The sequence below is a fragment of the Mastacembelus armatus genome, chromosome 9 (assembly GCF_900324485.2).
Source record: "Mastacembelus armatus chromosome 9, fMasArm1.2, whole genome shotgun sequence".
Taxonomy (NCBI): Eukaryota; Metazoa; Chordata; class Actinopteri; order Synbranchiformes; family Mastacembelidae; genus Mastacembelus; species Mastacembelus armatus.
The window spans coordinates 21,595,049-22,001,888 of record NC_046641.1 but is presented as its reverse complement, the minus strand read 5'-3'; the positions used below and the strand labels follow the sequence as shown (position 1 = coordinate 22,001,888).

The following is a 406,840-nucleotide window of genomic DNA, read 5'->3' as shown; positions in this document are numbered from 1 at the left end:
TGCTGCTGAGTGAGCTAATATATAATATTGGTATACAGAGAAGAATTTGATCCATTTTCTCATGTTTCACTTCCTTTTCTTTCCTCTTTGAGTTGGTTAGTGAATGGATGAGAGCTGCTTCTCCACGCTACTCTACATTACTTAGTCTCCATCTTCCTCTAGTGGACACAGGGATTATTACATGGCTGCAGGAGACTTTAGCTTAGAGTTTGAGGATATGCTTGTTTGTCCAACCAACAGTCCAAATCTAAAGCAGTTAATTTTTTTTTGATAACAGAAAATTAATCTGTAATTTTAGCAACTGAATAATTAGCTCAGTGATTTTCCATACATAAATGCAAAATATTTGCTTGTTGCAGTGGTTCAATCAAATGTTTCTCAGGGAGGACACACTCTGCAGACAGTTGGTGAATCAGAGGGGTCACATGAGTCCACCATTAGATCCTAACAACCCTCACCTAAGCTCACTCCTTTGTTCACCTTATGATCCTATTCAGACCAGGTGTGAAGTGAAACCAACTCAAGGGCGTGGGTCTAATGACTCTCATAGCTCACCTAGTGAGCCTAAGGGTGTAGGGGTGGAGTGAAACCAACCTGTGAGATAAATTGGAGGTTCCAGTCCAGCTTTTTCTTAGACTGATGAAGCCGCCTGGATGGGTGGTGAAACGTTTCGGCCTTAAAACTGAAAGTCCAGTTGCCGTGACTCTGACTTTTAGATAACTTCCTTTGGGCGACTGAGAATCTTCACAGACAGTGATTCAATATGTCTTTTCATTTTTTTTTTTTTTTTTTTTTTAATTTTATGCTTGAAAGCTAGATGTGTGTGTGCGTTTAATCATGCAGCTTTTTGCTCTGGGGAATTATTACACAAATTTCTGACCTTTTTAGATGTTAGTTATCAGGAAATAATTAGTGGGTTAATTGAAAATAGAAATAATTGTCGGTTAATCCATAAAAACGTATCAGTTAAGACTTTAGCCTCTGTTAGAAACACCTTAGGGTTTGAGCTTGAGGAAAAAAAATCCCAAAAGTGATTTTTGTTTTGAAGTTGCACATGCATGACATTGTGGGGTCATGCACGACTCTAGAGTTAACACTTTGGAGTCTCTAACATTTCTCTGCCAATAATAAATGATCTGTTTACATTGTAAGGATTCATTGTAAATGCAAGTCGTGGCCTGTTTCTGAAATGTGAAGATATCTTGACTGACTTCCAGATAGATATGAGGCCGATAACATCACATTGCACCATTTTCATTTCTCTTCCAGGCTAATGCAGATCTAAACTGCAACAGTTACAGTAAGAGCACTCCTGTTGTTTTTGTTGTTGCATGGCATTTCCCTCTACTGCTGGATGTACCAGTTTGTTTTTAACGCTTCCAGCTCTGTATATAGTGTTGTTTCTTATCAGTATGTACGGCCATAGGTCACCATGAAGGAATTTATACGAGTTGTTAATCAAATAATAAAGATAAATACACTAACAACAAGACTGAGTGTCAGACTGATGTTTTTACTGGAAGCAATTGTGAAACTGCGTAAACAGTGTTGTTTATACCATAAACAAGAGAGATCAAAAACATGGTGAACAGGAATTAGTGCAGTAAAATGAAAGCTGGAAATTACAAAAGTGTATCGGGCTTACAGTTTTGGTTTTGTGTGGACAACCATCAGAAGAGAGGAAATGAGTGAGACAGAGAGAAAAAGAAATGTGGCAGTGTGGGATGTGTGTGATGTGAAAGGTCAGAAACTCTGCAGTGCTGTTTGATCCCTTCGTCTTTTTTATCTCTCGCTCACTGTGACGTTTTGTCACAAACTCAAACAGATTTTCAAATGTGGCCTCTGACAAAAGTATGTGCACGCACACACACACACACACACACACACACACACACACACACACACATTGACACACTGGGAATCTCTCATCTGATGCCTTTTCCACAGTGTAGAGCAGTCACCTTAGTCAGTATATGAGATTCAGACTTTCAAGCACTGTCCATCTGATTTCTTCTGAGATTTTTGTTCCTGGAATCAAACTTAGCAGCTCAGCAATTTAAACTCTGTTTGCATTGATCCTCCTGACTGGGCTTTCACATTTAGTCTGTTAAAGTTTGGATCTTTCCTTGTTAGACCTTGTTGGATCTTCAGCAGTATCAAACGTTTCACAGAGCAGCTTGTTAATAGTTGTTGTGGCAGTTCATCTACATTATGGGAGCTGTGATGGCGGCTCTCTCTGTGGAGGCCAGGAGGCGCCTCTCTCGGCCCAGCTGCCTCTCCCACTGTGGCCATAGTGCAGCCAGGTATCATCGCTCAGGTAGGCACTCGTATGGTGTCACCGCCATGTGCTCATCTGTGTCTTCATGTGCCCTTGTGTCTGCTCGTTCACTCCATCATTCCCTTTGTTGATCGCTCCATCCATCACTCTGTCCTCTCATTGAACTGCTAATTAATTGAGCTGGGACATAATGCAGTATTATTATATGACCATGGTAAATTAAGATTGTGGTAATAATCATATTATGTTGTCCAAATTCATTCCAATTAAAACTAAGACAACTCCTGCTTGGTTAATTAAACATCAATTTGGTTATTTTACACATTTTTGCCATGTAGCAATATATATATATATATATATATATACACATATAGATATTGGAAACACATTGCTTTTAATATTATAATCAGTGTGAGTCATAACGTTTACCTGGAACCACATGATGGCATCAATTTTTACATGCATCGTTAATAATGAAGTAATACATTGGATGATAACGTTGCTGTTGCTAAAAAGTACATTTAATGGTAAAATTTTGAGGGTAGGAATTTTAATAAAATTCCTCAATTAGTATTGTACATAGTGTTTTTGCTATTTTTGCAGCAGTTTAAAAAAAGCTATAGTAATTATTATTATTATTCTCTACCACTGGCAATTGATGTCATTACCAGGCAGTATGTTTTTAAATGTGAAGATTGAATTGCTTACATATTATTTTTGCAAATGAACAATCAGGTACTTTATTTTGAAATGTGAGAACAGAATTTTTGACCATGATTTTACAAATGCCTCTGCTCACATGTGTCTTGTTTTCTGGCTGTAGTGAGCTCTGATGTGAACTTTGCTGATGTGTCTGACTGAGAGGAAACAGTCTGGGTCATCCCTCTCTCTCTATTTACTGACTGTTGTGTCAGCAGGCAGCGTCAAGCCTACCTTTTAAAAACCTGTTAGTGTCCTAATGGCCTGCCCAGAAGAACCACCACACACACACACACATCTATACACACACACACACACACACAATAGGCCACACAAACCTGCTACACTAGCATCGGTATGTAAAAGACTGTGAACTCAAATGCATGTAAATAGATCAAATGCAGACTTCTTTATTCCTAAAACATCAGTATGCACAAAGATATTGACGTGTGTGCGTGCGTGTGTGTGTGTGTGTGTGTGTGTGTGTGTGTGATCCAGTGTCCTCTAAAAAGTGGTAGCTGAAATGTACATTTGACCTTCAGGGTCATTCACCTGCTGTAAACACCACAGATTTTCACTTATGAAGGAACAGTAACAGTAAAGACACATAGCGACAAACGCTCACACTACATTTGGGATTTTATTATTAATGGTTGGTTTAGATTTTTCTGGTAAAGTGTAAGAAATGGCTCCAGCACCACCACCACCTTGCCACAATGATATTGATTGCTCTCACTCTGGCCTCCCATCTGTGTCTCCTATCACCAACCAAGTCAATGCATTAACACACATATTCACACACACACACACACACACACACACACACACACACACACACACACACACACACACACTCCATTCCCCATCTTATCTTGATGCATTAGCAAGTGCAGAGTCATCAGTTATCCCCTCCTGACCTGCTGAACACACACTCACATTTATACTCACTTATGCCCACACACTTTTTTCCTTGTTATCTGTGGCAATCTGTTGCACATGTTCCAGAAAATCATTAGGATTCTGAGACATTAATGCTATGTAGACATATATTTACATGTATTCTTTCTCACTCAAACACTCTTTAGTTCACAAAGAACACAGCAGAGGATAATCAGAGGGCTAACACTTGGCGACATTTACATTCATTCACTTACTTACGTTCACACCTACAGGCAATTTACAGTCACAAATGAACCTAACCCTAAGCTGTATGTCCTTGGAGTGTGGGAGGAAGCTGGAGAACCTGGAGAAAACCAATGCAGACATGGGGAGAACATGCAAACTCCAGGAGTCCAGGGTTAAACAGGAATTAATCATTTATAAACCCAAAACCTTTTTGCTGTGAGGCCACAATGCTAACCACCACAGCACCATGCCACCCCTGTCTTATCTTACACCTCTTATAATAAATCCACACACTGTTCAGGCAGGATAAGGTCTTGTACTATTGGAGCACCACAAGGCTTCATACTAGAACGATTACATCAGTGATCTGTGCATGATGATATAGAAATTCTGATGTACGTATTGGAAGGTGACACAGTCAAACACACTCATAGGGGCAATGTTAAAAAAAAATGTAGTGGTTTAAATCTCATATAAATTATATAAATGAAATGATAACACCACAGAGCTTCAAGGTCGACTGCTGAGGCAGTGTGTTATAACCTTGAACGAAGCCCAGTGTTTAGGACCATTATAAAAGGGAAGGAGCTCCCTAATAGATTCCTACATCAGGACCTCCGGATCAAGCTACTGCAAACATTTCTTGCTGAGAATTCAATGAAATAATTATGAAGTTATGCAAAATGATCACAAGGCGTAGAATAACCAGAGATGCAAAATATGTAAAACAAGTCGGTAGACAAGATGCAAACCGGATGAAAACTGACTGACTTAAAAGATTCACAAAGCAACCACAAAGACCACAAAGATGTTGCAAAACCAAAACTTATTAATAATAGTAATTTATTCATATTATTACATAAATATTTAAAGTTGTTAATTTATTTCATTTCATCACAGTTGATTATTTCCAAGAGTTTCAATTATTTTACAAATGTCTCCCTTCTTTAAAACTGTGCTTCAGTCTGCTGCCCCATTCCCCCGACCCACATTCAAAAATACCTGAACATGCTTCTTGCTGTAGAAGATACAAAACAAAGAGCTGAAAAGGTGAAGGGACAGTTTGTAAAGGAAAGAGAGAACTGTGCAGAGGGGGAGACAAAGTCTGTGGTTGGCCAAAGTTATGGAATGACAGAGGAGATGGAGGAGGAGGAGGCAGCAAGCTCTGCGGCGTAAAAGCGAATCAGATGGACAGACAGAGAAAAGGAGGAGTGCAGTGGAGTAAGGACAGAGAACAAGAAGGACAGGATGGGTGGACGGTTTGAGGTGGACAACAACTTCATTTTTAAACCGTAGCCAGACCGAGCTCCGACTGAGTCGAAAGAAGAAAAGTTGCAACTAGAAGCAGCAACAGATAAATTCAGGAAGCTGCAGACAGCGGGTAGTGATGGAAATGTATTTGCAGAGGAGGTAGACAACAGGGGAGGAGGTTTCATTCCCCACAGCTCCTCTCGGTTTCTCAGGATTTCCCTCCCTGGACGCTGTTGCTGCTGCAGCTCTAAGTGCCTTCTCTTCAGGGGCCATACTCTTCCATATCTGGACCTGGATTTAGACCAACAGTGTAGTGGACTGGATCAGATAGGACAAGAATGCATAACCTAAGTTTAATTATTGAGAAGTATGTGTTGAAAATTGTTTGTTGGACCTAAGGATTACTGACTGTTGTGAGTGAAATACAACGTGAGAAAAAGTAGAAAAAGTAGTTACTTTAAAAAAACCTCAAGTACCATAAGTAAATGCCTGATCTCTTTTTGGTTATTGGGACAGTACAACCTTTGCCTGAAAGTCAGCATTTTTGTATGTTGACTGACAGATATGCTTTAAAAGGTTAAATCGTTTTAAAAATGGCGATCAGATGCTGCTTAGACTAGAAGGTCAGATTGTTCTTGGCGTGCACGTAAGGAGTATTTATGGAGTATTTATGCTTTTGTTCCAGAGGTGAGGTATGAGAAATTAGTCGTGTGGTTGGTGCCTATAATGGGGTAATTTATTTCTGATCACAAATGTTTTGCTGTTCTGTGGCATAGAAGTTTTATGCTCCTGTTCTCCGATGTTGAGTATTTTAGGTTGGATTCACCCAGACTTTCTCCCACCTAATGTGACCAAAAGTATGAAGATGTACCTTGCACTGAATTCTTTGCTTTTCCCAAATTTCACTTTTATCTAAACCAAGATGTGATTTATTTGTGTAAACTGTGACATGAGGACTCATAACAGCTGTTTGGATTAAGAGGATAAGCAGTAACGTGTGGGTCTTTGCCAGTCTGAGCTCCTGAGAGTGCATGCAGGACGATAGTCTGGAAAGTGACTCTAAACGTCTCCTTTAATGCACTGTAATAAATGGCTCATGACACAACCCCCATTTTCCCTCATGGGTCTACAGAAGGAGGTTTTCCATATATGTCGGCTTCCACATATTTTCCACTTCAGCATCGGTGTTGACATTAAAGCAGCCTTCATCCAGCTTGCTGGCTCGGTTCTCATGCTATCTCCTTGGCCTGAAAGCAAATCCATGCAGTCACCCACCAACCAGGCTGATTCCTGTCACTTCTTGGCTCACCCCCGTTGAAAACACTTGTTGACGACCAGCCTGGCCCAACATTACTCAGGCCGGCCAAGGCATCCTTAGATCTCTCTCCGGGGCCAGGCCTTCTCAAACAGGCTTGGCCCTGAGTGGGCTCTACCTGTCCTGACGTCATGGGGATCCAGGGTATGGAGCTGTTTGCCATCGGCGTGGTCATCATTCTTTTTATGGCTGTTCTCAAGCAGTTTGGCATCTTGGAGCCCATGTCCTCATTTGAAGGTAAGGACCCACCTGAGACCTCTCTACTGGCTGAAAGGTACCTGCACTGTGATCTACAGCACGTACTTATGATGATTCACTACTTCAGTGGGGAACATTTTATTTTAACCCCCCCATAACACATCATAGTGTCATTATACACAGATGTTTTACTATAACGTAATGCATCATCTGTTTATATGCTCACCTCCTCTCCTCCATGAGTAGCTGGTAAAACATATACCCCCACATACAAGTACAAATACAAGTGCTCTACGATATTTAATAGCTGCTAAGAAATGCTAAATTGGCAGTGGTGGGGGGTGGTGAAGGAAAGTATTATTAAACTCCAGTCTTTATAGGAGTATCTGAGAGATCCTAACCTAATGTTGAAGTATTTCCAAATTTGGTGATAAACTGAAAGATTAAGTTTTCCTTCAGATGTTTGGAAAATTCTTCTACTTCCTAATATAAACAACCCCTTAAAATACCCATTGGATCATCTGAAAAAAGTAGCAGTGTCCTCAAACTAAAGAGCACAGGGCTCAGTTAGTGAAAAGTTTTGGAATAGTTTTTTTTACTTTTTACTTGAATGCACCTCCTGATGCAGGAGAGACCGGCCTTGACGTAAACACAGCTGGCAGTGGTTTATGAAACCATTACTTGTCTCCAAAATAAGGACCATTACCTGCTTTATGCATCTCAGTTTTCAAGTTTATCTAATATATAATAATTAGCCAGTATAGTTTTGAGTATAAATTATCCTCTTTTATATAAGAATGAAATATCATGCAGTGCTTTATATGCGGCAGCTCATCACGGAGCTGAGGTTTGCGTCACCCAGATCCAACCATAAACATGTTGCATATATGTAAATGTGTAAATGCATCAATAGCAATAATCTGATGGGAGCCACTCTGCTGTATTAGTGCCAAAACATAATTTGATGATAGTACTTCTGCACTTTATGTAAACCTTTTCATATTGTAGTACTGTTTTGCTTATGTAAAGTATGGAAATACTTCTTCCACTACAAACTACTCACACTCTTCTTCTGCCTCTTATACCAGAGTAAAGAAAAGCCAACTATATTTATGTTACACCGCTAGATCAAATATCATAATGTGCTTTCCAATAAAAGACAAAATGAAGACATAATAAACAAAACAGAGTATTTTCTTTTTTTTTAATTTTGAAACCTAATTTTATAGTTGCCAATGGTTTCTAACTAAATTTGTCTGGGTGGTTATAGACACGTATTTCTCACTGCTTTACACAGACCTGAAACGAAACAGTGATAGTGCATCTTGGAGTTGTTTTTATGGCTAATTTAACAGCTGCATAAACTGGCACAATCAAAACTATGTTGGTCAGTGTACACTGTCTGATAAAATAAACGAGTAAGCTAAATAACTAAAGAGTGAGTAAGGAGTTTATGAAGCTGACCATGCAATAACACTGTCCCTGGTCAGGATCATTTCCTGTCACTCTGTGCCCTCGGCCCCTGTCAGCTCTCTATTATAGCATGCAATAAATTCAATAAGCCAATAAAAACAATACTGTAAAAGTTAAACAGAGTAAACCAGAATAAATAAAAAATACCCCAAATTTAAAGAATATTGTACAATTCTGCACTATAGCCTACTACATATTACTGTTAGTTTTAAAGTAGTTTTCAAAAATTGGAATACTGTATTGGAAAATCAGCAAGTTTATTAATGGCATCAGAGTGAAAAAAGGTTAATGGGATGTTTTATTTTGCCTACTAAGGCTTATACCATAAAATCTTGATGGGCTAATAGACTGTATACATTTGGCACTGTAAAAGAGACATCAGATACTGCTCTTTGAATGATGCAGTTCCCTTTGATTAGCGATTTGGGCTGAAGGCCAGCCAGAGTGCCCTGCAGTCATCGCTGTGCCAAGACAATTACAGCAGGAAGGCTCCAGTCGGCACATTAGTGCTTCTCATATGGCTCAGCATCTTAAGTAATAAATTCTACAAAAACACCAGTAATGTCCTTTCATAATTTATTACTTCTCTCAATCTCTCCAATCTTCACTTCCCTCAATAGCACCCCCCTCCCTGCTCCTCCTCCCGCTGTGGCAGGGCCTACACCCTGGTTTAGCATTACTTCACATCAATTATACATGCAGTATCGAACAGGCTTTCTCTGAGGCCACCTAAATATGGAGCCTGGAGTACTCCTCCAGGACCCTGAAGGACATTGACCAACCCTCAGTAGCCTTCAAAATTCTCATCATGTGTTTTCATCCTTATTCCTCCCGCTTCATTACTTTGTCATCTCCCAGTGGGACTAATTTAACAGCTGCAGTGTCATTATCTCAGCGGCTTCACCACCTTCTCATCTTTATGTTTAACTATTCGGCAGAGGACATGGTGATTTAATGCATCCTTTGGCTTTCTTTACATGTTCACCTGTCTGTCAGCTGTTCCTTAAAATGTACAGAAATTCAGAAGCCTGTGGTCGGCAATCACAGCCTAAACACTAATCTGCATCAGAGTCTGAGGAATAAGACGCATATTTGTTGCCAGTTATTGGCTGGAATTATTTTAACTGAATGTTTTTACTGTTAAATGCTGATTTTTACAAAATAACCAAAATATGCAGTGTACATTTTAATGTAAAATTTACTGATAAATATTCTTAAGCTTTTTAGTTTTCAACATTATGAGATCTTACTTTTATAACATTCCAGGATAAATGTATAGAAGTAAAAATGCAGAAAAATGTAAATAATTGGTAGCAGCTGCAGCAACAGAAGATAAATATCTAAATACCTGAGTTTGGATATGTTTTAAGGATGGCCCGTTGTCATTCACTATAGCTAGAAATACTTATATATATATAAAAGTTTATAAACAACATGTCATTATCTATCATGATGATATACCGGCATAGTAGCTAACTCTGAGCATACGTACTGGTTATTTAATGTATGATTTATGCCTCACTAACCCTCATAATGCAACTGAGAACAGACTTTATAGTGAAGTAGGAGATATCGTGTCACCAGCAGCTGAACCTTTTGCATATTTACATGTTCATACATTGTGGATTTTGCAATGTGGAAGAAGAATTTGACTTTTTAAGCCGTTTTAAATATATATTTTTTTATAGTTCTTTCTCTTCGTTGCGTGATCTATATCAAATCTGACTTAATCCTTTTTATATTTAATAAAACAAATCAGGGGGTTTGCAAAATCCATTTTGATACTGTGCACTCACATATTCCACATTTTAGCACTGGCATTACATCAAACATCCGTTATCAATCAGCAGACTAAGAAGGTGTGGGAACTTCTTTATTACATTATTTTTACTGTTAGCGCTCAAGAAAAGCTCCTGTAGTTTTGGTCTTCAAACTAAATGCACCGTGACACTGTGTACATGCAGACTTGTGTTTGTCCAAATGTGTGTGTTTAAAGTCCACTTCAATGATCCCATCTAAAATGACACTGCTGGCCTTTGCTTGTTGTCTCAGTCTGGTACTCTCTGGTCTGATGTCAATTCTGGGCTCAGTCCAGCACTGTCCTATTTTGGGATGACATCAATGCCAGAGGTAGCCTTGTCTTTAGAGATGTGTGAGCCCTATTCTGGGGTTCTCTGATACCAATATCTGGTATTTTTACTCCACATTTGACTCTTGTGCAGGATAATTAGTAACATCAATACTGTAAAGAGAGATCGGAAGGGAACATGTAGTGTTATTTGCTCTTCTGTTATTTCTTCCAGGTGGCTATTAGGTCATTCAGATTTAACAGATTATTTATAAAATGTATTTATGGCCAAAGATCCTATTTAGCCATTCAGAATGATGGGAACATCCATCCATCGATTTTACGAACCTGCAAAATCGATGTTACATTAGAAAAACCTCACAACAAAAATGATCTCTTCAATCTAGCCAACGCATTGTTGTTTTTTGTGTAACTTATATGCTTTTGAATAGTAAAAATATTTACAGACACACATACAGTACTTGAATTTCCTCTATGTGGAATAATAAAGTACAGGGTGACATGATATTATGTGGAATGCGGATATTCATTCATTTCAGCTGTAAAGTCACTAGTGGTTTGAGATTAGGTAAGTCTTTCACATATTCAATGAGAGGGCGCGGTGGCTGGTGCAATGGACCTGTGAATACAGGGACAGAGGAATGTTTTATATCTAGATCTGTTCACATTGTAAATCTTAGTTTCATTCATGCTAAAAAAAATACAAAATGTGCCTGCACACTCAGTCTCCACGAGAGGGAAGCAGCAAACTGACCAAAATCAGACAGGAAATTGAGTTTTGGGCAAGTGTCACAGGGCCTGAGGGAGCGTTTGCTCATTGTTTCCCTTTATTACATGAGTATGAGTGTGTGACAGGACTGTGCTGAGTTAATGCATTGTTAAATCTGTGTTACAGACCCCGGGAGAGACAGGGGAACAATTAGAAAGTGGATCACAAACCTGACTGGGGAAATAGGATTCAGGACACCTGTTGACCTTTTTCACCATCCTGTTTCCTTAAAGGCAAATTGTTTTTCTGCTTGTCACAGTTGGCAAAAAGAATTAAAATCTTTGTTAGTCTTGTCATTTTAAAGCTACAATATTCAGCACCATCATGTGTTAATTGTCTTTTCTTAAATTATTTTGCTGAAAAATCACATAAACTGCAGCTTTTATATTGTTTCTCAGCATGTCACAGGTTAATTAGCTGAAAATAAGATGTGAGATAGAGGGAGGATATAGAAGAGGAAGTCAGAGCATCAGTCATTCAATCTACATTAAGTGGATAAATGTTGGCTTGCCGCTTAGGTCTTTGATAAGACCAAGTACTGGGATAATATTCATTGGAGGAATCTCAAACCAGCTGTTTGCTCATGACAAAAAAACTTTCATGTCTGATGTGACTGTCTGTGCTTGCTTTCTATCTGATTGGATTTCCCATGGATTAACGTTGTTGGCCAGAATTTTAGAGGGGATTTTCTCTTTCTCTTCCTGTTTCTCTTTTTTGGAGGTATTTTTACAGCAATAATCTGATCCACTTGACCTTAATAAAGGACTGTCATAGCCTGCTCTTATTTGCAGAGAATATCCCGAAAGATCCATTAGAACAGGCGAGAGCACGCGGGAAAAAGGCAGTCAATTAAGAAGGGAGAAGGGGACAGCTAAATAGAGTAACAGAAACTGCAAGAAAAAATTGTGACAGAAAAAGAGTGATGGAGTGAGTGACACTGTTTCAGATACTGCAGAAGAAGAACAGAGAGAGCGCGAGAGGGGCTGAAAGAGACAGATGGACTGACGGTCAGGTGTGTAGAAAACACAATAATGTAGTAGAGGAAAGGAAACGAAAGGACCGTGGAAGAAAAGTCAGAAGAAGTGGGGAAAATGAGTGTGAGGTGGGAGACGGAGGGACTCCAGACAGTTGGCATCGTCTGCCTGGTGATCATGTTCCTCAAACTGCTGCACCTGCTCGGCCTGATCGACATCACTGAGACCGGTGAGGCAACCTGGGGCAGGGGCAGTGAGGAGGAGGAGGGTGACATGGAGCTAGAAGGCTGGAGTGAATTTGTTTTACTGTAATCCACTTGTAGATATTTATTAATGCTGTTTGACCCAAGTCTGGATAATTAAACAGCACATGAAGAGCAGTGGTTGCAGGATGCTTACAAAGATGACACACTCGCAAAAGTGTAAATCACTGGATTCAGCTAAAGGATCAATTCAAAGCCTGTTATGGAAAATATTATTTGATTATAAGGTAGCAGCAAAACCCAGGAAATGACCAAAACCAATGTGTTAGTGACGCTTTCAATACTTTCAGTACTTCAATACCAATCAATACTGCAGATATTAGGTTTATATACAACTAATTTGCAACAGCAAATAGTTTTTGTAGTGTTTAGGGTCAACCTTTTATTTAGATAAACATCAGGAGACCTACTTTTGATTTCACACACAATCTTATTTTCTCATGTGGTGAAGGTTCAGAGTTTCCTTCTCACTCTTTGCAGGACTGATATCTACTTATTGTTTTTAATGAACCCTAAAGGACCAGTCTGTTATATCAAATAAATCACTTTCCATTTTCAGTTGCCTTCCCGGTAGTTTATGGTTTATGTTTCACACTATATCATATTTCGTTGTTCTACTGGATGTTTTATCTGAATATGTTTATCTGAACTTAAGTCTTTACCTGCTGTTCCGCTCAGTACCCATCATATAAACCTCAGTGTCTGATCTGACTTGACTTGTTTTCTTTGTTTTGTTTTTTTTTTCTTCCTCTTGCTATCACTCTCCCACTGGTCTCCATTTTCTCTGTCACTTCATCTTGGTGTCAACACCCTCCTCCTCCTCTGTACTCTATGTGTGAAGATGGTGAGTATGGTAACATTAGAAACTCGGCTAAACTTAAAGGAAACTTCCATTTCTTTTGTGAATGTTTTCTTTTTCCTTCTCGGGCAGTGCTTTCTCTTAGTGTGTGAGATAATGCTGTGACACTAAATTGTGCATTTGTGATATGCGAGTATAAAGGTGTCAGCAATTGAATGTCTCAAATTCAGATTTTCTGCTGTGGCATTTTGTGAAAGATCAAAATGATAGTTGTTTGGTGACATTTCCGCCTTAAGGAAAGTGCCTCCTCTCCTTTTTTTACTCCCTTGTTCTCCTGCATTGTGCTCCTCTCCAGTTTTTTGCTCAATCTCTCACTGACATCGGCACGTTTCTCCCACCTACTCTGAAATAAATGCCTGTTGAATGTGTGATCCCACCCCTCCCTGAATGTGGACCTGCATCCACTCACTCAAAGTCCGGCCCATCCTCCCTCTTTTTCTCTACATTTTTCCCTCTGCATCACTTCTCCCTCTCTTTCTTTCTGTCTTTTCTCTCTTCCTGTTTGTCTATCCATTCCTTTCGCTCTCTCTCTTTTTCCTACAGACAGCAGCGACAGTGATTTGGAGCTGTCGACGGTGCGTCACCAGCCGGAGGGGCTGGATCAGCTGCAGGCTCAGACCAAGTTCACAAGGAAGGAGCTTCAGTCTCTCTACCGAGGCTTCAAAAACGTATGTGCAGCTGCTGAGATGGTCCTAATTTCTTTGCCACCATTACTATGCTTTATATAGGCTAGAATTATTCTCATGCAGTATGTTTCTTTTTTCCTCTTTTGAGCAGGAGTGTCCCAGTGGGATGGTTGATGAGGAGACATTCAAGACCATCTATTCTCAGTTCTTCCCTCAAGGAGGTTAGATGTTAAAACAAGCTCTCCTTTCTTTCCCTGTCTTGTTAAGGATTGTATGAAATGTACTAAAAAACTGCACTTGCACTTTTAACTGCTGCTCTTTTTTTAACATCATATGTGCCTTTGAACCATTGCTGTCTGGGAACATTACTGGTCAGCTATGGACTGGTTTTTCAAACTTTTACATATCGTTTTTATATGTGTAGCTGAATTCCCTCTTTGTGATTTGTGTATCAACTCACTGCTTTGAATGGCTTATTGAGGACCAACAAAGTTGTGTAGTCATTTTTCCTGTGAAGAGGGTAGTTTAGCATTAGGCTCACTTCAACGTTCAGTACACTAAATCTTTGGCAATGACTCCTTTTGTCCACAGATGCAACCACCTATGCTCACTTCCTGTTCAATGCATTTGACATTGACAGAAATGGTTCAATCCGATTTGAGGACTTTGTTATCGGCCTGTCAGTGTTGCTGAGAGGTTCCGTCACTGAGAAGCTTAACTGGGCCTTTAACCTCTATGATATTAACAAGGATGGCTACATCACCAAAGAGGTATGTTTGGATAATGGGATATGAAACTTTTTCCCAATAAGAAGCAAAATGTCATGTTAATGTTGCTCCAAACGAACTAAAAGTTAAGAATAAAGGGATTAGACATTGAGGCAACAGTTGGAGAGAAACTGTATAAGAAGATGTTTTCTATGTTTGTCAGAGGTCCAACTTAAAACTAATTTCACCATGGTTTGGCATGAAAGACCTCATCACTTACATGCATTTGCACAAACTGCAGCACAAAGCAAATTGTTGCACTGTTGCATAGGAGGTAATTTCATTGGTGTTGACTTGATTGAAACAAATGACATGAAACGAATGATCTGCTTTTCACTTACAGTTTACCTTTGAGCTTTTTAATTATAAAATATAGTCACGGTGGGTGATATTCATAAGTTGTTGGTTTTAAACTCTTTCACTGTGCTTCTGTCATATCCTCAGGAGATGCTGGCGATTATGAAGTCAATCTATGACATGATGGGGAGGTACACCTACCCCTGTGTGCGAGATGAAGCTCCCTCTGAACATGTGGACAAGTTCTTCCAGGTTATGAGGAGCACTGTGCTAAAAGGCTTCTTTTCAGATAAACTTCTTGAAGTATCATATAATTATCTCACTAATATGTCCTTTCTCTCTGTTTTGCTTCTTCTATAATTTCCCAACAGAAAATGGACAAAAATCGAGATGGTGTAGTGACTATTGAAGAGTTCATTGAGACCTGTCAAAAGGTAACTGAACCTTTTTCACCCAGTCAAGAAATAGGCAAAAGAAAATCACAGTTACTCATTACCACAAGCAGGGCACTGATCTCTTGACACTTGTTTGGCATCAGTGACAACACTAATCACCTAATGAGGCACTGAGTGTTTACCTTTTGTATAGAAAAGAGAGTAAATGTTACTTTTGACAAACACATAATATGCTTTGCAATATTATCTCCCTTCTGAAACATATGAAGACACAAATAAAAACTTATCAAACTTCTTTTGATTTAGAAATCCTCTTAAATGTAGAGAGCTTAAAATGCTTGAGAGGCCTCTTGAAGGAAAAAATATAAATAAAAACATTCTTGCAAAATAATTTATTGAATATTTTAAGAACAAAGTACAACATGGCATATGTAGTGTCAATGACTGGCATACCTTCTCTGAGCGTACAGGGGATCACTTCAGAATTGCTTTTAAAAATGACTTTTACACTCAGCTGTAAGTCACTGGGTAAATGGGTCTAATTGCTCACACTCTTCTTAACTCATAAGGTAAGTGGTACTTAAGAGCTTTTTTAATGTAATTCTTAGAGGTTTGATGAATATGGGTTTGCATTTTGAAACTGGTGATAAAACCCAACCTCTGCTTCTCAAGCTTATCACTTTAACCATGAGCTAAGCTGCAGCTGAACCACACACAACCAAAACCACAGAGTATGTGCACTCCATGTGTATGTGGCATGCTGTAATGTATTTACCTCAACATTGACAGCCCTTTGACACAGTTAAAGTAAAAGCACTCTGCAAAAAATGCTTGTCAAAAGTAACATTTACTCTCTATCTTCTTAAAAGTAGTTTAGACTGTGATACATCTACATATGCAATATGGCAATTAGTGTATATATATATATATATATATATATATATATATATATTTACTTTAGCTGAATTAAAAAAGACACTGTAAAAACAATTTTTTTATTAACATTTATTGGCTATAGTGGAAAGCTTTACCTCCTGATTTGGTGGGTAGATATTGACACATCTTGGAAAATGGAGATTTTATAATCAGGCAAATATTTGCAAATAATTTTGCCTCCTAGCTGTTATTTTCTGTCACTATAGTAATACACAAGCTGTTTGGAGACTTACAATGGACAGTTTTTTCCTGACTTCATAAGTTGCTGAAGGGGGTTGTTACACTGTATGGGCTCTTTGTTGTGTTTGGTTTTCCTGTAAACATCGGTGCAATTCTGACTCGTAAGGGGTGAGTAGATAATGAATAGTCAGTTTGAGATGCTTTGTGTTATCTTACTCAAACTCAAACATTGAGCAACACATTTTCTGCAACTTTGCAGCTGTTCTAACATAATCAAAAAGGACCAAAGGCTTACAAAATAGAAATTGACCCCCTGAGAATGCAGTTTTATATATTTCAAGATTAGAGGAATAGGCTGCTGAATCTCTTTTGTTTTTTTTCCCACCAGGATGAGAACATCATGAACTCCATGCAGCTGTTTGAAAATGTGATATAAGGAATTGGGATGCTCTCGGTTGTTTTCCTTTCATTGGCCCACAAGCACAACTCACACACAAGCACAGGAAACCCATGCATCTCACCAACACCTCCACACACTCCACATTAAACATGACATCTTGGCACATAATGTAGGTACTGTAAAGGTACAGGAAGTAGAACGTTTTTTTCCATTTCTCGCCTCGCTCCTTTATCTGTATTTCACAATTGCTTCTGAATTAAAGGGACTGCTACATACAGAAGAAGGGTTTTCTGGGTAACATCCCCATCTATCCAATGTGTTTTCTGTGTCCTCATTGAGGAAACAGAAGCATGTATTGTGCTTTTATCATTACAGAACCAACTTAACAACCAAAAAGGTTTGAAGAAGCTTACGAGAAACCACTGATCTGATCACACAAGGATACTAGCTTTAACACTCGTACACTTTGTGTCTCTCTCACACTGAGAGCACAGTTTGTTTGTTTTTTTCATTCACACTCACATAAACACAGACCTGCAGCTTCCTCGAGTCTTTAGAGCACTGGATGAAGTGAACTAAGAGTAGCACAAAAGAAAAAAGTCACAGTGACACACAGTAAAAGAGAAATGAACTAAAGCATGTTTGTCATCAAGTATGTGATGTGGAATTAGCTTGCACTACAATTGTAAGACTATGTATGATATGCGCCTGAAATAAAGGCACTGTAGATACCTGCACATATTCACCACTGATGGAAACCAGTGTGTATGTATATATGTATAGTTAATAGTTATATATCATATGTTATATTGGTCTCATCTGTGCTGCACAGGGTGATGGAGTAGGACCTGATTTTGTTTAAGGAATTTCTGTGTTAATCAGTTAAGGATTATGATTAGTAAAAGCTCTTTGCAGAATTTAAATTGATTATCCAAATGTTTTTCTTCTTTTTGTATTTTGGAAGATGTTTAGCTGGTCAGGTCGGACAAGTGAGTTTGTGCAGAACTGTGAAGCAACAAAGAACTGTTAAAAGTGTGTTCTTGTGCTGAATTGAGGATTTATTTGGTTCTTCAGTATCTAGAAGCATGCTGACTCTAAGTGCCACAGTATTATATACAGTACAGTAGGACCTTTGTGATGTCAGTTAATAAAGATGCTGTTGACAGCTGCGACCTCTCTGTTTTAATGTATTCCTTCACCACATTTTCTTCCTCAATAGAGATGATGAAGCAGCAACAGTTTTGGGTGAACTGTCAGGAGTGACACAAAACAATGACACAAAAAACTAAAATAAGCAAATCTGAGGTGTGAAGTTTGCTTACATTGTCTATGAACATAATGTGGGATTTGTCTCATTTCTGCTGCACTGGGATTACTTCATAAGACCAGACCCACTGGTCAAGTACTGTACAATCCAATTCTGAGGAACTTCCCTTCCATGTTATGGTACTTTATACATTTAGTCCACTACAATTCACCCTCTCAGATTTAATTTGTGACCTGTTTAGGACAATACTACAATAGACAAGAGTAAGCTTTAAGTCACATGGACTACTCCTTTTACTTTTCAAATTACACTAATGTAAAGTGACGCTTACTCATAGCATTTTACAATACCTCTTCCACCACTGACCAAAACTTTGGGGTGGTTTGGTGTTTCTTTGTGATTGTTTTGAAGCTCATTGTGTTCATTTTGTGTCTCATATCTCTGTGTTTGTGGTCCCTTGATTGACAAATAAGAAGCTCAGGTGTTTTGGGTCTGGGTGTTTTGTCAGTATAATGAGTAAATGTAGCCTACGATTTTCTTGCAACCAATCTTGTGATAAATCAATGCATGTAGGCCAATAAAGGGAGTGGAACTAATGGACCACAAGGTGGCAGTGTGATGGAGTAGTAGATGGAAGGCGAGCATAAAGATGCTATTTTAATATTTTAAGCAGCAGAGAATGATTCAGCAACAGCACAGTAGCTGGAAAAATACGGGCCGCTTATGCAAGAAAAGGTCATTGTTACAAAAACTTGAAGGCAGAGCTGCAAGGAGGGAGGACTGCGTTAGCGCGACGTCGCTTCTGATTGGCTGAAACCAAAGTTCCGAGGCGGGGCGAGAGGCGGGCACATGACGCTGACGTGAGCATGCGTGATGACGAACGTCACCCCCGTGGCTTTATGAAAGGCGAAATCCCTCCATGGATAACACGTTTAGCAGCTGTTTGCTCAGCGAACCAGCCTGTCTTCGGAGAACCAGGCTTGAGGACAGTCTCATCTAGTCACCGCAGTCTAGTCTGTGTGGGTGCTGCCCTCCAGGTCCAAGTGAAGGCTGTCTTTGCCCGCTTTTCGCTCCTCTCTGTTTCAACAACACAAGCCACGGGGACTAGCCAACGGACGTACCATTAGCCGAGAAGGGAAGTGGGTTTCGTCTTCTCTTTCATCAGGCAGGTGAGTGAAAACGTGCCATTTTAAACCCCAAGCGTTAGATTTAGGGTACAAAGCGTAAGAAGTAGGACATTTAGAGCCTCCTGCTTTGGATGTCCTCTCCGCATCGTCGCAGCCGGGTTTGGCTAATGAGAAACGGCTAGTGATGTAAAGGTCCCTGCTCTGGTAGCTGGAGGACTTTATGGGCCCACCGGTGTGACCGTGTGTCTGCGGATGCTAAAGCGTGACCGTGAAACACAAGGCCGGGTTATCCTTACTCACCCTCCACTGTTTACGTTTCTTCTCTTTAGCACAACAGAGCGTCATAAAAAATACCTATCACGTAGAAACTGTTCTGTGAAGGTTAGGTATGTCAAGGTTTTTATATGTGAGGAGTTTATGTGGCCCTAACTGGCATTGCCTGGTGCCATTTAAATCTGCCCCAAAAGGTGGAGCTGGTAGGAAAGTACAGCAACTATACAACACAATCTGGGACATTAGAGATTATGTGCCTGTTAGGGTTTATTGGCTTTTGATGATGGAGTTGGCCTGGAAATGTGGCTGGGACTCTGTGTGTGTGTGTGTGTGTGTGTGTGTGTGTGTGTGTGTGTGTGTGTGTGTGTGTGTGTCTGTGTGTGTGTTTACAGTATTACTGCATGTACATCTGTCAGAGGCAAACACACAATATTTAAAAGGGTTCATTTTAAGTGGACAAAGCACAAAGGAGTAACCAAGTAAGGCAGATGGATGACCATGTTTTCTCCTTTGGTGTCTGATGTTTGTTTGCCCAATCTTTGAGAACTAGATTTGTTATATGCCAAAGTTTGTGCAGCCCTGGTCTAAACTGCATATGTTATGTTTTTGTTTTTTCCCCAAACAAACATTTTAAAATGTGTCTGTACTGAATGTTAATGCACTGCCATTTTCAATACATGAATTTAAAAAAAATAATAACAAAAGGTTTGGGCAGCATACTCCATGGTCAGTAATTAGCAATGCCTATTTTCCAAGTGTTAAGCAAGGCACTGGGACATTTTTATTTGTGTTTGTGTGGCAGCCAATGGCACACGAATGGGGGAATATGCACTGGCTTCTACAATAGCACAATGGTCCACAAACACCTCAGGATCCAGCATGAAATTCTTCAAGAAATGAAAGCTGAAGCTTAAAGAAGTAGACCTCTTCAACAAGCACATTTCATGGGTAGATCATGCTGTGTACGAGAGAGCCTTAAACTTGACACCACTGCTAGGAGTGCATGCAAATGCAACAGCTTCTCACGATCCAAGTGTTCTAATGCTGTTTGCTATATTGTCTGTATTACTGTAAAAACACAGTGCATCTTTTTAAGTGACAGACTTTAGCCACAGCTGCAGGATATCCAGGACATTGGTGGAGAGTACAGACTGCCCAATGTGAAATAAAGAATTGCATCTCTGTGTGTCATGTACCTATCAGTGCCCTGTCAGTCAACAAGCAATTGAAAGATGCAAATTTTTCTACAGCTGCCATAGAATCCATCCTACATTACTAACAGCTGGTTTGTAAACATAGTCATCGAGTTCACAGCTCAAATTTTTAGTCTAGTAGGGACTAGAGGGTCAGATCTTTGGGATTCCCACACCTCATGCCCCGAAGAATCTGTTTCAGTAGACTGTACCTCTCCTCTCATCTTTTAAACTCTGATTATAACCCTTTGGATTCTGGTAACACACCTTCAATCAATTTAAGCATTTGCAGAGTGGTAGTACAGTCTGTAGTACATGCTGAGTGTGGGGTTTTTTTTTCCCCCTCTTGTACAGCACTTTGCACAGGCTTTAGGACTAATAGAGTTTGTCTTGTCTTGTGGCAGACTGCAGCAAGACTACAACTGGTGCCAGTCTTACTCCAGGGGTTATTTTTAATACTGTGTTTGAGCTCGAGTGAATACTACTTCATGTTGTACTCCAAAACAGTCGGGAATGCTTCACAGCAGCAGTAATACACAACTAGTATGTGACATCACTAATGTGAGCCTTTAAATTTAACTACCTCTGGAGGAGGTGATTGTTTAATCCCTGGCTCTGGTTCAGATATCTTATTTAATTTTTTGCTGAGTCACTCTTAAATCCAAGCGAATGTTGAGACTGAAGTTTCTAGGATGAATATGCTTTTGCATATAAAGAATTTGCCTCTGGTCTTGGGAACACACAGTTTACATATAATTGGTGTCAAAACAAAGTTTGTCAACCTCTCTTCTTTCTGCCAGATTTGATAGATGGCAGTTTTATTTACAAGACTTTAAGACAGGCCCATGATAATGACCAAGACGTGGTCATTTCGAGGGAGAGCTCATTTCCCTGTGGTCGTGCCAGTGCTGACTGTACAGGTAAGTTTTTTCCAACCCCGTCTGTTGCCTCCTGTCTGTAAGTCAGTAGTTAATTAGACTTGGCTTGTATGAGATGATCCGTGCCCTGTGTAGACTCTCTGCAGTAGTTTCCCATGTACTGAAAGTAAAATTTGGTTTGATTGTGCAACACTTTTGTTACAAAACGTAACGGCATTTTTATATTGACCATAATTCAAGCCAAATCGCACAGTAGGATCATTGGTTGCTATTTATGCTCAACTAGATTTTCAGTGTAACTTTCCCAAATTAGCTCTCCCAAAAGGTGTTAGACAGTTTCTGGCCAGGTGCTTCTTCTTAGTTCTCCTTCCTCTTTTAGTGAGTCACAGTCAATCTGTAAATTAGGCTACCAGAAATGTTATTCCCCATTCCTTCATTTACTTGTTGCAGTTGCTTAAGGAGTCATTTGATGTTAAATTCAGCTTGTACATGAAACTGCAGTTATCTCAGAAATTATTTCAGCTTACCCCTCTATCCTGTTTGAAGCAGCCCGACTTCTCATTTACCTAATGTTTTAGGTGATGCATGATGCTGACAGAAAATGCATATAGAGCAGAGAAGTCAGGTCAGACCGGGCCAGGAACAGGTATACTGAGGTGAACTGGGTCACAGAAATGGATTCCTGGCTCTGTTTGGTGAAGTCAGCATGTGACTAAGATTACACTGTTAGTGCTGGGTCATGCTGTGCCTTCCCACTGTGTAAAAGTGTGTGTGTTGTATGGTGGGTGGTAACGGTGAGATTTTAGTTATAGCATGAAAGAACATTTACTTCAGTTTTCTTTGCAGTATGTTCACAAGCATGCTCCTTTTTCCCATATAAATAAAAAGGACTTGTACTGTCAGAATGTAAGAGTGTCCAGCCACTAAGCTTCAGTGTGTTTGTATGAAAAAATAATTGGAGTAAAATGGGGATTAAATGACCAAACTCAGCATAACACACCATACAGTTCTATCAGCAACAAAGCAGTTTTAACCTGTTGAACTACATACATTACTTGACAGGCACTGTTTCTTAACTGGTAGTTCAGGTTAAGTTTTCAGACGCTCACTGTTTGTAGAGGATGTACACATTTTAAACTACTACAGCCCCTCATTGGCCTGTTACACGGGAGTGTCCTGCATGTGTGTGTATTGACTTACTGGTGAGGGCAACTAATTGTGTTTTAGTGCTGATACTATCGTTTGTTTAGGAAAACCATGTTCTTCTCTTGACTGCAAAGTGTTTTAAAGGACTATTTTAATAATCAATGTGTCAATTTATGTTTTCAATTAATCTGATTTTTAGTAAAGAATATAAAGAAGTCTGTAAACACAAACATCACTGTTACAGGCTGATGTATGGGCTAGCATACAGACTAGCATTTGGTGTGACCTTGTGTTCTAGGCCTCATTCACTGATCTCTATCCTCGCCTGGCTCTGGTATCAGGTCTATCAATGAGGAGCCTCACCCAGTGATGGTAGTCGTCATATCACTTCTCAGCAGTGTCACCTTATCTTTCTCAGCCTTATTTGTTTTGTGTCCTATCCCCTGTTATACCAACACGCTTTAAGTGACCCGTGTAACATCCTCTAAAAGCATTTTGATTTTGGGTGGACGTGATCATTTTTCTTCAGAAAGTGATAATTATACTTTTGGAGTTAAAACAACTGATTAGCTGATTGTTTAGTTGTAACTGTATTTTGGCCCAGTCACAATCTATAGCTATATGTAGTGCTGTATCGATGCCTTTAGGAATGGATTAGGGTATAACAAGAATATTAACGGGAAGCTGTTTTGGCAATTGATCAGGTCATTTATAGGCAACAGTGCCTTTGTTTACAGCTTCTCTGATCTAATGATTTGCTATTTTTTTTTATACACTATCTTTTGAGTTTCAGAACTGTCTTGTTAAAGAAGTCAAAGATTTACTAAATGATCGCTGTAGTAATGTAAGGTGCAGATCTGAAATAAATTTGCAGTTCTTCTACATACTCTCCCTCTAAAGTACTAGTCAGCTAAATATTGCTGAATGTTTTAAAATATAATCCACTTGTTACTTTTCCTATTGCGCAAACAGCTTCTAACCCGCTTAAGTATTGTTATGGAGTGCAGTGAAGGCCTTTCTCTCTATAATTATAGGCTTTAATGTAACCGTTTGGTGTTAAAATGGTCTCTGAGGTTTGGCATATTTAGCTAATCATTATGGAACAGTTGGGGACTGATTGAAGGTATTCTGTTTCCACAGATACTGTACAAGCAAATGAAACAGGTTGTCCTACTGTGAGCACCAGCAGGAGTCTGGCTCAGATAGGGTTGAAGGATTTTATCAACTTCAAGCAACAATGGATACCTTTAGTCTTAAATATCCCTGCTGGGCTTGATGGGTGGAGGGTGGGGGGGGATGCCTGACACTGTAGTTGGTGGAGAAACCTATAAGAAAAGTGTACTGTTACAATGCCCATTTATGTACTACTACTATCATGCTGTGTAGGTGTAGACATTGCTTTGAGAAAGGGATGAAAATACACTTAAAAGCTGAATATCTCTGTTCTCATCTAAAAGTGACTGTCTTGCCTGCTGCTTTGGTTTCTTTAGCTGGGAAATGTTTGTACAGCACAACATGGGAGGGAATCCAACTGCTGTTTAACTGTGAAGTACTAAAGAAAGCAGGATTATTTTGGATTTAGACCACCAATGTTGTTTTAAAAAAAAACTTAGCTGCACAGTGCAAGTTAAGTATTGATTTTCTTTTTTTTGTGTGTGTGTGTTACTTAAATGTTTATTTCTGGATACAGGAAACACACTCTACCCCTGAGCAACATGATATCTAATTTATTTGCTCTTCCACCAGCTTATTATATCAAAACTGCAATGAAGACAAGATCTCTTCTCTGAGTAACTAACAAATTCCAGTAGGAACAGTTTTACAATAAACCTGTCTCATACACTGAGACACCACAGTCTGCAGTGCTGAACAGGACGATGTCGAAGTTATTCAGCAGTTTGACATTTCAGTAAATTCTACCACACAAGGATTCAGTGCCCCATGATCCAACATGAGCAGCTAACCTTAAGTAGCTTGGAAAGTCAACACAGATGAATGGCTTTCTATCAGAAATGATGATCGTGTCCCCTCTATGTGCCTAAGAATTAGGGCCCGTCAGTGTTGAGTTGATGGCCCATCGCTTTGGTCCAGAATGGTTATTACATGAATTATGACTTTTTATACAGATATTCAAGGTGCCCAGTGGTTAAATCACCTTTATTCATCAGGAGACTTTGATCTCCTGACTTGTCTTGTAACAGCATCAGTATTAAACTGATGAACATGGCAAATGTTAAACCTGTTTATATCAGTGTTGGCATTATTAAATATATTTTCTTTTCCAGTTTTTTTTTTCTTTCTGAAATTCAGTTAAAATTACTGCTGTATTTAAATGAAAACATGTCTAGCTTTATCTTGATGTCACCATTTTACCTGTTTCAAAGGCAATATTTCAATATGTCTATTGGCTGCATGAATCAGCAGATCACCTCTAAGTTTTGTTTGTTTTTTGTTTGTCTTTCTAAGAGCTTTGATTTTATTTATTTATTTATTCTCCCTCTGTTACTGAAGCTGAATGTTATTTCCATGGGCAACTGCCACAGTAATCTGGTGTTATACAACAAAGGAACATATGCATCTCCCTGAGGTTAGTATCTGCGTGACTTAGGCAAATAAAAAGCTGATGCCAGAAATGGGTAGCCATGTGACTTAAAGAGTCGAGCATCTGTGGGATTATTTTCCAACCTCAACCTCGCCAGGTGATTTCCTTATTTGGTTCCTCTTTTTTTGATTGAAGGTGTGTTAAATCCAAATTCTCTGCTTCTTCTTTTAAATGTTTCTCACATTGTATATAAGAGGTCATAGAACAGATAAACTGAATGACAATAGTTTCCAATTGAGTTGTCCTGCCTCAAAAACAGTTTGATTCATCCAGGTTTGTCTTATTGTCAGTGGAACCTACAGGACGTTGTCTAGATGAGGTGAAAACCAGTAGACTTGTGGTTCTCCTTGGCCCATTGTTGCCTGTCGCTGTATTTTAATATTTACACATATATGCATGTAACTCATTCTCACTTTATCTTAAGGCTGCAACTGTTGAGAATTGTTAGAATAGATTTGTGTGTGTGTGCGTGTGCGTGCGAGAGAGACTGGGAAAATAATTTTGTAACATCCCAAATCACCCCAGCAATCCAAAACTCAAAGATTTTCAGTTTGCTATCACATGACAAAGAAAATCTTCACTATGTTTGGTGTTTTTGCTTAAATGATTAGGGCAATTGTTTGATTATCAGAGTAGCCACAGAATAGTCAATTAAAGATTTAGTCGTTGCAGCTGTACCGCGACAGCGTGCTGTCCTTGTTGACTGCACAGTTAAGACAAGCTCTTATCTCCATTCCCCTCTGCTCCACTGACAGGAAGTTAACTAATGTAAACGTGCCCTTGCAGCTGTTTGACAATCTCCCTCTTCCTCATGGTGAACTCACTTTTAACTGGTTACCTGCTATCACAAAAAAGTATCGTTGCAGGTTTTTTTTTTTTTTTTCTTTGAACTGTGGCAAATGATCGACATGGCATTCACTTTGTTTGCAGGAGGATGTCTACACTTTTAGATAAGTAGATTAGTAGATAAAGTTTATTTGCATGAACTAAGACATTAATAAAACAGAAACCAGGTTGGTTTGAACTCTTGCACATAGTGAATCAAACCATTTAACCACAGAAAATCTAAAACCATATCAGCAGCATCTAGACTGAGTAACAATCATTGAATTTAACACATTTACCAAAAGGAGTCACTTTAGTCTGTAACACACTCATAAGTCATTATTTTGAGCGAAAGCCAAAATGTTTCAGGTCAAACCAAACTTAGATCCTCGAGCGATTATTATTTATTTAGCCCAAATCCTTCCAATTCACAAAACATTTACCCACAATAAGAATCAAAACTTGGAATTCATAAATTCTGAGACTTTATTGTAAATTGAATTTTACATCCCCGTGAACTGTGGGGAGTCGGTTACATACAAAACAAGTAATTTTGAAGTTGTCATCTTGGCTCTGAGAAATTGTTTTTGTAGTAATTAGCAGTTTAATTGAAGAGAATAATAATTTGTTGCATCCTTAGTATTAGGATGCTGTTGTTTCATGTAACGTCTGCCAGGGATTGAGTTAAGACATATGCACACAGTACACATGCATAAATTTAGCACTGGAAATGAAACCACCAACACACATCTGCTGTGAAGTCCCACACAACATGACACAAGTCTGCTCAGGATTCACAGAGCTCATGGTTAAAGATTTAACATATGCAATCTGGTTTGGGTTAACGTCACCACCACAATTTTCTTTGTTCCTCCTCACTTTGGATTCTTTTTATGTTCTCTGTGTCTCACACAAACCACACTTTTCTTTTTTTTTTCTTTTTTTTTTTTCCCCCTTTATATATTTAAAAAAAAAAAATCACAAATGTTGCAGATTTTCTTTTACATTATTGTCAAACAAACTCACTTTCAGTTCTCTAATTTTTTTGCTTCACTTCCTTCTCTCTCTCTGTTAATCATGGTTATATGATACTGTCTTAGGGATGATTATGCATTATGAGAACCAGTTTTGGTTTTATACCATGGGTTGGAAGGACATTTGGTGGAAAGTTAGTAAATTTTGGCTAGTTCTCACTTTCTGGCAGAGCTTTGAGGGGCACTTGAGGTCGTCATGCTACATGGCTCTTCTATGCGTCATCAGACTAGTAACTCAGAGTCTTCAGAGCTATATACTTCCCTTATCAAACCTGATGTTACCAGAATTTTTTGAACGCACGCTAGAGACAGTTGTCAGGTCGGATGTAAACAAACAGGTTTGACCTGGATAGCGATTTCAAGAGACAACTGCCACTTTTAGTGGCGTTTATTGTGACTACTCCCTATATCATCAATGAGAAGTGTTATGCTCTCCAGGTAGACATTCTCGAGCAGCATTACTCTACTGAGCTTGCACTTCAGTTCAGAACCAGATTGGGAGTTTTTTATTTGTTTGTTTGTTTTGTCCCAGAAAGTTCTGGCTAATGACCCTCAACGAATTATTTTGAATCTGTAGTTTAAAACTTGGTGATTATCTTAACTGTTCTTGCTACATACATTTCCTTTTACAAAGGCTGAATTGAGTAGCATGTTACAGAAAATGCTATGGGCCACAGAAAAAATTCTCATTATAAAAGTGAGTGCCTCTCTGAGCTCTTTTAGGATTAGGCAGAAGCTCTTAAAGATGTCTGGATCGTCAAACAAAGCTTTGTTGCAGTTTATTTATTTATTTATAAATTTGTTATATAAGTTAAGGAAAAATTTAATTTTAAGTTTTTTTTTCAGCATCCTCAACTCTTCCTTTCAGATATTACTCATGACTGCTCTCTCCTCATTATTTCTGAAATGACATATTCTATATGTGGAATTTCCTTTTTAATCTGAATTATACTCAACACAACACTCACACTAACTTGTTTATAATTAAATGCTGTCTTTCAATTTAACTTATTTCTCACCTCCCTCCTCCTTATCCTTTACCCCTTTGCTTCCTTCCTCTCTGCCTGCTCCCCCCTCTCTTCTTCTTCTTCTTTCCTCTCTTTTTATGCTTCCTCCTTTCCCTTTTCCTGCCCCTCCCACACAGATGCTCCCAGCCGCCCAGATTGACAAGAGTGATGGGATGTGTCAACTAGGTATTACACCTATCCCAACATTTTATATTGAAAGCAGGAACACTGGCTGGGTGAAACAGAATATTTGAGGGGGGAGGGAGAACAATTATATTGTTGGTCTCTGTAGTCTATAGTATTTTTTTTTTTTTTTAGCAATCAGATTTCATAGTAAGTCAACAGTTGCAGACTAAACTGTCTGCAGTTTTTACAGCTTATTAATTTTAAATTGCACTTAAAATCACATATCTAGTCACACCATTAACCAAAAACTTGGAGAAATATAGGAAGTAAAAATCCAAACAATGATGTAAATAGTTAATTTGTTCTGTGGCTGTGATACAAAGGTTGTTTAGTAACATGGTTTCTAAGTAATAAATGACATGACCTTTAAATAATGAAAGACCTATGTGTCTGTGTCCATTGGGACGACAGGAACATGATCCTTTTATGGTTCGTGGTTGTATGAATTTCAGCAAGAAGATGCTCTAGTTGTAATTTTGAAATGAGTATGAAAAAGGTTCTGGTTTTAAATGCAGATTGTTACGTTGTAAAGAGATACCAGAGACCTCATGTTTGTTTGCTGTCAGACGCTAAAGCCATGCACAGTAATGTAATGTAATCAAACCATTTTTTTTTTTTTTTTTGTCAGAAATGAATTGGTTAGTGCTTTTATTTGGCCAAGGTACCTTATTTAGGTCAAGATCACAAGGCAGTTTGGTCACACAATGAAGTTAACGAGCACAAACAAAATTTTTTTTAACTATTAATAATATAACCTTGTGCAAGTCCCTCAGAGGAATCGTGAACTGAGCTTTGTTTTTTTTAGCAGTTCATACTTCAAAAGGTGTGGTGGTTAGCGTGTCATCTCACAGCAAGAAGGCTCTGGGTTTGAAATCTGTTCAACCCAGAGCCTTTTTGTGTGGAGTTTGCATGTTCTCCTCATGTCTGTGTGAGTTTCCTGTGGGTTATTTTACTCTCTCTCACAGTCGAGAGACGTGCATCGCCCATAGGTGTGTTTGTCTGTCTCCATGTTGAGCCTGTGATAGGCTGGCGATCTGTCCAAGGTGTACTCCACTTCTCACCCAGTGTCAGCTAGGCTTGGCTCTGCCCTCCCCCCCAGTGACAATGTGCTTGTGTCTTTCTGTTGTGTTTGGCAGATAGCTGAGTGACATCTGTCATCATTGAAATCCTGGCAACATTTTCATTTTCGAATACATTTAATTTCAGTATATTGTGAGAATCAAAATAAAAGGCACAGAGTATTCCTAAAAGTTTTTCAGTATCAGGCAAAAGACAGGGATAATTCAGAACGGCATAGTTCAAGGCCTTGTTTTGGACAAACTTAAGTTGATGTGTTCCTGGAAAGACAATACAGCACTATGCCTGTGAGGACAAACTGACATTTTCTGTCTTCATCTTTTCTCTGGTTGTTCTATTTCTCCCCTGTACCAACCATGTCTGTTTCTGTCTTTTCATTTTTTTTTTCTTCTTTACAGTCGTCATAGTTTTATTTTTGTCCAGAATTGAAATGCAAAAAGTCCTCAGATGAACCTAATCTCTAATCTCCAAGAAGTATGACGTGGCAGCCTTTCTGGCAATCTGTTAGAAAATTAGAATCTTAAAATCAATTTATTGATGTCTGTATTTTATCTGTCTCTTTTTTTCTAAGCAGATGAGGCCATCCCGGATGATGTAATTGGACCGAAGGATTCATCTGCAGTGTTCACATCAGAGCGTGACAGAGGAGGGGCAGAGAAAGTAGACGACGGCGATAACACTCGAGACACACGAATGGGTGTGGGGAAGAATACTAACTCCAAGTCGATGGACAGCAGCAGTGAGGGAGGAAAATATGAAGAGGAGAGCAAACATGGGGCTGATTTCTACCCTATTCCGGTATACAACTTTAATTCTATTACCATTAAAAATGTTCCCACTCAGACAAAACCACTGATATGTCCTGAACATGTCTGAAGTAAGTTAATATAATGACCAAATGGCTGGGTTGGGTCTGTGTACACAAAATCTCATAATTAGAGGTTGTTTTTTTTTTTTTTTTTTTTTTTTTCCTCCGTCTCTTTTTGATTTGCACACTCAAATTTGGCATTGCTGATTGACTTCTTTGTGTGTGTGTGCATGCAAGTAGGCAGTCAAATACATAAGCTCTCTACTTGATGGCCTGTTGGTGCATGCTATTATTGCTCAAACTATTCATTTCCTTTGCTTGACCACTTGGCACCAAGCTGGGCCAGTGTTTCTTTGATATCAAAAGACAGTGACGACAGTAGGAATTTACCCATTCATAACTCAAACACAACTGGATCGTTTTGGTGAAGAGAGAGCTGAGCCTGAAGTTGTTCAGTTTACCAATCTGCATTTGTGAACTTTTCGATAGTCACCAAAACAAACAAAATGAGCTTCTTTAGTGAAGTGGTGGGCCGAGGCAATTTTTTTGTGTCATGCCTTACAAAGCTTAAAACGTTAGCCCATATGCTAACCATGTTTCCATAATCTGTAATGGAAGTGTTTGAAAGTGATCTAAAACTAATAAGAGTCCCACATAGCTGTGACAGTGACCCTGAAACCTGTGGCTTTTCTTTAGAAACCCAGACTAACTCCTGTTTGCTAGAGCCACCATGAGGTTTCACCTATGTCATAGTTCTTTTTGAAGAAGTTCAGTAAAACACAAAGGGAAGGACATGTGATACAAGCTTAAACTTTCCTTTGTGTTTATGTTGTCCCATTGCGCTATTGTGAGATGTTTGTCTCTTAGGTTACAGACATTCATGTCCAACATTTAACAAATCCCACTCATGTATGAAGAGACTCTGGTGCTCAGTGTTTATTATGGTAGACACAGCAACTATGTTTACATGTGAAAATCTGTCCTGTTCCTGAGGTTTTTCTCAGAACAGGTCTCAGGACTGTACAGTAAAAGCTCTGCTGTAAAAATCACCACACTGTAAAGACAGACCTGTGCCAGCTGGTGGATGAGCTTGTTTGCATTCTCCTATATATTTGCATATTGTCCCTCAACATTCAAAAGTATTTTATCTTTTTAAATGTCTTTTGTTTTTTAATCTTCACATGTGTTATTTTTAAGTTACCTTCCTTTTGTTGTCTAATATGACCAGGATGCATTTGGGATATACACAGGAAAAACATAATTATGCACCACACACACTCTGTGGAAGGCATTTGTTTGGAAGGAGCCAGGTTTGCATCCTGTAGGAAAAGCGTATTCATGTTTATTTTATTTTTTATTTTCCCCCCAGGAATGATAAGTTGTTGTAGCATTCAAGCTTCATACTGACCTAATTTGACCTGACATGTCTGCATTCCTGTCTCAGAGTACCACATACACAGGAACTTACACATACTTTCACAATGTTTCACCTCACCTGGCTTCTTCTGATTTGTCAGCCAGCCAACTAAATGTCAACATTGTGAGCATTTCTGCTGCCTGGGAGCTTGCACGTTGGTTTGCCAGCATGATTTGGCAAATTCTAGTTAAGATTGACCTTTGTATTGCTGTAATAAAAGGAAAAAAGTTGACAAAATATCCGAATTACATGTGTTTAGGTGGTGGTAAACGGTTTGGACGGTGCCAAAGGAGACCAGGACACCGAGAACACAGAGCTGATGGCCATCTATACTAAAGATAACCAAGGGGCAGAAAAGGTATCTCAAGAGCAAGCACTGACAAATTAAACACAATTCTCATGTATTTTAGGTTATTTATCCTAAATAACCCTGTTTTTGAGCAGACTTGACACACAGTCACATGGTGCTCTTGCTTATGTTGCACATTGTAATTTTGTTTAATCACAGTCAGCATAACTGATTCAGTGACTTTTCTTGTCCCTCACCTTTGACTCACATGATTTTCAACCCTTGTGGAAAAAGTAGTTGTTATTTTTGATGTCAGCAAAAAAGCACCAACAAGAATATATAGAAAAATTAAAATTACAGCATTAAAAGTTTTTTGAAGTATCACAAGTAAGCATTTTCACTGGGGCAGAAGGGCTCATTCTCAAAGTCTTAGATATAAATATTTGGAATATTATTACTAATACATTAACGCATTAGCACTATTTTATTTTCACAGCTGGTTGAAGTAGAGGTAAGTTTACCTGCTTTATATGCAGTTTGGTATTTAAATCGGTGAAGGGGACAGCAGTACAGCACTAATTTTGGTGTCGGACTCATCTGTTTTTCCTGTTGTTCTCCTCCTCTGCTCTTTTCTCATCCCTTACTCTTAATTTTTCTTTGGTGGGAGAATAAAGTCCTGTGTTCTGCTCTTTCACACTGTTTTTTTTTTTTTTTCACCATGGCTTGTTTTCTTTTCTCACATCCCTTTCATACATAACATTTTCCTGTCCATCATGATTCATCCTGTTTCTTTTGTCTTATTGTGTGTGTGTAGAGCTCCATGTCTGAGACGTTGGACAGCACAGACAGTGTGGATGCAAGGAGGATGGATATGATCTATACCATTGAAGACACCCCACCCTGGTACCTGTGTGTATTCTTAGGCTTGCAGGTAACTATTCAGATTAAACTCAACTATTTGTTTTTTGTTTTTTTGTTTGTTTTGTTTTGTTTTGTTTTTTTTCTTAATTGCAGTGTGCATGTTATCAGTCATAAATATTTTTCCTTATACATGCGTTGAAAAATAATTTTTGCCAAAACATTCACCTCCAAAATATCCTTTATAATTGTGATGTGTTATGTTCTTACTGTGGTTTTACTTCTCTTTGCAAGTACGTCTTGTCATCTCTGCAGTTTTTTTTTTTGCATTTTCACAGTGGTCATTATGCAACTAGACGCCAGACACAAAAATAGGATTTTGCTCACGATAGTCATCGTGTTGGTGGTTCAGTGGGTTCTAACGTCGTAACTGTCTGGCCACTAGGTTTTTGTCCTCTGACATCTCCTCCTAATAGTCATTGATGAAAAGATCTTGCAATGGCAAAGAAAGTACTTGAACATGGTTTTCTGCAATAATTGGCCATAAAATGTGTCTGGTCTTTATCATAGTCATAGAACAAACAAAGATCAGACCATGACGTATGAAAGATATTTGAATCCTTCCTGGCATTATTAGGGTTTTTCCACAATGCTTTGTTGTGTAACATGTGTGAGTCACACTGTTGCCTGTTAAGTGATGGCCACATGAAGATGACATATTTTTCCAAGTGATTTAATCTAAAGGTGGATCTCCATTTTACATTTCCCATAATCAAGGTTTTTATGTGTCATGAGCCTTACATGTTTACAGTTGCACAGTTCTGTTGAAGAATTGCAGTTAAATTTATTTCTGTTGAAGAGTTGTGCCACCATGTATAAACTACTTCATAAGTTTAAAAAGCCCAAAAGCAAATGACTTGCTCAGATGTCATTTCAGAACAAAGCAAAGGATTTTGGTTTTGGTGTTTTTGTAATGTGCAGAGTTATGGTAAATGCTCTATATTTAGAGACATTTTTCTATTGATCTACTGGCCCACAGTCTCACACACAATTTTTCACACCTATGGAAGGGCCACCAGGAGCAATTAGGGGTTCAGAGTCTTGCTGAAGTAGACTTTGACATGTAGACTAAAGAAGCCAGGGATGGAACCACCTCCACATAGTGGATGACCTGCTGAGCGACAGCCGAGTTCTCAGTTGGTGTCAAAAACAGACCTCAAAATCATATCAAATCACTGACCTTCTGGCTTCTTGTCTTTACAGCACTACTTGACATGTTTCAGTGGAACTATTGCAGTGCCATTCCTCCTTGCTGAAGCGATGTGTGTAGGATTTGATCAGTGGGCCACCAGTCAACTCATTGGGACCATTTTCTTTTGTGTGGGGATTACCACACTACTACAGACAACACTGGGCTGCAGGTACACACTCCTAAATAGTACTGTCTTCCCTAGATATTTCTTAAATATACACATACAGTTCTCTTGTATGTGTATTTTCTGTCAGAATCTGATGAGTTAATTTCCTTGGCTTTTGATAGCATGACATAAGAATGAGCCACATGTGCTTTCACCTATTACATCAGTTCTGGGCAGGCAATAAGAATTACACTGATGCTATAATCAGTTAAGCGCATAGTAATGTCTTTACAAGAGAGAAATCAGTGCTTTCCAGTCAGGTATAGCTCATTGGACCTAGCTTTATCAATACTTATGTTTTTAATATTAGGCACTCTATATCTATATATATATATATATATATTTTTTTTTTTTTTTTAATTTATTTTAAATACATATTTTTCAATATTTCCACTGACTTTCTACACATTTCTTCAGCTTCCTCATGGATGTTTTTTCTTCTTTCTCCTGTTTTTTTTTTTTTCCTCTCAGTCCTCATTGTGCCTCAAGGTTTTCACAATCACATAAACCTGTTAATCTCTACAGCCTTTCGTTTTTAATTGTTTTTTGCTCTTTTACATAACATTACTCATACATAGTGTGATCTGGTTTCATAACCAGCTATTCAACTGAAAGTATTATCAATCCAGTCATTGACTGACACAATAAGAATTTATGTAAGACATCACCTCTTCCCATGGATATTAAAAGAGGAGCAGGTCAGTGAGGTAAGCCCACAATGTTGCCATTTTTGTAATAAACCTAATCTTTCCATCATGTTGTAGCAGATTCTTGGGTGTCTCATTATTCCTCCCAGTGTGCGGCAGCAGTCAAATCACCTCATTCAGACAAACCCAGACAGAGACAGGCACTCCCTGTTCTTTTTGACACCCACTCTATGGCCTTGACTGATGCCTTAATGAAATTGATGTGCAAACACTCGTATCTACTTTTTAACTGAAAGACGTACAGTATGTGGTGGTTAAACCCTTTCTGAAAAGGCCTTAAACTCAGTAAGATTGATTGTCTGTGTGGATGTTTGCAGTTTTGTGGGATTTTTTTCTTTTTCCTCACGAGGGTCTTCAGAGTTTTGTGATTTAATCTGAAATCTAAAGAAAACACTGCAGACACAGCTGAAATATTGCAGTGCACTACACAAACAGCAGGAAGCAGTGTATTTTCAAACTCCACACAGGTTTTCTTCAAAGAAATGTTTCCAGCTCAGACTGAGATCACTCTGATCACTTTATCACAGTTACTTTTTCAGACCTGACAATGTTCTACAGAACTAATTTTCACAGGCTGTTTTCTCAGTTCTTCCTTATTTTCTGATTTAAACACAATTTGGTTTTTGGGTTGAGATGCATTCCCGTTGCATTACCAGCCCACATATTTTTTTTTTTTTTTTTTTTTTAATGGCAGGGCTTGTTTTATATTTTATATTGGACACAGTTGTTAGTAACTATAAGCTGTCAATCTTAGAGAAATATGTGTGTGGAGTCAAGCATCATACATTAAACTAATTCAGTCTTTTGCTATGAATGCTCACTTCCTTTTTGAAGAATGTACAATGCCCACAATCCCTTTTTAGCTGATTTAAACATTTTTATTTCTATATTTCCACTAACATCATTACAGTTGTTTTGTTTGTTGTATGATCAGATCTTATTATACTTCACTATTTCATGGCCCCTCATTCCAGTTGTAATTTGTAAAGGTCAGCCACACAGCAGAGCATGTTTCACCACTGTCATAATTGCTCATAAAATTGCTGTAGAGAAAAACTGTCATGTTTGAGCTCACTAAGTGTGTGAGTGGATGGTTTCATTGAAAGACGATCAGAGGACAATCTGTGCTAGCAATAATTACTCTTACTACCCCACCCTCTTTATTCTTGACCTTAGGTTATCCTGCAAAAGACCAGAAGGATTTTCACATTGCACACAGTAAATGATGCTAAAATAAATGGGGATAATGTCTATCCAAGAATAGCATCAACCGTAAATGCCAAAATGATCAGTTTGAAATAGCCACCCATAGGCTCTACACAGGAACTATTCAGGCTTGTAACTTTTTCTAAACAGTGCATTTTTTTGTGTGTGTGTGTGTGTGTGTTTAGGTTGCCTTTGTTCCAGGCCAGTGCTTTTGCTTTCCTTGCACCCGCCAGAGCCATCCTATCGCTGGACAAGTGGAAGTGTAATAGTACAGGTAACTGTCTCTCTCTTACCACATTCAGTACAGACACTCCCATGTGATATAACATTGTGATTCAAACTGTGGATCATTCTTTACTTTGACTCCCAATTTCTGCCAACATCAGAGTCTGCAAAGACAGGAGTGAATTATTTGGCCCCAAATAGGATTTGCTTGTTCATATCCGTCTGCTCCTGATGAATGGCTAGATCTATGACTCATGTAGTGACATCTCATTTTCTAATCTCTTATCTTCCTGACATTTTCCACAACCAGAGATTCCAGTATTAAATGGCACAGAGCTTCTGCACACAGATCACATCTGGCACCCCAGGATACGAGAGGTGAGGCAAAGAGACCAATGAAAGATTCAGAGGTGGATAAAAAGATAGAGGGAGGGAGGGAGCTTAAAAAAATAAAAGAAGGCAAAACTGGTTAGAGGTGTTAGACAATGAAATCATATTCAATTCAATGCAATTATAAGATGTTGCTCAACACTGCTTACGCAAATGGTTATAAAACTATAGTGAAATAACAAATGTTTTGTTAAGCTAATCTTTAAGCAATTTTACTTGTAGGAGTAGTTTTTTTTTTTTTTTTTTTTTTTTTTTTCCCCCACGTATCCAAACCGGAACATCATTGGCTGTAGGGTTTGTTTTTCTGTGAGAGACGCTGGTAATTTCGATTAACCTTTTCTGTTTGCGTAAGCCAATAATTGTCTTCTGTGTGATGGTTCATTGAGACTTAAATCAATGAGACTGAATCAAATTGTTGAAGAGAACATCGATGGGCTACGTGCAGGAACATTGTACAGGTGATCAAAGGTGACGGAAGAGAACACAAATACAGATGAAGACAGGACAAACAGGACCTCTAACACAAGGAAAATGTTCTTATGTCATTATTCTTGACACATATGTTTTATTTTATATTATTTTGAAAAGTATTAGTAGGTTTTCCGCTGGGAAATTGGGGAATGTGCTGATTAATTGCTGCAAAGCAAAGATTTGTGATTGATTAGTACTTATGTCTTGTGCTTTGTACAGTGTTGCAGGAATGCTGGCATAGTTTAAAAAATATTAGTAGTTAAAGTACTACTCGAATTTAATTTGTCACCGTCTTCTTATGTCTTTCTGAGCCAGCACCTTCACTTGAGTTTAGATTCAAAAACAACAGATTTTTAAACAGATTTTGTGGGTGGATGCACATTCTGGTTTGTTTTTCATAATATTTAAAAATGTCTTTTCTGTGTGTGTGTGTGTGTGTGTCTGTGTCTGTGTCTGTGTGTGTGTGTGTGTCTGTGTGTGTGTGTGCGCGCGCTCAGATCCAGGGGGCTATCATTGTGTCATCCCTAGTTGAAGTCTGTATTGGAGCACTGGGTCTTCCCGGGATCCTGCTGAAGTATATTGGACCCCTGACCATCACCCCCACCGTGGCCCTGATTGGCCTGTCTGGTTTCCAGGCCGCAGGGGAGAGGGCTGGAAAACACTGGGGTATTGCTATGCTGTAAGTACAGCAAGTATTGCAAAGAAACACAGTACTCTTTCATAGAGAATATTTGGGCAGCTCCAGAATGAACAGATAAGAGGAAATGCTGGACAGAAAGAAAGCAAAGAATGTGCTGTGTCATGTGCACTGCAAATATACTGTCTCATGGGAAATGATCCACTTTAAAGCTACGCTATTCTAGATTTCAGTTTCTGCTGTGTCATGGTTGTTTACACCATAATTCCCTAGTGCCTGAGGATATGTGTCTGTAATTGCCCCAGATTTTCTCTGGCAGTTAGTGTAATGGATTGGCTCCGAAGCCTCTGGGGTCCTTTTCTGACATAGACAGGAGAAAATAGTACATGTCCATAAAGCATTATCTCACTCACAGCATAGTACGCATTATAGAAAATAACAAGATACTGTTGTCTGTGGTCCACAAATCTGAGAGGTATTGTTTTTGTCTGCAGAACTATCTTCTTGGTGCTGGTCTTCTCTCAATATGCCAGAAACGTTAACTTTCCTCTCCCAGTCTACAAAGCGAAGAAAGGCTGGACTTCTTATAGACTGCAGGTCTTCAAAATGTTTCCTGTAAGTGCAGCATTTCACATACTGTATGCACCTCAGCTCTCTGCCCTGTGATTCATTTATTTTGGTGAATTTAGTGCTAGTTCTTAATGAATACCCCTTTTGTTTTTTGTTTTTTTTACTAAAACTTTGTCCTCCTGCCTCCACTGTAATCTATCTCTATCCAAGTCACAAATATTCAGCAGAGTTCATCTCATTCCTCCCTGACAGATTAAGAGGTTTTCTTTGTGTGCCTTTGTGCAGTGTGTAAATCAGTCTTGTCCTGCCCTCTGCTGGTGATATATTGAATAATTAAACTCTTAGTCACATCACAGTTACCTATCAGTCTGATTCATACTGTGCACAAACAGCATCTGATAGTTCTTTTGCTTTTCATTATACTCTTAACCATAAAAATGTTAAAGTGAACAATAAAGTGCATGCTTAATTAAAATTTTCTAAAAGTTAAAAAGTCACAATTTACAAGTCACATTGCTCCATTAGAGTCTATTTGGATCTCTATCAGAAGAGAAAACTAAATGAAAACAGGAATGCAAGATAAGTGCTAGTAAAATGTGTGTGCTTCTGTTTGTATTTCATTGTGACCGTCTGAGATGTTTCCATTCTCTGTGCACCCAGATCATCATGGCCATCCTGGTATCATGGCTGTTGTGTTTTATTTTTACTGTAACTGATGTTTTCCCACCGGAGAAGGACAAGTATGGTTTCTACGCCCGTACAGATGCACGTCAAGGCATCCTCACAGCTGCACCCTGGTTCAAGATCCCCTATCCCTGTAAGTTAGTTCTGGGTGTGATGGGAAGGGGCTGTCGGAAAAGATTGTTATTCCTTTTCTTTAGTAGCCGTGATTGATCTGCAGGCAGACACTGTGCGATCACACTGTTATGACTGAATCATAAAAGCTGTATGAGCTTTCTGTTCATGGGTAAAAGCTGAACCTCTCTCGGATCCCTTCCTTTTAAAGATGTTTTCTGTTTAAATGCATCAGTTTCTCAGCTCTGAGCCGTTCTGTGACTTTTACCCCAACAGTCCAGTGGGGTGTTCCTACTGTAACGGTTGCTGGTGTGATCGGCATGATGAGCGCTGTGGTGGCCAGTATCATCGAGTCGATTGGAGATTACTATGCCTGTGCTCGCCTGTCTTGTGCTCCTCCACCCCCCATCCATGCCATTAACAGGTAGCTCTTTATTCTATTTTCTTTTATACTCTCATTCTTTCCAGTACTCGAGTTGTTTAAACAACCGAGCATTGGAAATTTACTGTCTGTCAGATACTGTAATTAGACTTTTTCCTCTGTATCTGTAGGGGAATTTTTGTGGAGGGCATTTCCTGTGTACTGGATGGTCTGTTTGGGACAGGAAATGGCTCCACCTCCTCGAGTCCAAATATAGGCGTTTTGGGAATTACAAAGGTAACATACACCTACACTTAAATTTTTCTCACTGCATTAAACTAAATAACCCGGATAGTCTGTAGTATAAGACAAACTGGAAAACCCTTCATTTTAAAATTCACATGGAGGCAGAATTGGGAGGGCAAGGGTATAAGGGCTACATTGGGCTTAAACCTTTCTGTCTCATCTCTCACTTTCTGATATGCCCTATGATCCATTTGTATCTGGTATTGCTCTCCAGGTGGGCAGCAGACGGGTGATTCAGTACGGCGCTGCTATGATGCTGCTGCTGGGGCTCGTGGGTAAATTCAGTGCCCTGTTTGCCTCATTGCCTGACCCTGTCCTTGGAGCTCTGTTCTGCACATTGTTTGGTATGATCACAGCAGTGGGACTGTCCAACCTGCAGTTTGTCGACCTCAACTCCTCCAGGAACCTCTTTGTCCTGGGCTTCTCTATCTTCTTTGGTCTAATGCTGCCGAGCTACCTCAAACAGAACCCACTGGTCACGGGTGAGTAAAGGGGAGAGATCCCTTCATGTATACAAGCTAGTTAAGTGTCTGTGACAGTCAGTGCAAATATGCCTTTTTAAATATATATAGGAATGCATCCTGATTCTGTGAGAATATTAATGAAATGAAAAGGTTATGTTTACTTCTTCCTCTATAGGTTAGATGTGAATGGCTCATTTCCGCTTCACTGTCTCATTTCATCTGCAGGTCATTTTTAAGAGGCGTAATGACAATAGAAATGTTTGTGTGATTAGATGTGTTGTATTCACTTACTTATGGCCTTTCTCTTTACCTCAGGCATTGTTGAGATTGACCAAGTGCTGAATGTGCTTCTCACCACTGCCATGTTTGTTGGGGGCTCTGTTGCTTTCATTTTGGACAATACTATCCCTGGTAAAGTGTTTAATCTACTATTATTTTACATTTGTCAAACTGACAATGTCGTATATTATAGTGTGTTTATGATTTTAATGGTAATGTAAAGGTAGAAAGGTCTTCAAGTAGGCACAAGTATACCTATCAAAGCTGTTCATGACAGGCCAGACTGGTTATAAATCCAGAAACCTCTTGGGATGGGGTGGAATTTCACTTAAAGAGTTTGTATTTTTGTCTTCAAAACAGGTCGTACGATCGCAGCAGGAAAGGAATACTCATTAGATCATGTCATGTTGTTCTTGATCTTCTTACTTGTTTGTTTGAACATTGAGGAACTCATGATTAATCCCTTCTGCCTTTTCCTCTTGTCAGGTTCCCCTGAAGAACGAGGCATCAGGAAGCTGAAACGTGGTTCTGGTCTTAGTGCAGCAGAACTGGAAGGGATGAGATCTTATGACCTGCCATTTGGAATGGACTTCATCCGCAGACACCCCATTTTCAAATACATCCCAATCAGCCCCACTTTCACAGGCTACCAGTGGGGGAGACTACAAGAAGCCTGCAGGCGCAGAATGGGACACAGGGAAATGGAAAAGGGAGGAGTGGGAGGCGAGGGAAACACATCGCCAAGGGAGAGTCGGGTATAGCAAACAGACTAGTGCTGAAAATTTGTGGCAGAATTTGGGGAACAAGGGATGGTACAGTAAGATAGCATGATGGGAAAATGGAAGGCAAAAACAGTGCAGGGCACAGGATTGTGTGGAAGGAGATGTGATGCACCAATCCCCCATCAATATGTTTTCTTTAGCTTGTGTTAGGCTTTTCCTGCATCCCACTATGCTATTTTAACATGCTGTAGCAAGTCGCAGCTTGCTATAAAAGATGTCACTATTCAGAGGTTAGTTGGTGTGTGTGCATTTATGTACAGTATGCAGGAAGAGGTAATGGGATTGTGCATTAATTTACTTGCGCTTTAATCTAGAAGGATAAACACAAACATCCAGCTGAATGTTTGATGATTCAGCTGTGTCACGGTTAACATGCACTGCGCAGGCCAGTTTATAAAACCTTCTACAAGCAGATTTGATTATGTCAATTGAACATTATGCAAAACTTTCTGTGAGAATCAATATGCAATCACATTGAAAACATGCACGCATGCACATGCCCCAACAGCCTCACCAAAACTAGCTTGAGCTGCTATCAGTCATGCCGATTGATAAATGGTTTATCAGGTGCCCTTAGCCATGCGAAGTGATTGTGAAATTTATTTTTGCACTATCTGCCTCCTGCGTTCAAAACAAGAATGTCAGTCCACAGCTTACTCCCCCATTTCTTCATTATGCCTCCTGTTTTAGCGACACATCCTATCTGCTAACTTCATGCTAAAGAACATCACATCCCTCATTTGTATGTACTGTAGTAGAGTGGAAATATTTACAAGAACTCCCATGTCATTGTTTAAAATCATTAACATACTAGTTTACATTTGTTCACTGTCAGTATTATATACCATTTACTAACAAGACCAGAACTCTACTTCCCCTGGGTGCATCTGTATTTTGACTGTCAAATTTGACTGAACTAGTTTTATGTTGGCCTCATGTTGGCTAGTTAATGTTTGCAAGATTTTTGTTTAATAACCTTTAGTTGCTTATTTCACATTTCCTCTAACATACGTAAGCATGTACATTAGCTTTTATTGCTGCTGTGGTGATAATAGCAGTGAATTTGCAACGGTTACACCCAATGGCACACACTAACACAGATGAGGCCTTATCAGAGAGAATTACAGTGGCAAGCAAAAGTGAACTTCTTGAAATTACCTCCATGCATATATTCTGGAATAACACTTTCTCTATTCATACAGGTCATTATATTCAACACAAATGAGGCATTACAGGAGGCTGCTTCTCTCCGCACCCCAAAAAAATAAACATCACTTGTACAGCCAAAGAACATCTTCACACGCCACAATGCTACTGAGAGAATGTTATCTGATCTAATGAAACTAAGGTTAAATTGCTTGGAAAGTACATGCCACACTCTCCATAGTCTGAAAAGGGCAGTGCATCTACTACAGAATAACTTTTAATAAAAATCCACTTTTAGGAGTGACCCAGTTAGAGCACACACCAAGAAGCAGTTCTTTAAGGAAGGTAGAATGATCCAAAATTCCTCTTGAATGTTGTGCAGGTTTGATCTGCAGATTTAGAAAGCACTTTGTTTGACCTTATTTCTGCCCAAAGCAGGTTTGACCAGTTCTTAAATTCAAGGGTCTGCATACTTTTTCTTGTCACTGTAAAAATTTGTTATTGTATAAGTGCAGAGATCTTCAAATTTCTGCGTGGCTCTTCCCTCACATTCTTTGGGGGGATCACCCCATTTTAAAAAGGCTGCAGCATAAATAATAACCCGATGTCTCTATTGAAATCCACTTTTTATTTTTATTGGTGTGTTTAGTTTGCCCTTGCATAACTGTACTAAAGGTTGTAGTTTTGTTTGGTTACAGAATATCTAAAAGTAATAGGCAGGGTTTGGATCATTTCTCTGTTGTCTGGATCAAGTCAGATGATGAAATTTGTATTTTTGCAACATAAATGTTGCTGATGTTATGAACAATTTTTACATGTTTAATGGTTTCAATTACTTTCCCTTACATTCCTTCTTCCTCCCATCCAACTCCCACTCTTATCCTAGTACAGACTGAGGCGGCATGTTTGGCTGACCAACAGGATTCAGAACATCAGCAGCCTGTGCTGTGTTGACCCAGGTGTGAATAGTGTCTGTTATTTGACTACATAATGTGCCTCTGCTGCTTTACATGCAGAGGAGTTTGCAACGGCATAATCTTGGCAAATGTAGCAGTAAAAAAAAAAAAAAAAAAAAAAAAGCACAATCCTAAAGATATGTTATAGTAACAGTACTAAATATTTAGCAAATCTGAGATTTTTAATCTAAAAGCTCTTTATTTTAATTTCTTCTTATTGTACTGCTAACCATATACCAAAACCTTTTTTTGAGCAATGGTAGTTGTGGAGAAACTGGCAAATTTTGCTTGAAATCTCATCCCAGATTTTATAATTTTTTAGCTGTTTTGTTAGTTATTTATTGTATTTATGAAAAGAAAGTTACGGTTTAGATTGCTTGAAGCATGTTAATGTATCTCTTGAACAATGTTTATTAATTTGTTCTTGCCCTGTAAAGATCAGTGATGGGTGCTACTCCTGGCCTCAGCCTCTGCTACAGTCCCTGCTTTTAGAAACTCACCTGGGGAAAGCAGCTTTTTATTACCGTAGTTTCTAACATAAGATATATGTTGCTTCTATTTCATTCCTATTATTTGATGTCATTTTTAAAAATAAGCAAAACACTTAAATTCTTGAACTGGATGATCAAGCAAAGCTTAAGAGTCAGGGCCTTTTTACTACAAGTACTGTTTGCACATGTAACAGTGCCAAGAACATCAGGGTCACAGTGAATGATTCTAACCTTAGACCCTAAAATGTCACGAGAGTGCTTATACAGATTTATAGTCAAGTATGAACTTTTTTTTTTTTTTTTGGTGAACCACCTTATAAATTACTATTTTTGGACCTTAGTCTGGTGTGTTTCTGACTATGGCTGCATTAATGCCCTCAGCACTCCACAGCTTACTCATGATTTGGTCACAGAGATCCAACTTTAGGCAAACAAGCAAATGTTATTTTGCCTGCAGGCCAACACTAGGTTGCAAATGCATCAAATGCATTTTTGTGATCTTAAAGATGTCTACTTTCTTCCCAGAAAGATAAAGTGTTTCCCGAGGACAAAACCAATGTTTAAACTCCAGTAATTCCAGTGTGTATATTCTGCTGTACCAGTTGTCTGAGTAGTAAGTTCAGCTACCTGTGTTGCCAGTGTAAATGTTCTCATTTTACTGAATATGTCAATTTATATTTTGTTTTTTCTTTTGAAATGTTTTTTTTTTTTCTTTTGTGAGTTGGAGTCACAAAGTTTGGGCCTTTTTTTTTTTTTTTTTTTTTTTTTTTTTTTTTTTTTTTTTTTTTTTTTTTTTTCTTATTTTTTGTCTTCAACACTGGGGGCATCATTTTCATTACCAGTAGACTATGTGGAAAAAGTGAGAAACATTTCCGGTGCTAATGTAGCTGAAATTGCAAATTCTTTCATAGAATCTGATGGCCCCACAGAATTTGGTGTAACATTCGTGTAGTCTGCAGAAATGTTGGATTATTTCTGAACAAAGATGATGTTATTCTGGACAAACAGTAGACATATATTAAATGACTAAATCACAGAGAAACAAGGAGTGCTGTGGTTACAGGCAGGGCTAGGCTGACTAATGATGATTGATGTGCAGCAGCATCTGAATGTTGGCTTTGCTCAGGTTGAATAGTTGTAGGTAAAAGCAGTGGTATGGTTGGTAAATTTATCATTGTGTTAAAAGCACACCAGCTGATGTTTTTGGCTTCCTTGGCTTTATAACTGTGCTCCTGGAGCAGGGATGGTGAAGGAGGGGTCAGACAGTACTCACTGCTTCTCCAGCCAACCCTGTTACAGAGGGAGTAAATGTAGGGTGGGTTGAAGTTTATGGCTCTTTGGTGTTTCCTAAGTAAACATCATACACACAAAATAACGCACAACATATGACCGTGTTGTATGTGTCATATCGTCTTTATGCTGCCAGCATTCACTTGTTCCATTACATCATGTGTCCTCTATCTACAGTTTAACCTCCAACAGTGAAAATATGTCAGTGTCCTCTCTTTAGTGTACATGGTTTTCTCCCTAGTAATTCTGACTGTTGATGGTTCTGGATGCAGGAGAAAACACTGTCTGGCCACCTTAATCAGGAGTCTGTTGGTCATTAATAACTGAGTGAATCTGCCTTAATTCTTAACGGCAAGATGAACATTGGATGTTTTTGTGCCTAAAGGCAAAGGATGTCTATGTTTTCTTCACATAGATGTTACAGTAATATTCCAGTAACGGTAAAAACACCTTGAATTTCTCAGTCACAGATGCTTCTCCTTGATGGTTGTCTGGCTTAAATTCAATTCAGTTTAACTAACAAACGGCTAAGAAGGTGGCCATAAGGTGCATAACAAAGATATCAAACCCCTTTCAGTTATTTTGAAAGTGGGTCTACCTGAAGAATATACTTTTGTGTATTAAGTGTTTTATCTTTTTCAGTTTTGTTTTTTATACATAGTTTTTATGTTTTTCCAAGCAAATATTTGTAACAAATCATAACTTTTAATCTTAAATCATGCTGGAAGTGCACCATTTGTTGTACTTTTATTTAAAAAGTAAATACATTTTGATCCCATTTTGAATCTGTGGTATAGTGGAATCCCTTGGTTCATATTACTAGGACCTTTTCATAATGTATTTTTTTACTCTAACATTGCTTTTTGTCCATGTTATCACATTCAGTGTAAATCAAAGAAAGATTTGAGAAACTTTAAATAGATGTAAAAACAGAATAATAAATGTATATTTAATGGAATAAAGTTTGCTAATCCCTCTGGAAGAGAAATTGTGTAAACTAATTGTAGCAACAAAGTGATTTATTCTTTGTTCCTGAGACTTTAATAAGATGCTACAGAATTGATGCAGTCTTATGTCTTTATTCCTCGCCAACATTCATGACTGTTTTGTTCTGTTCTACTCTAATCTCACGTTTTTAAAATCTAATTTTAGAGTCATAATTTGCTGAAAATTTGTATGTAGTAGGAAAGTGAAAAGTTAATAAAGAGATGTCTTTTTTTTTTTTTCCCCAAAAACTTTAAAGAATTCCTAGATTTTGCTGCTTTTAGTCTTTTTTTCTTTTTCTTTTTTTTTAGTCATCTTTTCTGTTGAGATGTTTTATAGAATCAAATGTTTGATTTTGACTGAAGCTGAAAACTGCAGGTAAACTTGCAATTTACTCATACATACTTTACAACATAAATGGAAATTTAGTGAATATGTGATTAGTGATTGCGAAGTGATATTTTTAATGTATTAAAATTAAGGTTTATTTGTAGCAAAGCTATATTTTTTAAACTGAGGAAAGTTTCCAAGAAATCAGCTGGAAAATGTGGTACAGTAAAATTAAGTTTTTCTTGTTTTTATCTTGTCAGAAATGAGCTTCCATACATCCCTTTTATGAAAGTAACTTTCATGCCTAAAGTGGTTACCCCTATTCACGACCTCTTTAGCTTCACACGGGCTATAGTCGGTTGTATTATTAGTAATATTCAGATTTACTTAGCACTTGGCGTGGCTTTAGGTTGGCACTGAATAATAATGGCAGTGACTGAACTGCCTACTTCCTCTCCGGGTCTCCCATTGTTTTCTTGTTTTCATTCAGCGCGAACAAAGGGGCGTCAGGGTCGCTCTCTGATTGGCTCCCGGCCGGGGTCTCTGACGCTGCTGTGCCTCGAGCGCAGCCACAACAGATGGACCTCTCGCGCTCTCCTCCTCCTCCTTCTTACCAGCTCGTGATGGATGCACGCGCCCTAGTGATTGTTTCCAACGGCAGGAGAGCGTGCGAGTTGACTGAGGAGTTTTACCGTTAACGGACAGGTACGGCCGGAAGAGCGGGAAAGACTGACGGGGAGGAGGAGGTCGAAGAGGCGAACCGGAGAGCCTGCGACCCTGGATTTGGGGAGCCGAGAGAGGAGCTCCAAAAGTCGGCAGGAATCAGACAGAAGCGTCGGGGTAGGCTGGTGATATCTGTGGGGTGGTGTGCACTGGGTGTAGTTTCATAGCGTGATTGTTTCTGTAAAACGAAGATTTGGCTAAAATTATTTAACGTTAATTCTAAATAAAAGCATAGTCGACCCACACAAACTAAAAATATCGATGATTACTCATTTACATGCAGTGATAATAGGCTTGCTATGACATTATAGCACTTTGTATGATGGTACAGCCTGGTTTCTGAACAGAAAACGATAGACATTCCGTATCCTTTCTTATTTGGTCTGTGCCAGGGACTGTGCATAGCTATGTGTTTAGTAAAACTGGTTACATAACAAGCAATGGATAGTTAAGATTCTTCTCTGCACACATAAGACTGGCTAGATAGGACAGGCCGTTTGCCAGAAAGTGAATATCTAATGTTTTTGGCCTGTTTTGGCCTTTTAATCATTTGCCAGTTTATTTTGAACACGTAATTTAAAATAATGTGTGCTCTAATACAACAGCCCTGCAATGAATCCTTTCTTTTATGAAAGCCACTGTGTTCAGGCTGTTCAACTGTTTTACGGAGGTTTTGATTCAAATTAATGGTCATTTTACAGAGTGTGTTTCTTTTTCGTCTACTCTTACTGATATAAATGGGTTGGACAAAGTTTAATCAGCCTAAATCATAAACTAAATAGGTAATATAACCATTATTATTCTTTGCACAGCTGATAGACTGCACTAATTTTAGGTAGGTGCACCTAAAGTGTGTTCACAAAATGTAACGAAAGATTTGTCAACTAGGGTTGTTAATATTTTGGTCTATGAAAGGTGGGAAAGGGCAGAAAGATCAGCATGTCTTTAAACGTCTTGTCTGACCAGGTTAAACCCAAAGAAGAATAGCTGGAATCATTACATTTTATGCTTGATAGACAATAACAAAGTGTTACGCCTTAACATCTTGTCTATTCATTAGTTTTGTCTGTCATCTAAGTGGAAAATTTTGTTTCGTCTTTATTTGTAGAGTCTGGAAATCATATTTAGATGTGAGATTTCGACATTCTCCAGTATGCCTGACAAGGGGAATGAGAGACAAACACTATTTTTGGCTCAGTGTTTTGTTCTGAATGGAGGAGCTCAGATGTTTTTGGTGTTACTATGACAATGGTGACAATAGTAGGCAGAGCAGTAGTAATGTGGGGGCTGAGGGCAGGGGAGGTGGTGGGTTTGAAAGCGGATAGGAGGAGGAGGCATTTGGAGTTACTCTTCATCCATTTCAGCCAAAGACATTGACAGAGGAGGTTTCAAGCCAACAAGGCAAGAGGGCAGAAAACAGACATGCATGTGTATGTGTCAATGAAAGAGAGCGAGTGGGGGAAGAAAAATCAGGAAGTTGTGGTCATGGGTTTCAATAGTGTGTTGGCTTCTAGTCTTTCACAAGGGACTATGGAGGAGAAAGCTGAATAGGGAGAACAGCCAGGCATCAGAGAGTTAAGAATTTCCTGATCAAAAAAATTGGATAACCATTAATAAATTGATTTACTGTGATATGGAACAACTGAGCAGATCAAGGCCAGTAAGACATGAAGCCATAGAGAAAGAGAGGATGATGGAGACTGAGGATTGGCTGATGTTGTAATGAGCCACAGGGGAATTCAGGAAATCAATGAGGTCTACATTTGGACTGTTGTCTAATACACAGAAGAGCTCCCTTATCTGAAACGGGACTGGGTCAGTGGTCGGTCAGTCTGGCTGCATTTATATGTACTGCTAGGCTTCAAAATAATAAGTGGAGCCAGCTTTCTGCAGTCTAAATGTCATACAGATTATTTCCACAGAAACAAGTCCCTCTGAAGTACAGTGACTCTCACTTGTTTGGAGATGTTTTGGTTAAATGTCAAGGTAAAATATACATTATATTTTACATATAGAGACATAATTCAAATTGATTTATCACTAAATTTTTGTGACTTTTTTTAAGCAATAAAATTTTTGATGCTTCCAAATTCTCAAATGGGAACATTTAATGCTTTTCTTGGTCTTGTAAATCAAATACCTCTTGGTTTCGGACTGCTGCTTGACCAGAGTAAGACATTCAATGATGTCACTATGTTCTCAAAGATATTGTGATGAAAATTTTTACCAAACAATTAATCAAGGTAACTGCTTTAAGGCTATATTTTTTTCAATACAAACTTCTTTGGTATTGTTTGTTGCATAATCTTTGACTGAAAACCCTGATGTCGAGTTTTTTTTTTTTTTTCTATAAAAAAATTTTTCAAGCTGATCTCAATATTTTTCTAGATTCAGCATATTTAAGTTTTAGTCCTTTTATGCCAACAAAATGAGTAAAAACATTCAATATGCCTCCATCAGGCAACAGCATTTAGACCTTGAAAAAAAATATATCAGTATACATCATCTACGTTAAAAGATGCCAAAACAGATGAATTCATAATAAAATCAATGTAAAAAATGGCAATAGGTAACAATGCTAATCAAGTCTGTTTCTGTCAAGAGTTCACCAACCACTATACAGGATACACACTTGTTTATTTATATTTATATGGGATACACAGTAAATAAAGGTTAAATGTCAGATTGACCTCTGTTTCAGGAGCCTGAGTTTTGTCATGAGATAGCTGCTTAGTTGACTCACCAAACGATTACGTCATTCTCGGTTTGTTAGCAGCCACGTGTCTGTCTCAGACCACTAGCATCGCCTTTTAATAAGTCTATGAGCATGGCCGCTCTTGACCACTATTAAAGACTAATGATTTCCATTGTGCAGGTTAACTGTGAGCTTTTGATTGCATGACAGGACTAATATACATACTGAAATATTGATAGACCTTGGCAGGGAGCTTGACTGGTTGGTGTTTAATATTTAATTTGTAATAACTGAACACATTGACAGCATCAGGTTATTACCAGCACCATGTGTGTAAAGCTGTTACGTTACTTGTCAAGTTTTGAATATCTTCATTTAAACTAAACTGTTTGGTACATATCTGTTCATTTATCAGATTTCTAAGAATTACACTCACACATTTATCAAGTAACTTACCTCTACTGTAATTAGTCAAGTGTAAAACACATAAAGGGCAACTCTCAACTCTTCGTATTCATATATTCTATAAATACATTAAAATATTCATAGAATATAAGCTCAGAGAAGGTGACGCTACATCTGCCAAAAACATGTAATTAATTCAATGGCATGTTTTTTTTTTTTTTATTTGAAAGAAATCTTTAATTTTAGCAGTCTGATAAATATATAAACAAAGCAGCACAACAGATTCGTGATTACCACTCTTGCCTCACAGCCAGAAGGTTTCTGGTTCGAAACCCAGCAGGGGTCTTTCTGTGTGGAGTTTGAATTTTTTTTTTTTTTTTTTTTCCATGCTTTTGAGATTTCTCCGGGTACTCCCGTTTCCTCTCACAGTCCAAACACATGTATGTCAGGGTGACTGGTGATTCTAAATTGCCCATAGGACTGTGAGCATGTGTTGTTGTTCGTCTATATGTGGGGCTGCGATGGATTGGCTCCCTGTCCAGGGTGTAGAGTTCACACACACACACACACACACACACACACAGACAGAGACACAGACAGAGACACAGGCACACACAGACAGACAGGCACAGAGACAAGAGCAGACAATGAAGATGTGATTGTGATTGCAAAAATATCTGTGCCAGATTTGTTCTTGTATCTTTGCACCACTGATAATATCCTGCAAATAATGACCAGATGTGCTTAGTTCTGTTTCTCTACTGTGGTCAGCCTGGATCTACTCTTAACCAACATAAGTTTGTGAGTAGAAGTAAAAGTGGAATTTTTTTTTTTTTTTTTTAATTGATCACTTTAGCCCAAATTTTACTGTTAGCAGTTTGATAAATTTGGCCTCTGATCTCAGTATTTACATCAGGAAATAGGATAAAAGAAAGGGCAGTTTATATATGGGTCTTATCATCTTTAGTACCCATGCTTGTGTGTGAACTCTGTTTGGGTATGCATGATAATTCATCTGTGCTGCTTGAATTGAGGAAGTTTTCAGCTGTGTAGGAGCTCGTGTCAGTTTCCTGTGTGACTGGCTGAGTAAACGAGGAAGTAATTTAACGGAAGAGGAGCGCTTCCTTTAAACGCCCCCTTGCTTCCCCGTGTGTTTGTCGCCACATGCACAAGAAAAGACTCCGTGGGCCGTTTGAAATCGACACCTGAGTCGTAAAACTGTTATTACCTGAGGATATATACAAAACCTACCTGCCTAACTTTTCTCTTTCCACATCTGCAGCTCCCTCGGCCTGGTGACTCAACAAGATAACACAGTCTTCACCAGGGTAAGTGGTGCTGTGTTATAAAGGCACTGACTGCATTATACCGGAGTAATATAGAAAGTTACTGTGCTTTTAGAGTAAGAGTTTTCAACTAATAAGATGTTTAAAAGATCCACACCAGTTTTTTTGTTTTTTATTTCTTTTTACTGCAAATGCATTTTGTTTTTATGTTAATGTAGTGAATTTTGATGTTTTGTCTACTTTTCCTATAGCAGGCATTGATTTAGATCTCTGTTCATATGAAATTTGGTTAGCAGAGAAACTTTCTTGAGCTGTCTAATCTATTTCTATAATGATCAAAAACTTGATTTTTTTTTTTTTTTTAAACTTAATTACTTTGGTGAGGCAATGAAAACATTAAACTGTAACAAGAATAATAGCACATATACAGACAAACAAACATTCACACCTATGAGCATCAAGTAACCTAACCTGCATGCCTTTGGATTGTGAGAGGAAAACAGAGTATCCAGAGAAATCTGCACAGAGGGAACATTCAGAGTGCCAGGACCTTCTATTGGGCAATAAACAAAGTTTAGCACTGATAAGACTGTCATTACTTACATTTTAATCTGGCATGATTATGACATGAGATGCAAACTCAGAGGATCACTGAAGTTAGTATGTGCTGCTTATGCTGTAATGTAGCTAGAACCTTAACTGATAAATGCATATAATGATTGCTGCCAATAGCATGATCAGGAGATAAATGTTTAAGCAGTGGAAATCATTTAGCACAGCAGGTGGCCCATGTGTTCTGCACCTGTTCGTCTCCTTCCAGAAGCTTCTGTCCTCCCCCCTCTGCAGATACAAAAAGACAAAATACACATACACAGCAAAAGAGGGAAGGGAAACTCTACAGAGTGATGGCAGAGTGCCACTGAAAACAGCTGCGTGTGTGTGTACGTGCAGTGTTTGTGCTCAAAAGAGTGAGACAGAAGGACAGAATTAAATGGGTGACAGGAGAGAGAAAATATATTGTAGAAAAGAGAGAGTGGAGAGCAGCTGTCTCAATCGTACATCAGGCAGACAATAGTAGCTGTTTAACTATCACTGTATCTTGAAGGAAATTCTTGACATTAAGGTAGATATGATCTTCTGTTATTGTTTAGTGTCGGCAACTTTACCATCTCCTCCTCTCCAGGCTGCCCTTTTTGTGTTTTTTTACCACTAGTCATGAGGAGTCATGAGACTGAATCAGACGGACGACAACTTTTAGCTGTGTGTTGCTTCTTTGTCTTCCAGCTCCTCTCATGCTTACTGAGAATGGGTGATATACAAGACGGGGTTCAGATTGGAGAGAACAAGTTCATCAGCAAGTAAGGATTAAATACCATCCTGCTTCTCATATGAACAGCCAAACACACACAACTGTTACGGTATGATATTAAACTCAAGTAGAACAGTCTGACCTGTGCTTTTGTCGCCCTTCAATAATCTTTGGTATGTCTATGTTGTGAAACAGGAATGTGAAAGCACCACTGGTGGGTTTTTTTTTGTTTTTTGTTTTTTTTTTTTTTTTTTTTTTTTTGTTTTTTCAAGTTTCAGCCTGTTAACAATTCACAAGCTTGTGGATACTTGACTGACGACCACTTTTCAACCATACATACATGAATTTATTAATTGATTACATATGTAATTGCTTGAAATCTTTAAAAAAAAAGTACATGCTGCCCAGCAGGCTTGTTAGGCACTCTAAATCAAACAGGATAATTGCATGGTAAGTGTACAGATAAAAGATTCACAAATTCAAAAGGTCTGCCTTACACCATAGAATTGTCCTTTTTTTAAAAAGGATATTGTGTTCTGTCTTCTTTACAGGAGCCATGTATTTTCTGAAAGACCACCAAACAGTTTTTTTTTTTGTTGTTTTTTTTAAATGACAGCCTCCTTAGCTCAGTAGTAAACTGTATACAATGCTATAGTCACAAAAAACAGTTTCAGAAGAAACAAAACATAGGTACAACAAAATAAAATCATGTGCTTCCAATCACATACAAACACCATCAGAAACAGTATATTTTAAGTCTCTATTTGATTTTTAAATTGTCCTGAAGTTAATTCATTTTGAAGGTCGCTTAGACAGCAGGAAATCAATCTAGCTGCAAGTGATATGCTTCAGAAAGTGAGCAGCAGTAATGTGCCGTATTTATGTTTATAGTAGACTAAAACGTGAATATCCTCCTCAGTGACACAAAATTTTTGTCTCCAGGCCAACAATCCTTTCCCATCTTAAGACATACAACCTCTACTATGAAGGACAAAATCTGCAGCTCAGACACAGAGAAGTGAGTATTTATAGACATGGGCCTGTGTGTGTGTGTGTGTACACTTACTTTATTTTATTATTTTCAACAAAGCGTCTGAACATCTCCATTCTTCAGGACTTTTTGTCTCATCTCATCATACAATCTAGCCCAAAAAGATTATATGTGTATCTGGGTGTGTGTGTGTGTGTGTGTGTGTGTGTCTCATGTGCATTGATCACAGCTCCTCTCTCCCAACAGGAAGAGGGGGAGCTGATCGTTGAGGGTTTGTTGAATATCTTCTGGGGCCTACAGCGACCAATCAGGCTTCAGATGCAAGATGACAACGAGCGAATCCGACCACCCCCCTCCTCTACGTCCTGGCACTCCGGTTGCAATCTAGACAGTCAAGGGTAAGAAGTCCACACAGATCCAGTTACACCTCACTGGCACAGAATGACCTACAGAAAAGGGGCAAACCATTAAAAAATTATGTTTTCCTTTATTTATAGCTTTTAAACTCAAAACAGTGAGACACAAACTTTTAGCACTGAAAGAACTATATTACATTTACAGTCACAACTGGATGCTAGTTAGCAGCAATTACCAGCATCTAGACAGGTCTGACTACCACGTTTTGATGATGCAAGGTTTACATCAGGAAATTAGGCAAAAATTAAAGCATCAAATCCTTTCATTACTCATGACAGCATATTTCAAACACATCCAACAAGCGAGAGGAACAGCAGTCACAAGTTGAAACTGAGCAATAAGGAAGTGACATACAAACAGCCTGTGGTGTAGAGGTGGGAAACATTGTGCAGCTGCTTGAGAGGAAAACTAATAACGCTCCTGTATCGGTGTTTGCAGTGGTGATGTTACTTCAGAAGTTTTTTTTCTCATGTTTATGACAATATTACTAACTGCAATATGTTGTAGTGTGACTCCTGTCACACCTCTAGCCAAAATCATTCAATATAATGAGAGGTTATACCTACAAAATATTCAGCTGTCCCGGCCAGCTTGCAACTCTTGTCCTGTGTCAGTATGTTGCTTTATTTCTTACTCTACACACTCCTTGTTGACATTCCTCCAACAGCGTAGGTGGTAAACAGACAACACAGCAGAGCCCACCCACAGTTGAAGTGACACCACCCGACAGCCAACCAGAGGACAATGGTGTGATGGAAGAACACACAAACGGTGAGTGGCTGTACTGGCAGTATAAATATGGTAACATGCTGTGTATTACTTCCTTAATTATAAGAAAGAAGCAGCTAAATCAGTTTCATTTGTTTTATTTGTGTTGTCTTCTCAGTGGCTAAGACAAAATGTATGTGTATAGCTGAACTGAAAACATACTGTAAATCACTGGGATTACAATGTTTGCATATGACTGGTGGTATAAAGAAGTGAGCCCCACATTTCTCCCATTTTGTTTTCTGTTCTGTCAATGTGATTAAGATGTGTTAAGATCAAACACCTTTTTTCCCCACATATAAATTTACTATTCTCTCAGGAGCACTCAGTATTGTATGTCCTTAGTTTAAGTTTGAGTCCTTTCACCTTGTGGTCACTAGCTCCAGCTTAGACAAGCCTGTGCTACAAAAAGTATTGTAAATAAATGGACAGATGATTTAAGAGCAGTTGCAACAATAGAAGCTTTCTATTAAACATTATGTGACTAGAAGCTGTAGGAAGCTCTGTAAGATACACCAAGAAGTGTTCAAGAACCAGAAACTTTGTTGTTCAGTGTAATCTAAGATAATGATTGTTGATTGGGCAGAGGACAGTGAGAGCTCCGCTCAGCTCCTCAGGACGAAGAGTGATGCCGGGGTCTTAAGACGGGGCCAGAGACGGTCACCAAGTGACCAGAGGAAAATTCGCCGCCATCGCTTCTCCATCAACGGACACTTCTACAACCATAAAGTAATGCCATCCCCACGTTTGTCACTGCGTTTTTAGAAAGTCTGGAAAAAGTAAATAAGAACGAATGAAGAAGAAGAATGAAAGTCTAAACTTTATACTGTACATTTATATGACTAACTTGCTTCATTTTAATGTTTTGGTTTTTTTTTCCCCTCTCAGACAGCAGTGTTTACTCCTGCTAATGGCTCTGTAACCAATGTTCGGATCAACAGCTGCATGACCACCCCACAGGTGCTACGGGTACTCCTCAACAAGTTTAAAATTGAAAATAGCCCAGATGATTTTACACTCTACCTTGTTCATGCAAGTGGAGGTGAGTGATATTTTAAGTTTATTTCTTGTTTGTATAGGGTGTGAATCCACATTTCAAACTATCAATAGATAGAATTCAGACATCAGGAAAGAAACACTAATGGTCTGTATGTTTATTTTTCTTCTGTTAATCTCGATGTTTGTGTGTTCATGTTTTCAGAGCGTGTGAAGCTGAAACGGACTGACTATCCGCTGTTGGTGAGAATAATTCAGGGTCCATGCGAGCAGGTCTGCAAAGTTTTCCTCATGGAAGAAGATCTGGGAGAAGAAGTCACATATGATGTAAATACCATTTTCTTTCAAGTGGATACGACTCTGGATTATAAATGAACATCTTACTTTTTTTGTATAACACTGTATGTTCACAAAATATTTCCATTGTGTATCCAGTACTCTTTATTTACTGTACTCACTCTTTTTTGTGCTTTGTGTTGACACTTCTCTTGTCGTCCACTAGGTAGCACAGTATATCAAGTTTGAGATGCCCGTCCTGCAGAGTTTTATCACCAAACTGAAGGAGGAAGAAGACAGGGAGGTGCAGAAACTCAGGCGAAGGTATAAGAAGATATGTATTCTACCCCGCTGTATCGTCATGTGTCATTTCTCAGTCTTGTCACTTAGGAGTCTACATAGCATGTAATTAATATTCTCAGACTCAGGCATTTATTCTTTCTCTACCTGCATTTGTCTTGCAGGTATAATTACCTGCGGTGTATAATTGAGAAGCAGCTCAGTTGTTTTCCAGAGGGGCCGACATGTATGTGATCTGCTTATGGTGAGAACTCCCTTCAACACATCCAGCCAACACCTTTCCCTGAGTACAATATTCTCCACCCAGCTGTGACCAAGACAGTGACCAAGAATTAGCTGACCACTAACCATTGTATTTATTTGAGCGATTGTCCTGCTCCTCTGAATTCCTGCCTCTGCAGTCTGAGTCTTCTTCAGATTGTTCAGTCATTTGACCTACAGGCAAAACTTTAACATGCCATATTGTGTGAATGTCACGTGTGACCATTTCAGCAATAGTCTTAAAAGTCATATTGACTCACACAGCCTTGTAACCAGTCTTGATTCAGACCTACTCATAATCTCGGATTTTCTTTCTCTATTTCTTTATCACACATCTAGGACACAGAAAGACATTCCTCTACCCCTGAATATTTGATTTCTTTGCAGCAAAGTACTGTGCAGAGTGACCCTAAAATCTAATATCCTGTCTTCTGTCTATACCCTTAAATAGCAAACTGATACCCCAAATCAAATTTTAAAGCACAAACATCATATATGGTTTTGTTCAAAGTGCCTGTTAAAAGGTTTTTATAAGCACAAAAACACAAACTTCGATCAAAAATTTTGAAATTTAACAGTACGCATAAGTGCACGGCACAGTACACGAGTCACCCCGTTTCTGTAGGCAATGAATATTAAAAACATTTGACTAAAGTTGAATGAATAGTTTGGCATTTTGAGAAATACATACATTAATTGTACTGTTTACTTATAGTCCACTGAAAAATCGGTACCACACTTATGTCTGTATAGCATTTTGCAAAGCTACTACCAGCAGCCAGTCAGCTTAGCTTAGCATAAATGTTGGAAACAGGATGAAACGGTTAGCCTCCACCCTAAAATAATGTAACACATTTAGGCCCCTGTTGTTTTCAGGTTGTTTGATTGTCTTTACTTGCATTGCTGCCTTATGTAAGATGTATAAGATAAGCACAGTAATATACTGATTGATAGCAGAAAAATGTACAACATTACTCACATAGTGAACCCTGGTCAGAATTTGACATACACATGGTTGTACAAAAATGAAAGAATATTCATTTGTGGATTTTTTTATTTTTTATTTTTCCTTGTACATCAAGCAGAAATAAAATCCCACAAGACTGTGAATTATGCTGATGATCACTAAAGGATGCTTTAAATGTATGAATGACCATTTCAAAGCAGTATAATTTGCCTCTATAGGTACAGCACTTTGCAGATGGCTGCATTTGCCTGTCCGTTCAGTATTTCTAACTTCTATGTTGAAAACCTTGCTGTACAGAACACAGTGGACTGTGTGTGTGTGTGTGTGTGTGTGTGTGGGTGTGTGTGTGTGTGTGTGTGGTCTTGACAGTATGCATGTTATATTTTTGGTGACTCTTTTCCTGCTTTTGGATTGTGTCTTTTACAAAATAAGGAGGAAAAACTTGACTTAAACAACTCATGCCACTACTTGGAAGATGTGGGGGTGTTTGTACATCGATTATTTAATAAAATGTTATTTTCAGGAAAAAGTGTACATATATATGTAATCTCTTTCAATCTCATTCTGGTCAGTGACCTGTCATGTTATAAAATGATGTTTACCAGGTGTTAGATAATTGAAAATTACACAATTTTCTCCAACAGATGAGATAAACTCTCTCGAAGCTTCGACTGATTCTATTCTTTTAAGTGTTGTGGTTCATTTACTAAGTAGGCGGTTAAATAATTCAGATAAAATTAGAAACACCCGCAGGTATTTATGTGTGATGCCAGTGGTACAGCAGCTTACTGTGGACTCAGCCAATGAGCAGGTGTGAAGCAGAGTGATCCACTCCACCTGATCGAGATTGTCTGGAGGGTAACAGGCTGGAACTGAAACACACTTGCCTGAGGAGTCTGAAATGCAAGCACATTTTTTGTGGAAGAGGAACTTCTTTTGAGCTGCCAACAGGTGAGTTTGTTTATTCTAAAAAGATGTAATATCATTATTTAGATTTAAGATGTGTTACATAGACGATCTTATATGAATGATTTAAGCTAGTTAAAACAGTGTTTCTTATAATCCTTGTATTTTTGTGTTTTACATTTCCCTTATTTTTAATGTATTATTTAACGCATCCAAGCAAGGGCCTATTGAATAAAACAACACAAGGAAGCAGGTCTGAGTGCTCCCTAATAAAGTTATGAAATGTTTTCATTCATAATTGATTGACATTTAGTGAGTACTGGATTGTAGCTGTAGCTGAGCCATCGCTTTATTTTCAAACTAAGTGTTGCTGTGTAAAGTCCATGATTTAGGATGTGGCCTATAGTTGATGGCAGAGAACATGATGTCAAACAGCTCACAGGCATATAGACATTACAGGAAGAAGTATTTAAATTGTTTGCTTAAGTATAAGTAATATTGCATACTAAAATACACCATTACAAGTAAAAATATACACAGTTTAAACATTTATATTACTACTATATATTAATATCGTTTGTAGGATTTTATAGTATATTATGTATTTTGTGTTTAAATACTTTTTAACTGTATGTACTATATAATATATTTCTATCTAGGTCTCAGTCATCTTTTCTATTCCATGGATTAAACATAAAGAAAACATTTATTCATTGCTAGCAAGGAATAATTTAAAGAAAAACAAAGTATAAAAGTGGTAGAATAAAGTTATGCAGTAGGCTGCATCTTGTCCACAGATCTGGAACCAGGTTGCGTCTACTCAATCTCATTTAAATGGCATTAGAGATTATGAAAGCTGTCTGATCCCATATCAGCTGCAGTGTGTGGCAGTAGTGATGGTGCTTGTGTAAGAGGTGTTTCTCAAAGCTGGATTAAGAGCTGTGATCTGTACTGTGCCTAATTTATCAGCGACATAAAAATACCATGTAGATGAGTTAAGCTGCAATGAGAACATTTCATCAGTTTGTTTATGTGACTCTTTGAGCACCGTGTTCCTCCGAGAACCAGTGGTAGAACATTACAATAGGTTTTGTACTTGAAGCTCGATTTAGGTTACTTGTGCTTTACTTACATGTTTTATTTTATGCTGCATTCTTGAGGAAAATATTGTACTTTTCACTGGACTTCTTAACAACAGTAGATTTGACTGCTTTTACTTGTTACTTCAACATTTTACATTCAAAATATGAATATACTTATCTGTATACACTTTTAAAACATAGCGCCACTTCTAACAGCTACAACATTGTAAAGGGTCCTTACACACTAATAATCAATAATTAATTCATTAAATAATTATGTCACATGCTGATTGTGTCAATTTTGCATTGTACATATAATGTAAAAGGTAGATTTTGTTTGTAGAACACACAAATAGTACTTGTACTTTTGTATTCTTCTATTTCTAGTGACTATGCAGAAAGTTCAGTGTTCTACAAAACCAAATTCATAATGTTTCCTGTGTCTTGTTTTTACAGAAAAAAAATATGTCAGGGCTGCAAAAACTCCCCCTCACAGTGGCCCTCTGCCTACTGCTCCTTGCCACACAGTTACCCATCTCTGAGGCCCGGCGTGGACGTGGCGGTGGTGGCTTTAATCGTGGTGGAGGAGGCTACGGTCAGGGTTGGGGTGGCGGTGGCCAGGCCTACAGACCAGCACCTGTCCAGAGAAGTGGCCCCAGTGCAGGAAAAGTAGCTGGGGCAGCAGCAGCAGGTGCCATAGGAGGGGCGATGCTTGGGTCTGCCCTGAGTCGCCCTGGGTATGGGTACGGATATGGGGGATATGGAGGATATGGGGGATATGGAGGGGGTTATGGCTACCCACGATATGTAGGTGGTGGTGGCGGCTACGGTCCAGGGCCTCGGTATGAGCCAGAGGGCTCTGGAGATATGGAGTACTACTCTGGATCATCAAGTGGCCCCATTTACAACAGTATCATTGTCGTCATCGGGTCCCTGGTGTCCCTGTTACTGGGCCACTGGGTAGCTCTCATGTACATCTAGACAGTAAAGAAGGGCTGGATTTGAAGTCAGATGTGGCCTACAAGTACAACCATTACAGAGTGAAAAGTTGTGGGAAATTTGTTTTCACTTCCGTGACCCTCAGTGAAGTCAGGAAGAGGAAGTTAACGTCTAATGCCGGTGTGAGGGCATGATTAAGTCTGCAGGAGTACAGAAGATATCTACTTATGGTAGATATCCCAGATGATTTGACTTGAATAACTATCTTACATTGTATCTCACACTCCAATTTCTCCTGTTAAGGTAATTAGTCTTTTGTCACTTTTGATGATTGTTGTGGTGATGATATTAATGATGATGAGGCTTAAATATATTTTCTAGCAAGCACATTCAAAAGCAATATATAAAGCCAGACCAGGAGTAAATTAGACAATCAGGTCTACCTCCAGTTTAAGAGCAGCTACATTTCATATGCTAATTTCTCAACATATTGAATATTAAACTTAATTTAATGCTTGTTCTGAGTATGTTTTAAGAGGTCAATGAGAATATTGTGTGTGTATATATAAACAGCATTATACAGCCATTATATGTAACAATGTAATGTACATCTATGTTTAATATTGTCATATAAGTAAAAACAAAAAGCTTGAGGAATATTATTTTCAAAGTTAAAAAAACAAACAGTTTTTGCAAGTCTATTTTTACAAGTAGACATGTTTAGAAACCAAAATATGTGTATGTTGTCAAACGAATCTATGCTAAAATTTGCCAGTTAATAATTAAACACAAAGTACAGCTAAGTCTTTCTGTATTTCTTCATCACACATCTAGGACACACAGCCTGAATATTTCCATCACGGCTCAGCTTCATGAGCTCACAGGTGATCTCACACCTACAGGCCTCCTGTGGTTCTTCATTATATGTTGCTACTGTTAGGATCTACTACCACTCTTGTTTAGAGCTCAGTAATTCTGACAATCACGGGGAACAGTTAAAACAAGAGTTTTATTTTTCCCAGTAGAGAGGACGGTTCGGGTGGGAGCTCTGGGAGCGCCACCTGGACCTATATGAGTCAAACAAAGTAAAGTAATTTGCCTGAAATGCCAGTTACTTGTAAAACAAATTAGGTAAACTTTCTCCTGAACATCACTCAAGTGATGTGAATCTTTCAGCCTTAAAGCAGGAGTGTCAGTTATTCCAAAACAAACAAAACGTCAAATCAAGTCCCTCCAACACTTAAGTCCTGCATCAAAACAAAAAGCCAAATCAAGTCTTCTAGTGGTTGGGGTCGTGTATTCCAAAAATCCAAACCGAACTGTCCAAAGGCTCGTTTCTTGTCGTGTCGTGAAAGAGTCAGGCGAAGATTAACCACAATCTGGCAGCGAACCTGTTGTCCTGGCGTGTTTAAAACCAGCGCTGAACGGGTGCAGTGAATCAACTGATTAGTTCGAGATCCTGGTCAGGCCAAGATCAGCAGGGGGCAGTGTTGGACAGGCCGCTACCAACAATCCTGACAGCTACAGCTTGTTACAAACTCTCCCTTTGGCTGGTGTCATAGCTTGCTAATGCTTTTTGTAGCCAGTTAAGTCTTTCTATTCTTGATTAAGTATGCTTCACCCACTCTTGCGGTAGATCACAAGTTCTGGGATATTTTAAGGCTGCCTTGCACACACACTGTGTTTAAGATCTACAAACACATTTTCGAGTCAGGTGATGTGATGGCTATTTTATAAGCTTCAGGTGGTGTTTTTTGAAGTAGTTCATGGTAGTTGTTGATGTCTGCTTTGGATCATTGTTGTGCTGGAGGAGTCGGCTTCTTTTCAGTTTCACTTTCTTGACTGACTACCAGGTCATTTACATCTGGATATGTTGGTATTAATTGCTACACTCATTTAGTGTATTCTGTGCATAAAAACAAAACACTATGTAAATATAAAAGTGCAGTTATTCCCTCTGTTCCCTCAAAACGCAAAATCTTCTTCTTCTCCTTAGTGCTGCTCCCTTCAGGGGTCACCACAGCCAATCATCTGCCTCCATTTAACCCTATCCTCTGTATCCTCCTCACCCACACCAACTATCCTCATGTCCTCTTTCACTACATCCAAGAACCTCCTCTTTGGTCTTCCTCTAGGCCTCCTTCCTGGCAGCTCTAACCTCAGCATCCTTTTACCAATGTATTCACTGTCCCTCCTCTGAACATGTCCAAACCATCTCAATCTGGCTTCCCTGGCTTTTTCTCCAAAACATCTAACATGAGCTGTCCCTCTGATGTCCTCATTCCTGATCCTATCCATCCTCGTCACTCCCAGAGAGAACCTCAACATCTTCAGCTCTGCTACCTCCAGCTCTGCCTCCTGACTTTTTCTCAGTGCCACTGTCTCTAAACCAGACAACATTGCTGGTCTCACCAGTCTTGTCCACCTTTCCTCTCATTCTTGCTGACACTCTTTTGTCACACATCACACCTGACACTTTCCTCCACCTGTTCCAACCTGCTTGCACACGTCTCTTCACTTCTTTTCCACACTCTCCTTTTGCTCTGGACTGTTGGCCCATAGGTACTTAAAATCCTCCACCTTCTTCATCTCTACTCCCTGTAACCTCACCGTTCTACTTGAGTCCCTCTCATTTACACACATGTACTCTGTTTTACTGCAGCTAACCTTCATTCCTCTCCTTTCCAGAGCAAACCTCCACCTCTCTAGATTTTCCTCCACCTACTCCCTGCTCTCTCTACAGATGACAATGTCATCTGCAAACATCATGGTCCACAGAGATTCCTGTCTAACCTCATCTGTCAGCCTGTCCATCACCACAGCAAACAAGAAGGGGCTCAAAGCCGATCCTTGGTGCAGTCCCACCTCCACCTTGAACTCCTCTGTCACCCCTACAGCACACCTCACCACTGTCTTACAGCTCTCATACATGTCCTGCACCACTCGAACATACTTCTCTGCCACTCCAGACCTCCTCATACAAAACCACAGCTCCTTTCTCAGCACCCTGTCATACGGTTTTTCCAAATCTACAAAGACACAATGCAGCTCCTTCTGTGCAGTACACAGAATATGATGCCATGCAGTAAAAGGCACCCATGTGTTTACATGTGATACATGTGTACTACAAATACAGTAAAGCCATACAGAAAACATTAAGCTACATATAAGAATACCTTAAAGGTAAGCTGAGGAGTTTGTTCTTTTTTTATCAGCAGGTGTTTAATCTGAAGTGAGAGGTGCATTTTCTAATGTACTGTTAAAGAGTTACTGGTGAGGCTTCTGTTTGTCAAAGTGAGGATTTTATATGAATAAGGAAGTGGCACTGTCTTTATTGAACAGTCTTTACTGTCTGTACTGCACAGATACCCATAAGAATCTGTTCATTTATACAATATCCCATATGAAATTTAGAATAATTGAACTGTATTTCCAATTAAAACAACGTAATTGTTATGCACATGTCTTGCCATCTGAGATTAGTGCACAGATGGTGCAAGATTACATTCACTAGGTTTTGGAGATTAATTTAGCTCAGAGTTATTAATTTTTAGAGCAGTTCTGCAATTACAAGATATCCTAAAGGGGAAAAAACAGCAAAACACTGAACAGAACACTTCCTTCATTTTGTACAATGCTTTTAGGGTAAGTATATAGAAGCACAATTAAAATACACAGGAAAGAAATCATAAATTCTCAAGAAAATCATCTTTGATTGCACCGCATTGATTGATTACATTGCAAGCTTTAGGAGCATTATGACACGTTTGCTTTTGGCTGTATCGAGAGTAAGAACTAACACTTTTAATGGTGTTTTTAATATTTTGTTTTCTTGTATGATAAATGTCTGTATGTTTTAAGGTAAGAAGATATGTATGTAGACTGTGCATATAATGTCAGTAAGTGCACTGATCTCAGAAAAAGTAGGCTAAATGAATAACTGTCACTGTTTTCCAATCTCAAAACTGTCCTTGAGTCAGACAGTCCTCAACACAACCACACCTGGAGTTAATAAAAACATACAAGGCGTAAAGCACATCTCCATTACTGCAAAGCGGTTTATTTACACAGATCACCATGATGAAGCATGAAGCAGCTTAGCAGGTGTTCAATCATACAATGCATCACCTGCTTATATCTAACGGTTGAGTCATTGAAACTGGACTTCTAGTTTTTAGGTCGAAACCTGTCACTTCTCATCCGAGTAGCTTTATCAGTTCACCTGCTTCTATGTTTTGTTATTTAATTATGAGTAAGAAATGTCCAACCTGCACCTAAAGACCAGAATTCTGTTTTTCAGTGAAAAATGCATGCAACCTCTAGTGGCCATAGTAATGATCAGGACAAAAGTCAGGAGACAGCTTTGTTATTTTAATACATAATTATTTTAAATCCAACCACAATACTTCTCTAAACCTGACCAAGTAGTTTTTGTACCTAAACCTGTTAAACTGCACGTTAATTATTGTACCCATGACAGCAAAGGTCTGATCCATGATACTGGCCTACTGTGGCAATTAGTAGGCAGAGTAGAGCCCTAGTTATCCATATATATTGTCCTGATAAGTATTAATGGTCACAGAGTGGTATGAGAACATTTGAATGAGATAAATATATGTGCCAGCTGTGTGGTGCCATGGAAATGCCATGCATATGTTTTGATTATTATTATAAATAACACTTATAGTATAAATGACAAACAGTAGTAACACACAAACGGTAGGGTCCTAAAAAGTAAAGCATTTCCTCTCCATCAACTTTATTTCTTAAACACATTCTGCATCACTTTAACTATTAATGAAGGCCTTAGTGCAGTAGCAGTAGCATGTTGCTATTCAGTAACATTAATATAGTACTTGTGATCACAGCTAAAAGCCCCCGCAAGCCCATCTCCAGTCCATCTGCCCCTCCCGTCTGTTTCTTCAAGTACTTTTCAGAGTAAACGATGTAGTACTCTAAGCATTTCCTGACCTTCAGTTGCTCAATCAATGCAGGATAGCCAATCTCCACAATACTAACTGTATCATCATCTTCAGCACTGTTCAGGGCCTGTGAAGCTGGAGGCAGAGCATTGGCTCCAGGCTGGTTTAGAGGGTCGGGATGTGAAGGTGCAGATGCCAAAGAGTTTTCTGTCACGGTGTTGTTGGTTTCTGTGCCAGTGATTGGAGCAGAGGTGACAATAGTACTTGCAGTTTCTTTGTTGTTTGATTTTCGAGTCTCTGCAGGCAGAAGGTCTGTTCTCTTCATGCAGGAGTCCATGTATCTATCATAGGTCTCAGGGGGTTGGGTGTACCTGTAGTCTCTACTGTAGTCATTGGTATCACTAGATTTCATACCATACCTCCTGTACATGTAGTGGTTGTAGTAATATTCCTCTTGGGGGTTGTGGAAGTGAAAGTGAGGACGAGGGAACCTTCCTAACCCGTAGCCCAAGGCCATTCCTGCCATAGCTCCTCCAGCAGCTGCCAATACCGCACTGTGCCCAAATCCTCTGGAAACATCAGTGGGACCCGTGCCCATTGCACTGACTGAGTGGGAAAAGGGAGAGCCACCATAAACACCATAGCCCCCATAACCAAAGCTGCCACCATAGTGAGGGCTCAGGATTTTGTTGTTTGGGTTATGGTTGACGTATCCACCTGGATAACCTCCATAGCTGCCGTAACCACCATAACCTCCTCCATAAGGGGAGCCCCGTACTGGATACTGCTGCTGTGGGTAACTGCCTGGGTATCTAGGTCTGCCTGCTTTTGAAGGGTGACCTCTTTGATTGTTTTGTTCAGACTGTTTGGGGTAAGTGCCCTGAGAGCCCTGATCAGTTTTGATTCCTGTATGTATGCCAGTGTGGGTGCCACCTTGGTTTGATGTTGAGAACTTCTTTGAGCCAAAGATTTTTCCAAAGCCTTTTCCAAAGCTACCTCCTTTCTTAGCCAGAGAAAAATGTGTATGAAACACAAGAAGTGACAAACACAGCACAGAAAATAAATTCTGCTTCATCTTCACCCTTTGGAGAGTCGGGGAGAGTAAAGATCAATTAACAAAGGCAGAAAAGGATGAAAAACATGAGATCATTGTTCTGTTAACTCAAGCAGCTATATGACGTTTGGACCATCATTTATTAGACTGTTAGATTAATAGCATGATAATTATCATGTTAATATTACTGTAAAATCAGCCAGTGACTTACAGTCATACTGTCATGAAGTATCTTAAAGAGTCTAATATTAGTCTATGCACGCCTTACTATATACAATTACAAATACCATAACAGAGAATTTAATTAGGGCTACAACATACATGCACATACTCTAATACTAATAATTATTTCATTATTAGTCACTAGACTAAAAATAGTGAGAAATGTACATTGCAAACCCCCAGAACCCAGAAAAGTGATGAGTCCTAAACCCACTGTAATATAAAAGAAATGCAGACCCTAGTGCTGAGACACACAAAGTTTAGAAATGCTCATCGCATTATCACTGTTTACTTTCAGCCAGGGGTCCAAACCAGTACACGCACACTGGGATAACAGACGTGGCCGCGGCTGAACACAATAGCAAAACCTATTTTATGATGGAAACGGGGCAGCACAAACTTGTAACGTGTTCGTCCCCAGCGTGGCCTCTAACACGACCCTTTATTATCCACCTGGAAGATGTGGTTTGACGTGTGAGCTGTCACTAAGAGCCGAGCCGCGGTCCTAGACGAGAGAGACTCGCGTGGTCTCTACAACGGGGCGGGTGCGGTTACGTTACTGAAATAAACCGCTGGACTCACCTGGTGCGGCGACTGTTCGGTTGCGTCTTGTGTTTTCTTCAGCTTCACGACGTTTCCCGGGGCGCATCGAAAGTTACCGCTGCAGCATCGATGGAGACGCCTCGGCTGCTTTTGCAACGATAAGTCCATGTGACGTAACGCCGCACGACGGACGTGGGTGGCATAGCAACAGATGGTGAGGGCGGGGCTTTACTTGACTCATTTCCCAGCATCTTCATGATGAGGTCACGTCGGATGGTGGAAAATCAGCAGTGATAGAAGAAGAAATCAAAGCTTTACTTAATAAGTACAAATACTTTATGAACACAACAGTGTAAAAATATTGCATTACAAGCGAAAGCCCATTCAAAGTCATTGAAGTACCTGGCCACTGCGATATATCAAATACCAGGCCTACATTATTAGAGGATTAATACATAAACACCTAAGTAGCCAGTACCAGATTAACCTTCTTGGGGCCGTGGGACAAAACCAAATCATTATTGGGCCCCATCTGAGAGCATAATTGAATGTACTACCTATTGAAGGCATCTTACACTCACAAACACACAGTGAAGGGTGGGGGACATTGCTCGACTCTGCTTTTCTCCAGCAGAACAGTTAGTAAAATTGCTGATTTCATACAGGCTGTGAAAACAGGATGAGGGGTGTGATGTTGGAACCCAAATCCTTGACCATAATCGTTAACATGTAGGCTACATGATGCACAATGAGCTTCCTTGAGTCAGAATCGTAGCATATATGTGCAAGACACAGGCAAAAGCATATCACTACTTCATTTATTCACCAGGGACTCTGGAGAGCAGCATCCATATGCTTAGTAGCTCAAATGAATTTGTTGTATACATGCATCCAACTTCGGGCTGAGGTGAAAGGCTCATAGTTGCCAGTTGGTTTTGCAGTAAAACATTTTATTAACCAAGCTCTGAGAGAAGAAATAAGTGAGAACTCAATGCCCTAATACATTATTGATTCACATAATGCTAACTGCTGGGCACTGAAAGTCCTACATTAAAATCCTAATATGATTAATTATTCTGTGAAACCATATCCATGTGTCTCATGAAATAAAAAGCAATTGTGACATTTAAGCAAAAAAACAAACAAACAAAGCTATAGTGTTATGGCTTCTATACCCTCTTACCTGTAATAATATTATATTTGAATATGAATAGTAAATATTGTTTTACTACTCATATCACCAATATTATATATTTTTCCTTATAAAAATACAACTAGACTAATTGAAATTCACTTCCATTTCCAGCTCTTGTTCATAGAGAGAGTTTCTGTGAAGTGTAAAGTTAATGCAGGGAAATAACAAACCAGACAGCAGTAAAATATTTAACTGAAACAAACTTGATGCTGATACTTGTGTTCACTGGTGTGATCTTGTGTGCACAAGTTGTTTGTCCGCACACCTGCATGCTGGGCGTTTGCATGAAAATGACAGGGATGTGTTGAATTGATCAATAACTAATAACTAAGATCATTTACTAAAAAGTCATATTCCTGTGAAGGGCTCAACAGGAAGCCATAAGGACACAGGCTTTTTAGGGGTGTTCCTGCGGTCTCGTTGGTTAAGTCAGGCAATAATACAAGATATCACACTTGTTCTTTTACCTGATCATAGGACTGTTTTTATACATAAAATACAAATTCAGACTTGACACCACTCTCGTCACTGAATCTAAATCAAAGTGAATGGCCGACTGGTTCTGGTGAGATGAACGTGATCACATAGCCTACTTTTAGTAAAAGTAGTACAGAGCTATGTTCTGCCATCACTTGATTGCACCCTATTTCTGTATTTCTTCATCATCTACCAATGAAGTCTTTAATGCAGTAGCATTAGCATATTGTTATTTAGTAGTATCACTATCGTACTGCTGACCACAGCTAAAAGCCCCTGCAAGCCCATCTCCAGCTCCTGTGCTCCTCCTGTCTGTTTTTTCAAGTACTTATTAGAATAAGCCAAGTACAACTCCACACACCTCCTGGCCTTTAGCTGTTTGATCAGTGCTGGGTAGCCAATCTCTACAATGCTAACTGTATCATCGTCCTCAGTAGCTTTCCGGACACCCTGGGAAACTGGAGGCACAGGGTTGGCTTCAGACTCATTTGGAGTTAAAGGTGCAATGACTGTGGAGTTTCCTTTTGTAGTGCTGTTGGCCTCTGTTGCATTTGGAACAGCTGTAGTTGTGGTACTTGGAATTGTTGTAGTAGCAGCCGGTTTATTGTTTTGCTTTCGAGTCTCTGCAGGCAGAAGGTCTGTTCTCTTCATGCAGGAGTCCATGTATCTATCATAGGTCTCAGGGGGTTGGGTGTACCTGTAGTCTCTACTGTAGTCATTGGTATCACTAGATTTCATACCATACCTCCTGTACATGTAGTGGTTGTAGTAATATTCCTCTTGGGGGTTGTGGAATTGAAAGTGAGGACGAGGGAACCTTCCTAACCCGTAGCCCAAGGCCATTCCTGCCATAGCTCCTCCAGCAGCTGCCAATACCGCACTGTGCCCAAATCCTCTGGAAACATCAGTGGGACCCCTGCCCATTGCACTGACTGAGTGGGAAAAGGGAGAGCCACCATAAACACCATAGCCCCCATAACCAAAGCTGCCACCATAGTGAGGGCTCAGGATTTTGTTGTTTGGGTTATGGTTGACGTATCCACCTGGATAACCTCCATAGCTGCCGTAACCACCATAACCTCCTCTGTTTGGGTAACCCTGTGGTAGATAGCCCCCAGCTGTGTATCCTGGCTGCTGGTAGTAGCCTCCTTGATTAGGATAGCCCCCTGGTCTATGTGGTTGCTGAGGGTACCCTCCTTGGTTCAGTTGTTTACCCTTAGATTTGCTGTCTACATGACTTTTTATTTTGGGGTCTTTCTTGAAGAAATTTAGTTTTTCACCAATCTTTATATTTTTCCTTGCCAGTGAAAAATGTGTATGAATTAAAAGAAAGGACAGGCACAAAACAGCTGTTACAGTCAGCTTCATCTTTCCACTGCAGAGAGGAGCCAAAGAAAGACATGTCGAAAGAACATGCAGTGAGAATACAAATACAAAAGCATAGATTTTATTCTCTTAACATTAAAACATATGATCTTGTTCTATAGAGTGGTCTTTCTGAAATTTAAAATCACAAATTTCACACCTTGTTCAATAATTAGTAGAATTAAAACAGAATATAGCCTAAGCACACAACCCATGGCAACTCTAAAGTACAAGAAAAAACAGTTATGACAAGTTTTCAATTGCTGGAAACATTTGAACACATATTTTAAGGAGTTATATTTGTCTAAATGATGTTTAGATGTTTACATAATGATATCATACTTTACAGCACTGATATGTTTCTGCACCACAAAGCCATGCACAACTCTTTTACACCATGGCTTCAACATGAAGCTAAGAGTCCAAAATAGCTGCCAGGCTTAAAATAGCACAGACCCTTCAGATGCTAAGCTTATCAGCAGACAGCCGAACTCTACTTGTTATTTACTTTACTTCTTTAAGTGACGTTATTTTCAAACGGGCTTCAAATGTCAAACGTTTTGTTTTTGGAGACATAGCTGAAAATAGTTGTTTCAAATGTACATTAATAAAACTCCACTTCATTTTAGAAATGAAAAGTGAAAATATTCTCTGAAAACACTTCCTGTGGAAAAACATATGAGACCAATCTCGATCTATATTCATTAAACTGAATATTCATAAATGAATAAAGTTACAACTACTGACCTTGTCCCATCAGTGCATCCACAACACTGCTGTCTTTGTTTATTCGACCTTGGTGTTCCCAAACGTTCTGCAGCACCTCCACTCCCCCAACTCCCCCAACTCCCCTCCCTCTTTCCTGCAAAATATTTAACTCTCCCATCTCCCACTTCTCACCATATCCCAACATAAGCTATACTGTTTAATGCACTTAGTGGTGGAAAGTAACTAAGTACTGTACAATTTTTAGGTATTTGTATCTATATGCTTATTGCCCCAGATTAATCAGAATCAGATTAATCGTACAGTATAACCATAAAACGTTATTGTCCCCAGTGGGATGTTCCCAAGCTGGTTAGCATGCAGATCTGTCACATTTGTGTGTTGATTTGATATTATATCTTTGTCATGTATTTTGTCTATATTTCGCATTTTATAAAGGGAATTTTGATTCTGTAGTTTTATTACTTAGGTCAGTGGTAATGTTAGGCACATAGCGGCCTGGGGTCAGATGCATCTTTCCAACTGAAGCATTTGGCTCCACAGCCACAGCTTTATAAAAAAACTGACCTGTGAATGAACTTAATTGCAGATGAGATAATCATTTATTTAACATGTTAAAAACAGTCTAATAGAATACCACTTTAAATCTAATAAAATGAATGTCTAGCTTACAATATAATATGTATGTACAAGGCAGTCGAGTACACATCCACATCCAGATGTGACTAAAGTTGCTGAAGTCAAATTAGTGTTTGCAATTAGTTAAATTTAATGAATAAATAATTTGTCTATTACAATACATTACATTAGGCATTGGTAAATTTTACAGATGGCGCCACCTGCTGGCTGTGAAAAAAATCATATGTTCATATATTTGTCAAACTTCTAAAAATAAATGTTTTGACTCAAGTGAGAGATAAAATTAAAGTTCCTTCACCTTTAGGTTAATTGGTGACTCTGATTTGCCTGCAGGTGTGCACAGTTGTCTGTCTCTCTGTTTCAGGCCTGTGATCACTGGCGATCTGTCCAGGGTGTTCCACCCTATCTCCCAGTGTCAGCAGGGATTGGCTCCACCACCCCCCCGGACCCCCAAGCCACCAGACCTACTGTGGATAATGGATGGACTGACTGTAGCTTCCTCCCACAGTCCACAGACATGCAGGTTAGGTTACTATATTCCTTTATCCTTTATTTTGCCTCTAGGTGAGAATGTGAATGTTTGTGTCTGTCAGTTCTGTGACTGGACTGTAGTCCTTCCTCTCCCAGTGTTAGCTTTGTACTGGACTAATTCTTCAAAGTTTAATCATGGCCCCTGTCCTTAATATGAGGAAAAGTCATGCTACACACAATCATCACAGCAGTCAGCAGCCACTGATGAGTGATGTGTTTATGGTGACTTCTTTAAAGTATTAATGTTAATAACTTTAACTATTTGTACAACTGTAATATTTCCACAGAACAGCTGATGTGAATAAATGTTGGCAACAAGGAGACAAGTGAGAGCCGTAAGGGGTTTCAAGATTTTATTCATGTAAATTCTTGTTTTTCTTCACCCCAACACTTATTGCCACAGTAAGGTGTTGCATTAATAATGCAGGGTAACAACTAATTGGGCACCAATTCAATTCTTAAACAAACCTGCAGACAGAGGACACACTGTGGTGGTATTTATGTATCACTCCATCTGTGGTAGCAGTAGGTAGTATTGTAAGTTTACAGGCACAGCGTTGTTAACACACACTATGATGCTGATGAATGAATGGACACAAACACTCTAGATGGAATATCTGTGGACAAATGAGCTGTGGGTGTCAAACAATGCGTTCATTTTTTTCAGTCTAGTACACTCTCTGAGCCTCAGGCACAGCAGAAACATTTGTTTGATTACTGTGTCATTTTTGTTGTACAGTTGTACAGCACACAGCAAGCAGCCATCCAGGGGTCAAGTCTGGAAACCTTCCAGCCGATCAACACGTCATTCCAGCACATCAACTTGACACAACTTTATCAACAAGTCAGTGACGTCACATAACACCTGGTGAAATTTGTTTTTTCCTGCACTCCAGTGGTTTAACTTCGTAGCTTTCTGCAGTGATACACGGGTGTACTCACTGTTAAGATGTGGTTACAGGCAGAACAGAGCATCCTTCTGACCCCACCCATCAGTAGCTAGGTGGCCATCAAAGTGTGGAGTAAATTTTAACTCAAGTTCAAGAAAACAAATATATGCAAAATGTAAATCATGTGTTTTCATTCCTTCCTTTGATACGACTGTTTAGAGTTGTTTGGTTTGTCAGGATCATTGGCTCTAGTTAGGTGCAAGTGAATTATGCACAAGTAGCAATGAGGTGACATAATTAGTACAAGTTAAACTTCAGGGGAAAAATAATGTGGCATTTACGCTTGTTTTATCTTTTATTCATTTGAGAAAGTTAGTGTCCTCATCTGTTGCTGCTTCTTGTGATTATTAATTATCAACCTGTTTTAATGTGCAAATTCAGAATGCATTTAAAATACATGGATGGAAAATATACCTAGTACTGCTGTGGGTGGTCAGAAGTCTGAAATGTTCAACCAGAGTGCAGTAAAAAAACCTCTCAGCTTGATGTTACATTACTCTTTAAAAATCACCATTTGTTTCCCTCTGCTATAAACGTTGCATAAATTACATCAGACCCACTCAGAATTTCAGAAAAAAAAAAAACATGGGGACATTAAAAATATAACAGTATCCACACTGGTGATTATAAGGAAGGATTCATTTGGATTTGGACTGATACTTGGATCAAAAGGGGAAGGGAAAAGGAGACATTCAGCTAAAGAGAGAAGGTGCAACTGAACTCTTTAAATACACTGAGGTACACAAAGTACAAACTGACAGCAAATCAGTTCGGATGAGCAATGAAAACATGAACCCACTCGTCTTTTCACTTTAGGCACGTATGTAATAATATAAATCTTCAATAGCGATCCTTTAATATGCCATGCACCTCTGGGATGTGCCTATGGATCAATAGCAAGGAAGGAAAACTGAGGAGAAACTCTCCTCCAGCTGAGTGTATGGAGGATGAGAAGCTTATAAATCTAAGCACTGTAAACTGTACAAAACTGTACGTTTCTGCAGTAAACTCTCCAATAAAAGCATCATGTTTATAAGAACTTAACGAAGTCGGACAAGTGGCCAAATCACTCATGCGTTTTACAATTACTTCTTTTAGAGCTGGAATACCAAAAATAATCTCTGCTGTAGCTTCGGGATTTAAGATTCTCTCCCACATTAATACTATATGTTTATTGACAACATTAAGCATGTTCTCTTCTCAGCTTTAAGAAATCTTAGCACTGTAGTGGTAAAAATACAATAGATACTATGTATATGTTAATACAATCTGTTCTTCCTATTACAGATAGTTTCAGTGTTTTGTAAGCGGTGGTCAGCTCTGGGTCTAATAGGACACTGTTCTTCATTTTGCTTTGCTGCCATTACAGCAGCAAGCAACTACACTGTTCAGAGCAGGGCCAGTCCAACTCTGCTGCTCCACCATCTCAACAAATAAGATGTTGATATTTTGACTCAACCTTTTGTGTTTTATTCGACTGCAGGTTCAGAGTCTGCCGACTGCACGTCAGCATGGTCCAGCTTACTGAGCAAAGGTGAAGGTGGGACAGCTACTAAACCACAAAGTTCATTGATTCCTGCCTCAACTGGAGTCAAAAAAGTATGCAAAAAAAAAAAAAAAAAACCTGTACAAAGCTGCTGCTGTGATGGCAGGGATGAAACTATAAAAGATATTTACAAATTTACACTGTGGGGTGGGGGGGTGGGATGGGGATAGACAGCAGACCAGGATCTGCAGGGGGCAGTTTAGGCGTCACGTTTAACATTAGATCAGAGAAACTGCACCGTCAGTGGACTGCCTGTCCAGCAAAGTTCATGTCCTTTTCAGTCCAGAGACTCGTGCTCCTCTTTAAACACCGTTGGCACTGATCTTGCTCTTCTGAGACACCTCTGTCGCTGCTTTAGCCTGTGGAAGAGGTCACAGAACTTAGTTTAACTGAAACACTCTGCATTTCCCTTTGAGAGGTTTGTTGGGAAGCTCAGCAACAACAATGAATTCTTCATTTTTTAATTGGTTCTTTCAGTCATGATTGTTTTGTTGCTTATAGTTATAGACAAGTTATATAACTTAATAATTCCCAAGACCATATGAAACACAAAATGTGTTCTGAGCGAGTCTGAGATCATTACTCATCTGTTTGTGGGTGGTGGTGTTTTTCCTAGTCCACAGGACATAGATTTCCTTAAGTCTTACAAATTGGGTCAAATTTAAAGGATATTAGGCAAGAAAATGTTGACGATACTGTAAATCTAGAAAATGGTTGGTCTTTTCGTTTAAAATATAACTTGACCTAATTAGTAAGACCTTAAGGAAACCTACTGTATGTCCCAGGGACTGTGAAAACCGCCAACCTCTGTGAGCTATCAGTTTCTTTAGATGTGTGTGGATCCACTAAACAAATGCTCTAAGGGCTTTAAAACACTTTGGGTTTTGACATGTAGCCACATGACTGGCTGGTTTTAAATAATTACTTGGAAGAAACACTTGAAGCATGTGTGACAGTGCTAGTTCTATATTTGTCAGCTATTTTTAAACTTCACACAGATTAACTTGCTGCTCTTCTCTGCCGTCCCTACTTTGCTGTTAGCTTTCTGTATTTGTGATGGCTACTCTCTCAAATGTCTGATCGTAAACTTCTACATATCTAAACTAAAACGGTCTCTATGCTTTTCCCTGTTGTTCAAGTACTTTCTGTCTCCTTGAATAGCAGCTCTGTCCCACTCAGAGATTAGCATGTCATGTGAGAAAGATCTAAGGCTTGTTAAACTAACTGGATGACAAAACCCCATGAAGTTTCATTCTTGTTTCTGTGGTGGCCACAGGTTTAAGCAACAACAGGTGCTCACCTGAAGAACCTCAGCAGGAGTCAGAGGCTTGTCTGAGACCACAGGAGCCTTGTCTCTCATCTCCTCTACCTAAAGGGCACAGAAAGAAAATAAGTAAGATGGCAATCTGTTAGTCAGTGAGCGTTTCACAGATTGTGGCAGAAAGAGGTTACTGTTGCAGTATATTTACATTTTTGCCAGTTTTTCTGATTTTATAAATTGTATTATTTTGCAGATCTACATGTAGCTCATGTCCGTGTACACTCAGCCCCTTCAGCATGACAAGTTCATCTTCTGTATTGATAGAAATCTATTAACTGCAGTGATGTTCAGCTTATCTCATACTGGTGAATGTTTTATGGCTAAGATTTAGGAGTGCACTGACCGGTCTGTCTTTGATGACGAGAGCAGGGTCCGCCAACATGTCACTACTGACTGAGGCTGTGTGTGTTCCTGTATTCTCCATTGGAGGAGGAGTCGCTTTCTGCAAAAACAAACACCTGGTAAGAAGACCACGTCCCACAAAAGACTCCTCCTTTATTTCTTGTCCAATGGCTGAATTTGTGTGTGTAGTTTTCACTGTGCACAAGGATGTATGTGCAATTTTCACATTTATTTGCTGATGGGGGAACTTTCTCTAAATCTCAGTTTAATGTGTGTGGAAGCTAATCATGGTCTAAAATTGAGCTGTTGAAACCTCCAATGTACAGACTGTAAACTAAAATGTCAATTTTCAGTGAAGCAGGAGAATAAACGAACAGCATTGTTTCATAAATTAAGTTTAAGAGATATTTTGTGATATTTCTGAACATTTTTAATGTAATATGTCATTGTGATGTGATTAAGTCATTAAAATTAACATTCGTTCAAGACTCCCATTTGTATTTTACATACTTTGAGGTCTCAAACAATAGTACTAGGCGAGAATAAAAATGTTTAAAAGTTTTGTAAGTGAAATTTAAGACTTTTAGGCCTTTTTTGTAAACTGAAATCAGGAGTTTAAGATCTGCAGATATCCTAAATAATAAATCAGTGACCTACACCAACTTTTTAACAGCTGGCATGTTAAGCAAAGTATGGCTTAATATGCAGTGGTGTCGTCTGTAAGATGTTCAAAGAGATTGTAAAAGTCAAACCTCTAGTTTGGGAACAGGTGGGATGACTGGAGCTTTTGGTTTGAGGTCAGTCAAGTACATGGCTCTGGAGAGCAGCAGCAGCGATGGAGGAACGTTCTCCTTCAGGTGCAGGTCCAGCCACTAGATGGAGAACATTTCTTAAAATTAGAACTTTTTAAGCCTCTGGCAATGTTATTCTGCAGAATCACACATTTGTGAATCCAGGATCTAGTTTCTTATTCAGGTGCTCACCTGCTGCATCTGCATACGCAGCTGTTCAGTGGTGAGACCCAGAGACCTCATCCCACGACTACGACAAGCTGCCTGTAACTCTGACACACTCATAGCTGCCACACCCTCTGTTGCAATCATCTGTGAAGAAACAGGGCAGTCAAATAATGTTGCACAAGCCTGAGAAAAGATGAGGTTGGCAGACTGAAATATCCATTTCAATAGTTTTATCCTCAGATTTTCATTGCTACAAATCATTTTTCAAACTTTAATTCTAACTTTTCAATTCTAAAGACCCACTGACTTTGTCAATTTCACAGCAACATGTTTGTTTCTTTCTCTCATGGCTAAAAATCATCCAAAGCCTCAAATTCCCAATTATTGATTCATCTCACCTCATCATCTGATTTGATGGTCCTGAGCTGCATCATCAGCTGAAAACGCAGCAAGTTGTTGGTGCCGATGGGCTGCAGCTCCAGCAGTTTGCACAGAGCCACCAATTGGGGGCGCTCCAGATGTTCCAGCGTCAGCTCATCCTCAAACAGCTTCGAAAACCGGACAATGTCCTTGGTTGTAGGCTGCTCACCTGTGCCACGAACCTGCCAAGGACAGAGTCACTTGTGAAGCACTGAAACCATCACCAACGTCATGTAGCCGTGCCAACCGTTTCAGACCTCCACAAAATGAGTTGTCAATAGCACAGTCAGAGGAGAGAAACATTTTCTTTACCCCGGACCGACCTCCAAAATATATTACTTCCCAACGCACCCAGAAACCAGCCTGCACTCTACAGCTGACATGATTTGTTCATCTATCCTTTACTCTCAAAATGTTTTTCTACAGTTTAACAACTACAGAAGATTCTTATCTTCAGCTATCTAAAGAAGCTGTAACTTACCTGCTGAACATATGTGGAGAAGAGTTGTGTCTCATCCTGTGTCTGAGCTTTGGCCTTATTTCTTCGAGCCATCTCAGCGATAGTCTCTTGGAGAAACTTGGCCAGTTCGAGCTTCGCAGCCAGACCCTTCCTCTGCTTCTCCTCCTGTGTGAAGAAGAGAGAGGAGGCAAAGATTAGCTTTAAAAATATCAGCTATGTCCTTCAGACACAAAAATCTTTTTCTACTCAAACACCACTGAAAAAGTTGATGTAAAGCTCTATTCCTTTTAGAACAGTGTTTACTGTGCTCCAGAACAACCATGGATCATCTGATCTGACTGAACCAAGTGCAGAAACCTGCCGCGTTTCCTCTGCAGCAGAACTGAAGTCTACAAAATGAAAGCTAAACCAGTGATTTAGTGTAATCACAGATCAATTAGTAAGTGTGTGTTTAAAAGATCAGTCCCAGTGTTTGTGAAGAGTTTAAGAACATTTTGCTGGTTTGGATAGGATCTATGTATTTTGTTAAAAATAACTTCATAGATGAGATGAAGTCAGCTGCCTGCACAACCAGAGACCCTTAGTACAGCAGCTACAGCTAAATCTGACCAGTTACATAATCATGATGAAACCTGTCGCACATTAATCAGCCAGCAGTATGTGTGTGTGTGTGTGTGTGTGTGTGTGTGTGTATATATGTGTATGTGTGTGTGTGTGTTTATCTGCGTGTACATGAGCACGTGCCTTTTTGGACTCTGTTTCGAAGGTGGAAGGCAACATCTCCGGGAAGAGTTTCAGGAAGACAGGAAGAAGGAATTCCATGAAAGGAACAATAATAAACACCATGAAGGGCACCAGACGGAACAGGTCAGCACAAGTCCTCATCAGCTGTAAACACAGAAAAACAAACACTGAAGTGAGAAACTGTGGATGCTAAAATAGACCAGTATTCACACCATAGCACTGCTGTTAGCACCCAAGATCCATGCACATGCACTAAAGCTCTGCCAGTCTGTTCTGAAACAGCCCAAATATAGTTTCACCATAGCATGTGCACAACCTGAGTCATTATGCCTGATTGTACATCTTGGTACCACCAGTCACTGAGACATACAGTAACTGTGTCTGTGTGTGTGTCTGTGTGTGTGTCTGTGTGTGTGTCTGTGTGTGTGTCATCAATGACTGAACAGTGTCTTCTCTACATGAAGTGACAGAAGAGAAATTTATTCAGGTTAAGACTCACTACATAAAAACATCTCAGCATAAACAATTGCAATAGGTATAAACAGTTCTTGTTTTGTTTACAGTTTTAAGTTTTTATAAGAAAATAAGTAGCTGAGGCATAACCTGGCAGCTGTTTCATAACTTATGTAACAGAAAACTAACTGAATACACGTGTCAACAGTAGGGACAAGTGAAAGTATTGACACTGGATCTGTTCAGCACTGTGAGCAAGTTAGAGGTGGCAATAAAAGTTAACAGTTTCTGTAAGTGTCAACAGTGACGCAACCTCAGACTAATATGTCAGAAAAAAAATAACAGGGCAAAAACACAGCTAGATAATAGGCTAAAGACAAAGTCAATTTAATGCTCAATATGATCATTTAAGTAGTAAAAACTGAAAATTACAATCTTCCTATATGTTGCATTACAGGCACATCTGTGTTATGGACTGCATTAAATTTCTACAGGATTATGTTTCACCCCTGCATTGATGTTTCTGATGTCTTGCTAAGTGCATATGGAGTGGGCTTTTATATGCACAACAATTAACAAGATTTTCCAGTTGAAGATAAAATCGTGCAAAATGAGCCATCAGCAGATCATATTCTGTAATACACATTCGGCTGCTCTTACCCTTCTCCTCTCCCTGCGTGTGAGCACTTGTCCATGCAGCAGCCTCCACACCATCCTGCCTGCAATTGTAACGTCGATTCCAAGTAACCGGAAGCCATTATAGTAATGCTTTAACTCATCCACAATCCTCTGATACAGAGACTTTTTCACCACTGCCCTCTCCTGCACTGGAGGGACAGTGGCTGCTGTGGTGGACAATGGAGTGGGGGTTGCTGGGGGCTGGGAATGGGGTGCAGTAGCCACAGATTCCTTTTTTGCTCCTGGAGAACCGTCCTTGGCAGCGGGCGTGGAGGCCTTAGGGTCCGCCTGCTTTATATCCTGAAGCCAAACACCTGAGCTGTGCAGAGAGCGGGCGAGAAGGACGGAGCTATGGCTGCGGCCATGGGCGTGGCTTCGGTAACAGAAGGGGTAGCCATAGCGGGAGTGCCTGATTGGGAATGAGGACAAGAGGTAGCGGGGAGAGTCTATATGGAGATTCCAGGTTTTGGAAGACAGAGAGGAGCAGCTGTGCCTCTTGGAGAATAAATATGACCCCCTGTTGACAGTGCAAAGAGGAGATGGTTAGTTATTATATAATCGTGCAACACAGTGTTCAAGCAAGTCTATCAAACAGAAAATCACTTATAAAGACATTAAAGATAGAAGCACACCATGTTTTTGTTTGATTAGTGACACACTGTATTCATCTGATTTTAAATTTGTTAAAAATGCTCTGTTTCACTACTTATTCAGCACTACACCACGCACAGAGGTGACAACTTTTAAATGCATTGTTATACAAGTCTTTGTCTTGATTTGGTCCTTCCTGCCCATTGTACTCTCATCAGCCAATCACAAAGAAGCACAGCCCCCTGCTGTTTGCATGTTAGGCAGCTTTAGGCCAAATTACCCCATCTACAGATGTGTAACATGTCCCCTTCTGGGTCTCGGATGCTTGAATAATTAACTAGCTGAGTGAAGTGCCACCTTTCTTTGGTAAGCATCAGTGAAAAAATCAGACTGTACCGACCAAATCAATTAAACCTAAGGAGAAGTGCACCAGGCAAAGAAAGCAACAATAAAAACTAGTAATTATAAAAAAAATAAAACTGATTTCTGTAAATACTATAAAAATCTACACAACCAATAACCAATTCTCTACATGACATTAAATGTAAAATTAACGATATTATAGTCTGTTTAAAATGATCTTGGCATATATTTTTAGTTTGGCAAAGGACCTAGAAAGGTTTACTTAAATATCACCGCACCTCCACTAATAGCGCTTTAGAAACTATTCACGGCATTCAGCGACTGATACTCCTGTTACGTAAACCTTTCAGCATTGTCGTCTACTCTAAAATATTTCGATGAATCATCACAACACCCATTCACCTCTTGAGCCTCTCCATTCAGCTGTTTCTAGGAAACAGTTACTTCTCTAGCAAACATTATTTATTGTTTTAGCAATATGTTCAGACCCAATATCTACAACACAGACACTCGATCCTGTTCAGGACACACCTCCTCTCTGTCTCTAGTCACTGCTAGTGATCAAATTTATCTTCTTCACCTTCACACAGATGCTGCTACAAATACAAAACACCAGTGGATCCACAGGACTTTGATGACCATTTATTTAATATTTATATTATTCATGAGGTACACTGCAGCGTTTCTTGGCATGTTACTGTGACAAAATGACTTACATGACTGAACTGCATTGCACATTTGCACAATAATGCAAAAAAAAAAAATCCAGAGATATTGAAAGCAAAGAATGCCACAATATTACGCAGAATATTTGGTCGAAAACTTCCATTCAGACTTCTCTGCAAAGCCCGACCTACCAGCTACCACTTACACAAACCGAGCTACCTTGGAATTTCACTGTGATAATATATTGTACTCTGGGAGCCCAGTTTCTCATGTTGCATTATCAGTAAAAACCACAGTAGGTGCGTGCACCTCGTCTGGGTGACTGGAGTCATGGCACAGACTGATTAGGCTCCGGTGCAGCACACACTGTGTAAACATAGACAGTCTGTGCTGTGCAGAGATGGCACCTGGGACAGGTTGTAATTACGTAGAGACGAAGTACAGGAGTAGTTATACGTTTTGGTAGCTTTAGAGGGTCTTGGCTGGCTTTGCACAGCCAGTTGCTGTAACTTACCTTGATCTTGTGACTGCAAGGAGCATCTGGTGACTAAAAGCTGCCATTGCTGGTGTAGATTACAGTTTTCTGTTAAAGCCCACATGAAGAGAGAAAAAGAGAATACAAGTATTACACGAATCTTTGTAGCTGCAGGTTGGAAACTGGAAAAAACAAAAATAAACAAGCACAACACAAATAACACTGTCCAAAACAGTCTCCTGCCCAAGATGACAGATGTTAAGCTTTACAAATGAGTTAACTATGAATAACTTACCATGACAAAGGTAACAGATTAACACGCTGTTGTTAGGCTAAACCGCTCTGGCTGATTCTCATCAGTTTGATTCTTTGATTTGTTAATCCTGGATTAAATTAACTTGTTTACATTTTAAGTAAAGGCAAATAAATTGAGCTGAGGCTGTACTCAGGTGGAAGATTTATGAAGATCACCAAATAAAAATTGCCCTGCATGAGCTTCACCCTGCCACTGCCCATCTCTGACCGAGGCTGCTGTTTCAGGTTTGGGTTTAAGGACTGGTTGCTCTGGCAACAGACCCAGGTGAGTCATGCCAAAAAGGTCAGGATTGTAATCTGGACACGGGGCTGGGACAACAGGTGAGCTCAACACAGCTGACAGATACCAAACATTTCTCTAGCTTCATGATGATAACTGAAATTTAGAAATTACACTCGACTTCCCGCTTTGTGTTGGGCAACAATAAACCAACACGTGATGTTAACTTACTATTAGATGTAAGTGACGTTAATTATCATTATATTTTAACAATATTCCCCGAAATGCCACCACCTTAGCCCGCTGCCGGCTAAAGCTAGCTGGGGAAATGGCAGCCCACTCACCTCCAGCGTCACTGACCGAGCTATGGCTGCCGCTGCTGGCTGGGCGTAGAGAGGCTTCTTGGTGGGCCCTGAGTGATATAATCCATCCACAACAACCAGTCGAGGTGAACGAGAACGACGAGAGTAGCGGCCGGTGAGGTGATAAACCCATTTACGGTGGGTTTATACGGTTAAATCGCTTGTGAAACCGTCGTGTGAGCTCTGCTGACCGTGCCTGCGCAAGCAGCCGCACTGGAAGGTCACACCGCACATGCGTAATATACCCGCCGAAGATCGTCTATGTTTAACATGATGAATCACTCGTTTTTTTTTCTACCTCATATCGCTTAGTTAAAATGGGCGTCAACCCACGTCAAAGAAGGTAGTATTGGACCTTCCAGCCGTTTTGAAGCTTACAGTTTCATTAACATATATAAACACTAAACAGCTGACTGTATCCAGCCTCTACTCCCCTCTGACTGGACAGTTTTTACTCAGCAGAAAAACCAGAAACTCGTTAATGACACACTGTATATAACTGGTGTTTTTTTTCTCAGTTCTATTTAAACTTATTTCAGGTAGTGGAGTAGAGCAGTTTAAAATATCTGCTTGTGCCTTCATTAAATGGTCATTCCCAGCACCAACTTCCAACATCTGACATAAATGGCCCACAGCACTAGCTCACAGGGCTGCTTGATTATGGAAAAAATCACAATCACGATTATTTTGGCCATAATTGAAATCAGGATAATTTTACACGATTACTCATTGACTTTGAAAATATGGTGCATTTATTTGTTGACCAAAGACTTCCCTGGCTACTCTCTTTCCTCGCTGATTTTTAAATGCCACCAGAATAACATAAGTGACTGTTTCACCGACAGTTTAGGCTGAGAGAGTTCAGGCTTCTGGAGGGGTGAAAGCCACTAAGAAAGGCCAAAGTAACTTGAAAAACAGAATAATAGTTTTTTCTCAATTGCATAGTTTTTGTGATTGATCGGACCCCAAATCTATTATTTTAATTAATTGCACAGCCCTAATAACTCAGTTAAGAGACAACAAAGAGATGCAAAATGATAACAATAAAATATGCTGCCCCTTTGCCCATCCCTGCAGCGGCGGATCTAGAAATGTTTACATGGGGGGGCAAAAGGTTTGGGTAGAGTGGTGCCATATGTGGGGATCTATTTTTACAATATATTTATTCTTACATTATATTAATAAACACTTGCCAGACCTTTCTAATCTTAGAGAAAAGGAACAAACCCTGGGGGTGGGCAGACGGCTGGGAGGCAAACACCAGAGTGTGGGGGACATCACCCCTTATTCTAGATCCGCCCCTGCGTCCCCGTTAGTAGCACCAGAGAAACCTGTGTACATTTCCGGTACTCGTAAACACGGGCAGAGTGAGATGTCTTCACTTTTCTCTTCTCTCAGCCTCAGATCAGGCGAGGGAGGCGTATAAAAGCCAATCAGAGACGGTGGTGCAGACGTAACCACAGCATCTGCATCGCGCTGTAGTCTGGATGTAAAAAAAAACAAAAAAAAACAAAACAACAAAAGAACAACCAAAACAATTAGTAAGACTGTTTTTGGATAGTTTTCACCCAGAAGTACCACAGCGTCACTATTAAAACCAATATCTGAGATTGTATGTTTAGCACAACCTCCTCCTCCAATGAAACATGACACGTGAATTTCCTCTTTCATTTTTGTGTAGGTGTGACTTTTGATGCTGATCGTCTTATCCTTTCTGCAGCCCCACTGCTTCCTGTTAAAGTCCACGCTAGCTGAAGTAAACTACACATCCCGGAGTGCTCCTGTTGACCCCTGCGGTCTGAATCTGTGTGAACTGGCGCTGAAGCTGGAGAGCGACCAGGCCGAGACTAGAGGCAGTGTGCTTTTGTTAAACCGGAGGAAGAGGGAGCTAGAGATTATTATGAAGAAGCCTGCACACCGGAGGGCGGCGAGAATTGAACATATCTGCCTGAAGCAGGGTTTTCACTAAACGCTTCGGTCCCTACATTGAGGAAGAGCCAAGCATTGGGATTGGGTAGCGACCAAATAGCGTAACACCCCCTCCTCCTCTCCGCTGAGAATTGCGTTAAAACGAAAAGGAAAAGGCCTGCGCTTTATCAGTACTATCGGATTATTTTTTTATTTTTTTTATTTTTTTCCCCAGTTGATTAAACGAGGAAACGTTGCTGGCTGGTGTATGTGTTTAGAATGGGACACGCTGAAGGTACTGACATTTCTTCTTCTTCTTTTTTTTTTTTTTTTTTTAATTTCCCTGCATCTCTCGACTCGGCTTTAAAATCTGTGTTGTCTCCCGTTTGGCGATAAGCGTGTTCGCCTTAGCTGTTGCCGCTGTTGATGCGTGCTGTTACGGACACATTTGGGTCGTAGCTTGCTTATTTTCAGCCACATTTCTCTCCAAACCGCCAGTGATGGAGGTATAATCACGCCAGACAATTTGATTTAAAGGGGCAAAGGCAGCCATATTGGCAAAGATACGTTAGCCTAGCCAACATTAGCTTTCCCTTTTCATCTTCGTCCATGTGTGATGGGCATAAAGGGCCAAACAATAAGTGGAAACGGGCGTCCATTGGTGCCAAAACACTCAGCGGTCGTTAACGGTCGCCTCCCGGTTTCGTGTTTGTTGTCTAACGGTTATTAACGGTTATATATTGCCAAGACAACCCGCGTTGGTGCCAAGTAGCTTGAGGCTAACATCGCAGAAAGCTCTTAAAGATCTTTCAGCGAAACATGTTTTTGTCTGCGCAGCCGTTTTTAAATAAAAGCACACAGGTGTATTAAAGGCTCACAGCGCTGGGTCTAACCCTAAAGACAAGATCACAGGTCGACGCGGGCTGCTGGTTGACCGTTAGATGACACCTTATGGGTGTTTACATCGCCGTTATCAACCGACCCCGGTGCTGGACAGCTTCGCAAATGAAAGCACAATCACTGGATTAGCGAGCGAGGGCTCCGCACTTTTATCCTGATGAATTAATTCATCATGGAGGATCTGAAAAGTGCAGCTATAAGAAGACACGCCGGGCACTGGGAGCTGCTCTTTGTTGTGGTTGTGGTAGGAGGCCACCATGTGCCGATGGAATAAAAACAGAAAACGTGAGAAGAGCCACTACACTGGTGATTAATGGCTGTTTTAAGAGGAGCCTGCAAAACTTCCTGCAAGTTCGAGCTGCCTGGGATGTGTTGTGTGTTTGTCCTGGTTTAGAAAGAGTTTGACCCTAACAGGTCCACGTCTTGTCCACTGGTGTCTAACATCCATAATCCATAAATAAACATGTGAGTTTATTAGTGTTCCAGTCATTTTTAACCATCACTTCTTCTGGGTTCCCCAGGCTAATAAAAGTTAGTTTCGTTATGATCAGCAGTTCTAACTAAACTCCAACTTAATATTTCCAAAAAACAAACCAATATTCACAGTGGAGAAACAGGAACTTGTGGTTTTTCTGGCACTTTTGTTTCAAATACCACTGAAGTGTTGATCAATAATATCAAAATCCAGTTGACCTACTAGCTGTTTGGTGTCATGTGTTTTATTAGGAGCAGAGGTTAGATATGAGAAATACTGTCTTCCCAGGATGCTGCCTCTTGTCACCTAATATCACTTCATAAAGCACATCGAGCACATTGTGATAGTGCTCTGGGCCCTAGAGAGCCTCCTGTCTACTGGCTGGCAAATTCTTTTGTTTGCAACACATGCACGTTACTGGTCAAAAGTTGGAGAACCCCTCCAGTTCTGCAGATTTTATTGAAATTGATGCAGTTCATTGACTCGTTGTAGGCGCACTCTGAAATCAAAGCACAGGACAAATACAGAGGTGCTCATAATTATACGTACCCCGGAAATACTGATGATATTTGAAACTGATCGCATGGAAAACTTTTTGTTATAAGGAACGCAGTCAGGTAGTGTCTTCAATAATTGCAATTGTCATGATTTTAAAAAGGCAGGCACAAGTTCAAGTATATTATTCAGAAAGTTCTTTCCTACGCTATTGCAGAAGTTCATCCAAATTTGTTGCACCTGTAGGTGGCTTTACTGTCACCCTGTCCAGTTCATCCCACACCAGCCCAATGGGGCCGAAGTCTGGAGACTGTGCTGTTGTGGCTTTCAAAGTTTTTGAAATCGTAAGGGCAGGTGCTATAGTACATTTGTGAGAGATGAGAGAGTGCATGTAGAGACAGGAAATACAGAGCACAATATGTCGCAAAAGGTCCTGGTGGGAATCAAACCACAATGTTACATTTATATGTTTTGCAAGATGTGTTTTTACCCCAACGGCACCAGGTTTCCCTGGTCCTACAGTGCTACCTAATCCTGTGACCCTGTTCCATGTTCAGAATATATTATCCCAGTCTGATACATATAAATATTCCAAAATAAATTTAAAGTATGTTAAATAAAATGACCACAGATCTTCTGACAGACAACAAACCAGGCTGGGTGTGGAGGTGTCAGTGCATCTCCAAGAAGTAGTAGTTTTCATGTTTCTAATGCCAAACCAGTTCTTCACGGTGTATCATTTCTTAGGGTCTCATAAATGATAAATTAGATGATCTTGAATAAGGTATAAGGTTCGTCTGTCTTATTTTTGAAAACACAACCTCCCTATATCTAATTTAATTGCATGTGTCCATGTCAACAGGTCCAGTCAAAGAAAAAGACAGTTAAGGATGCAGGAGCCCAACAATGGATTTCTCCTTCTCTTTCATGCAAGGGATCATGGGAAATACAATTCAGCAACCCCCTCAGCTCATTGACTCAGCCAACATCCGACAGGAAGGCACCTGCGACACCGGCAGCGACCCGGGCGAGGATGGTGGTCCCTCCTACGATGCTTCCCTGGATGCAGAGTTCTCTTACCCCCCGTCAGCTTCGGAGGACATGCAGCAGGTCTCCAATGGCTTCCCGCCCGGCCTGGGCATGTACGAGCCACAGGCTAAGTTTTCCCTGTACTCGCAGTTCCCCAACGGCTCCGCTAACGGCTATGGGGCCATACGGAGCTACGGAGAGCACGGCCTCATGCCAGGGGAGGGCACGGTCCTGAGAGGCCCAGGCCTCCAGGAGAGACCCTTATCTCCTGTGTCTCCTCCGCTGCCCACACATCACCCACACTTACATCATCACCATCATCATCACCCCCATCACCACCACCATGCACATCACTTTCACTCAAACCCACCTCACATACAAACCCACCCACACCCACAGAGTCCTCCACCACCACTGCCACCCTCACAGCACCACCTGCCCCAGACGCCTCACATCATGTCCCACACTCTGCCGCCCCCTCCTCCTTTACACCTGCCTTCCTCCAGTCCTCCTCCCTCCCTTGTGGACAGTACCCCCTCTTCTCAACCATCCCACGCCCCGTCCATAACCCCTGCAGGGGTGCTGAAGAAAACTAGCTCTCCAGAGATCAAGCTGAAGATCAAAAAGACGTATCAGAACGGTAAAGAGCTGTTTGAATCTGCACTGTGTGGAGACCTGCTGCAAGAGTTGCAGGTAATGCGTACATGTCCAACTTCTTAGCTTCTTCTGCTGACTTATTGATTTTATTTGTCTTCATCAATGAAACCTCTTGGCTTTGTTTTGCTCTGCACACTCATTTTTAGGACTACACTTGTCTGTGAAGATTCTCTGTCATTTAGGTGAAGTTATCTAGAGGTTGAGTCATAGCAACTGGACTTCAAGTTTTTAGGTCAAAACATTTCTCTCTTCATCCAAGTAGCTTCATCAGGGAAGCTAATTGAGTAGTGTAGTAGATGAGTAGTGAAATGTTTAGTGTAAAGTTTCTTTGCAGAAAAAGCAAAAATGAATAAAGTTACTGATGTCTTATCACCATTTTTTTTTTCATTTGATTTTCTGATGTTTAGAAGGAAACTCAGAAAAATGAGGCCACCCAGGTGCAGCGCAGGCATGAGAGGAAAAAGGAGAAGAGGAAAAAGAGCGCGAGGCTGCAGCTGCAGGTCCAGGAACAGAGTCTGGACCAGAGCCAAACACTGGCAGGTACCATGGGCCAGACAGAGGACACCCACGTCCAGCCCCAGCCAAGAGAAACATCCCCAGCCCAGACAGAGAAGCCTCAGAAGACTGTTATCAAAACTGAACCAAAGACGCCGAAGGCAAGCACAATGCTCTCAATAACGATTTAAATTCTTTAGTGAACATCCGCATCAGTGTCTGGATTTTGAAAGCAAAACTGTGACTTGTTCATTTTTGCGTTTAGGTTCCGAAGGTCCATCATCCATCTGTGATCCAAGAGACTGGATTCTGTAAGGAGTTTGTGATAGGAGATCTTGTGTGGTCCAAGGTAGGAACATATCCCTGGTGGCCCTGCATGGTCTCCTCTGACCCACAGATGAAGGTGCACACTCGCATCAACACCAGAGGTAAGAGAAATCTTAATCTCCCTGTTTATTTCCACTAAACGTAGGGATATTTAAGGATGGAAAACCTCAGTGTATTTTCCTGGGTTTTGCTGTTGCTGTGCAGGGCACAGGGAGTATCACGTCCAGTTCTTTGGCAGCGTTGCTGAGCGAGCATGGATCCATGAGAAGAGGATAGTCATGTACCAGGGGAAGCAACAGTTTGATGAGCTTCAGGCTGAGACTCTGCGCAAGACCACAAACCCTGTAGAGAGACACAAAGTATGTACCCACACATTGACTGATTTTTTTGTTTTGTTTTTTAGTTTCTATTAAAAATGGATCTTTAGGTGTGTTTTTGTTTATTTTATGGACCACTTCATTTATTTAGCCCACAATCACAAATGTACCTTTTGAGTTGAACAGGAGAAATGTGTGTTATAAAAATACAATTTTCAGTGCAAACACTTATGAATTCGGGTCTGTTGAAATAATAATTCTTACCTTTCTTCAGTTTTCTGTACGAATTCATTTTGTTTTGCACCTCATGGAATGCCCCCCGTGGGATTATAAAGTACTATAACAAAACACCAGTTTATAGTACAACTATTTCTTTTCCTCTGCTCCCATGACTAAGTCACCACATCTTTGAAAGACTTTTTTTTTTTTTTTTTCAAACAACCATTTCAGTCTTTGTGAGTCGTTCATATTTAGTTCACTTGTATCTTTTATGTCAGTGGGGTAAATTATGGTGGGCAGTATTCTCAGACAGGAAAAACAACAATTTCTGGATCTGTGGGTTCTTGTAAAATGTATGGGAAACCATCATGGGTACCAGTATCAATACATATTTGAGTAAACTGTTAATGATTCGACAGAGAGACTGGTTTTATTTTAAATTAACAATCATTTTTTGTATTGTTTTGATGTTTTCCTAACCAGTTACTGAAGCCTATCCCTCAGCGAGAGCGCACTCAGTGGGAAGTGGGTGTGGGCCACGCCGAGGATGCCTTCCTGATGACGCGGCAGGAGCGAATTGACAACTACACTTTCATCTATGTTGACCCGGACCCTAATGAAGCCCCGCCCAGCAAGAAGCCCAACATCAGATCTGAGAAACGAAACCGGCGCTCCAGCGGTTCAGTCAGTAAGAAGGAAGATGGAGCAGTGAAGTCACCAGACAGAGAGCAACCGCCACGGAGGCAGCTGCCACGCAGACAGTGCAGCATTTCAACCACAGACAACATGAACTCCCCGAGCTCAAATGAAGAGAAGAACCAGAGAGGGGACCAGCGTAGGCCCAGCTCCCCAAAACTGAACACTGGTTATGATGCACGAGCAGGGCAGGACTCACCGCCACCAGTCAGGGCCTGGAAAACCGCAGCTGCCAGAAAGCTGCTGCCTCTCTCCATCACCATGAAAAGGCTGAATGTGGAGATCACAAAGTGTGACTGGCCTCTCCTGCAGAAAAAGACTGTTCCCTCTCCAAAAAGAGAAAACGAGAAGGAGGAGCGAGTGGAAAGAGACACCAGGCAGCCTGACCTGGGATACTGCTCGCCTGAGGTTAGTGGTTTAACTCAGGCAAACAAAAATGTATACATGACAGAGTTATCCTGTGTAGTGATTCTCAAACTTTGCTTTCAGCAGGACAGCACAGCTAAACCTGAGCCTAGTCCAGAGGAGGAAGAAGATGGCGATGAAGGAGAGGAAGAGGGGGAGGAGAGGAGAGGCTCCCCAGCCAGTCGAAGGAGTGAAGAGGGAGGGATGCAGCAAACCTCCTCTCCTGGATCACACCACAGTAGTCCGCAAGGTTGGAAAGAGCAGCAGGCATGGTGTTTCTTTGAAGAATGACGCTTTACAGTCAGTAAATCATACAGCTCAATGTTTTCAGGTTCTCAGGAGAGGAAGCTGCAGCGGCGGTCAGTCAGGAGCAGGTCTGAGTCAGAGAGAGGAAGTGATCCCGTCCCTAAGAAGAAAACCAAAAAGGAACAGGTATCAGTTCAGTGCCATATGGTTAAGGTGTATACAATTGCAAAGTTACCAGTGTGATTCCTATTGGGTACTAGGTATGGTCAAAATATTAAAAAATGTGAAAATAAAAAATACAATTGGCTGCAGTTGATGCTGGCATGTTGCTGCAGAGGTAGAAGTGAAATGCAGTGCAGGGAACTTCAACTGGAGTAACAGATCCCTGAGTTTAAAGGCTTTGCCAAAACACTGCACAGAGGTTTGTAATATTAGGAGAGAGAACTTTACCACAAGTTTGTTACAGAAACATTTTTGTTCTACATTGAATCTGCTGCTAGTATAATTACACTGTTTGCTTTACGTCACATAGTGTGTTGTTGGGGTTGGGGCAGATTCAACTTTTTTGTTCCAGATAACCATGATTCTTCTGGGTTGGCATGACCGCTGCATCAACACAGTGGTATCATTGAATTACTAAGGAGGCTGCATTGTGTATTCATTATGTAGTGCTGATGTTTGGTCTGAACTAACTTGTGCTTGGATTAAAATGGCCATAATGAGTGAACCTCGTTGTTTAACCTCCTCACAGGCCGAGATGGCTCCTGAGACCACAATGAGGACAGGTTCACAAAAAGGTAGGAGATCCTTCTTTCATGCCTCTTGTCTGTGGTTGGACGTTCTTTATTTTTCAAGGTGAAATTAATCTTTTTTTGTGTGTGATCCCCCAGGAGCCAGTGAGATCTCAGATGCCTGCAAGCCCCTGAAGAAGAGGAGTAGAGCGTCAACAGATGTGGAGATGGCTTCTTCTCAGTACAGAGACACCTCTGATTCTGACTCCAGAGGCCTGAATGACCCACAGGTTGGCAAAGAAAACATTTGCAAAAATACACACAATGTACTGCATTTCTATTGCACACAAATTATGTATAAACAAACATCCAGAGGCAAAAGTTAGATTTTACCTACAGTATTTGCCTTTCTTGTGTGTTATGGTCCATAGTCCAAATAAACCTTCAGGCATCTGATCATTGCCTCATTTTGCCTCAGTTTAAGTTTGTATATTTGCATTTTCAATATCTTGCTGCCCTGATCACACAATGCACTAGAATATCCATGTAACTTGGAATACTGGTTGAACACAATGACTTAGCTTTGGTTTGTTTGTGCTTTTAAAGACACACATAAAACACACATGCTCCTTCTTGATCTAACAGGGTTTATTTGGGAAGAGTCTTGATAGTCCTGCAGCAGCAGATGCAGACGCTTCAGATACTCAGTCTGTGGACTCTGGTTTGTCCCGCCAGGACAGCAGCACCAGCAAGGGAGACACCGTCTGTCAGGTCAGTGCTGCTCTTCACGATTCACCTGTTTCATCTAATACCTTGCAGGTATTGAGTCGTGTGATGTTCTGACAGTCTTTCTCTCCGTGCTTTTGTGTGTGTGTGTAGATCTGCGAGGTGTATGGAGAGGGTTTGGTGGTGTGTGAAGGTGACTGCAGCAGACAGTTTCACCTGGAGTGTCTCGGCCTGACGTCCCTGCCTGAAGGCAGATTTACCTGCTTAGAATGTAGAAATGGTGAGCAAATCGGCGCCAATAAACTACATCTTCACTATCACAGCTGTTGTCCGTGGCTCTTTGCTATTGTGGACTCTGTCTTCATTTTCTAGGTAATCATCCTTGTTTTAGCTGTAAAACGGTGGGACGGGAGGTGATGCGTTGCTCTGTGTCAGGGTGTGGGTGTTACTACCATGAGGATTGTGTTCGTAAACTCCCGGGTACCACCAGTGGCCCGGGTGGAGGCTTCTGCTGCCCTCAGCACTTCTGCTCTACCTGCTGCCTGGAGAGAGACCTGCAAAGAGCCAGTAAAGGTAAAACCTCTTCTTTGTTTTTCAGCTTCTCTGATTTCCTGTTTGAGTCTGCAGCAGTAGCTGTTGGGGAAGTAAGTGTGTGCTGCATCAGCGAAGTGTGAAGAAGTTGCACGAACAACATACACATTCCTTTTACGTTATGTCTTAGGCTGATGTTATTGACCAGTAACAATAGGAAAAAAGGTGAAATTATGAGCACATAGGTCAGGGCTAAAATGAATGAATATGTAAGGAAGAAGTGTGAGAGTGCAAAATAAGAGCTTATATGTTTTTCTTGAGGGGAATTAGACTGAGAAGGAGATGACAAGTAGTGCTACTTGAGCTGGTTGACCTTGAGTCAATACCTGTCAGACTGTTTATTTACAGAGTTGCACATTGAGTCCAAATACTATCTGAATATAAAAAAAAAATTGAGCAGATAAAAGTTTAAAAACATCTTTGGTGACAGAATCATATTATTCAGTTATCAGCATAATGTCAACCATTATTAAGTGACTCGAATTAAAGTCACTGTGACTCACATGGTTACATTGAATATAATTCAGAGGAGCCAGTATAAGAGTGATCCTTTTTTAATATGATGTTATTAACACAGCACAGATAAGAGAACCATGCAGTTTCATTTAGTACTCACAACATAGTGTACACACATTCAGCCTTAAAACACAATAAAAAATGTTGCTGCAAACATCCATCTCCACCTCAAACTGAAGATCTTTATTTGAGTGAGGCTGAGGGCACCTGGAAGCTGCAGACCAGTGGAGAAAACTAAACTAATATACTGTCTGAGAAAGGGAATGGATGAATTGTGTTTGCCACAAAGTTCAGATGTCCTCTGGGTTAAAAATGAACAGGAAGATTTAATGTTTTTTTTGTGTCTGATTCTCTCCAAGTGCTACATAAAGATAAAAACAGACCTGGTAAACTAGTAAATGAAACCTAAAGCTCACATTTTGGCAACCTGAGTATTTTTACACAGAGATGAAGAGGAAATGACTAATTTTCTTAAAACCTTTCAAGGGTTTATCTCAAATAACATCCATCATTTCTGTTAAATATACTGCAAGAAGATAGAAGAAGATAGAACCCTAGAAGATAATAATTGTTGGTACTGAATTTGTTTCACAACTTTTATGGCTTCTGACTCCTTGTAAGAGGATGGTGTCTGTTTGCGACAGCAGTGTCACTGAAGAGAGATTTCCTCTTTAAAAATTTATTTCTGTAACAGAAATAATTTTTTTTTCTTCTTTACCACCTATTTATCTTGTGATGCTTCTTGGGGACCGCTGATCTAAAACACCGAGTGTGAATGATCAATGTGTAACTTCTTTTTGCATTTGTTTTTTGAAATCTTGATTGTCTAAGCCACCAAGAAAGCGCATGTTGTCATAAAATTTCCTTCTGATGTCCTTTAATTACAGCTGGAATCCATAAAGGAATCTGACCTAATTCATTCAAAGCCTGCAGTAACACGGAGAACTCTCTGTTCTCCACTGTGTCACAGCTAAATGATGTGTGAATAAGTGTGCATGGAAAACAACCCACTGAGTGTTTTTTCCTCCCCCCCTACTTGCCGTCCAGGTCGTCTGATGCGTTGTATCCGCTGTCCGCTGGCCTACCACATGGGAGACAGCTGTGTGGCGGCAGGCAGCGTCATCCTCACCCATCACATCATGATCTGCAGCAGCCACGGCAGCGCCAAGAGGAACGGCCTCCTCACTTCCCCTATCAATGTTGGCTGGTGCTTCATGTGTGCCAGAGGTAAGTTTTCACCACTGTGCACACTCTTAACAGCCTTCCTCTCCTATAGCTGTGACTCTAAACAGATGGGGCAGACAAATGCAGAAGTCCTTAATTTCACCACATTTGGGGATTTTGCCTCCTCTGGCCTTCGACTTTAGTCTCATGACAAACAGCAAGATCAGTTTTTCTTACTTGCACCTCACATTGGAGCATTAACAGGACCTGATGTGTAGAGGACCTTTGTGATTGTGGTTTATTTCTCTTTTTTTAAAGAATAGAACAGTTTTTGATATAGTCACAGCTGCAGTGACATCTAATGAGTGAAAACTCAAGCCTGAAACACTTTTTTACATTTTACATTTTGTGTTTGGCATTGTCGTTCATGAATATCAGTGCTGTGAAATGTAACGTTTGTTTTCCATCACAATACTAATACTATGAACAATCCAGGCCGGTACACTGCACTCCACTTAAAATATTGCCACTTTTCCTGGATGATGATCAGTGAGAAAACACAGAATTGACTATTTTTTAATGACCGGTTTACAGCTGATGTTTTGTCTATCAAAGAAGAAGAAGTTGAGTGCACTGTTTGGCCACTTTGTGTTGGGACCTACTTTCTTTTACTTGTTTCTTTTGTGTGTTATAACTCTGTGTGTGTGTGTGTGTGTGTGAGAGTGAGACTGTGTTTGTTCTTTCTCTTTTTGTGAATTCTGGGTAATTTCGAGTTTGACTGCGGCTCACCCCCGTCTCTTCCTGTGTGTCTTGTGTAGGGCTGTTAGTGCAAGACCTTACTGACACCATATTAAGTTCATATGCCTATAAGTCCCACTACCTTCTGACTGAGTCAAATCGTGCTGAGTTGAAATTACCTATGATTCCCTCTCCTTCGTCAGCTACCAAAAAGAATGTTGGGAAAGGTAACTGAACCGTTTTTATCTTTCTCCTTTGTCCCACTGGTCTGTGTCTGTGTTGTGCCTGCTCCCAGTCTGATTTCCGTTTCCCCTTTGTATGCATCTTTCATTTCAAATCCCTGTGGTGCAAAGTCAATTAACTGGTTAAGCATCCAGTTAATTTTAATGCAGTGTCATAAAGTAACCCCAGCGATGATCCCTAACACATTAACAGGCAACAGCCTCGTACAAGAACGCTTTTTTCTCATCCCAAACCGCTCTCTTCTGGGCCTATGAAAAATCAGATACATTTTTATAAACAGGCCTTTTTCACAGACATTTTGACATGTCACAGTAGGTAAAGTGCAGGTTGTCATAACAAATTTATTCAATTTAAGCTACTTCAATTTCAGGGTCCTGGTACTGTTCATGTGGCTCACTCTCACAGTACTATGACTCTCTGGGACACTTAAACAGAACAGTGCCATATTGAGAGTTATTAGTTGAACCTGTGCTGGTCCTATTATGGCATTTAAAAATGAATTTCAGATAATTGATTCACCAGAAATCACTTTGTAGGGTTATATGTATCTGTTCTGCTTCATTTGTATCAATGGAAAAGCTCAGTCCTGCTGTCTGAAGTCAGCAGAGAAAAGGAAAGAGATGTCATGATTTAAAAAAGTGAAAAAATGTAAGACAAACAGACAAATCTGTTCGTTTTAGTTCTTGTGCGAGGCCCATTGTGAGATTGGTTTGTGCCCTGCATGAACAGTCAGTCTGGTTATGTATCAGTATACATAAGATACTACTACTATAATTATGTTGTAAAAATATAAATTAAATATTATTTCAATAAATAAAAAAATATCTTCTGGGGAAATGTAATTGATCATTAAACCTCTAGTAGTTAAACTACTGTACGACGCCTGGACACAGGATGCTCCGGACTAGTCCAGGTTCTGTCTGTGGTTTGTGGAGCTTATCACTGATGGAAGTGCACTGCTTCTCTGCTTCAGCACTCTGGGCTTGTTTTTAATTTGAAAGGTCTTGTTCAGCCCCATGTCTGCAAGTTTTTATTTTTCACTGAAATTTTCTGAGGAAATATTTTTTTTGGCTCACCTCAGTTTGTTTCTTTGACTTGCCTTGGATGGAATATGATCCCAATTAGCCATAGATTTGTGAAATGAATTCTTTTAAAGTTGTGATATTAGTTCCATGTTTCATTAAAGAAAAAACATTTTACAAATTTCCCAAATTCTAAAACTATATGATTCCATGCAAGCTGGTCTGTGCAATATGTGTGATGGGAAAAGCTTGCTTTAATGGCAGGACTGCATGCCTGCTTTTTGCCAGTAATTTGTTATTTGAGTGTAACCCTGATTTGCTGGCTGATTTTATTCCTGTGCTGCCGCATGTATTTCTCATAGACTGGTCTTGGTACACTGCTCTGAATCTGATTGCCAGACATGCTGTAACTGCTACAGTAAATGCTGTTACTGACCTAAGAGCTCCATGCAAGGATTTTCAACCATTTTCAGTCCTTTACATGCAGCCTTCACTCAAGCTAAAAGCTCCTGGACTTGCTTTTCCCTTTCAGAATAAAGGCCAGATGTTATTCAAGTAGCTTTAAAGTAAATTTTTATATTGATTTTTGTTTGCTCAGTGTTGACAAACCATGATTTGATGCTGTATTCATAGAATTATCAGCTTATACTTTTGTAGGCTTGTCTGCAAATGAGATTCAGAGTTTGTCCAGGTTTTAAGGTGCATCACCTAATCATACACTCCTCCTCTCTTTGCATACCCATTTCCCACAACGCATGTACACACATACACATACATGTACTTCCATACAAATGTAGGAGGCAAGTTGCTGTGCTGCGACTCATGCCCAGCTTCCTTCCACCCGGAGTGTCTGGAGATGGAGATGCCAGAGGGTGCGTGGTCCTGCAGTGATTGCAGGGCAGGGAAGAAACCTCACTACAAACAAATTGTCTGGGTCAAACTGGGCAACTACAGGTACGCAGGGACCCCTGATAATAGACTGCTGAGGTTTCTGCAACTGTCATTTTATGGTATGGTTACATTTAAGTCTTGGGATGTTCTATATTTTCCCTGTTACCAAAAAATCCCACGAAAAGACCCAAACTATCCATGAATTGGTCTGTGAAACAAACAAGAATTGCTTGTGTAAACAAATTCCTTATTCCTCTGTGCTCTAGACCTCAATAAGTTGTTCTAGGTGACATGTTGCATTACAATGAACATGGGCACTGCAGTTTATTTTGGGTCCACTCCAAAAATTAAACCTGCTGTCATAAATGAAGATTCCTGTCTTCAGTATTAGAATTACAGAGGAGGCTCAGGACATACTAACATGTTGTAGCCTTTGGTCTTCTCACAGCATTAGCACTAAAAAAATATAAAATATCACATAAAAATATAAAATATTTAATAATTGTGCTGCAATTTATAGTCAGCCACTGTTCTACCTAATGTGGTAATGGGAAACAAATAATGTCCCTTTCATTTAAAAACAGCATTTTGATTGGTCAAGCATGTAGATCTTTTTGGACAGAGTTCAAGCAAAGAGTTTTAGGTTGTGTGTTTTATCACTTTGCCACACACCTGTCTGTCTCATTGGACAATGTGCGCCCTGTTCACTGGCAGATGGTGGCCAGCTGAAATCTGCAATCCTCGCTTGGTGCCATCAAACATTCAGAGCCTTCGCCACGATATCGGTGACTTCCCTGTCTTCTTCTTTGGCTCTCATGACTACTACTGGATCAACCAGGGCCGCGTCTTCCCATATGTGGAGAATGACAAGAACTTTGTCACGGGTCAGATCAACATTAATAAAACCTTCAAGAAAGGTAATTTCTTCTAGAATGTTTGCTCCTACTGCAAATCTGTTATGATTTCATCCTGTAAAACGGAACGATGGATGGATTTGTGAGGTACTTTGTTGTTGGTGTGTTTTAGCTCTGGAAGAAGCAGCTCGGCGGTTTCAGGAGCTTAAGGCACAGAGGGAGAGCAGGGAGGCTCTAGAGCAAGAACGAAACTCTCGCAAACCTCCACCCTACAAATTCATTAAGGTTATTTCAGTCACTTTAATACCTATTCTAAGACGAACCGTGTAGCTTGAAGTTATTTTCAATACATCCTCAGTGTTTTTACTTATTCTTTCTGATTTCCTGTGTCAGTCCAATAAACCAGTGGGGAAAGTGCAAATGCACATTGCTGACTTGTCAGAAATCCCACGATGCAACTGCAAACCAACAGATGAGCATCCGTGCAGCATCGACTCCCAGTGTCTCAACCGCATGCTGCAGTACGAGTGTCACCCACAGGTCTGTGTGTATATTTATTCTTTGTTTGGCTACACCAGTGAGAACATCATGAGAGCTCGCACCTCTGAACCTCTTACCTTTTAATGTTGTTGTCAGGTGTGTCCTGCAGGAGAACTCTGTGAGAACCAGTGTTTCACCAAACAGCTGTATGCAGAGACAGAAGTGATAAAGACAGAGGGCCGTGGCTGGGGCCTCAGGACCAACCAGGCTCTCAGGAAGGTCGGTGTTGATGGCCAAACCTGTCACCCAAAACAACATGTCACTGTTATTCCTTCTTGTGGTGGTAGGGGGTCAAGGTTTTCTTTGGTTTGATGTGTTGGTAATTGTAGGAGTTAAGGTTTGCATGGAGTCAAAAACACCTTAGGGGCAGTTGGACCACTGACAAGAATGAAAAGGTGACTGGACAAAAATATCTGTCTATAATGATTCAGGGCTCAGAACAACCATCTTTTTGCTAAGCGACAAATTTTAAAAGAACAACCTGTTATTAGAAATTGCTGTGGACCCAGAATAGAAGAATATCAACAAAGTAACTTTGATGAAAAGTCACAACATTCAGTTTTCATCAACACGGTTGCAGTTTCAGATTTGAGCTCACGTGAGATCAAATGTCAGTGAGAATGATCCAACCCAAACTCATCCAGTTCTTAATATTTCAGACATTTCTCAACATGTCATTTTTTCTTTTATGATGATGGACGTGTGATAAATGTGGATGACCCTTACAAAACCCTGTGCTTCATTTGGCTTTCTCTTTAAATTACAGATTCATGAGCTCTGAAATACATGCACCCTTGACATTGATTCCTGAGGACTTTATTTTTGTTAAAATGTGTGTGTGTGTGTGTGTGTGTGTGTGTGTGTGTGTGTGTGTGTGTGTGTGTGTGTTCGTGTTCCCAGGGTGACTTTGTGAACGAGTACGTGGGCGAGGTGATAGACTCTGAGGAGTGCCAACAGCGAATCAAACGCGCCCATGAAAATCATGTGACTAACTTCTACATGCTCACCCTAACCAAGGTAGCGTCATTGACACTGATAAACATTGAAATGTTGGTCAGAGGAGAGACTGCCACTTGTTTCTTAATGCCCATTTTTCCTGCTAGGATCGCGTGATAGACGCTGGCCCAAAAGGAAACTTTTCCCGATTTGTGAACCACAGCTGCAGCCCAAACTGTGAAACCCAGAAGTGGACGGTAAATGGAGATGTACGGATCGGGCTTTTTGCCCTCTGTGATATTGAGGCTGGTGAGTTCACGTGGATGTGACATGGCCCACATGCTTTTATACAGTATTTTGTGATACAATCCTCCATATCACTTTTTATGTAGTTAAGGCAAATGATGTGTTTGATGTTATTCTTGTCTCATGTGTGTCTGCAGGCACAGAGCTGACGTTCAATTACAACCTTCACTGTGTGGGCAACAGGAGAACGTCCTGTCACTGCGGGTCAGAGAACTGCTCCGGGTTCCTTGGGGTGCAGCCAACAGTGAGAATTTTCACCTCTCAACATCAGTCCAGTTTTACAGTACTACCAATCCTGACTTTGTTTTTGATACAGTTTCATCTTTTTGTCATGTTTCCTCCAGAGTGCTGTGGTGATGGAGAAGGAGGAGAAGGCCAGGAACGCCAAGCTGAAGCCGAAGAAGCGGAAGCTGCGGCCAGAGGGAAAACACACGCACGAGTATTTCTGTTTTTGCTGTGGAGAAGGAGGGGAGCTGGTGATGTGTGACAGGAAGGACTGTCCGAAAGCTTATCACCTGCTGTGTCTCAACCTCACCAAGCCACCATACGGTAATGACAAAATGAATGAATACACAATTTCAAAACTTTTGCTCGCAATTAAAATTTCCATGTACACCGCAGCTGATTTGAGTCACTGCTCTGCTATCTGTCTCCAACATGACCCCCTTTCCCACCTGCAGGACGCTGGGAATGTCCTTGGCATGACTGCAGTGTTTGTGGCGCAGCGGCCTCATCTCTGTGTGACTTCTGCCCACGCTCGTTCTGCCAAGATCACGGGGCTGGAGCTCTCTCTGCCTCCTCTCTAGAAGGACGCCCTTGTTGCTCCAGTCACAACCCACTCAGTCCCCTTTGCTCCAACTCTAGCTCGAATGAGCTGCACCGCTCTGCCCCAAGTCCCGTGAGAGTCAAAGAGGAGCCTGAGACGGAGCTGGGCCAAGAGTCCTCTGAGTGACGCCGCAGCTCCGTTAATACCTCGTTCCCTACAAAGTGCACTTCTGTTGGCTTTCTGGGCTTCGATGCATCTCTGATCTGACGTAGTGCACTACAAAAGGGAATATAGTCTTTCTGACCAATGCGGTGGCCACTGTTCAGAGCCAAGACTGATCACTGCAGAGCGACCTGAGTGTTGGCAGGGGAAGTGACTAGGCGTCATAGTGCGCCATTTTCCCTCCTCTCTTACCATGTAACACCACCAGTAACACTTTCTACAGCTCGCCTGCACCCATAGGAGAGCCCAGACCACCACCTCTTTATTTTTACCTAATTTTTACATCTGTGGAAATTTTAAGTGTTGTCACGTTGTCTGTTAGCAGCACTTTGAAGAGCTGATTTGGTGAGGTGGAGGAAGAGAGGGAGGAAGAGCAGAAGAACCTCTCCACCACCACGCTGCTCCTCTCCTTGTTTACCTGCTGTAAACTGTGGTTGGCATCACAGACATAGGATGGCTCTACGGAGGCGAGCCAGCCCTTCTCCATCACTCCTGATGCAGTCTGTCATCGTATTTATCTCTTCTTCTTGGAGAAAGGCAGAGAGGAGTTACAGATTTTTGTGCAATTTTTTTCAGGACCACACTACATTCCAACCTTCCTTAAACATGGTTTTAATATACTTATGGTATAGATGAATATAATTATATACAGTATCTATGTTTGTTAATGTTTACAGACAGATTCTCTCACTTCATCTTGGTGAGTGGTGTATTATGTTCGTTTGTTTAGGTGTTAAGCATTACGCAGACCTCCTTGTGAAAATAGTCCTATTAAGGTGAAATATAATGGTATATAGTGTAATGGTATGACATTACAGAAGTACTTGTGATTTTCATATTGCCAGTCTCACTCACTATTGTGTAAATAATTGGCTCATAATATTGTAAAGTACTTAAAGATCAGGAGAGACAAAGCCTCGCCTCTCTGGCCGTTCCTGGAAGAAGAAAATGCTTTTTTTTTTTTTTTAAACAAGAAGACATTTTTTAGTTTCTTTTTCCAGCAAAGGTTCTGTTCCCACATTGCTTCCAAACAGTTACTGTTATTTGTATTGTAGATGGAGAGGCCCAGCTTATGATCACTGGTGCTGTCTTAAAGTATTGTTAACCAGCCTTAAGTTTGATTCTGGCTATAGTAACTACTGCCCAGATTGAATCCATTTCAGTAATGTTGTGTACTGTGACGCTTCGATGCTTTTTATTTTTTAGGTTTTTTTTTTGTTTTGCCAAACTTTTCTGAAAAGCACTTTCACACAGCTTCACACAATTTAGCTAGGTTATACATAAACAGAAATGTGTATTAAAAGAACATATGAAAAGTGTTTCAAAATCGATACCTCTTGTAGTAAAGTTGGAATTTAAACTGTGTTGTAACTTTTTTCTTCTCAGTCAGAAATGTGCTGGCTGTGGTTTTTTGTTTTGTTTTTTGATTTCTCTTTTTTCTTTTTCTCTTTTTTTTTTTGGCATAAGTAGGAATGACTGTCAGTCTGGCTTTGTACAAAAAAAATCCTTAATGCCCTCAAGAGGCATTTCTTCATTTTCCATCGGGAAAACATTCTCAAGACTGGGCTTTAGATAAAGACATAACAGTATAACAACAGTTCAGTAAAATGTACAAACTTCTGTACAGTGTTTTTAATCCCTCATCTGTCAAATCTGAATTTTTTGTAATTATTGCACCACATTTTATACCAATTTCTTTTTCAAACACCAGTACAGTAATCCGTCTCCCCCTCCACCACAGTGTAAGTGAAATAGACTATTTAAAAAAATCTTGGGGAGCTTTACATAATATCTATCTTGTTATTGCATTTGTTTGGTTTTTTACATTTGGTGTAATGATTCCACATTTGGTAACAGCTGCTGCCTCTGTATCGTGACTCACTGAAAGTGGTGTTGAAAGCAGTGTGAAGCCGTTTGCTATTGGAATGTAAAGCTTCTGTTTCAGAGCAGTTCTTGTTTTAACCTGAACTCAAAGCATCACAGGAGGAAGCTTTTCTGTAATCAAGCATCACACTTTTGCTTGTGATTTTTTTTTTTTTTTTTTGGTTACATGCCTGTTTGTTTTTGCCACTAAAGATGTTGTTTATTTTGGTATTATTTGTTATTATTTTAATGGTAGTGTTTGGTTGGTTTCTTTGACTGTAAAGATTATATGCACTCAGCTGCCATGTGATTAGGTACACCTAGCTAACACTAATGCAGTCTAATGCCAGGGTCCTCTAATACAGCCTTGATGTATGCAGTGTTAAGGTGTAAATCCTTCTGTGTGGTCATGTTGAAGGCTGTAGTTTGTGGTGTTGTAATGCACTATATTGATAAAATAATGGCTAAATAATAGAAACACCATTCCCTGGAAGACAATACAGCACCACCTACTACATTGTTAAACCAACACCTCTTTTAAACAAAACCTGAACATTATCACCTTCATGAAAGAGAAACTGTTTTATTAGACTGCATTAGCTTTGGGTAGGTGTACCCAATAAACTGGCAACTGAGTGTAAATCATGAGGAAAAACCCTGAAGAAAGAGAAGAATTGAATGCAGAAAAGTAAGAGTGGTCCTCAAATTTCTTCAAGAAGTGAAATTTTGTTAAAAATATTTCCAAATTACATTTATTCATTCTTCAGACAAATCGATTGATCGTGAAGATGGTGGTGTGAGAGGCAGTGTCACACACAGACACAGACAGGCAAAAACCGAACAGCTAGTTTCTCAGTGTGTGTGTGTGTGCCCACTTTTCAGGTTGCAGCATCACATTTGTGCCAGTTGTACATTTGGTTGTCAAACCTACAGTGAAATTACAAAGTCATCATGTCCAGTCACATGTAAAACACAGATTTTAGGTGAGAACAGAGACAGTTGATCTCATCAGCAGATTAATTTAAAAAGGGCCTTCCAGCATCAAACTCTGCACATATGCCAGTCTGTATAGTGGAGGTCAAACACTGAAGTAAAGTAACAATAAGCTTTTTGAGTGGAAATACTAATACTACTACTTTAAAATACTGAAAATGAACACAAATATAGGTATTCAATCACATTAAAAAGCTCAAATTTAGACACTTCAGTTTTCTCACTTCTCTGCATTCAACATCTCTACCTCTACTTTTTCTTTCTATTATCAGTGCATTGACCCTTTTAAGATGACTTTTTTCACGTGTTTCTGTTCATTCTTGAAAACAGACTAGACTTGCTGATTTCCTTACAACTCCTCACTGCTCCCAAATTTTAATTATTCATTATCAGGTAGGTGCATAATTAATGCACTTTTTTATTTACATACACAAAATGGGCTGTGTATCTAAACTTGAATTTTTTTATTTATTATTTTTTTCTCTAAAGATAGGATTCAGACGTACGATTATCAGACCGAAGACATCTTTGACTCTAGTGTTTAGCGTCAGAAAAAAAAAATGTCTGATGACTTCTGAAGATATAATGATCTTAAAGCCTTTTTTCTTTTTCCCTTTCAAGGTGACTGTTGTTCAGAAAAATGCATGCTTCCAACATCAGACACTGGTTTAATCTACTTCTGTTATCAGGTGTAGAGTCTTTAAATGCTTAATTTTAATGCCAATGGTTTGTTTTTCTTAGAATATTTTTTTTTGTTACCATATTGCACAGAGATTCTGCAAAACCGAACAGCCTTTATTTTTTCTGCAACTGTATTTGCATGGTCATGAATTACGTTGTGCCAGTATGTCTTCTTCTGCCCTTCTCAGCTGATAGAGCATCAGTATTATGTACTCCTAATTTATGTGTCCCATGTGTGCAGCTTTTCATTTACTTAATATCTGATATATGTGTTTTGTTGGTTTACTATCAGTGTAGTTCTCATGTTTTTATTTTTGAGAAAACAGCATGTCCATTCTCATTTAAGTGACCCTTAAATGCACCTGAGGAGGATTTTTCTGAGTGTCCAAGAATTTGCCAATTATTATTTTTTTTTATATATATATATATATATTTCAGATTGACCACCCACTGCCTGTTTGTCAAAGGGTATGGTTTTAGTTTACTGTGACATCTTTTTGGTTTTGTACAATGTTGCCAACTGTTATTCATTTTTTAATTGACATGCTGTCAGAGGAGAAATAGTGTTGGAATAAATAAATAAATTCACCCTCATATGCACTCGTCATCTCTTTTTACTTGTAGTAAAATTGCTTACAGTAACTCTAACTGGGGTCATATGTATCTCTTTTGGTGTTGCTTTGAATAAAAACGTGGATGAACACAAAATACCATGTTGATTACTGTTCAACCTGTGTTACTGCATACTGCATATTGTTGAAGAACTTGTAAATAGTTTGCATTGAACTTGCATAGAATCATGTTACTGTGGCGTGCTCTTTTTGCCTGTACAATTCTGCTTCTAAATGTGTGTGACTGTTGAGACGACGCTCTTTTTGTACATGACTGTCTTTTATTTGAGAATATTGATTCTGTCCTTTTTCATTCTAAAGTTGAGTTTGAAGAGTTCAGACATGCCTGAAGTTTGACTTTAATAAAGCTGTACTCTGTCTCAGTGAAGCGCTCTTGCTCTGTGTATTTTTTTTTAGGTTTGATGATTTGGTTTTAAACAACAGTGAACCAGATAACTTGCACTTTGACCTTGTTTAACAGCCAGATCCAATCACATGACAGAGTAAAACTGTTAAAATAAATTTGTGTCAAAAATGAAACAGTATCTTTTCTCTTAATATTTTACATATTTGTTTTCCTGTTTAATAATAATTTATTTGCACAATTGACAGAAGCATTTACATTTTACATATTAACAAAAAATCCTTCTTAATTATGATTTGATGCCTTTCTTTATAATATCTGACAGTAAACTATATTTTTGAGTGTGAACAGACATGTTCCAGTATTTTCTGACATTTTTTACACAAGGTTGGTAATTTGATAAATAATATATATTAACTTCAGTCGAAATAAACCATTCAATCATTATTAAGAGTATTGGTATAGCAATGGTGAAGGAATTTCATTTATCTTTTACCTGAACTGTAAACACGTGGCCATGCATTAACTATCTGCTTGCCTCCATTGTTATCTGGCACCTGCATTTGATTTGTTTTATAAACCTCAGCCACAGCCCAGTTGTCTATGAATTGCTGAGAGCATCAGTGGACCTTCAGTGGACCTACTGTGTCCATATTTCACAGAATAATCAATAAAGTTTTAAAAGTTCATTGTTCCTGCTGCAAAATAATACAGTTAAATTCACAAAATCTACTTATTACTAAGAAAAATTGTCCCAGAGAATAACAATAGAGCAAAGATACCATCACTAATCATTGTGGTTTTAATGTCCATGGCTCTCTCTGAGGTGACGTGGCCTCTAGTGAATATATAGCCCATGTCAGGACAGACAAAATAAGTGCATGCTGTTTCCGGTTTATAAAGCGCTACGAAAACCCCAAATTTGAATCTTTCAAATTCAAAATCCTCTGTTTTTTTCAGGTTATTCACCTCTACGTGTCATTATTGTTATAGTAGACATGCATGAATTTATAATATATCTATTAGTTAGACCACCTAGTGAGAGGAAATATGAGAAACCGTGAAACTACCTTTGATTTGAAAATCCCAGACCAGAAGTAGCTCTAATGCTAACCGTTAGCTTCACACGGGGCTCATCCCTGTAGCATCCCTGTTCTTCATATGTGCGACTTTCACCATCGATAGAAGGACGTGGTGTGAGGGCGCATGTTGACATGAAGCTGAACACCTCAAACGGCCTGTTTGAGGTTAGTGATGGACCCGAGATTCTCTCTTTCACAAGGCGGAAATGGACCAGATGTCTTGTCTTGTTGAACAGATGTTGCTAACTAGCTTAGCTTAATTTGCGAACATCTCATTACACCAAGTGTTGGTTGGATTGTGTTTTTTCTTTCTTTTGTGGCAGGCGGTGTCATTAATCTTGGTATCATTAAGAGATATATTGAAGTAAATAATAGTTTCTGGATGTGTGTATCACCTGGAAGTGGAGGGCACAGGTGCGGCTTGTTGGCCTGAACCCCAGGTGTTAGACAAGGAAGCATCCTGATAAAGCATTTCACCTGATATTTATATGGTCAAGTCAAAGTGGTAGAGGAATGACAACATGCCCTTAGTTTGTTGTGTTTTGGGTATTTGTTGAAATAAAAAAAGTATGCCAAGGATCAGTAATCAGTGCTGATGGGGGGGCTGTCAAAGCTGGATCAATGACTGGGCAAAGTTTGCAACTGCCCCAAAGTCCAATACCCACATGGGCCCCAAAAACCAGTCTGTGACTTTAAATGATTAGTGAATTGGGGCCACAGAAGTGTATGGGGGCCCTGCACTATCTAATGCTGTGTCCTGGTTTATCAGATCAAGTGTGTCCAAATGAAAGGAATTGTTTTTTCTTTTTTATAGAAGTGTTAAAAGCTGCTTAGTTTGTGTTGTGCTCAGATGTACCTGTTTTGGGTTGGGGGTCACTAGGTTACCAACAACCAATGTTTGCTCCAGAGCCCCTGGAGTTATAGCAAGACAGTCATTAGATTAAAGTTGACATTTTATGGTTAAGAAAAATAGAAGTGAAATAATGGTAATATAGTGTTTCTAATATAACTCACTTATGTTTCTGGCATTACTCTGCTGAGTTTTTTATTTTCTGGTGCCATTGATTTTCCATTTATGGAGCCACTAACTTTAGATCTTCATTTGATTTAATATATAGTCTGATACTCATCTTTTCATCAATTTTCTTTTGTCCCAGTTAAGTTAAAACAAGGTGGAGTGAAGATGTTTGCTGCTGACTGAAGTCCACGCCAAAAAACAAAATGAAGAGGAGGCTGCTTCGTGGTTTCCTGTCGGAAATATCCGTCCGGTTGGCACTGTTAGTCGTGTTTCTGTAAGTCGGCCTTTTGAATCATGGATGTACTGTTGCATATGCAACATTGCTAAACGGCTCAATTATCTTTAAGGCAGATTCTGTGTGTGTGTGTGTGTGTGTGTGTGTGTGTGTGTGTGTGTGTGTGTGTGTGTGTGTGTGTGTGTGTGTGTGTGTGTCTTTTTTATTGCATAGAAACAAACTCCAGCTTAAGTGTTTTTTCTATTACTTTAGTGTGACGGAGCAGCTTCCTCCTTTCTACCGTGAGATCCAGGCAGAGGAGATGTGGTTGTATAAATTCCATCGTGTGGAGCAAGACCATGTACCCACCACTCTTATGTTTGTAAGTAATATGTCTGCAGTAATGTAGAATTACAATGTTAAATCAGTCGGAAACACTTTGAATTGGTCTTTAAATGGATTTGAGTTTTTATACTCCCCTTTGTTTTTGGATCAGAGTGTGGCGGTTTTCAGCCCACTGATGGTAATCCTGCTTTTCGCCTTCCTTAAGAGGTCAGAGCGAGGAGATCTGAAAGAAGCCTCTTTGGGTAAGAAAAGGGCAGATGCACATTTTTTCTTTAAAAAAATAAAATAAGTCACCTCGCTTTTTCGGTTGACTTGTGTTCTTTCGTGATTCAGTTTTGTTTCCCCCTGTCATCCAGCTGTGACTCTGACTCTGGTGCTGAATGGAGTTTTCACCAACGTTGTCAAACTTGTTGTTGGCAGGTAAACGCAGTAACCAACTATCATGAAGCTTGCCAGTGTTAGAGAAGATGAAAACCTGATGTTGTCCTTTATGTTCTTTTTGTCTTTTCTAACAGGCCACGACCAGACTTCTTCTACCGCTGTTTCCCAGATGGACAGATGAACCTGGAGCTCCGCTGCAGCGGTGACCCAGATGTCATCATGGAGGGCAGAAAGAGCTTTCCTAGCGGACACTCTTCCTGTAAGAGACTCTTATATTTTTCATCAGCAGGGGACAAAGGAACAAAAGTGCAGTAGGAAGGCATCAAAAAAAAGATCTAAGTGTATTTTTGTCTCCAGGCCTTTAAGTTATTACATGCACCCACCTTATTCTAAAGGACATTTCTTTACTTTTCTTATTGTTGCTTCCTCTTTGTGCTGACTTTGTCTCTGTACAAACCTTCTTCTGGCTCTGATCACTCCTTCCATCTGTTCTCTCTGCTCCCAGTTGCCTTTGCAGGTTTAGGTTTCACGGCACTGTACATTGCAGGGAAGCTGCACTGCTTCACTGCACCAGGCCAAGGCAGAGCATGGCGGCTGTGTGCCTTCCTCACCCCTTTACTCATTGCGACTGTGATCGCTCTCTCCAGAACATGTGACTACAAACACCACTGGCAAGGTCAGAGTGACAAATACAAAAAATCATATGCAACACAAATCATCTTGTAGTACGTGTCTATATTTTACCTTAACCAACCTACTCAGTTTTGCTCAGGGGCATCACATGTACTGCACACAGCCACACCATCAACTAAATGTTGAGTGTCCTGACTGTATGATAGCATGCTAATTGTTTGCTATGAAAGGATCAGTTTCTCCTACTTTTGGAGGAGGTTGTTCTCTGTAGTCCTCTGGGGAAAACTCAGTTGTTCTATTTATTTTGTAATTATTATGGTTTTTTCTTTTTGGAGGTTATGTAGTTAAATACAATAGCTTGCAGTTCTTGGGAATCTCAGAACAGTATTAATGTTTACACATGACCAGAAGGTGTGAGAGACATTTATGGAAGCTGTGGAAACAAACTCCTCTAAACTGCAGCTGTTATCTTTGCTCTTTTCTTTTATGTAGATGTATTAGTGGGTTCTTTGCTGGGTCTTGCCTTTGCCTGGCTGTGTTACAGACAGCACTACCCCCCACTTCAGGATGCCGACTGCCACAGACCTCTGCGTTACAGAGAGACTCTTCCTGCTGCACAGGAACGGAAGCTGGCCAACTACATCCTACCCCTGTAGAACAGCTGTAACTGAAAAATACTCTTTACTGGTGTCATTTATACTGGCTGTCATGGCACTTATTCTAGTTTTGGTTTTCACACACTTTGGGCTGGGCGAAAAATCAATATTTATTGTTTAATGTCAATTATTGTACCTATATTGTGGGAATTTACCTTTTGTATGGTGATCTACAAAACAGTTTCTTTTCTAAACTGAAACGACAAATGCTTTCTGAAACGCCTGAGAGTTACCGAAAATAACAAAACTGCAATTTGACAGTTGACACTGGTGGATGCAGACTACCTGAAATGTGTGTTTCCAAACCCTACAAATGTACTATTACACAGTGAAAATGTCTATACTGGAGGCCCTGATATTCTCTTTCATATGTCCCAGCCCCACACAGTCTGTGTATTGTGCCTATAGATCCCATAACTTTAAATACTCACAACAGCTGAGCAGGTTAACTACATGACCACTGCCCATCAGTCTCTGGCTCAGCTGCTGTGACATCATTTCACATGAAGTATCACTATTTTCTGATTGTTTTGTAAAGCTGCAACTTTTTAAACAGTTTTGAGGTTTAGTGGGAACTGCATGTGTACTGTACTTCTGTGCATCATTGTTCATTCTTGATGTTATATAGTGACGACAGTCTAAACCCAAAAGGTTCAACCACTAATGATTCATCCACATCTTATGGTGTTGGAGCTGTTATCATGTGACCTACATGTAAGGCTGCAAGGACCCTCAGGAAGAAAAGCAGAAAAGTGATCCCTCAGCCACTGAGTTGCACCGTTTGAGCAGCCTTGCTAAAGGGCACCACAGTGTAACGAGGGTCAAGCATTGTTTTGTTTTTTTAGTACCCCACACAGAATTTCCATTGTAGTTCAGCAATCAAAACAGCAACTGTCCACTCACAAGTCCACCTGTTAGTCCACAGAGCACGTTATCTCTAGCCAACAAGGTCACATTTAATGTCACATGATGACACAAGCCAGGAGAATTTGCTGACGACAGCAAAATGTGGTTCTAAGCTCAAAAAGAAATAGACAGCTGAGGTTCTTGAGTTTGTTAGAGGGAAACTGGTGAAATAAGAGGCGATGTGTGCTTTTCCTGACTGAAAGTGGTCAGTGATGTGGATAAAATCCTTTGTTTCTTTCTTGTCAATCATGATATTCATATATTTTGTGAGAAATACAGTTTCTGAAAATGTAATGAATTTTTTTAATGGCTACAATAACCAACCATAAATGTCTGTTAATGAAATGAAGGTACCTCATCTAACTGATGCAAAAATCATATTTTTCCGTGAAGTAGTACAGCTCAGCAATCAAGAGTAATGTCAGTGGTGACCTTAATCAGAGATCTAAAATAATCCCGTTGGCTGTATTCTATATTTTCCTTATTAATATCCATGAGCAGACCAAAGCCACAATGCATTGTCTGTCAGTACAATGAGTTTTCAGTGTGGCACTTTCGCCCAAAACATTCACTCCTGAAGATATCAAATTTATTTTAAAGTATTATATATGAAATGTATGGTTTCATTTTAAAAAGATGCTAAAAAGCGTCCTTAAACAGATAGACACTACTTTTTAGCCTGTGTTGTTCTAACAATAACAATATAGTACATTTGTGTGGGACTATTTTCACTCGAGTATTAGCAGTAATTTTCTTACAACAAATAAGCTGTGTGGCACAGGGGTTTTATAATTGCATCAGCTACAAAGGCAAATGGTTTTGGTCTGTTTATTGGATTTATTGACAATAAGAAAAAAATAGAATATTACCAGATCTGTCCTTTTAAGGGATAGTAATACAAACAATATGCTAACATTTGTCTCGACACATATTGTTATGCTTTATCAACCCACCCCTGTCACTGATGTCACTGTTGAGGCTTGTTAATTCAAAAAAAAAAAAAAAAAACTTGCATATTTTTTGTTTACAATTTTGATCTGTTGCTTCTGTCTTTCTCTGGTGTAATTTTCACCATCGTTTTTCATTTGCAGGTTTTTTTTTAATTGATATCTGGAAAAAGGGATCTTATGCCCAGTTAGACTTTAATATCCGCATGTAGCAGTTCCACCCAACTCTTCCCACAGTTTCTGCAGTGCCTGCTGTACTTTCAATTCTTTGTGACAATCGCAAATAATGATCATATCTCTTAACTGTACAGCACATCTGCTAATATCAACACACATTAATGGGACTGAACTATGTTTTCCTACATCTTTGGTCTCAGGCTAATTGTAGGTCAGATTTTTGTAACTGCATAGTCGTTTGGCTCCATTGGTGTAGCATTCATGGGGTTGATTTTTGGAATGACACTGGAACCAGATGTTCCTGATGAACCTGAATGTGGTCATACTGTAACCTCTCCAGGTCATGGTGCTAGCCTCCCAGTGCTCCTGCTGGTCAGGTTTTCTACCTGTCTTCATTGGCATGTGAAACTTGGCAGTTGATGTTTTTTTTTCTCATACTTTCTCTCAACATTCATTTCAGACTGTGAACTGTGTCCACTCAGTTGTATTTTGAATTTAACTTGTGTTTCCATTGTCTTTTTTGTATTTTATTAATGTTTGTAAGGTTGCTTTTTCTTTGATATGACTGTTTTTGCTGGTTGAAACATGTTTTGTGTTAGTGTATGAAACCAGCCAAAGTTTCCCAGGGTTAAGGCACTTTTTGCTCATTGCTGTGAATCAGGCTTAAAGCAGCTGGGTCACGCTGGTTTCAGACTACACTTGACAGAAGAAACAGATGAATTTGTGCCTTTAATACCTTACTTTATGTCTCCGTTAATGAATGAAGTATATACTGCATGTAACAGTGTATACTCTCTGTCATGTAAACGTTGATCAGAATCTTTACTTTTTTAATAATAGGATTCACTTGTGTTTAAATTTTGTTTATATGTGGCATGCTGCATTTCCTTACCTCAGAAAATGCTTGCTTTCCATAAACCCAATTGTTGGTGGAGATTTCTGTGTGGAAACACCTTTTAGACAAATGTCTTAATTTTCTTGGTCAATCTTATAGGTATTTATGAGATAATGTACAGGTCTATGTGTATTCAATTTTTGAGCATGCAGAAGTTTACTTGAATTTTGAATATTTGTTTACCTTCAATGTGATAATGTTATTTCATGAAAAAGGGGAATCATCTTGGTGGGCACAAGTGTTTCTGGGGGTCCTTCAGGTAAAAAAATGACACTTTGCTGCATTTTGATAAAATCCTGCATGTTTCACAGCTGATTAAATTCTTCCAAATCCCTACATTCCCATCCATTTTTTTTATTCATTTGTGATTTTCAGTATATGTATACTGTATCAAGTGGTTGATCATGCTGGTCATCTTCTGATCTGTTTATATTAACACCCATCTATTTGCTTTATGTAATGCTCATCATAATCTGCATTGGCCTGTGGGACCATGTAGCAGCCACTCAACCTAGTACAGTGTCCTGACTGTACATTAATGAATCAATGAATCTTTTGGTGAAAGTACATGGTGTTTCTAAATAAAATTACAGTATAGAGTCATGAATCCTGGTTTTCAGTATGTGTGATGAACACACACTTTTAGACAAGATTACATTTATACTAAAGAATATATTAAAACATTCATTTTATTGATATATTAATTAATTGATGTAGCAGCATCTAAAATTGTTGAATAAAAGCATTAGTCAAACCATAATGTGGCTTGGGTTGAAGAAAAACAAGTGTGCAGAATAGATTACGCCCCCACCACCACTACGAAAATTAAAAAATAGAGATCAGGCCAACATATTAAAATGTGTTTTATATATGTGTAAATGTAGAAACCCAAACAAAACCAAATAATTTCACATGCTGTCTATATTTGTTTATTCCTCACTGGCGCTTTGCAGCTTTGTTTTCTCAACGTGATGACGTCGCCTCGAACGTATGACGTATGTTATTTTTCTTCCTCCTGATTGGTTGGATGTGACGCGTTGATTTGGCGCCAAATTCCTAGACGGGAGACAGCCACAGTATTAGCGGCCTGACGGTAAAGCTACAACAACGTACCGTTCATGCTGTTTTACTGAGTTCTTCTTGTTTTAAACGCTTTTAAAAGACATTTTTGGAGATGTTCGTCACGGACATTAGAAAGGAGTTTTATGAGGTCGTTGCCAACCAGGTGAGTTGTCTTAGCAAAGTGTAAGTCATGTTTGAGCCGAAGTTACTTAGCAAACAGCTAACGTGAGGTTAAAGCGAATGAAAGTGTGTGTGTTTTTATGTGGTGTATGCTCAAATACCCACGGTCTGTCGCGTGTTTTTTTGCTTTCAGAGAGTCGTTCTCCTGGTGGCATCAGACATGGACGCTCTCTGCGCCTGTAAGATACTACAGGTTAGCAACACTGTTAGCAAACATCATCTGCTGTTAGCTCTGTTTTGACTGACTAGTTTGTTTTGGCTTCTTTCTGTCAGCAGCACAGGCCTCTCATCCTTTTAAATGATTATTCTAGAGCTGTAATAATGAGTCGATTCATAGGATCAACAATAAACATGTAGCTTTGTTTTGATATTCGCATAACTCAGTCATTTTCAGACATGTTTCATAAATCTGTGCAGTTCATGTCATACATGATTGCAAAGTATCCTGGGTTTAAGGTATTATTTTGGGATGGGGGGAATAACTGGTGGCTTCATCAATAATGGAAGCAGCCTTCAGATAAAAATAATCTGAAATACGGATTTTGTGTCGTTTTAAAGCAAAAACTGAAATCTTTGTGTGCTGACTCATTGTTTTTGTTTACCAGGCACTGTTCCACTGTGACCAGGTCCAGTACACACTTGTGCCGGTTACAGGCTGGCAGGATCTCGGCACTGCCTTCCTTGAACACAAAGAGCAGGTAACGTTATGATAAATCTGACCTGCGCTCACACAAGACTAAATGACAGCGACATACATGAAGATGAGCTGTTGAGCTTTGCTTTGCTGTGCTAGATGTTTTATTTTGGTTTATGTTGCGTTGTAGTTCCGATACTTTGTTCTCATCAACTGTGGGGCAAATGTTGACCTCCTCGAGATGCTGCAGCCAGATGATGACTCCATCTTCTTTATCTGTGACACTCATCGGCCTGTAGATGTGGTCAATGTCTACAATGACACTCAGGTGATGGATAAAAATCAATTCAGCTCAGATGATCAAATAATGAAGAACTAAAACTTTGCTGTTAAGTTCAACTGTTACATTTGAATGTGCTGCATCCATTTGTGTTTATTATTTTCTGTACTGGTTAAGAACTTCTCATGTTTGTTTGATAATAGCAAAATGTAGATAACCACATCAGAGTGGAAACCTCTGCATGCTTACTCCTTTGGAGTTTAACATTGTGTGAACTTTTATTATCTCATGCACAGATAAAACTGCTAATCAAGCAGGATGATGACCTGGGAGTTCCCTCATATGATGATATTTTCCGCGATGAAGACGACGATGAAGAAGGAGGCGATTCTGGGAATGAGAGTGATGAAAGCTCAGAGCCGACTGGCAAACGGAGGAGATTTGATGAAGTACATGTTGCGCAGAACTAAACACCATTGAAATAAAACAGAAGCGTGTGGACTGTGAAGGCTGTGTCATTAATGTTTGAGGTTGTGTTGTTGCAGGGGGCTGTTGAGAGGAGGATTGAAAGACAGCGAGCGAGGAGGGAATGGGAGGCACGAAGGTGAAGTGTTTTGATGGCCCTTTAGGGATGATGTTTGTCATATAGACATTTTTAAATTGACATGTTTCTCATTTCACAGGAGGGAAATCTTGTTTGACTATGAGCAGTATGAATATCATGGGACTTCTGTGAGTAGAAAGGTTTAAAATATTTTACAGTAAATGTTAATCTTTCTGTATTCTACTGACCTTAGATGCGCAGGAGAAACACATTTTATTTGCATTTATGTTGACTTCCATAATACATTCTGTTATTATTTCTGAATGAATTCCTGAAAACAAATGTTTTCACATGTGACTTGTCAGGCTGCGATGATGTTTTTTGAACTTGCATGGGTGTTGACTAAAGATACCAAGGACATGCTCTGGTAAGTTAACTGAAAAAAAAAAAAAAAAATCTTAACGATACAACCACTGTGTAAATTCACATTGCACTGTACAGATGTTATTTTCTTCATTTTGCAGGTGGGCCATCATCGGGCTGACAGACCAGTGGGTTCATGATAAAATCACAAAGTAAGATTGTTTTTATTTCCTAGAAATAAGAAAGTTCACTGTTGTAGTACATTCATTCTTTTTTTTTTTTTTTTGTTGGTTTTGAGATGTATTCGCTATGTTTTCATCACGTGTAACCTCACACTGAATTCATCTCATCTGCCTTGTTCCTTTTTAGTATGAAGTATGTAACAGACATCGCCACAATGCAGCGACATGTTTCCCGGCATAACCACCGAAACGAGGATGAGGAGAACTCGCTCTCCATCGACTGTATGAGAATCTCCTTTGAATATGAGTATCCTTTATTCTTCAAACATGCTGTAATTTTTTTTTTCAGGGTTGTTTTTGGGCAGTGCTTGTTTTTGTATTTTACTTAAACTACTACTTCAGCCTACGTCTAACCCTCTACCAGCACTGGTCTCTCTATGAGAGCATCTGTAATTCGTCTTACACGTCATGCAACTTTAAGCTTTGGACATTAAATGGACAAAAGAAACTCCAGGAGTTCCTGGCTGACATGGGGTGAGTGCCTAGAAGTGATTTGTGTGTTAATAAAGATCTATCCATAGACCTAATTTTGAGTGGAATTTGAGCTCAGTCTGTGATGTGAAATAGTTAGCTAATATTTGTTATGTTGTATGAATCAGACTACCCCTGATACAAGTGCGGCAGAAATACAACTCCATGGACATGTCAATCAAAGAAAACCTGAGGGATGTCATTGAAGAGTCTGCAAATAAATATGGGTATGAGAAAGTTGCTGTTATTCACTTTCCTTTCTACGTAACACAAATCCATCGTTTGACATAAAACCTCAAATGATCTATCTTTGTTGTCCCCTGTTGATCAGAATGAAGGATATCCGCATCCAGACATTTGGTGTTCATTTTGGTTTTAAGAACCGTTTCCTGGCCAGTGACATCGTGCATGCTACTGCTGCCTTGCTGGAGAGCACAGAGAAAGATGAGAGCGACAGCAACAACTTTATCAAGGCTCTTGACTCCCTTTCCAGGTGTGTAGAACAAACTTAAAATCACTTTACAGTGTGTAATTTGCCCTGACTGAGATGTAAGCTGACAGGTGTGAGAGAAACACTGAAACATCTGTGGTCATCACTCCAAAACGGTGCTTCCAGATATCACTTTTATTCATCAATTCATTCTCTGCGCAGGTGTAATATTGAACGACTACACCACGGCATAGAACTGGCAAAGAAGAAGCTAATTGCCATCCAGCAGACTGTTGCCAGCTGCATCTGTACCAACCTCATCCTGTCACAAGGACCCTTCCTCTACTGTTATCTCATGGAGGTACAAGTCTATGACTGGCATGTGTGTGTGACTGTTACCAGTTTATCCTGCTGGGATTAATCCTCTCCCCCTCCTGATGTTTCATTTTCAGGGAACTCCTGATGTGAAGCTGTTTTCTAAACCCATGGCCTTGATTCTGCTCTGCAAATACCTTCTGAAGGCTTTTGTGCATTCGGTGAGTATCTTATTGCTGACAGAGCTGATTGAGAAGGAAGTTGAGTGAAGTCACTGATTTCGTTCTATCTTTTACTGATATTGTCTTGGTCAATTAGACGAGGAATAAACGCTGCAAACTGCTTCCTCTAATCATGGCTGCGCCCAAGGATGTGGAAAAGGGAACAGTCATTGTTGTGGGAATTCCACCAGAGTCTGACACGTCTGACAAGAAGAAGTAAGACATCGCTTTGTACAGTAGGTCTTAGCAAGAAAGGGTGAGCTGAACTGTACGACACAGCTTTCATTATGCATAAATGAATGGAAGTGAAACATATTTGTGCTACAGAGCTACAGATGCCATGTTGTAGTTATCAGCTATTGGCTCTGCAAAGAACATGTCCCATTCATTTTTTTTTTTTGTGACATTCAGAGAATTTTTTTTTTTTTTTTGCTCAAAATCTATTACAAAAACCATGATAATCATTATTACTAACAGTTATTTTTATTTTAATTGTTTTAGATAAAAATGCCCATACTAAGACAGAATTTGAGTTGATCTATTGAAATTATCTTTTTTTTTTGTCCTGTGCCCTAAACCAAAATATATTCAGTTTCCTCTGAGACAAAGAAAAGCCACAAAATGTGACATTTGAGAAGATGTAACTAAACGTTTTCCATTTGTGTTTACAAGGTTACTTCAACAATTAATCGAAGTGAATGTTCTGTGATTTGACCAACAAACTAAGGACTGTGTCAGTTCTTATTTTTTTCAAAAATTGAAATTTCCTTTCACCAGTTTTAGGTTGTGTAGAGCTGTTATTGTCTCATTTCCTCAAGTCATTTTTTTTTTTTTATTTCCTGTGTGCTAAATAAGTTTCTTTGGTCGAGCATTTGAGAAAGCTGCAGAGAGCACCAGCTCCCGAACTCTTCATGACCACTTTGACACTTCAAGTAAGTGACAGTATTTACTGTTGTAGTGTGTTTGTAATGGGGTTCCTGCAACTCTTAGTCTTTGAACACTGGATTCAAATAGCTGATCTCAGCAAAATCCTTATTTTTATTGAATATATATGTTAGTTTCTTTGTCAATAATCTACCTCCATGTCTTGTGTCCTCCACATTTGTTGTTAGAGACGTCAGTCTTCTCTGTAGACACTAGGTGGCAGTGTTGTTTGTGTCAAGCAGTCAGTTGTGTGACACATGAAATAAATGTGATGCTCATAATGTGGATTTCAACTTTTCAGATCTACTCTGTGTGTAGAGTTCAGTTTGAGCATTTCTCCATGGAGCTCAAACATTTATTCCAAACTACTTTCAATTGTTTGAGTGTTTGATATGTGACATTTGGCTTTTTCACTTTGCCTGCACAAAATCTTGTTGGTGAAAACACATTGCAGGCGACAGACGTGTTCACATTTTCTTGTGATTTTTCTCTCTGCAGTAATGGAACTGAAAACTGAGGACCGAAGCAAGTTTCTGGATGCGCTCATCACCCTCCTGTCCTGAGACGTTGTTACATGAGGGAATGTCTTGAGTTTGTGTTTTGAACAGTGTGAGTGTTGAGGTGTTCACATCTTAACCAGTATGAGAATTTTACCCATGTTTTTGTTTTTAAGACGTTTTAACAGGTTATTTCATGCATTGTACAGTTTTTTAATTTAAATGTCAAATTCTTGTTTTTGCTTTTGAAGTCTCTTTATGTGTGTGAATACTTCGCATTACCTTTCAAACATGTTAATCTTATTAAATGGTTTTGCTGCCCCCAGACGTGGTTGTTGTTTCTGTATTTGAGTTGTGACAACTGAAAAATGTACATGGACACTTGTACATGGTAAAACTGTGGCATCCTTGGCACTGAGGTTCCCAGCAGATCTTGAGTGAACCTGTTTGCTACTGTCTGAAATGGCACTAGTTTGTCATTTAGTGATACAAATATGTTACAGGAGTGAAAACTGGTTATGAGAATATGTTCAAGATAAGTTTGTTTTGTTTTTTTTATACAAATTCAACAGCCTCCCCACTAAAGTTGCTGATTGTTTCCCTTCACAGGGACCAATGTACAATATTTCTCATTTTGCTGTTCAGACAAAATTGAATCTTTTGAAAAGAGTGAATGAAATGGAAAAGTTGAATCTACAGTAGGCTGACCTCATCCTCATTGGTTTGCTGTTTGTTCTTCCTGACACCCCCTGGTCTGTACTAACCACTGCACGCTGGGAATACCCAGCAGGACAAATTGCAGGATCTACATGTTGTGCTTCACTTAAGCAGGACTTATTTTTCTTAGCAGTACCAGTAACCTCCAATAATCACTATTTAAACTTGATGTGGGAAAAATGCCACAAAGACCTACATTAAATCCCTTTTGTAAAAGGAAGTTGAACTTTTTCTGGAGTCGTGATACAAAGATCGGACAGAGTGTTTCCTGTTGGCAGTTCAGCTGATGGGGGCAGCGGAAGTGATCCAAGCATTTTCATCTGATCCAGTCCTTTGTTTTGCTGACACACACCTGGTGGTGCCACAGAAATCAAAACAGCTTACTGGGTTTGAGACTTCTAGTACAAGTATTGCGGTGTACTGAACTGAACTGCTCCTGAACTTGGTTTGGTCATGTACTGCAATTGTGAGCACTGAGGCCTTTGCCCCCAGTGCAAAATGTAGGCCAGTCGTTTGTGTTGTGTTGATGATTTCTTGGCAACCAAAGTCAGTGGAAAGCCGGGGCCAGAGCTGGTCCCTGAGGGGTAATTGAGATCCTTATCTCTCTTGGATCAGGATGGGATCGTGACCCTCAGAGTGGAGGGTGTTTAGGTGGTTTCACAGGAAGGTCCAGACTGATTGGCAGCAGTGGGATTAGAAACATGCCATCATCTGCGTCGTACTGCAGCAGGGGATGTTAATGCAAATGGTGTTTTTGTTAGCAAGGGTGTGTCCCTCATTATTGCTTAATTGTGTGGGCACATTCAGTATATTCCACCGCTTCCCCTGGGTCTGTAATGATATTGTTTACATTCACAGCACACTGAGGTTATCCCGGAGAATTTTTTATCCAAACATTTTCTGAGGAGGCAGTTTGCAGGAAGCCATGGAAGACACATCATTAACAGGGTGGAGAGGTTGTTTTTATTCAAACTTATCAGGAATCGCTGATAAACGTGTCTTCAGCAGCCTCTCTTGTTTGTGCCCTTTTGTTTTTGTTTCTGGTGTGCACGTGGCAGTTTTAACATGCTGACTGAGAAGATTTCACTTTAAGGTCCATTTAATAGCTGTTTTGCAGCTTTTACTGTGGGTTTTACCTTTGAGATAAAGCAGCACCTTGTGATGAAAGAACTTTGAACCTAATGTTTCATCGTTGGTTAGGTTTTCTTCAGTGTCTTCATTTGTCTTTCAAGAAAACAAAAAAACTGGGTAGATAGATCTAGTTTCCAGTCTCCATGACACATGGTTCATCTATCACTGAACATCAGCTGATGTTCAGTGATAGATCCACCTGTCACTTAGCTCTCCATTCCCATTCTTGCACCTCTGCTGAAGTGGGGGCATCTCCCTTTCCACAGCTCTGCTTCTGAGGAATGTGGCGTGTAACAAGCCCAACATACACACTAAGGGGAGCGCACCCCCAAAGGCAGGATTACAGGACAGTTAATATTTGATGTGCAAAGCAACATTTTCAAAGGTCTCTGTTCCCTCCTCCTGGAGCTTTAGGAGATGCTGGTGGAGTAATGATGTGGGTGATTGGGAGTTCCTATACAGTATTTTATCCAATATTATAGGATTACATGAAGAAATTATAGTTTTCATTTTTTTGTAAGTAATGTACAGCTGAATCCTATGTATTAAATGTATTTCATTCACAATACCAGTTACTCAGTAGTCTGACAGTACAGCCTGATCCATAATTGATATCTGAAAGAGATAGTTTAAAATGTAAACATATGTTAGTGTTCATTTCTACCAAATGTCTAATAAACATTTTTTGAAACACATCACATACATTGGCCTGGCAGCTCAAAACAGTGCAACCTAAATATGCACATAAACAAAACACAAACAAAACAACTTCAATTTTACAGCATGTTTAGATAAAACAATGCAAATAGAGAAAACAATACAATACAGAAAACTGTGTTTTTTTGCAGATCATGTCTTGCTAAACGATACACCTGTGTTAAATTGTTTTCTTAGTTTGCTGCCTGTTTCTTCCTGCTGCGAGAGGATGATCACACACACACTAAAACATACAAATAAACTCTAAACATATATACACAAAGATATAAACCCTAAAACCATATACACAACACATTCACAGTGTGTGATCAACCACACAAGCAGATTTCACTAAAATCCACAAACTTCAAACACAGTAAAAATATCCTCACTTCCAGTCTTTATTTTCTGCTCGCTTCATGTCATCTTGGCACCCCACAGACGTCCTTAATGATCCCTGACCTCTGTCACCTTTAACCCGTCAGGCCTTCTCACGGTTGGGGTGTTATTTCCCTGATCGATTTCCTCTCTGTCATTGTTTCAAGGGGCTTTCAAGCCAAAGATGATCCTGATTGATGCTGATGAATTCTGTGCCTGAGTTGACACTACAAGTCCACTCATTTTGTTTCAAGATGTCACTATTTTAACATTTCTTTCTCTTTTATTCAACTTGCACTGCGTGTTTGCACTGATTATGCTTCTACCTTGTGTACGCTGCCTGGTACTAGTTAAGAAGTACAAACCTCACAGAGTGAGAACTGTGCAAACCTCCAACCAAACATCCACTGATACACCTATTGAAAATAAGCTTTATCTTTTATAAACATAATATCCTTATAGCTGGTGTATATTCTCTGGAAAAAAATATCCTCTTTGATTAATTGTTCACTTTGTTCAATATACAGTAGATTATTATTGACATTTATTCTTAGAGATTTTATGGCTTAATGCCAAAACTGACACAGCCTGTGTCAGTTTTGCATAATTTATCAATCCTCAGTGAAACCTGATTATGGGGCCAGATTCACATGTAAAAAATCTGCTGGGCCCCCATTAATCTTCAGCATCCTCATGCTGATGGAATATTACACTGTCCCATTTCTGCTGTTCGGTAAAATAGACATTTATTACAGAATATATACACAATCAGCTGCAGAAGTGAAGGTCCTGAACCCAGATTTTGAAAATGGGGGTCTTCTCTAAGACCACAAGATCGGGACATACCATGTTCACCACCATATGTCAGTTGATATTACATTATATTCCCAATAAATGACAATCTAGTCTGGTGATATGCTTTGGATGAACAGATGTTTAAGATGAAGCATGTAAATGTGTTTTTCCCAGTTTGTTTTTGAGCTACAGAGACACCATGTGTCCCAGCACTGGCACACATTGTTGAGGTCTCCCCACGAAGCGCCTCAGCCTGCAGTCGAGTGGGGTGAGGGTTGTCTTTTCTTTCATCCTCTGTGGTGGGTGGCTCAGTCAAGCAGGACTCTTTTTAATGAAATGTCATGCACTACAACTTTCATTCTTGAAAATACACTGCAGTCCCATGCACAAAGACAGAGCAAAAAGAGCTCAGAAAGAGAAAGAAGAAAGCTCTTTTGTGGGTTTGTCTTGTTTGGATTAATCTTTTTCCACATATCAAGTGTTGATTTGGTGCACCAGTGTTCCCCCTCAGTCCTGAGAACACCATGCAGTTTTCCTGCAAGATTCAATTAGTGTGGAAACAATACACTTAGTACTCCTCAGAATCCAGATCCTGTTTGTGCGTGTATTTTAGACAGCCTGATTGTTTACTCAACCACTGATTGCTGTGTCCTATATGGCCAAATTACCACTAAAAGCAGCACCACCTGTACACAAGTCCACACAACACTTTGCAAACATGATGAAGAAACCTGGGTGTGGGTTGTTGCTGTAGCCCTCCATGATAGAAGATGACTTGTTCTTTGTCTCAGTTGGAGAGAGACACTGACATCACATACATTTTGCTAACCATGCCAAATCAGAAATGTCCCCTGGTGCCACTAAGGCATCCCTCATACTGCCAGGGCTTCTCTTTATCTCAGCAGAGGGCTGTCATTCACTGCTTTGTGTGGTCTGACTTACCTTCATGTCTGGATGTGCAAGGCAACACATGCTTTTGTGTGAGAACACTTCAAATTGCCTGCTTATGGTGATAAACTGTATGGAAGGCACAGTCTCACTCAGACAGGCTGAGTGAAACTCCCTGATTTGACTTCTCCTCTCTCATATTTTTGAGATTAAGTCTTCCTTTTGCACTCAGCTTATCACACTGTTAAGAAAACATTTCATCTGTAGCTGTGAAACTGTTGCTGTCTTGTCTGAAATTACACATTAATACTAAATAGGTGCATATTTTTTGGGAATGTGGTGATTGAACATTTGGCAGTACTTTTTATAAATACTGAGGTTATGTTAGGTTATGGATGAGTTTACAACTGCCTGGTCTCCCTTCAGTTGTATCAACATTAGAGCCTTTATATTAAGATACAAGCATATTCCCTTTAACCCTTTACAAGCTGGAGGTTTCTGACCACTTGATGAAATAAGTCTTTGTGTTTTGGTCCCTACCAACTGCTCCACCATGCTCATGCTAGTTGACAATGGATGCTGAGCAAGTGCATTGTTTTGTTTTGCTCAAAATAGCTGCTTCATACATCTGGTGGTTTGACCACGTTCTCAGTGCTTTATCACGCTCTCAAGTGAAATACTTAAACCCATGGAGCAATGTGTTTCAAAGCTGTAGTGCTGCATTAAATTGAATATTTCACATCTTGTACACACCTTCAGTAATTCAGCTGCAGATATTTGATATGTTTGGAAATCTTGGGAAAATAGCTTGTCGTCATTATACAAAGTGTGGATTAATAGACCTACTAATGACTTGAAAGATGTTTTAATTGCTCAGCTATACACACAACATTGCAGCACATATAGGTAAAGGAGACCAGTAGAAATGTAAACTGCAATGGAAGAAAAAAGATATTTGAAAAGAGTGAATATGTGATGTAGAGTGAGTGGGAACATGAACGATAACTATTCAGCATAATGGAGTAAATTATTTTCATTTGTTTTTGTTTATTTTTGTTCCATTTTTACTAATTTTTTGCATGAAATTGTTATTCACGTCAGCCTGATACAGCATAATACAGTCACATGTGCTTTTCTATAAGAGTTGAGTCATACTGAGCGTAAATGTGACTGAGAAATTGAAAAATGGAGGTTACATCGCGGTTGTGTAGGGCCCTATTCCTTGGAATCTGTGGGTGTGTAAATCCGTGGGAGTGTTGAACCCCAATCGACAACCTCAGGTTCTCCTGACGCACACACGCACACACACACACACACTCCACCCTCCTCCTCCGCTCCCACACCCTCCATGTTCCTTCCTGCTTCCTGCTCTGCTGTCCGCTGCACAGGAAGCCTGGTTGTGCTACTAAATTGTGACAAATCGTGTGAGTCACAAAGCCGAAAACTTTCTGGAGATGCAGGAGAACAGAACATGGTGTTTTTTTATTTGTTTTTCTGATCTCCATCTCTAACCACTATAGCGCCCATATTGTTCTTCAGACAAATGACACATTGGGCTTTTAACTCTGCATACAAAGCCACATTTGTCCTCCACGTTTGACCACCTGCTAACTCTTGGCTTTGCTGTCTTTGAGTAAGCTCTGTCCAGCTGGGAAGTCTACAGACTGTACACCTGCTGGCTCTGATGTAAGTCTGAGTCAACTAATAAAAACTTTAATTAAACTTCCCATGTTATGAATCATAAATAGGAGTGGTAGGGAAAGACGTTTTCAACTGAACTGAGATCTGACATGACCATAACCTCATGCCCTTCACAATCCAAGTTATTCAGTATTTTTTTGCGATATCAGCAATAATTTCTTTATCTTTATGCTTTGTTTTGTTTTATTTTCTCTACAGTTTTCCCAGAATTTGTTTCCAGTGTGCAAAGTTTATGGCAACACTTCTCATAAAATGTAACGGTGAAGGAAATGTGTTTCTGCTGTCACAGCTCTTTTTGGAGTAACCATTACGAGCTTTCAGTAAATCTCTCCAGACTGCAGTGCATATATAGGCCGTGTGTGTGTGTGTGTGTATGTGTGTGTGTGTGTATTGATGTCTATGCTTGCAGGAATGTCTGCTGTCCCTGGCCTTTTATTAGGCTCATCCATACCACCACATTATAGGCTCCTGTAGCCAGGCAACTAGGTTCGGGTTGGTTACCATGGCGAGCGCCCATTGAGTGACGTCGCTGGCCCTATTTGCCTCGCTCCTCATTGGAATGAGACCCCCCCCAAGTCTTTCTACACTCACACACATACACTCACTTAACCCTTTGCTCACCCGCACACACACTCACCTCGTCACCCTCTGTGCAGTGACTAGAGGAGTGGAACTAACAATCCCACAAAAACATCTCACTGAGGCAGATCAGACTGGACCTGCCACACTGTGTCTTTGTGTAGAAAAACCTGTAGAGTGCCCAAAGTTGGAATAACTGCAGGTGTATGACAAAAATCACATATCCCAAATATTCTTACTTTGAAAACATTCACTTTTTTCATTTAACATTCTTTGTTTTCTTCTTATCCCCATGAAAAGATAAACTAACATTGATCCGTTGATCCTACATAAAGTGTTCTCTGTGCAGCTGAAACCTCATAACTTTTTCCTCTGTGCCATACCGAAGTATTGAAAACTGTATTTTGTTTAGAGCCGGTTTCACGTACTCCAGTCCTGCTGCTGTAAATACTCACTAGCACTAAATGTTTATTAACCCTCAGCTGGAAACAGTCCCCAAAATGCACTTTATGAGTCTGCTGCTGTTTGAGTAATGGTTCTATAGTAGGAACAAGTGGCTGGGGAACTCGTAAAGCACAGACAGATGCTGATTTTGGTCTTTTTTTATTGAATATGTTGATGATAATGAAAAAGATAACACATTTTACCAGCCTCATCTTTTAAAAAATATTAAATCTTCACATTTTAGAAGGAGGAACCACTGAATTTTATTTATTGTTTTAAAAAAAAAATCAAAAATTATTAAACTTTTTTTTTTAATCATCTAATTTGTTGATCAACTGACTGTTTGAAGCCTGTTTAAAAAGGCCATTCTTGATTATGGAAATATTAAATATATAACTTTTAATTATGTTCATTTGTGTTTGCTCATTTAATTTTCACAGTTACAACAAGCTTTACTTGCTGAACCACAATTATAACCAAAATATCAGAGAGATTAAGAGAAACAGGCCTCATCAATAATTATGTTCTGACTTCATTATTCAGCTCCATGTGTAGACAGTCACGTAAACGTTAAATGGCTTAGGAGCAAAGGGGTGTGTGCGGGATATTGTGTGATGCTCAGTGCTGAGTCCTCCTTTCTTATTTTCAATTTTTAAGAAGGCATATGACCTGTTAAGATTCTTAGGCACAAGCAAAACAGTTGTGGATAAGCTTTTGTAATCCAGTCACAGTTTGAAACAAAAGGGCACTTTCTCACAGACTGAAATAACTTGTGTTCGTTTCTTTTGTCACAACTTTAAAAACCCTTTATCTTTAATACTTTTGTTAGAACAGATGTCACCACTATAATATATCAGTGTATGTTGTGTCCTCGAAGCAGCTGTGATAAACTAATTGCGTCGGATTGCTGGTGCGTAATCTTTTGTCGCGGGGACCATCTATTTTAGCGCCGTCCTGATGGATGGCGATGGGTTTTGGACGATGAATGAGGGCAGTGACTTGCGGGAAGACGATTCCAGCAACTTCTTTTTTGCTCTAATTTGAACGCCTTTCATTGACTGCGGGTGAGGGGAGGTGGGGGAGGTCTGGGACCGGGTGCCAGTGGTGGGGGTCGTGGAGTATTGTGAGCTGAACAGCACAGCCCCACTCTAGATGAATGAGCATTGTCATCTGGATCTCTATGGCTAAACAAAATACTTTCTCCCGCCGTGGGGGTTTATGGATTCATGGTGGGAATGACGTGCGTTACGCACAGCCGTGAAGCGCACTCACAACCTGTTTTGTTTTAAAAACACACTTTAACTGTAGATTTCAGACAATATATTCAGTTTAATCTTAATAAAATGAAACAATATTGCATCTTCATATACACGAATAAATGAATCGTTACATTAAACGTCAACAAACCAACAAAAAAAACAAACAAAGTTTATTCCTAATTTTTTTTTTTTTTTTTTTTTTTTTAAGAAAAGACTTCCTGCAGTGACAGTGATGCAAAACTCTGCAGGTGCTCAGTGCAGCAGAATAACTGTAACATTTCATCTTATGACCTATACAGCCCAGGCTCTGCAGAGTCTACAGGTCCAGAATTAAACTCTCCATCTTCAACTAACCAAAATCCTGTCCGACATTTGTCAGGACTTCACCATGCATGCACTTTTCTTCATCTTTAATTCTGTTGGACATAGTTGTTGGAGTCCTCGACATGTCGGCGTAGTTGCTCTGAAGGAAATGGGTGTTTGAATGTGAGGGAGCGTCTGTGTAGATTCTCAGTGTCCAGGGAAAGTTATCTAGAGGTTGAGTCGTGGCAACTGGACTTTCAGCTCTTTTCAGTTCCTCATCAGTCGACTGATGAAGCCACTTGGATGGGTGGCGAAACGTTTCACCTTTAAAGAACTGTTAAAGTCCAGTTGCCATGACTCAACCTCTAGAAAATGCGAGGGAGTGCACTTTTTCTCCGTTACTGTACACGCCTGTGCTGACAATGCACATCGAGGCAAGACAACAGTGTATTTTCAGTGGCAAGAGTTCCGAAACAGAAAAAGCTTGTGGTTACTACGACAAACAATTCAAAATAGTAATAATTTCGAACACTTACAAAAACAGGTACCTAAGAAAGATACTCCTTTTTGTCGTGAGCTACCTCTTGTGTCTGATAGTCGTGTTCTAATCTCCAGTAGATAAACAGATTTATGGACTTTGCTGTCCAGGTATATAGAAGGGTCAGTGTAAAAACAGCAGAGGTGCTTCCATTGATTTTAAAAGTTCAGATTTCTACAAAAAAAAAGCAGGTGCAAAAATAACGTCCGTCAAAAACAGTTTTTCAAAAGCTGCAAGTCTCTCTTACGCACCGCCTGCCATGCGCCACAACTAGACATAATTCCTCTTGTCATAGTCTCCGTTCTGCGTGGTTCTCTTAGTCGGTGCGTATTGTACTGTGTATCCCGTGTTCCCGCTGGAGGGACAAGAGCAGCACAGCAGCGCTCCTCCAATCAGTAGCAAAGCTGTGGCCGCCCAGCCGATGTAGAGCGCAGCGCCGATCTCCCTCTTCTTGGATGCGGGCACCTGCGGGTTGTAGAAGTCCGATATGATGTTGTTGGCCATCCAGCATAGAGGCACCAGCACGAACAAGCCACTGATGATAAAGACGATCCCGCCGGCGTTCACCACTCGGGCTTTGGTGTGCTCCGTGCGGATGCAGTTGGTGCACTGTGCCCCAGCGATCACAACCATGAGCCCCAGCACGCCCATCACCGAGGAGATGATGGTGAGCGCTCTGGCCGCCTGCAGGTCGTGGCTGAGGGCGAGGACGGAGTCGTGCACCTTGCACTGCATCTGGCCCGTGCTCTGCACCACACACGACATCCACAATCCGTCCCAGATTGTCTGAGCCACCACGATGTTGGCTTCGATGAAAGCCGTCACCTTCCACATGGGCAATCCGCACGCAACCATCACCAGGAGCGAGCCAATTACGCACAGCGACAGTCCCAGGATCTCTAGTCCGGCCGACACCATTTTCGCTCTCTGAGGTTTTTTAAACTCTCACCTGCTTTTTATTCTGAGAGCTGATTTCTGCTCTTTGATTTTTCGTTCTCGTCTCGGTTCACAAGAGTCTCGGTCGTTAGTTGAGCATCACTCGGGGATGTGAGAAACAGCCGCTCTGAGTCCCTTTGTTAGCGAGGAGATGTGAAAACAACTGGAATCACAGTAGCACGTATCACGAATATCTGCGGGGTGGGGGTGTGTGGACTCGAGGAGAAACTTTCATCCAATCAGCTGCCGCCGCATCCTCAAGGGACCAATGAAAATGCAGGGAAGTTGTGAACTGAATACAGAGGTCCAGAGTGCATTGTGCGTTTGAACTGTTGTATACAATGAATAGAGGGGGCATGAGAGGTAGTGCAGGCCCATGGGGGTGTTTTTAGGCATGGGCCGGATGAAATACAGTGGTGTGTTGAATCAGAGCGGTTGTTATGGATTTTCAGACATGGAGGCTATAATTCATTTATGGAGACTAAAATAGCCATTTTACACCGACTGTGATATGTATGAGACATTTGTCTGCTTGTCTTAAAGATGAAATGGAAGGAAAATATGATTAAATTGACCAAATCTTGTGTCCTTAATATCGTTTTTACAGTTAATTTTTCATAACATATTGATGTTTTTTGTTTAAAGTTCGTTTTTCTAGTTAGTTTGATTGGAAGAAGTTTTGCTACAAGTAGAAGCCCTACATTTCATTTTATTTTAATTTGAATTAAATGTATTATTTGCTATTGGGTAGTTACTATAAACAATAAATATCTATACTATATTACAGTAGGATGTTTGAAAAGAGAATTATAGGCATAAGTTTGATAGACATTTACATGATCTTAATCTGTAAATGCGTATCTATAAAAAAACCTAAATATTATCGTGTAAAGTGGCATAAAATGAACAAATGTAAAAACAACACTTACCTCAGATTAATACAATATATTCTGTTTTTTTGGAGCACATTTTGCACTTCATAGTGTTTTCTGAAACTACACAAAACACACACACACACAGTTTGACCTATAGCCAACATTAAGTTGTGTTTAAGCAGGTTTAGGCTTGGGAGTTGTATACTGTTATATTTTATGGCATTAGATTAATATTACTTGTGTGCTGAAGTAACAGCACAAATTATTGCTATAATTAGAGCTGAATTGGATTTTTTAAAAGTATTATTTTATATAAGATTGCAGATACTGATTGCTTTCATTAGTCTATTAATAAATCTGGTGACTATTTATTTTCAAATTAGGCCTAACTGATTGTTTGGTTTATAAGAAATTCTAAAATATTGATTCAACTTAAATTTAAAACATCAGACACGATGAACATCCCCTTAAATCTCAGACATTTGAGATTATTTAAACAATTAGATACTTAGTTACTTTTCTATCAGAAACTAACTGTTTCAGCTGTAGTCTATTTGTATGTACTGCTTTATAGTTTAATTATAGGCCTAATAATAATTATTTATTTATTTATTTGAAGTTCTGTATGGAATAATATTAATTATTTAAGTAACTGAGTCTTAATATATTAAATAAAACGTTGTAATAAAAGAAAGTACTAAGGCGAATCAATGCTGAAGTGTATCAAAGATCTCCACGGAGAGCGGCGTTAAAGAAACTGGGACACACCAGCAGCCATATTGGATCTGACGGACAATATCCCCTACGGCTCAGACGTCCTGGCCGTTGAGCCGTAATGACGTCAGTGGCGCAGGAAGAGCCGTTGGTGAAGAAAAGGTTCGGGGACGAGGGCGGACTCACGGGAACGGCTTCCGGGTTTCCCTTCCTGGGCTGGGACAGCGGCGACAGAAAAAAGCTCCCGTTGATCAACCAGTTTTCACAGTTCCAGTCAGGTAAGACGCTGCCCGGTGCTTTGTTGTTATTCATATGTTTACAAAGCGTCAGGATGAGTCGGTGCAGGGACAGAAAGACGGCGGAGTCTGCTGAAGCCGAGCTGGCAACATGACACCAAGTGCGGGAACAACTGTTGAATGCTAAAGTTTGACAAGTTACGTTAACAAACCTTCAGTGCGGGATCGTTTCCCACGACTTTGGCGGATCAAAGACGTTTTTAAGGAGGAAATCGTTTGTAAGAAGTTAAGAGCGCAGATTAGTCATTGTCTCGGTTTATGTTTGGTAAACTCAGTCTGACAGACTGGGTGTGGTGAACATCCAACTGTTGGAGACCCGGAGGCCTACACGCACGCACGCACGCACGCACGCACGCACGCACGCACACGTTTCACCCCTCCCAGTCTTTGTTTATATTGTGCTGAATTAAATCACACCACTGTCCCAGCCATGACACCTCCTGCTCTTTAGCTTCACAAAACCCTGACAAGAGGCCTTAACCTTTGTTTTCAAACACTCATCTATTGTCCCCTCTTGTCCCAGTTCACACTGCTGCAATTACTGCATCATCGCTGCCTTATCTGTGTTAAATCAGCATCATATAATCTAATCTGTAACAGGTGGCTCATTCAAAGATCGGACTTTCACAGACTTTCTGTAAATCCATCACGTGTAACATTCCTGAAATCTGAAATCGCCTTCATCTGAATAATCCTTGACCTTTGATTGTAAAGCACAAAATAAATTTTACATTTAGACAAGTTCACAATAACAGTGGGAAACAATAACCTTCTCTTTATGTGTCTGTCTAAGACGTGGCCGAGGGCCACTATTGAAGGATTATCATCCATCTTTCCTTTTTTATTTGGCTCAGTAAAAACATGCATATTTCCCTTCCTTTATTGCTGAGGGCTCAACAGTGTAGGCACCATGGCAGACTGTGTACGCTGTAATCTCAGACTGGCAGCTGCTCTTTTACTTTAGGAACAATTTAGCTCTTTACCCAGCAGATCAATTTGATATGAGAGAGACAACATCTTTTAGTGTTGAAAGACGTTCCAGGCGTCTGATCCAGCACTTTCCCACTGTCTGACCTTTCCCCTTCCTGTGACCCTGCTGCATATTACAAACGCTGGCAGGCACAGAAGTGCTGGGGAACACATCTGTCTGACAATATGAACTACAAGGGTATGTTTTGTACTGTGCTGTCAATAGAGGAAAACTTGATTCACAGTGACAAACGTCAGTGGAGCTGTATAGTAGTGTCGTACTGTAAAGATATTAAATCCTTTTCTTGTCTTAGATTATAGTAAATTGAACTTGTTGCAGTTTTGGATTTTTAGTTGGCCAAAAAAAATAGTAATAATGGCAAGAATAATAGCTGCAAATCTAATTTTTATTTATTTATTTTTACATCATCTGTCATTAGGTTGGATGAAATGGTTTTAAATAGATGATTGGATAAAAGAATATAGAAAAAATGTCATTTTTTATGTAATTTTATTTCTAGATAAAATATATGTTGTGTAATTGTTTTTTTGCTCAGAAACAATTTATAGATAATTTAAGTGGATATAGGAATTTATTTTAAGATAATGAAGCAAAATAAATATCATATAAATTACTGTATGACCTGACTCGAATGCAAAAGTAAATATCATTATATATTAATTTCTGCTTTAAAGCAGTCCAGCTCACTTGTGCTTATTGATTTTTTTTTTTTTTTTTTTTAAACATTACCCAAAATATAAATACTATAAGAGCTCACATCTGGCTACAGGTGATTAAGACTTAAGAGCTGCCATTTATATTTAGCCTCTTTACCAAACATAATTATACAGGTTCGGTGTCCAGAACAGCGCAGGAACTTTTGTTTTATCATTTTATTATCAATGCTGGATTTTTTTTCCTGGCAAAGCATCATTATACTGTACAGTAGCTGTGTGAGTCACATAGTTAGGGTACATTTTTGTTTCTGTATGACTTCTGTTTGTTTTTAGTCACTTCCTGTCCTGTCCCCATAATCATAAACAGTCTATCCTGCTTCAAAGTCTGTGTGTGCTATAAGCAGGCCCACTCGTTTCCTCCTGGTTGAAAGGCTTTTTCATTCCACCCAGTGGCTCATGTTATAAAGTGTTTCTAAAACCACAGCTTAAATACCTTTATTGTATCTTTATTACTGCTGCCCACCATCACTGCCCAATGCCTGCTTAATTACATTCAAACCCCCCTGTCTACGTGTGTTTGTGTCTGTGTATGCCCATGTGTTTGTGTGCCAAGCATCGCTCTATTAAGCTCAGCAGCCCTGGGATCCCCATTGCTGTGATCAGTTGCCAGTAAATTACCATTTTTGTGGGTGTGCCACAGAGTTTACTGCATCTCTCTAGTGTGAAATTATTGTTTCAGTGTTTCCAATAAAATAGAAAGTGCTTAATCCACAGAGAGCTGGTGTGCAGACCCTTGACACTGCCTGTCAGGAAGGTGAACACAAGTACTGCTGCCCTTTCATGGCTTCACTCCAGCCCATAAATCAACTGTAAATGCATTACATGCCAAGAACTTTGGCTTTACTAAGGTGGCATTTTTCCCTTTTGGCCCACACAGTTTAATCTCCCCCATGTCTGGCCTTTTGATAGCAGCGTGTATGTGTGTGTAAGCAGCTCAGCAGCCTGGCCGATTAAAAGGCCATTATTAAGAGAGTATTATTGAAGTGTGCCTCCTGCCTGTCTGTCCTGTAGTGTTGTCTTTGTGATATTACAACTGCAGTATTGGAACGTTTTAATTAATCTGCTGCCTGCCTAATGCTGGTTCCCACAGAGCATGTCCAAGTGTGTGTATGTGTGTGTGATACACATGGATACATTAGCTTAGATGTTCACTATGAAAACATATTTGCGATTATTTTTGTTATGTTTTATATCTTAAACGAACAATGCAGTCATACTAGCACTGTGGCTCTGGGGATCTTGATGCCAGTCCATCACATCACCTGACTGTTCTTTAGCACATGATATTGACATTTTTTGTTATCTCTTAGTCTATGAAATATGAGAAAATTGTGAAAATGTCCATCCTGCTTTCTCGGAGCATCAGTGCTATTATTTCTTTAATCAAAAACTCCAAAAGTTTAATTTCACAACCCTAGAGGACTAGGAAAACCAGCAAACATTCACACACAAGAAGTAAATTTCTTGGTACTCTTGCTTTACAAAATTAGATTTAATTACTAAATGACTATCCCAGTGGGTTTGAGTTGGGTTATGTTCGATTCAATAATTGCTTAGTTGACTGATTATTTCAGTATGGGTTTTATTAGAGTCCTAATACTAGTTTGCTGTTTCTGTGACTTTTGCTGCATATTGGATGAGAGTTATTTCTTTCCTTCTTAGAGTTTACCTATCTGACAAGACCTCTAATCCTCTTTTGACCGGTATGGCCCTTCAGTGCCCAACCTGGCAGTCCTCTATCCTAAATGATCGGCGTGTCTCCCTGTTGTCTTGAAGTAAGGCACGTGTTCTCCCTTCTGCCCCATCTGAGCTGCCTTGTATAAGAAAGGCTCTAGGAAGCAGAGGGATAAACAGCCATTGTTCCCCCCTGTGGGCTCAGTGAAACCACCCTGTCAGCATCTGAGATCTCTGCCCACTTTCATGTGGATACAGAGGGCCCCTCGGTAACCTTCTGATACATTTAACATTGTGAAATGGTTCCCCAAGTGTCCACAAATGTGTGGTTGTCATGCCAGCGGAGATGGGTCAGTTCAGGTTCCCATGCCACCTTTTCTCTCCAATTAGCATTACATAACCCGAGTGCATCACTGTTTGGCAGTCCACCGCTGCCTGCCTCTTTCTAATGCTTATCACACTCCACCTGCCAATGACCAGTGTGTTGGTGATAAAACGGAGCCTGTTCTTCCTGCTCTGTCATTATGTAGCTAATTTATCAAGCAGGCTTGTTGCTCTGTCGTCTGTTCAGGGTCATGGGCCAAGGCAAGAGCGCGGGGTACACAAGACTGTAACAGTTTAATGGGAGTCTGGGAACACACTTGTTGTTTGAAGCTCTTAATCACAACTTCTTCCGTGTGATAGTGTTAAAAAACAGTGTAGTCATAAGCCTGAAAGAACTCCTCAGCATGGGCTGAAACATAAATATCCTAAGGTGCAAATGGATTTTCTGTTTCTTGAGAAAGCCCGGCTACATAAAGACACTAATGATGATTAGCAATGTAAAGATAACTGTACGTCTTTATTGCTTTATGGATGTCTTGCAACAGACAGTATATGATTTGTGTGTCAGAGGGATAAAGGCTGCAGTTTGTCAAATGCTTGTGGAATAGCCAAATACATTCGTTTGGTCATTTTGTTCAGAAAGTTACATATTGATTAAACTATATCGTAGTTTGAAATTACATGTGTGATTAGTTGATTTTATCCATTTTGTCCACTACTTATCTAATGCATATGTGATAATTTCACAAAGTCCTTGAGTCTTTCTGAGCATTTAGGATTTGATTGCATTAACTAAATTCAGGTCAAATCCTTTAAACATGGATCTATTTACTGTTTTGGAACCTAAATCCAATGTGGATATCATTTGCCAAGGTAGTCTACAGACCATAGGTTTGTCTTTTACCAAATCTAAAACTTTTACCTGGTGTTTATGTCAAAAAGTGGCAATCTAAGAAAAAGAAAACGCTAATAAAGAGGTTGGTGACAATAAGAGGAAAAGCTCATTTTAATTGTGTGCAAGAAAGCAGAATTGTTTGTGTGTATAAAAGAATGCCTGCCCAGGACATAACTCTCCATGGGCAAATGTCACAATAACAGCTTGACTGTATTCATGCATATGTTTTTTTCCCTCACATGCTGAACTGTGTTTTAGATTATTTTTGTTTCACCAGCAGGCACGTCCAACATCTAATAATCAGTAGTGATGTCTCAATCTGGAGAGAAGGGCAAGGTGAGTAACAGGCAGAAGTTTCAACACATTACAGTATTTTAGCTCTGGAAGACTGATGTCTAAGGAGAGGTTTCTGATGAGGCAATGGTGATTAAGACTCATAGTACTTGTAATCTCATGCAGACACACTTTCACAGGCATCCAGAGAGGATATCCTGTATTAAATGCAAGTGTTTCATGCCTCGGTTCTATAGCCTGTTGTAATTTCCAGTAACATGCGTCATCATCATCATCATCAGTCTCACTTGCCCCTTCACACATACAGTGCACCTCATGAAAGGATGAAAAGTCTCGGCGGGGGGAGTTGGTTAGCTTGTTAGTTAACTGCTAGTTGTATTGAATTTAAGGAATAAGTAGGGAAATGTAGGAAATCACATAACACCTCAATTCCTTTATTATTATTTGCTTTTATTTGAGTAATTACACATTTCTTGACTCCTTCAATTCTTTTTAATTATATTAAGAAAGTCATTTTGAACAATTTGTATACTGTTTATGCTCTACAGTTCCCAGATGCTGCAGGTTATGTAGGGTTCGCCAACCTCCCAAACCAAGTGCACCGAAAATCAGTGAAGAAAGGTTTTGAATTTACCCTAATGGTTGTAGGTAAGATATCTCATTGCTTTTGATGTAGAATCTATGATTTCTTTATGAATTTATTTCTTCAGAGCTTTATTTTTCGTACTCTTTGTTTTTCAGGGGAATCTGGTTTGGGCAAATCGACACTTATAAACAGCCTGTTTCTCACCGATCTCTACCCAGAACGCTACATCCCCGGTGCCGCAGGTATCACACATGCATAGAATTACACAAATATGCAGACTGTAATAATAGAGAAATGCCTGCTGCAGTGTCTCCAGCAGAGTATTGTTTTGTCAGGAATCTTGAGAATGCTGCAGTCTCAAACTGTGACCTTGCCCCTCTTATGACTTGACTTAGTTTAAGGGGTTTTCTGGCTGGAAAATGATTGTCCAGGCCCTCCCTGCTAAGATAAGAAACCGCATAGCCCTTTTAGATGACAAAACCCATGATTTAATTTCTCAGGGCGTATCCACCTTCTTGAAGCCTGCAGTTGTAGCAGCTCAGTGTAGAAACTCATAGCCCAGGCAAGTTATTTGGTTATCAGTGTTCTTGACACTTTGATACTGAGGTGTCTCTGCTGTTGTGGCACCCATCAATTATTGTTGTACTTCCACTACACAGAGAAGATTGAGAGGACGGTGCAGATCGAGGCATCAACTGTGGAGATCGAGGAGAGAGGGGTAAAGCTTCGCCTCACTGTGGTTGACACCCCTGGATATGGCGACGCCATCAACAGCCAGGACTGGTGTGTTTGTGTGCTGTGTAGGAGTGAGGAGTGATAACAACATGGGACATGTTTCCTTTCCAGCATGCTTTCTCATCCTTCTCTTCTATCCTCAAGAACTCCCTTTCTAGAGTTTCACCTCAAACTCCCTGTTTTCTACCTCTCCTCCTCCTGCATTCCATATGTCCATTTTGTTTAAACTCAGTGTGTACGTGTGTTTACTTCTGTGGCATCGTCGTGCCAGCAGCGATGTCACCTCCTGTTGCTTCTCCTGGCATAGCTGTATTTTTACACTCCTCACCCACATACGCTTCTTTAAAGGCCACACAAAGCGGAAGTAACTGCAAAAGAGATGAACTAACCTAAAGATAATGACTTCCCCTTTTCTTTCTCTTGACATGGTTTGTGCTTGTCAAAGTTTAATAGAAAATTAGATGAGGCATTTTATACACTGAGTGCATTATGATCCAATCAGCTAAAGAGAGGTCAGTCAAGTCAGGTGCACTATAAGCATTTTAGCTGCTCAACAACAAAGTAAAAAAGTGGCAGTATGCTTTCTACAGGTTGATTTTTATATTGTGCTGCCCGTCCAGAATAAAATTTAATGGATTTTTTTTCAGTTAAACTTTGTCAGGATCACAGCAGCTAATCAGACATAACCAGAAAGTATGAAAATAGCTTATACCCTGTCAATAAAAAGGAGAAAGGGTTGCAGAGAATACAACAACATGACTTCTGCAGTTAAATGAAGAGTAGCTGTAATTTTGCTTTAACATATATTTTTAAAGTTTATCCAGTAGAATTGAAATGGTTTCTTGGCTTATAGAGGAACAGAAGCCCCTTCAAGAGAAACTAATTCAGTCATCCTATACCCAAAACTGGAGATAATGAATTTTTAACAATAGTGACATATCATCTGACATAAAAAAGTACACCACCCGTTTATTGTAGAAATCCAGTTTCTTCTTGACAGTGAAGGTCCTTTTACTTGGTTTCATTCACAATGACACATGATTTTCTTTTCTTGAACTTTACTATTTTTAGTATATATTTTTAGTATTTTTGGTCAAACAGTGTTTACATGTTTAGTGTGATTTAGGGGACTTATGTTTGTTGCTGTCATTGTTTTTTCATGTCAGCTTCAAGACCATCATCCAGTACATTGACAATCAGTTTGAAAGATACCTCCACGATGAGAGTGGGTTGAACCGAAGGCACATAGTGGACAATAGGGTTCACTGTTGCTTCTACTTCATATCTCCATTCGGACACGGGTAAACACACACACACACACACACACACACACACACACTTGTGCATCCTTATCCTTAGTTGGGTTTTGTGTCTGTCGACAGTACATCTGAGATTACCTGATATAGAGGACACTGGAAAATATTCTCTGTAATTCCCAATTTAATACATGTTTAAATCAGAATTAAGTCGTATTTATTATGTTGTCTGCTTTGGGTGTTTGTTTGTTTTTATATACTTTTACATTTAATGCCAACCAGACTTTTGATGTAAACAAGGCAGAGCTTCTTCATTTTGGATGTTTCAAAATAAGGTATCTCTTGCTTTTAGCAAAGCTGTGAAGTAATTTAACAGAATAAGTATTTTGTAACTAGATGTGGTTTTTGTCTTTGGCTAGTTAGGACAGCCGTCAGGTGACCAGACAAAAATGTAGGTGTGAAGATTAAGTTATTCCAACTGTTATTCCTTACCTACAATTATAAATGTTACCTTTCAGTTTTGCCTTGTCTCCCAGTACTATTATGTCATTTTACATTGCATAATAAAATTCACTTCTCTAATCTTTCCCAATCTCTTGTCTTCCCTTTTCTTGCCTTTCACAGCCTAAAGCCTCTGGATGTGGAGTTTATGAAGGCCATCCACAGCAAAGTCAACATAGTCCCAGTCATCGCTAAGGCTGACACACTGACACTGAGGGAGAGGGATCGCCTGAAGAGGAGGGTGGGTTTGATGGATACACACACACACACACACACACACACACACACACACTCTTTTCTGCAAACACTAATCATCTTTCCCCTGAATTTGAGCTGGAATGTTCAAGCACTTGTTAGGAAGTTAGTGACCTTTGGATCAGTTATGTGTTTGTTTTTATCCCATCTCCAGGTGTATGGTTTAGCCATTAGAAAATGAAGCATTGGGTCATACACTAATAATAGCAAAATCACTTACCAACCCTTACTGGCAGCGTGGTGTCAGACATCCGTCCATTCGTGTGAGAAAGCACACGCGTACTTGCAGTTTTATGGCTTGTATTTTTGTGTTTTTGATGATATAGCCAGATTGTTTTAAAAAGTACAGGGAGGGACAACATAAGAGAGGAAACTGTAGGAGGGAGCCATGCATGAAAACACTGTTGTATATAATATAGATGGAGCACATCTTAACCGGATTCTTCCTCTTGGAGCTGACCCAAGTGTCTGCCTGCCTGCACGCTCCATAGTTTCCTGCTGTCCAGAGTAGGAAGGACAGAGCAGTTTGATAGAACACACACACACACACACACACACACACACACACGCACACACGCACGCCTCATGGCGAGATGTTCAGTTGATAACCTCTCAAATATAAAGTTACTTCACAGGATTTTACGGCTTCTCTGTTTCTCCTAAGACCAAACTATTTAATCGAGAAAATAATAATCAGTAATTGATAATAGAAATAATCATCAGTTGCAGTTCCACTGTAGAAGCAGTCGGCTAATGTGTAGAGCTTTGGTTGCAAATTGATTTATTTATTTTTTTTAAGCCTGCTTCATTCTGTCTTTAATTGGAAACCAGTCTGTCTCCCCACCTGCCCATGCATGCCCAGACCTCCTGCTTGCCTCTCATTCAGGTCCCGGAGCCGGTGGTGTGTCTGGTGTCAGGCTGGTTGGCTGACCAGAGTCCTGCACGTCTGGGTTCTCTTTAGGAGAAAGTCTGTTTTGCTTAAAGCTCCTTCAGCCAGATTGCTTGAAATTGCTGATGTAACACCTTAGGAAAAGAAGGGGACACATTTTGGGTATTGAGGACACACACACTTTAGGACACGTTTCCGTAAGACGGGATTTAACATTTATCACAGTATCAGCACCTGAGAACTCAGTGACCAATTCTGTGCAGTGCACTAATACACAAGTCGCTCAAGGATCAGAAGTCAAATCCCTCCACTGTGTTACCCTTAAGGGCCTTGTTGAAAAGTACTCTGTGGTGTTGTTTTGTGTTTTGACCTTCCTCAAACTTTCTGAGTGTTCTTTTGGCACTTAAGGTGAACAAAACCAGTTTTCCTGCAAGCACTGACCCCCCCCTCCAAGTACAGAAACCTCCCAAGCTTGTTAGCTTTGTGATCCAGCTGGCAGCGTGCTGCATGTCAGCTGTTTTGCTTAGATGTTTGGTATAACTTTTTAAAATTTTGTCCATGCCTTACTTTTCATTCAGTTTCTCCTGGATATCATATACTTGAAAAGTGCATCCAGTATCAGCATAGAGGGAAATGATAAATGGACAACAGCGGAAATACTCCAGCAGTATCACTGTGATCTGGCTTCTTTGCCGCTGAACTGTCCACAACACTATCTGCCCAGAAGAGTTTGTTCACATGCTTTAAGTGTTCCCTCAACAGACATTTACGAGTATACACTGAGGAGAAATTAGCTGCTGAGTTCAACAAAATGGACAAGCGCACGCACGCACACACGCACACACACACCCACACACACACACACACACACACACACACACACACACACACATGCCCACACACAAACAGCCGTAACCAAATCCCTGTATAAAGCAAGTTTATTTCCATACTGTTACTACATTTACACATAGCTCTTTTCTATACTGGACGAACGTTGTTAGAAGGTTTAAACTTAGGTTGAATGTATCTCATCACTTGCGATCTGTCCAAAGTGTACCCCGCTTCTCGCCCAACGTCAGCTGAGATTGGCTCCAACCCCATGTAACCATGCAAGGATTAGCAGTAGATGATGGATGGATGGATGTAGATATCTAATGATGAGTTCCTGGGCAAGTCATTATTGTCAGGAAGTACAGAAAGCTAATTGAGCTATTGGCCCTACATTTAGGAATGGGCTGTGTGTCCAAAAGAAGGACATAAGTTGTTATTGCCTGCTCAGTTGCATTTCGGGCAAAGTTTTATCTTCATTTGTGAAAATTAGCCTACTGGGGTTGATGCATTTGGGTTTATGAAAATCTTTGTCTAGTATCCCTATTTTATTTTTGACAGACCTTCACATCGACATACATTTTATTTATGAATATTCTGTATAATATTCCTAATATCAAGACATGTCATGTAGATTGTAGATGACCCGTAATCCTGTTTCATCAGGTAAAGTGACACATGGTTAAAAAAAACTATGTATATGCTTAACTAGATGTATGAAAGTGACATCTGATTACTGACCAGACTATTTGAGGTACATTCAAAATAATCACTCAGTTGCAGCCAGTGTAGTCATGAAAGTCACTGTACTCGTCCCTCATCAGAACAAATCTATCTGGCTTGAGTGTTTGTTGGTTCGATCAGATAATTTGAAGTGTCTCCTGGGTATACATGCCTGATTCCTGCCATACAGTCCCATACAATGTAGAGGGGCACCAGGCCTTCCTTAGAGGTCAGCGTCCCTGCAGCCAAGAACCTGCCACAAAGCAGAGTGCTAAAGGATGATTGATAACCCCCAGCGATTCTCCCACAGTATTTATTAGTTTGTTTTTTTACAGGAAACTTTCTCCCTCTTTGGAGCCATTTGTCTCTTAGTCAAAGTGGCCCCTTCCTCTTAAGCCATGTCCAGTCCTATCTCTTATTATTATTGGGAAACAGCTTGTACAGAACAATATAAGTTCCTTCCAATGTGTTAAAACTGTTCCACTGACAAGACGCAACCTGCTGCCCTGCACAGCTAAGGCTCACGGACACAGTGAACAAACTTCACATTGTTCAACTTTCATCCCCTTAGTTCTGCCTGCTTCTCGCTCAGTCCTTCCTCTGCTGGCAGTGCTTCACAGCTGTTTCTTACTTTCTTCCCCTGTTTCTTTGTGTCCTTTTTTAAAATTTGCTTTAATGCCAATTTCCTTCACCAGGGTTGCTGTGGTCTCTAGCTCATAAGTTGCACTGAGGAGGGTATATTGAGAGGCTGATCCTCTCAGTCTGGGACCTTATAGTCATATCCTGTGTGGGGCTTTAGCCCAAAAAAGCTTTGTTTTCTGTTTGAACACAGACGATGGTACACAACTGGTTTGGACTTGATCATGATGGAAGCGGAAAGTAAAGATGCTTAGTTTTCTCTGCACAAAATATTGCTTTATATTTGTGTTTTTTCACATAATTCTATAGTCAAAAAAATTAATTGTTTAGTTAACTGACAAAAATGTAATTTGCATTCTCATTTGGTTTTTTTGTTTGGTTTTTTTTTTTTTAGTAGCAAAAAACTCAAGATTTTCTGGATCCAGCTCCTCAGTTGAGGATTTGCTGCTCTTCCTGCAATAAGTAAACTGAATGTCTTTGTGTTTCCTCAAGCCAGTCAGAAAAAACAAGCAAAATTTAAATTTGAAAACTTGTCCTTTAGAAACCATTTTTCACTGTTTTCTACCCTTGTGTGTTGAGGATTTCATTTCACTTCTGGTACATCTTACTTTAATAATTCAGTGTAAACCAAAGACAGTAATATCAGTCAGGTTCTGAAGGGAAGCTCAGACATCTTAAAAAAAAAAAAAAAAAAAAAAATCACCTACTAAACACCAGAACGTTTTGTACACAAGTGTAATGACTTAATTTGACCTAGCATGGTCTTCTTGGTTTGATGTTATCTGAGCTCTTTTGGATCAGCCAAAACTTAATTTTCAGACATGATCTTTCTACAAGACACAACAAGCCTGGGAGATCAAAATTAATCTCAGGGCAGGGAGCCTCTGCAAAACTTAAAAAAAGAAATATACAATAAATGTAAACACTGCTTAGAAGGAAGCTACAGCACATCCATCTAAACCCTCTCTTATTTTCTTATTTTACGTTTTAGAACATACTCAGCAGTAGTACAGGTGATCTGTGTGTGTGTAGTACTGAAACACTGGACTTGACAAGCTAACCTGTTAGAAGGTTATACTAAACTTTTTAATTTTGATGAAAGGTTAGTAGTCAAAGATATTTGCCTCAGGCCTCAACCCCAGTAGATCTTTTTTTCTTTAGTGTGTAGACTAAAGGCTGTTCTCCTAAGCCAGAGGTCAGTGAGGGCCAGAGAACCCGGTTCCTTCTGCGTTCCCGCATGTGTTTGCAGAGAGCAGACAATAGTTCAGCCCTCATTCCACCGTCCACTCTTCTTTGTTTCTCTCCCTTGTATGCCTTCTCTTTTTCTTGTCGCTACTTTCATCTTCTTCATCTTCTCGCCTTCCTTCTAAGTCTTGTCCTGTCCCGTTCATCTCTGCTCATGGTCTTCCATCCAAAACCATTCCTTTGTCACGTTTGTCCCCTCATTTGCCATGTTTTACCTCTGGCTAAGGCAGTGTCACAGTTTTCCCCTCATTGTCTACCTTGCTGTTGTCTCCAAGAGCCACTCCACCATCCTCTCACTGTGTGAAGCAGCTTTATGGCCCCGTGGGGACTCATTACCGGGGCCGGACTGCTCACACCAGCCAGTATTGTCACCATGTTTTTTTAAATGGCAATAACAAAATGTGAAGCATTTTTAACAGAGAGGGTAAAGGTCAGATCTGTAGAGCTAGAAAAGGAGACTAAGAAGCAGGTATAGGTGACTGGTTAATGATGTGTAATTATAGTATGCAAGTTTTTGGTGTTTCTGGTGGCGAAACTCAGTTTTTTTAATTGATTTTAATTTTTTCTTTGCACGTGGTAAAGGTGGACAGATTACTTCATTCTTACCTCACTCCTGTATGTGTGTGGGGTGTGTAAGCGAGTCCCTGGTCAGTTTGTGCTTGGTTGTTTCCCTGCCAGTGTTTTAAACACGTTGATATATTTATTTTTCTGCCCTCCATCATTCATTGTGCCAGGCCATGCTCCACTTCTCTGTAGATTTTAAAACAATAAATATGTGTTTTCCCTCATGGAATGAGCAGCTTTATTACACACAATCATCTGTTCTCAAATACAGAAAGTACATGCTGACTGCAGTGTGAAAACATGAAAGGTTTCTGGACATTGCTGTGTTGCTAATGAGTCATTTTACCACTGAGACACTTTTGATTACCAGACCAGGGTCCATATCAGACCAGGGTCCAAACCTGATATGTCATTGAAATCTCAAACTCACACTCCCCTGATCTAAATCTGACTTAAACACAAGATTACATGAATAGCTTGACTGTTCCTCTCTGTGGTCTTTGATCAGATGGGGTGGTGGGTGGTCTTAACTGTACTAATACTTAAACCCAGACAATAGGTGTGTGTGTGTGTGTGTGTAAATGTATTGATCACTGCCTTTCATATGATACTTTATCATGTAGACTACCTGTATAATACCTGTAGACTGTCTAGAGGTCAGAGTGTTTGAAGGTGTGAGCATATTTTTGACCTCTCTTGCCAGGCCCTCCTCTGTCTCTTGTGGGTCAGCAACCTTCTAGAGCTGCAACGCTCCCCACACCAAACACCTTTTCCTACTGCTGATGCCAGATTATACCCGTTCACAAAGTGAAACAGCAGTTAGCTGTGTGTTCATGAAAGTGTGTGTGAGCTTTTGTAGGAGGCTGGTATGAGGTCTAAATCCCACTGACCACCACCACCCCTCGGATCAGGTGTTGTCGAGGCTCCTTCACCCCCTCAGACTCCCTGCAGGCAGGAGAGAGCTGGTTAGCTGAAAGGCGTTTTCAGGCAAGAGAAGTATCTGTATGTGTCTTAATGTTGGCAAAGAAAAACACCTAAACTAAAGAAAAGTGTAACAGTTGTCTTGTTTAGTTGAAATGTGTATAATTTGTTGTCAGAAATATTCATTACTGTGACGCAGGCCACAGGCCTCCCATTTATAGACCTACCTCACACCAATATCACTTTTATAGTTATTTACAACTGGAGATAGGGTGCTCAGTATTTTTTTTTTTTTTATTTCATATGGGAAGAATCATATTCTGCTTATTCAGAACTCCTGTTCTGTACAGATGTTTTGGCTCAGTAGTTAGAAATCATCAGACCCACTGGTGTTTCATTTTTCTTATCAGCACTAGGACTGCAGCGGAACAGCTCTTTTAATGAGACCAAACTAATGTTGGAACCAAGGTTTCCCACTAGAACATTTGTTTAGCCAATAGGACAAACCTTTCAGGCATAGCTAATATACCTTTTCTTAGATTAGAGGTTTACCTGTACTTATTAAAAATAAAACAGTGAAATTGCTTCTCTTCTGTTTTTCCTTGGAGATTTATCCATAAAAGATTAAAAAACAAAGACAACCTTGCATGAGTTGTTCACTGCTACTACAGAATGCAGGAATTCCTGGTAGTACAGTAACTTGACGTGTGTGTGTGTGTGTGTGTGTGTGTGCGTGCGTGTGTGTGTGCGTGCGTGCGTGTGTGTGTGTCTGTGTGTGTGTGTGTCTGTGTGTGTGTGTCTGTGTGTGTGTGTGTCTGTGTCTACACTATATTTGCCAACTATGATTGTGTTGAGCATGTAGCAAATGTAAAGCAATTAGTGAAAGATATAAACAAGGAAATAAACATAACACCCATAGCACGAAATAAATGTGCCAGCAGAACAATGTAGGATTCTTCCTAATGCTTTTCAAAAAATTACCATGTGTAGTTTATTATATTTCATGCAAAACTCTCCTTGTTAGTTTTCTGTTATTACCAGTAAAAGCAGCTGACTCACTCACTTTAGCCATTTGTTCTACTGTAGAATCAATGTTTTTGTATAAACGTAGGACTAAGAAATGGATTGAGAAGGCGCAAAGTAAGCGTTTATGATTCAAACATACTGTTAGACCTACAGGAGTCTCATTAGGGACAGTGAGCACTCACTAAAACAGACTCACTATGGTAGAGGGCTCCATCACCTGTGGTGTTTTTTCAGTATGAAACAAGTGTTAGAAAGCTGATGTACTACATTTAATGGCAATGATGCACCATTTCATTCCCATGGTGACTGTGCAGATGCGTGCAGGCAGCTGTGAGGTTACATAAAGTTTATGTACAATTTGTGCTGGTCTGGTCCTTCTCCTCAATCAGGGTTGATTAGCGTTGAGGTGCAGTTTGATTGTTTTGTGGGGTTTTTTTTTCTCTCCCTCTCTCCACATTGTTGATTTCCCACAAATGCTTTGGTACATGTTGCTACTTCCAAGTATTGTTCACTGTTAGTTTCTGTTTAATGGATACAAACGTCATGCCAGGCCTGAGAAGGCTTAGCTTTGTCTTCCGCAGTCACGTGACTAAACTGTGTAATTGCGAATGAGTACGTGCGGTTACCTGGTAAATGTCAGGACTGCAATGGTTTTCTTCCTCTGTTTTGTCTCTGTGCTTTTCTTTGGTAAATATTTGTTTTCTTCCAGTGTTGTTTGCCCAGAATTCATTTCTCACTACTTAGTCAGGTGTTTGACTCATTCATATTTTTGTGGGTTTGCTTGTGAGAATGAACAAATGGTGAAAATATTATTCTCTCAGCAGGCTGACGTGGTGAAACAGTTCATCCCTGTAATGATTGGTTTGCACCCTGTTTCATTATGATTGGAGGTTTTGGTTCAACCTGCTGTGCCATTGCAAGATTAGCCATGAATCCATCCTGCGTAATTACATCTATCTATAGGCCTCTAGGTACTGCTATATTTGGGCTACACATAACCACTGCGGTATATTTAGTACTGCTCTTCCTAGATCTTGAATGAACAATGGAAATATATGAGTCACCTGCAGTTTGTTTCATTTCTAACCCATTTTCTAACTGGACAGCAGCAGCCTCCACCCTCACCTCAACATAGCTGCCCAGATGATGGAATAGATGCTTCATATTCAGCGACGTGAGCCCGAAACATAAATTGATAAATTTAATGTCTTCCTTTTCTAATTAAAACTGAAGCAGTGTCTTCAGTTGCATTGTTCGCTCACTGCCCTGGTAGCATTGAGTGCACCTACATGTCCAACCATAACAGTATAAGGAGGGGGCAGGGGTTGTATTATAGTCAGACAGGATGGTCATAAAATCAAAATGGCTCCCATTGCCCACATCTCTGTGCCAATGAAAATACACAGCCATGAGGGGGAGAGGCTGGTGTTTCATTAGGGATTAAGGATTACATTGTGTACAGTAAATCAGCAGGAGACAACAGGGATTTGGAGCAGGCAGTGATTTGAACATCTGATGATCCCTGAGGGGTTTGATTATAGGTGTCAGGCCGTACTAAGCACATGTTACGGAACAGAAATATTCAGGTAAACAGCCATTTTGCAGCTTTTGGTTTAGCAAGGTCTGGAAACAGATGATGGCACACAGCGGACTCATGTTTGTGCAATGACCAGATGATGTTTCTAGATATTTAATAGTAGTTTACATTCCTGAAATATGCCATACTGTCTTTAGTTGGTTGTTCATTTAGCTGAAGGCCTTTCGATTAGATTTTTTCCTGTTTTATTGCATATTGTCTCAATTTTGCGGTTATCTACTTCTGGGACTATATTTGTTGTTTGTTACATTTTTTCCTGCCATTGTGTCACTCATGTTTATGTTCCCACTGACTGCACAGTTTCCCAAAATTCTCTATGTTCTGCCCCACCAGAGTGATGTTTATCCAGCCTCCATGCTGGAGGGATCTGTAAACCATGTGTTTTAGCTAAATGAAGGAAAAAAGAGGCTCTGGTCCAGAGTCACGCAGTCCTCCGAGTCCTGCAAAGCTTGTTTATAGATCTGCCCCGCAACAATACCCAGCTCTGCCCGCACACACCCACACACACACACACACACACACACACACACTATCTTGCATACACCATGCACAGGGTGTCACTGAGAAAATAAGCTACAGCCAGAGTCAGGACTCGAACAGGAGCTGTGTGCTCTGTAGGAAAACCTGCGCTCACTTCCCTGATTCCTGGCTGACTCACCACTGCCCTGTTATACACTACAGTACATGAAGGTTCCCAAAACGTCAGGAAAACAACACATGACATTTTTTGGCTCCATTATATAAGACTGCATTGTGGCTTTAAGAAGTCTGTTCTCTGTAAAACAAAAGAAAATGCAGCTTTGATGTCTAGAATAATAAATACTGACATCTGTCCCTGAGGTGGCGGTAAAGAAAGCTCCTTTGTTTCGGCTTGTTTCTTCACCGGTCGGCCTGTGAGTAACAGGGGGTGAGAACTTTGCTTTCAGAAGTTGAACACGCACACACGAACCATTATTATTTTTCACCTGTCTACTGTACCCTGTCTGTCTCTGTGCTCTTTTCTCCATGAGGGGCTATAACTAAATGTGTTGCTGCAACAACAGGTACTCACTCAAACCCTCCTATTAGTCCATAGGGCAGTCTTACTTTCTGTTTATGGGTCAGAGTGGCAGCTGTTATTTTGCCCATATGATTCATAGTTGACAGTGAATGCACCGATTTTATACATATTGTATATAAATTTAGATAAATTACAGAGGCCTTGCTGTGCTTTATTGGATTCATTGGGCCAAGCTGTGACTAATGTTAGATTCAAGTTATATTTCAAAGTTTTGTTTTACATAAGGTAAACTAAGTACAGGGACAAGAACAGATGCATAGTATGAATACAGTACTCTCAAAATAAATCATGGGCCATTTTGTTCTAAAAGATGTTTTAAAGAAAAAGGGTCCTTGGGGATAATGACACTGTTGAAATGAAAAGGTTTTCTAGCTCATTGGTTTCTGCACTGCTGAAGTGCAGATTAATAACAGCAAGTCATGCTGACCCTCTAATAGTATCTATAGTGATATCTCTGCAGGATTCAAGACCCCAGTTTTTCCTGTGCAGGGGGGCATGTCAGGAGGTCACGACACTGCTTCCTCACCCTGTGTGTTTCTCTCATTTACATCTCTCAGATCCTGGATGAGATCGCTGAGCACGGGATCAGAATTTATCAGCTACCTGATGCCGACTCGGATGAGGATGAGGAATTCAAGGAGCAGACCAGAGTCCTGAAGGTGAGAGGGTATCAAACATGCTCTCTCTCATGCTATAGTGATAGATACCATTCTCTTTCTATTCACATTTACTTCCCTTAACTGTGTCTCCTCCTCTCCGATACCTTTATTTTCCACATCACTTTCCATATCTCTTCCTCTAACTTTGTTTGTCTCTGGCGATCCACTGACATTTATCTTCCTTTCCCAGGCGAGCATTCCCTTTGCTGTGATTGGCTCCAACCAGCTGATTGAGGTGAAGGGCAAGAAGATCCGTGGTCGTCTTTACCCCTGGGGAGTTGTTGAAGTGGAGAATCCTGAGCACAATGATTTCCTCAAACTCCGCACCATGCTTGTGTGAGTCTCCCTGGTACAAAACGGATTAAATAATAGGATATTCCGACGAAAATTATTTTAGAAACGTGACAGAATTTCTTAATTAAGCTGGTTGTAATCGTCCACTATGGAAGAATGAGCTGTAAAAAGCTCTGCTGCCTTCTAGTGTGTGAAAACAGGATTGCATGTCTGTTTGTTGCAGGACCCACATGCAAGACCTCCAGGAGGTAACTCAGGATCTGCATTATGAGAACTTCCGTTCAGAGAGGCTGAAGAGAGCGGGCAGGTGAGATTCTGACTTACATCGCTTAAACAACTGATAGGCAGCTCCTGATTTAAGGAAGGTTAATAATATTTACCATGTTTTTTCTGTGCAGGGCTGTGGATGAGGAGGTGTTGGATAAAGACCAGATCCTGCTACAGAAAGAAGCTGAGGTAAGAACATGACGGACTCAGTAACAACTGAATAGTTATAAATACAAATGTGCAGGACCAAAAAACAGATTAAAGGGTAGGTTCAGATTAGTTTTAGTTCAGATTAGTAGAATAATCCTCATGTTCTTGTTACTACTTGCTGTAACGTTTCTTCCTCTCTTTTCTGGCTGTGTCAAAAATAGGGTTTGTCCCTTATTTTTACTATTTTTAAGATGTAGTGAATATCAAGCTTCAGGATTTTGAGGTACACATATTGAATTATACTAAGCAGCACTTAAAGGGCCATTGCTTTTGGACGCAGAATCCCGTAAATCCTGTGTACTTAAAACAGAGATTTCTGACAAGCATTTTCCGATCATGGAGCCATGTTTAATGCGTTTTAACCTACTGGGTTCAGTTCTATGCCATTAAAACCAACTGGCACAGGCTCAAACGTTAACTGATGCATCATAATCAAGCATACCTTCTCAGTGTTTTTATTGAAATCATAATTATAATGAGCTTAAATGTTGCTGTGTGGTTTAGTAGAAAAGCACTGAATTTTGAAAGCTCAAGCAAATTGGCAAAATTTAAAATGTGGTTCCCTGCTTTGGGAAATGACTGGTGCTAACACTAGATGAGTGTAGTAGTTACTAGATATTTCGCTTGAAGATGCAAAACCACTGGTATGGTCTCTTAAAGCTGTGTGGGCTGTTTGTGCTCTTTTCTGCCTTTGAGCTACTCTGTAAATTCAACATATTCTAAAAAGAAAAAGTATAAAAATGGAAATGTCCTGGGGCAGCATGTAGGTTTGCTGCTGCTGCAGGCTTGAAAACTTTATCTTTTAAAAACAGTTCAGGTGTCTGATCAGTCGCACCACATAAAGCAGATGCACCAAATGTAGTGAAGTGTAAAGCCCTACTTTGGTGCAACATTAACCTGACTTTCTGTTTTATTCATTGCAACATGTTAAAGTCATACCAGGAGATTTGTCAACTCTTCACATTCATTGTCATGTATTTCATAGAAACAAATGGCATAATGGTCACTGTGTTCCATATGCATTGTTTACCTTTTGGGCCATGGAGCCTGTACGTCATTAAGCAATGACCTATTTCCTGATTGCACTTGATTGACCTATTTGTGTTACTGCTAAAGTGCACTGCACTGAGTGGGTGGGGTGCAATCAGAGCTATTTGTAAACAGTGGGCCCAGGAAGGATATGCCATCACTTCCTGTCTGAATGTCTTGGCACGGCTTTACGGTGGGAATGACTGCAGAAATGTGAGGAGCCCAAAACACAAAGCTGGAGAGACAGTGATGCGTTTGTGTACGTGTTGTCAGGGAGGAAACGTTACATGAACTACTGTTACTCAGACTTGTATGTGATAACACAACACTTTAGTTTGCAAATAACTTTCTGATTGTAACCATTTCTTAGAAAGGTTCCTGGAGAGCTATATAATTTTATACTAATAAGGAAAATGGAGTCATTGTTCCATCACTATGCTTCCAATGAATCTATACAAATAAACTGTGTCATTCACAGCATGTCAGGCAAATGTGTGACATTGTCATTATTGTTCAGTAAATATGAAATTTACTGCAATATTGCACTTTATTAAACATTGGTGATAATGTTCGATCATCATACATTGCCTTACTGTTAGTAAACCTGGCTGATATGCTGTAAAAAAAACAAAACTTTTTTATAATTGTATAGAAACAACCTGATTTCATTTTCCAAGAAATTAGAAACATAAACCAAGTGAAGTTGTATCCTTTGCCACAAGATGGCGCTAGACATTAAAGAAAATTACAGGTGAGTACCTGAAAAACATTAAACATTAAAACATTTGGTTCAGGAATTATTTAGTGAGATTATTTTACTGTTAATTATTATTTTATTTCTGGTCCAGTTTTTACTTCCACACTAACATTTACTGTTCAGCCATGATTTATTTACTGCTCAACACTGATTTATGCTTTATACCTTTTTAAATACATTCTTATTTTGACATTACAGCCATGTTGTGCTTATGTAATGATATGAGTAATATTATATCTGACTGATCTCCTCATTTTTTTCAAGGTTTGATCAGTCACTTGTACACTCCGTAGCAGTGTTGGAGAATTTGAGAGCACGTATGTCTCAGCCATTTCCGCTAACCTTCTAGTGTAGTGAAATATATATGTGACAGTAGGAGATGTATATGCAATGGAAAAACTGATATTTCTCCTGAAGAATAAAGAGACAGTCCTCCCTGAAAGTTCCCCTTAACTGTGAACATGAGTCACTTTGCTTACATTTATCACAAGTCTGAGCACATGTCAGACGTTGTGTCCAAAGTGCACAGAATCCCAGTGCATGTTTTTCTTTTTTAATTCTCAGCTATTAAAGTAAAGCTAAACCAATATCTGGAGTTCAAACTGAATTTCCACCATATAAAAACTTGATTTCTCACTTGTACAAACCAAGTAAGATGATCCAGTGGTAAAACGATTCATTACGAGCTGGGCCCTGCAGGAACTGAGGAGTTCAGTGTAGTTGAACTGTGGCTCTGTCAGAGTCAGAACTTACTGTTGTCCTGCAACATGCTGCCAAAATGTTTTTTTGCTTCGGTCATTGCAGTAGATTTTAGGACAATATCTTCCTCTCAGTGCTGCTATGTGTACATCGCTGTGTTGTCTTTACATGTCTGTCATGAATCTGTTTCACAGTTAGGAAATAAATCAGGCTTCAGTTAATCTGAGCTCCAGAGCGCTGAGTTGGGTTTATGAAACTAATCATTCAAGAAAGAGTTTCCATTTTCCTGAGCTACCAGTTTATTCCCAATAAGAAACATGACTAACTAAGTTGTGTTGCTTAAAACGTGTCCAAGTTCTCCAGCTGTGTGAAGCAATAAACATGGGACCATTCAGTGTGTTTGTTTTTGAAGCTGTAATTGTCTAAATAAGGAAACCAGCTTTTATTTAGACACAGCTGAAACGCACTGATATGACTGTGGCTGGTCCATTACTGTAATTATGTTTTCATTTTTCTTCTCTAGCTCAGACGCATGCAGGAGATGATCGCTCAGATGCAGGCGCAGATGAAGATGAAATCAGACGAGTAAAAGGGTCGGAGCAGAAGGGAAACACGGTGATCCCAGCGCCACAACACAAACGCACACAGAGACACACCTCACCCTTATCTGAATCCATCTCTGCCTGCAGTCCCACCAGGAGTCCAGGTGTCTGGGATCACATCACCTTTATCTACACACCACCACTTCTTCTTCTGCTTCTTCCCTCCAAACATCCATCCATCAGCTGTTCAGGGGCACACCACTGATATATTTTTTTATTTTCAAGACTCCAATTTGTGCTGAGTGGGAATGAACAAATTTTTTTTTAAATGCACCCACAAAAATGTTTGAATACTGGGTTATTATCAATGACACATTTAGTCTTTGTCTTAATTATTGTCCACAGAGTTTCCAACGGTACATGCTAACATGTTTACAAAAGTATATGTATGAATTATGCATTTTGTTCAGGTCGAAGCTTCAGTGTGGTGTCATTCACATTTATTTTGCTATCAGCTTCTAAAATTGTTTTAACTTTAAAGTGAAAAAGAATGAAAAATGACTTCTCTTCTTTTCTTTTGGTTTTTGAGTAACTCTGTACATCACCTTTACCTCTGGGTGGTTTCAGTTTGCTTCAGGCTGACAACACAACAACCATAAATATGTGAAATGTGACTGAAGTGGTGAACGAGGTAAACTGCTCGTGTCGAGAACAATGAATGCTCTTGTGTCTGTTTTCCCAGACAGATATTTAGAAATCTTATTTTGTAGCCGTCAACACAAATTTAATTCTAGGCTTTTGTTTGACTTTTATTGTGGAAGTCTGCTATACAGGAACTAATGCCACTCTGTTATAAAGTAAACAAACTTTAATATGTTATAGTCAAAAAAAGTGCCATGTTTGTTTTGTTTTTGTCACCATATCTTAAAGTCACTGCCAAACTACGACTACAGACTGAAAACTAACCAAATTATTCAGTTGCGTAATATAACTTGTGTCTGTTTGCTTCAGCGATGTCATTTCATGTGTAAAATAGTCTATTTGTACACTACATGTTCAGTCTTCCATCATCATACTGTGTTTGGGGTTTCCAGTTTAACAATCAAATACTACCATGTTTAACTATTACGAGTGTGAACTCCCTCCAGGCTTCTGTGAGCAGCAGACTCAACCTAACTTTGCTTCAGTGGTGCCATTTGACTGTGGTCGTTGATCTCATTAAGTGTTTCTGTCTTTTACCCTCACATGCAAATCTATCTGTTAAACATATTATAACAAAGATAATGATCATTTCTTAACCATATGTCAGTAAAGATGTGTTTTTAGGCATCAGTTTTGTTTTGTATTTCTCTGAAATAAAATCTGTTTAAAGAAAAAACGTTGACATTTGTTTATTCTGAGGTTGATTTTCAGTGGCACATTTCTTGAACCTTTGTTCTTGTGTGTTTTAAATTTGACAGTCAGAACAAAACAAATGTACGTGTGAGTCTTATCGTAACCTTTCTTGGCATGTGTCTTGTGGTCAGCCACATAGGATCTAGTTGTAACATTAACCACAGAAATTTTCAACTTGGACAATGATTTGTTTTTTTTTAATCTTCTCCATTAAAAGTAAAATAGTCCTGTGTCTTCGATGTAACATAAGGACGCGCTGACTTTTGATTTATGTGCTTTTCACTGGCTGTAGGCTGTAACAAACATCCTTTGATATTGCAGGATGTGCCAAAAGTTTTCTTTGAGGTTTTACAAAGTTCAACAGACCGTACAGCTGTTTCTCTCATAGTCCTCTTTATCAGTGTTTTTATAGTGAAACCTGTGATTTGTTAATGTTAACCACATGTTAACCATGAATGTTTTCTAATACTATAAAGAATCTATGTCTGCATCCTGTTTGATATCTTCCTCAGACCTGTCATTGGTATCGGATTAGGTGGTTTGGACCCTAAGCCCTCCTGGCCTCCTGTAGGACCCTGCCTGGAGGAACCAGCGCTGTGACTGGCTGACTCTGAGCGGAGGAGGGCTTTCAGCTGTCAGCTCAGCCCGCCCTCCTGCTGCCTGTCCGGGGTTTGGAGGCGAGGAGAGTGGCCGCTTTCTGTGAGGCGTCGCTTCGGTAAAATCCAGGGACAGAGCGGTCAACATGACGACCAACATCAGGTACAAAAGCCGGATACCCGTTAAAGCAGGTGAGAGCGGCTCCTGGGTTTTATGTCTAGACATGTATTTATTGAAATTCAATGCAATGAGTGCTTCATGTTTCTGTCTCCCCGGGCGTCGCTCCACATCCCTGCACCTGCGCATCCTCCTCATCCATCCTGTAATGGCCAACAGAGGACAGCATGGAGGTAAGAGACGTCACCTGATGTGTTTGTTTTTGTGTTTGTAGTTGGAAATGCATGCACGGCCTCGGTTGGAGCAGCACCAGCAACGCTGCCGCCTCAGATCTGTTTTCGATGTGCGCGTTTCAGTTTTGTAAAGGCAAAATGCCGTGAGCAGCCGTGCCATCACGGCGCTGATCGGCAGCCTGGAGGCGGAGGAGGGCGTGAGATTTCATTTTTAAACGCGTATGTGGAGCAGAGCGTCACAAGAGGCGAGCAGCCAACATGGTACCCAAACGCCAGCATCCTTCCTCTCCATCCTCTCCTCCGCGAGTCTATTATTATCATTATAGCTCAGACTCCACCGATGAACTGGCCTCGTTGTTTACGTTTCATTAGCACGGCTCAGGGTTACAGTGTTCATTTAAATGAACCATTCCCGACCATTGTTCAGCTGAGAAACACAGCTGCCACATGAGCCTGCAGGGGAGGTCGCATGCATGACGACCCCCGGGCCTTTCTCCTCCCAGCACCTCACAGCGTCCGATGACTCGACGTGTGTGTGTCCGTCAGCAGCGCTATTCAAGCTGGTGTGAGACAATGTCAAGCTGAAAATGCATCAATGGGGCTTGTGATAGCAAATTGTCAACCACAACACTTGAGCGCTTCTTGCATATTTTATATATCCAGTGTAGAAGTACTCAGATCCTTTACTCAGGTCGACTGTGTACTTTGTTTCAACTCAAATGCTGCTGTCAAAATTGAGATTAAGTTAAAAAAAAAGTATTAGCAATAAAATCTACAATATATATATAAAGTAAAAAATGCTAAATACTATATGTAGAGGAGCCTATTTCAGAGTAATAATTATTGGAGATTAGCTGTTGATGAATTAATTTGCGCATCAATAATATTACAGCTGCTGGAGCTAATTTAAAGACATTATATTGGATAGCTGGTTATTTTTTATGCTAACTTTTAAAAATCCATTATCATTTATTAATAAATGACATGTATTATTCTGAATCTACATACAGGCTAAATCTTTATTTGGTTCATTTACTATCCAAGTAAGGTACAAGTACCCTAAAATAGCTAAGTACACTTTAGTAAATGTACTTCTATACACCACTATATGTGCACACAACTGTTTATTTTACAGTTGCCGGTTTATTAGGTACACCTACTGTAGCTAACACCACTGCTGTTTGATATAACAGCCCTGGGATAAATGGTACCTTAAGGTTTTGTTGAAGTTGTTTTAAAGTGGTTTGTTTTTTTTAAAGCTGCACTCGCTCTTGCTATTGAATTGAATTGCATTAAGTTGTGTTCTTTAGTTTATTTTTTATTCATATAAACATACTGCAGTCTGCAGAGAGACCATACAGTTGACTCAACAGCTCCCTAAACCTCTAAAACACAAACTTCAAGCTTCATGAAAGGAGAATTTATTGTAGTCACAACAGGCTGTGTTAGGTTTGGTGTCTGATTGACTGACCCTTCACCTTTTTTTTAACTTCGCACCCAAGAACATCACTTGACTTATAATTGAAGTATTTTTGCAGTTAAAGTAAGGAATCTGAGTTGAGTTGAATCTCTAAATATTACAAAAAAGTAGAAAAATACCTGAAAATTGTCCTCAAATATTATATCTGTGCAGTACCTCTCCACTAAGACTCAGTAGCATAAAAGCATCTGACAAATTTAAACTGACTTGTAAATGAAGAACACTTAACAATTTGCTTTGCTTAGTTTTTAGCATTTCCTGCAACACATTTTTCTCTTATCTTCATATTTATTCACTGTTGAATCTTCATTGAGAACTTTCTCCACCTCCACTGCTGCAAGATATATACAGTACACACTGGGCAGATTGCACAGAGATTTGCTTTTTCTCAGAAATTCACAGTTGGACCAAATCCAGTAGCTGAAATGATTGTGGTCACATGGTACCAACACTGCAGTGCACACACACACACACACACACACACACAAGCTTGTAAGTAGATTTCTAGAAAACCTGGCTCAGTGTGAGCGGTGGTGTGCTTGCATGTAGCACTTCCAGGTTGTGCAGAAAAACAAAGATATTACAATTTAAGCAGTGATGACTCTCTTTATATAAACATTCATCCTCAACATATAATAACTCACTCATGTTCAGTATTTGAATTACTACACAGTTTTTACACCTTGTGAGTTTTTGTTGGCTGGCATCCACTCTTCACTCCCACATACTCTACTGCAGCTGACCCTGCTGGGCACTTTGAGATAAATAACTCATATTCTGGACCATCTATGCTGAGGAGAAGAGAGATGGGCATCAGTGTAATCATGCTGACCTGATGCATCACTGAGATCGTCAGTGCTTAAGGAATCATAACTGATAATCAAGCCTAAATCAATATTTGCAGAACATCCCCCTCTCCTCTTTCTCTGTCCCCCTCCCTCACATCATCTTAAACGCTCCCGCTCCTTCCTTTGCTGCGCTATCGCGTTGCCAGGCAACAGTCCTTTTTTAATCTGTTTTCATCACTTCTCTGATACGAGGCAGTGGACGCCATCTGACCTACCCACAATCCCATGTGGTCATTATTGTGTGTGTGTGTGTGTGTGTGTGTGTGTGTGTGTGTGTGTGTGTGTGTGTGGGTGTGTGGGTGGACCTTTAGTGAACATTTTAGTAACAGTTGAGCTGGGTATGTCACCCTGACATGATGACGCACACAAGAGTCAAATGAGCCTGTTAAAACATCCTGCCTTACCTGAGCAAATGTAAATGTTTTGACATCCATTTCATACTTCCAGTGCTGGTATGATCATCTAAAACCTGAGGAAGGGTCTCTTTCACGGTGTATGTCACTGTATGTTTTGAAATGTTGTCTGTGGCAGGAAGATTATGTTATTCATTATTGTTTGGTTGTTTATCTGTCCTGGAAGAGTCCTCTGTTGTTCCTCCTGCTTTTTCTCTAGTTTTGTTGGTGTCCTTCCCATCTGCATCATGTATGTTTTATGGTACAGAGACTGTAGCGCCCTCTCAGACACAGTTGTTATTTTGGCTGATGAAGTCTTGAAAAGAAAACCCTGGACGTAACAATGATTTGATGAGTTCCACGTTCTAATAAACCCAACTTATAAAACCCTCTAAAGGTTTTATAACTTGTCACCTGTTTTAACCTGGCGACCTTTGAGGTTACGAAGTACTGACGTTTCTCCAAACCATGTATTACTGCAAAGTGCTGAGGTACTTTTGAGGAAATGTCTCCATGTTACTATTGTCTGGATGAAACAGGTCACTGGTCACATTACACACACTGAATTCTCCCTGCAGCAGTGAACAGATGTTCAGTCAGACGCATATGTGTCATTTCACTCCAGATACACTCAGCTCCTCTGTTGAGTCCTCCTCCATTACTCCTCACTCTCCCACTTACTCCCTTTTTGTCTTTACACACACACACACACACACACACACACACACACACACACACACACACACACACACACACACACACTTTGCTGCCACAGATGGGACCCTGACCAGCTTTAAGTGTGGACCAGCTGCAAGGCTGGAATAGGCGTATCTCAGGGGGTTGGGTGGGGTATTGAACCTGGTGATTGGACCCCCTGCAGCTCCTGCTTTTCAACAGAACAAAATAAGACATAAGAACAGAGGGAGAAAGTGTCAGATTCGTTGTTCTTCTTTTGGCATTATGGGAGAAAGCATAAGACCACAGCCAGAAGCAGGTTGCCAGTTGTTTTGCAAACTAAGCTTAGACAAATGAGAGTGGTGTTAATCTTCTCTAGCAGAAAGCAAATAACCACATCTCAAAATTACACACAGCCCCCATTTTATTTTATTAAAATGATTATATAATATGGTAGTAAAAAGTGAAGTACAGGGAATTAAAAGAAGGTTATGATAATGAGACCTAATTGTGGTTGATTTCTGTGGCAAAGAAGAATATAACATATCAGGATGCAGGAAGATAATACTTGTTAGGAGGATGTCTGTGAAGATCCTCAGTTGACCAGGTGAAGTTAACTAGAGGTTGAGTCATGACAAACACTAGAAGTCCAGTTAACTTGTTAGTAGGATCAGACCAGACGTCTCAGTCTTCATAACACGTCCTTCCACCTTCTTTCCTCTCTGAATCCTGCTGCTAAATGTTCATACCATTCAAGGTTATGGCCATGCTGCCACAAGTGCACATTGTCGCTGAATAGGCGGATGCTAAAACTGGCCTCAGATAGCAAAGTGTCCTTCAGTGAAGCAATTTGATTGTTGCCTGAGCAATTACATGCCGTCAGATTAGCATGTTAAAGAGCCATGTGCACATAGGCCTTTGTATCTCAAGGAGAGAAAACAGAGGAGGAGCGGGGAGGCTGGGGGCTCAGGGTCCATTGACAGTGTTTTTATAACTCTCTGCCAATGTTTCATCCACCCTCACCCCTCCTGCCCCCCTTATCTCTGGTCTTACCCTCCTTTGCTTCGCTCACTGGTCAGTAAACAGGAATTTAGAGGAAGCATTCAGGGTTAATGGTGTGAAAGTGTCAGCTGGCTGCCTGGAAGATGCAGAGAAGTCTTCAGTAAAGGTCACCGCTCTTTGTGGCTCCATCCCAGCCTGTCTGGCTGCTTTAAGCCAGGAACACACCACATGATTTTAAGACCGGTTATTACCACGATGACTGTTTGATGACAGTACAAACTGATCTGAGCACAGCTGAGAAGCAACTGAGTACAAGCTGTATGCTTTGTCATGTACTTTGTGCTCTTGTACTTTGACTACCAGTAGTTTCTCCCATGAAGTAATGAAGACGAGCAGTTGTCAAGTGAGCGATGGTAAATCACTTCATGCTCTGTTACGATTTTAATAGCTGCGTCTGTGCTGTGTCACTTGAAAGTGCATGTCACTGGGTAGTGATTGGTACGCTGCTGGACCGGACTCATTTGGATTGTGTTGTGTTTGTATCATAGCAGTGGGGTAGACTGCTGTGCCCTATTCAAAGTCACTTCCTTTACGGTCACAACTTTCTATGACAGAGAGGAAGAAACTGGCCACTACCTGCTGTTTTAGTGGCTGATCTCTGGATCTGTGCCTCTGCAGGACTGTCCAACAGAGTCATGGTCCATTTAAAATCGCAAATTATATTTTGACAGAGAAGAAAGGGAGTTCAAGGAAGTTTGGACCCATGACAGTCCTGCACATTTTCCACATCTTTTCAGTCATCCTGTTGTCCAGCTCAAAGACAGAGGGCAGCTGATGCAGAATTGACTAGAGGTGTGTGTAAAAAACAATCATAGAGAATTAGTTTTAGATTCATGTAGTGTGTGAATATGCTTATACTATATTCATTTGTGTTTCCAATCTACAGCTGTGAGCTAAACCTGTTTCCAAATCTCGTCTCACACCCGAACAGTCAACTCAAAAGTCTGTGTGTCTGAAATGAAGTGTCTGGAGTGAAGGGGGCAACACTTCGTGATGAGAGATGTTTAATTGAACATAGTCTGATCTGCAAAGAGTTTGTGTATTTGTATATGGGAGGAGGGGACAGCTGGCCACCAAGATAGACTGAAGGTGGGGGGGTTTAGCTGGGGAGCTATTGTAATACCATTTGAAGACATCTGTTCCTTTCTTCTATTCAGACTGACCATCCCAGCCCCCTTCATTCACACTAGCACACTTTCATGTCTCTACAGTGAGCTGTACTCTTCACCTAGCATCTCTTCTCCTTTTTGCGTCAGCACCATCAGTCAGAAAGCGTAAAGCCAATATGTTTTATTTACATTAAGTCCTCTGTCTCCCTCCTATGGTGTGGAGCAGGAGTGTAACATCCTGCACGTGGCATCGTCATGGGGTGTGCCTGCTTGGGGAAAGAAAAAGAAAAAAAAAAAAAGGTTCAGCTTCTTTTATTTCAAAGAGCATTTAAGTTCTGCAGCCCACATCATGTATGAGTCCAGACACACCCACACATACACACACCACTGTCACATCTGGAAGTAATCAAGTCCAACCTCTGCAATGAAATGCACCTCTGCACACGCACACACACACACACACACACACACACACACATACACATAGAGTCTTGACACAGAGATGACGTGATGGCTGATTTCAGTCTAGACCAATGCTTTGCCATGCCAGGCCATAATAGTTTTAAGGAACTTTGCTTTTTTGCTTACTTGCCAAGATGAGAATATCGATACCACACTTAAGACTGTAGGAGAAACATGAAGCTTCAGCCAACAGGTGATTAGCTCAGCACAGCAGCTTTGAGCTTGGCTGCCGTGTAGGTTTGATAATTAAAAAGATAAATCACAGGTTCAACATAAACGATAAACAAAAACAATATGCTTTTATTGAGGCCACATGTAATTGTTTGTGCAGTTTCATTATCACATTGTTCCGCCTTTGATTCATTCTTATTAATTGGACACAGTCTGCTCCTCCCTGCTTTAAATGATGAAATATATCCTTCATCTTTAAATTGGTTTGATTTAGATTAAAGCTGCACAGTTGAGGTGGCAGCCCTTTGTTTCTGATTAACAAACGACCTGCAGTGTTAAAGTCACAAATAGAGACAAATTATATTAGGCATATTGAAATAAATAAAAATACAGTACTTCACTAAAACACTACAAATGTGTGTATCAGAACTTAGTTTTTTTTTTTCTTCAATCCTCTTCCATCAGTCATCTTACATTAGATTTTCTTGTGATTAACTTCATAGACAGTTGTTACAGACAGTGTCCATCAGTCTTAACAAACAGGTGATGTCCCTCACCAGGAGCAAGTATATTTGTTTTAATTCATGAAGTGCATTTCTGTGTTGATACTTCTGGCTTTAGGCTTTAGAAGTAATTTGAATACAGGATTTTTCCTTTTACATAGTTTGATTGATACTTTGATACTTGCTCATCATGAACCACTGGTCTATGTGATGCAGAGCAGCCTCTGTTCGACACATGCATGAACTAAACAAATAGATGCAGAAGTTAATTCAGCTAATAATCTGATAAGCTCAGTCCACAGGCCCAAACTTGCAGCATTTCTGTCTTTATCTGCTGTTTGTTTTGAGCCGCACTGCAGCTTATGTCACTGTCAAGTTCAAACAAGTTGTCTTTATTTCTCATCTTTTAACAGCGGGGCCTGCACAGCATCAACACTTTCTGTCTGTTCCTTTCTGCAGCTTCTTAAGAGCTGGTGATTTTATTTTTCAACTATGTGAGCTGGGGGAGGGAATACAGGCTCAATGAATGAGTTTCTTTTAGACCTTGACTTCTTCCATCCCTGCCTTGTTTCCTCCCTCAAATTGCCACCTCTCTCTTACTCCGTCTCTCCATTTCTTTCCCTCCCAGCCAGAATTCCTCTGTACCTGTCTGAACAGGGAGAGCTGGACCGCTGTAGGGCAGAGGAAAGAAAGAAAGAAAGAAAGCAAAAGAAAGAAAGAGGGCAGGACAAAGCAAAACAAAAGCAATCAAGAAGAGAAAAGTAGGAGGAACAAAAGACAGATTTTTAAAGAGCAACAAACAGGAATAGGGGTGTATCAGAGACAATTTGGGAACAGACAGAGAGTGAAAGACGAGTTTGTCAAGGACTCAAGGCTTCAAATTCGCTTTTTCCCTTTTGGGGTGTTTTGCAACTTTCTGAGGCTCGTGGCTATTTTGGTCCGTCAGTGTTGGAGCGGTTTAGGATGGATGCCATCATGCTGCAAGAAAAACTGGTGGAACGACTGCTGTGCCCGCGAGTGAGAACTGCCAGGCAGAAGGTAAAGAGCTGATTCTGGGAGAGAAATGTGTGCACAACGTTAAAAAAGAGGGGAAACTATCCGGCAAATTAAAAAAAGACGAGAAAAAGATGGAAAGTTTAGCTTTAGTTTAGAAACACAGGAACAAGCAATCCACACACCGTCTTGGGGGTTCTGACAGATGGACCCTAAGATGATTTGTTTTTCCTCAAAGCATTTTGATGATTATTTATCGATTCATCTGCAGCTTCTCTTATTTTTTCTCTTTGCTCTTTGGCAAGTGTCTCTGCCTGGCACTGATCACATCGCCTGTGGTTTTATGTTTTCTTATAAATGTGATCCTCACCCAAGGGGGATGTCGGAAATGCCTATGACAAGTTATGACAGCGTATGTGGACGCCGACTGTGTGTTTGGCTCCTGTGTTTGCAGAGTGAAAAAAGAGCTTTTCAGGTCTGTTGAATGCAGCTTCTGTCTGTGTGTGAATGCTCAGTGAGGGCCTCGAGTGTGTGTTTATATCTACACATGTCAGCATGTAGTGCTGAAGGGTAAAGATTACGTTCTGCCAGATGCAGCAGAGAAAACCTGCTGGACTGAGAGCTGCTGTCAGACACAGTGAGAGGCTGGTACCCTGTGGTTCTCTTTGTGCATCTCAGAGAGATTTAGTGGAAAATCTGGTTATTTACTGGTTATTCTCAGCTGCTCAGAGAGGAATGCCATGCACGTTCTTTCCATGAGCTCCATCTGCCTGTTGTGGTTATTTTATTGCATCAAACTCTGCTGGATTCATTTAGTCTTCACATAAAAAAAAAAATCCTTAGACCACTCTTACAATTATTTGGTGTCTGCTTCTATTTCAAACCTATAAGTTTTTGATATATAATTTGAGAAAATGTATTTGGTACCTTTTTGAAATAATCAGTTAATTGTTGAAATCATTTTTCAACAGTTTGGAACAAGCGATTATTAAAATAGTTGTATAATTATATTTTTCTGTGCCACCATTTGATTTAACAGTGTTTCAGATCTGCAATAGTCAGTAGTCAGATATGTTGATTAAAAAAAACATCACATCAATTCCGCTTCCTCTCACAAAGCATGATTTAATGCTAAATACCTCCTCCTTCTTCTTTGTGTCTTTTTTTCTGCCTCAGGAGAAACAGTATGTGGGTTTTGCGACTCTGCCCAACCAGGTCCACAGGAAGTCTGTGAAGAAAGGTTTCGACTTCACGCTGATGGTGGCAGGTTTGTGGTGACAAATATGACAGAAAAGCTGCTCGACTGACACAGTTGACAGTTTATTATTCCTAATGTTTTTTGGCTTATGTTAGATATAAGCACATGATAATTAGCTGTGTGTGTGTGTGTGTGTGTGTGTGTGTGTGTGTGTGTGTGTGTGTGTGTGTGTGTGTGTAGGAGAGTCAGGTATGGGTAAATCCACCCTGGTCAACAGCCTGTTCCTTACAGACCTCTACAAAGACAGGAAGTTACTGAATGCTGAGGGTGAGTCTTCATGCTATTTATTACGTCTCTGTCTATTATGGTCATGAGTGCAGCATCACATGACTTTGGTAAAATACTGGCCAGTATTACAGTAACAGTACTCTGTTTGTTATTTATGTGACATGAACCACAGCTTTTCTTTGAAATACTTACACTTGTATTTGATGTTCAGAAACAACAGCATAGTACTGGTAAAACACTGACAAATGGTTAAAGTATTTGTATTGTAGTTTTCTAATAATGACTGTTAATTCCATTTTCTCCATGTGACTCACTTTCCTTCACTTTGTCCTTTCAGAGCGTATTAACCAAACTGTGGAGATCATCAAACACACTGTCGACATCGAGGAGAAAGGAGTGAAGCTGAAGCTGACCATCGTAGACACGCCGGGGTTCGGAGACGCCGTCAATAACAACGAGTGGTGAGCTGAAAGAAAGACCTGTTGGCCTGACATGTGCCTGACTCAGCCTGCTCGCTTCAATTCACAGTCCCGGCAGAAGCTGCTAACACAGGCTGTGTGTGTGTGCGTGTGTCTTTGTGTGTGTGTCCTAGCTGGAAGCCAATCACAGACTACATAGATCAGCAGTTTGAGCAATACTTCAGGGATGAGAGTGGGCTGAACAGAAAGAACATCCAGGACAACAGGGTCCACTGCTGCCTCTACTTTATCCCTCCATTCGGGCACGGGTAATAAAAACACACACTCACATACACGCTGCAGTTCCTAGTTGTGTAGCATTAGGGACACTTTGTGATATGATGCATTCTTCAGCCTCTTACCCTGATATTAAACATCTCAACTAAATGTCTAATCCCAACCCTAAACCAAACCTAAACCTAGTCTTAACCCTCAAACTGCCCTCTGAAGTTTTATGGACAAGCCAAAACTTCCTAAATTGAATTGTAGCATGTACACACAGAGGGATACAATTCAGAATCAGAGGCCTGGAATAAATCAAATCAGCACCAGTCGTCAGTTAAAACCATATTGATTTGTTGAGCTTTAATCCCCTTTTCTCCTGCTCACTCCGGCTCCACAGACTGCGTCCAGTGGATGTTGAGTTCATGAAGGCCCTGCATGAAAAAGTCAACATAATTCCACTCATTGCAAAAGCCGACTGCCTCACGCCCAACGAAATAAAGAAGCTCAAAGACCGAGTGAGTCCCAGACCTGCATCTCCTCAGTGGATTGCACCGTAACATTTAGTTTGATTTGTACATATGTGTGTGTGTGTGTGTGTGTGTGTGTGTTTGAATGTGTCTAGATACGAGAGGAGATAGACAAGTTCGGGATCAAAGTGTACCAGTTCCCTGAATGTGACTCTGATGAGGATGAAGAGTTTAAACAACTTGACAAAGAGCTGAAGGTGAGCCTGCCAGATTGTTTACTCATCCATTGTTAGTGGCTTTAGCTCTGGATATAGGCTGAGATACAGTGATTGGGATCTTAATGAAATTACAGGAATGCTGTTGGTAGGTACAATGTGATATTAGCAACCGTATTAACCTTAAAGGTCAGTTCACTACAAATGACACGGCTGTGACAGATAATTCCTTAGAGAAAGTAAAGAATCTTGTGCTTAAAAGCTTTGTCCAAGGTTTTGCTCAGTTTTTTATCCTGCAGTCAATGTGTGTGGGCAACTGAGCAAACTTCATATGCTCAGGAAAACCATGCAACGCAGATGAAAGCCCCAGAAAAAAGTAATCAGTTTTGTTTCTGCCTCTAAACCTTCTGCCTCCTCCCTAATACAGGGAAGGTGAATAGAGTTTTGTTTTTGCAACCTGAAGTGCTAAAAAAAAAAAAAAAAACACACATTTGAAAAACAGGAATGTGCCTTTTCAGGAACAGTGTCACCCTTTGCACTGGATAATCCACAGACTTTACTGTGAGCTGCTTTTATAAGGATTTAGTAGCAGGTTTTGTGAAACTGTTCACAGTGAGGTCTGTGGATTATCTGGAATAAAGGCTTCAGTATATTTCAAACGAGCAAGTCATACCGTTTAATTAGACAATAGTGTTGTGGCCTCAAAGACACAGGCTGAATCTCAGTTCCTTTCTTTTGAAAGGGGCCATGACATAGAAGGTCAGACTTTGCCAAATGCAGGTTGCAGCGGGTGTGATGGTTAGATTATCTGATTAGGAAAATGATCAGACTATGTCTATGCCTGTCGATCTGAAAGGCACACTGTTTGAAACATACTGAAGAGGCTTGGTGAGGATACTATCTCTGAAAAGATGAGTTGAGTGTTTTCAATGTATTTTTTCAGTGATTCGATTAAAACTTATGAAATGCCATTTACTGCTGCTGTGATGAAATGGATGCAGAAACGTCAGATGAAATGTCTTCAGGTCATTTGGATGGACAGGCATATTTGAAGACATTTACATGCTCCTAAGCTGAGCTGTAGTAGCTGCGGAGTTGATTCATGTGGGCATCTGCTCTGAATCTGTCGATTAGTTGTGAAATCTGTGCAAGAAACATAAACAGCTAACAGACTTTTACTTATCTCAGCAGTTTCAGTCGTGCATGTCTCAGTGTCCTATTGTGACTGTGTATGACTGAATCTTTCCCAGGGCAGAGACTTATCAGTCAGTTCTGTCTGGATAGATAAGGATTCAAAAAAACATCTGGCCCTCATGTCTCTGTGTGCAGGAGTGCACCCCGTTCGCTGTGATTGGGAGTAATACAGTGGTGGAGGCTCGAGGGCAGAGAGTGAGAGGAAGACTGTACCCCTGGGGAATTGTTGAAGGTATTATTTTTAACATGCGAGCCTTTGTGTGCACATTAAACACAATTGTACTCTACATTAAATCATTTTACACATGTCTTTGCTCAGTGGAGAACCAGTCCCACTGTGACTTCGTGAAACTGAGGAACATGCTGATCCGTTCACACATGCACGACCTCAAAGACGTCACCTGCGATGTCCACTATGAAAACTACAGAGCACAGTGCATACAGGAGATGACCAGGTGTGTTTGTGTGCAAAAGAGTCTGGTGAGAAATGAAGTTGTATGAGAGGGCAGATATTTTGGAAACAGCTCAGATTACTGCTGATGTTTACAGATTTCAGTAAAGATGTGCTGGTTTCGCTTCTCATCCTCCTTTTCTTCTTCTTCTCTCAGTAAACTGGCTCAGGACAACCGTATGGAGAGTCCCATCCCCATCCTGCCTCTCTCCACTCCAGATGTGGACACTGAGAAATTAATCAAAATGAAAGATGAGGAGGTATGAAGCAACATGAATGTTTTGATTGTTCTGGAAGATGAGGCTGTTATTTTTGATGATGAATGTATCTTAGATTAGTCACTGGCGTCTGATACACAAGATGAAAATGCTAGAAAGACAAAAAGTTTTTTCATATTCTCATATACAAATATGTCACTGGCCCAAGACAGACACACGAGAATTTCTATAAATCCTCTTCCGTGTCTCCATTTGAAACACTAAAAAGGATTCACACTATAAGGAAAAGTTTAACCCTGCAAACCTTCCTGCCTGCAGCTGAAAAGGATGCAGGAGATGCTGAATAAGATGCAGCAACAGATGCACGAGAAAGACCAGTGACGTCTTCCAGAGCAGAGCTGGGCTGCAACACCACCTGCTGTTTCTCCCCTGAACAACCGTGAGACCTTCAGACAATGAACATGGAAATCACATGTTAGTGGCAACTCTGGCTGTACATGTATCTTCAGTTTGGTGCTTTGTATAGTTTGTCTGCCTGGAGGGTTGTTTTGTCTGATGTTTTTTTTTTTTTTTTTTTAAAATGATCCGTTTGCCCACTTTGTGCCCTCGCTGTGATTTAACAGTTTTAACATATATAATATAAATGCATAATTTAAATTACTACTCAGTGTATCTAATTTATAAACGCAGAGCTAAACTTTTTGGATATTCTGTCAGGGTATGAACATCTGCGGTACAAGGGTTTTTGTAAAGAAATTTAGGTTGTTGGTGATGTTTAGATGGATATTGTTTTTAATTCTTAGAGTGTGTTTGGATGTGTGATTGTATGTATTCATGAATTTGCTTTTGATATCACCAGATGTCCGTCCATGAAATTCTCCTTTGTCCTTGAAAAGGTACCACAGTGACTTTACTTTTATTTTAATTGTATTTTTCCTTGCTCTTTGATCAGCAGTAAGACCTTGATGTGACATTTTTAACATATGATCAGTCAGAAAATCCTCTCCCAGCATTTTTATATGTGCTGAGCTGAAAATGCACTTATTGCCTGTGGCGAACTGTGAAGGGAAAGCCTTTGACATAATGAGAGGTTGGTGCAGTATATGGTGCATGTGTAGGCATGCTACCATTACTCATATGCTAAATGCCGTGGGCCTATTTTGACTGCTTTTTAGCTGATGTCCTGTGCTTGTAGTAAAATGCATCATGACCTACAGTATGCTTTGCTGCCACTATGGGATCGTAAAACTAGATCACAAACGAGGAGAAAATACTGTGTTCATGCTTCTCTTTTAAATTTGACTTTTGGACCTGAGTTATGTGTGTATCCTTGAAATGGCTTGTGTGTATATATGTGTGTGTGTGTGTGTGTGTGTGTGTGTGTGTGTGTGTGTGTGTGTGTGTGTGTGTGTGTGTGTGTGAGTGCGTGTCTGCTTGTACTGAAGAACAGTACATACTTTGCCTGAAGGCTATGAGCTCAGCCTGTGCCCCGTTTATATAAAGGTGTGACAAATAAACTTGTTTCTCGTCAGTCTGACTCCACTGCCCGTCCCTTGTTTCTCTGATGATTATGGAGTCATAAGTTACTGTGACTGCCAGTAAGACCAGTGCAAAAAGTCCTCTGTCGTTTCTGGATGTCAGAGTCTAAGCAGCATTATCCGATCCAAGTTTATCTCCTGCAGCCATTCTTCCACCACACTGACCACAGCATCTCCTCCCTGCCAGTCAGAGGAGACACAGGCAGATAATGAACAGTGGTGGAAAGTATATTTACTCAAGAACATTTCTGAGGCTTATTTGTCCTACAATGTATCATTTTAAGTTAAACAATATGCCAAGAAAATTAAAATTAGCACCATATTTACACATAAATGCATTTATAACAACTAAATAATTCTGAAATTGGCATCTGCATGGTGAAAGCTTTTAGTTCTGATTATTTAAGGTATTTAAAGTAACACTTAAGTACTTTTACTAAAGCATTTTTCTTTCCGTTAAGCTTTCTGAAAAATTATAAGGATATTACAGTAAGGGCACATTAATCGAAGAGCTGCTGATAATTTCCATGTCCTGTGTGAAGCTCATGCTCTTGTGTTTATGCTGCGCATGCGTGTGCACGAACATCTGTGTTCATATTTGATAGTGGTCTTTATCAGCGAGTGGCAGCCGGCAGTAACATGCACACGCTCCCTCGCAGAGTGATCGCAAGAGACAGAGTCCTCTCGTGAAGACAAGCAGCACTGAAGGTAAATGACTCAAGATGTTTCTGTTTTGTAGCTTTCATGATAATATTGGCATAAAGTGATCAGAATATCCAAATATTACTTAAAGTTGGTGTGTGAAGTTGAGTTTGACAAAATTACTGCATTAGACATGAATGGTGTTTTTTGCATGTAGTACTTTAATGAACTGTAGAAGTATTTGTTTCTAATCTAGTGGTAAATTCTACCCTAGTCTTAAATATTATTACTGTTTAATATTAATGTTAGTCTTGTCCCCACAAAGTTTCACAAAGACTGCAGTTGCTGCAGGAGTCTTATTGGATTGCTTTTATTTGTATTTTGCAACATGAATCTCTTCTCCTCTCCCTTTTTCTCTCCAGTGACTGGTAACCATGAAGGAGTTTCTGTTCCTGGGTCTGCTCCTCTTGTTTGGGGGTCAAAGGTCATCAGCATGCCCCCACTTTTGTTCCTGTCCTGGCAGTCAGGTGGATTGCAGCAACAGGTCTCTCACCTCCTCGTCTCTGCCCAGTAGTTTCCCTGCTGGGACCACAGAGCTCCGTCTCCACAGCAACCAGCTGACCACCCTCCCTAATGGGGTCCTGGATGGTCTGACCTCCCTCCGTTCTGTCTCTCTTCATGGTAACCCCTGGGCGTGTGACTGTGGCATCCTTTACCTGCGAGCCTGGCTGCTACGTCAACCCAGCAGCCTCACAACACACTTGGGCGTCAACTGCAGCTCTCCTCCCAGCCTGAGAGGGCGGCTGGTGGTGTATTTAACCGAGGAGGAGGTCCTGGAGACCTGCCACTACTGGTACTGCAACCTGGCTCTGGCCTCGCAGGTGTGTCTGTTTGTGTTTGTAGTGGTTCAGGCGGCTCTGCTGGTGGCTCTCATTGTATTCCTGAGGAGGTTTGAGAGGTTGTCCAAAGAGGCGAGGAGAACCACAGAGGAAAGCTTCACAGCCGGGGAGGGTCTGAGGGAGAACGAGTACATCCCTTTAAAGGACAGCAGCACCTGAGATGGGGCTGAGATTTTGTTAAGACAAAAAGGATGATCTTTGCACTCTGAGGGAGAAATGGTTGTTCATATGTTATTGTGTCTCAAACTTTAATTCATCTTTATGCACAAGCTCATGACAAATTAAATAAAAAACCTGAATAGATGAATAGAAAAAAAAGTTCCAGATGATGTCTGAGCACCTATGGGACACTGAAGCTGTTGCTGTTACTAAGACAGTTTATTTTGGTTTTTCCTTTTAGTTGTCAGCCGTCTGTGTGTCGGTACAGCAGAGCCCAGGCATGAGATTTCATGCTTGAAATATCAAGTTAAAATGCAATAGTGCTATCTGGTGGGCAAACTTTGCAACCTAATATAAAGGTTTCACAAGCATTTTCTTCACTGCAGTTCTTTGTTACTTATCAGCCATATGTTTACACCATGTGGTTGAAATATTAAATTTGTTTTGCCTTCAAAGGTTCATGTGGATAAAAAACAAATAAATAAATGTGTGTGTTTGTAGAGGTTTGTGAACTCGTGCTTCTGTTTAGCGCCTCGTAATGCTGTATTTGTAAATATCAGCAATTAAAAACAAAACTTAACAGAAAACTGAATGGGAAAATGGTTATGTCCGAAGTACTTCATGAAGGACGTTTAGATCTGTGTGATACCTGGCAAATGTAATTGTTTTTTAGAATTGCATTACATTTATACATGAACATCAGATGTCATAATCACTATTTATTCTGATGTTTATTTTAATGCAGTGTAATTTTATATAAATACAATTTTAGACATTTCTTTTTGTAATTACATTCTGAGCTTTTAAACGCAAAGTGTTGCTGTTGCTAAGCAGCTATCAGACCACTTACACAGGAATGAACTATTTGAAGATTTCCAATCAGGATTTAGAGCACATCATAGTACAGAAACAGCACTGTTGAAAGTTACCAACGATCTTCTCTTAGCCTCAGATAATGGACTTGTTTCGATACTTGTCCTCCTAGACCTTAGTGCAGCATTCGACACCATTGACCACAACATCTTATTACAGAGACTGGAGCATGTGATTGGTATCAGAGGAACAGCGTTAAAGTGGTTCCAATCCTATTTATCGGACAGATTCCAGTTTGTTCATGTCCATGATGAACCTTCCACACGAACAAAAGTTAGTTATGGAGTTCCACAAGGTTCTGTGCTAGGACCGATTCTGTTCACCCTGTACATGCTTCCTTTAGGATATATCATTAGGAAGCACTCTATTAATTACCACTGCTATGCGGATGACACTCAGTTATATCAATCTATTAAACCTGTTAACACAAACCAGTTAACCAGACTTCAAGCCTGTCTAACTGACATAAAGGCTTGGATGACCAGTAACTTTTTACTTTTAAACTCGGAGAAAACAGAAGTCATTATATTTGGGCCTAAAAATCTCAGAAATAACTTTTCTAAAATTATAGCTACTCTAGATGGCATAGCCCTGGCCTCCAGCACTACTGTAAAAAACCTTGGAGTTATTTTTGACCAGGACATGTCCTTTAACTCACACATAAAACAAATTTCTAGAACTGCATTCTTTCACCTGCGCAACATTTCCAAAATTAGGAACATCCTGTCTCAAAATGATGCAGAAAAACTAGTCCATGCGTTTGTTTCCTCAAGGCTAGATTACTGTAACTCATTACTATCTGGATGTCCTAATATCTTAATAAAAAGCCTCCAATTAATCCAGAATGCCGCAGCCAGAGTCCTGACAGGAACTAGCAGGAGAGATCATATTTCTCCTATATTGGCTTCTCTTCATTGGCTCCCTGTAAAATATAGAATAGAATTTAAAATCCTTCTTCTCACATACAAATCCCTTCATAATCAAGCTCCTTCATACCTTAAAGACCTCATAGTACCATATTATCCCAATAGACCACTTCGCTCTCAGAGTGCAGGCCTACTTGTGGTTCCCAGAGTTCTCAAAAGCAGAATGGGAGGCAGAGCCTTTAGCTATCAAGCTCCTCTCCTGTGGAACCAGCTCTCAGCCTGGGTTCAGGAGGCAGACACTCTCTGTACTTTTAAGGCTAGACTTAAAACCTTCCTCTTTGACAAAGCATATAGTTAGGGCTGGCTTCAGGCAACCCTGAACCATCCCTTAGTTAGTTATGCTGCTATAGGCCTAGACTGCCCAAGGACCATTGGTGCACTGAGCTCCCCTACCCTACCCGCCCCCCCCTCCCCCTTCTCTCCGACCTCATGTATATTCCACCATTGAATGTTACTAACCTTGTGCTCTCTCTCTCCCCTAGTTTGTGCTCTCTCCCTCCCTCTCTCTCTCTCTCTCTCTCTCTGTACCTTCTGCAGGTGTCCCTGGTCCTGGAGCTGTTTATCGCTGATGTGCAGTTACTGGCCCCACCAACTTGCAGTGTCTATTTGTTGTTTATTGTTGCTGTTCTTTTCTCTCTGCTCTATCCACTCACCCCAACCGGTCGAGGCAGATGGCCGCCCAAACTGAGCCCGGTTCTGCTGGAGGTTTTTTTCTTCCGTTAAAGGGAGTTTTTTCCTCTCCACTGTCGCCAAGTGCTTGCTCATAAGGGAATTGTTGGGTTTTTAGTTTTAGTTTTTGTAAAGTGCCTTGAGATGATTTGTATTGTGATTTGGCGCTATACAAATAAAATTGAATTGAATTGAAAATAAATGTGAAAGTTCTATTAAAAACTACTCACATACATGTGTATTTTTGTACGTTTAATGGATATTATTACATTACAAATAAATCAGTAGAAACACTCCTTGGCTTACAGTAATTTTTATCAAAAAATTATGATCAACAGAAATAGTTTTTATTTACTGGGGATTGTGTTTTCTAGTGTTCATCTTAGTTGCGGAACATTTCTGCGGAGAAATCGTTTGAACGACGGACAGTTTTACGTGATGGACCCTCTGATGTTTACACGTGAGGTCTGTTCGCAGCTGAGTTTTTACACATTAAGTGTTTGCGTGTTAAATGTTGTTGTTTGACCCGTGAAAACAACTCGGACTTTAGTTTAAAATACCTATAAATATTTATTTGATTGTGTAAATTACGTTAATACCGTAAGAAGATAAAAAAAACATCGGACGTTTTTTAGCTCCTGCTATGTCGTTTGGCTGCCACAGTGTCAGCTTCTACGTTACAAGTCATCAGATTGTGGTTTTGTAGTTCGGTTAAGTTATTCGTCTCTAGACCTCAGTTTAAAATGGGAAAACTAAGGAAGAAACACAACTGGAAGGGAAGACAGCAGAGTGAACAACAACAACCAGCAAATCAAACGGCGACAGAAATTGTGGTGGAACTACAAGGTAAGGACTTCACCGAATACGTTTTCTGCTTAAAGCAGAAATAATTTACTGTAGTTTAAAAATACTAGTTAAAAAAAAGTAAAAGTCTGGCAATCAGAACCTCAGTTGAATGGCTGTAAGTATAATTACCAAAATAAAAGCACGCTCTGCTCAGCCCAAATAGGCTCTGTGAATGTTCTGTTTTGATATAATGTTTTATGTTATCACTTTTTTCATATAAATATGTAAGCACTTTTAAAAGTGTTAAAGTTAATATCTCTGCTAAGCTTATATACTTCAGAATAACTACAACTGTCTATTTACTGTCTATTTAGTAATGTAGTAATGTGGTGCAGGATACTACTGAAATATAGTAAAGTAGAAGTTTATAGTAGCATAAAATTAAAATACTGAAGTAATGTACAAATACTGGTATACTGTATTTGAGTAGATGTAGTTATATATGTGGAATTTATTGGTAAAATCTATAAACCAGGCAAATTGTTTGTTCTGTATTACCAGTTAAGTTTGTTATCTATTTGGTCTCCTGACTTCTCTGATGCCTTTGTTTGCTTATCAGATGGAGCCAAGTTAAAAGGAGTAGATGGGAGCAACGCTTTGGTCCTCCCGGCCAGCAAAGCCAAGAAGAAGAAAGTCTGCGTGACACCTGTCCCCAGAAAAAAGCCCCTCACTAAGAAACAGAGGAAAGAACTGCAGAAAGTCCTTGAGCGTAAAGAAAAGAAAGTTCAGGTGAGACACAGCCTGATGCTGCAGGCTCAGATAAAGTCAGGGGAAAAACTTTGGTATAGTTCATGTGCCCAGTTAAAACCACAATCATGTTTTTACTAATACAGAAACACTTGAATGACAAACTTTGGTTTGTCTGCTATTTTATATACTGAACAATTAACTAAGTGATTAATAGATAATAAATATAATCAGTAGTTGTTCAAACATTATAAACCTTGTGTTGATGCCAGATGTATTTTAAATATCATCTCCCAAAAAGTATCTGACGTAAATAAGAACTGAACTGCAAAATGTTTTAGTACTGTGTTAGTACAGTGTTTGTAGCAGTGGTCTGGTTATGTTTGTATTTATTATTTCTTAGTGTGGTTCTTGATTTAAATGAAACTTGTACCAATTTTAGAAATTTGATATAAAGGCCTAGATCACAACCCTGTCTGTCCTGTGCAGAGAGCAGACATCCTGAATAAACTGGCTGAGGTGCAGCTGCCAGAGTCTGAACTAAAGCTGCTGTACACTACATCCAAACTGGGAACAGGAAACAAACTTTACCAGACTAAAGAGTAAGTGCACAATACTGAGGCTAGCTCAGACAGACACAGAAGCGGTGTAATTGGTCTGTTTCACAGTGGAGTGGGTTTCATTGCTTGGGTAATTTTTAGGTCATCTGATGAAATAAAAGGTGAGGACTTGGGTCTAAAAATCAGCAGCGTCAGTGGAATGAACAGGAAAAGAAAATGGAAGGAAGAGGAGGAGGATGAAGAAGAGCAAAAGGCAGAGGAAAGTAGTGATCTGGACACTTCCTCTGATGACGAGGATGAAGATAATGAAGTGAATAAAACCATAGAAATGGGAGAAGCTAAGGAAACCACCTCTCGTCAGGAGAAAGAAGACAATCAAAAAGTTAAAGATCAACCAAAAACAGAACAAAATGGACAGATTGAAGAGAAGATTTCAGATCAAGGGAAAGTACAAAACAAGAAGCCATCACAACCAGCCATCTTCATTCCTGTTGACCGATCACCAGAAATACAGGTATGTGCTTATTGAATGGGCAGCTAAGAGCACTAAACAACGAAGTGCCGAAACTACAGGTAGGCGTGATTAACTTTTAACTGTATTTCAATCTGATGCTGTAGGAGGCTCGTTTGAAGCTGCCCATTCTGGCAGAGGAGCAGGTGGTCATGGAGGCAGTGAGAGAAAACCCCTGTGTTGTCATCTGTGGAGAGACCGGAAGTGGAAAAACCACCCAAGTGCCTCAGTTTTTGTATGAAGGTGGCTACGCCAGGTAGTTTATTCTATTGGTGGTGCTGTCCTTAAATGTTTCAAAGATATAAGAGGAAAAACATTATATATGTAGATGCACAATAATATGTGAAATCATCATTTTTATTCTTGCGTCCTACAGTGGCAATGGGATTATCGGTATCACAGAGCCAAGAAGAGTAGCAGCCGTCAGTATGTCCCACCGAGTGGCCAAAGAGATGAGCCTGTCCACGCGGTAACAAAAACACACTCACAAAATGTTTAAAATAACCGCATCTCAACACACACTTTGTGACAAGTGTGCTGATAATGGAAACATGTTAATGGCATGCTGTCTGCAGGGTGGTGTCTTACCAGATCCGGTACGAGGGAAATGTGACCGACGAGACCAAAATCAAGTTCATGACTGATGGTGTTCTACTGAAGGAGATTCAGAAGGTATGATCTTTATTCTCCATTGAGTTATTTAAATAAAAATACACTTTACATGATTATGACCTACTAGGATTTATTACTTAAATGGTGGAGCTTGACTCACTTAACTGCTGCTTTCCCTCAGTTTCTCTACAAAAAGAGAATAAAACTACATGTGTTCTTAGTTTGTGTTACCCAGCATTTATGTGTAATTAGTTTTAACTAAGTTAGCCTGAAAAATCACAACTCAAATGACCCATCAAGAACCTGGAAGTATTTTTTTAGCTCAGTAATAATCTTGTCTACAATTGAATCTTTCTGCACCTTTTAATTAGGTCGATGTTGGTAAAACTTGTTCACCGTTTCTGTCTCAGGATTTCCTGCTCCAGAGATACAGTGTGATAATCATAGATGAAGCACATGAGAGGAGTGTGTACACAGACATTCTCATCGGACTGCTGTCTCGCATCGTCCCACTCAGAAACAAGGTGAGACACACAACAGCTGTGTTTAATGTTTGTGGTGTAAAAAGTCATGGTTATAATTTTAGTGCCTGATTTACAGCACAGAGCATATTTTACTTTTGTATGCATCTGTCTGTTTTTCAGAAAGGCATGCCCATGAAGCTGTTGGTCATGTCAGCTACCCTGCGAGTCGAGGACTTCACAGAAAACCAGAAGCTGTTCAGGACGCCCCCGCCAGTCATCAGGGTGGATGCTCGGCAGTTCCCGGTCACTATCCATTTCAACAAACGCACACCGCTGGAGGATTACACTGGAGAGGCCTTTCACAAGACCTGCAAGATTCACCGCATGCTGCCTCCAGGTGCACATACACATATTTACTAGAGTTTATGGCCAATGTTTTTCAGTTTAGTTAATCTAGATTGGGTTTGGGAAAGTTACTCTTTAACCACCATGACACACATCCACCTTCATCCTGTGTCTTCAGGTGGTATCCTGGTGTTTCTGACTGGTCAGGTGGAGGTTCACAGTCTGTGCCGAAGACTCAGAAAGGCTTTCCCCTTCAGGAAGGGGAACACAACCACTGGTGAGTACCACACATGCCTTTTTGCCCCCTCATACTCTGACATACGTCCGAGCAGATTTACTGTAGATTTACTTGTTTTTGTGTCCAGGTGAGGATGAGGAAGCTGACACTTCAGAGGCAATGAGGAAGTTTAAGAAGGCCAAACAGAAGAAGACTGTTGTAAGTCTTATTTGACTAAAATACATGTTTTTGTAATGCCATTAAATTCACCTCCATCCTCAGCAGATATGAATATTTTAAGATATTTCTGTCTCTCCAGTCTCTGCCCCGAATTGACTTGGATAACTACTCTGCCCTGCCGGTAGATGAGGGGGACGAGGACAGAGAGGCAGGTATTGGAGATGAGGAGGATGGAGGCTCTGACCTCGACATTGGAGACGATCCTGCTGACACAGGTAAGCTACTCCACATAAATTATTCTCCAAATCCAAATTCTGTGTGATTCAGATGTTTATAACCTCTGTTCTGTGTTTGGTCCCTGTAGAGGAGAAGGCTGACCCGTCCATTCCTCTCTATGTCCTCCCACTGTACTCTCTGTTAGCCCCAGAGCAGCAGGCTAAGGTAAGATAACATCAAGTCAGCACAACAACTAATGAAGATTAGTTACAAAAGTAATCTGTCAAACTTTCAAACACAGGAGTGTCGATAACTTTTTTTTTTCCTCCTTGGCTGTAGGTGTTCCGGCCTCCTCCACCTGGTACTCGTCTGTGTGTTGTCTCCACAAACGTGGCTGAGACATCTCTGACCATCCCTGGTATCAAGTATGTTGTTGACTGTGGTCGAGTTAAGAAACGCTTCTACGACCGAGTGACTGGAGTATCGTCCTTTAAAGTCACGTGGACCTCACAGGCCTCAGCCAATCAGAGGGCAGGTAGAGCGGGACGAACAGAGCCGGGACACTGCTACAGGTCAGACTTTGAAGCTCTATAATAATGTGGTAACGTATTTATTTTCTTTATTTGGAGAGAATCTTGACAAATGTCTGTCTCTGTGTTATTATGTTGCTGCAGGTTGTACTCGTCTGCAGTGTTTGGAGACTTCAGTTTGTTCTCAGAGGCAGAGATCACTCGCAGGCCTGTGGAAGACCTGGTTCTACAGATGAAAGACCTCAACATAGATAAGGTCAGTGAAGTGGATGAATCAAACATACCAACAGACTGTAGAAGAGAAAAAAACTTGTCATAAAAAACACTTTATCTATTCTGTTTGTGCAGGTGGTCAATTTTCCCTTCCCCACACCTCCCTCTGCCGAGGCTCTGGTTGCAGCAGAGCAGTTATTAGTCTCATTGGGAGCTCTTGAAGAGCCACCTCGTACCGGAAGGTAACTACATTTTTTTTTTTAAAGTCTGGGGTAGTGTTGGGATATTTGTGTTGTTCTTGAGAGTCAATGAAACAATGAAAACAAATCCAGAAGTCTGTGCTTTTTTTATTATCAGGGTGAAAGAGATACAGCGAGCAAGGCTGAGCTGTCCCATCACCCCCCTGGGCAGAGCAATGGCCTCATTCCCTGTGGCACCGCGTTATGCTAAAATGTTGGCGCTCGGTAAGCAACAGGATTGCCTGCCATATGTCATTGCTGTGGTAGCAGCCATGACAGTCCGAGAACTCTTCGAAGACCTCGACAGGTGAGGACTCATGCTTGCTCCAATGATATCTGTTGATAAACGTGTTGAAACTGGAAGAGGGACTTCGAGTGCAGCTCAGAGAAACTCTTGCTGAGTGTAACGTGGGCCGATGCAGCACATTTTAAGCTACTTTTTCCTTCTCAAGCAGCGTAAATAAATTTGATTTTTATATCTTTACATGCCCTTATGTCTTTTTCATCTCTTCAGACCTGGACGTAGTGAAGACGAGAGCTCCAAGCTCACTCAGCGTCGTGCTCGGCTGACACAAATGCGGAGGTTGTGGGCTGGGCAAGGAGCCTCACTCCTACTGGGGGACCTCATGGTCATGCTGGGTGAGCTTACTATTGTTCTGATTAGACTGAACTGTATTGCAGTGTAGGCTGTAAGAAACCAGCTCATATGTTGGCATTTAGAGGCCCCATGGCTCTAGGAAGATGATTTTCTTCCAGGTGTCAGCATGAAGCAGGATTTCATGGTAAAACTTAGCATCAGGAGACACTAGATTTTAAATAACTGATTTATGAACATTGGTTTGAGACTCTTAAAGTCTATCATCATGTTTTGTTTGACAGAAGTTTTACTTACACCTGTGTGTGTGAGATGCATTAATAGAAAGCGCTGACAGTCACAGGCAGGGAAACATTAATAACCTTATACTATGCATGTACACTTGTGACTGCAGGTGCTGTTGGTGCTTGTGAGTTTGCTGGCTGTACGCCTAAGTTCTGTGAGGCAAACGGCCTGAGGTATAAAGCGATGGTGGAGATTCGGAAGCTCAGAGGACAACTCACTAATGCAGGTACACACATGCAAGGAATAAAGAAAACTGAATACATTATTGTTGAAAGAACAGCAGCATAAAATCATTTGTGGTCTGTCCTCCTAGTGAATGCAGTGTGTCCAGAGGTGGGCCTGTTTGTGGATCCCGAGATGACTCCACCAACAGAGCAACAGGTGTTTTGCTTGCGGCAGATTGTTGTGGCTGGTTTGGGAGACCATCTTGCACGGCGTGTTCAGGCAGAAGATGTACTCGACCCAAAGTGGAAGAACGGGTACAAAGTAAGTTGCAGAAGAATGTACTTTAGAGGAACATACTGTACCATTTCTCTCCCTCACCTCCTCATCTGACTTTATTCTTAGACGCCTCTTATGGACGACCCTGTGTTCATTCATCCTACGTCTGCTCTGTTCAAAACAATGCCGGAGTTTGTTGTCTACCAGGAGATCATGGAGACCACCAAGATGTACATGAGAGGTAGATGATCTCTGTGCTTATTGAGCCTCACAGCATTTCCAGTGGAAATTAAGGTTGAAATGAATAATTAAAGTATGACATAGATTCAAGCAAAAGTGACATTAAGGATTGCTTTATTGTAAGGTGAATGCTGAATCTCTCTTTAACAGTTACACAGTTTGGTCAGACATGCATCTAGTTTTACACCTCACAGCAGAAGGTTTGCCCCACCTCATACCCAGTGTCAGCTGGGACTGGCTCCATCACCCCCATAACCCTGGATGTTCCAGGATAAGCGATGGATGGATGGATGGATGGATGGATGGGGGGCATCAGAGAGTTAGGGAGGCAGCAGAAGGACAAATGTGAAGCAGAGCCAAACGCATAGATGCACTCAGAGTGATTTACACTTTACAAGGACAGCACCTTTGATGTATGTCACAAATAAACATTCATAAATCTGTCTAGAAAAAAAAAGGAGTGAACAAATGTGTTGTTACATAGGTATATATATATATATATATATATTATGATATGTGTCTGGAGGCTTGTCTGTGGGCATTGTTGAAGATGTGATTTTTATTGTGTCTGACAAACAAATTTCTGCACTGCCACATTTCAGGACACTATAGTTAGTCCTGGATTCCTGCTTTTTCTGAAACTACATTTGCAGGTTGATGTTTTCACCTGGTGAAATATCATCTTTTCTTTTTAGGTGTGTCAGCAGTAGAAGCAGAGTGGGTCCCTCAGCTCCTGCCTCAGTACTGTCATTTCAGCCCCCCTCTGGAGTCACCACCACCGCGGTTCTGCTCGTCCACTGGCACCATCAGATGTCACCGTTCAAGCACCTTTTGTTAGTGTTCTACTACTGAGGACAGTTGTGTTTGTACTGAAAGTATCTACATCTCAGTAATTACTGTGTCTTCTCCTGCAGTCCGTGTGGGTTGGCAGCTGCCAGCAGTAGAGATGGAGTATCCAGATGGCCTGGAGCGATACAAACTGTTTGCCAGGTTTTTTCTTGAGGGACAGGTACTGCAGCAACACCTGAAAGGCTTCACTTAAATTTCAGTGGGGGAATAGAATATAAAGCTGGAATCTAATCCAAACAGCCCTGACCACTCATAGAACCAAAAATAAGTATGATATGTAGCCTAATATTTAGCTGCCCTGCTCCCTTTATTTTGGGGCAAAAACATCAAATAAAGATTAGAAACAATTCCCCTATTTGTCCGAACTTGCTGTTACCTACCAATGTTTGCTTTTTCTGGTTTGCAGGTTTGCCCTAAATTAAAGAAAAACTGTAGCCACCTCCTTTCAAACCCCTCTATCATGCTGAAAACATGGGCAAAGTAAGTTGATTCTCACAAACATGCTGCTCTGCCATCTTATAGGCATTTTGTTTATTTTTGTCAGTTAATTAATTGACTTGTTTCACTGACTCTTCTTTTTCTCTTAATCTCGTGTCTTTCCTGCTTTAGGCTGCAGCCCAGGACGGAGGCTGTGCTTGGAGCACTAGTGTCAAAGAGAGTCGACAGCAGACATGCTCTCCTCACCATCTGGAAAACTGAAGATAAATGTGAGGATTTAGTGTAGTGGGTATCTCATTTTTGAACCTGATTTAATTAACATTTTGTGGTCTAATTGTGTTGTTCTTTGTGTATTTTCTCCTCCTACAGTCCTATTGTCTGCATATCGCCAGTGGTTACCTGAATCAATGCATCAAGATGTATCCAAAAGCTGGCCTCCGACATAAAAGCTTGCATTTAAAAAGCAGATTTTACATTCTGAACTTTTGACCAGAGAAATTCTTCCCTACTCTGGTTTACCTGTACTCTCAAAGTGCAACTGCCACAATACAACATGGCCTTTCGTTATTGTGTTTTTATACACTGTATCTATGATATGTGCAGTTATGTCAGGCAGACATTATTTTAACTCAAACTTTATAATGTTCATAGGGTTCTGCTGTCAGTTGTATGTCGCTGACTTGGTCTTCATAAGACTTAGTAAAACTGTGGGGCAACTGTGGAGTAGAGCTGGTGTGTGATTTATTCCTTCTTTGTGTAAAATGTGGTTGAAACATATTAAATATCCACTCCTCTGATTGTACTCATAAGTGGTCAATCATCACATTTGTGTGCATTTAATCTAAATGACACTGGAAAAAATGTTGAACACAGTAAGGAAGGGCACTGAAAAAGCTCAACCAAACAAGTCTAAACATTTCTTGTCTTCACTAATGTCTTGTCTTACACTGTGGTGGGGAAATACATTACCTGCTGTGTTCTGTGTGAGAGTTGTACTGAAGTCTCTTACCTTGCCCCCTTGTGGTGAGATGTCAAAATTATATTAGATGCTTCTGGACCTTGATTCATCCAAGACTAAGAGTCAAAATCCAAAAGAAAGAGAAGCTGCATATTTTGACACTATTAGCAATTGTTATTCATTTCTTACAGAGTGAAGTAAACTGAAAATCATTTGGCGTTATCAACCTTTTCCTTTAAAACAGCAGCAATTCTTGTGGGTATACTTATGCACATGTTTTTGCTGTATGTTTGGGAACAATCAGCAGACTGTATGCTGTATGATTCACAATGAAGGGAACAATCAGATTCCATCCCCATGTTATTGTTGGACCTGTAAACTATTTTCTATCTGTGGGTTCCCTTTAACATAATATAATATTATTTCGTCTTTATAGTGAAGCAATTTCTCATCTCAATTGTTCGGTTCTATATCAATTTTCAGGGAATAAAAATTATAGTTCAATCGGCGGCTGTGATAGGCCAATACCAGTCGTTGCGTCACTTCCTCCTGTCAGCTCGTACACTTCCGGAAGAAGCGGAAGACAACAGTGGAAATATCCCAGTTTGTATTTAATCTGTTGAAATAAGAAAATAGAGATTTTGAGCCGTTTGACAACCAAGGAGCTGGACTGCTAACATGGTGAGTAGGACTCTGCTTTTGTCGAGCGCTGACGGCAAAGTTGTATCAAAGCCAGTCGTAACATTAGTTGGAGGAGTTTAGCTGCTAATAACACGACAGAAATATGCCCCGTCATGGTGAAATTAAAGTCTTACCAACTCACAGTATCGACACTAGAAATATTGTATTTAAATAATTTGGTCCATTCCACAGTTTTCCTTCCACGTATTTGACCACCCGATGGCCCGGGGCTTTCAGAACCGCTTCTCCACACAGTATCGCTGCTACTCGGTGTCCATGCTGGCAGGTCCCAATGACCGTTCAGACGTTGAGAAAGGAGGCAAAAGTGAGTAGGATTGTCAATAAATATGACCATGTCCTAATTTACCACACAACACACAGTAAACACAGCCAGGAAAACGTTTTGTTATTGGGGTTTGGATGTTCTATTGAACCAGCTGCACGATTTTTCCGTATAGCAGCGGTGTAGTCCTATGTGGCCCAGTCAAACCTATTGACCCTGTTTTGGTGCAATTTTTCCTCACTCACCCAGAGTTATTTACTGTTATTCAATTATAAAGTCTCTTACCAGTGAATCTTTCATTCTTTCTAGTGTTTTTAATGTTAAGTTTGTTAGTTTTCTATATTGATTCATGTTCAGTTTTGTGTCATTGTTTCATGCAGCCAGTTTTTGTTATTCCAAGCACTTATTAACAACATATGGATCTAGGGTTAACCAGGATTTGTCAGTTCAAGCTCTTTGCTATTTTTTAGACATCTTTTGGTAATATCAAAAGTGTTGAAAAACACATTTGGGTTATATTGCAGTTTCTTTAGTTGGCATTTGTTTTTGTAAGAACCAAACAAGCAGTCTCACAGGTATTCATTAGTTTGTCCTTTTGTTAAGGACTGATGCATGGGAGAGGCCTGCCAATTAAGCCAAAAATACACTAGTACCTCTACAACCCTTCTGTTTCATTTGTATTGCATTCTGTACTTTGCTCCACTGCTGCAGACCTGCACACCTAATTAAAGTGATCAAGGTCTCATTGACTTTTTAATTAGATCTAGATTTTTCAAGATAAAATGTAAAGTGACAAATAATTAAATATAACTGCCATCTCTACCTGTTTTTACATAATCTAATTTGTTAATGTATCATTTTTCAGTAATAATGCCACCTTCAGCTCTGGACCAGCTCAGTAAGTGCAACTTAAATCAAACACTTCTTCATTATTATAAAAGTCCTGTACAAACCTTGCATGATTCTTATTTGTCTCCTGCTTTCCCCTCTGCAGGCAGGCTTAACATCACCTATCCAATGCTATTCAAGCTGACCAACAAGAACTCAGACAGAATGACACACTGTGGTGTTCTGGAGTTTGTGGCAGATGAAGGAATCTGTTATCTCCCGCACTGGGTGAGAGACAGTAACAACAGGAAGGATAATTATACTGTATTGATATTTTATGCAAATGGTATAAATGTATCAGATTCAAAGCTATGATTTAAATGAAAATGTAATATGTCAAAACTTGAAAGAAAAGTAACTGTTTATGATGGTTGGGATTATTAGGATTTTGAGTAACTGAGAGAGTGGAGATTAAAGATAACTACCATTTTCCTACTATGTACTGAAATGTACTACTTCTGACTAAATGGTTTTAAAGCCACTTTGAAAGTACGAGTCACAGCAGTACTGATAGTTTATTTTGTGTGCTGCAGATGATGCAGAATCTCCTGCTGGAGGAAGGTGGTCTGGTCCAAGTGGAAAGTGTTAACCTCATGGTGGCCACTTACTCAAAGTTCCAGCCCCAGAGCCCCGACTTCCTGGACATTACAAACCCAAAAGCAGTGTAAGAGCATTAACTTTATCCTTCTCCCACATTGTGTTAAACTAAAGCTATTAACCAGTTTGTCACTTTTTTACAGACTGGAAAATGCACTGAGAAACTTTGCCTGCCTGACAACGGGTGATGTCATAGCAATCAACTACAATGAAAAGGTAAATCAATGTATGTAAGTTAGTGTTGAACTAGTATGTGAATGTATTCTATTTATTTATTTTTTACTAAATACTACAGCTATTGGAATATGCGTGTTTGTTTCAGATATATGAGCTGCGTGTTATGGAGACCAAGCCAGATAAGGCAGTATCCATCATTGAGTGCGATATGAATGTAAGACCCTCTATTTTATTGCAGACAACAGTAAATTATTCTTTTTTTATTTAATTAATTGTTTATATGTTGTGACTGTGTTCATCAGGTGGATTTTGATGCTCCTCTGGGCTACAAAGAACCTGAGCGACGACCTCAGCACCAGGAAGAACCAGCAGTAAGGACTGGACCCTAAAGAAACCTTAACAACTTGAACCCTGAACAATTTTATAAAACTATTTTCTTTACAGGAGGAAGAAGCAGATCCCAGCAGCTATGCTGACATGGACACAGGATTCAGGGTGAGTAAATGAGATGAGAAATTAGATGAGATGAACTCTATTTATTCCTGAAGGGAAATTCAGTAATAGAAATGTTGCTTCAGGTTTGGGACAAATGATAACTATGACAATTGGAGCTAATGTAACTTCTAATCTGTTTCTAATCCTCAGGCTTTCACTGGCTCTGGCAATCGATTAGATGGCAAAACCAAAGGGATTGAGCCCAGCCCTGCTCCTCTTGGTGCAAGTGACATCAAAAGGTAAAAGACCAAAAACTCAGATATTATAACACAATGGTTTCCTTGTAGCACATGCAGTCCATCCTCTTTATTATCATCATTCCTGGGTTTGTTATGCTTTTTAAAAAAATAGACAGTAGAGACATGACCGATGACTAAATCTCACCATAGGTTGGTAGTTGATAGGTTGAAGATCTGAATTTGGACATAACGTACAACAGATTGTCAGGTGATATACACTGATGAAGAGTCAACAAGTGGTGTGAGCATTTTTTTTATCATCTCTACAGACTTTCTGTGGTTGCATGCAACTGACTGCTTTGGTACAGTAGATCCTGGCAGGGAAAGACTGCAATGTTTGAAAACCAGCTGGAAATATAATGTCTAACGACTGTCAGGGGAATTGCCAAACCATGACTGTCACTGCCATACTGTGTCCACACCCTTCTAATTTTCATCTGTGCATTTTTTCAGACATGGAATTCTTTGATGCACTGCTCACTTGTGTCCACATGTCATATGTCTTAGTTTGTTGCCAAATGACATGGTCCTCCAATCTTTTGTCACACAGAGGCATTCCTAACTATGACTTCAAAGTTGGCAGGATCACCTTCATCAGAAACTCGAGACCTCAGCCCAAGAAAATTGCAGATGATGTAAGAAACATGAATGATTTTTATCAGTTATATGAACCTTGTATACAAACCTTTTCTGTAGCATTTGTACTTCGTTTTCTAGTTGTAACTGCTTCTAAATGTTTTTTAATCCTCTCAGGATGAGGCCTTGAACAGATTCATCGCCTTTTCTGGACAAGGACAATCACTACGCAAGAAGGGCAGAAAACCTTAAAGTATTCTGTATGGACTGGTTGGCTAAAGTGCACAGACCCACCATATCTATTGTGTCCTTCAACAGCAAAGTAAAAAAAAAGGCCTTCCAATGAATTATGGTTTTGCCTCTCTGTCGCTTTTGAAATGCGAGATTTGCTGTTGAGTTAGGTTAGGATTATAGTATGTAATTAAAAATGATGGTAATATTTGGCTCATTAGAAGCTGAGATGCATGAATTGCTGCAACTCAGTATTCACAAGTCCAGGGTGACTTATTTGAGCAAGACAGAATATATCAACAGCACAAGTGTTGAAGTATTGAAATATCTGGTTTGAGTTAACACGGACTTACGACCACCAACCACAACCCCTTTTCATAATTGTGGATTTTTTTTTTTTTTACAGTTGACTTTAAATATACTGCTATCCAGAGTCCCGTTGCTGTGATAAATGAGAGCAATAATAAATCTCTCTAGACTTTTCTTTTTAATACTGAAGAAATTAAATTTTAGTTATAGGAACGATGTGGAAGTCTTTTCTTTTTTCCTTGTTTATTTATAGACAAATAAAGGACAGTGTTTTGAAATTGAGCGTGTCTCATTATGTGTGCGGGAACTAAACATTTCAGAAAGTATTGCAGTATAATCTCATGTTTGTATTTTCAAAGTAATTGCTGTGGAGCTGCGTCGGAGCGCTTTTGTTGTGAAAAGAAATCGAACCGGAAGTGTTCCTGTTGAAGCTAACGCAGCTAACATTAGCAATGGATCAGTCTGGATCGTGGAGGGTAAATTATCAAACATTATGTAACTATGTGGCGAATTGCAAAATGTCTTGACTCAGTTTCACTCGCCTTGTTCATAATAGTCTCGATAAAATGCCATTTTCTAATCACTTTGTTTGCAAGGTGATTCGCTTTCAATGCTACACCTTTGCGTTTAAATAACCTTAGCTAGTTAGCAATAAGCTGAGCATTGCCAGATAAGTTACCTATTTAACGTTGTTTCCTATTTATTTATGCTGTTCTGTTTAAACTTAAGTACACCCCTTGTATTTAAAATGTGTAAATCATTTAGGTTTTAGAAGTCGTGTTGTTGGTGGACGATTATTTATTTAGTTATATATGAAAAAGCTTTAAATGAAAGACATTTTTGAAATAGTTTTATGTTAATATAGAAATAAATGCTGTTTTTATTAAATGATTCACTACTATTTAAATCTGCTAACTGATATGAAATTGTTTAGTCCAGCTTTGACATTCATTTTTAATATTGCAGAATTCAGTGCATTTATTTCGCTGATGGTTTTATTTAGTATTGCCTGCTTTATCAACAGTTCTGTGACATTTTAATTGATGTTAGTTAAATCTTACTGAGGGAAACCCTAGATAACAGCACATGTTAAACACTTCCCAGCTTTATTCTTATCATACTCTAGTATTAATGCCATCCTCTGACCTTGGAGCATGTTAAATGTGACCGTCATTAACCACAAACCTAACACAAGGGGGGCCAAAATCTAACTTGTATATACTGGATAGGAGATTATTCCTAACTATTTCCGTTCATACAGTCACCCCGGACATGTGATGATTACTGGAGTGAGTTCAGACACTGCACAAGCTTGTGGAATCAATTCCACCACTACTACACGTATGGCACCACCCCATCCTGCAAGCAGTGGAGAGAGGACTACAATAACTGCAAGGAGTGGGAGAAACACGGAAGCACCGAGGCAAAGGTACTTTACAGTACAATAACAATTACATTAAAATTTAAGATCATAATCGGTTTCTTTCATCAGGTCTGTTCTTCACACTTTGGAATGCTTCTCAATTTCCTGTAATATGATATATAATAGGAGGCCTTGCAAAGGAGTGAAAGAACCAGAGTGGAAGAGCAGAGAAAATTCACCCCAGTGTGGAACCTGAGGCAAGAACCTCCCAGAGACTGGCACATGCCCCTGAACCAGGAAAAACCCCAGGACTCCTGAAGTATCATTATTAACCTGCTGTCTTGGTCCATGGCAGCTGAAGGATAAGTGAAATGAACATTCATGGTATACTTTATTTCACTTCATGGACATAAAATCTTTCAGAGCTATATTTTGGAGAGACCGCTAAATCTGACAGGTACTGTATGTAACCATGTGTACTGTATATTCAAACAGCTGTGGCAGCATCTAGTGGTGAGGTAGACAACCACTATTAAACCAGTAAATTAAAAGTGATATCTGCAAAAGCAGTGTTGTTTCTATGCTGGTCATATATACATTTGTTTAATATTAATAGTCTTTTTCTTTGTAAGAAGTCAATACTGGCTGAAATTATGCAGTGGATATATTTTCAATATTCCATAAATGCCTTGCTAGTAATGAAGCATTGGCCGAGGATTGTTTTAATATGGCTTAAATTAAAAGTTGGTACTGCACTAGAATGTACTAACAGATTTTGTTGACATCAATCAGAATAGCACTTTATATAATTTCTTCAACCATGGGATTATGCTGATGAATTCTGTGCTGTAAATAATCTGACAAATCATATTATTTTCCTGTCTCGTGATTATTGGTTCACCCCTAAATAACACAAAGGGCAATTACTCTGAACAAACTGAATCATTAAGGGAAAAAACTTTTTTTTTTTTTAAGTTTTCTTTATGTTTTATAAAGATGTGAATGTGGATACAGTTGAATGCACTTCCATGAAATTTCACGTTTGATACGAGGTGACTTGAAGCTTCATCCTCTTGATGTTAATTTAAGAAAACTAAATTGCAAAGTGTCCTTCACACCTACACCTGCATCTTGGCTTATTGACTCATGTACTGAACACACACTAAATAGAGAATACACACAGGCTGCTTCCACTGTTCCTTGTCCATCACTGTGTGTAAACTTTAGTGATGTCATTGTATTTCCCATCAGGAGCTTCGTAATTGGTCTTTGGCGGTGTGTAGGCAGGACCCTCATGAATGAAGGGAAACAGAAGAGGGTCTTGCTTCAGTGCCGCCTGGTAAAGCTCCTCAGACTCTAACTTCAGTTCCTCCAGCGCCTCCCTCTGTGCTTCCAGAGCAAGTTCAATAGCCCGCACTTCGGCCATGTGCTGCTCCTACACCGACAAAGATTAGCACATAAAGTAAAGTCCACTGAGCGTACGGGATGGAAAGCAGAAAACAGAAGCAATATTTTCTATAAAAGCTTTAGTGATGAAGGTGTTTCGGGTAAGTGCTGACCTGTTTGTATCGACTCCACTCCTTAAGCAGCAGTGCTCGACCCTCGCTCTCTTCAAATGAGAGGCTTGGTGCGACACGTTCCCTTTGTAAGAGAATAATAAACACCAGTTTGTAGCACTTCAAAGGCAAAGTATGTCAATACACAACTTATAAAGAAAATACAATTTATTTAATGTTGAGGTCTGATAACTCCCAAGATACTTATTAAAACCCAACTCATAAGTGTTTTTAAGTGTTTTCTATTGCAACCTCAGTCTCTAGCAAACAGACATTTAACATATTTCTCTTTCCCTTCATTCTGTCTAGAGCTGGATTTTTGGCCTAAATGCATCAAAGGATGCAGACAAGAAGGATGTGGCTGGCCTTTTTATTTAAATGTATATATTTTTCTTACTGTGAATAATCCAAGAAAAGCCAAAACCAACACGCCATCATTGCTGTTGTTCACTGATGCATTTTTAATTTAATTTTAAAACACTTTCAAAATTGTTTCAATGTTCTGATGAGCCAAATCAGGCTTTGTCTGCAGAGTTGGTTGATTTCTTGGTTTTGGTGTTTTCAGAGCATTTACTGACAAGAAGAATACTGACTAATGCCAGCCTTGCTCTCCATGTGTGTTAATAACACCTCTACACTAACATGATTTCTTGCAAGTGACAGTGTGACCAACAGTAAAAATGATTTGTACCTGGTTTCATCCAAGCATTTGGTTGGAATGATGAAGTCCTCTATTGGGATAAGCTCAGGTGGAACCTTCTCAAGCTTCTTCAGCTTTTTTTTCAGCCTCTCTCTCACTAGCAGCTCCCTTCTTGGATCCACTTTCTTCTTCTTTTTTGGCTCTGCACTAATAAAACACAAAGCACAATGTGAGCATGTTAATCTGAAGACAGATTATCAAACAGATACAGGAAATATATAAATGTATACTGATTCTATAACATAAAACAATATCTCTTTATTTAGTTTCCTGTGATTTGATTAATATCTCTTCTAAGTTCTTCTTAGTAAGAATAAAGCTCAGATGCACAGTCTGAATTCATCATATCACTGGTGGATAACGTTGTTGGGGAGACTCAAGTGAACAATTTGGTTTTATTGGGCCCCTTCAGCCCTCAGTGCACTGTGAACAGTTCCCCGGTGCCCCCTCTAAGTTCCTATTAATAGTAGTGTACACCAGAATCCAGAAAATAACTAGTGCTAAAATAATACTTTCACTTTTTTAAACATATATCAATAGGAATATCTTTTAATCGAGTCTTGTTTTTAGCCTGTGTGAAGTTTTACTGTTGCATAACCAGAACAAAAGCTGTTTGACATTGTGTTACATGTGGCAATGACCTGATTCTACATTGTTTCTTCTAAATACATTGGAATTTACCTTGTTTCTGCATATCGTGCAGGGTCTACGGAATATTTCCTTTAATAAAGGAGTATTTCTTTCTGCATGTATCTTTTACTAGATGGTCCTTTAGGTCTGTAGTTCTGTTCAAAGGTCATGCTTAAAGCAGCAGCAGCAGAATGTTTTTGAAAGACTATACAATAGCTGACTGAAGATGTGCTTATCAATGATCATATTTTCACTTTGTTCTCTGACGTTTTCTAAACTGCAAATTCTAAATCTATAAAATTGGACTATTGGCAGACTTGTTTCAACAGAGGTGGGATCACGACTCTCAAAGTTCAAGGCTTTTTTATCCATTGGTCTAGTGTAAACAGTAGTGAAAATCCTATAATTTCATTTTGACAATATCACATTTAAGAAAAAAGCTTAGAGGCTCTATACCTGAAATATGGCACACATTTGTAACAAGTCAATTGTTGTCCCCTGTATTTTGAAGATCATTTCACTTCATTATGAAATCAGTGTCTTAATCTCTGCAGGTAAATTCTCCAACTAGAGGCTGATTATGAAAATCTACCGCTAATAGAACACGATAGATTTATTTAGTGAAGGCGTAGACCATATATGATATGACAGTATGTTCTTTGTGAAGACATTTTGGGTCTAAACCTTTCAGCATTAAAGTTTTGAGCTTGTAGTTAATTTGGTTATAAGCTCTTTCTTTCAATGTAGATGTGTCAATGTACGTTTGTGTTTTCTGTCATAGCTCTAATGTCTGAAGGCTCATGTTTAATGTGTTTTGCATGATGCAGTCTGCAGTTGTATCATCAGGCCCGTGACTTACCTCAGTGGAGCAGATGTCTTCAGTGTCAACACTGGTGCCAACCAAGGACTCGGTACAGCGTGGACGTGTCCCCCCAACACGAAGCTAAAAAACAACACAGCAGACAGGTCGCAGCTTAAAACCACAGGAACCAGTTTATGATTCACCAACATTAATTTTACCGAATAACTAAACTAAACTAAACCAGCTGCTAAATTAGCGCCTTCTCAGCTACTTTACTCACCGTGACGGGGCGGCCTGTCGGGGTATGGCCCTGCACAAACATCGCGACAGAGCCACAGACATGTTTATTCTTTTACTTTCAACTTATAACCGGGATGAGAATAAAAAATATTCACATCGCTTTGCCTGTCCCCTTACATGAGAACCACGAACCAGGACAGTCGTGGCGCGGACAGATGACGTATTAGAAGTTAACGCACCGGCCGCACTTTCGAGGATTTAGCTTGTCCTGAAAATTAAATAAGTGTTTTGAAATATAGGGTCACGGCGTAAATATAATCAATACTCAGACCTATTCGATGCATATACGATTTACGACTATTTAATAATGTGTGATTTTAAAATTATAGACAGAAGTTCTGACGAATCTTAGTGGGCGAGTGAAAAATGAGGGACGGACGCTTTATATAGGGGAAAGGTCGCGGCTATCTGGGGTTTATATTCAGCGGAGTCATTCAAAGGGCCATAACAACATTTGGATCTGGTCCTTGTGGTCCTGGCAGTGGTGGCATATTAATCCAACATCATGGCACTTCTCAGAGGTAAACAAACACGTTTCAGTTCATGCAGAAGCAAAGAAACGCGCTTATTCCTCCTGTGGGGCTGTAGCTGTGATGCTTTGAAGACTGTCCGGACCAGATTTTTCATATATGAATTGTAATGTATTATTAGAACTAAAATCAATACATGAACTTTTAAACTCGACTTTGTTTAGACAGAAATGCTACGAGCACGGAGTGAACACGTTGCTGCTTTGTAGGGGAAAGGTGACTGGGTTAACGTTAGCAGCATTTATTGATCACAGCTGATAACATAGTTTCATAATCAATAAATAAACACACACTGGTGATCAGAACTATTAGGACAACACTTGTTTTTTCTGCTGCAGCCACCTTTAACCTGGAATTATGGGCCAGTTTCTGTACAGTGTAAATCTAAACTTAGTGATTATCTTTCTGACTTAGTTAAATATGAAAATGTGATTTTTTTTTTTTCTTTTACTATTCAAATGTTCAAATGTGTTTTGGATCACAAAAAAATACTTTATTTTCTAATTTTAAAATTATATTTAGAAATATCTTTTGCTTTAATTTATTCCCACAAATTTTTGACAAAATGTGCTTTTTGTCTCTTTTTTTAAATGAATATCAGAGTTTTAAATGAAAACACAAAGTTTGTGCTTAATATTTTGCCTTTTTTGTGTTTAAATGAAAATCCTCCAAACGGAGGTGGTTTTGTGATTTTCACAGTAAAAGCTCCGCTGTTTTCGCTCTGTCTTGACACTGGGAGCGTTAACCCGATGATTGTGTTGGACTTTTTGCAATATTCAAGTACGTTCAAGGTTATGTGCATGTGCGTAGTTGCGGATTGTCAGTGCGCATCGCACTGTAGTAATTTAAGCATGAAGAAACACACCAGCAGCTATGAGGTCAGGTGAAACACTGGAGCAGTGCAGTGGTGGTTGGTGTAACTGCTTGTTGCTTTATTAAAATGCTCCTTTTCTCCCTTAGGTGTGTTTATTGTAGCTGCTAAGCGCACCCCGTTTGGAACCTATGGTGGTGCACTGAAGGATCACAGTGCAACAGACTTGGCTGAGCATGCTGCCAAAGCTGCCCTTGCTGCAGGAGGTGTGGCACCAGAACTTGTTAACAGTGTCATCATGGGAAATGTCATGCAGGTATACAGACTACATGAAAAAGCTTATGAACGGGATCCTTAGTCCCTCACTAAATTTGTTTCTGTGTGCTCCCTTGAATTTCAGAGCTCAGCTGATGCACCCTACATTGCTCGCCACGTAGGTCTGAGGTGTGGTGTTCCCATCCCAACACCTGCACTCACTGTGAACAGGCTGTGTGGATCTGGTTTCCAGTCCATCATCAATGGTGCTCAAGTAAGCCTGGCAGGAATATAGATGAAAATAAATCACTGGACACTTAGTGTTAGATGAACCAGTAAAACTACAATATTTCACATATGTCAATTGAGCATAAATGTTTAGGTTTTATTGCTAAAATAAATAATAATAATTGTTATCTTGTGTGTCTATAGGAGATTTGCTTGAAGGAGTCAGAGGTGGTCTTGTGTGGCGGGTCAGAGAATATGAGCCAAGCCCCATATGCTGTTCGTAACATTCGATTTGGGACAAAGTTTGGAGTTGATCTCAAGGTTGATTTTTTTTTTTTTTTTTTTTTTTTAAATTGATTTTTCTCTACTTTCTAATCCCTGTGATTGTTGTCAGAACAGCATGTTCTAGAAGTACTGTCACAAAGTTTATACCTCTTTTTTCCTGCCTGACAGCTGGAGGACACTTTGTGGGCAGGTCTGACTGACTTGCATGTCAAACTCCCAATGGGCATCACAGCAGAAAACCTGGCAGAGAAATACCAGATCACAAGACAAGACTGTGACAACTATGCATACCAGACGCAACAAAGGTGGAAGGCAGGTAAGACATGATCCCTTTTTTAGATCTTTTCATCATCTTCTCACCTGTTATATTAGCAATAAAATACATTACTTTTAAGAAGTCACTGCTGTTTTTAATAATTAATTCAACCTTTTTACAGCTCATGAGGCTGGTTACTACACAGCAGAAATTGCTCCCGTTGATGTGAAAGCTAAGAAAGGCACAGTGTCTATGACTCACGACGAACACCCTCGTCCTCAGACCACGGTTGAACAAATGGCCAAACTGCCGCCTGTTTTCAAGAAGGGAGGGACTGTTACTGCTGCCAATGCTTCGGTGAGTTTAGGTCCAAGGTGCTGTCTCCTCTTATGGATCTGAGGCCTTTTATCTTGTATCATTTGAGTGAAACATCAAACCAGTTGTCTGTTTGTTTTGTTTCACCTAAAAGAAGAGTCATTATAGAGAACTCAGTCAGTTCAGAGTAAAATCCTCTTCATTCATGTTTTCTTATGTGGTTGTTCTTTTTAAGGAGTTGACAGGGTTATGACCTCTGGCAATGTAATTTAGAGTTCAGTGTTTAAGTCTAAGACAGTAAATATATTTTATTATAAATATCATGCAACTTGTCTTATTGCTCCATGAGACGTAACCTACTATGACTTAACCTCTGCTTGATCTCCAGGGTGTATCTGATGGTGCTGGTGCAGTGGTGATTGCAAGTGAAGATGCGCTGAAGGAGCACAAGCTCACGCCATTGGCCAGAATAGTGGCCTATCATGTGTCAGGTTGTGACCCGAGCATTATGGGAATTGGTGAGTGACACCTCTGTTATGGAGAACTTGTTTAACTATTTTTAATTGAAATAAATAATGACTAATAAATTGTTGTGGTATTTGACATAGTCTCTTATAGTAACAGTTTCTGTTCCTGAAATAATCCTAGGTCCTGTTCCAGCAATCACAGAAGCTCTTAAAAAAGCCGGTCTGACTCTCAAAGACATGGATCTTGTGGAGGTTTGTTACCAGTGGGGAAAAAAAATCTCTGACTTCCTACCTCAGAATACATCATACATTTCATCAGTGGTGGGAAAAGCACAAGTCCAAAACAATAATATATAAATATTCTATTCTAAAGCCCTCCATTCAAAATATTACTTATCTAAGAATAAAGTATTATCAGAATCATGCACTATTCTTAAAATGCCAAAAGTTAAACTACTCGAAAAACAAAACACTGCCCATTGTGACTGATGTATCATGTGATATGTGACATTATTAGACCGATAATACTAGTGCATTAATGTGTAAAAAGACATTTGATTGTTGCATCTGCTCATAGTTGAGCTAGTTTTAACAAATCAATATACATTTTGGAGGTTTAGTCCAGTGTTTTCCAACCTAACATGTTTTTTAATATGAAATCCTATTCCACACGGATAATTATAGCTGTCAGATATATGTAGTGAAGCGATTTCTGAAATATAGCAGAGTAGACATTTAAGTTGAGTAAATGTACCTTGGTTACTTTCAAAAACTATGTATATGTTTTGAATTATTTGGACAGTGGTTAATTGTGTATGTATGATATAATATCCTTTGCACAGGTAAATGAGGCTTTTGCCGCTCAGTTCCTGGCTGTTGCTAAGACTCTTGGACTGGATCTAGAGAAAACCAATGTTAACGGTGGAGGTATTGCCATCGGACATCCTCTAGGGGCTTCTGGAGCACGCATCACTGCTCACCTGGTTCATGAGCTCAGGTAGCCTTGCCATTAGGATTTATATGCACAGTATATTAGCTGAGATGCCAGGTCAGTAGTCATCTTTGAATAATGAACTTTGTTTCTGACAGGCGACAAGGACGCAAATATGCTGTTGGATCTGCTTGCATCGGCGGCGGTCAGGGCATCGCCATCGTCCTTGAAAATTGCTGACTGAAGAAGCTGGCAGTGTTAGAAGAATTACTGTAGAAGAGCACTCTGTGCAGACACTCTCTGATCACACAACAGCAGTACAATGTACAATAAATCTTTCAGCCTTGCCTTGCCTTGGATTCTCTGTGAAGATACTCATGTTTCAGATCTACACATCTTGGTTGTGGTACCACAGTGCTGCAAGATCTGTCTCTGTATGTGCCTGAAATCCACAGGTAGCTCCTGGTCATATTAACAGAGTTCATGTTGTTGTGTTGGGTTAGAGTAAAGTTTGAGGGAACTATGAAATCTGGTGTTGCCTTAAATGCTCTGTCACTCCTTTCAGGAATCAGAGAATTAATTTTGTGTCAAAGTACCTCAATAAATTTAAATTTGAAAAAGAAGTCACAGAAATCTATTTGTGGTTTAGCAGGAGATAAAGCTTCACTACTAGCTTTTATTCTTGTTCTAATCAGTTTTTATTCAATTTTACTATTTTGTTTATTTTTGGTTGTATCTATTTACATGAAAGATCTATTATAATGAGAGTCTTATAATGAGAATCTTCACAGACCTATTATAATGAAGTAATCATAGGGCAGCGGTTGTAATTTGGGGTAATACATAGATATATAGATATAATCTGAACTCTTATTTATTTTTACATGTACTTAAAATGATTTTTAAGTTATATATATATAGAAAGGATTACTGAGTGTGTTGTGTTTGTCAGTTTAACAACTTTTTGACCATAACAGACTTAAATAGTTTTTAAGTTTTAATAAATTTATAGCAGCTACTGATGCTTTTAATAGCAGGTACAATATAAAAAATAACCAAAAATATATTTGCTTCACAAATTCATCCCAAGAAATAAAAACATAAATAAAATCATAAAGTTGTCTGATTTTACAGCGATTAAGAATTAAGTTTTTGCATCAATTGCTAAATCACAAGCTTTGTTTGTTGTATTATTAAAATGTAAGAAAAAAATCTTAATCCTTGTGAATACAATTGTTAAAGTTCAGTTATTCTATTTCAAATTTATAGTGAGAATAAAGGAAAAATATATTTAGGACTACAAGGACCAGCACACCCTTAAAACGCGACGCCATGACGTCAACGTCATCGCGCAGCGTCCTTATATCCGTAACGTCCCCGGATGTCGGTCTTTTTTTCATAGCAAAGGTAAGATAGCCTTGCCTTCGTGTTCCTGTAGGAATCAAATCTGCTTTCATCTGTTTTACAGAATAAAAATGAAAGTCTCTAAGTGTGACGATACGAATCCGTGTATTTAGACGATGCGGTAGACATCGTTATTGTCATGATTTATCCGTCGTGTTCCTGTAATGATGAACACTTTTGGTACTGGTAGTCGTAGGCCTCCGGCTAGCCTTCGTGATGTCTTTAACGTCAGCTAACTGGCTAATAAAGCCGAGTTGTCGTTCGTTTGGCTTTTATGCAGTTAACACGATAATCCGCTGCCAGACTGTAAACTACATAAAACACTAAATCGTCATTTCAGAATAAAAGTAGCTGCTTGATTGGTAAAGCGCCGGCACAGTACAGTGTTGCTAAGGGCTAACGTTAGCTAACGCTGCTTGTCATGCCTCTTGTGCATTGGCGGCGGGTCTGTGTCAGTCAAACTAATTTCATACTAGTGTGTAGTTTTTTGTTCTTTTTTTGCAGCTTACAAACATGTTGTGTAATTAGATTATGGACGCTGTTTGTTTAAAAGTGTTCGGTTGTCATTAATACTAGGCTGTTCTTTAGTTGATACCAGAGTCATAGTAACAGCATACAATGCATGGTCCAGTCTGGGATACTGTTTATAGTCTTATTCAGCGTCACATGACGTTGTTTAAGTTGATGTTCTAACATTTACTTTACCTTGTGTCAGATGGCAGAGGGAGATAAAAAGTCTGCCAAGAAGAAGCATGGGAGCCGGAACCCGGTTCTGGCCCGGGGCATTGGCCGCTACTCCCGTTCTGCTATGTACGCTCGTAGGGCCATGTACAAGAGGAAGACCAAGATGACTGAGACCAAGGTGAGTGCACATTAGTGAGACTCTACAAAATGAATAATAAAAGAAGCTGTATGCATGTCATTTGTTGACTGTGTCTTGCTTTGATAACAATTTGGTTCTTGTTTCAGATGGAGAAAAAGGTTAAGGTCAGGCCAAAAGCTACTGTCGTCAAGACTGTTGGAGGAGACAAGAATGGAGGCACTCGTGTGGTCAAGCTGCGCAAGATGGTGAGTGATTTGTGGAGAAAAGAGGAACAATTCAAAATATGAGAATAAAATTTTGCAGACTGTTTAGGGATCACTATTGATCACTATTATAAAGCAGCAGTGAATATTCAGTCTATACACACACACACACACACAGTTGTTCTGCAACAACTAATATTGTTTTCCAGGCTAATTTGCCAACACCTGCTTTGTACGTGCTTTTGAATTTTGCTGGCATTATAATAGGATATATTGTAAAGTTAAAAGGAACCCATGTATTTCTGCTATGTCTGTGTCACCTGCATCACACCTAGAATTAAAAAAAGTGACTTGTTTTCGTGTGCTTCTACTGTAGCCCCGCTACTACCCCACAGAAGATGTTCCTCGTAAACTGAAGAGCCATGGAAAGAAGCCCTTCAGCCAGCACAAGAGAAAGCTGCGCACCTCTATCACCCCAGGAACTGTCCTCATTCTGCTCACTGGTCGCCACCGTGGAAAGGTGAGAAATATGCCTTGATAATAATGTGAATATGTAATGTCCCTTGTATAACACAGAGTATAAGTGAAGTTATAAGGATACTGTTCTTTAAGGCCAGAAAAAAAGGATTCTGTGTTTTGTAGGACTGAACAGCATAATTTCTCTTATCTTTAATATAATTGACCAAATGTGCCTTAAGATGGCGTTAAGATAATATACAAGACCAGGTCATTGTAATCTGTAAAGGCGTATGCTGTGATCTGGATGCAAACTAAATAATCTCTCTCCCATTGAAATTTGAGGTCTCACTCTAAGCCTACATCTATTCCTGTTGACAACATATGAGGAAGTCAGTTGTATGTTCTTCCCACAGTCCTTAAACATACAGGGTTTATTGGAGACTCTAAAATGTCTGTAGCAAGTGCATGGTTGTCTGTGTTCAGTCCTGACACAGTGGTGACATGTTCAGGGTGTACCCCTCCTCTTCTCCAGTGTCAGCTTGGATTGGTTGCAGCCTCCCTGTGATCCTATGAAGTTTAAGCAGTTATAGCTGATGGATTGAATGTTTGTAACGTAAACGTTATGAGTGAATGCACACATTTGTTTTATCTAAATTGAAATTCCTAATTATAGTCCATATAATCTACTTGAAATTCTAAGGTATTAAAAATATAGATTATCTAATTTTATCATGGTAATGGAACATTTTCATGGTCTGCAAGATCAAACTTTTTTGATCAAACTTTGTTATGGCCTATTACAGTTCATGGGTAGTTATTGCAGTTTTGCACTACACTAATTTCTAGTACAGTGACTGACACTGCACAGTGTTTTTATTTTTATGTGGTTGCACCCAGGGTGAACTTGTCTATTTTCCTGAACTGTCACAGATAAATTGGCAACATAATTATAGCTATTGTCAAAAAAAAAATAGTGGTGTATCCATATTGTTTGAAACCTTTCTGGTGAAGAACACATTGTGGGTTTAAGAAATATACTGGGCACATCATTGTAATCATACACCCTCAAATACTGCAGACATTGTCGCTTCCTCCCACTCCTAAACGCTACATGGGCAAGTTATGGCAGCAAGTGTGCCCACACACACTTTGAGCAGTAGCTGACCTAAATAATATCTAAGCTTCAAAAACGGCTGCTAGAAAGCCCAGTTGTCAATATCTTTTTTCTGTTAAATGGCTTGGAACAAAGGTGGATTGTAACTGATAAGCTCTTATCCAAGTTGCACAAATGACTTTTTTTTGTTGTTTTTGGGAAATAGTGATATATATACTTTTTTTCCCCCCCCCAGCGTGTGGTCTTCCTGAAGCAGCTCTCAAGTGGTCTCCTGCTCGTCACTGGTATGTACTATTTTGGTGGCTGGTTAAAACTACTTGACATGTATTATCATTCTTGTGACATCCAGAATTTATAGTAGTAACACTGTGAATTGATAAATGTTTTTACTGCTTTTCTATAATTAAGCATTTCCATTTGCATATTTTAGGCCCTCTTGCTTTGAACAGAATTCCACTGCGCAGGGCTCACCAGAAGTTTGTCATTGCCACCAACACCAAAATTGATATTTCTGGCATGAAGATCCCCAAAACCCTGAATGATGCTTACTTCAAGAAGAAGAAGCTGAGGAGGCCCCGTCACCAGGAGGGAGAGATCTTTGATACAGAGAAAGAGGTGACCTAACTTAAGATATTGTCCCAGAACATACAACTGTAAACATGTAAGCAGTTTATATGGGATTTAGTCTCATAGATTTGGTATCTGACTTTTTTTCTTGTGTTTTACAGAAGTACCAGCTGACAGAGCAGAGGAAAGAGGATCAGAAGGCTGTTGACTCTCAGCTGCTGCCCCTCATCAAGAAGGTACCTCAGTTGAAAGGGTACCTGCGCTCTTCCTTCTGCCTGTCCAATGGTGTCTACCCACACAAGCTGGTTTTCTAAATGTGTTGTAATAAAGAGTACCATCATCTTAATGCCATCTCTTGCCTAATTTGTACTTAATTGCTGTATAGAGATAGCTTGGATGTTTCTGAACTGATTTTTTTTAGTACACATAAGCTTAAGCTGCTGCAATGTCACATAATATTTAGTGTTTCCACTCAAGTCACGTGAACTTATTGAGCTCAAGGTTGTTCCTTGATAGGCCCCATTATTAAATTTAAATCTGAGGGCTATAAAATGTCATGCTCATGAGGAATATAGACATTAACTACCATGGTAACTCACACCTTCATAGTTTTCATGTTTATGTAACAGTCAATCTCACAATGCCTCAGTATCTGACAAGTATCTAGTTACATGGGATTACAATAATGTAATAAAGCAATGAAATGACCACACCAGGTATTGGACCCAGACAGCTTAACAGCTATGCTTTAATTAAAAAAATGACATGTCTAATGTGACAAGACAAAAATAAATACAAGTGTTTCATCTTCTTAACATGGCCACGGTTTTAGATCTTCAAAAACATAAAGTAGAAAGCAGCGCAGAAAAAGGCAACGGCCCCTTGCCAAGGAATGATACGTGCCTTAGTCGAGTCAGTCAGTACTGTATGTGTGATCAGCTAGCTTGGAGAAAATGCATTCCCTCAACCGGACTTGAACAGCAGAATGGCCACCTGACCCAAGTAGAAGTAAATAAAATGCTTGGTCTCATGAGTCACGTAGCTGCCGAAGTTCCTCCCAACAATGCAGTGCCAGGTTGGGTTATACTTCTTGTCAAACTCCTGTGTGGGGCAATGACACATGGTGTTAGTCAGGCATTTGAGGACAACTGTGTTTAGAGATGAGAATAAAATAATTATGTCGCTGAACAAATACAAAGCTTAACAAAATATAGATGTTAGTAGTAGTAAAAGAGTGAAAATCATCAATTTTCTGGGTGTATCTCTTGGCTGGATTTGCAAATATGCACAACATAAACGTAGCCAATTTTGTCACCATCAACTGATTACAAAAATACCCTTGGTGTAGGGAGGTGCGTCCCTCCACACACCAAGCAGGAGCACCGCTATGGAGGGCGGCACCCTGAACATCCAAACGTGAGAATGTGGCTTAAGAAGCTCAGATCAAGAGGAACGGGTTTCCTCAGGAAAAGTGGAGCAAATACCAGGCTGGGTTTGTAACAATGAGTGACTGGATGCACAGGATGCTTAGTCACATAAGCGGTCAATATAACGCACACCACATTTTTGCGCACAAGTCATTAAGTTAAAGTCTCACGCTGTGACAACCTATTTCGTGAAGTAAACTGAGGAAAGACGCCTGATGCACTAGCTGTTTTTCTTTTTTACTTATGCTTTTACCTTTTTGATGTATGCAGCGATGTCTTTCTCGATGTTGTACTTCTCCAGGGCCTGTGTGGCACACTCCACGGCGTCCTGCTGCATGTCCTCCGACATGTCGGCATTTTTGATCACTGCCTTTCTGTCAGACATGGTTTCCTGGGAAACCAAAACATAGCGGAAAATTCATCATTTCACTGGCTCATTGGCGCACACGCACACACACACACACACACTAAAACTCGCACCGTCGACTGGTTTAAATTGAAGTGTATGCACAGCTTTAGTCAAGCAGTAAAGAATAAAAAAAACAAAACAGCTAGTTAGTGCGAAGCTATCATTACATAATAACTGACACATGATATTTAAACTAGACATTTCTACAAGTGTTGCATAACAACTTCCATCAGCGGCAAGCTCACTGGATGCGCGCCCTGCGTAGTTTCTATGGATACGCAAGACATTTAGCATTATCGTTTCAAATTTGACCGAGGTTTCGCAAAAACGATGGAAATGTGCGGCTACAAAACGAAAAGCACTCTGTTGCAACTGCTTAAGTTAACAGGAAATAGCAGCAAAAAAAATAAAGCATGCTTCATTTGCCTCAACATGCAGGGCACCAAAATAAACACATCACTCAACAATACAGCTAGCATCTGTCACAAACAGGACTTTATATTATCTCAAATAAGATGTCAAAGGAGGAAGGGTTTGCTAGCAGCTCCACGCCACATGGATTTTCGGCGACAATGAGTCGCTAGCTAGTTGGCTAACGCTGAAGCACGATAACTAGCTGGTCATTCATCCCACAAAATGAACAAAACACCGTCTATTAGCAGGCACAGATGTTGGTAGGTTTTGATAATACTTAAAAGAGCATAAATTAAATATTCTATCATTTTCTGCATGTGAAATTCTTCAATTTACCTTCAGATCTCCCGTAAACTGTTTGTCTAGTTTAAAGAGACGACAGCTCCTGTAGTGACAACTCCCGCGGAGTAGCTGACACAAAAAGTAGTGTGGGTGTGTAGCAGTGAGAGACTGCTACCTTAGCGTGTTCCCATTGGCTGATATGAATACAAGACCTACTGTCATTGGATGATTGAGGGCTATCTTTTTGGTGCTTGTGCCTGCATTTTATTTCAAACCATCATGCCTTGCGACAAACTCGTTGCCGGGGCAACCATTGTAAATCTGTCCTTTCAATAACTTTCTATAAATAAAATTGTAAAATTAACACAAAGCAAATTTGTTACAAAAATATATGGTATAAAGAAATAATATTAATAATTAACAATATGCACTAAATAATAATATATAACTTCACTCATAAGATATTTTAAAACTCCTGTATAAAAAGCCTGATATTGTAGTCTATAGGCTTGAGCAATGAAAATTATTTTTAGACGCTGTAAAGTAAGAAAGCCATAATTTGAACTTTTTTTTTTTTTTAATAGTTGTGGGTGGAAATTTAATATAATTTATAATTAATTTAATATACTTGGACACTGGTATACTCCTGAATCAAACATTAGCAGTTAAAAGTTTTTGCCAAATGTGATACTGCTTAAAACACCAATACACACAATATATTTTTACAATATGGTTTGCACCCTACGTGCCTAGCACTACATACCTCACCAAATAATGTTCTCCATCCCTCCATCCATCCATCCATCTTCTTTCGTTCATCTGGGGCCGGGTCACGGGGGCAGTGGTATAAGTAGAGATGCCCGGTTTCCCTTCTCCCTAGACACTTCCTCCAGCTGTTCCGGGGGAATACAGAGCCATTCCCAGGCCAGCCTAGAGACGGAGTCCCTCCAACATGTCCTGGGTTTTCTGGCCTCCTCCTGGTGGGACATACCCAGGGGGCATCCGGTAGAGATGCCTGAGTGACCTCAGCTGGCTCTTCTCGACGTGGAGGAGCAGCTCCTCCTGGGTGACCGAGCTCCTCACCCTGTCTCTAAGGGAGCGCCCGGACACCATGCGAAGGAAGCTCATATTGGCCACTTGTACCGATGATCTTGTCCTTTCAGTCATGACCATAGGTGAGAGTAGGAATGTAGAGTAACCGGTAAATCGAGAGTTTTGCCTTTCAACTCATCTCCTTCTTCCCCACGAAAGACCAGTACATCAACCGCATTGCTGCTGCCAATGCACCGATCTGTCTGTCAATCTCCCGTTCCATTCCTCCGTCACTGGTGAACAAGACCCACAGATACTTAAACTCCTCCACTTGAGGCAGGATCTTTCCTCCAACCTGCAGAGTGCAAACCACTGTTTTCCAGTTGAGAACCATGGCCTCGTACATGGAGGTGCTGATTCTCATTCCAGCAGCTTTGCTGGGCTGCAAACTGCCCCATTGCACACTGAAGGTCCTGGCTGAAGCCTACAGGACATCGTTATCTGCAAAGCGCAGTCCCACACTGGCCCCTGGCTGCGCCTAAAAATTCTGTCCATAAAAATAATGAACAGAACCCAGTCCAACATGCACTAGGAACAGGTCTGCCTTACTGCCGGCAATGCGAACTAAGCTCCCACTTTGTTCATACAGAGACCGGACAGTCCGTAGCAGAAGGCCCTGGACCTCATACTCCCAGAGCACCTCCCACAGGATGCCACGAGGGACACGGTCAAATGCCTCCTCCAAGTCCACAAAGCACATGAACTGGTTAGGCAAACTCCCATGAACCCTTGAGCACCCTGGAGAGGGTATAGAGCTGGTCCAGCGCTCCATGACCATAATGTTCTATGCAGTTAAAAGAGAAAGTACGTTATGGTGGGAAAACGTGCCACTTAAAATTTGAATTTGAAAATTTCTGAAAAACATTTTCCATCCTGCTGCAACATTTTCTTGGGATGGGAATGTTTGTATATTAAGACCACAGTGAATATAAACACTAAGTGAAAATGGGTATTTGGATTTTGTTTTCCCCATTTATTTCACTCTTACAAACAATGTTAACAACAAATGTTAACAGCCAACTATTTTTCATCATAAATATTTTTTTGAAATATTTGCAACCCACCTCCAAAACTAATCCTAACATTTAGATTGTAGGTTACAGATTAAAATCTATATTACCACAGTACAATGCAGCAGTATTTCGGTTACATATCTACTGCTTTCCAAAACCCAACCTGAAAAGTACTAAAGATACAGTACAATAATTCACTTCCCTCAAATTTCCACACATACAACAGATGCTAGTTTGCCAATACAGCAGTCATATTCACACAATGCATCACTTGCTCCAAATTAGTGTCCACAAGCAGACCAAGAACAAATTAACAAAGACTATTTTTTGCATCAATACATTTCTCCTTTCTATTTTTTTTTTTCAGAAACTGGAAGGGAGGGGAAATACTACAGGATTAAATGACAATTTTACATTTCCATGGTGAATAAGATATAAAAACAAAATGTAGCAGCAAGGCTGTTGTCTGCATGCCTGTAATGGGGACCACTATCACAGTGACCTCACTGTCCATTGTTAATAACAACTGTAACAAATGATTGTTCATTTTAGATTGCGATATAATCCTTTTTTGGCATATGAATATAAAGTAAAAATAAATTACTGTCGAGCTTAATTTGAAAAAGTCCCTAAAATGGAGAGCAAAGCCTTCACAAATATACATGATCATAGAGAATTAAACCTAAGGTAAAAAAAACTGTAACAATCTGTTGCACAGAGCATGTGTGTTTAAATAAAAATTTCAGTGATGGAGATGATTGAAACTTCAGACAGAAAAAAAAGCTAAAATAAAAATTAAAATGACCTTCACAGTGTTTTTAAATTAATAACATAGTTGAATGGTATATAAAATACGGACACACACTCGCTTGTAAACATGCTTCTGATCTTGTTTGCAGGAAAACTGCAGTGTCAAATACACATGTAACTGTAACTTCACTCGCTGCGATCCTTCGGTTCTCTGTATTTGTACTGGATGTAATCAAAGATGTCTCTCTCACTGTCCACCAACAGAGGCTCCCCTGCCACACCTACACCAGAGCCACACAGAAAAATACCGTCGATGAAAATTTGTCTGGTTACTGACTAATGAAAGACGTTACACAGGGCTGAATGTGCAGATGGTTTGTATGTCATACTTGAATGAAACTCACCAGTAACCCCAAGTGGTCGTATGGTGTATTCATTAAGAGTGAAGCCCTTCTCCAGAGCATGAGTTCTCATATTCTTGTTGAAGATATCACTTCCAGTGAAATAGAGAACTCCACAGTAGTACTGATCTTTGGGAATTAACCTGGAAGAAATGAGGAATGAGCTGTCAGAGACAAGATTTTTTTTTTTAGAGGAATACTGTAAAAAAACACAAGGTGGCTTCTTTACTTATTTTAAGATTTATCCAAATATATGCACTGGACCTTTAGTAGGCAGATCAGATTTGACCCCTCAGTGAACAAAAACAACACTCGTATAACCTGGCTAAGAAAGTTGTGGTAACACAATCTGTCCACTCAATCCATAATGTTTAGCTTAAGTGTGTGCCTAATTGTCTTGAGAGCAATGTAAAGCTGGTTACCTAATATCAATACGCCTGTGAAGATATTCTTCTTCATCTTCATCACTCTGCTGCAGCTGACAGACTCCCTAGAAAACAAGATCCAGAACAATGTGACCATAGTCATGTGTTTTATGGGTTGGGTTTAGTGACTGTACTAACTGCATTATCGATTACAGCATTAAATTCATACAGCTGCGCACTCAAGACAAAGTGCAGGTCTCACCATGAACTTGGTGTCTCCTTTGGACAGAGTGTCGGTAACAAACCCAATGGATTCCAAATGGTCCACCACAGCATGGAGGAGCTTGGGCTAGAACAGAAAATAGTGGCAATTAAACAGAACTGTAAAATGATGAAATTATTTTCAGTTAATGAGAACACCAGTAAATACAAAAGAAAGATTTACCTGCTTCTCAGTCTGAGAGGTGTAGTGTGGGTGGGTAAGTAAAATATCAATATCACCACTCGATGCAGCACCTACAAATTATTGTGTCAATCAATATAATTAACAGAGACTGAATTTCTTTCACAAACTAAAGATTCTTGATAATTATGTTAAAGGTAAAGTTTACCTCTCCTGTAGCTTCCACAAATTGTTCCAATATATTCTGTGTCAACTTCCTTCAACTCTCCAATAATCAGCACCTAAACAAAAGCATCAGTACACAATGAGAAAACTTAAAATAAAACAAATTTGGAGATACCAGAAAAATATACATGCTCACCTCCATCTTTTCCATTTCAGTACGTGGAATCCTTTTTTCAAATTCCTCAAAGTATCTTAAGGCAGCAAAATAAACCATGTATTAGTGGTGAAAGCCTTTAAATATATTATAATTATTAATTTTTCAAGAGTTTATTGTGATGGTGCTGAATTACACATTTAGAAAAAGCATTCAGACAGACTTACTTGAGTCCAATCTGTTGATGATGATTTAGCTTGTGTTCGATCTTTTTCAAATCTAAAAATACAGCAGGAAATAACTGAGAATATTGCTCTTTTTAAGTACTAAAAAGCTACCTTGTGCTAAATGTTACGGCGCATGCAATATGCATGATATCAAATACACTGTGATGTCATGCAAAACAATACCAAGATTAGCCTAAACTAAATTTGAGAACCACTGTAATGTAAGAGCTAAACAAACCTTCTAACGTCTTCACCCCTTCTTCAAAAAACTTCCTGGCAGCAGCAGGACTAAATTTGAGATGCAAAAGCTACAGTTTGTTACATGAAGCACATACAGTAAATCTACATGAACAAATACATCTCAAAACATTTCCGCATTACTTAGAAATGGCAAATGGATTGGTGACACAATGCATTTTTATTACTCACAAAGGACTTCGCTGATAACGCATTTAAAACGTTAAAAGATATGGTAAAACCCAATTTGGATTAGTAAAACATTAGACATACCCAATTCCGGTAACTCTGGTGAGTAGATTTATGGAAGAACTAGTGTCATCATTTCGAATCTAGAGGGACAGGTAAGAATAGTACATCAGTAATGTGTTAAAACGAAGCTATAATTAAATACTCAAACATTGTGGAAACAACCATAAGAATCACCTTTTCCAGTTTTCTTAGCTTCCCAGTTTGCAGGAACTCGTCAATCTTTTCTGCTATTTTAGCTCCAACACCATCCTGTTGAAATGTGAAAGCAAACATGAGGATCCCATGTAGTGTGATTTGAAGTGGTGATGTAAGATGTGGAGAGAAGCTGTTGACAAACATTTGAAGTCAAAAGTAGAGGGTATCACAGGTAAAGACAATAATGATGCATTCATTTCAGGTTTCCAGGCATCATCACATTGAAATAAACTGTCTATAAGGAGTAAACATCAAGTCATCTATTCTGGTCAGGTTCAGCACAGGAATGTATATATCCATGTCTGCAAGGTCATGGTGCAAGTTCATAAGACACATAAACATAAAAATTTGTTGAAAAGCACACAGAATGATACTGACCAATCTATCCACAGCAGTGTCTTCAACTAAAAACATTGAGCATCATAACCTCCAGGAAGGCAGGATAGCAGTCCTGGGCAATGCATTGCTTTGCCTGAAGTCTGTAATGTGCACCTGTACCATTTGCATCTTACATCTGCACCATTATCATCAGATCTACACATATGTACTGAGTGTCCAACATTCAGTAATGTTTTAGTATATTTAGTGCAAGTACCAGCTTCTTGGCCTCTTCACCACTTCTGATCTTATGAGGATACTTGGCGATGGTAGATGCTGCTTTCCTAACCACACAGCACAAGAGACATGATTGGGAAAAAGCGAAACAATAAGGCATTAAAACGTTTCAATTGAATTTTTTTGCACGAACAGTATAACACTCATTGTTAAACAAGTCACTGCTGAGGCTTCAGAGTTTACCTGTACGCATTGTATTTGTGTATTGCCCTGTTGACATTTTTCTCGTAATTGGCCAGTTCTGCAAACAGAAGTAAGACAGCATGACTTTATATTGGCCTCACAGTGCCGCAGAGTATTCCCGTTAGTTTTGAGAAATGCCAACTCAGGTCAAAGCAGAAAACATTTAAATGACAAGACAGTGACCATCAGCAGGTTTTGACGTTATCTCAACTAGGATTTTCAAATACGAGAAAAAAAAACGGCGTTATTGACGACATCTTAACCAATTGATGTTACTTGTGCGGAGTTACTGTATAGTTTACCAGGTATGTTTATTCAAATATCATACAGCACTCATGCTAGCTAATGCTAGCTAATGCTAAGCTCAGCCGCTGGATTTGTCTGCACGTACCGACAAGAAAGTCAGTTATTCCCTCATTTAAAGATTCCTGCGGTGCTTTCCTCTTGCTCATTGTGGATTTCGCGGGCTCTCAAGTGTCTGTCGGAATCCACAGGGTCTTAAATATAAGGATGAAAACTTCAGATGTGTTTATGTTCCTTGTTAGCCTTTAGCACTCTGAACAATGACCAAAGGACGTCGAAGGGGTGTACGTACCGCGTCATAGATAGCTAACGTGACACGTCATACGCACACGCACAGCCGTCCACTCTCCTGCCGTCCAAGGTTAGACCATGTTGTGACCACGTTTAACAGACACGTGCAGTCGAAGAAATGCCAAAAACAAGCAACAGGAATTAACATCGCGTCAATAAGACGTTACCTCACAACATGTTACTGTTGAGAACGTGTTGAATTCATTGCTGAATTTATTATTAAACGTTGAAGTGAAGTAGATAATGACTTAAAAGAGGAGAAAGGACACGGTAACATGTGACGGCTCAGTTCTCAGTTGTAACACTAACACAGTTCCCTGTATCTGTCATTAGAAGACTGGAACAGGACTGACTACATGTTAAAAATAAGTAGGTGATCCATTTCCAAAATTAGTGCAACTGGCAAAGTGTATTTACATAGTACGCAGCGCTAAGTCATTTCTTGGTGAGTTTCCAGGGCCTGATGCCCTTCCTGACTCAACTTCATACATTCCATGCTGTAATAGCCAAAAATGTAAAAACATACATACACAATAACTTCACTCAATAATAGACATAAAACAGCTAATTTTGCACAAACATAAAACAAATCACATCACATTAAATACTCAATGCTCAAAAAGCTAATTTTTACAGTTCACAGTTCATCTTCAAGACAAAAGAGAAAACTTTGTTTATATAGCTGATATTTACGAACCTCAGTGGCTGACCTGAGGTTTGGTGTTATTTTACATAATGCAATGACCACATTAAAATTAATCTTAGTAAAGCAGCAGATTTACAGGACCATCTCCTCTTCTTCCTCCTTCCTTCCTCACTTCCTTCTTGTATATTAGGAATCTATTTTTACATACACTTTGTCCCTGGAGAATACTTTAATAGCTTCCTCAGTTTCAGAAAGCCTGCAATCAAGGTGAGCCCGATGTGAGCGAATACTGAGATTGTCAGCTTTGAGAGGGAGTGATAGCAGCTCAGTCACCAGGGATCGGTGGGCTGGAGAAAATATTGCAACAACAGAATTAGACAAGCAAATATTCACGGTACATTTATTACTTTAAATAAATTTATTTTTCATGCAGAGACATAAAGCAACAGGAGCTTACTCTCTTTGAGGGACTTCAGTGTCTCCAGTCTCTCACTGTCAGGCATCAGGGTGTGACCTGGTGGGACTGTAGGATCGGGTGCATTTCTCCTCCGCTCCGCCTCCTCTTTGCGCCACTGTTCCTTCCTTGCCTCAATACTGATTGGTTAGTAAAAAGAGAGTGAAAAAAGAAAAATGCAACAGCTGTGAAAGTGGTGCAGAGATGTGTATGTTTACTAAATTTGCTACCTTTGCCAAGTTGATGAGGAATTAATAAATAACCCATAGAATAATGAATACTCACTACTGAGGAACCTGTCCTTTTACTGCACTGGGGACAGGCTTATCTCTTAGGTTTGTCAGTGACTGGGACCGACGAAGCACAGTTTTTCTTGCAGCCTGGGCATTATGTTTTATGAAGTCTATGGTTTCTCCCTGCACCTGTAACTGTATCCAAATACAATACAGTATGGAAAAAAAAGTAAATATGGCAGATACGTATCCAAGGCAGAAACATGTATGTTCATGTTGTTTAATAAATCATTTTGGAGACATGTCTGATCATGTAACCAATAAATAAAGAATCAGTTATTGGCAATTCTCTCACTTTCAAGTCCTGCTCATGTGTAGAGTTGCAGGAGTTCAGGGGTTGCATAGTCATAGATGTTTTAGATTGTGGTCTTGTTGGAGCAGGGGTTCCAGCTTTTGAGTGGGCCTTAAGAAAGTTTTGACACTGTGGCTTAACAGCTGGACTTGAAACCTGTATGACAGAGAATGAATTGAAAGTGATCCAAAATAAACATTAACTCTAGAACTTTCATCTTTTGCTGACATACTTCTTACCTGTAGCTGGCCCATCACCCTGGATGAGACATTCTGGTATTTAGAGGAGGTCCAAAGGGCTCTGACTGGAACCGGACGAGACTGTGCTTTCTCAGCCTCTTTCTCTTTGCAGCGTCTCTGGATCTCCCGGAGCCGACGCACATTCTCTTTACCAAAGTCGTGCACTCGCTGCTCTAAAAAAGCCAATGTGTCTTAATTACCTTCTAGTTTTCTATGTGGTTACTGTGCTCATTTAACATCCCCACCCTGCTATAACAACTCAGAAATAAAGAAATAAGAAGAAACATGTCTTACAGAAAAAAAATCAGCGTCACTTACTCTGTTTGGGAATAGGGGTGATAGAAACACCATCTAGTTTAAGTAGCTCCCCAACTACCCCTCTCTGCCCTCGTTCCAGAATATGTGTGGCATTAAAGCCAATACGAGGAGGGTGTGCTGGTGTACGGGCACTGTAGCAGCCAGGGTACAACACAGGATCTGGAGCAAGTGGCCCTGAGAGCAGGGTCAAAGTCGCATCATGGTTTCCCTCCAAACGACCACGGGCTGGAGCAGAAAAAAAAACTAAACAGTATAACTCAAGGCCACTATTTAATGAACAATACTTTCTATGTGGTCAAGGGATAAGATGTTACCAGCAGTTTCTGTTATGGTGGATCAAGGACCTCATTTATTCACCAACTTGTTTTTCCAAAATTCAAGTCTTGTTGCTGTGATATCCAACTAATGGAAGCAACTATCTCATACATAGATAGATATTGATAGGGAGGTAGATATTGCCCTACATAACCACCCATGCACATAAATTTTGTTTAATTTTGATTTTAATCAGTGACAGGCCTAACCTGAAGCTGGTCTTTTGTAGTACTGAGGGAAGAGGGAAGGGTCGGGGGGGATCGGCCCAGATATTGATGAAGGCCCCTCACACATCTGAAGCTGTAAAATGTACAAACAAAACATGGCAGTAAGAGCTAAGAACTACAGTCAGATTCAAAGACAAATACACATTTTCCTACACTAAAAAGCTGACTGTTGGGTGATGTTACTTAATGACAAGCAAGATAGCAGGCATCCAGGTTCCTTTGGCAATAACTCTCTATATAAAACAGCTTTCTAACAAGCTATAATTCATTCATAGTAGTAGTAGTAGTATAGTACAGTCATTGAGGTTTAAATACATACAGTGGTCAGTATGAATACGGCGATAAAACCCCTAATGCTCGCTAACATTAGTTTTCTGTGTCCATCAATAGCTTTCAGTAATTAGCGTAGCATGTAAAGTTAGCTAACAGTGAGCTAATCCACAGGCTGTGTCGATGAGTTCCTGGTTAAAAAACACAAATATAATAAAATATGTGCTACCGTACATCGACCAAACAACCGGAACAGATTAGGCTACATAAATCAATCAATGATCAATTCCTTTACCTTTAATATCGTGTTGTTTATCTGTTGAGGATTACGCTCACGCACGCTGATGACGCCGAACTACCAATTACTTGTTGTAATACTCTTCACCATGGCAACGGCGCAGCCGCACATAGAAATAGAGCTAATAGATAGGAGAGGACGGTTTTTAATTCTAGCAGGTGTGTTTCCATGTTTTGATTTTTTTTTTAATCCCGGAGCGCTGTCTTAATTATTTTTAATTCATAACGACTGCAACACTCAGGTTTCAAATATGCTGATAATCCTAATTTAGATTAAGATGTATCGATATATATATACAACCTAGGATCAATGTACCTAATAGATAATAGGGTGCAAAATGCCCTTTAGCAGGAGGTCATTGCCCTCAAGCGGTGAAAGAGTCTCTTTACACCAAAATAAACCCACTGTTGTTTCACAATGTCAGTAAAACAATAAAAATGTATAATTAAATCCAGGCATTGCAGTGATTGCACTGTAGGTATATTCCTGTGCCAGTGCAGTGATTGAACTGAATTTAAACTGCAAATTTTCAAGCTGTATTTTAATGACCTAAGTAGATGAAGGTGAAATAAAAGTAATCCCATGATTTTTTTTTAAATATAATAGTGCTGGAATTAACCATAAACCTTTTTTCATGAATATAATAGGTGCATTATGGGATTATACTTTTACCAGACAACATGAATACAATGTAGTCCTGCAAAACATTCGTATAAGATTTAAAGGTTTCTTTGCACAACGGCCCCGCCCTCGGCTGAGGTTCTGGTCGCGCCTGCTCAGTCTGCTCGTCTCTGCTTTCTCCTTCACTGTGGCCGCTGCAGCGAACAGCGCTGACAAGCTCTGCACACTCCGTCCCATTACTAAAGGTAAGAAATCACGGACTTTGGACTGGCCCTTTATTTCCAAAAGTCCCAGTCTTAAATCGGTTTGTGTGCATGACGATTTAACTGCTGTGATTTTCACTTTGAGTGAGAATGAGTCACAGACTATAGGCGTGCACCAGGTCGGTATGCCAGGGTTTCGGGATCAGTTCGGGCCTGCATATCCTGACTCAAATTGTCAGCTATAAACTGAATCTTTATCAATACAATTTGACTGGGCAAAATGTATTTTTGATAAGTCATGGCTGTATAACTGTAAAGTCTTGTTTTACCAATCTGATGCAACATCTACATTACTTAAAATAGAGATTTTATTTTAATCATCTAAAAAGACAGATGGTATCCAAGCACCGTTGTCTTCCACATAGTCTACAGGCGCGTCTTAACGCGCGGACAATGGAAACCAGAGGTGGGCGCATCTGGTCTGGGTCATGGCGACGTGATGCCATAAATCTTGTCAGAACGTATTAACTGTCTGTTTGCCCAGAAGCACAGGGCCCATGAACAGCTACATAACAACATCGTTATCGTCTGGCAACACAACCTTTACTCGCGCTCGCCTATAATTACACAATATGGCCAGTGATATCTAACAGAGTGGTACTTATCCACAGTGAGTATTCATTAGACAAATTAAACATCGATATTTGTAGGAAACTACAAAACGTTGCGATCCAAAGTTCTGAAATCAGGTTTGTTGATCTAATTTCAGTAAAACACGTTGAGAACAATACAGGATTATTGTATTATACAGGATTATTATATGGCTAACGTGCGTAGAGTAACAGTAGTGTAGCTGGGACATACTATGAAGCAAATGCATCAATTTACATTCAAGATATAAATTGACTTGGTGTAACCTTACTGCACTTGACCTTATCACACACACACACACACACACACTTCATGGTATCCTGTTATCTGAAGGTTTGGTCTGTATTGTCTAACTGCCTGTTCATACAATTATACACATTTTTTTGTTCGTTTGTTTTGTATCATTTCATTAGCAAGTGCTCAATTATTAGTAATTTCACATTTAGTTGCTAAATTATTCCTGTTTGTAATTATGGGATTAATGTCAAAATAAATGCTGAAACACTTTGACTTCAAGTGGCTGATTTTCTCCAGTTTACATAAATGGAATCTGAAAACTTCTTTAAGTTTGATACAACTATTGGTACATCAGGTTTCTTTGATCATTTTCAATAGACTCAGTAATAATAAGTATAGACAGCTGACAGACACCATTTTGTTGTTTTTTGGTTGTTGTTTTCCTTTTGGTTCTCCTGTTTATGGGCGTCATTATGACCTTTGAGCTCAGTCAGTGCTGTCTTCTGACTGCAGCCAATGAAAGTGTTATAATGACTGACAGAAGTATCTTTCTGTAGAGCCACAGTACAGACAAATACATTTCACTGGAGTCTCAATAGCCTAACCCTGGACATGGACACATGTTGAAACCCAGTCACATGTGTTCTAGTGTCAGGTTCACCTGAGCTAAATATAAAACCAAGTGCTGAGACTGAGGGATGAAGGCTAGGAGGGACAGGGTCAAAATGGACCTTCTGGTGAAGGACATGAGAAGGAGACAGAGTCAACAAGGAGTGTCTTCTGGGTGAAATGACAAAGGCAGTGCAGGTAAAATGCAGCTCAGCTGGCACACAGTTGCTTAGTGTTTGAGACATGCAGAGCAGCACTGCAGTTCCCCACATTGTCACTTACAGGCAGGTGTTTCTGTGTGGAACATGGAGAATTAAAGATCATCAAAACCTATTTCCTTGATAAACTTCTTAGTAAAAGAGATGGGATTCTACAAGAACATTAGATTTTTCTCCATAGTTGGATAACATTTAGTCTTTTCATTTCCTGTTTTGTTTTTTTCACTTTGTTTGAATTGTCTTAGTTGGGAACAAGTGATGTCACATCTGAGTTTAGCAACATATAAATGCACACGTGAGGCTCCTTAGTTCAACTCTGTTTGTTATTTAGTAATAATTTTTAAAACTTAGAACTAGTTATGATTTGAACTGACTGCTCTAAATACAGGAGTTAGTTGATGTTCCCTGTGTAAGTGTCATGCTGCAGGTGAATAATGCTGTGACATCAAGTTGCATCAGTCACTGTAACATGCTGCTGATGTAGTACGTGTTGACCGACACTTATCTGCATGATCTGCTGTGTTCTGTGTTTTTATATCGGGGGAACAGAAGCGTCTATAGTTCATCTAATCATTTTTTTGTGCCCTTCATGCAGCTAATCAGTATTCATTGTCTGACAAAAATGCCATCTGCCAATGCCATGCAAGGGAAGAACACAGGCCTTGTCGTGTTTAGATGCTGTAAATACATCCATCATCAGCTGGCCAATGCACATACTGTAAAATGTAATGCAATAGTTAGTTCTCTGCATAAAAAGGAAACCTCTGACTGCATGCTACAGACAGTGGCAAGTTTTGACAGCCACTCCCATTCCTCATATGCAGTAATACAAAACAGTGCGGGACGTCTTTTCTGTTGTTCCTCTGTGTACTTCTCTCATCTGAAGAGACATGGCAGAGAAAGGACTGGGGAATGTGGTGCAGCAGGACAAGACAGGAAAATGCAAGCAGGCAGAGAACAAAGACCACTGTATGACATGTCAGCACCACGCACCCAAGGGACATGGTGAGTGTGTCTATGTGGGTAGATAGACAGATGATGACTCATCAGGGTCCCTGGAGTGCACGCTGGCTGTGACTGTGTGTTCGGGGTTTGAGCAGATTTCATCTTTACCTTTTGTCTATTTCGATTCTGCATTCCATAAAAATATTAAACAGGATCAGGAATTTATGTATTGCATGATAAAAAGTTGCATATCCCTAAGCTAAGTCTTGTTTCCATCTCCTGCAGAAAAGATGTGAGATTAGCAAGAGCAGGAAGCTGCAGAACAAAAGCACAGGAAAGGAAGCAACCCAGTAGTAAAACATTAAACAAGTTTAGATTGCAAGTGAATGCAGTCACCTTATCAAGAGTGTCTTCACGCACACACTGACCCAGAGGACCCTGATGACTGTCTGAAGCACTGGGGTGCAATGCAGTAATGTGCAGGACTTGTACTGTAGCTGCTGACTAACCTGCTACTGCTTAGGTTAGCTCTATTGTATTGGCTTGTATAGCATTTCTATAAGAAGAAGATAAGAAGACCCTTTGTCCCACAGCAGGTAAATTAACACAATCACAGCAGCAAGTAAGACACAAGATAAAAAGTAGGAGCAGAATAGAAAAATTAAAAACAATAAAAATATATTTAAATGGAAAAATCTGACAATATTGCACAATATTGTATATTTTTACAGCCTATAGGTGTTGAGGTCAGCTGGGAGTCTACTAGGCGCAGTGCTGGTTCTACACTATAAATGATATATAATACAATGCTTTCTCTTCACAAGCACAGCACAATATGGATGCTCTTAATGTTGAAGTACAGTATTCTCTTGCAGCAAAATATCTCAGTTGGATGGCTCTTTCATCTTCAAAAATATTTGCTATTGCACTTTTCTAGTCCCTGATTCCTAGAAAAACAGCCCCGTTAATTTAACAACCTCTGCTGCGTGCTAATGGACTGCAGCCAGGCAATCAATAGGATTCACATGGAAGATGAAGGGGGGAGGAGAGAAGCTGGATTATCACCAGTCCCCAAATAGGGCCCTGTAGATGGCGAGGGTTTTTTTAACTGAGGCAAAAAGGTATACTGATGTTTTTTGATATTTGATTGAAAACACTATTTGCAGTGCTTAGTAATACAACACTTTACATTTTTGCATTGCGTTGTGTTGCTCAGCTTCCACAAAGGTGCAGCGTTCACTACATTTACAAGAAGAAATCAGCTTGCATTTATTTGCAGCATATGTTCTAGCATGTAGATTTACAGGGACACTCCACCTGATCAGTTTCATCCTCATGGAAAGCGCTAATGCTTCTGCAATAATGCTTGTATAATATCTATAATAATCCCTCCTGTGGGGTCTCAGTTACTATTGTTTTAACAGAAAATATGTGTAACGCACCAGAAAATTATGTAAGAGGTGTCAGGAAGGGTCTAATATAAGATGGCATCAAATTGCATCATGGGAAGTGTATGGTATGGTGTCTTTGGACTTTAACGCATACTAGGGATTTAAAATCATGATGTTTCGGCCTCTGTGACATAGAATTTAACCACAGTTTTTATTTATGAGTTTATTATGGGTTTTATTCAAAAAATGTATGAGTGCTTTGTCTTAATGTATTCATAAATTGCTGGAGTGTCCCTTCAACTATCCAGTGAGGTTAAGGCAGTGGGAGGCGTATTTGTATGTGTGTTACATTGTAAAAAACTGTAAAAACTTTACAGTGTGTGTCTGTTTTCTTAGGCACAATGGCTGTCCCTCCTGCATACTCTGACTTGGGGAAAGCTGCCAAAGACATCTTCAACAAGGGCTTTGGTAACTCCACAAACTCTTAACACGTTCATGCAGTATGGTATATTTTAACTGTTTTGGATGAAACCCTGGTGAAGCAGGACTTTTATTAGGAAGCATTTTGTTTACTCTGTATCAAGGCTGTTTATTTTTGTTGCAGCTGCTTTAGAGCCATGCTGTGCAGAAAAAGGATGTAAATCATCCCCCTTTCCTTTCTTTCTTTTAAATTTCCGTCATGTTCTTTTTCTCCAGGCTATGGAGCTCTCAAACTGGACATTAAGACCAAGTCCCAGAGTGGTGTTGTAAGTACCACTGTTGTTTCTGTAAGCCAGATGTGTTTAAATTTCAATACTCAGTGGTGTAAATCAAACGGCTGACTCACAGACCTCATCTCAAAGTGTGTTTGCCGCCTGATGTGTAATCAGTCTAACATACAGAGTCAGCAGAATCCACCATGTCAGCCCCGTGTGCTCCTTGCTCTTGCCTTTCATACGTGTATCAACATGGGACAGAAGTGCTGAGTCTATATCAGTGTTTAGTTAACTCCAGACATGTTGTTATAAACCTGCTGCCATGGTAAAATAATAATTTCCTACATGGCACAAAACTGAAATGGCATTGAAAAAAAAGCAGTGTAAACATATTTACTTGTGTGTCCAAACACACACACGTTTCCACTTTCTCTAGTGCTGCCTTTCATTTTCCCAGTGACAGGATAAACAGCTGCATGTAAATTCTGTGTTGTTCTCCCTAACTTTCTCTCTTCTCTCTCTTTACTGCCTCTTCTTTGGACATTGCTGTCAGATGGTAAGAGTGTGTGTGCATATGTAATGATTAAACACAGGTGCACTGCAGGGTAAGCCAGTCATACCAGTTGTGTGTTTGTGTACAGATGATGTGTGGAGGCTTTCTGCCAAGTGATTCTTTGCAGCAGTAGTCTATCTAAATGACACCATTACCCCAACAGCTGCAGCTGTAACATCACTGATCCTCGAATACACTCACAAACAAACTCTCCCTCACAGTTCTGCCTATCTTCTCAGTTTTCCTTCCCAACTCATTTCTGCATACACTCACTTTCTCCATCTTTGTGTCTCTTCTTTGCTGAATGTGTTCCCACCCTCTCTGCCCTTAGTTTATTAGATGGGCTATACTGTGGCCCTCACATTTCTCCATCTCCATCCTCCTCTTCACTATTCCATCCCTCTTCGTCCTGCAGGAGTTTGCCACCTCTGGCTCCAACAACACAGACACGGGGAAGTCAGGAGGCCACCTGGAGACCAAGTACAAAATGAGTGAGCTGGGCCTCAGCTTCAACCAGAAATGGAACACAGACAACACTCTCACCACAGAAATCACAGTGGAGGACCAGGTGGAACAGAATATTAGTCATTATAAGTATTTCAAGAGAATATGAAAGGATTTTACTAGCTTATTCAAAAATGATCAAAACATCGATGTACTCACTTTCAGATAAAACATTAGCTCATAGTCTGTGTCTCCTGTAGCTGGCCAAGGGCCTGAAGCTTGGTCTGGACACATCGTTTGTGCCCAACACTGGGTAAGAGCAATCCAATTCATGCTAAGTAGTTTTCAGTGTCTTCAGTAAATTGACACCAATATGAATAGATTAGTCAGTCAATACATTCATTAACATTAATAATGCAGTATTGCTGTCTAAATGATTTTCTTCTTGGTTTCTTCCTGTAGCAAGAAGAGTGCCAAATTGAAGACTGGTTACAAACGTGACTATGTCAATGTGGGCTGTGACCTGGACTTTGACATGGCTGGTCCCACCATCCATGCAGCTGCTGTGCTGGGCTTCGAGGGCTGGCTTGCTGGCTACCAGTTGGCTTTTGACACTGCCAAATCTAAACTGATCCAGAACAACTTTGCCCTTGGATACAAGGCCGGTGACTTCCAGCTTCATACCAATGTGTGAGTCACTGCAGCACCGTGAGGAGAGGCAGGAAATGGATGTGATACACTGAATGAGCACAGCAATGAGACAGGAAGCATTTCCCCAGGATGAAACTAATTTCAAACAGCTAGATGCTGCTGCTGATTTCCACCTTTTGTATCTGTGTTCTGCTCTTGTGTTTCAGTAATGATGGAACAGAGTTTGGTGGCTCTATTTACCAAAAGGTGAACAGCAACTTGGAGACAGCGGTCCACCTGGCCTGGACAGCTGGAAGCAACAACACACGCTTTGGAATTGGGGCCAAATATCAGCTGGATAAGGATGTCTCCCTGTCTGTAAGAACTGACATCAGAATATCCACATTTAAAATAATACATTAAAAAACATCACTGTGAAGCTCACCCTGTAAGGAATGATCCTTGAGATGTTGCTTAGTTGTTGCATAGTGACTGTTAACATACTGGTATTTAGCAGTGTTTAGCCAAGTTAATACAATCCATTCTGAGAGTGGCATGAATGTGTTAACCACAAAAAATGTCAACTTACTGGTGGTGCTAAATGAAAAGTCTGAGGATAAGCATTAAGCAGCATTCATTCCACTATCGTCTGTACAAAATATTATGGCCAGCTGATCAATAGATGCTAAGATATGATCCTAGAACCACACTGCTACTGTTGCTAATGAAAGACTCCATACAGACACACTGCTCAGCATAGATACTGTATGATATGTCAGTGCATCCCAGTTTTTGTACATCAGCTCTCCTAATGCTGCATTCATGGTCTCATCCATCATTTGTTTTTTCCTCACAGGCCAAGGTAAACAACGCCTGCCTTGTTGGAGTTGGATACACACAAACCCTCAGGACAGGTTAGTCACTGCTTTGTTTTGTTTTTTTAAACCTATTTCTGTAGAGCATATGCAGGGTTATGTGATGTGTGTTCTTCCATGCAGGAGTGAAGCTCACCTTGTCAGCTCTGGTTGATGGGAAGAATGTAAATGGCGGTGGACACAAAGTCGGCATGGGTTTCGAGCTGGAAGCGTAACGATTCAGAGGGAGGACAGACAATAAGACTGAGAGGAAAGCAATGCAGGAGATTAAGAAAGAGCCCTGAGGTGACAGCACTGAAAATATCCACTCAGTGACACATAACCACATCTTCCCTCTTAAGTCCTACACACATATGCACAGATAAAAGCATTCTTTGGCCTTAACCCTGATAGACCAAGCAGTTTTCAAATCCTCCGGTATTTAAAAGAAATCAAGAAGAATTTAGTGGTTATTAAATTTTACATTCTTTACATTATCTTCAATCCCAGAAAAAAAACCTGATTTGTCAGCAGGCAATTAATGCAAAACACCTGTTTCCAATGTGAGTGTCACTTATAAACCAGTCTGAACAGACAGAGTGCACTTTTAATAGAGCATGAAACATGATTGAAAACACCTTCTCAGTTGACCACCTGGTCATCCTGGTCATCCTGGGCAACACCTGTGTTTGCACTCTGGGCTTTAAGTATATAAGAAGATGCTTGTTTCTGTATATTGTGGTTTTGCTGCATGGTTTCATGGGTAGAGGGAAGTTTTTGACTTTTCATTGACAGGTACAGTGACTGTAAACAGATGCAATAATAACTAAGGTACATTAAGCAGAAAAGACAAAGAGTGGATGATCCTTCTCAGAGCGAGTGGAGTAACTGATTCCACCTGCTGACCTCAGTAACACAGCTATAAACTGTGAACCAGAGTTGCCTAAATGTCTGTTTTTTAGGTTTAGGGCTGGTGGCTGTTTGGAGCTGTGTGTCACTTCTTTGTCCCGTCTCATTTATGTCCTGTACCTTGTTAAGCCTTCATCACTACATTTCACTTTATTTCATCTGTGCTGTGCTTTGTATAGGAAAATAAGTCAACAGTTAGGACCTTAAATGGATTTTCCTGAATTAATGGAATAAAGAATGTAAACCACTAGAAATTAGATGGTGTTTTTTATTTTGCTTGACATGAAACAGAAAAGGTAACTTGTATATGCAACCTCTGTAACACTCTTGGCAATCTGAAGCTCAGCAACAGGTGAAGTTACTGCAGCGATTCTGGACTGTTGGTTCTGTTGACCAAATGGTAGAGATGTTCCTCTTACTAAAACATTGCATTCATACAGTCATTCTGGATACAGTTATTCTAGATTTCAATGCCAGTCACCGATTGTCTTACATTTACTATAAAACAATTGTGCACTAGGAAAAATATATAAAAATGGATACACATTTACATTTAAGTATTTAACACAGCTCAAGGCTGCGATATCTGAGGACATAACAAAAACTTTTTACTTATGTGTAATAATATATAATATTTGTGTAATACATAAGATTTAAAATACAATTAATATTTCTTGATAGAAGTCCAAACATAGTGAAACATATGTACTATATATACTTTTAAAACTTGGGTTTTAAATATTTATGGTTACAGACTTGTAACACATTATTTACATTCATGAATTCTCTCCTATTTAATTTGAGGATAAAATTTGTCAGGTGCCAATTTGAAATGCTGTGCTGTCTGCAAGTGTCTCCAGATACTGTACAACTGTAGGAATGTTCTGACTGGGATTTTATAAACAGTTTAAGTTTATAAACAATTTTTGTGTATAATGCTTGACCTTTGCATAGCGCAGCTTTACGCCAGGTTCTTTTAAACTTCCAAATAGGTAAATAAATAAAAATGCTTACCTAAATATTTTAAACTCTGATCAAAACAGAGTTAGAATTGGATATAGTTTTCAAAATATTGGCAGTGAGTAGGTTTATCTACTCCATAAACTCATTAAGCAAAATATGTGGCAGCAGCTTACTCCTATTCACGTTGTCAGAACAGTTGGTACCACACTCCCATGGACTTCGACATCCTGTCCACACGGTGGCAGTAGAGTACCATATGTAAAAATGAAACCAGGTTTAAGAGAGGTCGCTGGAGAAATTCTGGTCTCCACGTAGCCAAGTCCACTCACTCAACATCTAAGACAAAAACAAACGTTTTTTTTTTTTTCAAACTGTCATCACAGATAATTACGACAGCAACAATGAATTGGTCATAAACCATGACAGGCAGCTGTTCGGCATCAGAACAAGAGGAGTGTGAGAGCTGATGAAGGGGGAAATATGTTGCTTGGTGTGAGGGAGTGTGAGCATGTATGTACCGTACCTCCATACTACTCTCCGACTCCTGGATGGTGTCATGCAGCAAACTCTGGAGCCGACTCTCAAATGTCTTGTTCTCCTCCACAAGAGACTCATCACTGCAGACACACCCAACATGATTCATGCATGTTACTCAGGGCTTCAGAAAGTTTACCATGAAAACTATTTGTGACCTTAAAAAAAAAAAACTTCAGTAATACTGAAAATGGGGAATTCGTGAGAAGTTTATGAATTGAATATAAAGTGGTGAGTTTGTGCATGACTGGAATACAAAGAAAAGTTCCACACATTTGACCTACGTAGTCAGCATATGTGTGAAAATCAAAAGATGTAATGAAAAAAAAAATTAAGATGCTTCCTTGCGGGAAACTTGTCAATATCTGTGTAGGTGAGCAAAGTCTCAAGTTTAGTTTTGTCTTATGTAGTCCTTAATAACAGTACACAACATAAATCTCAGATGCTGAATAGAAAACTCCAGTTTGTGTGTCTGCGTGAGTGCACTCACAACTGCTGTAAGCTGTGTCTGGGGGTGAGAAGAGGCGGCACTGACGAGGGGGTTCGTATTCCATCGGGACTCCCACTTACGGGGCTGCGAACTTTACTCTGCAGAAGACAAAATGATGAGTATTCTGTGTTAGCTCATACAATATATATAGATCTATAGAGCATACATATAGAGCATCGGCTTAGTGTAGAAGATATAAAACTAATTCTTATGTTTCTATTTTTATTGAGTTTTAGGATTTTGCATTTTGGCATCAAGACTATTCAACAGTAGAGCTGATATTTAAAATGAAACATACACAGGTGCTAAAACATAAATATAACCTGCGTCCTTTCATATTATAATGTACAATTATGTCCAATTAACAGGCTTCCCTAGATGGTGGGAAAGCATTTTGTGTTTGTGAGTAGTTCACGTCCTCACACAAGCGACTTTGAGCAGGTTCCACAGCTCCCTCTGTCGTTTCTCCTGCAGACTCATCAGGACTTGTTCGCTCTCAGCCATCCTCTGGACCACGCCCTCCACCTTCGGCAGCAGCTCCATCACACGCTGACGACACACTGCTGTCTTACTACACACAATAAAGTGTGGTGCAACAAAGGGAGAAATCTTAACAACACATTGTGCTGCCACTGGATATTCTCTACTTATATGTAAGAAAGTGTAGGACTGGTAGGATGTTAGGTTTAATGAATCAGCGATTAATTGTTGCAGATAACTAATAAGCTGCCATGTTATGAAAGGGAGTGTCTTTTGGAATGGATTATTTAAACCCCAAGTCATTCATTAACAAGGTGTTATGTGATATAATATATAATACCAAATGAAAAACTTTCATTAATAAAATGACTTTTTAACTCTTTATAATGAGCCATCAGCAGTTAAAAATGTCTCCATGCACTTGATTAAATGGTGCATATTTGTCACATTACACGTATCCATCAGATTTTAGCTGTAAATGTTAATAGGTCACCAGCACATTTGTTTTCACTGCCTCCAACACTGGTTGATCAGGCCCCTCAGGGCAGTGTGGGTGTCTACATACCAGACAAAAGCATCACTCTCCTGTTTCTCTTTTAGAACAGGCAGATATTTGAGTTGTCATTAGACAAAAAGCACTCTCAGAGCTAATAACCTTGTTCCACCTCAGTTAAGGGTCTTTGTAATACCAGTACAGAACAGTAACAATAATGCAGCCACTTTGACTATTATTTGCACCTGTGCTTCTTTTTCTGTTGTGAAAGTGGCCTGTTTCACCCTCATAGTTCTTTTTTTGTGACTTTCTGTTTATCTCAAAACCCCTAGAGCATGTGGCTCTGCAGAACCTTTCATTACTGGGTCTTGGTGCAGATTGGCAGTCAGATAGGGTTGGGTATCAGTTTTTGGGATTAATAGAAAGCTGAACAAACTGTTCAACCAAATGTGTCCTTTAATTAAATATAGGTATATTTAATACTCATATACAAATATTAAATCAGGCATTTGTCATTACGAAAGTAATTAGTATCCAATCTGTTAAGTTCTGATACAGTAGGTCTGCATGAAAACTGGCCCTAACTTTGCTCTTCAAACCATTTACTGGACCTTAAGTTTTAGTATTTCTGGCATACATTTATGTTTATATAAAGATGGCAACTTCCAAATGGGATTTATACAGGTCAATGACACAGCTTCCCCAAATTCACTCAGTGCTCCAAACCACATTTTCCCAAACATAGTGACGTTCTGCATTGACTAATTTCTGTGCAAGTACCTGAGATGTGTATAAAAGTCCCGGAGCTTCCTCTCATAGAACTGCACAGCCTGAACCACGAGACGCACCACCTCCTGACTGTCCCCTGAACATCTTTGGTCTGGGCAGGGGAAAAAGAAAGCCAGCAGAAGATAAAAAGCAGGTTTATTTTCACATGAAGACACCATAACGATTGTTAAGTAAAAAGTGAACAGATGCATGAAAAATCCAAACCTCTGGGTTTCTCTCTGAGTTTGCGGAACAGCTCCATGGCTTTTCCTTCACTAAGGATCAAAGAGGAGAAAAGAGCAGAGTCTAAGATCACACTGTTTATGTTGTTTTTACAGTTTAGCTTGGCTCAGACTTACAGTGTGTCCAGGGCCTCTCCACTCCTCCACGGCTGCCTCTGCACATCCACTATATCCTGCTGCAGCTGCATCATCTCTTCCTCCAGTTCACTCACCTTCGCCTAAACACCCACACATGGGTTTAGTCTTTTCTGAAGCACACGTCAATATTCTTTCCACACACACACACACACAGAGAAACACACTCAAATCTACCTGACCACAGCTAACAGCAGTTTGCTCCATCTCCCTCCACACACCCAGCAGTTTCTCTGATGCTAGAAAAAGTGACAAGCTTAACATTAGTGAGAGTCAAACCAGACATTCAGACATTCAAGTTCACTTCTTGTGTGGGGGGAAAATACAGAAGACACCAATTTAAGACGGCACGGTTAAAAAACAGGGTAAATGAGGTTTTGGCAGTATTCACTATCTACCAACATGATGTTTTATAACATTTCTAACATAGTACCGATCCCAGTGGACGTCTGCTCCTGATATTTGTCCATGTCTATGTGAAGGCTGGTTGTGAAGAAGTCCAGCTTGGCCACGAGTCTCTGGTGCATGGACACCATTTCATTCTTCTGTTTGGACAGTGAGGAGTTGTGTCTCAGCAGGCTCATGCTGACAGAAGAAGAAATGTGTGTTTAATCAAACTGTTAATACATGTGTGTGCAGTATGTTGTGTGTTTGTGTATGTCCTACATAGCAGCTTTCTGCCCCTGCTGAAGTCTTTGCCAGTCTTCCTTCAGGGAGCGGATGGTGTGCCACGCTTGGCCACAAGTCCTCCTCAGAGGACTGTAAGGCAGGAGGTGCTTAGGGTCATTTTCTATGAGAAATAAAGGGACAGACAAAGAGACAGAATCGGATAAAAGCAAAGGATGCTAGTTATTTTAAATGTATTAACTCAAGGAGAACATTAGCTTCTCACTGGGTTTTAAAGGTTTCAGAGTTCACAGCAATTAAAGCACATTCAACTGAATTAACTGACATAAGAAAAACAATAAATAAATCATGACAAAACACAAAATATATATTGCATACTTTTATATATATATATATATATATATATATCTTTGTACTCACGGACGAAACGGATGTTTTCAGGTAGAACGCGAGGAGCAAACTGGGGCTCATAACTGCAGGAGGAGCGATCAAAAAGGAAGACCAGAGGCAAATCCGTCCGTCGCCCATCTATCTCCTACAAATGAAGGTCACAATAACACTATGACCCAGTGGATTATCACACTGTGCTGCTGAATATTCTGTGAAAGTATTGTGCATAGATTATGTTATGTTAGATATTACTGTGTAATCTATGGCGCACTGTGTGGCCAGTCCATTAGGCTCCAAGGCTAATCCTGCCTCTAGCAGCAGCTCTTGATTGGCTGCAGGGATGTTGGTGTCTTTTTCTATTCTCAGCTGAAGGTCAGCTACAGTCTCACCATCTGAGACCGAATATGTCAGGATCTTTGCAGACATCATGTTCAGGACATGGACGAGCTGAAAACAGGAACCAAGCACATGAAGAAAGAACAAGTAAATGTGTCGACCTAGGTAATTAGAAAAAGATGCTCAATCCCTTCAAATTCCACCAAACCCTAAAAATCAGAAGAGGCACCTTTAATAATTACCATCTATGTCTATAAGCTAATTTGTTTAATGCCACAGATTCAAACTTGTAACCTTTACTTTTATTTTAGGTTTTGTCAATCATCATACTAGTGATTTCTGAGAAATGTCCAACAAAAGAACAAAAAAGACAACATGACCACATGGAGCAAATGCGATGTAGTGAAAGAATAAATAAATGAATTGCCAAATTAACCTTGAGCTGCAGGATGAGCTGCAGCTGGGAGAAGCAGTCACTGGGTGTAACACTACAGTCTTTGCCTCTCTCCTGAGGAGACCACTTCAACATCAGCTTCAGCCACCTCTCCAGCTTCTCTAATAACAGGCTGTCAACAGTTAAGACGTTAGACCGAGATAACAGACGTCTTCAATCAGTTTGTGTACGTGTGTGTCTGTCACAAATAAAATCACCTGTTTAGGTTGTTGGGCTGTGGCAGATGTTTAGAAAAGCGGACTTCCCCTGAGAGATCCTCATAAACGACAATGTCATCATCCTGCTTCAGCCTCAATTTATTGTGCCTAGTAAAGGATACAGATTTATATGTATATGAGAGAATAGCCCCACAAATTTAGGTTTGGAGTGTCATATCTTTCAATTTTTGAGTGTTTCTTTTTCTACAATTCTACCCTCAGTTTGATGATGGCAAATTGTGACCTGTGTACGTGCCAGGCACTGAACCTAAAGTATTGCGATAATGAGAAAATATTTGTCTCCAAGTAACACAGGCCCACTGGGAGTGATATTTCTTTCATTTATCATATTAGCAAGGCACGAGGGGTATTAACATTGGCACAACCCACATATCCTGCAATTCTTTACTTGGATAACTCTGGTTTATTTATATATTCACTGTTTCTCGAATGCAGCCATGTAACAATAATATTAATTTGGAACTAATCCTATCATTGCCTAACATTCAAAAACATTATTATTCATCTTATTTTCCAAAAGTTACAATAGACTCAGAAAAAAGGTGAAAATCTTGACACCCTTAAACTAGTTTTAAAAACCATGACTTCTTTTACCAGGGAACGGGCTGCCATGTTGGTAAGAAAGGACGAAATCCTGTAATACATTCAAACACCAAAGTCCCAAAGCTCCAGTAGTCCACCGTGACTGTGTATTTCTGCCGCTCAATGAGCTCTGGAGCCTGAAAGATGGAGTAAAAACATGAGGTGCAGTTGTTTCTGTCTAGAAAACAATGCAAAGACTGTAAAACACATTCACTTGTGTTTCATCACTTACTAAGTACTGCAGTGTCCCCACAAACGAAATGCAAAGGCTGCTCTGGTCAAGCTCTTTAGCATAGCCAAGGTCTATGATCTTGTGGATCAACTAGGATTATGGGAGACAGCAAAAGAAAATATGTCATTAGCAAAATGTTATCATGTAAAAAATGGCTAGTTTGAAGGAGCAATTTTTGGGAATTGTGCTTCTTTGCTTACTGGCTACTACAAATATCAGTTTTCTATTCAACTGTGCATAACTTTTCCAACCACCGTAAACATGAACAAGTGTTCATAATAATATGTCTGGCCTCACTTCACATTCTTCATTCTCCTGTATCCTGTTGTAGCTGGACGATGACATTTTTATAAAACGTTGCATAACGAAGAAATGAAAAGGAGGCCCATGAGCGAGGGAACTCATCATAATTGCAAGGATAAGTTTTCCACATTAAATTTTCAGTGCAGAAAACTGTTGAGTCCAAACATGTTGACACGAGCGAGACGAGTCTCCTCCACTTATTCCACATAACCCACATAGAGGCAAGAACCTTTTATATGAGGCTCTTTGTTGTGGTTTGGGTGTATTTGTCATCACGAGACAGTTCATGAGGTCTTTAACTCACTCTCTTCTCTCCTTGCTGCAACACAATGTTTTCTGGTTTCAAATCTCTGTGGATGATCCTCTTGTTGTGGAGGTAGGTCAAGGCCGAAGCTGTGGGGAACAAGGAAGAGGCAAGAAGAGTCAGAAGAAAAGAAGGATGAAGAGCTCCGGTTGTTAGCATTATAAATGATTTGGTGAGTTAGGGTATACAAACATGCAGAGGATCGTGAGCAACATTCAGAATTTACCTATATTATTAACCCCAGCTGAGATTAATGGCTTACTCTCAAATGAAGGAGTTTAATGTCGTGTTAGATGTTGTGCTAGAGATAAGACGTATGAGCTGATATCAGCTTGTTAGTTGGTCAAGCAGAGAGCACCTCACAGTTCTGTCCACTCTGCTCAGGACATATATTTGCAGCAGTTATTTAAGGAAATAGTTTTAAATGAATAATTAAGAAGTGAAAAATTAGCATTAGCCTCAGCCTCAAAAATCCAGGTATCAGTGAGGCGCTAATGTCAACATTACACTGTTTTCATCAGTGTTATTTGCCACCAGATATGACATTTTTAATTAACAGTTTCACTGAAGGCACAGCGATGACGACAGTGGTGCATATATCTTGTATATACAGCACATTCTTTACCAGTTAATGTGTTGTAACTAAAGTTAAAGTGTAATGGGTTTTGTCTCTGTTTTAAATGAAACTATAATGTCAGCTCACTCGTGCATCAAAGGGTGACTACTGTGTGTGTTGGCAGAGTATAGCGAAGAAAAACTCATAAGCATTTAGCATCTCAATGTATGTGTGTGTGCGTGCGTGTGTGTGTGTGTGTGTGTGTGTTTGAGGGTGGGGATGTGTTTTCCCTTGCTCATGAACCATTTTAACGGGGATCATTCATTATCAGGAAACATCCACCAACGGACAGGAAAAGGAGTTTCTGTGTTGAGTGTGTGTGTTTTAGTGTAATCTCCACTCTGGACATGTGTGATCCATACAGTGTGCCCTGTCCCAAACCTCTTCGTACACCACGTGTTGTGGATGTTAGCGTTCATAAACTGCTTGTGAAAACCAGCGCGGGTGTCCGATTGTTGACGTAAGCATCTGTCTGACTCTGAGCTGTTTTGCCTTGGTGACTTAGAGGTTGGTGGATTTTGGTAATTGATGACATCACGGTACAGGTCACTATGGTCATTTCCTCCACACTACAGGAAACTAATCACACTGCCAGCTCACTCAATCACTCAATCAATCGTTCACTCTCACATACACATGATTAAAGATTTCGTAACAGTCACACTGAAGCTGGGGATTGAATAGGATACTCACAAATGTCACGTAACAGAATCAAAACGGAGCCCTCCCTCATTCCACAGCAGTTCTCCAAGAGGTTCAGATACTGCAGAGAACATAAACACAAAAACCTGACACTTGGAAAGAAAACCATAGAAGAAGACCATCTGTTAAAAGCTTCATTAATCTGTTATCTTTTACTTTCTGCTGTCCTGCTCTTCTATAAAACAGATATTTTCCATCCGGTGAGTGCATTGCATTTCTTAAGGTTCAGACATGTAATTCTTACAGACAGGTCACAAACAGGCTCAGAAAAAACCCACGTATTTACTCTCTCATACATAAACAGAACTTTTTCACAAGGCATTTTTTGCACTGGTGATCTGATTTTTAGAAGCCAAAGAAGTTTTGCAAGTTGGCAAATCAACACTTGTGTTATAAAGACTTTGATTTTTTTCACTTCCCTAAACACTATATTTAAAGTGTTCCACTTCTGGAAACTTGTGGGAGGCCTGACAAAACAGGTTGGTGCTGTTTTCCGCTCGCCGTTCCTACTAACCACTCCATTCGCCCCCAGCTCAACGGCCTCATTTTTGACAATCTGGGATGCTTTAAAAATTTTATGACACTGGGGATTGTGATGGTTAGCAATTTCTTCCTCTGGTGGCTGTCTGGTGCCAACACTGTCTTTCACCTGAGGCAGCACACTCTTTTGGTTTTAAAATAAAAAACGCAGAACATTTTAACCCCAGAAAAAAACTGCATTTAAGAAACAATCATCTGGGATCGGCCAAACAAAGGAGACTGTCACATTCATGTGTGAGCGAGGAGAAAAAACACAGATGTAATCAACACAGATTATTACCACTTAATGATAATTCATTGGAATTCAACACTCAGATGTGTCTTAGGACACGGGATTAATTGCCCTAAGCCACATGTGTGCAGACTTGCAAACATGCAACAGGCTTTTTACCTTTCTCAGATCCCCTCCCTGACAATACTCCATTGCCAGCAGTGGCAGGTCATTGATGGCCATGAGTTTCTGCATTCCCTCAGGAACCTCTCTAGCTGCAACCACGTTAACATGATCCAACCTGAGTGAGGAAACACCAGCAGATATTAGTCGGTGGGATTTTTGAAGCAAAAATGTGTTTCTGTTTTTCTATTCTGTTACTCTTCTCATGGCCCCTCACATTTTTCTTGTGACCCCTCTGTGGGTCTGGGTGCAGAGGTTGGGAACCAGTAATCTAACTACTTCTATGAAGCAACACAATATATTGCATCAATTTCACAGCATATACCTGCAGTTTTTTCTCCATCACTCTGTTGAACAAATGCATCTTATAAAAACAAAGGATAACGTGTTCACAGAATCTGAGCTGTGACTGAAACAAAGTGTTTTTGGTTATCACAGGGTTAGGCCCTTTTTAAAAAAGCAAAGGAGAAATATAAAGATAACAAACTCAAACTGATACCAGATACACCAGGAAACTTTTGTACATGGTAACCATAACATTGTGACATGTGTTATTACAGCTATAATAGCAGCAGAGAGATAACATTCATCCCTAGAGCAATGAGCTACTATTATGATCAGTTATTGATCATTAACAGCCTGTTTTTCCTTCAGGGCTGCAACATTTGGTCAAATTAGTGAATAATCAAAGCAACATGATTAGAACTAGTATAGTCATATTGTGTTACAACAGGATTCTCTGATGCAGGAAAGTATATGTGCAAGTGTACATCTGTCTTAAGTAGCTGTAATAATATAATGGTAGGCTGCCATGCATGAGTCCCCTGCCCTGTGGTTTTTCCACGAATTGAGCGTGGGTGCACGGGAGGATTGTGGCTATGACCATGTCTGCCTGAAAACAACACACTTGTTAAACTGGGACAAGGAAAGAAATGGTTTTATATTCATGTTTGTACCATTAAATTACAAAACACATACACACACATACATTTGTATTTCTATAGTTGTGACTAACTCATAGATATAATGCATTCCTCACTTTGATATAAATATGCTTAAAATGGTACTAACAAAGATCGCAATACAAGTAGACACAGACACAGACACACACACACACACACACACACACACACACACACACTTCTTCTCACAAACGATCAAAACAAGTAAAAGTTCCACCAGCTCAAATGGTGTCACCTAAACTGACACAGTTAATAGACAACACAGATGTGTGCAAATGGACACAAACCAAAGCAGGGCAAAATGAGGAGGCGGCACATTGCCAGTTCAGAAATAACCACGACCAGACCAAAATAACCTGAACATGGATTGTGTTCTAATTATTTAATGTTCTTTTTTACTATTTCAGGAAATAAATTTAAAGTTATATTTTAGGAAAATTTGGGAAACAGATGGGTACATAAAAGTCAAAGTCTAACTCATAAGCATGGATATAGCCATGGAATATACCACATTGAGTCACAACACGTCAAACCAAAACTTGTCTCTCATACCAAAAACAGCATGAAGCATGAAAGATTTTGGATGGTAAAAAGAAATGGGGAAGTCACAAATTTCTTCAGCCAAGTTAAAAATGTGTCATATGCCAAGATGCATCACTTCATCTTATGTAAACAAAGACATGAGGTAGGGCACGATGCTGTGTTCAAATAACAAACAAGAAAACTGTTAAGAAATCGGACCTTTTTCTCTCTGTGGATATTACAGAATAAAGCTCAAATCTGTTCTGTCCTGCAGCAGACACATAACACCATCCGATACTGTATGAGCAAGCATGTGACATGACACATACAACAGGAACCACTGCTGCACCTTTACTGGTTGACATCTAGACAAAAGGTGCCACATGTGCCGCGCGCCCTGTACTGTAAAGAGGAAGGGTGGTGGGGCTAACACAGTAAAACTGACCTCTTCATGATCTGGATCTCCAGGCACCACCTCTCTTTGTTTCTGTCGCTCAGCTCCTGCCGGCACTGCTTTATAGCGATCTGCTCCTCTGTGTCCTGAAAGTGCACAGACAAACACACACACAATGTTATTATTAGATATTATCAGTGGGTATTCCATAAAGAAGGGAAATTAATGTTAACATCCAGTAGTTAAGTAGCACCACAAATCTTTAGGTCGTAAAAATAAGTAAAATGGACTGTAAATCATGATTTAGAACTTGAAGTGACAAAATATTAACAATAGTTTTAAACATTTTAAAGTGAACCTCATAGTTGGGAAAGGTTATTTACATTTCAGGCTGCATCCAACAATTGTATTTATAATAAATTCGTTAGCTAACTATTTTCTAAATTCATCTGTTTGTCTATAAAACATCAGAAAACTGGAAGCTCAAGGTTTCATCTTTGACGTCAGACCAACGTACAAAGCTATGCAGTATTTAATTTAATTTGACTATTTTTTACCACATATCAGTAACATCACATGTGCTGTTGCAACTTCAGATGCATGTATTACAACACATATCTCGGATGCCAGCCAGCCAGCCAGCCAGACAGCCAGCCAGACTGCCAGCCAGACAGCACTTGACAAAAATGTTGAGCAGCACAAGTCCATCACAAGAACTGCTTTTCAAAGGAAAAGGCAGCTACTCGGCTTCCCTTAGTGTGATCTATGAACTAATAATAGGCCACAGCATTGTCATTAATACAGGAATAGAGGAAATTCACATTCGTCATTTTCCTCCTAAGTTTCCCATTGCCTGGCAATTAATACTGTGATAACACTGTTTAAGAAAAAAATCAGTTGCTCTTGAACGCTACTTCCTTGATTATTGTAAACAGCAGTAGCAGGAGGGAGGACTGTTTTAAAGAAATGAGAAGTGTTCATGTAAAATCTATTATATGCTAAACTGCATGACAAATACTTCTCAAAAGATCAACTTGCTTTACTCAGGTTTCTGATGCCCCGTCACTTCTTTATCCACTTGATGCTGCCTGGCTTAAACAAAGCTCTCACTTTACCTTGAAAGTAGGTGTGAGTAACACAACCGACACTTTTAAAGTCAGGAAGAGGAAAGTCCACTAAGTGGGTGTGTTTGTGTTCCCATAGTGCCCTCTTATTAATGATGCATCTCTTCAGTGCTCTCATCCTGTGACTTAGAGTGATATCATTACAATAGATACTATTCCCACTGGGCTTAGTGCATAAAGACGACAGCTTCCTGCACTGATGTCATGCTATTATCAAAAATGGGTCAGGTCCAAACCCCTTTTTTGAGCACACCTGGACTGAAATGAGAGTTTGCTACAATTTTTAAATTCCAAGATATGTTTGTAAAAAGAAGGTCCTGAATTTTTTTTAGTTTTCATTTAGATATGTGATTAGATATGTGATGATGAGATTGCTGATGTCTGGTGGGAAATGTCAGCATGACATGACGAAAATCTGAGCACTTAAAAATGCTCAAACATTTTGCAGGTGGTGTAACAGCCTGTTATTTAAACACACTCACAGTCATTCAGGCTTACGGTATAACCGATCCTATCATAGCCACAAATAAAACAGGGTCTTGTACAGATGTAAAAGTTTGTGGTTTGTGCACCTTATTTTGCCATTTTGTGACATTCCCAAATCCACCGGTGCCCAGCCGCTCCTTCAGCTCCCAGGACCCACAGGTCTGCGGCTGCTGCAGGGGGACTCGATTCATGGCCTCGTCAGCTGGTCCTGCACCCAGTACGACAAATAACAAGAATAAACTCTACAGCCTACAGTCACATGAATGACACTGTGGCGCTAACACCAGAAAAAAATAGAGGACTAGTGAAAGGATCTAAAAACACTTCAAGCTTGTCCTAAGTACAGCATTAAAGAAAATGCTTTGTTGTCATCTAAACCCACAGTTAATCAGTTTTTCATCCCAAGGCTCAATTGAGCATATTAGTGCGATAACATCAGGATGCTGAAACTAAGCCTTCAAAGCTACATGTCAAAGTCCAGCTAATGCATCGATTAATCTGGTGATTAACTATGACCAACCATTTAAATGATCCAGGAAATATTGAACATTTATGCTTACCTCATGCTTCATAAGCAGTCAGAACAGAATGGGTCTCTTTGACCCAGGTGGACAAAAGGTGTGTAGTAAACCTGAAGACAATACGACACACCTTTTGTGACCCATTCTGTTTTGACTGCTCATAAAGCCCGAGGTTTTTAGTTTCACTTTTTTAGTGAACTTGTTTCCAACATATTAACATATATTTTACACTTTTATAGCAGGGGACCATCCATGTCATGTTTAGTTAATTATATGAAGGAAAGCCAAAGTTGTCACATATTAACTTTTGAAAATAAGTGTTGGTGTATAAACACAGAGTTAATGCTGCTTTTCACAGCAGATGAGGGGAATGTAGTTACAGTTTTATACAACATGTATCAGGCCTGTTTAACATGCACCACTTCTGATGTCCTGCTCCACTGTAAACATTTATCTCGGCACAAACACACTTTAACCCTAAAGATGACTTTGTTTCTGGTTGTGCTTCCTGCTTTCTGAAGTTGTTGCAATGCACAACAACGTGTTTGTTTTCGGTTGTTTTTCATTTTCACGCAGACAAACGCGCCAACTAAAATGTTTCCTGGACTAAATCCTACCTTAGACTTCGCAGGCAGCGTTCACACCTGAGGTTTCTTTCCAAACTGTATCCGACGACTTAAACCTAAAACACTACAGCGACACAACGACTCTCAAAGACGTTGAACTTCCTGATACTCTGATTTCCTGTCAACCTGCAGAAACACGCCCCCACGGAGGCGCAGTCCTCTGCTGTCATCCAGCTGCTGGTTTACAGGAAGGTGGACGATGGTTTCATTGGGATTTTCTCTGTTTCTTCGCTTCTTCTGTCTATATTTAGTCTCAACCTACAGCTTATTGCTGCTTAGCTATATAAAAATAAAAGAATAATTTAGAAAGGTGTGTGTTTAATTTTTAATGGCTGAATGTGACGTTATAGTAGAATTGATCCCTTGTTGATAAGAAAATATTCTTACACACCATCGTATCCTGTCACAGTTTGAATTGTCCACATAACAATCTGCAATAAACTGTTCTTTAACTTTCAAGATGACATTTAGAAATGTGTTGTTTGTTTTGCTTCACTGGGTCTGATGGCAAAGTAAGGATGAGTTTAAATCTCTTTTATTTTCTGAAAAGAAAAGAAAAACGCAAGATCTTTGACACAAAGTAATTTCTTAAATTTAAAGTATAAATTATAGCACATAGCCCGAGAGTCCATAAAATAGTAAAAGCTTACAGAAGCACAATAAATGTATTTACTGTGTCTCCAAATGACACATGATTTTGGGAATGGACATAATATATGTTTGTTTAAGATTTTGTGACCAATGGTTGGATCAAGTTTCCAGGACAGCAGAGACATCCCCTGTCTGCTGGGCCTGACAGCTCATCTCAAGCGTTACTTCACATCACCTTGTTGGTTTAAACAACATGAGAAAGCTTTTATTGTATCTTCCTTTTTAGGATCCTTCCTGGCTGAATCTTATTCATCTAGTACTTCCAGTTTATCAGATGTAGCTCTTGGAGAGGGTTCACATAACTTCCAGATGTTCTTTATTTCATCATCTGTTTTTCTTGGACAAGGTGAAAACAGTCAACTCACGCTCATTAAGCCATCGAACATGTCTGACGTTTCCTGATGCAATTGGTGTGTATATAAGACCCACGCTATTGGGTTGCAGATACTTTCCTGTTTACACAAACAAAATATGAGGCAGGTTCCTACGCTATTCCAGTGAGCATCGTTACGTGTTTGTAGCAAACACATACAAACAGTGTTTAACTGACATAAAACAAATTCCTAGAAATGGAATATTGCCTAAATCCAGAATGGTGCCGCCTGAGTCCTGACAGGAACTAGCAGGAGAGATCATATTTCTCCTATATTAGTTTCTCTTCATTGGCTCCATGTAAAATCCAGAGTAGAATTTAAAATCCTTCTTCTCACATACAAATCCCTTCATGATCAAGCTCCTTCATACCTTAAAGACCTCATAGTACCATATATCCCAGTAGAGCACTTTTCTCTCAGAGTGCAGGTCTACTTGTGGTTTCTAGACTTTCCAAAAACCCAGTCTGGGTTCAAAAGGCAGACAAAGCTTTTAGTCAGGACTCTGTCAAGGGTCCCTGAACTATCCCTTAGTTAGGATGCTATGACTGCCAGGGGACTTCCCATCATGCACCTAGCTCCTCTCCTCTCTCCACTTTACTCTGGCCATACATTTATGTGCGACCATTGAATGTCACTGACTTTGTGACTTCTCTGTGTCCTCTTTCTTTCCCTCTGCATGTATTCCTGGTCCTGGAGCTGTAGATTGTCGATGTGCAGTTACTGGCTCCACATGCATCACTTTGTATGTTTAATGGGTGAGCCGTTACACTTTTTTTGCAACTGTATCCAAGGATTTCCCCGAACATTTCTTTCTTACTTGGGACTGTCCTGTATTGGCACCGCCCAGCAGGCTGCATCATCACCATCCGGCCCGGTCTGCCCAGCTTCCCCGCTGAGGTCACAGCAGCCCTCCCCCCATCACGCACCGGCAAGACACCGGAGCGCTGAGATAAAAGCTGGAAGTACAGGTCCAACCACCTCAGTCCGAGAGACACATCCCAAAGAGCTCAGACAGCTCCACTGCAAAGACACCGAGAGGATTTCATATCAGGGTAAGAGCATTTTCCTTTGTTGTTGGCAGTCGCGCTTCAGCTCCATCCGGATTCTGCAGCAGGCTGTGGTCTGCTGCTGTAACTGCTCCTCTTGCTTTTCACTCTGATCTGTGATTATCTGAGGTTGTAGAGCAGGACACGCTTAGAAAATGATGTATGTTATATCAATATTTAGCACAGACCATTTGGGATTTTGGAGTCTGCTGAATCGAATATTCTGCAGCAGGTTGATTACACTATTATTACTATGGCAGTATGTCATGATCACTGCATATACATAGACTGATATTGGCTCTTATTAGACAACAAAAGTGAGTAATCACATCCCGTTCATTTTATTGCTAGTCAGCAAAAACAATAGCATGAGAAATATATAGGAATAAAATAGGGAATAAACATTTGATGCTGTGTGTCAACCTGTAACCAATAACTCATTCATCTTGACACACGTGACTACAGCAGACAGTGGATGCTTGTATTGAGTCATTTGTAATTGTAGGGTTAAAGCAGTAGCATCGTCCTTAAACTGGGATGACACATAGAGTAAGCTGTGATGAAGTGAAACTGTGATTTTGAACTATCTTGTGCCTGCTCATTTATTTCACAACCCAACATTTGCTCACTCTGACTTCACCAGTTCTATATTTACTTCTTTTGTCCACATCCACCTGTTAATCCTGGGGATATGCTGTTCAAACTCCCCACAGTACAGCAAACGCTCACTTTCCATCCTCTAAGGATAAGCATGTTCTGTTACTAAGGTCACATCCTTTCTCCCTGAGACTCAAGATCACAGCGTTCTGTGGCTGCTTTTCCAAAAGTTACAGCAACATTGTGATTAGGTTTTCTGCTGCTGGACTTGGTATGATACTACGCATATGTGTGTGTATGTCTTTCAGTATGTGTGTATAGTGTGTGCAGACCTGCACAGCATCAGTGCACAGGCTCTTATCAGGCTAATGAGCTGGAGTTGCGTCTAACCTGGCACTGGAACGCTCCTCCCTGACACTGCTCAGCACTCAGATTGTGCAGCGTGCTGACACTCTTCAGTGCTACATGTTGAGCAAACGAAGAGTTTGTATCAGTATCTGCATTCCCGGCAGTGTGGTCATCTGGGTTTGTGCCTCACGCTTATGTCTGTGACTCATGGGATCAGCCGTTTGATCTTAAAGCTTTAGGTTATTTCAGGATCAGACTTCGAGAACAATGGCTGGTTAAGCAAGATGAATATATGGGGAGTGAATAATTAATTATGGGCTGCACCTCAACCAGTTTCACTAGAATCACTAGAAGCCCCTTTTCATATCTTTCTGATTAAATGTGAGGGTTGTATCTTCATCTAATGGCCTCAATTTTGGTTCTAAATCCTATTAAAGTCTCCATCTGTGGTGACTCAGGACTACTCACAGTCTTTCTGCTGACCTGTGGGATTTGAGTTCTTCTCCCTCCACTTTTTTGCCCTTCTCCTCTTTCTCTCTGCTTTCTTTGCTTTAACCATCCTTTTCACGTCTTATGCTAAATTACCTCCTGAGTTTACAGTACATCCATTTTTAATGTCAACACCTGCCTGTTGTGCCAGTTTCATTTGACCTTATCAGCTTAAGTTTCTTTCTGATAAGGAAGACGAGGAAGTTCAAGGCTTCTAATTGTGCAGGACAGTTGGGAGCTGCAAGACAACAATACAGCTCCTTGTTCTGCGGGACTTTACAGAGCTACATCACAACTGGTTTTCTAAAGCAGGGCTGTAATCCACCCTAGTAAAGAATGAATAATGCCTTTCTAGGGAGCTTACTTACTAATATGACAACACGTCACAACATATAATCAGCATCGTGCACAACCAAACCCCTTTAAATGACAGAACAATGACTAGACAGAAACTACTGTAAAGGTTGACTAGAGGTTTAAGGATGGTAGCAGGTCACTGACACTGCCTGTCAGCTCTGATGTGAGAATGGGAATAGTGTTTACAACCCAATCCCACAAATGTCGAGCTGTCTAAGAAATATAGCAGAGGAATCAACCTCAGAAAAGTGGCACAGTGCTCACTCTAAAGGTGTTTCCTCTGCCAGTTCCTCCACTGGTTCCCAGTGTGGGCATCCACCCATGCTATGTGATTCTGGTGGAAAGAAAGGAAAAGTAACCTCAGAACCATAATTTGAACTTCACAGGCAGATGCAACTATGTTCGCTACATGCAGTCTAAGCATTTTCACCATTTTAGAGAAGAATCTCTCACCTCTGACCCTTACAACCTCAGTGTACCGCAGTCATTACACATCCTCTCTCAAGGTCCAATGATAAATTCTTTTAAATAAACTGAAGCTGGACACTAAGAGGAAATGAACAATGTGGTGGTGGAAAACCATGTAATTTCAGCATTGGACAAAAATTGTGTGCGTGTGTGTGTGTGTGTGTGTGTGTGTGTGTGTGTGTGTGTGTGTGTGTCTGTGTGTGTGTGTGTGTGTGTCTGTGTGTGTGTGCATGTGTGTGCGAGTGTGTGTGTGTGAGTGTGTGTGTGTGTGCATTGCTTGAGTTTTCTCCACTAAAGAGCTGCTTCTTAAAACTGCTGTTACTGTGTGAAACTGCTGCTGACTCACAGTCTGACTGCTCTTACTCCAAAGATGTTTTCATTTATTCCATCCATATTTGACCTACTAACTAGGATGAACTCACACTTTGAGGCTGCATACTTGGTTGTACATGTTCCAACCAACAACAGATTGGGTGTAACAAATACCTTAACCCTGTAAGTGCCAGTGGGACCAATTGCTGTATTTTGCTCCATGTCAGTCAACATCATAAATGGCTGTAACCAATCCCGACAAAAACCTAAATTAAATGCATCTTTTGTGCACATTTTTTTGTTTGAAGCCTGGTAATATAGATCTATACATATGTTGTGAGATTTTATCTGTGTATATGCATTAAGTGTTGTAAGACAGGCCACAAAAACTCAGGCTAGTTGTATTGTGGGAGTGTTGTGGGTACCCAAACTGGGCCTCTGCATGTCAGACACCACAGACTTAAAAAGGGTGGGATACACATATGTTCGTGTCTGATGTGTGTATCTTGGTGTGTGTTTTTGTGCGTGCATGTGTTGATATGCATATATGTGTCCGAAATGCACCGGACCCATATTGGCAGTATTTTAGCAGGAAACACATGTTTTTAGCTGACAGGGCTGGGAAGAGGGGTGGGTGAACAGAGCTGCACAGCTGCACAAAGGAAACAAAAAGGAAACCACTGTGTTGTTGTCACCCTGACTGGGAGGCTCAGTTGGGGGGTTGAAGCACAGGACAACCAGGTTTTTATTCGTTCGAGGCAAGGGCAACTTTCAAAGGACCTTTCCTCTTAATGGTAAGTGTCTGCATGTGAAATGGAATCTGAAAGGGGGTCTTTGTTGCCCTGAGCTATGAACAGAATGAACAGTAAATCTTTGTGTGTAGCATCGAAGATTAGCTCCACATTACTGAGCGCTTTGTGTATGAGTATGTGAGAGAGCAAGTCTGTGTGTGTGTGTGTGTGTGTGTGATTGGCAATAAAGCTGTTCTACCTCACTGATCTGTCACAACACAGCATCGTTTTCTTAGTTCAGTCAACCTCACAAGGTGAGTCAGTGGAGGACCAGTCAACACAGAGGAGGCTAAAAAAACTCAGACAGTGCAGACATGTAGGCATGTTATTTTTTGTTTTATTTTATTTTTTATGCAACTTTGGAGATCTTTAAATTAAGGTAATTTTATAACAATTGTTCAGTGCAACTTTCTTTTTCTTTTCTTTTCTTTTCTTTTCCATTTTGCTCCATTCTCTTGCTGCCCATCCCGTTTCTTTTGTGACTCACATTTACTCACATTTGGCTGAGTAGCAGCAGCTGCTCTCTATATACTGCTTTTCTGCTTATCATCACTTTTTTACAACACAGAAGAGGAAGACGTCTGGTATCAGACATATTGTGGGAATATAAAAAGGGAACAGTTACTTTTTCTGCTCAGTTAGAGTGGGACTGCTGTCAGTATGGTGCACAAACTCTCTGCTGTGTATCGCTGCTGTGTATCGCTGCTGTGTATCGCTCCAGGCGTGTCTGATGTGGTGGTTAGTGTCTAATGTTTGGCATCTGCTTCCTGTTTATCCACAGCGGGAAATAAACAGATGAATTATGATAATGGATTGTTTGTATGGTATGTATGTGTAAATAAAGTGAAGACGTAGGTTTGTAGGAGGAATGTGACAAACAAAGCAAATGAGGGATTTAGGACAGTGGTGATATTATAAATGGAGCACAGACTTTTCTCTCAGTTGGTCTTCTATCAGACTGATCTGTAAACACTGTTAAAACACCCTCTCTGGTTCAAGTTGAATCAATGCAGCTTTAAGAAACTAGAATTGACCTCCAATTACCCACAGGTCCCATTTCCTCCCTTCACCCCGAAGGGTTGGAGGTTTACAGAGGCAGGGAAGGGATAAAGGAAGGAAACTGAACAGAGAAATTGTACAGCTGGGAGAAGAGGACCATTGTTGATTGTTTCTCTGCCATTCATGGCTCAGAATTAATGAAAGATTGATGATAGAAGATTTACACAGACATAAAACAATGAAATAACTTGAATTTTTCCAAGTCACAAACTGTTTATATGTGTTTATGTCAGTAATAATTGATCATTTATGAGTTTTATGTTATATTATGTTGTCATATTGGTAAACGGCTTGATAAAAGTATGTTATTATTGATGCATCCAAACTGAGCTTATTTGTAAAGTGAGCTGTGTCTAATATATATTTATATTCTACTTCCAGCAAATTGAAGACCAAGACTTGAGACTTGAGTTATCATGACCCAATTACTTGGAACTTTAATGCTCTTCTCTGCTCTCTGCTGCCTCCTAGCAGACAAGGTAAGAAATACATCCTTGTCCCGAAAGTTGGTCTTGCCTGCTTCAGTCTAATTATAAACTATTTTAGTTATTGTGGTTTGTAATTCATTTGAATGATGATTCATTTTTCTGAAATAACTTGTTGGTTGTGCCTCAAGCTGCTGAACAACATCTGAAATACAAAAACTATAATAGTATTATTATTATTATTATTATTTATTTGTTTTAATCCTATTTTGAAAAGTATAGCTCATAAAGTTATTGTCCTGCAGCCAACTCGCAAGTCTCTGTGGTGTTACTGAATGTAGCAACAGTAATGATAGCTAAATGCTGAATGGGATGGATTACCTACTGCATGTGAAGCATGTATTAAGGCTCTGCAAGTTTATTTTCACTGTATCCTGAAGAATTGAAATAAAATCACTGGCTGCCTGTTTTGGAAACCAACACCACGCAACCAGTCCCCATGCACTGCTACTCTGTGTTTAACATAGCTTTTCTATTGCAGGTGGAGCTGTTCCGCACTAAGAGAGGGACACGTTTTTACAGAGGTGAGCCTGACAGGCAGCCAGCTAGACGGACGCTTTTTATCGTTCATTTCCAGAAGTCACTACCATCCTTGTCCTCGTCATCTTAACATCCTTTTAACTTTCATTATCTAAGTGTTCCCCTCTTTTTTTTAGCCTTTGTGTTTGCTCGTACATGTTTACAGTGATTAAGTTTTCTGTGTGCCTTACTGTTTGATTGGCTATATGCTTAATATTTTTTGATGTGTGTGTGTGTGTGTGTGTGCGTGCTTTCTCAGCGCATTGTGTGGATAGTGAGACATCAGCAGTGCGCGGTTCTGGGGACACTTGGCTGCGATGGAGGGGAAAGCGTGTGGAGTATTGCCGTTGTGCAGGAGGACAGCAGTATTGTCATGTTGTGCCCGTCACCAGTGAGTGTGACATGGATGCATGGACATCCAAACACATAGCTGACTGCCTTATATATAAGCTTGTGTTTGATAATTTACCAATTGCTTGCCTGCCCTTACTGACCTGTCTTTTATTATGACTTCACTTTACCTCTAACTTTCTGTCACAGCTTCACATGATTATTTTTTCTTGGCTATCTTCACTCATATGTCCAGCTCCCTGCGACTTCATTGCATACAAATGAAGAGCTATTGGGTTTCTATATTTTTTAGTGGGTGTAGTTTAGTCTGAATTACATTTGCCAGACTAACCCTCATGCGCACTTTCACCCCCATTGACGAACTCTGTGGAGCATGATTTCCCCTCCCTTAGACAAATTCTAACCACATTTTTAGTCTGCCAAACTGTACCATCTGTGAGCTCATACCACTGGGGCTGTGTGGGGTGTTGTTGCAAACACTAACCTTTAGGAAATGTTGAAATAATAAATGACAAACCAGAGTGGCTTAAAATGGCATAAGACCAGTTCTTCTCTACAAAGAAATACTTGGCAAGGTGTCACTTTTTTAAACGTAGAGCTGTAAAGATGTTAGAGCCAGACAAACCTTTGTAAACTTTATTGCCAAGTATGTAGGACACAAGAATTTGACTCTGGTGCAGTGGCTCTCAGTGTGGTTGCTGGGAGTCACAATATATACACAATAAGAAATAAATCTAAGTAGAAAGAAATAGGTTAAATGATTAGTCAAACTGTTTGTGTGCAGTAGAACTGGATGACATATGACTGAATGACTGACTAACTGGCTCTCTGTCTCTGTCAGACTGCTACATGTCCCAGTGTTATAATGGAGGAACCTGTAAGGAGGCTGTGTACTCTTCAGACTACATTTGTCAGTGTCCTTCAGGATTCACTGGGAACCAGTGTGAGATCAGTAAGTAGACCACAAACTTTAATGTAAACTCATCTTATTTTCATTATTTAACCTGATGTTTCTATAAAATTACAGAAAACATATGTGTCATGTTTTTGTCCATAACCCAGATTTAAAAGAGAAGTTGCAACAACTATGTCTAGTATTTGTGTATTTTTGGTTTAAAGCAACTACCCAGCCGTGTCCATAACAGGCTGGCCAATGACACAAATGATCTACCACCTTGTTAATAGCTCTTGATAAGGTCACAGTCTGTGTGACTCATATTGAGGTGTCATGGGCCTGTGTTCGAGAGAGGAGGAGAGAAATCCTAAATGATGGAAAGACATTCTGGGGTATGGATGTTTTTGTTTCTGGGGGCGACTTTTTGAGGCTTTAGAGACACCGCGCCCTCTCAGTGGGACAATTATACAAATCCCAAATGATTCCAGCAAAACAGTAATGAGTTACAGTGGTCAGACTCAATGAATCTAATTGCATTTACAATCATCTTAGTTCATATTTGGTCTTTGTTTAAACCACTAATTGGAAAACTACTATATAAATGCCATTAGGACCCAGAATGTCTTATATAAGAAATAACAATTTATTCATAATTTGAATTTTTTCAGAGTCAATAAAAATCCTTTATTGTGTCACAGTAAATGAAATAGTTTAATTATTAGAGTGATATCTGTCTCATACTACTCATACATACTGTCTCGTCCGACAGACACCAATGAGAAGTGTGTCGTGGGGAAGGGTGAAGCGTACCGTGGCACATGGAGCATCAGCCATTCAGGAGCAGAGTGCATCAACTGGAACTCTCTGGCTCTGAGAGGACGCAAGTTCACAGCTCGAAAAGTGGACGCCAGCAGTCTTGGATTGGGCAATCACAACTTCTGCAGGTACAGTGTATGACCAGTGTTTTGCTGTGAAGCAGCTGTAGGTCTTGACTGCAAACATCATAATGCTCTTACAATTTAATCACACGGTGGTTCTGACTGTCCAGAACCCATTTACTACAAAACTGAAACAAGTCACCAAGTCCTCTGAATATACCAGCAGGTCAAAGTCTAGAGAGCAGGTAGAAAACAGGGAAAAGCTCAAACACCAGGGATTATGAGCTGACAAAGAATATAGTGGGTGGTAGTCTTATAAGAGACAAAATAGGTTTAGGATCTGGAACTAGTGACTTGGTATGTAAATAAACAGACACATTAATATATTTACTCATTGTTCTTCATTTTCCCATCAGGAACCCTGACAACGACAGCACTCCCTGGTGTTACACCTTCAAAGGCACTCAGATTATCTGGGAGTTTTGTTCCTTGCCCAAATGTAAAGAAGGTACAGCTTTACAAAAACCTGATGCATAGCAAGCTAGAAATACTAAGAATTAAGCAAATTGCTTAAAATATTTGGTTTCCCTGTGTGTTTTGGAGCAGATAAGTACCAAGAATGTGTTCTGGGCTCTGGTCAGTCATACAGAGGCACAGCATCTGTCACTAAAAGTGGCTCTCGCTGTCTCCCATGGGACTCGCCTGTTGTCAAGCGCAAACACAACAATGCGTGGAGATCTGATGCCTTGGAGCTGGGACTGGGCAGCCACAGCTTTTGCAGGTAGAGACCCCAGCACTCAAAACATGGTCAAACTAAATACATAGGAACCTAATACATAACACAGATGCACAACATAAACATAATACAAATATGTCAGAACATGATCGAACACAATAACTTTCACTGCATTTCTTCTTCCTTCGTCCTACAGGAATCCAGACGGTGATGCAGGCCCATGGTGTCACACCTACAGGAACATGCAGCTGACATGGGAACTGTGTGACGTACCTAAATGCTGTGAGTTCTCCATTTTTCCATGGTTTGTTTTGCAGAAATGTTGAAGTAAGATCATATTCACTGAAGTTGGAAGTATAGGAAGTAACATTTTCTGTGACTCTTTTTTAGCGAGACGTCCATCTACCATTACCACTCTCGGCCCTCGGGCCCCAACCACTAACAACAATAACAGAGGTAGTACATCCTGACAGCCAATGAAAATCACACACAGTCCAGTTCCTCTGATGTGTTGGTTGTGTTGTAGTTATACTGTTATTTACCCATCATCCTCTCCTCTCTGTAGGAAAATGTGGCCTGCGTGTAGATAACTCTCTGAATCGCCCGACTTATCGCATCCTTGGGGGCAGAAAGAGCGACATCACGGAGCAGCCATGGCAGGCGGTTATTAATGTTTACCAGGCCCGTTACAGACAACACTTTTACCGATGTGGAGGAGTCCTCATTGACTCCTGCTGGGTCCTGACTGCTGCCCACTGCTTCGACAGCAGGTAGGAATGACTCACATACTTTATGTTTGCACACACAAAATGTGCAATTTAATATGCAAAATACCAACACATTCCTTATCTTTTTCAGCGATAAAGCAGAAAAATTGCAAGTGATTATGGGAAGAACGTTTCGGAAAGAGAATTCAAGCAGTGAGCAGATTTTCAACGTCGAGAAGTATTGGATCCATGAGAAATATGACAATGAAATATATGACAATGACATCGGTAAGTGAACATTTGAAGAGACAATGGTCATTTAGTTTTTATTTACTTTTCATATAATATATTTCATATAATTCACATATATCATCCAGAGGTCTGATTTTTCTAAACTATAATACAGCATTTTACAGCAAATTACTCTTCAGTCTTTCACAGTATATTCCCTCTGATCACTATCCACTTGCAGCTCTCTTGAAGCTGAAGACAGATGTTGGCATCTGCGCTATAGACTCTCCTGAGGTTCTTCCAGCGTGTCTGCCTGATCCTGGCCTGGTGCTGCCCAGCTTGACTGAGTGTGAGATCTCAGGCTATGGAAAAGATGAAGAATGTAAGTAGAAATCACGCCTGACTCATGGTGGTGTCTAGTTTTGCATGGCTACTGTTGTGGCAAATGTACGTGATAAGCGAGTTACTTCACTGGCCAGCAGAGGGAAGCGTTAGCAAATGTTTCCACAAACCTTTCATCGCTATACCTTTGGATAAGAGGTGCTAATGTGAACACTCTGCACAGTTTCTCCAGAGTACTCAGAACGCGTTAAGAGAGGTTATGTTCGCCTTTGGCCTGATGAGCGCTGTGTCCCAGATGTGCTGTCTGGACGCCCAGTGACCTCTAACATGCTGTGTGCAGGTGACACTCGAAACCTGGACGATGCCTGCAAGGTGAGAACGCCTGGACTTATGCACTTAACTCCCTCCTTAAATCAATGCCAATGACAGTATTTAATCTCATTTTTCTTTAATCTCTTTTGTCTCTCTCTTCTTTTCTGCTTGAACGCTACAGGGAGATTCTGGTGGCCCACTCGTCTGTCAGAACAAAGGCAAGATGACGCTGATGGGTGTGATCAGCTGGGGTGATGGGTGTGGGCAAAAGGACAAGCCTGGGGTTTACACCCGTGTCACCAATTACATCAACTGGATCAATGGCAAAATTAAGGCCAACCCAGTCTAAAGTAAAAGAGACTGCAAGGTCAAGTTGTTGATGACCATGCCCACACTGTACGTTAAATTCACAGGACTCTGTTCAGAGCTTGTTTCTTTGTTGATAGAGATCCAAAGTGAAGTTGAGTTGTCGTGTTCAAAGTTTTCAGTTCCTTACTGAGCTAAATGCGACAGTATAAATGGACTGAAACAAAGAACAAACTCTTTCCTCCTTCTGGGCCATCTTGCTCTGGATAATATTTTTGCCTTGCCATGTACTGTATATAAGGTTTTCATGTGGTTGCTCAGTCTTGACATGAAACTGGAGGTTCAGGCAGTGAAATGTATATGGAAAAATAGTGGTATATTGTTGTCCCTGGCTGGTGTTGTGCTGGTTTATATGAAGACCTCACCGTGGCAGACTGCTGGTCAGTAGCATGTTCAGTCCCAGAGGATAGCCACTTAGCACAGGTGTTTTATTTGCACAGACCAGGAAGTCACGGAAATGTTTTTGTCACCCCAAAGTGTATTTTCTCAGCACATTTTGTACAAAGACTGTTACAGACTATCTTCTCGAAATGAGGAGACATTGCCTTAATTATTTTAACATTTTGTTCATATCTTTACTTTGGGGCTTGAGGGTTCCAGGTCTTCAATTAAACCACAAAATGTATCTGCTGGTTCAGAATCTGGTCACCTTTGCAGTTTCACGTTTGTTTGTTCCCTGCAGCCTTGGAATAGATTTGGACAGGTGGAAGAAGGAAACCCAGACCTGTTCAACAAACCAAGTCTTGTTTGTTAAGCTTCAGGGTCGAGGAAGATCAACATCACACATGTTCTCACGATACTTTTGTATGTAATTTCCACAGCACTTCTCCACCAGGCACCTGGGTTGAGCCCAGCATGTAAATAACATTTATATTGTCTGACTGGTGATTTAATGACTGCAAAGCTTATTAAGCTTACTTTGTTCTGTGACAGATTTTCAAGGGAAACTGATTTTTAGATCTTTTGTACTAATTTAATATTTATGTGTATTTTATATGCCTTTATAAAAACTTAGATTAATAATGTAATTGTCACTGTCATTATAACCACAATAAAGATTTTTGGAATAAATATCTATGCTTCATCCTTTTTCACCTTGTTCACTCTCACCTGTAAATTTGTGATAGATGTGTTACACCATGACAGTGTCAGGATTAACAGGGTTTCAAAAAAGCTGAGCCTCTGAACGAAATTAAGTTTTATCTCATTCATGCATCATGAATGATGAGACTTTAATGGGAGGAGTTTAATGGATGTTTACAATTTTAAAGGTGTACAATAGAGGACTCTTTCTTTTTAATGCTCTCTTCCTTCTTAATGACAGCTTATTCCTATAAATATAAAAGAGATGTTATTTAGCAGCTGTAGCAAACCACTGAGCTGGTTATGAGCCCAACAGCAATAGGGAAATGTGGAGCCGTGTTTGATGTGTACAGTGAGTGCAGCTCATTTAAAGGCAGAGCGGTCGGTGAGGTAGTCTGTCTGGCACAGGTAGGAAATGCAAATAAGTGCAGTTAGAGCTGCTCTTCACATTCTCTCTGTATCGCTCACTGTTAGTCTTTAAAGCCATTTGCATCCAAGAACCGAAACAACACTTCCTCATGACTTGAGCTGTGAGTCTCAACCCCAAACCAAGACCATGGTAAAGTACAGTTTTATTTTCGTAATATTTGGGTTTACAGTCTTATACATGTGGGTGGAGTGAGAAGGAAGTGAACAGGTGTCGGTGATACAGTTTTAATGCTGTAGCTACCAAGTACTCAAGTTTCACGTTATCTTTATATCAGTGTTTTTTCTTTCTTTTCTAAATGTGTGACTTATATGATGGCAAATACACTGTTAAAGTTTTTAATGCGTGAGAAAGTACCTTAACAATGTTTGGAGAGAACATGAAAGCAACTACACCTTTATACAGTGTTTGTCTGTAGCCTGTCAAACTTCATATTTAGCTTCTAAATGTGGGATTTGAACTACATTGTTTGAAATGAGGTAGCCTGCTTTTCATACCAGTGCTACTCTCACTTTCAGTAAACATGACCATGTGGTAGTTTGTGCTGTTGTTCACTCAAAGATGGTGCTGGAGTTCAGTCTGCAACCTTTCAGGTTTCAAGGAAAGTTTAATTATAATTTTAATTCTCTGTATGTTTTTTTACGCTCACAAATATCTCAGAGGTTTGTGTGAATCAGAAAAAATTGGATTTCATGTAACCGTGAGAATATAGTTGGACATGTTAAGTTCAATTTTCATGCTGGATAACATGCAACATACATGGATACCATCATGTACAGTAGAAGTGTTATCTAACTACACAAGTATTTCTGGGTGGGGTTATGGTAACACAAAAAGTGTCTGGTGACACTCTTGGTGTCTGGTCTGGTTCAATTTCAATTTCTCTTCATCTAGAGGCACCAACACTATGTGGAACCTGCAGAGCAGTGTGGACATAATCTTTAAGTCAGTTTTGGTCCTAACCAACAACTGAATGAGCCAACAATATATCTTTGTTGAGTATAAAAATATCTATATTGTTTATTTTGATTCATATCTGCTTGTTATAGAACAGATAGGTTATTTTTGTTGTGTGAGCAGTGGAGCAGTTGCGTGATACCGTCATGTCCTTGTTTGCATCAGATTTCTTTTTCCTTTTTCCCTCCTGTTTGCTGTCTGGGCCACTGACAATATGTCTCACTGAGACTTTACAGGTGGTTTGAAAGTTTTGCATCAGAGACAAATTATAGCAGGTAGCATTTCAGCTTATGGTTGACACAAAGGGGAGTGTTGTCACTTAAACTGCAGATGTTACCGTGTGAGGTAAATTCCGAAATAACACTACAGGAAGGTACTTCTCATTATCTTTCACCTGCTTCCCATTTATCAGTAGAAAATTAGGGCAATCAATGGTTTTCTGACATTCTGTGTGACAATATGTGTGAGAGATAGAAACTATATAGTCTCCCTCTCTGTTGATATATAACCATTCACTTTACATCAACACTTCCTCTATGGTTGCTTGACACTGAGCTACTCTCGCTCCACTTCCTGATTTTATCTCCACCTCCTCATTACAACCTCAGGCACGTCCCTGCAGATGAACATTTCTGTGATTTCACTGGTAAAATTGAATAAACATCTGCTTCAAAACAAAATGAATTTAAGATGAACCACCACAGTAACCAGAAGTCATCAAAATACCATCATAGAAATAAGATTCACAAGGATGAAACCAGGTACAGTGAGAAGAATCAAACTGTGTGAAAATGAAATGAAAAGTAGTGATAGCAGTGTGGAATTAGAACAAATGGAACAAATAGAAATTGTAAAAATGTAAAAAAAAAAGACATGTAAGCAAAATGTTACTGTTATTTTAATGTGAAAATATATATCTAAGCAGGATGTATATTGCATTGTTGCTATACACGTTTTAAAAACTTTTCTCATACATACATACATACAGCCAGTTAAATACTGTACAAGCTCCTACTTCATATAGTGTTGGGAAGCCTCACAACATATGGATAATCTTAAGAAACAGTAATATATCCTCTATATCTGCTTACATCTACTATAATGTGGTTAGTTAGATGTGGGAGAAACCATGTTTATTGCTGCTTAAAATACTTTTACAGCATAATGCATTAAAATAAAACATTACCTAATACCGGAGGTGTTTTTCACAGTGGTGAATCACCTCATGCACCAAATAGAGCTCTGTTGTGTTTGTGACCTGCCCAGATAAACAGCCAGTAAATGATTATCAGCCAGGAATGCAGTTAAGAATATCTCTGGGTATTTATGTGAGGTTGTTGTGTTTCAGAGCTTCTTTGGAAAACTGAAGAACCTGTAAGTATAATCAAAGCACTGAGTCCTCATTGGTTTTGTTGTTAATGTATTATGCATGAAACGCAGTGAATGGTACTGCAGTTTCTCATTTCTCATTTTGCCAACAGACACAGTGGACCTCCAGCTCCGCCCAGGAGAACGGGTAAAATTTAACCTGAAATGAGGAGAAACATGTCTTTGAGAAACACGTGTCTTCGTGCATGTATGCCACCGGATTATCTGTCTGTCTTTTTTTCTAATCTGTTTCAGAGAACAATGAAGAGTTTGAGTGGCCACAGGATGAGTTTGTGAGTAGAAATTCAAAAAGTATTTTTTTATCCACATATTGGTAAAGGTGCTACACGTGATATTTGAAAGCTTCTATTCTTCTACTCCAACATCTCAGAATGAATGTGGTAATAACTGTTTTCCTAAAAAAAAAAAGACAAGCACGCACATCTAAGCAGTGTGGTTATAATATATTCTTCTGGCAGGATGATGAGGAAGCGGACACGTATGAACCTCCGCCCTGTTATCGTTCGGCTGTGACAGTCCCACAAAGACAAGTGGAGGAGAATGTTTATCTGGGTAACACTGCTGCACTGACTCATTACCTCGGATAGTGTATAAACAAAACTAACGTTTGGCCCTAAAATTATGTCAATTGATGTCACTTTTTGCAGAGAGGACATCCCAGCTTCCACAGAGGCAGACTGTTCCACCACCAAGGCTGGGAAACCTCCTGGTAACTTGTGTGTGTGTCAAGACACTTTAAAATGTTTTAGGAATTTGTATTTATCCTAATTAAAGAACCTCTCCTCCAGAAACCTGATTTCTGCTGTGAATCCAACACCAGAAAACGTGAGTGTTTATTTGCAGCTACACAGTAAACAGTGATGTTGCTTATTTAGCGTACAATCTACCTTTCTTCACCTCTTTAACCATTTAATGTCATTCAACTACACCTTCTCCCTCCCAGCACCTGAGGTAGACAGAAATGAGAAGCCTGGGAGGAAAAAGGTGATGCCTCCTCCACCTGTCCGGTCTTCTCCTGCTCCAGTCGCTGCATCTAGCACTGAGGAAGGTGCAGTAATCACTTCTGCCCACACAAATAAACCTTTTTTTTTTTTTTAGAAGTAATTCACCAGCTTGTAAATGATTATTAACAAAAAGGCAAATATTTGATTTATATATCATGTGTTATTTACAAAACTACATTCATTTGATAAACCCATGCCATTAAAGATTTTGCATTTGCAAGCTGAACTGGGTAGCTACTGTTGAGTGAAGCACAAGTGCCATCTTCTGTAGAGCCACTGAGCTACAACCTTGAGTGCCTGAGACACTCAGACAGTGTAATCACCACTCTGCACCATAGATGCTGCCTCAGTGTCACACTGTCTCACCTCACTAGACACATATTTTCACACCCTGTGGCTTATCTTCAGGGCAAAAGTCATGAGCTGTGCAGCTGAGCTCTCACTGTGATCACATCTCTGTATTAAAATGATTTAACACCTCAAACATTTAAAGATAATCTAACTAACCATAATACTGGAGAAGTGGATAGACAGTAAAATTACCGGTACTGTCTACTTTATTTAATAGTGTAGTCACAAACACATTCAGGAGCCTTTGCACACAACAGCAGAGATCACTGCTTGTATTCTCTCTCTGTATTTCAGATGTGTATCTGGATCCAAATGAAGAACAGGTGAGTTTAACTTGCTGACTTTATTCGTTTTTCTTTGTGTGATGGGTCAAGGGACATGGATCTTCATGTGTGCAAGTTTCCACCAGATACCAGAGCAGTTGCTATTTGTAAAACTAGTGAGCTGGATAAGCAGGGACAGTGGCTGGACAACTTGGCAGCCAGTGGTATTCAGATAAACCTGCTGGGCCAATCCTGGATTACTGAACAGGACTACCATGCACAGGTTCAGAGGCCCAAAGTGTCACAGTATCTGTTTGAAGTATTTTTGAACATCAGAGAGCTCAGTTTGTACTGATTCCAATTAACCTAGGCTTTTAAAATGTTAGATTCAGCAACTCAGGTTTTCTGATATTTGAATGACCCTGACAGTCTCTCTCCATCTCCACTGTAATTTCAGCTAAGTGTAGAAAATACCCCAAAAGGCATGAAATGACTGCACACAGCATCTCTTTCAGTCTGAGGCTCTTGCATCCTTAGGACTGAGGAAGGGACACTGATATCATACCTGTGCCCAGGATGCAAAATACACTAATCAGCCATAACAATACGATCACCTGTCATGTAGATACCAATGTAGTTTTTCTCATTCTCAACCTTTTGAACAAAGATTCGGACAAAATAGAATCGTTTTATTTTATTTTAGCAGGTAAGGCCCATTGAAATGAAAACCTCTTTATGACTGGATGGTACCTGCTCAGTCAACTCTAGACTTGATAAATGTGCTCTAATGTACATATTATCATGATTTTGCTTTTCAGGAAGATAATGATGACCTGTATTTAGAACCAGCAGAAGGTAGGTTGCATCACCCTTCACTCAAACACACTCTGGAATATTAAAGAGAAATAAGTTGCATGAACATCCACAACATTTACTTGAACAACTTCAAGTTAAAGACAAACAGATTCCATTTCCAGATAAAAGGGTAATAAAATGTATGATTTCCTTTTTCCGTGCTCCTCAGCTTGTTCTCCTCCCTTGTGTTCACCAATGAGGATGCTTCCATCTCCTAAGATGGCAGTTCTTCCTTCTCCCAAACCTGCGTAAGTTCACCTTAAACCAGAACCAAAACAGCTTTCATCCTACTTCCTAACCAACACGGTTATTGTACATGCAGTAACCTGAAATAACCTGTGATAAAATCTGCATAGCTTCATGCTCTGTGTCCCATCAAACAATGAAGCCATTTTGTTGTTGCAGCCAAGTTGTGGTAGATATATTGGTTGTATTATACAGTAAATTCATGGTACTTAAAATGCAATTAAATTAAAATTCTCTCTATCTGCAGGATAAAGCCGCCTGTTCCCAGAGCCAAGTCTGTGAGTGTGTCTATTCATCTTGGTGCTTTTGTTATTTCCTTATGCTAAACTCTGTCAAGTGATTGAATCTAAATTACAAATCATTCTTGTTCTGAATTATCTATTTCCCACATAGGAAATTAAGCTCAACTTGGCAGTGTGACACAGCAGTAACATTAATTTTCTTCCTTTCAGAATTCACTCTTGCCTTCCCTGAATGAAACAAAAACAGGTACAGGTACACTTTAAAACCAGATAAAATATTAGTACAAACCACATCCAAAAGAAATGATGATAAAAAAGCATCTATCTTGCCCCCTGTAGCTCCTCCAGTTGAAGCAAGACGTGCCACATTTCCTACCAAACTCCCTCCACCAACTCCTACTGCTAAGCCTCCTCTTCCTGCAAACCTGAAAGACACTAAGTCTGGGTAAGAGGTGAAGGACACAGACAGATTTTTATGGCAGATAAAATATTTATTAAAAGTGATTAAACTGCAACAATTCATCCCCTGCTTGAGTTTGCAGTTGAGCCCATCTGAAAGTGCGTACATATATCAGAAATAAATTCACTGTATAACATTCCTATCTTTATTCCAGCCCTCCAAATCCTCCTATGGTGGACACTAAGCCTGTGGGTAAGCTCACATTTTTCAAAAAGAGATTTTTTTTTTCTTGAGGAATGACTGTGAATAGTTGGGGGTCTGTTGAATCTTTTCCTTTAATATAAACCAAACATTGCATGAATTATAGCCTACTTGTTTTTAACTGCCTGACTGTTGGCAAATTCAGATTTCCCAACTTTGTACTTGAAACATAACATGTTTTCTGCCTGCTTTAAGCCTCCTCAGGTGGTATGAGGGCAGCCAGACAATCTGGGAATGAGGTACTCCTCCACTCAGAGAATCTAATATCAGTTAGTGAGCACTGGCTTCAAGAACTTTTATTCATATATACATGTTTATGTCACACACCAGGACAAAGAGTGGTTTGCTGAAGACTGTAACAGAAAGACAGCTGAGGAACTCTTACTGAGGGTCAACAAGGTAAATCCTAAGTTTTACGTGTGAGTCCATGTTAAAATAAACAGCTAATGATGGAGGAGGTTATTTGAACCACAATTAGTTTTTCCAGGGTTTTAGGCAAGAGGGTTGGACAGGTGGTGTGCGTTTATCTACAACACTCAAGGTGAAATGGGTTTCCATAATGTTGTTTTCCAATTTACACCACGTACTCTCACAATATGGTCTTTTTACATTCCCTCAATTCTTTTAGTCCATTCCTCACTTTTATTTTATCCCCTCCTCTACTTTTTTGGCCATTCTCTTATCAAAGCTTCCAAAACATATCTTCTCCAGTCATTTTTGTTTTCCAATTTTCTGTTTTGCACATATTTTCCAGTTTGACATCCATATTTCTGTGTTTTAGGACGGTGCATTTCTCATCCGACACAGCTCAGCCCAGAACAAACACCAGCCGTACACGCTAGCTGTGCTCTACCAGCAGAAGGTGTACAATATCCCCATCCGCTTCCTGGAGGAAACACAAGGCTATGCCCTTGGAAAAGAGGGCAAAAAGAATGAAGAGGTGAGGGCAAATAAGATGGTTTATGGTTTAATAGAAGGGAGTGTAAGGGGAAAGAGGGGAAGAAGGCAAAGAGCAGGATTGTGAAAGAGCTGCATCTTAATAAAAGTTTAAAGCTTTAAGTTTAAGGCATTTACACACCTCTCTCCATTTATGATTCTCTGCTTCTGCCAGATTTTCTCCAGCCTTGATGAAATCATTTCTCACCACAAGAAAAACCAGCTGCTTTTGATCGACAGCAAGAGCCAGGCCAAGCACACTGTGTATTTAAGTCACCCTGCACGCCCTTAAACCTACACTACCACTAGCTCTCTCTTCATTTGTGTGTTTCTGGAGAAATGATGCTCTTTCCTTCAGATCACTGATATTTCAACCTACAGCCAGTAGGCTTTATTACTGATGTTCACAACAAACAGCATGATAAGAGCTTCCCCAGTTTGCAGCTTTGATCTCCATCACTTTGTGCCTCCTGCTCACCTACACAATCATGATCATGTGTGAAGAGATGGGATATATGTCCCATCCATAAAAACACCATCCAAGTCATTTTTATTTCAGTCACAAGTACAACAGATTTTGTGCGTAGCTTTTTCTTAGTTTCATATGTTTTGACAAATATATTGTATGTTGCAGGTGTTGTTTTGGTGTGATATTCCTAGATATTGTACAATACAGATCCAAAGTCAAAATGCACCTGCTTTACTTTGTTTTGATTTTAATGTGGTTTTATCACATAGTCATAGTTTCCTCAGATTTACCAAATCAGTTAACCTAGATCCTAGAACTGTCTCCGGCTCTTTAGTTGGGGTTTCTGTGGTGTGTGTGTGTGGTTTTGTGTAGAGGAAGTACATTATGAATGGTTGATACTCTATGACGTCCTTTGACAAACTAAGTGCATGTTGTAAAATTCACAACTGTGATGGATCCTTGTCAAGTAGGGTCATTGTAGTGAGCTAAGGGTTTGTGGCCTTGTCTGAGACACCAGGATACTGTGTGTGTGTTTGTGTGTGTGTGTGTATTTGTGAGTCTGTGTGTGTGTCTGTCAGTGGCGTCTGTCCAGTGGCGTCTGTCCAGATGCTGGTGGTTACACCTGTTTCCTGTCAGGGTGAAACCGCCTCCTCTGTGGCAAACCATAATTCTTGGGCCTGACAGAATCCTACATGGCAGGATAACGCACATTCAGAAACAAAGAACAAACATCATCCACTTAAATCACTTAAGAAATTACACTGACCGCTTTCATTCACAGGGATATCAACTTATATAGGAATAAAAATGTTCAACTTTTAATAGTTTCCACAGTAATTTTCTAGGTTTCATGGACTAAATCCAGCCTTTAAAATAAGTCAAAAGGTCAAATGATGATCTGAAACATGTTTTTAAGCCATGAAGTTACAATAAAAACGACCATAGTATTTTAACATTCGCTTTTTAGAACAAACCTATTGTGTTTTTACTCTGATGCCAAATATCTAAATTGTATAATCATGTTTCATGGTGGATTTCAGAACAGGCTGAAAAAGCAGCGGCTTGTGCGACGGTAGCTGCTGTATTTGCATACGCCCATGGTGTTAATGAGTGTTAAATAACTTCCTGGAGCCAATGTAATTTGGCACGTGTGTGTGTGTGAGGTCTGTTACAGGATCAGGATAACACACCATCAGTTAAACCTTTTTAACTTGAGATTCAATTTCTTTTAAAACTAGATGCTTTATTTGATAGTTTTTGGCTGGTTTTCCATTTATTGAAAGGCTCCTGGAGAACAAGGGGACTGACTGTTGTCTGTGACACAGAACATGGGAATGCAGCATTATCATATATATGAATGACGTCTGTGATGGCCACATCCTATGTGTAATACTGACACCACATCAGCAGTGCACAGACCTTTGTTGATTCAAAGAAGTATTACTACAAACTGACAGTCTAAAATATTACACAGTCAGACTTAATAGGAAAAGCAGTTCTTCTTTATTTCCATATGAAAATATCCAATGAGTCAGTCTCATCATATATATTTAAATTAAGAGGCCAGAAGGTTTTTTCTTTCTCTTGGCATTAACTCAGACTATTGCATGTCACATGTGATGTTTGTTTTACTGTGAGGAGCAGGATTTTTCACTTGTGCTCACCAGGCTGAGTGAAAACGATGATGTTGACAATGATGAGGATAGAGGGCCAGATGAGGTCTTGTGTAAGTCAAGATCCTGTTTCTGCTCCTTTGAGAACCACTTTGAAGCGTCAGCAGGCCTCTAGGGCGCTCAGCAACGCGTCATCCATGCAACAGCACACTTTTTGGAAAGATCAGCATGTGTGTGATTTTGCAGGATTAATGCAAAGGTGGGGCGTTTGTCACAAGCCTTGATTTCGAAGTTGGTGGGAAGGAAGGGGGAAGGGGCTGCAGCGGAGGGGTACAAATTACACATCCGACCACTTGCGTTGACAGTTCTGGGAAAAGAAATCCAGGACAGGAGCTGCTAAGTCATAACTTGCCGTAACTCGGTACGGAAATTTACCGCAGCGCCGTACCCTTACAACACTAGAGGAGGGAGTGTTTTACACACAGCTGGGCTCAATAGTAGTTGAAGGGGACTAGTTTTCTTAGCGGAGGTGCGGAGTTTTTGATTCAGGACTGGTGTATGGGGGCTACTGAATGGGAGCAGTCACTGGATTCGTGTGAAACCAACGCGAGCCATCCAGACCACCTACTACTGCCCATCGTTTTGGACTTTTGGGGACGTTTAGGGCACAATCAAAACAAGACCACCTCTATACCTCCTATTGTCCCCTTCCCCTTTCCTTCCTCACCGCGTCTCCACACAGAGGAATCCTTAAGAAATGGCTCAGATCCTACCGATACGATTTCAGGAACATCTGCAGGTAAGCAGGCGAAGAAAAGCCCTAAAATGAATTTCAGCTCATTGTTTTTGCGCAGCTCCTCGCTCGTGTCTGTCCGCACACGCACCGCACATGTCGCATTTAAATGGAATCTGAAATAGGGCTGCAGGGTGGTGCTCAATATAGCTACAGGCCTAGTTTTCTCCTGCCGGGCAGATGATGACTTGTAAAAATTGAACAGTCAGATGGTGCACAGCTCCAATGCGGAGCGGTGCGTGTGTTTTTCCTCCTTCAAGCGGAAAAACGCCGCTGTCATCTTCCATCCGCGCCGATGCGAAGTGACACTTTTTGTTGCAGACAACTGAGCTCAGCTGTTCGCGGTTGCATTGTAGCCGAGACCTGAATGGCACAGGCACTCCGGGTTTGTGGCTACCATGTTGTTGTCATGTCTACTTTGTAACCTTCAGCAGCAACACCGCCGCTCTGTGCGTCTCAACAAATGTCCGGTTTGTGCGACACAGTCACCACAATGTGTTGATGGTGTTACGGGCTGGGGAGGAATTAGATGGTGTCTTTTTACTGTGGGCTTGTGTGAAGATGTAGACGCATTTACTTTGCACTTACAACAGTTAAATACGTCCCAACAGCTGCATCCTTTAGATGCAATGAGGCCTGCAACAACAGAATGACACATTACTGTAACAACACATGACGCTGCAATAACCCAAACCCTTATGAAGTCTAGGTTTATGTTGCAGCATCAATAAGATATTGACTTAATGTGACTCCCAGCTCTACTTGTTGGTGCTTTGATGCCAGAGGAGCCTCTGTGCTGCTCCAAACCGATCAACATCACCATGAAAGGAACCCCGAGGCCCTGCAGACTTTGACTGGCAGTCTCTTCATGGAAAACATAACAAAAAAATGGCCTTTTTCAGGAAAGCAAGCAGCCGTTTATTTGGTCATCAGTGGGAGGACTATTTCCACTATCACTCCCTTTTCTTCCTCTGGTGTGGACTTTGATAACCAGTGTCCCATAGCAGCCTCGGTGCTTGGTGTCTTGCAGCCAAAAGAGAAAGTTTGTGACGCACCCTTCCACCTCCCCACGTCTGTCGCCTGTTGTTATGGTAACAGCAGGCAGTGAAATGGCCTTTCACTAGTAAAAAGCACAGAGCCCCCACCCCCATCTCTCTCTGCTCCCTTCCTCTGGCCAGTAGCCCCGCTTTCGTTAGCCAAAGATCCTTTATCCACCAAAAAACTGTGTTGGCTGAGAGAGCTCACAGGCCCCAAGCTTCTCTCCACACTGACAGGTCTGGTACACTGTTGCTCGCTGATGGAGAACAGTGCAGTACCTGGCAATGTCTGGTTTTCTATGTTCAGATTGCTCTCAACAAAGCATACCTTCCCCCAAAACATCGTACAGTGATAAGCAGCAGACAGGATTATGTTCCACCTCTGCCATGAAATCCCAGCTGTGCCCCACTTGTATCCCATGTGAATCTAGGTGGCTCCAGCAGAGTGAAAAATGCTTGGAATTTGCAAACCCAGGACTTTGGGCCCCAAGTTGTTTGGCTTTTTTTTTTTTTTTCTCGGGCTGGTATTTACAGTATGTGCAGTCTGGACTGGGGTTCAGGAGAGTAACATGGACCTTGCTTTATGATAAGGTACCAGCCTGTTGAACTGGCGTTTGTATGAGATAAAAAACAAACCAAGTGCTTCCAGTATCTTGGTTATTACACTCAAAACAGTTCCTTAACACTAATCTGGTGTTTAGTGCAGGTGTGGAGGGTGAAGCCTGGTTCTCAGGGCTGTTATTCCACACCAGTAGCAAATGTTACTGAAACAAAGCCGTGTGGTGAAGTCTGTCTCCATCATTAATCTTTGTCTTCCATGCTTGTTTACTTTTCTATAATATGAGACCCCAGGTCTAGGCTTAATTGAATAAAGGGATCAGTGCCCTAGTTGGATGTGTGGAGTGGATGTCGGCTACGTCGCTGCGGCTTCTAGACTGTAGTTGTGTGGACGACGAGGACAGGCAGTGGTCTGTTGAATTCTAAAAGTGCTATAGTGAGAGTCATTTGCAGCCTATGTGGCTCTGCTGCTGGCCGTCAGTGTAGCGGCCTACGTACTGTAGCAGCTTGTGTAAGTGCAGAAATGTCCTGCAGCTCTGAAGTGCCTGAGCATTGTCCTTTCGAGTTAGGAGAGTCCAAGCTGCTGCTCTGCGGCTGTTTACAGCATCCTGTGCTGTCGTATCTGTACCGATGAAATAATGCCCTCACGTCACACCAACGGATGTGGTAGGCAGATGAGCTAAACGGGACCCATCAAGCAAATCACATCAGGATAGGAAGCGAGATGACAGTCTAATAGAACACATCTGTGACCGCAGCAGTGACTGGTCGGGACAAGCATGAGCGTCTGTGTTCAGTCACCAAAGCTCAATCATCAATGCATTGAAAGAGCGGTCATTCCACATACAGCACTTACATTGTGTCTGTCTATAATGTTAAATGAGTCACAAATATATATAACACTCACACTTGTTGTTTATTCTTGTAGCTCTGCTTTGGTCTCCAGGAACTTCTGATAAAAATATCAGGCGGTTTAGTTGCTGAACTCTGCACTGAATTTATCACCTAGTCGTTGACTTTGTCAGGTGCTTGTTTTGCCGAACAGGTTGTGTGTAGTGGGGAGTTGTTCCATTCAAAACAGGATCCTGCTGCTGTAAACAAAACAGATGAGATCTGTGAGACTGAGCAAAAAATTTGTGTTTCACGGTGTAAAACCAAAACAATGATCTAAAACAATCTTAAGAGCGCTGAGGGAAACTGCAGTCGAATAATAATTTCCTGTGATTTTGTCATTTTGAGCTTTTACATGTATATATTTTTATGATCCATTGTTAATATATGAATGACATATACTATTATACCTTTTAATCTACAGGCAACATACATGACCTCTGTGTGCAAGAAGGTGTGACGTAACAATACTTCTATTTTCTTTTGCAGCATTTCTCAGTTTTAATTGTTTTGTATAATCTGATGAACCCAAAACCCTCAGCTGCTGATGCAACGTGTCAGTGCCTCAGCAGTGCATCCTCCCCAGTCTATGACTCACCAAATACCAGCAATGCTGTATCATCATGAACTTCTACTGCCTTTGTTATAGTGATATAATTATGCAGTTTTTTTCTGATTGTTTATCTCGGCGGTTGAGGAAAGAGGGCTTCCAGGAGTCTGTGTTTGTGAAGATGTTGTTGTCATTGGTCTAGGTTCTAGTTGAAGTGTGATTTTAGTCTGGAATGTTCTACTCAGAAGGAGAGCGGGGGGGATTTTCTTCCGGTGAGTCAGTTGCCCCACCCTGAACTCTAGATTGCCAAAGGCCTGTGTTGCTGGAAGTAAACTGCAGAGATCTAGCTCTCACCCCTTCTCTCTTTTTTATCTTGTAAAATGTACATTTATCACTCTGGTATCTCTTCCTCACACTGGTTCTCTCCTAGCACTACCCTCCCTTCGTTTTTAGCAGGAAGTCTGTCTGTGTTTTGAACTTCTCCTTATCTTCTCACCCACTGCCTTTATTGTGCTCTCCCTCCCTCCTCCTCCCAGAGATAGTTTTGGCAGTCTTGAGGAGATGCAGCATATGGCTCTGTTCCTCCCTCAGGTCTTCTCTGTAGCCTTTTCAAGAAGCCCTTATCTTCTGCCTCCCCATAACCTAAAAGAAGCCATTGCTGAGGGATATATGTTTGAAATCATTATCACAATATATATATATATCACTATATTCACATGTATCTAGAATGGCTAATGCAATGCAAAATCACAGAGAAAACACTAAAATGGCACAGGGCTACAAGTTGCTCCTTCTTTCTCCTCACATGTCAAGATTTATTCCACTTCAACTTCAGCATTGATTAGTGCTGCTTTAATTGACCTTTCAATCCTGCCTGTTGTCATTTGAAAATGAAAAAATTCAGTTTCTTGCATAATGCAAATGAATTTGCTAAAAAATCAGCTCCACTCTTTGGAAGCCCTGGCTGCTCACTCTTAGATCCTTCCAGTTTGGTGGATTACAAGACGAAAAGGCTCAGCAGTCATGGTTTGTTGTGCTGGTCTACTGGCGAACTGTGAGATAGTACAGTCCTTGTGATGAGCATAAGGATTCCTTTCTGCTTGCTTCAGACTGCATAATGCAGCCATCGTAGGGAGAGTGCGTGTTTTGGTGTTCCCTCTCAGTTCAGTTTGTTTGACAGTGTGCACAATAATTCTTCTGTTCAGCAGGCATCAACCCACGTATGAGTGTGTCTATTAGTTCTGGTAGGATTTGACACAGCAGAAATTAACATCAGATTGTCTGTGTCTTGTTGCGTTTTGAGGCTTTTAATTAGGAAACTAAATGTTATTATGTTAGATGTTTACAATAGTAACTTTGCAAGTAAAAAAAAAAAAAATCAAATATAGCTCTTGCAGTGTTTCAGTACTTCAGGAGATGCATAGCAGCTAATAAGAATGTAAAACAAAGCTGTGGTGTGTTGACATCCTGTTGTCCACTGTGTGCCCACGCTCGGTCCCTGGCTCCTCCTGTCTGGAAAGCTGCCTTTAAGAATATCCCTGGAAAACTGGAGCAGACCTGCTGCTATTTTAATCAAAACACTGTTTTGCTCCACTACTTGCTGCTTTTTCCCCCTGCAGGGCAAATGGCAGCTACTGTCGTCACATATATTTTCCTACTGCATTTTTTTGTTGTCATGTCACTGTAATGGTGCTGCTGTGCACTGTTTTTATTTATAACATTCAAACGCAATATAAACTATGAGGCGAATGCTAGTGGTTATCAGGAAGCATTAACCTACCTAGAATTTATAAACTGTAAATAAATAGTAAAGAATTAATATTTTTATCAGTAGTCAGTGTCATGTAGTTGGTCCTAAGTTATTTGTGTTTTTGACAACAGCTCTGACCTCACCTGTGAAGCATCTGTGACTAATGGCTGAACAGATTCACTAAATGAAGAATTATTGCTTTAAATGTGATTATAACTCTGTACTCTAAATCACTCACGACCTGTTCATATAATATATAAGCTCTTAGAGTATACTTTTATATCCCTACATTAACTATAGAGTGATGAACTATTATACTGAATTTAAATGCTTATTTGCATTTAGTAAATTAAGCTAATTAGGATAAATATTCTCATTGTTACTGTTTCTTACATTCAAACTGTTTCTAGTTGCAGAACCTGGGTGTGAACCCAGCCAACATTGGCTTCAGCTATCTGACCATGGAGTCAGACAAGTTCATCTGTATCAGAGAGAAGGTGGGTGAGCAGAACCAGGTGGTGATCGTGGACATGTCTGACCCCACCAACCCAATCAGGAGACCAATCTCTGCTGACAGTGCCATCATGAACCCCACCAGTAAGGTCATCGCCTTGAAAGGTAAAAATTTTTATGGTGAGACATGCCACACCCTGGAGTATTAAATGAGAAATGTGTTTATAAGAATAGAATAAGAAGTTTGCTGGTATTATTAGTGCTTTAAAGTGCTGAGAGTATTATTATAGCTTTTTAATTTTTCAGAATAAAGTCCTAATGGCATTCACACTGTTCTGTAGTTTTATATAGCTATCTACTATTATTGCTGTGGGATTTTCACAGTCATGCAATGACTAGTGACCTGTCAATGCTGTAAATATATAGAGTGCACTCTGTTCTATTGCCTGAATGTACTAAATTGGTTGTGCAAATTGATTTTCTGCCACTGAATCTAGCCCTAGGAGCACAAACGCAAGACCTGATCAGGATGATTTGCCTATAATGCTTCTCTCTCTCCTTCGTCCCTTCTCCCTCTGACGATAATATGCCCTGTTTGCACTTTCCCTGTGGCCTATCTTTGTCTCCCCATCTCTTATCTGATTGACACTTTGCTTTTTCTTTTGCTTTTTTTCCTTGCTTTCTGTCATTTCTCAGACGGTGAGTTGCTTTCTGTCTGTCTACCTGTCCAGCACTCTGTTGTGGTGATACAGTAGTCATGTCTCTCTCATAACCCCTCGCCACACATACCTTTTTGAAGTGCACAGAGCTATTTTGACTGCTGACCAATCAGAAGACAGGCCACTATTTAGAACTGATTACTACTGCCTCAGTATTACGCCCCTACTCTGACCTAACCTGCTGACATGTATCCTGCTCTATGAGAACTCTATACATGTGTTAGCATGACTTGTTGTATGCTGGTAGACTGTGTGTGTGTGTGGTGTGCATCATCAGATATTATAGTATACGCTGAAAAGAGTTGGGGCACTGAGTGCATCTTTGCTGCGTGCCAGCAGCCGTATCAACATTCAGATCGTTCCTTGGTGCATAAAAGAGAAGCCATTAATTTATCATTATAGCTGGATGTGCTGGTGGCTATTGGCACAACAGCTCCAGTATTCACCTGAATCATACATTAGCTCTGTAACCTTTCATTGGTAAGTGCAGGTCCTATTGGACTTATGTAGGATGGTGAGGGCTTGCAACAGTATTCTAGGGCACAGGTGAATTATCATGGCCATTGTATCTCCAGATTTAGTCAATATGACCTTCTTAAAAGTTTCTGCAGCCAGAAGTTAATTACACCCATTAAGTGTCGGCCAGGTTACTGTGAACAGAGTAGTGCTAGTTGCCGAATAACTACATATATGCTATTTATAAATATAGTATATATGCTATAAATATGCTTTGGAATAAAAATGTCATAAAATCTGATTATTTTTAACCCAGTGTTAAATTAGATATCACTGATTTAGGAACACCTGTGAACTTATTTTGATTTAGGGTTGTATCATCCATCTCTAGTATTGAAAGCTTTCTCTGTCTGTCTTACCCTTTGGGCTCAGTGTGTGACCTCTTGTCGTCTCTTTGTCTCACTTCTCTCTGTCTTTCACCTCCCTTCAGCTGCCAAGACACTGCAGATCTTCAACATTGAGATGAAGAGTAAGATGAAGGCTCACACCATGACAGAAGAAATCATGTTCTGGAAGTGGATCTCGGTAAACACTGTTGCCTTGGTGACGGACACGGCCGTCTATCACTGGAGCATGGAGGGGGATTCCCAACCAACTAAAGTATTCGATCGGCACGCTAGTCTGGTGGGATGTCAGATCATTAACTACAGAACTGACGAACAACAGAAGTGGCTTCTGCTGATAGGGATTTCGGCACAGGTATGAAATCACACATGAACGTGTGTGACTCGTACATTGGGCGACCACATGACAGAAGAATGAGAGAAATTATCTCACAGTGCAGGTGCATTTCTGTTCCTTTTGTGCTTATTGAATTGTTTGACAACAGAGACAGAAAAAACATTAAAACACCAAGTGTGAGTTTGCCTTATGCTCAAACTCTGCATGAGGGATGAAAGAAGCGCAGATTAGCAGAGTAACTGGAGCTAAATTCACGAACCTACTTGAACCTCAAATCCTCTTTGATCTCTAACCATTGAATTAACATGGTCATGTTATTTACTCAAGTACATCAGTAAAAACATCTTCACTCCTGTTTTCTCTCTTTGTCCTGCAGCAAAATCGTGTGGTTGGAGCGATGCAGTTGTATTCTGTTGACAGAAAAGTGTCCCAGCCCATCGAAGGCCATGCTGCTGCCTTTGGGGAGTTCAAAGTAGAGGGAAATGCCAAACCCTCCACCCTCTTCTGCTTTGCTGTGCGCTCACAGGCGGGGGGAAAGGTGAGAGCTGCCAGATTGTGCACAGCTATTTTACTCATGATGCTATCTGATGCTATCTCACTGTATTTAGTCTAGTGTCTGAACAAAGAGCTCTGAATTAGACAAAAGGTAGTGTTATAGTTGAGATCATAGGGGAAACAAGCATTATATTTCATGCTTTTTGTCACCAGAACACCTCCTAAAGGAGAAGTCAGTGATTATTAATGCATGTTCACTCTCTGCTATCTTTCATGGATGTTTTTCTCCTTGTTCAGACACTTTGCAGCCTTTGCTTGCCTACTGTGCTCATTTCTTTATATGCTCTTTTTCCAGTTGCACATTATTGAAGTTGGTCAGCCACCTGCAGGAAACCAGCCATTTGCTAAGAAAGCAGTGGATGTGTTCTTCCCTCCAGAGGCCCAAACAGACTTTCCTGTAGCTATGCAGGTAAAGAGAGACCTCTGTAACTCAGTAGTTGTGTGTAAAACTAAGGGTGAGCGAGTTCTGAGCGTTTAATTCTGCCTCTCATCTCTCTCCTTAGATTGGTAGTAAGCATGGTGTGATATATTTGATCACGAAGTACGGTTACATTCACCTGTACGACCTGGAGTCTGGAGTGTGTATCTACATGAACCGAATCAGTGCAGAAACCATCTTTGTAACTGCACCTCATGAAGTTACCTCAGGAATTATTGGGGTCAATAAAAAGGGACAGGTGAGAAACCTGTTTACAGGCTTTTGTTGCATTATCATTAATATCAGTAATTTTGGATGGTGAAGATGAATTTAAATGTTGTTCTGGCTTCACTAAACAAAATATTGAGTGAAAACAGATGATAACATATATTTTATTGTATCCTTTTGTCCTGCTGTGTATGGGGACAGCCTGACAGATGGAAATATCCAAATGTGTTCTCAGGATTTTGAAAAGTTTCATTGTACCTCACTCATGTGCTGAACAGTACGTTTATTTGTTTCTTTCTAGGTCTTGTCAGTATGTGTTGAAGAGGAGAACATTGTCAACTATGCCACCAACGTCCTGCAGAACCCTGATCTAGCCTTGAGGATGGCTGTAAGATCAAACCTTGCTGGAGCTGAGGAGCTTTTTGCCAGAAAGTTCAACACTCTGTTTGCCCAGGGAAGTTATTCAGAGGCTGCAAAGGTTGCAGCATCAGCACCGAAGGTAAGTCTGTATCTACTGCCACAGTAGGAAAAGGTGCTTACACTTCATTTGTACTTAATGTAAATCTATTTTTAGTGTATTTCAGGGATCATGACATTATAACAACCACACCAGTTAGTTCCAGATTGATTCACTGCTGAATAATCTTTACCATTTAATGGAATTGTAGTTTCATTTCTTCTGCTTCTTCATTTTTTGCCCGTATCTTCTCCATTCTTCACCTTCTTTCCTCCCTGCAGGGTATCCTGAGAACAGCAGAGACCATCCGTAAGTTTCAGAGTGTGCCAGCGCAGCCAGGTCAGGCCTCCCCGCTGCTGCAGTACTTTGGTATTCTGTTGGACCAGGGTCAGCTAAACAAATTTGAGTCTCTGGAGCTGTGCAGGCCTGTCCTGCAGCAGGGCCGCAAACAGCTACTGGAAAAATGGCTGAAAGAGGACAAGGTAGGACTAGAGGATTAGAGAAACAAAGCCTGATCCATAGATGTACAGTACAAGAGACTTCACAGTTGTTAATGTTGTAAGTGAAGAAAAAGTGTGTTGTTAGTAACCACCTGACTCGTGGTTATATATGTGCTGTAGCTGGAGTGCTCAGAGGAGCTGGGAGACCTGGTGAAGGCCTCTGACCCCACACTTGCTCTGAGTGTGTACCTCAGAGCTAACGTGCCCAACAAAGTCATCCAGTGTTTCGCTGAGACTGGCCAGTTCCAGAAGATAGTGCTGTATGCTAAAAAGGTAACCAGGGAACTTCCCTGTTCCTTATTTAATGATGCTCGGAAAATGGACACAACATCACTGCATAGCTCAGCATGTGAAAACACCACATAACACAATTTGGGATGATGCTTTGTGAGAGTTTGTGTATTGAGTAGGTAGTAATGAGTAATTTATTGGAACATATTTGGAAACAATTTATCTGAACATCACTGAATTGAGAATTAAGCTTTTATCAAATGTTTTGTGTAGGTGGGCTACACCCCAGACTGGGTGTTTTTGCTAAGAAACGTGATGCGTGTTAACCCAGACCAGGGATTGCAGTTTGCACAGATGCTGGTCCAGGACGAGGAGCCACTGGCCAACATTAACCAGGTAACACACACCGCCGTGACTTACAGTGTTACTTTTACACATGCCCTCTTTTTTTTTTTTTTACATCTGCATGGGTTTCTTTACTCATACATGCAAACGCACAAAGTTCCAAGTGCAAGAGCCTCCATCTGTGTTATCCCACATGTGCCAGCAATGCAAAGAATTCACCGAGTCAGTGACCAGCCCTTCTCCTTTTAAAGCCAGGTCATCACTCTGCTCAGTCTCAAACAGAAAACCTATTGACTTGATGCCTCTCTAGGTTATGACCCCTAACCTTTTCAGGCTTGGCCTTGACAAATGACATTAAATATGAAACATAGAAACATTGGAATACGTACATGCTAACTGAAATCATGCGTCACAGATTGTAGGATATCGTTCATACTTTGTTCTGTCTTCTCTTGCCCATTGGTAGATTGTCGATGTTTTTATGGAGGGCAGCCTGATCCAGCAGTGCACATCCTTCTTACTGGATGCTTTGAAGAACAACCGCCCAGCCGAAGGGCACTTACAGACACGTCTACTCGAGATGAACCTCATACACGCCCCCCAGGTGAAGCCTACCACTTATTTTCAAATGCCTATTCAACTATTTTCAGAAAGCAGTGTCACCTTTGATAATACTTTACATGAGATGTGTGTTCCTGTGTGTATGAACTTTTCAGGTAGCAGACGCGATCCTGGGGAACCAGATGTTCACACACTATGACCGTGCTCATGTTGCACAGCTATGTGAGAAGGCAGGCCTGCTGCAGAGAGCTCTTGAACACTACACCGACCTGTATGATATCAAACGAGCTGTGGTGCACACACATCTGCTCAACCCTGAGGTAAGCCTGTAGAAGTGTGTTCATGTGTGTGTGAATACCACTCTCCTGGGAGCAGCCATCTTTTTAATGATGTGTGAAGATTGAACCCCTCCTGGACTGAACCCCTTTTCCCCCTCCCTGCTGTTCTCACTTTCTCTCTGTCCTCTTTTTTTGTGTTCTGGTTTTTCATTAGTGGCTGGTGAACTATTTTGGCTCCTTGTCCGTTGAAGACTCTTTGGAGTGTTTAAGGGCTATGCTATCAGCTAACATCAGACAGAACCTGCAGCTCTGTGTTCAGGTAGCATCTAAGTATCATGAGCAGCTGGGGACTCAAGCATTAGTGGAGCTCTTTGAATCATTCAAAAGTTATGAGGGTAAGTGTCACACATGCGTGGTTAGATTACAGTGAGATGCGTTAGATGAGTGATTATTTACATTTTTCTGTAGGTTGTTAGTGATAACAGATGTAGCTGACTGTTGTGCTGTTTCTCCCCCTGCTATCTCTATTCAAGGCTTGTTTTACTTCCTTGGGTCGATTGTGAATTTCAGCCAGGAGCCTGATGTTCACTTTAAGTACATACAGGCTGCTTGTAAGACTGGCCAGATTAAAGAGGTGGAGAGGATCTGCAGAGAGAGCAACTGTTATGATCCAGAAAGGGTTAAAAACTTCCTCAAGGTGAAATGAAAGCCACGGTTTTGTTATTTACCGTATTACCCATTTCACTGTAATCACAGATGAACCTCATGTTTCTATTCTTCATAGGAGGCCAAGCTAACGGACCAGCTTCCACTCATCATTGTGTGCGATCGCTTTGACTTCGTCCATGACCTGGTGCTTTACCTCTACCGCAACAATCTACAGAAATACATTGAAATCTATGTACAGAAGGTAAGTTCAAGACCACAGCTGAGGTTCCCTTAAATAACTTGTTTCTGCCTGTTCATGTATGTCTTTATATAAGCCGTATTTTGCTATTTACATTAGGAATTAGTTGAGTTTGTTGTTTTAAGGTGAACCCAAGTCGTTTACCAGTGGTGATAGGTGGACTGCTGGATGTAGACTGTGCTGAGGATGTGATTAAGAACCTGATCATGGTGGTCAGAGGGCAGTTTTCCACTGATGAGCTGGTGGAGGAGGTAGAGAAGAGAAACAGGTATGACATTTACTGTTTCTTGTCATCTTGCATAGTTGCTACCGTTCGTTGCAAAGGATGCAGCACCTGATTATATCCAGCAACCTTTAAGTCACAGAAGTCAAAAAAAGAATCTCTTTGCAGTCGTGCTCGAGATAATCAACAGAAATAAAGTTAAAAGCACTTGAAGAAATTGAAAGAGTCGTACAGTGGCTATAATGTCTATAAATCACCAAATGTTTGCACACAACTGAAGTCACCGACATGCATATAAGTAAATATGAGGAAACATGCAGGTTCCTATGTTTCTTTTGTTCCATGTACATGACATAAACATTTTCATTTATGCATGTAAGGTTCTTCTGTTTTATTTGTCTTTGGGCTTTTTAGAAAAACTTCCTTCTGCTTTTATTTAGCAGAAACCTCAGTAATAACTAGGTTGAATCTGTTTTTCATCTAATGAATCTATTTCTAGCACAAATCTTCTTTGTTTCCTTTCTGTGTCCGATGTTTGAATTTGAAAAGGTCTGAGCCTGAACACCATGGAAATGGCATCAACGAACGAAGCTGCTAAATGCACTACACTGCTAGTGTTATGACTACAACCACAGTGCAGATCAGCTTAAAATATGACTCAGTATAGTCCTACAATAGCTTCTTATTTAAGCAAACTTTATCTTTATCTTCTCAGGCTAAAGCTTCTGTTGCCATGGCTGGAGTCCCGTATTCATGAAGGATGCGAGGAGCCAGCTACACACAATGCCCTGGCCAAGATCTACATTGACAGCAACAACACACCCGAGCGCTTCCTGAAGGAGAACCCATTTTACGACAGTGCCGTGGTCGGACGCTACTGTGAAAAGAGAGACCCCCACCTGGCCTGTGTGGCTTATGAGAGAGGGCAGTGTGACCTGGAGCTCATCAAAGTGTGTAGATCATATATGCATTTAGATCTAGTAGCAATTGGATGGATAATATACCTCATTTAATAACTTATATATCTACGTCTTCTCAGGTGTGCAATGAGAACTCATTATTCAAGAGTGAGGCTCGATATCTGGTACGACGGAAAGATCCAGAGCTTTGGGCGAACGTGTTAGAAGAGAACAACCCTTTTAGAAGACCACTCATCGACCAGGTCGGGTTTCCTCCAGCTCCACGCCTGATGTTGTACAGACTGTGGATGAGTGACATGTTTCAGCAGTTACTTTTGTTTTCTCTATCTCAGGTGGTGCAGACAGCACTGTCAGAGACCCAAGACCCAGAGGAGGTGTCCGTCACAGTCAAGGCCTTCATGACTGCAGACCTGCCTAACGAACTGATTGAACTGCTGGAGAAGATTATACTAGATAACTCTGTCTTCAGTGAACACAGGTAAAACAGACTTATGTTTTGTTTTTTGTTTTTTTTAGAAATTATAATAATTTAGTTGCATTACTTGTCATATTTTTACATCTCTACTGGTTATTTTCCTAGAAACCTTCAGAACTTGCTTATTTTGACGGCCATCAAGGCAGATCGCACTCGTGTGATGGAGTACATTAACAGGCTAGACAACTATGACGCTCCAGACATCGCTAATATCGCCATCAGCAATGAGCTCTTTGAAGAAGCATTTGCAATTTTCAAGAAGTTTGATGTCAACACCTCAGCGATACAGGTAAATAAATCTAATAGCACGAGTTGCATTTTGAAATGTTTCCAGACTTCAAGCCATTAACAATATTGATCTGACAGACAAATGAAGTGGCTAATGGTGAACGCTGTATCCTGTGGGTTGCATCCCTTTGTCATTGTGCACTGAAATGATAAAACTCCTACTTATTTCTGAGAATAAACAAGTATTTAGCAATGTTAAAGCTTACTTTTCTTCTTCCTCAGGTTTAATCTCCTCATCTGTTTCCTCACTTCTCCAGGTGTTAATAGAGCACATAGGGAACTTAGACCGTGCCTACGAGTTTGCTGAGCGCTGTAACGAGCCTGCGGTGTGGAGCCAGTTAGCTAGAGCTCAGCTACACAGAGACTTGGTGAAGGAAGCCATCGACTCATATATTAAAGCCGTTGACCCTTCAGCGTATATGGAGGTGGTCAATGCAGCCAGCAGGAACAGTAAGATTTTGCTGCATGCCTCTGCTACACACCAGCAGTTTATTTTACTTAGCTGATGTTTTAGGTGTTACTCGTATTTTGCAGACAACTGGGAAGATCTGGTCAAATTCCTCCAGATGGCTCGAAAGAAGGCGAGAGAGTCGTATGTGGAAACAGAGCTGATCTTTGCTTTAGCTAAGACAAACCGTCTGGCTGAGCTGGAAGAGTTTGTCAGTGGGCCCAACAATGCTCACATACAGCAGGTAGGAAAGTCACAGCTGTAAGTCTTCTTTTCCATGTATGTGTCCAACTGCGCATTTATCTCCTAATTTCTCTCTCTGCTTCTCCAGGTGGGCGATCGATGTTATGAAGAGGGCATGTATGAAGCAGCCAAGCTCTTGTACAACAATGTTTCTAACTTTGCTCGTCTTGCCTCAACACTAGTCCACCTCGGAGAGTACCAGGCAGCTGTGGACAGTGCCAGGAAAGCCAACAGCACACGGACATGGAAAGAGGTAACTAGCACACAAACAATTTTAGCCTCTGATCAGGTCATCACTGAGTTTTCTGATGATTTCTGACATAAGGCCAAATGCTCTCAAGTGGTAAACTTTGAGAATCTGGGAACCTTTTCCATTGCTTCATTGCATCACACAGTATGTGAACAAAGTATTAGCCATTGAAGTACTGTTAGATCCTCATGGGAAATGTAGTTTTTAAGTGAATGTAGCAGTTTTGTGTCTTTGACATGATATTTGTTCCTCTCTTTCCTGCTGTCTATCAGGTGTGTTTTGCATGTGTGGACGGTGAAGAGTTTCGGCTGGCACAAATCTGTGGCCTTCACATAGTGATCCATGCTGACGAGCTGGAGGACCTGATCAGCTACTATCAGGACCGCGGGTACTTTGAGGAACTTATTGCTCTGCTGGAAGCTGCTCTGGGCCTGGAGCGAGCCCACATGGGCATGTTCACCGAACTTGCCATCCTCTACTCCAAGTTCAAACCTCAGAAGATGAGGGAGCACCTGGAGCTGTTCTGGTCCAGAGTCAACATCCCAAAGGTGCAGTATGTTTGCGTGATTCACCAGAGTTTATTCTCCTAACATCACAGGCAAGAATTTGATTTATTACTCTGCTATTTTCTCATCAGCAACCTGGAAGGATAAAGGTTTCGTTGAGTTGTTTTTGTCTTGAGTGGCTGACACTGAATTCAAATATTCACTGTTGTCTTCAGTTCTGTTGACTTTCCCTTTAAATGATGGATTATGCAGTCCTCTACCAGGTTAAGCAATAGTCTGCTCTTCTGTCCTTACAAATCAGTAGACCAAAAAAAAAAAAACACTATTGGCTGTGTTTCTTAAAAACCAGGAAAGCTTGTGGACAGATTTTCAAACAGATGAGTTACCTTGAAAGTATTTAATTTTAAAAATAGCTTCTTCGTCTTGGTCTTTTTTCTTCTTGTATAGAGAGGCTGTATAATTAATTGACCTTGAAAAATATCCCTCGTTAGTTCAAATAATCTTAAATGTGAGAATTAAATAAATTTCAGTGAACAGGAGATTGTAAGTCACAAAGAGCTGTTGAATTTAGATCCTGAATTTAACATCGAACTGATTTGTGTGCCAGGTTCTTCGTGCAGCGGAACAGTCTCATTTGTGGGCAGAGCTCGTTTTCCTTTATGATAAATATGAGGAGTACGACAACGCTGTCATCACAATGATGTCTCATCCAACAGACGCATGGAAAGAAGGGCTGTTTAAAGATATTATTGCAAAGGTAAAGAGTAGTATTTGTGGCTGAGCCGTTTAATTCCTTTTATAAATGTCTTTATTTTTGTGATCTTTATATGTATTTTTTTTGTCCTTAGGTTGCCAATGTGGAGTTGTACTATAAGTCCCTTTATTTTTACTTGGAATACAAACCCCTCCTACTGAACGACCTGCTGACCATTCTGTCTCCACGGCTGGACCACAGCCGAGCTGTCGCCTTTTTTAGCAAGGTAGCGAACAGACAGACTTACTGTATTTACTCTAGACATTTACTGCACGGTACCAAACATGGTGGACATGACATGGCATGGCATGTTTTTGCTCAACCAGGTGAACCAGCTGAAGTTGGTGAAGCCTTACCTGAGATCTGTCCAGAATCACAACAACAAGGCCGTCAATGAAGCTCTCAACAACCTGCTGACAGAGGAGGAAGACTACCAGGTTTCTTATTCATTCTGTTACTGATGTTAATTTCAGCAGGTAGACAAAATGAACACACACTGATAATGTCCTGTTACTACAAAGATGAGATAAATGTTGCTTTCTCTTCTGGATCTGAGATGTAACTTATTTCTGTGCGCACTTTATCTACAGGGCCTGAGAGCCTCCATCGACGCCTATGACAACTTTGACACCATCGGCCTGGCTCAGCGGTTAGAGAAACACGAACTGATTGAGTTCAGACGTATCGCTGCTTACCTGTACAAAGGCAACAACCGCTGGAGACAGAGTGTAGAGCTCTGCAAGAAGGACAAACTCTACAAGGTAAGAAAATAACCTTCACAGGCAGTTTGTGGTGAACAAGAAAAACACTTGGACAGCAGGCCAACACACGTCAAGTACCCTCATGTTGCTATAGATGGCACTGTTGGTCTATTCTTTAGATGCATTTGGAGACAGATACATGGAGCAGTTATCATCTCCCCAGAGTTAATCTCTTCACAGACTGTTAAGCAAGTTCTCAGTCATTTATTTTTGATAACGAGTTTAACTAAATAAAGGGTATTTCTCTTTCTTTCCAAGGATGCCATGTTATACGCTGCGGAGTCTAAGGATGCTGAGCTGGCAGAGACTCTGCTGCAGTGGTTCCTGGAGGAGGACAGGAAGGAGTGCTTTGCCGCTTGCCTGTTCGCCTCCTATGACCTGCTGCACCCTGACGTGGTGCTGGAGCTGGCCTGGAGGCATAATATCATGGACTTTGCCATGCCATATTTTATTCAAGTCATGAGGGAGTACCTCACAAAGGTTAGTACTAAAAGAACAGTATAAAAATTTTAAAAAACTAATTTGAAATTTAGCATTATTACTATTTAAAAAAACAAATATTGGTTTATTTTTTTTGAAATGCAAGAAGCAAACAATAGTCTGTAGTGTCCTTGACACTTTTGGGAAAACAGGGTATACTGACAGTTTTAGTTTACACAGGTATGATGAGACAAGTACCTAGATGGAATCTCTTTTTTTAGGTATTAATAAATATGTATATTTAACTGAGCTTCCTCTGGCCGTCATGATTTCCTAAAATGTTGACCTGTAGACACATGAGGTCACTTGAGGTCATGTCTTTGGATTCTTTTCCAGGTTGATGAGTTTGCAGCGAAGGTGACGGTCTCTGGCCCTCTTTTTATTTCTCCTGTGTGTTGTCTGTTTGTTTTGTTGTTGTTAACGTGCCTCTTAGGTTTCTGATGTAGGAACCTAGCATGAACTGTAGACTCAGTATGGCCTAACTAGCTCTGGTCCTGGAGAACTGTAGTGTGTGCAGACTTTTGTGCAGCACTTCAGTAACAACACTTTTTTTAAAAAAAGAAAAAAAGAATTGGATCTACTGGAATCAGTTTCTAAATTATCCTTCTCTGGATTCACATTGTATTCTTAGTATGGATTAATCATTTTGATTTTTAAATAAATATTTTTGGCAATCAAACAAACACAAATTTATAAAAAAAATATAAATAAAAAAAGGAAATGGGACGTTCATCTGTTGATTTCCAGTGCAACCATGAACAGGTCTAAATGTGTACATGGCACAATGTGATCTGAAATATTTTCTCTTTTCACTTCCTTCCTGTTCTAATTAGGGATATGAAATCCAAATTAAACAATTATAAAAAGTACCGGTAATATACTGTATCTGCTATCCGTTAACCATTTAACCATCATTACCTGGTGCTTTTTAAAATTATTAAACACTGTATATTCTATAATCTCCTATAACTTCCATTTTTTTCACTATATCCAGAAGGTGTAATGTGGTTTACAGAGAACCTGTAACGTTAAACACCGTGTCGATGGCTGCAGCCAAAGTCTGTGCACAGTTTTGCTCTTCAGGACCAGGATTAGCCTGCCCTGGCCTAACCTCTTACCTTCTAACTCCTCTCTCTTGGGGCTACATTTAGTATCAAGTGGCATTTTACTTGTCCTGACAGTTTCAGTTGTGCTGATATGCACTTCACAATTTATTATTCACACTGTATATAATATTTTAGAGTTTTACAGGTGCTGTTTACCTTTTTTACTCTAGTGCAAACTTTTTCCTTCATTTCTTGACATTATCATAAGAGAAATTCAACTTTTATTCTACATTAATTGAGCTGAACCATTGTTTAATTGACACCCAGTTACATCAGAAACCTTTTGCATTCAGCTGTCTCCACAGCTGAAGTGCGACAGATTGTTTCTCTGTTCTTATCGACAATGAAATTAGCACTACGACCAAATCACTGCGTAAATACGACTGCCTGGCTATGATGAGCTTAACCTGTGAGCTTCTAACGTGTAGCTTGATTTTAGTCCAGCAGAGTGAAATTCAGATCAATGAAAATCCATCAGGGTGGCCTGCTTACAGTTGTGCATGTAGTCATCTAAGGATGTAACAGTGAATAGCTGGAAGGATAGCATCAGCATATAGGCACATGTAGCTTCTCTTTTACTTAATAATGTAATATTTCTTTAACCTCAAATCCCACTGTAATTATGCCTTTGAAGAGTCAGTTCACACAAATCACAAAATAATTCCCCAGTGGGGCTTAACCATGTTGTGGGTTTCGCATCTGCCAAAACCCTGTTCCATCAGTTTGCAAATCACATTTTGGAAGCCCAAAAGCAAAGTGCCTTTCTAAATATAATGTCATGGGTTTCTGGTTATATTTGCTATTCCGCAGACCTTGTTGTCAGGAGTTACACTGGGAATATGTTGAGAAGAGTGACAGCTGTGGACAGGGAAGCCTTGATAATTAAAAAGAGCAATGTAGTTAGAAAGAGATATGGCCTCTTATTGTCATTCCACTCCTGGGTGATGGTACTGATGCATGTTTAAATATCACTAAGAGATTATTGTGCTTTTTGTGATTTGGGTGAACAGACGCTTTAATTGATGACTTAACCTTTGTACTGGAAGCTGAATTAGAAATTCTCACCAAACCTGCATGACTTCTTCTCTTAGGTAACATTAGCTGCACAGTAAAATTAAGCCTGTGTAGGGTATGGGTTTGATAACTCCACTGTGTTATCTAGTCTTATTTAGAAGCATTTGTTTGTTTAATATGAAAGTTAAAAACTTGTGTAATCTTACATGTGAAGCATTTAATTTATGGTCTGTTGTATGAAATCAGAAATTGTCATTAAAATACAACTGGTATATTATTGTTACCACTACATTGTAGGTGTCCAATGATAATATAGAATATTTTTTATTGATAGAGTAGAGTATATTCTTGGATTAAAGTATAAGCAGGCTGAAAAGATGGCTAACTTGAGTTATAATGTTTATCCAGGATACCTACAATGTCTATGGAATCAGATGTTGTACAGTGAGTGTGTGATCAGTATCTGATCTATCCTCTTTGTTGCCCTCAGGTGGACAAACTGGTGGAGGCAGAAAGCCAAAGGAAAACTGAAGAGGAGGTGACAGAGCCTCAGCCAATGGTGTTTGGTAGGTTTACAGGCAGCATGTCGCCCCGAGGGACAGTCATGGTTCCTGAATAGGAGAAAAATTGCCCTATTACTGTGAGTACAGTAAGAGGCAGTGGTGCTATTAAAATCCAACTCTAACCAGATTTATACCGATTGGGTGAATATAATAGTTTGGCAGTTTACTGGAACTAGACATACAAGTCTGTTCACTTGTTTTAGTCATTCTTGTGAAGTGCTGGGTGATCTTATGATTCATCTCTCTCACCATTTTAACAATGTTCTTACACAATATAGACTCTTACTAACACATTTGGTATCAAAGACGTTTGCCTGAGAAGAAACAATTTTCAGTTTTACATCTTACTACTATCTATGGTGTGTTTTTATATTCAGGACTCATTTGGAATATGTCAGTATGTGACATTAATTGTAGTATAGACAGTTAAGGCTCTTGTCTTGTGGGCCACAGTTCGGGCTGATTCAGCTGACTGTATTTTTTTAAAACTGCAAATAGAGAACATTTAGGTAGGTAACAGTTTTACTGTGTCTGCATTTTAATAAATTCTGATGTCATGGTTTATGTCATGCAAAAACACATCAATGAAAGCTTAGATGTAAAAAGTTTATTTTTATGTAGCATGTGACCGTCTACGTGTGTGTCTTTATCTGTGTTATCTGTGTGATCAGGTCAGCAGCTGATGTTGACTGCCTCTCCTGCTCCAGTGGCTCCCCAGCCAGCGTACCCAGGCTACGGCTACCCTGCCGCCGCTGCAGGCTATCCTGCTCAGGCCCCTGCCCCTGCGGGTTACCCTGCTCAGCCTGCTTATGGCTTCAACATCTAGAGGCCCATCTCTGCATCTTCCACCACTCTCTCCCCTACACAATCACACACATTACGTCTAAACCACACTGAACCGTGCTGCTCTGGGTCTCAACTGGCCAATTGACGGCACGGAGAACACTGAAACTTAACTGGGCTTTCCTCTCCCAATGAGACTCCACCCAACTTTACTGAAACTGCAATAGAAAGCTTTCATCTCCACACACACACACACACACACACACACACACACACACATTTGAGAAGTGCTGCATCAAAGCTGTTGGGCCCTCCCTTTCCTTCATGTTATATTTGCATCACTGACCTACACCGCATGAAATAACCTCTCAGCTGTTAGAGGACCTAACATACCGAAGACATCAGTGACACCAAACCGCCCCGTCCTGTTGCTGTTCCACATAGACTTTACTAACCATAGAGCAGCTTTTCCTTTGATTTATTTACACTTTTGCTAGAGGTTCAGCACTGATGAGAAAGAGACTTTGTTACTGAGGAGTGGAGGGACATGTGTCTCCCCTCCCCTCCTAAAGCACTGCTACAGCCTTATATACTTTGAGGAGGTGGCAAGTACCAGGCTCATTTGTTTGTGTTTAATTTCACAACTGTCTCATGCTCCGATTAAAAAGACAGTTACTGTGCAATAGTTTTGTTGGTCCTTTCACGACAGGTACAATGTGTTTGCTGTATATGGACTAAGAACATGTGTTATGAGGTTAGGGTACTGTCTGTGTACGTGTGTGTGTGTGTGTGTGTACGTACGTGTGAATGTGTGTGTAGCCTCTAAAGCCTTTGAGGGATATGTCACAAAACCAAGAGACACTGAAATTTTCTCTCCATTGCAGCAGAGCGGTCGATCTTGGCAGTTGACCTTTCGGACTCTGATACTAGACCTCTGGAGATTCAGGATTATTTGTGATGAAGAAAAGGACGGGGAGGAGGTGAAATGATACAAAAATACTATATGCCATAGTCTGTGCATGTGCTGCCAAACTATTATGCTGCAACCAGGAGCACAATCCCATGTTACACTCACGTATATCGAGTATTACTAATGTGTGTCAAAAACGAAGACGTGTTTGACAAAACTTTCTCAGATAGCAAAGAGAAAATGGTGACGAATGTCCAACAGACAAACATTAACTCATGTCCTGGTGCCAGTTGGTTCAAAACAAATAATCATTATTGTACTTAAGAGTATAATTTAAGATACATTGAAATACCTAATCAAAGAAGTTGAATATTATGAAATACCGTATGTATTGTCTATAGTGTGTTGTTGTAGCCTAGTGTTAGGAGCATAATGATTTTTTTAAGAAAAGGACAAAATGCAAAAACAGCAGGTTCATGAGTGGCAGTCTGGAGGCAAGGCTTCTTGAAGTGGTGGCAGTTTGGTTGAATGTTCACTTGCTGTGCTGTCCACAGTCCCTGTATGATAAGCCCAGCTTTGTCTCACCGTGGTGTCAACTTTGGGTTTGTCAAACCGAAAAGCAAAAACCTGAGCTGCACATGAAGCACTCCCTTTATCTGCACAAGTCATGCATATAGAAAGAGGAATAAAGTTTACACACTGTTGTTTGTGCATTTCTTCCTATTTATTCACATAAAGAAGAACAATTTAAAAGCTCCCTGGCCTCTGTTTTATTTTAATGTACTCCAGTCGGGGTTTTACAGCCTTGAGTGTGTTTTATGCCAGGGTTTTCTAGCTGCATATTATTCCCATCCTTTGCTGGACCTGACATTTTGATAACCAAGCTACCAAGACCTGATTGATAGTTTCTGTCTCAGTGAGAGCTGCAGCCTCTTTGTTTGGAAAGGGCGTGGTTTGGGCCTGTAAGTGGCTGCTCTTTGGTAAACACTTCATGTTCTTGTTAAAGATAAAGGGGGAATCAGTTTTTATTCTTCATGGCTGAGATAATCCGCTGATACAGAGGAGGAGGAGGCCGAGCCACGCCCTTTTCCTGTTGCTGAACAAACGTGGCCGCGCGTCCTCTCGGGTAAACACCCAGCGTGACACCCAGCGTGACACCCTGCGTGACACCCTGCCACACGGTAGGCTCCGTTGTTTCCGTGAACCTCCACAGCAGGACAGAGTCAAGTCTTTGTCCACCCCTCCTCGCTTCCGGTTTGATTTCCTTTTCTTACGTACTGTTGTCGCGATACTGCGTTACCATGGTTACAAATAACAGCTACTGGGTTATTGTGAAGATCCCAACTTCCTAGGCAGTCCCGGTGATCCGCCCACGGTCAACACGGAGATCCGCTGGAGTCTCCGGACGCGTCGGAGATCACCTGCGTCCGGGAAAGCGCACCAGGCAGCAGCTGTCCATGTGTTGCGCGCACCAGCCTCTTTGGAAAAAAACCAAAACAAAACAAATTGCAAGCTACCTGCCAGGAGACAGACATCATTTGATAGAAAGCTTCTTGTAGATTTGAGTGTTTTTCCGGTAATGATGCAGGAGAGAGGAACATTTATCAGCCCCTTCCCCAGACCGCGGAGTCTGGCGGCAGCGGCGCCGGCGGGGAAAGCGAAATTAACTCACCCAGGAAAAGCGATTCTGGCTGGTAAGTTCATCACATACCGAGGCACGGAAATGTTCAAAGTTGGACCAAACCTTTCTGCTTATACCAAAGTTTAGTATTACCGGGTTTCATACTTTGTGTAAGCGTGTGTGTGTGTGTGTGTGTGTGTGTGTGTGTGTGTGTGTCACACTGAAATACAAAACATCACAGCTACAATCCTGTGCGAGCATCAGCAGAGAGAGATGGTAAAGAAACTCCGAAGTTATTTGTTAGTGTTGATGCAGTTTATATCCTGTAATTTGATGGAACTGGGAAGTTAGTATGCACAGTGAGGAATATCTGATTACTGTGAATACCTACAGTCAAATAGTAGACAATACATATACCATAACTACTTTCATTCAGAAAAAGATAGCTATAGTATACAATCATTGTTTTTGGTATTTTGTTCTGTCCTATTTCGAGGACTGTTTTCTTTTGGGAACTGACAGACTGGAGTTGCACACAAATAGAGTTAATGTCAATAGAGAGAGTCTGTATTTCTAAAGCTAAACACTGCTTTGGTAAAACAAGGGATTTTAACAGAATTTTCCACCAACCACCATACTGCCCTCTGATTCTTGAGGCGACTGCAAAACAAAATCTACCAGCCTGGATATTTCAGTGCCCAAGAAGAAGAAAGCAATTTTCTTCTTCTCTAAAACTCCTGCGCTCACATCTACAGATCCTGCCTGATGCACTGACGTGATTTTATCTGTCTAATCGAACATAGATAATGTTATTAGAGCAGAGTGATGCATGCAGCAGTACAGTGGACCCGTTCCTATAAGGCCCCAGGTATGTGTGTGTGGCTTTATGAGCATTAAAGGTGCAGACCGAGGGAATACAACACAAGAAGCACCTTGTTACAATTCAATATGCTCTTGCACAGAAAATAGATTTTGCCATGGAATTGCATATTTAATGGACTCTTCATCCATACTGACTTTAAAAATTTAATGCTGCTCTGTCTGTTTGTGGTGGAATTTGTGGGTCAGAAAATCTTTTTTATTCTGTTATTCTTGGGCTGTAACTAATAATTATTATAACTGTTGATCTGTTGATTAGATTGAGAATATGTGGTTACCCATATGTTCAAAGGAAATGTTAAAAATACTGAAAAATGCCAACCATAAATACCCAGAGCCATAAGATTTATCTTCGATGGACCATCAGGCCAAAACCCTCAAAATTTTTTATTATAAGTTGCATATTAAACTGGAAAAGAAACATGCTCGAAGTGAAGCTGTAACCAGCAGGGACTGGTATTTTCATTTGACGAATCACAGAATTGCTTTATCAATCATGTTAATTTGAACAGACCAACCGATTGACTGATTGGCTCGGTGCTACTTCAGTCACGCTCGTCTTAGCCATTTCTGTGAGTCATCGGTGTATCCCCGCTGAGGTTCACATACCCCTGTTCATTTCTCCCACCGCTCCACTGACACCCCCAGAACCCCTCGACCCCTTGTTGCGACGATGATCAGGTTGCAGCAGCTCCAGTTGATGAAGAGGCTCTCCTGTATTAAGGCTACATGCTGATATTTGGCAGGCCTCTGTTGATTTGAGCCTTGTGCTCTGGCTACAGTTACAGTACATGCTGAATATTTCATAGTTCTGAATGAATTCCTTTTGATTAAAGATTATAAACCAACTGTTTTTAGGGTTGCAACTAATGATGATTTTGGTTTTTCTACTGATTATTTCCTTGCTTTGGCTTCCCTTTGGCTGTTAGATGTCACAATAGTTAGTTGCTTGTCATATATGGGAAAGAAAAACAGCAAATCATCACATTTGTGAGGCTGAAATCGGGACATTTTGATTAATTATCAGTTAATCATTACACATACCATGCAATAATGACAATACGATGGCACTCAGTCAGAATAAAGTGTAACATAAATTAATTAATTTAATGTAATACATCCTTCAAGAGTGCTCGAGAATTACACATGACTGTTGGCTTACAGTATCTGTCTGCAGCACAAATAATACAACACATTTTAACATGGACAGATGATTAAAACATTAGAGAAAGAAGCTCTGCGTTACCTTTCCCTTCCCCCATCACTTCCACATTGCCTAATTCACTGGATATGCCAAGTATTGCACCCTGTTCCCCTCGCTGAGCCGTTCAGCTCGTCTCAAGCCTGTCTGTCCAGTTCTGCAACAGCGGCATAACTAACTGCGTTGTCTCTGTCTCAACACCCTGCGACTCCTCCTGACAGTCACAGTCAAGAAGCCATCAATTTACCGCTGTCTGTCAAAGGTTTGGAAATAAGCACCGCTGGGATGACTCCGATAAACTGTCTGTTTGAGTCTGACCTGAGAAATTGTCCATAAAAATGCATCTGATCGTTTACATCGTCTGGATACAGATTCTTCTCCCTGAGCTGTGGCTGTTCATACATCCAGCTGACACCTCTTCTAGTGTTCTTACATGCTAGTGCCACTTTAAATTTATCTGTCATCAATAGCTGCTATGTCTAAGTGGAAAGACTGAATCACTTGTACATGCCAAGAGGCTCTTAAGAAGACAAAGCAATAAGTAGAAGGTCAAAGCTTAATGGATCAGAGAGCCCACATAGACAGTGGTTGGGGAGGAGGGGTGCACATTTCTGAGCTTTTAAGAGGCCTGTGAGCTCTTTCTGCTGCCACTGTTTAGTTGAAGTCTCAGCCACTTGTGATGGTTGGGGGTTAAGATACAAAGGGAGAGTTTTATCTGGCCTGAGGCCGAGAGAGTGGTCTAACTGGGTCTCAGTTTGTGATTTGCTGGCTGCTGTGCATTCATACACTGCTGTAGCTTTCACTTCTAACCTTTCTGCTCAGGAGAGTGGATCGTTAGAGCAGCAGAGAAACAGACAGAGAAAGTTCCTTTTTTTTTTAAATCTTGATTTCAGCATAAATTTTCAGCTGAATCTCTTGTCACTTTTACTGCTCTCTTCCCTTTTCCCTCGCCCTCCAGCCTCAGGGCAGTCAGTTACTTTTTTTTCTGAGTGGCTGTCTTCTCCCAGCCTCAGAGGGCTTGTCAAGCTACGGCTTACTCCTTGTTCCTTAACGTCACAGGCGACGCACACGGTCCACTCCCATCCACTGTTCCTGCTGCTTGCAGAGGAGGAGAGATAATAAACCACAATGCACTCGTCCCTTCAACCCCCAACCGCCCCTGTCTCTCAGCTTGTCAGTCCATATAATCCATGGACACATAAACAAAAAGCATCACAGCAATTATTTCAATATTTCTAAATATACAACATGAGATATATGATATTAGATTTCCAGTCATCATTACTTATGTGTTAGTTTCTCGGCGATTCATCAGACTGTGGACACGTACATTGAACTGGAGCTGCAATGTTTTTTATTATCTCATCAATTATAGATCACATATGCGAAACACTTTGCTAATTACCATTTTCTTTAGCACACCTTCAGTATTTATAAGGATTTTCTGTCATGCTGGCAGGTGCAAATAACCTGTGATGTGTAATAGTCAACTTGTAGAGGGTTGATTTGTTTGAGAAATCGATAAAGTGATGCTTGATTTCTGTTTGGCAAAGTAATGTAAGCAGAGCACGGTATTTCATTTTCAGTAATTACTTTTCAGTAATTGTCAGTTTGTACAAAGGGATGAGACCGAACCAAAAAAAAAAAGGAGTTAAAAGAAGCTGAAATGCTTTGTAGTGCTGAAGGGAGCTGCATTATTAGAAGATAATTCAATTCAGTAATTATGTTGAATTGATATGCATTGCTAATATAAAAATATTGATTATTGCCATGTTTTTTTCCAGTATGTTAATTAATTGAACTGCTAAATTCACAGGATATTTGCATCTACAGTTAATTATTCTTTGTTTTGACAGTATAGTTTGTGAATACAGTGCAATTAATGATTAAATCTTAGATATCAGCACTTGCTTTAATGCTCCAACCAACCAAATCTTCAAATAAGTCATAACTAATTAAATTATAGTGATGTAATTTAATGTGGTTACAATCAGAAAGTAAAGTCCAAAGTATACTGTAATAAAAACTGTACACTTTGAAAACAACCTGCGCGTATTTGTACTTCTCATGTAAATCTGTGTACAATCCGGATGCTGAAAGCAGTAAAAACAGTTGGCATGTAAAATTAATCAACATCCCTCTTGTAATTAAGCATCAGTGTAACAATAGGGAGAGTTGTTGAAGACAGAGGAAGCCTAAAAGCCCAGACATCACATGAATAATTCCTTTCATGTTTTGCAGAAGGCAAACAGAACTATTTCTCCTTTAATATTAGAACACTTCATCTTTGAAGTGCATCAGTCCTCTGGCTAGGTTTCATATTTGGACTGGAGATGTGGACATAATTACAGGTTTTCCGTCAGAATCTATATAATTTTAAGTGACAGATAATCTGGATGAACCTGGATGAATATAAGATAATAATTTGCTGACATGCACCAATGCACACAAACACAAATAGATACTTAGTTTTTGGGTGAGTTTTATTGTCTGTCTCACTAACCCCCTCAACAAGAAGGTATGCAGGTAGACAACAATGTTTCTTTTGAAGGAAATGGAGCTTCAAATATGTTTAGAATCTACCACATTCAGAGACCACGTTTGATTGTCAAGTCTGCTTGAAACAAAAGTTTCCTAGTGGACCAGATGTGTTGGGTGCTCATTAGAGTCACCAAACCAGACAGGACTTGATTACAGACAACTGTCCCTCCCTGTCAGATGGCTGCCTGCCTGCTCATCTGGCTTCCCCTGTGCCTCTCTGCACTGCAAAGGATGTGTGTGTGTGTGCATTTTGCCTTAATGAATATGTGAGTGAGGATGTGCACATGCATACTGTGTGTTCTGCTGTACATGTGTTGTTTTTCATGTGTTCAAACGATCAGCATCATTTGCTGTGTTGTCCGACCATATCAGAAATCACTAGTGTTGTAGTGGTTCCAGACAGTTCCACAGTGGAACCTTGATTAAAACTTCCCAACTTCTCCATTGCTCTTGCAAATAGCAAATTTCCAGCCAGGGTCCAAAATCTTGTGAAAAGCTTTCCCAGAAGAGTAACAGCTGATATAGCAGCATAAAAATCCCTTCTGGAATGAAATATTCTACAATCACATATTTTCAGATGTCTACAAACCTTTGACCATGTGGTGTGTGGCAGCACCATGAGCTGTAGACCAGCTGTTAAGTTTAGGGGGTGTTGATAAAGTCATAAACATACCTTCTCCAGAGAGTTAATTATGTTTAAACAGTACATCAGCTTGCTTGTCTGTTTGATTTATTAAAATGCTGTTTAGCTTGTGGAAGTTCCAAGCTATTACCAGTTTAGCAGATTTTGTTTTTCACCACCTCTAGGTTCTGAATATTACTCCATTGCCATTTCCATTCCTTTCTGTGTAATATTAAATGTCAAAATATCTATGTGGATGCATTGATTTTATGACAGTGTGGAGGAAAGTCGTTGGGGAAGTGGAGAGAGGTAGAGGAAGGTGCTGCTGAGAGAAAAATTAGGAACAGGAGAAGAGCCAGTGAAGATAAAGATTAATGGACATTTTTGCTCTTGTAACCCACGCTTGGCAGCAGCACAGGAGTCATTTACAGCCTCATCTATAAATGTGTGTGTGTGTGTGTGTGTGTGTGTGTGCGTGCGCGCGCGTGCGTGTGCATTGGGTGTAGGCTGCTAGAAGACTAGAAGACAAACAAGCTGCTTCTTCTCCACAGGTGCTGTGTGTCTGATGAGGATTGATCGTATATTTGTGTCTATTGTTGATTCGCTGCCTGTGACTGACTGGTTGTTTTTCACAAGCTGCTCTGTCCTGGCTGAAAACAGATGAATGAGGTTTATTGTTTCTTCTTAAGCTGGAATGGTGTCTTGTAAGGCCCATGTGGTTTCTGTGTACAACTCAGCTGGTCAACATTGACATACTACTCCACAAGAACCAGTACCACTCACTGGCCTGGCCTGGTGGCTGTTGCTGTTGCTGTGTGTGTTACTGAGAGTGTGTGAGATGTAGTGGTGTGTAGTTTTCTTGAATAGTGCCGATTAGGCGATTACGTGTAATGAATAATGGTGTTATGGTTGTGCCAACCATCATTATCTGAAATACTCCAAATCATGTTCATGACATTGAAGAAAACAGGTTATTTAATGTTGAGCTAGATCACGATACACTATCATTTTCAAAATATATACATCCTCAGGTCTGATGCTGTGACATGATGTAAATCACAAAATTGTCATGTGTGGAAATTTGATGCATAGAGAAAAATAAAGTGCACACAGATGCCTAGGTGCTGGTTAGAGCTTTAAGTGCAGGGGTTGAAAATGTCTGACTTCGGAAAACATGTAGTGGTAAGAGCCAGTGATTGTTTCATTAATAAAAGCTACAGACACCGACTGTGGAATCTTTCGACATATAGATACTTAACTTAAATATTTTACAGTCTAGGTAATGGATGTGATGTTTTTATAAAAGCTTCTGGGCATCTGAGGAGCAAGTGTTTCAGTAAATCACGTAAATGCATGATCATAACTGTTAATTCCCAGAAACAGAGAAAACCACAGCTACTTCCTATGAAAACCACTTCTCTTTGTGTCAGATTGGACTTTTCATGCAAATAGAAGGCATTTTTATTTTTTGACTCCTTGTGGTATTTTAATGGTAAATCGTTCCTGGCTTGGCGGAAATACACATGATGTAGAATAAAAAGTTCCCCATGATTAACCAGAAGAATTATTTTAGATGGGGAATTTATTTGATCTGTTTGGGGCTTGTGTCTGTGTTTTTCTGATACATGTGTGTATTGTACTTGTGTGTGTCTGTGTCATTGAGTTAATGGAGGGTCTTGGCCTGGGTAATGGAGCCCCTCCCTGCAGGCTGAGCAGATAATTTAATTAATGTCAGCCCTGTTTCTCTCCTCCCTCCTTCCCTTGTGACTCATCTCTGTTGTGCATTAGCTCTGCTTTTGGACACTTGTCCTCATCTACTCATCGACTGAGCCCTCCAGCAGTTTATTTATTATATTTTATTTCTCACTTTCTTCTGCTTATTTTCTTTTCTGCAAACAAATACTAAATATGTGATACAGAAATTTGTCTAACATTTAAGGGCAGCTAACTTTCCTTGCATGGCCTTCTTGTGTTGACTTTCTGTTCTTTCCGCAGCACAGCCACTGTGCAGTTTAGCCATGGTAGGAATAGTTGATTCATCTTTACCCAGATCGTTACTCTTCCTCCCACGGCAGCAGTGCTTTTAATGTTTATGGAAGGAGAGCCATTTATGGAGTCACTGTAATGATCCATGACGTAATGGCACCTTTTTCTAATTCATAAGGGGGGGAAAGCATTGAATCAGGCTCAGTAAGCCTTCAGCCAGGCAGTCATGGTGTGCTAAGTTTAGGTAATATGTAAACAGTGCTGCCTCATTCAAGGAGAAACTTTGTTTTCCTTCTTCAGTGCCCTCTTTTTAATAAGTTCCAGTTTCATTTATGTCTGTTCTTTATCTTGTTCCTGTTAGTGACTGTCTGCTTTGATTTCCTGTGTTTTCAGGTGGGATTGCAGGTGGCATAGAGATCTGCATCACTTTCCCCACAGAGTATGTCAAGACACAGTTACAACTGGATGAGAGGGCCAATCCACCCAAATACAGAGGAATAGGTGAGTATGACGTGTGTGAGAATACTTTAATAACAGACCTTTATAGACAGTGTAAAGCTACACAGCAACCACACTGTAATTCCACTGAGGCCAGACAAGCAGATAGGAAAAGATGATAGTTGTCACTGTATCGGCACAAAGACTGGAAACAGGGGCAAACCTCCCTCTGCCCATAGGTACCAAAACCTGCATAACAGCAGGTTTCAAACTCCTAAATCAAAATGTTGTTTGGTTTCTGCGTACATAAACTGATGTACTGTTCTTCACCATGTTTCTCTGCCTCTCATAGGAGCTCATTATCTAATTACCCATCATCCCCAGGTACATTAGGGATTCTGGCAGACTGTCACTTGTGCTTGTTTATATGACTTAAAACAGACCAGTGCACACATGCACACCCGTCATCTATGCATACCAGCGTACACAAACACACACACACATACACAAGCCCTGAATCTCTTCATGTTGGCTGGAGTGCTAAGGATTAGAGATATGCTAATGAGTGTTTAAGGCAGCTGTTGCTTTTCTTACTCAGTTGTGCATTTGGTTATCACAGCATGGATTAGTGCATCGATATCTCCAAGAGAGAGAAGGAAGTTCAAAGAAAAACTTTAGGGAACTCAAACTGTGGTTCACTTTACCTGTGATATAAACGACTATGGTAGCAAAATATTTTGTTATAGTACTTCTGTTCTTTCCCTTTGTAATGTTGATGATCCAAAAAGAAAGGACAGATGTTTCTGTGCATATTATTGGGTGTATTTTTTATAAGGGTAATTCAATACTGAATGTTAGTGAAATTAATTAAATAAGGAAAAATTCCACTGATGTACTAATGTACTAAGAGGACATATATAGCGAGTTATCGGGTCATTCTGTAATATGTACGTGTGTGTGTGTTTTTCCTCCAGGTGACTGTGTGAAACAGACGGTACAGAGTCACGGTGTCAAGGGGCTGTACAGAGGACTCAGCTCACTGCTTTATGGATCTATACCTAAATCTGCAGTCAGGTATGTGAAATAACTCATTCTGAAATATTTACATAGGTGTGCAAAACTAATACAGCATATTACTCAAGTAAAAAATTAGTAGTATAAAATTCTACCTCTGTAAAGTTAAGAGTATTTGATTTTAAGTACATTTACATTTAAAGAGTACATTTGTTGAATAACCTGTGGCTCTGTTGCACTTTCCAGACACATCTAAAGGATGAAATGGGTTCAGTAAAATTAGAAATGACTAAAATAAAGCACATAAAGTACAAAAAGCCCCTTTACAGTGGTCCAGTTTCTGCTGTTTCTGTGTAGCTGTTCCAGTATTTCTCTGTAACTGTGATTATTTAATTTTACATGATACATCTATCAATAGTGTTTGACCTTTAAAATAAATAATAGTAGCAGAGCTGGTGCAGACTGTGCACAGACACAGTGTGTTCATTATGCAATCATCCTAAATAAACATGTCCTGGACACACACATGCAACACACAAATCTAATAAATAGATATATACTAAAAATATACTGAATGTACATACAGTACTGTACTATATTTTAAATACTGACCAACAATTAATTTCTTATATTTCTCTTTTATGCATCTACTCATTGTGATTAAATTGCATCTTCATTGTCTTATAAATAATTAACTTTATAGCAATTTACATTTTCTATTATTTGTATTTCTTATATCTATAATAAATATAAAAGTTAAAGTGTATATGCAATAAAATTGCCATGGTCATCATCAATAAACATCATCAATAAATTAAAATGAACATCTTTAGCTAAACGTTTGTGTTCTTCTGCCTGGAAACAGTAACTCACACACTCCAATTATTCTAGCCCATTACCCAGAATGCAATGCATAAATGCCACACTAGCCTTTAGTATAATTATGTTATTCTTTCACAGCAATGACATTTTTCTTCAGACAAGTGTTCACGTTGCAGTGCATGTGCACGCACACACAAACACACGAGTTTCACAGAACTAAGGCGCTTTTATTGTTGCTGTTTTCTTGTTTGCATTTCATTCTTTCTTTCTTCACATATGTGTGTGTATGAGTGATACTGGAGGGTAGAGCCTGTCTGTATGATGGAAAGGCAAGCCCAGCCATGCGAAGCAAAGATGCCACTCAAACTCAAGCAGGGTCTCAACAGGGGTACAGAGAGGGAGGCTTGTGCTGGTACTCTGTCCATGAGTGTGTGTTTGTGTACAGTGTGTGAATTGTTAGTGCACACATATGCCAGTCAGCCTTCAGCACCCTTTCCAGAAGGATTCTTAATGGTTTTGTTCCTCAGAGGAAATATGGCACAGGGTGTACTCCTTCTGCGCCTGTTAGGAGACTCCTTGCTGACTGTAGGGTATAAACATTTAGGTTCAGTTATTTAGGCCAGTGATTCCTGACCATTTAGGCTTGTCATCCCTTTAAAACACCACCACAGTATTTATATTATCTGTGAGTTATGACCTCTTGTGTTATTTTAATGATAAACACAATGACATCAAAATAATAAGTAAAAGCATGAGGGTAAGATTCAGCACTGTTAAGATGGGAGGAGTTAGGTTTGATTTATGGAGAATAACGTGATACTTATCCATTGACCACCACTTTCTCTGAGTCATTTGTTCAATCCTCTAACTTCCTTCGCCTCTCCCCTTCCAGCATCCCATTAACTGATTGCTTGTTCATCATCATGCACTGTGCAGTCTGCTGGCAGGTTATCAGGGAGGCATGAGAGGCACAGACCAGAGAGCCTTTGACCTTTTCCTCACCTTAACCCTTCATTCATATCTACATCCCTTCCTCTTTTCAGCACCAGAAATGACCTTGTAAGAAACTCACTAATGAAGAACGGGCAGCACTATGCTGTCCAGAATGACTCATCTCCGACTGTAGATGTCAGCCAAGTAGCGATGTGGCATATTCTAACTCTATAGTTTGGCTCATTTGCTAAATGGAAGAATTTTGGAGTAAATTGGCAAATGATCAAGACAGACAGGGGCATATTTCTCTCCAGCAGTTTTTAATGAATAGCATTTGTTTCACAAGGTTAGCTACTAAGTGCACTGCCGTTTCCATGCAGTCTAAGCAGTAGGGAAGTACACCTTTTCATTTTTGGTTTTCTCCAAAGCTAAAATGCTCTTTGTAGTCAGCATGTGGTGGGCAGAAAGAGAAATGCAAATTGATTTATTTATCTGTCTTCATTGTTTCTGCTCAAAGTGGGATTTGGTTAATTGTCTTTCAAAAACATTTAAATCTGTGCGAGGAGGAAACAGGAACAGATGTGGAAGGTTAATGAGCAGAGGAAAATCTTTTAAAAGAACTGCAGATGGAGAAGGAAGCTAAAATCAAATGAGCTGTTTATAAGTTAGACCTGTAATGATGGCAGGTAAACTGTTCAAACAGACTGGACTCATCAAGACCATGTGTCTGTCCTCCCCCAACCTTTCTCTGAATGTCCCGGGCAGTGTCCTGCTTTCGTCACAATTCAATTCCACCTATAAATAACCTTTCTTGTAAAGGATTCGCTGGCACAACATTTTCTGAGTGCAGAGGTACATAAACCACACCTTCTCTCTGTCTCTGGGACAGCTGCTGGTCACTCGTCGGTCCCGGAGACGCTGCAGTTCATTGGTGCATCTTTAATGAGGACACTGAACAATAAAGTAAAAGACTTTAAGCACATTCTGCACTTTCAGCAGCTTGTCTCCCCAAAAATCTGGATTGGAAGGAAGTTGCTTTTGCCTTGAGGTGCCTCTGTGGTTGTCCTTTTATTTGTGCTCGGTGAGCTACAGAAAGGAAACTAATTTCATGTCTACTCAGACATCTGCTCGATTTCTGCAATATCACCACCTACTTTATTTGTGCAGTTCAGCCCCATATTAAATACACATGCTAAGTTTAATGTAGTCTTGGAAGACAAAAACTGCAATCAATCGGATTATGGGTGGTTTAGTATACCACACCAGAGAAGAATACACATAGATCCATTTTTCTAAATTTACTGTGTAATTAGAAAAATTGCCTTTTCAAATACATAGAGTTTATATGAATTAATCAATTCTCAAAATCACTGCTACTTTCTTGATTGCAGTGTTTTTGAACAGTGTGGACTTTCCCATAATTCCATGCTGACTCTGTTTTCACTCTCAGGTTTGGAGTGTTTGAGTTCCTCAGTAACCGTGCAAAGGATGAGTCTGGCCGACTGGACAGCACCAGGGGCCTGCTCTGTGGGCTCGGAGCTGGGGTGATGGAGGCTGTTTTGGTTGTCTGTCCCATGGAGACTGTCAAGGTATAATATTATAATGCCAGCTCACATGTATCTTTAATTTGTGGGCAGTCAGGTATTATGCACAAAAGAGTGAATTGTTATTCGTATTGAAATAATAAAAGAAAGCAAATTACAGATTTTTATCCAAAGTATGCAAAAACATGCTAAGCAAGTATTTATCTAAAGTAGTTTATTCAAATGTTGTCCTACACCTCTTGTGTGTCTGCTTTCTCAGTAATAGTAAAGTGTTGTTTGCTGTTTTGACTACAGTGCTGTTCCTTTTTTATCTCTGAAGGTTAAATTCATTCATGACCAGACTTCAGCAAACCCCAAATACAAGGGCTTCTTCCATGGAGTCAGAGAAATCGTCAGAGAGCAAGGTAAAGGCCAGCGTCACTGCATGTAACTCACCTGACATCTACTGGTCAGAAAGGGAAGTGCAGCTGAAAACATAACAGCATCCCTACATGATGATGTTGACTAAACATGTATCCTAACTTTTTTGCCTGAACAGGATTAAGAGGGACATACCAGGGTCTCACTGCCACAGTCCTCAAACAAGGCTCCAACCAGGCTATTCGGTTCTTTGTGATGACTGCTCTGAAGAACTGGTACAAAGGTCAGTGTACATTTTTAAAGCATGTAAAGAAGAACGAATGTAGAGGACAATATGAAGAGTAGTTGGTGCTGTATTGTGTTAGTACAGTGTGGAACTGGGACACGTCTCCTAACTATTCACACACACTGATTCATCTCTTACGTCCTTTCGATAGGTGATAACCCCAACAAAGCTATTAATCCCCTGGTGACTGGAGTCTTTGGAGCCATAGCAGGAGCAGCCAGTGTCTTTGGAAACACCCCACTAGATGTCATCAAGACTAGGATGCAGGTATTAAGATTGTTCCACAGCACAGGGTCACAGGTTGTGCTTCTCACTACTGCTGGTCTGTTTCTTTGAACTCACATTTTGTCATTGTTGTCAAATGCTGATTATTATGATTATTTTTTCTTCCAAAGGGTCTGGAGGCGCATAAATATAAAAACACGTTAGATTGTGCTGTGAAGATCCTGAGACATGAGGGCCTGTCAGCGTGAGTACACCTCCATTTTGTTTAGTTTGGCTTTAGTTTATATTAGGCTGTTGGTTTCATGATTTCCTTGTCCCCTTTAATCACAGCAGGCCTTTATTTTTCCCAGCTTACAACTTTTCCTGTTAATCCTCCATCAGAAACATGGATTGGCGTTGTTACAAATATATGTACTTTAAACAAAAAACAGTGATCATGTGATAAATCTATACATTTCTACCCCTGAGCCTTTATGTATAAATATAATCCTTTTTAAAGGATGTGCTTAATGATGCTAGAAAATGAAAATCAGAATATTATGACTGCATTTTACTGTTATATTTGCCTCTATCTGTCCATCTGTAGTTTCTACAAAGGGACAGTTCCCCGGCTGGGCCGTGTATGTCTGGATGTGGCTATAGTGTTTATCATCTACGAGGAAGTAGTGAAGGTCCTGAATGCAGCTTGGAAGACTGACTGAGCTGTTGGACACACAGAGAGGGTGTGGGCTTCCTGCTTTCCAGGCATCAGACGCAGATCCAAGTTTAGCTGACCTCTTATGTATCGTAAAACCAGATGCTAAGGGAGTGAGGGAGCTGAACTTTGACCAGTGTCATATACCAGATAGAAAGTTTAAGAGTTCACAGATGGGCTGCAGAAAAGAAAGGCTCAGTGTCACCAACATCTGACAAGCTGGAGTTTACGTAGAGCTTCAATGCTCAGCATCAAAATGGCTTACAAGAACAAGGGTCAGTTTCAGAGAGGGATTATAAGGTGAGCCAAATAACTGTGAAAAAAGATGCTTCATCCCAGATTTTCATCAACTGTGAAACAAAACCTGAATATTAGAGCGACCCACATGATTCCTTCATGACTGCTTATAAAGAACATTTTTGCGGATATTTCATCAGCTTGTTTAACTTATCTGGTGCACTTCCTTTGTAAAACACCTTCCCTTGGTTTTGTGTTGCTCTCTGTCTCCTCTTGTGCCTAGTATGGTTTTAAACCCAGGGGAGCCAGACTGCACCTTACAGTCATAACTCAGACTTTAATTGAATGATTTTCCATTTCTAATATGCCAATTATTTTTATACAGTATAAATTCTAATTTAGTTTATTACTAGCATTATATAGAATAATATGGATACACAGTGTGTATATATATATATATATATATTTTATTGTGCCAAATGCCTAAACTGTTATACGATGAAACTGTTCAGAATAAGAAGATGCAAAACACTGATCTTAATATCAAAAGAGCAAATATACTTGTGATACATATTGTGACAAATGTAATTATATACAAAATATAAATGTATTTATTGAGAGCTGAATGTTGAATATCTAGATGGTCAGCAGTTTACTGTAAACTTGTGCCATTTCAATCTTTTTTTTTTGTAAACAGGTCTGGGTGTAAAGGTGTTTGTAATATATTAGGAAAATGTTTTATTGCTGTAGTTCACTGTGAGCCTAAATGACCATATGATATTGAGTCATACAGATGTAGTAACCTCAGACCTCTTTCCCATCCATCCATCCATTATCAATCCTATTTAGGGTCTGCAGGAGTGTATCCAAAATCTCTTTGGGCAAAGGGCAGGGGTACACCCTGGACAGGTCACCAGTCCATCTCAATCCCCCTTCTAGGAACTAATGTTGATCATATCCTAACACTGAATGGTTATGTGTCTTCAGTAGAACTTCAAATAATTGGTAGATGTAAGATTTAAGCTGTAATGAGAGATTGCAAGTTGGCAGTTGCCATTTCCTTTAAGTTGGTCACCCATCAAGATCCAGTCAGTTCCAGTCCCTTGCCAGTGTGGTTCTGTTTTGGTGCCATGTGTCAATCCGAGTTTGTTTTTACTTCTCACTCATGTGCCTTTTGCAGTTGTGTTAGTTGCTAACCGCTACTTGAAAAATATCTTGTATTGACCTGTTTTAACATATCATCTTTGCAGAAATTTGAAATTTCTGTGGTTCAGTCATGTTGTTTTTATAATAACCGATGTTTTTCTTCACAGAGTTGTCACAAGTGATATGAAAACATAATCTGTATGTCTGGTGAGTGTGGGTGAGTGTGTGTGTGTGTGTGTGTGTGTTTGGGCTGTGTGGGAGAAGAAATGGTGAAGCTTGTAAATGCCATCCCCTCCTTTTGTCTGTGTTTAATATATGTTGGTGCAATGTGTTGTTGTAGGGAGACTTTAAACTCAGTAAAACAAGCTGGAACCTTGAAGGCACGCAGACTGGTTGTTTTTTATCCTCCCTCTCTCGTCAGTTCTTCCTTTTTGGTTACAACAAATCACGTTGGGGCAAACCATGGGGGGCAGGTGGGAGAGGAAATGAACAGGGAGCTTATTGTTTCAGTTTTGGCTGATGCTCATGTAGGGTGAGTCAACAATTCATCTCTCTTTCTCCCTGTTTTAGTCTCTCTAAAACACACACACACTTCAAATCCCTGGTGCCCCAGTGTTGTTCTGAGAAGGAATGCACAGCACACTGTTGAAGATGGGAGTGAGGACACTGTAGTGGATTTTGGCCTGAATGAGGAAAAGGGTAGTGTACTGAAATATTGTGTGTCAGAGGTGGAAGAGGTAACTTGATCTTTTACCGAATTAAAAGGAAGAAAGTGCAAACACAATGTAAATAAATGCGAAATCGAAAAATATGGACTCATGAAATTAAAGTGCTCATTAAGTGGACTGAGAATAATACACAATTAATATTAGTTTATTATGTGTATCAGTTCTGTCTTATACAACAGTCCTGCCCTAAGTGTTCAGTTTCTGTTCATACTGGATCATTTTGGAAGCAGTAGTTTGCTGGTGAACTGCACCACATAATATAAAGACGTGTTTCTGTTTAGATTATATATATCATCAGCTGCCTCGAACATGAAACACTGTCGGTGTCGGTATAGTAAGAACCATAAAGGTAAGACTTATTGTAGTCTTATTTTGGTGTTCCTAGTGAACTAACAACTGAATCCATATTATTGGATTATAATAATTAAATAATGAATATATACAGAATATATGTAAATGTATTATTTTAATGTAGTTGCTGGCATGGAACCAATCTGAACTGCTTTATGTAATGTTTGGTAGAAAACTCTATTATATTACATCATTTATTGGCTAATTTGATCTGATTTTAATAATCTGGATCTGCAAAGTAACTGGTGGGCAAAAGCTTTAAAATAAATGTAGGAAGTAAAATGAACTTACTGGCACTACTGACACTCAAATACAGTCAGTGCCCAAAAGTTCATTGAAACAGGAGGGGGAGCTGTTGCTCAAACACATTAACATCTGTTAATCTCACTCTTACACACACACACACACACACACCAGTGATGAGAGAGGCCTCCACTCTTGTACAATGGGGCTTTTTGAGGAAGGTCAAATCATCCACCAACCTCCCTTCATCCTAACATCATCACTCCCTCCACCTGCTGTTCTCTGCGGATGGTATTCTCTAAAATGCCTAAAAATGTCTAATTTTCTACAGTCGTACAGGCATCAACCACAAAGAGATCATCTTTGAGCTCAAGAAAGACGTTGTCCTGTTTTCTGATTGTTCCCATGCTGGTTTTATGATTCTTTCTTTGCCCAGCATTCAGTGGAGTACAACGCTGAATTACTGGCATAAGTTCATACTTCTACTCCACTGCACTTTGTAGATGGGAATAAACTTCATACCAGAGACCCCAAACTGTTTTGGCTTGTGATGTAATGTCTCCTTGTGGCCTCTTTTCACAAGTTATGACATTAATGTGGATGTGAATTTAAAAAAATAACAATAAGACAACTGTATTTATCATTTAAATTATATTAAAGCCTTGGAGAGGCTTTACATCCATCCATCCATCCATCCATCCATCCATCCATTTTCTATACCCACTTATTTCTTAACCAGGGTCACAGGGATCTGCTGGAGCCTATCCCAGCTCTCTTTGGGTGAGAGGCAGGGGTACACCCTGGACACCCTGGTCACCAGTGTTGAGGCTTTGATGTCCAGTAATTCATGAGGGAAATTTGGAGAAAAGTCATAAAGAATAAAAACACATTCATGTAACAGAAATATGGATTTGAACTGCCCTATATCCCACTATCTACAGTATATGTTAGTTACTGGGCACACAAGTTCATCTTTTAAATAAGCAACAAGCCTCTAAATGGACCAAATAATCCTTATGATGCATTCATGTATGGAACACAGCTTAGAAATATAGTACAAATGTTTACAATACTTTTAATGGTGTATTTTCTCACTAACCTATGAAGGTTTATTTGACTCCTTCTCTACCACAGTAACAGAGCTCGTCTTGAGCTCGTTTTTACAGTATCCCCCATTGCTCAGTTTCTCCATTCACTCAGAGCCAGTGAAGGGTAAGTAATGTCATTGTTCTCCAGTCTCTCTTTCACTAGGGTTGTTGCTGCTGGTCATTTTGTTGCCGCAGCACAGAAAGGACGTCATCACTTTCCGCAGTGGTTCCTGATTGAATTTTATTTTATTTACTGATTATCGTGATATAAAGTCGCTGCACCGCTGTCCGTGGTGCTGAATGTGATTTTCTGATTGGGAGCTAAAACTGATCTGGATGGTTTTAGATGCTCTTTACAGATATTGCAATGGAAAAAACATGAAATGCAATTTCCTCCTCTTTGTTAGTTTTGGATTCCTTGAAATGTTTTTTGGTTCCAGCTTTGGTGCAACCGTGGAAGTCTGTCTAAATAAGCTTATTTGGTTTGTTTTGTCTGCCTTTGCCACTTTCTCATTTGTAACTTGGCAGCTGCAGTGGCCCAACGGAGAATACATTCCGTCATAGCACTCATTTGTTTTGACATATTTCGCAAGCAAGACAGAGGGAGCGAAAAGAACAGCAAGAGAGAGACTGGCACTCCAGATCTTTCCAAATAACCAACAGTAGCTCCGAGGGGCGGTGTTCGACAGACGGATAGAGGAGAACTGGTGCGCACAGGTTCCACTTTTACGCCTCGGTTGTTCGTGTAGGTGTGAATGCAGAAGTTACTTCGTCTTCTTTGTAAATAGGACCATGTTGTATTTGGATTTTCTATAGAAAACACCATCTGTGTCTTTCAGTTTTAAACACCATCCAAAGTGAAGCATACACCAGCCGAGTGTGCGTGTGTGTGTGTGTGTGTGTGCAGTACAGAGAGGTTGTCTGTCATGGGAGCGCACGGATGGAGCTCAGCGCGTCTTGGGTTTGTCATTTGTGGATATTTTGCGTTTTTCTGCGGGGAGATTGTTCCTCAGGCTGAAGCGGGCTGCAGGGAGCGGGAGAGTCCAAACTGCTGCACCGGCCGGAATAACGAATGTTTTGAGTACACCAAGAGAAAAACAGTGTGCTACTGTGATGTCTACTGCCAGAAAACCAGAGACTGCTGCGAGGACTATCAGCGTGTGTGCCAAGTATCTGGTGAGTTGCTTCTTCTCTCTAAAGTCACTAAAATGCATCTCAGACATCTTGGTCATGGTGCTTATGAGGCTTGAAGGCTCAAACTCTGGGTGAAATAAACAATTTTCCAGCTGTGTCCTGTCCCTGTTGTTCATTGTTATCCAGTTAGAGCTGGCACTGAGGTGACACATAGTGAGACATATTACACATAGCTGCCTCTGTGCACCCATTATGGCTGCTTGTTTGTTTTAACCAGCCAGAGGTGACTAGGAGGGGTAACTGTGGTCTTGTATGTTTCAACAACAGCGTGTATGTGTGTGTTTTTAGGTTTATAAGGTTGACCCTTGACCTTCACATCAAAGCTTCACATTGCAAAACCTGACCAAAAAGTTGTTGGAAAGTGAACTGAGTAGTCCTCTGATATGCAACCCTCTGGCTGTTTTCCCCCTGCACTTTGAATCATGTCACTGAGGTTAACTGTTCACAGATTTGTTGAATGTGAGTTTGGGTAACCTCTTCCCTCATCCTCATGGCTGCTGCTATAAAAGGAAAAATGAGGGAATGGACACCATGGGAACAGACTGCCTAAGATGGTCAGGATTACAGTAGAGCTGTGTCTGAGATGTGACAGGCAGGACAGAGTCCGACCTGTAACCCGAGGCAGCTCTACAGCATGCTGAAACATCTCAAGCTGAAGATGAAGATTTATTTTCTGTATATACTGTAGATGCTCTCAGTCTGACTCTTGTCTTCAGTGCATCCTAACAAGCACCTGGTCACGGTCCTTTAAGTGAGCCCCCTCTTTAGAGAATTTTGTGAATGTGCTGTTTGAGTGCTGTATCTGTGCAGTGATGTGAGTAGGCTGCCTGCTTACTTAATAATACAGTGATGGAAGCAGTAATACACACTGTTAGACCTCACTGTGAAAATAGCTGAACCACCTGTTAATCACTGTTCAACTGCAGCATGCTGGACTACTTCAGTTTCACTACATTCAGAAGCATTTTTACAACTTAGGGATACTGTAATCAAGTCAGATGGTGCATGTTCAACTGTATATTAATTACATGTAACATCTTGGCAGTTAAATCTGATAAAGCATTCAGAAATATTAGTATAGCACTTTAAAAATGTGTAAATTCATCAAATACTGTGACGATTTAATATTTGAAATACTTCAAAATGTTGCTCTAAAAGTGCTTTTGGTGCAGTGAGGTTTTTTTCAGCACGAACAATGGGTTTAGTAACAAAATCCTTCTGCACATTAGAAGAAATACTTCAGAACCAAGCCTCAATTTATGTTTTTTAATCCACAAATCAGACAAAGAGGCAAGCAGGGACAGGATTTACCTTCCAGCAACCAGCTGAGGGGAATCCAGGCATCACTTGATCCATCCTGAGTGTGTCAAACTGTAACTTAATAGAATAAGCACAGGAAAGCACCTCAGGTCAGAGTTTGAGTCATCGCTGTACTGTTTAACAGCAGCTGGTCCCATAGAGGCTGCCATGTGCATGGGTTCACTGAAGTGTGAAGGCTTTCTAGCACAGCAGAGCACATGTGCTCTATGTAATGTGTCACAAAGCAGAATCATATGATGGTGTGATTGAGGCGTTACAGGTTGGCCTGAATACTTTACAAAACAACTGACATGTCTCTTGTATAGTCATGTGATGAGGCTTATGATAATTTTAAATTCTACATCTGAAAGAGAGAAAGATGTCAACCATGTCACTGACCTTTCAACCCTGTATGGATCGGTGAGCACTGCAACACCGTGGCTTCCTCCCTGTGCAACCTGAGCATCTTTACAGTAGAAACACAGAGTCTTTCAGCTTGGCTCCGTTCCATCAAAGCACCGTGATATTTTCTCACCCACATTACACTCAGGCTTTATCACAATCCTGATGATGTAGCTCTGTAACACATCAAGGAGTCTGCCTGTGTACTGTCTGTCACAGTCTGTAATTAACTTGTGTCAACACGTTGCACAGAGCTACGGGTGGGTGACACCAGAGGAGAGACAGAACGTGTGCCAGACTGTTTGCACCACTTGGACACACTTAAAACCTTTCAGAGTGTGATACTGTTCTCAAGTATTTGGCAGTAATGTCTGTTGTGTGTAAACAGCGTGTAGGATTGTTCCTGTGCACAGAAATAGAAACACGTCTGATTTCATTGCTCTGAGTTCTGAAGTATCAACTTAAAGTAGAGCACATGGTGTCCTTATAGTAAAGCAGCTAAACTGGTTGAGCCATGCAGTTCTGTGCCCACTTACTGGGCTGTTCTCGTTTATAAAATGTTCTGGGCATTTCTGGATGTGTCAGGTGTCGTGGAGTTTGACACGTTGCTGACTGGGTTAAACTTTGATGTCTCATTTTAAGCACGTATGGACAAATGAACTGGTGAAGATGCAGAGAAATCTGCACCTGTACTGGATACTTTTCTGAGTTGACTGTTTCCTTGACATTGTCACTGTGTTTCAGTCATTTTTGGGGAATTACATTAAAATGCAAAAAGGAGAAAGAGGAGAAAGAGGCTGTTTAAGAAGGTACAAAAAAACTGACACTTCATGACAAACCACATCCTAAGAAGCACTGAATGAAAGATACTGTATATATCTATGTAGTGTAGTGAGAAGTTGTCTCCTGTAGTCTTATTTCCATGACCACTTTACAGCAGCTCTCCAATTTCTCATTCCTCTTCACAGACCCTAGAGATCAAACTGGTCCAAAGGAGGATGGAAAGGGCAGCTCCTCTCCTCTCCTACGATGGAGTCTGGTAGTTCTCATAGAAGACATATTGTAGGGCTTTGCTCATCATTCAGCTGTCTCCTGTAGGCACTTCTGCTCCTCTTCATTTCCTCTAACGCACTGAATGTTGTCATGCCACAATGTTTGCTTCACTCCCTTTCTTTCTTCTTAGCATCCCACACGTTCTTTAACCGTAGCCTCTATGCGTAGTTAGTGTTTTTAAACAGGCCAGCTGTTGCAGTTTGCGTTCAAGTTTATCCTGATCCACGTACTGAAACTATCAGCAAGACATGATAACAATAATGGTTGCAATTTTGAAATAGATTAGAAGTAACTGTTTAATTGCTTTATGCCATTTATTGGTCTATTGGCTGATACAACAGCCCAAACTATCTTCAAATATCAGATGGATTGCCACAAAATTTTGCACAGAGATGTCTGGTCCTCAGAGGATGAGTCATACTGCGATTGGTGATCCCTTAACTTTTAACTTAAAAAAACCTGATTAGCATCAATACATCAGCATTCTTCCAGCATGCATTGTTACCTGGCTAACATTAGCATTTACCTTGGATCACAAAGGTGGAGACTTGTAGTCTTGTTATAAGCTGTAATGAGGTGTTGGTTCTTAGGACCTGCAGGTTTCACAGAAAATCTGTCTTCGCTGTGTTTGTAATGAATATTTAGTTGCGTTGTTTGGCTCCTGTTTTTAAGGTGTCTACAGGAAATATGTATGTGTGAACCTGTTATTAGAGCTGTGTCCTGTGTCCTTCACCCCTATTCACAGGCCTTTGGTTCTCCCTTGTGTTGCCAAACATTATAAAGCTTGTCTGATGGGATCGAGGCCTGGCTCTTTCTGTGGGAGGGGGGGGCAATTGTGGAGGTTTTGAGGGGCAATGGTCCTCCAGCAGCTAGACATCTGGGTCCCATCAGATAGTAGATGGAGGGGGAGGGAGAGTGAAACAGAGGACCAAAAAAAGGAGGCAGATGGGGAGAAAGAATAAGGCACAATGTGGGGCAAAGTAATAAAGGGACAAGAAGACAAAGCAAATTAGGGCAGAACGGTCTATTGGCTCTTTTGTTATAAAACCCTAAAATGAAAGCAGAATAAGGAAAGGAATGCTAATCTGAAAAGCAAGATAGTACACTATTATCTTACTGTAACATGTCTGAGTGGAGCTAGGCTGAAAAGTCGGTTAGATAAAAGTGCTGATGTTGGATACACATTCAGTGGTTTGGTTCAGTTGGTGGCATTTGTCTAAAGCTCTGCCAACTGCCAAAAAAAATACGCATACTGACTTCATCCAAATAAACTCCCATTAGTCTTTACAATTTGGTGACATTTTTAGCTGCATTTGTAAAGATTCAAACCATCATGTAAAGCCTCCTTTTTACAGGTATCGTCCTTTAAAGCCTCGAAAATGCTGTGACAAAGATGATTTGTATGAATGTGGTGTGATCTGTTTTAATTGTATATGTTCATGTGAAATCCTGTCACTTATAGTGAACAGACCTGAAATATGTGTTCAGTTTACCAGATTCTGTAGCTATAATATATTATTTTCTCACTTCTACGGGTCATGTAGTAAATACTGTTCAATTGAACCGTGGGTCAGACTGTCAGCAGGGTGACCATGTGAGAAGTGGGACTGTCACAGTGCTCTACCAGAAACTGAGCTGTGGACCACCACAGTCTGGTATTTACGTTCTGATCTCTTGCAACTGGGGGCCAAAAGGCCAAGGCCTCCCAACAGGCCCCTGGCATGTTTGTGTGTGTGATGGTATCAACCACAGGGGTATTAGCTCCATTTCCCCTGCAGTTTTATTGGAAACACTCTACAGTAAAGACTTTTCTTTTTTCCCACTATGAGAAAGCAAAACAGCAAAGCAAAAACTGCTCCTGTGAATGTCAGAGGATGTCGAAGAGGGAAGGGAAGGAAAGGCGAGGAGACTGGAGTGTGGATAGAAAGAGGAGGAGGAGGCAAGAGAGGGAAGTTGATATGGTTGGGCTGGCTGATTCTTTTCAAGAAACTTCATGTCACTCTGCACATGGAAATGCGTGTGTCTGTGTTTTAGGTAGATGACTGAGGGCGGAACAAGTCCAAGTGGGTGGGTTTATCTGACAGAAATTGTTATTGGTGTGTGTGTGTGTGTGAGTGTGTATGTGTGGTGAGCTGGGAAAGGCAAGTGTCAGGTGGGCAGCACTAATGTGCAGGAATGCAGAGATTCCACAGTGGCTTTGTGGATCGGCTGTGTCACTGAGACAGCCCCCCCCCACCACCTTCAAAACCCCAACAGAATCCATGGGAATGAACCGAGCAGGCGGCATCTTGAAAGCTTTCTCTCTCTCTTTTCCTCCCGTTCACAGAGACAAACTTATTCACTTGCAGTATTGTACTGTGGGGTGGGTGAGACAGATTAGATGGTGTGGGAGGATTAGATTCAGTTATGGTATATTTATCCTCTCTCGCACTATAATTTCACCAAGCACATCTGAGAGCTTCAAGCTGTGTGCACCTGCTCTCATTGTATTCAACTTTTTCCTGGAAAAAAAAAAATCAAAACCACCACCCCAATATCAGAATTTTTGAATCTGGTATGAATGTACCTGTTTACATTTATGAGCTTGTGTGTGAGTATTTAATTGCCTCTTTCCTTCTTTGTTTACCAAGCGTGTCCTTCCTCTCTAAGGCTGTTAAATGTCTGCCACTATTAAATCTCTCTGTTGGATGAGACTTGATTACTGCTGGAGACTCTTGACTTTGATCAGAGCAGCCATCTAACTAATACAGCTTCCCCTCGGCCTGATGGCTAATGCAGTCTACTAAACAGGACGCCTGATTGCTGCTGGTGTAGTGTTTATGTGGTATGTTGCATTTGTGTGTGTGTGTGTGTGTGTGTTTGCTGTAGACTAGAGGGAACACAGGGAGAACAGGATGCATAATTAGACCCTTATATGACCTGGGTTGCAGACTTCCTGAGTCTGGGGTTTGGCTGATCCATTTGCCACCCAACGGTCTAAATAAATCTTCTCTACAGAATATCTGACTGTATGTTGCTGCTCACTTTTTCAGCTGGAATTAAATTAATTAAAATATTTTTACATTCTGTCCTCATGCCTTTAAGACCTTCTCAATAGAAACTAATTTAACTTACCAAAATGTACTTAACCATCACAGAGAAGCCATGAAGGTAACTAGAGCAACCAGAACAAGCTTCTGGTTATCTTCCTTTGTATTTTTCATATATTTAGATTATGAATTGTTCCTTAGCTTCATGTTTGTTCACCAAAATTCTCTCTGCATCTTCCTGTTTTCCTAGCAGCCATTGATTGTGTGGTGGGATCATGGGGTCCCTGGTCATCATGCACATCTCCATGTGGAGTTGGCAGCAAAGAAAGGAGCCGCCAAGTATCTCTTCCCCCTAGAAACGGTGGCGTTCCCTGTCCTGACCTCAAACAACGTCGAGGATGCTTTGGAAACAACGTCATATGCAACACTGCGAAAGGTGAGAACGTGACCTTTTCTATGGGCGCACACTTATACATACATGCAGGATACTGGATTCTCTGAATCCTGTTACATATTCATTTGGTGCTTCGGCATTCTCTGGGGGCACCTCAAGGTAACAGCTTTACTGTAAGCAACACATCTGCAAACATCTGCCCTGAAGCCTTGTCTCTACCGGTGCTGTTTCAAATGCATCAGTTCTGGTGACAGTAAAATAGTAGTAGTGGTAGTAAAATGTTTCAGTGAGTCATTTTGACACATGGGATGTTACTTTCATTAATCTTTCTGCAATTTAAAAAGTGCTCTTCAGCAAAGAGCAGTAAACTTATTGTTGCTTTGTTTCATTCTCACATTTGTATCCCCATGCCTGACTTGCAGAGGTGGCAAAGATCCTGCCTGACTCTTTCAAGAGGAACTTCAAGGACCCTTGGAGACGACCACACATGCTGATGAAGGAGGAGAAGGCCAGGTAAGGCCTCTATTACCAGAGTGTAAACAAACACACAGGACTGCTGATCCAGCCAGCCCACTTTGTTTTCCTCTGTAGAGCTGTCGTGTGCAGCTGATACAAAGAGGGAATAATTATAGCTGACCCTGTGGAGTGTTGCGTGCTCTTGTGTCCAATACTCTGCTACGGTTTAGATTTTGTAAGATAAAATTTCTATCTATGAAATCTGTGTGAAATTCACCAGCTCAATATTCAAAAGCATGTCTGATTATATAAAAAAAAAAACAACTACTACCTATGGTTGACAAAACTCTTTATTTTCTTGCCAGCAATCATTTTATATAAGAAAACCTTCAGATGCTGAAAATTCATTTTGGCATGAAAGTCTTTGGGTTCAGCTGCAAACTACAGAGCAGCAGTTCAGCTTCTCTAAGAGTGCTGGCTTTTACCCCAGTTTGTGCTCCAAAAGATTATAGATTATACACACCAGAGTTGCCATAGCACACAGACCCCTGAAATTGCTTATGTCATTGAATATCAGCGTCATGGGCTGACCTTCACTGATAGCACAACCATAATCCATGTAATAGGTGAACCCCTCTTGCATATCCTTCATCTAAGCAGACTGCAGATGTTCTCAGACCTGGAAAAATCAGAGATCAGGGAATAAAATAGTGGCTGATTTCCTAACAACCCGCAGCCTTTTACACTGATTAAAACAGACATTTGATACCTTTGTTTTGACTTTGTGAAACATCACTGGATTGGAAGCACATTACTAATGAATGTGAGCCATTCATGGACAAAACAGAGTTAGGATGATTTCATACAGACATCCTGATAGATCACTTATCCTAGAATGTAAACTGACCCAGGAAACAAGGGGCTAAAATGTGATAGAACAAGTCAGTTGTTTTTAGCAAAACTGTCTGAATGAGTAATATTTGACATAGAAGTGGGAGGCTGTTATGCAGTTCTTATTTTGATCCAATTCATCACTGTACATTCTCAAGCCTCACTACCACAAATATACTGTACATTCATTCACTTCAGCATGACATGTCACACTATAACCTATACACAAACACAAACACTATCATCAATGCAGATCACACCAGTCGCCCTGCAAGCTGCATATACAGCCTAGCATTAACCTTAAAAGTGCCTATGCCTGGTTGTCTTGGCCAGTAGCACAGTGGCACAATCAGTGAAATCCTAAAATGCTTATTGCTTATTGCTGCTTTTTGCCATTTGCCGCAAAGCGTTTAAAATGCAAGCATGAACAGTCCAAATCAGACCTGGATAATGATATTGCATAACCTTTAGAATAGATAACATGCAGGGTTACATGCGGACAATGTCTTCAAAGATAATTCTGACAAAAAAACAGAACCTTCATGTTGTCTTTGACAAACCACCCACTGGGGATGGTGTTTTGAAACAGCTGACTGACTCATAGACAAAATAAATAGTACATGATTTAAAAGTGCCTGCCAGAAAACACAGCGATCAAGGAAAAATAAGAGTTTCCAGTTGTTTTCAGTGCACAGGCTGAGCTGTGTTAATATTAGGAGAGTGCAGGTGATGGTGAAAGAGCTGGATCACCTTCAAATGGGGCATGTTTTGTCTTTATCTGTCTGAGTGATTGAAGATGCCAAAGCTCAGTTGAAAGAACAAAATATTACATGATGAGCTCTTGGCTACAAAGCTGTGAGAGCAGCATCTTTTTAAGTTCTCACAATATCACAATTATATTTAGACTCTATACTGAGAATGAAATGCATGTAAATAACATTGATTCTATAATTTCTGATATTTTCTCCCCCTGTCTTCTCTCCTCATGTCTTGTGCTTGCAGTTACTGTGTGAACCTGCGTGTCAAACAGGCCAGTGCAGCTTGTAAACTCAAACTGTGGAGTGCTCAGCTGGTGCGAGAGAGGCTGGTCTGTGCAGAGTGTCAGAGTGATGCCATGTCAAAGTCAGACCGGTGTGGAGGTGACGGTCTAGAGAGCATCGGGTAAACCATCAAAACATAAGCAAGCTGTCCATCCATTACACTGCTGAGAGTTTGGACTTCAGTGGTGGCCTGTGTGGCATGTAATGAAAATGTAATATATGTATAATTTCCCTACATTGTGCTAATTGAATGGTCCTCTTATTCCTAGAACCTTCTGGGCAGCAGCTTCAGTCCCAGGCTGTCACGGCACCTGGGTGCGAGAGTCGTCTTCTGAGGGTTGCAGATGTCCCCCCTACTCTGTGCTCTTTGTGTGAGCCGACATGCAAACCCTTACATCTGTATGCAGGGACAAGCTTTCCCTCCTGATAGCTGTGGAGAGCCCTGCCAGCCAAGACAGACCCTTCCGATCCAGATACTGGAGGGCTAACTCAAGGAGAACAGCAGCATCCTGCCACTTTTTCCTTTCACCTCATACTTTGTACTGTATACACTATTACTAAGCACACAGAAAGTTGCATTTAACTTCACTTTTTTCAGCCATGTTATGTACTCTTTCTCCTCCAAATCATCTATATGCCTTTTTACCTCTAAATCTTTACTATCTACCTCCATCAATGCAAGTGCATTTGTTAATGCATCCTTTATAAATATATAAATATATTGTTTTACTTTATACATTTTCTACTTTTTGTTTATGTGTTATATATGTGTGTCGACATAGATACACATATTTGTATTCAGCAGTTAAACACCAAACAGCAATAGGCTAATCCTCAATCCAAAGAGTCTTAAATCACCTACTGGTTGGTAATCCTAAAAATGGACTCATCCAAGTTGCTAGAATCGTTCAGTTAGTATATCTTTGTTTTGCAATTTTGGTCCTGTCAATATTTCAATTCCACTAAACACTTATACCGACAAGTCAAGATGAATATCAGGTGTTGATTCTCAGGTGCTCAGGTGTTTTTTAGTAGATTAAAGTGACTCAAAGCTGAAATCAGTCCCATCTGTTTCGACCTAATATTAGTGGAGAGGGAAAAGAGCCATTTAGGTTTCATCATGGTTCTTGCTGTCCAGGGCAGGAATTGCTTCATAGCTATGTTTTCTCCCACTCCCTGCCCTGCTGAGAAATTACTTTCACAGGGGAGTTCATTCCAGTTTATTTCAACAAGGAATCATCTATTATAACTATCACACACAGTGACGTTACTCCCTTTTTAGTAATTAACAGAATATCCTCCTTTTACTCCCTAGAGCTCCTTGATCTGAACTTCTTTTTCTTCTCTGCTCTCTTTGTCTCTACTGATATTGTATTTCTTGACTTAAAGACATGAGTCAGTCAGTTGGCTCAGTATGCCTTCCAGTAGACGTGTAGTACCAGTAAAGGGCTTTTCTCTTTGAAAAGCTGTGACTTTCTCTTTTCTCTTATGTCTGTGTTTGTGTGTTTATTTATTATAAAACAGCTGATGATTTTATTAGAGCACCACAGCATACTCTGTACACTGTCCATTAGTGAAAATAAACAGTTATACTGCCATTTCCAACCCTCTTGTCACATTTTTTTTGATGTGGGTAGTCATTGCACCAATGTATTTTGATTAGGCATAGATGACAGTTTCTGTACACATACCACCATTCACATTTCTGGCTTCTCCCCTCTGCAATTACTGCTATGAGCCCAGGACTGTGAAGCGAATCCCTCAGTGTTCATGCAACAACTCATAATCAAAAACAGAACTTATGTTACTTAATGCAAAGATTGTTGGATTCTTGACATTTTTACTTGAGGTGCAAATGGGATGACGGAAAGCAAAATGACAGCTAATGTGTATAATTTTGCACTTGAGCTACATTCTTCTGTAATGTGGGGTTTGTTTTCATGATGTAACTGCCAGATACAAGGTGTGGACAAACTAAACATGAGGCCTGAGACACTGGGCAACTTACATCATGTCTAAGTTCATCTTTCACTGGTATTTGGTTTAGTGATCTGGACAAAGAATACCTGAGGGCCTAATTTTAAAACGAGGTTGCGTTCCCATTTGTGTGACTTATATACTAATTAATGTTATAACTCTATGTTTATAAAGCTATTGTGTGTTGTCATCACTGACATTTTGTCGCACATTTACCAATCTAACAAATCAACACTTCCACTTTGAGAGAGATTCATACTCCTGGCTACTTTAATGTGTTTCATAGAACTTCACCTCCTCCATTAATCTCTCCTATGCATCCCGGTTTCTCTGCCCTCTTCCCTCCCTCCTGTCTCCCCAACTCCCTCTGTCAGCACAACTCTTTATTTTCTCTTACTACAACAGTGGCAATAGAGTGCTGTCAGCCTGACAGTCCATCCCTGCTGAAGCAGGCTTTACCCCCTGGCTGCCCTGCTCCTGCTGCTAACCCGCTTTCCAAAGGGCAGGAAGGCCAGTCTCTGGCCCAGTGCCTGATGGGGTCCGACAGCAGTGTGTTCTGGGATTACGCCCGCTGAAAAGGGGGGCATTCCAGCACCAGCAGCCTTTGTCACAGGACAACCACTGTTTGTTTTTGACAAGACAGCTGTTCAAAGCTCTCGCGACCCCCATGGACTGCATGAAGAAAATGAAACCAGAGGTGACTTCCGTTTATTAGTGGTGTCTGTGGATGTGCAGTGCTACCTCAACCTGAGGTTCCCCTCTTCAGCATATTTATCTGCAGTCAAAGTTTGACCATCACATCACACTGTTTGCACATCTCTTTTTGAAAGGTTGTTTTGATGCTTCTGAGAGATTCAACTAAGCCATGCTCTGATAAGACCAAATCAATAAAACATACAACACATAAAAGAACCTTTTAGTCCAGACATGCAGGGACCCAGGGGTGTGAGTGACTGGTACCTCCACTTGCTGCTATGCATTACCCCAGTGTTGTGCATTATATGTGTTTTTAGGGAAGAGTGTACTGTAATTAGCAAGCCATCTTAATAAGGGCTTCTTGCCTCTGAAGGAGCAGCTGGGCCAACACAGAGGAATGATAATGAATAGACACCTTGACATGAGGAGCTGAGCCACATACAGCAACACAGCTGGTGCCTGACTGCGCCAGTATAGTAAACAGTATCATATCCTATTGTGACCATACTGAAAGAAATGTATCATTTATGTCTTTGTTTTCTGCATTATTCATCATTGTGAGACAGAATCGTTCAGACTTTTCCATTCCAGTTAAATATCATGCCTATAATAAAAACTGTATACATTATTTTAAATAAATGTTGCTGTATTTCCATGCTTTAAAAAACTAACCAGTGTGGTCCTGTAGTGATGTATATGAACTAAGGAGTCATGAAGAGTGGTGCCATTACAGAAGATCAGAACTGTGGTGTCACCTAGTGGTGCGTTTGGCTTCCTGCTCCACTTTTAAGACAGTAGCATTGCTTGTAAATGTTTTATTAGGTATGTAGTTTTGATTAAAATACATAAATAGCACAAAAATGAAACACTTTGACCATCTAGCCTAATTTATTTTCATGTTAAGGATAATGTTAGAATAAACTTGTTTTAATTACTAAATCTTGCATGTGGCTCAACTATTATTTTGTATCCCAAATAAGATTTATACTAATTGAAAAAGTTCTTTGTGTATGTAGTTTTTATTTTCACGTGTAACTAGTTCACATTATTTATCCTGTGCAATAACTCATACCAACACATTCTGCAGCATTCAAGACAATCAATATAAACAATTCATATAAAGCTGGGGAAAGCACTGAGAGATGAAGGTATTTCAAATATAAAAATCTAATTGATACTGAAGAATTTAAAAATGTGAAATATCTCATGTCGAAATGTACTAGTGATGACAGGACCATAGTACAGAAACAAAAGACTATTGTTATACATACGTATAAGGCAAAAGTGACTTGAGCTAGACTGTTTTTATATATGTGGAGAGAGATCCAAAAACATATGAAACACACGTAACATTCCAGTTTAAGACACATGTTGTTTATCTTTATAACCCATTTATCTATTTTGACTGAATGTCACACGACCCAGAAACCAACTGCTGACAGAGAAACAGATCAATTTTCTTGAACCATCTAAACCAATGCAAACACCAATGCACTATAGTCATATGTGTACAATGGAGGTTGATGGAGAAAACAAATTGATTTTACCTGAACAAAGATACTGAATGCACTCACAGAATAGAGGCTTTCTTTCAAACCACTGAAGTAAATGAATCACACTTTAAATGAGATGCCATGAACAGGCAATGCGCAAATGTGGATAGGACACAATTCAGCATGTCATCATGTGTATAAAAGCCAGTGCTGGGAGGAACTAAGCCAATTTGGATTTATGGATCAATCTGAAACAGGAATGAGTGGAAAGTTACTTTTCAGTTGACATGTGAATACTTCAGCTCATTAAAAAAAAAAGAAAAAAAGAAACATTATTTGACAAAGAACAGGATGGAAGCTGAGTGACAGAACGTCGTCATGTCTTTGTCTCTGTAAGGTGAGTCCAGGTGTTTTATTTGAGGTTTTTAATCTGTTGGTTTGTGTTGTGGATCTTCACGTCCATCTTGTCCACTTTGTTCAGCAGAGAATTAATGGAGTCATCCTGGTCCTCAATCTCAGACTGGAGACCAAGCCCAAGGTTCTTGAGTCTTTTCAAGCCATCTGACATCTCATCTATGTAATCCCCAAAGAACATCTGACATTAGTTAAATTGGTAGACAATTCCTGAAGAGATACAATTAGGTTTTTCTTTCTTTAAAAAGATTCTAGAGCTCACTCATAATATACTGTACTACACTGGTAGCTTACAGCTATACCTTTCAAGATATATATTTATTTCAGTGTATGAGTTCTCATTAAAATATCAGTAAAAGTGGGAATGCCACCCCTTGTGCCTTTCTTATCACTGCGTTCTATAAATTTTAATAAAAAGAGAAATATGTAAAACGAAATGTTTTTACCTAAATTATTGTCGAGGGTCTGGTGAGCCTCCCTAAGATGCCTGTTCTGAGGGTATCCATTCTGTAGAGATGAACTGTCATTTGCAGATGCAGCAGCTCCAAATGCTGCAACACAGAATTTGAAAATATTGGCGGACACTTTGTGGTCTGGTGTCATGCTGAAGTTCTTGTGCAAAGGTCTTACCTCCTGTATCCAACTTTCTTAGATTAGGGTGACTGGCTTGATACTTATCTTCATATTCCCTGCTGCTGGACAGGGCATTCTGTAATCTGAAAAACAAACAAGTCAAAAAAACAATGTTTAACCATTTAGTAAAGGACAATCAATGACAAGTAGCTGGAAGTGCAGAAAAGACAAAAGATACAATACTACTGTTTATCTAAACCAGTTTTATCTGATATGGCTTTGATCCATGCTGACGGACTGGACCTTACCTCTCGTTGGTCTGGTAGGTCTTTGGCTGCTCAGGTGGTGGCTTTGTCTCTGGCTTGCCCTTGAAGTAATTGACAAGGCCTCCCCACACACTCTTTATACTTGTAATGTGCTTCTGGCTGGTCTTCAGGTCCTGTTCCATGTTGTCCAACATCTTGTCTGTTCTCTTAAGCACCTCACCCTGACGCACCAGCTCCTGTGGAGAAAGAATGAGAGAAGAACAAGAGAAAGCATAAGATCATTTTGTGGTCATATTCTCAGAGACAGAATAATTGTGTGTGTGTGTGTGTGTGTGTGTGCCAGGGTAAAGCTGAGAGGTCTGACATACTTCTGCAGTTTCCACACCCATCTTCTCCGATTCATAGATTAGACCGACGGAGCGATAACTGCTGTCCACAGCAGACTGAGCCGTACGCATCACTTCCTGCTGGAGGTAGTGCTGCCTCCTCTCTGCTTCGCTCATCCCACTGTCACTGGGGTAGTCCTCAACACCCCTGCTCTTGGGCTTAAACTCTTCCTCATCGTCGTCATCTGCAAACGGGTTGTGAGATTTAGGGTAGGCCATCTGTGGAGCAGACACAAACAACAATCTTAAGGTCTACTAGCCTTTCCAGACTTTTCCAATTGTATTTCCCAAGCTCCATCTTTGAGAAGAGGTCAGAATCATTTTTCACACTCAGCAGTTTTGTTTCTGTGAACAGCTGGATGGAATTTTGACATTTGTTTGAAATGGGAGCAAAACTAAACTATTAGTTGGCCGAGAAAAGATTAAATAAATGTCTCTCAAATGCCAGAAACTAACAACAATGCAAATGAACGCGTTTGGAGTTAGACTGACTGGTCAAAGCAGTCGGGCAGCTATTACATCTTTACCACTTTACCATTTACCAGCTTTATCTGTTAACTAGTCAGTTCATAATTTCAGAACACTAAACCAAACACTTCACTCTAATCATCTACGCTGGACTGTATCCATGAGAAATAAATGCTAACGTTACGAAAAGCTGTTTTTAGCGTTAGAAATAGCAAATGGGTGTTGGTTAGCTAGCGTTAGCTCGTCAAGCAGCAGCTAATAAACGCGAACTGCCAGCTTCCTAAAGAAGCAACTACAAACCAAGAGCAGGCGCTTTATCCACGCAGAACAGATGATATCCCAAACAAAACTGTAAGGATCAGAGACACCGTCAACAAAACAGACAAACCTTTGACCGTCGGCGCTGAAGGCGTTGTTGATACTCAGGTGACTACGAGCGACTTCCGATCACTTTCGATGACGCAATGACGTACGGTTCGTACGCCTGGTCCTGCGCAAAGAAAACGCATAAGGGGACGCTGAAGGCACTCGGTAAAAAATATGATGCTTTTCCCTGATTAACTTAACGAAAATATCCAATAACCATAATATTACTTTTCCGTGTTTTACCTCAGACCACCATCTCATTGGGCTGGACAGGATGAAAATGTGTAATTTAACTTTAAAAAAACTTGATTACTAAGGTGACAAAAGTCTTTTAAGATCATGCATGTTATTATCAATCATATTTAAAAAAAGACATTGATGATGTTCTATGAGCACAAGACTGTAAAGAAAATCAATTAGACTGCTATGTTTTTTATATGTAGGTTATTCATTTTACTAATGTCTCTGTAGGCTAAGTCAATGAAGTCCATTTCTTGATGTTTGCTTCAAAGTTCAAATAAATGACTATTAAATTATCTAGAATATAAAATACAATTGCTTGAGTTGACCGATGGTTTGGATGGTCGTGTATAACTGTTTGCAATAAGGCATGGCAACGAGATAGTGGGTTGTATTACTTTTTCTTATGGTTAAATTACTACATGATAAAGCGCCTCACAAACACTTTAACATGAATTAAAAATAAAATGTTGACTTTAGCCAGCAGGGGTGGAGGCATGTGCATTGATAATTTTAGTAAATATGAGTTTGTACAGTCCCCGCCTCTGTGGCCCTTAAGCTTGCAGTTCACCTGGGCCTACTGGCTCTCAGTCATGTCCTGTTTTGTCTGGTCCATGGCAGATGCAAGTACTCATACTTAAGCACTGCAGTCTAAAAGCCTCTAAACTAATTAAGATAAGATAAAATAAGAAAACCTTTATTTCTCCCACAATGGGGAAATTGCATTGTTGCAACAGCAAAGTACAAGTACACAGCAGAGAGCCAAGAGTAGCAAAGATGTGAGATAAATAAGAAATTAAAAATATTTTAAAAATACTAAGTGGAATAAAACTATAAAGCTACAAAAACTATAAATGTGTACAACATGTGCCTACGGGTATGTCAGCATATGGACATCGATGGATAAATAAATAAATACCAGGTAAGGTGACTACAGTATATTGCACTGATGATAATTTACCTTATAACACAGTAATTGCACGATCAGAATATTTATATAAAGTTAGATTGCAAAAAGTTAGATAAAATAGGAGAAAAATAAAAACGACACCAGGAGACACCGTGTCTTGTTTACCTTCTGTCAGTATTTGGATGGTCAATACAAAGCCTCTATTGTGTGTGCGAGCCTTGGTTAGATTGTCCCTGCCGAGTTGCCGTACTGCGGCTCCGCCAGCACCAGCTGCTCTCCAGTTTCCTCTTCGCCGGATCTCTCTCGGTTAATGTGGTGGTAAACATGTCTGTAATGGGAGGAGGTACGAGAGGGTTTTATTTCAACACCGTCCTGTCGCTGGCCCGCTCTTTAGCTGTCCATCGGCCCGCACCAGTCGAAAAGGTGAGGACGTAGAAAACGGAGGGAGCTCCCAAAGACTTGTAGTTAATTAACGTTAGTAACGTCAAGCAACAGGGTTATTCAGGGTGTAGCTGCTTCCGCACAGGCGGTGCTTTATTTTCATCACTGAGGTGACAGCCAAGCTGTAATTTGAAAGGTGTGTGGTACTGAATCACTGGAGCTGGGTCTTCTTGATGGGGTTTTCCCAGTAACAGCAGCAGAGACCACTGCAGGAGAAAGTGGCGTCGCTGCTTGTTGCTGCATCAAACTGGCAGGTTTGATCGGCACTGCAGTCAAACTGGTTTACGGGGTTTACACAGGTGCCTGGGTGCTCACTGTGCTGCGTTTAGGATGATTTACTAACCTGTTGCAAGGATGATCCGGATCAAATGCAACAGAAGACAGGAAGACCAGTGAGTCGGAAAGAAACAACAGTGGATAGTAACATTTTAATTGGGTTAGAGCAAATCAGAACCAGATTCAGGTTTATTGTCAAGTACGTTGGACACACAAAGAATTTGACTCCGGTTCAACTGGCTCTGTCACACAGCTCACACATTATGTACATGCATTAATTAAGGATAAGTGGGGGAAATAAAATAGAAATTAAATAAACAAATAAAATAGGATTAAAAATAGAATTATGATATTTTACAGAGCATATAGGTCATTCATTATTCAGTTTCTGTTTTTGTTGAATTATTTTTACGAATAGTGAGGTGAGTGTCTTGCACTATCAAAAATAAATAGCTGTCTTATGTATCCAATGGGCAGCAACATGATAGTTTATAGTTCTCGTCCTGTCCTTTTTTAGCCCCAACAGTGAAGCGGTTTAGGTAGATATATATATTCCGATGACTCTAACAAATATCAAAACTCAGTCCTGGAGCTTGCAGTCACTCTCAAACAGTATTGAAATGGTAGAAAACTGACCCAAACCTGTTTTCTGATGAATCCACATACAGACAGTTTCAGTACAGGAGCCTTAGCCTGACGTGTGCTACCACTTAGACTTTACTGTTTTACAATATTTTTTGTTGTATAAATGCTTTTTACACACAATCTCTTTGTGCTCTTTCAGGTCCAGAAGCTACAATGTATGTGTCCTCTGGAAGTCCGTGGTGTGTTCACTCTGGATGTGCGTCGCAGAGATGCTGTTATTGCGTTGGCTGTGTTTTTGGTGGAGTCTGGCTTACAGGTGGGTGGTGGTCAATAAAAACTTCATCTATTGAGCCTTTTTAAAACAGTAGTGTGACATAATGTGGAAAGCTTTCCTACCATATGATTATGTAGCGTTGGCAGCATCACTTTTCGGTGTTAAAATAATCTTTAATGTATTTTCTTTGGCCTAGATTTGTCTACAATCCCTTCTGTTTTTGATATACAAGTACTTGTTAGGCAAACAAAACTGCTGCTCGTGCCAACAAGTGCATTTTTTTTTTGTGGTGTGTAATTATATGCTTTACTCTGGCAGCACAAAGACATATTTGTTCCCTACTTGTTGAGCCTTTTGAGAGGGCTACCACGAGTCCAATGGATTGAAGAGAGCTTGGGAAAGAAAGGAAAGGGTAAGAACAATTGTCTTATTGTGGGTCCTTTTGTTTTATAATGACCTTCCTGCTATTGTGCACCAATTAATATTTGCTTCCATACTTATTCCATACTATGTAAGGATATGTTGAGATAGTATTGATCTGCCCATAAAATGCTATGAGAGAGCAGTTTCTAAAAAATATTGGTGAGAAATGACACTTTGAACTGCAGTTTTTCTTGTCCACTAGTATCCTCTGTTCTACAGAATTTACTGTTTGATTGCCTTTTTCATTTTTTTATGAATCTGTCACTTTTCCTTCTATATATTCATGTGGCGTTTAATTGTATGTGTTCAGAATTTCTCCCAGTTGCAGAAAACTTCAGCTTTTGTTTAGTGACTCTTTTGGCCGATGTGGCTCAGAGGGATCCAGACTCCCGACAAGAGGTAAGCTGGTGATAATATTAACATTCTTTGGTCAGGGTGGATTGCAGTTAACTACTAAGTTATTGTTACTGCTGTATCCCTTGCAGATCTTGAACACCTTAATGGAGGTCATGCAAGCATTACAGGAGATGTGCCAAACACCTGATAACCATGACAAAGGTGAACACACAGACACCAAAGTGCATAACATCCGTCTGCCAAAATGAAAAAAAAAAAACAATCACAGATGCTCTGTCTTTTCCAGTCTACCTGTGCAGATATATTGTCCCTAGCTTGCTGGGCATGACTCGAGCATTTGGACGCTACAGCAACACAGACGAAGCACTGTTATCCAAGTTATTCCCCAAAGACTCACCCCAGGCCCGTTGCGTCACAGAGGAAACGGAGGGAGTGCGGCGCAGATCCTTCAATGACTTTCGTTCAATCATGCCATCCTCACTGCTTACAGTGTGCCAGAGTGATACTTTGCGCAGACGCACTGGGACCAACCTGGATTCCTCTGTACAGGTGTGTGTGCACATTGTGACAGAGCTATTTTCCTTGTTCAGGTCAACTCTCATGTACTTTGTAATCTTGTTTTACTAAAAAAAAAAAAATCTGAGAGGCAGAGTCATTTTTGATGACCTTGTTATATTTGGTTAGTGGTTAATGAAATGTTCTCCAATGTGTCTCATAGGTCGGTACAGACCCAGGAGGTCACTCACCCTGCTCGCCTACAACCCCTGGTCCACATTATTTTGAAGGTAAAACTCAAGAAACACAAGCTGCTTTGATTACATTTGTGTTTGCCAATGCAAACATGGATTCTGTGAACTCACCCTAGCTCATCAATGTTAGCCGTCAGCATTATGTAACAACTTGCATTGGCACTTGCATCCCAAATGAATGGTATTTGTTGGGGTACTCTTTGACCACATTTAGATTTATATGACATCTGATGGAGATATTTCCAGTTAAGCTTTATTTAATTTCAATGACATAAAACACATTTCAGTTCAACAAAGCATGAATTGTTATTAGTTTCTGGTTTCACAATTTAAAAATCCTTTTTTGTCTTGAGTCACCATTCTGTATTAGTGATCCACAGTCATAAAGTCCATTACAGAGATGGATATAAATTTCACCAGTGACAGTAATCTCAAGCAGCAATAAGCCATTAACCTATTCAAATACTACCCTGCATAAACATTGTCCAACTTTTCATGCTACTGTCCTCTGGTCCATTTTTATTTCAGGTGCCTATCTCCCAGACAGCAGCGCATTAGACCCTGACTACTATTTCTCCACAGTCAGCTCCAGTTTCTCAGTTTCTCCTTTATTCATGGGTGCAGGAGAAAATGAGGTGGAAGTGCCCATTGATCTGCTTCGACAGCTTCTTGGCATGGTACAATAGTCCACCACCCATTTACCAAGGCACTGATCCTGTTGTGCCCCATCCTGTATGCATATATTATAACATATATATCTTCACCAGAGATTGTGTCTGTTGTCAATTTACAGGTGAAGAAGTTTGTTTCTGACTCTTTTTTGAAAACACTGGACACCACTATAACAGAAGTTACAGAGGTAACTATAAAATATAACAGCTTTCTGCACAAAAGAATTACAAGAGATCAATTCAGAGTTAAATTTGTGCTATTATCAGTTAAATAATGTTCTTTGTCATTGTCTCTTCTGTTTGTTGTTAAGTCTAATCCTGGACTCAACCTCTATTACAAAACCTTCAGTGACCCTCTCTATGTGTGTGTGTTCAAAATGCTGCGGGACACACTGTACAACATGAAAGGTAAATCATTATAATTGGCTTATTAATTTTGGATTAAAGCTCTACGGTCTTGGGATCACTATTGTTTCTAGTCTGTTAAATAAGCTGTCAAATTATCTATTGCTCTCATACTGTCCCTTATGTTTCTCAGCCTTGCAGCCGGCATTTGTACGGGAGGTGCATGACTTTGTGCTGGAACAGTTTAGCAGCAGCCAGTCAGAGCTGCAGCGGGTACTTCATGATACGGGGGGGTTGCCAGGGGAACAGAGCCCTCTCAAGCTTCGTTGCCAAGCCAACGCTGCCTGCGTGGACCTCATGGTGTGGGCTGTCAAAGATGAACAAGGTAATTGCAGCGGGGAGTGAAAGGAGCAGTGTGTTCACATGTTGTGGATGTGTTTATTTGTAGCAGTTGCATCACTTTTCTGTGTTGTTGTTTCCAGGAGCTGAGAACTTGTGCACCAAACTGTCAGAGAAGCTGCAGTCAAAAACCTCTAGCAAAGTCATCATTGCTCATATGCCTCTGCTCATCTGTTGCCTTCAGGTATGTACTACAAGGTAGAAAGAGCACAGAGATACTTGCTCCGATATGAGGTTTTTAATTTTGAAGTTGACCAAAGCCTTTGTTTATGTAATAAGTCATTATTATTTGTTTTTACTTTAATGATATAAATGAAATTTGTTTTCTGATTGTCTCCTCCTCATTGGTTGCAGGGCCTGGGCCGTCTGTGTGAACGGTTTCCAGTAGTTGCTCACTCTGCCACAACCTCTCTCAGGGATTTCCTGGTGGTTCCTTCCCCTGTTCTTTTAAAACTCTACAAGTATCACAGCCAGTACAGCACAGGTAGAAATATACTCAACACACACCATGTTTATCAGCATGGATAGTTTTGAACTATACCATGGCTTCTAATAAGAATATTGTTTTTCAGGCTATTTTGCAAATAAATGGAATTTACTTTTAATTTGAAGAGATTCAATCTGTGTATTTCGGTATAGAGTGTTCGCTGCCTTATTTAAGCAATACCTGTATTTAGAATTGAGCTGAGGTAAAACTGCAACTATTGCCTGAAACACTGTGAAACTCTCACTGGAAACTCACAGCAGTTGGTGTGAAGGCTATGGATTTTAATATTTAACAGAACAAAATTGATAGTTCACCACGCTGACAAAAAACAAAACATAAGATTATCCTACAAATTAGAATTAACTTACAGTATGTCCTGCAGGAGCTTTCTTATCCGAAGTACAGCAGTAATGATCACAGCCAGCAGTAATAGAGACAAGCGTGTGTTGGCTGGTAATAGAGTGACAAATATACAGTAACAATAAGAGGCAGTTGTGGTCTAATAGATAGAGAGTCAGACTTGTAACCCGAAACCTGCGGGTTTGTTGGTGGGGCAGTGTGAATAGCCAGCGCTCTCTCCACCGTCAATACCGCGACTAAAGTGAGACCCTTGAGCAAGGCACCGAACCCCCAACTGCTCCTTGGGCGCCGCAGCAATGGCTGCCCACTGCTCCGGGTGTGTGTTCACGATGTGTGTGTGTGTGTGTGTTCACCACACTGCACTTCACTGTGTGTTAAAATGCACAGGGGAATTTCCCAGTTTGGGATGAATAAAGTAGTTCTTAATCTTAATTAATCTTAACAACATCAATGACACAGTCGGCTCTCTTCCATCATACAGACAATTGGAAATGCAATTCAGGTTACTGATTTTTCTGTTCTCCACAGCACGCTCCAATTTTCAGATCCCCTGCTAATTTGTTAAATATAAAAGATAACATAATTTTCTCTTCTCTACAGGAAAGTATTTTTTACAATCTTAATTAAACCGCAATATTATAAATTGTGAGAATTTGGATGATAATTTGAAAGGGCTTGATTTGGATTCCTTTTGTGTTGATGTTTTTACCTTTGTGCTGTTCTGACTTTTTTTAAGGCACAGGTGAAATTAGGATAAACGTGACCAACGAGCATTCTCAGCCATCCTTCAATCTGCTGTCAAACAGGAAGGATCAGCCATCCATGTACGAGCAGCTCAGAGACATTTCCATTGACAACATCTGCAGGTCAGTCACAACCACCTGTCACAGCTGTCATTTGTTTTTTATGGATTTTTTAACATCCATTTTTAATCTTTGCATATGTGTGTTTTTCTTTCTCAGGTGTTTGAAAGCTGGTCTGACTATGGACCATGTAATAGTGGAGGCCTTTCTGGCCAGTCTATCCAACCGTCTTTACATTTCACAGGAGAATGAAAAGTGAGCAACAATGTGCTTTGTAGTGACCCAGAATATGTTCAAGTCCTTGACACTGAGGAGCAGCTGCTTTAAAAATATAATTTGTCTTTCTGCCAGAGATGCCCATCTAATCCCAGATCACACTATTCGAGCACTGGGCCACATTGCAGTGGCTCTGAGAGACACTCCTAAAGTCATGGAGCACATCCTACAAATCCTTCAACAGAAGTTCTGCCAGCCGCCATCGCAGCTGGATGTACTCATCATCGACCAGCTTGGCTGCATGGTGATTACAGGAAATGTAAGTAGTACAAAATCATAATAATGCCACGTATTACTCATGTAGTATTGGTATTGCTGGAGTGGTAATGTAGATTCATTTGTGGTGTGATTATTTAAAACATCTGTGGTGATATTAGAGTGAGATGTCACTGATGCTTAAACAGAAGCAAAGAAACTGATCAGCACTGTAACCTTGTAAAACCTGCTGCCTGCTGTTTACTTGCTCATTGCACTGTGTATTATCAGTATATTCCAGTTGACACACCACTGGAATGTAATGGGGAGTTTTTGACAGCCAGTGTAAAGTGTGATAGGCTGCAATTAACAGGGGACCAGAAATGGATCTGCCCTTATGTAACAGACCACTTACACAATTCTTTGCTCAGTCCTCATTCATAGATAGATAGATGGAAAATTCTAAATGTTACACGTCATAAACAACTAAATTTTCTCAAAAACATTTTTTTACTTTACCTTGAGTTTAACCTATTGGTGCCTACATACCTTGTTATTCTCTCTCTGTTTGTCTTGTAGCAATACATCTATCAGGAGGTATGGAATCTGTTCCAGCAGATCAGTGTGAAGGCCAGTTCAGTAGTCTACTCAGCTACCAGAGACTACAGAGATCATGGCTATAGGTCAGCATCTGCTGTTACTCCGTTCACACAATTACCAGCTGCACCAGGGGCTTGTTGTGTTTTATAAAGGAGACAATGTAGTCGGAATAATGTCTATTTTTAGGTTTTGCTCATTGCTACTCAGTGGTAAGCAGTGGATGACTAAAGTGTGATAGTAATGCTATTTCCCTGATCTGTTACATGGGTGAGTTATAGTATATTTGATAAATCAGAGGTCAAAAAAAGTACTGTTTTGTTAGTATAGTGTATAATCAGTATAACTGTACTTAACTGCCCCCTTCATCTATGCTTTTTCCACACAAGGCACTGCTCTCTTGCTGTTATAAATGCTCTGGCCAACATTGCAGCCAACCTGCAGGGGGAGCAGCTGGTTGATGAACTGATGGTTAACCTTTTAGAGCTGTTTGTGCAACTGGGCCTGGAAGGAAAGAGAGCCAGTGAGAGGGCCTCAGACAAGGGACCTGCGCTGAAGGTAAGTGCTTACAAGCACAAGCAACTGAAGAGCACAGGTTAATGATAGCAGCCATGTTGATAAATTGGTCATGACTCTTTATCTCCTGTAGGCATCAAGTAGTGCAGGAAATCTTGGAGTCCTTATTCCAGTAATTGCTGTGGTAAGTGCTATGTGTGTCATCTGTGCTGTGTTGCCCATTTAGAGTAATTTCCCCTTTATTTTCTGCAAGAATATATGTAAAGATATTGAAATAGAGACCAGTTAAATGATCTACATGATTATTTGAGTTGTTACAAATGAATCCAAGCTGTTAGTTAGCTTTTAACTGTATGAACAAATATTTACCCTATCAGCTGCAGTACAAATATCTGTGGCACCAGTTCACTGCAGATTTTTTTTAGTCTGTTTTTTTCTTAAATGAACCAACTTTGTAATAGTATAGTACAATGTGTATATATATATATATATATATATATATATATATATATATATATATATCAAATTGCATTTAAAATCCTACGAAGAGTACCAGTTAGTAGTATTTACTCAACATTTTCAGATAGTAATAGTAATATGTAAAAAGTAAAATGGTATTCAGAAATGCAATGAAATAATATGTAACAAGTTTAAGATTTATTCACAGAAAAACCTGTCTGTTGTATACATGGTCCTTCTTGAATTATAGTAGAACATGAGGGGAATGCTATTTTCTTAACACTTCTCCACTGGCCTTATTGAAAAAGATAAAACATTAACAGACAGATAACAAGAATTCAAGCAGGCTGAGTCAGACAGGCTCAGTACTTTAAGCAATATGAAGAAATTGTGCAGTAAGTATGTTGTACTAATAGAAGCTAACTATTATAAAATAGCACCTCAGCTATTAAGTAATTCAGTAATGTTTCTGAGGTTTGCGAAAACTTAATTGGAGGTTTTAAGCAAACAAAGAATTTGTATTTAGCTCTGTGAGGGATTGACCACCCGGCCAATGAACACAAGGCAGTCAGTGCGGTGTTCATAGATCAGGAAGAGGAAAGGGTGATCCACGACGAAGCGGATCTGAGAAGAAAGGGGCATAAAGCCCACCTGGGTCAGAGCAGCAGCTTCTGTCCCTTCTTCATTCACAGTAATGGTTCCTTGGTGCTTTAACTGTGGAGGGAGATCAGAAGGCATAAACCATTAATGAAATAGTTTGTAAGAATTATTGATTGCAGTTGATAATGTGCTTTAGGGATTTGTTTGGTTATTGACAAAATAATGACTAATTTACTTTTACTCACCCAGTTCATTGCAACCTTTTCAGAGGTCATTCCACTGAAATCTCCACTGTCTTGGAACAAGTCAGTGAGGCCCATCTCCTTCAGATTTTCAATCAGGTCATAGTTCTGCTCCAGTTTAAACCGAGGTAGCACAACCTCACGAGTCCTGAAAGGAGGCACAGATATTTCCTCATGGTGCAGTTTTTAAAAACCCTATATTGTAAGTCTATAACACAAACTCACAGCATCATCTATGAAGGACTTACCACAGAAAATGTTTATACCATATCATTATTATTATTATTATTATGCTACACTATAATTTCTGGTAGTAACCTGTTTGTCATGTTTGTAAGCCACTTGTTAACAACAGTGGGGGAAATCTCCTTCTCCAGAGTCCTCATTCCAGTGAGCTTCCTGGGCAAGGCAATGAGCATGCTGATGTTTCCTGTGTATGGGAGCTGAAAATAAGAATGTTTTCATCATTACTACACAGTTCAGTTGACTTCTTCATGGATTAGTATGAGTATTTGTCAGGAAATTGTTGTTGAAAGAGTTTTCCACGGTTTAGTTGAATTTGTGTGAGGCCACGCACGCGTAGAACGTCACACTCAAGTTCATGGTCAGCAGCAGCCAGATAGTTCCCCTTGTTGGTCATCATGGGCACACGCACATTTGTCCTTTCACTAACTCTGAAATTGCGATAGTGAGTCATTTCTTTGGGGAATTTCTGTTCCCATGTACCTGTTTATGCAAACAAAGTCAAAGATGTTTACTATGTGACTGAAATAACCAACCAAAGCTGAGATATGTGTTGCAACAAGTTTCTCCAACACTCAAATGATGCACATTATGTGAGAATAGATGAAGAACATGCGTCTTAATTTTCACTGACCTTTAAAATACAGGGTATTGAGCAGCATCAGCACCATATTTGGGTCTACACTCTTCAGTGGTTCCTTGATCAGCCCTTTGGTCAGCTTTTGGATGCGACGGTTGGCCTTGTTCAGAAAAGCCGGCTCCCTGAAGTCCACTGACTGTGGCTCTGCAAAATAAAAAGCCTTTGTCTCTGCACGGAAAGCATCTTTCACTGAGACATCCTTCTTTATGTAGACATCATTCACTGAGCGTAGTGTGTAACCAAAGTTCCTCCTGAAGAGCCGGTGCGTCAGCTTTCTGAAGAGCTTGTGCACAGTGCGGTTATCATAGTGATGGCTTGCATTGACAAAATCCCCAAATCCCATAGCTTTGTAGATCTGGTCATGGGTTCTGGATCCTGCCCCTAAAGACATCATCCCCATAGCAATGGAGATCCCAGCAGGTGCTAGCAGGATGTTGTTGCTCTGGTTCACGTGGTTCCGAATACTTCGATAGAGGTTAAAGCCAAAACGGGCATTGACGATGTTGAGTCGTTGAAGGCGAGACTGACTGTGGAACAACCGTAGGAGTCTGGCACGACGAATCTTTGGGTCCGAGGGTTCGGCAAAGATGTCAATGTCTGGGGCTGGTGTGGCAATCTCATCTATCTCGTCCCCTTCACTGAAAACGTACAGTCATCATGCAGCCATTCAGAAGTACAACTGCTCTAAATTTGTTCTGTTATTTATTTGTTAGTTATTTATTAAGCACATTACACAATAGCTGCAACACAACTAACTGGTTTAGGTGACTTTTTCAACATACATTTTTACAATATGAGCTACCAGAAGTAAAAACCATTAGAACTTACATGTAGTCATCACTGCCCGCAGCTATGATCTTATCAAAATCAATATAATCTTCATCCTCAAAGCCATCAAAAACAAGGTCGTTAGTGACGGTGTTTTCTTTGTGGAATTCCACAGGAAGGGCCTGTACATCCAGTCCCCCCTCAGGTTCAAAGCCTCTGGGGTCTGGTTTAGGGTCAGTGAAGTGAGAGCTGATCTCTTTGATACCAGCCAAAGACGGACTGACCAACAGACAGGCCACGGAGATGACGGTGATCACCCACATCATGAAGGCTGAAGCAGAGAACGTATTTAGTATTAGCTAGCTTAGTTAATGATCCGATCAACGTTTGGTGTATTTGATTAAAGCACTGACTAAAAATGCAAGAGAAGGTCCCTTAGTAACAATGTTGGTGTGTAAAATGTCTTACCGTTACGGTGTGCTGCTCCTGTTTGCTGCTGTGAGCAAAGAATTGAATACAAAACTGAACTTTGATGTGGGCTCCTCCTAAACAAATAGACCAGATCAAACAGACCAAAAAGTGCTGTGACTGACTAAAATCTTTAACTCTTCACAATTCACATTATCTGTTAAGAATATTTAATGATAATTAATTATTAAAAGGCTGGTAGTCTGGTGAGAGTTGCAGTTGACCGTACTGCATGTCTTTATTTTATTATTGTGCAGAATGTCCAAAAGATTTCAGCTGCGTTTTGGGATTTCCAAAGAATCATTTAAACAGAATGGGATCATTTGCCTCAACCTGTATTAATCACCTACTTTTTTTTATCCCTGTTTATTTTTCTAACTCACAGCTGACCAGGCGACTTCCGCCAATCAAAGAGGCCAAGCCCCGCCTCCAGAAGCTGTTCAGGGACTTTTGGTTGTACTCTGTTGTGATGGGTTTTGCTGTGGAAGGATCAGGTAAGCAACATCAAAAATGTTATTTATGTGATTAAAGGGTAAAGATTAACATACAGTACATATTTTCCATCATCAGTGTCAACCAAAATACAACCAAAACATCCTCATGAGGCTAAATTATCAGTTCAAATTAGAGACAATAGCTTACCAGCATTCTAGCATCATTACCAGTCTTTGCAGCTCAGTGGCCTCTGCATTTCTAATATGCGTTTTGTCTTTTTAGGGCTTTGGCCAGAGGAGTGGTATGAAGGTGTGTGTGAGATTGCCACCAAGTCTCCCCTTCTCACATTCCCGAGTGGAGAACCTCTTCGCTCTGAACTTCAATACAACTCAGCTCTGAAAAATGACACCGTGACACCGGTACAGTATTCAAAATCTGGTGTCTTGCATTGAGGTAGTTAAAAGACTTCCTAAAACAGAAAACACCAGGCTTAATCATTAGCTGGCTAATTCCTGTCCTCCAGGCTGAGTTGAGTGAGCTGCGGGCAACCATCAGCAATCTCCTCGACCCACCTCCTGAAGGATCTGCCCTTATTAACAAGCTAGACTTTGCCATGTCCACATACCTGCTCTCGGTCTACAGATTAGAATACATGAGGTCAGTTTCATTGCACTTAAAAATATTACTTCAGTTTGTCATTTGTGACTAGTGGCATCATTAATATAATAAAATAGATTAGAAGACTATTGGAGAATATGTGATGTTTTATTTTCTCTTTCACTTTATCAGAATGCTGCGATCCAATGATCCTGACAGGTTCCAGGTCATGTTTCGTTATTTTGAAGACAAAGCCATCCAGAAAGACAAATCTGGTGAGAGCTTTTTGACTTCTGTATCCTTCTGACTATCCCTTTCTTCAAACTGGGTAATTCATTTCCTCACATTCCCTTTTGTAATCTTCACAGGCATGATGCAGTGCATTATTTGTGTTGGGGATAAGGTGTTTGACGTCTTCCTCCAGATGATGGCTGAGAAGGTATATAGCCTGGTTTCTTACAATTTTGAATAGTAGGAAACAGTAACTAAAGATCTGGACATTTTTTAATAGTATACTGAATAAAATCTAAGTGTATTTCTCCTGCTTTTAGCCAAAAACCAAAGAGCATGAGGAGGAATTAGAGCGACATGCACAGTTCTTGTTGGTCAACTTTAATCACACCCACAAGCGGATCCGCAGAGTGGCAGACAAATATCTGTCTGGTTTGGCTGAGACGTGAGTAATCATTTATTTACCTTATCTGATTCCATTTTTCATAATTTTACATATCTGTTTCTTTTGTCCCTCTGCCTCTGCCAGGTTTCCTCATCTGCTTTGGAGTGGCCGCGTGTTGAAGACGATGCTGGATATTTTGCAGACACTCTCACTGTCACTAAGTGCTGTAAGTGACAGCGGATGACTGGTACCCAACAGTGCAAGGTTAAATCCTCACAGTGAACAAGAATATCTAAAGATCATGAACAAAATCATGTTGTTCCAGGAGCTGATTAAAAAGGTGCAAGAAAGAATTTAGTTGCAACTAATTTATTTCCTGTTTATTTAGGATATTCACAAGGATCAGCCATACTATGACATTCCAGACACACCCTACAGGATCACTGTTCCTGACACATATGAAGCTCGGGAGGTGGGTTTGGACTGTAATTACACTGAAGACCACTAGAGGACAGCATGATATCATTTTCAAACAGCTGTGATCTTGCTTAGTCTGGAAAGTAGAGTCTATTTGCCAGCTAGATTAAACATGTATTAAAATGCATAGCAGATGACTATATTTGATGTTTTTGTTTATAATAAGAATCACTAAAAAAAAGAGCTAGCTTAATTTTAAAATTTTTCACCTGATTATATTTCATTGATGTCCACCAGTCCAGCTGTGCTTTATAAAGCAATGTCAAATCCTTATTTCATATTTCTTCTTAGAACATAGTAAAGGACTTTGCTGCTCGCTGTGGTGAGATCCTGAAAGAGGCAATGAAATGGGCCCCTTCAGTCACAAAATCCCACCTACAGGTCTGTTTCTTTGTCTTTGTGTTTTAAGACAGGGCCAACACAAATTTCATTAAAGTAGTACATTTTATGAAAAGTTATATTTTTATGTTTACTCCAACAAGCATAGGTTGTCCTGAAATTCAAAATTGAGTTGAGTTTGAATGTGCTTCTAGTTTTAACAAAACTTCAATGGCCACAACACATTGGCCATCTCTGTTGTTCTGTTATTGCGTTTACTTTCCCCCCATTCTGCATTTCTGACTCGTTGTATCTGAATGTTGTGTGTGATGCAGGAATACCTGAACAAACACCAGATCTGGGTGTCGGGACTGTCCCAGCACACCGGCCTTGCTATGGCCACCGAGAGCATACTGCACTTCGCAGGTTACAACAGACAGAGTACTACACTAGGCGTGAGTCAAAGACCACACATCCATGCATGTTTGCACACATCCCTTTTGGGTGGGTACAGACATTTTCTCACAAATCTTAGATTTACTGCAGATGAAGGACAGCCATCTGAATTTAGTCCTAACTATTCTCAGTACTAGGTATATTTTTAGGATATTTAAAGACTGCAGAACAAATGTTTGTCCCTTACCTTAGCAATACTATATTGTTCAAATATTATTTTGAATTTCATAATCAAAACGACAAAACAACAATGGTGTACAATCGTACAAAGGATTTTTTGCAGTGTGGATAATCATAATTTTATTAGGACATTAAGCATGTTGCAGGAAGTGACAAATCCCTTGTCTCTTCAGACATCATGAAGCCTTTTTGTTTCATACTGCTCTTGAAACATACTTCAAACCTTAAAGCTAAAATTGGCCTCACCGCCTTGTGGGGTCGATGCTTATTAACATTTGTCCGATGTTAATGGCTTTTTTAACATAACAGTTGTGCCGTTTAGCTGCTTTCTCAAAGCCTGTGTGGTTTTCTTAGCACTGAGCAGAAGTGGCTTGTATCCATTGTGTATTACATGTATTCTATAGCTTTGTAACCAGTCTAGTTGTTTACAGTACTTTATGTCCATGTGTGCATGCAAGTCTGTGTGACATTATTTTGCTTGCTATGCATTTATTACGTGTTCTTGGGCCTGCATTCTGCTATATCTGTCTTTTCATTTGCTTCATCCAAATGTTGTATTTTGTCTTTATTAAACTGCACCGAACTACCTACGTGGTTGCTTGGCTCGTTTACGGATTTGCTGGTTACCTGGTTACTTACCTGCAATGGACGGGTGGGTTGGTTGGCTGGTTGCCCATTTGGCTAACTGGTTATGCTGGTGCTGTCCTCCACCTTGTGGCCAACCATAGGCTGCTTTCCCTCAGGTTGGTCTAAACACTAAATACAGAGAGACAGGGACAAGGCATGATATCTTCTGTATATAAAGTGTTTAGTGCAGTTACGTATCTTACTTTCTTAGCTTCTGACTTTATGATACTTAGTGGTCCCTAAAACTGTTTTTATTAGACCACACAGCTGACGGAGAGACCAGCATGTGTGAAAAAGGACTACTCCAACTTCATGGCATCACTGAACCTCCGCAACCGCTACACAGGAGAGGTGAAGTCTTAATGTTGAATATATGAAGATATTACTTTCCTACAGATTCTCTGTATGATTGCATATGACTAAACTCTTAATACCCTGTTTAGGTGGCTGGAATGATCCAGTTCTCAGAAGCAACTCACAGCCAGTCAGACCTCAACAAGCTGATGATCCATCAGATGACCAGTGCTCTGGACAAAAAAGACCCAGAGGCCTTCACCCAGGCCATGTTCAAGATGGCTGCACTGCTTATAACTACAAAAAGTCTGCAGCCCTTCCTCACATATATTGATTGTCTGTCAGCATTAGTGCAAGTCACAAGAACTATATTTTGTTTTACAGACTGTGATCCTCAGCTTCTGCACCATCTGTGCTGGTCTCCCCTGAAGATGTTTACAGAACACGGCATGGAAACTGCTATTGCCTGCTGGGAATGGCTCCTGGCTGCACACAATGGGGTGGAAGTGCCAGTATGTATATTTGCACTTTACACTATAAACATCTCATCAAATTAATTTGAATGTTGGTTTGAAATTTAATGGAGAATAGATCGATTTTCATCTTCTCTCTGCCTAGTTCATGCGTGAGATGGCCGGAGCTTGGCAGATGACAGTAGAGCTGAAGATGGGTTTGTTTTCTGAGACTATGGTAGAAGCCGGCCCTTTGGCTGTCTCAGAGGAGAGTCAGCCCACACCTTGTGCACCTAATGTTATCCCTCACTTCCTGTGGATAGAGGTCAGGGTCACACAGACATAAACCTCTGTTTTCATAGTTGAACTCCTTTCCATTGCCAATTTGTGTTACTGCTGTCAGGAGCTATAAATCATGTGACTTGTTACATGCACAGAGAAATCACATGTACACTAAGCCACTGGCCCATAGTGCTGTAAAGTTACACCAGCAGGATATAGAATAATTTGCAGATCTGTCAAATGTGAAAATCATTGGCTACAATTGATACATCCAGCTGTCTTTGAACAATCTGGTTGCTGGAACATGTATAGGAGACTTTAAGTTTATTATTCAGATTACCCACTTTATTCAGCCCAATAAAATCATGTATTTTTGCATAATATTGCTACAATAGTTTACTGTTCCACTGAGTCATTTTAATATATTTTTCATTAAGTTGAGTTGAGCTAATTATTTTAGGGGTGTATGGGTTGGAAAGTGTCACCTCTATAGTCTTGGTTTCTGTTGTCCCTCCAGTTTCTGGTACAAAGGTTTGAGATAGCCAAGTACAGTAGTGCTGACCAGGTGGAGATCTTCACCACCATTTTGCAGAGATCTCTGTCACTGAGTGTCGGAGGACCCAAAAGCAGCCTGAATGGGCACGTTGCTGCCATTGGACCAAGATTCAGGTACGATGTCTCATTATGACAATTAAAAAGTGGTTTAAAGTAAAACGTTAAAATCAGCTGTGAGGAGTGCTGAATCCTAAACCTAGGATTTGATCTATTTCAGACTGTTGACTTTGGGTCTGACTCTTCTCCATGCTGATGTTGTGACAAATGCCACTATCAGAAACGTGCTTCGAGAGAAGATCTATTCCACAGCTTTTGACTACTTCAGGTAGGATGCATTCTAATGTGTTTTGTCAAAAACATAAACTGTGTTTAGGTGTGATTTAAAGCCGTCTCTCTGTCTACTAACATTTTTATGTCATGTCTGACTTGGGTGTGTAGTGTCGCACCCAAATTTCCCACCCAGGCAGAGAAGAGGCTGAGAGAAGACATCAGTATAATGATCAAGTTTTATGCCAGCCTACAGTCTGACAAGAAGTATCTGACTGCCAGCCAGCTGGTTCCCCCAGGTAGAGCAGTGAGAAAACAGTGCTCCGGTGTTTCACCAATAACTCTTTTTTAACCAATTTCTCATTTCTTGTTTTTCCAAGTCCCTAATCGGTGATATTTGTTTTGGTGGTTTTTAATTACACTTATTTATTTATATTTTCAGCATATAATCATTCTCCTCAATCTGCAAAAGTTACCTTTAACTGGACTTTTCTATTATAAAACACTAAAAGTCCTGTTATCCAAATCATGATGATTTTCTAAATAAAGTTGGTTTTCAGGTCTTTACATTTATGTTTGTTTGTCTAGATCCCCAAGACATGTCTGTGAACAGCCTGTCTGTAGTAGCAGTCACAGACAGCCGGAGCAGTCTTGATGCAGCAGTGGGTCAGAGGCAGCAGGTAGCTCAAGGATGGATCAACACCTACCCTCTGTCCTCTGGCATGTCTACCATATCCAAGAAATCAGGTAAATACTCGCAGGATGTTAAAATGTGATATACCTCAACAAAGTGTCACAGTAAAGTCACAGTGGAAGCTTTTATTTGATGAGATGGATGTTCAGTTTAAAACGTTACTTCTGTATTGCTGATGCATTGTACCTGGACTGTTTCAGGACTGTCTAAAAAGAGCAACAGAGGCACCCAGCTGCACAAGTACTACATGAAACGCAGGACACTGCTTCTAGCTTTACTGGTATTTATCTTATCTGTATTTATATTCACAAATATGTAAGATAAAATTCATCAAGTAATTAGACACCAACTAAACTTGGCACTTCCTGGGTCACATTCTCTTTATCTTGCCAGGCCAGCGAGATTGAGCGGCTGACAACATGGTATAACCCGTTATCCACTCAGGAGCTTGCTATTGCAACTGAACAGTCAGTGGAGACCAGCATTGCTAACTGGAGGTCCAAATACATCAGTCTGACAGAAAAACAATGGAAGGACAATGTGAACCTGGCGTGGAGCATAGCACCTTACCTCGCTCTGCAGCTGCCCGCCAGGTACACAGAGAAACAATACTGATTACATCACATCGGTGTAATAAAAGCTGACAAACATCAATAACAGAATCTCAAACAAGCACTGAAGGGAAGTTTTTAAACAGAAATGGTTGATTGTTTGGTTTGCAGCACAAAGATGGCAGAAGATTCAGATGTTCACTTATGAGAGCTACAATGTCCAGCTGAATGAAAACACTGCCTTTGCCCATATACAGTGTCCTTTCTACACACATGCTAGTTTATGTGCCTAATGAGTTTGTTGTTTGTTTCCAGATTTAAAAACACTGAGGCTATTGTCTCTGAGGTGACTCGTCTGGTGCGAATGGATCCTGCTGCTGTGTGTGATGTTCCTGAAGCAGTGAAGGTGATGTCCTGCCACTACAAATGAACAGGATGGCACTGTCTGCTCTGCTTGTAGTTTATAGAGCTGTATTATACAGCTGTGTTATTATGGCTTCTTTGGGTGCAGTTTTCATTGGATTTTGGACTTACTGCCACTGCATTTCTTTTAAGGTGCCACAAAAGATGAACAAAAGTTAGTCTTATTAGTTGCTAGCTTTCTGAGTGGACATATACAGTGCTGTCGCATGAGAACTTGTGTGTACTCAAATAATCGTTTTCCCTCCAGCTTCCTGTTGTCATTTTCATTTAGTTCTACCTGCCTGAACTCTTAATGAGCCTTGTACTTGTCTAAATAGGAAGCAGGGGAGACGGAGCATGGCCTTCCCTAAAGACCACCATAATGTGGTGAACAATCCTTCTTGACATCTCAGGGTTGTTTGTTCTAGTCAGTTTAGTAACGAATAAACATAGTTTCCCCTGGAGTCTAATTATCCATGTATGAAATTACAGATAATGTGTATGTGACACATGCAGCACACTGAGTAAATTTTATCCAGATGTTTATCCAGGTGAAACTTTTTTGACATATTTCTCAATTTTTATTTTTTATTTTTTTTTGTGTGTTTTGTTGTATTCAGTTCCTGGTGACGTGGCACACAATTGATGCTGACTCTCCAGAGTTGAGTCATATCCTGTGCTGGGCACCAGCAGATCCCCCGACTGGCCTGTCATACTTCTCCTCCATGTACCCTCCTCACCCCCTCACAGCCCAGTATGGGGTCAAAGTGCTCCGCTCCTTTCCTCCTGTATGTCCACACATATAATACACATCTTCACAGTCACTGTTAACATTTTTTGGACTTGCATTTGTTACCTGTGTAATGAAATTACCATTATTATTTTCTCAAGTAACATAGAGTATCACACCAATTGCTTATGGTCTTAATCAAATTCATCATTGAAAAAAATCTGATGAATCTGTGACTGACAGGCCCAAAGGATGTCCACATTACTTCTAGGGAAATATGTCATATACTTGTACTTGACTGGTTATTTTTTTTTCTACTGTGTCTAGGATGCTATTTTGTTTTACATTCCTCAAATCGTCCAAGCGCTTCGTTATGACAAGGTGAATATCAGATTTTCCAAGTCATCACGTGCATTTAAAACCCTCTTAAAATGATGAAATGATCCCAGTGATTCCTGTGTTTTTTTCCTGTTCCGTCCTGGTGTAGATGGGTTATGTGAGAGAGTACATCCTGTGGGCAGCACAGAAATCTCAGCTGCTGGCTCACCAGTTTATCTGGAACATGAAGACCAACATATACCTGGATGAGGAAGGACACCAAAAAGACCGTAAGACATCTCTGTTGTAAATGCACACAACATTACAAACATGTATATTTACTGATGTCCTCTCTCAGCTGACATAGGTGAGCTGCTGGAACAGATGGTGGAGGAGATCACTGGCTCTCTATCTGGACCAGCCAAAGACTTCTACCAGCGGGAGTTTGACTTCTTCAACAAGATCACCAATGTGTCAGCCATTATCAAGTACGAACACACATTTCACTCTCTAAGGAACCGTAGTGTTGAGCATGTTTTAGGTGCATTGTTTCCTAAGGTAAAGGCACATTTCCTGCCTTTCAAGCAGTCAGTGTTTGAGAAGAGACTGAAACGTATTCCAGCAGCCACCATTTACTCAACCTTGAAAAAAAAAGTTTTCTTATTTTTGTCTAGACGTTGAGGTGAAAGCAGGAATTGTTTTGTCCACTCAGAGCTATAACTATTCTATGAATGGTGGTATGTTAATTAGTGTTTGTAGTAATCAGCTAAAACATGCTAATGTCTTGAAGTATCCTGTAATCATCTTTGTTTTATTTTCTTCTTCACCTGGTGTTTTTCTCTCACTCTTATCAATCTTCCTCACTGATATCTCCATTCATAAAATACCATCAGAAACTCTGTGGTACATTGCCAGAAAAAAAGAAATAAATTCAAGCTAAGATTGTTAGCTTTGTCAAAGGCCTCAAAGTAGCACCACAGTTGAACTTTTCTGTTACCTGGTTATCTTTCTTACTCCATAACACTACTCTCTAGGTATCTATCTTTAAGGTGTTTATCAAGTGATGATAACATTTCCCTGCCTTGCACCACCTTCATCTGCTCCCAAAGTCCCTTTGTTGTTAGTTTATTTGGCCAATGTTTGCTGTACTGTCTCTCTGATTATGCACTGGTCTGGAAGAATTTTTATGTTATGTCCCCCTTGCCCCTGACAACGTGTACACTCTGAAGCTGATGACTAGTCTTTTGTTTTGTTGGACCCCAAGAGGCTGATACAGTTCCCCTCTGTCCTCATTACAGCACTAATTGTAACAGACCAGGGGAGACACCTCTACTGTCCCCTGACTTCCACTTCCTAATGCTTTTTACCCCAGTGAGCCCCCTGTGTGAATAACAGCAGAGTCTGACTGTCACTTGTGGTCTGTCGTCCTTTAATGAGATACTCATGCATGCAGTTCTCAGTAAAGTCAAGACATCTGTGTTCAAGCAATTTTTGTTTGTCGACAGACCTTTTCCCAAAGGGGAGGAGAGGAAGAGGGCCTGTCTGGAAGCCATGTCACAGATCAAAGTCCAACCTGGCTGTTATCTTCCCAGTAACCCTGAAGCCATAGTCTTGGATATAGACTACAAATCTGGGACCCCGATGCAAAGGTGGGCCTCAAAACCAACTTCCATCACCCTCCAAGAAATTGAACTGTTCAGAACTAAATGTGAACGCCGAACTCTGTCATAAGCCCCTTTTCTACCCCTTGTGTCTCTTTTTAGTGCAGCCAAAGCTCCCTATCTGGCCAAGTTCAAGGTTCGGAGATGTGGAGTCAGTGAGCTGGAAAAGGAAGGTACTGTCACTTTTAAAGGGATCTACTGTAGGTATTATTATTTTTCTAAAACAGACAATCAGCATGTAACATTTTCTCATCAGGTCTGCTGTGTCGCTCGGATTCTGTGGATGAAGTTAAAAACGAAGAGGAGGCAAAGAGAATCTGCTGGCAGTCAGCCATCTTTAAAGTGGGGGACGACTGCCGACAGGTCTCAGTTTCATGCACCTCACCTTTCACTTATCCCTGCTACCTCACCTTCATTTCATGATGTCTTTATTTGGCTTAGCCTAATTATTTTAGCTTGAATTCCCTTTCCTTACCATTTAGTCATGTGTTCACAGGACATGCTGGCTCTTCAGATCATCAGCCTGTTCAAGAACATCTTCCAGCTGGTGGGCCTGGATCTGTATGTGTTCCCTTACAGGGTGGTGGCCACAGCCCCTGGAGTAAGTTCATGTCAAACCTTTTCTGTCTTCCTGTATTTTACTTCGTTCACAATGAATGTTCCACTGAGATGGTGAAACTGCAAGTCAGACTTTCCCACTGTATTCAGACCACTTGCTACTCTTTCTGCTTCTGGTGTTCCACCGCAGTGTGGGGTGATCGAGTGCATCCCAGACTGCAAGTCCCGTGACCAGTTGGGCCGACAGACAGATTTTGGCATGTATGACTACTTCAGGAACCAGTATGGAGATGAATCCACACTTGCTTTCCAAAAGGTAATTTTTTTAACCTTGTGCAGGTGTGTCCATCAATCTGATGTATTGTAAAATGACACCATATTTAAAAGGGCTCACGTGTTGTATTTACTTCACTTTTTAGGCACGCTACAACTTCATCCGCAGTATGGCAGCTTACAGCTTGCTGCTGTTCCTGCTGCAGATAAAAGACAGACACAATGGCAACATCATGCTGGACAGCCAGGGTCACCTCCTCCACATCGGTGTGTATTCTGTGCAGTTATTGAAGTTGACTTGTGTATGTGCTCTTGATGTGAATTTAATATTCAAATAAGCAGTTCACTGTGTCTTCTAACAAGCCTCTTGACACAGTAACATAGTAACTTTGTCACTCTGACTTTGGAAGGTGGTTGTTTCTCTTAAGGTTCTCCAAGTGCATCCAAACTCCAAACCAAAATGTTCATTTTTGAGTATTAAAATGTTTTCCAAACTCTTTAGAATGACTGAAGAATAAGGTCATAAACAGGAACAAGTGATTGCATTTTTATTGATGGTGCCAGACATTATCTTCATTCAGCAGGTTGATACTGGAGCCCTGAAAAAAAAGCGATCTTGTTTGTGTGTCACCCTGTGTTTCCAGACTTTGGGTTCATGTTCGAAAGTTCTCCTGGTGGAAACCTCGGGTGGGAGCCAGACATCAAGCTAACCGATGAGATGGTGATGATCATGGGTGGCAAGATGGAAGCAACGCCTTTCAAATGGTTCATGGAGATGTGTGTGAGGGGATATCTGGCCGTTCGGTAAGCATGTAGAGGTGCTGAAGACATTGTTGAACATTAAAGATGACTTACATGTAACATTAATACAATCTCCGCTGATGACTCAGGCCTTACATGGATGCAGTAGTTTCCTTAGTCACCCTCATGCTGGACACTGGCCTTCCCTGCTTCAGAGGACAGACCATCAAATTGCTTAAGTGAGTCGGGGATATGAATGTCTGCATGTGTGTGCTAATGTCACTGTGGATAAACAGTTTGAAGGTTTCATTTTGATGCTCATGGTCTCTTTCACTACATTTAGGCAGCGATTCAATCCTGGTTTGAGCGAGAAAGATGCAGCTTCCTTCATCATCAAAGTCATTCAGAACTGCTTCCTCAGCAACAGGTCAGTAGAGTTTACATACCCGTCCTCATTTGTTTTCCCTTTCTGAAAAGCATTACTTAAATTTCCCCCATTGCTCCTTTTTGTCTTACAGGAGTAGAACCTACGACATGATCCAGTATTACCAAAATCAAATCCCGTATTAAATGTTTGTGCCTGAGCATGTGCATATATTTGCTGGTACATATTGTGTGTATGCGTTTGCGGGTGTGCCTTTGTTAATGTTCACCACTGAACATTGTGGCTCCTTGTTTCTGCTGATTGTTTGATGTTGTACTTTGTGTTTGCTTTGGCTTCTTTCTCCTCTGAGCCATATTTTCTTTATATTTGTTGCCTATTTCCTTATTTATGTTGAAATCAATATTGTTAATTATTATACCATTGCACTAGCATCTTGACTTCATGTGCACTTAGCGAAAAAAACTCTTGGTATTCTTGCACGTTCAGTAAATACTTTATCAGTTTGTGCCAATTTTAAATGATTTGTAATGTTCGTGAATGTGGATTCTTAAAGCTGTCGATTTAAGATTGGGTTTGAAATGTAACTGAAGTATACCAGTTTCAGTTCTGACCAACGTGGCCTATTTTGTCACTTCGTACCTGACTGTACTACTGTGCTTCTCTTTTTAATGGACCAGTCAGAGTTCGTTCTGTGGCGTGGCACTTGTCTTGTATTTAACGGTGAGGTCTGACTGTATAGACATGGGTTACACTGTCTGTATTTGGGGGTTTCCATATTTTCCATGAGATTATTTTCCATGATTGTAGTACAAGTTCTGGGGCTGAGTTTTTGAAAATTTAGCGTTGCCAAAGGGGGAGGAAAGTTAATAGGCATAAATCAAACTTTTCTGTTGTTTCTGAAAGAAGAAAAGGCACAGCTCGAATGTTGGGCGGTTGCATGAAGTGAAGTGTCAACTACCATGTAGCGTGTGACCAGTGTGGCTTTTGGTGAAAGTTATTTTAGTAATCCAAAGTGCTGTGCCTCATGCCCATTTGGTCAGCTTAAACTTTCATTTCAAGTTATGGATTGTAAAGATTTTGCCTCTTTGTATATTTATATCCATGACCCATTTTCTGTCTCCTTTTCTATCTTCATCCCTTTTGAATGAGAATGTATAAGATATTAAATAAAATAAAAATCTATTAATTTAAAGACAATATCTTATTATTAATGCTGGTGGATTGTATAAGATTATGATTTTTTGAGTAGACCTGAGCTGTGGTCCACACAATTAGTAGGTTTGGAGTTTGTGTTAATGTAAAGAGAATAGAAAAGACAAAGTAAAGTGTGAAAAAACATAATAATCTGTTTAGCAGCTATGTGTTTTATATTTATAACCACCAGAGGGCAGAACATAGTGACATTTAAGAAGCTCCCACAGTCAGACCTAATGTGAGCCAAATCAGCAACCAACAGTCTAAATCCTCAGGTTCACTGTGCACAAGACTTCAAATGCATAATACCAGGAAATTTATCAAACTTTAGGCATTAGAGCTGTCAGCTGCTTTCCTCTCAGAGAAAGAGCGTCTACAGCTGTGAAGATCTAACACCAGCTTGTATTTAAATGGAGACTGACAAGTACTTGCCCCTTTCTGCTGCTCTGAAACATGGATGTGAAACATACTTTATATAGTTATTCTTGCAAAATGGGCTATGTTAAACACATTCATCGTGGAAAATACTTAAAGACAGAGCACAAAGCTCAGCGCTTTAAAGCATCAGAAAAGTGATTAATGTGGTGAATTTCACACTAAATATAAAAACGTATCGACACTAACAGTGTGAAACACATTGTGCGTCAATGTGGGAGGTGTATGTGCGTGTGATTGGTTGGTAAATGCTAGCATGTGGGTGGTTGTGTCTGAGGGATTGATATTTGAATCATCAGCACATGAGAGCGATTTTCCACCACGTGCACACTGAGGTGTTTTTGTTTGTATTAGCTCATGCACGAATCCTACAAGTTGGTAAAACCACATAATCTGTTAACTGACCTCTCTAATACCAACATACTGTGGCTCACATACTGTGCTAAACTGTTGGATGTCTTGTGACATATTCATGCTTCTGAAACTGGTGCAGCTGCTATACAATAATTAACTCTTCTCTGAGACGGTCCAGCCATTATAGCTTTAAGGAGTGAAGTCGAGTAGAAAGAACTATTTGTCCAAAGTCCAGAGCAGACAGTCAGGCCTATTGATGGAGATGCTGAAGCTAATCAGGAATAGCACAACCGTGCCCTGAACAGCAGCATTGATGTGTGTGTTTTTTTGTGGAAGAACGGAAACCAGTGCCACACAAAAGTCAGGCTGTCCTTCTCATTGCTGCTGCCGTTTATATTTTCACATCAGTGAGACATCCAATAAATCTGAGCCTTGACTGTCTGCGCTTTGGCTGACATTTGCAATTGGTCATGACTATACATGAGAATGAAAATGTCATTTAAGAACTAAAAATGATTGTGTTTTTATAGGGACAGATCAGTACTGTTAGAACACCTAAACAGCCCATGGATCCCTTCATTATGACTGTGTACGAATTTAAAAATGTGTTTGTATAGGTTTTCTGAAATTAGGGATGTTTATGACGTCTGAAAAGTCTGTTAAATTTCTCTAAAGCTGACCTCATGAAGTCACATTGTAATTCACATATGCTGCATATTGAGCCACAAAGTATAAATCTATAGTAAACCTTTCACTTCATTGTAATCCAGACCTAATAGACACAGGTGGACAGGTGTTAACAGCACCACAAATTCCTTCTTAAAAAAGACCAGTTCGATCAATACTTTTCTAAAATCATTTCAACAAAAGCTGAACATTACAGCCTCCATGAAGGCTGCATTAGACTGCGTTAGTTTTAGCTCAGTGTATCTAATAAACTCTTGTAAGGAGGAGAACTGAAGCCTTTCACTAGTCCTGCCATTTCATTTGGTGGATTTGTGCACGTGGCTGGAGGGTGACAGTAGGGCCAGCCAGTTAGTTGCATTGTGGCCACTGTTGATCAGTTGTGTTATCTGATTCTGTGATGACTTAAGGGAAGGGCTTGGAGCCACAGACTTAACCACCACGTACTGTTTACCTAAGAGCTAAAGGCATATACATTTAAAAATGGGTACACATACACATAGGTGTAAGAGCACGCAAAATGAGGCCATGCACAAATACTGTTTGTTCCAACAGTAGGGCTGAATCCATCATGATATATTTCACTGTATTCAATACAAGTTGCTGTATTAGCATAACAAATCATGATTTTCTAAAGCTCCTCTATGGCTGCTCTAAAGAAAAGACTTTCTGAGAACTCTCCAAGAGCTTGTCAAGACACACACTAGAGCCAAAACTCCCTCTCTGTCTGTATTTTCCTTTCTGTTTCTCTGTGCCCATGTTATATACATTTGGTCCGAGCTGCTGAATGGGCCCCAGTGTTCACCCGCTTCTTATCGTGTGACCTTTGATCTGTTTGGACAGCGTGACCAGCAGAGGCTGCACGAAGAAAAGAGTCAAGGCACATTCAGTCAGAGAGGAGAAAAATCTGCACAAGTCAATCCTGAAAGCACTAAATAAAATCTGAGGATGGCATGTGCAAATGACAGTAAAATATATGATACATAATATACAGTATTTACTCTTGCAGGGCTTCACAGTGTGTTTGATAAACTCTATTTTAACTTACAATATTTATCCATATTTGTGAGATATGTCACACCTACACTTTCCAACCTGTACACTAAGATCTCTGAAAACTCCCCCGTCAACACAAAATTATTGACATTTTCTTACTGACATTTCTCCAAGCATTAAGACAGGGCTTTGTTATGCATTCAAATATTTCCCACAGGTTACCTGGTTCAGTGCAGGTGATATGAAACCATGTATTTGTGTGTTTGCCCAGCAGAGGGCTGAAACAGCACCAACCTGCAGGAACATCAGCACAGAAATACTAAATCCCAAACAAGCTGGCAGAACTGTGTCTGATATCATCAAGCTTTCTCCTGTTCTCACTCATTTTTTTTCTCTGACATGTGACCACCTAAACAAAGTTTTATGTTTTCTAAATAAAGATTTATTTCTGCATTATGACCACTTGAATTGTCTTCAGTTTCTCTGGCTGTGGCTGAATCAGATTAATTAAGCACTGTCCATGACAACCAGGAAACAACGAAAAACCTCTGCCACTCGCTCAACCGCCATGACCACTGTTGCCACGGAGACCCATTCAGATGCCCGGTGGTGACCTCTAACCTTAAGGGAGGCTGGTGAATATAGCTGAAAGGGGCGACTGGGACAGGGCATCTGGGGTATCATCTGGTGCCTTACAAAGCCCCTCGCCAGCTGGGGAGGAGGGCAGGCGATCGCGAGGGAGCTGGAGGAAGGGGCACAGAAGAGAGGGGAGTGGAAAGAAAGAGAGAACACCCTTTTCTTCTTGCCCTCTTCAGAGAGAGTGGCCATTGACACTGTGCATCTCATTAAAATCTGTGCACCCCCCTCTCCTCTCCCTCCTGCTCTCTGAAGCACAGGGCCCAGGCAGCTGCCTGTCCCGCTCTGGCCATTCAAGCTCAAGTGCAGTCCACTGCAGGATAGAGAGAAAAAGGCAGACAGAGAGAAGGTTGGGAACTGGGAGGGTGAGAGACATGGGGGGGGGGGGGGGTGGACGAGGCCTTGGACATATGCCATCACTACCAGGACTGGAGAGGCTGCAGAGAAAGACTTTGCTGTTGTGTCTTAATAGCTCTTGCTTTCCTTTTCCTTTCTTTTAAGACCAAAAATAGAACCAAAAGGTTTTGAAAGGTGATGCAGTTAAAACGAATGTTAGACACGTCATCCTGAGTAGGTGCATTTTCTGTGTATTTCTCAAAGACGTAAGAAAGCTCTAGAGTGATGTCAGCACGGCGCCAGACTTGGCCCCGCCCATGTGTAGACAGACAGCAGGATAAAACATGCAAACAGCTGCTGGATGGCAACACGCGTAATCAGAGACAGCAAACAATGACACGCACACCCGTCAACCTCCCAGAGCCCCTCTGGTGTCCCTACACCCCCAAAGGACATTGTGGATATGCACAGGGCTTTCTAGGGGTCATGGTCATGTGGCGTGTGTGTTTCTGTGATTGCGTCTCTGTGTGTGTGTGTGTGTGTGTGTAAACCCAAAAGAGCAGCGGAGGACTGCTGTCAAAACAGAAAATCTGCCATGGGGTGCAAAAAGGTGGGGGCTCTGTAATAAGATAGAAGAGAAATGACTAATATGAGAGGTGGGGCTTAAACTGGTGGGTGCTATGCTAATGAGATTATTAGGCTGCAGGTTCTGGAGAGTGGAGCGTAAGTAGAGCCACAATTATTGGAAAATTATTTGTTTACATACTGAAAACAACATGTATCAGGTGAGTGGTAAAATTAGCCTCAACTTGGATTCCTAAATTCAAGGGTATGGCACCATAGACCCTTGTCCCCAAACCTTCTCTCTCGCTCGCTTTCTGTCATCTCTTCTGATGAATGGGGGTTTGCGTGTGGGTTTTAATTACGGCTCTGTCGAGGTGGGAATTGGCCATGCATTAAATTGGAATGAGACATTTTCCCCCTCAGCAGCAGAGGAAGACGAGTGTTGGGTAAAAGGAGAAAGTGGCTACTGTATATTACTGTATACTAATTGAACCATCCAGTGGCACAAGGTTCTCACATAACTGTACATGGCAACCAACAAAAGGATGCACAGAGAGAAGAGATTCACATATTTAAATGCTGGAATACTGCAGATGAGTTTAAGAGATTTACCGAGAGGCTTTGTTGGATTTATTTCATATTTAAAAGGACAGTTCAGTCCCAGAAGGACTTTGCATTTCATAGCATTAACATGATATTTCCATGAGTTTAAGGTCTGGTGGCCCTTTCTCTTTGGACTGTAGGAATTTATTTAACCAATCTACAGTAAGTGGAGGAGGTCATAGAGGCGGAGCAGTGCAGGGCTGAAGCATGGTTGGCAAGGGCATATCCAATTATGATGAAGTCTATCTGTGTCAATTACCTCTGATTAAAAAGGACATTACATAGGTCAAATTCCATTTTGCAGTCTGCCAGTGCAGCTTAGCAGCATCAATGAAAATTGAGCTTTAAATCCATTTACACACACGCACACACGCATATGTGCACACATAGGAAAGGCTCATGTTGCAGGCATGGTGTTCAGTCGACCAAGGTAAGCACCAGGGCTCCATTTCATCTGTTTCTTTTTCCCAGTTACAGGAAGTGAAAAACGACCCAATCCTCATTTTCTTAACCTGAGTTCTGGGGTAAGTGGTAAAACTGTTAGATCATTTCTACAGTCCATTAAAGAATGATATTTTATGCTGAGGATGCTACACCTCAAAGGTTTGTGTGTCTGCCTCAATCCCACCAGTGTTCTCCTTTGAGGAACATCTACACTATCCTCTATAAATTCCACCCAGTCTGAAAACATATGTTCACAGTCAAAGCGAAGTTCAGCTGATTGTATCCAAATTGAACTGCATTGCCCATCTGAGGTAGAGCAAGTACTTCTGCTCCAGCATCTCAGAGTCAGTAAATATGATGTGCGGCGGGGGATGACGTAATGACTCAGATAAGACTTTGAAGACTTATGGCCGTGTTTGCCTTCAGCAATCTTTTTTGGCTCGAAAAAAGGATATAGCTGAGTCTAAAAGCCAATGTCGCTCACATTTCTGTCAATTATTTACTCGCCCTGGGTAAGACTGTGACCTGAGGTGTCTGCTTGTCAGAAGCCTTTGCTTTGACTTGATGTCAGCTGTTTTTAAAGGGTCCATATCGTTCTGTTGTGTTCATAGAGCAGGATCAGCATGCTCAGCTGACTGTGGTTCTGGGGCAAATACAGCAATCATATGATTTGATTGAGGTTGCAAGGGTCAACACATGGCCATCTGTACTCAGCTGACAGGCTGAGTCATTCGCTGATAACAGGCCAGACGGGCAAAGGACAGGAAAAGCATGACCTGGCAAACAACACATGACCCCTACAGAGATCTTTGTCTGTTTGTCCTTGTTTGTCCCTTTTGTGCTCTCAGACTCTCCCTGTCACTCCCCTGTTACGCTTGGCTCTTCTCAGCCAAGCACCTTCCTTTTCTCTCAGTACGCCAAAGCTTAATGCTGCTGACATAATTAGTAATAACAATTAATTCATTGTTAATGGGATCTGTGACATTGCTTCCTTCAGAGAGCTGAAGTGGCTTAAATGACCTGGAAGTAACGAGAAACAATGTTGAACTTCTTTTTTGTCTTTTTTGCTTGTGGATCGTTCTTATTTTGTTTTACATAGTTTTTAAAATTCTTTACGCGACAAGTTTCTTCTATTTCACACAGCATTTTAACTGAAATACAGCTATTTTATCTCTCCGAAATCACCATCCAACAATCTTTTCTCCCTCTGGCATGTCAGATCAGCTTAAAAATAAGTATTGATATTCTCCTTACTATGTTTTATTATAACCATGATGGAGTGCAGTTTCCAGTTTTTAAATTTAATCTTGTTAGAGATATTTGCTCCATCAACCTCAATCATCCTAACTTTAATCTTCAGATTAGGAGTGTACAGTCACATAGAAGTTTATTCTTACCTCAATTTCCTGTACATTCAGCTTTTTTCACTTCCCTTCCTTCCCCGGCACCACTGCTTTCCCCTCCATCTTACTTTCCTCCTCTTCACCTCATCATTTTCCCTCTTCCTCCCTCCTGCTCTCCATCTCCTCCGCTGTTTGTTGTCCATAGAGCGTTGGCAGTGAGCCAGGGGAAGCCTTGCTTTGTAAGTTTTCCCTCCTTGGCAGAGCTCCCAATGTGTGAGTGTGTGTGTGTGTGTGTGTGGATCTCTCATAATCACTGCCATTCAGCACCTTGCTGGAGTGTGTCCATGTTTACATGAGAGAGGTCAGGGAGCAGGCAACAACTCTCTCTTTCACGTCACACTCACTCACACACATAAACACACACACACACACACACACACACACACACACACACACACACAAACGCACACACAAATGCACATAAAAATAGAAAAAGGCAAAGGCAAGATGTGTACTGCACACAGAAAGTCTATCTTAGTGGGCAACTTCAAAAAACTTTGACAAAAAGAGAAAAACATGGTTCACAGCTTCTGGTTTACGGACAATATTTCTGTGTAGGACTGGAAAGGGAAACTGTTTTTGTAACTGGAAGCTTAACATGTACCTAAGTGAGGACATCTTCAGTCATTTGTTTGCTCAAGGAAACTTTCCTGAATGACTGATGAGCAGTTAATCCTGTGACCTTATAAGTCACAACACTGTGGTTCGGCTGCAGGTGTGTCAGATTATATAATTCTGAAAGTGTTTTTGTACGGTTACACTCCTTACGGGAAGTGAAGCGTGTACTTGAGTAGATTCATTTTGTGACTATTGAAAGGCAAACATTTTCTTCTGGAGTGAATAAAGATGTGTGGTTTCAGTCAGCCATGTTTTTCATCGTAATTTACCCAGAATTCATTGCAAATAAGCGCAAGAACTAGGCAGCTTTGTGCAACAGATACATTTACAGTAGAGGTCTGCCTGAAGTCCAACTATTATTTAGATCTATGAAAAAGTCTGATGAGAAAGAAACACAAATGATCACACAGTCACTCAAGTTTTACACAAAACACCAAACTCATTTTAAACAGAAAACAAATTGAAACTGTAAAATTATAAACCAACTGTTACAAATATTTATCACAGTTTTCAGATGAGTTCAACTTTGACGGCTTTGCAGCTGTGTGTTTATGTGCAATAAGGGATTATAGCTAGTATTATAACTAACATTGTGGGTTTACTTTACCTGTAAATAAGATAATTTGTTATAATTAACAATTTAGACACATAATCTGTTTTTGCTGGGCCAATGATCACAGTCTTCAAGTATTAAAACCCACTCCCTTTTAATAACTCTGCTTTGAGAAATTACAGACTTGCCACATTATCAGTTATTTTCAGATTTAAGAAGATCTTGTTGTGTAGAGTCACTTGCTTGCACATCTATTGTGATTCCTTTACTGATGATGTTTGCTGACTGTGTGAGGTTTTCTTCCAGCCCAGTGCTGATAGTGCTGTGATGGAGCAGCTTCACCAGTGTTTGTACGTGCACCCATTAGTTTACAGCTCTCAGCTCATCAAACTGCACCATTCTATGTGCAAATGTGCACCAAACCAATGCTACAGTTTTTGTCAGCAGAAGCAGCTTAATTACAGCTTACCGCTCACAGCAGGGCAATTTGTACCACAGCTTTAAATGTGCAGCTTCACTTGGCTCACAGTCACAGGAATTTGTAAGGAAGCAAGATTCTCCTGGCATGGAGAAATGTGACTTGTTGTCTCTCTTGTTTTGTCTGTTTTCTCAGTAATCTGCTATTCATTTTTCTAATAGCCACCGTCTGCTCTTCCCCCTGAGGGCTTGTTGGCCATTCCCTCTATATTTGCATGTTATAAGTGGGTGTGTGAGCAGTTCAACTGTCTGTTTGAATCTTAAATAGCCCTGGGTTACCCTAGTCATCACTGGATGGCAATTCTGCGTCAAGGAAGAAATGATGAAATACCTTCAACTGTGACACTGACTACCTTTGGGGCTGTTCAAACACAATTACCATTTTGCAGTGTTAGAGAGTTAATATTCATGATTCTGGTAACTGACTTTGGTGTGTGTTTTTATTAACTTCTGTCGGCTCCTGCCAGTATGTAGGTGTACAACATGTTCTGGGTATTTGCGTGTGCCTACAGATGCATGCAAGAGGACATGCCTAGTGTGAGATGTATGTCAGAGTGAGACAAAACAGGAAAAAAGAGAGACAGGATGAATAAACATACACACATGGACACTCACAGCTTACTTGCTCTACAGCGTGCTTCACTCCCCTGGAGGTACATTCCCAGAAATAAAACATATAACACAATTGTCATCAAATAAGAATATTGTATCTAATAGACTGGTTGTGCATTTTATATTAGTTATAATGCCATTAAACACAATTTATTCATAGCAAATCACATTAAGTGTGACTTAATGACGAACACTGAGGGGACAGCTCCTGCTGGGACACAGGTGGCTAGGTTGAGTATACAGGGCCCCTAAAATGGACTCAAGGCTGCGTCTTCTGCCATGCAGCAGAATAACTGTTTCTTTTATATTGTCTTTATTTAAATGTACATGTAAAGAAAATAGTAAACTAAATAAATTAAACTAAATAGTATCTACCATCTTCATGTAAGCTGCCTACTGCCTTCGAATGCTTCTAACTCTTCTCATCCTTCCCTTACACTGATGACATTTAGCCGTCAGAGTGACCAACTCATCAGCAATCTGCTTATATCAACTGGGTCATTTGCTTCTAATGAGATCAAGGGAGGATGATCCAAGGCTATGAGCTTGAGATCACACCTGAAACACCTTTTCTAGATACATACAACACATACCAACCCAGACTTCTAACTGTTCTGTTTTGCAGCTCTGAAAGTAAACAGACAGTGCAGCCAATTATAAGTAGGTCTAAGACAAGATCCAATACATGCTTCCCTTTTCTCCCTCATGGACAATCACACTTAGAGGTGAGACGCACACTGCATACAGTACAATGCAAACACAAAAGCACACTTGCTAGGATACGTGCAAACACCAATGTAAATATAACCTGCATACACCTAGTACCCAAGCCCTTGAGCCTGATCATATAGAGCTGACATCTTCTGTTTGTACAGGTTGTATTACAGTCTGGTATTATGTACAAAAAAAAACATGAGTGTTCATATGCATGTAAATACAAAACTTGTTTTTAGCGCCAAGGTTATCTGCTCTGCTGGGTTCATTTACCTGCAAATACTAAGTTTGGTTTTCTACAGTGCATTCACCAAATAACTGCATTTTTAGCATGAAAGTCATTGTACTTGCACTCACTGGAGAAATTGGCATGTATGACTTCTCTGTTGAGATTGCAGTTTTTGCAAAACAGACAGAATAAATACAAACAACAAAATGAATAAGCAATTTCATTTGTTTTGCAGCATTAGAATATTGCACAGGGGACCTGCCTTCATTGTTCTCAGTGGTAGTTAAATTCCTGTTTTTTTTAAATCATCAGCACCAGTATTCATTTGAACTACTGCAGCACTTGAAAACCTCTGCCCTGCTCAGTAAACAGTAACCCCAGAGCTGATGGCCATGTTTTCTTTCATTCTTGCCTAGGCTGTGGCTACAAGTTACAAAGGGGTAACCTTTCCTTTAAAAACATCATACTGGAATTTGCTGCTGAACCACACATAGCACATATATTGCAGACTTGCCCATTTATTGACTGCAAAACACATCTCATACACACACACTAAGGGTGTGTATAAAGGTGCTGGTGCTGTACTGGTGAAAGCTAAATCTGCACATCCACATGGAGCAGGTTTGACCCAGGCTTGGAGACTTGGAGTCCCAGAGGCCCAGCTAGGGTCTCAAGGCCCCAGTGTTTGAGAATAGCTAGGTGATCTATATTCATTGGCCAGCTTTGGATAGGCCTGCTGTCATGGCCTCCCCCCATGGCAGACCAAACCAGGGATGTGTATGTGTGTGTGTGTGTGTGTGTGTGTGTGTGTGTGTGTGTGTGTGTGTGTGTGTGTGTGGACGTACGTGCAAGCTCCTCTTGGCACTAATGCAGTGTGACAGAGATGAATGGAGCTGGACCACATGGTTTTCAGGAACGAGGGGTCCAGAGAGCAGAGAGCACAGGGAGTTATCTGCATAAAAAGGAGAAGAGAGAAGAAATGTTGTACAAGGAGAGAAGAAAGAAGGAGTTAGGAGAGACTGCAGGAGAGAAGAGAGAGAGGAATAGATAACATGAGGGAAAGGAAGGACTAGGGGGAATAAAAAGAAAGCATTTGACTAGAGAGGGCTGGGTAAGATGGGGAGGTATGTTCCACTCGTCACTGGCACTACATCTGCAGGTGAGATATAAAAGGGTCTGATGTTAAAATAAAGCGAGAGAGGAAAGAAAAGGGGAGGGGGAGAAACGTGCATATGGACCATGGAGGGAGGAGAGATAATGATGGGCAGGAAGGGGATTTTCAGAAGAAGAAGTAGGAAGAAAATCAGGGGAGAGGGTGAGCAGGGAGAAGTGTTTGAGCAGTGGGGGCTGGTTCCATTAATGTTAATCAAACAGCCCTGACAGATCTTAATGAAGGTTTCAAAAGAAGGGTTATTCATCATTTCTCCTCATGCACTCAGTGTCACATATCAACCTCAGTGTGAGTGGCAAGAGCCCAAGTGTTCATCTTTCATGTTCTCCATTACTAAGCAAGATTACTGAATCATCCCTTTTTTTTAAACAAATACAAAAAATAAGAAAGATGAATTAAAACCTAATATTATAGGGGGAGACCTGTTTTAGCTCAGGGTCATTTTAGTCATTTTAAAATCTGATTACAGCTAAAATAAACATGTGTGTTTGTTGTCAAGTATAAAACATCAAGTTTGCACTATCTATTTATAAATGTCAAGGATCAGGGCAACCAATCAAATAAATGTGTACATAAACAGAACCCGCCCTCACGTTTCCTGAGTTCTTTGCCTTTCTGATTCTTCCTATTTGTCATTTGAAAAACATCAACTGCATGGGTGAGACATGCCAAGTCTAAAAGTAAACGCATACAAGCTGGTTTAAACTTCATCTGGTGGATAAAATTTTACAATTTTTCATTTTGAATTTACTATTAGACTTTATTTGGTCTAGTTTTTTGCTTGTTTGTTGTTACAGAAAACAAAAGATTCCAGTGCAATTTAGTCAAAAGTTGAAATGATCAGGTTTTAGTAAGCACTTCATGTGAAGACCTGTGCAGTGAACATGTATCTGAGTGTGTGTCGGTCAGTATTAATCACCAATTTAATATATATCTGGTAGATCATTTCTCAGTTGTGTTTGTACCCCATAACTTATCAATTATAAATTGCTGTGTATCATTTATCCTGATAATGACTGTTTTGGATGTACACACACATTCCTGCGTCCCCTTTTCTGAAGGGCCTCTGAGATGGTAGCAGTGATGTGTTTATGTGCCATATGCACCATGCTGGCTCCCATTATGGCTCCTGAGCTTTCTCTCCTCCTGCCTCCCTCGCTACAATTAACAGCACTCTCCTGTCAGACTAATGAACATGGCAGAAAGCAAAGAAAGAGCTCCAGGGAAAGAGAGCGGATGCTTATAAAGGAGTGGAATGTGTGTGAGATTGAGAGATCCTCACTTGCATATCAGAACAAGACCTGGTGGCATCATAAAGAACAAAGAGATGGACACTGACACACTACCACTAATTCTTTCTGTTGCATTATTGATTCGATCTTACCTGGTTGAGCTGTTTCTGCAAAGAAGCTGCAGATGAAATTTCAACAAACAGATTGTATAGTGTTAAAGCTTGATGACTAAAAGCAAATGCATTTACTCTTCTATCATAAAAAAGATTTTTTCTGCAGTCTGCAGTTGAGCCTGTGAGTGAGTAGCATCAAATTACCCCTGATGAGATGGATTTTTTTTGTATTTGTGTTTTTTATACATGAAGAGAGCTTAGAACATTAAGATGAACTATTCTGCCTTTACCCTCTGATGTGCTGCTTTATTGTCTCTATTTGTTGTGTGCTAGAGGGCCAGAGTGGAAATAAGGTATACGGCTTTACTGTGTTTTTATCCTCTATAGTTTATAGAATTAATGTGTATTTTGAGCAGAAAAGCATAAAAATATTAATAAACAGTGAGCTTCTGTCATTTCCTGCACATACATTGTTTGGATCTGTAGATGAGCAAATTCCCCTGAAACACATTTTCCTCTTGCACATGTAATCATACTTCTTAGTGCACAATTCAAATTTAGAAAATGAGGAGGAGTAGATGGTGGAGGCTGTTCTGCCAATGCTAATGACACCCACCCCCCTCTGTCTTTCCGTAAGATAGTAGCCATGTAATTGCAGCTTGTGCAAACCCTAATGGAAAACTCTAAGCTTCCACCTGGCACATATGTCTACTGGTGTTTGAGCCTGTTGTCTCGAGGGGAAAATTCAGCAGTAAGACACGCTCATGGTTAAGATTTGTGATTTTTAGCAAACCGTTGCAAAATGCATCAAACAAAATTGCCAAGACTGTGATATTGTTAATTTAATCTAGCTGGAACAAAACTATCACAACATGAAGGAAGCACTAAAGGCATTTTAATGGAACATGTTCTCATTATCTGATTGAAGCATATACAGCCATAAAAGAAATTCATTAGGGTACAAACACTAAAACAAACATTTTGCAGAGTCTGCAGATCAATGGACAGTTGCTAAACTAACAGTTTTTAATGAAACTACTTAACAAATAACAATAACAAACAAAAGTTGGTGACCAGCTGAAGAACTAAGGTATTAAAAAGCACAGTTCTATTTCATCACTGTGTCTGAACATATTCATCCTGGTGCCACTCTGCTGTCTGCATGTTTAACCTCATTTTATCTACATTGTAAGAAGGCTAGATGACTGGGTTCACTATCATTTAAATCAAGTTTATCTCTAAGCTGTGGTGTTTCCTCTTTTTTAATTCATTGCTTTAAAGTTAATCATAGCCCTTTTTTTCCCCACTCTAACTAGGATGAGATGCCTGTAGAGCTCAGGCTGTTGTATGTGGAGAGAGGCTTAGGCTCATAGGCTGATTACCTATTACCACAGTACTGCTGAGTATGCTAAAGGACATAGGCTCAAGGTGGGTTGGGCCAGTATGATTAAGGGCAGGGTAGGGTGGGTGTTGGAGACTGAAGAGTAACAGAGGGGACAGGAGCACTGAGACCCCACCGAGACAGAGAACTGCTGAGTTGGACTGAGTAAAGCCATTACAGGCCAAATAATCCCCCTCCACTTCTCTCTGCATCCTGTCTGCATATCCATACAGGAAAACACATTAGGAAAGTGTGTGGAAGCACCCAAGGAACTATTACGTAACTGCAATGTTTGGAGCTGTGCTCTGGAGATTCAGCATGTACACAGTTGCTTTTAAAAGCTTTCAGAACTTGACCCCTTTTAAAGATGGGACGAAAAATGCTGCAGAGGAAGCCTGGAGCGAATGCTATCTGTATGTGTAGAGTCTATTCTTGAGTGGGAAGAGGTTCAACAGACTTATGAAGAACCACAATAAGAAAATGTGCTTTAGCAGAGAAAACACTGGGAAAAAAATGCTGAGTTTACCTTTAATCCAATGTGCATGTGTATGTATAAAAACCCAAAGTGGAGATTATTAAATCCATTTGTGTGCATTTGTATACTGTGTGTCTATGCGGGCGTTCATCTGTCCCCTTGAGGTAGTTCGTGATTTTATTGCCCGTCGACTTATTGCCAAGGTGTAATGGTCCACTCGCTGGGGGTGAGACCTTAATGAAGTTGCCTTTTATTGGTTTAACAGTCAAAGTCAAGAGGCCACTTCTCAGCCGCAGGACACAGCTTTTATGCATAGGTGTGTGTGTGTGCATGAGATGGTAAGAGAGTGATAGAGTGAGTACCACTTCATCTTTTATATGCTGGTATATACTGTATTTGTGGACAGATTATAGGCCTGCAGTTATAGACTTCTGCAAACACTTGCTATAACCCATAAGAAAATTGTAGTGGACTATACTGCTGTTTTTGCTAGTTTTAGTAAATTACTAGTGTTTTGCATATTTTACTTACTTTTTTTTTTGGAATTGTTTGAATAAATTCTATATAATTTAAAACATATAGATGCATTTTAAATACCAATCAAATACAACATATAAATCCTTGGTCTATTAAAATTAGCCCAATTCTTCTAACATCCATTTGCCTCATACACATGCAGTCATACTTAATATACAACTAAACAACATATGATTCTGTGATATCCAAGTCATGTTAGGGAGTTGCATTACTCTGTGGAAGGTCTAAGTTGGGGACAGGATTTTCCTACAGGCTGCACAGTACTGTCAGATCAGAGCTCCTGCATTCTGTGTCAAATGAAAGAGAACCAAGGAAAGATGATAATAATGACCCCTGTAAATACCCAACCTGCAAATGTCTATTTGCACAGCAAATTATTGCATGTACACTGTCACATTTAAGCATTTTAATAATTATTGCCCATACATGATGATCTGGAATTATCATCTGGTTAATAAATCATTTACTGCAGCTTCTCTGAATCTCGGCTCAATTAGTGGGGGAAATTCATAAAATGAAGGCCAGAGTGTGATGGAGGTTTTCTGTGGCAAGGCTAAAGTCAGCCTTTGTGTTATCCATGTTTTATATATATATTTTTTGGTTTTAAGTCATTTTAAACAAAATGACATAATGTCTGTGATTAGCTAAAATAACCAGGTTATTAAATGGTAACATTGCTGTTATTTATTTTTTCATAAACAATCCAAATGTTGGGAGATTTAGTAATAGGTTTGCAGCAGCTGCAATCTCTATGACAGATATCCTAAAGTAAAAAACAGGTGTAACCTAAATATGGAAAATAAATGGAAACCAGCAACTGCTCGGCCTGAAACATACTGTAAAATGTATGTTTTTTTATAGTTAATAGGCTTAAACATGCACACTCTGTAGTATGGGCCTTTTGTGGCATCATTCAGCAAAATTGCATTATTAGATTAGCCAAAAGTAATGAGCTGCAGAGAAAAGGTCACCATAAGTTAGTGGGGGTTTTTTTTTTTACTAAGAGCCATCAGGGGCCATTCAAAGAGAACTGACCAATGACGCTACATGAAGAAATAGCACAGTAGAGGGTCTTATGACCACCAGCCTCACTGCCATACTAAATCAATAATCATTAACACTGTAGCTATGTTAATTACATACACAGCATTTTTAAAGCAATACACTGAGTCACACAAAGAAAAGGCTGAAATGTTTGCGCTAATCGATTACCCGAAGACCTTTTAATGACCTATTGTGATTACTTTGTTTAATACTTTGTGCTCATATGGGGAAATTGATATTGCTGTGGAAGCACATAATAACGCTTAACAGAGGTGCACCTTATCTTTTGCGCATGTGAAATTTGGAACACATAGGCTGCAAGTCACAGCCTATTTACACCCCCCCCCCCACCCAACCTGCCATGCAGACAAGGACACACACAAACAGTATGGCTGCCAGGCAGAGTGAAATTACCAGAGATGTGCTTCAACTTGCCCAACGACATTCCCCAGAAACCATGGCAACCTTGCAAGGTATAGTGAGAATGTGAGCGGTGTGTTTGCTTGCCTGTAAGGGTCTCCAGTGCCCATCAGCCTCACAGTCTGACTGACTGCACTGGCCCTTGCTGGAGCCACTCCACATCTTTCAGGAGCTGAATAGGGTCAAGCCTGCATGGCAACAATCTCTTCTTCCTTTGTGGCTCTCTCTTAAAAGAAACCAAGAGGGGATAAAACTCATTCAGTGACTCACCCACTTACACACATATGCTTTTTCTTACACATACACAAACACAACATGTACAGCTGCAGAATACGGTGGCCCTGTGGGAACAGAAGGCTAAATGCAATGGAACCTCAGACTGACCCTTGGATGAATGAAGGTGCATTCATAGTGTGTAAACCCACACATGTACGCACACACACACACACACACACACACACACATCTCCATCAAGCGTCTCCATCCAACTCTACCTGTCAATAAGCCTGTACAATATGTGACTGGTAATTTTTAATTCAGTGTACAATTGGGCAGGGATGGCTATGGGTTAGGACAGCTAAAGGTCAGTTTACATGTCTCTCCTGCTTGCTTTCTGTCCCTCTCCTCAATTATTCATATACTATAACATCCTCTCCTCCTCCTAGCCAATCAGCATGAGCCGAGAATGAGAAGAAGAGGCTTGGGGGAAGGAATGGAGAAACCTGGGAGTGAAGAAGAGCTGACAAATTCATTCGTGAGCTTCACACAAGCTGCCGCTTACTTGTTCAGTGTGAGCACCATCATTACCTGAAGGTATTAGACAGGAAAATATCAGATTCCATACTGGCATGTACAGATGTACACTGATCATATACAATAACTACATTCCCCCCTGTCTCTAATGCACCCAGGCATGCTCAAGGAAGCTCCCAGAACAATACTACCACAATTGCTGTGTAAGCATTAGCATAGTAATGGTGTCTTGAATACAGGGTCAGGCACAGCTCTTAGGTTATTAGACCCACCCCAGGTGCTCGAAATGTAAAAATGACCCTATTCAACCATGGCTGTAGACTCATTTTGTGTGTCAGTGCTCACTGATATTCACACAATTTAGGCAACTGTGCATAAAGCAGGGTTACTGTGGCATGAGTGGGAAGGTTTCAGCAGCAAAGAATTGGGATTCTTGCCTGGATGAAAGTGAGTAATAGCTGGTTTGATACATAAAGACGGTAGAGCAGTCAATGTTTGCTATATTTGCTACCTGTCAGCCCCGTGTCTACTGCGGCAGTCAAACAAGTTGAATTTCTATATATGAAGAAGCAGAAATAGAAGATGCCCTTGAAAACACTGAATTATACTGTACATATCCCATAATGCAACTTAGGTCAGTCAGGCCAGGATAACCCTCATGACAGTTTCACAGTCTGAATAGTACTCTTCATGAAACTGAACTTCACGTGTCCCTTTAAAACACAATCTTGTGAATAATGCCCTCTGAACTACAGTGTATTAGCAAAGACACCTCACACTAGTTACTACATGAAATGGATGTATTCCAACATGCTAACTGGTCAGCCATAGTGCATATATTAGTAGATTTAGTTAAAATGTTGACTCAAAGAAATATGTTGACATTTGTCAAAGTAGAGTCACTGGTTGGTTACTATGACTCATAAAACAGCTAGTCTTACTTAATACATGGCTGTTTACAATGCATGAATATTGCATATTGTTGGGAGGGACCAAGCAAACAGCCTAATCACTGTCCCTCCCTGGAGTGAGGCAGCCACTAACCTCCTTCTCACAATGCACTCTGATGGCTTCAGGGCAAAAGGTGGAGCTCGGTCCCACAAGGGAGCTTTAGCCTTGCCCTGTTACATAGCTCTCACCCTTTAGTCACCATTCTTCTCTGTCTCTGCTCTTCATGTGGAGCAGCAAGGTGCAAGAGAGAGAAACACAGACTGTGCACAAATGTTTAAAAAAACATAATATATTGCACTGAAAGAAAAAAAGAAAGAGAAGTACAGATCAAAACAGAAAATGGGGAAAAATATGAAGGAAGAAAGAAGGGAAGCGGATCAGGAGAGGAGAGGAGAGAGAAGAGGTTGAAGGATTGAGGACAGAGAAAATAACAGGCAAAGCAACAGAAATTAAGAGGTGACTAAAAGAGACAAGCTCGACTCCCAGTAATGATACGAAGATATAGGAGCAGCCAAAAGGGAAATATGAATGGCTGCTATTTGGGATATTGGCAACTGATTCTAAAAAGCCTTATTTTAACAACTTATTGAGAAGTAGAAAAATTATTTGTTTAGATAATAGGCCAGGGCATTTAATGATTAATGATTACAACTGTGTTTTACGGTATTGTCAATCAAGCCTATACAGTCTTTCATTATTCTGTGCGGTTCAATTTATGGGTGTCCTAAACTGACAGAAATTAAAAATTGCACATATTTCACATATATCATGTGTTACTTCTAAATGAATACGCAGTGTGCTGTTTTCCCCTCATGCTCATTATCTCAACGTTGAGTAGAAACCCCATATAGCAGCTTTGTGGAGACTATCCCTTTACTCCACAGCCTCAGAGCCTTTAATAAGGAGAAAAAAGGAAAGAAGAGGAATTTCTGTGAAACTAAAAGGCGTGTCTCTTTACAGAGTCGCTGCTTGATCTTCTAACAGAGCCAGATCTTCCAAGGCTCTTTCATGCCATCATCATTCCTCCTGTTAAAACATTCAGCCCTGAAATGAGATGTTTTTATTCTTTCTTCACATGTACTGCTTAGAGTTTTCCATCAACAATTGGTAATTGGAGCATAAGAGAAGCATTTAAACAGAAATAAAATAGTAATAAATCCTGGTTTTTATGTGACATCTCATTATGAATGCACGTATCTATTTTTCAACAGTTTCATCTAATGATGTTTTGACACTAAAACACGGAGGAACGTAATAAATGTCACACTCTTGTTATGAAATGAACATTTATGTTTTCCTGCATATAAGCAGCAGTCAGTAATTTAACTGCTGTGTTCTCACACAGAGATGATCTGTGTGACTGTGCCTGAGCACGTATGAGATAAGTGCTTCAGACTGTTTATGTGCACACACTGATTAACACCCAGTCAGCCAGTGAATGATGAATTAGGAGCAAGTTTTAATTCACTCACCATCAAAGGGGATTATTACCAAAATGTAACACACACAGACACGGAGTGAGATAAACAAATTAGTACAAAGGGGAGGGGATTACAAAGCAAATGAGTTTACTCATATGCCGTGACACTGATTACTTTTTGAGACAAATACATTTCTCCACGTGATATTCTCCTACTGTATCTGACTGGATTGTGCTGCTTGTCTCATTATGGAGGGCAAATGAATGAGAAACACTAGCAAACAATGGATGACCTCATATTTAGAGGACACTTTATACTGTGGAGGGTGTTTGATGTTGGCCATGATGTGCCTTTAAAATGAAACTAAATGAAGTATAGCAGCAGTTAACTATGATTTCCATTATCAATTACTCTGTCAATTTTGTTTGCTTTTAATTACATGTCATGTTAATTAAACGTCAGAACATGTAAAGAAAAAAATGCTCGTCATCTACCACATCCTGTGATGCCTTTAAATAATTTGGTTTATCCAGCCAGCAGTAAAAAAAAAAAAAAGAAACCGAAACAGATATTCAATTTACAACTAAGCTGAAAAGCAGCAAATCCTCACAATTAATTAAGGTAAAGGAAAAAGTCAAGTATTTGGGTGTTAAAAGAACTTTTGTGGCCTCAGGTTGTGAAGAATGCAAAACATGGAATAGATATTACAGCAAAAGTTTACTAAAATTTCTCTTTTAAAGAGAACTGCACTGTCACCTCACAAAACCAAGACCAACAAATACACAGCTGCAATTCAACTGCAACAACAAAACAAATAGTACCATAAACCAGGTCAGCCAGTCCCTAATTCTTAGTTAGCTCAGAAAATGGGATAATGATGATAATGAGTATGATTACCAAAATGGATGTCTTGGAGCTCAATAATCTAAACTGTCACATCACAAAGAGAGAAAAGGGGCTGTGCATTTTTTGTGTGTTACAGCTTACAGTACTACTCTGTAAATGAACTGGAATTAGCATGCTTTGAAAGGAGTAGAGCTCGGGTTGAAGGGAGCAGGTGAAAATCTCACTTTGAATCATTTCCCCTCCCAGTCCCATCCATTGTTCCTGTCCTCACACATGGCAGAGGCAGAAAGAAAGGATCCTATTATTCCGGCCCAAGCCTGTTCTCCTCGTTTATCGTTTAAAGAGGGGGGCGAGAGAGGGGCAATATTCTGATGGAAAGCAGGGCCTCAGTGGCAGGCTAGCAGTTGTGTGCCAGCTGAAAAGACTCTGCAGGCTGAAACTGCGGCGGTGCCCACCACCTGCCGAGTTCTTTCTCCTTCATCTCTCCCTTCTCTTTCTGCTCTCTTTCTCTGCCTTTCACTGTCAAGCGCTCAGTGACTCAGCAGTACAGGTTCAATTCAAGCGGAGGCCTCACGAAATAAAGAAAAAAAACAAGGGTATAAAAAGAAAGAGAGATGATTAATTTTGTGAGTGGGAGAGTGAAAAGGAACGACGCAGGCAGATACATAGGTACTGTATTTTGGTTTGAAATGCCTAAGCTGCACCTGGCTCTGGAGTTTGTGGAAGAAGATGAATTTTATTTAACTCTCTTCCAAAAATCCACACAATTTTAGAGGTTTAAGAATCACAGCGTTCTGCCTCTGGTTTCTATCATTTATACAGTGCTGTTGACCTGTGAGTATTAGGACCTGCTCTTCTTGCCATACCTGCAACACAGACTACATACATCCTCCCTGTGTTCCATAAACAGACCCACTGAATTTAAGATCAGCTATTGATTCATAGAGTGTACTCATTCCCTGTCAATACTGATGGTTTATTGATGAAGGAGTGAGTGAATCCTTGCACTGCACTACCATGAGACCAGTATCATCAGGAAAATATCTTTCTGCGTGTGTGTGTGTGTGTTTGTGTAAGTATGAATTAATGAGATTGAGCTACAGCAACATAGACATATCTATATTGTAGACATACATATAGATGATATAGCTTATATAAATATACTCACACAGCAGTAGAAATATACACATTGCCTACAGCATTGCACTTTTGTACCAAGATGTGTATCTACCCACTAGGGACGTATTCTTCCCTGAGGAAGGAGAAGGAGGAGGGCAAGGCAAACTAGGCAGATAGAGGGAATGTTCCCACAGGCAAAGGCTCTGAGATAAAAAGGTGCAGCTATGAAGAAGAGCTGAAATATTGGAACTGGGGGATGAACAGGTCAGAGCTTTGTATCAGATGGGAAAGCAGCAGAGAATCAATATTTCCCCGGATCTCTCCCCTACTATACCAGAAGCAGCATCTTATAACGGCTGTACAGATTCTGGCTCCAAGGCATTAATTCAACACATATTTAATAATTGATGTGCATCAAAACATTGAAGATATATGCACACATGATCAGAATGCATAAATGCTACTTGTGGGTGATTTACACTCTATCCAGTGAGTTTTACTCTAGTTTGTAGGCAGCTGAAATATCTTTCCTCTTCACAGTGACTTTGGACCAATAGAAGACTAATAGGTTCTGAATTAAGGTTCTGAGTGTATAGTCATCACCAAAAATGGTTTTCATGTCTTTAAATCACATTTCACTGGATCACAGAACAGACACAAGTTTTACAAAACAAACGTCACTATAGAACTGAGCTGCATTGTTAAGTATTGGTCAAATCACACCCACAGAAAACAGACATTTTACAATCGTCATGTAAAATAGAGAATGAAGAAACTTCAGGAGAAATTTCAAATGACACTGGGACTTGAAAGAAATTGTTTGGCACTGTGAGACATCCACTTGTTCACTTCCTTGCAGAGTCAGCTTGGTTTAGCACAAAGGCTGGAAATGTGAGGACACAGCTACCCTGGCTCTATCGAAATGCAACAGAATCTACTTTCCAGCAGCTGTTGCTCACTAATGAACAGGTCATATCTGTTTTGTTTACTCTGTATAAAAAGTTAAATGTTTAAATGACAAGTGGTGTTTTTTTTTCCTGACAATTTGAAGTTAACAAATATCTGACTATAGCCTTATATTTATTACACATACTTGGTAATAGTATTCTCATATGTCTGTCAGCAGGAAAGGAAATGCACATATTTTTGAAAATGTCAAACTGTTTCTCATGCAGAAGTTGAAACAAAGCCAGTGACCAAGACCAGGGCAGAGACCTTCTGTGTAATATCTGCATGGAGACAAGAAGGTCATCTGGCATTGGAGATAAAGGATGGATGTGGGTTGTGTGTAGATTACTTATAACAGACACTGTCCATTTTCCTCACCCACCATGGGCAGGCCAGGCATCTCTTATCCACATTCCTCAGATTATAGCTATCCCAGACGAGCAAAGGCAAGCCTGGACCCACCTGGGCAGACCCTGGTAAATTCCACTCATGCTCACCGACCCACTGGGATAGGAAAAAGCTGAGAAGTGGGAGCATTTTCTTGGAATTTCTGTCTTTGCTCCTAAACTAATAAAAATGAAAACAACATATGAATTTGCTTAATTTTGTATTTGCTCTTCAGGAACCAAATCAGCTCTAAATGTGAATGACCCCTGGTAAGCAGACAGACTCTCCAGGTCTTTGCTGTGGGTAATGTCAACGCTGTACCCACCCACCTACCCACCCCCTCACTGGTCTAACTATTGTCTTTGCGTGACGCTGGTAGTAGGGAAGAGAGGGGCTCGCATGGGGGGAGGGCAGGGTAGGGCCATCGACACCAGGGCCATTGTTTCTCAGCGACCCCCATTCAGGGTCATTTAGCATGTGACACCTCTAGGGGCACAGCGCATTACTAATGGCACAGAAGAGCAATAAATGTGCCAGCTCCTTACACTCTGACCTGAGCCAGGATGATGAGAAATAAGGAATAAGGCAAGAGAGATAAGGGGGGAGGAAAGGGCATGGTAGAGGAAGAGTGACTTACAGACTCAAAATTAGGGAAAAGAAAGCTACAGAGGAAATACACAATGGGAAGACGACAGCAGCAAATACTAACATAAAGCAGACAGAGTCGTTAAAGGACCTTATCTACATACCTGAGGAGGGTGTGTTCACAAGTGTGTGTGATCTATAGATGTGTGTTTTACAAGTCCTACAGCCATGGGCATTCCTCCATGGGCATCAAAAGGAATATGAGACAATGGGTGAAGGAGCTGTAGACAGATTGAAAAAGGCTCAGGATCTACCAAAGCTGGGTCTACTCTAAATCCAGGCTGGAGATGGTAGAAACCCCTAAAAATACAGTTGGATGAATATTTAGTTTTCATTCTGAATTTTAGATACTTTACTTTGTCTTTACAGAATAGCTCTGCATTTTTTGAAATACACATTTATTCTTTTTGCCAAGATATTAGATGAGAAGCCCAATGCCACATTTACACCTGTCCATAGCTGCTATAGACAAGAAACTATAAGTTTATCTTAGCATAAAGACTAGAAGCAGCAAGGGTGCAGGGTGATGATGAAATGACTTCCTGTTAGGCAATGTACCCAACAAGAAGTAGTCTGGCAGATAAAATCCCACATTACAACCTCAACTTGTCATTATTACACTTCACTTTTTTCTGAACAAGGTGTAACATAGTAATTTATGAACTTTACAGACGCTGCTGAGATTATTAGCTGACACCAGCTTCATATTTACCACAGGCATGAAGGTGTCAATGATCTTATGTAACTCTCAAGACAGCACATATCCCAAAATGGTGAACTCTTTGAACGGTTCTGTTTTTTTTTAGCTCATACTATAGTTAACAGCACATTGGCTGTAAATGCTCTCAGTAAATGTTAGCAGTGATCTTTCGCACTTACATAAACATGAGTCTCCAGGTATTTTTCATTTGGACTTTTGCAAGATTATTTATTGCCACGAGACATTTATTTGTGGCTGTTCTTAAAGCAACCAAGGCAGTAAACACTGTTCTTCCTAGTACGAAGTAGATACTAGCAGAATACTAACTGGCAATACAGCAGCCATAACAGCCTTTTCAGAGAAAACTTCCAACAGGTTTTCATTTCACAAGAATTAAGTACACATGCATCATATCACATGTGAGTGTTAGGTATGTTCATAGACACAAAAGTAGCCTGAGGCAGACTGCACAGGGTAGAAACACTTGAAACAAGACAAGAAACATGATCTGTGAGTTGGGAGACAGATATTTATGAACAGAATCACTTACACTGACACAAAAGACTTGAGTCACAAATGGAGAACAAAATAGAGAAAAGTCAAACTCTGTTGGTTTTCAATCAAGCTTTTAATGAAAAGATCATAAAATAACAGTTTATTTTTCCTCACTGCTGTACATTAAGACTGCAAGGTTGTGAGTGCTGAGGTCAGCTGTATTACACTTTTATGACACTTTGAGTTTGCGAGCCCCATCGCTACGCACGGTGGTGGCTCTGACCTGAATACGAGCTCTCTGAGGAGTGGAGATAAAGAGAGAACCCAGCCTGGGTGCTGCCAAAAGCCACAAAATGGGGTCACACAATCTCACCTTAAATAGCGGTGTGTGGATGTTAGGTTGTGTTTGAAGTCTAGATGGTGGCATCTGTGTTTGCATGCGTGGAGGTGCATGCGCATGCCAGCAAAAGTGCACCTGGGTGTGTACACCTCTGCATGTGAAGTGTGTTTGCCAAAGCGGAGGGCTTCTTAGCCTTTAATTATTCATCAGCTAAGACCCTATATATCCGCCCCAGAGCTTCTCAGCCTACAGATCCTGATACATTATTGAGATCCTGTTCAAGAAGAAAATGGACCAGAGGAACCTTGATACACTCACTTCATGAGCAGCTCCATTTATAAACTCTTCAAGTACAATTTTTTAGCAGCTAATCATCTCCCTCTAATAATGTAGTGTACATCAAGGTGACACGTGCCTTTAAAAATCCATACACAGATGTAGATTAAAGATTTTACACAAAAATATGCTGCTACAAACTCCATTTTAAAAAGAATATTTTGGTTACAGATGGACGGCAGAAAAAGTATAAATGGTGAGATGTATTTGTCTGTGGAGATGTAATGGCAAGATAGCACTTTTTTGTAAACACTGAAAGTTTTGAGGTAATGTGGTGTTTTCTGTCTTAGTTGCTAATGTGCAGTGTCACTGGCGGTATAGTAAATACTGATGTGAAATGTAAAATGCAGCAGAGCGGAGGTTGCAGTCCCCTGTGCACTCACAGGGATTACAGAGATTCAGGTGTATCAGAGAAAGCAAGGGACAATAAAGCTTAGACAGAGTTTAATGGCACTGGAGTCCATTTTAAAACTGGCTTTGGTTTAGTCTGCCGAGGTAAGAGGGAGCATTTCCATAGTAACCGGACAGACCAGCCCCTCTGCTATACAACTGCCTGGAGAGGATCAAAGTGGTAACTACCGTACAAGTAACACCACCACCAAGACACGAGATGGAAACTTGGATGCCTAAAGCTGATTACAGCCTCTCGGTTGAGTCTCCTGCTTTATATATTCCTTTTTTAAAGCTTTTGTAACACTGCATAATGATATGATATTTCAACATAGACAACAGACAGCAACAGTGATGAGGTAAGAAGAGAAAGAGAGTAAACTGTCAGTTAAATGGGAACTGATATGAGAGCGCCTGGGACTTCCCAGAAGCTTTGAAAAACATACAAAGTGCACTTAGTAAAGCTATCTTATCCAACCTTTCTAAAATCCTCCAATGTGTAACTAACAAATACTAAAAACAAACTTCATGTAAAAGAGATAGAAGAAGTGGCAAGTGGTTTAAGACAAAAAAATTGTAACGAGAGTCACAAGAACACTACCATTCAGTGTAGAGAAGTGTTGATTATATGTTTCTGTGCTGTAAATCTTTTTTGTGTGGCAGCAGAATGGCAGCACCCAGGGAGAGCAAACTTGAAAAGATACAGTAGCCTCCATTCTACACAGACAGGTCACAGTGTCCTGCCTGTGTCCACAGACACACACAAGGGGTTAAAGTTCAACTCCCCTCGTGTGCAGTCATTCAGTGAGAACTCAAGAACACACGGGCAAAAAAAAACAACAAAAAAAAAAAACGCCCATCATCACATGAACTAAAAACCCTACAGACTGTCAGGTGTAACTGAGAAGAAAATAAATGCCATAAACCATTTGTTTGAGTTGGAAAAAAAAAAAAAAAAATCAACTTCACAGATTGTGGTTAATGGCTATGTTTTGCGTCTCATTTTTGATTCTCAGCTTGAAAATCTAAAAACAAAACAAAACTAAACTAAACAAAAAAAAAAAAAAAAACAAAAAAAAAAAAAAAGGGGGTCCTGCCTCCACCTTAGTCTCACACACTGAGCAAATTCTTTGCAGAGGTGAGGGCAGGACCAGAAATAAATACATTCATCACTGACAATAGACATTTGATAAAAAAAAGAACACTGTCAATAAGTGTTTGCACCAACTTTGTATGAGGCCCGGCCAGTCAGAGGTTTATGCTGCTTTTATCCACAGAATAAAAGGGACCTAAAAATAGTTGCAAAACATCATGAAAGCAGAAAAATGACAATAACATTCACAGTTAAGACTATCAGATAAGCCTGTTCACATGCAATGAACAAATCAAAGCTACATTCTCCAAATAGGTTTCAAGAACCACCAGCATGTGAGATGTACCATGTTACTAAATCAACTCAAACCATTCAAACATCACCCACCCACTCCTACATATTAAGAGACCCAAGCACAAGGGGCAGTGCTCAAGTGCATTTGGATAAACAGAGAGACACAACACTAAGCTAAAGACCCTGACTAACAATGCCTTTTGATTAATATGTCAACGACGCACCGCGCACCCCCATTGCTGTGGTCCCATCTGACGACAGGCCAGAGGGCAAGGGGATAGAGGCGCAGGGTCACCCCAAAGCCAGCTGGCAGAGGGGGGAAAACATCCCTAAACCACACACAACTCCCCTTAATTGAATATGCAGCAGTTCACCTCATGTTTGATGCTATGCTTTTGCTTTGGCAGCAACCTCTGTGGAAAAGCATCATTACAAAAAATAAAATAAATGAACACACAAATTCACCTCGCTGACTGGCCAAGCCTCGACTGAGGTCTGTAAAACTGTAAAAGTTTATGTAAACAATGAGATAAATACATATGTTTCTTTTTAGAGCCACACATGGTTCCATAATCATTCAAATGTGCTTTGGTTTAAAAAATAGTTTGTGGATTTGGGTATGAGCTTTTTTTTTTTTTCTTCTTAGTTCTTTGTACAACTTTGCAACTATTTCTGAACATACTGTGTTACTAACAAACATGTAGACTTGTTTTGAGCTGCCTCGCCTTTGTCAAGGCTCTTTGTGTTAGTTGAAAAAGTCCCCCCCTGTTTGTCATCAATATGAAACTAGTGTTTTTGTTTTTCCCATGATTAAAATACAGAGAAATTGATACAATACTATGTCTTACAAATGTAGCTGAGAGTCTGCATTCACAGATGCAGAACAATCCCTGAAGTATTTGAATAGTAGTAGTACTAGTAGTAGTAGTAGTAGTAATAATAATAATAGTAGTAGTAGTAATAGTAGTAGTATGGTCACAGTTTGGAGTTCATAGTTTTTTCTTTGTTATGTCATACAAGCAAGCATTCAAATGCAGCTGCAAAGTCTTCTGCAGAGATGGCTAAAGATGTACAAAAACACCTTTTGCATGACAGACATTACGCTGTACTGCAGTAAGTGCTGACAACTACAATAACGTTTTGAAGGCAATGCATTGTGGACTCCCTCTTAAGGTGGAAGAGGTCACAAGCAACAATGGATCAGGCGATAAATAACATGTTTGTGGTCGGGGGGGGGGGAGTGTGAAAAACCAATAGATGTACCATGCAGTCGCTTAACAGCAAGACACCAACATCCAACATAAACAAGTAACAACTCCAGGAGTCCAGGTTGCTAGTACCTTAAAAGGGTAGTGATGTTTGTGTAACCGTAGCTGCATCCCTATGATAACAAACATTTCACAGACCATAACATGAGAACAGAAGAGGAATTCAAAAAGTCAAGAAGACAGTTAAACCAACATAGTAGAGGAATGCCTATACCTAAAACTTGTAGTGAAGGTTCATGCTGAACAGCGTAACAGTTAAAGAGAAGATACACTGGACAGGCTTCAGGGAAACCTACAGACAACAGAGGGACCATCCCCAACTGATGGGTGCTTACGGTGAGGTAAAGCTTCAGAGGTTTAAAGTAATTTAAAATGATTCAGTGATCTAATGGAATACAATCGGAAACAAAAGGATGCTGCAGGAGACAAATGAGTCGTCCAGCTGTCCAGTGCACCTCTGCTTCTCCCTTCTTATTACAAGTTTTCACAAGTCTGGCTCAAAAAAAATAAAATAAAATAAAAAGTAACAAGCAACTGGAACTTCACATTAAAAATCTGATTATAATTCCTATCTTTTTTTTTCTTTTTCTTTTTTTGGTCTGAATAGAACACATACAATGTCATCAAGTCCTGTTTTTAAAATCAGGGAATATAAAGTGATAAGGACTCTGGATACAAACAAAAAGAAACAGAAAAACATGTTCAGGCAACATGTTTTTAAACTTTACCAGTTTTGTTAGGTGGTAAAGTTTAGAATTTACCAGCCCACCAATCAGCACAAGCTTTCCTTGCAAACCACAAGAACCTTCCTCAGTCTCAGAGTCATTGGCTAAAACTCCATCAAAAAAGTGGATTTCTTTGTCTGGACTTAGAATATAATTCATAATTTTTTATACAGCAAAAAGAAATCAAAAGTGAAATAATTTAGTACACTATATATCTTAAGTACATCTTTTTAAAAACTTTGGTTATGAACTTGTCTAGCAATGTTTGTTAGTTAGCTCTGTTCTCCTTAACATTCATAAGATCTTTGGAACACTATACGTCTAAACTAACTAACCACTATTTGCTCCTGTCAGGAAGCTACAGTACATTTTTGAGGTGGGGCCACACTGAGAAGGGCACCCAAAAAGCTATATTTGAGTAAAAACAACAGCTAGAAACAATATTAATGTGTAAAATCTATGAGCATTAAAAACCTGTGTTGAGAGATGGGCAGGTTAAAGCATTAGGTGAAAAGTTACCATAATCTACACACTTTTTACAATTAATTACATAGGAACTTTAAACTAATCAACATAGAGTTCGTAAGAGTAATCAGAGGTAGCAAGGTCACAAGTCTATATAAATAGACTTTTCTTTTTTCTGAAGGGAGGAAAGCTATACAGACAAAAAAATAAATGTACCCACTGAACATAATGTTCAGCCTAAAACACCCACTTTGTATCCCCATTATACCACCCCTACCCCTACCCCAACCCAAATCCCTCCCCTCCACAAGAAAAGAATCCCCAGACCTTCCAGTTTAAACATTCACTGAAATATTACAAGTCCTTTAAGTAAAACAAGTACCTCAAGGGGTTCTTCTTTCCAACCAGGACTCATTCCTGGGAGCACTAGCAGGCAAAACCCCAAACTGTGAAAATCCTCACTGTATTACGGTGAACAACTGTGAAGACTTTGAGTATTTGTTTATGTAAAACTTTGTCCAATGTAATCCAACCATGTAGCTTCTTTCAGGACTTTCAGTTAAAGCAGAGAGATGGTCCCAAACCCAGTTACACCTCCTCTTACATACGCATCCCCATCACCAACATAAAGGATATAAAGCTGTCAGGGTAAAAATAATCTTTTTGCTGAATTATTGCCAGTATTGTTTGCATGTGTTTTTGGTCAAAATAGCACTGCAGTATACAGGGGACTCTTGAACTTATCTCTGTTTGGAACAAGCTGGAAAACTCAGACTCAACACTCCAAGGTAGACAGGAGGAAGGCTGCTGAGGGGTATGAGGTGAGGGGCCTTGACATATCAGTACCCACATTCACATTTGACAGACTTGCAATGTAGAACAGAAGTCATGCCACTCCACCATGGCTTCGTGACTTTGGAGAGAGACAGGAGTAAACTGTCCCTCTAGAACTCCTGAGAGGTGAGCAGACGTCACTTGATATAAATGATGACATGATCCTTGCATCAACAAGATCCCACCGTCACCAAGAGCCCACTGTGGCTAACAGCTACATTATTCACTTAGCCAGGGCATCATTAACTGGAATTCATATGTAGAACTATGTGTGTCTGCAAGTGAATGTGTACATGTGCGTTTCTTTGCTTTTGAGATGGAAAAAAGTAAATATTTGTTTTTTTAATCCCAGAGTTCTTTGGCTTGATGCATTTCTAAGACGGTGAGGTGTGCATTCTCAGGTGACTGATGAGGTTGCGCTGCTGGGTAAACTTTCCCCCGCAGAGCTGGCATTCATATGGTTTTTCCCCAGAGTGGACACGCATGTGCTCTGTCAGGCGGTACTGACGTGTGAAGCGCATGCCACACTCTTCACATGCAAATGGCTTGAGGCCAAGGTGGCTGCGCATGTGGCGTGTCATGGTGCCCCTCTGGGTGAACATTTTGCCACAGATGTTGCAGGGGAAAGGCCTGGTTAGCCAGTGGCTCTTTTCATGTTGTCTCAGCGTTGCTGGGTCTTTGTAGCTCTTACTGCAGACTGTGCACTTGAACGGACGTGTTTCTGAGCCAAAGTTGGAGGGACCTACAGGGGCAGAGAGGTCCTCTGCCTCCTCTTCATCTTCCTCTTTTACAAAGGTCCCTCCCTCCTCTTTGATATAGAGCTCATCCTCAGTGTGCGTCTCTACGTGAGCATTGAGCTGCTCAGAACTCGGGAAACCCTTACCACAGGGAATGCACACATACAGGTTGTCTCCAAATGCTGGCTCAAAACCTTCCTGCCTGTACACGTAGTTGGCGCTGTGGTTTCCCCCTCCCCCTCCCACTCCTCCTCCTCCTGCACTCTCTCCATCACTTTGACCACTCTCCTCACTGTGGTCCTGGCCATTCTCTCCTCCTTCCTCCTCATCTTTACACTGGAAGGACTGGTCAGAGGCAAAGCTGCTTCCACTGCCCCCTCCAACCCCACAAGAGCGGCCATCTTTAGGACCAACAATCACCCCATTAACCAGGGGCCGGTCATGTTCTTCAGACTTCAACCCTGATGCCTCCCTTTTAGGCCATTCATTCTTGCGAGTACCCTGACGGGATTTCTTCTGGGGTGGGGGGACATCAGGCTGGTTTTGGGTTTCCTCTGAAGTTTTAGAGGAACAGTTGAGCTCCATGGTCTCTGACCCACAGGTGTCACCACATGGCAGGGTGGTAGAGGAGTCATCCAGTGAGGCACTGTTGGTTGTGGATACTGAGGCAGATTGGGGGGATCCTTGGGAGTTGCTGTGTGGGCTGAGGGCATCAGTGGCTGTGCCCGCAGAGGGAGGGCTCTTTTTGGACAAGTCTAGTCCAAGGTCTGGTTCCCCAGCACTTCCTCCGCTACTGATATTACCATTACTGTTGCCATTCCCTCCATTTCCATTCTTCCCAGAGCTGGCGATAAACATCTCATCATCTGAGAGTTTGTCCCGAAGGCCTTCATCCGGCTGTGGCTGGTCAGCATCAGAAGGGGTTGGAGGATAGTGGTTGTTGGGACCAACAGGGGTAGAAGAGGAGAGGCGCTCATTGTTGAGGCGTAAGCGGCTAAGGGGACCTGTAGTGGAAGGTTTACCTGGTAAGGGTTTCCCACCACCACGCTTGAGCTTCTTTCTACACAGAGCAGCGAGGTCATGAAGCTGGAGGTAGCTGGCTGCGGTTAAGAGGGCACTGAAATTCTGCTCACTGCTCTGGTCTGATGAAGATAGGAGCTTCCCAGTGTAAATGAAGTCCAGAACTTGTCTGAATACAGAGGGGTTAACCATCTCTGTATCGAGGTTAATGAGGTTATCATGAAGGACCAATGATTTGAAGTAGATGCTGCTTGCGGCCAGAATGTTCTTGTGGGCACGGAAGAGTGCGTTCTCCACCACGATGATAACATCACACAGGAAGCCTTTGGCTCTCTGCTGATTGAGTTGCAGCAGCAGTTGTTTGGCATGATTTGGCAGTTCCATTTCTACCTTCCTTCTTTCCTTCTCTCTTCCTACACGAGCACCACTTGAAGCTGAATGGGGGGAAAAAAATGAAAAAATGATTAGTGTTACATTGTAGATATGAAGAAGTATTAGTGGTCTGTAATAGAAAGCACAAAAATGTTGCCGTATCTGAGTTGGCATGTATGTATGAGAAAAGGTCAAAAGTGTTAACCAAGCAATGCAACCCAACTCGGTCAACGCAACATGCACAAGATTGGACACTAAACAGAACTTGCACTGTTCAAAAACAGTGTGGGGCATTAAATATATTTCAATTGAACACAGGTTTAAATAACAGCCCTTGCATGTCTTACACATCTGCCAATTAAAGTGCATGTGTTTTGACTCCCACTGTGAGTACGTCAATCTAAGGTTTCAGCTCTCACAGGCTCACTATTAGCACTATGTGCCACTTAATCACACAGCAGCTTGGAAACTGGAACCTTTCCGTCCCTCGCAGCTTCCTTTTTAAACAAACTGCAACCCTACATGGATCAGGTTCTGACTGTACACATCACCACTGTTGCGGCACAAAAGCCAAAGGGGTGGAGAAGAAGAAAGGGTAAAGTAACTACTTTCTAAGGTGCCACCTCTCAGCTTCTCTTTCCTATCTCCACAGAGTAATTCTAGTTTCAGTGTGGTGCCCTCTTTGGAAGCTCAGCTCACTCTGTTCTCCATTAGGTCATGGTAATGTCAGCCCTGCCCCATTGTCTGGAGGTGGAGGTTGGTGGCATAGAAGGCCCGGGGGGAGGGATTAGATGACACCTGAGCAGGGAAAACTACACAGGAGCTAATGCAGAACAGGAGGGTGGGTGTGGCTCAAAAAACAAGGACAGCACCACCTGATCCTCCAGAGAGGCCCTCATTTATGGAATTAGGACAGATGAATCTAATTTAATGTTCAACTACAAACTGACGAACTGTTATATATCACAGTACTATTGCTTGTCTGAAATTGAAAACACCAATTCTGTTAAACTAAATGAAATAGATACAACAAAGCTGACAGATGTTATGGGGATAGTAGCAGTGTGCTTTAGTTGAGGGCAGTAGGGTCCATCCCTAACTCATGTTCAGCACATTCCTGAAGTCCTGGGTATTCAGGGAAATGGACACACATCTTATATATATCAGAGCATTACAAGAAATGACAGTAACGCAGAGAAATGCTTAGCTCAAGCTGTAAATACATATCAAAATCTGACATTTGAAGCCACTGCCAACCTAGAGATTTACTATAAAATCATGTTTCACAATTTAATTTAAACTGCCCTTAGAGAAAGGGATAAACTCACAAAAATGTATCAGCCCAAATCTCATCCTAAAAATCACTGAACTACTTGTACAGACCGTTTTCCTTGTCTGTAACTGCATCAAGATAAAGAATGCAGTTCAATTAGTTTCATGAGTTCCTTTAATCATTAAATTCAGTTTGAAAGACTTAGCAAGCTTGTGTTGGATTTTTTGCTACACTAATCTGAAACTTTCAGTATAATAATGACATCCTGTCTTGTATATACTTTCCTCTGGACATAGAATAAGGATTTTTGAAGGTACATTGTTGTAGACACAAAGCTGAATAGCTGTATATCACCACAATACAACACTATACATTGCTTTTATTTGTCAAAAATGACTAAATGTATTCTACAGTAGTCGGTGCTGTATTTTATGCGACAGTGTCTTAAATGCAATTTGTCCCTAAGATGCAGGAAGGATTTGACTCTCTCAATCTATTAAACCCTCAGTCAGAAATTTTGATGATACACATTTTTTCCAACAAAGGAATATTGCTGAACTCTGAGAAGGCTGTGGTGTCTCAGGCTGAATGCTGTGAGAGGCTGTGCCTTTTAATTGGACTCCTACACTGTGGAATTCACTTGGATGTAAAAGCTGTGGCTGCTTTGAAAAATCAGCTCAACAACCATTTGTTTTGACCTTCATTTGAATACTGATCCTTTCCATCACATCTGATCTAGAAAGGTGCTATATCAACTTTATTTATAATCACTACAAAGACCTTGATGAGAGCATAACACATCCACCAGGTTATAATGCAGGCGCATTGGAGGAACAGTTTGCTGTCCCCTGTGTGAATCATAATGAACTATTCTGGAAGGCATAACCCAGATCTGCAGTTAATTGCAGAATGTGCTACAGGGGCATACAGCCCCTAACCCTGCAGGCAGTAATGGAGAAAAGGGCTGCTGAAGAAAGAAGGGCCTCTGTTATGATGCCAGCCAGGAAACCATATATCAGTCAAGTCTCTTAACATATACACACACACCTCTGCAGGCTTCATGGGGGGATTCAAGAGGCTTTTCCAGCAGACTGACATAAAAGGGGGCTGGGCTCCGTGTGGAGAAGCCAGCTAAGGAGGAAAAAAAGAGCCCTCCCCCACCCTCCTCCTCTTCTCATCCCTCGTTCTCTGTCTCCTCCCCCCATCACCCACACAGCTACCCACTCCCCCTGGCCCCTCCAGTGCTGTGCTCTGCTGTGCCGGCTGGATTCCAGGGAGCTGCTAATGGATTACGGCTGATCTATATGCAGCTAGGGTGGGACACATGTAGGCCCAGCTCCCCTTCCAATGCTGCTGCCCAGGAAAACAGGCTTAATACCACAGGGGGCATATAGGCCTGCACTGTCATGGCAGCTCTATCTGTGAGTGCATGGCACTCCTTGCAGCTTGTAAAAGCATTTCCAATACCTTGTCTAAGGGGCTGATCTGATGCGATGACTAGTTCAGATGTATAATGTTACAGTGCTGGCAAGCAGGATCATCTAGCGGCTTGGATCTCTATATTTCTAAGGTGTCAGCAAGGGCTGGCTGAGAGGTTGAGAAATGGTAAAAGCCAGTAAGAAGCAAGACTTGCTCTGGCCAAATATGGCACCACATACCAACCACAGCCAACTCTGGACTTGGACTGCAGACCAGAGTAGACGTTGCCCTTCAAGCACAGGCACCGGATCAGTATAACCTGCCTGCAGTGTTAACCTTTTCAAGAACTAAACGAGTGGGGGCAACTGCATTTTAAAAACACAGCCCCCTACTGCCTAGTCTCAACCTTGACTTGTCTCAGGAGATGAGCGGACGGGTGCACACATACTTGACAGACATGATCAGGATAACATATCCAGGTTTAGCTTTGGGACAGAAAACTAGCAGGCTTCAAAGTGCCCCCAGCAGTGAATCAATGTCAATCTCCTTTAAATTAAAACTGGTTGCACCAGAGTCCTTGATAATCTGATTTGACTTTATATACTGTTGCCTCTCACTGCATCCCTTTTCCAGCGGGTTCATGGATTAAACAGTGAGCCAGTCCACCTTGCAGAATCAGTGTTAGTATAGCAAAGGTGACTGAAACAGCAGTGTGCCATGAACAGAGGGCAGAGGTGAGCATGGAGTCCTATGGTGCAATAACAAAACACACCCAGCTACTGTGAAAGCTCACCTGCTAACAACCAACAGAAAACATATTCAACCTATTGAAAGGTTACGTCTCACACAGATTCAATAAAACTAAATGCAGGAATCACTTTGCAAAGAGACATAGATGATAATAATGTGCAGGAGAGAATTGGTAGAGACAGATGAGCAGGTAAAGATTGTTTAAAGCAGGCATAGAAAGAGAACCAATCAAGACTGCAATGTGTGCACACTCAGAGTGCACGTACACACATGCACAAATACACACACAGAGTATGCTGGTGGGCAGAGAGAATGGGGGAGGGGTTAGGGGGATGGTGCGAAGCCAGTTTGAAATACAAACACCAAGCAACCACCTCTGAGCCATTTGAACATGGCTCACGATACTACATGGGTTGATCCATTCATGGGGTTTACAATTATCTCAGTTTTAGTTCTCTTGTGATTGAAAACGTGGTTCACACATACATGAGGTTATTAACCAGGACAGCTAAGCTTTTCCGTAACTCACACTGTATGTCCCTTTACACCTGTAATAATCTGCATCAGAGGAAACAGCTATAAATCTGTCTGTAATGATGTGATCATGATTTCAGCAGAAACATTGATCCATAATTAGAAAGTTTAAATGTTCACACAGAAGAAACAACTTACTGACACCAATTAGGTTAAGCCAAAAACAAATTTGTCTGCTAAATTCTTTTACTTGCACTGCAATAATCCGTTTACTGTAAAACCTGCAGCTAAATGAATGCGGTGAGTAATTTTTTTTTTTTTTTAAACCACACAACATTTTTAACTGTACATTTTTAGAGCGTTTGGATTAGACAGACTGTGTCGTGGGAGAGCAGACTATATTTTCATAGTGCGTGATTTACAAATAGTCCATTGTTCAGCCACTGAAAACAGATGAAGTATTTTTGATCAGAGTTTGGATTGATCAGAAGGATGCACTTATGAATAATGTTTCCTTTCATCCTTGCACACTGTTGTCACGGTGATAGTCCACCTGCCTGAAGTCTTTCTCATGTACATTCAGACAACTATAAACCATTTCAGAAAGAAATGGGGATCAGGGTTTTGCAGCTGACGTCTAGCAGTGTTAAACAGTTTTTTCTTAATCCCTTTTCTTTTTAAGGGACAACATGTTTTTATTGTCATACATTAATGAAATCAGTTTACTGCAGGAAGTCATTAGTACCTGCATACTCTGAACTCCTGCACAGTGAGCATGACCCAATAACAGAAATGGGTCACTCAAAACATGAATGTTTAATCCTAAAATATAGTGCAATCTAATTTTTACACTGAATATTTGAAAATGCCATTCAGTGTTGAGTTGAATTTTCTCCAGTGATGTATAGAGAGCAGAGCTATTTAACCAGGTGCCATGGAGAGCAGAATATGCAGTGTTTTTTTTATTCCAATCAGAGACTGCAGAGGGTGAAATGATAAGTGAGAACACCTGCTCTGGTCTTTTCTTGGAATACATACAGAGAACCTTTTGGATTCTGGACATTGATACCAGTCATGTTATGTTTTCAGAAAAGCTGTAGGAGATTTGTGCAAAAGCTAAAAATATTACGACGAGGTATTGTCCTGTCATGTTTGTTTGAGACATTCATTTATGCAGAATTGGTGAACAAAAATATTTAATAACAGGTGCATGACCCTATTGCCACATGGCCAAAGGGGGAAGTACACTAACTGCAGTATCTCTGCTGTAGTCTGAGTAGAACCCTTCCAATTAAGATTCATTTTCTGTCAGGCAGTTCAGCCATGTTGCAGACAAACAGGTCCTGCCCAGGGTGCAGCATAATGAAAAGAGCCCGTCCATTTTATCATAGGAGGGGGTCAATGGTTGCTGTGTAGCCCAGATGTGCCAGTGCTGTGCAGCAAGGAAAAAAAAGGCAAGGACCTAATTTAAAAAAAAACAAACAAAAAAACCCAATCAAACCTAAAGATCAGTTTCTTTGTGGATTCATTACATTTTCTAAAAAAAGTCTAAATAACACTTGCATTTAAGTATTTTCATGATCATTAACCTATTTTCCTACATTGCAACTTTGCTCTCTGATGTACTTGTCACCCACAGGTAATGCTAAAGTCACAGGTACGTCCTGAGGGAATAACAGGTATACAAATCCTCTCTCATGTGTGTAAAAATAGCATGCACACTCAAACTTTCTTAAACTTCATTTTTGTGAGGGTGCAGGACACAGTTACTTAAACTGGGTCATGTAGCCTGTCCTTATGCTCCGCAGAATGGCACCAACATTATTTATCGGAATAGGACAAGTTAATGTCATGATAAAAAAGTATAATAAAATAGGAAGATGCCTCAAAGTATGGGAGTATTTTTTGCAGTCAAACTGCATGGACAGGGATCCACATGAATGTCACATGTACAAAGCTAGAAGACAAATGTCCAATCCAGTACTTTTCTCATGTTTACAGTTGCTATAAAGACTTTTTTGCTTGTAAATAAATTTACAAAAAAAATACACACATTTTACTTTGTCATTATGGGATTACTGTTTAAAGACTGATAACTAAAAAAAAAAGTAAACTTGGATTAATCTGAACTACCTGTTTCACTCGATTTACAAAAAGTGGAATCAGATGCTTCCTTTTGCAACTGTGTGTGACAAGAACATGTACAACTTCACTGGTGACACGGTGGTTTTGACAGATTTTGAATTTTAGATCAAGCATTAAATATGTTTATATCAAAATCCTTTCAAACAAATTATTGAGTTAATTTTGCTTTAGAGTCCAACAATTTCACGTAACAAATTTTCTACATACATGCTATTTTTTGCATTCTTGAAGAAGCAGATTACACATTTGCTATTTAGTTATATAAAACCCTGAATGTGGTTTTATTGTTCTTCCTTTTTCTTTCTGCCATGGTTGGATGCATGTGCATTTCTGCTCAGTGTTGTCCATGCCATATTGTATTTTGTAAGTCAGTTGCTGCAACCAAAGAGCTCCCTGGAGAAATTAAATAAAGACTGAAATGACTTTCACTGAGGCTACCACCAATACTGGTTAGGAACTGCCACCCACACATACTGTATCCAATTGTGTATCCTCACTAAATGTGAAGTAATCAACCACTTCTCTAACAAGCAAACATATGACTGCTGTGATAAAGTGCCCTCTGTCTTAAGAGAATGAACTTTGATGAGATAAGCCCCCCCCCCCCCCATGTCCAAATGACCTGGTGCCGCATGCTTAGGCTAAGGACAGAGGGCATGTTGGGTAAGAAGAGACCTGTATGGTCCAAGGTTTTACAGAGCTGCCACCCCCTCCTCCTCCAGCCGTTACACACTGTGTAACCTTCTGGCTATCAGCACTACATTCCACAGACTGCTTCTTCTTCTTAAAGAACAACAACCCTGCCCTGTGGTGCTTTAGCCACTCAACAAACAGCAGACAGCACAGAAAAGAACACACACACACACACACACACACACAGTATAACAATACATATAACACACTAGCACAATCTGTAAGCAGAACATATAGTCTAAACAGCTTTCTTACTGCATTTTGGTGCCCACACATGCCACTGTAAGCCATGATCGCAATGCACACAGGATACTGTGGTTGTGTGTTGAGAAGGGAAAAGGACAAGCAGGGTGAGGCAAGACCAACCGGCTGATCGTGAGGATCATGAGACATACAGATACACAGACCTCAAATTACCCTCCAGGCCCCACTTTGTAGTCCAGAGTAATCAATGAAACTAGGCACACTGTTCCGTTGATTTGACTCCTTTATTTTAATGACCTTAATTAACTTGTCTGACATCTATTATTACAGCCTACATTTCCGGCATACCTGTAGTTTATAAGATGTACTGGGATCATCACTCAACACTTGGAGCTTATCGCTGTTACAGATGCAGTGTTTTCACTTTACAAGCATAACCAAATGATTATGTGTATAATATGAAAAAAAGCATTTGGATGCACCATCTTTAAAATACTGTGCATTTAGGCTGTATTAATGAAATGTACAAGTCAGCAGCTTATCAGAACAGCAGGTAAAGCAACTGCACATTGCAGTTACAGTCCTGGGTGGGAGTAACCAGCCAATATATTCCCATAATTTTTTGTTTTAGACTAGAGAACCCTGAACAGAACACAGTCACCTCTAAAAGACACAGATGATCTTCCTAAAATGTCAACAACAGCAACCTCAGGAATGAAAACAAGTCTCTGTAATGACTCTGCAAACAAGTACATGAAAAAACAAAACATGCACCACAAGAAGGAAAACCGGAAAATGACTGTGGCTAACCAACTTTTTATAGAGTAACCTGACTGTTGCTGAACAAGTGAAGACCTCCGACCCCTGCAGGGACAACACTTTTACACAAGCAGTGACATACTGAATATAAAAACTGACAAATTCACTATGAGACAGTTAACCAATAACAGACTGTTACAGGTATAACACATAAGCCATTTCCAGTAACCCTGAAGCACAACACAAATATTTTATCCAAAGTATATAACTGATAGAATTAACAGGATTAAAAACATGATGATACAAAAACAGCACTGAGTAAAAAAAAGAAAAGAAAAAAAAAAAACACCCCACATTACTGACATTCCTCCACCTTATTATCTTTGTGTCATGCAGAATCACCTGAGAATCCAGCTGCCTTCACACCTGAGCACATTGTTTCAGGAGACAGGAGGTTAGCCTGACTTTAATAAGCAGATATTCACGACTCTGCTGTGGCTTTTTGCTTTAACCAAACGATCATTACAGCAGCGCTGTGTCCATAAAGCATAACAGTTTAGAGTCACAATGTAACGTTACACCCACAATGTAGCTGAGCACGAAGACGGTCAGTGTTCAGCAGTAACCTTTCTTCAGTGTATAAAAACATACCGGCTACAATCCTTTGCATAGATTCAAGTAAATGTTACAAAGCAGAAAGCAGCTGCGTCTAAACGGTGCTGGGAGTATTTGCAGCCTTACACCTACATAAAAACAAAGCAAGTATCATAGTTTATTACCAGGATTTTTTACGCAAAATATCCTGCGTAAAAAAAATCCACGCAGTAAGTCCGGTTTCTTTTAACAAATTAATTTCCTGCTATCTGAAAAAGTCAGTCTTATGATTACATGACAGCGATCGATTTCAATGAAAGCCCGTCATTGATTAGCCAACATTTCGTAAACACTTCTCTCAACACAGGAGAATGGGTTATAAAGGCGAGAAAACCAAAAGAGCGGAAACATTTGAGCCTTTCTGTGAAGCGCAGCGACGTTCATGGAGCCTTTCTGTCGCCGTATGTGCTCTGCCAACCTGGTCATTATTTGGTACACTCGTCCTGTGAGGCATCTCTGCTGAGCCTACGACGCCAAAATAAACGCCACAATATTTGCAAACAAATTATTTAGTGGTTTCGTGTACGAGCCACGATCTGCTCGAACATATCAAGTGAGATTTCTTGACTTGCCAAGCAGCCTGGTAGAGCCAGAACAGGCACCAGTGGAGCCCCTTTTTGTTGGCACGCCGTGGAAAAAAACACCACCGTAACACCGAAAACCCTTGCGATCCTTACAGCAGCTGGGAGAGAAACGATCCGAACAAAACAGACACGAAAATGGCTCCGTGGCGCATTTACAATCCACCCCAAAGAGAAATAATTTCTTTAAAATACCTTCTTACATCGGTAGGATCGTCCTCAAGCGTTCTTTACCATCCTCTTGCTCATCTCACAGCCTTCGGGACGCCATGTTGCAAGCTTATGACGTTAGGCTTCCTCACCCCTGACCCACATTTGAATAGAAACCAGCCCAGAGTGCAGCAGAGAAAACATCCCTCTGTGGGAGGGTTTGGCCACTTTCTCAGCCCAGGACCCCTGGCAACGTTACCTGCAAGATGGCAGAGAGAGAGAGAAACAGAGGGAGGGGTGTGCTGTGTTCACTGTAGGCCGCCTTCTTACAGCAGCGTGGATCAGCCATGGTCCCACGCTGCTCAGTGGTTTGTGTATTTTGTGAAATGTTCCTGTTTGTGTCATTAAAAAGAATGAATTCCACAGAGCTCATTTTGGGAGCCCAGTAGTTTCACCTACACGCACTAAGTCGTAACCTTCCTTTTATGATAGAATATATTTGTGTGACCTTTAAATACACATGAAGTAACTTGTATTTTTTGTATTTTGTGTGTTGTATTATATTTCACTGTGAACTCAGGACTGTTTACCAGCAGCCCACACTCTTAATGTTATTTTATTATCGCTGCAGTATAAAACTGCATCAGCAGTTTATCAGTTGTATTTAAGATAATTACTGTAAGACGCTACTTCAGCTCTAAAAAAACATGCTTTGTTTTCCTGTATGTAGCTGATGCGTTTGTTTACATCGTCCTTGTGCGTAAGACTGAAACTGTCGGTTTGGGGATGTGGCGATTTCAAATCTTCCGGGCTGTCCAGATGATTTTACAGGTATCAGCGGAACGAGAGGGGGGAAAGGGAGACTCAGAGGAGGGGGCGGGATGAGTGTGATCCGTGCTTCAGAAACTGGGCACCAGATGTGCGGAAGTGTGACAATCTGTTGGCTCCTCCTCTCAGCATCGAAGACCCAGACCTGCCCTCGGCCAATAGCAAAGAGGGCACAACCTTATTGATTGTTTTCACCAACATTTATTGGACGTGTATCAAAGATCTTACTTTGACGATTCATCCTGCTTGAATCTAATAACTAATCGTATTGCCCAGTCCCTCGCCAAGCCGTGTAGACACACAAACTGATCCAGGTGCTGTGATGTCTCATGCTTTATGCTTAGGGTTCACACTCCATGGATATCGAAACCGTGGCGCGGTGCCAAAGTGCTCTTCTGACACTCTGTGGTTACCGCCGAAACTGCATCCTCTGGGAAGGCGAGGAATCGAGGTGCTTGGACGCACTTAGGCCTAATAGGCTACACCTTATAAGCATAAAACACAAACCTCATTTGGAGTAACCTGTGCCAAGTGCGAATTGATGTATAAATTCATAATAATTTAAAACAATCTGCACACAGATATATTTGATCTATTTAAATGAAGCTTATTTCAAAGGCTCAGTAAGAAACTTCCTTAAGGAATAAACAAGAATATTAAAAGCGTTAACATCCCTGACAGACATGACAATGGGCACTAATGAGTTTGACGATCTTTTATTTATTGAAATATGTTGGATGTAGTTCCCAGATGCATTTATCAAAGAATGAAGACGAAACATTTAACAAAGACCCGAAATTCGTTCATTGTGGTGTGAGAACAGTAATGTACCTGCAAATATTCCAACGCGGGGACCGCGTGTGTGCTTTAGGAAAAGGCAGGACGAGGAAGAAAGGAGGGTTTTAGATCAATGCCAAGACTCAGCCTTACTTATTGTCAAACCAACTCAACACTTTGGGCATTTGCCCTGACACACAAACGACAGCGAGATAAAGAATCTCAAGCAAAATGCAAAAAAGAACTTAGAAACCCAGGAAAGCACAAAACACGCAAAGCCATAACACAAATGTTGACCTGCACCCTGCTGCGTAACTGTGCAAGGACATGAATTCATTCACGTCAACGAGTCGTAAAAAGTGATCATTCAGGATAATGTCATTATAAACAGGACCACGCTTTATTTACAGCCTGTAAGTGTTATCCTGGGGATCTCACCAAAATAAACGATCTTTCTGCAGTATCTATAAAATAAGTCAAGCTCGGGTGTGCTCAAACCTGTGGCATCTCGGGAAACACTGAGGAACCAGCAACATGTGGACTCGTCAAACACCATCGCCCTCTTACCTCCTCCTGCAGCAGGGTCGCCACACCTTGCTGAGCAGCGTCACTCTGAGCGGAGTGCACCCCCTGACGTACAGAATCGGGGTCAGGGCGGCGTTAACTCTGGGCAAAATACGAAGGGGGTCAGTGCCTTCATTCCTAAAAGTGTAACACTTTGAACCAAAGAAATTACACACCGTAACATGACAGATTAGGGGAAGCCACGTGCCTAAGAAAAACACAGCCACCACCAGGATGAGATAGACCGATGAGCGCTTGGTTTCTCTCTCATCAGAGGGGGGGTCCTTCTCCAGCTGGAACCTGGCTATGATGAAAAGTCTAATATTCAACCCGATCATTATAATCACTGTCAATATGTTCCCCACAAAAGAACCGATGCTCGTGATCTTTTGGGCTACCCCCATCGCGACCACGTTCTGCACACCCACGATGAAGAAAGCGTAGACCCAGTAGGCGAAGATGACCAGCAGGGTCCTGTTGCGGGTCATGCGATGGGTGTATTTAAAAGGTGACACAACCGCGTGGTACCTGTCTGCCTGCGCGGCCAGGATGGCCATGAAGGACAGCCCCATAAATGTGGGAACAATGTAAAAGGTTCTCGTAGGGGAGTCTAAGACATCCCTCACATCGAATAGCCCAACATAATAATAAGACACGCCGGTGCAGGTGTCACTGAAGCAAGTGCTCAGCATGTACATGAAACGGTTCTCGCCGCGGAGCGCCTTGTTAAGCATTATGGAGACAGACACGGACACGTTGAGGAAAACGATGGTTGCAGCGAGGAAAATGCTAAAAAGAAGCATCAACACGTTGCCAAAGTTTGTTGGGGGCAGCAAGAGAGACAGACCCGGGCTGCTGTTTGTCATTGGAGCGGAGGAAACGAGTGTGCAACACACTGTTGAGGTCTGGCAGCAGCGCCGCTGTGAGACTGTACCGAGCTGGGCATACATCTGCTCCTTATGTAGGAAGCACAGTCTTACAGGAACACGTCGACAGGGTGACTTCAATTCCCATGAACCAGCCAACCAGCTGCTGATAAAACATAACAACAGTGCAGGCCTCACATCTCTAACCTGTTTGCACTGAGCCAGGTTAATCATATTTACATAAACCCTCTCAAACCGGGTAATTCAAGTAGTGCAGTGATCTATAGTGAATGTGCTGAGTGCTGGTTGGAAACATAAAATACAGAAAGGAGGAATCTTAAAATAAAATAAAAATAAAGGTTTGTTTTTGTTGGGGAATGTTCAGTGAGAGATGGATAGAGATGAGAGCAGTGGGAGAAGGTGATGACATTTGAATAAGGATGTTGTTCTCTCTGAAATTCAAATTGTAGGAAGCAAATCGCCACAAAAGTGTGTTGGTTAAAAGAGAAAAACCGGATTCACAGGTCATTAGAGATCCCCTTTGACCATGACCAAACCCTGGCAGAGTTCTGCCTGTGAACGTGTCACAGCGCTCTGCCCTGGGGAGAACAGGAGGTTCGTCTAAACTCTGTGGTACATTCGTGTATAAATGCTGGTTAACCATTGCTCGTGTTCTGGCGGAGCGTCAGGATGCTCCTTAACGCCACCATCCCTCTGTCGGTGGATTTCAGCTCTCCGGAGGACTTCTTCATCTTCATCTTCCACATTCTGTTCGCCACAAGCGCCGTGCTCGTCGCTGGCTCGGTGGTCGTCGGGATATCTTCCACTCGGTCTCTGCGAGGCCAGAACCGTTTTATATTCATGCTGAACACGAGCATCAGTGACACCCTGACTGGCTTTTCGGTCTACTACCTCGGCCTCTTCGACGTCCAAGAGGGCTATCCCTCGAGGAACGGCACATACTACATTTTGCCCTCATTCCTAGGTGTCAATGTGTTAACCTTCCTCTTCGCTCAGTTCGACCGGTACTTCGCCGTGTGCCATCCATTCATGTACAGTCGCTACATAACCAGGTCTGTTGTCACTGGAATTTGTGCGCTTTGTTGGATTTATACATACTCTATCCTCACGGTGCAGAACATGGTTCCCGTTTCAAAGGCGGCTCAGATAAACGCGTTTGGTGTACTGACTCTGCAGATTATAGTGCTCACGAAGCTGCTGATGACAATTAAATTGTACATCATAGCCAGGAGTCACCTGGCGAGAGAGGCGCCCAGTGTCGAGAGAGACAACAAAAAAGAGTCACTGCGCATCATTGTGTTTGTGGTAATTTTCTTCTTGGCTCTATGGTGTCCGTCCTTTGTCAATATAATTGTCAGACAGTTCACTAAGAACGGTCTCAAGTTTAGGAACGAAGCCACTAATGTGTGCGCCATCTTGGCACGCCTGAACGCACTGGTCACCCCGACTCTGTACATCTGGGGGAGCCCGGCGCTGCGGGCGGCAGTGTGGGGAACAGTGTGGCGGAGGGTCTGCCCTGGAAGGAGGGCAAGGTCTGAACACTTGGTGTGATTTAACATTTCTCTGTTTAGGCGTTTGGACAAATATCACACGTTCTGAATTGTGAGTGTCCGAAATATTAAGACAATTAACGTAACTCTCTGTCTCTTTGTGTCTTTCAGAGTTGCCTTTAGCTTTAATGGGGTGCGAAACAAATTATGAAGCAGCCAGCATCAACCTTATCACAAGGGTTCACATCATCAGGACTACAGGGACGGATCATAGCATGGTAAAAGCTGGTATGGTGTAAGTTTCAGGGATAAGATGAGATCAACTTTATGGATCCCTGAAGGGAAATTCAGTCGCTTTCATATGAATGTAAACTCATTTTTTTAAATATATGTTGCATTTTAAAAAGTAACTGAATCAAAGCAGAGTTAACAGATTAGGTGAAACATGGCCTGTGAGAGCAGTCAGCTGAAATTCCTCCTGTAAATGTCACTGTCACATATTTCCAGGCCAGTTCAAGGAATAATTCAGTCATTTCACATGGAACAAACCTGCCTGCCTGTCACCAACGTGATTTAACAGAACACAGTAAAATATGTGAGCATTACTTTTGTAACAACTGCTTTTATTGCTTCAGATTAAAACTAACACATGACACATGACAATTTACTTTCTGGAGATTCACACGACCCTGTTTATTCAAGTCTTACTCTCCTATCTTGCCTTTTTGATTACCTTTTATTTATGGTCCCTTTCATTACAAGAACACAATGTTGAAATAAGCAACCACAGGAAAGACATTTCTAGTTTCCAGTTGTGAAGTTCACTAAACAAAGCAATGTTACTTTATACAATGGTCCAGTATTGGAGCTGCAATGTTGTGAATTTCCAAACAGGGGCAGGTACTCGGGTTAACGTGACTGTCTGTGTGGAGGCCTCTGGTGTGTGTGTGTGTGACTGTGAATATTACTGTTCTGAAATCATATGCTCAATTGTGATTATAGCTCCATAGACTGACAAGAACCCTGGTGGATCATGGGTAATCCTCTGTTCTGTGATATGTTAACAAGCAGCATTAAGGTTGATATCGGTGACAGGATGAAACACTGGGAGATTGTAAAGTTTTGTTGGTTTATTCTGACGTTTTATATTATTGGGACATTCCTCCTACTCAGTAACAAGCTGAGAGTTACAACCTGCCACTGTCGCATCAAAATACACGTTGTCATACACGCAGTTACAAAACCAAAGCGTATAAAGGTCAACACATCCACACAGAAATTTCAGTCTATTCTGGAAATCGAAGTTTCCGAGTCGTCAAATGGGCGCAAACAGGAACACGCTGACTTTGATACTTGTTCTGTCCAGGTGAAATAATACGTGTTTATGTGAAACACGGTTTTAACTGGGGCAGACTGGTCCGGACTGGGGGACTGGTTCATATTCAGTCAGTGCAGTGAAGCACCGCGGACAGCTCCACCACTGCTGTGTGCCTCGGGTTCAGCACCGCGGTCAGCTCCCTGTTGTTGTCGCCTACATCCATGGTTTTACGCCTTTGACTGAGCCATGATGGTTGAGGTGGAAGGAGGATCCACTTATACAGGCTCTGCTCTCATAATGTTTATTATCTACTTTTGTTCAATGTGGTTTGAATGAAAAACGAAGTCAATTATCTCCAGGGAAAGAGCGATGTCATGTACCGTCAGTGAACGCCTCCTACACACATCCCATCCCTCAGCAACATCATCAACAATTTACAGTCTACATGGCAAAACCTTAAAACACGAGTCCTGCTCTGTTTTTGTCGCAGTCCAGTTTCGGCTGCCTCCATTGCGCACTCCTGCCATGATCCTTTCGACCAACACATCGCTCCTTCCTCTGTCTGTTGACTTTACCAGTGTAGGGGACTACTTTATCTTTATTTTCCACATCTTATCCGGAGTTAGCACTGTCCTGGTGGCCGGCTCCGTGGCTTACGGTATCGCTATTACGCGTTCACTAGTAAGACAGAATCGTTTTATATTTATGCTGAACACGAGTATAAGTGACACACTCAGTGGGTGTGGTATTTTCTATCAATTCCTCTTCGAAGTGCAAAGTGGCACAACCTCCGTACAATATGGGATCTACTATATTTTGCCCTCTCTTCTTGGAGTTAATATCATGACGTTTCTTTTTGCCCAGTTTGACAGATACTTCGCTGTTTGTCATCCTTTCTTTTATAGTCGTCACATCACCACAAGAGTAGTTATATGTCTCAACGTGTATAGCTGGTTGCATGTTTATGGTCAGCTGCTCGTGCAGAGCATAGTGCCGGTGTCTAAAGCCAAAGACATCTCAACATACAGCAGAATCACTTTGGTGGCGACTATTGTCATAAAATTAACGATGACAATTAAGTTACTCAACGTGGCCAGATTCCAGCTGCAGCGGGAGCCCCCGGGCCCGGAGAGGGACAGCAAGAGAGAGTCCTTGTTGATTATAGTAGTGGTGGTCGTGGTTTTCCTGCTGCTGTGGTTTCCCTCTTTGCTCTATCCGTTGCTGTCGACGCTGACGGGCAGATACTTTGTAGCGAAAAACGACGCAGTAGACCCATTGAAAATTTTGTCCAGGAGCAACGCTCTGTGTACTCCGTCCCTGTACCTGTGGGCGAGCCCTTCACTCAGAAAAGCCGTGTGGGAAACTGTGTGGAGCAGAATCTGCTGCAAACGACCCAAAGGTTGGTTGGACTCAGCGCCTTAAAAGGAAACTAAGATTTCATTTGGCCTGTGCGTCGTTTAATCAGTAACGTTCCTCTCAGATGGATTTCCACAGGCTTGTAGTCTACACTGCGTTTTAAATGAAACGTAAAACGTGCAGACCATATAATGGCTCAGTCATCGCCACTTCATGAACCGTTTCAACTCTTGTAGTTCAGTGTATGATCAAGGACTGAGAGTACAATTCAATACTGATTTGATAAAAGGCCTTTTCAAAAAGTCAATAAATATTTATCTGTTATCAAGAGAGAAAACTAAACACAGCGGTTTTAGATTCTGGCAGATGTTTTTGTTTTTTTTTACAGACCTGGCAACATGTTGATAAGCTACTTTAACACCAGCTTTCCTTAAATTGCACTCTCTCTCTCAATAGACTACACCGTCTACTACTTTTTATGGTTTTAATAAAGAAATGTTGCAGCTACATGCAGTGACCCAGACATTTCTCACTGCATCGTTGCTGGAAAATAAGTTATTATTTAAGCCTAGTTAGAAAAGTAAACCTGTGTTTTACCTGCTGTGACAAAAACGCCTAGAAATGTCAGACACTCGTTTTCCCACAACGTTAAAACTATTTTAGTTTAATCCAAGGCAGGTTTAGGTTTTTTTCATGGCATATTATTCTCCCTTGACTATCTGCCTGTGTAGTGATTTTAGATGTTAGATCTGTTTTTAAAAGATTTGACTTCATCAGCATAATATTGAAACATTAGTATCAGCTGAACGTGTATTAAATATTATGTTGATGAAATAAATATAGTAGGTTATAGCCATGATCAGAAATAACAAAATAACAAAGAAGTAAAAGAACTAAAATAATATCAGTGTAAAAGTTTAATAAATGGATTGATTTTTATGAAGGAACATTTAGTTGTTGCTAAATGTTCATTAAATATTATGTTGATGAAAATAAGGGGAAGCTAATCTTGAATCGTACAGAGAAAGGTGAGAAATAAAATAAGACTGAAGTAGTAGTTTTTAATGAGTGCTCCAAAAATACCATTCGTTTTAAACCTGGGGAGGAATTTCCCTTTAACTTTAGCCATCATGGGTGTTTGTTTCAGCTGCGGCGTTTAGGGGAGCTGAGAGACGTAAAAGGTTAAAAGTTTATTTGCTCCTGGAATTAATCGGCCTACGCAATTTATTTCTTTCAACAGGTAAATTAACACCGGGCAGATGCTGACCCGCTTCTTTCTGCGGGTTTTTTCAGGGCTGTCCTGAAAGTTAAGGCCGATGAAGTGTTAACTGAGGACTCCAAAGATCTGCTGATAAGGGATTACAGGACAATGTTTAACGGGGACCCGAAGAAATATTGTAAAAATAAATGTATTAAAATATTAAATATAATGTCTTTGACGCAGCAGTCCTGACATTGACTGTTACAAATAGTCTATAATATAACAAACTCTTAACATCTTAAAAATGTCCTAAATTCATGAATGTCTTTTTAAAACAGAAATCCTGATCTGGTGTCTGTGCCTTTTATAAGGGAGGAGGTTGTAATTTTTAATTGTGGTGTAGTGTTTTAAGTTTGGGTTCACACAAATATTTTACACAAATTACACTTTGTTATTATTGAAAACGGTATAATCTTATGTTCATATTATATTGTAAAATTACAGCCTATTCATTTTTGGAAAATAAACCATGAATTGCTATCAACAGTCCAATACATTGGTGGTACATTGGTTTGCTCTTTTACATTTCACTATATTCAATATTTATATAGTGTCCAGTCAGTGTGTGATAAGGGCCCTGCAGTTTGAAGTTAGGCCTCCACACGGTCAATAACTAATCTTACACAGACTACAGCACCCTCTAGTGGTCTTCTCCCGATATACAGTTGGTGCTGATACTGCGATGGTTTTCTAGGATATTTTCACAACAGCCTGCTGAACATGTTGCAGCAACCAGCCAGTCACGTTCATTATGCTGCTGCACTAAAGGACAAAGCACTAACCTGCATGTGGGACAAAAGAACCACACAAATGACTGTATAAAGTTGTTAGTGGATCATGGGCTGGTACAGGGGGTTGTAAAAGGTTTTGGTATAGGGTGGCATGATGATATGTGTGTACTTATACACAGTAAGATACAACTCTAAGTAAACAGGAAAATAGACTTGAAGCATAAAGATACCAGGGGAAACACTACAGTGGCTCTTCCCCCCCCCGTGTAGAACAGCCAGAGTTGTTGTCTCCAGAACTAAAGTGTGTTGTGGTGGTTGAGGGGGGGGAGCACAGCTCCCCAAGAGACCCGGTGTCTTCACGGTACAGTGGGTCTAAGGTATAAAATAATGTTTGCACTTAAAAACATTTTGTGCATAAACAATGCTCCTCTTCAACACCACAGACTCCGCACCAGGAGGAATACCTCTCTCAGTGAACTTCGACAGTCCTGACGACTATTTCATCTTTATTTTCCACATTTTATTCGCTACAACTGCAGTTCTTGTGGCCGGGACGGTCGTGGTTGGCATATTGGGCACCAGAGCGCTCCGCCGTCAGAACAGATTTATTTTCATGTTGAACACCAGTATTTCTGATACTCTGGTTGGGTTTTCAGTGTATTATCTGGGCCTGTTTGATGTCCAGGAGGGATACCCGTCTAGAAACGGAACTTATAATGTGCTCTCGTCACTTTTAGGGGTCAATATAACGACGTTTCTGTGCGCACAGTTTGACCGATATTTCGCAGTGTGCTATCCATTCATGTACAGCCGCTACATAACGAGACAGACTGTGATAGGCATCAACATCTGCTGCTGGCTGTACCACTTCGCTCACCTGCTCGCCAGGAATTTGATGCCACTTTCCAAAGCAATACAGATGTATGTTTTCAGTATTGTCAGCTTACAGGTCATTGTGCTCACCAAAGTGGCCATGACTATTAAACTCTATGTTGTTGCCAGGTATCAACTTGAAAGAGACGCACCGAGCGCCGAGACGTCGCGCAAGAAGGAATCACTGAGAATCATCATTTTTGTCGTCATAAGCTTCTTGGTGCTGTGGTGCCCCTCTTTTGTTAACATCATCCTCAGACTGTGGCTTGGAGGAGGGCTGACATTTAGAAACGAGGCCACCAATCTTTTCGCCATCATGGCTCGTTTTAACTCGCTGTGCACGCCGTCCGTGTACATCTGGGGGAGTCCGGCTCTGAGAGAAGCTGCGATGAGGACAGTGTGGGGCAGAGTGTGCCCGAGGTGCAGGAGGAGGTAAAGGAGGAAGGGAAATACTGCGGGATCTGCATATAAATCCACTGCTGAGTTCTTTATTTCGACGCTTAAATCAGCTGGTGCAGTCGTTGGTATAACCCTAACCCTCCTGGTTCTCTACTGAAAATCATGTGAAGCGCTGAGCACAAGATAAACCGAGCTGTAAATTATAAACCACATCTGCAATGAAGTTACATGTAAAAAGATTTAAAGTAGCCTATTAAAACATATCTTTGAAATTAGAATAAATGTAAAATGGGCTGACGAGAATTAGGAAGGTTGAATAAAATCACTAGTATTTGGATCGTTTGTGCTTTTGCCCACTGATATTTTTGAACAGGTGAGGACACAAATAATGTCACTTATGGCTCATGTGGTGTTTTGGTGTATATTCTTTAATGGTTTGAGGGTTTATGCAGATTTGCAGCTAAAATACTACTCTGAATAACTAAGATTTAAGAGCTTCCACATTATATTTACACGTGTTTACAGTTTACAGTTATTGCACTGCTTGGGTGTTTGACCTGCCCTGTTGTCCAGACAAACATCATTACCTTCATGAGAAAATAATCAAGTTCTTCCTCATCCTTTCCCCACAAGAGAAAGGAGCGTAAATAAAAGTGCTTACATATAGGCCTACTTTATTATTTGGTCATGTGGTGTTAAGAGTTCTGTACTCCCCCTAAAAATGACCTGTTGTCACTAAACTATAAAAAAAAGCAGCTTAATTTAATTTCAATCCTCATATATAACATCATTTATTTATTTATTTTTTGCCCTTCAGTTGGCCACAGGTCATTTTGACCCTTAAGACAACACAAGGGTTAAAAAAAGGTTAATGAATGGTTCCTTTAGGCTGATGCTGTTTGTCAGCACAAACCTCTTTTCCTCCACAGAACTAATAAGGCCAATACCTAGACCTCAGCATCAATCTCTCATATTCAAACTGTCTCATAAATTAAAAGAAGAAATATGATCTTCAACAGCCATTCTTAACTTTGTACTTTTAACAAAAATAAATAAGACATTTTACAGCAACCAAGAACAACAGCTTTTAACTGACTGTGATGTTTTTCTGGGCAATAAAACATGCAGTTTAACATAAACATCATTTTTCAATACGTGAGATAGTGAATACGCACTTGATTGTGTTTTAACTTTACTTGACTGGGGGGGGTTTAATAGCATAAAATGAATTTAACAGAGAAAAGGAAATAATGCTTCATAATTCCTTCTGTTCTGTTTGTTTAAAGACCTGAAATATCTGCATATTTAGCAATAAACTGTCCCTCCTCCCAATGACATTAAGCCCAAATAAAACTTGGTAAATTTCTTCACAGAACTAAAATAGGATTTAAACAACCAATTTGGAATAGCTGACCTGTCCAGGGTGTACCCCTTACTTTCACCCAAAGAGAGCTGGGATAGGCTCCAGCAGATCCCTATGACCCTAATTAGAAATAAGTGGGTATAGATGATGGATGGATGGAGTAGCTTTAAAACTCTTAACTCTCATCACAGCATAGAGAATTGACATTTCTGTATCCATGCAAAGATAAACAATCAAAATACAGGAAAATAGTTTTGATATAATTTGAGGGGAAAAAATCCAGTTTGCTCACAAACGTTCATATGAGCAGAGTTAGACCTAATGCTAAGTTAAACCTTATGCAAGGAGACACATTCTCTATGCAAAAAGCAACATTTGATATGTTTGTGATTCTTTAGCTGGTAATTTATTTATAACAGACTTAAAAACTCAAATTTTGTTGAAAATAAATCACTACCACTGTGGCAATCTTGTTCACTGTGTAACTGCTCTAAACACGTTTGTTTGGATCAGCAGTATTAAAAATGTAATACTGTAAATGCAAGCAATGTCCTCACTGACAGTTGTCTATCAGAGTAGGCTTCAGGTACAAGTGGACAAGATTTGTGTATTAAAGGCCTTTAAAGGTATGAACCGGAGAGGCAACTGCAGAAAGTTTAGCTTTATATTTATTTACCATCTGAAACAATGTTAATTTCTGATCAGACTGCGATCATGCAGAAAAAAAAAGAGGACTCTATTCACATTCTTACACTGAGATGACATTCATAGTGTGCTGTACTGTAGTGAAGTATAGTACATGCTGTCATGGCTTGTTTTTTTTATTTTTATCCCGTAGTGGCCTACGCAGCAGGTTGTATTTCTCAACAAGACAGAAGAAACGTTGTGCTTTAATCTGCACGGGTTGTATGTTTGATGTATATCAAAGTTTCCAGTTTCTAACCAAAAGACTATCTGAACACAATGTTCCTGGAGAAAGCTCTACTGGAAGACACACCCATACTCATCAAAACCACTGGATAATTATAACTTTAACTAAGCACTGAAAATAAACAAGCATGTTCCTTGTTTGTCTGTCCTTTACCTGGTCCTACAATTCCAAAAAAGGTTTGCTCCACGTGTCTTTGGATGTGTGTCAGTATGATGTGTTAATTGTGTTGTGTTAATTTTACCGTTTTTGGGTGTGAATTTGTTTAGGCAACACCACAATCTTTCCATGTAAGGCTGTGAGTTCATTCACTGCTGACAGGACATGATGAAATATCTCTGTTTGCATCACTTCTACCACAGTGTCCACGGTGGCTGCTTGAGTGGGAACGAGGCCAAAGAGGAAACATTGACAGGAATGGAAATGACAGCCCACGGCAATGCTTTTCTCTGAAGGGACCGTCTGATCATCATCCTAGAATAAATGGAAAATGGGAAATGGGAAATTTTAAAACTGTCCCATGATGTGCCTATTTAAAATAAAACTGGTCTGAATGATGTGTGTTTGCATCCATCCTACCCATCACGCCCAAGAAGGAATAAAGCAGGTATGCTTGGTTTGGTAGTGCTCCCATCAGTGATCATATCAAGGTATTGGCTGTCATTGTCCACTGCATTATCAGCAATTAGAACAGCTTTGCCTCCTGCCTCCTCCACATGTCGAGCCTTTTGGACAAAGGAGCAACTTCTGCAATGCAAACAAAAACAGGGAAGGAAATATGAGAAACTACACACATGCAAATTACATACAAATACAAACCCTACATATGACACCAGAATTACAGTGAATAGTCCACCTAACACATTAGAGTGCTCTTCTTGAAAAGCCAGACTAACAGCTTAGTGCATTAATACAGTGGCTGACAAGGGCAAATGTGTCGCAACAGCAAATTCCCTACTCTCTCGCATGTGTTTTGGCTGTTGCTGCGTTTCTCTCTTGTATGTGTTTTGCCCTTGTCGGCCACCGTCCATTTAGGCCTGAAATGATTCTCAAAATTGAAACAAAGAATTTAGGGAAATCAACCACACACGCATTTAAAAAAGGAAAAAGGTCACAGTTCTAGCTGTTGGTTAAATGTAAACCTAAAACATCACGCACACCCATATGAATGCTTTTTGCTATGAGTGCAAGCAAGTGTTTGTCTTAGAGAAAGTCTCATGCACATTTGCTTACATGCATTAGTTAGCAACATTGACTAAAATCATAATGCATAAATAAACAGAATGCATCCACAGGATAGATCAATCTGACCTGCACCTACAAATGATCAGCTCAAACATAAGGCTGAGGTGGGACAGGCACAACACCTAAGCTTTTCCAGGCTGCCTAATGAAATGAATTCATACCTGACCGCCACACCTGCTGCTTATCTCAAGCTTCATCTAAGGCCACTGCTTCCCTAAACGCCTCTAATACAAGCTTACACTTCCAGTTTCCCACTGCTGGTTTGTGTTCACATCCTCTACGGCTTATACAGATGCATCTATCGGTGCTGAGAGACGTGTGCGTGCATACCCTCTTTCCACCAGGATTACTTGTCCCTGAATGATTTCTCTGTCCTGCAGCTCTGAGCAGCCATCTGCTGGGTCTGCAGGCACCAGGAAAATCTCATCATAGGACGCCGTCTGGTGACCAGAGGAGAGATGACGATTTGTTTACAAGGTGAATGTGTCAGGTTTGAGATACTCTTGGTTACATTACAGGTATATGAGGGCAGGTTACTTACAAATTCTCCTCCAAAGTCTTTAGCTGGTGCTGCACTGAAGATGTACCCAATGTCCTCTGGGCTGATTACCCGAAAATACAGCAGTTCATTGATGCCATGACCTGCAGGGGCCCAGAATAACAACCCCCACCATGACGTTAGCTTAGCGTTACCTCAGAGACACGAACAAGTACCCAGTACGCCTCTACATTACACTTTATACTTTGACTAATCACCAGCCACAGTTTGCTTCTGAAAGCCCTTAGCTAAACGAGTTAGCTGTTTACTAGCATAGGAAACTCACCTGACAAGCGGCTGACGTGCATGAAAACACTCCAGACGTATAAAACTAAAGCTGTTGTCCGATCAGCCTTTGCCATGTTCAAGACATGTGCCTGTAGACATGAGACCTTAGCGTGTCTTAGCACTTTTCAGTCGATATGATGCTAACTCCTTAACGTTTTGAAACACAGCAGCAGGTTAGCAGCCATATCTGCGCCTCTTTTAATGCGCATGCGTATGGAGCAAAGCCGGATTATTCTGCTACAGGGCCGCGGGGCAAAAATGAGCTGGTGGGCCCCATTGGCCCCCATTTATGCAATACCCCTGCAGCGATCCTCTGTGCACTAGTCCCAGGCTCATAGAGCCTCACTGAAAAATACTAAACCCAGACAATCTGTTATGGACAAGAAGGAACTTACCATCTAGCTGAAAAATGTTCAGTATTCTGCATGATAAAAAGATAAGTTTAAGTTAATAATAGTTACTTTGAAAATGCATATTACTAGAAAAGATATGGGATAGGCTCCAGCACACCCTAATTAGGAATAAGCAGAGATAGATGATGAATGAATGGTTTTGATAAAAGTTTATTAAAACTGAACATAATAATTAATAATAAAGGAATATATTTATTACAGAGCAGTTTAGGAAGAAATAGCGTAGAAGAACAGCCCAAAACAGCCCAACGCCTTCTTCAATTCAGGGCTTTTAGAAATTCTGTTTAAAGCCCTTAACATTCCCTACAATTAAAACTTTAATCAGTACAATAAAAGGTACAAGACTTATATATAATAAGTGTTGGTGCACCAGAACAATCTCCGCTGCAGTGCATCTTTTTATTGAATGACTTCTGTAGATGTCTGGGTTGCATTAGTCGATTTCCTCCTTTTTTTCTTCCCTTTCTTGTCCTTGCAGTGGTCCTCATATTGCACATCTGGGCAGCAATATTTTGCCACATTTTTGCATTTGCACAGTTTTTTTCCTGCTGTTCTGACCTGCAATGAGTTAAGTACAGAGTGGGATCTTAAATGATGACAAGAAGATTGAATAATAAGTGGTTTACATATTAATAACTTTAATATGACTTGTAGCTACTTTTAGTACCATGCGAACATACATATTTCAATTATATTTTCCTGTTTGCTAGCTCTTACTGGTACATTATAGAGCATGGGTGGGCGATTCAGGTCCTCGAGGGCTACTGCTTTATTTGGTTTATAACTATCCCTGGAAATGGGAGATACCGTCTCAGATGACGGTGGAGTGTGGCAGACAAAGTGAATTGGTATATTCCAGCTTCTGACTGACTGAACGCACCTGATCCAGGTAATCAGCAGTGGGTAATGAAAAAAAAGTTAGAAAACAAGCAAGACAGTGGCCCTCAAGGACCAGAATTACCGACACCCGTTAGAGCGGATCTGTATTGTTTGGGGAAGCTTATCATTGATAATGATATACTGTGGCTGACAGCCACGGAAAAAGAGTACCTCACTGTTAGTCTTACAGTCTTAGTTGATCATTTTTATTTATTCTACTTCTTTTACTTTAAAACATGTCAAATTACAAGGACTGTTAGAACACAGTAGAACACATGTAGTATAATTTTAGGTTTTACTAACCCAATGTATAAAATGATATTAAAAATGTTAGATTCTGAAACACTGCCAATGTTCAATCACTACAGGCCTAAAAGAGTTCAGTATTATACATATTATCCCTTCTTTAATAAAACGTGACCGGCTTATCAATAGACAATTTGGGTAGTGTGAATTAAAACACACACTATACACTGTGATTAAGGTACAATTACTATTGCTACGAGTGTATTGCTGCCTATGTTATTAGTAACTAGCATCTAGTTTCTCTTCATCTAAATTTCAGTCTATCATGATTTTAACCTTTTTTAATTCTTTAATTCAAGCTTCATTATGTAAAATGACCTCAGAAAGAATATCAGCTAGTTTGACCTTTACTCAAAATTAGGAAACACACAGTAACTGATGTTTCCCCTCATTCTCCAGGAACACTGTGTTCCCATGCAGCCTACATAAAATACATATGTAGGTTATGTATGTGGGTTGAGACTGGGCAACGATGTCGGGGAGTTTCTGTTTGTCTGGTGAGTAAATGTGAACATGTCATGAGCAACACAAATGAAAAAGGAACATGTATATAAGGAAGGAAACACAAAGCTCTTTTAATAGCCATTTGCTGTGCAAATTGCCAAACCACCACAATACACAGAAACATAACACACACACAGAAAAACAGACAAGAAACATAACGTGTGAAAGTCTGTCTGAGGTGCAGACTGAATTTGACTCCTCTTGTTGAAATGCAAATTTTACTTCTGATTAGCATTAAATAACCTCCTGTTGTAGATTTTGTTGTCATGGATTTTTAAAAAGCCAAAAACACAGAAATTATTTTTATAAGATTTGATCCTATGAAACCCCATCTTCAATTTTTACTGGTAGACACAGCTTCATAAGCACAAAGCTACTGTCTGTGTTGTTATAAGCTGGAGGTGAGGGAGACTATATGTCCATTGTCTCTATTGTCTGTATTGACCTACATGAGCCCTAACAAGCAGAGCCACAAACTGGGGTAGTGCCTTATTCAGCAAAACAGACCTTCATTAAGGTTTTTGATATGTGAATTATGCCTATAATAGTGCTTTTTGTGTGTATGATTTAAAATAAATACGCAAATAGTTTGATTACAGTCATAAATAAGCATTAATAAATATGTGTTGTATGAATATTTGATCATCAAACAAAACTCTTGACTTACAAATGAGCTTCTGGTGAGTGTTGTGTTATCTCTTGGCCAAAGAAAGACAACCAAGTGAAAAACAGTAGGCAGAAGGACATGAGAGTACAAAGAACAAAGAAAGAGTGGCAGCAGACAGGGTAGGGTTCAAATATTTTCAGAAGGTTACATTTTTCCAGGGAGTCCACTGGCTCCAGGCTGAGGGCACCAGCGAATCTCTGGAGCGAGCCCTCAGCTTGATGATCGTCTTCGGTACCATACAAGATGAAGAATTTCCAGTCTAAAGTCAGATTGGACACATGATAAGAAATACAACAAATAGAATTGTAAATGTGGAAACACCACCAGACTTTGTTTCAGTGGAAGATTGTCTGTACCTTGCCGTGATCTTTATACACAAATTCAATCTCATGCTCCAGACTGAAGTAGCTGTGAGGAGTTGACCAGGTGGGTGGTGGAACGATGGTCACTTTCAGGGCCTCTTCCATCTCCTCACACCTAACAATCTGGGGACTATCCGGTTGAACTGGACAAAAGAAAAAAAAAATTAAAATTAAAATAAAACATGGGTTCTTGTGTAGGCCAATAATTTATTCAGTTAAATTGATCTAAATCACTCTATGTGTATAATGCCAATACACAGTAAAGTCATCTTAAGGCACTACATTAAAAAAAATCCTTTAAGAGTAAGCACTTGGTGACTGTGGAGAGGAAAATCTGATTTAAATGGAAGAAACCTCAGGATTAATAAGGACTAACATTATATACTGCAGGAATCACATTTACAGAAAAGATTTGCCTTTGTTCCTCCTTTGTACTTCAATTAGAATATTGCATTTCCAAGTGTGTGTGTGTAGGTTATGTCTTTGTAGGTCATCAGAAATTTATAACATACTTCTGCAGTTTCTGAACAACCTTTACAAAAGGTGATCTTTACTTCAAACATTGATAATCTTCTGTAGAATGCCTTCAATGTGGCTCAGTTTTACTCAGCTTACTGATGTCTCGCAGATAAAATCTTTTGGTTCTCCTGAGAATGGAGAGGTCAAAGATGGCCTCAGCAGTGAGTTCGAGCATGCTGTCTTCCTCCGCGTAGGGGGAGAGAGAGTGGGACAGCTCAAACTGGAAACCCCCATCCAGAAGCTGCTCACCACTGCTGACCCAGTGGCACGACTTCTTACCTTCACTGCTGCAGAGGTAAGAAATAAACCACACTGAGTGAAATATGTAACAGAGGTACTCTTCTATCTATTTGATGGTTTATCTGTACACTACAGGCAATTATAAACCTTTTAAAACCGTAATCTGTGTGTATTTATTTTACCAATCATTGCCCAGTCCGAGGCGCACGGCTGTGTATCTGCTCTGGGTCCAGATACAGCTGAATTTACAATCGTAAGATTTTGCCCGACAAGTGAGAAAATCTATAAAGACAGAAAATGTGCTCATATACAGATCTAAGAGAAAATGTTTGAAATTTGTGACAGACAAAAAACAAACAAACAAAAAAAAGAAAGTGTGAATCAGTTGTTCACCATAGAAAAAAAAAGGTGTAGAATGAGGAAACTTTGTCTCTTCTGCTAAAAAAATATTCCATACAGTGCTAAGTTTTGATATGGTACAAGATCTCACCTAACTGGTCATCTTCCTCAGCCTCCAGCAGCAGATAGGTGGATGATAACTTGTTGCCTCCTTTCCAGCAGCTGTATTCTCCCAGCAGAGGTTTGTCTATGTCTAGCACCATAAGATCTTGACCGTCCTGGGTGATGTCCTCATCGTCATCCTCGTTTTTCATTTCATCATTAAACATCCATGTGACATTATCACCAGTTGTTGCACCACAGATTAGTTTGACTGAATTACCCCTTTTAGCCACCACAACTACACAAACATAGATACAGGCAGACAGATACACAAAAATTAAGACAGATCACCAATGTACAAAAAGATATATATTATAGTATATCAAGGTTATCAGGCTTACAACCACTGAAGCTATATAAAATTACATATTAGAAAATGATGTGGGTCATAAATGAGACTTACAGTTTTCTGGAAAGTAGTTGATTCCATTTGCTCCATTGAGGCTGATGAGCAAAAGCCCAAATGTCCACAGTGACAAAGTCTTCTGAGGGATTGTGTAACAACAACAGGGATAATTATTGAAAGTTTGCATTAAAACAGAAAAATGTAAGTGGCTATTGCCCATTTCTTCTTCATTGAAGAAACAAAATAAAAATCTATTCATGTTTAATTTCAAATGATAAAAAGTGTAATAACAATGAAAAATGACCAAGATTGCAAAACTGGTCATTTATTCCCTATTCTAATGTTTACTATATATAATAAATGCCACATCAACTGATCAAATAATTAAAAAATAAACATCTAATTCCACGCTTCGGTTATTTCTTACCATTTGGATGATGTTACACTGAAGTGATGCTATGAATTATCAAGAGAAATTAGTTCGTAGTAATCTTGATGCGTGTGTGCTCATACTGCCCACTAAACATGATTTATATATGGTTGAAGACATCATGCATCATTGTCATCATCACTGCATCACATCTTAGCACCTCTGGATGTGAAACAGAAACTAAATGATCGAGTAAACTGATAAGATGACCAGCAGAGCATTTCCTTCATACTGCTTTGCAATTCAAATTGTACAGAGCTAACCTGAGGGACTGAGGGACTGAGAGGTGGCGATAAGAAGTGTTTAAGTGTGGGTGTTCGGTTTAGGTGGGGATTACCCTCACCATTTAACCTGAAATACTGCAAATGCCACATACTATATCTGAGTAATTAAATTAGAATCTCACAAATAGGTTGCACATACAGGCACTCTAAGACACATATAGATAATTGATCCTATATCTTTAAATTTAATGTTTATTTTTTTAGGCACATCCTATTTCTCCACATCATATGTTCACGTCATACCTTAACTAGAGTCACAATCAGCTTTAATGACAAAGTTTATTGGACACACAAGGTATTTGGCTCTGTTACCCCATTGCTCAATGTGCTACACCGAAGAGATAAAATATAAAAATAAATATACATATAAACACAGAGGAAGAGCTTCCAGATAAGTTATTGTATTTTTACAAATATGCAATTATTGCACTACAATTGTCAGATTACTGAGGGCTATATTCTGTCATTCAGACAAACATGGATTAAGTGCATGTGAGCATGATGGAATAGGAAAGAAACTGTCCTTAAGTGATACTTCAGGTCATGTCTTTGGCAACAAAAGTGTTGAAATTGATACAGAAATGGAAACTGATACTTCTCAAATGAATTATTAGTCATTCTTTTCTTAGATAGCATCTATCTCATCTAAGGATTACAAAACCAGACTGGCTGAAACGTTATTCTGATATTCTGAAACTACAGATACTTTTATCAATTAATCTATTAAGTATTAAAGGATTTGTTTAGACTAAAATGCCAAGATTCATAGATTCTTTTCTGCCCTGTATAACCCCCCCACACACACACACACACCCACACACCCACACACACCCACGCACACACACACACACACACACACACACTCACACACACATACTTTAAAATGGGAAACTGAGAGGAAGAGACAACAGGATTTTCCCTGCCTATATTGAGCAACTCAGTCTTCTGTGGTAAAATGTCA

At 40.2% G+C, this 406,840-nt stretch overlaps 36 protein-coding genes across 60 annotated transcripts; 23 read left to right on the top strand and 13 right to left on the bottom strand.

The window, feature by feature from the left end:
* Positions 1 to 6,028: 6,028 nt before the first annotated feature.
* kcnip3b (Kv channel interacting protein 3b, calsenilin) lies at positions 6,029 to 18,063 on the top strand. 2 transcript variants are annotated; one of them, XM_026322329.1, is made up of 8 exons: positions 6,029 to 6,905; positions 13,276 to 13,278; positions 13,837 to 13,961; positions 14,071 to 14,140; positions 14,511 to 14,689; positions 15,131 to 15,235; positions 15,355 to 15,417; positions 16,883 to 18,063. In XM_026322329.1, the coding sequence occupies exons 1-8, from the start codon at positions 6,800 to 6,802 to the stop codon at positions 16,928 to 16,930; spliced, it is 699 nt and encodes a 232-aa protein (XP_026178114.1). In that variant the 5' UTR covers positions 6,029 to 6,799; the 3' UTR covers positions 16,931 to 18,063. The 2 variants fall into 2 exon arrangements, with proteins under 2 accessions (XP_026178114.1, XP_026178115.1); XM_026322330.1 differs by lacking the exon at positions 13,276 to 13,278.
* A 997-nt stretch (positions 18,064 to 19,060) lies between these two features.
* slc23a2 (solute carrier family 23 member 2) lies at positions 19,061 to 43,717 on the top strand. 2 transcript variants are annotated; one of them, XM_026322071.1, is made up of 15 exons: positions 19,061 to 19,330; positions 30,084 to 30,307; positions 31,994 to 32,092; positions 32,838 to 32,954; positions 34,145 to 34,302; positions 36,398 to 36,486; positions 36,748 to 36,815; positions 37,796 to 37,977; positions 38,430 to 38,550; positions 39,166 to 39,322; positions 39,577 to 39,724; positions 39,853 to 39,958; positions 40,182 to 40,449; positions 40,747 to 40,842; positions 41,197 to 43,717. In XM_026322071.1, the coding sequence occupies exons 2-15, from the start codon at positions 30,203 to 30,205 to the stop codon at positions 41,469 to 41,471; spliced, it is 1,989 nt and encodes a 662-aa protein (XP_026177856.1). In that variant the 5' UTR covers positions 19,061 to 19,330; positions 30,084 to 30,202; the 3' UTR covers positions 41,472 to 43,717. The 2 variants fall into 2 exon arrangements, with proteins under 2 accessions (XP_026177856.1, XP_026177857.1); XM_026322072.1 differs by having other exon boundaries at positions 30,081 to 30,307.
* A 3,536-nt stretch (positions 43,718 to 47,253) lies between these two features.
* On the top strand, positions 47,254 to 58,226 carry rassf2b (Ras association domain family member 2b). 2 transcript variants are annotated; one of them, XM_026322380.2, is made up of 11 exons: positions 47,254 to 47,529; positions 51,795 to 51,840; positions 53,083 to 53,156; positions 54,050 to 54,125; positions 54,345 to 54,496; positions 55,183 to 55,286; positions 55,870 to 56,012; positions 56,172 to 56,325; positions 56,485 to 56,606; positions 56,782 to 56,879; positions 57,020 to 58,226. In XM_026322380.2, exons 3-11 carry the CDS (start codon positions 53,104 to 53,106, stop codon positions 57,087 to 57,089), a joined length of 972 nt encoding a protein of 323 aa, XP_026178165.1. In that variant the 5' UTR covers positions 47,254 to 47,529; positions 51,795 to 51,840; positions 53,083 to 53,103; the 3' UTR covers positions 57,090 to 58,226. The 2 variants fall into 2 exon arrangements, with proteins under 2 accessions (XP_026178165.1, XP_026178166.1); XM_026322381.2 differs by lacking the exons at positions 47,254 to 47,529; positions 51,795 to 51,840 and adding an exon at positions 52,746 to 52,921.
* Positions 58,227 to 60,536: 2,310 nt separating this feature from the next.
* On the top strand, positions 60,537 to 61,052 carry sprn2 (shadow of prion protein 2). The gene has a single exon (XM_026321126.1). The coding sequence runs from the start codon at positions 60,537 to 60,539 to the stop codon at positions 61,050 to 61,052; it is 516 nt and encodes a 171-aa protein (XP_026176911.1).
* A 4,714-nt stretch (positions 61,053 to 65,766) lies between these two features.
* LOC113139416 (major prion protein homolog) lies at positions 65,767 to 71,612 on the bottom strand. Its single transcript, XM_026322611.1, has 3 exons — positions 71,536 to 71,612; positions 70,503 to 70,798; positions 65,767 to 66,685 (listed from the first exon to the last, which is right to left on the bottom strand). Exons 2-3 carry the CDS (start codon positions 70,789 to 70,791, stop codon positions 65,817 to 65,819), a joined length of 1,158 nt encoding a protein of 385 aa, XP_026178396.1. The 5' UTR covers positions 70,792 to 70,798; positions 71,536 to 71,612; the 3' UTR covers positions 65,767 to 65,816.
* A 1,411-nt stretch (positions 71,613 to 73,023) lies between these two features.
* Positions 73,024 to 83,770, bottom strand: letm2 (leucine zipper-EF-hand containing transmembrane protein 2). Of its 3 annotated transcripts, none has more exons than XM_026322244.1 (11): positions 83,532 to 83,770; positions 82,692 to 82,760; positions 80,540 to 81,074; positions 79,427 to 79,570; positions 78,704 to 78,847; positions 78,201 to 78,404; positions 77,827 to 77,946; positions 77,596 to 77,715; positions 76,845 to 76,943; positions 76,481 to 76,549; positions 73,024 to 75,539 (listed from the first exon to the last, which is right to left on the bottom strand). In XM_026322244.1, exons 2-11 carry the CDS (start codon positions 82,736 to 82,738, stop codon positions 75,483 to 75,485), a joined length of 1,539 nt encoding a protein of 512 aa, XP_026178029.1. In that variant the 5' UTR covers positions 82,739 to 82,760; positions 83,532 to 83,770; the 3' UTR covers positions 73,024 to 75,482. The 3 variants fall into 3 exon arrangements, with proteins under 3 accessions (XP_026178029.1, XP_026178030.1, XP_026178031.1); XM_026322245.1 differs by having other exon boundaries at positions 83,548 to 83,770; XM_026322246.1 differs by lacking the exon at positions 76,845 to 76,943.
* A 1,540-nt stretch (positions 83,771 to 85,310) lies between these two features.
* Positions 85,311 to 106,500, top strand: nsd3 (nuclear receptor binding SET domain protein 3). 3 transcript variants are annotated; one of them, XM_026321537.1, is made up of 25 exons: positions 85,311 to 85,752; positions 88,190 to 89,049; positions 89,421 to 89,669; positions 89,774 to 89,936; positions 90,040 to 90,194; positions 90,855 to 91,475; positions 91,560 to 91,722; positions 91,804 to 91,904; positions 92,470 to 92,515; positions 92,609 to 92,739; positions 93,095 to 93,220; positions 93,329 to 93,455; positions 93,548 to 93,748; positions 95,330 to 95,509; positions 96,265 to 96,411; positions 98,247 to 98,403; positions 99,055 to 99,257; positions 99,367 to 99,479; positions 99,588 to 99,734; positions 99,831 to 99,953; positions 100,635 to 100,751; positions 100,838 to 100,979; positions 101,114 to 101,220; positions 101,321 to 101,525; positions 101,657 to 106,500. In XM_026321537.1, exons 2-25 carry the CDS (start codon positions 88,234 to 88,236, stop codon positions 101,926 to 101,928), a joined length of 4,812 nt encoding a protein of 1,603 aa, XP_026177322.1. In that variant the 5' UTR covers positions 85,311 to 85,752; positions 88,190 to 88,233; the 3' UTR covers positions 101,929 to 106,500. The 3 variants fall into 3 exon arrangements, with proteins under 3 accessions (XP_026177322.1, XP_026177321.1, XP_026177323.1); XM_026321536.1 differs by having other exon boundaries at positions 91,557 to 91,722; XM_026321538.1 differs by lacking the exon at positions 96,265 to 96,411 and having other exon boundaries at positions 91,557 to 91,722.
* A 1,070-nt stretch (positions 106,501 to 107,570) lies between these two features.
* Positions 107,571 to 114,066, top strand: plpp5 (phospholipid phosphatase 5). Its single transcript, XM_026322345.2, has 8 exons — positions 107,571 to 107,723; positions 108,716 to 108,850; positions 109,064 to 109,172; positions 109,287 to 109,377; positions 109,492 to 109,555; positions 109,651 to 109,775; positions 110,022 to 110,192; positions 110,642 to 114,066. The coding sequence occupies exons 2-8, from the start codon at positions 108,780 to 108,782 to the stop codon at positions 110,803 to 110,805; spliced, it is 795 nt and encodes a 264-aa protein (XP_026178130.1). The 5' UTR covers positions 107,571 to 107,723; positions 108,716 to 108,779; the 3' UTR covers positions 110,806 to 114,066.
* A 721-nt stretch (positions 114,067 to 114,787) lies between these two features.
* cdc45 (CDC45 cell division cycle 45 homolog (S. cerevisiae)) lies at positions 114,788 to 120,220 on the top strand. Its single transcript, XM_026321686.2, has 18 exons — positions 114,788 to 114,955; positions 115,106 to 115,165; positions 115,578 to 115,670; positions 115,797 to 115,934; positions 116,183 to 116,335; positions 116,432 to 116,490; positions 116,570 to 116,618; positions 116,796 to 116,857; positions 116,955 to 117,005; positions 117,163 to 117,282; positions 117,378 to 117,509; positions 117,635 to 117,733; positions 117,838 to 117,999; positions 118,159 to 118,297; positions 118,389 to 118,472; positions 118,570 to 118,688; positions 119,328 to 119,404; positions 119,895 to 120,220. The coding sequence occupies exons 1-18, from the start codon at positions 114,905 to 114,907 to the stop codon at positions 119,957 to 119,959; spliced, it is 1,713 nt and encodes a 570-aa protein (XP_026177471.1). The 5' UTR covers positions 114,788 to 114,904; the 3' UTR covers positions 119,960 to 120,220.
* Positions 120,221 to 128,531: 8,311 nt separating this feature from the next.
* On the bottom strand, positions 128,532 to 130,443 carry cldn5a (claudin 5a). The gene has a single exon (XM_026322243.1). It carries the CDS (start codon positions 130,238 to 130,240, stop codon positions 129,593 to 129,595), a length of 648 nt encoding a protein of 215 aa, XP_026178028.1. The 5' UTR covers positions 130,241 to 130,443; the 3' UTR covers positions 128,532 to 129,592.
* A 1,542-nt stretch (positions 130,444 to 131,985) lies between these two features.
* zgc:63587 (septin-2A) lies at positions 131,986 to 155,701 on the top strand. Of its 2 annotated transcripts, none has more exons than XM_026321249.1 (12): positions 131,986 to 132,125; positions 137,024 to 137,079; positions 137,586 to 137,685; positions 137,779 to 137,865; positions 138,283 to 138,406; positions 139,525 to 139,659; positions 140,239 to 140,356; positions 150,420 to 150,521; positions 150,712 to 150,857; positions 151,039 to 151,122; positions 151,214 to 151,271; positions 154,301 to 155,701. In XM_026321249.1, the coding sequence occupies exons 2-12, from the start codon at positions 137,053 to 137,055 to the stop codon at positions 154,364 to 154,366; spliced, it is 1,047 nt and encodes a 348-aa protein (XP_026177034.1). In that variant the 5' UTR covers positions 131,986 to 132,125; positions 137,024 to 137,052; the 3' UTR covers positions 154,367 to 155,701. The 2 variants fall into 2 exon arrangements, with proteins under 2 accessions (XP_026177034.1, XP_026177033.1); XM_026321248.1 differs by having other exon boundaries at positions 131,997 to 132,125; positions 137,021 to 137,079.
* Positions 155,702 to 156,367: 666 nt separating this feature from the next.
* septin5a (septin 5a) lies at positions 156,368 to 170,656 on the top strand. 2 transcript variants are annotated; one of them, XM_026321558.2, is made up of 12 exons: positions 156,368 to 156,502; positions 156,648 to 156,661; positions 165,533 to 165,623; positions 165,795 to 165,881; positions 166,180 to 166,303; positions 166,435 to 166,569; positions 166,923 to 167,040; positions 167,148 to 167,249; positions 168,537 to 168,633; positions 168,721 to 168,856; positions 169,010 to 169,112; positions 169,389 to 170,656. In XM_026321558.2, exons 1-12 carry the CDS (start codon positions 156,457 to 156,459, stop codon positions 169,449 to 169,451), a joined length of 1,116 nt encoding a protein of 371 aa, XP_026177343.1. In that variant the 5' UTR covers positions 156,368 to 156,456; the 3' UTR covers positions 169,452 to 170,656. The 2 variants fall into 2 exon arrangements, with proteins under 2 accessions (XP_026177343.1, XP_026177341.1); XM_026321556.2 differs by lacking the exons at positions 156,368 to 156,502; positions 156,648 to 156,661 and adding an exon at positions 164,076 to 164,401 and having other exon boundaries at positions 169,389 to 170,655.
* Positions 170,657 to 171,159: 503 nt separating this feature from the next.
* On the top strand, positions 171,160 to 172,895 carry gp1bb (glycoprotein Ib platelet subunit beta). The gene is made up of 2 exons (XM_026321559.1): positions 171,160 to 171,316; positions 171,673 to 172,895. The coding sequence occupies exon 2, from the start codon at positions 171,685 to 171,687 to the stop codon at positions 172,306 to 172,308; it is 624 nt and encodes a 207-aa protein (XP_026177344.1). The 5' UTR covers positions 171,160 to 171,316; positions 171,673 to 171,684; the 3' UTR covers positions 172,309 to 172,895.
* A 2,073-nt stretch (positions 172,896 to 174,968) lies between these two features.
* On the top strand, positions 174,969 to 184,046 carry dhx37 (DEAH (Asp-Glu-Ala-His) box polypeptide 37). Its single transcript, XM_026320897.2, has 26 exons — positions 174,969 to 175,622; positions 176,182 to 176,351; positions 176,799 to 176,911; positions 177,011 to 177,383; positions 177,488 to 177,636; positions 177,757 to 177,849; positions 177,956 to 178,052; positions 178,403 to 178,516; positions 178,637 to 178,853; positions 178,980 to 179,078; positions 179,167 to 179,237; positions 179,338 to 179,473; positions 179,563 to 179,639; positions 179,754 to 179,986; positions 180,089 to 180,200; positions 180,293 to 180,399; positions 180,515 to 180,703; positions 180,911 to 181,035; positions 181,386 to 181,502; positions 181,590 to 181,762; positions 181,844 to 181,958; positions 182,653 to 182,790; positions 182,872 to 182,966; positions 183,213 to 183,286; positions 183,416 to 183,513; positions 183,614 to 184,046. The coding sequence occupies exons 1-26, from the start codon at positions 175,520 to 175,522 to the stop codon at positions 183,688 to 183,690; spliced, it is 3,465 nt and encodes a 1,154-aa protein (XP_026176682.1). The 5' UTR covers positions 174,969 to 175,519; the 3' UTR covers positions 183,691 to 184,046.
* Positions 184,047 to 184,726: 680 nt separating this feature from the next.
* On the top strand, positions 184,727 to 188,956 carry ufd1l (ubiquitin recognition factor in ER associated degradation 1). Its single transcript, XM_026320899.1, has 12 exons — positions 184,727 to 184,883; positions 185,076 to 185,208; positions 186,032 to 186,064; positions 186,161 to 186,282; positions 186,588 to 186,718; positions 186,795 to 186,867; positions 186,974 to 187,042; positions 187,131 to 187,199; positions 187,273 to 187,323; positions 187,474 to 187,562; positions 188,113 to 188,197; positions 188,316 to 188,956. The coding sequence occupies exons 1-12, from the start codon at positions 184,881 to 184,883 to the stop codon at positions 188,388 to 188,390; spliced, it is 933 nt and encodes a 310-aa protein (XP_026176684.1). The 5' UTR covers positions 184,727 to 184,880; the 3' UTR covers positions 188,391 to 188,956.
* Positions 188,957 to 189,005: 49 nt separating this feature from the next.
* c9h22orf39 (chromosome 9 C22orf39 homolog) lies at positions 189,006 to 190,607 on the top strand. The gene is made up of 3 exons (XM_026320901.1): positions 189,006 to 189,154; positions 189,940 to 190,107; positions 190,228 to 190,607. The coding sequence occupies exons 1-3, from the start codon at positions 189,131 to 189,133 to the stop codon at positions 190,357 to 190,359; spliced, it is 324 nt and encodes a 107-aa protein (XP_026176686.1). The 5' UTR covers positions 189,006 to 189,130; the 3' UTR covers positions 190,360 to 190,607.
* Positions 190,608 to 191,009: 402 nt separating this feature from the next.
* On the bottom strand, positions 191,010 to 194,201 carry mrpl40 (mitochondrial ribosomal protein L40). Its single transcript, XM_026320900.2, has 5 exons — positions 194,010 to 194,201; positions 193,787 to 193,870; positions 192,289 to 192,444; positions 191,601 to 191,682; positions 191,010 to 191,476 (listed from the first exon to the last, which is right to left on the bottom strand). Exons 1-5 carry the CDS (start codon positions 194,069 to 194,071, stop codon positions 191,249 to 191,251), a joined length of 612 nt encoding a protein of 203 aa, XP_026176685.1. The 5' UTR covers positions 194,072 to 194,201; the 3' UTR covers positions 191,010 to 191,248.
* Positions 194,202 to 194,395: 194 nt separating this feature from the next.
* On the top strand, positions 194,396 to 198,730 carry acaa2 (acetyl-CoA acyltransferase 2). Its single transcript, XM_026320898.1, has 10 exons — positions 194,396 to 194,550; positions 195,520 to 195,686; positions 195,771 to 195,899; positions 196,058 to 196,174; positions 196,307 to 196,454; positions 196,576 to 196,751; positions 197,098 to 197,227; positions 197,358 to 197,428; positions 198,019 to 198,173; positions 198,266 to 198,730. The coding sequence occupies exons 1-10, from the start codon at positions 194,535 to 194,537 to the stop codon at positions 198,345 to 198,347; spliced, it is 1,191 nt and encodes a 396-aa protein (XP_026176683.1). The 5' UTR covers positions 194,396 to 194,534; the 3' UTR covers positions 198,348 to 198,730.
* Positions 198,731 to 200,203: 1,473 nt separating this feature from the next.
* Positions 200,204 to 203,028, top strand: rpl6 (ribosomal protein L6). Its single transcript, XM_026321215.1, has 6 exons — positions 200,204 to 200,373; positions 200,481 to 200,579; positions 200,914 to 201,057; positions 202,346 to 202,394; positions 202,541 to 202,725; positions 202,839 to 203,028. The coding sequence occupies exons 1-6, from the start codon at positions 200,227 to 200,229 to the stop codon at positions 202,989 to 202,991; spliced, it is 777 nt and encodes a 258-aa protein (XP_026177000.1). The 5' UTR covers positions 200,204 to 200,226; the 3' UTR covers positions 202,992 to 203,028.
* Positions 203,029 to 203,394: 366 nt separating this feature from the next.
* On the bottom strand, positions 203,395 to 205,415 carry dynll1 (dynein, light chain, LC8-type 1). Its single transcript, XM_026321216.1, has 3 exons — positions 205,264 to 205,415; positions 204,358 to 204,495; positions 203,395 to 203,778 (listed from the first exon to the last, which is right to left on the bottom strand). The coding sequence occupies exons 2-3, from the start codon at positions 204,487 to 204,489 to the stop codon at positions 203,641 to 203,643; spliced, it is 270 nt and encodes an 89-aa protein (XP_026177001.1). The 5' UTR covers positions 204,490 to 204,495; positions 205,264 to 205,415; the 3' UTR covers positions 203,395 to 203,640.
* Positions 205,416 to 206,154: 739 nt separating this feature from the next.
* Positions 206,155 to 211,870, bottom strand: polb (polymerase (DNA directed), beta). Of its 3 annotated transcripts, XM_026321213.2 has the most exons (15): positions 211,653 to 211,870; positions 211,262 to 211,319; positions 211,059 to 211,125; positions 210,443 to 210,517; positions 210,290 to 210,348; positions 210,018 to 210,067; positions 209,780 to 209,831; positions 209,595 to 209,649; positions 209,442 to 209,514; positions 209,276 to 209,346; positions 209,093 to 209,179; positions 208,888 to 208,955; positions 208,469 to 208,608; positions 208,237 to 208,345; positions 206,155 to 207,085 (listed from the first exon to the last, which is right to left on the bottom strand). In XM_026321213.2, exons 1-14 carry the CDS (start codon positions 211,711 to 211,713, stop codon positions 208,251 to 208,253), a joined length of 1,011 nt encoding a protein of 336 aa, XP_026176998.1. In that variant the 5' UTR covers positions 211,714 to 211,870; the 3' UTR covers positions 206,155 to 207,085; positions 208,237 to 208,250. The 3 variants fall into 3 exon arrangements, with proteins under 3 accessions (XP_026176998.1, XP_026176996.1, XP_026176999.1); XM_026321211.2 differs by lacking the exon at positions 206,155 to 207,085 and having other exon boundaries at positions 207,254 to 208,345; positions 211,653 to 211,869; XM_026321214.2 differs by lacking the exon at positions 206,155 to 207,085 and having other exon boundaries at positions 207,254 to 208,345; positions 211,059 to 211,117; positions 211,653 to 211,734.
* A 276-nt stretch (positions 211,871 to 212,146) lies between these two features.
* Positions 212,147 to 215,264, bottom strand: enkd1 (enkurin domain containing 1). Its single transcript, XM_026321916.1, has 8 exons — positions 215,205 to 215,264; positions 214,622 to 214,712; positions 214,098 to 214,322; positions 213,780 to 213,952; positions 213,544 to 213,696; positions 213,241 to 213,383; positions 212,959 to 213,095; positions 212,147 to 212,848 (listed from the first exon to the last, which is right to left on the bottom strand). The coding sequence occupies exons 2-8, from the start codon at positions 214,704 to 214,706 to the stop codon at positions 212,688 to 212,690; spliced, it is 1,077 nt and encodes a 358-aa protein (XP_026177701.1). The 5' UTR covers positions 214,707 to 214,712; positions 215,205 to 215,264; the 3' UTR covers positions 212,147 to 212,687.
* A 720-nt stretch (positions 215,265 to 215,984) lies between these two features.
* vdac3 (voltage-dependent anion channel 3) lies at positions 215,985 to 224,417 on the top strand. 2 transcript variants are annotated; one of them, XM_026320772.1, is made up of 10 exons: positions 216,007 to 216,073; positions 218,635 to 218,751; positions 220,479 to 220,550; positions 220,779 to 220,828; positions 221,746 to 221,898; positions 222,035 to 222,087; positions 222,237 to 222,464; positions 222,632 to 222,782; positions 223,261 to 223,318; positions 223,403 to 224,417. In XM_026320772.1, exons 2-10 carry the CDS (start codon positions 218,637 to 218,639, stop codon positions 223,492 to 223,494), a joined length of 972 nt encoding a protein of 323 aa, XP_026176557.1. In that variant the 5' UTR covers positions 216,007 to 216,073; positions 218,635 to 218,636; the 3' UTR covers positions 223,495 to 224,417. The 2 variants fall into 2 exon arrangements, with proteins under 2 accessions (XP_026176558.1, XP_026176557.1); XM_026320773.1 differs by lacking the exon at positions 218,635 to 218,751 and having other exon boundaries at positions 215,985 to 216,073.
* A 4-nt stretch (positions 224,418 to 224,421) lies between these two features.
* On the bottom strand, positions 224,422 to 238,730 carry ikbkb (inhibitor of nuclear factor kappa B kinase subunit beta). Its single transcript, XM_026320771.1, has 22 exons — positions 238,597 to 238,730; positions 237,545 to 237,666; positions 235,900 to 235,994; positions 233,968 to 234,088; positions 233,028 to 233,097; positions 231,719 to 231,807; positions 231,112 to 231,201; positions 230,892 to 231,016; positions 230,277 to 230,384; positions 230,062 to 230,191; positions 229,542 to 229,736; positions 229,320 to 229,434; positions 228,939 to 229,062; positions 228,706 to 228,857; positions 228,450 to 228,511; positions 228,255 to 228,355; positions 228,121 to 228,170; positions 227,908 to 228,007; positions 226,578 to 226,725; positions 226,155 to 226,252; positions 225,654 to 225,747; positions 224,422 to 225,466 (listed from the first exon to the last, which is right to left on the bottom strand). The coding sequence occupies exons 2-22, from the start codon at positions 237,647 to 237,649 to the stop codon at positions 225,407 to 225,409; spliced, it is 2,232 nt and encodes a 743-aa protein (XP_026176556.1). The 5' UTR covers positions 237,650 to 237,666; positions 238,597 to 238,730; the 3' UTR covers positions 224,422 to 225,406.
* A 1,810-nt stretch (positions 238,731 to 240,540) lies between these two features.
* Positions 240,541 to 251,943, top strand: plat (plasminogen activator, tissue). 3 transcript variants are annotated; one of them, XM_026322538.1, is made up of 15 exons: positions 240,541 to 240,682; positions 245,479 to 245,576; positions 246,064 to 246,106; positions 246,361 to 246,492; positions 247,294 to 247,404; positions 248,117 to 248,291; positions 248,642 to 248,733; positions 248,832 to 249,006; positions 249,158 to 249,243; positions 249,352 to 249,417; positions 249,527 to 249,731; positions 249,820 to 249,956; positions 250,141 to 250,281; positions 250,465 to 250,613; positions 250,735 to 251,942. In XM_026322538.1, the coding sequence occupies exons 2-15, from the start codon at positions 245,514 to 245,516 to the stop codon at positions 250,900 to 250,902; spliced, it is 1,743 nt and encodes a 580-aa protein (XP_026178323.1). In that variant the 5' UTR covers positions 240,541 to 240,682; positions 245,479 to 245,513; the 3' UTR covers positions 250,903 to 251,942. The 3 variants fall into 3 exon arrangements, with proteins under 3 accessions (XP_026178323.1, XP_026178322.1, XP_026178324.1); XM_026322537.1 differs by lacking the exon at positions 240,541 to 240,682 and adding an exon at positions 243,884 to 244,041; XM_026322539.1 differs by lacking the exons at positions 240,541 to 240,682; positions 246,361 to 246,492 and adding an exon at positions 243,884 to 244,041 and having other exon boundaries at positions 250,735 to 251,943.
* A 445-nt stretch (positions 251,944 to 252,388) lies between these two features.
* Positions 252,389 to 260,027, top strand: LOC113138909 (B-cell linker protein). Its single transcript, XM_026321761.1, has 19 exons — positions 252,389 to 252,561; positions 254,735 to 254,760; positions 254,868 to 254,902; positions 255,010 to 255,047; positions 255,234 to 255,327; positions 255,423 to 255,484; positions 255,564 to 255,600; positions 255,719 to 255,823; positions 256,425 to 256,453; positions 257,212 to 257,248; positions 257,418 to 257,496; positions 257,742 to 257,772; positions 257,947 to 257,983; positions 258,076 to 258,181; positions 258,351 to 258,388; positions 258,593 to 258,636; positions 258,728 to 258,796; positions 259,179 to 259,337; positions 259,509 to 260,027. The coding sequence occupies exons 1-19, from the start codon at positions 252,559 to 252,561 to the stop codon at positions 259,623 to 259,625; spliced, it is 1,146 nt and encodes a 381-aa protein (XP_026177546.1). The 5' UTR covers positions 252,389 to 252,558; the 3' UTR covers positions 259,626 to 260,027.
* Positions 260,028 to 261,743: 1,716 nt separating this feature from the next.
* Positions 261,744 to 284,271, top strand: cltcl1 (clathrin, heavy chain-like 1). Of its 5 annotated transcripts, none has more exons than XM_026321392.1 (33): positions 261,744 to 262,214; positions 267,405 to 267,612; positions 268,144 to 268,146; positions 269,113 to 269,381; positions 269,740 to 269,901; positions 270,214 to 270,327; positions 270,422 to 270,595; positions 270,866 to 271,063; positions 271,303 to 271,503; positions 271,642 to 271,794; positions 272,026 to 272,148; positions 272,564 to 272,701; positions 272,814 to 272,978; positions 273,151 to 273,331; positions 273,470 to 273,633; positions 273,721 to 273,846; positions 273,969 to 274,111; positions 274,782 to 275,016; positions 275,106 to 275,228; positions 275,319 to 275,464; positions 275,567 to 275,750; positions 276,007 to 276,199; positions 276,284 to 276,441; positions 276,529 to 276,693; positions 276,963 to 277,238; positions 277,804 to 277,953; positions 278,045 to 278,176; positions 278,277 to 278,387; positions 278,541 to 278,711; positions 278,970 to 279,191; positions 279,528 to 279,548; positions 281,802 to 281,877; positions 282,546 to 284,271. In XM_026321392.1, the coding sequence occupies exons 1-33, from the start codon at positions 262,173 to 262,175 to the stop codon at positions 282,698 to 282,700; spliced, it is 5,082 nt and encodes a 1,693-aa protein (XP_026177177.1). In that variant the 5' UTR covers positions 261,744 to 262,172; the 3' UTR covers positions 282,701 to 284,271. The 5 variants fall into 5 exon arrangements, with proteins under 5 accessions (XP_026177177.1, XP_026177175.1, XP_026177176.1 ...); XM_026321390.1 differs by having other exon boundaries at positions 279,528 to 279,554; XM_026321391.1 differs by lacking the exon at positions 268,144 to 268,146 and having other exon boundaries at positions 279,528 to 279,554.
* A 395-nt stretch (positions 284,272 to 284,666) lies between these two features.
* Positions 284,667 to 300,495, top strand: si:dkey-178e17.1 (tricarboxylate transport protein B, mitochondrial). The gene is made up of 9 exons (XM_026322365.2): positions 284,667 to 285,261; positions 292,811 to 292,918; positions 293,830 to 293,929; positions 297,075 to 297,213; positions 297,488 to 297,572; positions 297,707 to 297,811; positions 297,966 to 298,081; positions 298,210 to 298,283; positions 298,626 to 300,495. The coding sequence occupies exons 1-9, from the start codon at positions 285,147 to 285,149 to the stop codon at positions 298,738 to 298,740; spliced, it is 957 nt and encodes a 318-aa protein (XP_026178150.1). The 5' UTR covers positions 284,667 to 285,146; the 3' UTR covers positions 298,741 to 300,495.
* Positions 300,496 to 303,056: 2,561 nt separating this feature from the next.
* LOC113138952 (somatomedin-B and thrombospondin type-1 domain-containing protein) lies at positions 303,057 to 313,842 on the top strand. Of its 2 annotated transcripts, none has more exons than XM_026321845.1 (5): positions 303,057 to 303,702; positions 309,754 to 309,939; positions 310,320 to 310,410; positions 312,247 to 312,405; positions 312,554 to 313,842. In XM_026321845.1, the coding sequence occupies exons 1-5, from the start codon at positions 303,453 to 303,455 to the stop codon at positions 312,657 to 312,659; spliced, it is 792 nt and encodes a 263-aa protein (XP_026177630.1). In that variant the 5' UTR covers positions 303,057 to 303,452; the 3' UTR covers positions 312,660 to 313,842. The 2 variants fall into 2 exon arrangements, with proteins under 2 accessions (XP_026177630.1, XP_026177631.1); XM_026321846.1 differs by having other exon boundaries at positions 303,061 to 303,702; positions 309,757 to 309,939.
* Positions 313,843 to 316,561: 2,719 nt separating this feature from the next.
* Positions 316,562 to 319,049, bottom strand: snap29 (synaptosome associated protein 29). 2 transcript variants are annotated; one of them, XM_026320675.1, is made up of 6 exons: positions 318,946 to 319,049; positions 318,072 to 318,308; positions 317,746 to 317,939; positions 317,495 to 317,580; positions 317,311 to 317,415; positions 316,562 to 317,023 (listed from the first exon to the last, which is right to left on the bottom strand). In XM_026320675.1, the coding sequence occupies exons 2-6, from the start codon at positions 318,306 to 318,308 to the stop codon at positions 316,863 to 316,865; spliced, it is 783 nt and encodes a 260-aa protein (XP_026176460.1). In that variant the 5' UTR covers positions 318,946 to 319,049; the 3' UTR covers positions 316,562 to 316,862. The 2 variants fall into 2 exon arrangements, with proteins under 2 accessions (XP_026176460.1, XP_026176462.1); XM_026320677.1 differs by lacking the exon at positions 318,946 to 319,049 and adding an exon at positions 318,858 to 318,943.
* Positions 319,050 to 320,335: 1,286 nt separating this feature from the next.
* On the top strand, positions 320,336 to 344,308 carry pi4kab (phosphatidylinositol 4-kinase, catalytic, alpha b). 3 transcript variants are annotated; one of them, XM_026321197.1, is made up of 55 exons: positions 320,336 to 320,416; positions 321,575 to 321,691; positions 321,968 to 322,061; positions 322,383 to 322,471; positions 322,558 to 322,630; positions 322,716 to 322,978; positions 323,148 to 323,214; positions 323,707 to 323,855; positions 323,972 to 324,037; positions 324,161 to 324,257; positions 324,388 to 324,579; positions 324,677 to 324,777; positions 324,948 to 325,077; positions 326,177 to 326,306; positions 326,403 to 326,498; positions 326,595 to 326,778; positions 327,294 to 327,397; positions 327,701 to 327,869; positions 327,961 to 328,011; positions 331,633 to 331,741; positions 331,965 to 332,101; positions 332,206 to 332,339; positions 332,472 to 332,554; positions 332,648 to 332,718; positions 332,831 to 332,955; positions 333,040 to 333,121; positions 333,284 to 333,367; positions 333,664 to 333,753; positions 334,026 to 334,145; positions 335,055 to 335,069; positions 335,212 to 335,304; positions 335,397 to 335,553; positions 335,632 to 335,759; positions 335,866 to 336,024; positions 336,499 to 336,650; positions 336,754 to 336,861; positions 336,975 to 337,102; positions 337,392 to 337,550; positions 337,698 to 337,777; positions 337,891 to 338,090; positions 338,364 to 338,454; positions 339,071 to 339,238; positions 339,508 to 339,561; positions 339,668 to 339,788; positions 339,857 to 339,986; positions 341,004 to 341,147; positions 341,262 to 341,332; positions 341,416 to 341,522; positions 341,656 to 341,760; positions 341,908 to 342,033; positions 342,137 to 342,257; positions 342,635 to 342,794; positions 342,881 to 342,970; positions 343,075 to 343,158; positions 343,250 to 344,308. In XM_026321197.1, the coding sequence occupies exons 2-55, from the start codon at positions 321,593 to 321,595 to the stop codon at positions 343,299 to 343,301; spliced, it is 6,192 nt and encodes a 2,063-aa protein (XP_026176982.1). In that variant the 5' UTR covers positions 320,336 to 320,416; positions 321,575 to 321,592; the 3' UTR covers positions 343,302 to 344,308. The 3 variants fall into 3 exon arrangements, with proteins under 3 accessions (XP_026176982.1, XP_026176980.1, XP_026176981.1); XM_026321195.1 differs by having other exon boundaries at positions 320,342 to 320,496; XM_026321196.1 differs by lacking the exon at positions 335,055 to 335,069 and having other exon boundaries at positions 320,342 to 320,496.
* Positions 328,463 to 331,313, bottom strand: serpind1 (serpin peptidase inhibitor, clade D (heparin cofactor), member 1). The gene is made up of 7 exons (XM_026321198.1): positions 331,248 to 331,313; positions 330,840 to 331,110; positions 330,006 to 330,649; positions 329,706 to 329,854; positions 329,447 to 329,571; positions 329,132 to 329,276; positions 328,463 to 329,000 (listed from the first exon to the last, which is right to left on the bottom strand). The coding sequence occupies exons 2-7, from the start codon at positions 331,103 to 331,105 to the stop codon at positions 328,809 to 328,811; spliced, it is 1,521 nt and encodes a 506-aa protein (XP_026176983.1). The 5' UTR covers positions 331,106 to 331,110; positions 331,248 to 331,313; the 3' UTR covers positions 328,463 to 328,808.
* A 29,535-nt stretch (positions 344,309 to 373,843) lies between the features above and the next one.
* hic2 (hypermethylated in cancer 2) lies at positions 373,844 to 385,842 on the bottom strand. Of its 2 annotated transcripts, none has more exons than XM_026322030.1 (2): positions 385,628 to 385,842; positions 373,844 to 376,542 (listed from the first exon to the last, which is right to left on the bottom strand). In XM_026322030.1, exon 2 carries the CDS (start codon positions 376,490 to 376,492, stop codon positions 374,726 to 374,728), a length of 1,767 nt encoding a protein of 588 aa, XP_026177815.1. In that variant the 5' UTR covers positions 376,493 to 376,542; positions 385,628 to 385,842; the 3' UTR covers positions 373,844 to 374,725. The 2 variants fall into 2 exon arrangements, with proteins under 2 accessions (XP_026177815.1, XP_026177816.1); XM_026322031.1 differs by having other exon boundaries at positions 385,636 to 385,842.
* A 3,465-nt stretch (positions 385,843 to 389,307) lies between these two features.
* Positions 389,308 to 390,189, top strand: LOC113138587 (G-protein coupled receptor 15). The gene has a single exon (XM_026321125.1). The coding sequence runs from the start codon at positions 389,308 to 389,310 to the stop codon at positions 390,187 to 390,189; it is 882 nt and encodes a 293-aa protein (XP_026176910.1).
* Positions 390,190 to 398,079: 7,890 nt separating this feature from the next.
* LOC113138340 (protease-associated domain-containing protein 1) lies at positions 398,080 to 400,622 on the bottom strand. Its single transcript, XM_026320668.1, has 5 exons — positions 400,427 to 400,622; positions 400,144 to 400,244; positions 399,933 to 400,042; positions 398,937 to 399,104; positions 398,080 to 398,831 (listed from the first exon to the last, which is right to left on the bottom strand). Exons 1-5 carry the CDS (start codon positions 400,500 to 400,502, stop codon positions 398,711 to 398,713), a joined length of 576 nt encoding a protein of 191 aa, XP_026176453.1. The 5' UTR covers positions 400,503 to 400,622; the 3' UTR covers positions 398,080 to 398,710.
* Positions 400,623 to 401,092: 470 nt separating this feature from the next.
* On the bottom strand, positions 401,093 to 405,678 carry il12b2 (interleukin 12B 2). 2 transcript variants are annotated; one of them, XM_026321762.1, is made up of 8 exons: positions 405,593 to 405,678; positions 405,223 to 405,304; positions 404,809 to 405,057; positions 404,501 to 404,600; positions 404,175 to 404,365; positions 403,554 to 403,702; positions 403,346 to 403,456; positions 401,093 to 401,399 (listed from the first exon to the last, which is right to left on the bottom strand). In XM_026321762.1, exons 1-8 carry the CDS (start codon positions 405,593 to 405,595, stop codon positions 401,241 to 401,243), a joined length of 1,044 nt encoding a protein of 347 aa, XP_026177547.1. In that variant the 5' UTR covers positions 405,596 to 405,678; the 3' UTR covers positions 401,093 to 401,240. The 2 variants fall into 2 exon arrangements, with proteins under 2 accessions (XP_026177547.1, XP_026177548.1); XM_026321763.1 differs by having other exon boundaries at positions 405,223 to 405,301; positions 405,593 to 405,656.
* Between the last annotated feature and the right edge of the window lie 1,162 nt (positions 405,679 to 406,840).

What these genes read in the sequence shown, in the direction of transcription:
- kcnip3b (XM_026322329.1), top strand. Translation starts at nt 6,800, where the DNA reads ATGGGGATCCAGGGTATGGAGCTGTTTGCCATCGGCGTGGTCATCATT. An exon ending in TCTACCGAGGCTTCAAAAAC is followed by an intron (nt 13,962 to 14,070) that starts GTATGTGCAGCT and finishes TCTTTTGAGCAG; the next exon opens with GAGTGTCCCAGTGGGATGGT. An exon ending in TCATTGAGACCTGTCAAAAG is followed by an intron (nt 15,418 to 16,882) that starts GTAACTGAACCT and finishes TTTTCCCACCAG; the next exon opens with GATGAGAACATCATGAACTC.
- slc23a2 (XM_026322071.1), top strand. Translation starts at nt 30,203, where the DNA reads ATGGGTGTGGGGAAGAATACTAACTCCAAGTCGATGGACAGCAGCAGT. An exon ending in CTGATTTCTACCCTATTCCG is followed by an intron (nt 30,308 to 31,993) that starts GTATACAACTTT and finishes ACATGTGTTTAG; the next exon opens with GTGGTGGTAAACGGTTTGGA. An exon ending in CCCATCCATGCCATTAACAG is followed by an intron (nt 39,725 to 39,852) that starts GTAGCTCTTTAT and finishes CTGTATCTGTAG; the next exon opens with GGGAATTTTTGTGGAGGGCA.
- rassf2b (XM_026322380.2), top strand. Translation starts at nt 53,104, where the DNA reads ATGGGTGATATACAAGACGGGGTTCAGATTGGAGAGAACAAGTTCATC. An exon ending in GATGGAAGAACACACAAACG is followed by an intron (nt 55,287 to 55,869) that starts GTGAGTGGCTGT and finishes TTGATTGGGCAG; the next exon opens with AGGACAGTGAGAGCTCCGCT. An exon ending in GTGCAGAAACTCAGGCGAAG is followed by an intron (nt 56,880 to 57,019) that starts GTATAAGAAGAT and finishes TTTGTCTTGCAG; the next exon opens with GTATAATTACCTGCGGTGTA.
- sprn2 (XM_026321126.1), top strand. Translation starts at nt 60,537, where the DNA reads ATGTCAGGGCTGCAAAAACTCCCCCTCACAGTGGCCCTCTGCCTACTG.
- LOC113139416 (XM_026322611.1), bottom strand. Translation starts at nt 70,791, where the DNA reads ATGAAGCTGACTGTAACAGCTGTTTTGTGCCTGTCCTTTCTTTTAATT. An exon ending in GGGTTACCCAAACAGAGGAG is followed by an intron (nt 66,686 to 70,502) that starts GTTATGGTGGTT and finishes CTTATGGAGGAG; the next exon opens with GTTATGGTGGTTACGGCAGC.
- letm2 (XM_026322244.1), bottom strand. Translation starts at nt 82,738, where the DNA reads ATGGCAGCTTTTAGTCACCAGATGCTCCTTGCAGTCACAAGATCAAG. An exon ending in CTTGCAGTCACAAGATCAAG is followed by an intron (nt 81,075 to 82,691) that starts GTAAGTTACAGC and finishes CACTGTCAACAG; the next exon opens with GGGGTCATATTTATTCTCCA. An exon ending in CACGCAGGGAGAGGAGAAGG is followed by an intron (nt 79,571 to 80,539) that starts GTAAGAGCAGCC and finishes CTGTGTTTACAG; the next exon opens with CTGATGAGGACTTGTGCTGA.
- nsd3 (XM_026321536.1), top strand. Translation starts at nt 88,234, where the DNA reads ATGGATTTCTCCTTCTCTTTCATGCAAGGGATCATGGGAAATACAATT. An exon ending in CCTGCAAAGAGCCAGTAAAG is followed by an intron (nt 93,749 to 95,329) that starts GTAAAACCTCTT and finishes CTTGCCGTCCAG; the next exon opens with GTCGTCTGATGCGTTGTATC. An exon ending in CAAAAAGAATGTTGGGAAAG is followed by an intron (nt 96,412 to 98,246) that starts GTAACTGAACCG and finishes ATACAAATGTAG; the next exon opens with GAGGCAAGTTGCTGTGCTGC.
- plpp5 (XM_026322345.2), top strand. Translation starts at nt 108,780, where the DNA reads ATGAAGAGGAGGCTGCTTCGTGGTTTCCTGTCGGAAATATCCGTCCGG. An exon ending in TCTGAAAGAAGCCTCTTTGG is followed by an intron (nt 109,378 to 109,491) that starts GTAAGAAAAGGG and finishes CCTGTCATCCAG; the next exon opens with CTGTGACTCTGACTCTGGTG. An exon ending in GTCAAACTTGTTGTTGGCAG is followed by an intron (nt 109,556 to 109,650) that starts GTAAACGCAGTA and finishes CTTTTCTAACAG; the next exon opens with GCCACGACCAGACTTCTTCT.
- cdc45 (XM_026321686.2), top strand. Translation starts at nt 114,905, where the DNA reads ATGTTCGTCACGGACATTAGAAAGGAGTTTTATGAGGTCGTTGCCAAC. An exon ending in GAGTTCCTGGCTGACATGGG is followed by an intron (nt 117,510 to 117,634) that starts GTGAGTGCCTAG and finishes TGTATGAATCAG; the next exon opens with ACTACCCCTGATACAAGTGC. An exon ending in TGACCACTTTGACACTTCAA is followed by an intron (nt 119,405 to 119,894) that starts GTAAGTGACAGT and finishes TTCTCTCTGCAG; the next exon opens with TAATGGAACTGAAAACTGAG.
- cldn5a (XM_026322243.1), bottom strand. Translation starts at nt 130,240, where the DNA reads ATGGTGTCGGCCGGACTAGAGATCCTGGGACTGTCGCTGTGCGTAATT.
- zgc:63587 (XM_026321249.1), top strand. Translation starts at nt 137,053, where the DNA reads ATGTCTCAATCTGGAGAGAAGGGCAAG. An exon ending in GCCATCAACAGCCAGGACTG is followed by an intron (nt 138,407 to 139,524) that starts GTGTGTTTGTGT and finishes TTTTCATGTCAG; the next exon opens with CTTCAAGACCATCATCCAGT. An exon ending in ATATCTCCATTCGGACACGG is followed by an intron (nt 139,660 to 140,238) that starts GTAAACACACAC and finishes TGCCTTTCACAG; the next exon opens with CCTAAAGCCTCTGGATGTGG.
- septin5a (XM_026321556.2), top strand. Translation starts at nt 164,327, where the DNA reads ATGGATGCCATCATGCTGCAAGAAAAACTGGTGGAACGACTGCTGTGC. An exon ending in CTTCACGCTGATGGTGGCAG is followed by an intron (nt 165,624 to 165,794) that starts GTTTGTGGTGAC and finishes GTGTGTGTGTAG; the next exon opens with GAGAGTCAGGTATGGGTAAA. An exon ending in CCCCTGGGGAATTGTTGAAG is followed by an intron (nt 168,634 to 168,720) that starts GTATTATTTTTA and finishes GTCTTTGCTCAG; the next exon opens with TGGAGAACCAGTCCCACTGT.
- gp1bb (XM_026321559.1), top strand. Translation starts at nt 171,685, where the DNA reads ATGAAGGAGTTTCTGTTCCTGGGTCTGCTCCTCTTGTTTGGGGGTCAA.
- dhx37 (XM_026320897.2), top strand. Translation starts at nt 175,520, where the DNA reads ATGGGAAAACTAAGGAAGAAACACAACTGGAAGGGAAGACAGCAGAGT. An exon ending in ACCGATCACCAGAAATACAG is followed by an intron (nt 177,384 to 177,487) that starts GTATGTGCTTAT and finishes CTGATGCTGTAG; the next exon opens with GAGGCTCGTTTGAAGCTGCC. An exon ending in GAGCCGGGACACTGCTACAG is followed by an intron (nt 179,987 to 180,088) that starts GTCAGACTTTGA and finishes ATGTTGCTGCAG; the next exon opens with GTTGTACTCGTCTGCAGTGT.
- ufd1l (XM_026320899.1), top strand. An exon ending in TTCAGCTCTGGACCAGCTCA is followed by an intron (nt 186,065 to 186,160) that starts GTAAGTGCAACT and finishes TCCCCTCTGCAG; the next exon opens with GCAGGCTTAACATCACCTAT. An exon ending in AGCACCAGGAAGAACCAGCA is followed by an intron (nt 187,200 to 187,272) that starts GTAAGGACTGGA and finishes TTTTCTTTACAG; the next exon opens with GAGGAAGAAGCAGATCCCAG.
- c9h22orf39 (XM_026320901.1), top strand. Translation starts at nt 189,131, where the DNA reads ATGGATCAGTCTGGATCGTGGAGG. An exon ending in ATCAGTCTGGATCGTGGAGG is followed by an intron (nt 189,155 to 189,939) that starts GTAAATTATCAA and finishes CCGTTCATACAG; the next exon opens with TCACCCCGGACATGTGATGA. An exon ending in ACGGAAGCACCGAGGCAAAG is followed by an intron (nt 190,108 to 190,227) that starts GTACTTTACAGT and finishes GATATATAATAG; the next exon opens with GAGGCCTTGCAAAGGAGTGA.
- mrpl40 (XM_026320900.2), bottom strand. Translation starts at nt 194,071, where the DNA reads ATGTCTGTGGCTCTGTCGCGATGTTTGTGCAGGGCCATACCCCGACAG. An exon ending in AAATGCTTGGATGAAACCAG is followed by an intron (nt 191,683 to 192,288) that starts GTACAAATCATT and finishes TCTCTTACAAAG; the next exon opens with GGAACGTGTCGCACCAAGCC. An exon ending in AGTGGAGTCGATACAAACAG is followed by an intron (nt 191,477 to 191,600) that starts GTCAGCACTTAC and finishes TTGTCGGTGTAG; the next exon opens with GAGCAGCACATGGCCGAAGT.
- acaa2 (XM_026320898.1), top strand. An exon ending in AGTTTGGAGTTGATCTCAAG is followed by an intron (nt 196,175 to 196,306) that starts GTTGATTTTTTT and finishes CCTGCCTGACAG; the next exon opens with CTGGAGGACACTTTGTGGGC. An exon ending in AAGACATGGATCTTGTGGAG is followed by an intron (nt 197,429 to 198,018) that starts GTTTGTTACCAG and finishes TCCTTTGCACAG; the next exon opens with GTAAATGAGGCTTTTGCCGC.
- rpl6 (XM_026321215.1), top strand. Translation starts at nt 200,227, where the DNA reads ATGGCAGAGGGAGATAAAAAGTCTGCCAAGAAGAAGCATGGGAGCCGG. An exon ending in TGGTCTCCTGCTCGTCACTG is followed by an intron (nt 202,395 to 202,540) that starts GTATGTACTATT and finishes TGCATATTTTAG; the next exon opens with GCCCTCTTGCTTTGAACAGA. An exon ending in TCTTTGATACAGAGAAAGAG is followed by an intron (nt 202,726 to 202,838) that starts GTGACCTAACTT and finishes TGTGTTTTACAG; the next exon opens with AAGTACCAGCTGACAGAGCA.
- dynll1 (XM_026321216.1), bottom strand. Translation starts at nt 204,489, where the DNA reads ATGTCTGACAGAAAGGCAGTGATCAAAAATGCCGACATGTCGGAGGAC. An exon ending in TCGCTGCATACATCAAAAAG is followed by an intron (nt 203,779 to 204,357) that starts GTAAAAGCATAA and finishes TGCCCCACACAG; the next exon opens with GAGTTTGACAAGAAGTATAA.
- polb (XM_026321213.2), bottom strand. Translation starts at nt 211,713, where the DNA reads ATGAGCAAGAGGAAAGCACCGCAGGAATCTTTAAATGAGGGAATAACT. An exon ending in CTGAAATGGAAAAGATGGAG is followed by an intron (nt 209,515 to 209,594) that starts GTGAGCATGTAT and finishes GCTTTTGTTTAG; the next exon opens with GTGCTGATTATTGGAGAGTT. An exon ending in CACAGGCGTATTGATATTAG is followed by an intron (nt 208,609 to 208,887) that starts GTAACCAGCTTT and finishes CATTTCTTCCAG; the next exon opens with GTTAATTCCCAAAGATCAGT.
- enkd1 (XM_026321916.1), bottom strand. Translation starts at nt 214,706, where the DNA reads ATGTGTGAGGGGCCTTCATCAATATCTGGGCCGATCCCCCCCGACCCT. An exon ending in CTACAAAAGACCAGCTTCAG is followed by an intron (nt 214,323 to 214,621) that starts GTTAGGCCTGTC and finishes TTTCTGCTCCAG; the next exon opens with CCCGTGGTCGTTTGGAGGGA. An exon ending in GGGTGATGGGCCAGCTACAG is followed by an intron (nt 213,697 to 213,779) that starts GTAAGAAGTATG and finishes TCTGTCATACAG; the next exon opens with GTTTCAAGTCCAGCTGTTAA.
- vdac3 (XM_026320772.1), top strand. Translation starts at nt 218,637, where the DNA reads ATGGCAGAGAAAGGACTGGGGAATGTGGTGCAGCAGGACAAGACAGGA. An exon ending in CATCTTCAACAAGGGCTTTG is followed by an intron (nt 220,551 to 220,778) that starts GTAACTCCACAA and finishes CTTTTTCTCCAG; the next exon opens with GCTATGGAGCTCTCAAACTG. An exon ending in TTCCAGCTTCATACCAATGT is followed by an intron (nt 222,465 to 222,631) that starts GTGAGTCACTGC and finishes CTTGTGTTTCAG; the next exon opens with TAATGATGGAACAGAGTTTG.
- ikbkb (XM_026320771.1), bottom strand. Translation starts at nt 237,649, where the DNA reads ATGAATCGAGTCCCCCTGCAGCAGCCGCAGACCTGTGGGTCCTGGGAG. An exon ending in AGGGAGGGGATCTGAGAAAG is followed by an intron (nt 233,098 to 233,967) that starts GTAAAAAGCCTG and finishes TGTTCTCTGCAG; the next exon opens with TATCTGAACCTCTTGGAGAA. An exon ending in GACTTTTATACACATCTCAG is followed by an intron (nt 226,726 to 227,907) that starts GTACTTGCACAG and finishes TATTGTGTGTAG; the next exon opens with TAAGACAGCAGTGTGTCGTC.
- plat (XM_026322538.1), top strand. Translation starts at nt 245,514, where the DNA reads ATGACCCAATTACTTGGAACTTTAATGCTCTTCTCTGCTCTCTGCTGC. An exon ending in CACTAACAACAATAACAGAG is followed by an intron (nt 249,418 to 249,526) that starts GTAGTACATCCT and finishes TCCTCTCTGTAG; the next exon opens with GAAAATGTGGCCTGCGTGTA. An exon ending in AATATATGACAATGACATCG is followed by an intron (nt 249,957 to 250,140) that starts GTAAGTGAACAT and finishes ATCCACTTGCAG; the next exon opens with CTCTCTTGAAGCTGAAGACA.
- LOC113138909 (XM_026321761.1), top strand. An exon ending in CCTGAATGAAACAAAAACAG is followed by an intron (nt 257,984 to 258,075) that starts GTACAGGTACAC and finishes TGCCCCCTGTAG; the next exon opens with CTCCTCCAGTTGAAGCAAGA. An exon ending in TCTTACTGAGGGTCAACAAG is followed by an intron (nt 258,797 to 259,178) that starts GTAAATCCTAAG and finishes TCTGTGTTTTAG; the next exon opens with GACGGTGCATTTCTCATCCG.
- cltcl1 (XM_026321390.1), top strand. Translation starts at nt 262,173, where the DNA reads ATGGCTCAGATCCTACCGATACGATTTCAGGAACATCTGCAG. An exon ending in GCTCACAGGCGGGGGGAAAG is followed by an intron (nt 269,902 to 270,213) that starts GTGAGAGCTGCC and finishes CTCTTTTTCCAG; the next exon opens with TTGCACATTATTGAAGTTGG. An exon ending in GTGACCTGGAGCTCATCAAA is followed by an intron (nt 275,017 to 275,105) that starts GTGTGTAGATCA and finishes ACGTCTTCTCAG; the next exon opens with GTGTGCAATGAGAACTCATT.
- si:dkey-178e17.1 (XM_026322365.2), top strand. Translation starts at nt 285,147, where the DNA reads ATGATGCAGGAGAGAGGAACATTTATCAGCCCCTTCCCCAGACCGCGG. An exon ending in ACCCAAATACAGAGGAATAG is followed by an intron (nt 292,919 to 293,829) that starts GTGAGTATGACG and finishes TTTTTCCTCCAG; the next exon opens with GTGACTGTGTGAAACAGACG. An exon ending in ATACCTAAATCTGCAGTCAG is followed by an intron (nt 293,930 to 297,074) that starts GTATGTGAAATA and finishes TTTCACTCTCAG; the next exon opens with GTTTGGAGTGTTTGAGTTCC.
- LOC113138952 (XM_026321845.1), top strand. Translation starts at nt 303,453, where the DNA reads ATGGGAGCGCACGGATGGAGCTCAGCGCGTCTTGGGTTTGTCATTTGT. An exon ending in GCGTGTGTGCCAAGTATCTG is followed by an intron (nt 303,703 to 309,753) that starts GTGAGTTGCTTC and finishes CTGTTTTCCTAG; the next exon opens with CAGCCATTGATTGTGTGGTG. An exon ending in ATGAAGGAGGAGAAGGCCAG is followed by an intron (nt 310,411 to 312,246) that starts GTAAGGCCTCTA and finishes TTGTGCTTGCAG; the next exon opens with TTACTGTGTGAACCTGCGTG.
- snap29 (XM_026320675.1), bottom strand. Translation starts at nt 318,308, where the DNA reads ATGGCCTACCCTAAATCTCACAACCCGTTTGCAGATGACGACGATGAG. An exon ending in TGGGTGTGGAAACTGCAGAA is followed by an intron (nt 317,940 to 318,071) that starts GTATGTCAGACC and finishes CTTTCTCCACAG; the next exon opens with GAGCTGGTGCGTCAGGGTGA. An exon ending in GACCCTCGACAATAATTTAG is followed by an intron (nt 317,024 to 317,310) that starts GTAAAAACATTT and finishes GGGATTACATAG; the next exon opens with ATGAGATGTCAGATGGCTTG.
- pi4kab (XM_026321195.1), top strand. Translation starts at nt 320,398, where the DNA reads ATGTCTGTAATGGGAGGAGGTACGAGAGGGTTTTATTTCAACACCGTC. An exon ending in GGAAGGACACCAAAAAGACC is followed by an intron (nt 339,789 to 339,856) that starts GTAAGACATCTC and finishes GTCCTCTCTCAG; the next exon opens with CTGACATAGGTGAGCTGCTG. An exon ending in GGGTCACCTCCTCCACATCG is followed by an intron (nt 342,258 to 342,634) that starts GTGTGTATTCTG and finishes CTGTGTTTCCAG; the next exon opens with ACTTTGGGTTCATGTTCGAA.
- serpind1 (XM_026321198.1), bottom strand. Translation starts at nt 331,105, where the DNA reads ATGATGTGGGTGATCACCGTCATCTCCGTGGCCTGTCTGTTGGTCAGT. An exon ending in GCGGGCAGTGATGACTACAT is followed by an intron (nt 330,650 to 330,839) that starts GTAAGTTCTAAT and finishes GTACGTTTTCAG; the next exon opens with TGAAGGGGACGAGATAGATG. An exon ending in CTTACAAACATGACAAACAG is followed by an intron (nt 329,277 to 329,446) that starts GTTACTACCAGA and finishes GCCTCCTTTCAG; the next exon opens with GACTCGTGAGGTTGTGCTAC.
- hic2 (XM_026322030.1), bottom strand. Translation starts at nt 376,492, where the DNA reads ATGGAACTGCCAAATCATGCCAAACAACTGCTGCTGCAACTCAATCAG.
- LOC113138587 (XM_026321125.1), top strand. Translation starts at nt 389,308, where the DNA reads ATGCTCCTTAACGCCACCATCCCTCTGTCGGTGGATTTCAGCTCTCCG.
- LOC113138340 (XM_026320668.1), bottom strand. Translation starts at nt 400,502, where the DNA reads ATGGCAAAGGCTGATCGGACAACAGCTTTAGTTTTATACGTCTGGAGT. An exon ending in GTAATCCTGGTGGAAAGAGG is followed by an intron (nt 399,105 to 399,932) that starts GTATGCACGCAC and finishes TTTGCATTGCAG; the next exon opens with AAGTTGCTCCTTTGTCCAAA. An exon ending in TTCCTTCTTGGGCGTGATGG is followed by an intron (nt 398,832 to 398,936) that starts GTAGGATGGATG and finishes CATTTATTCTAG; the next exon opens with GATGATGATCAGACGGTCCC.
- il12b2 (XM_026321762.1), bottom strand. An exon ending in CAACTACTTTCCAGAAAACT is followed by an intron (nt 405,058 to 405,222) that starts GTAAGTCTCATT and finishes ATGTTTGTGTAG; the next exon opens with TTGTGGTGGCTAAAAGGGGT. An exon ending in ATTTTATCTGCGAGACATCA is followed by an intron (nt 403,703 to 404,174) that starts GTAAGCTGAGTA and finishes TCTTTTGTCCAG; the next exon opens with TTCAACCGGATAGTCCCCAG.